The 500,750-nt window shown below is 31.8% G+C and overlaps 31 protein-coding genes across 66 annotated transcripts in view; 13 read left to right on the top strand and 18 right to left on the bottom strand.

The window, feature by feature from the left end:
* Window positions 1-1,287: 1,287 nt before the first annotated feature.
* LOC115876563 (MORN repeat-containing protein 4 homolog) lies at window positions 1,288-4,691 on the top strand. Of its 2 annotated transcripts, none has more exons than XM_030892374.1 (4): window positions 1,288-1,486; window positions 1,541-1,727; window positions 2,708-2,784; window positions 4,425-4,691. In XM_030892374.1, the coding sequence occupies exons 1-4, from the start codon at window positions 1,471-1,473 to the stop codon at window positions 4,577-4,579; spliced, it is 435 nt and encodes a 144-aa protein (XP_030748234.1). In that variant the 5' UTR covers window positions 1,288-1,470; the 3' UTR covers window positions 4,580-4,691. The 2 variants fall into 2 exon arrangements, with proteins under 2 accessions (XP_030748234.1, XP_030748233.1); XM_030892373.1 differs by having other exon boundaries at window positions 1,310-1,486; window positions 2,708-2,817.
* A 4,312-nt stretch (window positions 4,692-9,003) lies between these two features.
* LOC115876370 lies at window positions 9,004-50,484 on the top strand. Its single transcript, XM_030892112.1, has 18 exons — window positions 9,004-9,189; window positions 37,891-38,088; window positions 38,394-38,600; window positions 38,666-38,830; window positions 38,885-39,081; window positions 39,136-39,331; window positions 41,236-41,528; window positions 41,583-41,713; window positions 42,629-42,790; window positions 43,086-43,196; window positions 44,127-44,426; window positions 45,510-45,736; window positions 46,449-46,680; window positions 47,603-47,781; window positions 48,151-48,288; window positions 48,917-49,118; window positions 49,239-49,454; window positions 50,079-50,484. The coding sequence occupies exons 1-18, from the start codon at window positions 9,103-9,105 to the stop codon at window positions 50,165-50,167; spliced, it is 3,330 nt and encodes a 1,109-aa protein (XP_030747972.1). The 5' UTR covers window positions 9,004-9,102; the 3' UTR covers window positions 50,168-50,484.
* A 719-nt stretch (window positions 50,485-51,203) lies between these two features.
* Window positions 51,204-62,482, bottom strand: LOC115876372 (cAMP-dependent protein kinase inhibitor beta-like). The gene is made up of 3 exons (XM_030892113.1): window positions 62,231-62,482; window positions 56,490-56,633; window positions 51,204-54,934 (listed from the first exon to the last, which is right to left on the bottom strand). Exons 1-3 carry the CDS (start codon window positions 62,304-62,306, stop codon window positions 54,804-54,806), a joined length of 351 nt encoding a protein of 116 aa, XP_030747973.1. The 5' UTR covers window positions 62,307-62,482; the 3' UTR covers window positions 51,204-54,803.
* Window positions 62,483-63,246: 764 nt separating this feature from the next.
* On the top strand, window positions 63,247-70,402 carry LOC115876373 (dolichyl-diphosphooligosaccharide--protein glycosyltransferase subunit STT3A). Its single transcript, XM_030892114.1, has 12 exons — window positions 63,247-63,588; window positions 63,691-63,832; window positions 63,907-64,087; window positions 64,146-64,349; window positions 64,409-64,600; window positions 64,711-64,923; window positions 64,984-65,172; window positions 65,230-65,343; window positions 65,869-66,054; window positions 69,055-69,292; window positions 69,520-69,753; window positions 70,002-70,402. Exons 1-12 carry the CDS (start codon window positions 63,486-63,488, stop codon window positions 70,118-70,120), a joined length of 2,115 nt encoding a protein of 704 aa, XP_030747974.1. The 5' UTR covers window positions 63,247-63,485; the 3' UTR covers window positions 70,121-70,402.
* A 1,550-nt stretch (window positions 70,403-71,952) lies between these two features.
* LOC115876374 (regucalcin-like) lies at window positions 71,953-75,722 on the bottom strand. The gene is made up of 6 exons (XM_030892115.1): window positions 75,391-75,722; window positions 74,894-75,063; window positions 73,252-73,452; window positions 72,874-73,086; window positions 72,632-72,810; window positions 71,953-72,193 (listed from the first exon to the last, which is right to left on the bottom strand). The coding sequence occupies exons 1-6, from the start codon at window positions 75,408-75,410 to the stop codon at window positions 72,029-72,031; spliced, it is 948 nt and encodes a 315-aa protein (XP_030747975.1). The 5' UTR covers window positions 75,411-75,722; the 3' UTR covers window positions 71,953-72,028.
* A 672-nt stretch (window positions 75,723-76,394) lies between these two features.
* On the bottom strand, window positions 76,395-84,355 carry LOC115876375 (transcription termination factor 5, mitochondrial). Its single transcript, XM_030892116.1, has 7 exons — window positions 84,178-84,355; window positions 83,894-84,125; window positions 83,547-83,746; window positions 83,123-83,424; window positions 80,034-80,259; window positions 77,493-77,745; window positions 76,395-76,592 (listed from the first exon to the last, which is right to left on the bottom strand). The coding sequence occupies exons 1-7, from the start codon at window positions 84,281-84,283 to the stop codon at window positions 76,418-76,420; spliced, it is 1,494 nt and encodes a 497-aa protein (XP_030747976.1). The 5' UTR covers window positions 84,284-84,355; the 3' UTR covers window positions 76,395-76,417.
* A 132-nt stretch (window positions 84,356-84,487) lies between these two features.
* LOC115876380 lies at window positions 84,488-152,892 on the top strand. Of its 4 annotated transcripts, XM_030892129.1 has the most exons (5): window positions 84,488-84,693; window positions 84,962-85,109; window positions 85,224-85,362; window positions 127,944-128,179; window positions 130,210-130,730. In XM_030892129.1, exons 4-5 carry the CDS (start codon window positions 128,000-128,002, stop codon window positions 130,675-130,677), a joined length of 648 nt encoding a protein of 215 aa, XP_030747989.1. In that variant the 5' UTR covers window positions 84,488-84,693; window positions 84,962-85,109; window positions 85,224-85,362; window positions 127,944-127,999; the 3' UTR covers window positions 130,678-130,730. The 4 variants fall into 4 exon arrangements, with proteins under 4 accessions (XP_030747989.1, XP_030747990.1, XP_030747987.1 ...); XM_030892130.1 differs by lacking the exon at window positions 84,962-85,109; XM_030892127.1 differs by lacking the exons at window positions 84,488-84,693; window positions 84,962-85,109; window positions 85,224-85,362; window positions 127,944-128,179; window positions 130,210-130,730 and adding exons at window positions 126,920-127,271; window positions 140,040-140,275; window positions 151,556-151,798; window positions 152,594-152,892.
* LOC115876378 (protein patched homolog 1-like) lies at window positions 86,489-102,006 on the bottom strand. Its single transcript, XM_030892123.1, has 16 exons — window positions 101,469-102,006; window positions 97,462-97,708; window positions 95,123-95,196; window positions 94,722-94,949; window positions 94,441-94,612; window positions 94,285-94,382; window positions 93,991-94,111; window positions 93,810-93,939; window positions 93,499-93,665; window positions 92,876-93,124; window positions 91,476-91,791; window positions 90,507-90,649; window positions 90,291-90,452; window positions 89,692-89,865; window positions 88,565-88,786; window positions 86,489-86,691 (listed from the first exon to the last, which is right to left on the bottom strand). The coding sequence occupies exons 1-16, from the start codon at window positions 101,549-101,551 to the stop codon at window positions 86,542-86,544; spliced, it is 2,736 nt and encodes a 911-aa protein (XP_030747983.1). The 5' UTR covers window positions 101,552-102,006; the 3' UTR covers window positions 86,489-86,541.
* Window positions 106,221-126,811, bottom strand: LOC115876376 (protein AF-10). Of its 6 annotated transcripts, none has more exons than XM_030892118.1 (18): window positions 126,612-126,811; window positions 126,194-126,421; window positions 124,625-124,704; window positions 123,232-123,396; window positions 122,397-122,594; window positions 121,411-121,658; window positions 118,639-118,999; window positions 118,193-118,369; window positions 117,585-117,786; window positions 117,301-117,478; window positions 113,809-114,004; window positions 113,532-113,692; window positions 113,263-113,449; window positions 112,999-113,164; window positions 112,619-112,798; window positions 112,229-112,427; window positions 110,970-111,126; window positions 106,221-106,444 (listed from the first exon to the last, which is right to left on the bottom strand). In XM_030892118.1, the coding sequence occupies exons 2-18, from the start codon at window positions 126,300-126,302 to the stop codon at window positions 106,385-106,387; spliced, it is 3,024 nt and encodes a 1,007-aa protein (XP_030747978.1). In that variant the 5' UTR covers window positions 126,303-126,421; window positions 126,612-126,811; the 3' UTR covers window positions 106,221-106,384. The 6 variants fall into 6 exon arrangements, with proteins under 6 accessions (XP_030747978.1, XP_030747977.1, XP_030747979.1 ...); XM_030892117.1 differs by having other exon boundaries at window positions 121,411-121,664; XM_030892119.1 differs by having other exon boundaries at window positions 110,931-111,126; window positions 121,411-121,664.
* LOC115876382 lies at window positions 131,840-135,711 on the top strand. The gene is made up of 3 exons (XM_030892133.1): window positions 131,840-131,953; window positions 132,948-133,183; window positions 134,266-135,711. Exons 1-3 carry the CDS (start codon window positions 131,914-131,916, stop codon window positions 134,731-134,733), a joined length of 744 nt encoding a protein of 247 aa, XP_030747993.1. The 5' UTR covers window positions 131,840-131,913; the 3' UTR covers window positions 134,734-135,711.
* LOC115876381 lies at window positions 135,660-137,484 on the top strand. Of its 2 annotated transcripts, none has more exons than XM_030892131.1 (3): window positions 135,660-135,794; window positions 136,306-136,541; window positions 136,955-137,480. In XM_030892131.1, the coding sequence occupies exons 1-3, from the start codon at window positions 135,755-135,757 to the stop codon at window positions 137,420-137,422; spliced, it is 744 nt and encodes a 247-aa protein (XP_030747991.1). In that variant the 5' UTR covers window positions 135,660-135,754; the 3' UTR covers window positions 137,423-137,480. The 2 variants fall into 2 exon arrangements, with proteins under 2 accessions (XP_030747991.1, XP_030747992.1); XM_030892132.1 differs by having other exon boundaries at window positions 135,671-135,794; window positions 136,351-136,541; window positions 136,955-137,484.
* Window positions 140,825-149,428, bottom strand: LOC115876379. Of its 2 annotated transcripts, none has more exons than XM_030892126.1 (3): window positions 149,188-149,428; window positions 147,156-147,911; window positions 140,825-142,057 (listed from the first exon to the last, which is right to left on the bottom strand). In XM_030892126.1, the coding sequence occupies exons 2-3, from the start codon at window positions 147,819-147,821 to the stop codon at window positions 141,401-141,403; spliced, it is 1,323 nt and encodes a 440-aa protein (XP_030747986.1). In that variant the 5' UTR covers window positions 147,822-147,911; window positions 149,188-149,428; the 3' UTR covers window positions 140,825-141,400. The 2 variants fall into 2 exon arrangements, with proteins under 2 accessions (XP_030747986.1, XP_030747984.1); XM_030892124.1 differs by having other exon boundaries at window positions 148,863-149,413.
* Window positions 152,893-165,961: 13,069 nt separating the features above from the next.
* LOC115876384 lies at window positions 165,962-172,607 on the bottom strand. The gene is made up of 4 exons (XM_030892134.1): window positions 172,118-172,607; window positions 169,715-170,145; window positions 167,725-167,870; window positions 165,962-166,470 (listed from the first exon to the last, which is right to left on the bottom strand). The coding sequence occupies exons 1-2, from the start codon at window positions 172,454-172,456 to the stop codon at window positions 169,735-169,737; spliced, it is 750 nt and encodes a 249-aa protein (XP_030747994.1). The 5' UTR covers window positions 172,457-172,607; the 3' UTR covers window positions 165,962-166,470; window positions 167,725-167,870; window positions 169,715-169,734.
* A 3,376-nt stretch (window positions 172,608-175,983) lies between these two features.
* LOC115876385 lies at window positions 175,984-203,498 on the bottom strand. 3 transcript variants are annotated; one of them, XM_030892137.1, is made up of 18 exons: window positions 203,273-203,498; window positions 202,986-203,191; window positions 202,413-202,924; window positions 202,175-202,360; window positions 202,033-202,114; window positions 201,892-201,935; window positions 200,724-201,462; window positions 197,580-197,787; window positions 194,775-194,946; window positions 194,408-194,721; window positions 191,326-191,647; window positions 188,859-189,124; window positions 187,343-187,504; window positions 185,087-185,332; window positions 182,001-182,358; window positions 178,403-178,543; window positions 178,225-178,348; window positions 175,984-176,311 (listed from the first exon to the last, which is right to left on the bottom strand). In XM_030892137.1, the coding sequence occupies exons 1-18, from the start codon at window positions 203,344-203,346 to the stop codon at window positions 176,118-176,120; spliced, it is 4,350 nt and encodes a 1,449-aa protein (XP_030747997.1). In that variant the 5' UTR covers window positions 203,347-203,498; the 3' UTR covers window positions 175,984-176,117. The 3 variants fall into 3 exon arrangements, with proteins under 3 accessions (XP_030747997.1, XP_030747996.1, XP_030747995.1); XM_030892136.1 differs by having other exon boundaries at window positions 182,001-182,361; window positions 185,105-185,332; window positions 202,033-202,360; XM_030892135.1 differs by having other exon boundaries at window positions 202,033-202,360.
* Window positions 203,499-203,749: 251 nt separating this feature from the next.
* On the bottom strand, window positions 203,750-206,165 carry LOC115876388. Its single transcript, XM_030892144.1, has 3 exons — window positions 205,589-206,165; window positions 204,556-205,533; window positions 203,750-204,311 (listed from the first exon to the last, which is right to left on the bottom strand). Exons 1-3 carry the CDS (start codon window positions 205,923-205,925, stop codon window positions 203,860-203,862), a joined length of 1,767 nt encoding a protein of 588 aa, XP_030748004.1. The 5' UTR covers window positions 205,926-206,165; the 3' UTR covers window positions 203,750-203,859.
* Window positions 206,166-206,548: 383 nt separating this feature from the next.
* Window positions 206,549-207,910, top strand: LOC115876387 (probable splicing factor, arginine/serine-rich 7). 3 transcript variants are annotated; one of them, XM_030892143.1, is made up of 5 exons: window positions 206,549-206,858; window positions 206,934-207,011; window positions 207,072-207,337; window positions 207,390-207,622; window positions 207,682-207,910. In XM_030892143.1, exons 1-5 carry the CDS (start codon window positions 206,785-206,787, stop codon window positions 207,775-207,777), a joined length of 747 nt encoding a protein of 248 aa, XP_030748003.1. In that variant the 5' UTR covers window positions 206,549-206,784; the 3' UTR covers window positions 207,778-207,910. The 3 variants fall into 3 exon arrangements, with proteins under 3 accessions (XP_030748003.1, XP_030748001.1, XP_030748002.1); XM_030892141.1 differs by having other exon boundaries at window positions 206,558-206,858; window positions 206,910-207,011; XM_030892142.1 differs by having other exon boundaries at window positions 206,564-206,858; window positions 206,910-207,011; window positions 207,072-207,334; window positions 207,682-207,790.
* Window positions 207,911-210,622: 2,712 nt separating this feature from the next.
* LOC115876386 (arrestin homolog) lies at window positions 210,623-230,994 on the top strand. Of its 2 annotated transcripts, none has more exons than XM_030892140.1 (7): window positions 210,623-210,714; window positions 224,100-224,372; window positions 225,826-226,049; window positions 226,199-226,356; window positions 228,459-228,602; window positions 228,659-228,788; window positions 230,767-230,994. In XM_030892140.1, the coding sequence occupies exons 1-7, from the start codon at window positions 210,708-210,710 to the stop codon at window positions 230,875-230,877; spliced, it is 1,047 nt and encodes a 348-aa protein (XP_030748000.1). In that variant the 5' UTR covers window positions 210,623-210,707; the 3' UTR covers window positions 230,878-230,994. The 2 variants fall into 2 exon arrangements, with proteins under 2 accessions (XP_030748000.1, XP_030747999.1); XM_030892139.1 differs by lacking the exon at window positions 210,623-210,714 and adding an exon at window positions 222,691-223,129.
* Window positions 230,995-240,331: 9,337 nt separating this feature from the next.
* Window positions 240,332-254,604, bottom strand: LOC115876389 (cytoplasmic protein NCK1). 7 transcript variants are annotated; one of them, XM_030892150.1, is made up of 8 exons: window positions 254,463-254,604; window positions 253,384-253,547; window positions 252,945-253,165; window positions 251,832-252,042; window positions 246,036-246,261; window positions 243,410-243,557; window positions 243,216-243,350; window positions 240,332-240,866 (listed from the first exon to the last, which is right to left on the bottom strand). In XM_030892150.1, exons 2-8 carry the CDS (start codon window positions 253,490-253,492, stop codon window positions 240,663-240,665), a joined length of 1,254 nt encoding a protein of 417 aa, XP_030748010.1. In that variant the 5' UTR covers window positions 253,493-253,547; window positions 254,463-254,604; the 3' UTR covers window positions 240,332-240,662. The 7 variants fall into 7 exon arrangements, with proteins under 7 accessions (XP_030748010.1, XP_030748005.1, XP_030748011.1 ...); XM_030892145.1 differs by having other exon boundaries at window positions 252,927-253,165; XM_030892151.1 differs by having other exon boundaries at window positions 253,384-253,542; window positions 254,463-254,597.
* Window positions 254,605-254,867: 263 nt separating this feature from the next.
* LOC115876390 (importin subunit alpha-3) lies at window positions 254,868-275,506 on the top strand. The gene is made up of 7 exons (XM_030892152.1): window positions 254,868-255,164; window positions 255,315-256,013; window positions 264,086-264,274; window positions 264,329-264,470; window positions 267,377-267,561; window positions 267,630-267,806; window positions 274,679-275,506. Exons 1-7 carry the CDS (start codon window positions 255,102-255,104, stop codon window positions 274,772-274,774), a joined length of 1,551 nt encoding a protein of 516 aa, XP_030748012.1. The 5' UTR covers window positions 254,868-255,101; the 3' UTR covers window positions 274,775-275,506.
* Window positions 275,507-279,784: 4,278 nt separating this feature from the next.
* Window positions 279,785-351,339, bottom strand: LOC115876391 (chromodomain-helicase-DNA-binding protein 8). Of its 9 annotated transcripts, none has more exons than XM_030892155.1 (20): window positions 351,121-351,339; window positions 341,683-342,219; window positions 334,921-341,578; window positions 334,408-334,694; window positions 332,825-332,914; window positions 323,700-323,930; window positions 316,537-316,825; window positions 310,675-310,827; window positions 299,885-300,384; window positions 297,541-298,614; window positions 295,933-296,130; window positions 295,031-295,202; window positions 292,470-292,844; window positions 289,138-289,510; window positions 288,697-289,084; window positions 286,335-286,903; window positions 284,182-284,381; window positions 283,817-284,053; window positions 282,711-282,972; window positions 279,785-280,746 (listed from the first exon to the last, which is right to left on the bottom strand). In XM_030892155.1, exons 2-20 carry the CDS (start codon window positions 342,165-342,167, stop codon window positions 280,592-280,594), a joined length of 12,696 nt encoding a protein of 4,231 aa, XP_030748015.1. In that variant the 5' UTR covers window positions 342,168-342,219; window positions 351,121-351,339; the 3' UTR covers window positions 279,785-280,591. The 9 variants fall into 9 exon arrangements, with proteins under 9 accessions (XP_030748015.1, XP_030748014.1, XP_030748017.1 ...); XM_030892154.1 differs by having other exon boundaries at window positions 299,885-300,381; window positions 310,675-310,830; XM_030892157.1 differs by having other exon boundaries at window positions 286,335-286,900; window positions 310,675-310,830.
* Window positions 351,340-351,637: 298 nt separating this feature from the next.
* LOC115876393 (ribonuclease P protein subunit p30) lies at window positions 351,638-360,589 on the bottom strand. Its single transcript, XM_030892163.1, has 6 exons — window positions 360,260-360,589; window positions 359,972-360,198; window positions 359,846-359,914; window positions 359,475-359,749; window positions 357,589-357,668; window positions 351,638-351,855 (listed from the first exon to the last, which is right to left on the bottom strand). The coding sequence occupies exons 1-6, from the start codon at window positions 360,357-360,359 to the stop codon at window positions 351,683-351,685; spliced, it is 924 nt and encodes a 307-aa protein (XP_030748023.1). The 5' UTR covers window positions 360,360-360,589; the 3' UTR covers window positions 351,638-351,682.
* A 123-nt stretch (window positions 360,590-360,712) lies between these two features.
* On the top strand, window positions 360,713-361,753 carry LOC115876564 (mitochondrial assembly of ribosomal large subunit protein 1). The gene is made up of 3 exons (XM_030892375.1): window positions 360,713-361,044; window positions 361,109-361,369; window positions 361,504-361,753. Exons 1-3 carry the CDS (start codon window positions 360,780-360,782, stop codon window positions 361,671-361,673), a joined length of 696 nt encoding a protein of 231 aa, XP_030748235.1. The 5' UTR covers window positions 360,713-360,779; the 3' UTR covers window positions 361,674-361,753.
* Window positions 361,754-362,001: 248 nt separating this feature from the next.
* Window positions 362,002-382,900, top strand: LOC115876394 (V-type proton ATPase catalytic subunit A). The gene is made up of 13 exons (XM_030892164.1): window positions 362,002-362,116; window positions 362,601-362,690; window positions 362,811-362,923; window positions 363,120-363,347; window positions 363,408-363,545; window positions 369,220-369,371; window positions 369,435-369,559; window positions 371,324-371,470; window positions 371,529-371,627; window positions 375,233-375,435; window positions 376,954-377,115; window positions 377,361-377,523; window positions 382,111-382,900. The coding sequence occupies exons 2-13, from the start codon at window positions 362,615-362,617 to the stop codon at window positions 382,347-382,349; spliced, it is 1,845 nt and encodes a 614-aa protein (XP_030748024.1). The 5' UTR covers window positions 362,002-362,116; window positions 362,601-362,614; the 3' UTR covers window positions 382,350-382,900.
* Window positions 382,901-386,346: 3,446 nt separating this feature from the next.
* Window positions 386,347-388,281, top strand: LOC115876395 (GATA zinc finger domain-containing protein 14-like). 2 transcript variants are annotated; one of them, XM_030892167.1, is made up of 2 exons: window positions 386,347-386,513; window positions 386,571-388,281. In XM_030892167.1, exon 2 carries the CDS (start codon window positions 386,579-386,581, stop codon window positions 388,241-388,243), a length of 1,665 nt encoding a protein of 554 aa, XP_030748027.1. In that variant the 5' UTR covers window positions 386,347-386,513; window positions 386,571-386,578; the 3' UTR covers window positions 388,244-388,281. The 2 variants fall into 2 exon arrangements, with proteins under 2 accessions (XP_030748027.1, XP_030748025.1); XM_030892165.1 differs by having other exon boundaries at window positions 386,366-386,513; window positions 386,566-388,281.
* A 2,517-nt stretch (window positions 388,282-390,798) lies between these two features.
* LOC115876396 (mediator of RNA polymerase II transcription subunit 25-like) lies at window positions 390,799-427,475 on the bottom strand. 2 transcript variants are annotated; one of them, XM_030892168.1, is made up of 16 exons: window positions 427,200-427,475; window positions 426,973-427,143; window positions 426,699-426,918; window positions 426,499-426,644; window positions 426,216-426,436; window positions 426,015-426,098; window positions 423,660-423,827; window positions 421,211-421,356; window positions 411,089-411,252; window positions 410,866-411,028; window positions 410,534-410,713; window positions 406,643-406,820; window positions 403,718-403,927; window positions 395,028-395,284; window positions 392,972-393,094; window positions 390,799-391,008 (listed from the first exon to the last, which is right to left on the bottom strand). In XM_030892168.1, the coding sequence occupies exons 1-16, from the start codon at window positions 427,319-427,321 to the stop codon at window positions 390,847-390,849; spliced, it is 2,715 nt and encodes a 904-aa protein (XP_030748028.1). In that variant the 5' UTR covers window positions 427,322-427,475; the 3' UTR covers window positions 390,799-390,846. The 2 variants fall into 2 exon arrangements, with proteins under 2 accessions (XP_030748028.1, XP_030748029.1); XM_030892169.1 differs by having other exon boundaries at window positions 390,800-391,008; window positions 392,978-393,094.
* Window positions 427,476-427,717: 242 nt separating this feature from the next.
* LOC115876397 (toll-interacting protein-like) lies at window positions 427,718-429,676 on the top strand. The gene is made up of 6 exons (XM_030892170.1): window positions 427,718-427,940; window positions 428,012-428,129; window positions 428,196-428,382; window positions 428,650-428,851; window positions 428,934-429,095; window positions 429,243-429,676. The coding sequence occupies exons 1-6, from the start codon at window positions 427,896-427,898 to the stop codon at window positions 429,351-429,353; spliced, it is 825 nt and encodes a 274-aa protein (XP_030748030.1). The 5' UTR covers window positions 427,718-427,895; the 3' UTR covers window positions 429,354-429,676.
* Window positions 429,677-429,795: 119 nt separating this feature from the next.
* Window positions 429,796-433,741, bottom strand: LOC115876398 (C-type lectin 37Db-like). Its single transcript, XM_030892171.1, has 3 exons — window positions 433,579-433,741; window positions 432,243-432,419; window positions 429,796-430,272 (listed from the first exon to the last, which is right to left on the bottom strand). The coding sequence occupies exons 1-3, from the start codon at window positions 433,664-433,666 to the stop codon at window positions 430,013-430,015; spliced, it is 525 nt and encodes a 174-aa protein (XP_030748031.1). The 5' UTR covers window positions 433,667-433,741; the 3' UTR covers window positions 429,796-430,012.
* A 16,071-nt stretch (window positions 433,742-449,812) lies between these two features.
* Window positions 449,813-451,454, bottom strand: LOC115876565 (perlucin-like). The gene is made up of 3 exons (XM_030892376.1): window positions 451,345-451,454; window positions 450,182-450,364; window positions 449,813-450,124 (listed from the first exon to the last, which is right to left on the bottom strand). The coding sequence occupies exons 1-3, from the start codon at window positions 451,442-451,444 to the stop codon at window positions 449,877-449,879; spliced, it is 531 nt and encodes a 176-aa protein (XP_030748236.1). The 5' UTR covers window positions 451,445-451,454; the 3' UTR covers window positions 449,813-449,876.
* A 6,209-nt stretch (window positions 451,455-457,663) lies between these two features.
* LOC115876566 (C-type lectin 37Db-like) lies at window positions 457,664-466,944 on the bottom strand. Of its 4 annotated transcripts, XM_030892377.1 has the most exons (5): window positions 466,822-466,944; window positions 464,673-464,729; window positions 459,052-459,117; window positions 458,583-458,765; window positions 457,664-458,018 (listed from the first exon to the last, which is right to left on the bottom strand). In XM_030892377.1, exons 1-5 carry the CDS (start codon window positions 466,910-466,912, stop codon window positions 457,771-457,773), a joined length of 645 nt encoding a protein of 214 aa, XP_030748237.1. In that variant the 5' UTR covers window positions 466,913-466,944; the 3' UTR covers window positions 457,664-457,770. The 4 variants fall into 4 exon arrangements, with proteins under 4 accessions (XP_030748237.1, XP_030748239.1, XP_030748240.1 ...); XM_030892379.1 differs by lacking the exon at window positions 464,673-464,729; XM_030892380.1 differs by lacking the exon at window positions 459,052-459,117.
* An 8,974-nt stretch (window positions 466,945-475,918) lies between these two features.
* LOC115876567 (perlucin-like) lies at window positions 475,919-479,012 on the bottom strand. Its single transcript, XM_030892382.1, has 3 exons — window positions 478,639-479,012; window positions 476,551-476,733; window positions 475,919-476,351 (listed from the first exon to the last, which is right to left on the bottom strand). Exons 1-3 carry the CDS (start codon window positions 478,727-478,729, stop codon window positions 476,098-476,100), a joined length of 528 nt encoding a protein of 175 aa, XP_030748242.1. The 5' UTR covers window positions 478,730-479,012; the 3' UTR covers window positions 475,919-476,097.
* A 15,168-nt stretch (window positions 479,013-494,180) lies between these two features.
* LOC115876399 (zinc finger protein 425-like) overlaps window positions 494,181-500,750 on the bottom strand; it is an 18,576-nt gene continuing 12,006 nt past the window's right edge. Inside the window, exon 6 of the mRNA XM_030892172.1 lies at window positions 494,181-494,530. The gene's annotated coding sequence lies outside the window, so the exon portion shown is untranslated. The remainder of the gene's footprint in view (window positions 494,531-500,750) is intronic.

Raw genomic sequence — 500,750 nt, forward strand, 5'->3', positions numbered from 1 at the left:
ATTTTTGAAAAATTTCACTTTTTCTCAAAATTTACACTTTTTCTGTAAATTTACATTTTTTTCTGAAAAATTGCAACTTTTTATGAAAAATTACACTTTTCTTGAAAGTTTATAATTTTTTTGAAAAATTTCACTTTTTCTGAAAATTTACACTTTTTCTGTAAATTTACACTTTTTCTGTAAATTTACACTTTTTCTGAAAAATTACACTATTTCTAAAAATTTACACTTTTTCTGAAAATTTACAATTTTCCTGTAAAATTACGTTTTTTTTGAAAAATTATACTGTTTCTAATAATTACGTTTTTTTACATTTTTATAATTAAAAAAAAATAGATTGAAAAGTGTAAATTTTCGGAAAATGTGTAATTTTTCAAAATTAATGTAAATATTTAAATATAGTGTAATTTTTCAGAAAAACTGTAAATTTACAGAAAAAGTGTAAATTTTCAGAAAAAGTAAAATTTTTAAAAAAAAAGTGTAAACTTTCAGGAAAAGTGTAATTTTTCATAAAAAGTGCAATTTTTCAGAAATAGTGTAAATTTACACTTTTGTTTTCTGAAAAATTATAATATTCTTGCAAAATTACACTTTTTCTGAAATTTTATAGTTTTCTGAAAATTTACAATTTTCTTGAAAAATTACACTTCCTGAAAATTTACATTTTTCTGAAAATTTACATTTTTCTGAAAATTTACAATTTTCTTGAAAAATTACACTTTCTCTGAAAAAAATACACTTTTTCTGAAAAATTATAATATTCTTGAAAAATTACATTTTCTCTGAAAATTTACACTTTTTCTGAAAAATTATAATATTCTTGAAAAATTACACTTTTTCTGAATATTTACAGTTTTCTGAAAATTTACAATTTTCTTGAAAAATTACATTTTCTCTGAAAATTTACTGTTTTTTATGAAAAATTAATCAACTCTTTTGTAGCATGCATACTTAAATATATTAAAATATCTCAATAACCAAAAATTTTAAACATTTAACCCTTATAATAAATGCCTTTTTTTAGGCCTAAGAATCAAAAAATAAAATAAAATACCGAGTGTTCCATAAGAAAAAATATAACTTTGGATAAAAATGGATCTTAGTTCTGAGACACCTTGTATATTTCAAAATAATTTTAAATTGTGCAGATTGCCTCCCCACATATACCCATAAAATATTTTGTTTCTACATCTTTCCCTTCTCGTATATTCAACCGCGCTACACTGTAGTATTCTTTTAAATAAAGAAGTAATAAAATGAACAGAATACATAGTTTAAATTTTAATATTCACTTGAATTAAAACATTAAGAATTAATTTAATCTTTTTATAAAAATATAAAATTATACTTAAGTAATACAAAATATAATATTTAGGCCAAAGCAAATAGGATTAGAGAAAAATACACTAATTAAATTAGGCATTAAATTCTTTTTTAATTAATACAGTTTAGTATATAGAATATTTTGCGATGGATGAGACCGTTTGTAAATTTGTAAATATGTAATTATAGTTTGGAAATTTTATTATGTGTATTTTAGTGCCTGTGTTCGCAACTGGGGGAAACAGATTCGATAATGGGGCCATTTATGTAGGTTCCTGGAATAAAAATGGACAGATGCATGGAGAAGGTCAGTTGCTTCTTCCAGATGGAACTAAATACGATGGGTGTTTTGAAGAAGGCTTGTATAATGGTTTGGGTGTTCTAACATTTTCAGATTCATCCAGGCAAGTAAAAAAATCAGCCCTGTAATTTTAATCATAATCAAATCAACATCATATTTTTCTTAATATTTAAATTTAGTAAATTTACAAAAGAAAATACAAAAACAAATTAAATTGTTTGGTATAAACTCTTCCTCTACACTATGGAGTGTAGAGGAAAAATCTCTATAATCTACACTCCATGATTTAAAAATAGAACTTCCTGTATTTTATATCTCAAAGCATTTTTATTCAAATTTGTTTTATAAATCAACACCAGAGCTGCAATAAGTCAGTTTTAAAAGACTTAAGTCTCTTAAGTCTGAAGTCATTTTTTTTATAAATAATATTAAAATTAAATTAATAAAAATAAAAATTTCTTCAAATATTCCAGTGATAACCCATATGTCCCTGATGAATGTATTGACACTTTTTTAGCATTAAGATTTGTAACGCTTATTGTAACTTTTACTATAAACTAAAAGACTTTAACACCCTGTAGCTACGAAACAAACCAGAATCGGACTTCTATACTAATATTAGTCAGACAATATAAAATCCTTAAGTGACTGACATACTGATTAATCACGATCCTGCTCAAACCAAGAGTAAACGTAAGAAGCTCAATTTTGGCATACAGGTTGATTCTAGGGTGTAGAGGTTCGATAAGAAAGGATTTTTCAAAATTCCAGTTTCAAGAGGGGAAACCACCCCTCATATATTACAATATCTTTTATTTAAAAAACGACCAAGTTTCCAAAAAAACGGTTAAAACACGTATATTTTATTTTTTTTGGAAATTTTCAAAATAAAATAACTCGGTTATTTTGGACTTATTTGAAAAACGACAAAGAGAAAATATATTTCTTTAATCGATATCCACCAGCCCTCAAAATATTTGCCCTTATTTAAGACACACCCTGTATAGGAAATGTCATTGATGTGATTTCCAAGCCAAGCCATCATACGATATTTGTTATTATTATTATTTATAATATTTTTAGATACGAGGGAGAGTTTTATCAAGGCTGGTTTCACGGATACGGAGTGTTTTGGAGATCAGACACTACCCGTCATGAAGGTGAATTTCGTGGTGGACAGATCTATGGTTTCGGTAATTTTTAAATTAACCCCTGAGTTATAACTTGCACACGGTGGGCCAAATTGTATACTATTAAAGAAAAACTTCCTTTTCTATAAGAGATAAAAAATATAGGTGTCTGGAGTTCAATTTTTATCAAAAACATGACGCTAAAAACCGCACATCGATATATGTTGCTATTTAAGAGGTACGGGGTGTTTTTCAAAAAATGTGAATTTTTAACAAATCGCTGTAACTCTTGGTTTGGAATCGAAAACCATGTCAAAACCACTTTTTTACGTAGAATTTTTTTTTCTTTTTTCTTTTTATCTCACAAAAAGGCCGAAATCGACAAAATATCAAGACACAACTTTTAATCGGCATTAAACTGCTTGTACCATTTCGCTAACAAGAGAAAAAAGTCATTGGCGTACATTTCTTTTTTAGAAAAATATTCCAGTGATAACTCATATGCACGTCTCTGGTTTATTAACCAGGTGTCGACATATTTGTCGACACTTTTTTAGCTTTAAAATATGTCGTATTTATAGTAACTTTTACTATCAAAATTTCATTTGAATCGCTAAAAGTAACTGGAAGAAAATTATAAGAATTCAAAACAATATTAAGATAACACTCTGTAGCTACTAAACAAAGCAAAATGGGAACTTATGTTGATATAAAAAATAAATCCTATTTTTACGTGAGGAATCTCCCCACGAGTGATAACCCTTGTTTTTTTTTGAAACACCCTGTATAAACAACTATAATAAACAATAATAAAATAAACGCATCAAGGACATAAAATGGAATAATCTGGGCGGCTAAAAACATTCTAGTAAAATCTGGACTATCTGTTTCTTTCATATACAAGGCGCTTCAAAAAACATGTGCCAACTCTCGTGGGGAGATTCGTCACGTAATATAAGTTACGTGAGGAATCTCCCTACTTGCTAACTCCCTAACTGCTTAATAACAAATAACATCCCATCAAAAACATAAAATGTAAAAAAATGCCAAGTCTCGCAATACAATTCCTCCGCTATAAAAAGTTGTGATATTTCATGTAAAACCAAGTCAATTTGTTTTATTTAGTCTCTTTTTAAGCACCTATTCAACAATCTACATATATAAAATGCTAATGTTTATCTGCGTCGTCTCTACTGAAGTAACGACTTGCTCTAGAAAGTTACTTTTTTACTAAAAGATAGCTAATTGGCTCTTCTAAAAACTGCCATCTCGGGATTTTTTTGTTTTTTATTTAATAAAAAAAAAGGATTTTTTTTTTCTGATGTCGTGGCGGATACGCCAGGCTTCAACTAGTTTTGTTATAAATTGTTAGTACCTATCAATATTAGTTATCTTTATTTTACTCATATATTAGTCATCTTCATTTACTTAGTAATCGCGATGGTAGATTATTCTTTTATAATTATTATGGTGCTGTGCATTTGCCAAATCATTATAATTATTACAGAAATAAAGATGACTAATATTGATATTAATAATATAGAACAAAATTGTTGAATAGGTGCTCCAAGAGAGACTAAATAATATAAACTGACTTGGCGTTACATGAGATAATAGTTACAGAGATGGCTAAAGTGTAACGCGATTACCTTGTACATTTAATTCCATAGGTTTAACAACATTCTCTGACAACACACATGGTTTTCCGCGCAACGAGGGCTTCTTTCAAGAGTGTAATTTGAAGAGGCGCAAGAATTGTCCAGATGTTGTGCAAAAGGCCCAGAAGGTGGCTTTTATGGCACGAAAAAAGTTCGTACCAAATTAGTAAATTGTCATGTGAAATGTTGTGTTGTGTTGAAATAACAATAAACAAATATATAAGAGTTATATAAATTCATTAGTTTTATTACTTTTCACTCTTTTACCTGTCGAAAGGATTAACCAAATAGGTAATTGTCAATTAGATAGTTAGTTTATGAAGCCAATTTGCATTAATAGAATTAAAGTGCATTAATACTGACTGTATTGCGTATTTATTTTATGTAATATAATCTAACATTTAATAGGTACCTACCATACGATAAAAAAAACGGCATCAGAATTGGCATTGAAATGGAGATTGCAGTCATTTTCAGTGACAAATTATGTGGAAATAATCGTCATTGTCAAACCAATTTGACACTTTTTTTTTTGACAAAATATCACTTTTGCCCATTCTCTAGCTTGCCAATTGACGTGCTCACGGGCAAACAGCAAGCGTTGTCTTCGGTGATTCCTTGTAAGTAAAGGTCCGGTTGCTGCTTTATAAGGTCTTTATTTGATTTTCTGCTAGTCTTCTCGTTATAGTACTTTGACTGATGAAAGTTATAACAGTGTAAGAAATCTCGATAATCACTCTACTGCTTGTAAATCTCCGTCTTAACGCTTGAAGACGAATATATCGGGCTTGTCTTGGATCTGTAATTCGACGACGACCCAGACCTACTTGTCGAGTGTTATTTCCAGTTTGCACAAAGCGCTGTAACACTCGGGATATGGTAGCTTGTGAAACTCCAAATCGCTAAGCTAGCTCATATGATTTATGCCTTCTTGTGAAAGCGCAACCACTATATACAGTACATTGAGATTCATTTAAAAAACGATTTTTATTCATAATTAAGGTACACTCAGAGACTCACAGTCACTTTTGACACATGCCTAATATAAGTATATTTCTTTTTAAACGCGTACGGATTCGAACTGAATAACAAACTACCAACAAATACGTAAGAGCCCATATCCACAAAAATCAGCATATTTTCATTAATAATAAAGATAAAAGGGTAATTAAAAAAACAAAATGTTGCTAAAAGATGGCGCTAAAAAAATAGTTTTTATTGGGAGTTATTAAACTAATCGGGTTACTCTACAGGGCATTTTGAAATTACGTGAAAAAACACTACATTGCAAGGCTCCCTGTATATCGGTAGAACTGTTGGCACAAAAATCAGTCAAAGCCTACTAACATACCTGAAGAGATTAACAACTTTTTTATTATTAACATTTTGAGAAAAATACATCTTCATAAAATTTTTGCTTGTTCTCCAATTGATAATCCTGTTTCTACTTTTCTAAACCTTTCTACCGTTTTAGAGAAAATTAAAAAAACATGAAAATATAATTGAATTTCTTCAAAGTCCTTGAAATTATAACGCGTTTGTATGGTAATATAATTTCGTTTTCATTCCATAGTTTTTATTTGGTTTTCATAATAGTTTTCATTCTTTTATAGATTATTATCATAGACTAACGTCATTATAATTGTTATTGATAGAATTTTAATTAACGTCTTATTTTTTGCTGCTTTAAAATGTTAAAGAAGTTCATTTATTTACTTCAATGCTACGGAAAGAGTGATAATAGTTACGGGAAAATTATTGGCCGAAAAAATTCAACTATATTTTCTGTTTTTTTTTTATAAAAAGGTATAGAAATTTGAAAAAGTATAAACAGGATTAACCATTTTATATCAATAATTTTTTTTATGAAGAATACATTTTCCTCCAAATGTCAATAATAAAAAGTTTTTCCTCTTGTAGAGCCGGGACGTACTGAAGATTTAGCAGCTTGTTTCAAAATCTTACATCATACAATACGTCCACAAACTACAAATACTTTCATATCACTTAAAATATTACATATTATTACAACAGTTGTGCTAGTCATAATCTTGTTATATCCATAAGTAACGGTGGGTGGGTAACTTTTGCTGATGAAATCAAAAATGAAAACATATCTTTAGAAGTTTTTGGAAGCTGCTAATTCTATTACTATTTTTTAAATCTTTTAAATTTAATAGTGTTAAATGAGCGATAAAATATAATTACAGGTATTATTAATATTTGAAGCTCATCCATTACCATGGTTAATCGCATCACTATCATTAGTCAATAAATTTATGTTTGTTAGTTTTAGTGCGGTTTATGACTTTTTTATGCACTGTTTGTAGGTATTGTTTTTGAGCAATCAGTTAATTAATACATTTGCTGTTCCTGTTGTAGTTCAAAGTAGCGACATAACGAAAACGAATGTCAGTTTATAATCATTCGCAATAGCGAATGCGAATTATCTATACTAATATATAAAATTCTTAAATGACTGACATACTGATTAATCACGGTCCTGCTCAAACCACTCAACGTAAGAAGCTCAATTTTGGCATACAGGTTGATTCTAGGGTGTGGAGGTTCGATAACAAGGGATTTTTCTAAATTCCAGTTCCAAGAGGGTGAAACCACCCCTCAAGTATTACAATATTTTTTATTTAAAAAACGGTCAAGTTTCCGAAAAAACGCTTAAACACGTATATTTTATTTTGTTTTTTTACATATTTTAAGATTTTTTAAAAATGTATACAGGGTGTTTCGAAAAATCAGAAAACAGATTGACTTTAGGGTGTAGAGGTTCGATAAGAATAGATTTTTCGAAACTCTAATTCTAAAGGGGTGAAACTATCCTTCAAATATTAAAATATTTTTTATTTAAAAACCTCAAATATTACAATATTTGTTATTTAAAAAACGGTTAGTCTTTAGGGAAAACGCTTGGACAAGCATAATTTATTTGTTTTTTTTTACATATTTTGAAATTTTTTAAAAAATTATACAGGGTGTTCCAAAATATTGGATAATTTCTTAACCACGATTCTGCTTAAACTGCTTGACGTAAAAAGCTTATTTTTGACATACGGATTTTTCGAAAGTCAAATTCCAACGAGATGAAACTACCTCCTAAGTTATATAATAATATCGCCATATTGTTTTTTCTTATGCTGACATAAATGTGAGAAAATTTTATCCAGTTTGTTTGTTAATGGAAATTCTTACTTTGCTTTATTATCACCATTACAAATGATTAATTCGACGCGAACGAATTCGCTGGTACACGCTAGTATGTATAATATTTTTATAATGATATGGTAAATTAAACTATGTACTATTGATAAATAATATAATAATAATAATTGTAATAAAAATATCACACATTTGCCATCCAAAACACCGACCGACGTCAAGTCAACACTTTAAACATAAACATATTGATAACAACTAGACCTACGTCGAAGTAAGGAATATTTCAGTATCGACGGTATCGAGTTTCGAGTTCTCGGTTCGTGTATTTCCAGGGATTACGATTACTGCCGGCGCAAAAGTAATAATTAGCTTAGTAACGAGTAACGAGTCCTAAATTCAAATACTAAGCGTTACTCCGAGTCCTCGTAAAGTAACTGTTACTTTGTAACGATTACTTAGAATTTTTACATCACTAGTGTGTAACATATTTAGTGTCATTAAAAAGTAGCACAGTGATTTGAAAATCGCATCTTTTTGGATAAGTTATAAGATAACTGATAACTACTATAACTCCCTATAACACGAAAATCGGACACTCTGTACAGGGCGTGGGTCATTTATGAGTAGAGATATACAGAAATAATAGAGATATATATAGAAACCCCCCCTTTTTTATGATACTAAAGATCCTCTACACACAGATTTGTCTTAGCCCCTTTGGTTTTTAAAAAACCGGACGAAATTGACAATGTTGTATTTCTTGACTTCCTTCATATCTCAGTTATCTTATAACTTATCGAAAAGATGAACACTGAGTTCCATAGCGACTTTCACTTAGAATTTAGTGATATAACTTGATTTTCACTGGAAGCTGCCATTTTCGAAATTGAGTCAAACTTATGTTTTTTTTAACACAAAATAAACACAGAAAACAGAATAGCCTGTATCTTTATTTTATTTGCCTTTTTATGAGCTTTCTAAAAATAAATTATACCCTATACTTATTTTCATAATGGTCGTTAAATGTTCCTAGATGCTGACGCGACCGTAATAAAATTTCCTTTTTTTTTCATAAATAAGGTAAAAAATGCATTATTTAACTTTTTAACATAAGCGGCCTTTTAAAGTTGTTTTTGTGCCACTGCATTCTACGTGAAAAACTATAATCGTTTTCCAATATGTTTTCATTAAAAAAATCAGCCATCATCAGCCTGCCGCTCTAAGCACTTGCCTTTCTTGCCAAATAGGTAAAGCGGCTCTGCCTACATCTTCTTTGCTATACCAATTCACTTTTTTCCGTATACCTTAAGAAAGCGAAATCATCACCGCGATCATCGTCGGCGGCATCTCCTTTCGTTTTCTACATCTTTCGTCTCTGGCGGATATGGGGGGACCAGGGCTCGACGTACACTCTGCTTACACCGTCGGGGGACTACCGTAAATATCTGTCGCATTGCCCGGTGATTTTCAGTAGTTTAATCGCGCTCGGTACATCTGAAACGTCATCAGAGAGACGATGATGCGTGGTCCGTTATGCGTGTTGGTCGGGACGCTGCTTTGGGGCGCGTGCGGTGGCCAGTTTTTCGGTGGGGGGCAACAACAGGTGAGCGAAGGATATTTTTTAAATATTCGTATTAATTTTTGAAACTTATTCTATGGTAATTAAATAATATTATACAGGGTGAGTCTTAAATAAGTGCAAATATTTTCATGGCTGTGTAGATCTCGATAAAAAAATATTTTCTCTTTTACCGTTTTTCAAATAAATCTAAAATAACCGGGATATTTTACTTTGAAAATTTCCAAAAAAAATACTTTTTGCTAAAATTTTGAGAACCAATGTATCTTTTCTGGATTTTCATTCTTGTAAATTTAATCTACTACCTATGTTGCTATATTAACGACAAATTATATTTTTAACTAAGAACTAAAAAAATTCCAAATTTTGATTTTTTTTTCGAGAAAAAAACCTCACAATCGTGTTTCTGGGTCGAAATATACTAACCCTAAAAATATTAGCACTTATTTAAGACTCACCCTGCATAGGCAGAGGTTAGAATACATACTACGTAAAAATATTAAAAAAGGTAACACTCAACAGTTTTGGGTTGGAACCAACAGCAAAATAAAATACTAATTTGCAATAATACAACAAAAACACTTTACTTTTAACACTGGACGAGCATTTATTCAATCATGTTAGTACCATCCGCATCAGATGATTAAAACTGGACAGATTTAATCATTTGCCGATGATACTAACATGATTAGCAAAACGCGCCTCTGGTGTTAAAAGTAAAATGTTTTGGTGTATATGTTATATGTAACATATACATACATAAAGAATAAAGACCATATGATCGAAAAAAGAACGGCGTCATTGCTTCTTCTTCTTAAGGTGCCCTGCAGATTCCTGCGTAGGCGTTCATCTTTTTCTTCCTCATCTGATGGTTCTATTAATTGCAGCGGCTTGGAAGTCCTATATGCCTGTCCAATGACAAATATTTCTCAGCCAGGATAGCTTCATTCGGCCTATTCCCCTTTTGCCTCCCTCGATTTTACCATGCAGAATTAGACGATAAAAGGATAGCATTCTCCACGTAGCGTAGTATGTGTACCAAACATGCTATTTTCCTCTTCTTGGTGATTTCGAAGAGTTCACGTTCTTCTAGACTATCTCTACTGAGAATGTCTTTATTTCTCACATGGTCGACCCAGGACACTCTTATGCTAAGAGTGTATGAAGAATGCTAAGAGTCTTAGCATTCGCCGTAGGGGCCACATTTCGAAGGCTTCAATTCTGTTTATCGTTGCAACTTTCAATGTCAATGCCGTATGACAAAACGGACCAGACATAGCACTTCACAATTCTGTATCTAAGGCCGAAGTTCAAGTTCCTATCTGTGAGAAATCTTCTATGTTTTAGAAAACTTGTTGGCGAATGACAATCGATGAAAATTTTGGCGAGATCAAGCCCTAGACGTCATTTACTTAACCCGTACCCTCCTTTATTTTCTAATGGCGCTTACTGTCAGCTGACCTTAAGAAGGTTAGAATTTATTTTTATATTGACTAAAAAACATTTTTAACTGGTGTAGTGTGAAAATGTTCCTTTTATCCTTTTTAATATTTCTATAATTATTAGTGTTAATTTTTGACAAATTTTATTTCAGTTTTTAGTTTCACGCACCCCCAGGGCACCCCTGTAGTTACGCCAATGTTAGCGAGCGATTTCGGCTCTGTAGTGTAAAAGAGGCGGTGTCCACAGATTATGAACCCAGTGGCATATTTCGGTGTCATTGGCAATATGCTCAGCATTTCTAGTTATCAACAAACCACAAATGTATGGACATTATTTTTTATCCTGTATAGATTTTTGAAATAGGCAAATTACATCCGAAAAGGAAAGACATATTTCGTATTGTTCCAAGACAGTTCTTTACATTTGGCCGATATGAAAGAGTGAAAAGTTACGGACAGGCGAAGAATGTGGTTGTGTAAGGCGACGATAAACAATGTGATTTTGTTGAAAAATGTTACCGGATACATCAGATGGAACAATCGTGCCGAACAGGAACAATCAACTCGGTCCGGTTATATAATGCGTAGATACCGCACCGGATAAAATATGAAGAGAAATACTTAATTTATACGTTCCGTTTAGTTTCTAACGACTGTTGGCGTTCGGAACAGTTTTCAAATTCATGAATTTGAAATTTATCTTAAATACTATCGATACAAAACGAAATTGTTCCACATCTGCTCTGGTTTCTTGACTATTGTAATTATTAGCCTAAAAATACTTTTACTGTTGAGAGGCCGTCCTAGTTTCGTTTCTTTAGTGTGTAGTGTAATTCATTTTTTTTTAGATTTCTACCTCTTCAACTTAATTTCAATACCATCTGTAAAGAGGAGCATAATCTCAGAAACTATACGACAACAGATATCTGTAATTCCTAAGGTAATTCCCAGGAATTATCACATAATATTATATGAATACACAGGAACCGACAATAGTGCGTCGGGCTTCTGTAGCTCCTAGAATAAAAAACTTGTGAATTTTGTTTAAGTGCAAGCCTAAAGTGTGCCTAAAGTATGTACTAGAATGTATGTTTGGTTGTTGGAGGTGATTTTAAGGGGGAGGGGCAATAGTTGAAAATATAGTAGTTAATACATTAGTTTTTAAGTCTCAATGAAAGAATATATTAGAGTGACTGGGATATAGACTGTCGTTTTAATTTAAAAGTAAATTGTTTTTTGTGTAAACTTCTGGATGTCTGAAAAAGCCTTCCTTCTCTCGTTGAACAGACTTTATACGATTATTCATATTGATTTAAAAGCAATCCATAACGTATTATACTTTCATTTCAAATCTAATAAAGCAACTGGATAGTCAGACTAGACAAAAAGTGATTCTAGTTGACAGAAACAAATAATCCGTCTTAATGCTAAAAGAATATTGTATTTGCTCAACCGTATAAATTTTTAAGACTAACAAGAATAACAATAAGTATATATAATTAGAATGGGGAGAATAACAATTGCCTACACACATACTCAGACGTTCAAAAGACATTGTTTATTTTTATTCTTTGAAATAACTTTCAAATACTGTTTACATAACAAACTGACTGTATAATTTTACTACTTGTTGAGGATTCCCAAGTTATTTTAATTTTTGTAAATTTTTAAAATGGTGTGTGCGTGCACTATGTGCGCATATTTGAAGTGACACTCTTGACTAATAGCTATTAAGTTGAAAGATTTGCAGGACATGTTTGAAAAAGTGTAGTATGAAATGTTGAAAAAGCAATAGGTCGTCCAGGTCGTCCTATAGTCGGTCCCGAATTATGCCGAAATCGACACTTTTTTCAACTTTTTTCTTCAATATCAAATCCTTAGTCACACTCCTCTGATAAAGATGCAAACGAAACGTAATAAGAACGTAAAGAAGTTTCACTTCAAAAACTAAAAAAAAAATTAAACTATGTTGTTCATGATAAACCATTTAACAGAAAGAATCTTATGGAAAATATTGCACTTTCCAAGAATAATCCCTACCAATATACAGGGTGGCCCATCGAAAACGTTCCGCAAGGCATAACGGCCAGGGTATTTTTTTTTCAAAAAATCCAAAAACTTGTCAATTTTGTTTGTGAGGGAGACAACTTTTGCCATAAAAATTATTGCAAAAATCTTCAACCCTCTAAGCGGGGGTGTCATCCCCCAACTTTTTTCAAATGGGAAGGGGGTTAAGTGGCGCCGCAATAAAAAGAGTTCTCTATTCTCTATATTTCCCTGCTCGTTTATGAAAATCGGTCGATTCATTGAGAAAATATGAAGGATTGAAATTTGAAAAGTTTATTTAAACATGTAGCATTTAAACGTAAATGATAAGGATAAATTCCTTCGACCAATTTGCTGTTTTTCTTATTATTTCTAGATGTTTACGCATTTTTTCACTTGCCACAAGGTTGAACGATCAGGTACGGTAGTTGCTAGATAGCTGTTGAAGTTCTTCTCAATATCGTTAAACTCACCTACAATAGAATTTCCAAAAATACCAGCCCACACGTTCAATTTCTGAGGGTTTTGTTTGTGCACCTCGTGAAAAACCCTGGGGTTGTTCTCAGCCCAATAGCGACAATTGTGCCGATTAACTACACCGTTCAAAAAGAAAGTACACTCATCCGAAAAGCACACATTAAATAGGAAATTATTATCATTCGCCACTCGTTCACTCATAGTGTCACGAAATTGCAAGCGACGATCAAAATCGTATTCGTTGAGTTCTTGTACCAACTGAATTTTGTACGGGTGGAACTTGTGTTTTCTTAATATCCTTTGGACACTTGTACGATTCACGCCGGTCTCATTGGCTAATTTTCTTGTACTCAGCGTACTATCCATGGCAACTTGGCCCAATACGAATACCTCCATAGCTTCATTTACTACAGGATTTTCCCTCTGCCTCTTTTTATTCATAACGGAACCAGTTTCGCGAAATTTTGCTACTCACTCGCGAACAATTTTGCCATAAAGGTGTTTGTCAGGATGGTGTTCATTGAATATCTGCGCAATCCGATTGCCACATTCATTATTTTTATTGAGAAGAACTTCAACGCACAAGTCACAGAACAGCTATCTAGCAACTACCGCACCTGATCGTTCAACCTTGTGGCAAGTGAAAAAATGCGTAAACATCTAGAAATAATAAGAAAAAATAGCAAATTGGTCGAAGGAATTTATCCTTATCATTTACTCTGATAAATGTTTAAATAAACTTTTCAAATTTCAATCCTTCATATTTTCTCAATGATTCGACCGATTTTCAAAAACGAAGCGGGAAAATATAGAGAATAGAAAGCTCTTTTCATTGCGGCGCCATTTGATCCCCCTTCCCATTTGAAAAAGCTTTTGCAATTGTTTTTGGGGCAAAAGTTGGCCCCCTCACAAACAAAATTGACGTGTTTTTGAATTTTATGACAAAAAAATTACTCTGGCCGTTATGCCTTGCGGAACGTTTTCGATGGGCCACCCTGTATAAGTAATAAGACCTAATAATACAAAATGGAATTCATACAACGAAGATATTCATTTGAAGGATATTGCGACAAATTATTCTTACATTATGCAAATAATTATTAAAACACAATTCGAAATGCATTAAACATTCGGAAAACAATGCATTAACTCATCAAAACCGTATAAACTATGCCAAATGCCCATGTAAAACGCATTCATTAATAGAAAATTTTTCTCAAGAATTACATACGCACAGTGATGTAATTATTGTTATTTTTTCCTCTCTCATTGAAAGTACTTAAATATTTTAATGGCTTCTGGCCAGATAAATTCAGAAAAAGTGAAGTAGGACGCATTAGAACGTTTTATTTGTCTTTCCTAAAGGTTAGTTACTCATTAATTCAAACTGGTAGGGATTTATAACATTAATCTATACGTGGCGATTTCTTAAACTTTTTCCTACTGATCAGAAACTCTCCTCATTCTGGATAATTTTTTTTCAAAAAGTAACGTCTTTACAAGCCTGTAAACTGTGCACCCAGTAAATCGAATTTATTACTTCACATTTTTTAACATGTATTGTGATATTCATACAGCAAAATAAAATTACACTAAATCACCAAAATACACCAAAACACTTTTACTTTTACACTGGACGCGCGTTTCGCTAACCATGTTAGCATCATCAGCAGATTATTATAAACTGAGTTTATAATAATCTAGCTGCTGATGATTATAAACTCAGTTTATAATAATCTGCTGATGATGCTAACATGGTTAGCGAAACGCACGTCCAGTGTAAAAGTAAAAGTGTTTTGGTGTATTTTGGTGATTTAGTGTAATTTTATTTTGCTGTGTAACACCAAAGGTTCCAACCCTCAACTGTAATATTCATACATACATACATACTACTTACTGCCATTACTCGCTGACGAGTATTCGACACGCATCAGAAAATTGTCACGCAAGGCGTTTTCTTTTATTCTCTTTACTTTTTGGTTGTCGCTGTTAACTGAGTTTACAATTCTTCTCCATTGAGTTCTATTGTAAACTGCTTCTTACCACTCATTCTGCATGTTAATCCCCTTTAAGGGGATTTTTTACATACATTTTACTTTTTTTACATACATACATACCATACAGTCTCAAGGTTTTGACAAGAGCCAGTATAATAATAATAATAATAATAAAAAACCAAATTGATTACCTTTCAGTGCACAAGGTAATCATAAAAAGAATACATAACACTATTATTATAACAACAATAATGAAAGTTGACTATCCTCTATCCTAGTACAAAAGTTAAAAAGTAAAAGGCCATGTCATTGCAGTTTTCTGGCAAAACCAGATACCTACTGTTTAAGCCTATAAAATTAATGATTAAATGAAAATATTAGTAACTTTATGCAACAAACAACATTATAATAGTGGAACTATACCGTGCTGGCAACTGTTACTTTTGGGTCGGCATTTACATGTGTGGAAGTAAATCGCATAGGGATCTTATAAAGTCGGAGTAAGAGAAATGCGACCGACCGGCGCGACGCGCGACGGTGTGCTGTTGCGGCGTTGCCGATACGCTTTTCCCTATCAAGTAAAGTAAAATCACGATCGCAAAAGCACTTATTTTTAAAAAACTTTTTTTTCAAGAGATAACTAGATAAAATCATTAGGTTTGTAATGTTTCTGAGCATCTGAAATGGAATTATAAGGATATCGTTAGGGTGTCATTTTTTTATAACGAGAAAACGTCAGTAAACGCGATAATTTAAAAACTCAACTTTTTAACACATAACAGGCCATAACTCAAGAACCACTTTAGATATTGAAACTTTTTTTTATTTTCAAGATCGGATATTTTACAATATGTTTACATAAGAAAAATTCGATAAGGTTGTTTTTTCCATTCAAAAATTGTAAACAATTCATCCATTTACTTTTAGAGCATAGCAATTTTCAGCAATCGTGTAAATTTTTTATTGATAAAAGTTTTCACATACTGTCTACAAAGAATATACAGCCAGAAATATTAACAAAGTTCTTGAAAAAACTACAATCTATTATTTCTAATAGATTTCGAGATATCGATTTTTGAATTCAGAGTTCTAATAGCGCGACCACTATCGAACACCCACTCAATTCCACTTATTTTTACCAAAAATGCAAGTGTTTCTAACTTGCACTTAAAAAAATTCAAGCTATAGGGAAAATTACAACGACTCATTAATAAATAAACAAATAATCAAGTATCACGAGAAGTAACACACCCTCTACACCCTACAGTCAATCCGTTTGCCAAAAATCAGCTTTAAACGTCAAGCAGTTTAAGCAGAATCGTGATTACTCAATGGTCATATTTTATAAAACACCATGTATAATTTTTTAAAAAATCTTAAAATATGTAAAACAACAAAATAAAATATACGCGTTTAAGAGTTTTTCCGAAAAACTCACCGGTTTCTTCTTCTTCTCACAAAAAATATTCTAATATTTGAGGGTTGGTATCACCCCCTTAGAATTCGAGTTTCGAAAAATCCCTTCTTATCGAACCTCTACACCCTAAAGTCAATCCGTTTTCCAAAAATCAGCTTTTTACGTCAAGCGCTTTAAGCAGGATCGTGATTAATCAATGACCAGCTTTTTCGAAACACCCTGTATACATTTTTAAAAAATCTTTAAAAAAAGTCTTTCATGTATAACCAAATAACTTTGTAGGTACAAGAAAAGTACATACAAAGTAAGTTACCTTAAAAAAAATATTAAAAGTTAATATTATGTTTTAAGAAGCAAACAATTCCAGAATGTAGAACCTCTGTATAAAATGGTACTATGGATAGTTTAAACTTCTTAATATTAATAATTTTACAGACCTATAGAAATGTTCTAATACTTTCTACTAAATATATTATTAAATTATCAACAGATCGTTTGAAATAATTCCATAAATTCGTAAAAACCTTTCCAGTCCAAAGAAAGTGTAAGCGTTTGTTTAAATAATTAAATAGCGATTCCGGTTTGACTGGGTGAAAAGCTCTTTTATTCAATTTACTTTTCTTCATATGGAAATATCACGGGCATCACGGCATTTCATAATGCCTTTATTATAAATAATGGCTCTCCAAGCCGAAATAAGGATGATAGTAAATTTACATAAGTAGTTTTAAATTGTAAAATTTGCATTTGATGGATTACTTATTATTCAGAATTAGTATGCAAAGTGATTCGGAAACTCATGCACTGATTCAAAAATATACCGGGTGGCCCATTAGTGCGTGGAAGTCCGATATCGTGGTTGTTGAAAAAGATTAAAACATTAAAAAAATCTAATATTTATGTTGCATAGTACATAATATTGTAAAATTATTTCGCTGTCTAACAAGAATCCCCAAAAAAGTAATGATAAAGTAAGTTTTCTTACCTAATTGCAATCACATTTTACAATAATTTTACAATACCTCCACATTTTGTACGGAACTGGATTCAGCATCAAATTCTGCATATAGTACAGAGTGTCCCATTTTCGTGTGTTTTATTGGGTTTCTCGTTTATGAGTGGTAGATATAAAAAGATGCGGTTTTTATATCACTGAGACTTACATTACTTTTTTTATGAAACTAAAGATGCTACACACAGATTTGTTCTAGCTCCATTGGTTAACGAAATACAGGGCGAATTTTAAAATGTTGCATTTTCCGACTTTGTATCTTTAGTTATCTTGTAACTTATCGAAAAGGTGAAACTGAGCCCGGTATAGAGTATTATTTACATAGAGAGCAGTTGGGTAACTAATTTTTCTCTGGAAACTTCGACCAGTGCAAAACTTTTGCAAGATAAAGACCAAGGCCAAGTTGTAATAATTTTTTTCTTTAATATTTTATTTGCATTAAATTACCAAAAATACTATTTATTTAAACATTTTCTATGTAGAAAGCGCAACTAGTGGTATTAATTGTAAATGTATAAAAATGCAAGACTTGCAAAAGACTTAAGCAAAACCAAGACCAAGGGAGTTTTGGTCCTGGTCTTGTATATCACTAATTAAAACACAAAATATACTCCATTTTGAACTTTGAACCATAGAAAATCAATGAACACTAAACCTAACAAAAGAAATGTTTTATATAAAACACCATCTGCGAATGTGAAAGAAATGATATATTGGCGAATAACCTAGACTTTTAAGTGTTCGAATTAAGGAACATCATAAGTATTTAATAAAAGGAGATTTTTGCAAATCTTAAGATTTGTCAACATTCATGCGACATAATTAAGGCTATTTTTTTACTTATCTCTCTGTGGTGTAAACAAACTATTACAAAACATATTTGACATAACGCTTATCTATCTATCTCTTAAACAACAGATTTATCTCTCCTCATTAAATGACGAAACCGCCACATTACTAAATCGATTATTAGCTGTTGAATCGATTCATAAATAACACTTTCTTCGTCGAAAATGTCAGAAGGTCGTCTTCAATTACCAAACACGCATCTTTGTTGGCTCAGACAGATGCATTCTGGTTTCAGAGTTATTCGCGCTACGTGCTTTGGGAGAAAGTGAAGAAGAGAAAATAAACCAAGCGACTGAGAAGGAACTATTCTTCTTCCGATGAACTTGACCTTTAAACTCGGTTGGTTGTACCTTTGGTTGTACTATTGTCAAAGGAAAAAGAAAGTGATTTTAGGCGCGGACTGTGGGATATATATCGGGTTGATTTAAAAGTTTGACAATATAAATTGGAGGAAATTGTCAAATACATAACTATAAAAACTATTTTAAATACATAAAATGATATCACACTATTAAGCCAGCACACGATTTCCCTCCGCCAAACACCTTCCAATTGGAGCACATGACACATAAACATTTCCCATATCGTGTAGGAGACAGTTGTCAACTATTGTATACAGGGTGGTCCAAACTGTATTCCGAAAACTTCGGCAGCATATTCTGCAGATAAAAATAAGTAAAAACTTCGTATAAATGTATATCCTAAAATGCCTAGTTTCGGAGATACAGGGTATAGAAATTTTATATATATTTCGATTTTTTTCAAATAATTTCTGAAGTAACGTCAATATTTGGATGACAACTGGTGTCTGGGAGTTTTTTGACATGAGAAATTTGATTTTGATGTCAATACTTATTTATGTATACTGTCGCCACCAGGGTGCGTCATATATAAACATACCAAATTTCGTATTTTTATATGAAAATATAAAGAAGTTATAGGGGGATGAGCCACTTTTGAATAACTCCCTGTATACTATTTGCCACTTTATTTCTGTATAACCATTATATTTATAATGACCAAAGTAATAATTATTTTAAAGATTTGGGTGTGCCAATAAATGGAAATGCAAACCAAACCAAACCAAGCCACCGAATCCGCCACATAGGCATAGGTACATATATTATGTACTATAGACATTTTTTATAAATTTACTTTTTTAATATTATCCCGAGTAAAGTAACATTACAAATTAACTTCCTTTTATAAGAATTACTGTGTATACAAGGCAGCATCTGAACTTTCTCCCAAACTAATGTTACTTTTGAGAAATTGTTTATATTAAACGAAGATGCCGGCATTATAATGATCCCCAATATGAAAAAGTGGAAATAACAGTTCTTTATTACACATTAAGCAACATGTATTAACTATGATATAACGAAAAATTTAACTTTCTTTTGTTTAATGGGAGAAAGATGTTATTTATCTATGTAAGTATAAAGAAAAAAGAAACAGATGGGTATCAGTGGAGGCTGGTACAATATTAGAAGAGATTTTCTTATATCATCTTTTAATTACGTGTTTTAGTTATACATAAACTTATAAATGAATTCAATATAGATAAAAGATAAAAATATATGTTTATAAATTAGGTTTGATAAATTGCTAACTCATTAGTTAAAAACCTTAAAAGTAAATACCGGGAGTACTATCTGCTTTCCGAAAAAAAAACAGGGTGGTCCGAACTGTATACCGGAAACTTCGACAGCATATTCTGCAGATTAAAATAAGTTAAAAGTCCGTATAAATGTATGCCTAGAATGCTTAGTTCGGAGATACAGGTCTCTTGGGAAAAATCGCTACGAGTAATGGTTCTCGAGATATTTGGAATTGAAATTACCAATACCTGTCATCATTGACATAAATATTAAACATGTTGTGACTAAATAGTTATTAGACTGAAACCATAAATTTGATTTTTTTTGTGTCAAAAGTTCAACAGAAACTGTTTAATCTTAATCATCATTATTTCGCAAAAAAAATTATGATTAATTTAAAAAAATAAAAATTTATTATTTCAGTCAAATAACTAGACTCAAAGTGTGCTTATTTTTTGTCAATAATGACATGTATTGATATTTCCATTCTAAATATCTTGAGAACGGTTGCTCGTAGCGATTTTTACGTAAAAAGTCATGAAAATGTACCGTATGATCGAAAAAAAACGGGGTCCAGTTGGCTTGGAAATGACGATTGATGACATTTCCCATATAAAATGACAGCGATCGTTATTTCATAGCCATCGCTGACGCCGTTTTTATTCCATCGTACGGTATATTTTTTTAGTCAGTAGTTACGGTACGGACGAAAAGTTATTACTCTTCAAAACAGTCAAAACGCATGTAGGTGGCGTTCCCTACAAATAGGAGTCATTTTGACATCAAAATCAAATTTCTTGTATCACAAAACTCACAGACACCAATTTTTATCCAAATATTGACGACGTTGCTTCAGAAATTATTGAGAAAAAATCTAAATAAAAATGAAACTTCTACACCCTGTATCTCCGAAACAAAGTATTTTAGGACATACATTTATACGAACTTTTTACTCATTTTTATCTGCAGAATATGTTCCCGAAGTTACCGGAATACAGTTCGGACCACCCTGTATATGAATTTTCTTGTTTGAGATTTTTTCTCACTTCTTTTATATATTTTTTTAAACTAAAGATACGATTAAGGATCGCTCAAAACTCTAAAATCGAATATTTTTGATATCTTTTTGTATAGGTAATACCTCCAACTACGCCCGTAGTTCTCAGTTTGACGTTGAAATTGATGATGTAGCCATCGATCACATAAATAATTTTCCGCTTGTTGTGGAAAACTGCATATGAATATCAGAGCGGTTGCTATAATCTAAGAGATTTTCTTGTATCATATGAAAAAAAATCTTTTAATTACTTACGTGTTTCTAATCATTTAAATTTAATATCAAACTATATGATATTAAATGTATTCAAAGGACATGCTTTTATTTTTTTCTTGGTACAATTATTTGCTACTGTTACAGAATATTATACCGGGTGCCTCTCAAAAGTGGCTCGCCCTTATAACTTTTTTATTTTTTCAGATAAAAAAACGAGATTTAGTATGTTAGTCTGTGACATAGATTAGGATTGATTGACGTATTCAATTATTATCGGTTACTTCCTGTTTCACCGGAAATGACTACAATGTTTGAGTTTTAAATGACACTGTCGGTAATTTTTTACTTTATTTTATAGAAAATGACACTCTGTATAGAATGACATATCATATGTCAACTTTTTCGGAGGCTGCTTGATCAAAAATTTGTGTTTTTAACACAGTCATGGCACTCTAGATTGAAATTTAGAATAGAAATGGAATACCGTTAATCAATCCTAATTTATGTCATATACTATCATACCAAATCTCGTTTTTATATGTGAAAAACAAAAAAGTTATAGGGGTGATCCACTTTTGCGACGCACCCGGTATGCTGCTACTTTTCTGTATTTTTATACTTCTTTATTTATTTTGTTCCGCTCGATAACAATGCCAATTAAGTGCATATCTAAATGCCTTTTTGTATAAGCATTTATTTTTAAACATCTGCTGATCATCTCTATGATCTGTTAACACGATTATCAAAACATGGTTTAGAGATACAAAAATGTATTTATTTATTTATTTCAAATTCATGATTTAAATCAACAGTACATACAATAGATACTGTAACAGATTTGTGTAATTTTTTGTCAAATTGTATATATTTTTGACCATAATTATGCACTATAAACAATTTTTTAAACACATTTCGTGAAAGTATCTTTTCAGTTGGCTGACTAAGAATGAGAAAAAAATGACCAGTTACTAAATCCAAATAAGTCATATCGAAAGGTAAGAACTTTCCATGCTGATCGATGAGTGGACTCTTTCTTACAAAATAAAAGTATAACGACCAAATCACACCAAATTATGTGATATTATAGACACACTTTTGAAAAATTTTAAAAAATCGTAACTCCAAAATTACAGTAGCTAGCGAAACGCGGTTTTCAAATTAAGATTAGGAAAGATATTTGCAACAAAATTTGTAATAACATCAAAATCAGTCAAAGTCGCAGTTTTTGAGATATTAACATATTTTGTTATACGTATGGGCGGCTATACGTGCCTCCCGGCGCCAATTTTTTTTCTAACAGGGTATTAATAGAATAGCCCTCTTGATTATGAACATTCTGACAAAAAAATAAGATAGAAATGATTAGATTATTCTAAAATCGACAATATACCAGAATACCATAATACCAGATCTATTAATATCTAATAATTAAGATGGTAGGCTTTGAAAAAAAGTTGCTTTTGACGTAATAGTATAAACGTCAAAGTGTTATTAGATCAATATTTTGATAGTCTTAGTAGCGTTTTTTTTTCTCTGTTGAAAAAGGGCATTTTTAGAAAAGCATTCAAAAGATAAAAAAGGCTGCTGAGGCTATCAAAATGTTGATATAATAATATTTTGCCTAAAAATCTAATTCTAAAGCCTACCATGAATTCACTGAGGTGTCGTTTCTTGACCACCGTCATAAATTAAGGGCTTATATTTTCGTATTTATTATAATTTTGCTAATAACTTTGGTTTGAAAAAAGATATCAAGATGCGGTTTTCGCTGACTTGTTAAGCTTTTATTACACTTTGCTATCAGCTAAAATTACATATACTATCGCCTTTAATTTTTTTGAGAAAAGGCGCAATGTTTGTTAAGTTGTAAGACAACGCCCCTACCGTCTACGTTCAAAAGCTTATACAAACTTGAAAATAATTTACAGCAATTTCTTATGGTCTTCTTAATTAATATTAATTTTTTCCGCAAGCTCTACGACTAATACTTTCCGAGATACAACCGAGAGCTATTCTTAGTGGGACACCCTGTACAAACCTGAAGTATGTACGAGGATGTGTTTCATGGAAATATTTTAACTTCTATAAGATGGCTGAAAAAAGTGTGGGTGGATCGGGATGATTTTTTTAAATTTTACACCCTGTATATTAATGCATTTTTGGCTTTCTTTCAGATCACTTTACATAATCCTAAGATATGAGTAAATATATTTCGGTGGTTTCAGAGATATTGATAAATAAATAAAAAATATATACAGAGTGGTCCGAACTGTATTCCGGAAACTTCGGCAGCATATTCTGCAGATAAAAATACGATTTTTACGTTAAAAAGATCTCTTAGTAAAAATCGCTACGAGTAATGGTTCTCAAGATATTTGGAATCGAAATTATCAATACCTGTCATCATATTGACATAAATTAAACATGTTGACTAAATAGTTATTAGACTGAAATCATAAATTTGAAATGTTTTTGTGTCAAAATTTTAACAGAAATTGTTTTATCATCAATTTTTCGCAGAAAATTTATGATTAATTTAAAAAAAATAAAATTTCCCAAAATTATCATTTCAGTCAAATAACTATCTACTGGACGTATTTATGTTTTGTAAATAATGATATGTATTGACTATTTCCATTCTAAATACCTTGAGAACGATTGCCCGTAACGATTTTTACCAAGAGACATTTTTTACGTAAAAAGTCACGGAAATGTATATTTTTTCATTCAGCAGTTTTATACAGGTACGGACGAAAAGTTATTACTCTTCATAAAGTTAAAACACATCTAGGTTGCGCCCCCTACTATTAGGAGTCATATCTACATCAAAATCAAATTTCTCATGTCAAAAAACTCCCAAACACCAATTTTCATCTAAATATTGACGTTACTTCAGAAATCATTTGGAAAAAATTGAAATAAAAATGAAACTTGACTTATATTTTATACTGAGACACTAAATTGGTGTGTTAAGAATACGAAATATAACAAAAGGCTGAAGAAATACTTACATTAAAAGTCTCCCATACACATTCAAATAAATATAAATATTTCTGCAAACTGCAACTGCCTTTCCCAAGATGATTTTGTATTATTACAGCATTACAGCTATTTATCTGTGGGAACTAGTCTGTACATATTTCAATTTATTAATTAGTCTTTAGAATTAATTAATAATATTAATAATTTATAATTACAATAATTGATATAAATAGGTTTGTTGCCTATATTGAGATGGTACCTAACTTGAATTGACCACCTATTCCAAACTAGTAACGGTGCCAACGGTGGTTACATAGGTAATGGTTTCTTGTTTTCGGTACAATTGATGTAATATTTTGTTATTCTTCTCTAAGGCGTCAATTATGAAGCGTTATAAAAGATGTCCTTAACTATAAAAAATATTCAAGAAGGAACTAAGTTACAATCTTCTTGACCTTCTGTACTAGAAAAAGTCAAATTTTACCTGCAGAGAAACTACACAAAGTGTCGTTTTTATTTTAGATTTTCGAAGTAAAGCTGTTCATTCTCTAAGTATTGGCTAAAAGGTCCTGGAAATTTAATATTTTCTGTAACTTTATTTATTTCAGCCATTTTTGGTTTCGATTTATAATCTGTTTTTTTTTTCAAGTTAATTTGTTTTGAGTAATTACTCTTGTTGATTTCTGTAATTTACCTCAATTTCTTCCTTTTTAACGAAACGTGTTCAAATTATGCAAGAGTCTTGGGCACGACCAAGAATGAACCCTGCGAAACCAAGACCAAGACTACTTATTAACTGCAAGACCAAGACCAAAAACAAGGGAGGCTTGATCTTGCATTTGCTCATCTATGTATACCTAGAACTTACTGTTTCTTGTATTAGATATTTTAATAACAAACTAATTAAATTTACATTGGCAATGCTAATGACTTTACTCATTTCAACATTTTTACAAAAAGGGATTTCATATTTATGGTGATACTACTGCATCAAACTTTCTCCCAAACGAATGTCAATACTAAGAAACTGCTAATATTTATTACCTTGATCTGCTCACAATATATTTCTTGTTGAGAATTTCGCAATATCTGCCAAAAAAATAATACCGCAAATTTATTGGTCTGGGAAGTAAAAATAGCAAAAATACAAAATTACAGTAAAAAGATTAAACTATTGAAATTTACCTGTATAAATCAGTAGTGTAACTTTGGAATTTATATTTTAAATTCCATTCTTTTAAAAAATAAAATATAGCCTTTAAAAATTTTAATGGTTTCACCCATATTTAATTACCAGAAAATGTGGATAGGCCCTATAATTTTTTTTAAATTAATAATTTAAGAGTTATCAACAGAAAAATTGATTTTTTATTCGGGACATCCTGTATATTTTTAATTAACTGAAAAGAACTTAAAATTACCTTTCCAAAAATATAGCACACTTGATATTTTATTATAATCCCCTTCGAAATACAGAATTTTTTAAAGTTCGCCTCTTTTAACTAGTAGGCTAGCCGGAGAGTCTGGAGCATAGACAAACTAACAAAAGCAAGACTTTTCAAAGGATTGAGGAAGTCGAATTATTGTTTTTGCGCTGGCCAGTTGAGTCAGAAATCATCGCGCAGTCGCACTCGTCAAACCTAACCTAAATAAAACGAAAAACGTTTTTGCCTTGAACCATCCTTGGACGAACTGTTGAATTCCTGATTTTGCGTTTTGTTTGGTTATTACTATTATTTTATTAGCGTACAAAACGAAAACAAATAATTTAATACATTTTACATTTATGAAGAACATAATAATTACTGTGATTATACAAATTATTGTGATTACATCGCTAACGTAGACAAAACGAAGGTCCTACAAATTGACTGTAAGTTATAAGAATCTTTATCTTTTTAATCTTTTTATGATTTGAATTTTCGTGCTTTATATTTTATAATAGACTCGAAATGTTAATATTTTTGCAAATTCTTGTGAAAATGTGAAGTTTATGTTTTTGTTTTATATTTGAAAAAGTTGTATATTTTTAAGATGTTTCTTGTTGTTCCTATTATTAATATTATAATATACATAATTATTTTTTTGCACCTTTTGAAGAATAATGCTTTTATTTCGTTTACCATAACTGTTGTTTTTTATCATCTTTTTTGTTATTTTAATAAGAGGAATACGTTTTCGTTTATTTAACTTTTGTTTTTATATCTGTTATGTCCAGAAATTATTGTTTATTTTACCGATGGAAATAAATTTATTTGATTTTAATAAACGCTTTTTAATTAAACATCCTTGTCTAAATGGCTACTACAAAATACACAATCCATAAGTAAACCGTCCTCGTCTAAAAGGCCAGTTGACGCAAGCGCGGTAATAAACTCTTATCAAACTTGTTACCGTTTTGCAGTACAGCGTTGACGCGTCTTGCTTTTGTTAGTTTGTCTATGGTCTGGAGCCGGCATTAATGACCATTTTTTGTTGTTTATTGGTATTCTAAAAAGTATTGCATTTTTTTGTTATAATAGAATTAACAAATATTTTCAAAAGTTTGAAATAAAATATGTTGGATGATATCGTTTTTGATTTTGAAATCTTACACATTTCGACCTGTGTACCTATATCACTAAAATACTACACTAACATTATAATGACATACATACAAATAAATATTACCACTCTTTTCTACAAACATTCGTTAATATTGTCGAAGCCATAAAATCTGCTTTAGAATGTCAGGTTTAAATGGTTACTTAATTAAATTTGGAGAATAATAATTTTGCTCTAACTAATTTGTTATATTAATGATTTTCTTCGATAAGGATTCTTCGAAATTTCAGATTTGTGTGTTTGCTCATAAGCAGTTATGCGTTTCTATTGATGTGTGGTTTAGTTTGGTTTATATATTTTTATAGGAATTATAGTGAACAAATTGGCACCGGGAGGCACGTATAGCCGCCCATACTTGATATTTTTTTTATCTCAAAAACTGCGACTTTGACTGATTTTGATGTTATTACAAATCTTGTTGCAAATATTATTCCTAATCTTAAATTGAAAACCACGTTTCGCTAGCTACTGTAATTTTAGATTTACGATTTTTTTAAATTTTTAGCCTCCTCCCATACCCCCTTACCAACCCCCCGCCCCTACCAAAAACTAATGGCCAGATTCTCGGGTGCCACAGTATTTTTGTGCCAAATTTGGTTAAAATCGGTTCAGCGGTTTTTGAGTTATCGTGTGACAGACGGACAGACAGGCGGACAAACAGACAGACAGACACCATGAAAATATTTTGTATTTAGGTCATTTATGACCCAAATAACTCATTTTGAGTGAAATTTAAAAAACTTTTTTTTGTCGATCTTAATAGCCTACCATACCTGTCGGTATGGTCGGCTAAAAATCTCAGACAAATAATATAAATAGACAAAAACCTTACAATACAAAATTATGTGCTCAAATGTAAACGGAAAATGTTAAATTGATACTTGTTTATTAACGAAGGTCCTGAATGATAATATTATTTTTTCTGTAATTATAGTGTTTCATTAACTTATAAGGAGTAAAATAATTCTGAAATGAAAAATCGTATACCCAGTTTTCGGCTTCAATAATTCAATCTGACAACAAAATAGTTGATTATTTACAAGTTAATGCCTTTCAGTTTTATATAGTTATTATATGGTTAGTCTATCTTTTTATACTTGGATCTGATGAAAATACTGTGCAGTAGGTGTAGCATTAATGTAGACTCATTTGAATTTCAAGATTCTGTTGTATGTGTTCTCGGTTCTCGTACTTTCAAGGAAAAAGAAGCCCTTTGTTCTTCTATTTCCATGGTGTTTCCAACTCCGGGTTCGAGGCACATTTTTTTCATTGCTTTTTTAAGAATCACCTATTGGTTACCGAATTTATTCAAATACTTTAAATTAATTTTAATTTCTCTCAAATGTTTTATTTTTATTAGTGTATATTTAGATTGTTTTATGTTATTGTTATTTCTTAAGTCTTACAGCTTAATAGATAAATTAGGTATATTAACTGAAAACGGCCGAGAAAACCAAACTGAGATCGTATGCATGTAAAAAAAGTCAATCCACCAATCCGCACTCGATATTTACATTGACGATGTCGAGCCAATCGAAGCAGAAAACCTGAAAAATGATTAAGTTCACTCTATTCATTAATCGAGATGCATAACAAAACCGCCATAGAAAAAAGCCATGGAATTGCTAAACTCCACCCAGTCGAAACGAATCGATATTACCGATGTATAATTTTTATATAATCTTTTTGATCGAAATAAACAATTTGAATATCGAAAATTAAGGTTTTTATATTACTTTGTAAAAAAAACTTTACTTTTATAGAAATGACTTTATTCTTAAATGGTATTACATTTTTATTAATTAAAAGTAAATTATTTTAAGTTAACCTCTCTGCCTAGCTGCCAATGTTAAAGCCCAGTTGACACGGTACAAGTGTAATTGGATTTAAAATTTAAATAAACATGAATGTTGCCATAATATAAGCTATATTATCAATATCATTTTCAGCTGATTCAACCATTTCTAATTATTGTATAGCCTCCCTCACATATTTACGTACTCTTTTTGTAGTTGAGCCTATTGGTTTTCTATTGTTGGCTATGCGGGCCCAAGTTATCCCTGCTAATTTCCTAATATCATGGTTCCATCTCAGGTTTGGTCTTCTTCTAAATCTCTTAATTCCTCGTGGGTACCATGCTGTAATTTTTGTGGTCCATCTGTTGTGCGTCCTTCTTGCCAGGTGTCCTGCACATTGCCACTTGAGGAATTTGATTCTGTGGATGATATCTATTACCTGGGTTTTTTGTCTTATCCACTCTATTCTTTTACGGTATTTTTTGGTTATTCCCAGCACTCTATTCTTTTACGGTCTTTTTTGGTTATTCCCAGCACTCTATTCTTTTTCGGTCTTTTTTGGTTATTCCCAGCACTCTATTCTTTTTCGGTCTTTTTTGGTTATTCCCAGCATATTTCGATTCATTGAGCGCTGTGCAACCGGCAGTTTCCTTATAATATTCGTTTTAAGTGTTCAGGGTTCGCATGCATAGGTCATGACTGGTAGTACACATTGGTCAAACGTTTTCTTCTCTAGATAAAGTGGCATTCTAGATTTGAAATTATTGAGTTTCTTCCATAAGTACTCCATGCTAACTTAATTCTTCTGTTGATTTCTGGTAGTAGAGAAAAGAAGTAGCTTTTTTTAGAAGCTTAACAAATGGCGCTTTTTATGAAGTCATGGCCAACTATGGTTTCCATTTAAAAAAAAACACATAAGTTTGTGTCATATGTCAAAAATGACAGGCTTTAGGAAAATACGGAGAACACAATCTCATTAAGGATATGATTATCTACAACTTTTATCTGAAAACTTTTTTTGTAAAATAGATTATAATGGTATTAGGAACCATTTTTAAAGTAGCCGAAATCGTATTTTTTTAAATATCTAGTAAGCCATGAACTTTTTCAAAAATCTGAAAGGAGCATATTTATGACCCCACAAAACTGCAATTCTTTCCCCATTTAACCGACTCTCTATCTAAGGTAGTTTTCGAGATACCCATAGTGAACTTCGTAGAAAACTCACCCTGTATATCTATATTGAGTCAAAATAAATAAATTTATATGGTTTGATCTACCACCTATCTACCATCACTAATCTAACACTCATATTATAACTCGTTAACTTAAAACAACAATCTTTTGAAAATATCTCTTTTTTAAAAAATTCCATTAAAGTCTCTGTAACCGAAACTAACAATATCTTCATGCAACCCCCAACAGTGTGAACACGATCATCCATTAACCAGATAAATAGCCTGTTAAAATACTGCAGTGTTACTAAATTCTAAAATTATAGTCTCTGTAACCGCAAGTAACAAAATCTTCATGCAACAATCAGCAATTTGAACACAATTATCAGTTGATTTGAGAATAAAAAACTGTTATAATTTTCTTCTTACAAAATTCCAAAATTACAGTCTGTGCAACAGTAACTAGCAACATCTTCAGTCCGCCCGACGTAAACAATTCGTTTTCAGGAAGATTCTTGAACCCAATTGTATCGTGAAGAAGTGAGTGGCATCCGAATGGCCTGAGGCTATGGTGAAAGTTGACTGCAAGTAGCAAAAGATGATTCGATCTCGCCCGATTACCGACATAACGCCGGCTTTAGAGAAATAAGAATACATGGAGGTACTTGAATATTTGAATAACGATGTTCATTATTAGACTAGATTATATGGATTATATAGTATATAATATAGATTATTAGCATATAATAGATAAACTATTCATATTATACTGTGTGGTGCATCGGAAATAGAGATGATTTTTAATTTAATAAAAGTGTTTAGGAGAATACGTATTTTATACTAAGATTTTATAGCTAGTATTACAAATGCCTTTTCCAAAAGTATCTTGTAACTTGTAACTGATATCTCAAATACTTTGCTTAGAAGTACCTGGTAACTTGTATTTCAGATACTTGTTATGAGGTATCTTGTAAATCTCTGGTTGTAACACCAAAAGTTTCAATACCCAACTATAATAACCAATATACTAATAAAGTCTAAATATTTGAAATAACAAATATATTCTACTGCATTTTTTGTTTACATTTGGATTGTATACCTTGGGCCTTGGTACCTTGAATAATATGGTTTGAATATATTCTTTTTCTATTGTAACAAAAACGTAACTGATTTATTGATAAAAAATAGGTACTTTAGGACGCTTCTCTATCTTGACTTATTTCTCTGAGATTTTGAGAGTAATCTTATGGGTGAATTCCCCTCTTGGACCTCTTGCTGTTATTCCGGCAGACTTTGTTTACACTGACACGTATTACCCAAGAAACGTTTCGTAGGCTTTTTCGAGCAACTTGCACCACACAATCGTGCAAAATATGCGAAATAATACACGTTTTTTCCCTTGATTTTTCGGAGAAAATACCCATTTAAGAGTCTATTATGCTGTACTGTTCGGGGCGCTCTCAGGGGTCGGGTAAAGCGGGTGTGCGGCTAAAGGAAATATAATATATTTCCTTCGGCCACACACCCTGTATAACATATTATGTTATACAGGGTGTCCCAGAAATAAGTGCAAGTATTTTAACTGGAAGTATAGTTCAACCCCAGAAACACGCCTATGAGAAATTTTCTTAATTTTTAGTTAAAAAACATAATTTATTGATAATATGGCGACATAAGTATTAGATTAAATTTACAAGAAAGAAAATCCAGAAAAGATCCAGTGGTTCTGAAAATTTTAGCTAAAATTCATTTTTTTTGGAAATTTTCAAAGTAAAATAACTCCGTTATTTTGGACTTATTTGAAAAACGATAAAGAGAAAATATGTTTCTTTTATCGAGATCTACCACCTCTTAAAATACTTACACTTATTTCTGAGACACCTTGTATATGCTATATTATTGGGCGAAAATTCTAAACACACTTGCTTTAATTAAGGCTTAATTAAGATTTGCAGAGCTTCAGCATTTGCCATAAAATAGCGAGCAAGTTGTTACATAACCAGATAAATTATACAGGGTGTGTTAAAAAACATGTGACATATCTCGTGGAGAGATTCCTCACGTAAAAATAAGAATTATTTTCATATCATAGGTCCGATTCTGCTTTGTTTTGTAGATACAGGGTGCTAAAATCTTAATAATCTTTCGATTTATTATAATTTTCTTTCAAGTGACTTTTATAAGTGTTACATATTTTAATGCTAAAAAAAGTGTCGATAAATTAATCAGGGATGTGCATATGGGTTATCACTGGAATATTATTAAAAAAAAACATGTGCGCCACTGACTTTTTTCTTTTAATATTAAAATTGGGTAGGCCGTTTAATGCCAATTAAAAGTAATCTCTTGAAATTTTGTCGAATTCGGCCTCCTTGATGAGATAAACGCAATTTTATTAATCAAAATTCGGTCGTTACCTGAGTTACTTGTTAATGAAACCAAAAATTCTTATAGGCTCTGTGGTACAAAGCGATGTGAAAGTGGTTTATTTTTTTTTTTTCTTAATATTTTCATTTTTGGAATATTTACCAATCTTTTTTTAAACGGTACACACCATATTTACTGAGGACTTAGTAGGACTTTTGCAAAAAAAAATATTTTTATTAGATTAATCACTCCATTTTTTCAGTTTACCACCCAGTTAAACAACTTGTTCTTCCATTCCATTTAATACCGCATATTTTGATAATAAAACAAAATATATGAGGCAATTCATATAGAGTTTAATTACAAAAAGGTATTTGAGATTGCTCAAGACCTGTTTTATTATACACACATTCAATTAAACAAGATGCCTCCATCAAAAAAGTTTTTCTGCCATATCTATAAATCAAATGGATTCTGTGCAATCAACATCGCCTTGTGCAATGAGATGAATGCGTAGCATCGAAGTGCTCGGTAAATTCTATATACAATTTAACACCATTTTATATAGATCTGAATAAATAAATAAGTTTCAACATACGGTAGTTTACCGCAATGAAGTAATTTTATAATACTTTTATGGTATTTTTGTTATGGGTAACATTTAGTTGACATTTTCTACATTATTTTGAATTTTCAACGACGTTTGCGGATATTCGTGGTATCCTTGTTTACATACAGGGTGTCCAGAAATAAGTGCAAGTATTTTAACTGGTAGTATTTTATTAGATTATTAATAAAAAAATAATAAAACCCTAGAAACACGCCAATAAGGTTTTTTGAAAATTTGAAATATTTTGGATTTTTTTTTAATTTTCTGTTAAAAAACATACTTTGTTTTTCTGGATTTTCCACTACGTGGAAAATCCAGAAAAGATCCAGGGGATCTCAAAATTTTCGCAAAATATCATTTTTTGTGGAAATTTTCAAAGTAAAATAACTCCGTTATTTTTAACTTATATGAAAAACGATCAAGAGATAATATTTTGTTTCTTTTATCGAGATCTACCACCCCTTAAAATACTTGCACTTATTTCTGTGGCACCCTCTGTATATAAGGGTGGTATTATATTACATATGAGGTTTTCAACAGTAATTTTTATCAAAGCCACCAAGATATTTACATTTTTTAAATCGTGAGAATAGATCAACATGTTTCTTTTTTTAACATCAACAACACATCATTTCGTTTTCGTGAAAGTATGTATCTCTGTATTTGAACGACGTGAAAGACGTGTAGGTATTAGGTATACCGAATATGTAAAGAAGGATTACGCTGCAAGTCATTTACTATTATGAATTGTAACACTGTAATTTACAATACATACAATGCAGATGCAGATCTCTGATTCGTAAATCTCTTATTACAATAATACTTGGGCTTAATTTTGTAATTCTACAATTGTTATCCTAGAAGAATAATAAAATAAATCATTTGTGTACAGAGGTTTTGTCAGGTTAAATTATGGTAGAAAGTAGACAATGCATCACAGCACAGAGTAGTAACTTTTTCATTAGAACTCTTATCTTATAGTTTTTATTATTATACTGTACTTATATACGAATTCCGTGGGTTCCCTAATTTAAACTCACCATAAAATACTTAACGAATTTATTTTTCTCACTATATACACAATTTAGACATATTACAACACCAAATACAACTGACATTAACTCAAGTTTCTTGGGTTATTTTTTATATAAACATATGTCCGATTCTGCTTTGTATCGTAGCTACTAAGTCTTCTTTTTTTCGATTTATTATAATTTTCTTTCAAGTGCTTTTAACGTTAACATAACCAAAGCCAAACATTAACCTGTTAATGTCTACATTAACCGGACATCGGACTTTAACCGTAACATATACATTGACATATAAATTGAAAAAAAAATCCTAAAAACGAATTGTTTGCGTTCAACTTTGGATTCTATTATGGATGCTGCAACTGATGTCGTAACACCGAGGAATGAAGCAAAATGTTTTGCTTGTTATTTCACTGGCAATGGATCATTGGCTTTAAATTACGCAGTATCGTTGATGTTAAATTATACCATTCGAAAGATTACTATAATAATATGAATTAAATGAATGGGCACTGTTGCTTCCTAAGTATAACAACTGAATAAAAATATTTAGAAAAAAAAAGTGGTAATTAGAAAGTATACTTCTATTATAAAATCTGTTTAAAAAGAGTTACGTATGAGTATATGACTTCTATTAACATCTATTTTGTAGAAATACTCAAGTTACTTATTTAAGACCTATCAACAACCTATCCTATAATATTCCATAGTTTTTCGAATTGTCATTTAATAATCATTACAATAGGACACTAAGGGTATTAATAAGTGTGTATTCTTGTTTAAATATAAAAACATTTAAAACAATTTAAATTATAAAAACATTTATTGGGAGATCGCAAACAATTAAAATTTGAATTTCCAAGCCACTCAGTTTTTTCAACATATTTTTGAACACGAGCTGAATTATGTTAATGGTCAAAATTATCGATAGTTGGTCAATAATCGCTCATGCAACTGCAAGATAATAATTGGCCTACTAAACCTAGTTTAAACTTAAAGCGATGGTAATTTCTGAGAAAATGTCCATTTTATGACCAAAAATAAACTATAAAATAAAGGAAAAAATAAATAAATTAAACAAAATTTCATGCATTTATTTTCTGTACAACCATAAAATTGAATAGGTCTTTAAGTTCTAACACCGCAAAGAAGAAAAAAAATACACAATTAGTGTCATTAGTGACTTCAATAATTGAGTTTTTCCATTTGTATGTTGAAAGTTTTTTAATTAAAATACTTTCCTATTAAAAAATCGTTTAAATTTTTTTTATATTCTATTTATTAACATGTTTTAGGTATGTAGTCATGCATAATTTAAATGTATACATAATATAATAATAACTTATTTTTTATTTCAGTGTATAATCGATTTTACTAAATTTTCACGTGCGTATTATGAGCGTAATGAGAATAGAAGAGAAATTTTAAATTATGCACATTGCCTTTCCACATATGATATGTTGTATTGACTATTTCCATTTCAATTTCCATTCAAATTTATTGATTTATTGATTTATTGATTTATTGATTTATTGATTTATTGATTTATTGATTTATTGATTTATTGATTTATTGATTTATTGATTTATTGATTTATTGATTTATTGATTTATTGATTTATTGATTTATTGATTTATTGATTTATTGATTTATTGATTTATTGATTTATTGATTTATTGATTTATTGATTTATTGATTTATTGATTTATTGATTTATTGATTTATTGATTTATTGATTTATTGATTTATTGATTTATTGATTTATTGATTTATTGATTTATTGATTTATTGATTTATTGATTTATTGATTTATTGATTTATTGATTTATTGATTTATTGATTTATTGATTTATTGATTTATTGATTTATTGATTTATTGATTTATTGATTTATTGATTTATTGATTTATTGATTTATTGATTTATTGATTTATTGATTTATTGATTTATTGATTTATTGATTTATTGATTTATTGATTTATTGATTTATTGATTTATTGATTTATTGATTTATTGATTTATTGATTTATTGATTTATTGATTTATTGATTTATTGATTTATTGATTTATTGATTTATTGATTTATTGATTTATTGATTTATTGATTTATTGATTTATTGATTTATTGATTTATTGATTTATTGATTTATTGATTTATTGATTTATTGATTTATTGATTTATTGATTTATTGATTTATTGATTTATTGATTTATTGATTTATTGATTTATTGATTTATTGATTTATTGATTTATTGATTTATTGATTTATTGATTTATTGATTTATTGATTTATTGATTTATTGATTTATTGATTTATTGATTTATTGATTTATTGATTTATTGATTTATTGATTTATTGATTTATTGATTTATTGATTTATTGATTTATTGATTTATTGATTTATTGATTTATTGATTTATTGATTTGTTGATTTGTTGATTTGTTGATTTGTTGATTTATTGATTTATTGATTTGTTGATTTATTGATTTGTTGATTTATTGATTTATTGATTTATTGATTTATTGATTTATTGATTTATTGATTTATTGATTTATTGATTTATTGATTTATTGATTTATTGATTTATTGATTTATTGATTTATCGATAATCGATAATCGAAATAAAAATAAAATAAAATTTATCGATAATCGATAATCGATAATCGATAATCGATAATCGATAATCGATAATTGATAATCGATAATCGATAATCGATAATCGATAATCGATAAAACGATAAATCAAAAATTGATTGTTGATTGTTGATTGTTGATTGTTGATTGTTGATTGTTGATTGTTGATTGTTGATTGTTGATTGTTGATTGTTGATTGTTGATTGTTGATTGTTGATTGTTGATTGTTGATTGTTGATTGTTGATTGTTGATTGTTGATTGTTAAACGTAAAAACCCACGGAAATGTGAATTTTTTCACTCAGTAGTTTTATACAGGTACATAAGTATCGACGTTAGTTCAGAAATTGTTTAGAAAAAATCGAAATAAAAATGAAATTAAGAAGGTGGGTTTTATTGATGTAAATAATAACTGTTTATATATTTATAATTAATTTATTTTTGATTCTCAAAATATATTCATTACATTTTCTTGTAACCAAAATATTTTGGGAAACAAAAATAAATTAATTATAAATGTGTAAAAGAGGGCAACGCTGTGCTCATTAAGCTTAATCACGTGACTAAAAGCTTATTTGATATGAACCATAGATCCCATGCAAATTAGATCTGCAGCAAAAAGGAAACGATAACTTAAAATACCTTGGTATACATTATTATGAATCTCCCATAAAAACACAGACGCTTAAAAAATATGTTTCCAGTGATTTTACAAGAATTTATAAGGTAAAAAGCATGCATGATAATTTTCCAAGAGACACGATTGCATCTTCTGCAAACATGCTTCATGATGTTCTATTTCCGCAAACATTGAATTAGGATTCTTAACCAGCTCATTTCGATTTGCATAATACAAGAATCGTGCTAAGAATGTAGGATATACCAGTTCGAAATAATTCAAGTGCGATGACTGAAATATACTTAACCTTGAAAGAAGTAGATCAACATCAGATCAATTGCTCATTCAGTTAAATGGACCATTAAAAATCTGTAATTTATTAGTTTTCTAATTGGTTTAATAAAAACGATTTATTATTCTATTCAACTGATCATAATTTCTGTAATTGGTATCATTTAGTACTTTTAAATTCTTTATTACGGTAGCGACAGTGGCGGCTCGTCAGGGCTCGCCAGGCACCTTTAAAATGAAGTAACGGTTTATTTTTTTGTATCTAGTTTTTTATTTAATCCCAGTATAACTTATTACAATTCAACAACATAATAGGTTCTTTCTAACCGTACAAACTAATACAAATGAAGAAAAAACTTGGTCGCAAGAAAATTTATTCAAACTCGTATAAATTTGTAACAAATAGTTGTAAATAGTAATAAATAAATGCAATAGATTGATTTCTTCTGACAACTTATTAATTCAATATAAAAATATTACTTATCCTTAATTTTTTTACAGACACTGCCTGTTCAGCTATCACCCCAACAGCAAGGTCAAATTCTCAGCGATGTCCAGCAACATCAACATAGGTTCGATTTACAGCAACGTGGCAATGCAGGAATACACCAACCTCAATTGTTCAACAGAAACCAACAGATCTTAGCTCAGAGTGGTTTATTTGGACGACAACAGCAATTTGCTAGTCAGCCTCAGCAGGTTGGTATTAGTTAAATAATTATCTATGTATCAAGTGCGTTTTACTAGGGTAATGACACTAGACTGCAAAAATTATATTTTTTTCTTGATCACTGGTGTCATTCTTGCTGATTCTTATGCAAAAAAAACGTCTAAGATGACTAAAGTCCCTTGGCGCAAGGAGTATTTTTTATTATACGAGGAGCACTATCAGTTTTTTGAAACTTTTTAATACGAAATTTAATAACTAAAACCTTTTAATGAATCGTTATCGTGGTCATCAAGGTGTTGCTAGATATTGATTATTAATATTCTATTATTAACAGGAATTTTTTGACCAAGCACATCCACCTATCTACCAGCAACAGCTTTTACCCACTGCGCAAGCTCAAGTATCAAGTTTTCCTCCGCCGACCAATCCTAGTCTTAATTTTCCCAGTAATTTGATTCCTCAAGGACAATTGACGCCAGAACCACAAAAGAATTCTGTAGTATTCCCATCATCACCACCATCTCAAGCTACACCATCGGGGGTAAGAATAAATATTATTTTTTGAATAAATAATAATTATCAGAAAATGTATATTTTATATTTTAGTCGGTAGTACAACATCATACTCAAACAAGTTTCACACCAAACTTCGTCCAGCCAGTAACCCAACGAAATCCTTACATCAACACTAGACCTACTGCAGACCCTATTGACATCATTAATAGTCAACTACAGCAGTTGGATCCCAACAAGGATCAGCAAAAAATCAAGGTATTTTCATAATTCCAGAAGTTATTTTTTTATTAATTTATTGATGACCTAAAGGAACTTCAAGATAAGAAAGCGATTATAGACAAACACAACAAGTTTGTGGAAAAACAATATGAATTAGCATTGAAGAAAGCACAAGAAGAACACCAGCAATTTCTGGAAGCACAAAGAGAAGAAAAAAAGCGTCTGTATCAGCGTTTGTTAACTAGACCAAGTAACGATGCTTATAGTTATACCCAGTCATTGCCTAGGTAAATAAAATTAACATATAATATATTAATTGGTTCTTAACAAGTATTTTTTAGGAAAATATACCCTGAAGAAGTTCCACTTTTCTCAAAAAGCCTAGAACAATTTTACAGAGAACATCCCACCACTACCACTACCACAACAACTACAACTACCACAACTCCTAAACCGATTACTAAGAAAACGAAAAAGTCTAATCAGAAGCCTTCATTTTTGCCTACTGTCCTTCCTAGTTTAGCATCTCCTTCAAAAGTAAGCTAAACACAAATTGAGATTGAATTTGAACTTTCTTGCCTAAATTTTTAACAGCTTTGTAGAATGCTTCTTTTATTGTAATATGCAAAACCGTTGTCAAGTACAAGACTGGTAGAATATCATTAAATATCGTTAAAAAACTAAACTATTAAAAAAACTATTTAAAAAGCGTAGAAACCAAAATCAACTCGATTAAACCGAATCATTTTCTCTTCCACTTTCAGTCATAAGCTAAGCACAATAATAGGTCATGGGTTTTATGTACTAAAAAGTTGGTGTAATTTTTATTTTTATTTTATTAGTTCTAGTTATTAATTAAGAAGTTTTTTTCTTATTGCAAAATCTTCTGTACTATTGGACACATTTTATTTTTAACATTCTTTAGTGCAATGTAATGTAAAAGTCAAAGAATCAGGATTATGTCAAATTACATAAAAGGACATTCGGATACAAAACGTGTAAACTAATGCAGAAAGTTTTAGAATAAAACACACACTTATTGTTAAATTTATTAGAGAAAGTATTACTTTTGAAGGATCTTGGATCAAACGTTATTACCACTTTTTACTAGTCATATTAATATAATCTGCACTAAAATAGTTCTACCGTATGATCGAAAAAAAAACGGCGTCAGCGGTGGCTATGAAATCAAGATCGCTGTCATTTTACAGTACGTCTGATCGTACTGTAGCTACGGAGTATCCGTGAGAGGGGAAACGATATTCTCTCGATGTTTATCGTGAAAAATTAGACGACGCGACCCATCAATAAAAATTCGACAAATTTGCAAGTAGCCAATAAAATGAGTGGGCGGAGTGATTTGCGGTGATGTTCTCGTCAAGTCGACGTATAAAATATATTGCTGTTTATTTAAATGTTTTTTGTCCGCATTCCTTTCATAGACACAGATCCAGCAGACGTACTGTATATGAAATTTATATGGGTATATCATCGATCGTCATTTCCCAGCCAACTGGACGCCGTTTTTTTTTTCGATCATACGGTAGAATAAATACACTAAATTGTAGCGAAAGTATGTAGTGCTCGTAGAAGGGCGTAAATGTAAACAAATTAAAATTCCTGATTATTTTAAATAATATAGGACCTATAAATCTACACCTAGTATTTATACCGGTTTTCTGATCTTGGATGCGGATTTTCGTGTATACGAAGAGTAGGTACGGTACCAACTACAATAAGATGTACTGAATAAAGAAAGAAGAGAAAGTATTTTCCGAGTAGAGTGTAGAGTCGGATAAAGTAGTTATGTAATAAATACGTCACATTTTAGACATGTAAACACCGACCCAACTCTTCACTTGTCTATATGGTGTACTATGTGTATACATAATATGTAGAATGTAAGATTATCAATATATTAAATGTGCATTTTTTAAGATTACTTAGTCCTATAGTTGATACATTTGTTTTGGGAACAGAGGTTATTTATTTTAACCGATTTTTTTTAATGTACCTATACAAAAATGCAAACGCGATAGTTCGATTTAACAAATTAAATTAGCTACTAGATTTAATTGAGCCGGATTATCGTGTCTATTGCAATTTAAATATGAAATGACAGAGGCCTTTACTTACCAGGCAATTATTATATTATTAATATAAAAAAATATTATATTTTGATATGTAGATAAAAAATAGCCTATATTATTTTAAGATGATCATAAAGGAAAGTACACACTGACACAAATAATACGGTACGTCGATGGCGAAATATTCGGAAGCTTAAGATCCATGTTGTACAATGACCAGCAACACAACGACTTGAGATTTCGAAGATAAGCCACAAAATTTCGCTGTGCCGTCGTACTCGTACCAGTATGTTCATTCCTTAAGAACAAACATCATTTTTGTAACTATATTCTGAATAATCCTCTTTACAGGTCCAAAACATTCAGTCACTCGACGACTTAGATTTATTAAAGAAGCAGTACAAAAGTCAGCAAATCAACAAAAACGATCTCTTAGCTCAACTCAGAGCTGCCATTGGTACAACCGAAGATGATACCCCAAAAAATCTGTCTTCCAGAGAAGTCTCATTGGCAAATGGTAAAAAAGTTCAGCTGATCGAAACAACCGATCCTAAACTTATCCCAGATGGTAAAGAAGAAGAAATTACGTTACCAAATGGAGATAAAGTTATTGCTATTAGAGCAGACAAAAACTTGCTTTCCAAGTAAGATAACTCTACCTTATTCCAGCATTAAGGTAATATTTTATATGTATTTAGGACTTTGAAACCTGCATCTAATGGTGACGAGATCACTTTGCCCAATGGTCAGAAAGTACAAGTGATTAAAACAACTAAGGATGCTAAAAGTCTTCGGGGCTTTTCTGGAGACGAATTTATCTTACCAGATGGTAAGAATGAAAAAATAATTACAATAAATTAAAGAAATTATTTTTTAAATTTTATTTTAAAATTGAATATATGACAATGGCAAGTTTTGTCCACATAATTTTAATTCAAATGTCATTGTTTTTTGTCAATTAAATGTAGCCTGTTGAATTTGTCCCTTCTTTCAAAAAATGCATATACCCTGTATAGATAAAGATATGTTCCCTTATCTATACAGGGTATCAATTTAAGATGTATATTATTTAACATGAGAAAATATTAAAATGTTGAGGGTCCTAATATATTACCTACATACATACATACTGCCATTACTCGCTGACGAGTATTTGACACGCATTAGAAGATGGTCACGCAAGGCGTTTTCTTTCATGAGCTTTTCTGTGACTGAAAAGCCCGATACGTGATGTTATCTGTCTACCGCACTCCCGATATTCAAAAATCTTATTACTCTGTTGCCTCCTCACTTTTTGGTTGTCGCTGTTAACTGAGTTTACAACTCTTCTCCATTCCGTTCTATTGTGAGCTGCTTCTTCCCACTCATTCTGCTTGTTAATCCCCTTTAAGTTTTCGTGGAAAATATCCTTGTATCTTTTGAGTTGTCCACTTGGCCTCCTCTTACCGTCTACAAGCTCGCCGTAAAGCAAAGATTTTAGTATGCGATTTTCTTGCATTCTGACGACGTGACCAGCCCATCTTAAGCGGGACTTTGTAACCATGATTTCAATACTCTCGAAGTTAGTTTTTTCAAGGACCGATACGTTTCACACATGATGGAACCATTTATTACCTATACGACATAATAAGTCCCAATATTTTAACTTTTTTTTATTTTTTAAACTTACCTTCCATGCACGCTATTTTCAATTTAAAGATATAATAAGTATAGCAAAAGACCGAATTATAATAATTTATTTTAGGTCAAAAAGGAGAAATAATCAAAACAAGCAGTACATCATCCAATCCAAGTTACAGAACTCAAGAAATTACGTTACCAAACGGCGAAAAAGTTGAAGTGATTAAAACAACCGATCCAAAACTTGTACCAGATGGTGTACCATTGGAGCCAGGTAGTGATTTAGGTCAGTACCTACATCTTAATTTCACATTATATAAACACTAATTCATCACAATACACCATAACACTTTTTAAACACTGGACTCGCGTTTCACTAAACACGTTATAATCATCAGCAAATGATTAACTCTGTTCTAAAACTGAGTTTTGATCATCTGCTGATGATGCTACCATAGTTAGCTAAACACGTGTACAATGTTTAAAAAAGTATTTTGGTGTATTTTGCTGTTGTGACACTAAAGGTTCCAACCCCCAACTGTAACCTGCAATAAAGTTATTAATATGTTTATTGTTTTTAGAAAAATTGATTCTATCTAAAACAACTACCACCAAGCCCCCTAAAGAAATCGTAGAGGAATTGACAAAGAATGTTGTACCACCAGGTGCAGATGTTGATATTCTGAAAACTGGTAAGTGTTATATTATGATAAAAATATAAAATATTTTGACGGTCCATGAAAAATAGTAGAATATAAATTCAAACGTCACAGTATAGGCATACACACAACATTTCGGTTTTAGCTGGCCTTAAGTACCTTTAGCTATGATTTATGATAGCTAAAGGTTTTGACAATTACTGTTTTTTTTTCAAGTGAAACTTCTTTACGCGCGGAGGTAGTAAAAATTCAAGGCCGTGACACGACACGTAACACAACATGAGATACGAAAAGTGGTAAAGGTAAAGACAGCCTACGGCTTAGAAAAAATCGTCCGGTTTGGCTGCGGTGTCCTGGGTGCACACGGTCGCACCCTGCAAAGTCGGATACGACGTTTCGTTTATATTTTCATCAGGGTGGGACTTGAAGGTAACTTGTTAGTAACTAAGGAAGAAAAATGTGGATCGATTTCAGCATAATTGGGGACGGGCTACACGATAACGCCCTCGATGTTTCGAACCGATCCATGCCTCTAAATGAACGAAATCATCAGGATTTTTCTTAATTATGGGTCGTTTGGAACCAAACCCGGCACGTGGATAGAGGTACCCGAATGAAGTCCTCAGACGGGCAGACAGACAGACGGTCAATTTAATAAAAATTTTGTGAAAGCATTTGAAATTGTTTATTAATTTTTAATTTATTACTTTTTCACCATTTCAACCAACAATTTTACAAACATGTCCTTCAAATCCTTCAATTTAATAGCTGTTAGTTAGAAGTTTTTTTTTTGTATTTAGTTTCACTTCAAAAATGCGCGCAAAGTGCACACACAATTTTTTTATATTAGATCATACTGTATTATTTTGAGTGTAATAATTTTACAAATTTTTTCAAATTATTTTATATTGGTTGACTGTAAAACAAAACAGATTATGACTTAAATTATTCTCGTTTTTATAGGTGCAAGTGGAAATTTAGAAAACATCGTCTTACCCAAAAATCTTCCCAATCAAAAGAAGGTAACTTTTGTTTTACTAGAAGAACAAAGCGACGGTACCTTAAAAATTCAAGGAGTAAAAGGAAATGGAAAGGGAAAATCAGATATTGATTTGGAATCGATCCTGAAGAAAATCAAAGCTGGTGAAATAAAGATTCCCACTACTACCACAACTCCTAAGCCTACCACTGCCTCCTTGTCGTCCAGTGAGTCCAAGTACTCTAAATCTAGTATATCGACCAACAAACCACTTTCAGTAACAGGTACAGTTCATTTTTTTAATTTCAAATACTATATTTTTTTCTTTTAACGCGTTAATCTAAAATTAAGTTCGAAATGTCCGAATAGAGTCACAAATTAATATTTCATGTTTATAGATCCTGATGTAAAGAATTATCATACAAGTTCTTATTTCCTCTTTTACTCCCCGAAGGGACGACATTTTCTAGATTTCAATAAAGTCATAATTTAATATTTGGTAGGAAATATATATTTTCTTCAAACGTCGCAATAGTATTAATTTTTGCGATGTGATTGACCAAGTCCAAAAAAGTCATTTTAACGCCTAGGCATAAAAGTAAAGCACTTTAAGCATAAAAGTACTAAAATATATTATTAAACTGACATAAATTTCAAATTCAACGAGCGTAACCATAGTTTCTCGATATATAATTACTTACGGTAAGGTATTACTTTTAAATACATACTTTTATACACTCAGATGCAAAAAAAACGCAACTTAGAAATTTTTGGTCAAATTTTTTGTCGAAGTGTTAGGTATATTTTTGTTAGTTTTAGCCCTATTTTTATGATTTTTTTAGCAAGCTATATAAAATTATATCAATTTTAATTCGTAAACTCAGTTTATTATAAACTTTAGTATTTGGCCTATTATACAGTGTAACACTGTATTTTATTATTATTATTGTTTTTAATACAAAAGTTTATAAAAAATGAGAATATTACGAATTAAGGTTGATTTGGAGACAGCTTGTTAAAAAAATCCTGAAAATAGGACTAAAAATAACAAAAATATAACGCCTTAAATTTGACCAAAAATTTCTCCGTTGCATTTTTTTGCATTTGAGTGTATTATTTGTTATTTGGAACATTAAAATTCTTTAAAAAATTATTATTGATGTTTGAAAAAATAGCATGTTCTATTCGGAGTAAAAATGATGGCTTTTTGTGCCTCGTCTCTAATGTCAAACCTTTAGATCTAAATAAGATCTAAGTGTCAAACACACAGACTCGCCACAGAAAATTTCATTTTTACTCCTAATAAAACAATATTGTATATTTTTATATCTTTTAGTTTCTTTAATGTCTTTGCTTCTAAATATTAGTTACTCCAAATTCATTCGCTCGTGGCGACTTCGAGCCCAATCCTTCTACAGCAAAACCAAGAACTTCAATTTCTGACAGCTCTAGCTTGCCCGTTCTTACAACCAACATCGGTACTCATTTTGTGAGTTCGCCATCACCAAGCAGCAGCATATATACCGGTTCAAGCGATTTTTACAGCAGTAGCAGTCGAAGTACTACTCCAATACCTCGATTTGATAATATTCAGGTACGAAAAATTAAATGTAGGATGTCTCTCCAGGCTATCTGTATTTTTGTTATTGCAAAAAGTTTTTTTGTTGATTGCAAAAAATTTCTGAAAATTTGAAACTAAAAAAAATCATACCAATCAAATAATAATATTTCTATTCCAAAAAATAGCTTGTGATAATTTTTTTATCCTAATTTTATCATGATTTTCTGAGCTTCCTGTAATATAAATATTTATGAATTTATTACGAAAACTGTAGAAATATAAATAAATCTTACTCGTAATTATATCATTCAAAGTGCCATATGATCGAATAAAAACGGCGTCAGCGATGGCTATGAAATGAAGATCGCTGTCATTTCATGTGTAAAATTATATGGGAAATGTCATCGATCGTCATTTCCAAGCCAACTGGACGCCGTTTTTTTCGATCATACGGTATTATAGCACAGGGTATGTAGCTATACAGAGTGTCCCAAAAATAAGTGCAACTATTTTAAGGGGTGGTATATCTCGATAAAATAAACATATTTTCTCTTTACCGTTTTTCAAATAAGTCCAAAATAACGGAGTTATTTTACTTTGAAATTTAAAAAAAAATGATTTTTTGCTAAAATTTTGAGAACCACTGGATCTTTTCTGGATTTTCATTCTTATAAATTTAATCTAAGACTACCCGAAATAGCCATAAATATTTCCAAAATATTAACCACAATTTATTTATGTTTAGACTACTCGTTCAACGTACTCGACCCCATACGACCAATCATTACTCTCATCAACAATCACGACCAGCAGTAAGAACTCTATATCTTCGAAACCACCACAAAAATCATCTTCATCGACTCCTTATACAACTCCATCCACCACAACGAAGAATTACTCAAAATCGAGGGAACTCCATTCATCGTCAAAAGATAAAACCCACTTGCCAGAATTAACAACGGTGTTTAAAAACAAAGGTAAGTTAGTTAAGGTCATCATATACTAATATGCTAATATCAATTACGATAGTCTTCCTTGCATAATCTGCTTTCATTTGCGCTATTTCTAATTGTAATTATTGTATTATTACATTTAGTTTTAGATTGTCCCATCTTGTTCATATCATAGATTAGCGCATCTCCTTGGTCTTTTTAAGCCTTTTGGGTACCACTAGATAATTCTGATGGTTAGTTTATCTTTTACTAGTCCTTCTCCCTAGGTAATCTGTAATTAATTATTTATTAATGTAAATCACGTATAGTCCCTGCTTTTTTATTCTATACATATGCTTCCTCCTATTATACACATTTCTTCTCACATAACTTTTTTATTTTTTTCGATAAAAAATCGAGATTTAGTATGTTATCATATGACATAAATTAGGATTAATTGGCGTATTTAATCGTTTTCCGGCCACGTCCTGTTTCACCAGAAATGACTACAACTTTCGATTTTTAGATGACACCCTCGGTATTTTTTTACTTCATTTGATAGAAAATGACAGTCTGATAGAATGCCATATCATACCAATCTATTTTACTCTTTTCCCAATGCTGATAGTAATGAAAATTGCGGTTCTCTCGAAGAAAAGAATTTAAACTCTAACTCTCCTTTTCTCAAAGGAACGATTTTGTAATGCTAAAATTTATAGAAAAAATTAATTAAAACAAAAACATTTTTGTGTATTTTCCATATTACAATGCTATATTTGTTAAATAACTATTCGTATTGTTAAAATTTGTTCATTGAGAGATTACATGAGAGTGGCGTTGTTCTCTGTCATTTTAAATCGGAGGTAAATTGTAGTTATTGTCATTTTTTGGATGTCGATCGTTGAAATCCTTTGATTCGTCGGACAGACTTTACTTTGTATTTTTTATGTTGGATATTTGTTTACAGGTTTGTATGCGATGGCAAGATTCTTGAAACAAAGTGGACTGGACACAGTTCTCAACGACACTGGACCGTACACAGTGTTTGTGCCAACAGATAAAGCGTTTAGAACCTTATTGGTGCAGTTGGGTGGCCCAGAAAGAGCCGAAGAAAAATTCAAAGAAAATCCTAGGTTACTAAGTGGAGTAAGTAAATGTATTTATTACGTATGAGCATCGTCTAAATAAAAATAGCAGCGTATTGTATTTATTAAGAGTGGGGCGCAACGCCGCGCCATGTCACTAATCCATTCACAGAGCTGGTTTCTTGTAAGATTTTTTTGGATCGTTAAGTAGTGTCAGTTCAGGAAATAAAAAAAGTTAAGTTCTTACATAAAAAATAGGAGATATTCTAAAATAGAAGACTTTCAAGACAACAAGAAAATAGGAGACATTCTGGCTTTACTTATTTCTTTAAGGTTTTCCAACAAAAAAACGTAATAAAATACATGCCATAGAACAAAAAATTAACAACTGACATTACTGACATTATATAATTCCCTTTAAATATTTCAGCTATTGTTGCATCACGTGATCCCCGGCGCGTTTGCCATCTCCTCTCTACAGGACGAAATGACAGGCGTGTCGCTGGCCGGAACTCAGCTGAGGGTGAATCAATATAATATGCACGATAACGAGTGGAACGATGTTAAGGTAAGCGATTTGGTCAACAGATTTCTGTAATCTGTAATATGAGTGACGTGTAAGTATATTTATAGGACTGTTTTAAACTGGTTCGCGTTATTATATCGCCATTAAAAAAGGATTATTGGTTTTAAAACATGTCGTGCAAATATAGGTATAACTTTAAATTGCATGTTCTTTACGATGTTTAGGTATGTTCAGAAGGCACATTGTAGATTGTAGTTGGTAACTAATTTGGATTAAATTAGCTTGAAACAATTCGAACTTTTGTTTGAAGGTGATATGTCAGGTTCAATTGGGAATAAAACTCTTCTGTCGAATTTCCATTGTCTGGTATTTAAACCAAAATACAGATACGCTTAAAGCTTGATTTGCATGCATCCGTTGTCCGAGGATACGATGATACGATATTAATTTTATTGATTGAATTTAAAGACTCCGATTGCCGATTGGTCAGAAGAATAAATTTGTCAATAGTTAAATAAGGCTGGTAAAAAAGGGGTTTCAAAATGGTCCCTTCCGTCCTTAATGTATCCATTATAGCTTGAGTTTTTTTATTCATTGGATATATCTGATATAAATGTCTAGTCTTCCCTTGATTAAATATATTTTCTTTAAAGGTTTATTTTATTTTTAGGTAACCACTATCAATGGTGCTAGAATAATCGAAGAACAACAAGACATCCCCATTCCCCAAGGAGTAGCACACGCAGTTGACAGAGTGATGTTCCCACTTCCTGTAGGAGATTTAGTACAAACGATGCAAGCTGACAGAGAAAGAAGATTCACCAATTTCTTGAGAGCGGTATTTGCGTCTGGATTGGCTGAAATGCTTCAAGGTTAGTTAGTATCTATAAAACATGAGTCGCGTACTTCGTCATAAATTGTATTGTAATTATTTATTTTTGTAGGGTCTAAGTCTTTAACATAATTATGTAATTATTTATTTATTTGTACAGGACCTAAGTCTTTAACGTTATTCGCACCAACGGACAAAGCATTTGCTGGGCTGAGTCCAGAAGATTTATCTGAAACTGTTACTGACCCAGCACTGGCTAAAGAATTAGTTCTCAAACATCTCATTCAAGGCGCTCTATATACCAATGGAATGAGATACTACCAAGTGAAAGACAGCCTGAAAACTGATGCGCCAATCACAATAAGCAAACACTCAGGTAAGAATATAATATAAAACAAAGCTGTTTCATTATTGGTGCTTGAATCTATTTTTGCTTTTGATCAAATAGGTGTGAGAAATTGTGTTTCGGGAGAATTGAGTTATTGATTGTTATTGCACTCAACATCCACGTGATTACGCCCTCCTTTACGTTTTTTTTCGACAATTTTCTTAACATTTGACATTTTTTTTGTCAAATGAGCCATGAGAGATTTGAGCAAATGTTAGAGAGATCAGAGATTTTGTCAGACATTGCCAAATATGTCTTTCTTGCTTCCTTATTAACAAAAATATTTAGATTTTAAAATATTTATTTTAATGAGTATACACATATGTTATGCATAGAACATATTTTCCGCCAATTTATTATTGTAACTATCAATAATAAACTGTTTATTTTTGTTAAGAGTAATAATTATATTGTATTAGAATGATTTAATATATCATTACTTGGCATTCTTTCTTAAAGCTTTGAAGATATTTTTTTTAAAATCTACATGACTCATTGTTTTTTACGTCCACTATCAATTCGAAACATCTTATTTTCTCACCCAATTAACGTTATTTTATAATTACTCAAATAATTGTTTAAAAACTATTATTAATTTATCATTGTTTCCAGGTAAAATAAAAGTGAACAACCAAGGTCTGTCCGCATCGAACATACCGTCAACCAATGGAGTCATACACGCTGTTGATACACTTTTATAAAATAGATGAAAATATTTGTCCAACATTGTGTCATATCCGTGTACATTTTAAAATTATCTCTTTCCGAATGAGGTGTAATGTATTATTTGTAAATATTTGATTAACGAAGACTATTATTTGTAGCATTTATTATAAAGTACGACCAAGAAAATTGGGCCTATATGGAAAAAAGTTCATTTCAAGGTTCTCAAAAATTTTTACCTTGGTAAAAGTGTGTCGAACTTGTTTAATATTATTTTTTTTTTAATTTAAAAATTCGCTCAAAATTATTAAAACATATTTTTATTCTATTACTACAGAGTTAAATAAAAGCGCATCAAGTTTCCAAATTTGCCCAATATTACTGGACATCAATAATTATAAAAAATAACTCAACAATTTTAACAAATGTATCATTTTTTTTTGAAATGTATTGTGAAAAAGGCTGATTTTTGTTTTGCAATACTTTGCATATTTCAAACTGAGAGAACCAACAATTATACGAAAAATATATTAAATTATTTTAGTTCTGTAAGATACCTGTAAAATATTATAATTAAGGCTAATTTTTTAATATAATAAATATTTTAAAAAAGCTGCTGTTTTTATGTGCTATACTATAGAAAATACCAGAAAGGATCAATTATAATACGTCATAAGACATTGTTTTACAAACATCGGTAAAAGTGTCATTTTTATAGCAATTTTCAATGTCATAAATGACATTTTATGAAACTGGTTCAAATATAATTCACGCCATCTCCCAATTAGTTCATGTTTTTTGTCGAGACAGCGCTTCGCGACAAATTTCCGAAGATGAGTTCTATCGGAGGTAAAGCCTATTTTAGTATAGTTCATAAGATAGTGTAGTTATAAGAGCATGTTTAGAGTAGGTACTGGTTCGTACTTGATCCCATGCGACTAAATCGTCAATCGTCATTACAATCCATCAATCGTTACGATTGGATTGTAACCGATGTTTGATCACCGTTGATTATCACCAATGTTATCGTATAGTATTTTAGTGGGGTAGGTAATGAATAAAAAGGAGTAAAACATCAATTTAAGTGTTTATTTTATATAATGGATTCCATATAAATATCGATAAAAATGGTCTTAACTCGAATACAATCGTCTAATATATGACTAGTTTTCTTTTGCCATAAATATTTGAGCTACATTTCTACACTAACGACATTTGCCTTTTACATTAAAACGTTTACGTGTGTAGCTTAAACAAGTAAAATACCTTTTGGTTTGGTTTAGCGATCCCTGAGGTAAATAAATACTTTACACTTACAGATAGTTATTATTTATTTAAAGAAAGTTTGCAAAAAGGTAACAACTTATTATTGCAAATATCTTACGTAGAAATATCTTTTTTATGTGTAAATAACTCATACTAGAACAAAAATCAATATTTTTTATTTTTCAATTTTGATTCACTTTACTAAAATCTGTACTTTTCGAGGTTTTTGACATATATATAGAAAAAAAGATAAACAACACCGCTTTATTTTTGCAAACATATTTAATTACCTCAAGAATCACAAAACAAAAATTCTAAAAAACTAATTTTTACAAAAAAAAACACGACAAATTATCACAATCAAGAAAAATATACATAAGTCATAGAATACATTTTTTCAGGAAATACTAAAGCCCATTAGAGCCAGATCTCTCACAAAATTTTACGTATATGAAATTTTTAAAACGCCAGTGTCCTTTGAAATAATCAATAATATCTGTTAGACCGATCTCTATATGTTATTTATTTGACATATTAGACATTATTCATTTATTCATTTGAAAATTGACAGATTTGTATTGACATCTTTAGTTTTTCCATTTAAATATTAATTTAAGACGAGGATTATGCTAATATTTATTTTTTTATTTTAATACTTGTCACAAATTAATCATAGATTATTGTTTCAAAGGCCATTGTAACGAGTTTTTAATAATATGGCATTATAGTCATAAACAAACGTATTCTATGACCTAAATATCGCAATAAACAAATAAATTAATAACTTAATATCACAAACCTTGTCGTTGCTAAACTTATCAATAGGCCAGAATGTTCAACAAAATACTTTTTTTGCTGTATAAATTATTCCGAGGTTTTTGGTATGTTTCATTATTAATGATAAATAACCAATACAAAACTAATGATAATACGCCGGGTGTTACAAGGTGGAACAAATAGAAATATAAAAACAACATACGTCAATATACCCTGCGTAAAGAATTAAAAAAAATGTAATAAAAGTTTGCAACAAATGGATTCTTTCAAATTTCATTTAAGTAATTGTATAAAATTAGAGCCTTTAAAATGTATATATAGGTATAATAGTGCACCCTGAGTAGATATATTGTCCTATTATTTATTATTAAAATATTTTTTATTGTTTAAATATTATATTTGTTTTTTTTTAACCACCAGAATTATTTAATACTTTACTAACAGAATATAAACGAAAATAAATTTAAAAAAAATACCCCGAGCCGGTATTGAACTCTGGACTTCTCGCTTTATAGGCAAAACGTTTTCGCGCCGCGCTATGGAGACTTTTTCGATTTATATTCAATACTAGAATTTAAACGACTAAATAAACATATAGGAGTGAAATAGATTGTTGACTGATTGATATATATGAATAAAATGTTGCCAAACCCATAATATATTATTGTTTTTGGTAGTTGTTCTGGATGAAAAATCTGTCAATATCACATCGGCAACCGCCCTTTGCCTCTTTTTAACATATTTGGCTTTTCTATTAGGACATCTTCATCCTTATCTTACACATTAAAATCCAGACGTCGTCGGATTTAAATCGAGAGTGTATTTTGAAGCAATTAATAAAAAGTTTGGTTTTTACATTTCTTTGGTTTTAACATTTCTATAATGTTCCACCTTGTAGAATATTTCTCTCTCTCTCTCTCTCTCTCCCTCTCTCTCATTTATCTACATTAAACACACACACACACATATACAATCAGATCGATGAATAGAAAATACGAAAAATTGCGTTAACTAAAAATATGATTCGAAAAATCTAATCTAACAAACGACACAAGAAAAAGTGATATGACATCAAATTTCTTTGAGAAAAATCATGAGATTAACAATAATTATTTGTAATACTACGAAGTGAAAGATCTTAAGATCAAAAATTTGGTTAAATGAGTATGATTACGGTTATCAACATAAAAAAATGATTTGATGCCTCGTTTGATGCACACAGTAAAAAAGATTCAAAAAATGTGATACCATTTAAAAACTATCTATTCTATATTATGTATTATTAGAAAAAGAGACCAACTCTATTACATCACTTAATTAAAAAATGAGACAACAAATAAAATACCACTGGGAAAAACTTTGACATTCAGTGCATGACCGAATAAAGAGGTAATGAAATTCATTAAATGATTATTAAAAAAAATGTCTTCAAATGATTAGTTAAAAGGTCAGTTGAAACAGTGAAATAAAATTAAAAAAACATAACATGGTTGAATAAAGAAAAATATGTTTTATGCTGCTGAAATGTTTTAATTTGCTCATAAGTAGTAGTGTAGCAAAAATTTTTTTGTGTGTGTACAGGGTGATTCAGGAATGTCAAATGTCAAAACGAAAAAAATTCTCGCGATCTCTACTATATACTTTGAAAATTTCTTTTTTACATAAAAATTGATTGGTTTAGTTCACGGTTTCATGTTTTATTAAACTTGTTAGCTAGCACACCAAAATAACTTAATAACTTATTATATTGTTATTCTTATTTAATTTTATTTCTCTGTATCAACATACTTAAAATCGAGTGACTTCTATTCCTTACAAAATATGTAAACATAAGTAAATGATACCTAGAGGTTGGATGCTTTGTACATTAAATATACTGATTTAAATAGACTCTTCTGGCACAAAGATTTTTTTTACTTTTTCAACAATAAAATTAGTAATTAAATCTGCAATTAAATCATCTTGCAGTAGCTTATTAGTTTGAGGTCGATTCATATTTCAGATAATAATCCTAATCTTATCCTTAACATTAGTATTAAAAACTTGTAATTTTTCAAATAAAATTTTAGAACCTTTTAGAATTTTTTGAAAATACATATAATGATAGCAATAATATGTGATCAACCGTTTATCATTACCAGACGGAAGATGACATTACTAAGAGGGCAGCAAAGGTAAAAAATGTAACACATTAAAGTTTTAAAAGTCAGTAATGTTAAGAGCAATGAGAAAATGAATTTGGTAATAATATGTGCTTTAAGGAAATTTTTAAGAATTGAATGCCTGCATTCATTTGCCTTAATTAATATCCTCAAAATTAATGTTAGTGGTAGGATTAAGATCAGAAATATAAACCGGCTATTACAGTATGTTTAAAAACATTACAGATCTCTTGAAAATAACTTAAAACATAAATATCCAAAACAGTTACTGTTCTCTTCTAACAGTAAGCGAAAATGATTTTAAGTTACAATTTTTTTTAGCAAAACGTATGTTGCCAGGCTTCTACGCGACAATGTTAGAGTATTATTTTGCACTGGAACATTATTTTACTTTTGTATCTACGTCACAGCTATTAATTTGACAATGGGTTGTATTTGTTACCGTTATAACGTCGGAGGGGCGAGAGTTTCAACTCTGGGTCGTGCTGGGACCTGGTTTGGGTTCCCCCGGGACTGACGGCGAGGCGGGACCCTGGTCCTTTGTACTGAGGGCTTGCAACCGGGCGGGGAGGTCAGATGACGTGACCACCGCGTGTTGACCTGCAAATAACAGTAATTTCAGTAAAGGAAAAAGCCTAATTCTAGTTTTATATTCATGCATTTGGAACTGTTCATTGAAATAGCGTGTTACTCCGTATATTTATATTATAATTTTTATAAAAAATAATTTACTTCCTTTAAGTGTCAATAATTCATAAGAGCCCTATGCACCACAAACTATAAATTAAATTGCCTAAATACTTATAATATACCGGGTGTTGCTTCGTCGGACGGGACATAGGGAATCCCATGTAAATTTTAATGGGGTCAATTATTGGCTTCCCTAATTATTTTAGAGAATAATTCTATTTAGGTTTATTGAAGAGCACTAAAACCCACATTCAAAAGAATAACTTTAGATATTTTTGATTAGCCCGTTTACGAGTTATCGCCGATTTCTTTTTAAATATTTCTCCTTTCTTATGGCCCTGTATTTACTTATGAGCACCTGTCAAGGTAAAAGATAACTGTCAAATGAAGTTGTCATTTCAGAAATTTACCTATTTAGTGCTTTATTATTATTGAAAACTCATTCCTACATCGGAAATCTTAAAGATGTATTTATAAATACAAATTAATATGAATTAAAGTAAAATAAAGTAATCAATTACAAGGTTAATTATACTATTGTTCCAATATTCAATAACTTATTAATTTAGGTACTATTAAATTGTTAGAACTTTAGGATTTAAGAAGATGTTCAAATATTCCTCCATCGACTGCTAGACAATAACCCAGGCGATCATAAAATTCTCTTCTTACATTCGCTAGTTGGTAAACTGAAATTCTATTGCATTCGGCAGAAATAGCATTTTTTAACTCGTCTAGATTTGGGTATTTTTTATCCTTGTATATCCTGTTTTTTAAATGGCCCCAGAGAAAGAAATCATTTGGCGAAATATCAGGAGACCCTGCTGGGCAATTTACTGTATGATTTAGGCCAATAACGTTTCCGTTAAAACAGGTAAAATATGATTTTCGAGTAATTCCAAATAATATTCTGCATTTAAATTTCGCGTAAGAAATAATGGCCCGATAATATTGTGTCAGAATATCCCTGCCCAAACACTTACTTTCTGTGGATATTGCGTCCTTGTTTCATTAAAATTTACATGGGATTTCCTATGTCCCGCTCGACGATGCAACACCCGGTATAGTAAACAATAATATAACTAAAGACGTCACTATTCATAAAATAATTAAATCGTTATCTAGAAATAATCTTTATGACGTCAATAAAGAAATTAATAATAGAAGTATAAGTCTTTTATTATAATAAAATAATCGGGCATAAACAATATTTGTCAATTTCATATTAATTATAACCATCTAAATGAAACTCCACTGTTTACCGACCTTGATAATTTTAGTATAATAACTAAATAAATTCAAATTACTCAGGAAACCTCAAATAACTTTGACAAGCTTTCCGAGCCGTTTCATACCGATCTTGTCAGATGAATCAAACAAAGATTCAAATAGTTTGTGAAAAAAATTGGATTGTATAGAAATATTGTAAAAAAAAGTATAAACAGAAGTAAGAAGGCAATCTCACCTAAAATATCTGGCAAGGCGTTTCTCCTTCCCGTCCTACCGGAACTAAGAAATTCTTGAATGGGGGGCTCAGTGTGAGCCGAAGGCCCACTTGATGGGCCCGCGCCCTGAGACCCTGCCTCCATCACGGCCAACATTTTTAACACTGAAAAAAAAATAATTTATTAAAATTTCTGAAAAACATATTATATAATTATAACAAACTTTTTATTAAGTAATTATATATAGTCTTCAAATATCCTTCCGAGTTAATTAAAAAAATACTATAAAATTAAAAATTGTCATTAGATCTATTTAGATTGATTATACAGATTTGGTTACCGTAAAAGCGTGATTTGGATTTTAATGTGTAAGACAGTGATGGGGACAGATTAATGGAAAATCAAATGTATTAAAAAGAGAAAACAAGTTGGGTTGATACATTTTTTCTATGCAGTATTGTCGGATTTTGCATCAAAATTTCAAACCGCCCAAGCAAGTGTTTACGAAACACATCGAAATTAATTAAATCGAATTGTTTAAGTGATATTTTCAAAAGTCAGTAACTCGGAAACGGTTAGTTTGAGGTACATTGTGTGTATCCCCGTTTCCTCTTGTAAAGATAATCCGGGGACATACTGTACACATATACATATGTCAAATGCCACAACGCCAAAAGTATTATAATACAATAATAGCAATACAATAAAAAATTATATTCTTAACAAATTCTAGGTATATTTCTTAATAATTATTTAATGAGATTTGTTTAATTGATAATAAAATATAAATATAGTAAAATATTACTTGTCCCTCCCTGAACCTGTTTAAAAATCTAAACAATGTTACGAATTAAAATTAAAAATTATGAACTTACGTGATATAAATTCGTCACCGACTGCCAGTATAAACTAAGTCTATCCATAACGAGCTGAATCTTATTACATAGAAAAATTCACCACGAAATGCTCATAGCCTCTGAGCGCAATAAAAAAAACATCAATATCTATCAGCCAGTCACTAATCAAGTGTAACAGATTTAATTACGAATCGTTCGTTTTAAATTAAAAACAATCCCGCGCGATTCCATAGTCGCGAATGAAGTCAGCGACTGACGTTCTTATCTCTACTACGTTACTGAAAACAATAATTCCTAGTCTGAGGTCTGTCTAATACGAGAACAAGGAAATTCAGAGTAGTGATTAATAGAACAGCGACAGAAGGTATCACCAGAGTAAGTGGATCGACGAGTAGCGACAGAAACCGTCGGCTCTTTTGATGTGGTGGGACCAAATTTTCTTTCTCTCTCTTTTGACACGTTTGACAGATAGACTACTTATTTAACTGCTCAACTTATGAAGACTCATAATTTGAAGTGGAATTAAGTATTGATAATATTTTTTGGAATATAATGATATAATTAATAAGAAGTAAATATAATAAAATATCTTACAGCTAATAAATAATTAAAAAAATGATTTAGGAAAATTTTTTGCCTGATGCGTAGGTACTTAAAATAAGAGTATATCGAGATATCTGATAAATGGCAACAGTGGCAACTTCGCCTCTTCATATGACAGATAGACTACCTATTTCGCGCAGCCACAAAGAAAATTGAAAACCGGACTGTCGCTACTAGTCCGTTTACGTACTCTGGTATCACAATCACAATCGATACAGGATCGAATTTAGATCGACAATAACTTGTTCATTACTAGTTTATTTTAATAATATCAATAAGAATGGTAGGAAATATTTTTTGTTTACCAGCTTTAGACTATTCTTCCCGATTAAAATAATTCAATTCATTTTAGATACTCTATTGTTTACACATGTCTATGATAAAAACTAACGGAATCTGTAACAATATTATACAAAAAAATATATTTCTTATCACTCTGAACGCTGTTACCTGGACATATTATTACGCTATTGAATATCAATTATTTTTATAATCGACTCTCGGCAGGCTGAAGAACTATCAATGGCATTTTCTGATGCTCTTCAGATTTGAAACAATGCCGACACAACACTTCAGCATCGTAATAATAAACATGTCCCTGTGTCTGTCTATACAAGTGTGTGTTCGTGCGCCTGCCATGTTCCAATCCTATAGCAAATATTTACCCGCTTTGCCACTCTAAGCAAATAATGAAGGGTTACGATAATGTAACGTGAGCGCGTTTGTTTTGTTTTTCTGGAGAAATTAGGTCATAATCCACGTATTACGTATTTTATTCATTTGCATAGAAACATTTGTTAACGAGCCCAGACAATGTCTATGTGTTGGCGTTATAAATTGATATTTCATCGATATATACTTACAAATAAAGAGTCATTGAATTATAGAAATGACAACATTGCCACTGCATCCCTTTTTTATACAAGGTCGCTGTTATTTATGAAAACGGTCGATTATTAGGTAAAATATAGGAGGTAGCGCAAAAAGTTAAATACAAAAGTTATATAGGATTTTTAAATATCTATTAGCGAGTAATAAATTCGTGTATACAGGGTCGGTCATAAAGTCGTGGCACATCAAAGACGCTATAACTTTTTGCGGTACCTTGTATATTTTACCTAATAATCGACCGTTTCCATACACATAAAAGCGCCCCTGTATAAAATTGGACAGTAGTCGCCATCGCCCACCACTTTCGTTCTGTAGCTACGGGGTATCCGTGAGAAGGGAAACGATATTCTCTCGATGTTTTTCGTAAAAAATTAGACGACGCGTCCCATCAATAAAAATTCGACAAATTTGCAAGTAGCCAATAAAATGAGTGAGCGGAGCGATTTGCGGTGACGTACTCGACAAGTCGACGTATAAAATGTATTGCTGTTTATTTAAATGTTTTTTGTCCGCATTCCTTTCATAGACACCGATCCAGCAGACGTACTGTACTGTCAAGATCAACACCTCCCCACCATCAGTCTCCAATCAAAACCCACAACTCCAATATTTTCATTTTTGCCTTACTTACAGTACGTCTGCTGGACCTGTGTCTACGAAAGGAATGCGGACAAAAAATATTTAAATAAACAGCAATTTACTTTATTCGTCGACTTAACGAGTACGTCACCGCAAATCGCTCCGCCCACTCATTTTATTGGCTACTTGCAAATTTGTTGAATTTTTATTGATGGGACGCGTCGTCTATTTTTTACGAAAAACATCGAGAGAATATCGTTTCCCCTCTCACGGATACCCCGTAGCTACAGAACGAACAGACGTACTGTATATCATGGGATATCTAAAATCCTCCAGAAACTCCAGAAGCTTTAAGCTTTGATTTTTTGTCCATAGTAGCTTTATATTTGTTCAGGAAAATGCATGAAAAATACATTTTTTTGTTCTTAGAGTATTTTGCTTGTAGACGGTACAAAATATGGAAAATATCTTCCAGCAACCATCAGTGGCGGATACAGAGGAGGGACCCATGGGGCCAAGACCCCCCCTCCCCCCTTAAATATCTAAATTGGGTTAAATATTATGTTTTTGGGTTAAAAATGGCCCTCGAAAAAGCATATTCTACATTACTTTTTATTTGGGCCCCCCTTAAATAAATTCCTGTATCCGCCCCTGCCAGCAACTATAGTCAATTTCAAAATGTGTGATAGCACAGCGAGAAGAGTTGGGACCATAAAACATAAACCAGAGGCGCTACTTGGATTGAAATACCTGAATAACTTTATGGACCTATTGTTATACGAATGTTGGATGTGTGAAACGCTTTTGCCGTTTATAATGAAAGAGTGGCTAGCGCGAGAAAGTCAGTTTGGAAATTTTAACAATGACCATAAATACGCAAAAATGTATAGATCAAACATTTCAGCTAATAGAATTGCTGGAGGTTGATAGGCCTAAAACGCACATTAATAATGATTACGTAACGTTGTTGAAGATAGACGTTGAAAAAATTACATATACATATTTTTCCAATAAATAGTAATTAACCACATTATTAGAAAATTAAAACATTAAAGTATTTTAATTCTATTATGTGGTTAAAAATAATTATATATATTTATAATTATGTCATACCAATTAGTTGCAGACAATTAAATCATCAATTTAATTATATTGAAACCGATGCCACAACGAGAATAAAAATTCCATTTTACCTTTTGACTTATCTGAATAACTTTTAAAATTGCCGAAGTAAAAAAAAGGGAAATACCTAAAACGTTTATAAAGAAACGGGTCACGGTCAGCCGGTGTTACAGTTTACATAATTAATTTTTCAGATTTAATCAGGAACTTTCAAAAGAGAAACTGCGTGAATCGATTTTGCTACTCCAAAATTCCAATAAAATACCTATACCTGCTAGTAAATAAATAATACTCAATTGAGACATTAAATACGAGGGTAGTCTGAAAAGTTTCATACCTCACCATGTAATCGATGATAATTTTGGCGAGATCAATCTCTAAACGTCATTTACTAGAAACTGACATAAAACTTGTCAAAAACTAACTACTCCTACTAAAACAATATACTACTTTCTGGAATTTTAAACTATATACCTTTTAAAAATAATTTTTACTCAATATAAAAATAAATTACCACCTTCTTAAGACTACCAAGTAATGAAGTCCAGGGCTTGACCTCGCTAAAATCACCATCAATTGCCATTCCCAGCTGTCTTTGACGCCGTTTTTTTGGAAATCCCATGCAAATTTTGTACTATCCAAATATTGGCTCCCCTATTAATTTTACAGATAAGTGGTTAATAGTTTTTCTAAAAATCTGGGTATGCTGAATACACATTGCAAAATTTGATCCATTTTGGACAAGCCTATTTTAAGCAATTTAAGAAAAACTGCATTGTTTAGCATTGATATCTGTTTAGTTTTAATTTAAAACAAATCTATTTTTAAATTAAAACTAAACAGATATCAATGCAAAACCAGGAAAATGTCAACGTAACCTTAAGCATCCTTATGTTGTCATGTATATGGTTGTCATCCTATAATTTTGTCAATGTCAAATTGTATTTTCTAAACTTTAGGACTTTAGGCATAGATAAAAGAAACAAGTTTAGATTGGAAAGTGCCCATAAGGACCATGTAAATACTATTTGGCGCTATTCTTACAAAGGTCGCCATCCGAAGCTTTTGATAATTTCAGATCGTTTCGGCTTTTTTCAGAATTATGCCCTCAAATATTGTTTATTCAAATTTATAATTATTTCCTTTTAATTTTTTTAAATAAAATACACTGTGTTACTGTGTTGCATATAAGAAACTTTATATTATATTTAAAATTAATAGGGGAGCCAATATTTGGACAGTTCAAAATTTGCATGGGACTTCATATGTTTCCAACGATAATGCCATCACACGATATAATATATCCTACTATTTTACTAAAATTGTTAGCTTAAATAAATTAATAGCTTAAAATTTTGTCTAGAATTAAGTCTGGCCTCCATTACTAATAATTATTTAGAAAATTAAACTATGTAAATGCCAATTATCTAAGTCCATGCACTCATTATCAATTCACAATCAAAAAAGTATACCCACACAAAACTGTTTTACCATAATGTTCAATACAGAGAGCATAAAGTCTAAAACGTTAATAACAAATAAATGTCTAGTCTCTTTTGAGTGGTTCTCGAAAACTCGTTACTCTAAGTACCACCTTTTTTACTTAAGACACTATAATTACGTTGCTAATGGTTGTTAAGGGCCTCGCCAGCGGCAGTTTAGAGCGGCGTCAGCATGCAGGAAGCGGCTTTTTTTGTATCTGCGCCTACCTGCTTTTCTGGAGAAAGGGGTTCGAGAAGCGCGAGAAACGCGTCCCTGAAGGACCTTTCCACCTACCATTGACATGTGGCCGCAGCCCTAAAAATCTCCTCCTTTCCTTACAATTGAGGCGATCGGACACACTATTTAATCACTTTGTTTTTACATAATATCTCTGAAAATATTAACACTTTGACTTCGAACAACCACACGCATTACAAAAGTGACGATATTGTTGACATTGAATTTTATGACCAAAATTGTTTTTGGGAAGGGATGACAGATGACAGCTGACCAAAAACATTCAAAAAGATTCCTGTAAAGTCGCGATTACTTCACGCAAAGTGTCTAATCAGCCGCTAAACGGATGAAAGTACAATCTTTGGTACAATAAATTAAATCGTCGTACAAGGGTGGTTTGTGGGCTTGTGTGTTAGCACTTTAAAGCTGTATTAAATAATTTAATCCTTGGATTTATATACTATTGTATATTATCAGAATTTAGATTGGCATTATTAGATTATTTTATTCATTTTACAAGATTTTTGTAATTATTTTTGTTACCTAACAGAGTTTAAATATCTTTGTTTTATTCACTAAAAAATATGTTGCCCAATAAGAAAAAAGTTTTCAAAAAACAAGGGTAGATCGAGTCCAGTCTTGAACTTTAATTGAATTGAAACCGAAAACTTTAAATTTAAATTAAAAAAAAAGTTTAAATAACCCTATATATTAAAACAATATTTTAAACTGTGTCTACACACCTTTGCCGTTTATCTTAAATTGACCACACTGAATAGATATAAATTATTACTTATTAATATAAATAATTAACTAATAATATATTATTTAAACAATGAAATAAATATTTTGTTGTAAAAAACTAAAAACGGCCGATTGTTTTATTCATCCGGTGGGCGGATATCTAGACACGTACTAGACACTTCCTTAACAGACCCATCTAGCGAGTAAATACTAAATTTAATAGTTCGGAATATTTCTACCAGAGTATTCACCCAAAGTCAAACAAAAAGATTTTAGTTGTCAAATTTTATCATTTTATGCCGGCTTTTGATTTGTAATCGTGGACGTATACAAAAATGAAAAAAGTTGTTCTAAAATAGAAACTTTACTTCCGATAAACTTACAATATGAAGTTATAACTAAAATAGATTTTTGTACCTTATAGGAATCATTTATATGTAGTATCTAAGGTAGAAATTCAAGATTCTGTTATAAACTCATTAACAGTAGTGGTGTTTAAATATGTTGGGGCTTAATAAAAAAGGCGTTCAAGTGTCTTTTCAAGGTATCAAGAAACAAGAAACTCTCTTAACTATATCAATTTTAGCTTTAGCGGCAGTTTTATGTAAGTATATGTTCATGTAATTACTAATATCATTGTATCTAATACTAAACAAAAATTATAATCTGATAAATGTATTCATTTAACAATACAACTGTTTTTTAGCATTTGCCACTCGTCTATTCTCGGTTTTACGTTTTGAGTCTGTTATACACGAATTTGATCCATACTTTAATTATCGAACTACAAAATATTTGGCTGAAAATGGATTTTATGCCTTCCACAATTGGTTTGACGATAGAGCTTGGTAATTTTTATTTTATCATATAGATATTATTTTATATATAGTATTATATTATATGTTTTATACCTTATATTTAGGTACCCTCTTGGAAGAATTATTGGTGGAACAATTTATCCAGGTCTAATGTTAACATCAGTATTTCTATTTAGATTAGGACAACTTTTACATATCGATATAGATATTAGAAATGTCTGTGTATTTTTAGCTCCTTTATTTTCTTCATTTACAACATTGATTACTTATTTACTTACCAAAGAGGTAAGTTGATTTTAGTTTTAATTGAAGGAAACTACATAATATAAAATGTTATTTTCAGATATTTGATAAAGGTGCAGGACTTACTGCAGCAGCATTTGTGGCAATAGTTCCGGGTTACATCAGTCGTTCAGTAGCTGGCAGTTATGATAATGAAGGCATTGCAATTTTTTGTATGTTACTAACATATTATGCTTGGATCAAAGCCGTCAAGACTGGTACTGTTAGGTGGGGGGCTCTTTCAGCATTAGCATATTTTTATATGGTATGTATAGTTATATTTTTTTCTAATTTTAGGAGATGTCTGATGAAGATATTTTTTAGGTGTCTTCATGGGGAGGCTATGTCTTCTTGATTAATTTAATACCGTTGCATGTGTTAACATTGATGATAACGGGAAGATTTTCTCATAGGATTTATATAGCTTATAGTACTTTGTATTGCTTAGGCACTATTTTATCTATGCAAATATCATTTGTTGGATTTCAACCAGTACAGAGTTCAGAGCATATGTTGGTAAGAATTTTATACATATACCTAGTAAAGTAATCAACGGTTTTAAAATATTTTTAAACCATTTTTAAGTGAACTATGGATGTTTTAATTTTTTTAAATTTGTATTTTAGGCTCTTGGTGTATTTGGTTTATGCCAAATATGTGCATTTGTTGATTATGTAAGAAGTAAAATGAGTTCTGCAGATTTTCAAGCATTATTATCATTTGCACTGAGTACTGTAGGTGCTATAATAGGAGTTGGACTGATAATTTTAGCTCTCTCAGGGAAAATAGCTCCATGGACGGGAAGATTTTATGCATTATTAGATCCTTCCTATGCTAAAGTAAATTAAATGTTTTATTAAACCTTCAAAGTAATTCTAAAGATAAATATATATTTTTAGAACCACATTCCTATCATAGCTTCAGTGTCTGAACATCAACCAACAGCCTGGTCTTCATTTTTCTTTGACCTGCATCTTTTGGCAATGCTTTTACCAGCTGGATTGTATCTGTGTTTTAAGGATCCATCAGATGCCAAATTTTTCCTTGCTCTTTATGGTGCTACTGCCGTTTATTTTGCCGGTGTTATGGTACACACGATTAAAATCTAAAATTAGCGATTATGTTTATGAATTATTTTGATTTAGGTGCGTTTAATGTTGGTACTGGCCCCTGCTGCCTGTGCGTTATCTGGTGCTGGATTAAGTAGACTCTTAAGCAAGTTTTTAACTCCAGCAGTTCAAACACAACGCCAAAAAAAGGTAACATTATAAATATCTTCATAATTTTTTTTTAATTATATTAAAGATTTTTTTTTGTTATAATTTATAATAATAAAAAGTGCATAAATGGTTTCTTAGAATTGAAGGGTTTGGTAGATACATATTTAAAAAAAAGTTGAAAAAAGCAAAATTTCTAAAAAATTTCCCCGCCAAAATTGATAAAAAAAATAATACTTGTTAAAATACAACTACTGATTAGTATATTCTTTGCACTACTTTTACACAGACATTTAATACATATGAACTCTATTATATGTAATGTAATTATTTAAACATGTAGAAAATTGTCCTAAAAGTGGGCAAAATTGAAATATTACAAAACTGTCTGCCCTAGTCTGATTTTTTTCACTGTGATGTTCTTTATTGTGATTAGACGTAATCTCAGTAGTAAAACAGAATAACAGTTCGTTTTGCGTCAAATCATAATATGTAATAGACCAGAGAGCTAAACAGTAAAGAAAGATAAAATACGCTAGCAAAATCAAAATGTTATTCTGAATTTAGTCTGCTCCGCCTGCCCCAACTAGAGGTCCAGTGGCGCTGTCATTCGCCGTATTGTCGATCGCCCTCTTGAGTGCTTACACTTTCCACTGCACCTGGGTCACCAGTGAAGCCTATAGCTCTCCTTCCATAGTTCTCAGCGCCCGAGCACACGACGGTTCTAGGATAATATTTGACGATTTCAGAGAAGTGAGTACTATAATAACTTTGTAATTTTTATTACCTTCAAATTTATATGTTATGAGTAATACGCGAAATTAGTTATTCGCGAATTATCCGGTTAAAACGCAAATTAGCAAAAAAAATAAGGCAAATTAATATAATTGCGTTTATCAGATCAAGGAGGCCGAAATCGACAAAATATCAAGATACAACTTTTAATCGGCATTAAATTGCTTACACTATTTCGCTAAGAAGAGAAAAAAGTCAGTGGCGTACATGCTTTTTTTAGAAAAATATTCCAGTGATAACCCATATGCACGTCCCTGGTGAATACGTAGACATTTCTTTAGCTTTAAAAGATGTCGCATTTATAGTAAGTTTTACCCTCAAAATTTCATTCAAAACGCTAAACGTACTTGGAAGAAAATTATAATAAATCGAAAAAATATTAAGCCTTATAAACAGTCCGCTCCACCTTTTTAGCGTTTTCTTATTGAATTCGATAATTATTTTTCTGATATTATATGTACAGCTGGTTCCAATAAAATTGAATACGATTTAAAACATATTTTTATTATTTCGGGCAGTATATTCTATGATACCAGTCACCCATTTCTCTACTCATGTCATGCTGACGTTCTGAAAAATTTATTTGACACTTTGTCAAAAGCAAAGTTGTTTTATACAATGTCACAATAACCTTAACATGTCAAAATACTTGACACATAAATATACACTGCCCAAATATTCGAAAAAAATGTGTAAAGAGTCGTATTCATTTTTTTTGGAACCAGCTGTACTTGATGTGTGCTATACGTCGATACTGGTTTTGTACCTTTTGTTAACATTTTAATAGTTTTTTTCGTAATTAATTAGTATGATGCCACCTCCTACACCATAGGCGTAGTCAAAACATTTATCAAAAATATAAATATCCCTTCGACCAGCTAAGTTAAAAAAAATATGTCCACGGCACTGTTTGGTGCCATGGTAACAATTTGCTCTCGGGTGTTATTTGTCCTTGAATTCTTTAGTCATTGATATAAACCTTTGAATAAGAAGACTAAGGAAGGAGCATAATGCTATCCATGTATTCATGCATGGTGGGCGGAAAAAGCACCATAAAAGCACTCTAGGGTGGGGATCCTTGACAGTTCTGTTTGACGATTCATTTGACACATTTGAATTTGATTTGAAATTTTGTGGATTTGTCAGTCTTTACGGAGCTTATTTTATGTTATTTATTATTTATTCTACTACTGATAGTTGTATAAAGGTAGTAAATCTAGATGGAAATTGTGGCAGAACTTAACCCTTAACTGGTCCGGTAATAGATATGTATCATAAACGGTCCGGCGTAGTCTGTGGGACTACGCCTTCTAAATAGTTTAAAAAACGCAGAAAAACTAAAAAATAACAAATTTTTATTTCATTATATATTATATTACGTATTATTGAACTAATCTAGACAAAAATGGGTTCAATTAATATTAACTTTAAGAAAATATAGTACAAAATAAAATAACATACATATAAATTTGAAAAAAATCAATTAGGTTTTTACCAAGCTCTAAAAAATAAAACCAAATTACTAACAGTCATTACAATATAGAAATAAGTTTTTAATACCATATATATAAAAAAATAAGTTATAAAACTGGAGTTAAGAAAAAAAATTTAGTTACAGCATGAGGCAAAGTTCATTGTTTTCCTAAACATGTTTTACACAATGGAATCGTACATTCTAGGCATTAAAAATAATTAACTAGGGCATAACATTGTCTTTAACTAGGATAAGAACTCTATAGGATAAGAATATCTCCGTGGGCATTTTCTGGTTGTACAGGAATTGGACGTATTCTACCAATTGTAAAGTGTATTTCTCGTGGAATATTTGACATTGTCAAATGCATTTGTCTGGCAAATTCTCATATTGTCACTGTCACAGTCCTCATCATATCATTTTAATAGAGTTTCTTCATAACTAGAGTCTCCTAAACGCATTTTTTCGAAGACCCGGCCATATTTTACAAAAGTTTGTCACACACAAAATCTTACACAAACGGTCCGGCGTCGTCTGAGAGACTACGGCTTAAGTAACTTCTGCCATAACTTCTAAAAAACTAATCCAGTTTGGGTATAAATATGGCTATCAGTTGTTGACCGTGAGGGGGAGAATTAGCTGGAACGCCAATCCTGTAGGCGGCCCCAGTAACTAATGAGAATGAGTTAATTATTTGGCGTAGTCTGTCAGACGACGCCGGACCAGTTAAGGGTTAAATTAACAATGACACTATCGCGATTTATCGAAAAAGATTCTAAAATAGTTGGTTGTGTAGCGTGCGGTAGATCTCGGCAAAAATTGAGTGAAATAATGGAACAACTTTTCGGTAGTAAGTGACTATATAATATACATGCGTGTAGTAAACCGATCATTTATGAAATTCACTTAAATTAACTAAATTATATATTTTTCTTGCATTTTAGCTTTTATTTATTACTTGTCAAAGATTAGATGCCAAAGAATTTAGATACGTTAATTTGACTTACCTGCTTCAGTAGCGTATCGGATGTTTGTGTTAATAAATACTTATTATAACTTATCTATTTTTATTAGAATTATATATTTTTATAACAATTTTAATAACTACCAACATTTATTCACAACGTAAAATGAAACAACAAATTATTGAGTCTACCCCACGTCTACCCTACATCATAGTTTTACATTTTTTAAATAAAATTAGAACGACACTGATAAACCGGAATTTAAGTCCGCCATATTTGAGGCCCATCGCGGTGTACCTAAGATTTTTGATATGCTCCTTCCTTAGTCTTCTTATTCAAAGATATAAACAGTCGATTCTAATCCCAAATAGCTCTTTGGGAACGATAGCAAAAATGGCATCCGATTACCAATCGGCGATTGGTCATCGGAAATTTTCAGGTGCGTTCAGCACATGATCAGTAATCGATTACTAATTTATCGTAATATTCTCCGCACACTTAATTGTTATTTTTCTACAGGCGTACGGATGGTTGAGATCAAATACCCCTCCCGATGCCCGTATCATGTCCTGGTGGGATTACGGCTACCAAATAACCGCGATGGCCAACCGGACAGTCTTGGTCGATAACAACACTTGGAACAACACCCACATCAGCCGGGTGGGTCAAGCAATGGCCAGCGGAGAAGAAAAAGCTCTAGAAATAATGCGGGAACTCGACGTAGATTACGTTTTGGTGATTTTCGGTGGACTAACAGGTAGGAATTTTTACATTTATGAAAATATCGATAGTTTAACTTGCTTCATGTATAAGAAATATCGATAGGGTTAAGATTTTTTTGAAATTTTTCATTTTTGCATGAAGGCATCTGGTCCATCATATATTATTTTCGTTTGTTATAAAATCGCCAAAATCATTGTTATTTTAAATTCGAGCCAAAAGGTGAATTGCTAAATCTTCTGAAATACTATCTCTAATTAATAGGTTACTCCTCTGACGACATCAACAAGTTTCTGTGGATGGTTAGGATCGGGGGAAGCACAGAAAAAGGCAAACACATCCACGAATCCGATTACTACTCGCCCAGTGGAGAATTCAGAGTAGACAAAGAAGGAGCTCCAGCCTTGCTAAACTGTCTCATGTACAAAATGTGCTATTATAGATTTGGAAAGGTGCACACTGAAGGTGGAAGGCCACAAGGGTGGGACAGAGTTAGAGGTATGAAAATAAATAATTTACCAGTATGAATAATTTCAAACCGGTGTTTAATTTGATTTATGGCTCTAAAGTAGTTGCAGATCATCTTTTTTTAGCAATTATTGGAATTTTTTTCATAGAAATACTTTTTTTAATCTACTAGTGATTAAATGTTTTTATGTACATCTTCTAAAATTATAATTGTATAAGTGTATAATTTATTATTGTTTATTAACATTTAATTTGGTATAATTTTCTTTATTCTATAGGTGCAGAAATAGGAAATAAAGATTTTGAATTGGACGTATTAGAAGAAGCGTATACAACAGAACACTGGTTAGTAAGAATATACAAAGTTAAAGATCTGCCTAATAGAGGTTCGTTGTAAGATAATCTCGAATTTTTTCTCTCATTTTATTGTTATTATTTAATATATCTTTATTCTTAAAGATGACTTTTTGGTTACATTTAAATTTATAACTATCTAAATATTTTCTAGTTTTTTATTGGTACTTATATTTGAAGAATTTTGTTTTTTATAATCTTAATATCAACTCCCCATGTATTATTTCTGAGATTATTATATTGACAGTTTCATGTATCATTCCTTATTTCTTTTTTGGTTTACAAAAGAAACTGATAATAGCTCAACTAAGTGAAGTTTCTAATTTTTTTAATGGATATTTTTGTATATTTTTTGTAATAAATCTAGGCGATTTTTCATAAATTCGAAATAAAAAAAATTAACGAAAAATTTTGTTTGTTTATTTTACTTGCACTTTTTTAAATTAAAATAAAGTTTCCAATGAGTCACGGAAGATTTCGACAAACGACATTAAAAAAAAGAATATACAATTTACTTGTGAATTAATATGACAGATACTATTGTCACTGTCATGAATTCTTGTTGGACAGAATATAGACACAATGTGTAGTGATTTACGAAAGGTCGTTATAATACACACAACTTATTTTATCCCATTTTCACGTGAAAGAAAAAAAATCAATAATATGACGCAATGGTTGTACATTAGAGGTGTGTAGTTCGTGAACGAACTAGTTCCAAAGAACTATTCCGACCCAGGAATGAAATGAACTAGTTCCTGGTTTCTCAAAGAACTAGTTCATCAAGACCTGTTCCGGGATCGAGACTGTGACCGATATAGAATAATATGCAACGGCGACGGATCGGCTAGCGCGCGTAGCCCGAGGGTAGGCAGGAGTGGGGAGTGCCAGCCGTACGTTATCGGATCCGGACCTAGAGGAACTAAACTAAATAAAAGACTAGTTTACGTACGAACGGATCGGGCCAGCGCGATCGATGCTAGGCAGGAGTGGGGAGTGCCAGCCGTATGCCGTATGTTATCGGATCCGGACCTAAAGGAACTAGAGGAACTAAATAAAAGACTAGTTTACGTATATGGATCAGCCAGCGCGATTAATGCTAGGCAGGCGTGGGGAGTGCCAGCCGTATGTTATCGGATCCGGACATAGAGGAACTATTAAAAGACTAGTTCACGGGAATCTATTCAGTCGACGACGATGGATTCGGCCTTGTCTATTGCCACAGCCGGCGCGGGTGCGGCGTAATTACCACAGAAAATTGTCGTGGATACTGTTTGATTTTTAGTTTGGTTTTTAAATATTTTATGGGAATGTTTCATTTTAGGTCCCTAAAATTAAGGAATATCTTATAAAACGAAGTAGATATTCTGAATTTTTAGACAAAAACAAAAAGCTTGAAGTGAGGAAAAATGCAATTTTTCGTAAAATTTTTGTAATATTTGCTCCAATTGATTTGTGATATAGTTTTTTAAATTCTGATTTAGGTTTTTTTTTTTATCTGCAATAAAACTTACCTATATGTTTTTAACATACACAATTACACGTCTCGTTATATCTCCGTACTTTATAAGAATTATACAGATCATACTGTGAATAGTTCTGACTGACAACGAAACGCATTAGTAAGCAAGGGGGATGTCAATGTTAGTCGGGAACTATTGTGAACTAAAGACCTAGTTCAAAGAACTATTTCTCGGGAGGAACTAGAACTAAGGAACTAGTTCCTCCCAAGGAACTAGAATTCCCACCTCTATTGTACATACTTTAGATTTGCTTTAGTTCTGTCCAATCGGGACTTATTATAAACTTGAATTACACGTCAAATATGGTATAATAAATTTTATACGAAAATAGGAAATAAAACAATAACTCTTATGTTAAATTAACAATATTTTATTTTAATATTTCGAAAGGTGAGATGAAGAACAGGTGCGTTTATAAAAAATTGTCTTTACAAGACATACTCGTCGACTGGCACACCCTTCACTCCCAGACCAGTTACTTTATAGGTGGCTCCGTGATCGGGTGGGGGGAGCACGACACCATCTTGAGTCATCTTAGCGCTGGTGACGTAGAGGATATCTAAGTTTGGTCCGCCAAATGCCACGCAAGTTGTCTGTAAGAGAAATCAATGAAGTTACTACATTTGAGATTGGATCGTTTAGAGTTACAACAGCAAAATAAAATGTTATTATGATTCAGGCCAATATCGACTCTGAAATTCAGCACGGGATTAGCAGCGCCTCAGAGCATTCCGGAAATTAAAAGACAGGGTTTTCTACAATCACGACTTGAGTACAAAAACGAAACTTGCAGTGTACCGAGCAATTATAATCCCTACCATGTTATATGGGAGCGAAACCTGGGTGCCGTACCGCCAACACATGAAGAAAACGCCTTGCGTTTTTTGATAGAGAGTTAGAAATATAGAGAATTGATAGAGAAATAACTGTAGTGTAACAGTTAAAGCCTTGTTTGTATAATTTCAGATTTAGCGTGAGTTAGTTCTGTATAGGCTTAAAAAGTTACGAACTTTTTGCAACTTTTGCCTTACCTGTTTGGCAGGAATGTCGAGGGTTCGTAGGAGAGTTTCAGGCCGTCTAGGATCGATGTTGAGAACTTTGTAACCATCAAAAACGGCCACCCACAAATTGCCATCGGCGTCAATGGTCATACCATCAGGAACGCCAGCGATGTTGTGTTTGTCAAATGTGAAAATTGGTTGCCTGTTTGCTATCAAAGAAAAAAATATCAACAATATTATTATTACTAAAGGAATAAAACAAAACGACTTACATATTATCCCAGCCTCAAGATCGACATCAAATTGGTCGACAGTTTTCTTGAGCGAATCGATGTAATAGAATTTGTTTAGGGCCGTATTCCATGCCAATCCGTTTGAAATGTCGACCTTCGTCAAGTGAGTGATGACCTTACCGTTGTCGTAAGAGAAGAAAGAAGCGCGATGGCGTTCTATCTGACCGAAGATTGGTTCTGGCCCGATGGTACCTATATACAATCCAATAAAATAAGTTTTTCAAAATTGGGAAGTTTTTAGGATTTTTTTATTAAAAAAAATAATCCCGATCCACTCACACTTTTTTGAACCATCCTGTAGAGGTTAAATTATTTTAACCTATAATACTATTTTATAATAATCGATTTTTATCTTACCGAACCATAGTCTTCCTGTTGGATCGCACTTTCCATCATTTATCCTGGATTCGATTCCCTGGTCGACTTCGGCGATTTTTTCTCTTTTGGACACCTTGCTGCTTACTCCGTCCCAGGTGACAATCAGTACCTCCTTCCCGTGGCTTATGACAAATTTATCCTTGTGTCCCTTGACCGGAACAATCAGTGAAACGGGTTTGTCTAAATTTAAAAAGAAATAAAAGTAGATATTGAATAGCGATATTCATTTATTAATAAAGAAAATGTAAAAATTCCTTAAATCGAGGAATATTTTTTTTCTTCGCAAAACCTCTCTACTAATCCCGCATTTTTTCATAGGCTTTTTACACAAATATAATAATACTCTACTGACGTCTTATCCATTTCAAATCCTCACCTAATTTTAATAAAATAGCATATCTAAAAAATCAGGATGCATACATTTTGCTGCAACAAAACCTGCTTTATCTGAATATGTGTTTTTTTCTTTTTAAAAAATAAATATTAATTTTTATTTCTAGAAAAACGAGATACAAAACAATGATTCCACACAATGGACACCGTTTTTTGTAAAATAACAGTTCAAACGTTTGCTAAAACAATTTTAAAACAGTTTTAAAACAACATAACAATATGATAATTAAATTAATAATTATCAATAAATAAAATTTTATGACATCTTATGTTGTGATAGGTATTGCATTATATCTATTTAACATTATTTCGTTACTCCTTGTTTACTTTTTATATTTATAAATTATGTTTATATTATTGCATAGCTTTCAAATAAGAATTTACAAGTGATATTTTATACCTTTGGCATATAGTCCATTTAATATTCTTTTGGGAATAATATTCAGACAAACAAGTACACCCAGAGGAGCTTAAAATAATAGTTGATACGACCATCAGGTTTTTGTTTACATATATTATATCAATTAAAAACAAATTCATTAATGATAAATATTTTCATTAAATGTGCAGGACAGGAATATCATTAACATTATTTGTATTATTGTAACACCTAACAGAAATTAATTAAATATAAAAGAGAAAATATTAGTTAATTATTATCCCCAGAAATTATAGCAAGTAGGCTACCAAAAACAAAATTAAATTATTATCTTAATTCATTCTGACCGGTATTTACGATCTCTTTTCCTAACTATAGTGTCCAACGGCAAAATCCCTGGCAGTGAGAGTAGTGTCCTTTTAATTGACATATTGTAAATTGTAATTTCTGTCACTTTTAGTATGCTATCTGTCGAAATATATCCGATCGTTGGTTAAAGGGTCAGACTATATGAACTATTGCACGCGAATATACTATGTATTATGGTATACCTGTATTATGATGGATAAAACTTAAACACTACCACAATTAAGCCTTTAACGACCCTGTATATAATTCGCTTAATAAATTCGCTAATAATAGCTAATTTTTAGATATCCCCCTATAACGTAGAATTTCAATATTTGTTGATATAAAGGTTGATATACAACAGTATGCAACCAATAAAATACACTATAATAAGAAAAAAATTTCATGTTTTATAAATATTTTACATCTATCATCAGATTATCAGATGTATTTGGGATAAGACATCATCATATTGATACGTAAATGTTAAAAATACCTTACCTAACACAGCCTTAGTGTGTTTTCCTGTTGAAGGAACGTATTTGTGAATGGCCTTTCCAACAATATCCACAAAAAACAGACTCTGCGTCTCGATATCCCAGTAAGGTCCCTCGCCCAAATCGATATTAGGGATATCCTTAATTCTTTCCACTACCGGTGCCATTTTCGATCTGCGAGAATAAAACTGCGATTGCACAGGACGAGAAGACAACAACGAATAATTCTAAATGCCATTCGTCGCTCTTTTATATTAATTTCATATCAACGTAGCAACAAAAACTATTATAATTAATTTTAGAATATTGAATTACTTGATTAAAATAAAATCCACTCATATTTTTTGATAATTGTTATATCGGTGTTTGTTTTCAGCGTTTACAGTCAACAGAAGGTTACCTCGTGTGTATATTTATCTTTCATAATTGGTCAACACGGTACAATCACATATTCTGTTAAATTACCAATAATAGAATTACATAGTATATGTTTTAACTTACCCACATTTTTTATCACACATATTTAAGTTTTTTTAATTTCTTAAACTTCAAAATTTTTTATTAATAGGCACTGCCAAAGGAAAATACATTATTGTTTTGTAGCCACAGTTTGTAAATAGGTATTTTAATTAAGCAGCAACAATATGATCCAAATATTCAAGAATTGAAGACAGCTAAATAAAATTGCATTTCCCCTCTGCATTGCTTTTTTTTTAACTTTTTATGTGTCAAATCTGCAAATGTCTATTATTTTTCATTGTATAATGGTACAAAAAAATATTTCTATTCCTTTGACTTGGAATAATTATTATTATTGGTCGTTTATCCAATGACAAAATGTTTATCTGACAAATATATAAATAAAAAAATTCAGCATTTAAATGGTTATGCAGCCAACAAAACTGATATATGAATTTTGAAAATAATATTGTGAATATTTATAGAAAAAAAAATATTAATATAGCTTATCATAGATCTTTAAAAACCTATATTAATATTATAGGTCACATTAAATAAATAAGTTAATACCTAATAATAAATATAAAAAGATTAAACAAAACATTGTTCGATTATGATACAAAATACAGGGTGGTCCATTTAAAATAGTGAAGAAAAATAAAATATTTCGTTTTCAATTCGATTGCAACCCTCAAGAATCAAATGGTTTTCCGGCTAATTTTCTCCATCAATAATATGGTGAGATTTTTTCTATGTTGAAGTTTATAATAGATCATTAATTATTGTTATAAGGAATTAATGTATTTAATCAACATATATTTTTCTCATATTTAAATGGTTTAAATTACAAAATCTATTTCTCATTTTTGGATATTGTATTACCGCCCATTACAGCACGTGTCCGATATTATGTCGTTCACTGTATCATCTAGATATAGTAGTAGATAACTTTATCCAAATAAGTTTTCAAAGAATGTAAATATTTCGGAACTTTCAACTTTACACTGTATTTTTATATTCACTTTTTTTTAATAAATAAAAAATCATTTTTACTCTATAAGAAAATTTATTATTCTAAAACAATATCTTCAGGGGGAGTAGTAGCCCATATTCCGTTTCCAGTAAAGTGATGTTTCTTCTCCATATGATATAAAGCCAAATTGAGGACCTGCTTTTGAGTTAAATCATAAAAATCCGCGTCAGGGTCTAGTAAAATGGTCTTTATGGCTTCATCTATTTTAGACCTACAATTATTTTTTTAAGTATACATTTTTTTAAGTTTATAGTATAGAATAATAAAACTTGTTAATACAAAGCGATTTTTCAATAAAATTGCAATCAAGATGGCTGGTGTCAAGATGGCAATTTCGACATTAGTTTATGGACTTTATTTAAATTTATAACCGGTTATTTTTTTTTTCGTGATCGCCCACATTTTATGATTCTTTTTATTTACCGTTCTGTCAAAGTTTCTTCGGTTTGTTTTTTTTTCAAATCTAAAGGTAATTTGTGTAAATTGCCAGCATGCCAGTTGGTACACAAAATATTGAAAGAATTCTTTCTAGTTAATATTTTTTTCTAATTATGAATTTTTTGAAACGTCGCGTCGTATAAAATTATCATCAACATTAAAAAGGATATTTAAAATATTCAACAAGCGGTTAAAAAATAGAACCTTGATATTAGATCTAAGCTATTAATTTCTCCTCCTATTGTGATAGCAAAATACAACCAAAAAATTTGAAAAATACATTAAATGAAATGTTTAAATAAGTACGGTAACTCATTAATTTGATAATTTTGATTTAGATAGTCAAGTCAGTAAAAATATAAATAATAATTAAAATCACTGAATTTTTTTTATAATAATAAATAAATTAACGTTTATAGAGGCTACAAATTCGAGGTAGGAAAATAAACCAAGTTTTAAAAATTTCTTTGCGTTGTTTTTTACCCGTTCAGTTTTAATTTAAAAACAAATACAGTCTTTCATAAATTAGTTAAAAACGGCTTATACAAAATTGTTCAAATTGGCATGAGTATTCAGCATACGCAGAACTTTAAAAAACCGTAACAGTAGATGAATTTAAAAATAGTGTTCGATTTTTTTTCCGCTTTTTTAAATAAAAATAAAAACGTCTTACTTTGGATACAGCAAGATGTACATAGCTTTGAAAATACTCTCATTTGTGTATCCTTTTTTGATTAAATAATTATAAGTGTCTTCCATATCTATAAAAGGTACACACTGACAACACGGATGCGCATATATTATTTTTGACACTTCCTTTTTATCTTTCTTGAACAATATCGAAAGAAATCTGATGAGGTCCGCTTTTAAATTTACGTCTTTTCCTTCCTTGATATAATCCTCAAAAAATTTATCTTCCATATTTTCTAAAATAAAATTATACGTTATTATATTTACGCCAGCCACATAGGATTTATTAAGACTACTTGGAAAAGTGTCGGAAAGGTAATTATTGTTTTTATTTTATTCCATTTGATGTCAAAAAAGCGTTTGTATGAGAATTTCTTCAAGGATTTCTACTTGAAGATTTCTTCTTTCTTTTTCTTTTTTAATTATATTAGGTTTGCACGGTCGCTCGACCACCGCTCGAGCTTGGAGGTCCAAAAGATGGTAAAAGTCTTGGACTTTTTTTCATATCTTCGCCTATAGTTCCGAAACGTTGCGTTTTAGCAAGTATTGCCCCATTAGTCAAATAAAAGAGAATTAAATTCTGCGTGAATGAGTAAATCAATTCAACTCGGTTCAATAGTATGGCTTAAATCGAAAGTTAAAGGATGGTCATATTTACCCACTTTGATGAAAAATGCGTTAGTGACATTAAATCGTCCGTAACTTGAAAAACACCGTTCTAAATAAAAAATACAACGAAAGAGAAAATATGTCAAGTTTGTCTTGTCAGAATTTCCCATTTTTTGTCGCAAATTGTCTTGTTCTTGTCTCAAAATCGTGTTTACTTTTTGTCGCCTTGTTCTGGACCCGGCATTAAATTTTAAATTTGATTAAGTACCGGGTGGCCTGTATCTCAGAAACTACTCCAAAGAAAAGTTCGACAAATGTCCGCTAGGGGGCGCATCTGTGAGGCCAATCAGAAAACAAGATTGTTCTCAAAAATATTCAAGTGAAGAGGTATTCCTATTGTAATCAATGGGAAATTTGTATTTTTTTTTTTAAATAAAGTGGTGGGGGAAGGTTAAACTTTCTTTTACTAAAATAAGGATAACTCTGGTTTAGGTTAGTCGATTTAAACAAACTAGGGTTCGTTTAAAAGAGCTTTTCTTTCGTAATAATCCTCAGTATAAACTTTGTTTCCATACATTTTTACGTGGAAGCTAGACGGCGCTGTTAAAGCAGATACGTCTACAAGAAACCGTCAACAAACAACAGAACGTCAACGGTTTCTTGTAGACGTATCTGTTTTAAAAAAAGTAAAGTGTTCTCGAATAGTTGAATTTAAATATTTTAAATAGTTTTTTTCTATATTCTTTGTATTTTTTTGCTTCCGACGACGGAAAGAGATAACTTTCCGAAACGTTAAGCATTTTTTTTTTGCTTTGTTAGGCAAATTTGTATTACCGTAAACATAACTTCTGACAAGCAGCGTCCGTTTAGGTTTAGCGCAGAAGTGTTTACAAAAAATAATTATTTTATTTTGTAGATTTTCTTGCAGCAGTGGCGAAATACACATACAGGATTTTTTTGGAAATAATATGATAAAAGTCCAAGAACTTTATCTTTTAGGCCGCCTGGCTGGGGGGGCGTCGGCGGTCAAGCAACTGTGCTAAGCAACTTTCACGTCAAATGAACCAGTCAAAACAATAATTAGCTTTCCAACAGGGTGGATATATAGGGTGTTTCAAAAAACCTGTGCTATCTTTCGTGGGGAGATTCCTCACGTAAAAATAGGATTTATTTTTCATATCAACATATGTCCGATTCTGCTTGGTTTCGTAGCTACAGGGAGTTTTCGATTTATTATAATTGTCTTCCAAAAATAAATCTTATTTTTACGTGAAGAATCTCCCCACGAAAGATGGCACATTTTTTTGGAAACATCCTGTATACACGTAAAAAGTACAGTATCAATAATTTATTGTTTTTAAAGTTGTTTTTATGTTTTTGAGACAGATCACTCATAAGAAAAACAAATTACATATACCGATTTGGTCATCGAAACTGTGCGCTCTGGATTTTAACATGTAAGGCAGTGATGTAGACAGCTTAATGGAAAATCAAATGTATTAAAAAGAGATAAAAATTGGGTCGACACATCACAGTATTGCCGGATTTTCCATCAAAAAAAAATTGAAACCGCATAAGTAGGGGTTTATGAAAAATGTTGCATCTAATGTTGGCACTTTATTTTTCACTATTAGTTACTCATTTTACTACAGAGCTGTAATAGATTATATTTAGTTTAGATATATTATCATCATTTCAGTAGTATACCATGAAAGTTTTTAAAATAGCTTATATTTTTCTACAGACATTTTCCTACAAACGCAAAAAACCGGCAACACTGTATGCCGCTTTTAATTTTGTCTCTCTGTCTGTCAACCGGTCATTTATATTATTCTCTGTCACACGCATTAAAATCCAGACCACATAAATCGGATGACCAGCACGGTATACGAATTTCAGTTAATTTGTAACTTACGGAAAATTTGAAAACTACCACATTTTAGTTTAAGTTCCTGCATAAACGACAACCTCGAATTGATTTTCTTTTGGTGAACAATTAAATGTAAAATATTTATATAATCACTTATAGATCTAAGTTCTGGATGCCTTTTAATTTCTAGTAATCTGCAACGAATAGTATCGACATTCATGGTAAAAATTTGATGTTTTTTCCGGATGTGTTCGTCAGATATGCCATGTTCCTAAAATCAAAGAATGTTTTACAATTACCCAAAAATCTAATAAATAAATCATTTCATTAGTTTACAAAAAAGAACACATTGAATAAAAGACTAAGTAATATCCTTGTATATGAATTTTTAAAGTAGCTCAACCTAAGACGTTTATGGATGTAAAGCACCAGATGGCGGGGCGTATTTCACAGTCTTTTACTACAGAAAAATATTTTTTGTTACTCTGAATTTTGAAGCGACCAATAAAAACAGAGAAAATAAAAATCGATAATTTTCGGACTGTGCCAATTGGTTACTAATCGACCAGATACTTTTTGTCTATTAGATATGCTTAAAAGCTGGTAATTATACAATTCGACCATTGTAAATACCCGACAAATTTCGCAAAGCCGACGAGGCCGATGCTTTTCACTGATAAGAAAAAAAATGTTTGTTTAGATAATTTTCGAGATATTTTTTCTTTCAGAATGCACATTTTTAAAGTATTTTATATTCTTTGTCCGCTTGATCTATTATACTGGTTGCACGTATCGAGGTTCTGTTTCTTTTAGTTTTAAAATGTTCTTATTTCTTTGTAGTTGTAGTGTAAAATTAGATTAATTTTATTTAGTTTAATTATAATGTTTAGTGTAGAATACCAGAAATAGTTTAGTAGTGTTTTTATAGTTTATTATTTTGCAGTTAAGTAGTAGGTGAAGGGATAATTTGGTCATTTTTTCTTTTTGTTTGATTAATTAGTAAGTTTGATAATTTTTTCAGTGTAGAAGTGGTTGAAGTAGTGAAGAAGTAGTTGTGTAGTGTTTTTATAAGAGATTATATTAGTTTATTTTGTAGATGAGTAGTAGGTGAAGGTATTTGTGTATTTTTTCTTTTTGTTTTTCTTCTAATTGTAGTAATTCTATTAAGTATTGTGATGATACACTATATCTTCCTTCAACTTCGTTGAAAAGTGCGTTATCATATAATTTTGATTTTCTGGTAGTAGAATATACGAAAAAATAATCTGATCAAATTCATTTTAAATTAAATTAATCGAGTTTTATTAATCAAATTAATCTAGTCAAATAATAATAATAGTTAGTTTCTAAATACTATACAGGGCGAGTTTCCTACGATGTTCTCTATGGGTATCTCGGAAACTACTGGAGATAGAGAGTCGGTTAAATGGGGAAAGAATTGTAGTTTTGTGGGGTCATAAATATGCGCCTTTCGGATTTTTCGGAGAAATTCAAGGCTTACTAGATATTTCGAAAAAAAAACAAATTTTGCCTATTTTAAAACTTTGTCTCTAATTCCATTATATTCTACCGTATGATCGAATAAAAACGGCGTCAACGATGGCTATGAAATGAAGATCGCTGTCATTTTATATCTATGTAAAATTATATGGGAAATATCATCGATCGTCATTTCATAGCCATCGCTGAAACCGTTTTTATTCGATCATACGGTATTTTAGACAAAAAGTTTTCAGATAAAAGTTGTAGATAATCACATACCTAATGAGTTTGTGTTTTCTGTTTTTTTTTAAATGGAAACCATAGTTGGCCATGACTTCATAAAAAGCGCCATTTTTTAAGCTTTTCAGAGATATGGGTATAATATGTTTTTTTCGAAAAATTACAAGTTATAGCCAATTCTTTTCTTTCTTGGCTAATTTCCATACCAATAATACCATGCCAATTAGTTGGCATCAAAAATGTAAAAAGTTTCATGTTTTCAAAAAAAAATATCATAAAATTCGTAAAGCACTCAATTTAGAATAAAATAATCTAAGAATGAAATGATTCTTTTATAAACCTGCATTAAATCAAATTAAAATAGGTATGTAACTTTTTTTAAATATTAATTAACATCAATTAGCATTATCATAAATTATAAATAATGTACCAACATATCGAAATTATGAAAGAAATAATTATTTCGATATGTTGTACGGTTGTATGTTAATACGGTTTAGAATTCTTAAAATAACAGGCAAAAATAATCCACAATTTACAATAAAATAAAAGTTTCGTTTAAATTTCTTAATCAGCTGATCACTAGTAAAGTTCGCAGAAACCCTGGGCTATATTATTACATTACTCTGAGGAAAATAACGAAAATAATCGATATTTTTGACTCCGCACCGAAAGGTTCACGATTTGTCCTCCAGTTGGCAGCACATTTTGTCTAGTCGGTTGGGCAACTTTAAAAATATATAAACAAGGGTAATATCCTTGTTTATATATTCTAATATGAAGGAGTCAAATATCATTTAATATTTTCATACATTAAAGATGGAAAGAATGTCATGGTGAAAATTTAAAACATATTTTTAAGTACGCATGAGTAGAGGAATAGAGTAGTAATAAATTTAAGTATACAGAGTGGGGCATGAAATCGTGGCACATAAAAGTTTAATTTTTTTAAATAGAACCCCCTGTATATTACTGCATATTTCAATTCTTCCTTCAATTCTAAGCAAAAATCGATATACACACGATGTACCTCAAACCAACAGTTTCCGAGTTATTGACTTTTAAAAATATCACTTAAACAATTTGATTTAATTAATTTCGATATGTCCAGTTTCACTTAACGATGCCATTCTGCCGAAACTATGGTACTTAATAATATTTGGCGTTAGTTCTCAACTTAGCATCTATAGATGTATAAAATGAGATTATAACAAGTCTGAAAATTACAAAATTTTCGTTTAACATTTCAATTCTACAATTTATGTACATTGTGTATTACGATTATTACTTAAAATTGGAGGAAGAATTGAAATATGCAATAATATACAAGTTTGATGTGCTAGTAGATAATAGGGATTTAAAAAGTTTAACGAATATAATTCGGACCACACTGTATATTGGTTGAGTTATACCTTCAATAAACCATATATTTTCAAAATATTTTTCGGATTAATCATCATTAATTTTGGATTTGTTTTCATGGCAGCTCTCATATCTAAGCCTGCTAAATTAGGAAAGTCCCTTAAGACCGTTTTTGGATATTCTGGATAGTTATTTAATAGATAACCACACTTCAAAATTTTCCGACTGTCTAATCCCAAAGATTCGGCTAACTGAATATTTTCTTCTATTACCCGAAAACTTTTATTTTTAATCATTTTATGAATTCGAAACAACTTAATAATATCTTCGTCTGATGCATCTAGTCTTGCTTCTGAAAAATAAAACAAATTTTAATTTAAACAGAAAATATCTAACTTTGATTACTTTGACAGATTGTGTCCCCGCTACATTAGGAAAAGTAACGAGAGATGAACAATAGTTTTGAATACTGACTAAGCCACTCGTCTAAAATTCGTTTATGAATATCCGTCCATAGCATGTCATCAAGAATATTCTTTCTTTTGTCTAATTCTTTGGGTTTTTCAATAGGAAGATTGATGTACTGTAAAAACTGATCAGCTACATTTATTTCTGCTTTTAAAAACTTCAAAACTTTAAAAACTGAAATTGGTCTCTTCATATACAGTTTTGGACTAAAAATAAAAAAGAAAATTAGTATTACTTGTAATATGTAATACCTTTACTAATGTTAGTTACATTTTAAATATTTTTTTGAATACTGATATTCGCATAAATTTGGTGAAAGTCAAAAAATAACGAACACAATATACAACACTTACTTGCTTAGTAGTTTGGGATGAATTGGATTACAACCGGTCTCTTCCAACGATTTAAAGTGTTGAACATGTTGAATATATGGTGGTATCAATAAATTTGAATATTTTAAAATATCTCTATTGGTATATCCTATCTTTTTACAGAAATGATAACTATCAACGATTTGCGATGTTTCTTTGTGGAAAAGCTTTTTGTGCTTTCGAACATATGCCTCAGCCTTAGATTCAGAGAAATCTATAGAGCCCTCAAGTTATTTTATTTCAAGTAAATAACACTAAAAACTTACTAAATAAATCCATCAATACTCTAACGTTATTAGTATAACAGGAGGTATATCTTCTCATAAATATAGTGTTTCTTTCGTTTAAAAAAGAAGTATTCTTATAAAACATAGTAAAAAAATAATAATATTGTGGTTAAATATTAAATAAACAAAAATAAATATTTATTTTATATTTTGACAATATGACATACCTATGTCATTTGTCATTGTGTCATGATGACTGTCCATATGATTTGGATGTTTCATCTGTGGTTTCATTTCAGCCCGGTAAGCTCTGTGGTACGGCGCCATTTTTTGAATCTTCTATAATCACAGAAGATTCTCTTCACAAAACAAAACATGATAAGATATTCTATTCTCTTCAAGAGAATATCTTATCATGTTTTGTGTTTTGTTGGTGTTTGGGGTATACCGTATACCAAGGATATAAGGATATACCGTGTTTGGATTTTGGATTATACGTTATAGTTTGATGTCAGCACAGAGATTATTATAATATTCCAGTTTATAAGAATTAAGGTAATATGCTAACTATAATATTATAATATACTACTAGCCTTGGTACAAAATAACTGTAAACTGCTGATTCTAAAATGCTTTGATTCCTGATTCATCCCAAACTCACATTTCCAGTCTTTTCTACGTGTTTTATTTTTCAGTTTTAAAGTTGAGAAACTTGTTTACTACTAGGTATTTTTTGTTAAGTCATTCCTTTTTTCTCAGATTTTTGGAAAAAGTCATTGAATTTATAAAATATTAATAAACATAATTAAAATCTATTTTTTAGATATCAGGTTCACGTTACTGGATATCAGGTTCCTTTCCCAAGTCCCTGACTCCAGGTTTCCATTCCAGATTTACATTTCGAGTGCTTTCTAGGTGTTCCATTTTCCCGTTCCGAAGCTAAGAAAGCTTTTTTACCAAGTACTATTTTTGTAAGTCATTCCTGTTATACTATTTGAATATTTATATTATTTAATTTATCTTTGAGATTTTTAGAGAAGGACTTTGGATTTTTGGATTTTTTTCATAAAGTCTCTGTTTTTTAGATTTCAGGTTGCTGATCCCAGGTTCCTCTCCCAAGTCCTTAGCTCCAGGTCCTTGAATCTGTTCCAAACTCACCTTTCGAGGCTTTCTAGGTGTCCCAACCAGTTCTAAGCTGAGAAAGCTTTTTCACTACTATTTTTTGTAAGTCATTCCTATTACACCATAGTATTACACTTTAATATACCGTATGATCGAAAAAAAAACGGCGCCCAGTTGGCTTGAAAATGACGATCGATGACATTTCCCATATAATTTTACATTTAAAATGACAACGATCTTCATTTCGTAGCCATCGCTGACGCCGTTTTTATTCGATCATTATTTATCTTATTGTTTCAAAAACAAAATAATTTACTGATTATTATGTCTGAAATTCGTTACCCAGGCAGCCACACTGAGAAAAAAGTGGCGGGAATTACATTTCACAAGTAAAAATCGATACACAACTTTTGTTATGTAGTCATAAGATGTACATCTTTTTCATTATAGCAGTAAAAATATGTAAAATGCTTTTAATATGTCTTGGACCACATCCAAAGCAAACTATTTTTACTAATTCCAAGTAGTATTTTTAATATCCTAATATATTATAATTAATGTTTTGAAACAATAAATAATGCTACTCTAACTGGATTTCTCCAATGGCCCCATTATAATCAGAGAAATACAATTTCTGCAATAAACATTTTTTTATATATTTTACATGTAAAATATGTATAAAATATTGTATGTATCAAAAATCTATATGTATAATTGTTATATAAAACTTAAATTTACTTGCCAAGATTTGCTGGGGGTGGACACAAACTTGTGGTGGGCTACTTTTTGCTATATTTTTTTAGATATCCTTTTAAAAAATTTGCTAATTTAGGTGAATTTTTTTTTAGTTTTAGCTTTTTACCATGTTAAAATATCGAAACCTAGTCGAATATAATGCACTTAATACATGGAAACAATATAAAATTATTTGTAAACAAGCTGAAATCTGCTGCTAATTTAGTAACTTTGGGTGATTCCCATATTCCATATTTTTATATTTTAGATAACGGTAGTAGGTGGTATATTCTTTGATTTTAGCTTCTTTCCAACCATATTTTTCACTTTTCCATATATCAGAAACACAGAATATATACCGTTTGGGGTGGATAATACTGTATTAAATTAGTTTCGAGTTATATAAAATTTACGAGAAAAGTTCTCAGAGAATTTTAAGAATTATTTTATTAAAAATATCAGTGACATGCTTGAATATATTAAAACAACAAGAAATGAAAAAATAATTTAATTTTTGGTAAACTAACAAAATAAATTATCCTAATACTATGTCAATTCAGTACAGTTCTCTATTACGTCGTCTTGAGGTATTGGTTTCGATTTTGTCTGGTAAGGTCTTGGTCCAATCCAGCTTAACATTACGGGTAAAAATATAGTCCCGTGAAATAGACCAAATATAATGACAAGCAAGAATATCTGTAAAAAACACACTTAATTTACTCATAATATCTATACCGGGTGCGTTTCAAAAGTGGCTCACCCAATGACTAAAGAATAGAAGAACATGTAACGCCCATATACGGGCTGCAGCAGAATTTGTTACGTTAGAACCATCTTTTTGGAGCCTACGGATGAGTCACCACCTCGTCAACTGCGACAATTTTAGCGATTTTTAATAATTTGTTGTGTGTAGTGAACTTTGTATAAACTTTATTACAATGGTGATGTGTTCAGCTTTCAAGCTTTAAAGCCACAATGATAAGAAAGAGCCGGGAGAGTTGCGTTTCATAAGTAAATAAACAGTCCACTCCACCTTTTTAGCGTTTTCTTATTGAATTTGGTAATTATTTTTCTGATAGTATATGTACTTAAGATGTGCTATACGTCGATACTAGTTTTCTACCTTCTGTTAACATTTTAATACATTTATTTCGTCATTAATTAGTATGATGTCACCGCCTACAGGCGTAGTCAAAACATTTATCAAAAATATAAATATCCCTTCAAGCAGTTAAGTTAAGAAAAATATATGGCCACGGCACTGGTTGGTGCCATGGTAACAATTTCGTCTCGGGTGTTATATGTCCTTGTATTCTTTATAGTCTAAGAGCTAGCAACGTTTTCGAGAAAGTATTGTAAGAAAGCTTTTATATATATTTTACTATGCTCTCTGGGACAGCATGCGGTCCATCTGGCGGCCGATACCCGTTGCGTTCACTACTGCGCATCGGAAGAAGATGCTATATTTTTTTATTAATTTAGTCCTATAAATTCTAGTATTGAATATATCGTGGGCGTACAGCGAAAATCCACTAAGTCACATTTTTGGTTGAATTGGATTAAACACACCACTATGTCCAGTTTTTCACGGTCTTTAACATGAAAACCCCATTAAGTCCAATTTCGGCATCCTTATATTATATTATAAGAATGCGGAAATTGGACTTAATGGGTTTTTCATGTTAAAGACCGTGAAAAACTGGACATAGTGGTGTGTTTAACCCAATTCCACCAAAAATGTGACTTAGTGGATTTTCGCTGTACGCCCACGATATATCGAACGTCTCCATAGCGCTGTGCGTAGAGTTTCCGACCACGAACCGAAGATTCAGAGTTCGAATCCGGGTCAGGTCAACGACTTTTTATTTTATTTTCGTTTATATTCTGATAGTAAAGTATTAAAAAATAATTATGGTGATTCAAAAACAAATATTTAATACATACTTTACTATCAGAATATAAACGAAAATAAAATAGAAAAGTCTTTGCCCTGACCCGAACTCTGAATCATCGGTTCGTGGTCGGAAACTCTACGCACTGCGCTATGGAGACGTTCGATTAATATTCAATACTAGAATTTAAAGGACTAATAAAAATATAGGATCTTCTTTCAATGCGCAGTAGAGAACGCAACGTTTACCGGCAGCCAGACGGGCCGCACGCTGTTCTAGAGAGCATAGTAAAAGATATATCAAAGAGCCAGACGTCTTAAAATACTTGTTTTTCCGACGTTGCTAGCTCTCGTACTATTAGTCATTGGGCAACTATAAAATACAGGGCCTGTATATTTTTTTTGTTATAAAAACAGAGTCGCTATCCCCAAGAAGTTTGAAGAAATGCTTTTTCCAAATACGTTAATGAGCTACCCTCATTCCATTTGAAAAAATTGAGATATGACTAAAAATACGATTTGCGCATTGTTTATAATCAGCCAGAACAAGACACTAAAAACATTAGACGATCTCTATTTTTGTAGTAAAACTTTTTTATAAACTTTTTTACAATATGGTACACTCTAAAATGTTTCATTTTATTTAGCAAATACTCTGCATATTTCATGTATACAAACCTTAAAGAAGGACTGAAACGTATAGGCATCAGACTGGCTCATCATACAAATTCCAATAAATGTCGAGAGACCTCCATATAAAACAGCAGATCCGATAGAGGTTACCGTTCGCATAGTTCTCTCATGTCTGGATCCCTCGTGTACTGTCAGAAATGTATGCCCAATATGAGTAGCGTAATCCACACATAGACCTATTGCCAATTCTAAGCCTATGCAGGAAACCTGAAATATTAATTTAAATTCTTAATCCGGTGTCTTGGCATATTGTTATTATTATAAATAATCATTGATCAAAACATTTAAGCTGTATTTCGTTGCAAAACCGGGCGAACCAGACCGGTAAACTACTTGATTGGAAACGTCAAATGTTGACGTTTTCTAAATTTCAATACCTCTACTATAAAATTTATCTTTTATGCATTTTTAATGTACCTATTCTCTGCTTTTACGTTTGCTTCTTCTTTTCAATGGAGTTTAATATTGAAAAGTACTTTATTAATAAACTGTTAAACTCGTTAGACAGCTCAAGTAAAGATTTGCAGGTCCAATATTAAAATAGATCAATAATAAATACACAAATCTAATCAATATTTATATTTTTATAGCTTACAAAACGTTCACGATTACTTCTTATCTTGTTTTTCATGTTTTCTTTAAATGATCCTGACTTTAAGAAACAATGGCTGCATGATATGTTTAAATGGTCCTAAAAAGTCATTCTATTTAGTTAATGAAATTTATTTACCTTTACTGCCTACCTCCATTGCTTTTGGATGTAAATACAAAATATTATTACAAATTTTAGAAATTAAATCAGAATTTCACTCGAACTTCCAATATTTGCTTGATTTCTTTCACATAAATAACATTGATTGACAATCAAAACCAGAAAAACCAGCCTTCTCGCGCTGGTTAGTTTGGTGACAGTTATAACCGAATTTTTCAAGAACCGTGTTCCGTAATAAGAAAACTTTCAGGAAACCGATAGAAACGGAACATAAAACCATAACCAAGGTAAGCAAAGGAATACAGCCTTAATTCAAAAGTAAATTTTATGTCAGTTTTTGGTCGTTGCGTCTCGCGTCTGTCGAAATTGTCCCTTGTATCGTTGGAAAGACTTTACTTACCAAGTCTATTGTGAGACCCCATCTCTGCATAAATCCGCAAACGTTGATCATAGTAATTAAAACGCAAACAAATATCCAAAAACAAATTTGCCAGTCTGCGATCAGTAGGATTGTACAAGCCATTACGCAAATCAGAGCTAGCTCTAAATTTCTCATTACTTCAACATCAATTAACTGGAAATAAAAAAATACTATGTATTATACAAATTACACTTTTCAATAAGGAGTTTAACTAACCTAACTTAAAAATCTGACAAATAAACTAACGAATAAAGTTCTCTGAATTATTTCCTGAAATATTATTATAAAACTTTCCTGAAATATTTCGTGAAACATTTCGGGCATAGTGTAGAGTGTTTAAGAGTAAACAAAACAGTGAAACGTACTCTATACTATTCGCGAAATAGAACGAAGTATGTCAAGGGCGAGTAGTCAAAATAAGCCGAGACGAATCAAAGTTAGGAGAGGAAAAATATCGAAAAATAATAAGACCTTGACATGCTTCGTTCTATTTCGCGAAGAGTGTATAGCGCGTTTGACGGTTGTATCGACTAATGTTTAAAATTCCTCTATGTTTACTTATTTTTCTAATGTTTTACCTCGTCTGTAATCCACATTGCGAAAAATTTCGACCAAGTAGTGGCAAACCTATCGCCTGTCGTGAAATTAGCATTTTCCGCTACATCTTGTATCTGGTGCATCGGCTTAATATGATCTCTCGGATCGGAAAATCTTTTCATATTGAAATCTATGCTGGACATCTAAAAAAATTCGTTTTATACTATGGAATATACACCAAATGCCTCAAAAAATACTTTAATTTTTGGGATGGGCGCTCCACATTCTAAATCAGTTTCAAAAACGAAGTTTCCTTGATATTTCGCGTATCTCGGACTGTGCAAGAATTTTGATAAAAATACACTAAATCTGCCTTCGTCCAAGTCTTCTTTGTAAATGTCTGAAATAAAAGAAACATAATTTAACATCATTTTAATTATTATTAATTTGACGTTTAGGTTAGCCTCTATTTAGATCATTTCATATAAGTAAGATCGCTGTCATTCTGTATGTCAAATTATATGGATAATGTCATCAATCCAAACCAACCACCAAGCCAAGAAACTGCCAAAGTTTTCGGAATAAAACTTTGGCAGCATATTCTGCAGATAAAAATAAGTAAAAAAGTTCGTATAAATGTATGTCCTAAAATGCTTAGTTTCGCAGATACAGGGTGTAGAAATTTCATTTTTATTTCGATTTTTTTTTCAAATGACTTATAAAGTAACGTCAATATTTGCATGAAAATTGGTGTCTGGGAGTTTTTTGACATGAGAAATTTGATTCTGAGGTCAATACGACTCCTACTTGTAGAGGGCGCCATCTACGTAATTTTTAACTGGTTTGAAGAGTAATAACTTTTCGTCCGTACCTGTATAAAACTACTGAGTGAAAAAACATACATAACGACGTTTTTTACGTTAAAAACGACTCTTGGTAAAAATCGCTACGAATAATGGTTCTCGAGATATTTGGAATTGAAATTATCAATACCTGTCATCATTGACATCAATTAAACATGTTGACTAAATAGTTATTAGACTAAAATCATAAATTTGAAATATTTTTGTATCAAAAGTTCAACAGAAACTGTTTTATCATATTTTTTTCGCAGAAAAATTTATGATTAAGTTAAAAGAATAAAAAATTCACAAATTAATTTACTATTTCAGTTAAATAACTATCTACTCAACGTGTTACCACAAAGAGTTTCCTTACTTACTTACCATGTTTAAAATTGACTAAAACAAAGGTCCTGAACGGATCTACCCAAGACATGACGTTGCTCACAAACCCTGTCATATTTTCCAGTTTGTCTACCGCGTCCTTTATACGTATCAATTCTTGATTATATTCTAAAGCGCCCATGTACATTGAAACATCCCAGCCGGCGTCAGGGTAATACTGTTCCTTGGCTGCCAAGAAATCGACCAGATGGGTACCTTTAGGTAAGAACCATTTAGGGTCGAATCGTTGCTCCAGTTTCAAGGCGCTCTCGGTACTGAATCCGAGACATACGAGGGTAATCAGTACCACAAAGATCTGAAAAACAAAACAAAAATGTTCGTAAAGGGTTGTACTCGTACAATAAAAAAGAACGTCGCACTGTGGAACGCCCATATGACCCTGCCAAATAAAGTTATAAGTGCCAAACTAAAGTATATGTATTTCACTTTGAATAAGAAGACTAAGGAAGGAGCATATCAAAAATCTTAGGTACACCGCGATGGGCCTCAAATATGGCCGACTTAAATTCCGGTTTATCAGTGTCGTTCTAATTTTATTTAAAAAATGTAAAACTATGATGTAGGGTAGACGTGGGGTAGACTCAATAATTTGTTGTTTTATTTTACGTTGTGAATAAATGTTGGTAGTTATTAAAATTGTTATAAAAATATATAATTCTAATAAAAATAGATAAGTTATAATAAGTATTTATTAACACAAACATCCGATACGCTACTGAAGCAGGTAAGTCAAATTAACGTATCTAAATTCTTTGACATCTAATCTTTGACAAGTAATAAATAAAAGCTAAAATGCAAGAAATATATATAATTTAGTTAATTTAAGTGAATTTCATAAATGATCGGTGTATATTATATAGTCACTTACTAGCGAAAAGTTGTTCCATTATTTCACTCAATTTTTGCCGAGATCTACCGCACGCTACACAACCAACTATTTTAGAGTCTTTTTCGATAAATCGGGATAGTGTCACTGTTAATTTAAGTTCTGCCACAATTTCCATCTAGATTTACTACCTTTATACAACTATCAGTAGTAGAATAAATAATAAATAACATAAAATAAGCTCCGTAAAGACTGACAAATCCACAAAATTTCAAATCAAATTCAAATGTGTCAAATGAATCGTCAAACAGAACTGTCAAGGATCCCCACCCTAGAGAGCTTTTATGGTGGCTTTTCCGCCCACCATGCATGAATACATGGATAGCATTATGCTCCTTCCTTAGTCTTATTCAAAGGTATTTCAGGAAAATATTTTAACTTCTACAGGGTGACTCAAAAAAGTGTAAGTGGATCGGGATAATTTTTAAGGGCGCGAACTTAAAAAAGTCTCATTGTAATGACACATTATAAGATTTCATTTTATTTTTTTTACCTTTCCCGGCTTTGTTAAAATTACTTTCGAGTATATCGTTGCTATGACTCTGTTTGTTATGTTGCTCTGGCTGCACTGGTTCGGTTTGTAATTTTCGTGGGAAATACAGGGGATGATACCATTTCGGTTGTCCTCGAATCTCTTCTGGTCCAATACGAAGCAAGCTGTGAAGAAAGTCAACGCAAAAACGAACGTCATGAATACTCCAACAGCAGCGTAGATACAAAAGGACTCGAGACAGGGAAGTATCTAAAAAATCAATAAAATCGATCAGACTATTATTAAGACATACAGGGTGTTTCAAACAACATGTGCCATATCTCGTGGGGTGATTCCTCGCGTGAAAATTAGTGATGGGAAAAATCGATTAATTTCAATAATCGAGTACTAGAGTTTCAAGCAATTTCAGGAGCTTCAGAGTCGGTAGACATGCTCGCGCCTTTTAAATTAAATTCAAATAGATCCCTTTTAAATAAATAGTTAAATAAGTTTGTAAATAGTTCTTTAAGTGTTTGATCGTTAAAGGCCAGAAATGCTTTTAACCATCTTAAAAAAATTCTTTGCAACCTCTCTTCACATTATACGTCTAAGATTTCTCAGATGCTACGTCGATATTTGCTTACCGTCGAAGAGCCTATAATAAAAGCTATAACGTCGGTGAATGATGTGATTGTGATGGAAACACCACCGTGTTTTAACATTAATCCTATGCGTTCGTGCATTGGCAGTCGTTTCTCTTCCTGCGTCAGTTCATCCCAGCAACTCATGATAACCAACATATCATCAACACCTGAAAAAAAAAACATATATGTAATATGTAACTATATAACAGCAAAAATTCAAATAGAACATGGAAAAATATGGAGAAGAATAAAAATAAATTGCTGAGAAATAGAGGAGTTACCGATCTATATATTTTTATTTATGAACTTACCTAAACCCATTAATAAAAATGGCAAGGACAGATGTACTGGTCCATAGAATACCCCAAAAAGTGAACACAATCCGGCTCCGACGATGAAACCCATTAATATAACCATGAGACCAGCCGAACCTAAAACAATCTACTTTACCGTGCTGTTTCCTTCGCTACTATTTTAAGTTCAAGCCCATACCCTTGCCTCCAGCCAATTAAATTTTGATATGACAAACTGGACGTATAGCACCATAATAAATACACCTAAGCATAACTTATCTATGTCTTGGAACATCGAATTGTTACTGATATCGCCAAAACTAGAATACAAAAAAAAACATTAAAAATAAAACCAGTTGTTTACAAATTTTTAATATCTACAGCAAAATTTAACGAAACTTATCGAGTAGTGTGCAACAACAGTTTTTGAACAAATTCGGTAATTTTTTTCGAGTGTCTATAAAAACGCATGGTATCACTAACAGTATAATACCTTCTTCCAGCAAAGTAGTAAAATCCATCCAGAGTCTTTGAAATATTTGCCATTAAATCTAGAAAGATAATTTCCCATTCTAAGGCCTCTTCGGAGGCCTAGAAACAGTTGATTTATCAAAATATCCCATCACTCATTCCACCGTCCCAAACTTACCCATTCTCCAGTTCCGGCCATATTACCAGCCTTGTCCATGTCAACTGAAGAAAAATTGACCAACAGTAACCAATAGTTCTGAATAGCTGCAGCTTTAATGATATGTCCCGTTTCATTTCTTACTATTCCACCCAGTAGCTCTTCATAACTTTTCAATTTACCAAATATTAAACTAAAATATAGACCTATTATATTGACTATGAAATTATACAATTTGGTGAACTATGAAAATTTGATAAGTTCATTTTTACTACCATTTCTTTTCCTTTCTACATTCTTACTTTTTGTCATAAGTATTTACAGCATTTACAATATCGTCTTTGGTAAGAGCTGCTATTTTCGTCATATTGTAGTCCCATAACTCCAGAATACTTTTTGTATAGCACTGGCTTTTCATAGCTTCTATAAAGCTACAATATAGAGCTGGGCTCATCTGTATACTCGGGTCAGTTTCATATTCACTATCTGTCATTAATAGCTTCAGTAAAGTTCTATCTACTCTAGGAATCCTAAAATTTAGCAATAATAAAAAATATACTCGTACCATAAATCAAATGTGTTGCCGAAAAAAATTAAGTAGTGTTTCATAGTCTTCATTTCAGAAATTTTTTCATGTATCTAATATTAAAAATAATTTCTAGCTTTAGTTTTCTTTAATGTATTTGGGAATTAAAATATTTACCTAAAGCACACATCATTCATTGTTATATTATTTTCAGATTTGGAAGACATTATTTGATTATGAATATCAGCTAGCTGAAACAAAAAATAATTGTAAGGTATAACTTATTTATGAAGTATTATTCGAATTTGTATTAAAAATAAAAAAAATACCAGATGCGTCTCAAATGTGGCTCACCCCTATAACTTTTTTATTTGGTATGTTAGTATATGACATAAATTAGGATTGATTGACGTATTCAATTGTTTTTGATCACTTTCTGTTTCACCGGAAATGACTACAACTTTTTATTTTTAAATGGCACTCTCGGTATTTTTTTACTTTATTCAATAGAAAATAACACTCTGAATAGAATGACATATATGTCAACTTTTGACATTTTTGCATATGGTTTATTTGAAATTATAACTTGCGGTTCGTAACGAAAATTTGACTCGTATTCCAAGTGTGTGGTTTCAAATTATTCATAAAAAAATGCTTATTCCAAATATGCTATTGAGCCGCCATCGAAATTGAGATATGATTAAAAATACGATTTGAGCATTTTCTATCTGGCCAGGACAAGACACTAAAAACATTAGACGATCAAATCCAATCTATTTTTCCAAGGCTCCTTGATTAAGAATTAGTGTTCTTAACATAGCCATGGCACTCTAGATTGAATTTTAAAATACAACTTTTTATTAAGCGAGAATGTCAAAAGTTGACATATGATATGTCATTCTATTCACAATGTCATTTTCTATCGAATAAAGTAAAAAAATACCGAGGGTGCCATTTAAAAATAAAAAATTGTAGTCATTTCCGGTGAAACAGGAAGTTGACCAAAAACAACTGAATACATCAATCAATCCTAATTTATGTCATTTACTAACATACCAAATCTCGTTTTTTTATCTGAAAAAATAAAAAGGCTATAGGGGATCTTCTGGATAGTGCCAATTCAGGACACACTGTATATTAATTTAAAAATCGGCATAGCTCTAATAGCGCGTAATGTATTAAATTAAAAACCAATTTTAAATTAAATTGTATATTTATGCCGACAGGAAATATTAAAAAAACGTCCAACTTAATATGAAAATAATTATTGTAACCCAAATTTATGCTTGTTTTTGGTTCATACTTTTAAAATTTAATTTTATTTACGTTAAATATCATCTAGGCTGTATTATTCATGAAAATTATTAATATTGTCTGTTTCCTTTGTAAAAATATTCTTGCATGTATTTATTACATATACATGGTGGTCCGAATTGTATTCCAGAAACTTCTTCAGCATATATTGTGCGAATAAAAATAAGTAAAAAAGTTCGTATAAATGTATGTCCTAAAATGCTTGGTTTCGGAGATACAGGGTGTAGAAGTTTCATTTTTATTTCGATTTTTTTCAAATAATTTCCTATGGTAAAGTCAATATTTGGATGAAAATTGGTGGCTGGGAGTTTTTTGTCATGAGAAATTTGATTTTAATATCCATATGACTCCTACTTGAAGAGGGCGCCACCTACATATTTTTTAACTGGTTTGATGAGTAATAACTTTTCGTCAAAGAAAAATTTTTGATTAATTAAAAAAAATAAAAAGTTACCAAATTTATCATTTCAATAACTCATCATTTTTTGTCAATAATGACATGTATTGACTACTTCCATTCTAAATATCTTGGGAACGGTTGCTTGTAGAGATTTTTACCAAGAGACATTTTTTGCGTAAAACATCACGGAAATGTATATTTTTTCACTCAGTAGTTTAAACAAAAAGAGATAAATACATCTAATTTAAACAATATGTATGATAGAATAAATTCTTGCGTCAATAACTGAAGGTGTGCTAAATTAATAATAATTATATATAAATACATTATTGAGTTACAACGTAATGCAGTAATTAACAGTACGATTATTCAAATTATTATTAGAATAACAGCAAACAATAAATTTGCATAAAAAATAAACTAATTAAGTGTATCATTTAATCTCATTTCTAGTTAAGTTTTAATGACTTAAAAAAAGATAATTATTGTAAAATTTATCGTCACCATCAATAATAAAATACACTCGCATGCAAAAAAAACGCAACGGAGAATTTTTTATTTTGATAAATTATAGCTCTAATAGACCTACAACGTATGAGATGAATAACCCTGTATATTTCATTTTTTGTATTAAAATTTTTAACGTTAAACCGGTAAGAAAAAAATACAAAACGTAAAAAGTTTCTAAATACACCAGGCTCTCAAAAATTATTTTTTCCAAGTCGTCGAGCAAGTTTTTTATTAAATTTAATTAACAAAAATAATAGAGGCTGTATACAGATGTTACATATTACATACATACTTTCGATATAACTTTTGGTGTTAGGACATCATCGTCCACTAATATGACTGCCTCGTCGCTGAAACCTCTCTGGAACGTCTTCATCAACCATTCAGAATCCCTGATAAAAGTGGTATGTGGCGGTACCCATAATTTTAAAGGGTTCTTCTCTTGATGAAATCTCAGGAACCCAAACGAGCTAAGGAACACAGCTATCCAGCAGATTATGATAGTTTTTATTGGTTGTTTAGCAATGGCAATACCAAGCCTAGAACAATAACCATGTATTTTAGAATTAAAAATCAAATTTTCACAAATATACTTTCACAAAGAGACTTTTAAAAAAAATTCGATTTTTTAATATTCTTTTTGCTAATTTTTTAAAGATGTTAGGTATATCTAATACCGGGTGCGTCTCAAAAGTGGCTCACCCCCATAACTTTTTTATTTTTCCAGATAAAAAAAACGAGATTTGGTATATTAGTATATGACACAAATTAGGATTGATTGACGTATTCAATTTTATGGTTTTTGGTCACTTTCTGTTTCACCGGAAATTACTACAACTTTTGATTTTTAAACGGCACCCTTGGTATTTTTTACTTTATTCGATAGAAAATGACATTCTGAATAGACAATGACATATCATATGACATAATTTTGACATTTTCGCTAAATAAAAAATTGTATTTTAATATTCAATCTAGAGTGCCATGCCATGACTATGTTAAAAACACTAATTCTTAATCAAGGAGCCTTGGAAAAATAGATTTGATCGTCTAATGTTTATAGTGTCTTGTCCTGACCAGTTAGAAAATGCTCAAATCGTATTAATTCTTACTCATATCTCAATTTTTTCAAATGGAACGAGGGTGGCTCATTAGCATATTTGGAAAAAGCATTTTTTCACGAATAATTTGGTACCAAACACTTGGTATTTCGAGTCAAATTTTCGTTACGAACCGCTAGTTATTATTTCAAATAAACCATATGCGAAAATGTCAAAAGTTGACATATGATATGTCATTCTATTCAGAGTGTTATTTTCTATGGAATAAAGTAAAATTTGTTTAAATTTACGGGAATCGAGATCCTCGTTTGCTGTTACAAAAAATAGAACAGAATGATCAAAAAGAGTCAAATCTCTTTTTGATTAACGATTTGATGATTTCACGTATTGAAAAAGTCATATTTTTTACACACCCAAATAAAAATATAAAAAAAATCATAGAACCTATTCTGATGAAAAAAAACTACTTTATATCTTTCAAAAATAAAGTCTAAACTATCTGCTGGTGACTGTTGCTTATTTTTATTATCTTTCCGTTGCATTTTTATTATCTAAACACATATACGAGTAAATGGGTTCAACGTAAATATTGAACATTATTATTTAAATTATCTAATAAAGAACCCAATTCATGGCTGAAGCAGAGGTAAATAATAGTGATTCAAACATTTATAGACCTACAACCAGACCTTATTAAATGCTTTATTACGCATTAATTACATTTTGATAATTGGCATTAATTGGGTTAACGAAATTAACGAATTACTTATTGTTCATAGAATATTGAAATAATTATTTAATTATTATGGTTGAACAGAAAAAAATGTGTTGTAATTATTGGTTTTATTTAATGCTATCCATTATTTATCTATTTATTGATTGATAATAAACCAAAAAAATAAATTATTTTAAAACATGACAAAAAAGAATGAATAATAACGTTTTTACATGTTATTTAATAAATTATTTTTATGGATAATATATTTTAATAATGACACTAGACAAAAAAACTCAAAAATGATAAATCTAAGTATGTACTCTACTCTAATCTTATAATAATAACCCTCAAATAACAATTATATTATATAAATATATGTTTATTGATACATTTGCCAATATGCATAATAGATGGTGTCCCAATATTACCTAGACATACAACTATTACAGTTAGTTTGTGCTGCTACGTATTTTTGGAATAAAAATAAGTTCATTGGACACAATTTCAAAGTGAGGGCATAGAAAGAATTACTTTTTAGTAGAAAGAAATTTAATTTTTATTTCGATTTTCGGACATTCGAATTTCGGCAAAAATGCGAAAAAAAGATGTCACCGATATTAAGAAGTTAAAATTTAACGATTTCATGCATATTTAATATACATTTTTGGCATTTTCTACGAATTTCTTGGTTAGTAGTTTTTAATGTCCGAAACTCGAATAACTACTAAAACTTTTTACGAATTTTCTTCGGCAAATTTTTTTTTCAAAAAAAAACGCCCATTCAATTCCAATTCCAAATTCGGATTCAATTCTAACTTGGTATTTAGAATCCGTTCTGTTTTTTATCTTTCTATATTACTATTTTATCTGTGTTTCTATTCTACTTTTAAACCGTAGGTACAATAGACAACCTTTTATTATTGTGAATATTCATATTGTATTAAACATATTTATCTAAAATTTTAACCCGTCGCAAACTCAAATTTTCGCCTCGTTAAAACTATATATTGATGCGATTTTCTATTTCATTAAGAAATACCTCATTAAATCTTTTGCCTAACTTTGGAAATACTGTATATTAGAAACTCACTAATATGAATAGCAAGTCCCCAGTTCTAACCAATCATTATTTAGTAATTTATATTCAATTAGGTACCTCATATAAAATTAATAACATTCATTTTTCTCTCTTAAATTAAGGAGCAATAATTCCCAAGTAACAGTATAGATTAAAAATAATTATAAATAATACAGTAATGAACAACAAAATATCTACAAATTTATTAACTATATATTTATTATTATTACTAGCCTATGAGAACGGACGTTTATAATTCAAAAAATATAATATGAATACTTCATTTTATATTTTTAGAGGATGTACAGGGTGTCCCATTTTCGTGTGTTTTATGGGGTTTCTCGTTTAAGAGTAGAGATACAAAGATACGGTTTTCACATCATTGTACTATTTTTTTTATGAAACTAAAGATGCTACACACAAATTTGTCCTAGCCCCTTGGTTTCTGAAATACAGGGCAAATTTGAATTTTTTGCAGTTTTTGACTCCACTCGTATCTCTACATTATTATTTTATTTTAGTTCTTCTATTATGAGCTTTACTTATACTTAAAATATATTAATAATACGGAATTTAAACTTTTTCCTTTTTACGGTTTATTCAACCATTTATTAATTCAATATTCATTTAAATATTAGATTATTGTTCATTTGAATATGATTTGAATACAATAACTGTATGAAGCAATAAAGAAATTTAAACTAAACAAACATAGTGCAAGTAGGTATAGGTACAATAGATATGTATGTACCAAAAAATGGATGATCTAAAAACACACATTACAGCTCATTTAAACTAAACAATAAATTACAATAACACCACATTTTAAATATTTATTTTAATAATGCATATACTGTGAATACTGTGACTCGTGTACTTAGCAAACATTTTTTATCGACATACAGGGTCCGGCGAAAGCGCGGCTCATAATCAAGAGTGCGGTGTAGCTCCTATAATAAATAGATACCCGACGCACCCTGTATATCCTGTATACCAATAACAAATGTTCGCAAATGTACACGAGTCGTCTGAGCGCCGTATGATCAAAAAAAAACGACGCCCAGTTGGCTGGGAAATGAACATCGATGACATTCCCCATATAATTTTACATATAAAATGACTGCGATCTTCATCGCATAGCCATCGCTGACGCCGTTTTTTTTCGATCATACGGTATATGATATGTATGAGTATAAACATATACAGCAGTTGAGACAAAACATGATGAAAAAATAAATAAAGTTAAGTTAATCTCTGTTAATACTAAAATAAATATTCAAAATATTTTTTATTTTCGCTCTGAATAAATATTAGCGAAATAATTTCAGTACAAACCAACTATTTGAAGTCTAAATTTAAATATTTATTTAAGCAATAGGTATTTTCTAGAATTAGCACGAAGCTGTAGAATTAAAAATAACTCGCCAAAAATAGTTACCTACCTGTAAAAAAACGCTTCGGTCGTTGTTACTACACCATAAGTAAATTTTTGAAAAACATTTTTGCGCAAAATATCACAAACCATTTTAAGCTCAGCGAACGAATTGATTTAAAACAAAAACAAAACTGGCAAATAACACAGATTTTTTTAATTGATTTTCGATACTTGTGCGGTACACTAATACATCGACTGGCAAATAAAAAAATGAAAGAAAATGAATATGCACTTGACCATAAACCGCATAACCTAAACCAGTCTCGCTCACTTTGTAACTGACGTTTTCTTGCCTGCTCAAATCGATATAACTAATAACAAAGCACAAATAATACAGCTGACAGTCAAGGTGAGCGCATTTTTCAAAATTACCAACGGGTTCCTGCAAAATATTCCCCGAAAACATAATATACATATCGTATGACACTGCTTAACGCGAATTCATTAATTTTAATTTCAGAGGATCGAAGTACAATAATTGTTGAATAAGACTAGTTGTTAATTTTTTGCATAATAATTATGAGTTTTGGCAGTAATATGTTGATGATTATATCGCGATACTTTAAATTGTATAAATTTCAGATAAAATGTTGAAACAGTTTCTTCCTGTCCGTTATCAAAATCCTTTGTTGAAACCAAGGTCTCTGATTAACGATTATTATACAACCAGTATTACGTTTAGATAAAAATTATTTTATAAATACGGGTGTAGTGCGAAAAGTTTCCGATCTCACCTTGTATGGGTTTTGTGTGGTTTCCCGTTTATGAGAAGAGATACAAAGATGCGGTTTTCACATCATTGTACCATTTTTTTTGTGAAACTAAGGATGGTACACACAGATTTGTCATAGCCTTCTTAGTCCCTCAAATACAGGGTGAATGTGAAATTTTTGCATTTTTAGCCCCCTTCTTATCTTATAACTTATCGAAGTTATGTTTTTTTTAACGGGACACCCTGTATATATTTTTGTTATTATACTTGTCTTGTTATGAGCTTTATAAAAATATAATATACTTTATACGTATTTTCATAAATAACATAAAAAATGCCATTATTCCACTTTTTAACATAAACCAACCCAGTTTAAAAGGGTGTTATCAAGGGCGTCCGCAGACTGAAATCCAGGGTGGGGGGATGAGCATATAGTTGGGGAAACATATACATAAGTACTTAATATATGATATACAGGGTCGCTTTTATGTATGGAAACGATTGAATTATTAGGTAAAATATAGGAGGTAGGATGGAGGTAGGTCCGCAAAAAGTTAAATACAAAAGTTATAGGATTTTTAAACGTGTTAAGAACATTTCCAACGTTCCGTCGGCGCAGTTTAAACAAAATAAATCCGATTTTTGGTGCTGCCTAATCACTATACCGGGTGAGTCTCAAAAGTGGCTCACCCCTATAACTTTTTTATTTTTTTAGTTAAAGAAACGAGATTTGGTATGTTAGTATATGACATAAATTAGGATTGATTGACGAATTCAATTGTTTTCGGAAATGACTACAACTTTCGATTTTTAAATGACACCACCGGTATTTTTTTACTTTATTCGATACGAAATGTCACTCTGAATAGAATGACATATCATATGTCAACTTTTGACATTTTCGCATATGGTTTATTTGAAATTATATCTTACGGTTCGTAACGAAAATTTGACTCAAAATACCAATTGTTTGGTATCAAATTATTCGTAAAAAAATGCTTTTTCTAAATATGCTAATGAGCCACACCCGTTCCATTTGAAAAAATTGAGATATGATTAAAAATACGATTTGAGCATTTTCTAACTGGCCAGGACAAGACACTAAAAACATTAGACAATTAAATCTATTTTTCCAAGGCTCCTTGATGAAGAATTATTGTTTTTAACATAGCCATGGCACTCTAGATTGAAAGTTGACATATGATATGTCATTCTATTCAGAATGCCATTTTCTATCGAATAAAATAAAAAAATACCGAGGGTGCCATTTAAAAATCAAAAGTTGTAGTCATTTCCGGTGTAACAGGAAATGACCAAAAACAATTGAAACTACCAATCAATCCTAATTTATGTCATATGCTAACATACCAATTCTCGATTTTTTATCTGAAAAAATAAAAAAGCTATAGGGATGAGCCACTTTTGAGACGCACTCGGTATACGAAACATATTTAAAGGAAAGAAAATAACAAAACAATTTAATAATTCTAAAAAGTTTATATTACAGGCGAAAAAAGACTAAAAATATTACAATTTATACAGAATAGCTTACGTTTCTACTTAATTATCTAAGTCACCTGAATTCCACAGGTGATTTCAAATGGTTTCTATTTAATAAAAATAACGGCTGAAAATCAATTAATCTACCAGAGCAGTTTTTAAACTTCGAAACCTATACTATAATAGATTTATAAAACGGATACTAATCGTCACTACAAATCGACTTAAACCCACAATAAATAACGCGTACAGAGTGAGCACGTCCACTTGAAATCCCCCAAACTATTTTGTCCGTTTTTAACTTTAGAGCATTTTATTACAAAAGTATAAATAATTCGAAAATATTAGCGAAAATAGGGATTTCTTTTCTTGTTTTTATATATCTACGATCTTGGCCACGATTCTACTTAACCCTAAAATATACAGTGGTCCATAAGTACATTAGTTCCTATAAACATAGGTATTTTTAATACCAAAAATGGCGCCATAGTGGCTTTTCAAATGACATTCCACAAAAAATCGTGTCGGACCGACCCAATATGTTCTTTATTAAAAATTGACTTAAAAAATTAATATATAACTTAGGCAGAAGTAAAAGATGTTTCCAGACATTCACAGAAGGTCTTGGAACAACTTCTGCTTTTCTTTAAATAAAATTAAAAAGTAATTTTATTTCAATTTTTAATAAAAAATGTTATATTGAGGTCGTTCCAGCCTGTCAGAAACTATCAGCAATTATCATTGCCTATAGTGACGCCGATTTTTTCGTTCATACAGTATCTGATTTTATTTTGTACAATTAACCATCAAAAAATCTTTGTATTTTTTAAAAACAATGTCTTTGAAATTAGGTATTTGCTAAATTTTCTCTATATACTTATGCGCACTATGTATAAGCCCTAAAAAAGGTAAACAACAGTAAAATATTTGTTCGCCCAAAAATTAAGTAAATAAGAGGATAACATTCGATTTTTAAAAAAATAAGATGTATAAATAAATTATATCAATAAATAAAATGTTTATATTTTACCAAAAAGTAATCAATAAAAACAGTTATATAAAAATTAAAAAATATATAATTGTATAATTTACAAGGCTACCCTCTCACATACAATTTCGAGTCGGCCGATTATTTAACTGAAAAAGTGAAAACAGATTGTTATGGAGCTGATCGGCTAAATGTTCGATTTCCTATGTATGCAGCTTCATAAAGATACATTATTGCATTGTTTCAATTCTGCAACAAAATAATCGGTCGACTCGAAATTGCATGCCAGGACCTAGCCTAAAAGGAGATATATTTTTTAAATATAAAATGAAAAAATTCAAGCCTTTTATAAAAATATTTTCTACTTTTCCGTGGCTATTTGAACCTGTTGTAAATTAAAACAATATTATTCAGGTTCTACAAAATTAGCATTCAAATAGTTTGTCTCCAAGTCAAATTAACTTTTTGTAGGATAAAAATATATATTAAATATCGTAAAAAAATCAAAGTAGCCAACAACTATCAAACATTTTTGTTTGACTTTTCTTTGAAAATTTTATAACCGAGGATTCCTCGGATGATCACCCGATTATGGGAATCCTCGAGGATCACTACTCGAGGATTGAAATCATCCGATTATTCCCAACACTACTTTAAAGTCATAGTTTTACCAATTAACCAACTTTACCAATTAGAAATTCTTATGATTGCTGTTGTTTACCTTATAACCAGGGCAGAATATCTATTTATTTACACTTTTTAAATTAGTATGGCTTAGTTTATTAATGGTACGCATCGTGACTTTATTTATTATTTTATTTACTAAAATTCCCTGAGCTAACTACGTCTGTTTAGAACTATTACAGTTAAACAATATGGAAATTTGGAAAAGTATAAAAGGGATTAATAATTTTAGAACAAGCAAAAACTTTTATGAAGTTTTTGCTTGTTCTAAAATTTTTTTTGCTTGCACTTTTCTCAAAATGTAAATTATAAAAAAGTTTACGTCGTTTCTCTAAATTACATTGTATAAGATGTATTTACGAAGATTAATGTTGTTTCTTGTACTAGATAAGATTGTGGAATTAAAACTTATTAACGTCCGAACAATATTTTACTTTGTTATTATCCGATTAAGGCCGTAACCTAGACGATTTAATAAAAAAAAAATGAAAATGTTTAGTCGAAAACAGACGAATCTATGTCTATGATACAAACTGATATGCTTCCTAAGCAAATATTAATATATACAATTTCGCGCGTTATCGAATGGAGTAAATTCTCGAATAAGTATTAATTTCAATATTACATCTAAAAATTTACGAAAAAGAGTCAGTCAAAAAATAGTGTTCGTCGAATGGGTTGGTATGTAAAAAGTTAACGCTTTAAGTTTTGACAAAAAAAACTCGCTATCAATGACTTAATTCCACGTTGGAATCTCAATCATTTCATATAAATTAGAGGTGGTCCAATTTTGAAACATCTCTCTTGTCTGTATTCAAAATACTAACTTTTTAAGCTCATTAAATTTGTCATATAATTAAATATTTATAATGCTTGTAGAATTTCTTGTTAAATTGATTGAAAGGGGGAGAAAACAAGAATTTTTATCAAAAAATAAAAAATAAATCTATTGAAATAAAATTAAGCGTTAACCTTATACACACACAAAACCCAAATATACTTGATTTGTCAATGCTTCGACCTCTTAAAACGTCAGCTTTCAGCCTGGTTTCGAATTATATCCATACAGGTCTGTATCTCTGTCTCTCCTTATTACCATCTGAAAAAAGAAAACAAAAACTATGCTGAAAATGTTGGATCGTGTATAAAAAGTCTTAAACTAATAATGAATTTAACTGAAAAGAAAAACTTTACATGCGCAACGAAATACAAGGATGAAATATTAATATGTGTGACTGTTTTCCAAAAATAAACACCAAAACGTTTTTATCACTGTAAACGTACATTTCTCTGACATGATTGACACCATCAGCAGATGACGCTAATGACTTTATACAGACTCTAATGTGATAAAAATGTATTGTATTTTATAATTAAAGTGCGTCATATTCTAGAGTATTGCAAAAGGTTCCTACAAAAGAAGTCTATTCATGGAGAGCAGTTTTTATTTCTAACAGCGAGAATATAATAAATCGACCACACCAAGCAATGCAATGACAAATTAATATTATCACGATTTATGTATCTAATAAATACAACGAATCCAAAAATAACTTATCGCAACCATTGAATGCATATAGGGACATTATTTATTATTGAACTAAATTAATAATGAGGAGTCCAATAATGATCGAATTAAGTTAATTTATGCCTTAAAACTATATTTGTGCTTTTTATTCAAAATGCATTTCTGCGACATCTTAAAGTAGTAGTACGAGAGCTAGCAACGTCGGAAAAACAAGTATTTTAAGACGTCTGGATAGTTGATATAGTCTATAAAATGAATAAAACTTTGAATTTTGACCGTTATTTTTTACCAACATGGCAAATATAAAATCCCTCTGTCAAAAAAGTTACTGATATTCTTTAAATTGAGTGCCTGAACGAATCATATAGGTAACTCTTCGTGAAATAGAAAAGGAAAATAATAAAACAAGTGACAGTTCTTCATCTTCTTGCAAAAATCAACACGAAATGTCATAATTGACAAAAGTAAAATGTCATCAGCTTTTGACATTTCTAAATATTAGACCAATGCCGTCCTTAATAGAACAGTCACGGAGCGAGATTTATGACGTCACGCTAGTTAGATACTACGGATTAATAAATATGTTGTAGAATACATGGAAAACATAATTATTCCTCGTATTTTTGGTTTGTATTTTAAAAATGATATAGTTTACCTGAAATATACATAATATACAGTTAATAAATACAATATAATATATACCTATTTATAGTAATAAATACTTTGGCAAATAAACTATGAACCATACAAATGCAGCAAATGTTTTACAATATACAAATAATGAATAGGCGGTGCATAAGATAATGGGTAAAATGCAGGATTGTTAAGTAGTTTATGAAGCAAAAAACTACGCCAAAAGTTACGCGTAGTTTTTTGTATTAACTACGTTTTAAAATTTTAAAAACTACCTTCAAAAACTACACAAAAACTACGTTAAAAACTACCTACAAAAATATAGTAAAACATAAACAATTTAGACTTTAAACTAAAATCAAGCCAAATTCTTATCAGCGAAGCTGATGGAAGTATGAAGTTATATTTGTATAAGTTAAACAACATCAGAAAATAAGACAATTTTTTTTCAACAAAAGTGTATTTTCTACGAAATACAAAGTAACATTGAACACAAAATAAATTATAAATTCTTATGGAGAAATTCTCCATAGACATTCTCCAGAGAATATATGATTTTTTACATCTAAAGGCACAACTTCATAATACCCCTCTTCCCAGAAGGTATGGAGACATCGACGTCTTCCAAGCTACTAATAAACTTTTCTTCCTTTTAACTACTAATAAATATCAAAAATATCACATAATAAGGAACAAATTCACAAACTATAGTTTTTTTATTTCTTTAAATTGATCAACAAACAAAGTTTTTAGGTTATGTTTCATTTTTAAAATACAAACCAAAAATACGAGGAATAATTATGTTTTCCATGTATTCTACAACATATTTATTAATCCGTAGTATCTAACTAGCGTGACGTCATAAATCTCGCTCCGAGGCTGTTCTATTAGAGACGGCATTGTGTCAGCATGGCCGCAAGTTGCTAACCTAATAAAATTAACACTAGAAAAGCCCGCGATAACTGTCAAATTCAAAGTTATTCGTTTGACAGACTATATATCTTTTACTATGCTCTCTAGAACAGCATGCGGCCCGTCTGGCTGCCGGTAAACGTTGCGTTCCCTACTGCGCATTGAAAGAAAATCCTATATTTTTATTAGTCCTTTAAATTCTAGTATTGAATATAAATCGAACATGTCTCCATAGCGCAGTGCGTAGAGTTTCCGACCACGAACCGAGGATTCAGAGTTCGAATCCGGGTCAGGGCAAAGACTTTTTTATTTTATTTTCGTTTATATTCTGATAGTAAAGTATTAAATAATTCTGGTAATTTAAAAAAAACAAATATTTAATACTTTACTATCAGAATATAAACGAAAATAAAATAAAAAAGTCTCTGTCCTGACTCGGATTCGAACTCTGAATCATCGGTTCGTAGTGGGAAAGTCTACGCACTGCGCTATGGAGATATGTTCGATTTATATTCAATACTAAAATTTATAGAACTAAGTTTTAAAAAAAAATAGGATCTTCTTCCGATGCGCAGTAGTGAACGCAACGGGTATCGGCAGCCAGAAGGGCCGCCTGCTGTTCCAGAGAGCATAGTAAAAGATATATCAAAGAGCCAGACGTCCTAAAATACTTTCTCGAAAACGTTGCTAGCTCTTAGACTATAGTATAAAGGTTGAAGCACACAGAACCGGCCGGCATAAAATCCGTATCCGAAATCTTTACGCACTCATTATTTGTATTTGGAACATTTTTTTTGTATGTACTTAACTATTATATTAGCTATTTATCCATTCCTGGCCGTTTCTTTGGGAGCCGGGTTCGTGTGCTTCAATCTTAAGCAAGTGTTATACAGCCTCATTTATAAATATAAACAAATACAAAAAAAAATATGTGAAATAATTAATTATGAGCATGACCAAGTCCCACATCGAGATACAGAAAGCTGGCGCGAAAAAAAAGAACAAACAACCACCACGATGCAACGCCGTACGATCCAATAATATTAGGTTTTCAAAGTATTAAAAAGTTTTTGTATGTGATAATTCAAAAATTTTCTAAAAATAAATTCTCTAATATACAAGAATCACTAAACCTTATTTAAGATCACTAAAATACATATTTCATATACAGGGCGGTCCGAATTGTATTCGGAAAACTTTGACAGCAAATTCTGCAGATAAAAATGAGTAAAAAAGCGCGTATTAATGTATATCAGAAAATGCTTAGTTTCGCAGATACAGGATATAAAAGTTTCCTTTTTATTTCGATTTTTTCCAAATAATTTTCTCCTACTGTAGGGGACGTCAACTGTATATTTTTTATCTCTTTTAAAGAGTCATATCTTTTCGCCTGTACCTGTATTAAACAAAATGAGTGAAAATATATACATTCCCGCCGTTTTCTAAGTAAAAATGCTATCTCGGTAAAAATCGCTACGACTATTTTCAAGATATTTGGAATGGAAATTATCAATACATGTTATCACTGCATTACACAGTGATTTAGTGTTTTTCCAACCCCCAACTGTAATGTCATCACTGACAAAAAATAAAAATGTCGACTAGAGAGTTATGTGAGTGAAATGATAACTTACTTATTTTTATCTGCAGAATATGTTAAAACTAGTTTTAGTGAACACTAATCGACATTTGAATTCGGAAAATCGACTATATTTTACGCAAAATTGTAAAAAACCCAGGGATTTTGTGCCTAAACGGTTGACTTTAGCAAACATTTTCATATAATCTTTTTTATAGAAAATTTTATTCTTTTTAATTTTGTTCTCTTCAAATTTTTGCGAAAAACGCATAGTTTTCTAGATATTCACAAAATACCGATTTTGAGCGCCATCTTGGTAAGATGGCGGCGCCGGCGGCAAGTCTAGAAATGTGCATTTTATGGATTTGAGTTAGGGACCCCAAAACCTATAAACCTGCAAAGTTTCAAAACTTCCGGACTTTTTTCCAAGCAGGCCCCTTTTTTGATCCCCAATGACTGAACTAACATCTTATTGACAGCCGGTATCCATAGCCACTCTTTGCCTACCCTGTATATTTAGCTCTTTACAAAGAGTAAGTAGAAATAACTTTGAAGGTGGTATAATGTGCTTACCAATCAAACTTACTTCCTGACTGAAGTCAAAGGTAATTTATTGTTACGTTCTCGTTCCAAATAGTTTATCATTTTATCAGGCTATCAATCAAAGGCTACAAGCTCCTTGCTTCGACTGTTTAAATGCTTCCGCATATTTTCGACACACAGAGAGTGGAATACTCTCTGCTATGGCACTATATTTTAGTACATACATTTATGAATCGGTTGAAAAAAAAAGAAAGACTTTCTTTTCAGTAAGATCTTTGAATTTAAATCCCAATTTTATTCGATCGTACGGCTGGGAAGTGAAAAATTAACACCAAATGTCAAAACACCATTAACAGAAAGCGAGCGTTCCGGTGCGTCACAGCCAATTACCATCTGACTACGTTTGCGCTTGCGCGGTCGGTGTCACACCTGTTGCTGCGAGGAGGACGACGACGAGTGGGCGGAGCCGGGACGGTCGTAGAGCGGGTAGAACGGCTGGGGGCGGGGCGGCGCCGCCCTTCCGCCCGTGTCAGCGCACTGACGCAGCAGGCCGTTGTTGGATGGGGGGTACGGCCCCGCCGGGTGTCTACAAAGGGACCTGGGTTATAAGCTAGATTTACGTAGATTTCGGTTAATACACGTCTAATAAAACATATGAAGTTTTTATTATCAATAACCTAGTAGTTAAGAGAAACAGTAAAAACATTGTTTCAAAAATCGCACTTTGGTTTTTCCTTTCTAGAAGAGCAATAACGAGAAGTTACAAATAAATGGATAGATTTATCACAAAAATTATCAATAATTCCAAAAACGCCAAATTAACTTGAAAATAATAAATAGTCAAACATAAAAAATCGTAGAGGTAACAATTTTAATCGTTTGAGCTGTTCAAAATGATAAACTAAACAGTGCACGTTTCTGCAAATTGTCTGAATCAAGTTGTGGCTTATTTTAAACATTGCAAAAAATGTATTATTCTACAAAATCTATTAAAGGAATAATTTTACGACCTAGACTGTGTATCATAATGCAACAAATCTACGTGAATCTAAAACTACCGTTAAAAAAATAACTGGTGTGTTTCATAATATTCTCGATGTTTTTTTTTAATAATTTTGACATTTTTATTATTTAAAGTATTATTAAAATCTGAAATTCTAGACATAATCGCCGTTTAAAAACATTAGCTATGGCTAAGACAAAAATATAGTTATGCATATATAATTATAAAGATATTTTGACAATTAAACTTTCTTTTTTATATTATCCAGTGACCGTCAAATTAAAATGTGCCATGTTTCAACTGTCATGGCAATCAAATTTTGTGTTAACACATTTAGCAAATAAACGTATATTCGAATTTTGAACTTTCCCTTTAATATTTGCTAGCACATATCACTATATATACTTTTTAATCATGAGTTTGTTCACGGATAAGCTGAGTAAATTCTGCATAACTTTGTATTTTTTTTTAAAAAAAATTTTATTATTAGGAACAATCTGAGAGACACTGTACAATCAAAAATGAGAAAAAACATAATGGTTCTTATTAAATAGCCTCCAATTACAAAAATAACAATATATCAAAATAAAGCATTGTTGACAGAAAAGTCAATTTCACGAATTCCATTAAAACATTTTTTACAATCCTCTACATAAATAATAGACAAAAAGAGAACCAGACTTACCTAACTGTGGGACTCGGCTGGCCACTACCTACAGGACTTCTATGAGGGTTTGGTGCATACGAATCAGGTGGCAGACCGTTCTCGATTGGCGGATGGTGAGCGTTTGACATATGTCTGTCATAACTCGACCCGCTACTATGACGTGAAGGTCTAGGAATGTCTCCGTGATTCACAACAACATTCGGATGAATGTTATTCACTAAAAAATACTTGCTTTATTAGTGAGTTATTACAGTAATGAGTTGGTTTGGTTTGAAAATGAAAAATATCTTCTAACTACCTAAAAATCTAGTGCAGAAAAGATATATTTTTTTTTCATTATAAAACGATTAAAATTAAAACGCTTTCCAAACGAAACCTAACTTTTTTAGGAATGGAAGATATACTTACCATTATGAGAATGAGAGGTTTGTTGAGTTTGTGCGATACTAGGTTGTCCAGTAAGAGGAATCGCCAATCTGGCATTGACAGCTAGTAAATGATCCCGTCTTTGAATCAGCGAACTGACATGCTCTTCCAATCGGAAATTTTCCGCCCTCAATTGATGCAAACAGGACAAAAGTGAAGCAACTAAAACAACGTTACCTTTATTAGAAAAAAATTAAAAGTAAAATAAAAGTTTTTAAAACGTATCGAAACAGTAATATTGTAAGACCCTCAAAACCAAAAAATTAAATAAAAATGTAAAAAAAATTAAAATGGGCATAATGTTGTATTGTCACAAGGACCCAACGTGTGAAGTTTTATAATTTGTAATAAAAATAACTTACTGTCGAAATGCTGAGCTTGTTCCATCAAAAACTGAGATCCTTGTTCCCACTGGCGTTCTAGAAGTTGGTCTAGAGTTTGTGGAATTGTACCCCCAGCCCCACCCAATACCGACGATAAACCACTACCCCCAGAGGCAGTACTCGAACCGGTACTACTTGCTCTAGCCTGTAAACAAGAATTAACTAACCGTACTCTTTTTTTCAAGGCCAGAAATGCCGATCCTAGTATATTAATATTAATATGCATATAGCGATCAAACTTACCGATTGCACGACTTTATGATGCATTTGAGGTCCGATCAACGTGGGACTTGTGTCGTTAGAAGTACTGTATATACTATGCGCCTCTAATTCAGAATTCAGATGATCAGTCATTTTCTGATGCATAGTCGACGTGGGGTTAAGTTGGTTGCCTAACATGTGAGGGGCGGTTCCAACGCCATTTTGAAAGCTGCCAAACAATAATACAAAAGTTTAGATTTGTTAATAGCTAAATTATAATTAGAACCATCTCAGGGGTATCGTATACTTACATTTTAAATTCTTTATTTTCTGCTTTGGACGGGGCTTGTCCTAAATTCACAGCCGCAGGCGCACTCTTGCGGCCCTTAGTACGACTTCGACTTTGGCCGCTAGAGGATGCTCCCTGGCTTTCTGAACTCGGACTGCTTGGTGGGGAATCTTTTATTTTCTCCTGTAAAATCAGTTTAGTTATCGAAAATAATATTTGATTAAGTAAATGTATACAAGTTCGCGTCTGAGTTCATATTAATGAGAATTTCAAATATCTGCAACCTATGAAGCATGTACCTGTGAAATAACAGCAAATGCCCCAAGTTGCTGTTGGGGTGAAGTACTCGCTGACGTACTGGAGTGCATGCGAGTGGTACGCTTTGGGACGTCAGACGTGAACGAACTGGTTTGCATTTGGGCCATTCCATTTGATCCGGTACTGTTACGTTTTTTACCTCGCGTCGTACGATCACTCTTTTCATGCGATTGTGATCTAAGAAAAGAATTGTCATCAATCAATGTTACATAAAATAGAAAATTAGAGAATATATATAATAGGACACGCCAATTTTATAAACCTTACTTAGTTGTTTCAGTAGTGTATTTTTGAACTTAAATAATTACACTAACTTATTTATTTTTATTAGAAATATACTTTAATAATGAATTTTAAGAAATATTAGCATTTATTGACTGAACGTAATACAACCAGATAATTATTGAACCATATTACTATACAGGGTGGTCCGAACTGTATTCCGGAAACTTCGACAGCATATTCTGCAGATAAAAATAAGGAAAAAAGTTCGTATAAATGTATGTCCGAAAATGCTTACTTTCGGAGATACAGGGTGTAGAAATTTCACTTTTATTTCGATTATTTCCAAATATTTTTTGAAGTAACGTCAATATTTGGTTCAAAATTGGTGTCTAGGAGTTTCATATTTGTCAATATGACTCCCACTCATAGAGGGCGCCACCTACATATTTTTTAACTGGTTTGAAGAGTAATAACTTTTTGTCCGTACCTGTATAAAAGTACTGAGTAAAAAAATATACATTTACGACGTTTTTTACGTAAAACAAGTCTCTTTGGTAAAAATCGCTATGAGTAATGGTTCTGGAGATATTTTGAATCGAAATTATCAATATCTGTCATCATTGACATAAATTAAACATGTTGACTAAATAGTTATTAGACTGAAATGATAAATTTGAAATGTTTTTGTGTCAAAAGTTCAAAAGAAACTGTTTTATCCAATTTTCATTCAAATATTTACGTTACTTCAAAAATTATTTGGAAAAAATCGAAATAAAAATGAAACTTCTACACCCTGTATCTCCGAAACTAAGCATTTTTGGTAGCGATGGGAACTATCGAATGAATTAGACTATCGAATGGTTACTGAATGAATGATTTCAACTATCAAATGGTTTTATTCGAATAAAATAATTCATTCATTTATATATTAAAGCATAAGTGACAACCTCGCCGTGCGACTAAATGGTTATCGTTGCGCCACGAGCCACGACTATCGAATGTTTTTGATAAATGAAATTTAGTATTCGTTTGATTTTTGTGTGCGTCAGTGCATTATTAGTTCTTCCAAATTTTTATAACCTCGCCTTGTAAATACTATGCTATTTTTGCGTTTATTAAAATACTAAAATAGAAAAATAGTAGTTTTTTTTTAATTGACGATTGTGTGCGAAGTGGTCAAAATTTTTCCGAAAATTTGTGTGATTTTCTACGGATTTGTGTGATTATATTATAGATTTGTGTGATTTTTGCTACGGCCCGATCTTTCAATTATTTAATTTTATATGGTATATTATGGTTAGGTTAGATTGCATTTTTTTAATGGGAAATTTTGAGAAGTAACAATTTTTAAGAGAGATGAGATGAACTTACAATTAATTTTAAAAATACATATTTGTATTTTGGATGTTTTAATAATATGAATTAGTTGGAACTTAATAATCATATTTAAGTAATGTGGTTAAGTAAATGGTTATTGAACTCAAATTTTGGGGTGAAAAAATTAAATTGAAAGTTTTACACGTGCCAATTTAAAAAAAAAGTTAACAATGTTTGTATTTTGTTTATGCTAATTCTCTGACATGTAGTTTTTTGCGAAGAAATATTTCATTTATTTTTTAAAGTAAATGTCAGTAAAAGTAAATATTATTTTTAAATAGTAATATAAAGTAATAAAAAGTAATATAAATAATTTTGATTTCTAATTTTTTATATATATATTTTCCTTCCATTACACTGCATGCTTAGAAAATTAATAAATGTTTATATTTCATGATTTTAAAATTTGTTGTTATTATAACAAATTAGTTCTGTAACTATTATTATTTAATAAACCAACGTTGCCATTTAGAGACTATATTATTTTTAAATAGGATCTAATATAAATACTTTTGACTTCTATTTGTTGTTTATATTTTGCTACTACTTAAAAAAAATGTTTATATTATTAAATGATTTTAAATTTTGTTGTTAATAGGTATAACAAATTATTACTGTTATTATTATTTATTAAACCAGTCTTTGCTTAAAAACATTAAAAATCATTTTCCTACATCCAAAATAAAAAGTATTATTGCAGTGTAATAACAGAATATTAATAAAAAAAGATGCAAAACATTAGACATACTATCCCTAACTAACTAATCCTAAAGAATAATATTCTTTGCTAATACCAACTAATACGAATATATGGCAACAGTGCCCTTCATAATGTATTTTCTGTGTAAATACTAGCACCTCAATAAAAAAAATAATGTGTCCTTATCTTTATTTGACTCCGCAAAAAATCAAAGATGCCGGCTTCTTTCATAGCATTGCCACCGACCGCTGTCGGGTTTCTAGGAAAGAAACCTACGTCGCCGGACGACAACTAAAATCCAGTTTAAATTTCATTAAAATCGATCCTGACGAATAAATGAATTTGATAAATGAATGAATTTTATAAATGAATGGTTTTTGCTGCCGAATTACTTGAATACAATATTTCAAGGCAGATGACGCATCTATTCGATAATTTTTATTCGAATAGTTTTCGACGAATGTTTTCTTACTAGCTATCGAATTATTCGAATGAATTGCAACTATCGAATGTTTCGATAGTATTCATTCGATAGTTCCCACTACTAATTTTTGGACATACATTTACACGGACTTTTTTACTTATTTTTATGTGCAGAATATGCTGCCGAAGGTTCCGGAATACAATTCGGACCACCATGTATATTGCAACTTGAAAAATAAAACGTCAGTGATTTCAATTTGAAACTGAATTCATATCATATATATTCACAATTGAATTCATATACTCTTTCTTTAGTATTTCTCTTCAATAATACAGGATGTCCCAGAAATAAGTGCAAGTATTTTAAGGGGTGGTAGATCTTGATAAAAGAAACATATTTTCTCTTTATCGTTTTTCAAATAAGTCCAAAATAACGGAGTTATTTTACTTTGAAAATTTCAAAATATAATGATTTTTTGCTAAAATCTTGAGAGCCACTGGATCTTTTCTGGATTTTCTTTCTTGTAAATTTAATTTAATATCTACATTGCAATATTTTCAAGAAATTATGTATTTTAACTAAAAACTAAAAAAAAGTACAAAAAAAATTTCAAATAATTTTTTTCGCGAAAAAAATCTCATAGGCGTGTTTCTGGGTTTGAACTATACTACCAGTTAAAATACTTGCGCTTATTTCTGGGACACCCTGTATAAATCAAATACAACCAAAATGACAGAAGTCTATTACCTTCCTCTTTTACTGGGTGCGTCCTGAGTACTGGGAGGAGTTTCCACTTCCAACTCCATATCGACTTCCGTATTGATGGAATCGGGTTGTTTTTCGTACGTAATTTTCAGTCCACCTCCGCTCATTTCTGACGTTAAAACACCTTGGTTTGTACTGCCAGCAGTAATAATCATAGTGTCTAGAATAAAAAATAACAATTTTTATTAGCACTCTCCATCAGTGATGATCTAGAAGTGAAATTCTAACCTGAAACTGTAAAAACTTCTCGTATCTCTAATATTTACCTGTTGCAACTGGTGTAACTGGAGTGCCCCTTTCGGAGCCACTACCACTTGCCGAAGCAGGTTTTTCAGATGTCACAACAAAAGGCGTCTGCACCAAGACACTTGTCTGATTGCTAATCAATGGATTATGTGGGCTTAGCGTCGTGCTGGCCAAAGGTACAGACACTACAAGCGATTGTTGTTGGTGCTGTTGAGCTTGCGCCTAGAAAAAAACAAAACTTTCGATTTATTCACAGTAATAACAATGAAAACATTTTACTGAACCTCTGAAACGTTCTAGGTTAGTTCTAAAACACCTCATAATATATTGCAAGTTAATTTATGAAAAAATAATTTCATACCATTTTATTCATTCAATAAATATCTAAGGAAGGAGAGTCTATGATTAATATTCATTAACTGGCAAATTATTAAAAAAGGCTCCCATTTTAGATTTAACATAAAAAGTAACATCTTCCTTCCTTAGAGTTTTTACTCAATGATTTTATCCATACTCTATTATTTACAGTGATACTAATGCAGTTTTCCATATTATAAAAATCGTAATTTTATATAAAATTATTAAAAGGCTTCAAATCAACTCTATAAGACTTTTGTATTTAAAATACCTGTGCTGTGTGAATTATTGAGGGGGTAGATATTGATGAAGATGATGTTTCGGGGGGTATTGCTGTGGGTTCTCCTGTAGTACTGGTAGATGTGGAACTCGATTTCAATGAAGGCAATGAAGTTAAGGCAACGACGGGCTGATTGGAGATTATTGACTGAGTTGAATCAAATTTTGCCTAATGAAAACCAATTTCCTAATATAATAGCTCTTATGCATCTCTGTTTATAGACTTTTTCATTATTATTTGAAGATAAAATTTAATAAGAGTTCTATTAATTCTATCTCTCAATTCCAGTTTTTTCTTTTATGATATAGACCTTCCTAACTTAATAAACGGATGTTTTGTTTTTACAGAACTAAATATAATTATTGTAAAATTTCTAAGTAAAAGACTGACATAACGAAATTTAAGCATTTAATAAAAAAGAATAATACTAAGCTTACCTTCTTTGTTTTATCGACTGGCGGAACGTCACTCGAACTAACGCTATTACTTTTGTCCGTTTGTACTGTAGTTGGGGCACTTGTGGTAGTCTGAACACTGAAAGAGGGCGCGACAGTCGCTACGGCACTAACCACGACACTGGTCTCGCCCTGGACGGGCGTGGGCGTCCTCGAGTTCACTTTGCGTTTCTTGTAGTGTTTCGAATAGTCCTTGTCCTTCGACTCGCGATCTGATTCGGAAGTGGGTTCGCTTTTATTCTCTTTCTTGTCGGATTTCGGGTCGGAGGAAGTCGAAGCCGGAGGCAACGATGTATCATCAGCTTTGACAACCTTCGAAGTTGACACCTTCTTATCTGATGATCTAGGAACAAAAATAATCATGTAGATTTATGTTCATGGATTAGAAGCGGAATCAACATCATGAACCCCCATGTTTGACAGATATGTTTGATATTTTTGGGATTTGTTGAACTTTTCTAGGGTTATTTAATATTTATTCTTCAAATTGGTTTTGTTAGTTATATAATTTTGATATCAGCGGTAAGTATACTTGTATTCATTTAAAACTTCCCAATATGGCGGACTTCAGTATGGGAGGCTTAAAAAACGAAAATCTCTAAACTGGAATCGACTGTACTTCAAATCGTTCAAATTGATAATCTGTGGTAAATCCAATTGAACTCTGACACTTGGCTGACATTGACGTTTACGGTTCCTTTTTCTAAATATTTTCATTATTTTTTAGTTTTTATTCACAAATTCTACTTGATTTTGTTCTTTTATTTAACCGTGCAGTACTAATTATATAGTTATAAATAATCTTTTCACCGATCAAGAATTGACGAATAGGCTGGAAGATATTCAAAATATGTAAAACGCTTAAAAACGTATTAGAAAACATTGACTCGTTCACAAATTCGTGAAAATAAATTAGTCCAGATGTTTGTAAAAAGGTCTCTAATTATTTTGAGAAGTTTCCTCGTATCAGTAATTTTGAGGTTTGTAATATGTACTATAATATGATAATAAATAGATTAAAACTTATATTTCAGGAAACAGCGCGGGCATTACAGGTTGTTGTAAATCAGTTTTAAAATATAAAGAAGGTTTAAAACAGGTTTAAAAGTTGAGTTAGTAGAGAAGACCTAAATAAGGTAATGTTGGTAATGGGACCAAACATCAAATAACACTTGAAATATATAATTATGTACAATAATTGTAAGTAGTTTTTATGAATCTCTTTGATATCTATTGCATTGTTTTTATATTTCTTGAAATATATATTTTTTACTTTACAGGATACACAAACAATAATAAAAAATACAGTTACTCACTAAAAGCACTTAAGGTTTGTAATAGATGTAGTTAGAATATCAAACACCAAACTAAACCAAAAATTATGTTTTATTTTACTGGTATTCCTCACATTTGAAGGGAAAGTCATTTCATAAATAAGCAGGACATTGTATAGTACACTATATATTAATAATTGTTTTTTATCCTATACTTGTTAGTTAACGCATCACTTACTAGGTATAAAATTTAGTACAGATTAACCTATAGTTGTTGTTGTGATAGGTATATTCTGATGTGTTTCTGGCAATTTAAAATAAGTTAATATTTAAACAAACATTTCTGGCTTTCCTGACAGGAGTGTGGACACAAATTTAATAAAGGTATAATGTGGATAATGTTCTGATTATTACAGTTTGCATAGATGTTTTTGTATGTTGTTATTTTTAATAAAGTATATTTAATGAGTTTTTGAGTATTTCTTTTTCCTTCAGAGGATTGTGTTCTAATCTTTATATATTATAAATTTTTATAAATTATATATACAAAATTTATTACCTTATAATTTTTTGCTAAATACTTTGTAGTTGATACAGTTTAACAGTATATAAAAGAACTATTTAAATAAGATGTTTGAAAATATATAGCTGTTTTTGCACACATCAATTCAATTTGTGATTAACTGTACTGAAATAAAAACAAATTAAGAGAAATGGGGTGATCTATCAACCATAACATGAAAAGCATCTGCCTATTTCCAAGTCTTCTATTAATTTCACTTATTAAACAACTATAATTATTCAATAATCTTGATAATTCTAGGAATTCTCAGATATCGGCAAAACATGAAAACAAAAATTCACTTCCTATAGTTCTTACGTCCCTTTAACTGAAATATAAGACACGGGGGAGTTAATATTCTGACTGAGAAAGTTTATAAAATACCTTTAAGTAAAATCTCTTCGGATCTGCGGTAAATACCTTTATTCTTATTAAATAATTTCAATAATCTATGTTTTTATTTATGATTTTATGACAACCACCTAATAACCTAACTTTAACGTCAACTTGACAATCCTGAAAAATGTTATTGTTAACCAAAGAGTAAATCAATTTCTGAATTCGCTAACACCAACTTATTTTTCATTAAAAAAAAATTACCAATTTTCGTAACTAGGTCGGCCATATTGAGGAACTTTTAAAAGAATAGTACTATAACTGCAATTAACATTTTACCAACACAATGAAGTTTTTTCTCTGTTTTTTTATTAAAGTCTTTAATTTTGAAGTTACAAAAATAAAATATAGAAAAAATGTAACAGGTTAAAAAAATAATCAAACCAATTTAAAAAAAAAAACTAAATTTGGGTAAAAAAACAAAGCTGTGAATGTATCTGTTAGATTTTAAATTTTAAGATTAATTCTGCTACTTGTGTGCCACTTTTAAGACGCGCCCGGTCCCGGTACCACCTTACATACCCCTTTGTATTGTTGTGAGTAGTCTTCTGCTGCGACGAAGACCCAGACGACTTGCTGGACGAATTGGGCACCTTGGACGAACTGCTCTTGCCGCTGGAGCCGGACTTTCTCCGGAACGACGACGGCGAGGAGCCCCTCTTCGAGCCGGACGCGCCCCCTTCGGACTCTCTTTCGGAATTCGAGTCCGAATTGTGGCTGTCGCTGATCGGCTTGTACGGCGGAATCGTTTTCACGTTACCGCCCTTTTTCTGGAACAAATTTTCGAAACCTTACATGAAATAAATGTTTCTATAGATCTCTATTAGCCTAGTTAAATTGCACTAAAAAAAACGCTTGGGAAAGTTTCAGGGTAGTTCTAGTTTCCTCTATTTATTACAGGGTTGGAAAAAATCAGATTTTTTTTATTTATTTCAGATTTTTTTTTATTTTAATGTCAAAGTGTAAAGTACTTACTGCAGATCAAAATGTAAGTAGGAATTTGGAAACAAAACCATTTCAAAAAAAAATATATAAAACAACACGTTTTCTGACAACGATTATAGATTCTCGGGAATGAAGATATAGTCTTTATATCAGAAGAACCTAGTTCTGGCACTAGACTTTGCGAATGATATGTATTCGAACAACAATTTTTATTCGAACAACGAGAACAACGACATTCAAACATTCGAACAACATAAAAATGGAGAAAAATGCAAAAAAATGAAGAAAAAAATTTTCTTTAAGTATAGATAAAGGCAACAAGTTCAGTATCTTGAAAAATTACAATTTTCATTCTTTATCATTAATTGAGAGACAGTAGAGAAAAATATTGAATTAGAAATTGTTCTTATTAAATATACTTGCCATTTCCTGCAAACTTTTAAAACTTATAAAGGAAAAATGCACTAAAGTCCATTAAAAAATGCTAACCGCTTGTTTGGGTTCTTTAAAAAAAATTGCACAAAAAAAGCTGGTATCAGTGACGATACTTTATTAAAACTTACCAACTTGCTATAATGATGCTGACAATATCCGCAATATTTAACGTTGTCCAGGTAATTCCCAGCCTCCTCGCACAACAAACCTAAACTTTGGGCACAAGTTACGTGAAATTGTTGCTTGCAACCCACTTTATTGCATTGCATACACGCACCAAACTTCGAACTGGCAGCTTTACCCTTTTCTTCACAAATATAGCAAACCTACCGTTAAAAAAAATAAATAACATATTAACCAACGACTGAAGAATACAAGGATATGTAACGCCCATATACGGGCTGCAGCAGAATTTGTTACGTTAGACGCCATCATTTTGGAGCCTACGGATGAGTCACCACCTCGTCAACAGCGACAATTTTAGCGGTTTTTAATAATTTGTTGTGTGTAGTGAACTTTGTATAAACTTTATTACAATTGTGATGTTCAGCTTTCAAGTGTAAAAGCCGGAACGATAAACAGTCCACTCCAACTTTTTAGCGTTTTCTTATTGAATTTGGTAATTATTTTTCTGATAATATATGTACTTGATATGTGCTATACGTCGATACTAGTTTTGTACCTTTTGTTAACATTTTAATACGTGTTTTTCGTAATTAATTAGTATGATACTACCGCCTACACCATAGGCGTAGTTAAAACATTTATCAAAAATATAAATATCCCTTCAAGCAGCTAAGTTAAGGAAAATATATGGCGACGGCACTGTTTGGTGCCATAGTAACAATTTGGTCTTGGGTGTTATATGTCCTTGTATTTCTTTCATTGATATTAACACAGTGTAACTAGGAAATAGCATTATTTATTTGGGCAAATCAAGAATAGACTCGGAGTATGGCTTACCTTATTAAATCTTTCCTGAGGAATCAACTGCAACTGGATAGGTTCCATAGTGGAAACGTTGCCAAATCTAACCTCGGGAATGTACAAAGCGCAAACCACATGGGCCCATCCTTGATTATCGGTGCGCTTAAGGGCGCCATATTTACTGGGACACAGTTCACACTTCTGCGAAGCAGATATGAACATTTTTAAGATAGTCATCTTGTACACGACACTGTTGCACAACAAATCACAAACAGCCAGCTTATTAATACTGATATAACCTACTAATAAATGGCCAATGAATCAATTTTAAGCAAAACAAAACACTGAATTAAGAAACTAAGAAGGAAGAGAGAAAGAGTTCAATATTATTTTCAGGTTCATACATTAGAAACCGAAGCTACGTCATAGTAACATGTTTCTTAGTTTTTTTTTGCCCCTCGACGAATTTCAATTTTTGCGAGTTTGAAATACGCGACTTAAATTCTTTGACAAATAGTAAATAAAAGCAAAAATGTTAGAAAAAATATAATATAATTAGTTAATTTTAAGTGAATTTCATAAACGATCGGTTTACTACACGTATGTATATGATACAGGGTCACTCGTCGATTATTAGGGAAACTATAGGAGGCTCCCGCAAAAAGTTAAATACTAAAGTTATAGGATTTTTAAATTTCTATTAGCAAGTAATAAATTTAAGTATACAGTGTCGGTCATAAAGCCGTGGGACATCGAAGGCACGCTACACAACCAACTATTTTACAGTCTTTTTCGATCAATCGCAATAGTGTCACTGTTAATTTAAGTTCTGCTACAATTTCCATCTAGATTTACTACCTTTAAACAACTATCAATAGTAGAATAAATAATAAATATCATAAAATAAGCCCAGTAAAGAGTGATAAATCCACAAAACTTCAAATCAAATTCAAATGTGTCAAATGAATCGTCAAACAGAACTGTCAAGGATCCCCACCCTAGGGCCCTTTGTCCGTCTACCACACATGAATACATGGATAGCAATAAATTGCTATTATATTAAAATACCTCAGCGGTTTCACTAATTTTCTCGGTATACTTCTTCCTTACTTAGTTTCTTTATTCAACACAAATATCTTTACAAATTAAACAAATATAAACGTGTAAATAGTACAGTTCACTGGACATTTACTTTAGATGGAAACGTCACTAAAACACTCTATTTTCATCTAAGTATTTCACATGACTGAGTTCATTTAAAAATAAAATCTCGGTAAACCTAGATTCTTAGTTGAAAAAAAATGTGAGAAAAAAGATGGTCAATATTCCTGGAAGATTTCAGCTAGGGTGTCATAAAAAAAAGGTCAATGGTATAGCAATAACAAACAATAAACCTGTAGAAACAGCTATAAAACCATATTTCACTTACCACTTTAACAGTTCTTTCTTGACTTTCGCATTTACAACAATACCATGGGCCTGTTGGAACAGTAACTATACCATAACAAGCTAAAATATAATAAAGAGGGCTATATTAAGATTCAGATTCAGATAACTTTTGTAAAATACATTAGGTAGTAGAAATATAACAAATAAAATTAAGTATAAATAAAATAAAGATAAATTACATGATAAATAAATTCTGTTTCAGATCTAGGTATATGAAAGAGTGGTTTCTCAAGTATATTGATATTTTTGATGCATTATTTAGTGATAAAATGATGTACATAATTTGATAATACAATCTATTGGAATCTTATTTACAGTAAATATTCACAAAATGAAAATATTAAGGTGCGTTCACACAACCTGCACCGCTCCGCGCCGCGCAAAATATTTTTTTAACATGTACTTTTGAAGTGTATTTTTTAGCGCGCACAAAAGTATATGTTAAAAAAACGATTTGAGCGGCGCGGCGCGGAGCGGCGCAGCCAGTGTGAACGCACCTTTAGAATACATTAACTTAACATATTTAATTTCACATTGGAAACAAAACTATACAAAAAAAATATAGATTAATAACATTTAATTTGCACAAATATACAGGGTGGTCCGAACTGTATTCCGGAAACTTCGGCAGCATATTCTGCAGATAAAAATAAGTAAAAAAGTTCGTATAAATGTATGTAATAAAATGCTTAGTTTCGGAGATACAGGGTGTAGAAGTTATTTTTATTTCGATTTTTTCCAAAAATACAGGTTTTTAGCCAAAAAAAGCTGCGATTATCCAATAAATTTGAAAATATTGCAATAAAATTAGGGTACATTGGATGCCGCGGAAGAATTTTGACAGATGACACAAACATATGATGAAATTACCCTATACGATGTTGCCGCTATTTAACGCCAATTTTTCTGATTCTTTTACATTTTTATCTAATACGTAAAAAAAGGATTATCTATGGAAATCAAACCAAACCACCAATAAATATTAATTTTTATGGGGTATATTTTGTAAAATTAACAAAATTACTTGATAAGATCATATAAAACCATTATATTGACAACGTCGCAAATTGTATGCGAAGACCGTCGACTGTCAAATCAAAAAGTCATGGTTTCTAGCTCGGAATATTGTAAATACATATATTTTCTTAATTTTAACGCTTACAAAGAGGTTTATTAAATTTTTGAGCTTAACTTAGGTCCATCCATTATACAATAATCTGTATAGAAAATTTTACGTTTTTACTGCCCGTAATATTGACTGGAACCCTCATTAGTTCTTTTGACAGGTCTCTGGCAGCACTACAATGTTCTGACACACACAACAGGGCTTAATATTAAGTAAGTTATGTCTGTTATTTTATTTCACAGTTAAATTATATTTCCCATCATTTTTTGGAGGTCATCTGTCGAAATCTTCCTTGACTTATTGGACAGACTATAACTAAGCATTGATAGCATATAAGTTCCGTTATCTTCATTGTTATTTTAGTAACAAACCATAACACAGCCTCACTCGCATGATATATTTCCAATTTATTCTTCTGCTTACCTTGATGAACTGCAACAGTACACGACTGTCCATCACAATAAACAAGGGGATTCTCAGACCAGCCTCTATCATCAGAACAAACACAACAGCCTCCTACCATCTCCCTCATAATGCAGAAAAGCCAATTTTGCTAAACTAGCGATCTATCAACATTCGTTCGCCACATCGCCAATGCAACAGAATCCCATTCATCGCTAATGTGTTATATTTCGTCCAGTAACAAAAATTCTGAAAATATCACAAGGTTGAAACTAACTGCATAGATATAAACAAAACATTTTTATAGCTCATTTATATAACATACAATATGTGCTGTCATATATTTTAGTCAATTTTATCAGTGTTTTCTTTAACTAACTCTGGCGTAATAAACCAAAAATGTTCAAATACTTAAAAAATACACATTTTTTAAACGTGCCTTGAACCCCAGCGTCGATGGCAGCGGGTTGATTGTTATGCCACTATTACACTTTTTCCAATAATTTTGACTCATCAAAGTACTATTTTAAATCTTGAAGTACTTGTGTTTAATATATATTATAAAAAAATCATGCTTTGGGAGGAAAATGCCATAATAAACACATTTCACAAACGAGAAACCATTTTGTTTTTGTGATTATTTTGCTTTTCAAGTTTGACACATGCGCACAAATCTTTAAGTATGTTTGGTTGCCTAAGAGCTATATTGCATTTCCTATTATTAGTTTAATAAAAACCGGTTTTAATTTTTTAAATAAAATACACCAATTTAAAAGAAAAACAAAATAAACACATATGATTTAACGGTTATACTGTGACCTGTAATGATTTAAACAGACATGGTCACTGTTATACTCATATATTCGAATCTTCCAAAATCATTTTGCTGTTGGCTAATATCATTTAGTTTATAGTCTGCATAATTTTCGACATAAGATAATTGACACTATTTTGTTCAATTGGACTGAATGGGATATAAATAGGAACACCGACGGTATTAAATCAGTTAACTTTAATTTTTAAAGTTGATAACAATAATTAGAAACAATAATTAAATTAAACATGAGTACATCAAAGATATGGGCTACAAGTGAGGATGGTAAGTGTCTTCTATTTAAGTAGGTATAAGTTTTAAAAATATTACATTAAATGTAATATTATTTATTATTTAAATACAAAGCTATTAAAACACGGGGGAGTTTAAATAAATTTGTTTAAATATTTTCTGCATTATTAACAGCTGAATTATAATTTATAATAATGTTTATGAAACAAAATTCTAAAAAGTCTGTTTCTATTTCGGTAATATATGTATAAACCATATGACCTGGCGTCATAAAAGGCAGTGAACTATACTTCGATATAAAATATATAGTCAAGGAAGGTCGGAAAGATAAGATATCCCTGTTAAACAAATAACAAATAATATAAAACGTCTGTAGTTTGATGTTTTTAAATAGACTTTTATAAGCCACTGGGGGTAATATAAATAATATATTAATAGCATGTTATGGGGGGTATGCATTTTAAATTGTTTGAAGAGCACGACTTTCAGTAAATTTATATGAACAAGTATGCTTTTAATATCTGATATGAAATTATAATAGTTTGAAAAAATCAAATGCTTGTATGCATGTTAACAATTAAGAATACTTTTAAGTCAAGAAACTAGCGACTCCAACCGTAACAGTACATTATTTATGATTGGTTATTGAATTTAATAGCACCCTTATAGTACGTACAATTAGTATTTAATTTTTTCCACCTCAAGGCTCTCTAGAATACATTTCCCTACCTAAAGAATTGTTACCCAAAGCATTAGAAACAATGCAGAAATCTTTTTACATAAACGAAAACGTTTGCATGGCTTGTGGGGTTCCCCAACAACCCGAGTGCTTCCCCGAACTAGACGGTTTGCTTCGCAGAACGGCCACAGACGGCGTGTCGATCGTGGCAGTTGATAAAGCCAGTGGCGTAGTGGCAGGAGCGGCATTCAATAAGTTAGAAGTAAGTATGTTATATTTTTGTATCCTATATACCATGCAACATAATATCATGATGTCTCATACTATACCGGGTGCGTCTCAAATGGGGCCCACCCCCAATAACTTTTTTATTTTTTCAGATAAAAAACGAGATTTGGTATGTTAGTATGTGACATAAATTAGGATTGATTGGCGTACAACTTTTGATTTTTAAATGGCACCCTCGGTATTTTTTTACTTTATTCGATAGAAAATGATACCCTGAATCGAATGACATATCATATGTCAACTTTTGACATATTCGCTCAAAAACAAATTGTATTTTAAAATTCAATCTAGAGTGCCATATGGCTGTGTTAAAAGCACTAATTTTTAATCAAGAAGCCTTGGAAAAATAGATTTGATCGTCTAATGTTTTTAGCGTCTTGTCCTGGCCGGTTAAAAGATGCCCAAATCGTATTTTTAATCATATCTCAATTTTTCAAACGGAACGAGTATGGCTCATTAGCATATTTGGAAAAAGCATTTTTTTACGAATAATTTGATACCAAACACAAGGGGTATTTCGAGTCAAATTGTCGTTATGAACCGCGTGTTAAAATTTCAAATAAATTGTCATTCTCTATCGAATAAAGTAAAAAAATACCGAGGGTACCATTTAAAAATCAAAAGTTGTAGTTATTTCCGGTGAAACCGGAAGTGACCGAAAACAATTGAATATGTCAATCAATCCTAATTTATGTCATATACTAACATACCAAATCTCGTTTTTTTTTTATCTGGAAAAATAAAAAAGTTGTAGGGGTGAGCCACTTTTGAGACGCACCCGGTATACGGCTATAAAAAGAAGATGGCTGTCATTTTATATAATAAATTTATAGGTATGGGAAATGTCATCGATCGTCATTTCCCAGCCATCCGGACTCCGTTTTTTTTTTTCGTTCATACGGTATATGGGATGTCAATGAATAAGTGCAAAAAATGGACGAATCAGTGCAAAATTAAGTGCCCTTTTTCCTACAAAGTTATTTGCTTCTATGTACGAGTATATAGGCCGAATCAAAATTACAATATTACCTATAGTTTTATAAAAATAAATATATAAATTTATAGTTTTCATTATATCAAACAGCCTCTGAGAAATGTTTTCAACTCAAAATGCCTTTAATTATGTTTGACTACATCATTAAAAAGGGTCTTCAAATACATCAATGTGATATTTGTCTAAAATTTGCAAAAGAATCCGAATCTCTGGATAACTCGAAATTATTTACCCATTTAAAAGCCTTTGATCATGAAAGTGGAAAAATTTGTTCATTTTATTTACAGGCTGGAAAAATTATTTATATTAAATTTTGATTAGTTTTGCACTGAAGAAAACATTCAGAGGCTGTTTGATATAATGAAAACTATAGAATTTGACCACCCATGTGAGAAATTTCCTCTTATTTACATCATTAAATTATTTATTAGATTGAAAATATTTTATGCATTAGAGTTTACAAAAAATAAAGATTTATATAGTCGAAAAAAGTCCGATAGAACCAATAGAAATGTAACTATTTTGTCACATCTTTAATTAAATTTTGTTAAATAAATTTATTTAACAAAATCGGGGACTTTTTTTATCCAAAAAAGGTTTACAGTATTAAAAAATGGGATTTGATAATAAAATCGTATTTTGAAGTGTTATGGTTACTTGGATATATCATATACAAGTTGTTCAATCAATCAAAGTTGCCGATTGCCATCATTATTTATCTACATATAAAAAAAACTGAAGAACGCCTAATCTATATCATTTTGTATATTATAAGTAGCAGAAGATTAATAGAAACTAGAAACTATAAACTTGAGTAAAGTATTTATGATTCAAATTATAAAAATTATCTATTTTTATAACCTATCCCATCAGTAGTGATGGGCATATGCAAGACCAAGACCAAAACTCACAAGCAATCACCCCCTGAATTTCTTGCACTTATTCTGGTAACTATTATTTATTAATTTCTTTTCAAGCACTTTGTTTTACTCATAAAAACATTTTTTTAGGAATCGGGTCATTCAGATTTCTTCTCCGAATACGCGAAATGCCTCAAATATTCAGCTTCAAAAGGAGTGGTCCAATGGATGGCAGACGCAGACCGTATGTTCGACATTTACGAACATTGCAAAATTGACAGTTTGATGGAAGTTATGTTCGTTGGCATCCTTCCAACGTTTCGACAACGAGGCATAGCAAAGAAATTGTTTGAGGTCTCTATAGAACTAGCTAGAGAGCTGAGAACTGGTCGCAATGTTAAGTTATCCGTTGATGAAAGAAAGCTGGATATAGGAAGGCCTCCAGAAATCGTGTCAGCTCTTCTTACCTCATTTATTACTCAAAAAATTACCAGAGATACGAGCTTCAAAGTTGGAAAGAAAATGTATTTTGACTGGTTCGTTTATGATGGTCGGCCTTTGAGTGAGGTTATAGGTCCACAAACTCCTTTCTTTACTTTTGAGTATTACCGATTATAGTATTATATGTTTGATATTATACGTTTAATATAACATAATATATTAAAATGTGATTATAACTTTATTTTTAAGAAATATATCCACCATCTAACCCATACAAACAGCGTCCAAGTGTATTTGATCCAAGTACCGGACCGTTCCAACCCGCTTTTAGCCCACGGCCACACAGAAAGCGTTTTTTGCGATTTTACCGTTTGAAACGTTTTTTTTTCGATTTGTATTCGTTAAAAACACGCAAAAGAAGAGGCAGGTCTGCAGTTTCTATCAAGATGTCAATTAGTAATGTCGCAAGCTCGTGGATTCCCGGCCCGTTCAACAATCAATCCTGTGAGAAAGAGATAGGCGAGATCGGCGCGGTTAGCGTTGAAGAGACGAAGATAAAATATATGCTGGGATTGAATCGTGCACGGGCCGGGGCATATATTCGGCGACAAACACAATCTAGTGCAATGACTAAAGAATATAAGGAAATGTAACGCCCATATACAGGCTGCAGCAGCATTTGTAACATTATATAGACGCCATTTTTTTTATAGCAGAGAATGAGTCATCAGCTGGCCACCAGCGACAATTTTAGCGATTTTTAATAGTTTGTGTGTAGTGAACTTTGTATAAAGTTTATTACAATGGTGATTAGTTGTTCAACTTTCAAGTGTAAAAGTCGCAGCGATAAGAAAGAGCCAGGAGTTACGTTTTCATAGGTAAATAAACAATCCGTTCCACCTTTTAAGCGTTTTCTTAGTTTTCTTATTGAATTCGATAATTATTTTTCTGATACTATACGTACTTGATGTGTGCTATACGTCGATACTAGTTTTGTACCTTTTGTTAACATTTTAATACGTTTTTTTCGTAATTAATTAGTATGATACCACCGTATGCACCATAGACGTAGTCAAAACATTTATCAAAAAATATAAATATCTCTTCAAACAGCTAAGTTAAGACAAATATGTGACACGGCACTGTTTGGTGACATCGTATTTGCTCTCGGGTGTTATTTGTCCTTGGATTCTTTAGTCATTGACTTGGACCCTGTCAACCCGCCTGAAAAGAAAATATTTAAATTATCAAAATACCTACGTAAGTGTTTTTTTAAAGATAAGTCACATATCTAATTATTCTATTTGATAAGATAAATGGGAATTTAAATATTTTTGTTAATTTGCACTTTTGAATAGACACAAGTAGACTTAGTTAAAAACTCTAAACAAAGTGTAATTAATCTGTAGTAAAATGGGCGACGAAACCATTAAATGGGCTATCAATGAAGATGGTAAAGAAATAATTCATTAACATTACTTTTTAGTTTTAAACAAGGTGTCCCAGAAATAAGTGCAAGTATTTTAACTGGTACTATAGTTCAACCCCAGAAACACGCCTGAGTTTTTTTTCGCGAAAAAAAAATTTGAAAATTCAGAATTTTTCGAAAAAAATTTTTTTTTAGTTTTTAGTTAAAAAACATAATTTCTTGATAATATGGCAACACAGGTAGTAGATCAAATTTACAAGAAAGAAAATCCAGAAAAAATCCAGTGGTTCTCAAAATTTGAGTAAAAAATCATTTTTTTTGGAAATTTTCAAAGTAAAATAACGTTATTTTGGACTTATTTGAAAAACGATAAAGGGAAAATATGTTTCTTTTATAGAGATCTACCACCCTTTAAAATACTTGAACATATTTCTGGGACACCCTGTATATGGAAATAAGAAATAGCATGCATATATTTTGGTAAGCAATTCGTAAAATTTGTAAAACGGACATTATAAGTAAACTGCAGGTCGCACAACGCTCAATGGAACGAAATATGCTGGGAATAATCAAGAGAAACCGCAAAAGAATAGAGTGGATACGACAAAAGACCCAGATAATAGATGTCATCCACAGCATCCAATCCCAACACCTGGCAAAGACAGACAACAGATGGACCACAAAAATGATTGTAAAATCTTCAACCCTCTAAGCGGGGGTGTCATCGTCATCCCCCAACTTTTTTCAAATGGGATGGGGGGTCAAGACTCTGTTAAAGATTTTGCAATCATTTTTGGGGCAAAAGTTGTCCCCCTCACAAACAAAATTGACGTGTTTTTGGATTTTTGAAAAAAAAATACCCTGGCCGTTATGCCTTGCGGAACGTTTTCGATGGGCCACCCTGTAATTTCAGAACAATTAAAAATATTCTGTAAAAAACTTTCATACATAAATAAAATATATATTTGCTATTTCCTAATACTCATCGATCTAAAAATTTAATTAATTTTACTTTAAGATTCTGTAGTGTATGCACCTCTTACCAAACAATTATTGCCACAAGCTATAGAACTAATGCACGGGTATTTCTACACACAAGAAACAATTTGCAAGGCTTTCCATGTGGCTAATCAACCTGAGTGTTTCCCCGAACTCGATATTCTGCTTCGTAAGGCTGCTGTAGATGGCGTTTCGATCGTCGCTTTAGACAAAACCAGTGGCGCAGTGATTGGTGCCACGTTTAACAAATTGGAGGCAAGGTTTATTATAGTATTTTATTTCGTAAGGAGTATGTAGCATATAACATGTGAATGTGATAATATAGATCACTTAAGTATGTACTAGGGTTGAGAACCGAGAAATATTTTAACAGTATTAAAAATAATTAATAATTAATATTAATTAATTAATTTTAACTGACAACGAAACCCATTAGCAACGGGGATGTCAATGTTAGTCGGGGACTATTGTGAACTAAAGACCTTGTTCAAGGAACTATTCCTCTGGAGGAACTAGAACTAAGGAACTAGTTCCTCCCACGGGACTGGAATTCCCACCTCTATATGGGAGGGACACGGAACGTATAGTGAGAATCAACCTTTAGACTGGACTAGAATTACTGTCGATTGTCATTCCCTAGTCGTCTTTGACGCCCTTTTTTTATTGTATGGCATTTTATGTCATTTCATATTACGTTTTTTATAGGTTCTGGAAACCCTAGTATGTACGTATACCTTCTAACAATGACTAAAGAATCCAAGGACAAATAACACCCGAGAGAAAATTGTGACGATGTCACCAAACAGTGCCGTGGCACATATTTTTCTTAACCTACCTGTTTGAAGAGATATTTATATTTTTTGATAAATGTTTTGACTACGCCTATGGTGTATACGGTGGTATCATACTAATTAATTACGACAAAAACGTATTAAAATGTTAACAAAAGGTACAAAACTAGGTACATCAAGTATATATAATATCAGAAAAATAATTATCGAATTCAGTAAGAAAACTAAGAAAACGCTAAAAAGGTGGAGCGGATTGTTTATTTACCTATGAAAACGTAACTCGCTGCTGCTTTTACACTTGAAAGCTGAACAACTAATCACCATTGTAATAAAGTTTATACAAAGTTCACTACACACAAACTATTAAAAATCGCTAAAATTGTCGCTGGTGACAGATGATGACTCATTGTTTGCCATCAAAAGAATGGCGTCTAAGATCACAAATACTGCTGCAGCCCGTATATGGGCGTTGCATGTCCTTATATTCTTTAGTCAGCATTGCCTTCGAACGAATTGTGTACCTACAATTATAACAATAATTTTCAGGAAAAGACTGATTCGGATTTTTATCAAGAATATCCAAAAACTCTAAAATATCCAGCTTCTAGAAAAGTCGCAATGTGGATAGCCGATACTGAAAAATTATTTGACATTTTCGATCATTGCAACGTCTCCAGTCTGTTCGAAATCATGTTTCTTGGTGTCGTTCCCTCCTTTAGAAACCGAGGCATAGCAAAAAAATTGATCCAGGTGTCAATAGACATTGCACGGCAGCTGAAAGCTGGTAATAACGTTTTGGTGCCTGTAAATGATCAAGATTTAAATCTGGAACATCCTCCTCAAATAGTTACTGGTATTTTTACATCGTCGGCTACGCAAAAAATAGCGAAGGACCTGAATTTCGAAATAGGGTCGAAAATATATTTTGACAAGTACGTTTACGATGGACAAAGTTTGGGCGACCTTGTGGGACAAGAAATACCATATTTTACTTATGAATATTTAAGACTGTAAGAAAGTAGTTTTTATTCCCCCTCGTTTATTTATACATTATTTTCATTTTACACCATTTCCTAAAGGCAAATTTATTTATATTATTACGTTATTAAGAATCTAATTATGTTATGTAATATACAGGATGTTTCAAAAAAACATGTGCCATCTCTCGTGAGTCTTCAATCGTGATTTTAAAAGAAACATAATAATATTTTCTTTTTACCGTTTGTCAAGTAAGTCCAAAATAACCGAGTTATTTTACTTTGAAAATTGGCTGGATCTTTTCTGGGTCTTGTTGTAAATTTAATCTACCACCTATGTTGCCACATTATCAGGAAATTATATTTTTCAGCTAAAATCTAAAAAAAAATCGAACTGTTTTTTTTTTAAATTCCAAATTTTCAATTTTTTTCTTGCGAAAAAACCTCATAGACGTGTTTCTGGAGTCGAAATATACTACTCCTAAAAATATTTGCACTTATTTAAGACTCACCCTGTAGAAATTACAAAAATCACAACTTTTATGTGTAGGTAACTTTTTTGAAGACACCCTATTATAGAACCCTGTATATTTAAAAAAATATATATTTCCTTGTCAAAAGATCGACTTTCTGAAGAATCGATTTAAATGGAACATCCCTACTTGGAGGTTGGAGGCCATTTGGAGGCTATGTTTTTTGTTAGTGTATTCTGTGGTTATGTTCGAACTTTTATCAAAAACACAGATCAAAAACAAAAACAGAAAACAGCTGGTACTCACCATACTGTATAAGTAGGTAGAAAAATAAAATACAAAATATTAATCACTATAAACATTGATTTAGTAAAGAACAAACACGAATTTCAAAATTACGTGAAAGCATAGATAAATGATTTATAAATAGAAGAAAAATAAGAGATACATAGCACATAGATAAACTTTGGCATAGCATAGATCATGGATAGAAACATCTGGAAACATCACAGAATACATTGTCCTTGTTGATAACCAAGAGATAAAAGAAAAAAAAATAATTGGGTGTAATTTAAGTTAAGGAAAATGAGTAACGATCCAGTTACATGGGCCACCAGTGAAGATGGTAAGAAATGATTTCATGTCTAAAATTGTTATTAGTATTATCCTTTATGGTTTCATACAGAGGTTTTATAGGTATAAGAAATACGGAAATAGCATACATATATTTTGCCAAGCCTTTGTGACAAGTAACTTTTAAATTCAAGAAAAATAATATATAGGTAAATGTACTACAAATTATACTGTACAATAGAAAAAAAAACTGCCTCCAGTTGGCTTGGAAATGAACATCGATGACAATAGCACCCTCTTATTTGTTATTACCACTTTTAGCGTTGTAAGATGTACATCGATAAATAAATAACCTATAATAACGCTTATAATAATCTTCATAATGGACTTGTTTTTGCCAATATGTAATAAGTAAAATACGTTATAAAACAAATAAATCCAATCTCCAATCCAAATTTTCAACGAAAAATCTATAAACGGTTCTCCATAAACGTAGCTAATGAAGTATATGTTTGCTATTTTCTAACACTTATTTTAAAAAATTTAAGTAATTTTATTTTAAGATTCTATAGCGTATGTGTCTCTTACAAAACAATTATATCCACAAGTTATAGAATTCATTGATGATTCTTTCTACGCACAAGAAACTGTTTGCAAGGCTTTCGATGTATACAATCAAACAGAGTGTTTTTCCGAACTCGAAGTTCTGCTTCGAAGGACCGCTGCAGATGGCGTCTCGATCGTTGCTGTCGACGTAGCCAGTGGCGCCGTGATCGGAGTCGCATTAAACAAATTACAGGCAAGATTTATAGTAATTTAGCTATATCTAATATACGGGGTCCGGCAAAAATAAAAAACTTAAGAATTTTGTTTAACTGCAAATCTAAAGTATGTTCTAGGATGTATTCTAGGAAAATATTTTAACTTTTATAGGGTGGCTCAAAAAAGCGTGAGTGGATCGATTTCCTGAAACACATCCTTGTACATACCTTAGGTTTACACTTAAACAAAATTCCCAAATTTTTGTATTCTAGGAATTACAGATGCCCGACACACTATTGCCAGACCCTGTAGTATATTATTAATTATTGCATAACGAGTATGCAGAGTGTAGCTTAGCATTAGTTTTTGTTTTCTTGCATATTTTTATTAAATGTTTTGAAAAAATTATGTTTTTCTAGCATTACCTAATGGAGAAATAATCATTTTTAGGACAAGACTGACTCCGCATTCTATCAAGAATTTACAAAAACTCTAAAATATCCAGCTTCTAGAAAACTCGCCACCTGGATAGCCGACACCAAAACCAAGTTCGATATTTTCGAACATTGTGGTGTTACCAGCCTGTTTGAGATTATGTTTCTCGGAGTCCTGCCGTATTTTAAAAAGCAACATGTAGCGAAAAAGTTGGTCCAAGTGTCAGTAGACATTGCCAAACAGTTGAGAGCCGGCAATAATATTAAAGTGTCAATAAACAATCAAAAGTTAAATCTTGGAAATCCCCCTGATATAGTAACTGGTATTTTTACATCACAAACAAATCGGAAAATAGCGAAAGATTTGAATTTCGAAGTAGGATCGAAAATGTATTATGACGAGTTCTTGTACGATGGACAAAGTTTAGGCGATCTAGTTATATCAAAAAAACCATATTTTACTTATGAATATTTAAAACTCTAGACAACATATACTTATATAATATATATCGGGTGCGTCTCAAAAGTGGCTCACCTTTATAACTTTTTTATTTTTTCAGTTAAAAAAACGAGATTTGGTATGTTAGTAAACGACATAAATTAGGATCGATTGACGTATTCAACTGTTTTCGGTCACTTCCTTATTCGATAGAAAATAACACTCTGAATAGAATGACATATCATATGTCAATTTTTGACATTTTCGCATATGGTTTATTTGAAATTATAATTTGCGGTTCGTAACGAAAATTTAACTCGAAATACCAAGTGTGTGGTATCAAATTATTCGTAAAAAAATGCTTTTTTCAAATATGCTAATGAGCCACCCTCGTTCCATTTGAAAAAATTGAGATATGATTAAAAATACGATTTGAGCATTTTCTAACTGGCCAGGACAAGACACAAAAAACATTAGACGATCAAATCTATTTTTCCGAGGGTCCTTGATTAAGTATTAGCGTTTTTAACATAGCCATGGCACTCTAGATTGAAATTTAAAATACAATTTTTTAATAAGCGAGAATGTCAAAATTTGACATATGTTATGTCATTCTATTCAAAATGTCATTTTCTATCGAATAAAGTAAAAAAAAATACCGAGGGTGCCATTTAAAAACCAAAAGTTGTAGTCATTTCCGGTGAAACAGGAAGTGACCAAAAACAATTGAACGTCCGGATATGAATGAGAGCACCCGATATACCGTATGATGAAAAAAAAAACGGCGTCCGCGATGGCTATGAAAAGAAGATCGCTGTCATTTTATACAGGATGTCCCAGAAATAAGTGCAAGTATTTTAAGGGGTGGTAGATCTGAATGAAATGGTGGTTTTGAATGAAATTTTGATGATAAAAGTAATTATAAATGCTACATATTTTAAAGCTAAAAAACCGTCGACATATTCACCAGGGACGTGATATGGGTTATGATATATTTTTCTAAAAAAAGCATGTACGCCGCTGACTTTTTTCTCTTGTTAGCAAAATAGTGTAAGCAATTTAACGCCGATTAAAAATTGTCTCTTGATATTTTGTCGATTTCGGCCTCCTTGATGAGATAAACGCAATTTTATTAATTTGACTTGTTCCAAGTCTAATAGCAACCTTTAAAAAAGTACTCACTGATTCCTCATAAAAAATATAAAAAAAGTTCCTATAAACCTGGGTATAGAAATACATAGTTTTAGAGTTACAGGATGTTAAAACTTTTTATAATAAAGGTTTTTTGTAATTATCTTAAATGCCATTATTTTTTTTATTTCAAATTGCTGTATGATGGACTAATAGTAATAATATGGTTTTAATTTTTTATTTAATAATTGTAATTAATAAATTTGCGTTTATCTCATCAAGAAGGCCGAATTGGACAAAATATCACACTACATACTTTTAATTGGCATTATTAAAGGGCCTACACAATTTTGATATCAAAAGAAAAAAGTCAGTGGCGCACGTTTTTTTTTTGAAAAATATTCTAGTGGTAATATAACCCATATGCACGTCCCTGATGAATTTATTGAAACTTTTAGCATTAAAATATGTAACACTTATAATAAATTTTACCTCCAAAATTTCATTCAAATCATTAAAAGTAGGTACTTGGAAGAAAATTATAATAAATCGAAATATTATTAAGATTTTAACACCCTGTAACTACGAAACAAAGCAGAATCGGACCTATGTTGAAATGAAAAATATATCATATTTTTACGTGAGGAATCTCCCCACGAGGGAGGGCACATGTTTTTTGAAACACCCTGTATATCGATATTCATCATCAATAATTTCACACAAAACAAAATATTTTAATTTTTTTTGATTTGTAACTTTGTATTATTGATATTTAAACATAAATATTATAAGAAAAATATATTTTAAAACATGTAGTTTATACGTGTCGAAGAAAAACGGTCTCAAATAAAAAAAGACACGTTTTTGCATTAAGCAGTTTTTACATTAATTATTTTGTCCTCTACTTCCTCACTTTCCAGATGTTTGTCCGTCCATATACTCATATCGTCTAACGTCGCTTAACTTGCGCTAACCTTGACAGATTGGGTCGTAAAGCTAAAGTACTGTCTTTTACTAAACTTAAATGATCCTGTATACTTGCATGGACATTTGAAGTGATAAAACAAACTTAAATATGTTGTTTGTGTCACATATATCAAATTAGAGGTAAGAATTTTTTTACTTTTATCAACTTTTATCAATTCTTTAAGTTTTTCAAGATATTGCTTCGTTCCTTTCTAAAAGTAAATATATTTTTTATGACTGGTTATAAGATGAAAATGTATGCACGATAATATGATATATGAGTTTGCATGGACATTCTAGGCAATAATATGCTTAATTCTAATATTAAACACAAATGAATGACGCATGATAATAAAAACTCAACCAAATTGAATTGTTTTTTAACAATGATCCATTTTTCAATCCATTTTTAATGCCTTCAAACTTAGTTTTATAATTTATTTACAGTAACTTAAATTGCAATTACTAATCTTTAATATGAAATGTATACCGTGCATTTTTTGTTATAAAATGCACCAGGCCAAAAATAATTGACTTTAATTAATTGAGACTTAATCCTTTATAGGAAAAACCGAATACGTTAGTCTTACAGCTAACCGTTTGAGCGAGACTTTACAGACATTAAAAGAATCTTTTTTCAAATTTGAAAACGTTTGTAAGGCGGTGGGATTGTCCAAAAATGATGAAGCTGTGGACGAATTGGATGATTTTGTAATTGACATAGCCAAACATGGCGTATCCGTTATTGCAATAGATAAAGAAACTAATAAAGTGATTGGAGTTTCGCTCAATAAAATACAGGTACGTAAAATGTTTTATTACTAATACATACATATTGAATATGGCTAAAGAACTATAAAAACTAGATTTCAAAACTTTTAACGGGGGATAACACAACCTCACAAATAATTCTGTTTAAAAATGGGGCAACATGTTTCGGGAATCAGTTACTTCCCATCATCAGGCCCAAACGTTTGCCGTGACTTCTGTCTTTTTGAATAAATATTTTGAAAAGATTGTGAGGTTTTGAGTCCCCTACCCCTCCTTAGAGGTTTTGCAATTGAAATGTACTCACACTGGGTTGGAGAACGCTTAGTTATAAAAACTAGAAATAAAAAGGATATCATAGAAAACATATATTAAATAAAAAGACAAGAGAGAACAGAATTCCAGTTTATCAGTGGCTTTTTATTTTTTCTAAAACGTCTTAAAATACTTAATAATTTGCTTGTAATGTTTTATGTTCAGTCAATAAATATACCTAGTTATTAAAATTGTTAAAAAAAAATATTTCTAATAAAAATAAATAAGCTAATCTTTGAATAAAAAACCTAAATGAGTCTTTTAATGTTATAAATCCATGCATTAGAGGGTGGAATCGACATTCATGTTTGTTTCAATTGACATATTGAATTTGATCTAAAATTCTGCGGATTTGATGGGCTTATTTTATTTAGTCTACGATTGCTTTTGTTCAGAGGTAGTTATCTAGGAGGATCTTGTATCTGAACTTAAATTAGGAGTGATGGGAGTGACTTTATCAAGAATTCTTATCAAAAGACTTTAAAAAAGTTTATTATAGATTGTAGATCTCTCTACGTTACGTGTAGCAAACCAATCAATTATGAAATTCACTAAGAATTAACTAGTTATATATTTTTCTTGCATGTTCGATACTACTTGTCAAAAATAATTTGGCTAACTCAGTTTAACTTCGGTGTTCCATTTGCATATCTGGTATTTTTGATATTAAATAATTATTATAACTTTGTTAGTTTTATTAGAAACATATATTTTTTTAAATGGTTATCACACGTCCTTTCCATCTTTAATACATGAATATTAAAAATAGTATATTCTTTATAGTCTATTTATTTAATAGATTTACTGTTGTGAATCAAATACATTTTTATTAATCTGAATTTTTTAATTGTTAAAAACTGCATCGTTTGAATCCTTACATGTAGACTCGATCAAATTCGAAGATATAGAAGGTCTAACATCAATGTACATAACCTCAACCGGAGAACTTGATTTATCGTCCAAACATGCCAATCTGGCTTTGGTAATGCAGTTTTGTATTTCTTGCTGAACCAGAATGGCGTGTCGTTCGGACAACTGATGTAATTCCGCAGCCACGTACTTTCCGAAAATATCAAATGGTTTTTCACCTGGACTATCCTCTTGCGTGACCGATGGGCGTGGTCTTTCGAGGTTTGTGACGGCCGGACAAGACGGTTCAATAGTCGACGGGTGTAGTCTGTTGAGGTTTGTGACGGCCGGGAAAGACGGTTCAATAGTCGACGGGTGTAGTCTGTTGAGGTTTGTGACGGCCGGACAAGACGGTTCAATAGTCGATGGGTGTAGTCTGTTGAGGTTTGTGACGGCCGGACAAGACGGTTCAAGAGTCGACGGGTGTAGTCTGTTGAGGTTTGTGACGGCCGGGCAAGACGGTTCAACAGTATCAGGTAAAGTGTGTTCTGTGTGTTCCTCTTTGATATCACTAACTTCGAGGTGGGTCTCCTCGATTTCAATATCTTCATCTGTTTGACAATTTTCCTTTGGAGAGGGAACTGATAGCTTCTGGAAATATGAACGGAAAAGGTAAATTAATAATTAAATAAAATGTTACGTTAATAAATCGACTTCCGTGGTATCCTTTGAATATTTTTCTTAACTTAGCTGCTTGAAGAGATATTTATATTTTTAATAAATGTTTTGACTACGCCTATGGTGTATGCTTATTTAGGTGGTATCATACTAATTAATTACAAAAAAAAACCTTAAGAAAAGAAAAAAAAACACTTGAAGCGGCATGTGCGTATTTATGTAACGACGCTGGTATTTCTAGATGCCGAAATATTTGATACTCTGTAATTTCGTGATTTTCGAGACAGCAAAATCGAGAAATATTACTTTTTATTTCAAAAATCGTTCTAAACACGTTCATATGATGAGAAGTTTAGGACAAGTTGCTTTGACCAGATTGTTTTATTGCTATCTAAGAGAGATGCAAAATAAATCAAAGATAGATTTTGTAGAGAATTAAATTTCCTACTATTTATTATAGAGAATAAAAAAAAAACACAATTTAACGTTAATTTTTTACACAACTGTTCTGGACACGATTACTCATGCCCTCACCTAATACGCCATTTTGTAACGACGTCCATCTTGGATTTTAAATTTTGTCATGATCACAGTATTCTACTAGTGTAGCCCTTTCATTTGATACCCATATTGAGGGGGTTGTGGAAAAATATGAAATCCGCCATTTTGTACCGGCGGCCATCTTAGATTTACAATGTTATTGATATTACTATATTGTATTGTCATCGGAACTAAAGGTGTGTACCAAATTTCAGATCAATCTGACAACAGGAAGGTACTTAAATTTCAATTTCTAATTTTGACCCAAATAAATAAATACCGTACGGGTCGAGCTAAATAAAACCGTTTAATAACTCTTTGTGCCAAAATATTGAAAAAGAAATGATTTTTTAGAACTGTTATCAGTAACAAAATTAAAATGAAAACAAACAGATCACGATAAACTGGTAAAATATAAAATAAAAACCAAGTATACCTGCCTACCTACAAAAGGACTTAATAGGTACTTACCGGAGTAGTTGATTTTTTTGAAAATCCTGTTAAGATAGGTAATTTAACTGTAGGATGTTTAAACAATATATGTTTTTTTAAATTTGTCGTGGTTGACTTGTACGACAACTTAGCTCGACATAAATTACATTTTGCGTAATTTTTTTCCAAGGGAGTAAAAAAATTCCATAAAAGACTTATTTTTGCTCGTTTTTTAATAATTGTGGCCATATTAAAATATATTTTTCTACTTAATATCTAATGTGTATTTGTTTTGTATAAGTAGAATAACGTATAGTCAATCCTTAACCGTGAAAAATTAACTGATAGAAATATCAAAACGAGAATTAGCAGTTCTTCACTGCAACGGCACAGGCAACGGGTCTATAAATAATATGATGACGAATATGTGCAGACGACACGAAAACGTATGATTTGCGATTTTCAACCTTACAGCTTTGGAAACAGTGGGGAACGACGCCGAGCTGACAAAGATAGAGGGTCTCTTTCTTTGTCTAAGACCCCGAGGCACAAATAGGGATGGCTATTTTCATCAATATCGCTATCAGTAAGGATGATGTCGATACTTCGATATATAGAAGATTAAACATTTTTACTTTTTTTCTCAAGTTGGTTTTAAAATGTATTGGAAAACTCGTAACTGATTGAATATAGGAGCAATTATTGAAGGTTAAATTGATTGAAGTTAGCTATTCACATGTTTATACAGGGTGGCGCAGCTCATTCGCCTCGGTTGATTATACGAAAACGGAAAGATGTAGAAACAAAATTAAAATTATTTTGAATTATACAGGGTAATTCAGAACTAAGATCCATACCAAAGTTATATTTTTTCTTATGAAACACCCGGTATTTTATTTTTGATAGAGTTCCAGATACATTAGTTTTCGTCTATCTGCTATAGAAAAGGATGTTTCCATTTAAAAGCGTCCAATTTGGCCCACCCTATACTTGATATGTGCTACACGTCGATACTAGTTTTGTACCTTCTGTCAAAATTTTAATACGTGTTTTTTTCGTAATTAATTAGTATGATACCACTGCATACACCATAGGCGTAGTCAAAACATTTATCAATTATAAATATCTCTTAAAGCGGCTATGTTAAGAAAAATATGTGCCACGGCACTGTTTGTTGCTATTAGTACTTGTATTCTTTAGTCTTTGCGTCATACCAAAGAATATATACTACGTTACCATAGTACGTAATCCCTGATTTAAACGGTTTTAGATATAGCACAAATATAGATAAAATTCGATATCGATATATCGGAGACTTGGATATCGATAGCACATATCGATATTTTTATTCCGATATATCGATACATTTTGAAAATATACATATCGTTGCACAGGCACAGGTTGTGGCCGAGAACCTGATTGGCCGACACTGTTGCCAATTTAGCGGTTTTCTCGCAAGATCTGGCGTTTTTTTTTCGGTTTAGCGGAGAAAAATAATTTAACCGCTAGCGTTTTTTTAGCGGTTTAAAATTCCGTATAATAAATAAGTAAAACCCTAAACTGACTGAAAATTTTTTATTTAAATTCTAAACAATATTTTTTTTCAAAATTTGCACCAATATTCGCGTAATTATCAATTACATATACTTAAAGTACCTAGGCCTAGAGTTGCTTAGAATCTTCTAAATGACGTTAGATCCGTCTCAATACATAATAAAAACCTTACCAAAAGGTTCAAAACCAGAAATATACAAAACTAAGTAAAATAAGGGTAAAAACTAAGCGATACCATGGCGACACGGCAAAATTTGTTTCGATATCGCTCCTAGCGGATTTTAGCGGTTTTTAATATACGAACTAGCGGATATTCATCTCCGAGAGTTGGCAACAGTGCTGGGCGAGGGTTGTGCGCTGGTTCTTTTTTATTCCTTTATCTACGGCTGGTTCGTTGTCCGCTCTCAGTCTCGCACACAAGTTTCGCACTAAAAACGACCGTAAACTGTTACTTTTAATTCACTTTATTTATGTTCAGGTAGATTGGCATCGGAAATGAAGTTACCTAGTGATGCTATTTCTTTTTGTTCTTGCTGTTTTTCTCTTTTGAAGTTCCTTTAATGTTATTAGCAATTATTAAAGTTTATAAATATGGTATTTTATTATTTAGTATAATGTTGTTCAATGTTCAATGTATTAGATACATTTTACATTGGAATCGTTACCTTCGAATTTCGAATCGTTTACCTCGAATCATCCCTTGCTTTCTGATTGACGAACTACACCATCATCTCTCCAAAAAAATCTTTTATGGGTATTTCGCCACTGCACTGCAAGAAAAAAAAACTTATAATGAGAGAGAGAAGCGATAGCCTCTAAAAGAAAAATAAAAGAGGCTTTTTTAATTCAATCTAATGAAAATAAATGTATTGCTCATGCATCTGTAGATGTTAGTAATGTATGCCAATCGCTTCTTTGATTTTAAAGAACATAACATAATTAAACATAACATACATAAAAATTAAAAATAATCATACAGAAAGTTTGGGGCTTTTTGGTTTTACCTTATTAAGTAATTGTTATCAGATAGTAATTGTTAATTTTGAAGTTTAACTTGGATATGTCATTTTAACAGAACGTCAATGGTTTCTTGTAGACCTTTGTTGTAGACCATAGTTGTAGACGTATCTGCGTTCAAAATGTAAAGTGTTCTGGAATAGTTGAATTTAAATATTTTAAATAGTTTTTTTCTTTATTCTTTGTATTTTTTTGCTTCCGACGACGGAAAGAGATAACTTTCAGGCAAATTTGTATTACTGTAAACATAACTTCTGACAAGCAGCGTCCGTTTAGGTTTAATGCAGAAGTGTTTACAAAAAATAACTATTTTATTTTGTAGATTTTCTTGCAGTGCAGTGGCGAAATACCCATAAAATATTTTTTTGGAGAGATTAATCCGCCACATAGGTATATACATTTTTTACACCATCATATTGAACAAGAAATAGTACCGAAAAAAATCCGGTTCCTAAGAGGCGCGGTACCCAATTTCTTGGTTCCGAAAAACAGCTCAGGTTTCGGAAACCCTATCCACAATACCTTTCGGCGAAATTAGGTTTGTTCCAACCCCAAGTTTTAGAACGGTTCTGGAGCGTAAAGACTTGGAGAGAAAATTCAGGGATCTTCGAAGCTGAATATCTCGAAAGCTACTAATTCTACGGAAAAAATTATAAGGATCATTTTTATAGATAAATTACCTAAGCTTTATTTTTATTCCAAGATTTTTTTTTAAATTGCATACTTTGGCAGATATTTGCGAAAAACTATTTTTTCACGGTGATGAGCACGGTGTTGCAATTTTTTCCCTAAAACTACTCCTCAAAAGGTACACAATCCGCCTAAAAGGCCAAGGTCGATGAATTACGCCGAGACTGGGGTCTTCTCGTGTCTTTATTTACTGGACTAGTTCTTTTCAGGGTTCCGTACCCAAATGGTAAAAATTATATTTATTACCTATTGCTAAGACTTCGCTGTCCGTCCGTCCGTCCGTCTGTCACAAAGGCCAATCTTATGAACCGTTATAGCTAGACAGTTGAAATTTTTACAGATAATGTATCTATGTTGCCGCTATAAGAACAAATACTAAAAACAGAATTAAATAAATGTTTATAAATAAAAAGTACTTTCACTAAACATTATCTTTTAAGCAAGAATTTTACATAGAATCTTTCAAGTCCTCGGTGGCCGCGTGGTTAAAGCGTTAGGACTTTACGCTGCTATGACGTTGGAGCCGTAGTAAGGCAGGTTCGAATCCTAGTCGAGGCGACTTTTTTTTAATCATTTTTTTTTAATTTTTACATATTTTTACATATTTATTATTGATTAATACAGTTTTTGGTAATGTGTTTCTTCATTTTTTTTAAATTACTGATACGCGCATTCAAAATTTCAGCTAAATCGGAAAAGAAAATTATAATAATATAGTGTCTAATGTCGTATAGATAATGAATGGTAAGGTAACCCTTCGTGCTCGAGTCCGACTCGCATTTGACCAATTTTTTTCAAACACGTTTACCCTAGTTGCTGTTAACGTAACTAAACTTACTCTATTCGATAATCCTCTTTCCAGAACAGCAGCGCCATTGCTTGAAGTAGTAGAACTAGATCCTGCTTTGGGGGAACACTCATCCTCAACAAAAAAATTATTACCATCACCCTTTACTAACGAAGATTCAGTTGTGAGTAATGCTATGGCCCGTAGTCGAGCTTTCTTTTCTCGATATCGTCGACAATGTAAGGCATTCTTGGATGGAGGATTTTCAACAATAAGGACATCATTATTAGTAGTATTATTACTAATAGTAGTTAATAATTTAATTTCATTATTTTTTTTGCGTTGTCTGTACGTGCGACATTTTTCTGCGTTCGATACACAGATTTTACTTTGTTCATTTTCTGATTTCTTTTTTAACGCTTTTATACGTTGCCTATAATTACGACATCTTTCTGCGTTTGTTATAGATGAATTCTTTAACTTATCATTTCCCTTTTTTGTTAAATCGTTATTATTTATCAGCGAAACCTCTTCCTCCTTTTGATTCATATCGTTAGATTTTGTGATTTTTTCTTCTGATACGCTTTGACTGACATCGTCCGATTTTATTTGTTTTATGAGATTTTCTTCATTTTGTAGTTCTGAAATATTTAAATTTCTTTCTTTATCCTGGTTATTATCTGAACCACTTAATAATGACATCTGTTTGTCCTCCATATTGTTTATGTTATACTAGGTACAAATTTCTCAGTGGTAACCACGTTCACCCATCTCACTTACATTAGATAATATGTTGTTAGTAAGTACCTGAAATTAATTAGGATATCTGTCATGCCCAAACACCAGAGGTGGGATTCTGTAAGCTCGTAATATGAAATTTCTTGCTAGTGACTCATTATTCTTATGATATTTTGTAGGATGTATATTTATGATATTTTTAGGACGTACATATATCGTCAATTTTTTTCATAGATTTATTGATATTTCTTGAACATGTGCAATCGAAATAAAAAGAGCGCAAATTACCTTGAGAATGGTCGATAACATTCACAATATAATTTTACGTATAAAATATCATTTATCATTAATTTTAATTTAACTTGGCATTCTCTTTTCCCGGTATTTATTTATCAACAATAACCAATATCGACAATAAACAATATGACTGACGACAACAATATACAATATGACTGACAAAAAAACGGCGGCAGCGGTAACTTTGAAATGAAGATTGCTGTCATTTTATATGTAAAATTATATAAGGAATATCATCGATCGTCATTTCTAAGCTAACTGGACGACGTTTCTTTTTTCGGTCATATGGTATTTTCTATGCAAAACATTTATGAGTATATCGATGAATTTTATAAAATATATCGATATTTTGTCACAGTGCTACATTTTAAATTTCTTCTTTTTCTTGTTTCACGATGACCACGCGCCTTAAATTGTAAATTTCATTTACAAAATGATTCTGACGTTGTCTAAGATTCTGACCATAACCAAGAATTTCGATATCAAAACAAATAAACTATATGCTATGACTATGACTCCTATGACTATATATGATATACCTATAGGTTGTCGTTTGATGGACTAAATATTTTCGATAAGAAAATTGAGTATATGTGAGTCACTAGCAAGATATTTCCTTAGACAGTTACAGAATCCCACCGCAGGAGTCACTTTAGGGTAAACTTTGCTTTAGGGAAACATTGGCTAAAACTCTAAATGAATATTATAATAACACTAACTTACTTTATCCAACAAACTTATTTAATTGGCAAAAATGTCTTTCTTTATCCTATTATGCGAACTACTTAATAATGCCATCTTTCTCTCCCCCATGTTGTTAAATTACACATTTCTTAATGATAACCAAGCATCTCGGTTATACTAGATATGTTTGAAATTAATAGGGAGACACTTTGAAGAAACATTGGTTAAAACTCTGATACTATAATAACACTAACTTTTTTAAAAAAATGTGTATATTTTAAATTAAAATTCCAACAAAATTATTCATTTGCTAAACATTAAGGGTACACACAAATTAATCTTGTTTATTATGCGAACTACTTACTTCTACTAAGATACGTCTTATCATAAGGTATTTACGTTACTTCAAGCGATATCGCTGTTTCGGTGTCACGATTTTGCGGTGTCGAGTGTCGCGCACAGACGTATGTATGGTGTCGACACGGTGTCGAGATCGCGACAGGGCGACGGGCGACAGCGCGACAGTCAATATAAAAGTGACCCAGTAGTAGCGATGGCAACGATATATCGATATATTAATGGAAGTATATCGATATATCTGCATCGATGTTTTACTTCCGATATATCGATATAATTTTTTGCGATATATCGGATTGCGGTGTCGAGTGTCGAGTACAGACGTGCGGTGTCGAGATCGCGACAGGGCGACAGTGCGACAGCCGACAGCCAATATAAAAGTGATCCAGTAGTAGGGATGGCAATGACATATCGATATATTAATGGAAATATATCGATATATCTGCATCGATGTTTTACTTCCGATATATCGATATATTCTTTGCGATATATCGGAACAGCATTATTTTTAAAACTCTAAAAAAATTATATCATCTGCGGTATATTTGTTATCTATTGGGTGGTTGTGATCATTATTTGATTTCTACTGAATAGAAGGAAATAAATGAAGTGAAGAACACACGTAAATAAGTGGTGAAAGGCTATAAGTTATAGGGTTTTTCTTGGGATTGTTTATGTATACAGGTTGTTAATTTGTTTATTACTCGCGGCAAGAGCTTTATGGTTGAAATATGGCAACCTCGGCCCGCTCGTCGAGAGACGACGGGACGGGACGAGTCGGCAGCTTAGCTTAGTACCACATTAGTACTCATTTGGAATGTAGGCAATGTTGCCATTCTGTTCCCCAATCAGTAACCGTCCAGTTAACAATCTGTATATAAATTTAATTTTTTGATTTTATTGACAAACGTTTAATATAAATACTATTCATTCCAGTCAGGTTCCAGTAAACAGTTGCTTACAATCTGCTACAATTAAAAAAATGGCGCTTCTAAAGAGCGCCATTTCGGCTACATTTTACTAAATTTTCCAAGGAACTTGCAAGATTGATTGATTGATTGAGTACTAGCTACCTAGTGCTACCATTTTTTTATTTTTCCCACTGTAAACAAAAATACAATATGATCGAAAAAAAAAACGGTATCAGCGATGGGTATGAAATAGAGATCGCTGTCATTTTGTTCGAAAAATTATATGGGGAATGTCATCGATGTCCATTTTCAAGCCAACTGGACAGTTTTTTTTAGATCATTCGGTATTTTATGCTTACAGTTGAAATAAAAGAATTGTGTAATTTATATCGATATACAAAATATATCGATATTTTCCTTTCGATATATCTTATGATACAATATATCGATATATTTAGTCTTTTTGCCATCCCTATCCAGTAGTAGGTATGATCACAGGGTATGATCTTGGTATGATCGAAAACAAAGGGCGGCGGCGGCGCGGCGCCCAGGTAAATCGACCGTCTAGTACGATAATAGTTTTATTTAAACAATGATTTAATGTTTTTTAATTTCCTATAAAATTTTTAGGAGGGCCATGAATGTTTTTTTGCTATAAAATGTAAATAAGAAGTCATTAAAATGGCTTTAGTTTTTATTGAAAAATGTAACGTTTATGAAACTTAATTGCACAATTATTGATTTCAAAATACTTGAAACAGTATTTTAAACTTTTTATTAAGTAATAGCTATAAGAAGCGTGAAAAAACAATAATATTACTTTTTAGATTCAAATATGACAATATTAATGAGCAATATTGATTCGCTAAAAAATCAACAGTCTTGTCGCTTGGTTCGGCGACTATTTCTTAACTAGCGAACGCTCGTGTTACAAAGCGTTACATTACAACGCTCGGATCAAGTCATTCGCCGCCTTAAGAGATATGAAGAAGCTCAATTTAAGGGAAGCTTTCGCAATTTAATTGTCACTGAAACGCCGTTTTATCTGCAGATTTACGAAGATTTCATAGAATGTGCGCTTTCAGGGAACACAGCAGCTGACCGTTTTTGTGTGTAAAAATAGACTGAGGGAAATCAAAATATTTTGATTTAATTAGATTGTACCAAAAACACCCATTACTGTGGCTAGCTAAAACTGCTAAAATGTTCCGCATTTCATTGGGTGTATAGTGTATAAATGTATTTTTTCCCATCCTCTTGATTTTCTCGCCTTTTTTTGGAAGTTAAAGCATAATGTATGTACATATATGCTTCTGCATCATCCATATTTGAAACATTACTGGGAATGCAAACATATGGTTCGTAAATTTTTCGTCTTCATTTGCCATTCCGTTTGTTTTGTTCGGTGCAACATTAAGGTCTGTACGAAGCTTAAGATTTATATAACTTTTTTTTTAATTTTAGCATAAAGATACTTCGTGTACTGAATTCTACGCTGATTATGCGAAACGTGCACAACACGCTGAAACAATAGCAATTCTCGATTTTCTAACTGAAATGGAAGGACTTCTGGACCCTTTCACTCCCTACAACGCAGACTGCTTACTAGAGTCGGTGTTTTTGGGGGTCCAACCCGAATACGTAGGAAGAGGTATCGGCACAACGCTGTTCAAAATTACATTAGATTTGGCCAGTCTGCTTTATAAAGTAAGTTTACGTAAAGCCCCATACTCATGCTAAAAGTTGATTCTCACTATACCATCCATATCAGCTACCTTCCATTTACAATAAATATTATATTATGTAAATGAATAGGACAATGCACACTATCCGTTCCGTTTCCCTTCCGTTTCATATCCTAGCATTCCATACATTTTTTTGGATTAGGAGGAGTGAAGCGTATCGGAAACAGCGTTGTCAAGTTCTTACATTTGAACTAGCTCTGCTAACATTTTGCTGATATTTGTTTATTCTTTCACCTCTTAATTAAATCTTTTACCTTTTTCAAAAGATACAACTTTTTATAACAAAACTTATGTAATGATATAAATTGTACAATAAAAAGTATGGAACTGATACGCAACGGAAGCTAAAGTATAGCGTCAATACAATAAAAAATACGGAACGGATATGGAATGGATATATGGAATGGAAACGGAAGGTATAGTGAGAATTAACCTTAATGCGTCAACTGGCGACTCGTTTACTTGGCAAGTACACCAATATTTGCGTACTTATCGGTATAGCAAGTATACTATCTTTGTAAACAACATTTTTTGCAACAGGCTCGGCGCTTACGTGCCGCGACGAGTGACGTATAATTGCACAAGGAAACCACTCGCCCAACATGGCAAGTATATCCCAATAACAAATGTTTGTAAAAGTACACGAATCGTCACAGTCCGCCTTGAGCGCCAAGCTTGCCAAAGTAGTTTACAATGATGGTATACTTGCCAAGTACGCAAATACTGTACGCAAAGTACCTTTTTTAATACTTTTCAGGGACAAAATGTGAAGATATCTTTGGAGGAATCCTCTTTGCCACTTGAACCAATTCCTCAAATTGTAACTTCAATTCTCACTACCTTTAAAACTCAACAAATTACTAAACGTTTAGGCTTTGATTTGATCAAAAAAATATATTTTAAAGATGTTTATTTCAACGGTAGATCTTACGGTAGTCTACTTCGTGACTACAATCTATATTTTACGCTGGAATGTAAGAAAATAGAATAAAAATATTTAATGAAATTGAACTTCTACCTGTTTTAATAAAGCTTATTAAGTAAATTACATCTAAATGAGTAGTTTTATTTCTATTTCTATACATATAAATAAATGCGATTTTAAAACTTTATCAAAAAAGTGTATAACAAGTCTGTATACAGGGTGGTCCGAACTGTATTCAAATAAATAAAAAAAATCAATAAATCAATTAATCGATAAATCCATAAATCAATAAATCCATAAATTAATAAATCGATAAATCGATGAATTGATGAATCGATAAATCAATAAATCCATAAATCAATAAATTCATAAATCCATAATTAGTAAATCCATAAATCAATAAATCGATGAATCGGTAAATCCTTAAATCAATAAATCGATATATCCATAAATCAATAAATCGATATATCCATAAATCAATAAATCCATAAATCGATGAATCGATAAATCAATATATCAATAAATTTATAAATCCATAATCAATAAATCGATAAATCAATAAATTGATGAATCGGTAAATCCATAAATCGATAAATCAATAAATCGATAAATTAATAAATCGATAAATCCATATATCAATACATCGATAAATCAATAAATCAATAATACCATAAATCGATAAATCAAAAAAACCATAAATGGATAAATCGATAAATCAATATGTCGACGAATCAATAAATCCATAAATCAATAGAACCATAAATCGATAAATCAATAAAACCATAAATCGATAAATCCATAAATCGATGAATCGATAAATCAATAAGTCCATAAATCAATAAATTTATAAATCCATAATTAATAAATCCATAAATCGATGAATCAATAAATCGATGAATCAATAAATCAATAAATCGATGAATCGGTAAATCCATAAATCGATAAATCAATAAATCGATAAATTAATAAATCCATATATTAATAAATCGATAAATCAATAAATCCATAAATCAATAAAACCATAATTTCATAAATCAATAAAATCATAAATCCATAAATCAATAAAACCATAAATCGATAAATCAATAAATCCATAAATCGATAAATCAATAAATTCATAAATTCATAAATCCATAATCAATAAAACCATAAATCAATAAATCGATGACTCGGTAAATCTATAAATCGATAAATCGATAAATCAATAAATCGATGAATCGATAAATCAATGAATCGATAAATCCATAAATCGATGAATCGATGAATCGATAAATCCATAAATCAATAGATCCATAAATCCATAAATCAATAAATCCATAAATCAATGAATCGATAAATCCATAAATCAATAGATCCATAAATCCATAAATCGATAAATCCATAAATCCATATATCGATGAATCGATAAATCCATAAATCAATAAATCGTTTAATCGATAAATCCATAAATCAATAGATCCATAAATCAATAAATCCATAAATCGATGAATCGATAAATCAATAAATCGATGAATCGATACGTCCGTAAGTCAATGAATCGATGAATGAATAAATCCATAAATCAATAGATATATAAATCAATAAATCCATAAATCGATGAATCGATTAATCCATATATCAATGAATCGATGAATAAATAAATCCATAAATCAATAAATAAATAGATCCATAAATCAATAAATCCATAAATCGATGAATAGATAAATCAATAAATCCGTAAATCAATAAATCAATAGATCCATAAATCGATAAATCCATAAATCAATAAATCGATTACTCGATAAATCCATAAGTCAATATATCCATAAATCAATAAATCGATAAATCGATGAATCGATAAATCCGTAAGTCAATGAATCGATGAATAAATAAATCCATAAATCAATAGATCCATAAGTCAATAAATCCATAGATCAATAAATCGATGAATCGATAAATCAATAAATCCGTAAATCAATAGATCCATAAAACAATAAATCGATGAATCAATAAATCAATGAATCGATGAATCCATAAATCAATAAATCGATTAATTGATAAATCTATAAATCAATAGATCCATAAATCAATAAATCGATAAAACAATAAATCGATGAATCGATAAGTCCGTAAGTCAATGATTTATCGATGAATGAATAAATCCATAAATCAATAGATCCATAAATCGATAATCCATAAATCAATAAATCGATTAATCGATAAATCCATAAATTAATAAATCAATATATCCATAAATCAATAAATCGATGAATCGATAAATCCGTAAGTCAATGAATCGATGAATAAATAAATCCATAAATCAATAAATCAATAGATCCATAAATCAATAAATCGATGAATCAATAAATCAATGAATCGATGAATCGATAAATCCATAAATCCATAAATCAATAAATCAATAGATCCATGAATCAATAAATCCATAAATCAATGAATTAATAAATCCATAAGTCAATAAATCCATAAATCGATGAAAAGATAAATCCATAAATCAATAAATCGATTAATCGATAAATCCATAAATCAATAAATCGATAAATCAATAAATCAATAGATCCATGAATCAATAAATCCATAAATCGATTCATCGATAAATCAATAAATCCGTAAATCAATAGATCCATAAATCAATAAATCGATGAATCGATAAATCCATAAATGAATAAATCGATAAATCCATAAATCAATAAATCAATAGATCCATAAATCAATAAATCCATAAATCAATGAATTAATAAATCCATAAATCAATAGATCCATAAATCAATAAATCCATAAATCAATGAATTAATAAATCCATAAGTCAATAGATCCATAAATCAATAAATGAATAAATCGATGAAAAGATAAATCAATAAATCGATTAATCGATAAATCCATAAATCAATAGATCCATAAATCAATAAATCGATGAATCAATAAATCAATGAATCGGTGAATCGATAAATCCATAAATCAATAGATCCATAAATCAATAAATCGATGAATCAATAAATCAATGAATCGGTGAATCGATAAATCCATAAATCAATAAATCAATAGATCCATAAATCAATAAATCCATAAATCAATGAATTAATAAATCCATAAGTCAATAGATCCATAAATCCATAAATCAATAAATCGATTAATCGATAAATCCATAAATCAATAAATCGATAAATCCATAAATCAATAGATCCATAAATCAATAAATCCATAGATCAATAAATCCATAAATCTATGAATCGATAAATCAATAAATCCGTAAATCAATAGATCCATAAATCAATAAATCCGTAAATCAATAGATCCATAAATAAATAAATCCATAAATCGATGAAAAGATAAATCCATAAATCAATAGATCCATAAATCAATAAACCGCTGAATCAATAAATCAATGAATCGATAAATCCATAAATCAATAAATCCATAAATCAATAAATCCATAAATCAATAAATCCATAAATCAATAAATCAATAGATCCATAAATTAATAAATCCATAAATCAATGAATTAATAAATCCATAAGTCAATAGATCCATATTGATAAATCCATAAATCGATGAAAAGATAAATCCATAAATCAATAAATCGATTAATCGATAAATCCATAAATCAATAAATCGATAAATCCATAAATCAATAGATCCATAAATCAATAAATCCATAGATAAATAAATCCATAAATCGATGAATCGATAAATCAATAAATCCGTAAATCAATAGATCCATAAATCAATAAATCGATAAATCAATAAATCCGTAAATCAATAGATCCATAAATCAATGAATCCATAAATCGATGAAAAGATAAATCAATATATCAATAAATTTATAAATCCATAATCAATAAATCGATAAATCAATAAATTGATGAATCGGTAAATCCATAAATCGATAAATTAATAAATCGATAAATCCATATATCAATACATCGATAAATCAATAAATCAATAAAACCATAAATCGATAAATCAAAAAAACCATAAATGGATAAATCCATAAATCGATAAATCAATATGTCGATGAATCAATAAATCCATAAATCAATAGAACCATAAATCGATAAATCAATAAAACCATAAATCGATAAATCCATAAATCGATGAATCGATAAATCAATAAATCGATAAATCAATAAGTCCATATATCAATAAATTTATAAATCCATAATCAATAAATCCATAATCAATAAATCCATAAATCGATGAATCAATAAATCGATGAATCAATAAATCGATGAATCGGTAAATCAATAAATCGATAAATTAATAAATCGATAAATCCATATATTAATAAATCGATAAATCAATAAATCCATAAATCAATAAAACCATAAATCCATAAATCAATAAAATCATAAATCCATAAATCAATAAAACCATAAATCGATAAATCAATAAATCCATAAATCAATAAATCCATAATCAATAAAACCATAAATCAATAAATCGATGACTCGGTAAATCTATAAATCGATAAATCAATAAATCGATGAATCGATAAATCAATGAATCGATAAATCCATAAATCGATGAATCGATAAATCCATGAATCAATAAATCGTTTAATCGATAAATCCATAAATCAATAGATCCATAAATCAATAAATCCATAAATCGATGAATCGATAAATCAATAAATCGATGAAATCGATAAGTCCGTAAGTCAATGAATCGATGAATGAATAAATCCATAGATCCATAGATCCATAAATCAATAAATCCATAAATCGATGAATCGATTAATCCATATATCAATGAATCGATGAATAAATAAATCCATAAATCAATAAATCAATAGATCCATAAATCAATAAATCCATAAATCGATGAATAGATAAATCAATAAATCCGTAAATCAATAAATCAATAGATCCATAAATCAATAAATCCATAAATCAATAAATCGATAAATCCATAAGTCAATATATCCATAAATCAATAAATCGATAAATCGATGAATGGATAAATCCGTAAGTCAATGAATCGATGAATAAATAAATCCATAAATCAATAGATCCATAAGTCAATAAATCCATAGATCAATAAATCGATGAATCGATAAATCAATAAATCCGTAAATCAATAGATCCATAAAACAATAAATCGATGAATCAATAAATCAATGAATCGATGAATCGATAAATCCATAAATCGATATATCCATAAATCAATAAATCGATAAATCGATGAATCGATAAATCCGTAAGTCAATGAATCGATGAATAAATAAATCCATAAATCAATAGATCCATAAAACAATAAATCGATGAATCAATAAATCGATGAATCGATGAATCGATAAATCCATAAATCAATAAATCGATTAATTGATAAATCCATAAATAAATAGATCCATAAATCAATAAATCGATGAATCGATAAATCGATAAATCAATAAATCCATAAATCGATAATCCATAAATCGATAATCCATAGATCAATAAATCGATGAATCGATAAATCAATAAATCCGTAAATCAATAGATCCATAAAACAATAAATCGATGAATCGATAAATCCATAAATCAATAAATCGATTAATTGATAAATCCATAAATAAATAGATCCATAAATCAATAAATCGATGAATCGATAAATCGATAAATCAATAAATCCATAAATCGATAATCCATAAATCGATAATCCATAAATCAATAAATCGATTAATCGATAAATCCATAAATTAATAAATCAATATATCCATAAATCAATAAATCGATGAATCGATAAATCCGTAAGTCAATGAATCGATGAATAAATAAATCCATAAATCAATAAATCAATAGATCCATAAATCAATAAATCCATAGATCAATAAATCCATAAATCGATGAATCGATAAATCAATAAATCCGTAAATCAATAGATCCATAAATCAATAAATCGATGAATCAATAAATCGATGAATCGATAAATCCATTAATCAATAAATTCATAAATCAATAAATCAATAGATCCATAAATCAATGAATTAATAAATCCATAAGTCAATAGATCCATAAATCAATAAATCCATAAATCGATGAAAAGATAAATCCATAAATCAATAAATCGATTAATCAATAAATCCATAAATCAATAAATCGATAAATCAATAAATCAATAGATCCATGAATCAATAAATCCATAGATCAATTAATCCATAAATCGATGAATCGATAAATCAATAAATCCGTCAATCAATAGATCCATAAATCAATAAATCGATGAATCAATAAATCGATGAATCAATAAATCGATGAATCGATGAATCGATAAATCCATAAATGAATAAATCGATAAATCCATAAATCAATAAATCAATAGATCCATAAATCAATAAATCCATAAATCAATGAATTAATAAATCCATAAATCAATAGATCCATAAATCAATAAATCCATAAATCAATGAATTAATAAATCCATAAGTCAATAGATCCATAAATCAATAAATCAATAAATCGATTAATGGATAAATCCATATTTTAGAGACAGTGTGGTCTCTTTATAGATATACATTATTAATAAACTAATTTATCAATAAAATAGAGATCCGTTATCAAGCAGGGCGCGCGATGAAGTGAAGTCTTGACATCTCAAGACAGCATTCATCCTTGGACCTGCGCAGATCTTGACTACTGTTGGCGCGTTAAGCGAATTTTATGAATTATATAGGGTAGGCGCCAACACGGCCATTCTGCATTTGAGACGTGCTCGGCTCAACACAAATTCAAATGATTGATTGTTCAGGTAATTGATAAGTCAATACACTTATATAACAATAATATTTAATATATACCTATTAACATTATAAGCATACAAACAGTGGTTAATGCGAAGGTTATATGATCCAAATATAAAATCCACATATGCGATCCCACTTCTGATTTTAGAGACAGAGTGGTCTCTTTATAGATATACATTATTAATAAACTAATTTATCAATAAAATAGAGATCCGTTATCAAGCAGGGCGCGCGATGAAGTGAAGTCTTGACATCTCAAGACAGCATTCATCCTTGGACCTGCGCAGATCTTGACTACTGTTGGCGCGTTAAGCGAATTTTATGAATTATATAGGGTAGGCGCCAACACCATAAATCAATAAATCGATAAATCCATAAATCAATAGATCCATAAATCAATAAATCGATGAATCAATAAATCAATGAATCGATGAATCGATAAATCCATAAATCAATAGATCCATAAATCAATAAATCGATGAATCAATAAATCAATGAATCGATGAATCGATAAATATATAAATCAATAAATCAATAGATCCATAAATCAATAAATCCATAAATCAATGAATTAATAAATCCATAAGTCAATAGATCCATAAATCAATAAATCCATAAATCGATGAAAAGATAAATCCATAAATCAATAAATCGATTAATCGATAAATCCATAAATCAATAAATCGATAAATCCATAAATCAATAGATCCATAAATCAATAAATCCATAGATCAATAAATCCATAAATCGATGAATCGATAAATCAATAAATCCGTAAATCAATAGATCCATAAATAAATAAATCCATAAATCGATGAAAAGAAAAATCCATAAATCAATAAATCTATTAATCGATAAATCCATAAATCAATAAATCGATAAATCGATAAATCCATAAATCAATAAATCCATAAATCCATAAATCAATAAATCCATAAATCAATAAATCGATGAATCAATAAATCAATGAATCGGTGAATCGATGAATCGATAAATCCATAAATCAATAAATCAATAGATCCATAAATCAATAAATCCATAAATCAATGAATTAATAAATCCATAAGTCAATAGATCCATAAATCCATAAATCGATGAAAAGATAAATCCATAAATCAATGAATCAATAAATCGATTAATCGATAAATCCATAAATCAATAAATCGATAAATCCATAAATCAATAGATCCATAAATCAATAAATCCATAGATCAATAAATCCATAAATCGATGAACCGATAAATCAATAAATCCGTAAATCAATAGATCCATAAATAAATCCATAAATCGATGAAAAGATAAATGCATAAATCAATGAATTAATAAATCCATAAGTCAATAGAGCTATAAATCGATAAATCCATAAATCAATAAATCGATAGATCCATAAATCAATAAATCCATAAATCAATAAATCAATAAATCCATAAATCAATAAATCCGATGAACCAATAAATCATCGAATCGGTGAATTGGATGAATGATAAATCCATAAATCAATAAATCAATAGGATCCATAAATCAATAAATCTTATAAATCAAATGAATTCACAAATCCATAAGTCAATAGATCCATAAATCCATAAATCGATGAAAAGATAAATCCATAAATCAATCAATCAATAAAATCTCATTAATCGATAAACATAAATCAATAAATCGATAAATCCATAAATCAATAGATCCATAAATCAATAAATCCATAGATCAATAAATCCATAAATCGACGAACCGATAAATCAATAAATCTGTAAATCGAATAGATCCGCAAATCGACAAATCGATAAATCAAAACATCCGTCCATCAATAGATGAATAGATAATGTTCTATAAATCAATGAATTAATAAATCCGATAAATCAATAAATCCGTAAATCAATAGATCCATAAATAAATCCATAAATCGATGAAAAGATAAATGCATAAATCAATGAATTAATAAATCCATAAGTCAATAGAGCTATAAATCGATAAATCCATAAATCAATAAATCGATAGATCCATAAATCAATAAATCCATAAATCAATAAATCCATAAATCAATAAATCGATGAATCAATAAATCAATGAATCGGTGAATCGATGAATCGATAAATCCATAAATCAATAAATCAATAGATCCATAAATCAATAAATCCATAAATCAATGAATTAATAAATCCATAAGTCAATAGATCCATAAATCAATAAATCCATAAATCGATGAAAAGATAAATCCATAAATCAATAAATCAATAAATCGATTAATCAATAAATCCATAAATCGATAAATCCATAAATCAATAGATCCATAAATCAATAAATCCATAGATCAATAAATCCATGAATAGATAAATCAATAAATCCGTAAATCAATAGATCCATAAATCAATAAATCAATAAATCGATAAATCCATAAATCAATAGATCCATAAATCAATAAATCGATGAATCAATAAATCAATGAATCGATAAATCCATAAATCAATAAATCCATAAATCCATATATCAATAAAATCATAAATCCATAAATCGATAAATCCATAAATCAATAAATCGATTAATCGATAAATAAATAAATCCATATATCGATGAATCGATAAATCCATAAATCAATAAATCGTTTAATCGATAAATCCATAAATCAATAGATCCATAAATCCATAAATCGATGAATCGATAAATCAATAAATCCATAAATCGATGAATAGATAAATCAATAAATCCGTAAATCAATAAATCAATAGATCAATAAATCGATTAATCGATAAATCCATAAATCGATAAATCCATAAATCCATATATCGATGAATCGATAAATGCATAAATCAATAAATCATTTAATCGATAAATCCATAAATCAATAGATCCATAAATCAATAAATCCATAAATCGATGAATCGATAAATCAATAAATCGATGAATCGATAAGTCAATAAGTCCGTAAGTCAATGAATCGATGAATGAATAAATCCATAAATCAATAGATCCATAAATCGATAATCCATAATTCAATAAATCGATTAATCGATAAATCCATAAATTAATAAATCAATATATCCATAAATCAATAAATCGATGAATCGATAAATCCGTAAGTCAATGAATCGATGAATAAATAAATCCATAAATCAATAAATCAATAGATCCATAAATCAATAAATCCATAGATCAATAAATCCATAAATCGATGAATCGATAAATCAATAAATCCATAAATCAATAGATCCATAAATCAATAAATCGATAAATCAATAAATCCGTAAATCAATAGACCCATAAATAAATAAATCCATAAATCGATGAAAAGATAAATCCATAAATCAATGAATTAATAAATCCATAAGTCAATAGATCCATAAATCAATAAATCCATAAATCGATGAAAAGATAAATCCATAAATCAATAAATCGATTAATCGATAAATCCATAAATCAATAAATCGATAAATCCATAAATCAATAGATCCATAAATCAATAAAACCATAGATAAATAAATCCATATATCGATGAATCGATAAATCAATAAATCTGTAAATCAATAGATCCATAAATCAATAAATCGATAAATCAATAGATCCATAAATCAATAAATCAATAAATCGGTAAATCGATAAATCAATAAATCGATAAAACGATGAATTGATGAATCGATAAATCAATAAATCCATAAATCAATAAATCGATGAATCGGTAAATCCATAAATCAATAAATCGATATATCCATAAATCAATAAATCCATAAATCGATGAATCGATAAATCAATATATCAATAAAATAATCAATAGATCCATAAAACAATAAATCGATGAATCAATAAATCAATGGATCGATGAATCGATAAATCCATAAATCAATAAATCGATTAATTGATAAATCCATAAATCAATAGATCCATAAATCAATAAATCCATAAATCGATGAATCGATAAATCAATAAATCGATGAATCGATAAGTCCGTAAGTCAATGAATCGATGAATGAATAAATCCATAAATCAATAGATCCATAAATCGATAATCCATAAATCAATAAATCGATTAATCGATAAATCCATAAATTAATAAATCAATATATCCATAAATCAATATATCCATAAATCAATAAATCGATGAATCGATAAATCCGTAAGTCAATGAATCGATGAATAAATAAATCCATAAATCAATAAATCAATAGATCCATAAATCAATAAATCCATAGATCAATAAATCCATAAATCGATGAATCGATGAATCAATAAATCCGTAAATCAATAGATCCATAAATCAATAAATCGATGAATCAATAAATCAATGAATCGATAAATCCATAAATCAATAAATCGATAAATCCATAAATCAATAAATCAATAAATCAATAGATCAATAAATCCATAAATCAATGAATTAATAAATCCATAAGTCAATAGATCAATAAATCAATAAATCCATAAACCGATAAAAAGATAAATCCATAAATCAATAAATCGATTAATCGATAAATCCATAAATCAATAAATCGATAAATCAATAGACCCATAAATCAATAAATCCATAGATCAATAAATCCATAAATCGATGAATCGATAAATCCGTAAATCAATAGATCCATAAATCAATAAATCGGTGAATCAATAAATCGATGAATCGATGAATCGATAAATCCATAAATCCATAAATCAATAAATCAATAAATCGATAAATCAATAAATCAATAGATCCATAAATCAATAAATCCATAAATCAATGAATTAATAAATCCATAAATCAATAAATCCATAAATCGATGAAAAGATACATCCATAAATCAATAAATCCATAAATCAATAAATCCATAGATCAATAAATCGATGAATCGATAAATCGATAAATCAATAAATCCGTAAATCAATAGATCCATAAATCAATAAATCGATGAATCAATAAATCAATGAATCGATGAATCGTTAAATCCATAAATCAATAAATCGATAAATCCATAAATCAACAAATCAATAGATCCATAAATCAATAAATCCATAAATCAATGAATCGATGAATTAATAAATCCATAAATCAATAGATCCATAAATCAATAAATCCATAAATCGATGAATAGATAAATCCATAAATCAATAAATCGATTAATCGATAAATCCATAAATCGATAAATCCATAAATCAATAGATACATAAATCAATAAACCGATAAATCAATAAATCGATGAATCGATAAATCCATAAATCAATGAATCGATGAATGAATAAATCCATAAATCAATAGATCCATAAATCCATAAATCGATAAATCCATAAATCAATAAATCCATAAATCGATGAAGCAATAAATCCATAAATCAATGAATCGATGAATGAATAGACCCATAAATCAATAGATCCATAAATCAATAAATCCATAAATCAATGAATCGATAAATCCATAAATCAATAGATCCATAAATCAATAAATCGATAAATCAATGAATCGATGAATGAATAAATCCATAAATCAATAAATCCATAAATCGATAATTCCACAAATCCATAAATCGATGATTCGATAAATCAATAAATCGATTAATCGATCAATCCATAAATCGATTAATCCATAAATCAATAAATCGATCAATCCATAAATCAATAAATCCATAAATCAATAAATCGTTAAATCAACGAATCGATGACTAAATAAATCCATAAATAATACGGTAGATTTCTAGAACTTGCAACAGCCAGCTGTTTGGTATGGAGTCAAACGCTTTCTGATAATCAATATAGCTCATGACCACCGAGTCTATTACAAGCTGTTCCTTAGAGACCATTGCCCTGCTTTTGCAACCTTTTTGCTCTTCATTTAGTATGTTATTGGTGACAAGGTAGGTATACATTTTACTGCTAATGCAGCTTTAAAATATCTTAATAATAAATCGATGGTAGGCAGGTGATGGATCGATATTGGGAAGAGTTATCTAGGGTTTCAGTTTTTGGTAGAAGGTGAGTATAATTCCCTACTTTAGAAAGACGTGCATTTTCTGGGGTCCAATCAGAGTTTCAGTAAATTCTCTCGCTAGGAAGTGGTAAGCAGAGGAAAATTTCTTGAGCCAGAAGTTGTAAATTCCGTTACGCCCTGGACTTCTCCAGTTAGGTAATTTTTTGATTGCACTTTCAACGTCGCACAGTTTTGTCTTCCATATTTACGTTCTCATATTTTTCGCGCTCCTGGTTTATCCATACGTTTGCGCATTTGTTTGATGCTCTCCTCAACGACCCCGCTGGGTTTCCCCGCTAAGTTGATATAATCTAGTTGTTATGTTTTCTGATATCATATTTAAAAGGGTTTCACTATTGAGAGCGAAGTTCACTATTGAAAGTGAACTCTCACTAGTGAGAGTTGTTGCATGCGTCCTATGTCTCTGAATGAAGAATAAAAAAATCTACATGAAAAGAAACATGGAAGGAAATTCATTGACTATTCGAACTGTGCGCGGCCGAAGTTTTTAATATATGAATATGAAATAGTATAGTCTTTATAGTCTATTTATTTACTATCACAACACAATCAAACACATTTTTATTAATCTGAATTTTTACAATCGTTAAAAACTGCATCGTTTGAATTCTTACATGTAGATTCGATCAAAGTCGAAGATATAGAAGGTCTAACATCAATGTACATAACACCAACTCCCTCCGGAGAATTTGATTTTTAGTCCAAACATGCCAATCTGGCTTTGGTAATGCAATTCTGTAATTCTTGCTGAACTAGAATGGCTTGCCGTTCGGGTAAGTGGTGTAATTCCGCAGCCACATACTTTCCAAAAAAATCAAATGGATTTTCACCTGGCCGTTCCTCTTGCGTGACTGATGATGACCGTACTGATGACGGTCTTTTGTGATTTCTGACGGGCGGGCAAGACGGTTCAATAGTATCAGGTGAAATGTCGTCTTCTTCTTTGATATCACATGGCGGGACTTCGAAGTGGATCTCATCCTCATCGATTTCACCATCTTCTGTTTCACTATTTTCCTTGGGAAAGGGAACTGACTGCGTCTGGAAATATGAACAGAAAAGATAATTTAACAATTAAATAAAATTAAAATATTACGTTAATAAACCGCCAAAACAATTTACACATAAAATAAGTTACTATAAGGTGTAGTTTATTTCTAAAAGCTTGAGAGCACAAGACCTTCATTACAAATGCAAAAGGCGTTTTGTTTGTTGTGTTGTAAAAAAGATAGATAACTTAAAAGTCACACCAAACAACATGAACCACCTATTATTTTCTATGGTTAGCTCTTGTCATAATTTTGCAGTAAACATGTCCGTCCGTGATATTTTATAAACTGCTACTTTTTAACTACGACTGCGATTTCACCATAGCTGGATCTTTCAGATATAGCAACTAGGTTACGATGCCGATCGCAGACGTAAGACCACCGCATAGAGACAATACTACGCCCTTCTGTTCATTTTATTATAAAAAAAATATTAAATGATTTATTTACAATATATGTACGTACCGTGCTGGCAAGTGTTACTTTTGGGTCGGTACTTACATGTATGGAAGTACATCGCATAGGGATCTTATTAAGTCGGAGTGAGAGAAATGACGACGGTGTGCTGTTGCGGCGTTGCCGGTACGCCTTTCCCTATCAGGTAAAGTCACGATCGCAAACCTCTTATTTTTAAACGACTTTTTTTCGAAAAAATAACTAGATAAAATCGTTAGATATGTTTCTGAACATCTGAAATGGAATTATAAGGATATCGTTAGGGTGTTCATTTTTTTATACCGATAAAACGTCAGTAATCGCGAAAATTTAAATACTCAACTTTTTAACACATAATACGCCATACTTAAAAACCACTTAGATATTGAAACTTTTTTTTATTGTGAAGATCGGATCTTTTACAATATGTTTAAATAAGAAAAATTAGATAAGGTTGTTTTTTTCCATTCAAAAATTTTAAACAGCCCATCCATTTACTTTTTGTGCATAGCAATTTTCAGCAATCGTGTAACTTTTTTATTTATAAAGATTTTCACATACTGTCTGCGAAGAAAATATAGCAGAAATGTTAAGAAAGTTTTTGAATAAACTCTATTCATATTGAATTCAGAGTTCTAATAGCGCGACCACTGTCAAAATCAAACCCTTTCGTGCGAAAATAATGATTTTTTTTAACATTGTAGTAACAAACTTAACAAGAACACAAACATATCACGATGAACTTGTATAATATAAAATAAAATAACAGTTGATAACAGTACACCTACAAAAGGTCTAAATAGGTACTTACCGGAGTATTCGATATTGCAGACCATCCTTTATCAACAATTAATGAAACTTCGGGATGTTTTACCTCCATATGTCTTTTTAAATTTGTTGTAGTTGTCTTGTATGACAACTTAGATCCACATAAATTACATTTTGCGTAACTCTCATCTAAGGGAGTAAAAAAATTCCATAAAAAACTTATTTTCGATCTTTTTTTATTAATTGGTTGCATATTAAAATAATATGTTTCTATTTAATATTCAATTTGTCTTTGTTTTGTATAAGTACAACAACGAATAGTCAGTAAAGTTCTATACCGTGAAAAATTAACCGATAAATATATCAAAATGCGATTAACAATTCTCCACTGCGATGAGTCTATGAATATGTGCATGTGCAGACGACACGAAAACGTATAGAACGACGCCACGATTTGCGATTTCAATTGTACAACGTTGTAAGGAGTGGGGAAGAACGCCGAGGCACAAGGGTGCTATTCTTGACATCGTTCGCAACTTTGTTTATACGTTTACAGTATGGTTACACGGCTTTCTCGGAGACGCGAGTGATATTTGAAGATGCGAGTGGTCAATAATAGGTGCCCAGATTGTGGCCAAGGTTGTTCGCTATTCGCTTTCTGTTTCACAACAAAAGCAACTCCCCCGTGAACTGCTACTTTCGTAGATTGGCATCGGAATCGATCGCAGTAAAAAGAGATGGCTTTATCGTAAATAGAGCTGAGCAAAACTGCGATTCTTCAATCGAAATTGAAACTGCGATTGGGATTTTTGAATCGCAGCGAATGTAACCTCCGATTGCGATTTTAATATTTAAATATTGTAATCTATACTAATATCACAGATAACATTATGTGTTATCTGTGCTAATATATAAAATCCTTAAGTGACTGACTCACTGATTAATCACGATCCTGCTCAAACCACTCAATGTAAGAAGCTCAATTTTGGCATACAGGTTGATTCTAGAGTGTAGAGGTTCGATAAGAAGGGATTTTTCGAAATTCCAGTTCCAAGGGGATGAAAACACCCCTCAAATATTACAATATTTTTTATTTTTTTTTCCGAAAAAACGCTTAAACACGTATATTTTATTTTGTTTTTTTACATATTTTAAGATTTTTAAAAATGTATACAGGGTGTTTTGATAAATCTGGTCATTGATTAATCACGATCATGCTTAAAGCGCTTGACGTAAAAAGCTGATTTTTGGAAAACGGATTGACTTTAGGGTGTAGAGGTTCGATAAGAAGGAATTTTTTGAAACTCGAATTCTAAGGGGGCGAAACCACCCCTCAAATATTAGAATATTTTTTATTTAAAAACCGTTGAGATTTTCGGAAAAACTCTTAAAAACGTATATTTTATTTTGTTGTTTTACATATATTAAGAATTTTTATAAATTTATACATGGTGTTTCATAAAATATGACCACTGAGTAATCACGATTCTGCTTAAACTGCTTGACGTTTAAAGCTGATTTTTGGCAAACGGATTGACTGTGGGGTGTAGAGGTTCGATTATCAGCAGCCAGACGGCCCGCACTTTGGTCAGGAGAGCATAGCAAAAGATGTATTAAAGGACCAGGTTTCTTAAAATTCTCGATAAAACGTGAAGATCTCTTTGCCACTTGAATCAATTCCTCAAATTGTAACTTCAATTCTCAATACTTTTAAAACCCAACACATTACTAAATGTTTAGGCTTCGATTTGATCAAAAAAAATATATTTTAAAAGTGTATTTTAACGGTAGACCTTACGGTAGTCTACTTCGTGACGACAATCTATATAAAGTAAGGAAATAAAATAAAAATATTTAATGAAATTGAACTTTTACCTGTTTTAATAAAGGATAAATAACATCTAAAGGAGTAGTTTTATTTCTATTTAAATATTATCAAGTTTATAACAAGTTTATTGTATGTAAGGTTAAACAAAGAATATGGAAAGATTTCGATACAGGACATCGAAAGATTGACAGAAAATACAATTTACCTGTGAATTGGTCAATCTCTCTATTGATTGGCAAAACGAAAATGGCCGTCTGGACTTTCTCCATCTAAACAAGACAATTTCACTCGAGTAAGAGATGCTTGCATTTCTTGCTGTAACAAGATTGCCTGACGTTCGGGCAACAGCCGTAGCTCTGAAACTATGTATCTGCCGAATTGCTCATAAGCCCGTTCTCCGTACGGATTGCTAGCGAATTTAACGATCTGAGTCGTTCTATCTGAGTGATCAGGCTCTTCATGGAGAGTGCAAGGAGACTGTAGTCTCTTAGATCGTTTTGTAGGTCTTGTGGTGCTCCTCGGTGGACTGGGAGGTTCCGCTTTGATTTCTATCGACGCGTTTTCTTCATCGTAATCGTCACAAAGTAGCTCATCCTCTTCGATACGCCATCTACTAGGATTCACTGGACCTGAGTCCTGAAACGAAGATTACGTTTTATAGCTACAGACCATCAAATACCTAAAAAGACTAAGACACATTTAGGAGGGGAGTGCATACGGACATATTTAATCAAATTGTCATATACCGGGTGCGTCTCAAAAGTGGTTCACCCCTATAACATTATTATTTTTTCAGATAAAAAAACGAGATTTGGTATGTTAGTATATGACATAAATTAGGATTGATTGACATATTCAATTGTTTTCGGTCACTTCCTGTTTCACCGGAAATGACTACAACTTTTGATTTTTAAATGGCACCCTCGGTACTTTTTTACTTTAGTCGATAGAAAATGAATGAATAGAATGACATATAATATGTCAACTTTTCACATTTTCGCATATGGTTTATATGGAAAATTTGACTCGAAATACCAAGTGTGTCAGGCCAGGACAAGGCACTAAAAACATTAGGCAATCAAATCTATTTTTCCAAGGCTCCTTGATTAAGAATTAGTGTTTTTAACATAGCCACTCTAGATTGAATTTTAAAATTTAATTTTGTTTTAAGCGAGAATGTCAAAATTTGACATATGATAAGTCATTCTATTCAGAATGTCATTTTCTATCGAATAAAGTAAAAAAATACGGAGGGTGTCATTTAAAAATCAAAAGTCATAGTAATTTCCGGTGAAACAGGAAGTGACCAAAAACAATTGAATACGTCAATCAATCCTAATTTATGTCTTATACTAACATACCAAATCTCGTATTTTTTATCTGAAAAAATAAAAAAAGTTATAGGGGTAAGCCACTTTTAAGACGCACCCGGTATATGCGAAAATGTCAAAAGTTGACATATGATATGTCATTCTATTCAAAGTGTCATTTTCTATCGAATAAATCAATACTACAAGTTGTAGTCATTTCCGGTGAAACAGGAAGTGACGGAAAACAATTGAATATGTCAATCAATCCTAATTTATGCCATATACCAACATACCAAATCTCGGGTGAGTCACTTTTGAGACGCACCCGGTATTATAAAATTCTCAGTGATCTATTGACAGCGATCTGATTTGTCTAATTAGACAAATAAAATGAAGTTTATTGTTCTTATATTCAAATTCAGACAAAACTTAACCAAACACGAAGTCAAATATCAAAACAAAAAAAAATAACATAAGAAGCACTATACCGGGTGCGTCTCAAAAGTGGCTCACCCCTATAACTTTTTTATTTTTTTAGTTAAAAAAACAAGATTTAGTATATTCGTATATGACATAAATTAGGATTCATTGACGTATTCAATTGTTTTCAGTCACTTCCTGCTTCACCGGAAATGACTACAACTTTTGATTTTTAAATGGCACCCTCGGTATTTTTTTACTTTATTCGATAGAAACTAACATTCTGAATAAAATGACATATCATATGTCAACTTTTGACATTTTTACATATGATTTATTTGAAATTATAACTTGCGGTTCGTAACGAAAATTTGACTCGAAATACCAAGTGTGTGGTATCAAATTATTCGTAAAAAAATGCTTTTTCCAGATATGCTGATGAGCCACCCTCGTTCCATTTGAAAAAAATATGATTTAAAATACGATTTGAGCATTTTCTAACTGGCCAGGACCAAGACACTAAAAACATTAGACGATCAAATCTATTTTTCTAAGGCTCCCTGATTAAGAATTAGTGTTTTTAACATAACCATGGCACTCTTGTTTTAAGCGAAAATGTCAAAAATTGACATATTATATGCCATTCTATTCAGAATGTCATTTTCTATCGAATAAAGTTAAAAAATACCGAAGGTGCCATTTAAAAATCAAAAGTTGTAGTCATTTCCGGCGAAACAGGAAGTGACAGAAAACAATTGAATACGTCAATCAACCCTAATTTATGTCATATACTAACATACCAAATCTCGTTTTTTTATCTGAAAAAATAAAAAAGTTATAGGGGTGAGCCACTTTTGAGACGCACCCGGTATACCTACCTCTGAATAATTAACATCTTTATTATACGGGACGTAAACATCGCTCAGAAAATCACTCATCGCCTCGTGAGCGAACCAATCAGTTTTAAATAGTTCCTCCTTAACCATAGCCGCTTTCATTGCTTTCAGCGCGATCTTCCTATACGTCGCCATCAGAGCGTCTTTTTTTTTCTTCAGCTCTTTGATCGTGAATCTATGGTCCATTTTTTCTTCCAGACGCTTCCACGCGTCGTGGACTACATGTCTATTTTTGTGTTCAGGGTGTTTCGGATTCCATATAACAGGTTCCATTTTGAAGTATTTTAAAAATTCCAGTACGGTCTCGTTGGACCATTCCATATTTTATACCTTGTAAATTATGAATAGATCGCAAAAACTAAAAATTTATCCCAATGTAATTTTAATAACTATCTTTTAGATAATTTTAGATTGATAGATTCAGTTTCTTTTTGTCGCGAAACAAAATAACGACGTTAAATACGGCTTGCCAAGATTTTGCGAGCTGAGATCGATGGCTCGCGTTGGATACGCGCCGCATTTTCCGATTTGGAATAAGCGCAGTTGCCACTAATTGTATTTATTCGTACCTTTTTGTAAATAAATTTATAATAACTGAGCGGGGTAATTAAAATATGCCTACTACAGGGTGTCCCAGGCTGAGCGTGCATTAGAAGTTTCTAGAAAACTACAATATCTAGATCGGAGATTTTTTGCACATCATTGTTTTTACAATGAGATCTATCGATTACAAATATGTTCAATATGGCGGCACTTCCGGAAATACCAGAAATTGACAACAACTTTATTATTTCAAATGGATGCCCCCATTTAAATTCTCTGTAAAATTATATGAATATTGATGTCAAATACTCTGTACCTCGCAAAAAAAATAAAAAAAGGAAAAGTGTTTTGGTGTATTGTGGTGATTTAGTGTTTTTATTTTGCTGTGTAACACCAAAGGTTCCAACCCTCAACTGTAATACTCTGTACCTAACATTAACCGTTTTTGAAAAAAAAATATTTAAGATTTTTGGACGAGAAAAACTACGTGACAAAAAAAATTGAACAGCCTAAAAGACAAATTTAGTGATTACCACAGTCACTGTGACATAAAGAGAAGACAAGGCTATCTATTTCAAAAATTAAATTGTTCAAATGTCATATAATAATGTCGGTAGCTGTCATAGAATTGAGCGATTAAAAAATTATCATAAATCATTTTTTTCAAGTGGAAACCCAGTTTTTTTATTTCATTAATCATCCTTAATAACATTAATTAAATCCGTTATTAATCAACACCTAAGATCGATTTTACAAAATGGCAGAATTTTTTTTCTTAGGTGTACAGTCTGGCAACATCTAGGCTTGGCCCTGTTCATAGATTTGCACGAATGCGATTAACTGGCGCGTGGTCCAAATTAGATCTGAATAATCGATACAGGACAGTATCCAGGAAAAACTATACAGGGTGTCCTACCGAGAACTATTTCGATTCATAAAGCAAATTAGCCTGAAGTCTGAAAATGTTGAGTCTGAAAGTTTGTCCGACGAGAGGATACTTGACATCAGTGTCTGTTTTTGTCTTTATACCGTATGATCGAAAACATATATATAAACTTGTCAAAAATTAACACTAATTATAGAAATATTAAAAAAGTAACGTTAAAAAAAACACAACGGAGAAATTTTTGGTCAAATTTAACGTGTTATATTTTTTCAGAACCATGACTCCTGAGCATTTTGTTTTTTGATTCATGTCAATACATGCTTTGATGGTTTTGGTGACTACTGTCGTCGTCATATTACGCTGCATTGTTCTATACTAAATTAAAAAAAAAACGTTAAAAACTAACGATACAGTCCTGGTTTTAATAAATATTAATAACGATAACAGAACTAACGATATTAGAGAAAACATCTGTAATATTCAAGTATACAAACAGAAAAAGAAATTGTAAAAAATACCCTATACTTTATATATTGCCTCCCTTGGCTGCTATAACCTCCTGTATACCTCCGTATACAGGGTTGTTCACCACATACGACACGGAGTATTGTAGCTAAACGATCAGATTTTTACAAATTGTAAGTTTGGGGCTCGTTGAAGGACTATTAGAGCTACAATTTAAAAATATTTTTAAGATACACAGTGTCCCAAATAAATAAAAAATATCAAAGTTGTATTTTTTTAAATGGAACACCCTGTATATTATTACATTTTTAGTTTCTACGATTAAAATAAAGGTAAATTTGATTAAGGTTTATTATACTTAAACCTTACCGTTTTTGAAATATTTTCAATTTTGTGAAATTGCAGTAAAAATTTTAAAGCTTCATTTCTCCAAGGGTATCAATGTTTTTAATACTAAATATTTAATGAAGTTTATTTATTGATCAGTTATTGTGTTGCAATAATAAAAATAATACTACCTTATACAGAGTGTCTAAAAATTTATTTTAAATAATTATTAGCTTCAAACGGCAATAACTTGTTTAATTTAAATGGAACACCCTGTATATTTTACGAGAATCAGATGCAATCCGCCCATATACTAATTAATGACATACTTAATTGTATTCGTTAATAAATTATTATAAATAAATGTGGATTTTTGAGTCAGAAATCAATATAATAATTTTAATAAAGCATTTATTAAAAAATGAAATATCATTTTTAAGGTGTTACTTTTTATCACACTGTTTAATGCCCGTACAAAATTCAGTTTTTTAGTATTTGGAGCAATTATTATTAATCAACGCAAACAGTCTGGAATCATATTAAATGGTCCTCTTTAACAAATATTTAAACAGTTTTTTTTTTATTTTTTAATGAAATAAACGAATTATATTGACAATATTAGTATCTGTACTCTTTAAAAATTTGGTACATCTTTAAAAATAATCTAAAATGTCAATAGTCCATGGGTATATTGATAAATAAGTTCTAAATTACAAGAAAATGCATTTTCTACGGAAACTTAAAGAGATAGGTAAAAAATGGTATTAATATAATTTGATAGACAATTAAATTGTGCATCTGATTCTCGTAAAATATACAGGGTGTTCCATTTAAATTAAACAAGTTATTGCCGTTTGAAGCTAATAATTATTTAAAATAAATTTTTAGACACTCTGTATAAGGTAGTATTATTTTTATTATTGCAACACAATAACTGATCAGTAAATATTTAGTATTAAAAACTTTGATACCCTTGGAGAAATGAAGCCTTAAAAAACCTTTACCGCAATTTCACAAAATTGAAAATATTTCAAAAACGGTAAGGTTTAAGTATAATAAATCTTAATCAAATTTACCTTTATTTTAATCGTAGAAACTAAAAATGTAATAATATACAGGGTGTTCCATTTAAAAAAATACAACTTTGATATTTTTTACTTATTTGGGACATTCTGTATCTTGTAAAATTATTTTTAAATTGTACCTCTAATAGTCCTTCATCGAACCCAAAACTTACAATTTGTAAAAATCTCATCGTTTAGCTACAATACTCCGTGTCGTATGTGGTGAACAACCCTGTATATCATATTGCGTTATGTTTTCCTATTCTTCTTTAAGGACCAAGCGAAGTTCATTTAATGAAGCTGGTATAGTTGCGCGACCTCTAACCTTCCTGCCCAGCATTTCCCAATTTTTCAAAAGTAGTCAAAAATGAAATTGAACACTTCAATAAAAATGTATGTTGGCATTGTCTTTAAAGATGTTTTTTTTTATTTATTGGATTACTGTCATTTTATTTGTAAAAGTATATGACAAATTAATGTTATCTATTGTCATTTCCAAACCAACTTAATCAGGTTTTTTTCGGTTATACAGTATTATAGGACTGAACAAAAACAATATGTTACAAAACTATAAAAATATATTTAAAGATGGCAACAAACATTTATAATAGACTATGCGTATATATTTATTGTAAAAATATATAAAAGACGAACGTAAAGAAAATAACAAAAACATAAAGACAAAAAAAACGAAAAGTTACATGGTCTCACCACAGGTTTCTGTAAAACTAAATGGCACAGATTGGGTCAAGGCCTGTGGATAATTTAGATCAAAAATTTTTTCATCAGAACACATCAAAAAAGGCCGAAAACTAATTATTTGGTATTCTGCCACGCATTTGATGAACCACTCGATGTCGACTGTGGCTGTTTTGAAGTTATCTAACCAATCTGAAATATGATAAAAATAATTAAAATTGATCAATAAATAATAGGAGGAATACAAGAAAAAATATACAGTTAGATAACTCTAAGGGAATTTCATAATTGATAAAACCTATTGGCATAAACTATAATTTTAAGTTTGTAAACCCTATATCAGGCGTCTAAATACAAAACCCGACAAGTCCATTGAAATAAAATTTACAGAATACACAAAAAATGATTTAAAATATTATCAATATTGAAAAGAATAATAAATATGCTAAAATAAAGTGGTGGGGGAAGTTTAGATCTATCTTTATTTAAATGTTAATAACTCTGGACTGGATGATCGGAATCGAACAAGCGAGGGCTGGTTTAAAAGAGCGTTTATTACTCTATATTGTATCATAAAAATAATAATAATAAGGCTTTGAACGTAGACGCTAGGGGGCGTTGTCTTATAATTTAACAAAAACATTGGGCGTTTTTTCAAAAAAATTAAATGCAATAGTATATGTAATTTTAGCTGATAGTAAAGAGTAGTAAAAGCTTAAAAAGTCAGCGAAAACCGCATCTTGATATCTTCTTTCAAACCGAAGATATTAGCAAAATTATAATAAATACCAAAAAATAAGTCCTTAATTACCTTATTTTTACATCACGGTATCAGTAGCCCTCTTGATTATGCCTATTCTAACAAAAAAGTATGATAGAAACAGTTAGTTTATTTTAAAATCGACGAAATACCAGAGGTATTAATATCTAATAATTAAGATACACACAGACAGTCAACAAGAAACGATTATTCAATGAAGTCATGGTAGGCTTCGGAAAAAAGTTGCTTTTCGCGTAATAGTATAAACGTCAAATTGTTATTAGATCAACATTTTGATAGTTTTAGAAGCGTTTTTTATCTTTTAATTGCTTTTTCAAAATGCCTTTATAATTTGAAGTAGTTGAAGTTGTTGGCATTTTGAAAAAGCAATCAAAAGATAAAAAACGCTGCTAAGACTATCAAAATGTTGACCTAATAACAATTTGACGTTTATACTATTACGTCAAAAGCAACTTTTTTCCAAAGCCTACCATGACTTCACTGAATCATTGTTTCTTGTTCACTGTCTGTGTGTATCTTAATTATTAGATATTAATACCTCTGGAATTTCGTCGATTTTAAAATAAACTAACTGTTTCTATCTTATTTTTTTTGTTAGAATGGGCATAATCAAGAGGGCTACTGATACCGTGTTGTAAAAATAAGATAATTAAGGGCTTATTTTTTGGTATTTATTATAATTTTGCTAATATTTTCGGTTTGAAAGAAGATATCATGATGCGGTTTTCGCTGACTTTTTAAGCTTTTACTACTCTTTACTACTTACTATCAGCTAAAATTACATATACTATTGCATTTAATTTTTTTGGAAAAACGCCCAATGTTTGTTACATTGTAAGACAACGCCTCCTAGCGTCTACGTTCAAAACCTTATTATTATTATTTTTATGGTACAATATAGAGTAATAAACGCTCTTTTAAACCAGCCCTCACTTGTTGGATTCCGATCATCCAATCCAGAGTTATTAATATTTAAATAAAAACAGATCTGTCCTTCCCCCACCACTTTATTCTGATAGATAGGGGAAAATGGCTCTAATAAAAAATATTCAAAATTTACTGAAGATTATGAAGCTATTACTTATAGTACACCTTGTCTAGGCAAAATTGTGTAAAAACTCCATTTTCTTATTTTTTGTTGCAGTTGCGCACCCTAGCGGTCGTTCTACAAACTTGAAAATAATTTCCAGCAATTTTTCAGAGCCTCTTTAGTTATAAATATTTTGTTCCGCAGCCCCTACGGCTAGTACTTTCCGAGATACAGCCGAAAGCTATTCTTAGTGGGACACTCTGTACAAGCTTTTACTGCTGTAAAAGTAATTACCATCAAATTTTTCAACTTCTTCTGTAGCAGATGAATCAGTTATAATTAACTTTATTCTACCATTGTCATTAGTTAGATCCTCTAATTTGTCAACGATTTCACCATCTAACATTCGAACTACGTCCTAAAAATAAAAATATTTAATTTATAACTGATTTTTTTTCGACACAATTCATACCTCAACATCTTTAACCGACAGTGTTGTAAAGGGTGGAGCATTGAAAAACGAGTATTCTTGAAATAGTGGATTTGAGTTTCTTGTCAATCTTGATTTCTGGGGACCTGGAATTCCCGATACGTCTAATGCTTCATATGGATCCTTAAAAATATATGATATTTACAATACAACCAGAATCTCTATTTTTAACAAAACTGTACTACATTGTACCTATTTATTATAGAGGATATCCCGCCTTTCGTTATTTTTTTAATTATAAAGGCCTTTATTATTATCAATAATACAGGGTGGCCCATCGAAAACGTTCCGCAGGTATTTCTATTTTCAAAAAATTCTAAGTAAATTTAATAAAACAGGGAACGTTTCAACAGCTTTTAAGTCAGGAAGACCAAGAAAGTTGTGCAACAGGACAATGAAAGTAATGAAGAGAATATCAATGGGAGATCCATGAAAAACATCCACAGACATTTCTCGAGAAATGGGTGAAAGGGGAATATCGGTGTTTGCACGCACGGTGAGAAGAAGGTTGGATGACATGGGACTTTTTGGAAGAGTTGCGGTGAAGAAACCACTAATATCAAAGAAAAATAGGATGGCCCGCTTTAAATTTGCTCAAGATCATATCTCACCTGGTCTTACCAGAAATGGAATACTGTACTGTTTAGCGACGAAAGTGAGTTTCAACTGTTTGGTAGTGACGGGAGACGTTATGTCCGAAGACCAAAAGGTACACGGTACAGCCATAAGTACCAGATGCCCACAGTAAAACATGGGGGTGGGAGTAAAATGGTATGGGGGTGTTTTTCTCGCTCAGGTGTTGGTCCTCTTGTTAAAATTGATTGGATAATGGACCGTTTTTTGTACAAAGACATATTGGAGAATAATATGCTGCCTCATGCTGATAAAGAAATGCCACTCAGATGGTTGTTCCAGCAAGACAATGATCCCAAGCACAAATCTCGGTTTGTTCAAAATTGGTTAAATGAACATAATGTTCCACTAATGAATTGGCCCTCACAGTCTCCGGATCTTAACCCCATAGAAAATTTATGGGACCATTTGGATAGCAAAATTCGAAGCCATTCTATTTCAAATAAAAATGAATTATGGGAAGTGCTAAAAACTGAATGGGCGGCCATTTCCAGTAAAGATTGTACGAGATTGATCGATTCGATGTCACGAAGATGTAAAGAAGTAATTAATTCAAAGGGATGTTTCACTAAATATTAGTAATTTTTATATTATCTTGAATTTTAATAAACATTCTTCTTAAGTTTCCATACTTTTGACCAAGAAAATATTCATAATTTTTTATATATTTTTTGATATCTGTAATTTTTTATTTAAATGTATTAGGTTTTGTAGGAAATTATTTGTAGGTCACGATTATATAAGTCGTTTTATTTCATATTTTAATTTCTCAGCATAAATGACAAATTAAAAAAGTTTCCATACTTTTGGCCACCACGGTATATTCCTAGAAATAGAAAACGTTCCATGGTTAAAAAGTTACAGTGGGTTTTTAAAAACGCAGGTTTTTGGAAAAACACCCATGCACCCCACATGCAAATTTTAAACTAGTTATTAGTAATTATTGGCTCCCCGCAAAATATTGGCTCCCCTATTGATTTTGCAGCGAAACCTATTTACGACAGGTTTTTTAAAAGGCTGCGTATGCTGAATACATATGCATACGGCAAAAACACGTCAATTTTGTTTGTGAGGGGGATAACTTTTGCCCCAAAAATGATTGCAAAATCTTCAACCCTCTAAGCGGGTCTCTCATCCCCCAACTTTTTTCATATGGGAAGGGGGGTCAAGTGGTACCGCAATGAAAAGGGATTTCTATTCTCTATACTTTCCCGTTTCGTTTTTGAAAGTCGCTCGAGTCATTGAGAAAATATGAAGGATTGAAATTTGAAAAGTTTATTTAAACATTTATCAGAGTAAATGATATGGATAAATTCCTTCGATCAATTTGCTGTTTTTTCTTATTATTTCTAGACGTTTACGCATTTTTTCACTCGCCACAAGGTTGAACGATCAGGTGCGGTAGTTGCTAGATAGCTGTTCTGTGACTTGTGCGTTGAAGTTCGTCTCAATATCGTTAAACTGACCCACAATAGAATTTCCAACCAAACCTCGTGAAAAACCCTGGGGTTATCCTCAGCCCAGTACCGACAGTTGTGCCGATTAACTACATCGTTCAAAAAGAAAGCACACTCATCCGAAAAACACACATTAAATAGGAAATTATTATCACTCGCCACTCGTTCACTCATAGTTTCACAAAATTGCAAGCGACGATCAAAATTGTCTTCGTTGAGTTCTTGTACCAACTGAATTTTGTACGGGTGGAACTTGTGTTTTTTTAATATCCTTTGGACATTTGTACGATTCACGCCGGTCTCATTGGCTAATTTTCTTGTACTTAGTGTACTATCCATGGCACCTTGGCCCAATACGAATACATCCATAGCTTCATTTACTACAGGATTTTCCCTCTGCCTCTTTTTATTCATAACGGAACCAGTTTCGTGAAATTTTGTGCTACTAACTATGGAACAATTTTGTCATAAAGGTGTTTTGTCAGGATGCCATTCATTGAATATCTGCGCAACCCGATACATTCATTATTTTTAAAATAAAATTCGATTATTTCCACTTTTTATGCAAGTGAGTACATCATAATTGTTAAAGGATGATTCACGGTACACCGGACCGTACCCGAGCCGGGCACGTTCCGTAAAGTAGACACCGAGCCACGTCCGGGCCTTCAATATATGCAACACCGAGTGGACAACGGGGATCATGTCCGTGCCGATTATATTCTAGAAAACAGTGTTGCCGCAGTGGTACATTTGTACCAAATTTGATACTTTTAATTCTATTTGGTACAGTGGTACTACATTTTCAAATCCAGGATGATTCGGTACAATAATTATTTCCCACGCGCATCGAAAATGAATAGATATTTAATAATTATCGTCGTTGATATTGCATTAAACGCGCTTACCGATACCATTCGGAGACAATCCGCATTAATTAACGACGTATTATAAACGTTGTAATGTCTATAGGGTTGCCTATATTAAATAACCCGAAGAAAAAACTTAAAAATTTGCTGTTTCTAACATGCTTCTATATTTGCGTTTTTTTTTAATAAAATTTAAGTTTTCCAAGTATCGTGTGTAGTATTAGAATTACTTACATTTCTTCAACCTATACATACTTATAATTGGGTTTTCTGAATTTCTATTTCATGGTTTTCGTCTCGATTTGTGTCTTTCTCCGGGAAGTTTTTTTATGTAGAAATTTATGAAGAAATTCACAACGACCAAACCGGTTAAAGTCATTTGCAGATGTATTTTGTTGTGCTTTAATTTGAAAAAAAATGGGGGATGATACCCCCGCTTAGGGGGTTGAAGATTTTGCAATCATTTTTGGGGCAAAAGTTGTCCCCCTCACAAACAAAATTGACGTGTTTTTGAAATTTCTGAAAAAAAATTACCCTGGTCGTTATGCCTTGCGGAACGTTTTCGATGGGCCACCCTGTATCTTAAAATATTTATTCATTTTCATTTCTCTGGAAACTTACCTCTGGAACGATTTTATTCGCCTTCAAACACTCTATGGCCCAATCGTATCTCACCACCCATATTCCCGCAGCCACGGCCAATAGAAACTTGGCAGTGTGACCCTTCAATCTGCCCATTTCGTCGACGGCTACAATTAAATGCGTCACTTGCGACTGGAACGAACCGCTAACAGAAATCATCTTCCTCATTTCCAGCTGTTTGAAAACATTTTTCAATTCCTTGTTTTGGATGCGAGAGAACATAATGCACGGCTTCGATTTTTTAGTTGGAGATTTCGATTCAGTTTGTTTGAGATAGTTCAGAATGCTTTTTTGGTTTGGGGTGGAAGTGAGTATGCTGGGTTTTTTGTTGGTCAATCTACAACAAATTTTTATTAACATACATTCAGTACTTCAGTTCCAATAAAATATCTTTTGCTTAAAATATCATTTGCTTACAAAAATAGATGTTTATATATTTTATATTATATATTTTGTTTATATAAATGTATAAAAGCAAATAAAATATTTTTATTTTATTTTATTTGCTTTTGCGTTTCATCTTTCAAACAACGCTATTTAATACTATGCCTAGTACATACCAAAAATCGCTATTTCGAAAGTAACGTAGCGACGGGAGCACCAACGCCAATAGTAACAGACCAAATCGCGACAGGCAAAACCGGAAACCTAGAAGCGATCCAGTGACTGCTGGAACGAAGTACGTCGCCACCGAGGTCGAGCGTCGATAGCCAGTTACAGCAGGGACCAGTTACTTCTGTTCGCGACAGGCGGAACTACGGCTCTAGGAGCGCGACGGCTGGAGCGAAGTTACGTCGCCGCCGAGGTCGAGCGTCGATAATAATCAGTTACAGCAGGGACCAGTTACTTCTGTTCGCGACAGGCGGAACTACGGCTCTAGGAGCGCGACGGCTGGAGCGAAGTTACGTCGCCGCCGAGGTCGAGCGTCGATAATAATCAGTTACAGCAGGGACCAGTTACTTCTGTTCGCGACAGGCGGAACTACGGCTCTAGGAGCGCGACGGCTGGAGCGAAGTTACGTCGCCGCCGAGATCGAGCGTCGATAGCCAGTTACAGCAGGGACCAGTTACTTCTGTTCGCGACAGACGGAACTACGGCTCTAGGAGCGCGACGGCTGGAGCGAAGTTAAGTCGCCGCCGAGGTCGAGCGTCGATAATAATCAGTTACAGCAGGGACCAGTTACTTCTGTTCGCGACAGACGGAACTACGGCTCTAGGAGCGCGACGGCTGGAGCGAAGTTACGTCGCCGCCGAGGTCGAGCGTCGATAATAATCAGTTACAGCAGGGACCAGTTACTTCTGTTCGCGACAGGCGGAACTACGGCTCTAGGAGCGCAACGGCTGGAGCGAAGTTACGTCGCCGCCGAGATCGAGCGTCGATAGCCAGTTACAGCAGGGACCAGTTACTTCTGTTCGCGACAGACGGAACTACGGCTCAAGGAGCGCGACGGCTGGAGCGAAGTTACGTCGCCGCCGAGGTCGAGCGTCGATAGCCAGTTACAGCAGGGACCAGTTACTTCTGTTCGCGACAGACGGAACTACGGCTCTAGGAGCGCGACGGCTGGAGCGAAGTTACGTCGCCGCCGAGGTCGTGCGTCGATAATAATCAGTTACAGCAGGGACCAGTTACTTCTGTTCGCGACAGGCGGAACTACGGCTCTAGGGCGCAACGGCTGGGCGAAGTTACGTCGCCGCCGAGATCGAGCGTCGATAGCCAGTTACAGCAGGGACCAGGTGCTTCTCGAACCGCGACGGAGCGGCTCTAGGAGCGCGACGGCTGGAGCGAAGTTACGTCGCCGCCGAGGTCGAGCGTCGATAGCCAGTTACAGCAGGGACCAGTTACTTCTGTTCGCGACAGACGGAACTACGACTCAAGGAGCGCGACGGCTGGAGCGAAGTTACGTCGCCGCCGAGGTCGAGCGTCGATAATAATCAGTTACAGCAGGGACCAGTTACTTCTGTTCGCGACAGGCGGAACTACGGCTCTAGGAGCGCGACGGCTGGAGCGAAGTTACGTCGCCGCCGAGGTCGAGCGTCGATAGCCAGTTACAGCAAGGACCAGTTACTTCTGTTCGCGACAGACGGAACTACGGCTCTAGGAGCGCGACGGCTGGAGCGAAGTTACGTCGCCGCCGAGGTCGAGCGTCGATAATAATCAGTTACAGCAGGGACCAGTTACTTCTGTTCGCGACAGGCGGAACTACGGCTCTAGGAGCGCGACGGCTGGAGCGAAGTTACGTGTCGAGGTCGAAGCGTCGATAGCCAGTTACAGCAAGGACCAGGTTGCTTCTGTTCGCGACAGACGGAACTACGGCTCTAGGAAGCGCGACGGCTGGGCAGGGGTACGTCGCCGCCGAGATCGAGCGTCGATAGCCAGTTACAGCAGGGACCAGTTACTTCTGTTCGCGACAGACGGAACTACGGCTCTAGGAGCGCGACGGCTGGAGCGAAGTTAAGTCGCCGCCGAGGTCGAGCGTCGATAATAATCAGTTACAGCAGGGACCAGTTACTTCTGTTCGCGACAGACGGAACTACGGCTCTAGGAGCGCGACGGCTGGAGCGAAGTTACGTCGCCGCCGAGGTCGAGCGTCGATAATAATCAGTTACAGCAGGGACCAGTTACTTCTGTTCGAGACAGGCAGAACTACGGCTCTAGGAGCGCAACGGCTGGAGCAATCACGCGCGATGCTACGTACATACCAGTGCCAGTTACTACTGTTGGCGACCGACGAAATCGCGACGGCTGGAGCTAAACACGTCGCTATGCGGTTACTACGGTTCAAGCTAACTTCAAGAGCGATTATAAATAATTTATTTGCAAATTATAAATAATTTATAATTTTGTCGTCATTATGATCGTCGTTCTTCAGTAACAGGCTCCTGATCCGTTGTGGAGCGCGACACGACGTTACAAAAAAATACCGCTCCAAAATCGCGTTACTCAAATACTGACACATCAGTAGTATGAACTGACTACAAAAACGTAAATAGAATTCCACAGTACAGTGAGTTCGCTTCAAATCGAGTACATACAACTGGGTCTTAGATCAGTCTTAGTATACCTACCTAGGTGTGTTTACTAAAGGTGTGTTTACTAAAGGTGTGTTAGAACTCAACCTAACATTTCTTATATTCATGGTTGGTTTTGCAATGGGGGAAAACATTTCATCATCAATAATTTCTGCGGCTAAATTTCCAAATTTTTCCTTTATTTCTTGCGAGAGTAGTTTATTTTTATGTTTGCCAGATTTGATTATGCCGCTTGGTTGTATTTCATCTAGCTGTGCTGTGATTTGATCTTCTAGAAAGAGCCTGAAGAGAATGTAAGTAAGATTCGTCATATTTGTCATAAATTATCATAATCTATAATCCGATTTAAATAAAAAATAATATAGTATTAAAAATAAGTCAAGTCAAAAGTTAGTTACTTTGCTAGAATAACGTACAACAAAATAAACATAACAAGAACAATTCCTAAAACAATAACCTTTCTTTACTGTCCCCTATTGAATCGAATAAAAAACATACTGGATTTTATTTTTACACCACCTAAGTCATTTATTTGAAGTTATCAAAAAACATAAAAAAATATCAAAGTTGTTTGACTATATTATCTCCTATTATTTATCTATCTATGTATATATATTTTCATATTCTTTTCTAAGCTTTTGGAGAATATTATAGGCTTGGTGCATTTCAGTTGATTTCAACAAATTCAGACCGCAGCGCACTCTACGGTAGAAATCAGAAAATATCAACAAATAGTTCACGCCGCCGTCATGTCGAACGCATTAAAATAATATTGGAATCGGGGTTTTGTCATAATATTTAAGTGTACATCATAGTGTTGAACATAAAATGGCTAGTTTAAAGTTCTTAGTACATAGATTACTTAGTTTCCCACTTTCCAACGAAAGATATGAAATAGAAAGAGATTACATTAGGAATGTAGCTGAGTGTAATGGATATTCTCCTTCACTAGTTGATAAATTAATTAGAAAACGTAGGTATAGGTTAATGATTTCTGAAAATTCGACTTTTCAAGTGGAGAAAGATACGTCTAAATATTTTTCGATACCGTTTGATAGAGAGTTATCCCGTGGTCTAAAAGGAATTTTTAAGAATGCCAATTATAAACTTGTGTATAGTGCTAATAATAAATTACAACAATTATTAGGTAATCCAAAGGATAAAACACCTCCACTGGAAAGGTCGGGTATTTATAAAATTTCTTGTAAAGATTGTAATCAAGAAATATGTTGGGCAAACTAGAAGATCAATATTAACTAGATTTAAAGAACATTTAGCTCAGATAAGATATGGTAGACCGGATAAATCTTGCGTTGCCGAACATATTGTTGATAAAGAACATTGTATAGATCTTAATAATTTAAAATTAATTAAACAAGTCTCAAATTACAGGCAATTAGATGCATATGAAAGCATCAGAATTAATAAATGTAAAGATAGTAGGAACAGAGACAACGGTCCAATTCTTTCAAGTTCTTTGTTCCTACTACTCTAGTGGCGGAAATCTAACTGTTACGCTCAGTGGGCCTTGACTCGGTTGGCTGGATTTTGCCACGCCCACTCGGTGCCCACTGAGCGAGGATATAAACAGCTTTCCCGGATATTCAACTCTCCCGAAACAACATTTATTTTATAACTTCATAATTTCTTACACCGATTTGATCAATAGCAAAAATGGATTCAAGCAGTTCGACGAAACAAGTGAGTAAACAAAGTGCTCGTTACATAATCAAAAAATTAAATAGACATAATTTGCAATATTAATGGTATATTTTTTTTGATCAACTAGTGATTAAATGTTTTATGAACATCTTCTAAAATTATAATTATGTACCTTTAAAAAAATTCGTCATAGCCGAAATAGCTTCAATTATACCCCACTAGCAAACCCGATAATAAAACTATGCTCGCTACCGTAGTTGAACTGATCTAATTTTTTTTAACTGTAATAATGAATTATAATGCAAGTTAGACCTTCGGAAGATATCAAAATATTGACCTTTTTATTTTTTTGTTTAGAATTTCCACAAATTACACTTTCTAACACTTTTAGAATAATTATATACTAATTTTTTCGTTTACTCGCCATTTAAACCTGTGTATTTGTATGTGTTCGTTATTTACGAGTTCTCCGGCGGTGGCAGCACCGGCGGAGAATGCACCAAGCCTATATGGAAAAAAATGTTCACAAACTACTTAAATAGTCAAGAGTATTTTTTAGTACAAAGAGTGTAATTTGTGGCGTTTGTTGTAAAACTACTTTTTTGATATGTCATAACAGTTTGAACTTACTGATCTGGTGTTAATGAAGCATCCACGGCAAATTCCCGTTGAGAAGGCGAAGTCGATTTAGAGCGACCGTCATCTTCAAACCCTGGAGGTGGTGGCAAACAGATGTCAAGAGGTTCAATCGTAGTATCGTTAATTTGAATTATCTCGTCCACATTGCTTGATCTAAAATGTTAAACCAGAACAAAAAAACAATAAGAAATTCAGAAAACAAAGATAATAATTATCATAAAGTTTGTTCTGTCTTTTACATAAACGATCTTGTTGAAATCTTGATTTTTTTTTGGAGTAATTTTAATATTAGTTGCTAATAAATTGAAAAAGAGATGGGCTGAACAGAATTATAATTTACTCGTAAAAAACGTAAAAAAACAAAACGAAAAAATTTTTTTTTCTGCCTTCCCAACATATAGTTTCAATTATTTAGCCAGGCTATTTGAAATAAACAAAATAACATAATATATTATCAATTCTTCCTTTTTTAACATATTCCACAGAGTGTTCCTAAATTTTGCCAAAATAACAACCTTTTCTGTTCCCTGGTATAATTGACAAATGGGAGCTATAGTCTATAAAATGAATAACTTTGAATTTTGACTGTTATTTTTTACCCAACATGGCAAATATAAAATCCCTCTGTCAAAAAAGTTACTGATATTCTTTAAATTGAGTGCCTGAACGAATCAGATAGGTAAGTCTTTTTACTTTCGTGAAATAGAAAAGGAAAATAATAAAACAAGTGACAGTTCTTCCCCTTCTTGCAAAAATCAACACGAAATGTCATAATTGTCCAAAGTAAAATGTCATCAGCTTTTGACATTTCTAACGCAAGTTGCAAGTTGTTAACCTAATAAAATTAACACTAGGAAAGCCCGCGGGAACTGTCAAATTCAAAGTTATTCGTTTCATAGACTATAATAAACGCCACGAATGTTTGGGAGTGATTTATCAGTCGCTACCATGTGAACTATCTGTTCAAGGTCACCTAAAACTTAATTCCAGTGCCGTGGTGTTTCAAGTCATTATAATAATCAATATATAATCTGTTGTAATTTGTTGTTTTAACTGTCAAAGTCTTGTCAAAACATATATTTGGTTATAAATATAAAATGGAATGCCCCACTGGTCGCACTGCAAGCACACCAATGGACTGACGCACAAAAACGAATCAATCAAAGAAACGCGATATAGTATCGTCTTTGTCAATCACGCTAGCATTTTAGAATAAGTAGAAGGAGCGCAGGCAGATGATTAGACTGGGCCTTTAAAAACCTACGTCTGCGGTAAAAAATTACGTTTTTAATGTAAAAATGATAGCGCGCATGTCGATTCTAACTTCATCGAGCGATGAATCACTCCCAAACGTTAGATAAAGAGATACTAAAAAGCCAAATAATTTAGCAACAAATTGTTTAAAAGATCATCAAAATCGGTCAACTAGAAGACAACATATAAAATTTCAAAATACATAAAAACTTTAGGGTGCCGTGTTTTTTGTGTCGATGAGTGTATATCTTACCTATTAAAAGAAGGCCTCTTTTTCTCTTTCTGCGGCGTTGTTTCGCATATATCGTCATCGCTTTCACCACTGCTATCGATAATATCTATCCCTATTTGTTCAGTTTTATTTTTTACTTTGTCCTGTATTTTTATATCTTGTAAAATAGAGATCTTATCGCCGTTTTGTTCCCGTTTTTCTAATTTTCTGGCCTCAGCAGTGAAACTTATGTTTTCCAACTCAGCTTCTACTTCCTTGTCGTCGTCGCGTTCTAGATCAGCAAGAATCTGAAATGAAAATAAAATATTCCATAATACAATTTTGTATTTTTCGTCTCGTGGTTTTCTGTTTCAGCGGCAAAAAAACAGTTTTTTGAGAAATGAGAAATGCACGAGAACACGCCACAATGGTTAATATACAGGGTGTCACACTTAAGATGGATACAAGCCAATACCTTGGTCGTTCGTTTTGGCAGGAGGCTGATTGGCTATACTATACGTACATTTTGCCCAGGGTAAGAAATGCGATACCTCATAGACGTACGTTTTAATGGGGTTTGATATTTTTCGAGTCAAGAGTAAACTACCCTTAGGACAGTATTTATTTCAAATCTGATAAATTATATTGAATCCTCCTTACCTAAGATACTTAAGTTCTAATTTTTATAAATATTGATACAGGGTGTGTCATTAAAATAAGACATTTTTATTTTTATTAATATTTTTTTTAAGTACTGACGACGCCACTGGATAAACAACTGGTTTATTATCAATAACCTTTGAATAAGAAGACTAAGGAAGGAGCATAATGCTATCCATGTATTCATGCATGGTGGGCGGAAAAAGCACTCTAGGGTGGGGATCCTTGACAGTTCTGTTTGACGATTCATTTGACACATTTGAATTTGATTTGAAATTTTGTGGATTTGTCAGTCTGTACAGAGCTTATTTTATGTTATTTATTATTTATTCTACTACTGATAGTTGTATAAAGGTAGTAAATCTAGATGGAAATTGTGGCAAAACTTAAATTAACAGTAACACTATCGCGATATATCGAAAAAGACTCTAAAATAGTTGGTTGTGTAGCGTGCGGTAGATCTCGGCAAAAATTGAGTGAAATAATGGAACAACTTTTCGCTACTAAGTGACTATATAATATACATACGTGTAGTAAACCGATCATTTATGAAATTCACTTAAATTAACTAAATTATATATTTTTCTTGCATTTTAGCTTTTATTTACTACTTGTCAAAGATCAGATGTCAAAGAATTTTGATACGTTAATTTGACTTACCTGCTTCCAGTAGCGTATCGGATGTTTGTGTTAATAAATACTTATTATAACTTATCTATTTTATATTAGGAATTATATATTTAAAACAATTTTAATAACTACCAACATTTATTCACAACAATGTAAAATAAAACAACAAATTATTGAGTCTACCCCACGTCTACCCTACATCATAGTTTTACATTTTTTAAATAAAATTAGAACGGCACTGATAAACCGGAATTTAAGTCGGCCATATTTGAGGCCCATCGCGGTGTACCTAAGATTTTTGATATGCTCCTTCCTTAGTCTTCTTATTCAAAGTGAATAACCAATTATATCCAATTATCAATTAATAATCGATTTAAGTTTGGTCGAAAATGCTGACTTTTAGTTCGTTATAGTTTTATAAATCTTTGTTTAGAGCATATTTTTCAAAGTTAATAGTGATTGTTTTAAATTTTAAAAGCAAGATTTATCCGGTCTACCATATCTTATCTGAGCTAAATGTTCTTTAAATCTAGTTAATATTGATCTTCTAGTTTGCCCAACATATTTCTGATTACAATCTTTACAAGAAATTTCATAAATACCCGACCTTTCCAGTGGAGGTGTTTTATCTTTTGGATTACCTAATAATTACCGGATAAATCTTGCGTTGCCGAACATATTGTTGATAATGAACATTGTATAGATCTTAATAATTTAAAATTAATTAAACAAGTCTCAAATTACAGGCAATTAGATGCATATGAAAGCATCAGAATTAATAAATGTAAAGATAGTATGAACAGAGTCAACGGTCCAATTCCTTCAAGTTCTTTGTTCCTACTACTGTAGTGGCGGAAATCTAACTGTTAGCTCAGTTGGCTCTGACTCGGTTGGCTAGATTTTGCCACGCCCACTCGGTGCCCACTGAGCGAGTATATAAACGCTCAACTTGTAGATTGTACTTTAGTTTATAATCATCTGCTGATGATGCTAACATGGTTAGCGAAACGCGCGTCCAGTGGAAAAGTAAAAGTGTTTTGGTGTATTGTGGTGATTTAGTGTTTTTATTTTACCCTGTATAATAATTAAGATTAAATATAGTAAAATACAGTAATAAACTGGACTGATTCAACATATTTCCTGACAATAATTCAATATAATAAAACAGTTTCCATTTGTGATAAACTTTTTGGTGTATATTTATGAAAATTTACTCTACCTCGTCTATGTCATGAGATGTAGCACTCATTTTGCCACTTTTAGTATGTGACTCTATTCCAGTCTTCAAACTACCACGATTTTTGATAGTCACTTCACTTTGTAAGTTGTTTTCCTCGTTTTCATCAAAAAAAGAATCATCATTTTTCAACTCCTCCAAAATGTTAAGCGCATCCTGGGTGGATGTTCCATGCTGTGAACGTTTTGTGTTCAGTACTTTTTTGTCACCGGCCGATTTTTTACTTAACACACATCCAGTACTGGTGGTTTCAATTGCCTCCTCTGATACTGCTTTAGTTCCTTTCGATTTAAAATTTAAAAGTCTACAAGAAATATATACAATGAATTAAGAGTAAAAATGCAGTGTGGTCCACTGTCAAAGAAACTCCATATCAGTTTTTCTAATTGATATTTTGAATATTTTTTTTCATCAAAAATATTTTCATAGATTTTTTTTATTTGAAATTATTATACAGGGTTGTTCACCACATACGACACGAAGTATTGTAGCTAAACGACTAGATTTTTACAAATTGTAAGTTTTGGATTCGTTGAAGGACTATTGGAGCTACAATTTAAAAATATTTTTACAAAATACAGAGTGTCCCAAATAAATAAAAAATATCAAAGTTGTATTTTTTTAAATGGAACACCCTATATATTATTACATTTTTAGTTTCTACGATTAAAATAAAGGTAAATTTGATTAACGTTTATTACACTTAAACCTTACCGTTTTTGAAATATCTTCAATTTTGTGAAATTGCAGTATAAATTTTAAGGCTTCATTTCTCCGAGGATATCAAAGTTTTTAATACTAAATATTTACTGAAATTTATTTATTGATCAGTTATTGTATTGCAATAATAAAAACTTTACTACCTTATACAGAGTGTCTAAAAATTTATTTTAAATAATTTCTAGCTTCAAACGCCAATAACTTCTTTAATTTAAATAGAATACCCTGTATATTTTAGGAGAATCAGATGCACAATTTAATTGTCTATCAAATTGCATTATACCATTTTTTACCTATCCCTTCAAGTTTCCGTAGAAAATGCATTTTCTTGTAATTTAGAACTCATTTATCAATATACCCATGGAATACTGACATTTTAGATTATTTTTAAAGATTTTTAAAGAATTTTTAAAGAGTACAGATACTAATATTGTCGATATAGTTCGTTTATTTCATTAACAAATTAAAAAAAACTGTTTAAATATTTGTTAAAGAGGACCAATTAATATGATTTCAGTATTCAAACTACATTAATTGACTGTTTGCGTTGATTAATAATAATTGCTCCAAATACTAAAAAACTGAATTATGTATGTGTATTAGACAGTGTGGTAAAAAGTAACACCTTCAAAATTATATTTAATTTGTTGACAAATGCTTATTTATAACAACAGAGACGTTCATTTTCATAACTTATTATTATATTGATTTCTGATTCAAATCCACATTTATTTAGAATAATTTATTAACGAACACAATTAAGTATGTAGTTAATTAGTATTTGGGCGGAAATACTGGTGGTATATTTAATTAATGGTATACTCTTTTATAAAGATTTAAATAGTTCTCTTTTTGCATACAAATGGGCTAGTAATATTATCGTTTTACTAAAAACGATAATATTAAGGCTAGTAATATTATCGTTTTACTAAAAACGATAATATTACTAGCCTGTACATTTTGTACATTTGTTGTTTTAAAAACAATCTAAAATGTCAATATTCCATGGGTATATTGATAAATGAGGTCTAAATTATAAGAAAATGCATTTTCTACGAAAACTTGAAGGAATAGGTAAGAAGTGGTATAATACAATTTGATAGACAATTAAATTGTGCATCTGATTTTCATAAAATATACAAGGTGTTCTATTTAATGTAAATAAGTTATAAGACACTCTGTATAAGGTAGTATAATTTTTATTATTGCAACACAATAACTGATCGATAAATAAACTTCAGTAAATATTTAGTATTAAAAACTTTGATATCCTCGGAGAAATGAAGCCTTAAAATTTATACTGCAATTTCGCAAAATTGAAAATATTTCAAAAACGGTAAGGTTTAAGTGTAATAAACCTTAATCAAATTTACCTTTATTTTAATCGTAGAAACTAAAAATGTAATAATATACAGGGTGTTCCATTTAAAAAAATACAACTTTGATATTTTTTATTTATTTGGGACACTCTGTATTTTGTAAAAATATTTTTAAATTGTAGCTCTAATAGTCCTTCAACGAATCCAAAACTTACAATTTGTAAAAATCTAATCGTTTAGCTACAATACTCCGTGTCGTATGTGGTGAACAACCCTGTATAGGGTGCGTCTCAAAAGTGGCTCACCCCTATAACTTTTTTATTTTTTCAGATAAATAGACGAGATTTGGTATACTAGTATATTATGACATAAATTAGGATTGATTGGTGGTATTTTAAAATTCAATCTAGGATCCCATGGCTATGTTAAAAACACTAATTCTTCATCAAGGAGCCTTGAAAACATAGATTCGATCGTCTAATGTTTTTAGTGTCTTGTCCTGTCAAGTTAGAAAATGCTCTAATCGTATTTTTAATCATATCTCAATTTTTTCAAATGAAACGGGAGTGGCTCATTAGCATATTTGGAAAAAGCATTTTTTACGAATAATTTGATACCAAACACTTGGTATTTCGAGTCAAATTTTCGTTACGAACCGCAAGCAATAATTATTATAATAAACCATATGGGAAAATGTCAAAAGTTGACATGTGATATGTCATTCTATTCAGTGTTATTTTCTATTGAATCAAGTAAAAAATACCGAGGGTGCCATTTAAAAATCAAAAGTTGTAGTCATTTTCGGTAAAAAAGGAAATGACCAAAAGCAATTGAATTCGTCAATCAATCCTAATTTATGTCATATACTAACATACCAAATATTTTTTTTACTGAAAAAATAAAAAGTTATAGAGGTGATCCAGTTTTGAGACGCACCCGGTATATAAAACTTTATCCTATATCACTAGAAAATTTTTTAAATGTAACACTCAGTCTAAAAAAACACAGAAAAACGGGCGTCTTACTTGAGTTTCTTAGAATCATGTAAAACAGTCGGCGTTCCAAGTATTAGATCGCTTTCCGTATTAACTGATTTTTGTAGTTCTTCATACTGGTGAATTTCTTTCTCAATTTTATCCATATTTTCTTCGAACTGTGTATTTCCTGTAAAAATTCCATTTCCGCTGCTAAATTGTTGCGTGTCAATTTTTCTTTTCTGCGATTTTTGTAATGCGCTCTTCGTGCAATTTTCCGGTTGCTTTTCAGGTGTTTTAGCAGCACAGGTCTTAATATTTTTGGTTGGTGACCCATATTTTTCCATTACTTCCTTTAAATATTTCTAAAAAAAAAATAAATTAAAAATAAAGATTTGATTAAAATAAATCTATATACATCATAGTCAATGTTATCATCGTCCTCTGTCACCAAATCGTCGCTTTCTTTTACATTTTCCGTGTCTAAAAATTCGACAGTTAAATCATCCTTAACAAATTTCCTTTTGCTTGGATTTGTGCCGTCATCGGAGTCACTATCCGGATTTACTTCACGAATTCTTTTAAATTTCCTAAAAATTAAAGGAGATTTATAAAAATTAAAATATTTTCAAAAAAATACTTTAACTGTTATGACAGTAGTGCGTCGGGCATCTGTAGCTCCTAGAATAAAAAACTTGAAAATTTTGTTTAAGTGCATACCGGAAAAGTCTAGGGATATTACAATTTTATCCAGCCATCGTCAGTAATTTTATTATTTGCATTTCTGATATAATAAAATTAAAATAAACAAATAGTTTACAGGACGTATTGGAAATAAAAATGCGAAATTTACCGAATTTTTCAAATTTACCTTGATTTTTATTGAACTCAAAAAAATACACACATTTTTTTTTATTCTAAACTGTGAATTAAAAAAAAAGATAAAACCATTTTTACTTAATAAAGGGTATGGCCTCCTCTACTGTTCATTACAGCCCTACATCGTCTCTCCATGCTCCTGATCAGGTTGTCGATCTCTTCTTGAGGTACAGCCTGCCACGCTGCATTCACGGCCCGAACCAGATTCCTACGAGTTTCACGAGGCATACCCATTCTCAAAATTCTTCTTTGGACCGCGTCCCATACGTACTCGATGGGGTTGAGGTCAGGAGATTGTGCCGACCGGGGTAAGATGTTTAATTGATGAGCATTGATAAACTCACTTACCACTCTGGCTGTATGAGGCAGTGCATTGTCATGCATGCATGAGAATGAAGTTTCTCCCAAAATCATTGGCATACGGTAACACGACAGGCTCAAGAATTAAATCACGATATGTGATTCCTGTTAGAAACCTTTCAAGAAAAACGAGATCGGTTTTTCGGCCTAACTGGACTCCTCCCCAGACCATAACTGTTCCACCTTGATAAGGATGCACTTCCTGAACATGATCCAACCGAATAAGATTTCCCGGTTCTCTCCATACCCTAAGCCTTCTCGAATCCGGATGAATTCCAAAGCGTGAGTCATCCGTGAAAAGAACATTGGCCCATTGTTCATTCGACCACTGAACATGATCTTGAGCCCACAAATATCGTACCTCTCGATTTCCTCTCGTTAAGGGTTGAGCTCTCCAGAGGCGTCTGTTTCTTAAGTTGACCTCACTTAATTTATTGCGAACAGTGTCAGGACTAACGGTTACATTATGTGTTTCCTGGAGAATTGAATTAAGCTCTGGTGCTTAATAGTCGGTCGGCGTCGAGCATTAAATTGTAAAAAATGGTCTTGCTGAGGGATAGTAATGCGATGTCGCCCTGTGTACCTTTCAGCAACATCACCACTTTCACGGTAGCGTGCACTTAATCGCGATATTACACTTTGCGTTGTATTTAATGCTCTAGCTACGTCGATTTGGCGCATTCCAGCTTCGAGCATACCCATGGCCCTTAGCATTTCGTCTCTGTTAAGATGTCTACGCTACATAATGTGGTTTAATACTAAACAGAGTTATTTGAATGAATTCTGGCCAGTTATCATAAAAACATAGCCAATACAGGTTAAATTCGAACAATTGATGCTAGGTGCTTTTTATACATTTGACAAAAAAAGCACAAACACTTCTGCAAATATCCCAAATTAAGAAATAACTAGTGTGACTAGTGTAGTAGAAAGAATCGGCCTACAAATATGTGGTTGTTTATTCAAAACATTTATTTTTAACTTTAATGAAATGATATCCTTAGATTTTTCCGGTGTGTGTATTTCAGGAAAATATTTTATCCTCTATAGGGTGACTCAAAAAGTGTAAGCGGATCCGGATAATTTTTTTTAATAGAACACCCTGTATATTATTGCATTTTTAGCTTCTTTTCAGATCACTTTACATAACCCTAAAATATGAGTAAATATATTTCGATAGTTTCAGAGATATTAATAAATAAAAAATATATATTTTTCAATCTTCGTTAAAAAAATTATTACAAATACAAGAACCTGTTCTGAAATCAAAACTATATTAGGTATTTACTTTAGATGGTCTATCCATACTTTGCTATAAATATCGTAATCTTAAATCATACAAGGTGTTCAAAATTCTACGCCAAACTTTCTAAAATATAAAACAATTTTTCTTCGTTTTTTTTTAATGGAACACCCTGTATATTATTTTTTCAGTAAATGGAGAATTAAAAAATTAACATTTTTTGTATTTAAAGTATTTCAAAAGTTTTAATGGTTTTGCATATTAATATCTCTGAAACTATCGAAATATATTTACTCATATCTTAGGATTACGTAAAGTGATCTGAAAGGAAGCCAAAAATACAATAATATACACTTACCCTTTTTTGAGCCATCCTATATAAGTTAAAATATTTTCCCGAAATTCATTCTAGTACATACATTAGGTTTGCACTTAACAGAATTCTCAAGTTTATTATTCTAGGAGCTACAGATGCCCGACAAACTATTGCCGGACCCTGTATACTGTATGACATAGACATTGCAACACCCAGTATAAATATGCTTAACCATATAATGTATGTTTTGTCGGTTGATTGCCTGCATGAAGTGTAGTAAACGATAACGTTTCTTTCCCACTCTGTTAACGTAACCAAATTTACACATATATATTGCAATTTTTAGGTCACACCGGTATATTAAGTAACAAGTATATGTATTAATTATTTATTTTAATTATTGTATGTGATTTTCTACAAAATACCTGGAGGAACTCATGTCTTCGAATAGCTTTTTGTTAACTTGTCTTTGTGATTTTTTAGACTTTGCGGAATTCAATGTGCAAACCAAAAGTGAATTCAAACTGTGCTGGTGTTGGCTTGAGTCAATTTTTGAAAACGTTTTTGGACTATTATAGGCCATATTCGCCTCGTTAGTAACATTTACATTATTAGATTTGGATGTGTTTACAGCTAGAAGCATGTTAATTATGATTAATACTAAACTCACACCCAATACACCTAAACAAAATATTTAACACCTAAATAAATAGAGTTATATTTTAATAATAATTAGAAAGGAGAAAAACGTGTTAAGCGCCATTTTACTAATTTTACAGGAGAGTCCCGGACGCATATTTGTAAACGACGGACGTCCATGATAACGATTCGGTTCTAGGCCGAACGATACCGCGTAAACAGCATACGATATCGCAAATTCGTCTGGTAACTAGCAATTTATCCTGGGGCGGGCCTGGGGAGGGGCCTGGGGTTGAGCCCAGCTGGGGGGGCTTTTGTTTTTTTAAAAATGAAAAATAATTTTAAAAAACACATTTTTTTGAATAAAAAGTTTACATGAATTTCTCTATCAATAAATTTCATAGACTTGGTTATCAAACCGTGTAGATTACTTAAATACCTACAAATTTTCTAAAAAAAATCGAAATTAAACATTTTTTGAACACAACAAAATAATATTAACTAAACAAAACTAGAAAACGTCATTTTTACTGCATCACAAGCAAATAAAAATTAATACATAGCCAAGAGTCATAACTCAGGATTTCTCTGGGGGGTACCCAGCAGCACATGGAGGGGGCCCGGCACCCCTGTTGTTACGCCAATGCTGGTAAATAGCATCCGTGATTCCAAATTTTATAACTGCCTTAACACTTCTTATAAACGGTAGACGATATCGCGAAATTTGTTGATTGGTTGCTCGTAATCAGCATTCAAGATCACAAAATTCGCAAGTGCAAGATGTCTACCAAAGAATATAGTACTAAATAATATTTTGCAAAAAAAATAATTTTCCCCCAAACTTTTTACTTTATTCAATAGAAAATGGATGACATATCATATGTCAACTTTTGACATATTCGCTCAAAAACAAATTGTATTTTAAATTTCAATCTAGAGTGCCATGGCTGTGTTAAAAACACTAATTTTTAATCAAGGAGTCTTGTAAAAATATATTTTATTTGATCGTCTAATATTTTTAGTGTCTTGTCTTGGCTGGTTAAAAGATGCACAAATCGTATTTTTAATCATATCTCAATTTTTTCAAATGCAACGACGCACAGTGGGGTATTTGACATTGATAGTTCATCGAATTTTTTTTTATGTACACCTTATATAAATTATTGCTATTTTCAATTAAAGAGGAAATAATATGAACAAAATAAAGGATAATTCTTCGATTCTAAAAAAAAGGAAGAAACATCACTGTTACAGTGTTTCCAGGGTCAATGACACTAATGCCAGTAGTAATATCGCAACTAATACTACTATTGCTACGACTGATCCGCCACCAATGCCCATACCACTAAAGCCGTTACTAATGCCAAATTGTGCTATACTGCTAATGGCACTAATGCGATCGCTTTTTACACAACAATGCCATCGCAGTTTACACCTCGCATTAGTATCATTGATTTGCAAATTAGAGGAAACCAAGAATGTTTTTCTTATTTTATCAGCAAAGTCGCAGTATTATATTTTACTGTATGAAAGCCCAATGCTTACTAAGTAAAACGTATATATATACAATATGCTAAATTCTTCAAAATGCGCAACTAAATCTCTAAGTATAATAAAAATGTCACAGATTTAATCAAATTTTCTGAACGCCTAACTTTTAGTTGCAAAAAAATCGTTAGTATAGAGAATATCAAAATAAATAATATGTTTTTGTAGAATACATACCTGCAGCTTGCTGAGCCATTTTCAATCAAAACAATAATATAAACGTAAAAGGAGCACAAGAACAACAACAATTTATAATTTTAAACATAAAATTTAGCCAACTTTGACGTTTTGTTGAAACAGATGAATGCAACTAAACACACCCATTGCAACGCCATTCATTGCAGACATGATTTAACTTATCATTTGTCTGTTTTTGGGAAATCTTAAACACATTTGCTTTTTCGAATTTCGATCACCTTTTTCATGCTAATACACCACCGTGCGACGGTGGCTCATTATCATATTTGGAAAAAGCGTTTTTTTACGAATAATTTGATACCACACACTTGGTATTTCGAGTCAAATTGTCGTTATGAACCGCATGTTATAATTTCAAATAAACGATACCTATTCGAAAATGTCAAAAGTTGACATATGATATGTCATTCGATTCAGAGTGTCATTTTTTATCGAATAAAGTAAAAAAATACCGAGAGCGTCATTTAAAAATCAAAAGTTGCAGTCATTTCCGCTGAAACCGGAAGTGACCGAAAACAATTGAATATGTCAATCAATCCTAATTTATGTCATATACTAATGTACCAAAACTCGTTGTTTTATCTGAAAAAATAGAAAAGTTATAGGGGTGAGCCACTTTTGAGACGCACCCGGTATAAGCTAATAGATAAAGAAATTTTTAGAACACGTTTCATTAAAAAGGTTGTATTTTATTTTATTATTATATTCTACGTACAATTCGGTAACTTCTTTTGCATATGATATGTTATAGTTAAAATTAATAGATTTTGTAATAATTCAATCTGTTTAAAGAAATTAATGTTAGATTTACGGTAAAAATTATCAGTGATGCAAAATTTGGAAATTCTATCAGAAAAAATGATAATACATACGGTGTACCATTTAAAAAATTAGAGATTATTTAATTTTAAATAGTCGAAATTGATAAATTAGAGCTAATATCTCGCAGTCGAGCGAGCATACCAAAAACACGTCGACTGTGCCGCGAGTTTTCTTTGATCGGCACGAAACGGATAGCAACGAAGCTCCGTGGGTCGCCTCTCTCTCCTCTCGTTAGGTCTGGACGCACCTTTACATATGACAACCGAATATCTAGATAGGTACCCAGAGTTCCGTGCAAATGATCGTCAGTCGAGTGGCTGTCTAATAAATAGGCTGTGGTTATATTAAAAAAACATACATACTTGTAAATTCTTCCATGTTATTGTCGATAGGTTTTATAGATTCCTCAACATCCATTTTTTCTTCACTACTTCCTATTATCAAATTATCAATATCTTCATTTGTTTTATTTTCTTCAGTTTGAGTTTCCACATGCTTTAAAGAACAAGATGTTTGTAGACCCATAGAGTGCATTTGAACTACTCGAGTCTGCACTGTTTTATTCAGGTAACTAAATTTATTAGTCTGTGTATAGGCATCACATTTAATAACGCCATCAATACGTGAAGTTTGGACTGCTTTTTCATTATTTTGTTCAATTTTTAATTGTTGTATTTTATCCACGTAGGTTTTGAGATTTGAAAAACAATGCAGCAGTGAATCACCGTCAAAATTTTTAACATGCTTCATACAATTATCTAAATTATCAGATAATGCAATAGCAATGGTTGTTATATTAGTCATATGCTTTGATACAGGAACAACATAAATGTTATCTATTATATTACTGTCATTGCTAGTTTTTTGAGTTGCCATTGAAAATATATCATCATTTAAATCTTCTTCAAGATTACACACATTTTTATCTCCATTTTGTTCAGATATGTCTTGATTGCAATCTTCAATAACAAGACACTGTTTTGCACGACTTTTTTGGTGATTAACCATATTTTCTTTAGTACATTTGTCTATATTATTTGAGTTAGACTTTGTTCTGTTGTGAGTATGCCGCTCCTTCTGATCTTTTTGTTTGGCATTTCCCTAATTAAAGTAAAAAAATAACAAATAATATATTTTTTTCTTGTTATAATTTGGTCAGAACTAAAATATTAATTTTTAAAGTTATTTATTAAAAAAGTTACTTATATTTTGATAAAAACCTATATATAGGCACTTAAGGGTTAAAATAAATTACACTAAAATAGATTAAATTGCTTGGTATATACAGAGTGAGCCAAAACTCATTGCTTCTCTGCGACTTCCAACACCCCATATTTTAGATCAAAAATTAAGAAGGCAGTGAAATACAGTGATCTTTATGATTTTTTGCTAGTAGCTGTTGGTCATAAAACTATACCTATATAGGTATCTTATAAAGATTCAAAAAAATCTTGAATAGAAAATCTGACAAAACTTATGTGAAACACTGGATCACCCTGTATATTAATTATCAATTTAACATAAACTTACTTCAATTATGTGTATAGGATTTTCTTTTTCTTCTACAGGCCATTCTAAAAAAACAAATAGGTAAAAAAAAATATAAAAGAACAAAAAATATTTAAATAAAAAATAAATAATATTTTATACTTCAAAGCACATTATATTTACTTCTATTCTTAGCATTACTCTTAGCAGTAGATTTCCTCAGTGGTCTTTTTCCCTTATTATCTTTGATACTGCTGTTAATATCCTGCAAAACAATTTTTAGTTTTTTGGGCTCCTTTTTTATGGTTCTTAATGACTTTTTTACATTTCCAATTCTATCCCACCCCGAAGCTGAACCGGCATTTGAAAAATTGGGTGATACATTTTTTGTAGTTTGGGCTTTTTTATCTTTGTTGAAAATATTTTTAGCAACCTCCGTTTGCTTAGCTATATTTTCTAGATTGACTAAGCACTGATCCTCTAACATGTCTTGTAATACCTTTCTTTCAACCTGCAACATTAAATTAATTGATTTCCTGTTAAATAAGCACAAACATTTTAACCTGCTTCATTAACTCTTCTGATTGAACTTCTTCAATGTTGTAGTTGTCAATGTCACCAAGACTCTGGCTTAAACTTTGGTATCTCCTTAAAATTTTATCTTCGGCCTCATCAGCTATTGATAACGATTGTGTCCTTCCTTTTGATCTGTTATTCTTCACTACCTTTCTACCTACTTGAGAAACAGAAGGAATTTCAAAATGATCATTAGATTTCAACTCAGATTTATTTTGTGTTAAGATGTCAAGTTTTTGTTTATTTTCTTTCAACCAGTTAACAACTTTCGATCTTGTTTCACAATTATCAAAATCTAAAATTTCTTCTCTTGTTGATAATTTGTTTTTGTTTGTGTAACATTTTCTTTTATTTGATATCAATTTATCAAATGCATCTTCAACAGGTTCCTTCTTATTTCTTGGGATATCATCATCTGAAGGTATTATATAAATGTTGTTTGGGGCTGTTTCAATTATCTTTTCAAGTTGATTGCTATTAACTTTTTCTATCTCTTCCACTGCAATATAATGCTTATATAACAATGTAATGTAAAATTAATAAAATAAATTCGCATTTACCATCATAAGTATATTTTTCTTTGATTAGCTGACAAGTTTCATTAACAAATCTGCTTAGAGAGTTCAAAAACTCATCTTTATAAATCGAACGACGTCGACTTATAACAGCTTTACAAACTGGACAAAGCACAGTTTGTTTTCCAAAACATTCTCTACAAAACAAATGTCCACATTCGGTTTCCACTACATCTTGTACATAATCGTAACTAAAAATTAGGGGTACCAATATAATGTATTAAGTAAATATATTATTATATAAAACTGAAAAAATATTCTAAAAAAATTACCATACTGAACATTTCACTTTTTTCTTCAGATCTATAATAATATTCGACAATTTTAACAACTCTTCTGAATCCATATTTAAAACGCTTTGTTACTGTTTACATTATGTACAGAAACACAATAATCATAGTAAATGACGAATAAATTGAACCTATTTCTAATTTTTTCTAGATTGATTATTCCCTGTGATTATTCCTGTTTTCTCTTTTCACTTCACAGTTCCCCAGTGCTGCCAGATCGTCGAAATGAATATCGGTAGATTTGACTATGATTTTTCGGTAGATTCCGTTAAAAATCGGTAGATTTGATTTTTTTGGTTGAATGTGGTATAGAGGTACAGACTAACACAAAATGTGTATTTTTTTAAAAAATACACAGATATCTGTATAGAATACAGATTTTTCGTAAACGATATCAAATATTTTTTCTAATTCGACAGTATGAAATAAATCAAGTTTGAAATTATTAGAATAAAATGTTTATTAAATTATTATTCTACTTACATATTATTATAAATATAAAAATATTTCGAACAAATGGGATAAATATACAAAAGTGTAATATAGCTTATTTTGAGGTGGACCTATTCCTATTCTCTGTATAAATTTGTACTGGTCATACTGTTAATTAATTTTTTATCGACTGGAAAATCATAACAGTTTTTGACTCCTATATATTCTTTGGCATAGAGAAGAGAAGCTGTGGTATCTGAATTTAATGACATTCTTTGATTTGTTTTTATTAAATTTAACTGAGAGAATTTCCTTTCTACATTAGCGGATGAAACTGGTAAGGAAAGAATACATTTCACAAAATTAACTAGTAAATTAAAAGCTAGTTCTCCATCACCCCTTTCCATTTTATGTACTTCCTGCCAAAATAATATAACATCGTTTGAAAGAGTATTTATGTCTTTGGTATTTCGCAGCAGGCGCCACTGGTTATCTAAATTTTGTAGATTTTCGGGCTGTATCAGATTGGGAAATAAAAGTGCTATTGGAACAAGTGACGAGACTGATCCAGATTTTATAATAGCAGGGTCGACAAAATCAAGTTTCTCTAAAACATTATTTTTTAAAGGAAACCGCTGTATTATTTGAGAACAACCTTCTGTATAAAAATCTAAGCATCTTAATCGAAAAAATGTTAATTGATCTTGTGAAATCGTGCTTTCGGAAATAGTTTTCATAACATTTCCCCCTAAATATATATCTTCGATAGCCAAAAAATTTTTAGGATTTTTATAGTCAATATTTTCAAGGGGGAGTATTTACGATGTAATTTCTTTTCAAAAAACAATCAAAAATACTTCTTAAAATATTAGTTACGTTTTTATAGATCAGGTGAATTTTTGGTGATTCTGATTGCATTTCTTTGTTTAAGTTTGTGAAAAATGGCAAGATAAAGTCTAAAAACTGTAAAAATAATTTTGTCGTAGGATCTCTCAGTTTTGTTAATATGTTTTCTGCAGCAAGTAGGTCATTTTGGCTGACAGCATCTGTAAAATATAACTGAAGAGCTCCGTACTGTTCAAGAATCCTGGATATAGCAGAATGAACAGAGAGCCAACGTGTTTGGGCAGGATGTAGAATTTTATGGGCTTTAACATCACAAAATTCCTGGAATTCTAAAAACTGCGAGGTTCTTTTAGGACTGGAACTAAAATAATTATATACATCACGTGTTAAGTCCTCTACAAACCGAGGCAATTTTTGGCAGGCATAGGAAGCGCATAAATGAAATGAGTGACAGATACATTTCATTACATATAATGCTGGAATATCTTTTTTTAGTAAACTCATTACGGAATGTTGGTGTCCCATTAACACATTCGCACCATCTGATGCAAATCCTATCAGATTTTGTTTATAGGGTATATCATTACTGGTAAAATATTCAACAATGTGATTATATAGTGTTAAAGCATCTGCTGAAGAAAGTTTTATTAATCCAAAAAAGTCATCCTTAATGTTATCGTCACGATAGCTTCTTACCACCATGCACATCTCCTTTTCGCATTTTCGATCAGTGGACTCATCCACGATTAAGGAAAACTTCACATTTCGGAGGTGTTGACGTAAAGTATCAAAGCCATGTTCCCCCAAAACATATTTTACTATAGATGTAGTCTTTGTTCTGCCGCAAGCCAAACCTTGCGCAATTTTCGAGTCGGGACATATTTTAGACACAATTTTAACCAAATGGTCCATTGTCGCGAACGGCAAATTGTGCTCGGCGATAAAAGCACTTAATCGTATTTCTCCTAAAAGTGATTTAAAAATAATATAAACTATCTCAAATTATAAATCAGCAATTACCGTTTTTAATGTCATCCTCAAGATTTTTTTTCATTGATGGTCCCGCTGTCATAAATCCCTCAAGAGTTTTCTGTTTTGAAATAGACTTAACGTTTTTTTCATGGTTTTTACTTGAACTGTGTTTAACTAATGCATCCTTTCCGCTGCTGACATTAATTTCTTTTCTGCAAGGCTTACATAAAGCATATTCTTTACCCTTTTCACTTTTAGTCAACCACCCTTTAAATCGTGGTGAACTTTCCCAACTTTCTTTGTAGCACTGTGCATATTTTTTCTTTTTTGCTGCTCCAGAAACGGATGTATCATTCACATCTGATGTGTCGGATTCAGAGCTCATGTTCAGTAAAATATTTTAACATTAAAAATAAAATCACTTAAGAAAACTAAACTGGACAACACTCAGATTCAAATTTCAAATGTCGCAACTCGCAACACACAAAAATGAAAATAATAAATCGCGTTGGGGAGTCCCCTCCCGGCATCAGCAATATAAATTGTATCGCCGCTGGTATTACTTAACGTGAAAACATAATCAACTGTGCTATATTATAAGTTTTCCAAAGTCAATTGGAATGGTTTGGGGCTCTAACTGCGGCATTGTCTTTGTCGGCGAGTCGGCGTCTTTGTCCGCATCCCTGGACTATAGAAAAGCAAATTAAGGGTCCCAAACCATTTCAACTGATTTACATGTTCCAACATCAAACTCCAAGCACGACTACGTAGAAATTTTTTTATATCGCAAATATATTAAATTCTTATAAAAATCAGTATTTAGAATTAGAATAAATTTTATTGTAGTATAGATTTTTTTTCGGTAGAAATTGAGCTAAAATCGGTAGATCGGTAGGTTACTCCTTAATTCGGTAGATCTACCGAAAAATCGGTAGATCTGGCAGCACTGCAGTTCCCCTTTCGCGCGTTAATTTAATTGACATGTTTTGACATGCAATAGACATGCAATTGAAATATATATGAAGCTAGGTTCATATATGTTCATATATAAATGTATCTAATGATTAAAATAAACCACATTCTCCCATATTTCTGGGAAGAGTAAATTATGCCTATTTTTTTTTTGAAAGTAGGAGATTTCGGACTTAACCAAATATTAAAAAAAAAAAATAAAAATGTCGATTTTGGTTAGTGTTTTCAAGTGTTTTGATGGTGTTTTCCATTGAATATCTAACATATTTGGAATGGGAAAATATTCTAGTGAATCTGATAATGAGAAACAAAGTAGCAAGTCATCAAAGGGCAGAGGAAGGCATAGGTAAGACATTTGTATTTCAATAGTTCCCTGTTTTCTTATTTATGTTTATAGATCATCATCCACCGACTCTTCTAGCTCGAGAAGTCGAACCAAAAAATCATCGAAAAAGTCAAGTCGTAGAACCAGAAGTAGAGAAAGATATATAAGATCGCGGTAATGTTGTCAGTATAGTTATAATTTACTTTTTGAAATTTACACCTTGTTTTTATCCAGACGGTCGAAAAGTCCTTCGTACTCTTCTAAATTGAAAAATCGAAGGTCGACTTCGAGGGAACGGTCAAAATATAAAAGGAGTTCGTCCAGAGATAGATATCGAAGATCAAAATCCAAGGAACGTTATCGTTCGAGACGTTCTTCATCCAGGACCTATATAAAGGAATATACGTCGAAATCGAAGAAGAGATCCTCATCAAGTTCTTCTAGTTCTAGTTCGGATAGAGATCGACAAAAAAGGGAGACAAAAAGCAAGTCAGAAAGTGGTTGGTATTCAATATGTTGTTTGTAATATTTTTAAATCCCAATTAATTTTAGCTACCAGTAAAAGTAAATCATCAATCAAAAAGGAAAGAAGTAAATCTCCAGTTACTACCCGGATTGACAGTAAAACGCTGGTAGAAATTAACGAGGATAAATTTGTTCCCAAAGAGTTTAGTTCAAGTAAATCGAACAAATTACCAGACAATATTGTTATAGACCTAAAGAAACAAACTATTAAAGTTCCAGAAGTTGAACAAGTAGAGCCTGACAGTATTTTTCATCACAATGTAAGTACAATATCGAATTATTAATAGGAATTAAATAAGTAATACTGTTTATTTTATAGTTATTTTTAAATGAAGAGACTCGAATGGAGAAATGGGCAAAGGAATTATATTCCTATCGCCAGAAAGCATTGCAGCAAAGTTTAAAGACAAATTAAAATCATGAATCGACTTGCAGTTGTATTTTTCCTTTCAGTGTTTAGTAGTGTTCTGTTTTACTTTTTAAATGTTTCTATTTTTGATATATTATGTGAAAAAGAAACGTGTCCTTTTTGCTATGGGAACAATTTTTGTAATGAATTAAAAATTCATACTTATTTAGATTATAGCAATGGCTGGTATCTTCTTTTTAATTTTATTAGTGTAAAAAATGTTTATTTTTCAAAATATAAGCAACAAAAAATAGTGATCAAAAAGCTAGCACAAAAATCTAGATTTCTAAAATTAAATAAGGATATTCTACAAATAAAAGGTAAACTAGTAAATGAAGATATTATAAAACTTCTAGGTAAAAACTCAAATCAGTTTCAAGTGTGTGATAGTGAAACTTCTAATCTTTTACTGAGTAGTTTAAATTCCCAAAATATTAACAATATTTGGACAATCTTTAAAATAAATCCTGAGCCGATATTGCTGGAACTTTTTAAACAAGAGAGCAAGTGGCCAGTTCCTAGATTTTATGGTGCCTGTGGACGATGTATTATTGTAGAAAATGGGGGAATACCTTTAGGGGAACTAGAATCATTGAATTGGTACGATCGTGCATATATTTCTTATCAATTGTTGGAACTTGCAGAACAGTTTACTTTTGGGCATGATTTATTCAGATTATATTTGACAGACATATCTCCAGATAATATTGTAGTGAATATGGATAATTTGAAAGTGAAATTTGTTGATTTAGAACATGGAATTTTGAAGAAAAAAAATTCAGTGGGTATGTAATAAAAATAAGGCTTTATTAATAAGTTTAAATAAACTTTTGGATTTATTAAATAGATTAACAATCTTTGAATGATAATAAACTTTACTATGCATATTTGTAAAATACAGGGTAGTTCACCACATACGACACGGAGTATTGTAGCTAAACGATGAGATTTTTACAAATTGTAAGTTTGGGGTTCGTTGAAGGACTATTAGAGCTACAATTTAAAAATATTTTTACAAGATACAGAGTGTCCCAAATAAATAAAAAATATCAAAGTTGTATTTTTTTAAATGGAACACCCTGTATATTATTAAATTTTTAGTTTCTACGATTAAAATAAAGGTAAATTTGATTAAGGTTTATTATACTTAAACCTTACCGTTATTGAAATATTTTCAATTTTGTGAAATTGCAGTAAAAATTTTAAAGCTTCATTTTTCCAAGGGTATCAATGTTTTTAATACTAAATATTTAATGAAGTTTATTTATTGATCCGTTATTGTGTTGCAATAATAAAAATAATACTACCTTATACAGAGTGTCTAAAAATTTATTTTAAATAATTATTAGCTTCAAACGGCAATAACTTCCTTAATTTAAATGGAATGCCCTGTATATTTTAGGAGAATCAGATGCACAATTAAATTGTCTATCAAATTGTATTATACCATTTCTTACCTATCCCTAAAAGTTTTTGTAGAAAATGCATTTTCTTATAATTTAGACCTCATTTATCAATATATCCATGGAATATTGACATTTTAGATTGTTTTTAAAGCAACAAATGTACAGACTAGTAATATTATCGTTTTTAGCAAAACGATAATATTACTAGCCCATTTGTATGCAAAAAGAAAACTATTTAAATCTTTATAAAAGAGTATACCATTAATTAAATATAACACCATTGTTTCCGCCCATATACTAATTAATTACATACTTAATTGTGTTCGTTAATAAATTATTATAAATAAATGTGGATTTGAGTCAGAAATCAATATAATAATAAGTATCAAATTAAAGTCTCTGTTGTTATAAATAAGCATTTATTAAAAAATGAAATATCATTTTTAAGGTGTTACTTTTTATCACACTGTCTAATGCCCATACAAAATTCAGTTTTTTAGTATTTGGAGCAATTATTATTAATCAATGCAAACAGTCAGTTAATGTAGTTTGAATACTGGATCATATTAATTGGTCCTCTTTAACAAATATTTGAACAGTTTTTTTTTATTTTTTAATGAAATAAACGAATTATATCGACAATATTAGTATCTGTACTCTTTAAAAATTTGATACATCTTTAAAAATAATCTAAAATGTCAATAGTCCATGGATATATTGATAAATAAGTTCTAAATTACAAGAAAATAAATTTTCTACGGAAACTTAAAGAGATAGGTAAAAAATGGTATAATATAATTTGATAGACAATTAAATTGTGCATCTGATTCTCGTAAAATATACAGGGTGTTCCATTTAAATTAAACAAGTTATTGCCGTTTGAAGCTAATAATTATTTAAAATAAATTTTTAGACACTCTGTATAAGGTAGTATTATTTTTATTATTGCAACACAATAACTGATCAGTAAATAAACTTCAGTAAATATTTAGTATTAAAAACTTTGATACCCTTGGAGAAATGAAGCCTTAAAATTTTTACTGCAATTTCACAAAATTGAAAATATTTCAAAAACGGTAAGGTTTAAGTATAATAAACCTTAATCAAATTTACCTTTATTTTAATCGTAGAAACTAAAAATGTAATAATATACAGGGCGTTCCATTTAAAAAAATACAACTTTGATATTTTTTACTTATTTGGGACACTCTGTGTCTTGTAAAATTATTTTTAAATTGTAGCTCTAATAGTCCTTCATCGAACCCAAAACTTACAATTTGTAAAAATCTCATCGTTTAGCTACAATACTCCGTGTCGTATGTGGTGAACAACCCTGTATAATCCCAAAAAAATTGTAAAATTTGACTAACGTATGTATTTTTTTTAATGCTGAACAACAATTTCGCACAGCGTTTATATGTTTTTAGATATATCGCATCACTATTCAAACCACGTATATGATGAAGATTATGCTTTTTCAGTTATAGAAATATGTAACAAAGATGTGAGTGACCACAACATTTATTCTGTATGCCATGTAAGTACATATATTTTGTTCTTTTAATACATTTTTATTATAATAGGAGCATTTATTGTTTGCACAGGAGCGCTTATTGTTTTTATTAGTTTTTTTTTCTGCCAATTCGTTCTTTAAATACCTGATTTTTTTTAAGAAATTTTGACAGTTTTTATCTAGTCACAGAGTTTGTATAACTAGTCAGAACTTTAAGCCACCCTGTATAATGACCACATGATTATTTTTATCAGCAGAGTTAACTCAGCATAAAGATACTTATAAAGAGTCATAGTTGTATTTTAATCTTAATCTTAATACACATTTTATTCTTGCAGTTATTATTATCTCGATCTGCACCTTATCCTATGATGAAAGGTGGTCTGCTTCATTCTCCTTCATCAACCTTAAACACCGAACATTTATTTAATTTTATCGATTTGTGTGTCTATTCTAAAGAGAAAATATCTCGGTTTACTTTAAGTGTAAATATAAAAGACGCTATAAGAACTTTATTGATTGATAGCGGTTTTAAATATGATGTATAGATACAGCGGTGGCCAAAAGTATCGAAACTTTTTACTTTTTAAAATATCACAGAAATTATTGCTATGCTTAAACTCTCAGGAATATAAATGAACAGCTTATCAGTAAATAAAAGTATTCCAAAAATTACACAGCGAAAAAAATCTGTTTAGCAGTTTTTGTAGGAGAACAATGGATTTCTTGTGGCCAAAAGTATGGAAACCATAAATAAATACATATATAAACATCATGCCCAAGTCTAAATATTTCTCTACGGATTTAAAAAATAAAATAGTTGAATTATACAAGAGCGGTTATAAACAAATTCAAATAAGTAAAAATTTAAACATTTTAAAAGGCACCGTTTCGAAAATAATTCGTAAATTTAATAAAACAGGGAACGTTTCGACAGCTTTTAAGTCAGGAAGACCAAGAAAGTTGTGCAACAGGACAATGAAAGTAATGAAGAGAATATCAATGGGAGATCCAAGAAAAACATCCACAGACATTTCTCGAGAAATGGGTGAAAGGGGAATATCGGTGTCTGCACCATTAATATCAAAGAAAAATAGGATGGCCCGCTTTAAATTTGCTCAAGATCATCTCACCTGGTCTTATCAGAAATGGAATACTGTACTGTTTAGCGACGAAAGCAAGTTTCAACTGTTTGGTAGTGACGAGAGACGTTATGTCCGAAGACCAAAAGGTACACGGTACAGCCATAATTACCAGATGCCCACAGTAAAACATGGGGGTGGGAGTATAATGGTATGGGGGTGTTTTTCTCGCTCAGGTGTTGTTCCTCTTGTTAAAATTGATGGAATAATGGACCGTTTTTTGTACAAAGACATATTGGAGAATAATATGCTGCCTCATGCTGATGAAGAAATGCCACTCAGATGGTTGTTCCAGCAAGACAATGATCCCAAGCACAAATCTCGGTTTGTTCAAAATTGGTTAAATGAACATAATGTTCCACTAATGGATTGGCCCTCACAGACTCCGGATCTTAACCCCATAGAAAATTTATGGGACCATTTAGATAGCAAAATTCGAAGCCATTCTATTTCAAATAAAAATGAATTATGAGAAGTGCTAAAAACTGAATGGGCGGCCACTTCCAGTAAAAATTGTACGAGATTGATCGATTCGATGCCACGAAGATGTAGAGAAGTAATTAATTCAAAGGGATATTCCACTAAATATTAGTAATTTTTATATTATCTTGAATTTTAATAAACATTCTTCTTAAGTTTCCATACTTTTGACCAAGAAAATATTCATAATTTTTTATATATTTTTTGATAGCTGTAATTTTTTATTTAAATGTATTAGGTTTTGTAGGAAATTATTTGTAGGTCACGATTATATAAGTCGTTTTATTTCATATTTTAATTTCTCAGCATAAATGACAAATTAAAAAAGTTTCCATACTTTTGGCCACCACTGTATATACTGCAGCTTATTCAGCACCAGCTTGTCAACTTCGCTTGTTTATGAATACCGGCATTTTTCGTACACATGCTAGTTTTCAGAGCAACGATAGTCACGATAGTTTTTATAAACGGAGCTGTAATGGAACTCCAACTTGTTACATAACATAAGATAAATGAATATCGTGGTAGGTATGCAGCGCTCCATACAAATGACCGTAGATGACAGGCTGGTTATTGATAGGCTGTGACTATACAATAAAAAAAATGGCGTTGCAATTGCCTTTAAAACAAAAATCAATGATAATTTCTGTAGGGCCAACCTCTATGTATATTATTTGACGTGTCGAAAGTTGACATTTAAATGAAAAAACTTAAAAGTATAGGTATACGTTAATCGTTTGGACGCAAATCTATTCAGTTTTTTGAAAACTGTTTTTTATGTCAATTTTTAATAAAGATAATATACAGGGTGTTTCAAAACAAATGCGAAAAACTTCAGGGGGTGATTCCTTGTTCAAAATAAGGGTAGTTTGCTTCATAAACGTTGGGTCAAAAGTCAACCATTAGGGAGATATTGCGGTACAAAGATGGCGGAAAAATAATGTTTTTATTTTTTATCTTGAAAACGAAAAGAGATAGACTAATAAAATTTTATGGAAGCATTACTGTTATGGAAACACACTTTCTGGTAATTTTTTCACTTTTTTAAAATGAGTGGAAGGGGTTGAAATAAACTACCCCTATTATTCTTGTTAACGAAATTTAAAGAAAAATCTTATCAAACACATGCAAATGCTTTAATTTGGATAGTTTAGTTTGTTTAGAAACTTTTTTACCTCGATTCCATCTATCTCTTTTCGTTTTCAAGATAAAAAATAAAAACATTATTTTTCCGCCATCTTTGTACCGCGATATCTCCCTAATGGTTGACTTTTGACCCAACGTTTATAAAGCAAACTACCCTTTATTTTGAACAAGGAATCACCCCCTGAAGTTTTTCGCATTTGTTTTGAAACACCCTGTATAGTGGTCGGTGCGACAGCCTAAGAAATGTTTATATCAAATATATACTCTATGCTTGGAAAAAATTGCGCCAAGTTAACTTAGATATGACGATCGACGGCATTTTATATAGAAAATTATATGGTAATCGCCATTTCCAAGTTATTTTGCCTCTTTTTTTTCAATCATTTGGTAGTTAGCAAAATAAAACACTAAATCACCACAATACACCAAAACACTTTTACACTGGACGCGCGTGTATCGCCAACCATGTTAGCATCATCAGCAGATGACTAAAACTAAAAGTTTTAATCATCAGTAAGTGTTTTGGTGTATTGTGGTGATTTAGTGTTTTATTTTGCTGTGTATCACCAAAAGTTCCAACCCCCAACTGTAATCATATGGTAGTTTCATTGTAAGTATTGTATTTATGTGACAATATTCCCAGAATATTGTGTTATGTACAGGGTGACGCACCTCATTCGCCTCGGTTGTAAAACAAAATATTATATGGGTATAGTCTGTCCAACGAGAAGATCCCTTGACAGTGATAGATGTGTCTGTCATTTTAATTTCAAAGTAGTTTATTTTATTTTACAAAGAAATAAGTTGGTACAACTGGAACGCATAGCAGGATATATTTAAAATTTGATTGACAAGATGACAAGTGATTACTTCAAAATATTGTGAAAAAAACTGTATAAAACTGAAAAAATGTAATCGAGTTATTTTATTTAATAAAAACGGTATGTGTTAATACAAAACAAACAAGAACAAGACACTACATACCAAAAAAATATAAAAAGAACTATTATTTACTTTCAAGCTTTATGAAACTACCCGCATTTATGATTATATTTATCAATATAACTTATGTACAAATACAAATTTGTAATATTCCACAGGAATAAATAAAACAACATAGGTAAATAAAACAAACTATTTTATTAATAATAACACCTACCAAATTTTATACCTTAAAGGTTGATTAATTAACTTTAATCTTAATTTTTTAAACCAGTACCTTTTGACATTATTTTTCTGCAGTACTAAAATCCATTATTTACCTATCGTGTGATGTCGATATTTTACAGCTACTCCAGTTTTTAGTATGTGTTTAGTTTGATCCTTCTACCATATACGAGATGCACTTATCTACGACGAAATAGTATACAAACTTTATCGATGGCAACTTCATTGGTGTATAAGACTTTCTGCCTGGGCAGCGAGTATTAACCATAAACTGTGCTCTGGGTCTACAGTTAATTTTCACTCGATTTTCCTCCACTTGACTTCAAAAGACACAAAACACACGTAATAATACGAATCAAAATGCATCATCTTCCAAAACGCAGGGTATTTAACAAAAGTTGACACAAAATTATAACCTATAATTTGGCAAGACTTTGACAAGCGTCAAAAATGACAAAAATCTAAAGGCGAGTTCATACGCATCGGCGTCCGTTTGTCGTTCATCGTTCCGTCAAACCAATAAAATTGAAATACGATCTGTCATTTTTTAAATAAACCAATAAAACTGGTTAAAAACAATAAGACACGACGCATGACGGATTTATATTTAAACCCATCCATAGATAACTTAAAAATTATTAGAAACTTTTTTTAGTAAAATAAATAGATTGGTATGGGACGTCATCTGCTTTTCTTCTGTCATCGTCTGTCGAAATCTTACCTGAGAAAAAAAACAGAGTATATATGTGGGGAGGCAATGTGCACAATTTAAAATTATTTTGAAATCTACAGGATGTTTCAGAATTAAGATCCATACTAAAGTAATATTTTTTTTTGTTACGGAACATCCGGTATTTTATTTCATTTTTGGATTCTTGGGCCCAAAAGAGAGATTTATTATTAGGGTTAAATATATTTAAAATCTTTGGTTTTTGAGATATTTAAAGGTATTTAAAAATGCATGCTACAATAGAATAGATTATTAACACCCTGTACATTGCTTTTCAGAATTAATTCTGGCGCTGACTTTTAAGCCAGAGGAATAAACTTTACCGAAAAATTTAATTGCTTCGTTTAATGTTTACAGGGATATCAAAAATTGCTGGTCTATTTTAAATATATATTTTACATAAAAACTTCGTTATTTCAAATACAACACTCTGTATTTTTTAAATAAATGCTCTTTTAAACTATATTAAGGTTTCCTATAACCTATCTAGCTCAGATTTTTAATAAAGAGCAATTTATGTAAAATAAATATTTAAAATAGATCAGCAATTTTTGATACCCCTGTATACATTAAACGAAGCAATTAAATTTTTCAGTCAAGTCTATTTCTCTATAAAAGTCAGCACAAGAATTAATTCTGAAAAGCTATGTACAGGGTGTTAATAATCTATTATATAATATTATATATATAATACCTTTTTTGGGTTCAAGAATCCAAAAATGAAATAAAATACCGGGTGTTCCATAAGAAAAAAATATAACTTTGGTATGGATTTTAGTTCTGAAACACCCTGTATATTTCAAAATAATTTTAAATTGTGCACATTGCCTTCCCACATATAGGTACCCATAAAATATTTTGTTTCTACATCTTTCTGTTTTCGTATAACCAACCGAGGCGAATGAGGTGCGTCACCCTGTATATATTTGTAGTTCCTACTAAATAACATGGATATAAGAATTTACAAATCATTGATATGCACAAGCAGTTACTTTATAATCCTTTATAAAGTAACTGCTTGTGCATATCAATGATTTGTAAATTCATTGATATGCACACATTTTTCTCGATATACAGTGTGATCGAGAAAAAACGGCGTCAGCGATGGCTATGGAATGAGGATTGCTGTCATTTTATATGTAAATTTATATGGGAAATGTCATGATACAAAGAATACAAGGTATGATATTGCGCAGGTTGGTCGCTACGTCACAGGTGATAAACGGCACCATTGGTCGGCAAGCTCTGCGCGCCAATTTCAAATTGTCAAACAGATTGTGTCATCTGTGAAATTTGATTGTGTCAAAATGTGAAAATAATTTTTCAAATGTCAAGCTCGATGTCAAAACATAACTTTTGGGGTTATGTCCTAATTCTTCCCTATTTTAGGTCTTTTTTTATTAGTGGCAATTAAACAATATGGATATTTTTTTGTATGGCGTATGACGTCACAGGTGGTATGCGCAAACTTAACGAAATTGGAGCCGCTATCGATCATACCTTGTTTTCTTTGTACCATGGGGAAATGTCATCGCTGTTCATTTCCCAGCCAACTGGACGCCGTTTTTTTTTTCGATCAGACGGTACTTTTTTCATTTAATGTAGTAGTACAATATTTAAGAAGGACTATTTGTTAAGTAAATGGTGAATTAAATTGACTATTGAGATACTAAGTTAAACCCATTACTTTGTTATAAAATTTCAAATTTGTACATATCTTTATAAAAGTGTATTTTCAATAAATTATTTCAAACAAGTGATTATTATTATTATTTTAATAACGTTTTATCTAGTACCACCTAGGACCCTCTAGTTCCTGTTAATGTAAATACTTATTTATACAAGGTGTTTTAAAAAACATGTGCCATCTCTCGTGGGGAGATTCCTCACGTAAAAATAAGATTTATTTTTCATATCAACATAGATCCGATTCTGCTTTGTTTCGTAGCTACAGGGTGTTAAAGTCTTAATAATTTTTCGATTTGTTATAATTTTCTTTCAAGTACTTCTAGTGATTCGAATGACTCTACCTTGAGGGTAAAAGTTACTATAAGTGCTATATACAGGGTGGCCCATCGAAAACGTTCCGTAAGACATAACGGCCAGGGTAATTTTTTTTTCAGAAAATTCAGAAACACGTCAATTTTGTTTGTGAGGGGGACAACTTTTGCCCCAAAGCCTCTAAGCGAGGGTGTCATCCCCCAATTTTTTTCAAATGGGAAGGGGGGTCAAGTAATACCGCAATGAAAAGGGTTTTCTATTCTCTAGAGGGGGTTGTACTGGGGGACAGTACCCCCCCCTGACGCTTGACGAGATACGAGAATTGAAATAGTCATTGACTATGAAAGGATTTTTCTTAATTAATATCCGACATATAAGAACACTTTGTATGCTTTTAATTATGGTGATTTATCGTTTATAATATGTTCGACCTAATTAAAAGCATACATAGTGTTCTTATTGGCCAGGACAGATTAGTGGGGTTAACTCTAATCAATATCCATAAAGATATTGAAATAAATGTTGATGCTGTTATTGATAGGTTTTCCAAACAGCGTACTAGAAAACTTGATTTTGTTTTGTAGTTTTATTTACAGTTTTTATAGTTTTTTTTTGATAGTTTAGAGTTTTTTATTTATAGTTTATAGAAAATTAACTAATAAACGTCGTTGTTTCATTTTTGTTTTTGTTATTTACAAATCTATATTTTAATTTTTGTGTTATGTTTTTATATCTTTTTGAAGACAAAAAAATCGCCGTCGTATTAATTCGACAAAAAAATTCCGACGGTGATTTTTTTTGCGACTTAATCATAGTACCACCCCCATAGCATACACCTATCTACGCCCCTGACAGATACACCAATAAAGTTACTATCAATAAAGTTCGTATACCATCTCGTCGTAGATAAGTGCATCTCGAATATGGTAGAAGGACCATACTCTAAACACATACTAAAAACTGGAGTAGCTGTAAAATATCGACATCACACGATAGGTAAATAATGGATTTTAGTACTGTAGAAAAAATAATGTCAAAAGGTACTGATTTAAAAAACTTAAGATTAAAGTTAATTAATCAATCTGTGAGGTATAAAATTTGGTAAGTGTTATTATTAATAAAATAGTTTGTTTTATTTATGTTGTTTTATTTATTCCTGCGGAATATTACAAATTTGTATTTGTACATAAGTTATATTGATAAATATAATCATAAATGCGGGAAGTTTCATAAAGCTTGAAAGTAAGAAATAGTTCTTTTTTATATTTTTTGGTATTTGGTGTCTTGTTTTTGTTTGTTTTGTATTAACACATACCGTTTTTTATTAAATAAATTAACTCGATTACATTTTTTTAGTTTGATATAGTTTTTCTCACAATATTTTGAAGTTACTTGTCAGTCAAATTTTAAATACATATATTAATTTCCTGCTATGAGTTCCAGTTGTACCAACTTATTTCTTTGTAAAATAAAATAAACTACTTTGAAATTAAAATGACAGACACATCTATCACTGTCAAGGATCTTCTCGTTGGACAGACTATAGATAGCTGTTCTGTGACTTATGCGTTGAAGTTCTTCTCAATATCGTTAAACTTTTTAACAATTATGGTGTACTCACTTGCAGAAAAAGTGGAAATAATCGAACTTTATTTTAAAAATAAGGAATGTGGCAATAGGGTTGCGCAGATATTCAATGAACGCCATCCTGGCAAACACCTTTATGGCAAAATTGTTCGCGAGTTAGTAGCAAAATTTCGCGAAACTGATTCTGTTATGAATAAAAAGAGGCAGAAGGAAAATCCTGTAGTAAAAGAAGCTATGGAGGTATTCGTATTGGGCCAAGTTGTCATGGATAGTACGCTGAGTACAAGAAAATTAGCCAATGAGACCGGCGCACTGTGGTCAATTTTGTCAAATTAGCCGGAAAAAAATATTAGTGAAAATTACTAAACTTTGATTAATAACTATATCCGATTTTATATGTTAGGTATCATAAAATTACATTAATAATATAATTAATAAGAACAGGTCGTATACAGGGTGTATAATAATTAAAAACTTGGAAAAGTTTCGTTATCTTTTATTTTAAATAGATTTTGGTCGCGATCATTTGCATATGTTAGATATTTAAAAATTATCATTTTATAAGAATAATACTAAGGATCATACAGATTTTGCTAACAGTTGCTTTTAAAAAGTCAACAACCTCCAAGCGTTTAATATGGACAATACGTCCTAAAAAATGGCCTGGACTTAACAGACGGACTAGGACGGTAAATTTGTAGGTTTGGTCAAGTTGTCTAATGGTTTAACTATCAACTTAACTTTATTTAAAACTGAAACCTCATAAGACTTTTTTCTGCTAGATCATTAAAAAAATGTATATTCTAATAATTTAAAAAAAATCTAACCATATCAAAATTATTTACTCATATTTAATATTCAACAGAAGAACATTAATGTCAAAAAACTTACCAACAACAATTGCCCTTTCTATTTTAGATAGTATTAATGACATATAACTTTTTGCACGGAATACGCAAATTAAAAACTTTATTCATGTGCAAATAACAAGATTATTTAGTTTAATTTGTCAACTATACTACATTTTCAATCAAAATAACAGTAAATTCGCAACGACCTTTGACATAATTGCTAATCTTTGAATAAGAAGACTAAGGAAGGAGCATAATGCTATCCATGTATTCATGCATGGTGGGCGGAAAAAGCACTCTAGGGTGGGGATCCTTGACAGTTCTGTTTGACGATTCATTTGAGACATTTGAATTTGATTTGAAATTTTGTGGATTTGTCAGTCTTTACGGAGCTTATTTTATGTTATTTATTATTTATTCTACTACTGATAGTTGTATAAAGGTAGTAAATCTAGATGGAAATTGTGGCAGAATTTAAATTAACAGTGACACTATCGCGATTTATCGAAAAAGACTCTAAAATAGTTGGTTGTGTAGCGTGCGGTAGATCTCGGCAAAAATCGAGTGAAATAATGGAACAACGTTTCGCTAGTAAGTGACTATATAATATACATACGTGTAGTAAACCGATCATTTATGAAATTCACTTAAATTAACTAATTATATATTTTTCTTGCATTTTAGCTTTTATTTCTTCTTCTTCTTCTTCTTTTTTAATGATGGCTCTGCTACAAGGCAACCGCCAGCTCAATTTGGGAGTGACCAAGATGTTGACTGGCTCTAAACCATATCAAGGCCACTGATTCTTATCTGAGTAAAATGTATAATGGGTAAATTTTAATATAACTAACTTCTATGAAGGTAACCTGTGACCTGTGACTGTAAAATGTTATTATTATTATTTATTAAATATATAAATGACGCGCTGAAAGGAAGATTATATCACACACAAAGGCACATAGGATAGAGGTCACACAAACAGACTGCATTCGGAAACTGAAACAAAAAGAAAATAAAAAATAGAAAGTTGAGCATTATAATTTAATTCTATTAATGTTAAAAAATATCATAATAGTTTCTATTAATTTTTCACTTGGCTTAGACAAAACTGTAAATATTGATAGTGGAGTAGGAAAATTCATTTCAATAAATTTTTGATATAAATCCAAATTAAACAAAAAATTTATAGGACATTCTAAAAAGATCTGATTTAGGTCTTCAACAGAGCCACACTCACAGAATGGATCTTCCTTCACTTTAATTTTATATAAATGGTTTTTTTTTTAAGCAATGGCCTGTACGCATGCTAATTAACGTTGTAATATGTCTTCTATCTATATACTGGAAATTTTTAAACCATTGTTTATCTGGGAAGATTGTTTGTATATTAAAATACACATTGATATAATTCCTTCCATACGAGATTTCCAATTTTCCTTATAATTACACAAAATATCAGTTTTAATTGAATTAAAAATATCTATTGAATCCATCTCCATAGATTTCGGAATATTTAAATCTTTTCCAATATTAGCCAACAAATCTGCCTCTGTATTTCCCAAGATATTGGAATGACCTGGAATCCAGGCAATCCTGATGTCAAAACCATTAGAATTTGCTAAACAAATTAAACGTTTGGTTCTTAAGGTCCAATAATCAGCAGATGCTTTAAAGAGATTTTTACTAATTTTTTGAAAGCTTTTATTTATTACTTGTCAAAGATTAGATGTCAAAGAATTTAGATACGTTAATTTGACTTACCTGCTTCAGTAGCGTATCGGATGTTTGTGTTAATAAATACTTATTATAACTTATCTATTTTTATTAGAATTATATATTTTTATAACGATTTTAATAACTACCAACATTTATTCACAACGTAAAATAAAACAACAAATTATTGAGTCTACCCTACATCATAGTTTTACATTTTTTAAATAAAATTAGAACGACACTGATAAACCGGAATTTAAGTCGGCCATATTTGAGGCCCATCGCGTTGTACCTTAGATTTTTGATATGCTCCTTCCTTAGTCTTCTTATTCAAAGTTGCTAATGAAATGTTCTTAGCAACTATTTCAAAGCCTACTTATGGAGTTTTTCACGCCGCTTAGCTTCATCAGATTTTTTAAATTTTCCTGTTAATTTTTGAAAATTGACCACAGTGCGGCGTGAACGAATGGCGAATTATAATAATTTCCTATTTAATGTTTGTTTTTCGGATGAGTGTACTTTTTTTTTGAACGGTGTAGTTAATCGGCACAACTGTCGGTACTGGGCTGAGGACAACCCCAGGGTTTTTCACGAGGTGCACACACAAAACCCTCAGAAATTGAACGTATGGGCTGGTATTTTTGGAAATTCTATTGTGGGTCAGTTTAACGATATTGAGAAGAACTTCAATGCACAAGTCACAGAACAGCTATCTAGCAACTACCGCACCTGATCGTTCAACCTTGTGGCAACTGATAAAATGCGTAAACATCTAGAAATAATAAGAAAAAACCTCAAATTGGTGGAAGGAATTTATGCTTATTATTTACTCTGATAAATTATAAATAAACTTTTCAAATTTCAATCCTTCATATTTTCTCAATGACTGGACCGATTTTCAAAAACGAAGAGGGAAAGTATAGAGAATATAAAGCTCTTCTCATTTGCGGTGCCACTTGACCCCCCTTCCCATTTGAAAAAAGTTGGGGGATGACACCCCCGCTTAGAGGGTTGAAGATTTTGCAATCATTTTTGGAGCAAAAGTTGTCCCCCTCACAAACAAAATTGACGTGTTTTTGGATTTTTTGAAAAAAGAAATACCCTGGCCGTTATGCCTTGCGGAACGTTTTCGATGGGCCACCCTGTATATTTATAGGTGACTATTGGTACAAATTTTATTAAAGAATTTGTTAAGTTAGTTAAATTTTATATTTATCAGTTGCATTAAAATAATAAACTAGCGTTAATTGTGTAACAAAAACATGTAAATTGCTAAAATCGTTTCACGAAATTGACCATTTATTGTTTTTCGCGAGGTATGATGTCAATAGCCATAATCGAATTTGTCCTAATCCTTTTGTGGGCGATCGCTGAGATCCTATACAAAATAATGAGATTACGGAAGCCATTGAAGTTCGTATATAAACAGTAGTCTTATTTCCGTTCTTTCAAATTGGTTTCGAAAGCCTTTAAAGGAAAAATATCTATAGTTTATTAAAAGAACGTTGACAAAATGGTGTTCAATTTTAAAGTTTTCAAAAAACAGTCGCCCAACGGCAAGCTCACGATTTATTTGGGCAAACGTGATTTCGTGGATTACATTTCAGCCGTTGAACCAATAGGTAAGAAGTAAATTTTTAATACAAGGTTTAAGCCTATTTACTAACTAAGGTAAAGAGGTTCTGGTTAAAATTCCTTAGGTTGTTATTAAAAAAACGGTTGTATAGGGTCTTGCGTAATATTTCACAAAATCCCTTTAAAATTTTGACTATTTGGCAAACGCGCATATTAAGGTAACCGGAAAAAGTTTTAAAATACTTTAAATACAAAAAAATGCACATTTTTTAATTCGCTATCTAACAAAGAAATAATATACAAGGTGTTCCATTAAAAAAAGAAGAATAATTATTTTACATTATTATAAAGTTTGGCATAGAATTTCAAACACCCTGTATGGTTTAATATTACGATATTTACAGGAAAGTAAGTACAGACCAACTACACTAAATACCTAGCATAATTTTGATTTCAGGATTTTTCTTGGATTTTTAATAACTTTTTTAAAAAGGCTGAAAAAATGTATTATTTATTCAAAACGTATTTAATAATATTTTAGGATTACATATGTAAAGTGATCAGAAAGGAAGCCAAAAAATATAATATACAGGGTGTTTCATTTAAAAAAACATCGCAATCCACTCACACTTTTTTCAGCCACCCTGGAGAAGTTAAAATATTTTCCTGAAATACATTCTAAAGGTGCGTCCAGACTTGAGTATTTTAACACGAATGTCCCCGAGCCGAACCGAACGCGCCAAATGTTTTCCGAGCAGTGTCTGTAAATCGGAATTGCTCATAAGTATTTGTTCTGCTCGTTCGGGTTAAAATGCTCAAGTCTGGACCTTAATACATATATACACTATTGCCGGACTTTGTATAGTAAGGGATGCAGAGTAATGCAGTGTCTTCATGGTTTCCTTGCTTCAGAAATTGATTGATTTAACACTGTGTAATTAAAAAATAACATCCAAACGAGGAAACCGTGAAGTAAAACTAATCTATTTTTATCACGAGTTCATATATATTTTATAGATGGCGTAGTGGTTGTCGACGAAGAATACAAAGATAGAAAAGTATTCGGCCAAATAATATGTAGTTTTCGATACGGCCGTGAAGAGGATGAAGTGATGGGACTGAACTTTCAAAAGGATCTAACACTTACTTCCGAACAAATATATCCTCCATCGGAAAAGGACAATCCTACGAAATTGCAGGAGAGGCTAGTAAGAAAATTGGGAAGCAACGCTTATCCGTTTTGTTTCACTCTGCCACCTAGTGCGCCTGCTTCAGTAACCTTACAACCAGGTATATAATAATAATAAATAATAAATAACGCTTTGTTGTACAAAAAGCCAAAATAGCTTCATCGACAAAGCATTTACAAAACAGACAAAAGAACAAAAAATATACAAATAATAAAAAATATCATACAATAATACAAATCATATAATTAAAAAAAATTTGTCATTACAATTACAAATAGAACATACATGGATATTGCAGAACACAAAAAAGGTGTATCAATAAAATTTTAAAATAGGAAAATTGTAAATGGATATAATCATTTATGTTAAAATATTAAAACTAGACTTTTAACCAGTGTGTGAGATGATCAAAATTTTAAAATTCAAAATTGTTCATGATTAAACATCAACAAAAAAGTCGTTTACCGCATATAGGTATATACCGCATATAAACTTTCCAGTAAGTATGATTTCAGAGCTTTGCAAAATGCGGGAAAGAATGAAAACTACTTGATATTCAAAGGCCTTTAACTAGTTCTGAGCTCGGGGATGGCAGATACAGATCGCGCTCCGCATTCCTAAGTGGATAGTTGTGAGATGGCCTTTCGGGAATAGCAGATATGTGCTTGCGGATTAAGCAAACGGATTCAAAAACGAATAAAGAAGGAAGAGTCAGTATTTTGAAATTTTTAAAGAAATTCTGGCAGTGAGTTCTACTGCTCAGTCCCAATAAATATCGAACTGCTCTCTTTTGAAGTTTGAAAATACGATCAAATTTTGTCGCGCAGCAAGTACCCCAGAATAGAAGGGCATAACGAAGATGCGACTCAAAAAGGGCATAATAGACTATTCTAGAGGTTGATAAGTTAAGTTCCTTAGAAACTGATCTTAGCGCAAAACCTGCAGCGCTTAGTTTCTTTGATAAAGCTTCGATAACGATGTGCACTTTAACGAGTTGTCTACAACAAATCCTAAGAATTTCATCCACAGAGTCCACGACGTCAATAGTGGTGTTATACTTTTATATGACAAAACTTTAGTTTTTGGTAGGTTGAGGCATAGGAGATTAGGATCGTACTAAGATTTAATGGTGCGTAAATCACTTGATAAAATTTTAAGAAAAAATAAATAAATTAGTAAATTTTCAAGAAATTAAAAAATTAAACAAGATTTTATGTCTAACTGCTTATGACGTGAACTATTCCTCGACAGCCATTTTGGAGGGAAATATGGTAATGGTTTGGCTAAAACGAAAAACATTTATCGTAGATATTTATTACAGGGTGGCCTCAATTGTATTGGGAAACTTCGGCAATATATTCTACAGATAAAAATAAGTAAAAAAGTTTGTATACATGTATGTCCTAAATTGCTTAGTTTAGTAGATACAGGGTGATTACAGATTTAGTTTTTACTTTGACGGCTTTCCAGCCCCCCTCTAAAAAAATCCAAGGACCGCATTATCATTAAACTTTTCGATCAAACATTACCAATTTAGTTTATTTATTAATTAGGTTTGGACGATGAAGGCCAACCTTGCGGTGTCTACTATTACGTAAAACTGTTTGTTGGGGAAAATGATACTGATAGAACCCACAAGCGCAGCACTGTGTCCATGGCAATAAGAAAAATCCAATACGCCCCTTCTAAACAGGGAAAACAACCGTGTACCATTGTCAGAAAGGATTTTATGATGAGTCCTGGCGAACTAGAATTGGAAGTTAACCTAGATAAACAGGTAGGTGAAATTGAATCTTTATACTTGGCCCGTCTTTTGGGATTTATTAAAAATAAATGAATGAAATTAGGATGGATACGTACATTGTGGTCTTCACTAGAACTTCTTCAAACTTTATTTCATATTAATATTTAAATGATTATTTTCAGTTGTATCATCATGGAGAAAAAATAGCTGTAAATATCGTGGTCAGAAACAACAGTAACAAAGTGGTGAAAAAGATCAAAGCTATGGTTCAGCAAGGAGTTGACGTGGTTTTGTTTCAGAACGGACAGTACAGAAGTACAGTAGCGCACGTAGAAACTCAGTGAGTGAATCATTCAAACTAATTTAATGATGTTTACATGTAGTTGTTAATTCAGTAAAGTCTGTCCAGCGAGTGAAGGGACGATATTAAGAGACGAGGTCGAAAAATTGACAGAAATTAGTCTATATCAAGTATACTCTAAAGATAAGGATAGTTCGATTCCTATCTTCCTGCACTGTCAGTTTTTTTACGTCATCTAGTGACCGAGTTGAAGTTGGCGCTAAAAATTTTAGACAGTGACAGTAATTTTTGCATTTGACGGACTAGCGCACAGTGCGTTGGAAGATAAATTTAGCGGGACAAAAGCGTTTGGTTAGAAATAAGCCAAAAAATGTGTACTGATAAGAATAAATAGTAGACATTCCAATTGATACAAAAATGCATGAATATTCTTTGTATTTCGATACATTTTTATCAACCAAATTTGGTCGTTTTCTGCTCAACAAGGCAGAAATCATACGAAAACAAAATATTTACAAGTGCTTATACATTTTATTAGAAAGCCAAATTATGTTGAAGATTGACAAAGATATGTACTTTTCTACTGTACGTATATTATTTGTTAAAATCCTTCGTGCCTTTGTTCTGCAGATATCAAACTTTCACTTTTTTTTCAAATATCAATATATTGAATGATGTAGATTTTTTGAGTTACCAATAGTTACCAACACAGGTAGTCACAGTCACAGGGAGTTCAAGCTTAACAGGTGAATGCCCAAAAAGATTCATTTCAATCGGATAGTATAAAAACAAAACAACTCCATCAAAAGGCACTGAGTTTAAAAAATTGTCTTAGATACTTACTATATATGAATTTACAATTACCGAGTGTTAAAATTAAAACTAAAATATCTATCTTATTTATTATTTTCAAAATAAAATATAATTTTTTAAAATAAATTATAGAGGGTGTCACAAGATTACAAATTAATTTAAAAAAAAAACTGCTAAAGAGTTTTTTAATATCATAATTTTATGTATTTGGCAATAGTTTACAATACGGTTTTTGTGTGTCATGTACGAATAATATCATAGTTTTATTATCTTGTATTTAATTATTAATAAATTAAGTTGTTAATAAATAAATAAATTTAACCATATAGTTGCTATATATTAGACCATTTACTACGTTCTTAGATTTTAAGTCCCAAACATTGCTCTTGAGATTTTGTCCCGCTAGAATAACCATCCGCCGCACTGTGGAGCGCTGGTCAGCGCGTGACGTAGCATTCCAAGGCGACTACGACAGCGGCGATTTGATGCGATCGAACAGTCCTTTAGAATATATACAGTCCTTGAGTCTATATTCCGTTGCAAAACCAGGCGAACCAGACCGGTAAACTATGTTAAAGAGCGGTTCCTGAAAAACATCGGTTTGATACGGAACGGTTTGGTAAAATACTGGAAACGTCAAATGTTGACGTTTTCTAAATTTCAATAGGTCTATCATAAAATTTATCTTTTATGCATTTTTAATATACCTATTCTCTGCTTTTACGTTTACTTCTTCTTTTCAATGGAGTTTAATATTGAAAAGTACTTTATTAATAAACTGTTAAACTCGTTAGACAGCTCAAGTGAAGATTTGCAGGTCCAATATGAAAACAGATCAATAATAAATAAACAAAACTAATCGATATTTACATTTTTATAGCTTACAAAACATTCACGATTACTTGTTGTCTTGTTTTTCATGTTTTCTTTAAATGTTCCTGACTTTAAGAAACAATGGCTACATATTACAAGTTTAAATGTTCCTTAAAAGTCATTCTATTTAGTTAATGAAATTTATTTACCTTTACTGCCTACCTCCATTGCTTTTGGATGTAAATACAAGATATTATTACAAATGTGTCACTTTCAGGTATTTGTCAACTGTCACTTTCAGGTATTTTCTCGCTGGACAGACTATGGGGCTTTTTTGTATTCAGGCTTGTATCATTCAAATTTAATTTTTTGTGTATTCCTTAATTGTAACCTCAGTGCACACTTTTTCATTTATACCTTTTTTTGTACCTAAAACACTGTCTTTAGAGCGGTAATATTTTAGGATTCCAACATTTCCACATTTTGCCTTTTAGTTATGTTGCCTATAATTTTAGGGAAGGATGCCCTATTAATCCTGGATCGACTCTTCAAAAAGTATTTTACTTGCTTCCTCTTTTATCCTCCAACAAGGATCGTAGAGGAATAGCTCTCGATGGACAAATTAAAAAGCAAGACACTGATTTAGCTTCAACTACCCTGTAAGTAATATAATTACAATGACCGGTCCGTAGTGTAAAGATTTCTTTTAATACAGTTTAGCTTCGCCAGATCAAAGAGACGCATTTGGAATAATTGTGTCGTATGCGGTTAAAGTCAAGTTATATCTTGGTGCTCTTGGTGGGGAATTGGCAGCAGAATTACCGTTCGTGCTGATGCATCCTAAGGTAATTGTTTTTAAAATAGTTTGGATTAAATATAACTAAATCACACCGATATAGTTCCTACTTCCTCAAACGTATCTTTTCTTCCCCAAGTAGCATTTTCACGACTTGCGACCACATGTTTACTAAACACAACGTTGGATTAGTTACAAAAAATAGTTAGCTCCCTACTTTGGGTTTTAAAATAAATTTAAACGTTTTTATAACGTTGTGCCGACGTTGGACTAGTACTACAGCAAAGTAGAAGCTTCTGCGACGTCGAATAAACGTTGTCTTGTAACCTTTTTTGCTTAAGTGATCTTTAGGTGATTTGGACAACGTAGTTACAACGTTGGGCAATATAGAGTTTTCCGACGTCAGTTTCAGGACCTATTCCAACGTTATGCAAACGTCGTCTGTTTTACTAATTCCAACGTTGTTTAGATTTCCTTATTCTTACGTTGGTAGGACGTCGAGTCACTACCTTTTTGCAAGTGTATTGAACCGTAACCTTAAATCTTAAATTTTCACTTCATTGTTCTGTTCAGTCAGACAGTTCAGTGCTGTTTATGTTTTTATAAAAAAATACTTAATTAAAATGGGACATAAGAAAGGTACATATAAAACTAAATTTAAAAATACATCGACATATATTACCGATAGTTTATCCACTCCCTCGTTTATTTATTATAGAGGGCGGCACAAGCTAGACTCTAGGATGACTAAATTAGGCAATCTTGCGACTAGTATACTACCTGTTACGGCCGAACTGCGACTTTATTAGTCCAGTATGCGACTACTCGAACTACTCCATCTTAATCTCCAAAACAACAAAGTGAAAGCCGCCATGTTGTTAAATAAGAAAATGTTTCGTTCCTAAAATAGCAATTCCTGCTTTTTGAATACATTAACTTGAAATATTTGACCCTAAAAAACACGCGGAAACAATTTTTTCGACTGCGGATAAATTATTCTCATTTTACTAAAAAAAAATTCAAGAAAATTTTTAAAACTTCTTTAATTTTAAAGCCCATTAGTATTTTTCAAAGTAGAAACAATACATTTATCAATAAAGTTGTTTGCGTTTAACTTTTTTGCCTTGGGTAACGAGTTACAGAGTCGGTTAAAGTGTTTCAATAATTATGCTCTTCAAACATCCTCCACACTTAAATACTTTTGTTTTGTTTTCCTTCACTGCCATCTGACTTATGTCTCTTAACTAAATCATAAAAATAATATTTTTACTATAATTATCCCAATTTAGGATAAAGCGCGACTTAGACGCCATATTAGTTTTGTATTTCTGTGAATTAGGATTTTAAACAACGTTGCAGTTTGTACTAAATTAGGCTTCGAGTCAACGTCGGTATCCAACGTCGTTTCGACCCAAAAATTATTCTCCAAACTAGTGCAGACTAGGGTTGGCACGAGGTTGTGCCGACGTTGCACCCCGACGTTTGGTCGCGTGACACAACGTTGTCCCGACGTCCAAATGCTGCTTGGGTCGTTTCGATATTTCACATCTAAATTAATCAAAACGAATTAGGGATCACATATACAGGGTGTCATTGAAATGGTGTAAAAAAAGACAGATCGGTGTGCAGAAGTACGTAGAAACCGCGGAGGACACATACATTATTAGAAAAAAAAATATTTCCGTTGACAATTAAGATAAAAATTGTTTAGCATTGATTTCGATACGTATTGTTTTCATTCATAACGTAATAAAAATACAATTTTGAGCAGTTTGACAACTTTTTCGTCATGAACACTAAGGTACATACATACACTACATTCAAATTTAATTCCTAAGGAACATATTGCTAAGTTTATATGTTTAAATAAATAAGTATATTTTTTTTGTTTAAACGATAATAATTATCAAAATGATCCCTAATTCGTTTTGACTAGTTTAGTATAGCTAAGGATGAATTTGGTACAAAAACTTTTTTCTGATTCTCTGTTTCACTATTTTTATTATAATGTCTGATATTATTTTCAGCCAAATGCAAAAGGTAAGCTAATTCAAGCGGACAGTCAAGCAGATGTTGAAATGTTCAGACAGGACACTGTAGTCGCTGAGCCTGAAGCAGAAGGGGAAAAGTTTGAATAACTCTACGCAATTGATTTGTTCAACTTCAGTCTAGGATTAGTCCTGAATTCGCTAGAAATTGAATTGAGCATGTCATTTTGTTACAAGTGATAAATTAAGAAATAGATGTATAAATAATTATTTTAACGGGTGATTTTTTTAAATCTGATGTAAATATATTCTGAGGTATAGCCAGAAATGTAAGTCCATAATACCTACTAGAATGTGTCCAGCAAGAAAATATACCGAGTGGTGCATCGTCGTTGGAAACATAGGAAATCCCATACAAATTTTGAACTGTCCAGATATTGACTTCTCTACTGATTTCATAGCGAAGTCGTAAATACATTTTTTTAAGCTCTACGTTTGGTAAACACACATGCCAAGTTTGAACATTTTTGGACAAGCCAATTTTAAATAATTTGAGAAAAACTAAATCGATTTTTTAATTAAAACTGAATAGGTAACAATCAATCACCAGTCAAAAACCGACATAACTTGTCAGTGTCATTTTCAAACGTAACTTTGGCTGTATTCCGTTGCAAAACCAGGCGAATCAGATCGGTAAACTACGGTAAAGAGCGGTTCCTGAAAAACATCGGTTTGATCAAGGATACTATAGAGATAAGGATAGTTCGATTCCTATCTTCCTGCACTGTTAGTTTTTTTACGTCATCTACTGACCGAGTTGAAGTTGGCGCTAAAGATTTTAGACAGTGACAGTTATTTTTGCATTTGACGGACGAGCGCACAGTGCGTTGGAAGATAAATTTAGCGGGACAAAAGCGTTTGGTTAGAAATAAGCAAAAAAATGTGTACTGATAAGAATAAATAGTAGACATTCCAATTGATACAAAAATGCATGAATATTCTTTTTATTTCGATACATTTTTATCAACCAAATTTGGTCGTTTTCTGCTCAGCAAGGCAGAGATCATACGAAAACAAAATATTTACAAGTGCTTATACATTTTATTCCAAAGCCAAATTATGTTGAAGATTGCCAAAGGTATGTACTTTTCTACTGTACGTATATTATTTGTTAAAATCCTTCGTGCCTTTGTTCTGCAGATATCAAACTTTCACTTTTTTTTCAAATATCGATATATTGATTGATGTAGATCTTTTGAGTTACCAATAGTTACCAACACAGGTAGTCACAGTCACAGGGAGTTCAAGCTTAACAGGTGAATGCCCAAAAAGATTCATTTCAATCGGATAGTATAAGAACAAAACAACTCCATCAAAGGGCACTGAATTTAAAAAATTGTCTTAGATACTTACTATATATGAATTTACAATTACCGAGTGTTAAAATTAAAATTAAAATATCTATCTTATTTATTATTTTCAAAATAAAATATATTTTAATTTTATGTATTTGGCAATAGTTTACAATACGGTTTTTGTGTGTCATGTACGAATAATATCATAGTTTTATTATATTGTATTTATTTATTAATAAATTAAGTTAATAAATAAATTTAACCATATAGTTGCTATATATTAGACCATTTGCTACGTTCTTAGATTTTAAGTCCCAAACATTGCTCTTGAGATTTTGTCCCGCTAGAATAACCATCCACCGCACTGTGGAGCGCTGGTCAGCGCGTGACGTAGCATTCCACGGCGACTACGACAGCGGCGATTTGACGCGATCGAACAGCCCTTTAGAATATATACAGTCGTTGGGTTTGATACGGAACGGTTTGGTAAAATACTAGAAATGTCAAATGTTGACGTTTTCTAAATTTCAATACCTTTATTATAAAATTTATCTTTTATGCATTTTTAATGTACCTATTCTCTGCTTTTACGTTTGCTTCTTCTTTTCAATGGAGTCTAATATTGAAAAGTACTTTATTAATAAACTGTTAAACTCGTTAGACGGCTCAAGTGAAGATTGGCAGGTCCAATATTAAAACAGATCAATAATAAATAAACAAACCTAATCAAGATTTATATTTTTATAGCTTACAAAACATTCACGATTACTTGTCTTGTTTTTCATGTTTTCTTTAAACGTTCCTGACTTTAAGAAACAATGGCTACATATTACAAGTTTAAATGGTCCTAAAAAGTCATTCTATTTAGTTAATGAAATTTATTTACCTTTACTGACTACCTCCATTGCTTTTGGATGTAAATACAAAATGTTATAACAAATTTTAGAAATTAAATGAGAATTTCACTCGAACTTCCAATATTTGCTTGATTTCTCTCACATAAAAGACATTGATTGGCAAACAAAACCAGAAAAACCAGCCTTCTCGCGCTGGTTAGTTCGGTGACAGTTATAACCATGTTATAACAGAAGATTATTTTCTTTTATCTATGGTTATAACCGAATTTTTCAGGAACCGTGTTCCGTAATAAGAAAACTTTCAGGAAACCGATAGAAACGAAACATAAAACCATAACCAAGGTAAGCAACGGAATACACCCTTACTTAACTGTTGGAGGACACTAGATAATTAAGGATAAAGGATATTAATAAAACAATACAAATGAATGTATTCTATGGTTTTATTTGGATAGGGGAAAACGAAATTATATCCTATAAATAATTTAGGTAGATTTTTATACTCAACTACAGTATGAGTATTCTTCAATGGAGACTTAAATTAAGCTGCGTTACTTTAAAATCACACTTACTGTATCTTGAAAGGTAGGTACATCATCATTTTTTGTGCCTCTTGACTAATAGTTTGATAAAATAACCGTTATTTTTTTGAGCGAAAAGAATATGAATTATTTTATAGGAAGCATCCGTAACGGACATCAATCTTGAGAGGGAAGACAACTGTATATTTTTATTGTAAAATTACTTATCAATATTTTTATGGCATCACATTTTGGCTATGTTTAGTTAGTAAAGATATTTGAAAAAACAACATATACAAATTTATGAAAATCGTGAATAATATATAAAGCAAATCCAGCATAAAATATATGTATATTAATTGTAATATTTTGTACAACTTGCACCAGATAAAAGACTAGAATATATTTTATATAAAATTTGATTAAATTTATACTTTTGCCATATATAGAACTCACGATTTCGTTAGAAAAAAAGTTCACTAAAATAATGAAAGTAATTTTCTGGTGTAGATTGGACGGAAACTATTTAACTTTTTTTGATTTGATTTTTGAATTCAAAGTTCCTTAAAGCTGTGTTTTATATGAAATGGCGTTTGCAGGTTTAGGACCAGTAAATAAACAACCTTTGTTGGTTGTTTATTTACTGGTCCTAAACCTGCAAACGCCATTTCATCTATAACAAGGCCAGGCGCGTACTGAAGTGATGTGGCGGTGGTGAGGTAAATGAATGGCGTGAGGCATAGGAATGGTGATTATTTTATACAGGGTGTCCCAGAAATAAGTGCAAGTATTTTAAGGGATGGTAGATCTGGCCAAAAGAAACATTTTTTCTCTTTTCCATTTTACAAATAAGTCCAAAATAACCGAGTTATTGTACTTTGAAAATATATACAAAAAATGCTTTTTTGCTTAAATTTTGAGAACCACCGGATTTTTTTCTGGATTTTCTTTCGTGTAAATTTAATCTACTACCTATGTTGCCATATTTATTATCAAGAAATTATGTTTTTTAACTTAAAACTAAAAGGTGCCCGGTGGCGTAGAGGTACAGGCTCTCGTCTACCAATCTCAAGGTTGTGGGTTCGAATCCTACACCCGGCTATTTTTATTAAAATCAAAATAGTTTGGGTACCTAAGTCGACTCAGCCTTAAATGAATACTTGGGATTCACAATCTTGAGGTAATAATAGGCGGTTGAAGCGTAGTGCTAGCCACATTACCTTCCTGGTATACCGAACGGCTCTACTATGGCAAGCTGTACCTTGCTACTCCCAAGGCGTTAAACGCTATATACGGGAGCTATTATTATTATAACTTGAAACTAAAAAAAAATTCCAAAAATTCTTTCAAAAAAATCCAATTCTCAAAAAAAAATTTCGCAAAAAAAAACTCATGAGCCGAAATATACTACCAGTTAAAATACTTGCACTTATTTCTGGGACACCCTGTATATATAATTAATTTCATCAGTAATTTTATTATTATCGAAAATGTTATCAAACTCAGAGGATGAACTAAACAATCAAAACAAGGAGAAAAAGAAAAAGTTGAAGAAAAAACATTGTTATTCAAAGGGTTCATCCTATGTGACAGAAAAATAAAACGTTTAATAACGTTTATAAAAAGAATTTGAACCTGATGGCCGAAAGTTTAAACTTTTCTTTGTGTCTTTAGCGACATTTTGCAAGTTACTAAGAATAATACAGGGTTGTTCACCACATACGACACGGAGTATTGTAGCTAAACGATGAGATTTTTACAAATTGTAAGTTTGGGGTTCGATGAAGGACTATTAGAGGTACAATTTAAAAATAATTTTACAAGATACAGAGTGTCCCAAATAAGTAAAAAATATCAAAGTTGTATTTTTTTAAATGGAACACCCTGCATATTATTACATTTTTAGTTTCTACGATTAAAATAAAGGCAAATTTGATTAAGGTTTATTATACTTAAACCTTACCGTTTTTGAAATATTTTCAATTTTGTGAAATTGCAGTAAAAATTTTAAGGCTTCATTTCTCCAAGGGTATCAAAGTTTTTAATACTAAATATTTACTGAAGTTTATTTACTGATCAGTTATTGTGTTGCAATAATAAAAATAACACTACCTTATACAGAGTGTCTAAAAATTTATTTTAAATAATTATTAGCTTCAAACGGCAATAACCTCTTTAATTTAAATGGAACACCCTGTATATTTTACGAGAATCAGATGCACAATTTAATTGTCTATCAAATTATATTATACCATTTTATACCTATCTCTTTAAGTTTCCGTAGAAAATGCATTTTCTTGTAATTTAGAACTTATTTATCAATATACCCATGGACTATTGACATTTTAGATTATTTTTAAAGATGTACAAATTTTTAAAGAGTACAAATATTAATATTGTCGATATAATTCGTTTATTTCATTAAAAAATAAAAAAAAACTGTTTAAATATTTGTTAAAGAGGATCAGTTAATATGATTCCAGTATTCAAACAACATTAACTGACTGTTTGCTTTGATTAATAATAATTGCTCCAAATACTAAAAAACTGAATTTTGTATGGGCATTAGACAGTGTGATAAAAAGTAACACCTTAAAAATGATATTTCATTTTTTAATAAATGCTTATTTATAACTACAGAGACTTTAATTTGATAACTTATTATTATATTGATTTCTGACTCAAATCCACATTTATTTATAATAATTTAATAACGAACACAATTAAGTATGTAATTAATTAGTATATGGGCGCAAATAATGGTGTTATATTTAATTAATGGTATACTCTTTTATAAAGATTTAAATAGTTTTCTTTTTGCGTACAAATGGGCTAGTAATATTATCGTTTTGCTAAAAACGATAATATTACTAGTCTGTACATTTTGTACATTTGTTGCTTTAAAAACAATCTAAAATGTCAATATTCCATGGATATATTGATAAATGAGGTCTAAATTATTAGAAAATGCATTTTATACGAAAACTTGAAGGGATAGGTAAAAAATGGTATAATACAATGTGATAGACAATTTAATTGTGCATCTGATTCTCCTAAAATATACAGAACATTCCATTTAAATTAAAGAAGTTATTGCCGTTTGAAGCTAATAATTATTTAAAATAAATTTTTAGACACTCTGTATAAGGTAGTATTATTTTTATTATTGCAACACAATAACTGATCAATAAATAAACTTCAGTAAATATTTAGTATTAAAAATTTTGATACCCTTGGAGAAATGAAGCTTTAAAATTTTTACTGCAATTTCACAAAATTGAAAATATTTCAAAAACGGTAAGGTTTAAGTATAATAAACCTTAATCAAATTTACCTTTATTTTAATCGTAGAAACTAAAAATGTAATAATATACAGGGTGTTCCATTTTAAAAAATACAACTTTGATATTTTTTATTTATTCGGGACACTCTGTATCTTGTAAAAATATTTTTAAATTGTAGCTCTAATAGTCCTTCAACGAACCCCAAACTTACAATTTGTAAAAATCTCATCGTTTAGCTACAATACTCCGTGTCGTATGTGGTGAACAACCCTGTATAATTCACACGTCAGATCAGAGTAAAAAATTATTTAAATAATATAATTACGTATTGAAAAGGCCGTTGCAATTCAAATTTCATGTGGTCATTAGCCGCTTGCCAGCCGAAAATTAAACTTGTCGGAGACTTGTAGTACAGATTATACAGATTATAAACTTTGTTTTTTCTTTATTGTTTTTCGTGGTTCCAATTTTCGGAATCGGGCACTAGTTAGTAAGCACGCCCACTTATGGCCTCTAAAATTGTACACAGCGCCTGATCGGCACAGTTATTAGAGAGATATCGGAAAACCGAATAGCGTCATACAGTATTTACGCGTACCGTATCATGGTTACGATATGCGCGAGTCAATTTTTAACGCAACACGCGCGAATAACGTTACCGCCTGACGTAATTTGCGGATCAATTACACCAAGCGCTATTTCTAATTAACGTTTAAAAATTGCTTAAATGGACATGTGCGGGTATTTGACAACCGGTGCCGGTCGGCGAGATCTTTTATTTTAGGTTATGTTTGAATTGTTTTGAATTATTGCTTTAGTTTTATTAGGTAATTTGTGATATTTAAGTAGCTGGGATTAGTTTTAATTAAATAAATATAGCCCAAAATATGGATTCCACCTCTTCCAATATTAAAGAACCTATAAAGAGGCTTAGGTTTACAGCAGACGACGACTTAGCCCTTCTAAGAGAATTTGTTGCTTGTTGCCCTAAACCCACTGGCAGACGTTGAACAGTAAAGCACTGGAAATAAGCACTTTAGCCCTTTAGTTTTAAAATACCTAGTAAACAAAACAATTTCAAAGTTTTAAATTCAAAGTTAGGTTAAGTTTAAATAGAGGACGCGACGCGAACAGAATTCTTTCCGATCCGATAACTATAAATGAAGAGAGTTAATACCACCTCACGTAAAGGAAATAACACCTGGCCTTATTAACGTCCATGCACGCTATTCGGTTTAGCGATATCTCTCTATTACGCTGTTTATTCTTATTTTACGCGAGTTTATTTTTGCGCACAGGAAATTTTACTCGTTTGCACATCGTCATAAAAAACAATTTTCGTACCACGAATTAGGGATAAGATTTTTATCTGTATACATATAGTATACCTAATCTGTGCTTGTAGCCACCCGACTGATACCACGCTACTTACAAAAGACCGCTCCATCGCTTCCCCCTCTCTTTTACCACGCCGCTGCCACCTCACTTACCACCTTGCTGCGCACTTGCCTAAAGCCGCAAATCTACCACGCTGTGTTTTATGTTTGAGCTGCGATGGACGAAAATAGCAAATATACTAACGTCGCGACAGTGAAATAAAATGAATGTTTTTATAAGCAAAAAGCGGCGCTTTACTCGCCATAAATACCTGCCTACGAAAACACTACTTTTATGTCTTTTATTTACAGCTCCAGCATAAACAAAGCTTTAGACGATTAGGTAAACAGAAACAAATTACTTATTTGATTTTCAATAAAATAAGTATGCTGTTGCTGTTGTGTATATTGTCGCAAAAATATGTTATTATAGAAAAATGAAACAATAAGATAATATATAAAAATACTTGAAAAAAAAAGAGAAATCTCCCAATCTTTACGTCTATTAAATTTACACAACTATAAGTCGCAAACTGATAAAATAATTCAAATTCTTTTGAAAAAAGTTTAGTTTCAAATCGACACCCTAGCACTATTAAATAACTTACAAAATATATACAAAAATAACAAAAAAAATATATCATTATTGATGTGACCAGATATTATACACAGTTTTTTTTAAAGAAAATGCCCAGGCAGGAAATGTTGACATGTAAATGACACTAAAGTTGTAAAGCACCTTCTTGAAAATAAAAATTCCTTAAGATATTTGAACTTAAATTTGTTTCATATGTTAGCAAAATAATATATCTAAGAACTAAAATATAAAAAAAGGTACGTAATGAAAATGATATTTTTTCCTTCGTTCATTTCATCAGTTGTTTACATCTTACGAAAATATAAAATAACACCAACGTATATCCGATAAGCGGAGACATGAAAATGCAATAAATTTAAAAACTGCGTTATTTTCTAACCAATCAAAGTCTTTAAATTCTACCAATAAAATTAATATCGTATCAACGTATCGCCGGACAACGGATGCATGAAAATCAAGCTTTACTCTTCATCTCCTTGATATTTAAAAGAAAAAAAGTATTGTATTTTTTCAATCATTACCTAGACGAGATAAATACACTCATTATTTACAAGATATTTTCTTATAATTTTGTTTTATTTAACTTAGTTTTTGATCACGATACATTTCGATTTTTTTGTAATATTGATTAATATTCGTTTGAAACTTGAATAAAATACAGATTTGAAGATTCTTAAATACTATCAAAAAAAAAATGGCGTCAAGAACTTAAAATAATTCTAATAAAAGAGAAATTAAATAAAATAAAAAACAAATTTCTGGTGTTAATCTTAAATACTCGTTAATTTATTTACTATCATGACATTTTAACAACTGTCAACAGCACCGCTCTTCTTATATTAATGTTAATAGAAAAACACGAAGAAAATGAAAACAATCAAAAATTGCACAACACACGTTTGCACTTAACAAAAACCAATTGTGCTCTTTTAACTTAACCAGGTGGTGCGTCACTATATGGTGCCAGACAAAAAACACAACATACTTTCTCTGCCTCTAAATACTAACCTTCTTACAGACCTTGATAAGAGAATAAGAAGGGTCCAGGGCAAGAACAGTTAACCTAATAGGACTGCTCATTCGGCCAAAAGTGTCCGCCAAGTGCATGCGAAAACTCCTCGCCTTGTGACGTCATTGTAGTCTTATCCGGCAACCAATAATACACACACGTGCATTATTGGTTGCCGGATTCAAAACGTTCATTATTTCGTTTATTTATTTAAACACCTTATATGTATGCAGTATAGAAAATTAACTGTATAAATCGTATTAAATATTCTGATAATGCATTTTTAAGAACAGCAGTTCCCAGCATCACCTTTTGCAAGCATTCTTTTTAGAGTGCTTCCATATTTTGCTTTAAAATAATTAATAAACAATATCGTAGGCACTTAGTAAGCACTTTGTCACAATCCACAACACAAAATGAACGTATTTATACACTCTATAGCTCTAAAAACTTTAAAAACGCCTTTTTCGCATTTAAAATTGACAAAATAATTAACTCAAAATTTCTCAGCTGTTATTTTTATAAGTTTACCATAGGCAACTAATAATACACATTATCATGACAAGGACTACAATGACGTCACAACTGTCAGCTGAAGCGCGGGAAGAGGCGAACGTACGTCTTGTGAGGATGAGCAATCCTATTAGTTTACCGTTCTTGGGTCCAGGGGAATAAATTGATAAGCGCCAATTTATAATATTATAGTAGGTTTAACGTCGGTGATAACAGTAAGATACTTTTAAGGTTATAAAAAAATTATAATAAAATTCTCTAAGACCAATATAGGGCCGCACCAACCGATTAACACACTGTTACCTCTCTCCTCCTGGCATTTCCCTTATTAGCAATTCATCTATAAATATATGTATATACTAAAGCCACTTGCAATGTAAAAAAACACTCACACAAAATATATTAAATTTATAACTTGTTTCCTATTTTGTTTTGGGCAGAGGCCGCACGAGATAAAGTTTTTCGCCCTGCTTGTTGGTGTAGATGGGCGCCCTCTGGTAATGGTCGACCAGTTGGTCGAGGGTGTGGAATTTTCGTTGTCCTATACAGTACAGGGCGCCCTCTACGTGCACCCTGAAGTGTTTGTTCCGGCCTGGCGCTTTTAATGACACTGAATAATCACCAACCTGGAAGAAATGTAACTATGATTGTCTAATCACCAGAGTGGTGGTGGCACTATTGTTTCTCTCTGTCAAACAGTAACTGCCACGACAAACAGAATATATACTTGTAATCTTTTAAAACTTCCCAATATGGCGGACTTCAGTATGGGAGGCTTAAAAAACGAAAATATCTGGACTGGAATCGAGTGTAGTTCAAATCGTTCAAATTGATAATCTGTGGTAAATCTAATTGAACTCTGACAATTGGCTGACATTGACGTTGACGTTTACGGCCCTTTTTTCTAAATATTTTCAGTATTTTTTGAGTTTCTGTTCACAGATTCTACTTGATTTTGTTCTTTTATTTAACCTGCAGTACTAATTATAGTTATCAATAATCTTTTTACCGATCAAGAACTGAGGAATAGCCTGGAAGATATTCAAAATGTATAAAACGCTTAAAAATGTATTAGAAAACATTGACTCGTCCACAAATTCGTGAAAATAAATTAGTCCAGATGTTTGTAAAAAGGTCTCTATTTATTTTGGGAAGTTTCCTCGTAACAGTAATTTTCAGGTTTGTAATATGTATATGATAATAAATAGATTAAAACTTACATTTCAGGAAACATCGCGGGCATTACAGATTGTTGTAAATCAGTTTTAAAATAAAGAAGGTTTAAAAGTTGAGTTAGTAGAGACCTCAAGAAGGTAATGTTGGTAATGGGACCAAAAATGAAATAACACTTGAAATATATAATATGTACAATAATTAACCTAACCAACTTACAATAATTATTATTGTAAGTACTTTTTATGAATCTGTTTGATATCTATTGCATTGTTTTTATATTTTTGAAATATATATTTTTTTTTACTTTACAGGATATACAAAGAATAACAGGAAATACAGTTACTCACTAAAAACACTTAAGGTTTGTAATAGATGTAGTTAGAAAATCAAACACCAAACCAAACCAAAAATTATGTTTTATTTTACCGGTATTCCTCACATTTGAAAGGAAAGTCACTTCATAAATTAGTAGAAGTACATCATATAGCACACTCTATATTAATAATTCTTTTTTATCATATACTTGTTAGTTGACGCATCACTTACTAGGTTTAAAATTTAGTACTGATTCCAAACCTATAGTTGTGGTTGTGACATATTCTGATGTGTTTGTGGCAATTTAAAATAAGTTAATATTTAAACAAACATTTCTGGCTTTCCTGACAGGAGTGTGAACACAAATTTAATAAAGGTATAATGTGGATAATGTTCTGATTATTACAGTTTGCATGGATGACTATTTTTGTATGTTGTTATTTTTTAATAAAGTATATTTAATGAGTTTTTGAGTATTTCTTTTTTCCTCAGAGGATTGTGTTCCAATCTTTATATATAAATTTTCATAAATTATATCTACAACATTTATTACCTTATAACTTTTTGCTAAAGACTTTGTAGTTGATTCAGTTTAACAGTATATAAAAGAACTATTTAAATAAGATTTATATTTATTAAAAATATATAAATGTTTTTGCACACATATCAATTCAATTTGTGATTAACTGTACCGAAATAAAAACATAAATTAAGAGAAATGGGGTGATCCATCAACTATAACATGAAACCCATCATCCTATCTCCAAGTCTTCTATTAATTTCTCTTATTAGACAACTATAATTATTCAATAATCTTGACAATTCTAGGAACTCTCCGAATATCGTCAAAACAGGAAAACAAAAATTCACTTCCTATAGTACTGACGTCCCTTTAACTGCGATATAAGAAACAGGGGAGTTAATATTTTCACTGAGAAAGTTTATAAAATACCGTTAAGTAAAATCTCTTCCGATCTGCGGTAAAATTCCTTTATTCTTATTTAAATAATTTCATTAATCTATGTTTTTATTTATGACAACTACCTAATAACTGTGCTAAATAACCTAACTTTAACGTCAACTTAACAACCCTGAAAAATGTTGTTGTTAACCAAAGAGTAAATAAAGTTCTGAATTCGGCAACGCCAACTTATTTTTCATTAAAAAAAATTACCAATTTTTGTAACTAGGTCGGCCATATTGAGGAACTTCTAAAAGATTTGTACTATATTTATTATAGAGTTAAAAAACATACGCCTAATAACGTAAAAAAAAACACTTTTATTTACGAGGGTAGTCTGAAAATTTTTCAACTTGCGATAATGGAAAAAATGGATTATTGATCAGTCATATAAATATTTGTTTTTGAAAGAGGCACTGGATTGTTAAAGATTTTTGTTGTTTAATAAGTTTTTTCCATGGGTTTTATCACTGTTGCGTTCTGCATAACTTCATAAACATAAATATAACTAATATTCACTTACATTTGTCTCGCTGTCACGAATTAAAAAGTCACCGTCGTGTCCAAATTGATTTAATAAATTATCACAAACGTTTCTTGAAATGGTTCCGTAGTACCAAGGCTTGTCCACCAGATGCGGTTTATCCATCATTGAGGCCTACAAAATAAGTTGCAGCGAATCAAAATAATTTCAGAAAAAAAAATTCTCAAATATACCTGTGATACTTGAGAACTGACCATCGAGGAATCCATGAGTTCTTGTTTGTTCCTCTCTTGGTAAGGCCGATCCATATAGTCCGATAGTTCTTGTAAATAGTTTCTCGGAACCAAACCTACTTGTCCTTGAGAATTTCTAGCTTTATACCTGGGGAATATTATAGTTTATAAAAAAATATTATAATGGCTATTTATCAGCGTTCAAGATAAGACTGAACTATACAATGGTAAACACTAAGGCGCGGTCTCTTCAGTTATAAATAAATAACTTTTATCTAACAAATAACCATCTAAAAGATAAACAATCTAGAGCCTGATATCTATAGGATATAACATTTGGGTATTTTCATACAAAATAATCCAATAAATAACAATTTGGAGGATGGCCGCCTACGGACCGGTAGACACTCCGTAGAGAAAGTGTTGCCAATATAAGATATCTGAAATTGAGATGGTTATATTATATGAAAAGTCGATACAACAGACAGAGACAAAAACTCGGAATTTCAAATCGTTAGATTAAAAAGTGAGGTTATTGTTCAGTTGTCAAAAGATTGTCAAAATGAAAATAAAAACAATAAAATTCAACTAAAATATATTTTGTGTTCAACTCCAACTAGTCCTATTATGGTATAGGCTATTTAAATTTACCTTTATGGAAAAAGGGAAAGATAATTCAATTTCAGCAGTGGTGGTGGTGCAATAGATATATTGATGGAATGCGATTTATAAGAAATTAAAACAAGAAAAAATAATCTGTAAGTAATTTATAGTTTAATTACATGATATTACTGTTATATTTATTATATTAACATTTTAGTACAATTGATAATGGAAGAAGCTGGTGAAGTGCAAGCAGAGATTTATAAACCAATTCTAAACCCACCATCTGGTAAGTTATTAATATTGAAAATTAAAAATAGCATAAGACTGTTAGTAATAACAAATATGTTGTTCCAGGGCTTTTCATAGTAAAGAAATAGGTAGGATAGCATCAATGATAGTAATTAAGGTGAGTTTTTATTTTATAAAATATAGATAAAGATAGATAGATAAATGCACTTATACTTTTGTCTTAATAATAATAAATGAATAGTACCTATAATAATTGTTACATTTACACATTATATGTACAAATTATTTAATAAAAAAAATTAAATAAAAACAATTTTGTCATATTACTTTTATTTTTAAGAACTCAAAGTGATGGAACTTCAAAAAAAAAAAAAGAAAAAATAAAGGAAAAATCTTGTCTAAACAAAGTTGAACTAACTGGAAATCAAAGGACCACAATACAGATGTTTTAGCAAGTTTTAGCTAGAGAGTTACTTAAAAAACAGCATGGAGAAGAGATGTACCGTATGATCGAAAAAAACGGCGTCAGCAATGGCTATGAAATAAAGATTGCTGCCATTTCATATGTAAATTTATATGGGAAATATCATCGATCATCATTTCCCAGCCAACTGGACGCCGTTTTTTTTTTCGATCATACTGTATAAGGTACATAGTGCAAGAAATTAAACTAAAATTGTAACACAAAAGAAATAAAAGCAAATGTGAGTTGAAGGTTTTATAAGGTTCCTGTTATAATATTAATGAATTAAGATATGCGAATTAAAAATGAAATAAATAGTTTGATTTAAAAAGTTTTATTTATTTTTTACCCACTTTAGAGCTTTATTAAAAACTAGTTGAAGCCTGGCGCATCCGTCACGAGATCAGGAAAAAAATACTTTTTATTTTTTTTTAATTAAATGAAAAACAAAAAATCCGGCGACGACAGTTTTTAGAAGAGCCATTTAGCTATCTTTTAGTAAAAAAAGCAACTTTCTAGAGCAAGTCGTTACTTCAGTAGAGACGACACAGATAAACATTAGCATTTTATATAATATATAGTAATGGTTTGTAATTGAAAGGATTTAAATAAAATAATTTATAAATTACTGTTTGATCACTATTATCCTAACTTAATGCATTCTCTTCGTTCTGATGCTCTAACAGAACAGAGACTCTCTTTATTTTGTAACAGTCCTTATAAAGTCCGGCACTAGCAACAATAGTTTTTTGCACCATTTCAATGTGTTTATTGGTGTTTATACCCCATAGGTTCTAAAATGATTATAGCCTACATACTCAGAATAGGTAAGTCTTTTCCAAATAATCTAAAATCGAATTTATTGGAATAAACGAAATCTTCAATAATAACAATGTCTTGGTTATGTTAAGCAATTTTGTCAAATATCAAATAAAATCAATATCTCCTCATGGCTTTGCTCATGCGTCAAATTTTTATCCGACAAATAAAGCACTATTTGGCAGTTCGGGCGCCAGATAGGATATCTTGGAGATAAGTTTAATTTATCTAATAGATACTGTTATCTATACGTGAAGATACGCGTTTTTCTGCTATCCGTCAAATAAAATATATCTGGCAGATTATAACACGCTATCCGTACCTGAAAACACCGGGGGTAAACAACATAGACATATCTAAAAGATAGTATCGAAGTCAAGAAAGGTTTATTTATGTATATTATTTGTCTGACGGGCAATCTAATAGATGTGATAAGAACTATACAACAGAGTGTATAGTGTTTGTTTGGTAACAAGACTATAAACTTACCACTCTGGATCGCTCGGCGGCCTATCTAAAATCTCTAACCTATCTCCTTTTTCAAACGACAATTCCTGTTCGTTGGACGAAGAGAACGAATATAGAGCTACGACGATGTCCAAGACGTTTTCGGCCATGGCATAGGTATGCATGGTGTCGTCCAGATCGCCTTCTTCCTGCGTATAATTGGAGGGAAACCAACCAGTGATGTTGCTGCTTTGACCCCTCCACCAGCCTACCCAAATTTTCAGTAGATTAAAATCAGGATTGTTATATTTTAAATAAATGTTTCTAATATTGTCTAGAAAAACAAACTATACAGTATGTCCCCGGATAGTCTTTACAAGAAGAAAAACTTTTATTATTTACATTTTGAGCAAAATGTATTCTTTCTAAAAATTTCTGCTTGTCCTAAAACGGTTAACCCCCGTTTATACTTTTCCATACCGTTTCAGAGAGAGTTAAGAACATAGATAAATGCAACAAGTTTAGATTGGAAAGCCCGTAAAAATTTTAGGTCGCGAAATTATTTTGGGTCGCGACCGTTATACGCGATCTGGCGCTGCTATAGCGGTCGCTAAGAACAACGGCAACCAAAAACAGAAATAATTTTCTTTTGTCAAAGTCAGAATCTTCAAAAATCATAAATCTCTTCAAAATCTAAACCGCTCTCATTAAAGAAATACCGAAAAGTGTTTATAGCGTCCATTTTCAAAGTAATTATTGCTACTTTGTGAGTTTAATTCAAGTTTTATTTACTCCAACCGGTGATAATTGTGAAAAAGTGGCATTAAAAACTTAAAAACCTGTGCTGTGAACTGTGAACTGCAAAAACCATCGTGGATCGTGGCATAACGTCGGTTTCCAATGTTTCATAGGTATTTCATACATGCGTCCTTATATAAAATAAAGTTTCTTGTATGCAACACACTGTATTTTATTTATAGTATATAACGAAAATAATAATAAATTTGAATAAACAATATTTGGCGATATAATTCCGGAAAAAGCCGAACCGCTCCGAAATTTTCAAAAGTTTTGGGTCGCGACCGTTGCATGAATAGCGCCAAATAGTGTTTACATTGTCCTTATGGGCACTTTCCAATCTAAACTTGTTTCATTTATCTATGGTTAAGAAAAACATGAAAATAGTGTTGAATTTTTTCCTAGTCCTAAAAATCAAAAGGCGTTTCTATGGTAATATCAATTCGATTTCATTCTTTGATAGATAGCATAGATAAAGGAAATAAAAGATTGGAATGCCCGTCAAATTTTTTGGCTCGCGAAATTGTTTTGGGTCGCGACCGTTGTACGCGATCTGGCGCTGCTATAGCGGTTGCTAAGAACAATCCCAAACAAAAACAGAAATAATTTTCTCTTGTCAAAGTCAAAATCTTCAAGAATAATAAAATGTTTCAAAATCTAAACCGCTCTCGTTGAAAAAATTCCCAAAAGTGTTTGAAGCATCCATTTTCAAAGTAATTATTGCTATCTTGTGAGTTTAATTTACGTTTTATTTACTCAAACCCGTGATAATTGTGAAAATGTGGCATTAAAAACTTAAAAAGCTGTGCTGTGAACTGCAAAAACCATCGTGGATCGTGGCATAACGTCGGTTTCCAATGTTTCATAGGTATTTCATACATGCTCTTATATAAAGTTTCTTGTATGCAACACACTGTATTTTATTTATAAAATTAAAAGAAAATAATAAATTTGAATAAATAATATTTGGCGATATAATTCCGGAAAAAGCCGAACCGCTACGAAATTTTCAAAAGCTTTGGATCGCGACCGTTGCAAAAATAGCGCCAAATAATGTTTACATTTTCCTTATGGGCACTTTCCAATCTAAACTTGTTTCATTTATCTACGATAGATAGTTATTATTTGGTTATTATTTTGGTTATTATTAATTTTCATTAATGTCATATTCTTTCAAAAAAAAGTTCATATGAATGTATATCCTAAACATCTTAACTTTTGAGATACAGGGTGGTAAAATTAAAAAAAAAAACATTATTATTTTTCACAATAACTCTGAGGTTGTTATAATTATCTTTATTAAATTTCATACACGTCTTCTATGCATAGCCTGTTGTCCATGTTTTCTTTGCATCATGCCAGTTGCCCTTTGAAAATATTACAAAGAGAAAAGGAAACAACGAACAGAATGAAAATATAATGGTACAGTATACTCTTTTTTATTAATCAATACGCAATACGCCTTGTTAATTGAAGTTGTGCATTCAGCACCTACCTTGACTGATTGGGAACAAGATGTGTCAATAAAAATAGCGAAATTGATTGATAGGATATTGCATTTTACCGCTACTGATTTTAATCAGTAAGGTAAACAAGTAATCCTATTACTTGAAGTTTAAAGTAGATAATAAATATGTAAATAGAATATTTTTTTTTTAATTTCACGGTTATGAGAATTTTTTAACATTACAGCCGAGAGAAATTTGTTTCGTGATTAAATATAGATAATTTAGAAATGTTATTACACTCAAAAATTAGTTTTGTATTATATTGAGTAAAGTCTTCGTTTTGGTTATTTCTACTTGGTATTTAACGTATTAACGAACTGAAAATAACCAGAAGTAGCACACAAGTTCAGAAATTATTGATCTGGATGTGTAATCTGCAAGTGCAAGAAAAGTTGCAGTAGCATATCAAAAATACCCGAATGCGTACTAGAGGTGGGAATTCTAGTTCCTTGGGTGGAACTAGTTCCTTAGTTCTAGTTCCTCCAGAGGAATAGTTCCTTGAATTAGGTGTTTAGTTCCCAATAGTTCCCGACTAACATTGACATCCCCGTTGTTTGCTAATGAGTTTCGTTGTCAGTGAGAACTATTCACAGTATGATCTGTATAATTTTTATAATGTACGAAATATAACGAGACGTGTAATTGTGTATGTTAAAAATATATAGGTAAGTTTATTGCAGATAAAAAAAATTCAAACAGAAACTCAAATCAGAGTTTAAAAAACTATATCATAAATCAATTGGAGCAAATATTAAGAAAATTTTACGAAAAATTGCATTTTTCCTCACTTCAAGCTTTTTGTTTTTGTATAAAAATTCAGAATATCTACTTCGGGTTTTATAAGATATTTCTTAATTTTAGGGACCTAAAGTGGAACATATCCATAAAATATTTAAAGAATAAACTAAAAATCAAAAACAGTACCCACGACAATTTTCTGTGGTAATTACGCCGGCTATGGCAATAGACAAGGTCGAATCCATCGTCGTCGCCTTGTATTATATCTCGGATCTGCCGGCCGAATAGATTCCCGTGAACTAGTCTTTTAATTAGTTCCTCTAGGTCCGGATCCGATAACATACGGCTGGCACTCCCCACGCCTGCCTAGCATCAATCGCGCTAGTCTTTTACTTAGTTCCTCTAGTTCCTTTAGGTCCGGATCCGATAACATACGGCTGGCACTCCCCACGCATGCCTAGCATCAATCGCGCTAGTCTTTTACTTAGTTCCTCTAGTTCCTTTAGGTCCGGATGCGATAACATACGGCTGGCACTCCCCACGCCTGCCTAGCATCAATCGCGCTAGTCTTTTACTTAGTTCCTTTAGGTCCGGATCCGATAACATACGGCTGGCACTCCCCACGCCTGCCTAGCATCAATCGCGCTAGTCTTTTACTTAGTTCCTCTAGTTCCTTTAGGTCCGGATCCGATAACATAAGATTGGCACTCCCCACGCCTGCCTAGCATCAATCGCGCTAGTCTCTTACTTAGTTCCTCTAGTTCCTTTAGGTCCGGATCCGATAACATACGGCTGGCACTTCCCACGCCTACCTAGCACCAATCGCGCTAGTCTTTTACTTAGTTCCTCTAGTTCCTTTAGGCCCGGATCCGATAACATACGGCTGGCACTCCCCACGCCTGCCTAGCATCAATCGCGCTAGTCTCTTACTTAGTTCCTCTAGTTCCTTTAGGTCCGGATCCGATAACATACGGCTGGCACTCCCCACGCCTGCCTAGCATCAATCGCGCTAGTCTTTTACTTAGTTCCTCTAGTTCCTTTAGGTCCGGATCCGATAACATACGGCTGGCACTCCCCACGCCTGCCTAGCATCAATCGCGCTAGTCTTTTACTTAGTTCCTCTAGTTCCTTTAGGTCCGGATCCGATAACATACGGCTGGCACTCCCCACGCCTGCCTAGCACCAATCGCGCTAGTCTTTTACTTAGTTCCTCTAGTTCCTTTAGGTCCGGATCCGATAACATACGGCTGGCACTCCCTACGCCTGCCTAGCATCAATCGCGCTAGTCTTTTACTTAGTTCCTCTAGTTCCTTTAGGTCCGGATCCGACAACATACGGCTGGCACTCCACACGCCTGCCTAGCATCAATCGCGCTAGTCTTTTACTTAGTTCCTCTAGTTCCTTTAGGTCCGGATCCAATAACATACGGCTGGCACTCCCCACGCCTGCCTAGCATCAATCGCGCTCTAGTCTTTTACTTAGTTCCTCTAGTGCCTTTAGGTCCGGATCCGATAACATACGGCTGCCACTCCCCACGCCAGCCTAGCATCAATCGCGCTAGTCTTTTACTTAGTTCCTCTAGTTCCTTTAGGTCCGGATCCGATAACATACGGCTGGCACTCCCCACGCATGCCTAGCATCAATCGCGCTAGTCTTTTACTTAGTTCCTCTAGTTCCTTTAGGTCCGGATGCGATAACATACGGCTGGCACTCCCCACGCCTGCCTAGCATCAATCGCGCTAGTCTTTTACTTAGTTCCTCTAGTTCCTTTAGGTCCGGATCCGACAACATACGGCTGGCACTCCACACGCCTGCCTAGCATCAATCGCGCTAGTCTTTTACTTAGTTCCTCTAGTTCCTTTAGGTCCGGATCCAATAACATACGGCTGGCACTCCCCACGCCTGCCTAGCATCAATCGCGCTCTAGTCTTTTACTTAGTTCCTCTAGTGCCTTTAGGTCCGGATCCGATAACATACGGCTGCCACTCCCCACGCCAGCCTAGCATCAATCGCGCTAGTCTTTTACTTAGTTCCTCTAGTTCCTTTAGGTCCGGATCCGACAACATACGGCTGGCACTCCACACGCCTGCCTAGCATCAAACGCGCTAGTCTTTTACTTAGTTCCTCTAGTTCCTTTAGGTCCGGATCCGATAACATACAGCTGGCACTCCCCACTCCTGCCTAGCATCGATCGTGCTGACCGATCCGTACGTAAACTAGTCTTTTATTTAGTTCCTCTAGGTCTAGATCCGAAGAAAAAGTCAAATAAAACCAAAAAATGTGTGTACCATTACGAACATGAAAAGCTAACATGGCATTTCTTTAAAATATATGAAAATAAAAATATTATTTGACTCCTTTAGTCTTTTTATGCAATGTTTCTTAATAAGTAACTTATAATAATAATAATAATATCTTTATTCATCCTTGAAATTATATAAACAGATATTACAATATTATTTCAAACAATGCAATATTCACAAAAATACAATATACAATAATGATATACAGAAATGGTAATATTTACATAAGTATCTGACAGCATAGTTTAGTATAATAATCACCAAAAATTGTTTCTTATTAAAATAATGATACCATCGACACATCACCTAACTATTTTTTTTTGTCAGAGAATGAGATTTTTGAAGTATTGTAGATTTCAATTTTGATTTGCTTTGTAAATATTTTGATATTTAACACAATATTAAGAACGCGAATCTAGTCTCATTTGTTTGAAAATACTTTTTTACATTCAACTAATGGCAAAACTAAAATTCCACGAAAAATCACTTACCGTCGTTGCTCTTTTCCAATATTAAAATCCTAGAACCTTTCACTAAAGACAATTCATCGGGCTGCTGAGCTTGGTAGTTGTATTTGACGACCGCAATTCCTATGGCTTCCGAAGGATCGGCTGCCGCTCTTCGCGCCATGTTCGGAGATTCTACTGTTCTAGACGGCGAATTATTCGAAGGAAGCGTTTTCGATCCTGAACCTTTCTTCACCTGAAAAGAACACGTTTGCAATGCATTCTGCTACCATCGCGGGAAACCCCTGACTGAACTTGCAACAGAAGTTTCTAAAGAACTACTCTATATCTAGACAAACTGTATTGTATGTAAATGTGTCGCTAAGAAAAAGTTTAGAAACTATATCTTAAATATACAGGGTGGTACGAACTGTTCCCGGAAACTTCAGCAGCATATTCTGCAGATAAAAATAGGTAAAAAAGTTCGTATAAATGTATGTCCTAAAAGGCTTAGTTTTGGAGATACAGATCTTTATATATAGATCTTTGAGACCGAATAACTGAAAGATGTTTCGTAGAGGTTTTTGACAATATTTGGTTTTAAAAACTTAAATACGCCTAGAGAAGTAGAGCACTAAAATAGTTGTTACTGTATTTTCACAAAAACATAAATATATAACCGTAAGATTAAAGTGCGGTAATAATACACAGGGTATTCCGTTTAAAAAAAAATAACTTTGATATTTTTTATTTATTTGGGACACTCTGTACCTTTTGAAAATAATTTTAAATTAAAGCTTTAGTAGTCCTGCAATGATTCCACTAATCACAATTTCTGAAAACCTAATCATGTGGCTACAATACTCCGTGTCAAATGAGGTGAATCTCTATACAGTGTTCTAAAAAAGCTCCATGTCAGATGTTCTATGTGAGTTTACAAAAAATGACTTAAATTTGCTAAATGCAAAATACAAATACATAACTAGTATAAGCCTATCCAAAGAGAGAAGTCTGTCATTTCATTTCAAGTAGTATCATAGTATTCTGTCATTTTTTGGATGTTGTCTGTGAAAATCACCCCCTCTCAATGTGTGGGCAGACTTTATTATATACTATAAACAAGACAAAAGCAACACATACCGCAATACTGGTTCCTACCTTCTTTTTGATACTATCAAATAGAGAAGGTTTTTCTTTCTTTACATAGTTGCTAGGAACGTAGCCAGCCTGGTTTCGCGAATTCTGCACTTTCCACCAATGTTTCGAATCGTCGAGAAGAACGTAACGTTCGTTTTTACGCAAATCTAACTCTTGAGGCCCCTGATGTTCGTAATCGTACTTGGCCACAACATAACAAACATCATCCTGACCAGCTTTGCCTTAAAAATAATTATATAAGTTTGAATACCTTATCTGGTATCTTAAAGGTTTTTCCTTTAAAAAAAGCATGCACTTTGAAAATAAAGTTCGATAACTACTCCATCACTTAATCAGTAAAATTATAACTATTTTTTTAAATAATATCAACAAATCTCAAAATACTAAAGTAATATTTGATAAGATAACATACACTTATGAATCGTTTGGAAATACATACCATATCGAATGTTCAGGCCAGCCATCTGATGTGAAATTTTTGATCCGTAATTACTACTGGTTTGCCAAGAAGGATCTGGCATTCCTCGCATAGATCTAGTTTCCAACATGACCACAACGCACACTACTACTTATGTACTTCTAGCAGACATACATGCTTCTATTCTACAACAAATTTCCTAACTTTATTGCCATGCTCAATAATATGTAATATCAAACAAAAGAAAAACCTTAAGAGATAAATAAAAAAAACAAATAAAAGGTAAATAAACAGGTATAAATAAGCTAAATTACAAAACTGAATCACTTTATTTTGTTGATTTCTTTCCAAAAATCTGATATTATGAAAAAAATTGTTTCAATAACTTTTCTGATCATCACTTACACATCAGTGTCTTTGTATAGTCTTTAAAAACTTATTGTAAACACTATTAAAATATAATTACACTTCGTTAAATCTAAATTACACCAAAAATGTATATTTTCTATACATATAACCCATGAAGTCAACCTACATATTTTAGAAGCTGATTATATATTACACATCAATGAGAGATAAAACAAATTGCTATTAGTATCTTTGAACTCCAACCAAAATAATCTGACTTGTTTAAAAAACAATTTAAAAGGTTCAAAATTGTTTAGCATTCAACAAATTTATAATGTTTATAGTAATGAATAATTCAATAGTAGGTGCCTATTGGAAAGAAGTATCTCTCAAAAACTTACTAAATAAAAACAATATACAATTTATTATGTATAAAGCTATAATCTAGATAAACAATTCTGATATAACTTCTACATAATTTTTTAGAATGTTTTGATTCAGAGTGAAATCAGCATACCTACCTACTACATTTAGTATCCCTATATTACTGATCATTTTTCTTCCCTACTGTTTTATAATAATACTCAGAAATAAAGAATATAAGTGGAAATAAATTATTGTTGAGATAAAATTGAAATTATAGAACGAAACAGGGTGGGACATATCCATAAGCAAATTCTCTTCTGGGGGTGGGACCAATTCTAAATATACATAAACTATTTGTGTTGTTATAAATATAAATGTTTACTTACCAGTTTTCAAGCTAGACATATTCCTAAATAATGCATATGTAAAACGAGGAAATGCACATTTAATTAATAAACTAATTATTTTCTACTTTTCCCTGTTGGATTTTATTTTCAACACCTTTTCAGCAGACAACAATACTTCTGCCTAAAAAGGTTTAATAACGATACGAGAGGTGGCGCTTTAGTAGAACTAAAATTTAACTAGCGCGGTTTTTTAAATTCACTTTTTAATATATTTAATTACTTGCTTATAAAAAAATATTATTATTAGGACACAGAGTCAAGCAAAAAATAAACGTATTTTTTTTAGAGATCAAATTATAACTTTTTGTAAAAAGGAATATTTATTGAATTTTTATCTAATAAATGTTAAAATTTTGAATTTCTAGGGAATTGATTTTATGTCTATATCAGTGCTGCAAACGTCGGGGGAAATGTCACAAAAGTTACCAAAAATTTAATAACTTCATAAAGGTGCATAATTAGAAATTTACCGAGACTTCCTTGAAAATAGAAAAGGAATAATCATGGTGTTGTGATATTAAAACGTTAAGTTTACGTTTTTGAGAACATTTTGTTAATCATTAGAATCACCCACCGGCTTAAATATCCTCGTGTTTTAAATTGTCAAATTTGATAAAAATGGCGGATCCTACATTCAAGAGTCGCATACAAAATTTCAAGAACAAAGGAAAAGATCAAGATGTAAGGCTTCAATAAAACGTTTTTGCGTTGTACATACTTGTAGCTATTTTATAGACTATCAAACTTTCGAATTCATATGTTATTCACTCTAATATTTGGCATATTTGCTAGGCTGAACTGAATACATTTTTTAGAATCATTATTTTTTAGGAAATGCGAAGGAGGCGAAATGAAGTTACAGTCGAACTTAGAAAAAATAAACGGGAAGAAACCCTACAGAAACGACGTAACGTTCCCGTTGTGGATTCAACTGACGAGGATGATGTTGATAAGTCACTATCGAATATTAATTTACAGCTTGTCGTTGCACAGGCTGAAAATTCAGATGATCCCAGTTTACAGTTAATGGCAGTTCAGTCAGCTCGAAAGTTACTGTCATCTGAAAAGAACCCACCAATTGATGCTCTCATTCAAGCAGGAATTTTACCCATTCTAGTAAAATGTTTGGAACGTCACGATAATCCACCTTTGCAGTTTGAAGCTGCTTGGGCATTAACTAATATTGCTTCCGGAACCTCAGCTCAAACCAATCAAGTTGTAGGGGCAGGAGCTGTTCCCTTATTTCTCTTACTTCTGCATTCTCCACACCAGAATGTCAGTGAGCAAGCAGTTTGGGCTTTAGGAAATATAATTGGAGATGGGCCAGTCCTTAGAGATTACGTTATTGAATTGGGAATTGTTCAACCGCTTTTATCTTTTGTTAAGCCAGAGATTCCCATATCATTTTTAAGAAATGTCACTTGGGTCATTGTAAATCTATGTAGAAATAAGGATCCCCCACCACCGATACATACAATTGATGAGTTACTTCCCTCATTAAGTGCTCTAATACATCATACAGATACTAATGTAAGTGAATACAAGATAACTCAGCTTTGAAAAAAAATCTCCTTATAAGTTTTTACTAATGACGTAAGGAATATTGAAATTTACAAATATTCACAAATTTTTTGGCATTAGCATTAACAAAATTTATGGGAATATTTTGCTGGTGTCAATGTTTGAAAAAATTTATAAATTGTAAATATCATTGATGAGACATGATTGATGAATTAAAAAGAGAAATATGAATTTCTTATCTCGTATAGTACTGATTTTTACATAGAAATACTTATGAGTCTTTAGCCCTTTCGACAAGCCAAAATAACTATTATTTTTTATATTTTCTATTTTTTTATATTACCCAAACATATTATAGCTTTGAGATAAAATTCTCTGTTATAAAATTTAAAACTGACAGTTATTAATACTGTCATTTAATTAGTTATACGTTTAGTTACAACATATTCAAAATTTAGATTGATCAGTTTATGCTAGCAGTAATAACGAGTATAAATAAAAAAATGGTCAGTACGACGCTCGCCGTTTTTAGCGCGCGTTCAGCTTTGGTTTTAGTTTTAGCGCTTTAGTTTAATATGTATTAAAAAAATTGGGCTCAGTTCGTGTAATTTCCATTTTAAGTTCTAACTATTCGGAAAGGTATACAGATTATGTTTGCACATATGTACATGTTTTTTCATATTGAAGAGGTCAAATTTACTTTAAATGTTGAAAAAATAAAAGAGACAGTTGTCATTTTGTAAATACAATTTTATTGTCAATTGATATACAGTGTGTCCACGAAATAAGTCCACAAGAAGAGGAAAAAATAAGTTACTTTTATTTTAAGATAAAAAGTCAATCTTTAACCACCCGGTATAAGATCCGGCGGCAATTCGCGGCAGCCGCACGGTGGGGTATTAGCATGAAAAAGGTGATCGAAATTCGAAAAAGCAAATGTGTTTAAGATTTTCCAAAAAAAGATAAATGATAAGTTAAATCATGTCTGCCATAAATGGCGTTGCTATGGGTGTGTTTAGTTGCATTCATTTGTTTCAAAGAAACGTCAAAGTTGTTACTTCTCACAGATAAGAGGTAAATGGCCAAATTTTATGTTTAAAATTATAAATTGTTGTTGTTCTTGTGCTCTTTTTACGTTTATATTATTGTTTTGATTGAAAATGGCTCAGCAAGCTGCAGGTATGTATTCTACAAAAACGTATTATTTATTTTGATATTCTCTATTCTAACGATTTTTTTTTGCAACTAAAAGTTAGGCGTTCAGAAAATTTGATTAAATTTGTGACATTTTTATTATACTTAGAGATTTAGTTGCGCATTTCGAAGAATTCAGCATATTGTCTATATACGTTTTACTTAGTAAACGTTGGGCTTTCATACAGTAAAATAAAATACTGCGACTTTTTGCGATTTTGCTGATAAAATGAGAAAAACATTCTTGGTTTCCTCTAATTTGCCAATCAGTGATATACTAATGCGAGGTGTAAACCGCGATGGCATTGTTGTGTACAAAGCGATCGCATTAGTGCCATTAGCAGTATAGCACAATTTGGCATTAGTAGCGACTTTAGTGGTATGGGCATTGCTCGCGGATCAGTCGTAGCATTAGTAGTAGTAGTTGCGATATTACTATTGGCACTGACCGTGGAAACACTGGAACAGTGATTTTTCTTTCTTTTTTTAGAATCGACGAATTATCCTTTATTTTGTTCATATTATTTCCTCTTTAATTGAAAGTAGCAATAATTTATATAAGGTCTACATAAAAAAATTTCGATCAACTATCAGTGTCAAATACCCCACTGTGAGCCGGTGGCAATTAATTTATATGCAATATACTTTAAGCAGCAAGTATTTTCATGCCGTTTAAGAGGATTTGAAAGGGAAAGTAGTTAAAAGTCTTAAAGAGTGACGAGCAAAAATGTAAAAAGACTATTTTTGTTACCTTCAAATAAATTGCCATAAACTATGATATTACTTAGGTTTAATTAAGTGCAAAAAAGAAAAAACAGTCCTTTTTACCTTTTCGAACGTCCATTACCGAAAAGGCAACAGCTTTTATCAATTTTAATAAAATAAGTAATTAACTGGCGTTATCTGAAAACTGTTTATGTCAGCTTGATACCAGTAGCAAAAATGTGACATTTCTAATAAAAAAAAGCGCTACATTAGGCTTACTTGATTTTGTTATTTATTAGGTATCGTTTACAGGGGAATATAAGAAAAGTATTAGCAACATTTTCATGCAAACATTTTGAAATTAATGTTTCTAAGTAATGACCTATCTGGGAACCACTGTGTAACGGTCGCAACCCAAAGCTTTTGAAAATTTCCGAGCGGTTCGGCTTTTTCCAGAATTATATCCCAAAATATTATTTATTCAGATGTATTATTATTTTCTTTTAATTTTATAAATAGAATACAGTGTGTTGCATACAAGAAACTTTATTTTATATAACGGCATGTATGAAATACCTATGAAACATTGGAAACCGACGTTATGCCACGATTCATGATGGTTTTTGCAGTTCACAGTTCACAGCACAGCTTTTTAACTTTTTAATGCCACTTTTTCACAATTATCACGGGTTTGGGTAAATAAAACTTAAATTAAACTCACAAGATAGCAATAAAATTTGAAAATGGACGCTTCAAACACTTTTTGGAATTTTTTCAATAAGAGCGGTTTAGATTTTGAAAGATTTTATAATTTTTGAAGATTTTGACTTTGACAACAGATATGGGCAAGAGAAAATTATTTTTGTTGTTTGCGGTTGTTCTTAGCAACCATTTAGTAACCGCTATAGCAGCGCCAGATCGCGTACAACGGTCGCGACCCAAAACAATTTCGCGACCCAAAATTTTTACGGTCATTTCAATCTCAATTTATTTCCTTTATACAGGGTTGTTCACCACATACGACACGGAGTATTGTAGCTAAACGATGAGATTTTTACAAATTGTTAACTTAAACCTTACCGTTTTTGAAATATTTTCAATTTTGTGAAATTGCAGTAAAAATTTTAAGGCTTCATTTCTCCAAGGGTATCAAAGTTTTTAATACTAAATATTTACTGAAGTTTATTTATTGATCAGTTATTTTGTTGCAATAATAAAAATAATACTACCTTATACAGAGTGCCTAAAAATTTATTTTAAATAATTATTAGCTTCAAACGGCAATAACTTGTTTAATTTAAACGGAACACCTTGTATATTTTACGAGAATCAGATGCACAATTTAATTGTCTATCAAATTATATTATACCATTTTTTACCTATCTCTTTAAGTTTCCGTAGAAAATGCATTTTCTTGTAATTTAGAACTTATTTATCAATATACCCATGGAATATTGACATTTTAGATTATTTTTAAAGATGTACCAAATTTTTAAAGAGTACAGATATTAATATTGTCCATATAATTTGTTTATTTTATTAAAAAATAAAAAAACTGTTTAAATATTTGTTAAAGGGGACCAATTAATATGATTCCAGTATTCAAACTACATTAACTGACTGTTTGCGTTGATTAATAATAATTGCTCCAAATACTAAAAAACTGAATTTTGTATGGGTATTAGACAGTGTGATAATGTGAAGAAACACCTTAAAAATGATATTTCATTTTTTAATAAATACTTATTTATAACAACAGAGACTTTAATTTTGATAACTTATTATTATATTGATTTCTGACTCAAATCCACATTTATTTAGAATAATTTATTAACGAACACAATTAAGTATCTAATTAATTAGTATATGGGCGGAAATAATGGTATTATATTTAATTAATGGTATACTCTTTTATAAAGATTTAAATAGTTTTCTTTTTGCATACAAATAGGCTAGTAATATTATCGTTTTGCTAAAAACGATAATATTACTAGCCTGTACATTTTGTATATTTGTTGCTTTAAAAACAATCTAAAATGTCAATATTCCATGGGTATATTGATAAATAGGGTCTAAATTATAAGAAAATGCATTTTCTACGAAAACTTGAAGGGATAGGTAAAAAATGGTATAATACAATTTGATAGACAATAAAATTGTGCTTCTGATTCTCCTAAAATATACAGGACGTTCCATTTAAATTAAAGAAGTTATTGGCGTTTAAAGCTAGAAATTATTTAAAATAAATTTTTAGACACTCTGTATAAGGTAGTATTATTTTTATTATTGCAACACAATAACTGATCAATAAATAAACTTGAGTAAATATTTAGTATTAAAAACTTTGATACCCTTGGAGAAATGAAGCCTTGAAATTTTTACTGCAATTTCCCAAAATTTCCCAAAATTGAATATTTAAAAAACGGTAAGGTTTAAGTATAATAAACCTTAATCAAATTTACCTTTATTTTAATCGTAGAAACTAAAAATGTAATAATATACAGGGTGTTCCATTTAAAAAAATACAACTTTGATATTTTTTACTTATTTGGGACACTCTGTATCTTGTCAAATTATTTTTAAATTGTACCTCTAATAGTCCTTCATCGAACCCAAAACTTAAAATTTGTAAAAATCTAATCGTTTAGCTACAATACTCCGTGTCGTATGTGGTGAACAACCCTGTATATGATGATCGTCGTGTAGAATATAAATCGTCCAGTGTGAACGGGGTCTTATTGTAATGATGCAGCCGGAAATGATTAGAAAAAGGGAATTTGGTGGATAAACTAAATATTTTGAATACAAAAATTATTTATCAAAACAAAAATTGGATAAAATAGAGTCATTTATGTCATAAAATACACTGTTCCTTTTTAAAGAGCGGTTGTTATAATTATAACTAGAGACTTAGGTATCTATATCACGGAATGTAGTGTGTTTTAATAATCTAGTTTTGAAAAGAGAGCTTGAAAGAGACATTGACTAAAAATAGTTATTTCGAGTACCACTTGGTCTAGAATATGACATTAGGACCATGGCAAATCCACTTGGGTAAAAAATATTTAGTATTTTATTTAAAAATATACGATATTACTTTGAAAATATGTTTGCATCACCCTGTATAGTAAAAAAATATATTAAAATGATTGCACATTGCACTATTGCCTACGTTTTATAAAATGGAATGAGAAACTCAAACGAAAGGAGTTTTTTTTCACGCTGTGTAACCCTGTATTCTGGGCGCGCCTCGAAAGTGGCGCCTATAATTTTTTTTTGTGTTCAGATAAAAAACGAGATTTGGTATGTTAGTATATGACATAAATTAGGATTGATTGACGTATTCAATTGTTTTTGGTCACTTCCTGTCAAAAATTAAATTGTCCGAACGTAATATAATAATGGCCGCAGCTGTCATGGAATTGAGCGATTGAAAATTTATCATAAATTATTTTTTTTCAAATGGTAATCCACTTTTTTTTATTTCACTCGTGAAAATGCTTTCGTTACTTTCGTTTTTAAAATATGTTACTTTTTGACTATACATGTTCCTGTACCTAAAATAAATCGATTTTAAATTATTTAAGATTTAACTTTAAAGCGTATTTTTTTCTTGATTTTAACCACTAGCCTATGCCTATGACAGTATATTATCAATCATCATTTCCAAGCTAACTTTGCGCTGTTTTTTTTTCGATCGTACGGTATATTATTAAAATATCAACTATTAGATATCACTAAAGAACGAAAATACGGAGATATATCTATATAAATACACTTTTTAAACTTTTAAGCAGCAGTAGTTATAATATAGGAAATTCCTTTGAATAAGAAGACTAAGGAAGGAGCATAATGCTATCCATGTATTCATGCATGGTGGGCGGAAAAAGCACTCTAGGGTGGTGATCCTTGACAGTTCTGTTTGACGATTCATTTGTCACATTTGAATTTGATTTGAAATTTTGTGGATTTGTCAGTCTTTACAGAGCTTATTTTATGTTATTTATTATTTATTCTACTACTGATAGTTGTATAAAGGTAGTAAATCTAGATGGAAATTGTGGCAGAACTTAAATTAACAGTGACATTATCGCGATTTATCGAAAAAGACTCTAAAATAGTTGGTTGTGTAGCGTGCGGTAGATCTCGGCAAAAATTGAGTGAAATAATGGAACAACTTTTCGCTAGTAAGTGACTATATAATATACATACGTGTAGTAAACCAATCATTTATGAAATTCACTTAAATTAACTAAATTATATATTTTCTTTCATTTTAGCTTTTATTTACTACTTGTCAAAGATCAGATGTCAAAGAATTTCGATACGTTATTTGACTTACCTGCTTCAGTAGCGTACCGGATGTTTGTGTTAATAAATACTTATTATAACTTATCTATTTTTATTAGAATTATATATTTTTATAACAATTTTAATAACTACCAACATTTATTCACAACGCAAAATAAAATAACAAATTATTGAGTCTACCCCACGTCTACCCTACATCATAGTTTTACATTTTTTAAATAAAATTAGAACGGCACTGATAAACCGGAATTTAAGTCGGCCATATTTGAGGCCCATCGCGGTGTACCTAAGATTTTTGATATGCTCCTTCCTTAAGCTCCGTTCTCAGAACGACGTCGTGTCGCTGGCGACACAGTTTGACATTTCAAACAACCAACGGGAGCTGTACTAAATTTAAAATTGACAGCTGTTTGAATTTTGTACAAATCTCATTGGTTCTTTTGACGTATAGCTGGCGACAATCGCTGTTCTGAGAACGGGGCTTTAGTCTTCTTATTCAAAGGGAAATTCAAATAATTCATTTTCTGACAGATGGAAATAAATTGTCTGACTGTTTGACACTTAATGTCAAAGGAAGCTAGATAAAATCAAGAAAAATATACGTTTTCAAACTAAATCTTAAATAACTTAAAAACGATTTATTTTAGGTATAGGAATATGTCTAGTTAAAACGTAACGAATTGGAAAACCTTTTCACTAGTGAAATAAAAAAAAGTGGGTTCCATTTGAAAAAAAAAATTATGATAATTTTTTAATCGCTCAATTCCATGACAGCTACCGCCATTATTATATGACATTTGAACAATTTAATTTTTGAAATAGATAGCCACATGTCTTTTCTTTATGTCACAGGGGCTGTGATAATCACTAAATTTGACTTCTAGGCTGTACAAATTTTTTTGACAGGTAGTTTTTTTCGTCCAGAAATTTTAAATATTTTTTTCTTAAAAATGCTTTCAGGGAAATACCACGACGAAAATATCGCGATCCTCCAAGATCCGAGGGGCCCCTTCACTGTCTCAGGCCCGTGGCCCCCGTTATACTAAAGACTTCACTGCTCATCATCAGTAATGAAGCTAGAATACAAGTTATGCTGTGCATTGGTTGTATTTTAATAAATGTTTATTCAGTAAAAATAAATAATGAAACCATTGAAAAATAACTTAAATAGCTAAAATAAATAAATTCAGTCTCAAAATATATAAAAAATAATACATAATTATTCGATTTTTGTTACTTGATTCAATAGAAAAGGATATTCTGAATAGAATGACATATCATATGTCAACTAAATTTTGCCATTTTCGAATATAGTTTATTTGAAATAGCAACATGCAGTTCATAACGACAATTTGACTCGAAATACCAAGTTATACCAAATTATTCGTAAAAAATGCTTTTTCCAAATATGCTAATGAGCCATACTCGTTCCATTTGAAAAAATTGAGATTTGATTAAAAATACATCTTTTAACCAGCCAGGACAAGACACGAAAAACATTAGATGATCAGATCTATTTTTCCAAGGCTCCTTGATTAAAAATTAGTGTTTTTAATACAGCCATGGCACTCTAGATTGAAATTTAAAATACGATTTTTTGACGATACGACAGAGTGTAATTTTTTATCGAATTTTTTATCGAAAATATACCGAGGGTGCCATTTAAATATCAAAAGTTGTCATTTCCGGTGAAACGGGAAGTGACCAAAAACAATTGAAGACGACAATCAATCCTAATTTATGTCGTATACTAGCATACCAAATCTCTTTTTTTATCTGAAAAAAATAAAAAAAATATTGGGGTGAGCCACTTTTGAGACGCACCCGGTATATTATTTTGTATTAGAAAACATTTCTAAATCATATTGCAGATCCTTGTGGACACTGTTTGGGCTCTTAGCTACTTGACTGATGGAGGCAATGACCAGATTCAGATGGTTATCGATAGCGGAATCGTTCCAAAACTAATACCTTTATTGAGTCATAAAGAAGTTAAGGTTCAAACGGCAGCTCTTAGGGCAGTAGGAAATATTGTTACAGGGACCGACGAACAGACGCAGGCATGATTTCTTGTCTATTTATTTAGAGATAAATAAATTTAAAGGTCGTTTTAGGCTGTACTAAATTGTGATGCTCTATCCCATTTCCCAGCATTACTCACCCATGCGAAGGAAAAAATATGTAAAGAAGCTGTTTGGTTCCTGTCCAATATAACCGCTGGCAATCAAAACCAGGTTCAAGCTGTAATCAATGCAGGTAAGAATTGTGAATATAATTGAATGTAAAAATAAGTAAAGTTCATTTATTGCTTGTGGAGCTTTAAACCGTCTTATAAAAGTTCTGGTCCATGGAAAGTGTCTGACACTTTTGATCCTGCTTCAGAGTAATATTCTACAATATACAGGGTGGTCCGAACTGTATTCTGGAAACTTCGGCAGTATATTTTTCCGATAAAAATATGTAAAAAAGTTCGTATAAATGTATCAATCTATGTATTACAGTTGAGGGTTGGAACCTTTGGTGTTACACAGCAAAATAAAAACACTAAATCACCACAATACACCAAAATACTTTTACTTTTACACTGGTGCGCGTTTCGCTAACCATGTTAGCATCATCAGCAGATGATTATAAACTCAAATAATAAAATAGTTTATAATCATCTGCTGATGATGCTAACATGGTTAGCGAAACGCGCGTCCAGTGTAAAAGTAAAAGTATTTTGGTGTATTGTGGTGATTTAGTGTTTTTAAACTATGTATGTCCTACAACGCTTAGATTCGGATATACAGGGTGTAAAAGTTTCATTTTTATTTCGATTTTTTCAAATAATTGCTGAAGTAACGTCAATATTTGAATGAAAATTGGTGTCTGGCAATTTTTTGACATGAGAAGTTTGATTTTGATGTCAATATGACTTTTATTTGTAGGGGACGCCACCTACATGTGTTTTAACTGTTTTGAAAAGTAATAACTTTTTGTTCGTACCTGTATAAAATTACTGAGTGAAAAAATATACATTTCCGTGACTTTTTGCATAAAAAGTGTTCTTGGTAAAAATCGCTACTAGCAACCGTTCTCAAGATATTTACAATGGAAATAGTCAATACATGTCATTATTGACGAAAACTACACACGTTGAGTAGATAGTTATAGTCTGTCCAACGAGAAGATCCTTGATAGTGATAGATGTGTCTGTCATTTTAATTTCAAAGTAGTTTATTTTATTTTACAAAGAAATAAGTTGGTACAACTGGAACGCATAGCAGGAAATTAATATATTTAAAATTTGACTGACGAGTGATTACTTCAAAATATTGTGAAAGAAACTGTATATACTCTGTTTTTTTTCTCAGGTAAGATTTCGACAGACGATGACAGAAGAAAAGCAGATGACGTCCCATACCAATCTATTTATTAATTTTTAAGTTATCTATGGATGGGTTTAAATATAAATCCGTCATGCGTCGTGTCTTGTTTTTTTAACCAGTTTTATTGGTTTATTTAAAAAATGACAGATTTTTCGTATTTCAATTTTATTGGTTTGACGGAACGATGAACGACAAACGGACGCCGATGCGTATGAACTCGCCTTTAGATTTTTGTCATTTTTGACGCTTGTCAAAGTCTTGCCAAATTATAGGTTATAATTTTGTGTCAACTTTTGTTAAATACCCTGCGTTTTGGAAGATGATGCATTTTGATTCGTATTATTACGAGTGTTTTGTGTCTTTTGAAGTCAAGTGGAGGGAAAAATCGAGTGAAAATTAACTGTAGACCCAGAGCACAGTTTATGGTTAATACTCGTTGCCCAGGCAGAAAGTCTTATACACCAATGCAGTTGCCATCGATAAAGTTTGTATACCATTTCGTCGTAGATAAGTGCATCTCGTATAAGGTAGAAGGATCAAACTAAACACATACTAAAAACTGGAGAGTAGCTGTAAAATATCGACATCACACGAAAGGCAAATAATGGATTTTAGTACTGCAGAAAAATAATGTCAAAAGGTACTGGTTTAAAAAAATTAAGATTAAAGTTAATTAATCAACCTTTAAGGTATAAAATTTGGTAGGTGTTATTATTAATAAAATAGTTTGTTTTATTTACCTATGTTGTTTTAATTATTCCTGTGGAATATTACAAATTTGTATTTGTACATAAGTTATATTGATAAATATAATCATAAATGCGGGTAGTTTCATAAAGCTTGAAAGTAAATAATAGTTCTTTTTTATATTTTTTTGGTATGTAGTGTCTTGTTCTTGTTTGTTTTGTATTAACACACATTTTTACCAAGAGACCTTTTTTACGTAAAAGACGTCGTAAATGTATATTTTTTTACTCAGTAGTTTTATACAGGTACGGACGAAAAGTTATTACTCTCCAAACCAACGTTAAAAAATATGTAGGTGGCGCCCTCTACACGTAGGAATCATATTAAGATCAAAATCAAATTTATCATATCAAAAAACTCCCCGACACCAATTTTCATCCAAATATTGACCTTACTTCAGAAATTATTTGAAAAAAATGGAAAAAAATGAAACTTCTACACCCTGTATCACCGAAACTAATAGTACGAGAGCTAGCAACGTCGGAAAAACAAGTATTTTATGACGTCTGGCTCTTTGATACATCTTTTACTATGCTCTCTAGAACAGCATGCGGCCCGTCTGGCTGCCGGTAAACGTTGCGTTCCCTACTGCGCATTGAAAGAAGATCCTATATTTTTATTAGTGCTTTAAATTCTAGTATTGAATATAAATCGAACATGTATCCATAGCGCAGTGCGTAGAGACGGGCCGCATGCTGTTCCAGAGAGCATAGTAAAAGATATATCAAAGAGCCAGACGTCTTAAAATACTTTCTCGAAAACGTTGCTAGCTCTTGGACTATAAGCATTTTAGGACATACATTTAAACAAACTTTTTTACTTATTTTTATCTGCAGAATATGCTGGCGAAGTTTCCGGAATATAGTTCGGACCACCCTGTATACATGGCTTGACCTTGTCAAAATTATCATCGTTTGTCATTCTCCAGCCGTTCTTTTTTCAATCGCATGGTACTTTAAAGGAGCTGGGGCTTACTGTGGCTTTTATATATATTTAATGTATCTGTGATTGATCAAGTGTGCACATTTATTTTTCTATTTCTAGGTCTTTTACCTAACATTATATATAATCTCAGTAAAGGGGATTTCCAAACACAAAAAGAAGCTGCTTGGGCAATTTCCAATTTAACTATTGGAGGTACAAGGGAACAAGTAGCTAGACTGTTGCAAGAAGGAGCTATACCACCATTCTGTGATTTACTGAATTGCAAGGACCCTACAGTGATTCAGGTATAATATTTCTTAATATTATTATTGATAAATTTACAACATAAAACTTTTGATCTTGTATAATATAGGTTGTGTTGGACGGAATAAATAATATGTTAAAAATGGCAGGACCTGAAGTGGAACATTTATGCACCATGATAGAAGAGTGCAATGGACTGGACAAAATCGAGGCTCTCCAGAATCACGAAAATATTGAAATTTATAAATTGGCTTATGATATAATTGAACAGTACTTCAGTGGTGATGTAAGTATATTAGTAAAAAAATCTAGTCGGCTTTGTCAATTTTTGAACGACATATATCCAAGTCTTCTCTCGCTGGACAGACTATAACTTAATAATAATCTTTATTTCAAAATGTGTTTCAAGTTTAGAGAACGTCTGAAAACATGACACACAAACGGACACTTTTGAATTTTGAACAATTAGTCCAAGATCCCAGAGCAATCAGACATAACATTTTCTCAAGGATGAAACCTTAGGCTCTCAGTAGTGCTCCTATAGTTACTACGAGGGCTCGTTTAAAAGAGCGTTTCTTACTCTATATTGTACCATATAAACAATAATAATAAGCTCTTTTTTTAATAAGAATGTAGACGCTAGGGAGAGTTGTCTTAAAATTTAACAAACATTGCGCGTTTTTTCAAAAAAAAATAAATGCGATAGTATATGTAATTTTAGCTGATAGTAAATAGTAATAAAAGCTGAACAAGTCAGCGAAAACCGCATCTTGATATCTTTTTTCAACCCAAAGTTATTAGCAAAATTATAGTAAATACGAAAATATAAGCCCTTAATTACCTTATTGTTCTAACACGGTATTACTAGCCCTCTTGATTATGAACATTCTGCCAAAAAAATAAGATAGAAATGATTAGATTATTCTAAAATCGTCAACATACCAGAATACCATAACACCAAATCTATTAATATTTAATAATTAAGATATCAATGACAGTTAATAAGAAACGACGTCTCAGTCAAGTCATGGTAGGCTTTGGAAAAAAGTTGCTTTTGACGTAATAGTATAAACGTCAAAGTGTTATTAGATCAACATTTTGATAGACTTAGCAGCGTTTTTTCTCTGTTGAAGAAAGGCATTTTTAGAAAAACAATCAAAAGATAAAAAAAAATGCTGCTGAGACTCTCAAAATGTTGATATAATAATGTCAAGGTGTATGTAGCGTTAAACTGTATTACTGGTTGCATAACTGCATTACTGCTACATAACCGCAATGTGCATTGAGTAACCTGGCGAATTCGCCAGAAAGTAAAAGAAAATTACAGAATTCTTTAGAACGTTCCAGAAACACTCGCCAGGGGGTATATAAAGTCCCGCGCTTTGGCAGTTGTGAATTAATTGGCGAAGGTGCCAGTACCGTTAGAATAATAGTAGTTGCATAAATTGTGTTTGTAAATAGTATAAGTCGTGTGTACAGAGTGAGACAAATAAAATCGTTAAGTATTTTATCGTGAGTTTAAATTACCATGTGGACCCATGGAATCCGTAACAATAATATTTTGATGTTTAAACTATCCGTTTAAAAGCAACTTTTTCCCAAAGCCTACCATGATTTCACTGAGGTTTCTTGTCCACCGTTATTGGTATCTTAATTATTAGATATTAATACACCTAGTATTATGGTTTTCTGGTTCATTGTCGATATTTTGAATAAAATAATCTTTTTTATATTATTTTTTATTAGAATGGTCATAATCAAGAGGGCTAGTGATACCGTGTTAGAAAAATAAGGTAATTAAGGGCTTATATTTTCGTATTTGTTATAATTTTGCTAATAACTTTGGGTTGAAAAAAGATATCAAGATGCGGTTTTTGCTGACTTGTTCAGCTTTTATTACTCTTAAATTGTAAGACAACGCCCCCTAGCGTCTACGTTCAAAAGCTTATTATTATTGTTTATATGGTACAATATATAGTAAGAAACGCTCTTTTAAACGAGCCCTCTCTTGTTGGATTCCGATCATCCAGTCCGGAGTTATTAATATTTAAATAAAAATAGATCTAACCTCCCCCCACCACTTTATTTTAGCAGATAGGGGAAAATGGTTCTAACAAAAAAGATCCAAAATTTACTGAAGATTATGAAGCTATTATTTATAGTACATCGTATCTAGTCAAAATTTCTTAAAAATTCCATTTTGTTATTTTCCATAGCAGTTACGCCCTCTAGCGGCCGTCTTACAAACTTGAAAATAATTTCTTGCAATTTCTTATGGTCTCATTAGTTATAAATATTTGTTTCCGCAAGCTCTACAACTAATACTTTCCGAGATACAGCCGAGAGCTATTCTTAGTGGGACACCCTGTACATAGTTTAGGTTTACACCAGAGAATAGGTACATTAAAGAAATGCTAACTTCATGCTAAAAAATGGAAACAGACGCCATCTGGTGTCGCCTGGCAGTACTAGCTAAATTGAGGGGAATTGGAGGGGCGGGGCTTAAAAGAGGGGAAATTTAAAAAAAAATATTTTTATAAGTATCACTGACTTACTGTTTAAAGTTAATAAACATATTTTTTATTACTATAATATAATTTAATGTATTAAAAAATATGTCTATTAACTTTACGCAGCAAATCAATGATATTATTAAAGACTTATTATTTTCAGAGAAAATTCATAGTAAATAAATTACACATTATTATAGTAAACAATATCATTTATTTGTTAGAGCTGCGATTTATATTACAATAATATTGAAATATATATATTTTTTTAACAATGAAAAAGAATATCCCGGAACCTGAAAAAGAAAGATGATCAATTAATGACTTAAATTAGTTCAAAATACATTTTGCAAATAACTAGTGAATTGGAAAGATAAACATACTATTAAAAAGACATTTTAGTAGTATATTATCATCTATTTACTGATAATACATAAGTATATAATAGGTAAATAACATGCATAAGGCACTATGATACAACTACCTGTATCATGATAACACACTAACATCACAAAAAATATATGCTAATTTAAATTTCTTTAATGGTCTAATGAAACACTATCTAGCCTCAATGCATGCCATTCCAAAGGCAAAAAAAACTGTTATACCAAATAAATATAAGCTGAATAAAACATAAACCAAGCCAATGTGCATAAACAACCAAAAAATGCATCAAAAAATACTTTTATCAGATCATGCCCTTGGATATATTATGTATTTTATATATCGCACATCCCGTTCAAAAGTTTACTAACTCAAAATAGAGAATATAGAGAACATTGTCAGGAGAAGTAAAAGAAAATTTAAGTTAACGCAATATGCTCCTTTTTGCATATTAATGGCCAAATAATGTAATGTTGATTTAATAAAAATTTAACTGGCATCCTTCTGAGGTATAAATCAGATTAAAAGGACATTGTTTTTGTAATAATTGTTTGTTCTGTAAACATTTTTTGAAGACAATACAGTTTTGAACGGGCTGTGCGATATAAACAAGGATCTTACTATTATTTGAGGTTATAAAGTATTTAAATAATATAAAACATAATCAAAATCATTTTTCATCATAAATTATAGAGGTACTTACGTGTTTTGATATTATTATCAGGAAATAATACGTTTAATTAAACAGGTACGCTGCCAGGCAAGTTCTATGGCGGGTCTTTGCAAAAGTTGAAATCTAAAAATACAAAACTACGTTTACATCTTAGTTGTATTTACGAATAAAGTATTTGTGTGTAATTTCTGACTTACCAGTTAACTGAATAATCGCATTAAATACATCCAAATGGTAATTTAATATTGTAAAAAAGCAAAATTGTTTTAAATCACTTGCCAGGACAGCTCGGCCAGCTTATTTGTTGGCAAAATGGCCGCGGTATCATGATTTAAGCAATGTGAGTGACAAAGAAAGCCAATGCCTGGCAGATGTTGCTTTCTTTGTCGTTGGTCCTGGCACGTTTAAATTTGACTGTTGCCTGTTTGCCCATACAAGTGACACCCCCGTGGTTTACACTTAAACCACAGAATATCTAGCTACGCAACAGAAGCCTCGTTACATGTATAAAATTGTAGGAAGCAAAAGGAGACAGGCTTTAAAAGCCTGTCTCCAAATCAGATATTTTGATGTGGTAGTTTCGCTACTACATAATAGAGGGCAATAAATTTAAAAGAAAACAGTTTTCTACAAACAAAATTTAAAAGAATTTTGTGCAGTGTTGCCATTGTGTAATTCATATCGTAATACTTCCTGATAAAGCCTACCTTCAAATTTGCTACATCATTTAAACATATTAAAATAGATCAGAGCTGTTTTTTTCAGTTTGCCATGTTAGTTGGAATTAAATGTTATGAGCTAAATTACAATTACTTCCTGACGTTTGATTGTATAATTAAATCCTGAATTTTCATTGTAATTCGGCGACAATATAATAAGGATTGTTCTACAGAACTATTATTATAGTTCTACCCCTTCCTGACGTTCGATTGTATTCATTACAAGTTCATATCGTATAATCGGGAAAAAACGGCGTTAGCGATAGCTATGAAATGAATATCGCTGTCATTTTATATGTAAATTTATATGGGAAATGTCATCGATCGTCCTTCTCAAGCCAACTGGACGCCGTTTTTTTCAGAAGCATATAATAATAATAATAATAAAAAAGGTTTATTGTTCCAAATCACATACAAAATACATAATATATAAATTATTTTAACAATTGGAACAAAAGGCACAGTCAGCTTCCTTCAAAGTCGAAGGTGCTGTTGAGGCCACGAAAAAAAAAAATATACAACAATATTACCAAACAAAAGGCAATAATAATATAATTTTGCACAAATCAATATCATACAAAACTAAAAAAAGACCGTACAAAAAGTATTATTACGACACAAAAAGCATCAATCTTTAATAAACTTAGAACTTTCTACTTAAAATAGCACAAGAGGATTAAAAAAACTTAAAAATTATATCAATTCATTCCGGGAGCAGTTGATTCTTAATTTTTCTTTTGAAAGACAGGACAGACCTCGAAAATCAGTAATTGTGAACTTATTTATTGACGTAGCAATTTGGTAGGAAAATGACTTTTTAAAGAATTCTTTTTATGAGCGGGTATGGTTAGAAGATGTTGTCTGCGGATATTTAGGTTATGCACATCTGTACGAAATTGTAATTTGTTGTAAAGATAAGGTGGGCATTTATGTTTCAGAATTTTATAGAAAAAACATACCGAGTGCAAAAGACGACGTTCGGACATGTTAAGCCAATTAAGTTCTCTAAGTTTATGTGACACTCTTTGTCTTCTTCTTATTCCGCAGATCAATCTTACGCAAGAGTTCTGGATTTTTTGTACTCTGTTGTTATCTTTTGAGTCGAGAATATCAAGTGATACCATAATATAGTACTATATTACGATACATGGCGTTCGATTGGGCTTAAACTTGGTATACTGTATCTTCAGTGACATTGTAATATCATGGTACCATGAAGCATATAAAGTGGTACCTTCTATAGTACCATATTTGATGACATAGCAATATTAGGTACATGGCGGCAATAGGGCTTAAACTTGGTATACTACGTATTTTCGGTGACATTGTAATATGATGGTACTATGATGCATATAATCTGGTACTATAATATAGTACCATATTATGTACATGGCTTCGATTGGGCTTAAATTTTGGATACTACGTATCTTCGGTGATATTGTAATATTATGGTACCATGGGGCATAATAAGAGGTACCATAATATAGTACCATATTACGATACCATTTCCTGGCGTTCGATTAGGCTTAAACTTGTTATACTACGTATCTTCGGTTACATTGTAATATGATGGTACTATGATGCATATAAAATGGTACCTTAATATAGTACCATATTTCAATACCATTTCCTGGCGTTCGATTGAGCTCATATTTGATATATACTTGCGTATTTTTGATGACATTGCATTATTATGGTACCATGAAGCATATCAACTGGTACCATAATATAGTACTATATTACGTACATGGCGTTCGATTGGGCTTAAACTTGGGATACTACGTATTTTCGGTGACATTGTAATATGATGGTACTATGATGTATATAAAGTGGTACCTTAATATAGTACCATATTACGATACCATTTCATGGCGTTCGATTGTTCTTAAATTTTGTATACTACGGATCTTCGGTGACATTGCAATATTATGGTACCTTAAAGTATATCGAGTGGTACCATAATATAGTACACTATTATGATATCATTTCCTGGAGTTCGATTGGGCCCAAATTTGGTATACTTGCGTTTCTTTATAAAGATTTGTTTAATTAATAATTTTAATTTATTTTACGAATTTTAATTTTATGCCGAACTAATATATTATTAATTGTAGCCGTGTCACTTTTTAAAATCTACCTAGGTCTATATAAATAACGTGGCAAACGGAAGAAATTTGTTATTATAGTATTTTTTAGTCAGTTAACATTTTTTGTACTGCATTTTAATAAATTATTTCCATTATTATTAAACTTATATTTCATTACTAACGTTCCAGCATTAATAAATATCACTATCAATCGCCCTGTATATTATTAATTTTAAAAGTAATTAAAGGTATTTTCTTACTTAACATTATAAGGTATAGTGTATATTAAAAATGTATATGTTTTGTAATAATATACTTAAAACTGTTTTAATAGCCAAAGGAATAATTAAGATAAGTGTATCTAACAAGGAAAGAAGAATAGAAAGAAATACATACTGCATTATACACAATAAAAAGAATGGGATGCCAATTCAAGTCTTTTTGAATCTGGCAACTGTGCATATTTAGCCGAGCTACAGCCGAGTCGTCGATCCAAAACCGAAAGTTCAAAATTTCTAATTATATTCTGATTATGACATTGTCGCGCCATCTAGTATTCTATTTGTGCAATTTTAGCTCTTTCATTTCGAGTATTTTTCTGTTGCGTAGCTAGATATTCTGTGCTTAAACAAAATTCCTAAGTTCTAAGTTTTTTATTTTCGGAGCTACAGATGCCCGATGTACTATTGCCGGATTTTACAAATGAATGCCACAATTTTTCTAGTTTTTTTTTTGAATTTTTTAGCACATACCGTATTGTTTAAAACTGTTTTTTTTTATTACAGGCTGAGGACGATGCAAATTTAGCGCCTACAGCGGGCGACAACGAGTTCAATTTCGACCCGAACACAAACGTTCCGAACGACGGGTTCAAGTTTTGATTTGCCGGGGTGTAAAGTAACGTTGCTCAGAAAAATAATCGAGTTTTAAAAAGAAAATGGCCGCGTCCCGGCAGCTTTCTTGCTTCCCTCTCTACTAAAAACCACTTCAAAAATGTACGTTCATTTTATGTATATATATTATATTTTTTTAGGAGGAAATAACTATTTTACGATATTTATTTTAATTTTGTAAATTTTATTTACAAAGGTTCTATTTAGCCATTTACTTTAAGACTGTTTTTTATTTGTCATCTAAACTAAATGGTGATGAAAATGTATAGAGAAAAAAATTAAAAAATAATTAAAATGACCGTACATGGTAAAAAGATCTGGGCATGATTCGACGGATTATTTCTTTCTTTTTTCGATAGTGACGGATTTTTATATATATTGACTTAATTTAACAAAAAATAGAAAATGTTTTGCAATAAAGTCATGCGCAGATATTTTCTTAGTATATACTGATGTATTTATGATATTATACATATAAATTAGTTTTTCATAGTAAAAGTGGAATAAAATGCAGATAATTTCATTTTTAAGTTATTTTAGACTTTCCGACTAATTGGAGACTTTCTAATGGCGATACGTGTGCAACAAAACCGTGAATTTATCGGGAATTAATCAAATAAACGGTAAAACCATTGTTGCTTAATTATTTATTTCATTGACTAATTATTCTGCAAGAAAGACATGTTTGAAATTTTGTTTTACATAAATCGGTTAAATCAGGGGGATGTTTTAATTATTAACCTTACCTTAAGGTGCGCCCAGAGGCGCTATTCTGTACACGGCATCAACAATCGTCGGTAACGGTAAGTTACGATAGTTTTTTATATAGTAAAAATGTGTTAATTGTTGTTGTCATAGATATCGATCGGTCATAGGGCAGATATCGCAAATTTGTACCGACGAGGATCGGTATCACTACCGTGCCTTTGTTAACCCCACGGTAGAGACATAGATAAATAAAACAAGTTTAGATTGGAAAGTGCCCATAAGGACAATGTAAACACTATTTGGCGCTATTCTTGCAACGGTCGCGACCCAAAACTTTTGAAAATTTCGGAGCGGTTCGGCTTTTTCCGGAATTATATCGCCAAATATTGTTTATTCAAATTTATTATTATTTGCTTTTAATTTTATAAATAAAATACAGTGTGTTGCATACAAGAAACTTAATTTTATATAAGGATATGTATGAAATACCTATGAAACATTGGAAACCGACGTTATGCCACGATCCGAATATTTTTGCAGTTCACAGTTCACAGCACAGCTTTTTAAGTTTTTAATGCCACTTTTTCACAATTATCACCAGTTGGAGTAAATAAAACTTGAATTAAACTCACAAGATAGCAATAATTACTTTGAAAATGGACGTTATAAACATTTTTCGGAATTTATTTAATGAGAGCGGTTTAGATTTTGAAAGATTTTATGATTTTTGAAGATTCTGACTTTGACAAGAGAAAATTATTTCTGTTTTTGTTTGCCGTTGTTCTTAGCGACCGCTATAACAGCGCCAGATCGCGCATAACGGTCGCGACCCAAAATTTTTACGGGCTTTCCAATCTAAACTTGTTGCATTTATCTATGGGTAGATATACCGATAGCCGTCGATACAAATTTGCTATATGTCCTATTGATGACAGCTAAAACTATGACAACGACAATTAACACTACGCTCATTGGCCGTACGTACCGACATCTATCGGTATGTATAGTCTTAGAGCTAGCAACTTTTTCGAGAAAGTATTTAAGAAAGCTGGCCTTTTGATATATCTTTTACTATGCTCTCTGGAACAGCATGCGGCCCATCTGGCTGCCGATACCCGTTGCATTCACTACTGCGTATCGGAAGAAGATCCTATATTTTTTTTATTTAGTCCGTTAAATTCTAGTACTGAATATAAAATGAACAAGTCTCCATAGCGCAGCGCGTAGAGTTTCCGACTACGAACCGAGGATTCAGAGTTCGAGAGCGGGTCAGGGAAAAAACTTTTTTATTTTATTTTCGTTTATATTCTGATAGTGAAGTATTAAATATTTGTTTTTTGTGAATCACTAGAATTATTTAATACTTTGCTATCAGAATATAAACGAAAATAAAATAAAACAGTTTGTATCCCGACCCGGTCTCGAACTCTTGACTCCTCGCTTGATAGGCGGAACCTCCACGCGCTGCGCTATTTATATAGACTCGCTCGGTTTATATTCAATACTAGAATTTAAAGAGCTAATAAAAAATATAGGATTTTCTTTCATTGCGCAGTAGGAAATGCAACGCATACCGGCAGCCAGCCGGGCCGCATGCTGTTCCAGAGAGCATAGTAAACGACATATTAAAGAGCAAGCTCCAGGGAATGCTAGTATTCACTAGTAAAAGCTGATTTCAAAAATATCTGTTGAACTTTTACTGGCGTAGTCTTAGCAAATCAGTGAATATGAGCTTTTACTAGTATTTGTTAACAATCACTGATTTCCGACTTTTACTGTAACATAAACACTGATAGTAATAAATGTCTCCAATTCTGTTCTTTTTGGAGTAGCTGGGCTTAGAATGTGTTGTCACTCTCTCGTTAAGCTTTTTCTGTTTCTCTTTGTCTTCCAAAGATCAATTTTGGCGTTTAGCTAGGACAAAAAACATTTTTTGTTCAAGCAAGTCTTATAGCAATAAAAAGTCTAAGCCCACGGCCACACAGAAAGCGTTTTTTGCGTTTTTAGCGTGAAGCGTCTTTAGCGACTAAAATAAAATAACAGGATTATATAGGGGTGGCCACACCAAAAGCGTGTAGCGTTCGGCGTGTCTCGCAAAAAACGCAAATGAAAACAAATCAGTTTGTTTTCTGTAGCGTCTTTAGCGTTTTCTAAGATGAGACCCCGTCATAGGCGGACGTTATATTTAATAATACAATAAAAATAAATTAAATACCGTATGATCGAGAAAAAACGGCGTCAGCGATGGCTATGGAATGAAGATCGCTGTCATTTTATATGTAAATTTATATGGGAAATGTCATCGATGTTCCCAGCCAACTGGACGCCGTTTTTTTTTCGATCATACGGTAGTATGTATATTATTATCTAAAAATATTTTTATAAAGTCTACTGTTTAGGAAGATTTTATTAAATTCAAAAATTTGAAGGAAATGTTTGAAAAAGTGTAGTTTGAAATGTTGAAAAAGTAATAAATTAAAGGAATATTTTCTTACGCGTAAAAAATAGTTTTTTATGCGTAAAAAGTGTATTTTTTCTACGTAAAAAAGTTTTTTTAAACGTTTTAGACGCGTAAAAAATACTTTTTTACGTGTAACAAAGAGTTTTTTTATACTAAAAAAATATTTTTTTGGGTAAAAGAGTTCTTTACTAGAAACAATAAGTTTTTGACACGTAACAATTAGTTTTTTACGTGTAACAAATAGTTTTTTACACGTAAAAAATATTTTTTTTTGCGTAAGAAAGGTTTTCTACCAATAAGTTTTTGACGCGTAAAAAAATAATTTTTTACGTGTAACAAATAGTTTTTTACACGTAAACATTTTTTTTGCGTAAGAAAGGTTTTCTACCAGAAACAATAAGTTTCTGACGCGTAAAAATAGTTTTTACGTGTAACAAATAGTTTTATACGCGTAAAAAATTGTTTTTTACCAGTAACAAATAGTTTTATACGCGTAAAAAATTGTTTTCTACCAGTAACAAATAGTTTTACACGCGTAAAAAATATTTTTTTTACGTGTAACAGTTTTATTCGCGTTAAATAATAAAAAATAGTTTTTTACGTGTATCAAATGTTTTTTTACACGTAATAATTTTATTCACCTTTACAAAATTTGTATTAAAATATCAGTATTTTTGATAAACACGTGGACTGCTCACAAATATACGTCACGTCACTACGTATTTCTAAGCCGTTAACACGTTTCGTTACAACGAGCTTGTGAGTCAAGGCCGACTCACTAGCTCGTATGTCACGGCCTTCAATTTTTACTCCCAGCGCGCGTAAAGAAGTTTCACTCCATAATGTTTCATAAATCATGTCCTAAAATTGCATTAGCAACTAGAAATATTTACTATTCTATTATATAATTATAATTATTTATTATATTATAGTTATATAACAAGTACTAACCACAACACTACAACATAAAAAAAAAACTATACACATATAAACTAAAATTAGTAAAATAAATGGCAAATAATTAATTAATTATTTTTACACACACCACTGGCACTAGCAGTAGATTGTGTTTGTCTCCGAATATATGCCCCGGCCAGCATCTTTTATCTTCGTCTATTCAACGCTAACGGCGCTGATCTCGCCTATCTCTTTCTCACAGGATTGATTGTTGGACTGGCCGGGAATCCACGAGCTTGCGACGTTACTAATTGACGTCTTGATAGAAACTGCAGACCTGCCGCGTCTTTTGCGTGTTTTTAATGGACACAAATCGAAAAAAGCGCTTAAAACGGTAAAATCGCAAAAAGCGCTTGAGGACGCAAAAAAACGCAAAACGCTTTTTGTGTGGCCGTGGACTTAAGCAAGGAAAAAGTCTTATAGCCTTGTTTATATATTAACTACCGTATGATCGAAACAAAAACGGCGTCCAGTTGGCTTGGAAATGACGATCGATGACATTTCCCATATAAAATGACAGCGATCTTCATTTCATAGCCATCGCTGACGCCGTTTTTATTCGATCATACGGTAGTTATTCAGTGTGAGTTAGTTCTGGGAGTCCACTGATAGATGGCTACGAGAATTGCATCGCGGATCTTTCAAAACTTGAATTCTAATTAAGTGGGACAATCGCAAGAACTGTAAACTTATTAGGTTAATAATTCTTAATTAGTTTACCGTTCTTGCGATTGCCTCCCGCGATGCAATTCTCGTAGCCATCCCTCAGTGGACTCCCAGAACTAACTCACGCTGAATAACTAGTTAATATAGGTATAAACAAGACTTGATTGATATAATTTATGATGGTTACAAATGTTAAAACACAGTTTTCTTGCTTTATAATATTTATTTACCTATATGAATTTTTTATAACAATAAATGAGAGAGCTACCATACTAGAAGTGTACATGTTTACGATTGAGACAACCTATAGTATCCTGCAATGAAGTCAAATTTTAAGTAAAAAATATAAAAAGTCAATAAATAGAAACACAGGATGCATAAATATTGCTAAATAAAAATGTTACTTGTTTTGACACAACTCTAAATGACTAAAGAGTTTCTTAAACAGAGAAAAATAATAAATGAAACACACATTTATTTACACACTTTTTCACACTCAACGTCTCTAAATGTCTAAACATATATTTACATGTAGAAAGTAAAAATAAAAAGAATATCGATACTTAAAAAATAAAGACACTTCATTAAAATTAAATAATAAAAATAATAATAAAAAAGAAAAATAAACGTCGAATTTTTCATTCAATTTTTGTTTAAACATATTTTTTGTAACTATTAAAAGAGTTACGAAAAAAAGAGAATTCGAGTCTCCTTATGCAGATGATGATTAACTTCAATCTTTGAAACCGTTAAAACTACTACCGTTAATATTATGCCCTTAAAAGAAGTTATTTCATTGTAATTGGGGGAATACATATTTATCAAGCGTAATAGATCAGTTCGGCGATATACTCACATCGAATTATGAATATTAACACACTGTTAGAGATATCCACGAGTTATTTCAGCGTTCAACGTTTTAGTTTTATCACAGTTTACAAAATACCCATTCACAGCGATCGAAATAACGCGTCTAGCAGTCTTCAATTCTGTTCTTATTTGTGCTGTCATTCTTAGGATGCGTTCTCACTCTCTCGTTGTGCGTTTTCCGCCTCTCTTTGTTGTCTTGCAGCGGCCGCCGCGGCAGACCTGCTAGCGCTCGACCTCAGGTTCTTCTTCTCCATGACGGCTTCGGGGTCGAGGAGGATGTCACCCGACTTGCGTTTACCTGCAAGATCAGCAACACCTTTCTAAATAAAATGCCCTCGTCATCGTTTGCAAATTTCATATATACTAAATAGGTCTAGAAGTACGATAATTAATGCCTACATCGTTTTTATTTAATGGGTTCTATTACTGATGACGTCATATCTTGTATGAAGTTTGAACTTGAGATAATAGTCTAAAAGCTAGCAACGTTTTCGAGAAAGTATTTTATGACGTCTGGCTCTTTGATATATCTTTTACTATGCTTTTTGAAACAGCATGCGGTCCGTCTGGCTGCCGATACCCGTTGCGTTCACTACTGCGCATCGGAAGAAGATCCTATATTTTTTTTATTTAGTCCGTTAAATTCTAGTATTGAATATAAATCGAATAAGTCTCCATAGCGCAGCGCGTAGAGTTTCCGACTACGAACCGGGGATTCAGAGTTAGATACCGGGTCAGGGCAGAAACTTTTTTATTTTATTTTCGTGTATATTCTGATAGTAAAGTATTAAATATTTGTTTTTTTTTTCACCAGCAGAATTATTTAATACTATAACTTTACTATCAGAATATAAACGAAAATAAAATAAAAAAGTTTTTACTCCGACCCGGTCTCGAACTTTGACTCCTCGCTTGATAGGCGGAACCTCTACACGCTGCACCATGGAGACTCGGTCGGTTTATATTCAATACTAGAATTTAAAGGACTAATAAAAATATAGGATCTTCTTTCAATGCACACACCGCATGGGCCGCATGCTGTTCCAGAGAGCATAGTAAACGATATATTAAAAAGTCAGCTTTCTTAAAATACTTGTTTTCTCGACGTTGCTAGCTCTCGTACTATAAGGAAACCTCAAAAATTAAATACCAGATAATATACCGTGCTGGCAACTGTTACTTTTGGGTCGGTATTTACATGTGTGGAAGTAAATCGCATAGGGATCTTATTAAGTCGGAGTGACAGAAATGCTATGGTGCGCTGTTGCCTTTCCCTGTCAAGTAAAGTAAAATCACGATCGCAAACCGCTTATTTTTAAGATTTTTTTTCGAAAAGGTAACTAGATAAAATCATTAGATATGTTTCTGAGCATCTGAAATGGAATTATAAGGATATCATTAGGGTGTCCATTTTTTTATAACGAGAAAACGTCAGTAATCGCGACAAATTAAAAACTCAACTTTTTTACACATAACACGCCATAACTTAAGAACCACTTTAGATATTGAAGCTTTTTTTATTTTGTAGATCGGATCATTTACAATATGTTTACATAAGAAAAATTCGATAAGGTTGTTTTTTTTTCATTCTAAAATTTAAACAAACCATCCATTTACTTTTAGTGCATAGCAGTTTTCAGCAATCGTGTGTAACTTTTTTATTTATAAAGATTTTTGCATACTGCCTGCGAAAAAAGTTTTTGAAAAACAACAATCAATTATTTCTAATAGATTTTGAGATATCGATTTTTTCAGAGTTCTAATAGCGCGACCACTGTCGAACACCAACTCAATTCCACTTATTTTTATCAAAAATGCAAGTGTTTCTAACTTGCACATAAACATTTTCAAGCTATAGGGAAAATTACAACGACTCGTTAATAAATAAACAAATGAAGTATCATGAGACGTAATTAAATCGTGAAGCTGAACGCATGATGTACACCTTTTCCTAGAACTTTAAGTACTGACAGAGGTACTGATTGCGTCAACCGGTCGACTGCGACAAATCTGCTATATCCCCTTCCACGTCTCTTAGCAATGTGCAGTTTCTCGGTTTAGTTCGTACGTTTGGCAACGTGTTTACTGTTCCCTCTTTGTTCAGTACATTATAAACGCATTGTACTCTTCTTACATACGGAAATCTCGACCCAAGACTAACCATTGCCAGCCCTTAGTATGACGTAATAACAATGATTGTAAAGAAATTAATATGAATTTTATAGATTTTTTACGCACGAACAGATATGTTACCAAACTTACCTCTACGTTTAGTATTTTTCTTTGGCGGTAGATCAGCTTCCTCCGCGCCGCCGGCAACGCTTTTACTATCGTCCTCTTTAGATGACGCGGCTTGGGCAGAATTATCAAGTTCCGGTTGTTGGATAACCTGATCTGGTGGTTCGAGCTCTTCTGCAGGTTCACTTACGTCCTGCTGCGGGCTGACGGGCCGAGATTTCTCCGGCGTGACGGTAGCGGAAGTGACTACTGAAGAAGGTAGTAAAGTTTCGATGTCTACTCCCTCCTGAAAGAGTAGTCCAGTATGATCAAAATATTATACACTTTTTTTTCAGAAGAAATACGGATTTAACATTAAATATTTGGAATATCATCGAATAAAGAATAAGTGATGTGTCAAAAATCTGTCATTAGCAAAACGATTTCCAATTTCAAAACTCGTAATTCCTTAAGACTATTAAAAAAAGTGGTCAGCCAAGGAAAACTACGAAAAAAATTGAAACGATAATTAAAAAAATCGCCTTAACTAATCCGCAAAAATCGGCAAATCAAATTTTGAGTGAACTACCTGGTGTCAATATAAGCTCAAGACCATCCAAAGAAGACTAAGGGAAGCAGATTATTTAGCAGAAGAGCAGCCAAAAAAACACTCATCAGTAAGAAGAACCAGAAGGTCCGAATTACCTTTGGAATGAAGAAAGAAAAAGTTCTTTTTTTATGGACTTTCCTGCCCAAAGTCCAGACCCCATTGAAAACCTGTGGGAGGAAATAGATCGCCGGGTAAGACGAAGTCGCATTAGCAATAAGAAAGATTTAAGAAGAATTTTGAAAGAGGCCTGGAATTCCATTGAACCAGATACCATAAGAAAACTATTGGACTCCATGCCAAAGCGATGTCGTGAAGTTATAGCTAATCACGATTACCCTACCCATTATTCATTTTATTAGGTTAGCAACAACTATGTTCTTGTAATTTTTATATTCATTTTTAATTTCTCTAATTTTTGTCCAATAACGCATGACAAAGTTGAAGGATGTTTATACAGACTTAACCAGTGATGACGTCACGAAGAGAATAATATATGCTTTATTTTTTAAGTTGGTGCTGATTTTACGTTCTTTCTACTTACTTGTTCAATGGGGGGTATAGGCGTGGACGTCGGTGCCGGTGAAGGCTGTTTTTGCGGCACCGATTGCGGTTGAGGCGTAGGAAGCCTCTCCATAGGTTCTACGGGTTGAGGCGTATGAATTTTAGGTATCTTCGCAGGCGGTTGATCCTCCTCCACTACCGAAGACTTGTCTAAAGGTAAAGGCGATTGACTCGCTTCCCTTGGTCTTTTCATACTCGATGTACTACTTAGTCGCACCTAAAAAGGTTTATTTGAATATGAGCAAAATAAATCGACAAATAAACAACAGTTGAAGTTCAACATAACAGCTTTCTCTAACTACTCATGTGTTACATGTAAATTATATTTAATATGGATGGACATACCTGTTCTTCAGCTAAAGCTTTTGCCATTATAATTTCGTTAGTTTTATTAAACTGTTCCAGCGCCTCTCGCATCTGTTGTTCCTGAGATTTCTTGGACGATTGGCCTTGCGCTTCTAACAGTTTCGTAAAGTCAGCTAGGCCGGGGAATCCCGAAGATCTTTTGTCTTTAGACATATGAGTAAAATCAGTCGGCAATATACCTATAAAAATATATATCTTTAACTAAAATGCAATAAAATATTTAATAAATAACTAGATTCTTATGGCCGTTTGCATCAAATTGCCTGTAAACAGTGTTTAAGTAATCACTGATTATATTTAAATCAATGATGATTTTTGTTACATTTGCACCATGTATTTTGTTTAGTTAATCAGCGAATATTCTTGGCAACACTGTAAACCTTTGCTACGTAGCAAATTTCATATTCACAAACCTTTTTCGTGGTTATAAACATTGTTTATCCGTCTTTTATGTTAAATGCCAGGTTTTTTTACAGTTTTCAAATTATAAATTCTGTCTGTTAAATGGAAAGTCATTTTTAACACTATTAACAATAAGTAAAAGAGCCGAAATACAAAATAAGATTACTGACGTTTTCTCGTTATAAAAAAAAATGGACACACACCTAACGATATCCTTATAATTCCATTTCAGATGCTCAGAAACATATCTAATTATTTTATCTAGTTATCTTTTCGAAAATAAAAGTCTTTTAAAAACAAGCGGTTTGCGATCGTGATTTTACCTTACTTGATAAAGGCGCAACGGAGAAATGTGGCAACGTCGCAACAGCACACCGTCGCATTTGTCTCACTCCGACTTAATAAGATCCCTATGCGATTTACTTCCACACATTTAAATACCGACGTAACAGTTGCTAGCACGGTATAATTACAGAATATACCAGTAGTACCTTTATATTTTTTAAATCACATTAACTGAAGCTTAATTGTTCAACAGACGAAGAACAGCCAGCTGTATACTGCTTTTTTCGAATTTATTCTTTTCTATCTACTTTCCTTTTTATTCAGAAACTTTTAAAACACTGATATCCAATAAATATCTAATATAATAATAATTTTTGTCCATAAAAGTATATTTTCCAAGTTTAAAGGTTGATTAATTTCTTAAAGGTGACATGTACACAAAAGACAGCGCACAGTGGGGTATTTGACACAGATAGTTGATCAAATTTTTTTTATGTAGACCTTATATAAATTATTGCTATTTTCAATTAAAGAGGAAATAATATGAACAAAATAAAGGACAATTCGTCGATTCTAAAAAAAGAAAGAAAAATCACTGTTCCAGGGTTTCCACGGTCAATGCCACTAATGCCAGTAGTAATATCGCAACTAATACTACTAATGCTACGACCCATGATGCCCATACCACTAAAGTCGCTACTAATGCTAAATTGTGCTATACTGCTAATGGCACTAATGCGATCGCTTTGTACACAACAATGCCATCGCGGTTTACACCTCGCATTAGTATATCACTGATTGGCAAATTAGAGGAAACCGAGAATGTTTTTCTCATTTTATCAGCAAAGTCGCAAAAAGTCGCAATATTTTATTTTACTGTATGAAAGCCCAATGTTTACTAAGTAAAACGTATATAGACAATATGCTGAATTCTTCGAAATGCGCAACTAAATCTCTAAGTATAATAAAAATGTCACAAATTTAATCAAATTTTCTGAACGCCTAACTTTTAGTTGCAAACAAAATCGTTAGTATAGAGAATATCAAAATAAATAACACGTTTTTGTAGAATACATACCTGCAGCTTGCTGAGCCATTTTCAATCAAAACAATAATATAAACGTAAAAAGAGCACAAGAACAACAACAATTTATAATTTTAAACATAAAATTTAGCCATTTAACTCTTATCTGTGAGAAGTAACAACTTTGACGTTTCGTTGAAACTTATCATTTATCTTTTTTTGGGAAATCTTAAACACATTTGCTTTTTCGAATTTCGATCACCTTTTTCATGCTAATACCCCACCGTGCAGCGTGACGATCGATCAAATGAGTGGCAAGAGAGAAAGATAATCGAATGTCTCTGATATATTTTCAACACGAATGAAACGTATTTACGATCTACATAGGTTATAAGATTTAAGAATAAAACTTTTCAGTTACCTCTTAAACTTTCCAGTGCCTTTCTCTTCTCCTCCTTTTTATCCGCCTTGCCCATCTTCATACTCATCTCCAACCCACTGAGCGCCCCTTTCGACATCCCCTCCAATATCTGCGTATCGGGCGGCAGCAACAGTTGTTGTATGTGCGCGTCCCTCGTGTTCACGGACCTGCTCGGCTGCTTCATGCCGCCACTGCTCCCGCTACTAGGGCTAGAAACGGCGGTGGCAGTAGTCGCCACAGAAGAAGGCCGGGACGAACTCGAAGAACTGGACTTGAGCTTGGTGTTGGAGCCGGAAGAAGGTGTAGGGTTCAGACTTCCGTTCAACAGACTCAGGCTGTCATAAGCGGACATGCCCGGTTGGAGAGTGAAGGGATTGAGACCGCCCAAGCCGATAGGGGTGTAGAGCAGGCTAGGGTTGGGGAAGAAGAACGGGAATGGGTTAGTGGTCGGAATGTTAGAACTGTTGCTTGACGATTGGCTCTTGCTGGAAGAGTGGGCTTCTTGAGGTTTTTCTTGTTTGGTACTGCTGGACGATGTGTTGGACTTGCTAGTGCTTTTACCGCCACTGCTGCAAAATATTGAATATATATCAGGTGCGTCTCAAAAGTGGCTCGCTCCTAGAACTTTTTTATTTTTTTTTTCAGATAAAAAGAGAAGATTTGGTATGTTAGTATTAGGATTGATTGACGTATTCAATTGTTTTTGGTCACTTCCTGTTACACCAGAAGAAATTACTAAAACTTTTGATTTTCGGTATATTTTTACTTTTTTGGATAGAAAATGACACTCTGAATAGAATGACATGTCATGTCAACTTTTGAAAATGTCAAAATTTGACATGACATGTCATTAAGCTTAATAAAATCGTTATTTTAAATTTCATTCTAGAGTGCTATGGCTGTGTTAAAAACGCTCATTTTTAATCAAGCAATTTTTAATCACTTGGATAAATAGAGTTGAACGGCCAAAGGTTTTTTTGTCTTGTCCTGGCCGGTTAAAAGACGCCCAAATCGTTTTTTACTCATATCTCAATTTTTTCAAATGGAACAAGGATGGCTCATTAGCATTTTTAGAAAAAGCATTTTTTTACGAATAATTTGATACCGCACACTTGGTATTTCGAGTCAAGTTGTTATGAACCGCATGTTACAAATAAACCATATGCGAAAATGCCAAAAGTGAGATATGATATGTCCTTTGAATAAGAAGACTAAGGAAGGAACATAATGCTATCCATGTATTCATGCATGGTGGGCGGAAAAAGCACTCTAGGGTGGGGATCCTTGACAGTTCTGTTTGACGATTCGTTTTAGACATTTGAATTTGATTTGAAATTTTGTGGATTTGTCAGTCTTTACGGAGCTTATTTTATGTTATTTATTATTTATTCTACTACTGATAGTTGTATAAAGGTAGTAAATCTAGATGGAAATTGTGGCAGAACTTAAATTAACAGTGACACTATCGCCGATTTATCGAAAAAGACTCTAAAATAGTTGGTTGTGTAGCGTGCGGTAGATCTCGGCAAAAATTGAGTGAAATAATGGAACAACTTTTCGCTAGTAAGTGACTATATAATATACATACGTGTAGTAAACCGATCATTTATGAAATTCACTTAAATTAACTAAATTATATATTTTTCTTGCATTTTTAGCTTTTATTTATTGCTTGTCAAAGATTAGATGTCAAAGAATTTAGATACGTTAATTTGACTTACATGCTTCAGTAGCGTATCGGATGTTTGTGTTAATAAATACTTATTATAACTTATCTATTTTTATTAGAATTATATATTTTATAACAATTTTAATAACTACCAACATTTATTCACAACGTAAAATAAAACAACAAATTATTGAGTCTACCCCACGTCTACCCTACATCATAGTTTTACATTTTTTAAATAAAATTAGAACGACACTGATAAACCGGAATTTAAGTCGGCCATATTTGAGGCCCATCACGGTGTACCTAAGATTTTTGATATGCTCCTTCCTTAGTCTTCTTATTCAAAGGATATGTCGTTCTATTCAGTGTCATTTTCTATCGAATAAAGTAAAAAAATGGCGAGGGTGTCATTTAAAAATCAAAATTTGTAGTCATTTCCGGTGCAACAGAAAATGACCAAAAACAATTGATTACGTCGATAAATGCTAATTTATGACATTACTAACATACCAAATCTCGTTTTTTTATCTGGAAAAATAAAAATTAATATATATTACTAATTAATTATTTATTATCTATTACTAATATTACTAATTAATCTAAAGAGAGAATCTGGAACTTAAGCGATCCTAGCCAAAACCCCCAAAGCTAGGTCGCGACAATACTATACTTTAATTTTGTTATACTTACGTTGCAGCTGCCGCCGCACTAGCCAACAGACTCGGATCCATACCACCCAATGCAGGCAAACCTCCCAATCCAGCCAGATTAGCGAACAAGTTCATATTAGATAGGTTACCCAATCCGCCCATCGATCCCATAGGCAACCCGGCGAACGGCATGAGCAGCGGATTGTTCTTAGGATCGAACTGACCCAGTCCCGAAAGACCAGACAAAAGGTTCGAGTTTATTCCCGCCAGTCCCGAATTGCTCAGCGACGGGAATGACATATTGGAAGGTAATGAGGTGGTCACGTTGGCTGAACTGACGCTGGACGTCGAACCTGTTGGGCTGGATAGCAAGGGAGGCCGTCCAGAGCTGCTGGATTTCGGTTTGTTACTTCCAGACATGCCAGACACTTAAAAAAAATATTGAAATTAATTTAATACTTAATAAAAAAAAGGATCATACCATTTTGAACAGGTAGTCTTTTGTGCAGATCCGTTCCCAAATTACCTTTCTCCTTAACCAAATCCGACCACTTAGGATCAATATCGTACATCTGATTTTCCATCAACCACTGACCGAGCCGCTTAAGCGTAGGCGCTTTAGGTCCGGTCAGTTTCTTCCCTGTCACTCGGTGGATGACAGAGACATTCTCATCGCCCGTCAGCTTCTTCCAATCGAGGAGGGTGGGGTCCACCCTGGGCCTGCGACGGCGCGGGGATAGGTAATCGGTTCCCAGAGGTTGTTCGGCCAAGGCTGCGTTCTGTTCAGCCAGCCATTTGTTCACTTTCGCTTCGTGCGAGTAATTGACTTTGGAACCGATGTCGGCAATCATAGCCTAAGAGAAAAATTTACATTTATCTATCTACTGAAGAATAGTTATACAGCAGTTATAAGCAGCTGCTTGCAAAAAAAACACACCTAAAGTAATCGCAAAACAATTTCCGATGCACGTGATCAATTTTGACTGACAAGCAGTGGCGACAGCGCTGCCAGATTGTGATGGATTTATGAGATCTTAATTTAAAATTGACAAACAACATTTTTTAAAGAGTTTTACGTTTTGTTTTTAATTTAATAACTAATATTTTACTGATTAATTGATTTATTTGTTTTATAGCTTATTTTACTTATTACATATTGGCAAAAACTAGTCCATTATGAAGATTATTTATAAGCGTTATTATGGGTGATTTATTTATTGATTACAACGCTATAAGTGGTGATAACAAGTAAGAGGGTGCTATTAATGCACAAACTAATAATCACAGAATTTAATAAAAACTAACTTTGAAAGTTGTATAATGTGCTTGTCAATCAAAACAGAACGTCAACGGTTTCTTGTAGAAGTATCTGTTTTAAAAAAGTAAAGTGTTCTCGAATAGTTGAATTTAAATATTTTAAATAGTTTTTCTTTATTCTTTGTATTTTTTTTGCTTCCGACGACGGAAAGAGATAACTTTCCGAAACGTTAAGCATTTTTTTTTCTTTGTTAGGCAAATTTGTATTACTATAAACATAACTTCTGACAAGCAGCTTCCGTTTAGATTTAACGCAGAAGTGTTTACAAAAAAATAATTATTTTATTTTGTAGATTTTCTTGCAGTGCAGTGGCGAAATACCCATAAGGGAGTTTTTTGGAAAGATGAATCCGCCACATAGGTATCGACATTTTTTAGGACCTTTATTGTCACGTTCTCATTCAAAATAGTTAAAAAAAAAAACAAGGAAGCTACAATATCTTTGCTTCGACTGTTTAAATGCTTCGGCATATTTTCAACACACAATTTCAAGAAATGCAATAAAAAAACTCGAAAATTTAGTTCTTCAAAGAACTGTTTGTGCTTAAAAGTACGATTTAAAAATAAAACTACGAAAATAGGCACAAAAACGAGAATTACTCACAAAGATTCAACGGCACGATATTATACAAAATAATGACTGACACTAGGATAATTGTCAAATAATAAAGGACAACATTACTGAACATGGCGCAATGTGACCAACATAGCGATAATAAAATTCGGTTTAAACTAATTTTTGCAGCTTTAATCTAAATAAAATATTTGTTACAATCATTTGCTCTATAAAGTAAAATGAAGAGCTGCTCGGTATCTTAAATTATACAACAAATAACAGCGAGCTTCATTCTAGAGCCATCACTGACGCCGGTTTTTTTTCGATCATATTGTATATACACACACCGGAAAATCTAAGGATATCATTTTATTAAAGTTAAAAATAAATGTTTTGAATAAACAACCACATATTTGTAGGCCGATTCTTTCTACTTCGATTGAAACGAAGTAGTCACACTAGTTATTTCTAAATTTGGGATATTTGCAGAAGTGTTTGTGCATTTTTTGTCAAATGTATAAAAAGCACCTAGCATCAATTGTTCGAATTTAACCTGTACTGGCTATGTTTTTATGATAACTGGCCAGAATTCATTTAAATGACTCTGTTTAGTATTAAACGACATTATGGAGCGTAGACATCTTAACAGAGACGAAATGTTAAGGGCCATGGGTATGCTCGAAGCTGGAATGCGCCAAATCGACGTAGCTAGAGCATTAAATACAACGCAAAGTGTAATATCGCGATTACGTGCACACTACCGTGAAAGTGGCGATGTTGCTGAAAAGCACACAGGGCGACATCGCATTACCACCCCTTAGCAAGATCATTTTTTACAATTAAATGCTCGACGCCGACCGACTCTTACAGCACCAGAGCTTAGTTTAATTCTCCAGGAAACACATAATGTAACAGTTAGTCCAGACACTGTTCGCAATAGATTAAGAGAGGTCAACTTAAGAAGCAGACAACCCTTAACGAGAGGAAATCGAGAGGTACGATATTTGTGGGCTCAAGATCATGTTCAGTGGTCGAATGAACAATGGGCCAATGTTCTCTTCACGGATGAGTCACGCTTTGGAATTGATCCAGATTCGAGAAGGCTTAGGGTATGGAGAGAACCGGGAAATTTTATTCGGTTGGATCATGTTCAGTAAGTGCACCCTTATCAAGGTGGAACAGGTATGGTCTGGGGAGGAGTCCAGTTAGGCCGAAAAATCGATCTCGTTTTTCTTGAAAGGTTTCTAACAGGAATCACATATCGTGATTTAATTCTTGAGCCTGGCGTGTTACCATATGCCAATGATTTTGGGAGAAACTTCATTCTCATGCATGACAATGCACGGCCTCATACAGCCAGAGTGGTAAGTGAGTTTATCAATGCTCATCAATTAAACATCTTACCCTGGCCGGCACAATCTCCTGACCTCAACCCCATCGAGCACGTATGGGACGCGGTCCAAAGAAGAATTTTGAGAATGGTATGCCTCGTGAAACTCGTAGGGATCTGGTTCGGGCCGTGAATGCAGCGTGGCAGGCTGTACCTCAAGAAGAGATCGACAACCTGATCAGGAGCATGGAGAGACGATGTAGGGCTGTAATGAACAGTAGAGGAGGCCATACCCTTTATTAAGTAAAAATGGTTTTATCTTTTTATTTTAATTCACAGTTTAGAATAAAAAAAAATGTGTGTATTTTTTTTGAGTTCAATAAAAATCAAGGTAAATTTGAAAAATTCGGTAATTTTCGCATTTTTATTTCCAATACGTCCTGTAAACTATTTGTTTATTTTAATTATATTATATCAGAAATGCAAATAATAAAATTGCCGACGATGGTTGGGTAAAACTGTAATATCCCTGGACTTTTCCGGTGTGTGTATTTCATTATATCCTCTGTTAAACTTAAAGCATTACTTATCTCTCAACAAATTCACTTACCTCATAGCTCTTTCTATGCTGCTGCTGTTTCTTCAGCATGAAATTCTGTTGCTCGGCCTGCGCCAAAAACGTGGAGAAACTATCCTTGGACGAGAGCGTAGGTAGCATGTTCGGCATGGCGTTGCCCCGATTGGACGAGGACTGGGCGGCTGAGGGAACGGAAGTGACTGTTATGGTGAAAGGTTTTTGGGAGGGGTTATTGTGGGAGGTGCTTACGGGAGCGCTGGTAGGCGTGACGGTTACGCTAGGAGTGACGGGAGGTTTCTTGGTCGTTTCGGGGAACAGGGACTGCTCCTTGGCGGCAGACAGTCCCAGAACGATCTCGTCCAATTTGCGACGTTTCTTTTCTTTGCCAACGACAGGTTCAGGTTCGGGCTGAAAAAGTATACCAAAATAGATAAATTTCTTTGTGCTGGATATTTTTTGGCGCCTCAAAAGTGGCTCACCCCCTATAACTTTTTTATTTTTTCAGATAAAAAAAAAATGAGATTTGGTATGTTAGTATATGACGTAAATTAGGAGTGATTGACTTATCCAGTTGTTTATAGTCACTTGCTGTTTCACCGGAAATGACTACAACTTCTGATTTTTAAATGGAACCCTCCGTATTTTTTTACTTTATTCGAAAGAAAATGGTTTTCTGAATCAAATGACATATTATATGTCAACTTTTGACATATTCACTCAAAACAAATTGTATTTTATTAAATTTCAATCTAGAGTACCATGGCTGTGTTTAAAACACACACAATTTTTAATCAAGGAGCCTTGGAAAAATAGATTTGATCGTCTAATGTTTTTAGTCTCTTGTCCCTGGCCGGTTAAAAGATGCCCATATCGTATTTTTAATCATACATATCTCAATTTTTTCAAATGGAACGAGGGTGGATCATTAGCATATTTGGAAAAAGCATTTTTTTACGAATAATTTGATACCACACACTTGGTATTTCAAATTGATATACTGCCGGATATGCATACTATGCTGCTACATATATATATATGTATTGATTGTCAAATTGTCGTTATGAACCGCATGTTACAATTTCAAATAAACCATAAGCGAAAATGTCAAAAGTTGACATATGATATGTCATTCTATTCAGAGTGTCATTTTCTATAGAATAAAGTAAAAACATATCGATGGTGCTTTAATCAAAAGTTGTAGTTATTTCCGGTGAAACTGGAAATGACCAAAAGCAATTGAATATGTCAATCAATCCTAATTTATGTCATATACTAACATAAGAAATCTCGTTTTTTTATCTGACAAAAATAAAAAGTTATAGGGGTGAGCCACTTTCGAGACGCACCCGGTATAGGGCGACCCAGCATTCCGAAAGAGCTCTTGTGAGGTTTCGGATTTGATATTTCTACTCTAATCGTTTTTATAAAATTCACGAGCATGTTTTAACAATATTTCCATACATGGCATACACATTAGATATACAGGGCGATTCAAAGATATTTTCAAACTAAAGTTGTTTATATTTAAATGGAATGCTATATATTTTTCAAGTAAATGAATTTGTCATTAAATTTCCATTAAGAAAATACGATGTCATATTCTACGCAGGGTAGTTTTGACACTATATATTTTGACGAATTTTTACCTAAATTTGACAATCATTAGCAGGTTCTCTGAAAATTCTAAAATAGAACATTTTTAAAGCAAAATAAAACACTAAATCACCACAATATACCAAAACACTTTTACTTTTACACTGACAGTGTAAAAGTAAAAGTGTTTTTTACTTATTGGTTTATTTAAAAAATGATATATCATATTTCACTACGATTGGAGTGACAGAACGATGCGCAACGTAGATACGCATGAACTCGACTTAAGATTTTCTTGCCAAATTTGTGTCAAATTGTATCAAACTGCGTTATGGAAAATAATAAATATTTGCGAATTGCTTTTATATTTTGATTTGTATTATTACGGGTTTTGCGTTTTTTAAAGTTAAGTGGAGGAAAAATCGAGGGAAAATTAAGTGTAGACGCAGAGCACAGTTTATAGATAATATCCAGTTTAAACCAGGGGGGTGACAGTGAAATAGGAAAATTGGAAACAGTCATTAGTGTCATTCCTGTCATCTCCTGACGACAAGTATGGCCGCCTAGACAAGGACAGCAATGTTTCTGTCTAACTATTGTCTAACTTCACAGATTATAATTGACAAATTTCAGAGACAACTTCAGATTTGTTCTAGAACAAATTTCGACGCCATTTTAATTCTTTCCGTTTAGTTTTGCTTTGTAAATTCAATTTGATATTTCGGCAGAAATTTATAAATATAAAGGTAATAAAGCATATAAAATATATATTAGATGAAAAATCCTGGAGAAAAAGACGTTTCTGCAGTACTAGGTATGTCCCATGTGTATTAAAAATAGGTAGTAAATAAACACTATTTCTGTATTTTTTAGATGCAAGAAAATGATGATCGGCGATTTTTTTGAAAATTGAAACAATTTACAGCAATGTAAGATCATTTTTAACTACAGCCAACATTAGTTATCTTCAGTATGTGCGATTTATTGTCAATTATACTTACGCAATTTTTCCTCTTCATCAACTTAGACAAAGTGTCATCTAACTTATTGCCCGCTTTCGAAGCTCCACTACTAATACTGCTACCGCTGCCACTAGGCGTAGGGGGCTTCTTAAGAGAAAAGTCTTGCACCTCGTTTTGTAAATCTATCGACACCTTGTCGGTCTTTGGAATGCTATAATAGACGGATTGTTAAAAAATTGATGTCAACCGTCAAGAAAGACTGTTTTTATATTTTTACTTGTATCAAAACCTAAAAAAGAACGGACACTATTTTGGGGAAATAAACTTCAAAGCAAGTAACTGTCGCTTCTGAATACCTAAGGTATTCAGTGATATTACTGTGATAAATGCAACTATTAATTTTTTAGAACTCAGATCCTACACCGACGTTTGTTAAATTTAAATCAACTGATATTTTTGAATTAGTTTGTATCTGAATTCTCAAGTGTCAGCTATACACATGAAATGTTCTAAATTAGGCTGTATTCCGTTGCAAAACCAGGCGAACCAGACCGATAAACTACGGTAAAGAGCGGTTCCTGAAAAACATCGGTTTGATACGGAACGGTTTGGTAAAATACTGGAAACGTCAAATGTTGGCGTTTTCTAAATTTCAATACCTCTACTATAAAATTGATCTTTTATGCATTTTTAATGTACCTGTTCTCTGCTTTTACGTTTGCTTCTTCTTTTCAATGGAGTGGAGAATGGAGAATTCTTTTCCCATATTTGCTTGATTTCTGTCACATAAATGACATTGATTGATACCGATTATAACCGAATTTTTCAGGAACCGTGTTCCGTAATAAGAAAACTTTCAGGAAACCGATAGAAACGGAACATAAAACCACAACCAAGGTAAGCAACGGAATACACCCTTAATAACACATATGTTACTATACCTAGAACTCAAATCTATGGGGGTTAGAGTACTGCTAGTTCCGGGAATCACCGTCGTCTGTCCTATAGTTTTGGGAGTTAAAGCAGGTTGATATTTGTTGGCATAATCAAACGGCATCTGACCAACTGTCATGTTCAACGTGGAAGCTCGGTGTTGATGTGCCGGTGGCGGTTGAAGATTTCCTTGTGGCGTTGACCTCCTGGTATTAGAGATGTTGATAATTAAAAAGAGTCGATATTTTCAATACGGACATTTAAAATATTATTGATATTTTCTGAATAATAGTTGGTTAATTTTAATACCCGAAATATAAGTTTTCAGATATAGGTTTAGAACTTTTGTCACAAAATGAATTACAAATCGCTAATTTACTATCGATTTTTTTAGTAATGTGTATATAATTAACTTTAATATTTGGCAATTATACAGGCAAAAAAAAATCAAACGATCAAATTGTTTTTTTCTAATTTCAATACAGATTAGTCGTACTTGCTAAAAATTTCGATTTTTTAAAAATTGTAAATTTGCAGTAAAAAAGATTCTTAGCCAAATTTTCACACTCTTATAAAACACCCTGTATACGAGAATTCGCTAAATATAATTTCGAAAACAACATAGTATCTTAATCACAATAGATTCATCTAAAATCTGGTCCAAACCGCACCCCAAAATCTTTTTTATTTCAAGAGATATTCAACTTTAAATTTACCCTAAAATTTTGCTTGTCCCGATAATTATGTCCGGCAGTTTATTTGACGAAATTGTCCACAAGTACTAGTTAAACGTTTTTCTTCACTTACGCACGCCAGAAAGAAATCTAACAACGAACCTGTTTGTTTCACTTATTTTTAATGGGCAAGTCGTAAGGGGAATCCCCTGGTGTCGATCCCGCAGATCCCGCACGGTAAATCCCGTAACTTTGATCCCGCGGAATCTCAGAGGGTTGCGGGATTGCATTCCCTACTTAGCCAATGAAGGCAATAACAAAGTATTAGGGCATTTTTTACATTTTTTTTCTGTTTGTATATGATTTTTTATGACCCATGTTTTCTTGAATATTTTTAGTTCTGTTATCGTTATGAATATTTATTAAAACCAGAACTGTTTCGTTAGCTTTTAACATTTTTTTTTAAATTTACTATAGAGTATCCAATGCAGTGTAATGTGACGTTACGACAATGGTCACCAAAACCATCTCTTCATATTAAAAAATTACGTCAAAAAGTAATGATAACTGAAAAAATTGCAAATTGATCGTGATCAGTTCATTTTTTTTTTAAATTATTACCAAAGCATGCATTGGCGCGATCCAAAAAACAAAATGCTCAGGAGACTCGGTACTTACCGTAAAATTATATTTTAGGAAAATTTACACACGAAATTATTGCACAGGGTGTTTTAAAGTTAGGATAAAAAACAATCGCTCGATTAACCCTGTATAATATGCCAATTACTAAAGTTTACAAAAAACTGAGTTTACGAATTAAAGTTAATATAATTATATACAGTTCGCTAAAAAAATCATGCAAATAGGGCTAAAAATGACAAAATATAACATATTAAATTTGACCAAAAAATTTTTTTTTGCATCTTTGTGTATTATCCTTACCTTGAATCCTCAGAGTCTTCATCCCAATGCGATTTCGACGATAAATTACTCCCCAAGTGACTACTATTCAACAAAGCATGCAACTTTGCTCTTTCAGTTTCGACATCGATAGCAATATGTCTTTTCCTCTTATCCACTTTCTTAGCCAGCGATATTTCTATATCGGGAGTGGAAGTCTCCCGTTTGGGTTGTTCGTTTGGTAGCTCGTGAATGGGAATGTCGAACTCGTTGCCTATGCCAGTGGCGTAGGCAGAAAACGACTTAGAAACGGGCCATTCTTTGGTTTCCACGGCGTAAATGATGTGTTGCAAACGAACTTGAATAGCGTATTCTTTGGGCCACTTGATAGCGCTGTTGAATAACTGTGCAACTGTAGTTTCGCTGAAGTCCAGAACACCTGCAGGCCCGGGTTTGTCTCTAAGTACAAAAGTGTCAACTTGTGATAGTCGGGACAAAGGCTGGATAACCTCCAAGTCAGGAAACATAGCTTTCAGTTCTGCGGCTTGTTTGGAACACAAATCATTCGCAGCGATTTCTTCTTCCAATTTTAGTTGTTTCTCGTCCTTTTTGTCTTTTGTTTCCAGCTCAAGAGGTTTAGACTTTTCCTCTTCAGCCTCAGGCTTCGGTTCTTCTTCCTCCTTAACCTCTGCTTCTTTTACTTCGACTGAATCAACTTGTTCAGTTTTTTCGCTGTCTTGTTTGTTTAAATCTTCCGGTTCTTCCTTTACAGGTTCTGCAAGTTTATCTTCAGTCTCAGTTTCCATTTTGGTTGGTTCTACTGGTTTAGATTCGGGTGTAACTTCAAATCCATCCTTTCCTTCTTCCTCTTCAGGCGATTTTTTATCGAGACACTCTTTTTTAGCTAATACTTTTTCGATTTTAAGCGTTCCTTCGCCTTTTTCGAGCTTAACTAAAATTTCGTCTTTATCAAATTTCAAAATATCTTCGTGGCTTTCTAATTTAATAGCGCCTTTGGTGTCTTGTACCTCAGAAGTCACCTTCTTTTTCAGAACTTCTTGAAATGATAATTCGGGATCGTTTAGGAGATAATGATCAGTTCTACCAAGACCATGCCTGTAAAAAAGTATAATAATCCACATTTACTATGAAACAAAACTTATACCGTGCAACTGTTACTCTTGGGTCGGCAATTACATGTGTGGAAGTAAATCGCATAGGGATCTTATTAAGTCGGAGTGAGAGAAATGCGACGGTGTGCTGTTGCGGCGTTGCCGGTACGCCTTTCCCTATCAAGTAAAGTAAAATCAAGATCGCAAACCGCTTATTTTTAAAAGACTTTTTTTCAAGAGATAACTAGATAAAATCATTAGACATGTTTCTGAGCATCTGAAAGGGAATTATAAGGATATCGTTAAGGTGTCATTTTTTTATAACGAGAAAACGTCAGTAATCGCGATAATTTACAGGCCATAATTCAAGAACCACTTTAGATATTGAAACTTTTTTTTATTTTCAAGATCGGATATTTTACAATATATTTACATAAGAAAAATTCGTTAAGGTTGCTTTTTTTTCATTCAAAAATTGTAAACAATCATTTACTTTTAGAGCATAGCAATTTTCAGCAATCGTGTGATTTTTTTATTGATAAAGATTTTCACTTACTGCCTACGAAGAAAATACAGCAGAAATACTAACAAAGTTCTTGAAAAAACTACAATCTATTATTTCTAATAGATTTCGAGATATCCATTTTTGAATTCAGAGTTCTAATAGCGCGACCACTATCGAACACCCGCTCAATTCCACTTATTTTTACCAAAAATGCAAGTGTGTCTAGCTTGCACTTAAAAAAATCAAGCTATAGGGAAAATTACAACGACTCGTTAATAAATAAACAAATTAAGTATCACGAGACGTAATTAAATCGTGAATCGCATGACGTACACCTTTCCCTAGAACTTTAAGTACTGACAGAGGTATTGATTATTGATTGGGTCGACCGGTCAACTGCGACAAATCTGCTATATCCCCTTCCACGTCTCTTAGCGATGTGCACAGTTTCTCGGTTTATTTCATACGTTTGGCAACGTGTTTACTGTCCTCTCTTTGTTCAGTACATTATAAACGCATTGTACTCTTCTTACATACGGAAATCTCGACCCAAGACTAACCTTTGACAGCCCTTAGTATAAGAAATATGGCACCTTCATTTCTGAATAACTAGAATTCACTATTTTTTTTATTTAAGAAAATATGAATTAAACTGGCCATTTCTCTCAAATGCGATTTTAAATTTAAAAAATAGTAGAAACTTTTGCATAAAAAATGTTAAAAATTATATACAGAGTGTTCACAAGATCAGTAAAGTTTTATTACTTACTTTCCAACGCCGATTAACAGTTCTTTGTCGTGTTTGCCCGGTACCCACCAATCAGGCATGTCCGCCGACGAGAGACAAACTTTCAATCTCTCGTCTAGTTTCGGATGAGTCAAGATCTCTTCCCTGATACGGGAGAGCAACTCTAACCTCTCCAAAGTCCTTCTAGCCTTCTCTTCATTAACATGCTCGATGGTGGTATCGTAATTACCCTCGTCGAAATTGCCACCCGATTGTTTTTTGCACATCATTACAAAATGCTTGTAGTATTCAGTCAGTTCATCGTCAGACTTCTTCTCGAGTTTAGCCAGCTGCTTGAATTTACACCACTCATATTTCTTGTTTTTTCTATGGTAGATCACGCCGTAGGACGAGGCTATCCTAAAGAAATCAGCTTCTTCCCGCTTGGTCCAACGTTTGGCTATAGTGTGACGTTCCCTGTCTGACTTAGTAGATTCTTTCATAGCCTGTTCGAGTGCCTGTTTACCTTGCCTCTCCATCTTCTGAAAAAGTGAGTATCAATTCCAAAAATAAAAAGTTAAAGAGTTAGTAACTTGTGACGTAATAGCTTTGTTCGCGGTGCGAAGTCTGAATTAGCAAAGGACGGCTCGCATGCGCAGTGCAATTTTTTTTATTCCGATTGTTACAGAACTTGACTGTCGTATCTTGTTGACTTGTTTATGTATTAGTTATTTTTAAATGAGTGATTTCATTCTTTTGAAGCAGAATAAAACTTAAAATGTCAAAACTGTCATGCCCTTTTCTAATGCTGGCTGTAGGTTCTCCGACTTATAATTTGGCAAAATGGTTATCAAGGGAGTTCGAAAATTTACCTAATCATGAACTCCCTTTCTCAGTTAAAAATAATATTGAATTCGTTAACAAAATTAAAGATATAACATTGCATGAAGGTGAAATTTTGATCTCCTTTGATGTATCTTCGTTGTTCCCAAGTGTTCCAATTCCACATACTTGAAGGAATTACTGAACGCAAATGTTGGCTCGACAACAAAACTGTGATTGAATATATTGAGCTTACATCGTTATGTATGAAACAAAATTGTTTTCAATTTAATAACAACTTTTTAAAACAGCGGGAACAATGTATCAATGGGTACAACAATGGGTAATGCATTGTCTCCAGTTTTGGCTAATTTATTCATGAGCAGGTTTGAAGTGGAGGTTAAGAATCAGTTTGAGTATTTTCCAAGAGTATAGTTTAGGTATGTGGATGATATTTTTACTGTTTTTGACACATATTCAGACACCATAGATAATTTTATTTCTAAGTTAAATAATCGTTTTCCTTCCATTAAATTTACGCATGAAATTGAGAACAACGACAGATTACCATTTCTAGATGTATTAGTTATTAGAAGTACTAATAATTGCCTGGAATTTGATACCTATAGGAAAAATACCACTACACGCAGATATATTCCTAATGAATCATATCATAGTGTTGAACATAAAATGGCTAGTTTAAATTTCTTAGTTCATAGATTACTTAGTTTTCCACTTTCCAACGAAAGATATGAAATAGAAAGAGATTACATTAGGAATGTAGCTGAGTGTAATGGATATTCTCCTTCACTAGTTGATAAAATAATTAGAAAACGTAGGTATAGGTTAATGATTTCGAAATATTCGACTTTTCAAGTGAAGAAAGATACGTCAAAATATTTTTCAATACCGTTTGATTAGAGAGTTATCCCGTGGTCTAAAAGGAATTTTTAAAAATGTCAATTATAAACTTGTGTATAGTGCTAATAATAAATTACAACAATTATTAGGTAATCCAAAGGATAAAACACCTCCACTGGAAAGGTCGGGTATTTATGAAATTTCTTGTAAAGATTGTAATCAGAAATATATTGGGCAAACTAGAAGATCAATATTAACTAGGTTTAAAGAACATTTAGCTCAGAGGAGATAGATAGATAAAGACCGGATAAATCTTGCGTTGCCGAACATATTGTTGATAAAGAACATTGTATTGATCTTAATAATTTAAAATTAATTAAACAAGGCTCAAATTACAGGTAATTAGATGCATATGAAAGCATCAGAATTAATAAATGTAAAGATAGTATGAACAGAGACAACGGTCCAATTCCTTCAAGTTCTTTGTTCCTACTACTCTAGTGGCGGAAATCTAACTGTTACAGTCGGTGGGCTCTGTCTCGGTTGGCTAGATCTTGCCGTGCCCACTGAGCGAGTATATAAACGCTCAACTTGTAGATTGTAGGTTAGTTTATAATCATCTGCTGATGATGCTAACATGGTTAGCGAAACGCGCGTCCAGTGTAAAAGTAAAAGTGTTTTGGTGTATTGTGGTGATTTAGTTTTAATTTTGATGAGTAGGTAATATAAAATAAATTTTTATGAAGTTATAAAATAAATTGTTATGATATACTGAATTTTCGTTTCAGCTATGCCAGCTGAAAGGCTACTGAGATGTCAAATATCGAAACCAATTAATAAATCCGTGTGAAGCACTGTAACTGCACATGCGCTTTTAATTAACTGTGAAATGGTTCACAAATTCATCCGCGAACAAAGCTAATAAATACCTAGAAGTGGGTTAGATTAATTAGTTAAAACAAAAAATTAAGACAAAATATCGTGTACATACCACTTACTAATTTACCTTTAAAAATTACAACAGTTGATAAAAAAAATTAAGATACGTCGAATATAGTAAAATCAGGACACTCTGAATTATTACATTTTGTAATAATTGAATAACCTTGCTATTTATTGCATCACGTATTTAAACAACAGTATTTGTATATATAAAATTCAACTTCACGCAATAAATTAAAAAAAAAACGATTATTATTTAGATAATCGACTTAAAGTATTTACAAAACGAGATCTAAACAAATGATGCCGTGTGAGGAAAATGTTCAACATAACTATTTATTTTTATCCAATATTGTCATAGCCAATTAAAAATATTATATGAGATTTTAAATATATCTTTATTAATTTGTTCACTATAATTAAATATTATTTGATGTACTATAGTCTATAAAATGAATAACTTTGAATTTTGACCGTTATTTTTTACCAACCTGGCAAATATAATCATCAAAAGCAAATATAATTATCAAAAAAGTTACTGATATTCTTTAAATTGAGTGCCTGAACGAATCAGATAGGTAACTCTTTTTACTTTCGTGAAATAGAAAAGGAAAATTATAAAACAAGTCACAGTTCTGCCTCTTCTTGCAAAAATCAACACGAAATGGCATAATTGTCAAAAGTCAAATGTCATCAGCTTTTGGCATTTCTAAATTTCAGACCAATGCCGTCTCTAATAGAACAGCCTCGGACGAGATTTATGACGTCACGCTAGTTAGATACTACGGATTAATAAATATGTTGTAGAATACATGGAAAATATAATTATTCCTCGTGTTTTTGATTTGTATTTTAAAAATGATATAGTTTACATGAAATATACATAATATACAGTTAATAAATATAATATAATATATACCTATTTATAGTAATAAATACTTTGGCAAATAAACTATGAACCATACAAATGCAGCAAATGTTTTACAATATACAAATAATGAATAGGTACATAACATAATGGGTAAAATGTAAAATATATTTTAAATTTTGGTTTCAAAATCGATTTAATTTAACAAAAAAACATTCAATATCTACTAATAGTGATATATTATTATTTGCATTCACAAAATTTATTGAATTTAATATTTTGCAAGTATTAATGTTCGAAAAATTATATATTTGCAAATAATACAATATCATAGAAAAAAAGGCGTCAGAGATGGCTATGAAATAAAGATCGCTGTCATTTTATATGTCAAATTATTCTAAAATTTTTGATTTTCTTGGGATTTAGGTTCGGGGAAAACGCTGATTAAATTTTCATGTGGTTTTTCATTATTTTTGTTGGTTTAAAAGGAAAAAAAATCATATGACACAGCACTGATTAAGGCTATAATGTTAGCCGAAACGTTTTTTTTAAACCAAAAAAAATAATGAAAAACCAAATGAAAACTTAATCAGCGTTTTTATTTATTAACTGTATATATATATTTTTTTTTTATGTTAACTTATTTATATTAACAGTATATTATGTATGTTTCATGTAAACTATATCATTTTTAAAATACAAACCATAAATACGAGGAATAATTATGTTTTCCATGTATTCTACAAAATATTAATCTGTAGTATGTAACTAGCGTGACGTCATAAATCTCGTTCCGAGGCTGTTCTATTAGAGACGGCATTGCGTCAGCATGGCCGCAAGTTGCTAACCTAATAAAATTAACACTAAAAAAGCCCGCGGGAACTGTCAAATTCAAAGTTATTCGTTTCACAGACTATATATTATTGTTTTTAGTGAATATTTTACAATAATGAATATTATTAATTATATCAATAAAATTTTCTCTTAATAAAAAAACAAAATTTTACTTGAAACAACTTACTCAGGGTGAGATGAGATACTTATCTATTAAAAAGGCATTCCTGACCTTAGATATTAACAAAAACAAATTTCAAATTCCACACAATTCTCTAAGACTAAAGACAGACAAATTAATGGCATTTTCTGTCAATTTAACACGAAAATATTAGCATTAAAGTAATAATAGTACACTACCGTTGATACTGTAGTTTACATAATCGATTTCCGATCTAAACACTTTTGTTGTCTAAGGATTCTTTGACTTAATGCAATGCCATTTTTTATGTGAACAAGTACCATTATGGTCAAAAATTACTGGGACATTTCTTTATTCAAAAACCCGCCTAATAAATTTAGGTAACTTATTACGTAAATTGGGAGTAGCTAAGGCAGTTTAATCAAGGTAGTTCTTTTCAAATATTATATTGACATAATTATTTGGTAAATTTGGTAAAACAAGCCGTGAAAAATCGCATATATTAATAACGACAGTGACAATGTCTGTCGAATTCTTCGATGACTTCATTGGACAGACTCTACTGCTATGATATTGAGAGTTATTGCTGATAAGAAAAAGGTAAAGAATACAAGATGTTACTCTCCAGTTAGAGCCAGCTAACCAAACGTGTAATAGGAAACCAATACAGGGTGTCCCAGAAATAAGTGCAAGTGTTTTAACTGGGAGTATAGTTCAACCCCAGAAACACGCCTATGAGGTTTTTTTCGCGAAAAAAAAATTTGAAAATTCGGAATTTTAAAAAAAAAATTTGATTTTTTTTAGTTTTTAGTTAAAAAACATAATTTCTTGATAATATGGCAACATAGGTAGTATATTAAATTTACAAGAAAGAAAGTCCAGAAAAGATCCAGTGGTTCTCAAAATTTTAGCAAAAAATATTTTTTTTTGAAATTTTCAAAGTAAAATAACTCCGTTATTTTGGACATAATTGAAAAACGATAAAGAGAAAATATGTTTCTTTTATCGAGATCTACCACCCCTTAAAATTCTAGCACTTATTTCTGGGACACCCTGTATAATAATTTTGCGACGAATATCCTAACTTCAATAGTTTTTATGAACGAGTTAACGACGCTTGCGACCCCAAAACTGAAATTTTAGCGAAGATCGAACAGGCCAGACGTACTTTTGCTTCCATGAAAATCCTCTTCTCCAGCCGAGATCTAAGCCTCGAACTGCGCATACGTACAGTACGTCTGCTGGATCTGTGTCTATGAAAGGAATGCGGACAAAAAACATTTAAATAAACAGCAATATATTTTATACGCCGACTTGACGAGTACGTCACCGCAAATCGCTCCGCCCACTCATTTTATTGGCTACTTGCAAATTTGTCGAATTTTTATTGATGGGACGCGTCGTCTAATTTTTTACGAAAAACATCGAGAGAATATCGTTTCCCCTCTCACGGATACCCCGTAGCTACAGAACGGACAGACGTACTGTATGCTGCGTTGCTACATCTTTCCAGTATTTCTCTACGGCTCTGAGAGTGGGATACTCAATCAGACATTGGAAAACCGCATTAACGTTTTTGAGATGTACTTGTATCGTCGTATGCTGCGTATATCCTGGATGGATAGAGTGACAAATGAGGAGGTACTCAGGCAGATGGGCAAAGTTAAAGAGCTCCTAGCAACAGTGAAGGAAAGGAAGTTACAGTACGTCGGTCACATCATGAGAGGTGATCGATACGAGGTACTCAGACTGGTCATCGAAGGCAAAATTGAGGGCAGGAGATCAGTGGGAAGAAGGCAAAACTCCTGGCTTAAAGATCTGCGTCGTTGGTTCGGAAGAACTTCGATCGAAATTTTCAAAGGTTTTTTTCACGCACCATCATAGCCAGTTGGATCGCCAACCTCCGAAGGGAGACGGCGGCCTAAGAAGAAGAACGAGTTATATTGTCACATACATATATATTTTCTCAAGTAAAACTTCTTTACACGCGATGGGAGTTGAAGGATGGAAATTGAAGGCCTTGACACACTAGACGCGAGAGGAAAAGTGGTAACGATCGGAGGTTACGACGGAGCGTCGTAACTCGGGCCCTGTGTGAGCCAGGGAGCTGAAACTCGGAATGTAGATGGCGCTCGAAGAGCCACATCTTTTCATGATATTTTGACGACGTTTCGTGCACTACGAAACCCCATCATCAATGAATCAAATCAAAAAATCGTCCGATTTCAATGAAATTTGGTATGTCGATAGATTGGACCAAGCCCAACTTAACCGATTCGTGTCACTGTGACAATTAGCTTTGACGTAAGAAACGTCATAAGTTTATGTCGTCCGATCGCGACCAAATTTGGTGGGTAGGCTATGTGAGCGACGTTGCTCACGGTCCCACACAGGGGCGACAAAGTTGGATGCGACGTTTCGTTAATATCTTCATCAGTGTGAGACTAACAATTTGATTTCGGCATATTTGGGGACGGGCTACAGGAGACGCACTAGATATTTCGAACCGATTCCTCTAAATAGACGAGGATAGGATAGGATTTTTCTTAGGACAGACTCCACCAAAAATGGACGAAAGGATCTTGCAGTCGCATAGAACATATTGTACAATCACGTCTTCCCGATTGTATCCTCACGAAAAAAGAGGCCTGTAAATTAACTTTATTTTGTGTTGGGGTTCATTAGCTGACATTGTTGACCGGGTTAGAATTTCAGTTACAATTCAAAGACCGCTTCTGGGCATTACCAATAAAATCGTTTTTGATTCTCAATAAACTGTAAAAAATATTCTTCAGCCCATCCGGAACTTCTTGAAAGTTTTGTATATAAGAACCCATACGTTCGACACTTATTTAAAATACAAGAAAGCTGTACCAGTATTTTTTAATCGTAATAGTCTAAAAGTGCGTATACATTAGTGTGCGATCTGCTCGTTCACTGGAGGTCGTACGTTGCTCTTGTTATTTTAACGAACCTCCCACGATTCATAGGAAACCCGTGAATATTCATTTAGCCGTTAATCATGTGATGAGTAGTGCGGCTCTGTTAATAGCAACAAGCTTGGAAAAAAAAAGAAAAAAAACGACGTTGGTGGCACGCCGACTTTTCAAAAAAATGTTATAAAACGGAGCTAAGCTGGAGAAGTATCAGTAAGTTAATGGTTACTATAAAAATTTCAATAGTATGTCACCAACTGACTTCGAGAACCTCTCGCATAAGATTGGTCCTTATATTTCAAAAGAGGATACTAATTTCTGCAATGCACTTTTGGACCAAGACAGGTGGGTATCTAGAGGTGGTATTCTAGTTTCTTGGGAGGAACTGAGAGGAACTAGTTCCTTAGTGCTAGTTCTTCCCTGAGGAACTAGTACTTTGAGAAGCCGGTAACTAGTTCCTTTCGTTCCGGGGTCTAAATAGTTCATTGGAGCTAGTTCGTTCACGAACTATATACTCTGTTTTTTTTTCTCAGGTAAGATTTCGACAGACGATGACAGAAGAAAAGCAGATGACGTCCCATACCAATCTATTTATTTTACTAAAAAAAGTTTCTAATATTTTTTAAGTTAACTATGGATGGGTTTAAATATAAATCCGTCATGCGTCATCTCTTGTTGTTTCTAACCAGTTTTATTGGTTTATTTCAAAAATGACAGATCATATTTCAATTTTATTGGTTTGATGGAACGATGAACGACAAACGGACGCCGATGCGTATGAACTCGCCTTTAGATTTTTGAGGCTTGTCAAAGTCTTGCCAAATTATAGGTTATCATTTTGTGTCAACTTATGTCAAATATCTGCGTTTTGGAAGATGATGCATTTTGATTCGTGTTATTAGGTGTGTTTTGTGTCTTTTGAAGTCAAGTGGAGGGAAAATTAACTGTAGACCCAGAAGCACAGTTTATAGTTAATACTTGCTGCCCAGGCAGAAAGTCTTATACACCAATAAAGTTTGTATACCATCTCGTCGTAGATAAGTGAGTATCTCGTATATGGTACAAGGATCGTACTAAACATATACTAAAAACTGGAGTTTTTATATAGTAAAATATCGACATCACACGATAGGTAAATAATGGATTTTAGTACTGCAGAAAAATAATGTCAAAAGGTACTGGTTTAAAAAAATTAAGATTAAAGTTAATTAATCAATCTTTAAGGTATAAAATTTGGTAAGTGTTGTAAATAAAATAGTTTGTTTTATTTATTCCTGTGGAATATTACAAATTTGTATTTGTACATAAGTTATATTGATAAATATAATAATAAATGCGGGAAGTTTCTTCAAGCTTGAAAGTAAAAAATAGTTTTTTTATATTTTTTTAGTATGTGGTGTTTTGTTATTGTTTGTTTTGTACATACCGTTTTTTTAAATAAAATAACTCGATTACTTTTTTTTCAGTTTTATACAGTTTTTTTCACAATATTTTGAAGTAATCACTTGTCAGTCAAATTTTAAATATATTAATTTCCTGCACCGCGTTCCAGTTGTACCAACTTATTTCTTTGTAAAATAAAATAAACTACACACACCGGAAAAATCTAGGGATATCATTTTATTAAAGTTAAAAATAAATGTTTTGAATAAACAACCACATATTTGTAGGCCGATTCTTTCTACTTCTTTCTTACAGTTATTTCTAAATTTGGGATATTTGCAGAAGTGTTTGTGCATTTTTGTCAAATGTATAAAAAGCACCTAGTATCAATTGTTCGAATTTAACCTGTACTGGCTATGTTTTTATGATAACTGGTCAGAATCCATTCAAATAACTCTGTTTAGTATTAAACGACATTATGGAGCGTAGACATCTTAACAGTGACGAAATGCTAAGGGCCATGGGTATGCTCGAAGCTGGAATGCGCCAAATCGACGTAGCTAGAGCATTAAATACAACGCAAAGTGTAATATCGCGATTAAGTGCACGCTACCGTGAAAGTGGTGATGTTGCTGAAAGGCACACAGGGCGACATCGCATTACTACCCCTCAGCAAGATCATTTTTTACAATTAAATGCTCAACGCCGACCGACTCTTACAGCACCAGAGCTTAGGAAACACATAATGTAACCGTTATTCCTGACACTGTTCGCAATAGATTAAGAGAGGTCAACTAAAGAAGCAGACGCCCCTGGAGAGCTCAACCCTTAACGAGAGGAAATCGAGAGGTACGATATTTGTGGGCTCAAGATCATGTTCAGTGGTCGAATGAACAATGGGCCAATGTTCTCTTCACGGATGAGTCACGCTTTGGAATTCATCCGGATTCGAGAAGGCTTAGGGTATGGAGAGAACCGGGAAATCTTATTCGGTTGGATCATGTTCAGGAAGTGCACCCTTATCAAGGTGGAACAGTTATGGTCTGGGAAGGAGTCCAGTTAGGCCGAAAAACCGATCTGGTTTTTCTTGAAAGGTTTCTAACGGGAATCCCATATCGTGATTTAAATCTTGAGCCTGTCGTGTTACCATATGCCAATGGTTTTGGGAAAAAATTCATTCTCATGCATGACAATCCACGGCCTCATACAGCCAGAATGGTAAGTGAGTTTATCAATGCTCATCAATTAAACATCTTACACTGGCCGGCACAATCTCCTGACCTCAACCCCATCGAGCACGTATGGGACGCGATCCAAAGAATAATTTTGAGAACGGGTATGCCTCGTGAAACTCGTAGGAATCTGGTTCGGGCCGTGAATGCAGCGTGGCAGGCTGTACCTCAAGAAGAGATCGACAACCTGATCAGGAGCATGGAGAGACGATGTAGGGCTGTAATGAACAGTAGAGGAGGCCATACCCTTTATTAAGTAAAAATGGTTTTATCATTTTTTTTTAAATTCACAGTTTAGAATAAAAAAAAATGTGTGTATTTTTTTGAGTTCAATAAAAATCAAGGTAAATTTGAAAAATTCGGTAAATTTCGCATTTTTATTTCCAATACGTCCTGTAAACTATTTGTTTATTTTAATTTTATTATATCAGAAATGCAAATAATAAAATTACTGACGATGGCTGGATAAAATTGTAATATCCCTAGACTTTTCCGGTGTGTGTATTTGAAATTAAAATGACAGAAACATCTATCACTGTCAAGGATCTTGTCGTTGGGCAGACTATAAATGTATAACATGGCTCCCACAATAGGGATTGGCCTTGATAGGCATCTATGAGCTTAATTAAATCGCGTAACTTTAAAACCACTATTAACATAAACGTAGGGAGGTGCACGATTGTCGCGTTCGCGGCACAGCGCGTTAATGTATACGCACTTTAATACAATTAGGGATTAGTATGTACATAGGAAAACGTTATAAAGCACACTGTTAACGTTAAGACATAAAGATTTTCGAAAAAAGGACTTACCAGGAGATACATAGCCAACTGTTGCAAGTCCCAACTTAAACCTATAGAGGCTGCGTCGCGTGAATCGAACTGTTGTGACACTTGGGCCAAGGCGGCTAACGGCGAGGACAGGCTCGCGGAGTCTACAGACGGCTGCTGCTGCTGCTGTTGTTGCTGCTGCGGCAAGGTGCACGAAAAATACTAATCTACCCACAAACAGCCACGACGCTCATGCAACGGATGTGCACAAGAGAAGATGGTATGTAGGGGGGTAGATAGATGAACTGATGATGACCATACGATATTATTTGATATACGAGGCATGTTTTTTAAGTAAGTACCGTTTTGCGATTCCGCCGGCGCAGCGCTACGGTCGGCGTTCCGCGCATGCGCGCTGGTTACCTACATCTCTTGTCTATGCACAGACGCCAGTACAGTCTGATTCTTCATTGTATACGTTGTTTATTGAGTGTTTAAGATGCCTCCGACAATCGTGAGCCCCGCCGATTGTGAAGTACGGGCTGTCATACGATTTCTTAGTGCTAAAGGCGTAAAACCGATCGATATTCATCGTGAGATCTGTGAAGTTTACGGACAAACCATTATGAGTGATGGAATGGTAAGGAAAAGGGTGAGAGCATTTAAAGATGGCCGCACAAATGTGCATGATGAAGAACGGAGTGGGCGTCCTTCGGTCGTTAATGAAGATTCGGTGCAGAAAGTGGACAAAGAGGTGAAAGAAAACAGACGCTTTACAATTTCATCATTGTGCGACTACTTTCCTCAATGTTCTCGTAGTGTTTTGTATCGCATTGTGACCGAGAACTTGAATTACCGGAAATTGTGTTCACGTTGGGTTCCGAAAATGTTGATGGATTTGCACAAAACCCAACGTTTAGGCAGTGCATTGACTTTCCTTGAGCAGTACCACAATGAAGGTGAAGATTTTTTAGACAAAATTGTTACTGGTGACGAAACATGGGTGGCCTACGAAACACCAGAATCGAAACAACAGTCCATGGAATGGCGACATTCATCATCACCCAAAACAGTGAAGTTTAAGCAAACAATTTCTGCCCGGAGAATCATGTGCAGTTTTTTGGGACAGAAAAGGAGTATTGCTAGTGGAGTTTCTGCCTCGTAATGAGACAATCAAGGCAGCATCTTATTGTGAGACATTGAACAATCTGCGCCGTGCAATCCAAAACAAAAGACGTGGCAAGTTGAGTAAGGGTATTGTTTTGCTGCATGATAATGCCCGTCCACATGTGGCTAATCGGACCAAAGATCTCATCAAATCTTTTAAATGGGAAACTCTGATCATCCTCCATACAGCCCTGATCTGGCGCCCAGTGACTACCATTTATTCCTGCACTTGAAGAAACACCTGGGCGGTCAGCGTCTTCAAGACGATAACGAAGTCAAAACAGTTGTGATACAGTGGTTAACCAGTCAGGCGGTAGAATTTTATGAGGAGGGTATTGAAAAACTGGTGCCACGTTATGACAAGTGCCTCAATATTCACGGAAATTATGTAGAAAAGTAGATTAAGATACAGGTTTTCATGTAAAAATAAAATTATTGCGATATCTTTGCACGTTTTTTTTTAATTCCAAAACGGTACTTACTTAAAAAACATGCCTCGTATCTTGATATTGTCTTATTTAAAATTTGGATATTAGTGTTCATTAGTCTGTTGTTTCCTATATAAAGAGGTTCGAAAATATTAGGAAAATAGAGGTAAAACAATCATTTTCTAAAATACCTAAAGGGTTGTTTTCTGCTTTTTTTATAACACATAGAAATACAATATCAAGAGCCATCAAAGAATATCAGAATATTGCAAAATTTGTCTAATCAAACCAAAACCATTGACGTAGGTGTTCCAAAACTAATTTTAGACAAATTTTACAAATCCACAGACAATAAAACGATAAAATGAGAATTCGTTATATAAAAATAGATATAAAACGAGTAAACAATAAATATCTTGTCTAAATTAGGACACAATTAATATTTGAAAATCCTACAAAATATATATTTAACACAACTCAAGCAAAGCCTCTAAACAGTCTATCTGAGCCATATTGAGCGGAAAACAACAAGTTTTTAAACTTTAAAAAGGTGAAAAAAACTTACCTTTTCTGGCTAATACATGGCAATTTTTTAACCGTATAAACGACCATTAATTAAAGAAATAATTATGTATAAAAACGTGCCCATGTATAATAAAGAAGGAATATTTTGGCCCAATTTAATCAAGTGTAACAATATATGAGATAAAAATAAAAATGTAACGATCTGTTTTGTGAATTTGCATTGCCTTTATTTTATAAAAAAAATCTTTCGAAGTCTTTCTGATTCAAAAGTAGTCTTCTCAATCAATTTTTGGACGTGGTCTGTCAAAATTGACTTCTCTCTTGCTAGACAGGCTTCTTATTAAAAAAAAAGGTTTTTATTAAAAAATTAAACGTAGTTAGTTTTAACGTTGCATTTCGTCGCCCAACTTTGAACGCATTTCGATTTATTTCCAGTTGTCTCGACTTACTTGGGTTTGCCTCGATCTACATTCGATTCTTAAAAGCGCCTGAAAACTACTCGTGGGGAGGGCGAGGGGGATTTATTTTGGCGTTTTTTGTTGCCTCGTTCAATTTTGTTTTGTTTTGAGCCATTTCCATAACGTGGCGGTATCTGTGCCGGAGGCAAAGGATTTTTTTTTCATACTTGGACTTAGTATACTGACAGAACTAATCTATACTAATATATAAAATCCTTAAGTGACTGACATACTGATTAATCACGATCCTGCTCAAACCACTCAACGTAAGAAGCTCAATTTTGGCATACAGGTTGATTCTAGGGTGTAGAGGTTCGATAAGAAGGGATTTTTCGAAATTCCAGTTCCAAAAGGGTGAAACCACCCCTCAAATATTACAATATTTTTTATTTAAAAAACGGTCAAGTTTCCGAAAAAACGCTCAAACACGTATATTTTATTTTGATTTTTTTACATATTTTAAGATTTTTAAAAATGTATACAGGGTGTTTCGAAAAATCTGGTCATTGATTAATCACGATCCTGCTTAAAGAGCTTGACGTAAAAAGCTGATTTTTGGAAGACAGATTGACTTTAGGGTGTAGAGGTTCGATAAGAAGGGATTTTTCGAAACTCGAATTCTAAGGGGGTGAAACTATCCCTCAAATATTAAAATATTTTTTATTTAAAAACCGGTGAGTTTTTCGGAAAAACTCTTAAACACGTATATTTTATTTTGTCGTTTTATGTATTTTAAGATTTTTTATAAATTTATACAGGGTGTTCAATAAAATATGACCATTGAGTAATCACGATTCTGCTTAAACTGCTTGACGTTTAAAGCTGATTTTTGGCAAACGGATTGACTGTGGGGTGTAGAGGTTCGATAAGGAGGGGTTTCTCGAATCTCAAATTCCAAGAGGGTGAAAACGCCCATCGAATATTACAATATTTGTTATTTAAAAAACGGTTAGTCTTTCGGGAAAACGCTTGAACAAGCATAATTTATTTGTTTTCTTTACATATTTTGAAATTTTTTAAAAAATCATACGGGGTGTTCCAAAAAGTTAGGTAATTTCTTAACCACGATTCTGCTTAAACTGCTTGACATAAAAAGCTTATTTTAGGCAAACGGATTTTTCGAAAGTCAAATTCCAACGAGATGAAACTACCCCTCAAATATTACCAATATAATAATATTGCCATATTGTTTTTTCTCATGCTGACATAAATGTGAGAAAATTTTACCCAGTTTGTATGTTAATGGAAATTCTTGCTTTGCTTTATCATCACCATTACAAATGATTAATTCGACGCGAACGAAGTCGCCGGTACACGCTAGTTATACAGGGCGAGTTTCCTACGATGTTCTCTATGGGTATCTCGGAAACTACTGGAGATAGAGAGTCGGTTAAACGGGGAAAGAATTGCAGTTTTGTAGGGTCATAAATATGCGCCTTACAGATTTTTGAAAAAGTTCATGGCTTACTAGATATTTAGAAAAAAACAAATTTCGGCTATTTTAAAAATTGGCCCTAATTCCATTATAAGCTATTTTAGACAAAAAGTTTTCAGATAAAAGTTGTAGATAATCATATCCTTAATGAGATTGTGTCCTCCGTTTTTTTTCTAAAGCCTGTCATTTTTGACATTTGACACAAACATATGTTTTTTTAAATGGAAACCATAGTTGTTTTCTTCGAAAAATTATCGAGTTATAGCCAATACTTATAATTTTTAAATAATTTCACTTAGTTAGCCATGGAAACAATCGTCTTTGCTCTTATAAATGTGAAGCTGCAACATCCAAACTTTGTAAATTAAAGTAAACAAAAATTGTAAATATGAATTTTTCAAATGAAGAAAAGCATTTTTGCATTGGTACAACTTTTCTTGGCCATACATTTTCGAGGATACGTTGATCGGTGAATGTTATGTTTTTTTAGAGAACGATTTTCGAGACTTGTTAGAAAAGTTAAATTTAGTTATAGCCAATACTTATCTTTCTTGACTAATTTCACTTAGATTGCAAGGCATTCTTATTCTTTTGTGATTTATAACTTATAAAAAATCAGAATATATTACTAAACGGTTCTTTAGAATTTACATTACACAAACTAAAACTTAAAAAAATAATATCGCTGCAGTCACTGCATACACTTTAAGTTATTTTAGAAAATGTTCAAAAAATCCGCCATTGTTGTGAGTTACATCTTTTTAAAACTGAATTATTATATACCTATTCTCACAAAAGGACCGGTTGACTTAATTAAACTTCTCTCGTACCGCCACTTCGAGTGCCTCTCTTAATTCATAAATTCTTTTGTAAACCTTATTTTTAACCATACCGCATAAAAAAATATAAAATGGATAGGTCAGGTGATCGAGGAAGCCCATGCAATTAGTCCACCGCTTCCTATCCCTGAGTTTATATTATTATGAGATCAATAATTTTTAACATTTCTTTCATTAAAAGCATAATGAAAGTCATGTTGGAAACACTCTATTAATGCGCGAGTATCTACACGCTTTTCTTCATTTGAGAAATTCATATTTACAATTTTTGTTTATTTTAATTTACAAAGTTTGAATGTGACAGCTTCACATTTCTGAGAGTAACGGCGATTGAACTTGTTTCCATGGCTAACTAAGTGAAATTGTTTAAAAATGATAAAAATTGCCTATAACTCAGTAATTTTTCGAAGAAAACATATTATAGCTTATACCGCTAAAAAGCTTAAAAAATGCCGCTTTTTATGAAGTCATGGCCAACCATGGTTTCCATTTAAAAAAACATATGTTTGTGTGATATGTCAAAAATGACAGGCTTTAGAAAAAAACAGGACACGATCTCATTAAGGATGTGATTATCTACAACTTATATTTGAAAACTTTTTGTCTAAAATAGCTTATAATAGAATTAGGGACAATTTTTAAAATAGCCGATATTTGTTTTTTTCAAAATATCTAGTAAGCCATGAACTTTTTCATATATCTGAAAGGCGCATATTTATGACCCCACAAAACTGCAATTCTTTCCCCATTTAACCGACTCTCTATCTCCAGTAGTTTTCAAGATACCCATAGAGAACATCGTAGGAAACGTTGAAAACCCTGTATATATTCCAGATATCAGTCCGACTTTCTGTTTTAGTATTAGATAGGAACTGCGATACAAAGATGGCGGAACCAAACTATCTCTATTGTAGTTATTTCTCTATTAGATATGTGACAATGAAGACTAAATGATTCTTACAAAACAAAGGCAAAGTAACTTCTACTAAACAATTCATTATAAATTCCACATCGTCCAACAACTTCATAAATAAAACAAATATGTATTATACCTTTGCCTTAGTGGCCTGCAATTTCTGCTCCTCTTTACGATAGTTCCTCTGATACGACGTAATAACCCTTCGCAGCCTCGTGTTCAGGTCAGTTATGGTAGGCCAAGGTGTCTTATCGTCGCCAGTCTCGTCCTTCAAATCGTCGCCTTCCAGCTGCTGGCTTTCAGAACAAGCCGACGGACCCGGAGACGGCTCCGCGATCTCGGAATTGCCTTCCGAGGCGTCGCGGTTTTTGGACTTCAAGCTGGACTCCTCGTTGGTGTCGTCGTCGTCCATATCGTCGTCGTTGCTGTTGAAAAAACACTAAATATTACCGCCAAGAAGGTTACATGTAGGGATTGAACTATTAAAGAAAAGAACACTTAATTTCCCTTGGTCTAAATATAGATAAATGCTAAATCTGAATTTACATTTTGGTAATTATTGGGAAAACTGGAAATTGTCAGACTTTCACCAAAATTGGTATACACCCTATTTTGAGGTCGTAGATTACGAATCTGAACTTTTTTCTTGGCGGTCTCTTACCGTTTCTCAGAAAAACGGAAAATTATTTCAACATCGAATTTTTTTTTATTTCGGCTCTATAAAGTAATAATTTCACTATATTTTCATTATATTATAGTTTATCTAAAAGCCACACTTCATTGGGGATAGAAAAATGTCCAAAATTTTACTGAAAAACATTTTTCTTAACAAAATAACAAAGAAAATTGAGACCAGATGGAAGTTTGACATTTGATTTTTTCCTTCTTTCTCTCTCCTATGTAATGAGAGAGACAAATATATTCTAGACCTAATCTAGAAATTTGAAAATTTACAACGTTCTTCAATCTTTTGTTTTATTCTTGGCGGTCTCTTACCGTTTTTCAGAAAAACGGAAAATTATTTCAACATCGAATTTTTCTTAATTTCTCATATTTTTAAGGTTTTCTAGCACATGTTTTTTTTAGGTATTCAATAAACAATGATGTTATTGCTATTTTCTGTTACTTTTTTAATCAATTCTATGCATAATAGTAATAAATTTGTAAACAGTCTGAAAATGTTTGGTTATGTGTTTCTGGCATTTAAAGCAAAGTTGCCAATGCTAAACCTAAATTTAGTGTGTTTTTTCGCTCATTCTGGGATTACGAAAGGCGGTCGCCAGAAGAACGGCTCCCTCCCATAATTCCTATTTTACCAACGAGATCTGACTATTTATAACCACGAAGTTGCACGAAAGAGTTTTGATTGCATTGGTTACAATTTCCATGCGAAGGGTGTTAATCTTTTGTTGTTATATTATATCAAAAAAAGATTAACTCCCTCCGCAAAAAAGTTGTAACCAATGCAATCAAAACTCTTTCGTGCAACTTCGTGGTTATAAATATAACAAAAAAAAGATTAACCCCTCCGCATAGAAGTTGAAACCAATGGAATCAAAACTCTTCCGCGTAACTTTGTGTATATAGGTAGGCATATTTAATTATTGTCGATCTCATAATAGGTAATATTTAAAATCCCTAACCACCCGAAAAAATAGAAGATATGGCAACGTTGTAAATTTTCAAATTTCTAGATTAGGTCTAGAATATATTTGTCTCCCTCATTACATAGGAGAGAGAAAGAAGGATATATCAAATGTCAAACTTCCATCTGGTCTCACTTTTCTTTGTTATTTTGTTAAGAAAAATGTTTTTCAGTAAAATTTTGGACATTTTTCTATCGCCAATGAAGTGTGGCTTTTAGATAAACTATAATATAATGAAAATATAGTGAAATTATTACTTTATAGGGCCGAAATAAAGAAAAATTCAATGTTGAAATAATTTTCCGTTTTTCTGAAAAACGGTAAGAGACCGCCAAGAAAAAAGTTCAGATTCGTAATCTACGACCTCAAAATAGTGTGTATATCAATTTTGGTGAAAATCGGACGATTTCCAGTTTTCCCAATAATTACCTGTATTTTATTAAATATAAAAGGATAACTCTCATACAATACTTTTTAGTACCCTAAACCAGGGTCCTGGTTCTTAAAAGGTACTTATTACTTTGGGTGCTTTGGAATTGGTATAAAAATCAGTTCGTACAACTTTGCAACAAGTAATTATAAATTCAGTTAGTGTGTAGACAAAAAAAAATCGATAAAGACTGGAAGTTCAAACCGGTCTTGGAAACCATTTAACTAAATTACACATTATTGGAGCATTCTCATTGCTGAAATATCTATTATTGAAGTCAAATAGGAGATGGGGACTTAAACTTGAAAAAAATATATTCGATCAAGCGAGTATTGTATATTTTACTAATTTCATATTTTTACTCAAGCATTATTAAATGTAATAAATAAAATATGCATAATATCGCAAAAGTTCGTAACGTACTTACATTGCATATACGTTTTATAAAAAAAATCTAATAAAATATGACAAAATGCTCATTCGCCAAAACGCATTTCCTTGGGCGATACTTTATTCAAAAAGCGGAAGATCCACAATTTTTGGGAATAAAAATAGCAGAGATCTGCATGCAACTCAAATGAAACACAAAGCTTAAAAGTATTCCAGCAAAAGCGTAAAGAGGTCCTAAATAATCAAAAAAAGTATAAGAATTCTAGACCATATATACTGCATAGATACCGGTAAGATCTGTATAACTCTGTTGGCAACATGAGTATGATTTTATAAATTTGTATTATGATTTACTAACTTTTTTTTATTTTTTTTAGTATCGGCTCGTACACATCTTCTTTTCAACATGTGCTTTTCGGATGAATGTCCATTTTTCATCTAATGGATCACAATTGGTGCGAATTTTTATGTTTTTTTGTGAATACTGTTTTGTTTTCAATTTATAAACTGTTGTTTAGTATGTGGTGAGATGATCAGCGTAGGGCTGCAAAGGCTGAAGCGAAAAAAAAGTGGCTGGAATTACATTCCACAAGTAAATATCGATACACAACTTTTGTTATGTAGTCATAAAATGTACATTTTTTCATTATAGCAGTAAAAATAAGTAAAATGCTTTTAATATGTCTTGTACCACATCCAAACCAAACTATTTTTAATAATTCCAAGTAGTATTTTCAATATCCTGTATTATAATTAACGTTTGAAACTAAATAATGCTACTCAGACTGGATTTCTCCAGTGGCGTAGGGAATTATAATCAGAGAAATACAATTTCTCCAATAAACATTTTTTTTTATATTTATTTTACATGTAAAAAAATGAAAAATTCTGGTGATAAAAAATCTATATGTATAGTTGTTACATAAAACTTAAATTTACCTGCCAAGATTTGCTGGGGGTGGACAAACTTGTGATGGGCTACTTGTTACTATATTTTTTTAAATATCCTTTCAAAAAATTTGCTAATTTAGGTGTATAATAATAGTTTCAGTGAGTAATTAATAAAAATTTAAAAATAAATAAATAAAATAGCACAAATTTAACGCTTCTAGAATTGTTAATTTTTTTTGTGGAAAATTAGGATATTCTTATGATTAAAGGTAACGAATATAAAAAATTATATTATTCATTGAATCCGTAAACAACTGTGAAGGGGATTGGCTAGATTCATTATTATACCGTATGATAAAAAAAAGCGGCGTCCAGTTGGCTTGTAAATTACGATCGATGACATTTCCCATATAATTTTACATATAAAATGGCAGCGATCTTCATTTCATAGCCATCGCTGACGCCGTCTTCTTTCGATGTAGTTTTATATAGTTTTTATGTCATTTTATATATAGTATTATTTGGGGAATGTCATCGATCGTCATTTCCAAACAAACAGGACTCCGTTTTTTTCGATCATACGGTATGTATCTACATACACGTTTAAAACATATATATTTACATTATTTTTTATTTAATTATACATTACACATACGTTAATAAATAAGTAATTGTCTTGATGATCAGTCGACTGTGACTGTTAAATAGATTTTGCATTATCGACTTAGATATTCTTATATTATAAAGATGAGACTATAAAATACAAAATTGTATAGGCATTACTCAAAAATGAACGATATATTAATTTACGTTTTAATAAATATTTTGTATCGTCTAGGTACAAGCTAATTTCTGATGCTACGCCATTGGAGAATTTCAAGGGGTGACAAGTGGCCTCACTTTCATCTGCCGTGTTACCTGTCCCCTCTCTTTCCTTGTCTAAGATTTTAAGTCTTGTTTAACTTTTGATGTTATCAACTTTTTAATAGCATTTAAAAAAGGAAGATTTTAATTTTCTTTCCTCCGCTAAAAATCGGCTTTTCGTTTAAGAATCATGATCATATTATTTTTTCATGTCTTAGACTTCTAAGAATTAGAAAAAAAATCATCATTAATTAATTTTGAATTTTACTATAAAAATAAAAATAAAATTGAAAAAACAGTTTTTTTTGAAAATGTCGAAAACCGTTCCGAGTAAAAGAGCTAAAATTTAGGTGAATTATTTTGATTCGACACCAAATCGATCCCTTGAGTGCGAGTCAAAAAAGCCGCGGGGGCAGATTTCCCATATTAATCCGACTATACCCTTTGCCGCAAAGTACTATGAACAAAGATAAAAAATGGGAAATATCACACATATGAGTGAAATGGGTAAGAAGAAATTTTGTGACATGTTGGCAACAGAGTTGGAACGCTAAATGTTTATCTACGAAAGTATATATTATCTAGAATAAGGATAAAGAAGCTAATATGAAATGTAAAAAAAACATAAAAAATAAATGTTATTAATATGAACCATCCCACACTAGAATAAATAAATTTTAATGCGCAATACGCACAAATAGTCGATAAAAAGAGCCTAAATAAATCTAAAAATAAATTCATGTGTTAGTAACTCTAAATTAATCGAAATGTAATTAGCGTAAAATCAAATAAAAAACATCTCGCTGCTGCATCGAGTATAATATTTATTAAAATAGCTTTCTTAATTAAAAATGTATAAATAATAAAATAAGTATATAATATGGCGAATAAATACCGAGTAGGTAATTCATATTTGAGTGACAATGATGAATTAAAAAATAAGGCATATAAAAATCACTTTAACACTTTCTAGTAAGGATAACTGAACACGAGTATTTTGAGACTAAAACGGAATAAGAAATGTTTGGAAAAACACCGTTTGGCTAGAATCCAATTATTTGGACAAAATCGAAATAAAAATGAAACCCTGTTCTCCGGAAACTATGCATTTTAGGACATACATTTATACGAACTCTTTTACTTATTTTTATCTGCAGAATATGCTGCCGAAGTTTCCGTTAGTACAGGTCGGACCACCCTGTATATTAAAAATTTTCTATCTTTTTAAGGATAATAACGTCAAGCGTAAAATGGAGGCCTTAAAATTCAAGAAGGAATCTAAGGATTGTAGTAATCTAAACGGTATTTTATCCTATAGTCTGTGAAACGAATAACTTCGAATTTGACAGTTCCCGCGGGCTTTTCTAGTGTTAATTTTATTAGGTTAGCACCTTGCGGCCATGCTGACGTAATGCCGTCTCTAATAGAACAGCCTCGGAGCGAGATTTATGACGTCACGCTAGTTAGATACTACCGATTAATAAATATGTTGTAGAATATATGGAAAACATAATTAATTATTCCTCGTATTTTTGGTTTGTATTTTAAAAATGATATAGTTTACATGAAATATACATAATATACAGTTAATAAATACGCAGAAAGTAGTCTCGACTGACTAGTGAGAAAGAAAATTTAGGAACTAGTGGGGTTGCAGTCGGAAGGGTTTGACAAAGAATTAATACACTTTGTTAATTGTCAAGCTTTCGGAATTTATTCATTCCTTCCTCAGGACATTAACGTGGTACAATAATAAATAATAATAAAATATAAAAAATAACCGGTGGTGGTTAATAAATACAATATACATATATACCTATATATAGTAATAAATACTTTGGCAAATAAACTATTAACCATACAAATGCAGCAAATATTTTACAATAGGTATACAAATAATGAATAGGTACATAAGATAATGGGTAAAATGTAAAATATATTTTAAATTTTGGGCTTTGAAAATCGATCTAATTTAACAAAAAACATTCCATATCTACTAATAGTGATGTATTATTATTTGCATTCACAAAATTTATATGTATATTTTGCAGGTATCAATGTTCGAAAAATTATATTTGCAAATAATACAATGCAAAATAAAACACTAAATCACCACAATACACCAAAACACTTTTACTTTTACATGGACCCGCGTTTCGCTAACCATGTTAGCATCATCAGCAGATGATTATAAACTGATTATAAACTTCTGTTTATAATATGTGTAGAGGTGTATTGTGGTGATTTAGTGTTTTAGTTTGCTGTGTAACACCAAAGGTTCCAAATAAATAATACAATATCATAAAAAAGGCGTCAGCGATGGCTATGAAATAAAGATCGCTGTCATTTTATATGTAAAATTATTCTAAAATTTTTGATTTTCTTGGGATTTAGGTTCGGGAAAAACGCTGATTAAATTTTTATTTGGTTTTTCATTATTTTTTTCGGTTTAAAAAAAACGTTTTAGTATAACCAAAAATACGAGGAATAATTATGTTTTCCATGTATTCTACAACGTATTTATTAATCTGCAGTATCTAACTAGCGTGACGTCATAAATCTGGCTCCGAGGCTATATATTTATTTAGAAATGTATATATTTAGAAATGTCAACAGCTGATGACATTTTACTTTTAACAATTATGACATTTCGTGTTGATTTTTGCAAGAAGAGGAAGAACTGTCGCTTGTTTTATTATTTTCTTTTTCTATTTCACGAAAGTAAAAAGAGTTACCTATCTGATTCGTTCCGGCACTCAATTTAAAGAACATCAGTAACTTTTTTGATAGAGGGTTTTTATATTTACCATGTTGGTAAAAAATAATGGTCAAAATTCAAAGTTATTCATTTTATAGACTATATTTTATAAACTTTATGAAAGATCTTTTGAATTAACTCATCATGACAGCTTAGTCTCTTGAAAATGATATTTGAAAACAAGTATTATATTCTAAGAAAAGCATCAGCACTCGACGCAGCAACGTATGCATCCTTCTAAGGGCTGCGTCGAAGGGCACGCTCTAGGCCTACTACGTGACGCCAGTGGCACTACTACTACAGCCTCTGGGGGTACTTACGCTGGCGCCAGCGGCGTGGGCGGCTGTTGGACTGCGGCCTGCATCTGGTGGAGCTCGCGGTCGGTGGGCGGGCCGCACCTGGCCAGGAAACAGAGAGCCCCGTCCTGGCGCATCGCCGTGTAATTCTCGTAGCCGTGTTTCCAAGTCCCGATCAGTAATGATTTGTCGCACTCGGAATCCCACCACGCGGCAGGCAATTGCTCCGTTACCGGGGGGTATATCGGCAAGGCACTGTGAACGTATACACGGAATCGCCAATTGTTAATTTTGACTGGCTAGTTTTTTTTTGTAATTTTAAACAAATTTTGTTTAGGTTTTTTGTTGTCGCCGCCCCCTCGAGGGTCGGCCGATGTACATGTGGCACAACTTCAAATGAACTTTCAGGGGTTTCATATACGGTTTTGAAAGTTAGGTGGTCCAGATTATTATAAAACGTATTTCTTTTGACTAAGTTTCTGAGCCATTAATATTGGCTATACTTCTGCATGATTTTAGGGCAAAAATCTCAAAATGCCGGGTGCGTCTCAAAAGTGGCTCACCCCTATTTTATCACATAAAAAACGAGATTTGGTGTCTTAGTATATGACATAAATTAAGATTGATTGATGTATTCAATTGTTTTCGGTCAGTTCCTGTTTCACCGGAAATGACTACAACTTTTGATTTTTAAACGGCATCCTCGGTATTTTTTTACTTTATTCGATAGCAAATGACATATCATATGTCAACTTTTGACATTTTCGCAAATGGTTTATTTATAATAACTTGCGATTTGTAACGAAAATTTTACTCGAAATAACAAGTGTGTGGTATCAAATTATTCGTAAAAAATGCTTTTTCCAAATATGTTAATGAATCACCTTCGTTCCATTTAAAAAAAAAATTGAGATATGATTAAAAATACGATTTAAGCATTTTCTAACTGGTCAAGACAAGACACTAAAAGCATTAGACGATCAAATCTATTTTTCCAAGGCTCCTTGATTAAGAATTAGCGTTTTTAACATAGCCATGGCACTCTAGATTGAATTTTAAAATACGATTTTTTATTAAGCGAGAATGTCAAAAGTTGACATATGATATGTCATTCTATTCAGAATAAAGTAAAAAAATACCGTGCCGAGTAAAAAAATAGGGTGCCATTTAAAAATCAAAAGTTGTAGTCATTTCCGGTGAAACAGGAAGTGACCGAAAACAATTGAACACGTCAATCAATCCTAATTTATGTCATACACTAACAAACCAAATCTGTTTTTTTTATCTCAAAAAATAAAAAAATTATAGGGATGAGCCACTTTTGAGACGCACCCGGTATAGCAGGTTCCTACAAGTTTTCCTTAAATATTAAGAAAAATATAGACGCAACAATATCGTTTTTCAATAATTTAGTTATTAAAAAAATGTCTGAAAAGGATCAAAATAAAATTTGTTTATATATTGTTAAATTTTATTTAATTTTAAGAAAAGCGACATACTCCAAACATAAGATATATTTTTTTACATTTTTTCAAGAAAATCAAAGTCAAAAATCACTAAAAAATGTCTCAATGAATTTGTTATTAGAGATCAGCGATTTTAGAGATAAATATTTTAATTCTTTAAGTTAAAATATGCCCAACGAAAAGATACATATCAGTGACAGTGGTCTGTCATTTTACTTCACTTTTTTTTGTCATTCTATAAACGGCGTCTATCAATATATTTCTGACTCGTTTATGACTTTATTTGTTCTAGTAGCCTGCAACGACCCAGAAATTCATAAAATCAACAAACATTATCTATTTTACATTACTTCTAGACTTTATAGATATTTTAGATATTCGTTCACAAAATAGGTTGGAAAGTTATCTTTATTAAAATATTCTAATATATCCAAAACAAAATAAAACCAGTATGATTTAAAACATTCATTAGGTACATCCTATTTTCACAAGTCAACTGTTAATGAAAATTCAGAAGCAACATTTATTTAGCAAACCTTAAAGTCAAAAGAAATCCATCACTTTGACCACATTAGAATATAAGAAAAAAAATCTAACAAATTATAACAAAATATTTTTATTCATGTTTAAAATATATTTATTGGTACTTTTTGAATTATTTAATAAAAAAAAAAGAATATTTATCCTTCACAAATTATATACTCTGTGTAGTTTGGGCGGGACCTCTTGCATGTACTTGAGATGTGCATAATCAGGTTTTCACAAGTACACTGCACTTTTACGTGAGGAGTCACTAGGCAAATATACAAGACAGGTACAATTATTAGTGCTAAGATTTCTTTTTGGTAGTCAAAATAAATCAATTACCTATAACAATTAATTGAAAATTTTGATTTGGTTTAGAGTAGATTTTTGAATATTAAAAAGGAACTACATTGGTAGATACGCTAAACGTATAAGCCCATTTGAAGTTTGCGCGACTGTACATCGTTAAATAGCAGAGTTTCTCAAAAATAATAATTTGGTATCAAGTGCCGTACCGCTAAGGTTTGACTACACTTACATATGAGAATGAACTTTCTTTTTTCATCTTAAATCTTCTTAAAACTATCGAACACTATGTGTAGATACCGTACAGACTGCCTTAATTATTTTCAATAAAAAATAATAAAATAAATAGGATTGTGCGAAGAAGTCCAATATCGTCGTCACTGTCGAAGATTGGAAACAAGTTTTATACAGACGTTCCATGGTTTATAAATAAGTTCCTAAAAGATATTGTTATATACGGGGTGTCTAAAAATATTATGGTAAAAATTTTAAGATATTTTAAAATGCACCCCCCATTTTTAGCCGACCATACCGTATGGTAGGCTATTAAGATCGGCAAAAAAATATTTTTTTTAATTTCACTCAAAATGAGTTATTTGGATCATAAATGACCTAAATACAAAATATTTTCATGGTGTCTGTCTGTCCGTCCCTCTGTAACACGATAACTCAAAAACCGCTAAACCGATTTTAAACAAATTTGGCACAAAAATAATGTGGCACCCGAGAATCTGGCCATTAGTTTTTGGTGGGGGTTGGTAAGGGGGTATGGGAGGGGGTTAAAAATTTAAAAAAATCGTAACTCCAAAATTACAGTAGCTAGCGAAACGCGGTTTTCGATTTAAGATTAGGAATAATATTTGCAACAAAATTTGTAATAACATCAAAATCAGTCAAAGTCGCAGTTTCTGAGATAAAAAAAATTGGAAAAATTCCTTTACTTTGAAACAAAAAGAACTGCCTACAAACTTTTTATTAACATATTTTAGTATGGGCGGCTATACGTGCCTCCCAATTTTTCTGTACAGATTTGGATTCAGCACAAAATTCTGCATATAGTACGCTATTTTTATTGACAGTACTTTATCATGACTTTCTTTTGAGACATCCTGTATACAACAGAATATTTCTAGGATATGCACCATTATAAACCGTGCAACATTTGTAATAAACTTTTTTTTATATCTTTGTCAACAACGACGATATTGAACTTCCTCGCACTAATGGGCCACCCTGTACATTAACCTTGATATTATACAGGGTGTCCCAGAAATATGGGCAAGTATTTTAAGTGGTATTATAGTTCAACCCCAGAAACACGCCTATGAGGTTTCTTTGGCAAAAAAAATTTGAAATTTTTTTAGTTTTTAGTTAAAAAACATAATTTCTTGATAATATGGCAACATAGGTATTAGATTAAATTTACAAGAAAGAAAATAGAAAAGATCCAGTAGTTCTCAAAATTTTAGCAAAAAATCACTTTTTGGAAATTTTCAAAGTAAAGTAACTGCTCTATTTTGCACTTATTTGAAAAACGATAAAGAGAAAACATTTCTGGGACACCCTGTATTATTAAAGTAAGAAATAGTATACCAATACAACAAACGTGCCAAAAGACATCTAATAAAAAAAACTGAAAAAACTTGTGTTATTCGGCATTTAAGTAGGAGCCCTATAATTATTACAGATCAAATTAAATATAAAATATCAAGAGAGCATTTTTTGGAGCTTTCTCTATACCCGACTGGTCCTAAATCCGTAGTCTATATTTTAATGAGCAAAGATTAGTTTTTACGCATCCCAAATCCCAATTTCTGACATTTTCATTTCACAGCAATCCAGATAAAATTAGTCAAGAAATTATTAGGATAATATTTGGTTGCATGAAAAACGTGCAAATCTTCGAAATCTTTTTATAAATGTTTGAACTGTATAATTTCATTTAGTTTGCGAATAAGGTAGGTCGAATAAGATAGTTAAAAAATAAAGTACACAAAATAAATAACAATTTTAAATATTTTAATATCAAATAAACATAATAAAAATGAAATTGTAATTAAGGCAACCTGTATAGTTAATAATGTTTGAAAATTAATTAACGAAATCAATAGAAAAACGTATTTAACTATTGGCTAAGGTATAGTCCTAAGTAACACCTTGTACTGGGTGTCCCACTAAAAATGGCTCTCGGCTGTTTCTTGGAAAATATTAATCGTAGAGACTGCGAGAAAAATTATTTGAGGCCATGAGAAATTCCTGAAGTTCATAGAACGACCGCTAGAGGGCGCAACTGCTATGGCGAATAAGAAAACAGTTTTTTAGAAAATTTTGTTTAGCTATAGCATAATAATCTTCATAAAATTTCGGATTTTTTGTCTGAATCATTTTGCCCTATCTGCTAAAATAAAGTGGTGGGGGAAGGTTAAACTGTTTTTACTTAAATGTTAGTAACTGAAGACTGGGTAATCGGGATCCAACGAACTAGGTCTCATTTAAAAGAGCGTTCCTTACTCTCTATTCTGCCATATAAACAATAATAATAATATGCAGTTAACATACCGTGCTGGCAACTGTTACTTTTGGGTCGGTATTTACATGTGTAGAAGTAAATCGCATAGGGATCTTAATAAGTCGGAGTGAGAGAAATGCGACGGTGTGCTGTTGCGGCGTTGCCGGTACGCCTTTCCCTATCAAGTAAAGTGAAATCACGATCGCAAACCGCTTATTTTTAAAAGATTTTTTTTTTCGAAAAGATAGATTTCGATATTTCGAAATGTACTTCTTAATATATAAGAAGAGAAGAAATTATAGATTTTCAGATATTTTCGATAGATTTAGAGATATCGATTTTTGAATTCAGAGTTCTGATAGCGCGACCACTGTCGAACACCAACTCAATTCCACTTATTTTTACCAAAAATGCAAGTGTTTCTAACTTGCACTTAAAATTTTTCAAGCTATAGGGAAAATTACAACGACTCGTTAATAAATAAACAAGTAGACAACGTTTATTCTTCTTTACTATCATCTAAAATTACACATAATTTTTTTTGAAAAAATAAAAAAAAAACAGCAATGTTTGTTAAATTATAAAACAGCGACCACTAAAGTCTACTGTCTAGCGCATATATAGTAAACGCCACGAATGTTTGGGAGTGATTCATCGCTTGATGAACTTAGAATCGACACGCTCGCTATCATTTTTACATTAAAAACGTAATTTTTTACCGCAGACGTAGGTTTTTAAAGGCCCGGTCTAATCATCTGCCTGCGCTCCTCCTACTTATTCTAAAATGTTAGCGTGATTGACAAAGACGATACTATATCGCGTTTCTTTGATTGATTCGTTTTTGTGCGTCAGTCCATTGGTGTGCTTGCAGTGCGACCAATGGGGCATTCCAGTTTATATTTATAACCAAATATATGTTTTGACAAGATTTTGACAGTTACAACAACAAATTACAACAGATTATACAGGGTGTTTCAAAACAAATGCGAAAAACTTCAGGGGGTGATTCCTTGTTCAAAATAAAGAGTAGTTTGCTTTATAAACGTTGGGTCAAAGATCAACCATTAGGGAGATATCGCGGTACAAAGATGGCGGAAAAATAATGTTTTTATTCTTTATCTTGAAAACGAAAAACGATAGACTAATGCAATTTTATGGAAGCATTACTGTTATGAAAACATACTTTCTGGTAATTTTCTCACTTTTTTAAAACGAGTGGAAGGGGTTGAAATAAACTACCTCTATCATTCTTGTTAACGAAATTAAAAAAAAAAGCTTATCAAACACATGCAAAAAAATTAATTTGGATAGTTTAGTTTGTTTAGAAACTTTTTTATCTCTTGTGTTTTTTTGATAAAACTCACCGATTTGAAATTAAAAAATAAAATGTAAAGCATTACATATCAGGACAAAAAACATTTTTAGATAAAGAATCTAGTGGGCTGCTCTAATTTTTTTAGGAAAAAATCTAGTCGGCCGCTGTCACTTTTTAGGATGTTTCTAATATTATTTTATTGACATTACTCTACTGCAATACGTTATTATCTAGATTCTTATTATTATCGTTATTATTACTAGATTCTTTATCTAAAAATGTTTTTGATCCTGGTATGTAATGCTTTACATGTTATTTTTTAATTTCAAATCGGCGAGTTTTATCAAAGAAACACAAGAGATAAAAAAGTTTCTAAATAAACCAAGCTATCCAAATCAATTTTTTTTGCATGTGTTTGATAAGATTTTTCTTTAAATTTCGTTAACAAGAATGATAAGGGTAGTTTATTTCAACCCCTTCCACTCATTTTAAAAAAGTGAAAAAATTACCAGAAAGTGTGTTTTCGTAACAGTAATGCTCCCATAAAATGTCATTAGACTATCTCTTTTCGTTTTCAAGATAAAAAATAAAAACATTATTTTTCCGCCATCTTTGTACCGCGATATCTCCCTAATGGCTGACATTTGACCCAACGTTTATGAAGCAAATTACCCTTTATTTTGAACAAGGGATCGCCCCCTGAAGTTTTTCGCATTTGTTTTGAAACACCCTGTATATTGATTATTATATGACTTGAAACACCACGGCACTGGAATTAAGTTCTATGTGACCTTGAAGAGATTAGTTCACATGGTAGCGACCGATGAATCACTCCCAAACATTCGTGGCGTTGACTATAATTAATTATTATTTATCAGGAATCGTATAGAAAAAGGAACGCTCTTTTTAACAAGACCTAGTTCGTTGGATTCCGATTATCCAGTATGGAGTAATTAATATTATTTGAATATTATTCTAATACAAATATAACCTTTCCCCACAACTTTATATTAGCAGAGAGGGCAAAATAGAGCTAAAACCTTTTTTTTTGGGTCTGACCTGGACTTTTCCAAGCTATGCTGAAGAATATGACGCTATATTTGTACCCCTTACCTAGGAAAAATTTTGTTAAAATCCCATTTTCTTATTCACCATAGCAACAGCGCCCTTAGCGGCCTTTCTAAGAACTCAAAAATAATTTCCGGTGATTTCTCATGGCCTTTTTAGAATATATTTTGAGAAGAAGCCCAGTGATTCTTAGTGGCACATCCGGTAGAGTAAATTTAGTTTCAATGTGTTGATATTGATATAAACTGTTTTTTTTTGTTAAATAGTTTTTTATTGACAGTTTAAAGTACTGTTTCACACGGAACGAACCGCCAAAGGGACGATCAGTAACATGTGAAACAGCACTTATTTTATTGTAAAACATTTGAATATGACATAAACGTTTTTCCAAAAACATTCAAACAACGCGAACGCCACCGACAAAAATTATTATTTTTGAAAAACTTCATTCTCATATATAAAAAGTGATAATAGGGGATAGTTGGGAACCAATACTAATAAGATTAGTGTTAAAACAGTTATGTTAAATATAAGCCAGAAGCTGTGATCAAAAATAATGACAAAAAGTATAAATCTATTATGCGTAAGCACTGGCATGACCTCAAAAAAGCATCATGCAAGAATATTGAAAAAACTGAAGCTGGTATCCCAACAATAATAAGAAATAAAATTTGGGCTTACGAGTTAAATTGGAGTTCTTACCTTAGTTTTAACATTTTTTTTCTAATACCTTTAGACAGATATTGGTGAAATTTAACTAGTGCAGTGTACAGTTTCGCTGTTATTTTTTGACAAAATTCTCAAAATATCGTCGCTCAAATCAAAAAATCTAAATATCTGTGTGTAAAATGATTTAGAATCCACACGAACAAACGATCATTTTATTTAAAAAAATATGATCTTAAAATTTTCAATTCTGATAATTACTTGTTATCTAGAAAATTAAAAAGTGACGATCCCTAAGGGTAAAATAAAATAACCCCAAAAGGGTTAAACAATACAGGGTTGTTCACCACATACGACACGGAGTATTGTAGCTAAACGATTAGATTTTTACAAATTGTAAGTTTTCGGTTCTTTGAAGAACTATTAGAGGTACAATTTAAAAATATTTTTAAACATTTTAAGGCTTCATTTCTCCTAGGGTAAAGTTTTTAATACTAAATATTTACTGAAGTTTATTTATTGATAAGTTATTGTGTTGCGATAATAAAAATAGTACTACCTCATACAGAGTGAAAAAAAATATTATAAATAATTTCTATAATAGCTTTAATAATAAGACAATAACTTGTTTAATTTAAATGGAATACCCTATATATTTTAGGAGAATCAGATGTACAATTTAATTGTCTATCAAATTGTATTATACCATTTTTTACCTATTTCTTCAATTTTTCGTAGAAAATGCTAATCGTTTAGCTACAATACTCCGTGTAGTATGTGGTGAACAACCCTGTATATTCTTATGATTCTAGTGCTGGACTATGTCCGTATATTTTATATGAAAAAAAATGGTGTAAAAATTGCAAATGAAAACTGAGATGAAATATGTTATAATAGGTCAATAGGTCCTCGAAATGCCAAGAGCTGTTTGCTACGCAAATTAGTTTAAAAGTAAATAACCACTGGATCAACTCGTCTCCCTGGATTCTAAACCTAGGAGAATTTAACAAAAACAAACAGATATTATGATGTTAAAAGTTGCTTGTTGACATTAACATTCTAAGACATTTTGCAGGGATAATTAATTTAATTAAAAATAATGATCTGATCGAAATTAAGAGTAATTCCTGTACAATGCACATATTAAATATACTCGCAAGGACATCCTTACCTTTGGATGAACCGACTTATATACAACAATAAAATTCGTAAATGGTTAACATTTGTCTCACGTTAAATGATTAAACTGAACACACCTAATTCTCAAAACTGAATAAGCGAAAATAAAGCTTACCTAGCTTGAACGCCATCTGTGATGTGCTGGACCAAGTCTCCGATTATTTCGTGTTTAATGTAGTACAACATCCTGACACGAAGGAGAACCCTGCATGGACAAAAATAACGTAAATCCCACAGAAATAATCCAAAATTGATTAAAAGAATATTATTTGGTGAGTTCAGAGATTTGAGAAAAGTTGTTCTCATAGAATACCTACGTATTCTCTAAATTAGCATGAAGTTCATCATATAAGCACAGATTAGGTATACTATACGTATACAGATAAAAATCTTGTCCCTAATTCGTGGTACGAAAATTATCTTTTGTGAAAGCATTTCGAAATTGACAGTTTTTCATATTTATTTGAGATTAGAAATGACATTCTTTTAGGCTCTAGTATCTAAAAGTGACACTTGTTTAGGTACTAGTGCCTAAAAGTAAAAAAATTTTTTACGCAAAAAAAAATATTTTTTACGTGTAAAAAACTATTTGTTACACGTAAATAACTATTTTTTTACGCGTCAAAAACTTATTGTTTCTGGTAAAAACTTTTTTACGCAAAAAAAAATATTTTTTACGTATAAAAAACTATTTGTTACACGTAAAAAACCATTTTTTTACGCGTCAAAAACTTATTGTTTCTGGTAAAAAACCTTTTTTACGCAAAAAATATTTTACGTGTAAAAAACTATTTGTTACGTGTAAAAACTATTTTTTTACGCGTCAAAAACTTATTGTTTCTGGTAAAAAAACTTTTTACGCAAAAAAAAATATTTTTTACGTATAAAAAACTATTTGTTGTTGTTGGTAAAAAAACTTTTAAAAATACGCATAAAAAACTATTTTTAGGCGTAAGAAAATATTCCTTTAATTTATTACTTTTTCAACATTTCAAACTACATTTTTTCACACATCTCCTTCAAATTTTTGAATTTAATATAATCTTCCTAAACAGTAGATGTTTTCTATAAAAATATTTTTCGATAATATCCTAAAATAAAAAAAATGCATACTATTTAATTTAATTTTTATTGCATTATTAAATATTACGTCCGCCTATGACGGGGTCTCATAGAAAACGCTAAAGACGCTTCAGAAAACAAATTGATTTGTTTTCATTTGCGTTTTTTGCGAGACACGCCGAACGCTAGACACTTTTGGTGGGGCCACTCCTATATAATCCTGTTATTTTGTTTTAGACGCAAAAGACGCTTCACGCTAAAAACGCAAAAAACGCTTTCTGTGTGGCCGTGCACTTAGAAACTGATTACCAGAACATTAAAAAAAAATTAAAAATAAATAATAATGGTATGAAAATCTCAAATTATCCGCTTTCACAAAAAATCTTGTACGAAATTCGTTGCGCAACTCTTACTTTTGGGTAGGTATTTACATGTGTGGAAGTGAATCGCATAGGGATCTTAGCAAGTCAGAGTGAGAGAAATGCGACGGTGTGTTGTAACGGCGTTGCCACCTTTTTCAGAGGTACAAGTACGCCTTTCCCTGTCTACTGGAGTGAAATCACTGTCGAAAGGCGCTTATTTTTCCGAAAGAAAACTACACAATAAAATACTGACTGTTCTAATTGTCATACTTACTTATTGGCGTGCCGTCCAAGGTGCTTCTTATAATTATTTTCCAAAAATATATCTCCGTCGTATTTTTCATTTTTGCTCCAGTGATTAGGATCGGTTAACGCAGCGTGCCTGGTATCCTTGCTGGGCTTCTTTTTGTGTTTATTCCTTATGCCCCTTGGCACGGGGTCTTTCAGGCCCTGGTGATTTCTGGAGATTTTTTGTTCGCCATATTCCGAGGGAGCTATCAAGTCCCAAATGAAATTGCGAATTTTCTCATCGCCTCGGTAAAATCTCAAACAGTATAACAGCTAGAAGACAAAGAAAATTGTTTTTTTATTTGTTAGTAAAAATTACATGCAGAAAGTAGACATTGAATAAAAAAACTAGGAAGGAAAGATCTAATTATGTTTTGGAGAGGGGGATAGAGGGAGGGAGTTAATACTTCAAAAAAATAGATTAGAATACGCCAAGTTTATGAATTTTACTTAATATTATGTTAAAACTTTTAGAAAGCTTAAGATTTTTTTTACTTACAATTACTCTGGCACAATCCTCGATATCGTTGTCCCTCCATCCTTTCCTCAACTGTGAATTTTGCAGGATCTCCAACCATCTTCCCCAACCAAAAGTCAACAGACCTCTTTCAACCATGAAGCACTCGCGTCTCGACCAGCTCCCATACACCATTTCACCCTTTTCACCTTCTCTAGGATAGTAATCGTCACCTCTGAGCTTCTTTTTCTTCAATTTATTCCTTCTACTACCCCTTAGTCCCGATCCGGAACCCTCGTTTTCTGGATCCGAGTCCGAGGAACTTTCAAGCTCGGACATATCCAAAGCACTCTCGTCATGTCCGTATCTTTTGATTTGGGTTCTTTTTCTGGGTTCTGAAACTACAAGATCTTCGCTTTCGTCTTTTTCTGTAGTGTCGATTTCAGCTCGCTTAGCCCATTTATTCCAGAAATCCGGATCGTCCAAATCAATATCAGATCTACTAGCGCTAGACGCAAAACTAGCTTTAGAGAAGGTAGAACCTTTCTCAGATTCCATGGTGATGACCTGGGTCCTCCTCGCTAAGATAACATCGATATCTTCCTCACAAAACTTGTCGCCGTCGTTTTCTTCATCCAAAAGAGCACCGTAGGCCCCCTTTTTCAACAGGTCTTCGATCTCCTTCTTACTCAGTTGCCTGTGGCCCGAACCTTTATCTCCTTGTCCAGTGTTCATGCTTTGTAATATAGCTTTGTCTAGACCGAGCTTCAGCGAGGCTTTATCGAACATCTCTCTTTCATAAGTGTTTCTGCATAGCAACCGGTAGATTTTGACCATTTTCTGTTGACCAATTCTGTGGCAGCGCGCTTGGGCCTGCAGGTCGTTCTGAGGGTTCCAATCGCTGTCGTAAATGATAACTGTATCGGCTGCTGTTAGATTAATGCCCAGACCACCAGCTTTGGTGCATAGAAGAAAAACAAATCTGTCAGAGTCTGGTTTGGAAAAACGATCGATAGCTGCTTGACGTAAATTCCCTCTAATCCGTCCATCGATTCTTTCGTACGGATATTTTCTGAACATTAAATAGTCCTCCAGAATATCCAAACATTTCACCATCTGGCTGAATACCAGTACTCGATGTCCGTTTGCTTTCAACTTCGGTAGAAGCTTGTCAATCAAAACCATTTTTCCGCTGGAATTGATGAGGGCCTTGTAATAAGCATCGGGATCTTCGCCATTCTGTTGTTTGAAATCGTACTGAATTTGATCTTCCGCTCCGTTTAACAAGTACGGATGAATACAGCATTTTCGTAACTCCATCATAGTATTCATAAGATTAGGTATGTTAGCATAGGTTGTTCCTTTCGTAAGAAATGAGAAATTTCTCTCCAAAATTCCTCTGTAGTACTTCTTCTGTATGTTAGTCAACTCCACTTCAACCACAGTTTCTTCTTTGGGCGCCAAAGATTTCTCTACGTCTTCTTTTAACCTCCTCAGCATCATCGGTTTTAATAAACATTGCAATTTTTGTACTTCCTGTTCGGTTTTAAGGGACCCAAATTCCTTGATGAATGCGTCCGAGTTTGAAAACTGCGTCGGTTCTAAAAAATTCAATAACGAAAACAGTTCATTAACGTTGTTTTGTAGCGGAGTACCAGAAAGAAGGACTCGATGTTCCAAACTTAATTGTCTCAAGCCTTCTAACAATTTACAGTTTCTATTCTTCAGTCTGTGAGCTTCGTCGATAACACACAATCGCCAATTGAAGCCTTTCAAATCTGCAAAGTCAGTCACGATAATTTCGAAAGTAGTAATTAAAATATTGAACTTCGTTATGTCTTTTATAAACTGTCCTTTTTCGTTTTTGAAGTACATTTCGTACTCCTGAATCATGTTTCTGCTAGATGCCGAACCGTGATACACTATTACGTTCATGTCTGTCCAACTTTCGATTTCTCTTTGCCAATTGGGAATAGTCGACAAAGGAGCAATGACAAGGAAAGGTCCTCTAATCCCATACTCCCAAACCGAGTGTATAAACGTTAAACTTTGAATAGTTTTACCCAATCCCATCTCATCGGCTAAAATACAATTCCGACCATTGTACCACGAGAATAACAACCAATTTAGTCCTTCTAACTGGTATTCTCTTAAACTATTACCTCCTTTGTAAATAGGAGAGACGTCTAATTTTTCCCAGGCATCTGGACTAGGTCTCTTTTTAGGTTTCCACTTATCTTTCGGCGGAATTTTAGCGAATTTCTCGTATTGTTCTATTTTAATGGGATCAACGTCTTCTTCCAATTCCCACGTGCAATCCTCGTATTGCAACGCTCTCCATTTTACTAAGTAATGCCTAACCACTTCTCCCGAAGCTGGGTCCGTGTGCTCAGATACATCTAGAACCCTATCAACCTCTACATAGTCAGGATTGAACGGTTCCTCGTCAAGAGTTTCAAATATGTTTAGCTGTTGGGCTTGTTTCTGTTTGAAGCGTTTAATTTTATTAGCTATTCGTTTATCGCCTTTAAATAATTCGTCTTCCGTCTTCCATTCGCAATGTAGATAAGAAAAATTCCTGTATTTAACGAAATATTCTTCTAATTCAACAACTTCGATTTCATCTTTGAGCTGTTTCTTTTCGTCAGTCTGGTCTTTTTTCTTATCGTCTTCTTTTTCTTCGACTTTGTCATCATCATTTTCTGTCTCTTTCCCCTTTTCTTCTTCATTTACCGCTTCTGCTTTTATCTCTTCAATTTTTCGTTCTCTTTTTGTCATTCTTGATGCTAAAACGTACTGAACCACCATTGAATCTTCATCTGACGTATTAACATAAACGTAATTCATTCCTTTATTTGCGTCTGGTGATGCCGAAGAGGATTCTTCGACAACAGTCTCTTGTGTAGTACCGGTGCTAGCAGGTGGGGACGAAGCAGAACTGGCAGAAGTAGATATTACCGGTTTATCTGGCACCGGTGGTTTTCTACTTCTAGGTGTCGGAGGAGTATCATCGTCAGAAAATCGAAGCATCACGTCGTCTATGTACTTCTTTCTTTGAGTATTACGAGCTGAACGACGTTTGTTCGACGAGTCATCGTCTGGAGGAGGAGACGGAGGAGGAGTGGTAATTAAATCTTCTCCTTCACCATCAGACTCGATCTGAACACCCCTTCGTCTAGCGCTACGCTTCGAACTATTGCTGCTGCTTTTACTTTTAGCGGCTTTGGAACTTATAACCTTCCTAGGTGGTGGTCTAGCTTTCTTGGTTTTCTTCGGCATTTCACCGATTTCTTCTTCTATTTGGTTTTCATCAAATGCGTATTCGTCCTTTTTCTGATCCTCGCTAGACTCGGGCAACGGACCTTCTGAAGGAGTTTGAGAATCCGCCTGCATTTTTTCCGTTTCGTCTCTATCCATATCGACAGATGAGGATTCGGGCTCGATGTTATCTCTATCAACTTTAGCCTCTGCTTCCTCTGACGATTGCTTATCTGACAAGCCAGATAGATTTTGTAAACTTTCTGTCGATTTATTCATAGATTCATCTGTAGCGCTTCCCTCCGAACCTTCGGTAAGTTTTTTCTTTCTTACGTATTTTCTTTTGGGTCTAGCAGCGTCCTGAGCTTCCTTCGGTGCCTTCTTTTTCTTTTCTTTGGGAGGTTTTGGTTCTTTCGGTGGTTTAGCCTCCTTGGGAACTTTCGGTTTCTTCGGCTCTCGAGGTTTTCTTCCTTTCTTGTTGTCTTCGGAAATTTCATCCATTGCCATGTCTGTGAAATCGGACATCTCGCTGGATGGTATATTTAGTCCCGCGCCTGGGGTAACAAAATCTTCGGACACCGGTAGCTGTTGAGGTTGGGTCTGTTGCGCGGGTATTACCGGTGACTGAGTAATATCAGCATCCGATGAAATAATTGCTTTCTCTCCTTTCTTTCCGCGAGGTTTTCGGGGCTTGTTAGATCCTTTACCTCGTCCTCTACCAGTAGTGCTAGTAACCTGAGGACTATCTATCATAGGCGAAGTAAATATTGGACTTTGTAAGATACACTGAGGACCACCGTTGCATTGCTCAGTAGCTTCGTGCTGGCTCAAAAGGTTTAACTTTTCTTGAAGGTTCAAAACCTTTTCCTGATTTTCTGTAGCTGGTGGCATACAGTAGAGTTCTTGTAATTGTTGTTGTAAAGCCGCCCGTTCCTGTTGATGGCTAATAGGAGGCTGATAACCTGACATTTCTGGATTGGGTATCATTCCCATATTTGGCATCATTCCAGGTATAATAGGCATTCCCGAGTGGTTCATTCCCTGAATCGGACCATGGCCCATTCCTGGTGCTACTTGTCTAGGTATCGGCATGCCATTCGGACCCATCATGGTCATCGAACTTTGATCATACATATTTGTATTTGAAGTGACTTGACCGTGCATTATGTTTGGAGGTAAATTTGTTTGATTTGGTATACTGGATAATGTTTGACTATTCACACCAACATTTGGAGTTGATATTCCCATTGGTGAAACATTATGAGTATTAACAGAAGGAACAGGAGGAATAGTTTGAGGAGCGCTAGTAATACCAAGAACTTCGGGTCCCTTGTCTAAGACGCTTGAACTACTCGAGCTTACAGGTATTCCTACTTCGCCAATAGCGTTCTGATTAGCATTAATGATATTGGAAATTGAATGATGTTCGGCAGAATTTGGTGGTAAAGCTGTATTTTGATTTTCTTGAATCTGAGCGCTAGGTAATTGCTGAGTTACACTGAGTAAAGTGTTATTACTTCCAAGTACTTGTTCATTAGCTGAAGTATTACTAAGATTAGATTGACTCTGATTAGAATTCTGATTAGATAGTGAATGAGTTTGACAAGGAGACGCTGGGGAATTCACTCCACCTTGATTACTACTATAAACGGACTTGTTATCTTGATTTGACAAGTTAGAGGATGCGGAAATTTGCTGGCGAAAACTGGGAGATTGCAGTTGAGGCGATTGAGGTATGCTAGATTCAGATTTATTAGATTCAGGTAAAGATTCTTGAGAGAGTGAATTTTCGTGGCTGAACACATTCGATTGAACTAAATCGTCAGATTTATTTCCCCCACCTTTAGGCGTCGAAGGCTGACTGTGATAACCGGTCATGCTCGAAACGCAGTTAAAATCAGTAAAATTATGTGTTGCATTGCTCTGACTCGAAATATGCTGATTTGATGTCGAGCTAGTATTACTAAGTTCATCTAATTGTTTGACAGAGTCGCAATTCGAAGGAAGACTAGATTCTTGAATATTGGCGATATTATCATCAGTCGTAGACGTTGGGGTAGGCGTGGGAGGGTGAGATAGAGTAGCAGGGGTAGAGATGGGCAAATTAATATCAGTATTAGTCGTACTACTAGGCATTTTATCCGGCATACTCGTAGTAGGAGATTGCACAGAAGTAAAGTCGTGCGTCATAGGCATACTTTGCGGCGTTTGAGGTGTAGTAGTATCTCTTTCCTTAATCGGAGTGGGTATTCTATTGTCCATATGCGGTTCCGAAATCGAAGTCGGTTTTTCTAACCTCATATCCTCGTTCATATACATCGACTCCGAGTTCATTGTTAAATTGGAGTTTGGAGGTAGTTGTGTCGGCATCAGCGTTTGAGTGGCGGGTATATTTTGATTAGCCGAAACTTGATCCATAACGGACATATTTCCGTTTAGATTTGTCAGGTGACCCTGAGATTGTCTTGGAGAGTGAGATGGAGGCCACTGTTCCGGCATCTGGCTTCTCATAACGTTACTCATCACAGGAGATAGGGGATGTTGAGAACCTGGAGGTGGCCCTAGAGAGTTTCGAGACTGGTAAGATGGATATTCAGACATGTTAGTACTAGACGGCGGCATAACCATTTGTTCTAAAGCTTGAAGGGTACTTTGTTGTGAATAAGGCGGCATTGTGCTCGCTATCGTAGTCTTCGGAGTGAGGCTTGTAGCCGGCCTAGGACTTAAATTCGTTTGTTGCATTTGAGTGTGTTGTTGATGGGGAGACATGTTGGGCTTAGCGGGCGACATTACAGGCCGGGGAGACATTTGAGGTGCTTGAGGTCTTGGCGACATTTGTGGTCGAGGTGACATCTGCGGCGATAACTGTGGGAAAGGTGCGCGATACTGTGGGCTTGAGTTCCCTATAGGACCTGTATGTTTAGGAGGGACGTATTGCTGCTGTGGTGGCGGCTGGACCTCCATTTGTCTTTGCATCGGTTGAAGAGATTGATGACTCTGATTATAATTTGGCATACTACCTGGGTGTTGCATTGGAGCCTGAGCGGGTGCCTGTTGATTAGATGCAGGCGGATGGCCCACCCCGTGAGACTGACCCATATGACCTGCAGAAGGCCCCGTGGGGTGAGGTATGGGTTGACCATGGCCCATCTGATTATACTGTTGGCTTTGCAAATCCATCTGATGATGTGGCTGAGGATATTGATGATGATGCGGCATTCTTTGATGCATATATCCGCCGTAACTTTGGCTAGAGGCTGGGCCGGAATAACCAGACCCTTGCGGATATCCGTGAGGAGTGTGTCTTTGGGATATTTGATAAGCGGATTGATGGGGCTGCTGCATCATAGGATGTTGGCTGGGAGGAAACTGTTGCTTTTGTTCTTGTTGATGAGGGTATCCCGCCATTGTCTGTTGTCTATACTGATTCATCTGAGAATATCTGAAAGAAAAAATGAGCTTTGAGTAGTACATATTTAATGTTTAGCGAATTCCGTTTGTAATGATTATGGTTGATAAATAGATGTGACAGGTAATGCAACCTACCGATGCATTCCAGGATATCCCGCGGCCGCAGCTGCCGCGTGCTGACCCCAACCAGGCTGCATTGCGCTCGTGTCGCCCATGGCCCCTACTTGCACGTCCGGCATGGAGTACATACTGTCGGCTGCCGCCTGGTAAGGGTACTGGCTGGCGGCTGGAGCGCCTGCGGGGGGTCGAGGCACCTGCCTAGTGTGGCTGTAGCCGCCGCCGGGGGGTCCCATAGGCGGTCGCCCGTCACCGCCAGCGCCGTACCCTTGTGCATACAGATTCTGTTGAGTATTTGGATCCATGTGGGAGAATGTGCTGCTGCTTGTGCCGAATGTCGCCAATTTTTGAAGAGGGTTCTCTTGCGAGTAAACTGGCTGCGTGTAAGCTGAAGGGGCATTTCTATCGCCAGTCACCGCCGGGTCGAGGTGTACGGAACCCAGTTCGGGTAAGCCTTCCAACATTCCACTGCCATCTTCCCCGAACAAGTCGTATGACTCCATCGCTTTATGCGGCACATATCGCTTCTTTACTGCTCATTTCATACAAGCATGGCTGAAATCATCAAAATAACTTTCTTTCAATAAAATGATATATGTATATCAAATAAATTGTGGGGGTAGGTCTAAAATTTTATAGTCTATTAAAAACTAGAATCTTATTGTTAAATTTTCATTTGTTCTTTCTCACGCAATGTATCAATATGTTATTGACCTTGTGAATATAGAGAAATTATTTTATGAAGAAAAATAAAGCAATATCTGCTGGCGAAACGAATGGATATGTTACTAGTGATTTTATTTGTGAGGAAAATTGCTTCTTGTCCTCAAAAGCTTATGCTCAAAGATATCCAAATAGGAGTCTTCCTGATAAGCGTTCCTTTGAAAAACTACCTATTATTCGTTATTAGTCTTATTTCAAAGAGCTGGTAGTGTGGTTTGTAAAAAACCTACTAAGCAGAAACCTGTCGTTGGGAGTGAAGAAAATTAATTTGCGGCAATTGGCTCTTTTATAGAAAATCCATATATCTACAAGTCATCATAAAATAAATCACTTAAATACTTCTTCGTTTTTCTCGATAGAATAATAAATAAATATTTAATAAATACTATTTATTAAACTATTGTAGGTAAATTAAATAAAAATACACTGCTATAAATTTAAATAAAGTCCATAAACTAATTTCGTTTTTCAGAAAATAGCTACTAACTATCACTAGAAACTTGCCATGACGACATGATTAAATATCTCAAAAACCAAAGCTTGTAAAAATATTTAACAGTTATAACAAATGCCTTACTTTGTGTCCAAGGATCCAAATACGAAATAAAATACCGGGTGTTCCATAAGAAAAAATATAACTTGGGTTTGGATCTTAAGAACCCAAACGCAGTGACGGTCAGGCCGCAGCGGCCAGCCAACGACCACCAATCAAATTATACAACGCGCACTAACGTCCACGTCCAAGCGGTCGCAGTTTGGTTTCTGCCACACGTAATACCATTAAATCAAATAATACATGGCCGTTGGCTGGTCGTTGCGACCTGACCGTCGCGTCACACGGTGGGGTATTAGCATGAAAAAGGTGATCGAAATTCGAAAAATCAAATGTGTTTAAGATTTCCCAAAAAAAGATAAATGATAAGTTAAATCAGCTCTGCCATGAATGGCGTTGCTATGGGTGTGTTTAGTTTGGTAAATAAAAATAAATTGTTGTTGTTCTTGTGCTCTTTTTACGTTTATATTATTCTTTTGATTGAAAATGGCTCAGCAAGCTGCAGGTATGTATTCTACAAAAACGTATTATTTATTTTGATATTCTCTATACTAACGATTTTTTTTTTGCAACTAAAAGTTAGGCGTTCAGAAAATTTGATTAAATTTGTGACATTTTTATTATACTTAGAGATTTAGTTGCGCATTTCGAAGAATTCAGCATATTGTCTATATACGTGTTACTTAGTAAACATTGGGCTTTCATACAGTAAAATAAAATACTGCGACTTTTTGCGATTTTGCTGATAAAATGAGAAAAACATTCTTGGTTTCCTCTAATTTGCCAATCAGTGATATACTAATGCGAGGTGTAAACCGCGATGGCATTGTTGTGTACAAAGCGATCGCATTAGTGCCATTAGCAGTATAGCACAATTTGGCATTAGTAGCGACATTAGTGGTATGGGCATTGCTCGCGGATCAGTCGTAGCATTAGTAGTAGTAGTTGCGATATTACTACTGGCACTGACCGTGGAAACACTGGAACAGTGATTTTTCTTTCTTTTTTTAGAATCGACGAATTATCCTTTATTTTGTTCATATTATTTCCTCTTTAATTGAAAATAGCAATAATTTATATAAGGTCTACATAAAAAAATTTCGATCAACTATCAGTGTCAAATACCCCACTGTGCGTCAGTGCGTTTGGGCTCTTAGTTCTGACATACCCTGTACATTTCAAAATAATTTTAAATTATGTACATTGCCTTTCCACATATACCCATAAAATATTTTGTTTCTACGTCTTTCCGTATTAGTATAACCAACCGAGGCGAATGAGGTGCGTCACCCTGTATATGTGTATATTAAGGTAGTATAACGTAATGCGGAATAGGAAGGGGGTGGTAAGGTTTACATATTTTGGGTACACTGCGTTAATAATACGGATTTTCTATCATTAATCAATTTAATATACCTAATATTATATGATTAAACAAAGAACCGCGCCAGAGTTGACTTGGAAATGAATATCGCTGTTATTTCATATGTATCATACGAAATATTCAGTACCTGTAAAATAATTTTTATTTTTGATGTTTATTCCATGTTTAACACGAATAAATTTCCAATACATAAACGCGTATTTTTCATCTAAAAATATTTTCCTCAAACGTATTACAGATATTACACATTTTAATATGGCAACACTGTGGCTTTCAGTTCCACACGGCCTTGTCATGAATTTGTCCATTGGATTGCGAATCTTTCCAATTCTTTCCATTAACCCAACCTTATTAAATTTTATTGAAACGCCAAATTGATATTTTACACTGCAAAATAAATTGTACAAAATAAGGACACCCTCAAAAGGAAAATTCCACTCCTCCAACTCCCAGTGGATGACATACCAAGAATGTGCAACTTTGAGAAACACCTCACGGGAGTATTGAGCAATAACAACGATTGTAAGAGAGAAACGTTTGCACAAAAGGTAAATTATACGGTAAAAGGTAAATACCATGACGTTTTATATTGATGCTTCCAAAACCAAACCAAAGCAATAATGGATAAAAACTAATTTGACAATTACCAGAAGTAAAACCGCTATAAGAAATCTAATGAGCAATGTTAACTTCAATCTACTTCGAAACGTTATCTACCATCTAATATAAGTAATACAACATTTAATTTCTTATCTGTACTGTGACGATTAAACATTTTTTATATTGAGAATATTTTATTGTTGATGTCACATTTTAAATAAATTATCCTAAATTACAAGTGATAGCATAGATAAAAAAATAATGATTCGAGAAAATAAATTACTAATGGAATTTTTGGAAATAAGAGATACATATCTTTCACTTATTAAGATTTTTTAAGTAATTGTCAAGCCTAGGGCTTTCAAACCGGGATTCCGAAAACCCGGGATCCCGGTGTATGTTTATCCCCGAAATTCTGGGATACCGAAAATCTCGAAAAATCTAAATGCCCAATCTAAAATAATTCGACTTTATACACTTTAATCTTTCAAATTAAAAATATAATATATACTTTCTTAAAAATTATATTTCCGTGTTTGCTATATTTTATTTTGTTTTGCAACAAGAATTGAATTTTTTACTTACTAAAAATATGAATGTTACTTCGTTTTGTCTATTTTAATAAAGCTCTTTTCTCATTTTCTTTTTGATATATTTACATACCTGCATTTTTATTAAGTATTTCTTTAGATTATATTTCTCATTGTGATAGTCAATCAGTGATCAAATCCCGGGATTATAGATTCTAATCCAGGAGCCCATTTGACAGGTTGAATACTAGTTCGCAGCCATACTTGGCAGCCAGGGTTTTTTGTGTCATTATATTTTGCTTGTTTATTCCAGAGGCATATTTGGGTGCATTTTATTTTATATTAATCAAGCAAAATTAAGAAAATCACTGTTTCAATTCTATATTTGTATATTAATAAAAGGAATAGCGGTTTCTGAGTTCTTAAAATTTTCTCCAACTCAAATACCGCATACCTTTACGAGGTCAAGAAAAATAAATATGAACAATAATTTGACTGAATATTTATTATAAATTACAGTTGAGGGTTGGAACCTTTGGTGTTACACAGCAAAATAAAAACACTAAATCACCACAATACACCAAAACACTTTTACACTGGACGCACGTTTCGCTAACCATGTTAGCATCATCAGCAGATGATTATAAACTCAGTTTATAATCATCTGTGTCATCAGTTTATAATCAACTCAGTTTATAATCATCTGCTGATGATGCTAACATGGTTAGCGAAATGTGCGTCCAGTGTAAAAGTAAAAGTGTTTTGGTGTATTGTGGTGATTTAGTGTTTTTATTTTGCTGATTTATTATACATTAAAATTTTATTATTAATTAAAATAAATTTCGAATTCCCAGTTCTTTTCAGACATCAAAGAACCGGGACTCGAAATTATTAATTCCCGGTTCTTTCGGAACTCGATAATAATTCAAAACATATTTTTGTTACGTGCGAAAGACTTTTCATACTTTCTAGCGGTCGAAATGAAACTCTTACTAAATAAGTAGCGATGCTATCTCTTACTGTTCTTTCTTCTGAAATTATTTTGAAGTTTCTATAATGTTTATTAGCAAATATTGAAGTTTAAATATGTTCTTTTATTATTTAGTATAATATTGATTAGATATATTTTTTGTATTACGTTTTTATAGACATTTGCATCTAAAATTGAAAATGTTGAAGGTTTTTTTCTAATTTAGTTAAGTTGGTTGATGTTTGATGTCATTTTTAAGCTACCTATGCGTTTTCTTTTTTTTTTCACTTGTGTTCATGTTTACTTTCTCATGACTTAATAATTTGATATTATTTTCATATATTTCTTTTGAGAACCATCCCTTGCTAGCTAATTGACGAACTCCACAATCGTTGAACGAAAATATTTTAGTTTGGTTCTGGAAACTCTAATTAATACTACCAGTTAGAAAGGGTTCAGATCTTTTTGGCCATCACAGAACCGGGCCTCGGTAACAATAATTAAAAAATTACTTTTTTAATTATTGTTACCGAGGTTTTAAAATATTTTTGTTACGTGAGAAAGTTCTTTGATACTTTCTAACGGTCGAAATCAAACTCTTCTCAATAAGTAATTATTGTTCTTATTGTCCTTGCTTCTTTTCTCTTTTAAAGTTCCTATAATATTTATTATGTTATGTTTTAATAGATATTTGCATTTTTAATTCAATCATTTGGGGCTTTTGTCTCAAATTCAGTCAGTTGGTTTATGTTGTTTGATGTGGAATTTAAGTTACCTAAACTTTTTTCGTTACTTGTGTTCATATTAATTTCTTCATGACTGATTACTTAATAATTTGATATTATTTTCATTAAAAATCTCATTTTTTATCCATTTTACTTTGGGAAACCATCCCTTGCTTTCTGATTGATGAACTGCGCCACCACTGAACAAAAATTACCCAATACCGACAAAAACGGGAAATCTCGGTTCCTAAGAGGCGCGGTACCGAAATTCCCGGTTCCGAAAAACAGCTCCTGTTCCGAAAACCCTACTGTTTGGAACGTTGTATTCCGTTTTTTTTCTAAGTTATGATTTTCTGGGTAAAATAAGTGTGGGTTTCCGTTTATTGCATGGTTAAAGTGTCGTCTGTCGTTGATTTTACACAATTTTATTGGTTTATTTTAAAAATTACAGCTCATACCTTTGAATAAAAAGACTAAGGAAGGAGCATAATACTATCCATGTATTCATGCATGGTGGGCGGAAAAGGCACCATAAAAGCTCTCTAGGGTGGGGATCCTTGACAGTTCTGTTTGACGATTCATTTGACACATTTGAATTTGATTTGAAACTTTGTGGATTTGTCAGTCTTTATGGAGCTTATTTTATGTTATTTATTATTTATTCTACTACTGATAGTTGTATAAAGGTAGTAAATCTAGATGGAAATTGTGGCAGAACTTAAATTAACACTATCGCGATTTATCGAAAAAGACTCTAAAATAGTTGGTTGTGTAGCGTGCGGTAGATCTCGGCAAAAATTGAGTGAAATAATGGAACAACTTTTCGCTAGTAAGTAACTATATAATATACATACGTGTAGTAAATCGATCATTTATGAAATTCACTTAAATTAACTAAATTATATATTTTTCTTGCATTTTAGCTTTTATTTATTACTTGTCAAAGATTAGATGTCAAAGAATTTAGATACGTTAATTTGACTTACCTGCTTCAGTAGCGTATCGGATGTTTGTGTTAATAAATACTTATTATAACTTATCTATTTTTATTAGAATCATATATTTTTATAACAATTTTAATAACTACCAACATTTATTCACAACGTAAAATACAAACCAAAAATACGAAGAATAGTTATGCTTTCCATGTATTCTACAACATATTTATTAATCCGTAGTATCTAACTAGCGTGACGTCATAAATCCCGCTCAGAGGCTGTTCTATTAGAGACGGCATTGCGTCAGCATGGCTGCAAGTTGCTAACCTAATAAAATAAACACTAAAAAAGCCCGCGGGAACTGTCAAATTCAAAGTTATTCATTTCACAGACTATACTATATGATTGTAGTGACGGAACGACGGATGACATTTTACAGATGCATATAAATATATACTCACCATTAAAAATAACTTAATAATTTATAATAAATCTAGAATAACTGATATTTGCACCAACCAATTCCGTATGTGACCAATATTTGTTAAGAATCTATTCTTATTCATTGTAGTTGTAGTTTAACCAACCTGCTTAACCTGGTTTTTAGAACAGAATACAGTCTATTACAACAGGATAATACAAATTTTTAAACATAAAAAATTATACCGGGTGCGTCTCAAAAGTGGCTCACCCCTATAACTTTTTTATTTTTTTTATTTTATAGATTTTGTATGTTAGTATATGACATAAATTAGGATTGATTGATGTATTCAATTCATTTCGGTCACTTCCTGTTTCACCGGAAATGACTACAAATTTTGATTTTTAAATGGCACCCTCACTATTTTTTTACTTTATTCGATAGAAAATGATTCTGAATAGCATGACATATCATCAACTTTTGACATTTTCGCTCAAAAAAATCGTCTTTTAAATTTCAATTCCAAAATTCCAAGGAGCCTTGGAAAAATAGATTTGATCGTCTAATGTTTTTAGTGTCTTGTCCTGGCCTGGTTAAATGATGCCCAAATCGTATTTTTAATCATATCTCATTTTTTTCAAATGGAACGAGGGTGGCTCATTAGCATATTTGGAAAAAGCATTTTTTTACAAATAATTTGGCATCACACACTTGGTATTTCGAGTCAAATTGTTATGAACCGCACGTTACAATATTAAATAAACCATATGCGAATATGTCATTCTATTGAGAGTGTCATTTTCTATCGAATAAAGTAAAAAAATACCGAGGGTACCATTTAAAAATCAAAATCTGTAGCCATTTCCGGTGAAACAGGAAATGACCAAAAACAACTGAATACGTCAATCGATTCTAATTTATGTCGTATACTAACATACCAAATCTGTTTTTTTTAATCTCAAAAAATAAAAAAATTATAGTGTGAGCTACTTTTGAGACGCACCCGGTATAGACCTACTAGAACTACAGCTCTGAGAACCATGGCTCCTTAAAAACTAAATATTGTAAGTGTCCATAGACCAATATTACGAAATGTTTCGGTTTAAACTAAATAAATAATGAACATAATCTTGCATTTTTCATAAAATATTAATTAATAATAAATATACAAAATATCAGCAACAGATATTTATTTAAAATTAACGGTAGGTAGTTTTCCTTAAAGTGTCTGCAATGTCAATCATACAAACCTGTGAAATAAAACAAATAAAGAATGAAAACCACTCTTTTCGTCGAAAATGTTAGAACCAAAGGGGAAAAGCTATACGCTTATGTGTTTAAATTACCATTAGCTGTACAGCTTTTCACCCTAGGGCCAAACCATATCACTTATTACATTTCCACTGCAACAAAAACCATATATCCAAACATTAGAGTACCATTTTTTAAAAATTCTAGATTTCCATAAATATCTTACCCATTATAATATTCAAATTAACAAATGTACCGTACCAATTTAAATTGTTCCTAATAATATTTACATAAATACACTATAAACTTACAGTAATTTTACATGTGAATTGTTAAAGTTAAATTACATGTAATAGTTCCATTATAAAAAAAAATAATTAAATTACATTGGCCAGTTTAAAAAAAAACACATTAATATTTATCTATATAAGTATGTACGATTTGTTGTAAAATAACGTTAAGGTAATAGAGCTAATTTGCAATTAAAATCAATAAAGCGACCTAAAAATAATCTAAATTTGAAGTACCTAAATAATCATCTGGTCAAATTGTCCAGGCTTTTGGAAATACGAAAATATAATCGCTTTGCATAGCTTTATACCTACCTGTTCACTGAAAAATAAAACATCTTTGCAGGTAACGCGCATAAAAGATAAAATTAAAGCAATTATTCAGGTATTGAAGAATTTACTTATCCGTATTTACGGGTATGGACGACAAGAAAATGGAATTTCGTAATACCTTTTCTAACATTACGAATATTTCATCGACGAAGATCTTGTCCCATGGCGGATTAATCGTAATCGTGAATCCACCGAACGATAAAAATGCTAGAAAGACTCCTTATCAATAATTGAAACCGGCATAGAGAACAATGAACTTATACGACGACCGCCATTCGTAATGTCCAGCGCTTGTGCCGCGGTTTAAAATCAAAATTAGCGACATTGCAATCACATCGGAGGTCAAATTTTACGATTTATAGTATTTATGGGAATAAACTGGAACTGGATGAAAGAACCCGCCTCGCTTTTTAACTTTATTGATAATTTCGTTTCTATAAAGGCACCCAGTAATTACGGCAAAACTAGTAATGAGCTGGGAGAAACAATTTAATTGGTTAGAATAATACGATTCGGTATTTAGTTGTCGAAATACAACCAATCAGATGATATCTTTTATCGAAATGTTGACTTCTCACAAACCAATGACGCTATGAAAATTGAAAAATTAGGAAAAGGAAAGAAAAACGTTCTATATCATTATCAAAACGCGATATTCGCAAATAAAGATAAACGCGAGCTGGATTCACCCGAGCATTTTCACACAATCCCCAGCAAAACAAATGATAGGCTACTTACCATGAGCACATCCGATCTGTGTACGAGGTCTGAATTCGATATACGATTTTCTGCACTTTTCGACACTATGCACTCTTCTAAACTATCTCAATACGAACATCACATCTGTTTCAGTAGATTTTTACTTATTGTTATAATATACTAGCGATTATTTACATGAATTCGTTTAATAAAATTTTGTGTACAAACTGCACTAGAAATGTTGACTCCATCTTGCCATTTTCGAAGGCTTGTGATGTATAGTGGCGCCACCTACTATTCGCCCGGCCTGTTTGAAATTACCTGCTCCTGCGCCTGTGACAATTCCTAATTTAAAATTAATATTCAGGTCTCCTCCGATTAAATTATTAGGTATAATATTTAATATTCACAATAAAAATACAAATAAACGTGAATATTAATGACCAAAGAAAGTCAAATTATAAAAAAGTCTTCTAAATTATATTTATCTACCTTATAAAATTAAAAATAGTTTAAGTAGGTATATAGAGTAATTTTTATTAAAACAATTTATTAGATTAACGCATATATTGAGGAATAAACAAAAAAAAAAGAATACATTTCAACTTATATTTTTATCAGAATTTTCTGTAACAGATTTTGATTTCTTTGCCGCAGGTTCATCAACTTCCATATCCGCATCGTCACTGTCGTCGATGTTCAATATTTCTTCTGCTGATTCTTCAGATACAACATTTTCAATTAGCATAACAGCCTTACCATGTCTGCGTCCAACTTTATTAAACAAAATTATTATTGTTATTAAAATAAATTTGTATTTGTTTTTGTATGTTTTTACAGTTTTACATTTGACCAGGATTTTTTTTGAGCTATTGGAAAAATGAAGAACAAGATATAAAATATTCTAATAAAGGTATCATTAAAAAGAGACATTAAAAAAAGTAACGCGTGATCGAAAAAAAAACGGCGTCAAGTTGGCTTGAAAATGACGATCGATGACATTCCCTATACAGGGTGGTCCGAACTGTATTCCGGAAACTTCTGAAGATAAAAATAAGTAAAAAAGTTCGTATAAATGTATATACGTCCTAAAATTCTTAGTTTCGGAGATACAGGGTGTAGAAGTTTCATTTTTATTTCGATTTTTTCCAAATAATTTCTGAAGTCGTCCATATTTGGATGAAAATTGGTGTCTGGGAGTTTTTTGACATGAGAAATTTGATTTTGATGTCAATATGACTCCTACTTGTAGAGGGCGCCACGTACATATATTTTAACTGGTTGTAGTTAACTGATGGTTTGTCAGTACCTGTATAAAACTACTGAGTAAAAAATATAGATTTACGACGTTTTTCACGTCTCTTGGTTTTCGCTACGAGTAATGGTTCTCGAGATTTTTGGAACCGAAATTATCAATACCTGTCATCATTGACATAAATTAAACATGTTGACTAAATAGTTATTAGACTGAAACCATAAATTTGAAATGTTTTTGTGCCAAAAGTTCAACAGAAACTGTTTTATCGACAATTTTTTGCCCATACAAGATAGATAGATAGATAGATATTTATTGGTAATAATACAAATAATGCTCTTACACGTCAAAAAATTAAAATAAATACAGGTTTAATCACCCATGCTCATTGCAACAAAAATATATAGATTGACAACCAACAGGTAAATGAAAAAATGACAACATATGAAAATTTGACAACTAATAGAAAACATTAAGCTTAAAATGATCCAGAATAAATTTTCTAATAGATATTAATATATTTTAGTATGGGCGGCTATACTTACGTGCCTCCGGCGCCATTTTTTTTTTATCTCAAAAACTGCGACTTTGACTGATTTTGATGTTATTACAAATTCTGTCTGTCTACAATTCCTAATCTTAAATTGAAAACAGCGTTTCGCTAGCTACTGTAATTTTGGAGTTACGACTTTTTAAATTTTTTAAGAAAATGACACTCTGAATAGAATGACATATAACATGTCAACTGTTGACTCGAAATACCAAGCGTGTGGTATCAAATTATTCCTAAAAAAATGCTTTTTCGAAATATGCTAATGAGTCACCCTCGTTCCATTTGAAAAAATTGAGATATGATTAAAATTACGATTTGAGCATCTTTTAACCGATCAGGACAGGACACTAAAAACATTAGACGATCAAATCTATTTTTCCCAGGCTTCTTGACTAAAAATTAGTGTTTTTAAGCAATGGCACCATAGATTGAAATTTAAAATCCAATTTGTTTTCGAGCGAATACGTCAAAAGTTGACATACGATATGTCATTCGATACAGAGTGTCATTTTCTATCGAATAAAATAAAACAATACCGAGGTTACCATTTAAAAATCAAAAGTTGTAGTCATTTCCGGTGAAACATGAAGTGACCAAAAACAATAATTGAATACAATACGACTTTTTAAAATTTTTAATTTTGTGCATAAACCACGAACGATGACTATGAATTTAAAAAAAACAAAAAAGCACGAAATATAAATTTAAAAAACGTAAAACACAAATAAGTGAATTATTCTATTCCGGAATATTAGGCGCCAAGCTGGTTCCATCTTCATAGGGTATTATAGTAGTAGTACAGTACGTCTGTCCGTTCTGTAGCTACGGGGTATCCGTGAAAGGGGAAACGATATTCTCTCGATGTTTTTCGTAAAAAATTAGACGACGCGTCCCATCAATAAAAATTCGACAAATTTGCAAGCAGCCAATAAAATGAGTGGGCGGAGCGATTTGCGGTGACGTACTCGTCAAGTCGACGTATAAAATATATTGCTGTTTATTTAAATGTTTTTTGTCCGCATTCCTTTCGTAGACACAGATCCAGCAGATGAACTGTAGTACTGTCTTCGTCAGTTTCTATTTCCAAATCAGATATATTTGATGTATCATCTGGTTCTGATTCTGAAGGATGGACCTCTACCTCCACGAGTTCTAGTGGTTCTGGAGGAATTTCATGTTGTTGAATATCATCTGCTCCATATCCACTTTTTGTTTTTGTAGTAATAATTTATTGTTATGAGCTACGAACATTATTTTACCGGCATTTATATTTCAACTGAGTATTTTTACACATTGCTTGCCACCAACTTAGACAGTCTACATTTTTAACTGACATCCAAACGTAGTCGAGAGCCCATAAACCCGATTTGGCGCAATGATTTGTTACATCTGTAAAAATGGCGTATTATTGACAAACTGAGGATGATTGTTGTTGATATTGTTGATAAATTCCATAGCGGCTATGTGTTCTTCATTGTTAAGGTGCTCTCCCAGGAAACAGGGATCCAAGAGAATCGCGGCAAAATGCATTGGTTCAAGAGCCAGAGGTTTTTTATTTTGTCAGGCGGACAAGCATTCTTTTTCTTCTGACTTAAGAATCGGCATACTTGATACACTTTCGTTAAATTTTTGCTCAGTGTCTTGAATTTTGAAAAGAAATTTCTTGCAAAATTCGGATTTTTGCGAATATTCGCGATTTTGGGACCGAATATTTCGGAAATTTCTGAAATTTCCTGCAAAATTCGAATGGAAATATTCGCTGCCAACATCACTACATCTACTCAATATGTTTATTTTTGTCAATAATGCAATTTTTTCCAAGAGACATTTTTTACGTAAAAAATCATCTCAGTAGTTTTATACAAGCACGAACGAAAAGTTACTGCTCTTCAAAATGATTAAAACACATGTAGGTGGCGCCTCCTACAAATAGGAGTCATATTAACATCAAGATCACTCTCAGACACCAATTTTCATCCAAATATTGACGTTATTTTAGAAATTATTTGAAAAAAATCGAAATAAAACTGAAACTTCTACACCCTGTAGCTCCGAAACTAGGCATTTTAGTACATTTATACGAACTTTTTTAATTATTTTTATCTGCAGAATATGCTGCCGAAGTTTCCGGAATACATTTCCGACCACCCTGTATAAAAAATACAGTGGAGGCTTATCCTAAAGAGCACAGAGGCACGTCCCACGTTTTATTTAAATCAGATTTTTTTGATTTTGATTCAAAACAATATTTAAATCGGATTTCCAAATGACTTGGACTTATTTCCATTTAAAGTTTATGCCTAATGGCTAAATGTTTATAACTCTGCCCGATACCTATAACGTAACGGCTCGTGCCATTTTTCCACATTGGTCACCAATATAGTCCGCAAAAAAAGTCGCTCGCTTCAGATCAAAAGGATTTTTTTCAAACCTCTCAAAAATATTAATTTTTTTATATTGACGCCTAGGCATAAAAGAAAAGCACTATTACGCCCTTTGAATAAGAAGACTAAGGAAGGAGCATATCAAAAATCTTAGGCCCACCGCTTAAATTCCGGTTTGTCAGTGCCGTTCTAATTTTATTTAAAAATGTAAAACTGTGATGTAGGGTAGACGTGGGGTAGACTCAATAATTTTTTTTATTTTACGTTGTGAATAAATGTTGGTAGTTATATAAATTGTTATAAAAACATATTATTATAATAAAAATAGATAAGTTTTAATAATTATGTATTAACACAAACATCTATATATACGCTACTGAAGCAGGTAAGTCAAATTGACGTATCTAAATTCTTTGACACCTAATCTTTGAGGGTGCAGCCACACTATCCTAAAAACGGCGTATCGGCGTAACGGCGTAACGACCTTGAATCGATTTCCAGTAATTCTATTGGCTGAAATATTTGACAGATGAATTTGACAGATAAAATTTCTGACAGATGAATTTTTCAGCCAACAGAATTACTGGAAATCCATTCAAGGTCATTACGCCGTTACGCCGATACGCCGTTTTTAAGATAGTATGGATGCACCCTGACAAGTAGTGAATAAAAGCAAAAATGCGAGAAAAAATATATAATTAGTTAATTTAAGTGAATTTCATAAATGATCGGTTTACTACACGTATGTATATTATATAGTCACTTACTAGCGAAAAGTTGTTCCATTATTTCACTCGATTTTTGCCGAGATCTACCACACGCTACACGACCAAATATTTTAGAGTCTTTTTCGATAAATCGCGATAGTGTCACTGTTAATTTAAGTTCTGCCACAATTTCTATCTAGATTTACTACCTTTATACAACTATCAATAGTAGAATAAATAATAAATAACATAAAATCAGCTGCGTAAAGACTGACAAATCCACAAAATTTCAAATCAAATTCAAATGTGTCAAATGAATCGTCAAACAGAACTGTCAAGGATCCCCACCCTAGAGTCCTTTTTCCGCCCACCATGCATGAATACATGGATAGCATTATGCTCCTTCCTTATATAGTCTTCTTATTCAAAGGTTACGCCTAAGCACAAAAGTACAAAAATATATTATTAAACTGATATTAAGTGTCAAATTCAACGAGATTTATAAATTTTTTTTCAGAAGATTATTTAAGTCAAATTCAACGAGTGTACAAATTGTTGCTCGATTACTGTTTCTATTATTTGCAATGTCTGAAATTGATTAAAAAATTATTTGTAATGTTTTGAAAAAATAGTGTGTTCTATTCGGAGTAAAAATATATTTAGGTGCCTCCCTATAACATTGGAATAGCTTTACGATGGTCCTTCAAAGGTACAGCATCGTCAAAAAAAAGTATAATTTTTACTCCTAATAAAACAATACACCATATTGTACGGAAATAGTCTTAAGTCGAAAATGAAATTAGTATTATCTAATGTCAAAAAGTGTAAAGTACTTACTGCAGATCAAAAATGTCGGTAGGAATTTGGAAACATACAACCGTTTCAAAAAAGAATATAAAACAATATATTTTCTGACAATAGATTCTCGGTAATAAAGATATAGTCTCTATATCAGAAGAACCTATAGTTCTGCACTAGACTGCGAATAATATGTTCTCGAACAGCGAATTTTTGTCACTTATACATAAATTTTAAAATAAATCCTTGCGTTTAACGGTCTAATGGATTCACACGAAATTACTTCAAAAATCGGCCCAACATTTAAATTGATGAATATATTATATTTTTATATAGTTTTATAACATTTACAATTATTTTTCGATTTATTATCTGTTATATCTGTTATAGAAATATTTTTTATAATTTTCTAGGACACATTTTTATAACTTTTACAGTTATTTTTCGATTTGTTATAAAGTTTCAATACAATTATTTTTTTGATTTAAATCACATGATTAAAATAAAAAAAAATCACTTGATTTAAATCATGATTTAAATCATTGTGTATGTCAGAATTTAATAACAAATGAAGAGTTTTGGAGTAGAAAAAGTGAGTTTTTGCGCAGTCTATTCAAAACGTATAATTTTTTTACGAAATTTAAACAAAACACTTTTGAATAGAGGTAAATTGTGTCCAATGAACTTATTTTGATTCCAGAAATACGTAGTAGTTCTATGTCCATGGAATATTGGGACACCCTGTATATTATCTGGTTGGACAGACTAGATTAGTTCTTTTTTAAAAAATAAGTAAAAAAAAATACCTACCAGAGTTAACAATAACATTTCTAGGACAAAAAAGAACAGCATTTCTTGACTGCAATTCGTTTAAGCCATACAATAATCCCCTGAAAATCTATAGGAAAATATTTCGAATATCATAGGTCTGTCTGTCAATATTATAAAGTTATATTTTAATAATTTCAAATTCGTGTATGTTTACTATAGGCTTGATGCATTTCAGTTGATTTCAACAAATTCCGACCGCAGCGCACTCTACGGCAGAAATCAGAAATTATCAAAATATAGTTCACGCCGGCCGCCGTCATGTCGATCGCATTAAAATAATATTGAAATCGGGGTTTTGTCATAATATTTAAGTATTTTAGTTTTTTGCTAGTGCCGTTATTGAGACCATGTAATGCAATCCTACAAATGCGGGATCCCTCTGAGATTCCGCGGGATCAAAGTTGCGGGATTTACCGTGCGGGATCGACACATTACTATTGAGTAACCGAATCGATCTCAATCAAGACCAAACCGCTTCGTTCCGGACCGATGCGTCGACGCTCGGAACCCGGGGGATTCCCCTTATGGCTTGGCCATTAAAAATAATTGAAACAAACAGGTTAGTTGTTAGATTTCTTTCTGGCGTATGTGAAGTGAAGAAAAGCGTTTAACTAGTACTTGTGGACAATTTCATAATTATCGGGACAAGTAAAATTTTAGGGTAAATTCAACTTAGGGTAAGTTGAATATCTCTTGAACTAAAAAAGTTTTTTGGATGCAGTTTGGACCAGGTTTTAGATGCATCTATTGTGATTAAGATGCTATGTGGTTTTCGAAAATATATTTAGTGAATTCTCGTATACAGGGTGTTTTATAAGAGTGTGAAAATTTGGTTAAGAATCTTTTTTACCGCAAATTTACAATTTTTAAAAAATCGAAATTTTTACCAAGTACTAATCTGTATTGAAATTAGAAAAAACAATTTGATCGGTTTTTTTTTTGTTTAAAGGAAAATACGACGTTTTATCGAAAAATATGCATTTTTAGTCATACGTATGGTCCAAAATGGTACAAAAAGCTTTGTACATTCTGCATATGCCAAAACATTGTTCATATAACATCAGAATAATATTTTTATTTACAAAATAAGTAGTTAAAGTATAATAAAATTTAAGTTTATTTAATATTAAATATATTTTTTGGACACTCTGTATACATCGGTCCAAATTTCTGTACAGCTAGTTTAAGATACACGCTATATCAATATATTATGGGCCTATGCAAAATGTACAATGCCTTTTGTACCATTTAGGACCAAATGTATGACTATTGTTTACAGTCCCGCAATTTTCCGGATCCGCAGGATTGATTGCTTTAATCCCGCGGGTTTGCGGGATTGACATTTTGGTGCGGGATTGCATTCCCTGGCTGTAATATTTAGATTTTTTTTATTAAATAACATTTAAAATAAACACCTAAATATCAATTCTAAATCACCGGCATTAAACAATCAAATTGTATTAAATCCGGCCTGTGTACTAAAAGTTTTTTATGCCACTGGTTTATGAGTTATAAAGAAAATAAAATTTTACATGAGAATCTAAATTATTCACGGGGGTGACATTAGCTCGACATTAGCTGACAAATGAAATAATGTCTTCATATTTCCTTCTGCGCATACGCATCACAGTTCTAGGACGGTTCAGAATCAGTAATAACAGGAAAACGAAAAAAGCTTATAATTCCCTTACATGAATATGATCTAGTCTTTCCAACAAAAGAATGTACGACAGAGACAGTTATGTCAGTCATTGTTTTGTTTTTCTGTTATTGTTTGGAATATCACCTGTCAAAATCATACATTCTCTCAAAGGACAAACTATTTGGTAGTATTATGTAAATTTTTACAAGATTGAAAAGGATACAAATTAATAATGTCATACGGACTTCTTATTAAATTATGTTGTACTGCACCACTCGAAATAATAATATTTCTTGATTTTCCAAAAGTGTGAAAAAGGTGAGCCATTTGTATTAAATTTCTCCTCTTGGTTGAATCTTCTATAGCCGGACCATACAGTAATTCAAAATGATAGCCCTTATCTACTAGTTTACTATAAACTTTCCTACTTAATCTTATGGGTATCTTATTTTCAGGATCAAAAGATATTATATCTGCTTCGACATTGCTACATACAAACTAAAAAAAAATATATGTATTTTCATTACATTACACCTTTGTAGGATAATTTTATATATTCTATTATAAGGTACAATAATGCTGTCAATTTATTACCATAAAAGCTGTATGGGTCATTGGAACGAAACCAACAAGGCCGTACTTCTTATAATTAGGTGATTTTAACTAAAACCATACATAATAAAACAAATTAAAAATATTAATTTAAAAATATGCTCTTACAATTCTATGCAAATTTTCTTGAAATGTTACTTTTATTGTTAGTCTAGTTAAAAATGTAAAATCTGTGAGTCCTAAACGAGAAGCTGTTTTCTTTAAAACATCTACTTCTAAGGGATCGGGTACAACATCAAACAGGTCCCTGGATTCTCCTTTCTTCTTTTTCTTAGATTTTGGTTCTAAATTAGTGTCTTCAATTGTCTGACTAATGGCAATTGTACGATACCCAACTAAAGATGTTGAAATGAAAATTCCAATTTAAAAATATACTTTTCAAAATGACTTGCTTACATGAATATAAAATCTTGAGAAAGCTTTCATTGAATTCATTTTCAAAGCAGCTTTTGTGTATATTTAGGTCATAATATCCTTTAGTTTTCAAATTTTGCATGTTGTATATCTGACTAAAACACAATTGAGAAATTCGTATAAATAACACTTAAATTACACAAACAATGTACAATATGTAAAACAACAAAAAAGGTGGTTTTCGCTAGAATTAAGTTATTCGTATAAATGTACGATATCAATTAATTATTTAACAAAACTTTGGATTACAGAAAATATAATATCAAAAAAAAATTTAAAGGTATGGCGGCATTTCTTCCTCTTTTTTAAGATTTGTTGTATGGCCTGAGCTACTAGGACTATCCGGCTGTGTAAATATTATATATGTTATACAATATCATATGTCATATATCAAAATACCTAGATCATACATTTTTTAAATTAACCAAGCTAATTCAATGTTTATATTTTTTTAAATAATTTTGTTTAAAGCTGCTTTAAAATAAATTAAACTAAATTTGCCATGTTTTCTGTCTTACACATACCAAAAAACTCTGGACGTTTTGTTAGATTATTTAAAAAAAGAAATTATGATGTGTACAATTTCGTTAAGTGTAAATTTTCTAGAAGTTTAAGTAATTATAAAGAAAAATCTATAGATTTGTACCAAGACAATGAAGACCCTGAAACAGAAGTCGTTTTAGATTTGAAAAAAGAAAAGTATTTGAGCGATTTAGAAGAAACTAATGGCAATAAAAGTGAGAAATTGCTCGGATTAAATCTAGAACGTAAATATTAACAGACTTAACAGATCATTTTATTAAGACTCAGTGAATATATAGGTAATTCTAGGAGGAATTTATGGGGTTTATGACATTGAAGATCTGGTCGATACTTTACATAAGGAAAATGCTGAGGATCTTTTTGTAGCTGCAGTCCCAAAAGAAATAAATTATGTTGATTACATAGTTCTTGTATCTGGGAAATCGGTTAGGCATATGCAAGCTATTGCTCAATTTGTACGAAGAGTTTATAAGCATAAGAAACTTTCTACTGATATATTTCCAAGATTAGAAGGGGAAGATTCAAAAGACTGGATTGCCATTGACTTAGGTACTTTATAATATCAGTTTAATTGACATCTATGATTTACATTAAAAATTACAAGTTTGTTTACGTTAAGTGTATAAAATAAATTTTCCATTTTTTTAAACATAAGTAAATAATACAATTTTTTTGTATTTCAGGAAATATTGCTTTACATATATTTTCACACAAAGCAAGAAAGCTCTATGATTTAGACTTATTATGGTCAGTAGGGCCTAAATATGATGACGAGTACAATAAAAAGGAACCAGTATCAGAAATTTTAGAGAAGTATTCAACACATTTAGGTGGATTTCAACCTGCTTCATAAAAATAAGTTTAGGATAAATAGACTAATATGTATATTATAAAAAATAATTGTAAATAAATATCTAAGAAGTTACTTCTTAATGTTATTAAGAAAACATTTAAATCTCCCTCAATTTTTGATTTCCTTTCAAGGTTTTAGTCATTTGATATTCTGCTTTCATAAATAAAACAATCTTTTGAAAAACAACTATGCATTTTCGTTGTTATTAAAGTAATATTAATTTAGTTGTTTTATTAAAATATATCTGTAGTTTTTTATAGTTTAGTGACAGCAATCTATTTTTAGTAATTAAGTTTAGATCAATAATGAACGCTATTACGAATTTGATAAGAAAATGTCATTTGTCAGATGGAGTCAGCTGACTGTCTTATGATAAATTTCAATTTTTGATAAAATTTTCTGTCGTCTTGTGAGTTCGGTGGGTGAAGTGTTAAGTGTGAGATGTAAGTTTTTTCTCCAGTGCTTCTTCAATAATTAAAATTTCTTCGATCATTTACCAAATTTATTATATTACCATTAACGCACTACCAATATTTAATCCTCTCATTGAAGGAAAACTATTGATTCGTTCTACTTTTAAAAAATAGCTATTTTTTCGCTGTTTAAGTAAGTTTTTAACGTTTGACAATTAGCTCTTATGTTAGCTATATAACTTGGCTCAAAATAAATTCATTCATAATTCGAGTTTCTTTTTTCTGGTGCATACTAAAATAGCTTTAAATTTTATGTTTTCTCTCTAGGCGTAGTCCATTGCATTTGTAGTTCGGTTCATTATTTCACGTGAGCGGCTAACCCTGGTTCCATTGACGATATACGACGGATCTTGTCAAGTGACTGCTGCGCATACTTAAAATAATGGGCGGAATTACATTTTACTATATTCACGTGACTACTTATTAAATGCCCTTTTCTCTATTTATTTTTTAGAAATAATCACTAAAATGTCGAAACTACCCAAGCTTGGCGATGAGGAACGAGAAGGGCAGTATGGATACGTCCATATGGTTTCAGGTCCAGGTATTTATTCAATTTTGATTTGTAGTATTCCATAGTTTAATTATTGATATGAAAATCAAATTTAAAATATATTCATTAGGTTATTTGTAATACTGTATCATTAATTGCATTTTTTTTCAGTCGTTACTGCTGAAAAAATGAGCGGATCTGCTATGTACGAACTGGTCAGAGTAGGATACCATGAACTAGTAGGCGAAATTATTCGTCTTGAAGGTGATATGGCCACTATTCAGGTAATTTTAGCAGTTTTAATTTTTCTGGTGCATTACAAATTAAGTAAACATATAATATTAGATCACATGATTAAGCAAAGTTAATATGCTGTCTCTTTCGGCAATAATTATTTATTCATATTATTCAAAGTTTCTTAGTTATTAATTTGACTTTTCAAAAATGTGTCAGCAGTATAGGAGGGAATATTAATTTTAGGTTTACGAAGAAACATCGGGTGTTACTGTTGGTGACCCCGTATTGAGAACAGGCAAACCCTTGTCAGTGGAATTGGGTCCCGGTATTATGGGTTCAATTTTTGACGGTATTCAACGTCCCTTGAAAGACATTAATGACTTGACTCAGTCCATCTATATTCCTAAGGGTATCAACGTACCCTGTTTATCAAGAACAGCACAATGGGAATTTTCCCCAATCAATATTAAGGTAATAAAACATAATCTTTGATGAAAGTTGGTGAGGGATAATTTTTTAATTGAATTTTAGCTTGGCTCCCACTTAACTGGTGGCGATATATACGGAATAGTCCATGAAAATACACTGGTTAAACAGAAAATGCTTCTGCCACCTAAAGCAAAGGGTACAGTTCGATTCGTAGCTGAACCGGGCAATTATACAGTCGATGTGAGTATTTTGGATATAATTTTTAATTGATTAAAAAAAGGGTAATTATTGGGATAACTGGAAGTTGTCCGATTTTCACCAAAATTGGTATACACTCTATTTTGAGGTCGTAGATTACGAATCTGAACTTTTTTTCTGGCGGTCTCTTACCGTTTTTAAGAAAAACGAAAAATTATTTCAACATCGAATTTTTCTTAATTTCTCATATTTTTAAGGATTTCTAGCATATATTTTGTAAGGTATTCAATAAACAACGATGTTTTTGCTATTTTCTGTTACTTTTTTAACCAATTCTATGCATAATAGAGGAAAATTTGCTAAAATAAATTTGTAAACAATCTGAAAATGTTGGGTTATGTGTTTCTGGCATTTAAAGCAACGTTGCCAATGCTAAACCTCTGCAAAGAAGTTGAAACCAATGCAATCAAAACTTTTTCGTGCAACTTCGTGGTTATAAATGGTCTTTCTATAACTTCTTTGCTGAGGGGGTTAATCTTTTTTTGGTATAACAACAAAAGATTAACGTAAGTTCCGCGTAACCTTGTGGATATACAGGGGTGGGCGAAAGTATGGAAACTTTTTTAATTTGTCATTTATGCTGAGAAATTAAAATATGAAATAAAACGACTTATATAATCGTGACCTACAAATAATTTCCTACAAAACCTAATACATTTAAATAAAAAATTACAGCTATCAAAAAATATATAAAAAATTATGAATATTTTCTTGGTCGAAAAGTATGGAAACTTAAGAAGAATGTTTATTAAAATTCAAGATAATATAAAAATTACTAATATTTAGTGGAATATCCCTTTGAATTAATTACTCCTCTACATCTTCGTGGCATCGAATCAATCAATCTCGTACAATCTTTACTGGAAATGGCCGCCCATTCAGTTTTTAGCACTTCCTATAATTCATTTTTATTTGAAATAGAATGGCTTCGAATTTTGCTATCCAAATGGTCCCATAAATTTTCTATGGGGTTAAGATCCGGAGACTGTGAGGGCCAATCCATTAGTGGAACATCATGTGCATTTAACCAATTTTGAACAAACCGAGATTTGTGCTTGGGATCATTGTCTTGCTGGAACAACCATCTGAGTGGCATTTTTTCATCAGTATGAGGCAGCATATTATTCTCCAATATGTCTTTGTACAAAAAACGGTCCATTATCCCATCAATTTTAACAAGAGGACCAACACCTGAGCGAGAAAAACACCCCCATACCATTATACTCCCACCCCCCATGTTTTACTGTGGGCATCTGGAATTTATGGCCGTACCGTGTACCTTTTGGTCTTCGGACATAACGTCTCCCGTCACTACCAAACAGTTGAAACTTGCTTTCGTCGCTAAACAGTACAGTATTCCATTTCTGATAAGACCAGGTGAGATGATCTTGAGCAAATTTAAAGCGGGCCATCCCATTTTTTCTTTGATATTAGTGGTTTCTTCACCGCAACTCTTCCAAAAGTCCCATGTCATCCAACCTTCTTCTCACCGTGCGTGCAGACACCGATATTCCCCTTTCACCCATTTCTCGAGAAATGTCTGTGGATGTTTTTCTTGGATCTCCCATTGATATTCTCTTCATTACTTTCATTGTCCTGTTGCACAACTTTCTTGGTCTTCCTGACTTAAAAGCGGTTGAAACGTTCCCTGTTTTACTAAATTTACGAATTATTTTCGAAACGGTGCCTTTTAAAACGTTTAAATTTTTACTTATTTGAATTTGTTTATAACCGCTCTTGTATAATTCAACTATTTTATTTTTTAAATCCGTAGAGAAATATTTAGACTTGGGCATGATGTTTATATTTATCTGAAGCAAATCGTACCGTTATCAACTTAAACTAAATAATTTTAATGTATTTATTTATGGTTTCCATACTTTTGGTTACAAGAAATCTATTGTTCCCCTACAAAAACCGCTAAACAGATTTTTTTCGCTGTGTAATTTTTGGAATACTTTTATTTGCTGATAAGCTGTTCATTTATATTCCTGAGAGTTTAAGCATAGCAATATTTTCTGTGACATTTTAAAAAGTAAAAAGTTTCCATACTTTTGGCCACCACTGTAGGTATATTTAACTATTGTCAGATCTCATAGTAGGTAATTTATTTAAAATGCCTAATCACCCGAAAAAATAGAAGATATGGCAACGTTGTAAATTTTCAAATTTCTAGATGAGGTCTAGAATATATTTGTCTCTCTCATTACATGGGAGAGAGAAAGAAGGATATATGCCAAACCAAACCAAACTTCCATCTGGTCTCAATTTTCTTTGGTATTTTGTTAAGAAAAGTGATATTCAGTAAAATTTTGGACATTTTTTTATTCTCAATCACAGAATATACTAACGAAAAAGAAGCCCAAGTTCCTTGTAATAAATCGATTCCATTTTCGTAACGCCATCTCTCGACAAAGCTGACATTTAAAGGTTAGCCAAAGGGGTGCGGGGCCGGGGGGAATTGTAAAATACACTTTTTTATTTTAATTATTTTTATTCGCTATTTGCAATTTTATTTTTAAAACATATTATCTGAAACAATCACATAATATGTCTTAAAAATAAAATTACAAACGGAAACAAAAGGAATTAAATAATCTGAAAATCTACAAAGTTTATTGATAAAAAAGTTAGGCTATGATGGCTATGCAAATTGATATATTAAGTATAACCTCTTTGGTATAACATTGTTAAACAAACATTAACAAATCATAGAATCAAAAAAAGTACTATTACAAAAAAACAGGTGATACAATACTTCAAAATTAATTTTAACATAATATCAAAACCGAAAAATCAAACTGCAAACACAACCACACTTATTACAACAGAAATTAACACACACTTCCGCGGCAAATGTCCAAGAAAGACTGATATCATTCTGATTGGTCCTGGTCCGGTCGTAGCTCACGTCGTATTGTCGGTAAGCAAAATCCCTGTCCAAAGATCTTGACGATCAGCGCCATCACCCGTCATAATTGGGAAACTTTTGCTGGAACCATTTTGAATATTTCACTTACATACCCTGTTCTCAATCAAGTGTGGCTTTTAGATAAACTATAATATAATGAAAATATAGTGAAATTATTACTTTATAGGGCCGAAATAAAGAAAAATTCAATGTTAAAATTATTTTCCGTTTTTCTGAAAAACGGTAAGAGACTGCCAAGGAAAAAGTTAAGATTCTTGTAAAAAAATAGGGTGTATACCATAGACTTAAAATAAAATATAGACTACACTATTTACATCTCAACGCGGACAAACAACCTTTTTTGTACACATGTTTACTTCTGGGTACAGTCGACCGAGCCTTCCTCATCCAGCCTATGTTGTCACGTCTTTAATATTATCAATATTTTTTTTCTTGTTGTACACATATATTGAGATATTAATACTACAGTTTAATAAAGTAGGTTTTAATATTCCAGAGATGTATTAAATAGTCCTTATACTACTAAATTATAAGTCGGATACTGTTTAAAAAGGATAAGTTCTTTACAATATGACAACACCGATTAGAGGCGAGGGAGCCTATTCATTCATTTATTACCTTGTAGTACGTGTCGCACGTGTGCGGTAAAGCTTTGTTGCCGCTATCTCCCCGGCTGTATTAACGCATTTTCTTAGCTTGTAGTGCTTAAGTGTTTATTTTATTGACTTTTTCTGTTCAAGAACTATAAAATATGGTTCGCCAGTGCCAAATTTGCAAGAAATTTGACTTAAATAATCCATTTAAGTCTTGAAACGACTTTTGACCGGTAGGCAACTCTCAATTTACCCATTGGGAGTCAGTGGCGTTGTTGTAGAAAGGCGCTTATTTAGATAATATTTTAGTAAAATGTAAAATCTGAATTTTTTCTCTTACATTACATTATTTACTTACTTACATTGTAACAAAATCATAATTATAACCCTGTTAATAATTAATAATGTTTTTATTAAAAATATATTCCGGTTTATTCTAAAATTATCTTCAGAATCTAAAATAACATACAAGAATTTTAAAATGATATTACATTATGAAACAATATTTTTTAATATACCGGGTCGTCTAAAGTGGCTCAACCCTATAACTTTTTATTTTTTCAGATAAAAAACAGATTTGTATGTTAGTAGGTATATGACATAAATTAGGATTTATTGACGTATTCAATTGTTTTTGGTCTCTTCCTGTTTCACCGAAATGATTACATCTTTTGATTTTTAAAGGCACCCTCTGTATATTGCTACTTTATTCGATAAAAAATGACACTCTGAATAGAATGACATATCATATGTCAACTTTTGAAATTGTCGCTTAAAAACATATCCTATTTTAAATTTCAATCCAGGGTGCCATGGTGTTGTTAAAAACACTAAGTTTTAATCAAGAAGCCTTGGAAAAATAGTTTTGATCGTCTAATAGGTTTCGTGTGTTGTCTAGGCCGGTTAAAAGATGTACAAATCGTATTTTTAATCATACATATGTCAATTTTTTCAAATGGAACAAGGGTGACTCATTAGCATATTTGGAAAAAGCATTTTTTTATGAATATATTGATACCACACACTTGGTATTTCGAGTCAAATTGTCGTTATGAACCGCGTGTTACAATTACAATTAAACCACATGCGAAAATGTCAAAAATTGACATATTATATGTCATTCTATTCAGAGTGTCATTTTCTATCGAATAAAGTAGAAATATACCGAGGGTGCCGTTTAAAAATTAAAAGTTATAGTCATTTCCGGTGAAACGGGAAGTGATCAAAAACAATTGAATGCGTCAATCAATCCTAATTTATGTCATATACTAACATGCTAAATCTTGTTTTTATATTTGAAAATATAAAAAAATTATGGGGATGAGCCACTTTTGGGACGCACCCGGTATAATAAAGACAGTACCGAGTTAAATAAATGTAGTTTTCATTTTATCCACTTCCTATCATCTTCCTTGCTTTAATGGAATTAACAGATTTATGTTTTCTCTAATTTACATAAGACATCACTTAACCAGAAAAAAAATTACAACAATCATATTTTTTTTTCTCTCCCTGTCGCCGATTCTATTATATCTGTGGAATAGATCCTGTTTTGATTAATATTAGGGGTTGTAAATGTTTGACTAAAATTAATAATTTATTATTAATTTCAAAAATTACATAATTTCGATTATAAAATTTCTTCTATAACGTGTATTTTATTATTTTTATCCTTTTTGGACTCTAAGACGTTTTTTCTAAACTTTTATTTAAAAAGCCTGTCCTAAATCTTAATAAAAAATAAAAAAGTTTAAATACGATATATTTTTAATTTAATTATAGCTTCATTAAAATAAAAAAATTACCCGGCTATGAGACGGAGAGTTCAAGTGTACTTGAGAAACGAAAGACAGTGTTGTGTTTCTCGGCAGAGTCGTCAGGGAACGACCGTTACGACAGAGACAACCTATCTATCGCTCGTGTCGCACTCGTTATAACCTTAAACAATAACACAACAATAACAAGATATTGTCTGACCGCATGTTCCAGCTATTTATGAATGAGATGCTCAGTCTATATTTTATTTTAAGTCTATGGTGTATACCAATTTTGGTGAAAATCGGACGATTTCCAGTTTTCCCAATAATTACCAAAAAATAAAACAATAATAATTGAAAATATCTTTTATTAGGACGTCGTTCTTGAAACAGAATTTGACGGGGAACGTACAAAATACACCATGTTGCAAGTATGGCCTGTGCGTCAGCCAAGACCTGTGAGCGAAAAATTACCAGCCAATCACCCGCTGCTTACTGGACAGCGTGTCCTAGATTCTCTGTTCCCGTAAGTCTAGTTCGAAACAAATAATACTTTTTCAACTATCTAAACGTTTCGTAATAATTTTAGTTGTGTACAAGGAGGAACTACTGCCATTCCTGGTGCTTTCGGTTGTGGAAAGACTGTAATTTCGCAGGCTTTGTCGAAATATTCTAACTCTGATGTCATTATCTACGTCGGTTGTGGAGAAAGAGGTAATTTTTTAAATATTTATTTGTAACTGTGATGTCCAATTATCGAATTATACAGGGTTCTACAAATTCGAGGTATGAGCATTGGTATCTCGGAAAACGAAGATGGTTAAATTGGGGCAAAGTTGCGCTTTGTGCTGTTCACCAAGATGCCATCAAAAAAGTTTTAAAAATTTCAAGGATTTTTTTTGGAAAAAACGGATTTTTTGTTGAATATCAATTTTATTTTTTCCTGTCGTTACTTTTCAGAAAATCAAAAAACTAATTGCACATTCTCATAGCCACTTTATTAGGGCTATCTCATAGTATTTTTAGATTTCCAAAAAAGCTGATAATTTCTGAGATACAGAGGCCAACTTATTTTTTTTAAATACGGACCTGCATTTTTTATTCCAGGTTTTGAAAGAACTCAGTCTCCTGAGTATAATGATATGCCATACTTTATACTTTTTTTTTGTTTTGGGTACCTTAACAATAACGAAACTATTTAATTATTATTTAAAATAATTTCAAGTCCGACTCTGTTTTTTTTTTAAATTATTTAATCTGATTATATTCATCGCAACAATATTGATCAGCGCTAATTAACATTGAATAAAGAAAATCAAGCCAATTGAAAGATTCAAATAATTACCTACCCAGAGCAGCAATTTAAAGATATTATTTCCAAATTTTTATTGTAAATTTGAAATTCTCAGTGTACAATCTAATAATATGTATAATATTAATCGTAGTTATTAGAAATAGATCAACTTCTACAATATTATATAATTATTAGGGCTGCACCGAATACCGAGTAGTTCGGTGCTCGGCCAGAATTTTAACCGAGTAATATGTACTCGGTGCTCGGCCTTACTCGGCCGAGTAAAGTATAGTAATAGAAACAATCCATTTATGCATGTCCAAAACAGATAGAAATGAGACTCACAGTGGCAAATAATAAAATAAACAAAAAGTTATTCATTCATAACTTTAATTAATGTCTTTTAGCAAAGTAATAATAATAAGTATAAGTAATAACACAAACACAGTGAAATAATAATTTAATACTTATAATCTAAAAGGAGTCAGCACTGTCACTCATTTTAATATAACTTTAAAGGGTATTATTAATTGTTTGAATTATTTTTCACTTTTAAATTAGTTACACATATAAGTTTTGCTTAAAACAAAATCAACGTCGCCCCCGCACCTTAAAAGAATCGATTCAGAATCCAGCACATTAGAAATATCAGTTTGCATGGGGAACCACAGAATAAAACAATATCTCCATAAGAAAAACAAACCAGGTCATTGGTTTGTAGTCGGGAATCCCAGCCACTCGCCAATCATAGGCAAAACAAACAAGATCATTGGTTTAAGGCCGGGGAATTGCGGGAATTTTAACTAGCTTTCTTTAATGTTAAATTATATATTTATATTTATATTATGTATAAAATATAATATTATGTTATATGGTGTATAGTATAATTAGTATATATTGATAAAGGTCGCATAACTGTTAAGACTACTCGGCCATTACCTTTAGCCTAGTACTCGGTCAAATTAAAAAACAGGGCTCGTTACAGCCCTAATAATTATTAATAGAAAATTATTAATTATAATTAATTAATTATTATTATTATTTAGAACAATACCAACTTCTACTGAATAGATTAAATATTTAAAAAAAAACAGAGCCGGAGTCTATTAAAGCGAGTTTGAAGGATTCAGTTGGCGCGGTTGCCGGTTAAACTCTATTTTCCTAATCACTGCTACTTGTTATAGGTAACGAAATGTCTGAAGTACTTCGGGACTTCCCCGAATTGACCGTTGAAATCGAAGGAGTGACAGAATCTATCATGAAACGTACAGCTCTAGTTGCCAACACCTCTAACATGCCTGTAGCTGCCAGAGAAGCTTCTATTTATACCGGTTAGTCACTTAAATATTAATATTTTCTGTTTGCTATATCTTTTTTCTATTTCTTTAGGTATTACTTTATCTGAATACTTCCGTGACATGGGTTACAACGTTTCCATGATGGCTGATTCCACTTCCCGTTGGGCCGAAGCCTTGAGAGAAATCTCAGGTATGTGGTGTCAAATTTCTCTCTGTAAAAGCTACAACAAAGCAGCAAAATTGTATATGATATTATTTGTTAATTATATTTAAATATAATTAACAAAAAAAATTTCTAAGTACAGTTGTGATGGAAAATCGGTAATAAAATGGCACCATACTGTTGTTGTTGAACATTTTGTGGTATAAGCCAGTTATTTAGATTCAGTACTACAGCAAAATAAAAACACTAAATCACCACAATACACCAAAACACTTTTACTTTTACACTGGACACGCGTTTCGCTAACCATGTTAGCATCATCAGCAGATGATTATAAACTAAAGTACAATCTACAAGTTGAGCGTTTATATACTCACCCAGTGGGCACCGAGTGGGCGTGGCAAAATCTAGCCAACCGAGTCAGAACCCACTGAGCGTAACAGTTAAATTTCCGCCACTAGAAAAGTAGGAACAAAGAACTTGAAGGAATTGGACCGTTGTCTCTGGTCATACTATCTTTACGTTTATTAATTCTGATGCTTTCATATGCATCTAATTGCCTGTAATTGGAGACTTGTTTAATTAATTTTAAATTATTAAGATCTATAGGATGTTCTTTATCAACAATATGTTCGGTATCGCAATATTTATCCGGTCTACCATATCTTATCTGAGCTAAATGTTCTTTAAATCTAGTTAATATTGATCTTCTAGTTTGCTCAACATATTTCTGATTACAATCTTTACAAGAAATTTCATAAATACCCGACCTTTTCAGTGGAGGTGTTTTATCCTTTGGATTACCTAATAATTGTTGTAATTTATTATTAGCACTATACACAAGTTTATAATTGACATTCTTAAAAATTCCTTTTAGACCACGGGATAACTCTCTATCAAACGGTATCGAAAAATATTTAGACGCATCTTTCTCCACTTGATAAGTCGAATTTTCAGAAATCATTAACCTATACCTACGTTTTCTAATTAATTTATCAACTACTGAAGGAGAATATCCATTACACTCAACTACATTCCTAATGTAATCTCTTTCTATTTCATATCTTTCGTTGGAAAGTGGGAAACTAAGTAATCTATGAACTAAGAAATTTAAACTAGCCATTTTATGTTCAACACTATGATGTGATTCATTAGGAATATATCTGCGTGTGGTCGTATTTTTCCTATAGATATCAAATTCTAATAATTCTAATAACTAATACATCTAGAAATGGTAATCTGTCGTTGTTCTCAATTTGATGCGTAAATTTAATGGAAGGAAAACGATTATTTAACTTAGAAATAAAATTATTTATGGTGTCTGAACGTGTGTCAAAAACAGCAAAAATATCCACATACCTAAACCATACTCTTGGAAAATACATACATCATCTGCTGATGATGCTAACATGGTTAGCGAAACGCGCGTCCAGTGTAAAAGTAAAAGTGTTTTGGTGTATTGTGGTGATTTAGTGTTTTTATTTTGCTGTGTAACGCCAAAGGTTCCAATCCTTAACTGTAATTTTCAGTACTACATTACAAGGTGACCCAGTATTCTAATAACGCCCCGTATTAAGGTTTTGCTTATTAGCAAAAAAAAATTTGTAAAAAAAAGATTGGATAGTATAAATATTGGACTACTGGAGATTTTCTACTTTCTCTACTTGAGATTTTCACTCCAATCTTTTTTTTTACAAAAAATTCGTGGCATTCTAACCAGTGTTACCAACTCCGGGATTTTATTCCAAAATTAAGGGAAAAAAATCTATATGGTTTTTTTAGGGGGTAAATTTTTTTGGGGATATTTTTAGGGATAAAATTTCAGTGGAATTTTACCGCTACTGACATTTTTCAAAATTAATAGGAAAGTATAAATAAAACCAAATAATATATTTATTTTAATCACTGAATCTTGGATAACAGTTGTGGGGATTTTAGTTGTTTGGATTTAAGAAGGTTTGATAGCTTTAAGGGGAAGTTTCGAACAGTTGGCTACACTGCTGTGGTCAGACGTTTCAAGGTCAACCACTTAAAACAACAAATTGTTTATTACTATTTATATTTTTAGGATTTGTTCGGGATATTTTTTTAGGTTTTCAGCGATATTTTGGGTTTTTTTTTGATTTTTAGGGAGATAAATTTTTGAGAGTTGGGAACACTGATGCTAACGCAGTTTTTTAATATATTTACATAATTATTAGACAGACACATTTTAGATATATAAACCTGGATTAAAACTAAATACTACTTTCTAAGTTTCATTTGAAATAGTGGACAAAAATATAACATCTAGTTTTAACTCACCCTGTATGTACTATACAGGGTGGTCCGAATTGTATTCCGGCAACTTCGGCAGCATATTCTGTAGATAAAAATAAGTAAAAGAGTTCGTATAAATGTATGTGTGTCCTAAATTGCTTGGTTTCGGAGATACAGGGTGTAGAAGTTTTATTTTTATTTCGATTTTTTCTAAATAATTTCTGAAATAACGTCAATATTTGGATGAAAATTGGTGTCTGGGAGTTTTTTGACATGATAAATTTGATTTTGATGTCAATATGACTCCTACTTGTAGAGGGCGCCACCTACATATTTTTTAACTAGTTTGTAGAGTAATAACTTTTTGTCTGTACCTGTATAAAACTATTGAGTAAAAAAATATACGTTTACGACGTTTTTTACGTAAAAAATCGCTACGAGTAATGGTTCTCGAGATATTTGGAATCAAAATTATCAATACATGTTATTATTGACATAAATTAAACTTGTTGACTAAATAATTTTACCAATATTTTTACCAGATACTAATTTTACCAATTTCCATCCAAATATTGAAATTACTTCAGAAATTAATTGGGAAAAATGAAAATAAAAATGAAATTTGTACACCCTGTATATCCGAGGCTAAGCATTTTAGGACATACATTTATACGAACTTTTTTCACTTATTTTTATCAGCAGAACAGCTGCTGAAGTTTCCGGATTACAGTTTCGACCACCCTGTACAATAGGGTGCTTTGGGTTTTCAAAAGAGAACTATTATAAAATACATACCTGCAATTAAAAGATATAAAGAATTTATGATCTCTGATAATTTTCAGAGAACTTTAAATGTCAGGGTGGTCGAAATTGGTCTGTTTTAGAGAAAACTTATTTCCTCACTAGATAGAGCAAAAGCGACATAGATGTCATGACCTTTATGTTGGTTTTGCTCTATCTAGTCAGGAAATAGTGTTGACCACCCTGTACAGATTTTTTTATAAAAATTGTTATATTTAAAAACTACTGGGTGGAGATTATGATATTATTGTATTTTTAGAATAGAAAGTGAAAAGTGTGCAGCATTCCATTTAAAGGAAAACTACTACTTTAATGTAAAAATACACTTGAATCGCCCTGTATATCTATAAAAATTAGTATTTTTAAAATGTACACTATAATTGACTACACGATTTAAAAAACGATTTTCTACTTTCTCTCTTTTATCTACCCAAAGTATTTTTATGGGCGAAAAGAAAAACGCTGTCATGGTACCCTAGAAATGACGATTGATGACATTTTTAAACGTCATTTCGAAGGTAACTTGACGCCATAAACAATACAAGATGGCTGATGCTATATTTGTTTTCCAGGTCGTTTGGCTGAAATGCCTGCCGATTCGGGTTACCCAGCTTACTTGGGTGCCCGTTTGGCCTCCTTCTACGAACGTGCCGGTCGCGTTAAGTGTCTGGGTAACCCGGACAGAGAAGGTTCCGTCTCCATCGTAGGTGCCGTATCGCCACCTGGTGGTGACTTCTCCGATCCCGTCACTTCAGCCACTTTGGGTATCGTACAGGTAAGGAAAACACACACAGCAGTGATGGGCGGTGGCCAAATACCCAAGGGGCCTTGGAAAAGTAGATTTGATCGTCTAATGTTTTTAGTTTCTTGTCCTGGCCAGTTAAAAGATGCCCAAATCGTATTTTTAATCATATCTCAATTTTTTCAAATGAAACGAGGGTGGCTCATTAGCATATTTGGAAAAAGCATTTTTTTACGAATAATTTGATACCAAACACTTGATATTTAAGTCAAATTTTCGTTATGAACCGCATGTTATAATTTCAATTAAACCATATGCGAAAATGTCAAAAATTGACATATGATATACCATTCTATTCAGAGTGTCATTTTCTATTGAATAAAGTAAAAAAATACCGAGAGTTCATTTTATTAATATTCTATGGACATACTGTATAAAGTCATTATAGGGAATATCATGGATGAAATATCATGGCCATCTTGACTTCGAGTTTTAGGTCATACATTATTTTCATGTTATAATTAAGAAGTTTTATGATCATACGTGATTTAACTTTGCTAATGATTCTAATGTAGTTTTCCATAAAAATTGTTTATCTGCCATTATAGAAAGCATCCATCATCATAAGGTTTGTTCTCACAGTGTGTTCCCAACATGTTTGTGACTTCTTCCAAACCGGTGTTAATGCGCAGGTCTCAAATAATGCAGTTTCTTGTCGATTTCAAACTGTCTGTGCGAATAGCGAATCCCCTACTCTTCTTTTTTGATCTAATAATACCACTAATGTTAACTCCTATGTAATACCGAATAAAGAAGAAAACAAATAGGGAACTAACAAAAAACATCTTTTAATGTTTTTGGTTTTGTTCTTTTTAATGTTTTAATGTTTTGTAATTTTGATTCTTGGGCCTGACCCGTTCCTCCATCAGCTCTTCTAGGTCTGTGTCTGTATCCGAAAATTCGGACGCCTCAGATTCTTCGAAAGATTCAAAATCGCTCATTTCTTTTCTTTATTTTTTGAAGAAAAAAACACTACACAAAAACAACACACGTTTTGTAGGTTAAGTTTACCAATTAATGACGTCGGGTCGCAATACGCATGCGCCGGACACTTTACTTGCAAAAGATTCGCGAACACTGTTATAGAGATATAACATTAATAGAGATAATATATGTTTTTTTAGGCTTCCTTAGCTGAGCCAGCACAAAGTATTTTTGAAAGAATGTTAAAAGGACCTACCACACAAAAATCCAATCCTCTGCTACTATCCTTTGCTTTAACATTGTCATTTTATTCGCCGAAAACTGTCAGCTAACAATCAGAATTTTCTGTGCGAGCAGCGTACTGTTGGTTGGAAACCAATCAAAAATTTCTGTGCGAAAGCGTTTTACCCTATTGCGCATGATTATTTGTTGGAAATATGTTTCTTACAGTTGTGAGAACAAACCTCATATTGTACGTTTTGCTATATTATTGTAAACATAAGTAACAAAAAACCTGGATGTGTATTTTTCTTCTTTAAAATAATCTTGACTGTGTGTTTATTGCAGGTGTTCTGGGGTTTGGATAAAAAATTGGCCCAACGTAAGCACTTCCCCTCAGTCAATTGGCTGATTTCCTACTCTAAATACATGCGTGCTCTTGACGATTTCTATGACAAAAACTTCGTCGAATTCGTACCACTTAGGACTAAAGCCAAGGAAATTCTACAGGTAAATATATCTTATACATTGATTTTTGCACTCCTATTGAATATATTTATTTACGGCTTTTATTGTTAGTCCGAAAATATTTTATTAATTCAATTAGGTTAAATAACAAAAATGATAACCAGGTCAAAAAGTTATATTGCAACCTGTTTATTTACATTTATTAAAAATATTTAATATTTTTATAATCTTAATTGTGTACTTTTCCGGTTTAATTTCTAAAATATTTTTGTTTTTTCGAATTATAGGAAGAAGAAGATTTATCTGAAATTGTACAGTTGGTAGGTAAAGCCTCATTGGCTGAAACCGACAAAATTACTCTTGAAGTGGCCAAGCTACTTAAAGAAGATTTCTTACAACAGAATTCATATTCTTCATACGACAGATTCTGCCCATTCTACAAAACAGTTGGTAAGTTTAAGTTTCCGTGTACGGTGTCTCCTTTGACGGTGGCGTTTTTAGTTGTAAAAAACTTTAATTTCGAAATATTTTGTGAAACATTTCGCAAAACATTTTTGGAAATAGTACAATAAATACCGTGTTGGCAACTCTTACTTTTGGATAGGTATTCACATGTGTGGAAGTAAATCGCGTAGGGATCTTATTAAGTGGGAGTGAGAGAAATGCGACGGTGTGTTGTTGCGGCGTTGCCACATTTCTCCGGTACGCTGTTCCCTATCAAAATCATGATTGCAAATCGCTTATTTTTAAAACTTTTTTTCGAAAAGATAACTAGATAAAATCATTAGATATGTTTCTGAGCATCTGAAATGGAATTATATGGTGTTCATATTTTTATAACGAGATAACGTCAGTAATCGCGATAATTTAAAAAACACATAACACGCCATAAATCAAGAACTACTTTAGATATTAACACTTTTTTTATTTTGAAATTTGGATCTTTTACAAGATATTTAAATAAAAATTCGATAGGCTTGTTTTTTTTTCTCCAACCCAAACCCATCCATTTACTTTTGGTGCGCATTGCAATTTTCAGCAACCGTGGAACTTTTTTATTTATAAAGATTTGCTCATACTGTCTGCGAAGAAAATATAGCAGAAATATTAAGAAAGTTTGTGAAAAAACTACCATCAATTATTTCTAATGGATTTCGAGATATCGATTTTTGAATTCAGAGTTCTAATAGCGCGACCACTGTCGAACACCAACTCAATTCCACTTATTTTTACCGAAAGTACAAGTGTTTCTAACTTGCACTTAAAAATTTACAAGCTATACGGAAAATTAAAACGACTTGTCAATAAATAAGCAAATAAAGTATCACGAGACGTAATTAAATCGTGAAGCTGAACGCGTGATGTACACCCTCCTTAGAATTTTAAGTACTGATTGGGTCGATCGGCTATATCCGTGACGAATCTGCTATACCCCTTTCCACTTCCACGTCTCTTAGCAATGTGCTCAGTTTCTCGGTTTATTTCATACGTTTGGCAACGTTTTTACTGTTCTCTCTTTGTTCTGTACATTATAATAAACGCATTGTACTCTTCTTACGTGCGGAAATCTCAACCCAAAACTAACCTTTGCCAGCCCTTAGTATAAAGATATCAATTTCTTAGTGGATTTACCAATTTCTTTCAATAAAATTCACGTACTCTTGAACGTATGTTCAGGGTGTCCCATTTTTGTGTGTTTTGCAGGGTTTCTCGTTTATGAGTAGAGCTACAAAGATGCGGTTTTCACATCATTGTGCTACTATTTTAAAATGTGAATTTTCCTTACACTTACCTGAAATTATATTACAAAAAATGTTTAAAAATAAAGAAAAACACTATAGCGAAAATCAAAATACAGGGTGGCGCCTCTCATACGCCGCGGAAGCTCCAAGGAAAACTGTAGTTTATATCGAAATGAAATTTTGGCAGCATATGTAGGTTAACTGAAAGCATTTTATAAAAATATATAGAATTATACAGGGTGTCCCCAAAAAAAGTTACACATCAAAGTTGGGTTTTTTCTAATAGAACACCCTATATATTAATGGCTTTTCTGATTCTATGAAAAAAATAAAGGTGAGTTTTATTAAAGAAGCATATACCTAAAATCTAAGAATTTTTACATATTTCACATTTTGTGAAAATGAAGAGTAAGTTTTAAATTTCGATAAGAGCTACCTAAATTTTAGTTGACCTTGTATAGCTTGATATTTAGTTTCATTGTTGTATGTGAAACCAAATTGAAATTTGACCCGAAAAGTTATACAGGGTGAGACAAAATTAATATGGAACATTAGCCACTTTTAAAAGCAAGTTACTCCTTTATTTTAAATGGAACACCCAGTATATCTTTCCGATGTTCAATGGGGAATTTATATATCTTCAAAATATTATTACGGTTGCCTACCCCTTAGACAAAGATTTTCCTAGATATTTTAATTTTTATGATTTTGCGTCAGTAGATCTTTATTATTTGAAAAAATCTAGGTGGCTGTGTGATATCCCTTTTGTTAATTTAACAAAAATTATTATTTGACACAAAATGATAACTAGTACTAGTTGTTAAAGTTGGACTAATTAGACAGTTATGTTGAAGTAACGTCAGACATATCACAGCCACCTAGATTTTATCAAATAATAGAGATCTAGTCAGATCAAATCATGTAAATGAAAATATTTAGGAAGATCTTTGTTTGAGGAGTAGGCAACCTTAATGAAGAGACATTATTTCTTCATTGAATATCGGAATAATATACTGGGTGTTCTATTTAAAATAAAAGAATAACATGCTTTTAAAGGTGAACAATGTTCAATATTAATTTTGTCTCGCGCTGTATAACTTTTTGGATCAAGTTTTAATTTGATTTAAAGTACTTATAGTTAATTCAACTACATATTAGATTATACCTGGTAAATTCCAATTTAGGTAGCTTTTATTGTAATTTAAAAATTGTTCTTTATTTCTAGAAAATGTTAAATATATGGCAAAAACCTTACATTTTAGTCATATAATTAAAGCCCTTATAAAACTTACCTTTATTTTTCTCCCAAAATCAAAATCAGTTTTAATCAATTAATATATAGGGTATTCCATTACAAAAAACACAACTTTGATATGAACCTTTTTTGGGGACACCTTTTCGAACTCTCTACAGGGTTGTTCACCACATACGACACGGAGTATTGTAGCTAAACGATGAGATTTTTACAAATTGTAGTTTGGGGTTCGTTGAAGGACTATTAGAGCTACAATTTAAAAATATTTTTACAAGGTACAGAGTGTCCCAAATAAATAAAAAATATCAAAGTTGTATTTTTTAAATGGAACACCCTGTATATTATTACATTTTTTAGTTTCTACGATTAAAAAAGGTAAATTTGATTAAGGTGTATTATACTTAAACCTTACCGTTTTTGAAATATTTTCAATTTTGTGAAATTGCAGTAAAATTTTAAAGCTTCATTTCTCCAAGGGTATCAATGTTTTTAATACTAAATATTTAATGAAGTTTATTTATTGATCAGTTATTGTGTTGCAATAATAAAAATAATACTACCTTATACAGAGTGTCTAAAATTTATTTTAAATAATTATTAGCTTAAAACGGCAATAACTTCTTTAATTTAAATGGAATGCCCTGTATATTTTAGGAGAATCAGATGCACAATTAAATTATCTATCAAATTGTATTATACCATTTTTACCTATCCCTTCATGTTTTCGTAGAAAATGCATTTTCTTATAATTTAGACCTCATTTATCAATATATCCATGGAATATTGACATTTTAGATTGTTTTAAAGCAACAAATGTACAAAATGTACAGACTAGTAATATTATCGTTTTTAGCAAAACGATAATATTACTAGCCCATTTGTATGCAAAAAGAAAACTATTTAAATCTTTATAAAAGAGCATACCATTAATTAAATATAACACCATTATTTCCGCCCATATACTAATTAATTACATACTTAATTGTGTTCGTTAATAAATTATTATAAATAAATGTGGATTTGAGTCAGAAATCAATATAATAATAAGTTATCAAATTGAAGTCTCTGTTGTTATAAATAAGCATTTATTAAAAAATGAAATATCATTTTTAAGGTGTTACTTTTTATCACACTGTCTAATGCCCATACAAAATTCAGTTTTTTAGTATTTGGAGCAATTATTATTAATCAACGCAAATAGTCTGTTAATGTAGTTTGAATACTGGAATCATATTAATTGATCCTCTTTAATAAATATTTAAACAATTTTTCTTATTTTTTAATGAAATAAACTAATTATATCGACAATATTAGTATCTGTACTCTTTAAAAATTTGGTACATCTTTAAAAATAATCTAAAATGTCAATAGTCCATGGGTATATTGATAAATAAGTTCTAAATTACAAGAAAATACATTTTCTACGGAAACTTAAAGAGATAGGTAAAAAATGGTATAATATAATTTGATAGACAATTAAATTGTGCATCTGATTCTCGTAAAATATACAGGGTGTTCCATTTAAATTAAACAAGTTATTGCCGTTTGAAGCTAATAATTATTTAAAATAAATTTTTAGACACTCTGTATAAGGTAGTATTATTTTTATTATTGCAACACAATAATTGATCAGTAAATAAACTTCAGTAAATATTTAGTATTAAAAACTTTGATACCCTTGGAGAAATGAAGCCTTAAAATTTTTACTGCAATTTCACAAAATTGAAAATATTTCAAAAACGGTAAGGTTTAAGTATAATAAAGCTTAATCAAATTTACCTTTATTTTAATCGTAGAAACTAAAAATGTAATAATATTCAGGGTGTTCCATTTAAAAAAATACAACTTTGATATTTTTTACTTATTTGGGACACTCTGTATCTTGTAAAATTATTTTTAAATTGTACCTCTAATAGTCCTTCATCGAACCCAAAACTTACAATTTATAAAAATCTCATCGTTTAGCTACAATACTCGTGCTCTGAATTAACTTACATATGCTCACAACATCTTTATTTTATACTATTTTACTACTTGTAGGTATGCTTAAAAACATGATTGGTTTGTACGACATGGCGAGACACGCCGTCGAAAGCACCGCGCAATCAGAGAACAAGATCACCTGGTCAGTCATCAGAGATTCCTTGAACAACATCCTTTACCAGTTGAGCAGTATGAAATTCAAGGACCCGGTCAAAGACGGCGAGGCCAAGATCAAAGCCGACTTCGACCAATTGTACGAAGATATCCAGCAAGCCTTTAGAAATCTGGAAGACTAAGAAGCGTCCGAAAAAGTTGAGATGATTTTCTTTCTCTGGGCCTTCTAAAATAACGCCTATATCCTCACTGTGTAGTTTTTTATTTAAATTGTATCATAAATGTTGATCGTAATTGTTGCATATAATAAGCCAATTCAAAGATATTATTGTACATTTCGTTGTTGATAGTTAAGTGATAAAGCTTACCATAGATTTTCGTATCAAGTTTGTAGGTAGCCAGGTGAGGGTAAAACTTAAAAAAAAACATTTATCTTACAATTTTTCCTCCATTCCAATTTATAGTTAGGAAAGTGTCTTTATTATCTTTGTTTTTATTTGTACACACGGTGCTTTATTAAGTTTAATCCAGTATTATCCTAAACGTTTTTTTTTGTTTTTTTTCAAATCAATTTTATTTTTTAAAAAGCGGCTGTATATTGTACATCATTTTACCATGTTTTTAAAAATGTAAAAATGTTTAATGCGAAATAACAATAATTTTATTTTAGATTGTTAAGTGTAGTGCAATTTTATTGTTCTATTTTGAACTAAATAAAAGCATTATTGTTCATGTAGTATTTTATTTAGTAAAAAGTTAAGAACTGCTATCAGAGCTGCAAGCTCACAGAAAACTTAAGTCTTTTTTTTACTTAAATCATTTTAATGACTGCTATCCTTATTTTCTTTTTTTAAAAATATTTAAATCTAAAAGATTTAAGTCATTAAAAAATATTTAAATCTTTTTTAATGACTTAAATCTTTTCTAAAAAGACTTAAATCTTTTAGATTTAAATCTTATGAGATCTAAGTCTTTTTAAAAAAAAAATTAAATCTTTTTTACTGACTTAAATCTTTTTTTAATGACTTTTAGAAGATTTAAATCTTTTATAAGATTTAAGTCTTTTTAGAAAAGATTTAAATCAGTAAAAATATTTAAATCTAAAAGATTTAAGTCAGTAAAAAAGATTTAAATCTTTTTTTAATGACTTTTAGAAGATTTAAATCTTTTATAAGATTTAAGTCTTTTTAGAAAAGATTTAAGTCAGTAAAAATATTTAAATCTAAAAGATTTAAGTCAGTAAAAAAGATTTAAATCTTTTTTTAATGACTTTTAGAAGATTTAAATCTTTTATAAGATTTAAGTCTTTAGAAAAGATTTAAGTCAGTAAAAATATTTAAATCTAAAAGATTTAAGTCAGTAAAGAAGATTTAAATCTTTTTTAATGACTTAAATCTTTGCTAAAAAGACTTAAATCTTTTAGATTTAAATCTTATGAGATCTAAGTCTTTTTAGAAAAGATTTAAGTCAGTAAAAAAGATTTAAATCTTTTTTAATGACTTTTAGAAGATTTAAATCTTTTGTAAGATTTAAGTCTTTTTAGAAAAGATTTAAGTCAGTAAAAATATTTAAATCTAAAAGATTTAAGTCAGTAAAAGATTTAAATCTTTTTTATTGACTTAAATCTTTTCTAAAAAGACTTAAATCTCATAAGATTCAAATCTAAAAGATTTAAGTCAGTAAAAAAGATTTAAATCTTTTTTTAATGCCTTTTAGAAGATTTAAATCTTTTATAAAATTTAAGTCTTTTTAGAAAAGATTTAAGTCAGTAAAAATATTTAAATCTAAAAGATTTAAGTCAGTAAAAAAATTTAAATCTTTTAATGACTTAAATCTTTTCTAAAAAGACTTAAATCTTTTAGATTTAAATCTTATGAGATTTAAGTCAGTAAAAAAGATTTAAATCTTTTTTTAATGACTTAAATCTTTTCTAAAAAGACTTAAATCTTTTAGATAATTTAAATATTTTATGAGATTTAAGTCTTTTTAGAAAAGATTTAAGTCAGTAAAAAAGATTTAATCTTTTTTTAACGACTTAAGTCATTTTACAAAAAACTTAAATCTTTTAAAAGATTTAAGTCTTTACAAAAATGACTTGACTTGAAAGAAAATGGCTTAAATAATTTGAACTTTATATTGAAATTGACTAAGACTTAAATCATTTTGATTTTTGAGGGTAAATAAAAAGTTATAATAAATAAAGGTTTTTAAGGGTTGATAATTTAAGGGTTGTCTTTTTAAAACTGACTTGTTGCAGCTCTGACTGCTATCCTTATTTTCTAAATTTTAATAACTATAACGTATTGGATTGTTATACGGGGTATGCCAAAAAGTTTCAACTCGTAACAAATAGGATATTTTTATTATTCCATTTCTTAACTACTTTGAACCGTTGAAATTTTTTAAATTATCCTCACAGTAATCAGCTAAAAAAAACCTAAAAATTATCGTGATAACAGAATTAATATCGAAAATTTCATACAGAGTGACTCCTTTAAAAATATTAAATTTGGATCCAACGGACATTCCGTATTGCACTATGTACTCTATATACTATACAGGGTGTCCCAGAAATAAGTGCAAGTATTTTACTGGTAGTATAGTTCAACCCCAGAAACACGCCTATGAGGTTTTTTTCGCGAAAAAAAAATTTAGTAAAATTAAAATTTTTTGGAAATTTTTTTAGTTTTTAGTAAAAAAAATAATTTCTTGATAATATGGCAATAATATGGTATTAGATTAAATTTACAAGAAAGAAAATCCAGAAAAGATCCAGTTGTTCTCAAAATTTTAGCAAAAAAATCATTTTTTTTACCACGCCTTAAAATACTTGCACTTATTTCTGGGACACCCTGTATAACGTAATTGGTTTGTAATGTGTCTCTGGTAATGTTTTGTTAAATTCGTAGCTATTCGGCGTATTCTTTGTACTACCCTGTATAGATTATACAAGGTCTGGCATTAGTGCGTCGGGCATGTGTAGCTCCTAGAATAAAAAACTTGGGAATTTTGTTTACATACTAACCTAAAGTATGTTCTAGGATGTATTTCAGGAAAATATTTTGACTTCCATCGGGTGGCTCAAAAAAGTGTGAGTGTTTCGGGATGATTTTTTTTAAATGGAACACCCTGTATATTATTTTTTCAATCGATGGAGAATTAAAAAATGAACATGTTTATAGAGTATTTCAAAATTATTAACGGTTTCGCAGATATAATATATCGGTATAATAATACTGCGTGTATCTGCGAAACCATTAAAAGTTTTGAAATACTTTAAATACAAAAAATTTTTATTTTTTAATTCTTCATCTAACAAAAAAATAATATACAAGTCAAAATAAAAAAATAAAAATAAAAAATAAAAAACAAAGAAAAATTATTTTATATTTTAGAATGTTTGGCGTAGAATTTTGAACATCCTGTATGATTTAAGATTGCGATATTTATAGCAAAGTAAGTTTAGACCATCTAAAGTAAATACCTAATATAGATTTGATTTCAGGACAGTTCTTGTATATTTTTAATACATTTTTTTAAGAAATACTAAAAAATATATCATTTTTATTTACTTATTAATATCTCTGAAACTGTTGAAAAATATTTACTCATATCTTAGGATTATGTAAAGTGATCTGAAAGGAATCTAAAAATGAAATAATATACAGGGCGTTCCATTTAAAAAAACAAAGAAAAATTATTTTATATTTTAGAATGTTTGGCGTAGAATTTTGAACATCCTGTATGATTTAAGATTGCGATATTTATAGCAAAGTAAGTTTAGACCATCTAAAGTAAATACCTAATATAGATTTGATTTCAGGACAGGTCTTGTATATTTTTAATACATTTTTTTAAGAAATACTAAAAAATATATAATTTTTATTTACTTATTAATATCTCTGAAACTGTTGAAAAATATTTACTCATATCTTAGGATTATGTAAAGTGATCTGAAAGGAATCTAAAAATGAAATAATATACAGGGTGTTCCATTTAAAAAAAACATCTCAATTCACTAACACTTTTTTGAGCCACCCTATAGAAGTTAAAATATTTTCCTGAAATAAATTATACTTTAGGTTTACACTTAAACAAAATTCCCAAGTTTTTTATTCTAGGAGCTACAGATGCCCGACGCACTATTGCTGGACCCTGTATTTACTGAATGTCAAAGTCAGATTAGATTATTTCAGCATGAAGAAATAATACAATTTCAGAATGTTTCAGTAAACGATTCTATCAATATACTTTATAAATGAGTTATTAGATCGAAATATCGTAATATGTGGTTATTTAGATAGAGTCAATTAAAATTTTGCAATTCCCCCCAAGGAGGCATTTACGTAATAATATAATCTAAAATATATTATACAATTAACTTTTACGTAATTTTAGTACAGTAATAGTTATGAATCGTACTGATAAAATTGAAATAGCGGAAGCACTGGCATTACTTGATAACTTGAGCGCCAAATCTTCTGATAGTGGGTTAAGCGAAGATACTTGCTGGGAATTGTTTGGTGGTCCTTGTCCTGAAGCACTAAGGAAGGTCAAAATTAAAAATGACGAGGATTCCAACGAAGAGCAAAAAAATAAGCACGCCTCTCTTAATTTTGAATCAAGAAATAATGAAGATGTTGATAAACCCTTGGAAGAAAAGAAATCAAACGGTGATCAAAATAAAACAGATGCGAATTTAAAAAATCAACATGTTGATAATGATAATACAAGGACTAATCGTCTAAATAATGAAGAACAAATCGATAATTCAAAAATAGAGAAAATTGATAATAAAACCAATGCGAATTTAAAAAATGAACATGATGATAATGATAATACAAAGACTAATCATCTAAATAATGAACAATTCGATCATTCAAAAATAGAGAAAATTGATAAAACTGATAAAAATGAACATGATGGTAATGATAATACAAAGACTAATCATCTAAATAATGAAGAACAAATCGATCATTCAAAAATAGAGAAAATTGACAATAGTGAAATTATTACTCCATTACTACATTCCGCAACTCAAGAAAAAGAAAGCCTAACAAAATTTTCCTCAAATCTTAAACGTCCTTCAACAAATTCGATATTAAATAACGGAAATACAAATCAAAACGAAGTTATTAGTCAGCAATTTGTAGACGCTGCTTCTCAAGGTTCAGAAAGTCATATTTCGAAAAATTCAGCATTGAACGATGTGTTTCTCTCAAAACTATATGAAGATCATAGTACTCAAGTTATAAATTTGCCCACATTTGATAAAAAATCTGGCAATCACAGTGCTGTGTCGGAAAAGTCCCAACAAACATATCGTCTTAGTAACTCCATTACTGATAATCAGTCATCTGTATCTACAGACGATTTAATATCTTCATCGGAAAGCCATTCAAGAAAATCTGAATCATCTGAAGGTTACGACGATTCTGAAGAATGTAGATGTATCTGTAGCGATTGTGTAGGGAATAAAACGTACCAGAAGACGCGTACTTGTCAACGTTGTACATGTTGTTCGAAGCAGAACGAGATTAAAAAACTTCCGGATATATTTATTAGCTATCCTAATGATAAACCTTTGTTGAAGAATAAAACTGTTCAAACATCAAAAATGTTGCTGGAGAAACACATTCGCCAGATTCGTGCAAACAATAAAATTCGAAATTATAAAAGCTATTATTTTAGCGAAACAGAGGAAACGCCTGTTACTGAAAATAATTGGATATGTCCAAAGCCCAAAATTAAGTATCCAAAATCTTTTAAAAGCAGTAACTCAGCTATTATATGCCCATCAAACACCAACGAAACGTCTACAAGTCCGGGATGTTTTGAACTACTTAAAGCCGATCTTATGCAAAGAGGCAAAGTGAAAGAAGTGGTTCAAAAGTTGGAAAAAAGTAAAAAATTAAATGGAAGATGTCAGAGTTCTAATCCAGATCATTCAGTATTTTATCCAGTTAATAAGTTCCGTTACAATCATACAAATTATGAAAGCAATAAGTCTGGAAGATATCACGAAGCGTGTAGTGGAAGATACTATAAACCAAGAAATTTTAATTGTAATTATTGATACAGTTTTATATTAAATATAAACGATATGTATCAAATAATGACAAAAATAATTGTGTTTTAATTAGAGATGTTCTCAAGAATCGATATATTTTAGGGGCAGTATACAGGGTGTCATTGAAATGGCGTAAAAAAAATCGGGGGGGGTGATAGTACTCCTAAAAATAGTAAAAAAAGTTCCTATAAGTATAGGGTGGAAAATGCAGGGGCACTGAAAAGGTGAATTTAAAAAACGGTTGTTTTAAAATTGTAGGCTTAAAGAACGAGATAAAATTTCGAAAAAAAATCCTCTGCCATAAATTTTGATCCTAAATCAAATGGTGGTACTGAAAAATTATTTGGAAAAGCGGAAAGGGTAGTTTTTGCAAGGGTAGGGGGTTGTTTCGAGAATAACTTTTTTGAGGTTATTTTTTTTGCAACGTGGATTTATTTTTTGAAAACTAGAGTTTACTCTGATGGGTTGCTAACTGGTTAATCAACATAAACCTTTGAATAAGAAGACTAAGGAAGGAGCATATCAAAAATCTTAGGTACACCGCGATGGGCCTCAAATATGGCCGACTTAAATTCCGGTTTATCAGTGTCGTTCTAATTTTATTTAAAAAATGTAAAACTATGATGTAGGGTAGACATGGGGTAGACTCAATAATTTGTTGTTTTATTTTTACGTTGTGAATAAATGTTGGTAGTTATTAAAATTGTTATAAAAATATATAATTCTAATAAAATAGATAAGTTATAATAAGTATTTATTAACACAAACATCCGATACGCTACTGAAGCAGGTAAGTCAAATTAACGTATCTAAATTCTTTGACATCTAATCTTTGACAAGTAATAAATAAAAGCTAAAAAGCAAGAAAAATATATAATTTAGTTAATTTAAGTGAATTTCATAAATGATCGGTTTACTACACGTATGTATATTATATAGTCACTTATTAGCGAAAAGTTGTTCCATTATTTCACTCAATTTTTGCCGAGATCTACCGCACGCTACACAACCAACTATTTTAGAGTCTTTTTCGATAAATCGCGATAGTGTCACTGTTAATTTAAGTGCTGCAACAATTTCCACCTAGATTTACTACCTTTATACAACTATCAGTAGTAGAATAAATAATAAATAACATAAAATAAGCTCCGTAAAGACTGACAAATCCACAAAATTTCAAATCAAATTCAAATGTGCCAAATGAATCGTCAAACAGAACTGTCAAGGATCCCCACCCTAGAGTGCTTTTATGGCGCTTTTTCCGCCCACCATGCATGAATACATGGATATGTATTATTAATACATATCCATGATATAAATTTTAATAACGCCAAAATTATAATGAAAGAAGCGATAGCCTCTAAAAGAAAAATAAAAGAGGCTTTTTTAATTCAATCTAATAAAAATAAATGTATTGCTCATGCATCTGTAGATGTTAGTAATGTATGGCAATCGCTTCTTTGATTTTAAAGAACGTTACATAAATAAACATAACATACGTAAAATTTAAAAATAATCATACAGAAAGTTTGGGCTTTTTGGTTTTACCTTATTAAGTAATTATCAGGTAGTAATTGTTAATTTTGAAGTTTAACTTAATATAATGTCATTTTAACAGAACGTCAACGATTTCTTGTAGACGTATCTGTTTTAAAAAGTAAAGTGTTGTCGAATAGTTCAATTTAAATATTTTAAATAGTTTTTTTTTTCTTGATTCTTTATATTTTTTTGCTTCCGACGACGGAAAGAGAAAACTTTGCGAAACGTTAAGCATTTTTTTCTTTGTTAGGCAAATTTTTATTACTGTAAACACAACTTCTGACAAGCAGCGTCCGTTTAGGTTTAACGCCAGAAGTGTTTACAAAAAATAACTATTTTATTTTGTAGATTTTTCTTGCAGTGCAGTGGCGAAAAACCCATAAGGATTTTTTTGGATAAAAAAGATTATTTCGTTTTTAAAGCAATAAGATGTTTTAAAAATCATGAAATTTTGATTTTCCAATTAATTATTTAATAACTACTTGGTTACTTTTGAACCGCCATAACTTTCATAAGTTTATGATGATTAACCAGTTAGCAACCCGTCACGGCAAACCCTTTGCCTTCAATTTTCTCGAAAACCATCGCTCTGGGCGATGTACAACAAGAGTACCTTTTTTGTAGATAAAAGTATGTAGTTTTCAAAGAATGAACCCACGTTGCAAAAAAAATAACCTCAAAAAAGTTATTCATGAAACAACCCCCTACCCTTGCAAAAACTACCCTTTCCGCTTTTCCAAACAATTTTTCAGTATCACCATTTGATTTAGAGTCAAAATTTATGGCAGAGGATTTTTTTTCGAAATTTTATCTCGTTCTTTAAGCCTACAATTTCAAAACAACCGTTTTTTAAATTCACCCTTTCAGTGCCCCTAACTCCCTTAATATGCATTTTCCGTCCTATACTTATAGGAACTTTTTTTTACTATTTTTGGGAGTACTATCACCCGCTGATTTTTTTAACACCATTTCAATGATACCCTGTATACCCATTTCGGTTACTTTAAAAATATATACCTTAATCTTTACTATATACATTTATTCATATTTACATTTTCATTTCTTCATACTTAAAACTTATTTAATTCGTTGAAATCGAACCCCGGCACTTCGTCGAACTGGTTAGGTTGGCCAGCCTGAGGGTTTGGCATCTGTTGCTGACCCATCTGACCTCTGCTATTGTTGCCACCCATCTGCTGCATGCTTATCAACTGCTGCCGGTACTGAGGTTGCTAAAATAAAGTAAATTGATCGTTTTAATGCACGGAGTGGTTCAAAAATAGATATATCGAATTTGGGGAAAATAATATTTAAATGTATCAACCTAAAAAAATTGCTGTAAATTATTTTCAAGTCTGAAAGATTATCTAGCAATGTACAGGGTGTCCCACTAAGAATAGCTCTCGGCCTTTGAATAAGAAGACTAAGGAAGGAGCATATCAAAAATCTTAGGTACGCCGCGATGGGCCTCAAATATGGCCGACTTAAATTCCGGTTTATCAGTGTCGTTCTAATTTTATTTAAAAAATGTAAAACTATGATGTAGGGTAGACGTGGGGTAGACTCAATAATTTGTTGTTTTATTTTACGTGGTGAATAAATGTTGGTAGTTATTAAAATTGTTATAAAAATATATAATTCTAATAAAAATAGATAAGTTATAATAAGTATTTATTAACACAAACATCCGATACGCTACTGAAGCATGTAAGTCAAATTAACGTATCTAAATTCTTTGACATCTAATCTTTGACAAGTAATAAATAAAAGCTAAAATGCAAGAAAAATATATAATTTAGTTAATTTAAGTGAATTTCATAAATGATCGGTTTACTACACGTATGTATATTATATAGTCACTTACTAGCGAAAAGCTGTTCCATTATTTCACTCAATTTTTGCCGAGATCTACTGCACGCTACACAACCAACTATTTTAGAGTCTTTTTCGATAAATCGCGATAGTGTCACTGTTAATTTAAGTTCTGCCACAATTTCCAATAAATAACATAAAATAAACTCTGTAAAGACTGACAAATTCACAAAATTTCAAATCAAATTCAAATGTGTCAAATGAATCGTCAAACAGAACTGTTAAAGATCCCCACCCTAGAGTCCTTTTTCCGCCCACCATGCATGAATACATGGATAGCGTTATGCTCCTTCCTTAGTCTTCTTATTCAAAGCTCTCGGCTGTACAAAGCGCCCCCTAGCGCCTGCGTTCGAAACATTATTATTATTTTTATGGTATAATATAGAGTAAGAAACGCTCTTTTAAACGAGCCCTCGTTTGTTGGATTCTGATCATCCAGTCCGGAGTTATTAATATTTAAATAAAGACAGATCTAACCTTCCCCCACCACTTTATTTTAGCAGGTAGGGAAAAATGGTTCTAACAAAAAAAAATCCAAAATTTACCGAAGATTATGAAGCTATTATTTATAGTACTCATTATCTAGGCAAAATTCTGTAAAAATTCTATTTTATTATTTTCCATAGCAGTTGCGCCCTCTAGCGGCCGTTTAACAAACTTGAAAATAATTTCCAGCAATTTCTCATATCTCCTTCAGCTATAAATAAATACTTTTTTCCGTAGGCCCTACGGCTAGTACTTACGGGACACCCTGTGTAGGTCACAACCAAAACAAACAACATAAAAGTGAATAAGTGGGTTTTGCATTAAATTTCTATAACTGAGATGTGATAAAAATACAGGATGTTTCAAAAAACATGTGCCATCTCTCGTGGGGAGATTCCTTACATAGAAATAAGATTTATTTTTTATAGGTTTGAATCTGTTTTGATTCACAGCTGCAAGGGGTTGAAATCTTCATTTTTTTTTAGATTTATTATAATTTTCTTCCAAGTGGGCTACGCTGTTCCGGTCAAGCTTAATCAATTGGCGAAAAGTTCATTTGAATTAAGAAAATTTAAAGAAAAGATTTAAATTAAGAAATGTTGAACTGGAAATTAATTTTGACCAACATTTCAGGTTGGAACCTGTCTGTGGCGATACAACAGCAAAATAAAATATTAGTTCACCGCTATATACCAACAGATTATTTTTAATACTGAACGCCCGTTTTGCTAACCATATTAGTATCGTCAAGGGGTGGTTAAAACTGAATTATAACTAGTTTTAAACACCTGTTGTAACACACAACACAGATGAAGTTTGCGACTAAAATTCACTTACTGTTACCTGTTGCAATAAATGACGCAGTCCGGGGTTGTTAGTCATCACCGGCCTCATCATTCTTTGTTGTTGGGGATTGGTCGGCTGAGGAACTTGTGGATTATTTTGCGCGCTCATCCTTTGCTATAAAAGAATTGATAAATTAACAATGTACAATTTTAGCAACAAATTGAAGAGTGGAAATACCAAAGGGAGTAAGTGCCAAAATTATTTTTACAAGATAAATCAGAAAGACACAGTAGAACTCAAAAAAAAAATTTTTAAATATCATTTAAAATACATATAATATACATAAATAAAAAATCGGTAAAAAAACTTTTAAGTTAAACGGTTTTATCTTATGTGCACTGAAAACTAGAAAATAATAATAAAAATTAGGTATTTTGAACTTCTAGTTCAGAAATATTTTAGTACTAGGCAGAATAGCTTTTAGGCATATTAGACTAAAATAAAAACGTGGGGCCCCTCTGAAATCCTACCTATGGCAAAGCATATCTTTATACTTTGGTAGATCATGAGCTCGGCGTTCGCTGGTGAAGCCGCCACGGCTGGTTATTGATTGTCAAAATCTCCAGTTACGATTATAGTAAGTCGATGCAATCCACACTTAGTATAGAAGAAAGTATTACAGCAATAGTTAATGGGCCCCACGTTTTTATTTTAGTCTAATATGCCTAAAAGCTATTCTGCCTAGTACTAAAATATTTCTGAACTAGAAGTTCAAAATACCTAATTGTTATTATTATTTTCTAGTTTTCAGTGCACATAAGATAAAACCGTTTAACTTAAAAGTTTTTTTTACCGATTTTTTATTTTTGTTTGTTTTTTTATTTGTTGTTTCCATGTTGTTCCCACGAGTAATGGACATTTTAACGGTCGACCCCCCCAGAGGTTCAGCAGAGGGGCAAGGCTATAATATACAACAAGAGGCGCCCAATCCTCAGGGGAAAACGCTTGCGACATTATATTTTTAGCCACCCTAATGCCATACAGTCCTCAGCACGTTTTAACCTATTACCTTAACTTGGGTGGTAAAGCTACCGCTAACTACGTAGGTACATCTAATCACCTATTTTTTTTTTATCTGTCCTTCTAACGTCACACAATCTTGGACACAACTGTTCTGGACACGACTACTCATGCCCTCACCTAATACGCCATTTTGTAACGACGTCCAAATGTTGGTAGTTATTAAAATTGTTATAAAAATATATAATTCTAATAAAAATAGATAAGTTATAATAAGTATTTATTAACACAAACATCCGATACGCTACTGAAGCAGGTAAGTCAAATTAACGTATCTAAATTCTTTGACATCTAATCTTTGACAAGTAGTGAATAAAAGCTAAAATGCAAGAAAATATATAATTTAGTTAATTTAAGTGAATTTCATAAATGATCGGTTTACTACATGTATGTATATTATATAGTCACTTACTAGCGAAAAGTTGTTCCATTATTTCACTCAATTTTTTCCGAGATCTACCGCACGCTACACAACCAACTATTTTAGAGTTTTTTTCGATAAATCGCGATAATGTCACTGTTAATTTAAGTTCTGCCACAATTTCCATCTACATTTACTACCTTTATACAACTATCAGTAGTAGAATAAATAATAAGTAACATAAAATAAGCTCCGTAAAGACTGATAAATCCACGAAATTTCAAATCAAATTCAAATGTGTCAAATGAATCGTAAAACAGAACTGTCAAGGATCCCCACCCTAGAGAGCTTTTATGGTGGCTTTTCCGCCCACCATGCATGAATACATGGATAGCATTATGCTCCTTCCTTAGTCTTCTTATTCAAAGATATTTATAACCAAATATATGTTTTGACAAGACTTTGACAGTTAAACCAACAAACTACAACAGATTATATATTGATTATTATATGACTTGAAACACCACGGCACTGGAATTAAGTTTTATGTGACCTTGAAGAGATTAGTTCACATGGTAGCGACCGATGAATCACTCCCAAACATTCGTGGCGTTTACTATATAAATATCGTTATTAAGAGAAGCATTCTGCATCCGAGTTTCTTACCTCTAAAATTTTATACTGCATTTCCGTGTGCTGAGCGGCTTGCAACGCCTCTTGTAAGTGCGACGTCTTCATGTGACTTATTCTCTCCAGTTGACTCTTATACTGTTGTTCTTGCTGTTGTGCCGCTTCCAGAGTTTGTTTCAATTTATTGATTTTCTCCAGGTTTTGTTGTCTTTCCGCTTGAAGCTGGTTCTCGAAGGGCGCTCTCTGAACCGGTTGGCCCATCATTCCGCCTTGCATATTACCTTGGTTTGGACCTATAATTATATTTTTCTTGTATAATATTGAAATTATATGCATAAAAATACAAAATTTAGTCGATAAAATGAATAACTTTGAATTTTGACCGTTATTTTTTACCAACATGGCAAATATAAAATCTCTCTATCCAAAAAGTTACTGATATTCTTTAAAATGAGTGCCTGAACGAATTAGATAGGTAACTCTTTTTACTTTCGTGAAATAGAAAAAGAAAATAATAAAACAAGTGACAGTTCTTCCTCTTCTTGCAAAAATCAACGCGAAATGTCATGACTGACAAAAGTAAAATGTCATCAGCCTTTGACATTTCTAAATATCAGACCAATGGCGTCTCTAATAGAACAGCCTCGGAGCGAGATTTATGACGTCACGCTAGTTAGATACCACGGTTTAATAAATATGTTGTAAAATACATGGAAAATATAATTATTCTTCGTATTTTTGGTTTGTATTTTAAAAATGATATAGTTTACATGAAATATACATAATATACAGTTAATAAATACAATATATATACCTATTTATACGGTGTAAATAAACTATGAACCATACAAATGCAGCAAATGTTTTACAATATACAAATAATGAATAGGTACATATGATAATGGGTAAAATGTAAAATATATTTTAAATTTTGGGGTTTGAAAATCAATCTAATTTAACAGAAAACATTCAATATCTACTAAAAGTGATATAATATTATGTCCATTCACAAAATTTATATGTATATTTTGCAAGCATCAATGTTCGAAAAATTATATTTGCAAATAATACAATATCATAGAAAAAAAGCGTCAGCGATGGCTATAAAATAAAGATCGTTGTATATATATATATATGTAAAATTATTCTAAAATTTTTGATTTTCTTGGGATTTAGGTTTGATTAGGATTAAGTTTTCATTTGGTTTTTCATTATTTTTTTTTTGCTTTAAAAAAACGTTATAGCTAAGGTTTATAGCCTTTATCAGTGTTGTGTCAGCAAAAAAAATAGTGTCGAATATATTCCAAAAAATTACATATACGAGGGACAATTATGTTTTCCATGTATTCTACAACATAATTAATCCGTAGTATCTAACTAGCGTGACGTCATAATCTCGCTCGGAGGCTGTTCTATTAGAGACGGCATTGCATCAGCATGGCCGCAAGTTGCTAACCTAATAAAATTTACACTAGAAAAGCCCGCGGGAACTGTCAAATTCAAAGTTATTCGTTTCACAGACTATACTACCATACAACTACCATCGAAAAAAAAACGGCGTCAGTGATGGCTATGAAATAAAGATCGCTGGCATTTTATTTGTAAAATTATAAGGAGAATGTCATCGATGACCATTTCCAAGCCAACGGGACGCCGCTTTTTTTTCGATCAATGGTAGGGAATTTAAACCCTTATATATACCGGGTGCGTCTCAAAAGTGGCTCACCCCTATAACTTTTTTTATTTTTTCAGTTAAAAAAACGAGATTTGTTTTGTTAGTATATGATATAAATTAGGATTGATTGACGTATTCAATTGTTTTCGGAAATGACTACAGCTTTTTTATTTTTAAACGGCACCCTCGGTATTTTTGTACTTTATTCGATTGAAAATAACACTCTGAATAGAATGACATATAATATGTCAACTTTTGACATTTTCTCATATGGTTTATTTGAAATTATAACTTGCGGTTCGTAACGACAATTTGCCTCGAAATACCAAGTGTGTGTTATCAAATTATTCGAAAAAAAATGCTTTTTCCAAATATGCTAACGAGCCACCCTCGTTCCCTTTGAAAAAATTGAGATATGATTAAAAATACGATTTGAGCATTTTCTAACTGTTCAGACAATCTGATCTAGACAATTTTACTATATTTTTATAACTTTGCAAACAAATAACTTTTGATAATAGCTTATTTTGCCAAAATGAAGCCAAATTTGCTGACAACTATATAATACGGAGTTACATCACCTTTCGCCTTAACAACTGCCTGAACTCTTAATGGCATTGTATTTACCAAAGATTGGCATATTTGAGGAGAGAAAATTATCCCAAATTTCCTGCAGTTTTGTCCGCAAATCAAAAAAATTGTTCGTTGAAGGTGGTTTCTTAAATATTGCTTCATTTTATGCCACACAGTTTCTATAACATTGAGGTCCGGACTACTTGCAGGATGGGATAGAACTTTTATATTATTATTACCGAACCAATTTTTAGTTGATTTTGCTGAATGGCACGATGCTCCATCTTGTTGAAAAATATAGTCTTCGTTTGGAAACAATTTTTGAGCACTAGGCAAAAGTGAGGTCTCAAGTATATAGTGCCATCTATAAAATTTAATTTGCCCAAACCTCTTGCTGACATGCAACCCCAAACCATAATCCCCTTAGGAAATTTAACAACCCTCTTTAAGCAATATTTATGAAAGGCTTCTGCTTTATTTCGTATTATTCTTTTTCGATGATCTCCAACGCAAACATCAAATTTAGACTCATCGCTAAATATGACCTTATTCCAATCATTTTGTGTCCACGATAATTTAGATTTTGCCCAATTGTAGCAATTTTTCTTTTGAATTTCTGTCAGTAGCGGTTTTTCTTTGGCCTAAATAAGAATTTGTATCAATAATCTTCAGGTAATTGATTATCCCCACAAAATAAAGTTTACCTTGTAAAACCCCAGACCGCATTTATGGATATATTTTCGGCAACATTCTCTTGATATATTTAATACAGTTACAGTATTCCATTTAACTGTTACTTCGCGAAGAGTACTTCTTCTCGCAGACTTGCAAATTTTTACTAAATTTCGTAAATCTCTCTGAGATACAACTGTTGGCCTTCCCGAACTTTTACCTCTAATGCCTACATTGGCAGATTCGCCGTATTTTTTTATTATATTAAAGACCGTGGTTTTTGGAATACTTAAATCATCGAATCGTAACCTCGAATTTGTAGCACCCTGTATACACCCAAGTATAATATATTTAATATATTTTTATGAATATTAAAATGAAAATGAAATTATTTAGGCTGTAAAATATAAACGTTTTTTATATTAAGGAATTTTATCTATGCTAGTTTTTGTACCTATATATTGTTGTATCGATATATTTTAAACCAGAATAAAGCACTTCTCAATTGGCGTTCATTGTATTAATACATATACAACTGAATTAATAAATAACTTAATTATTTTTAATAAATGGTTACACTGGCGCAGTTGGTAAACGATCAAGTCAATTAATTATTAAGTGAAAATTAAGTTTGTAAGAAGAAAATGTCATCCATTAGAAAATTAGAACAATTCAGAGTTGAAATTCAGAAAATTTGTCAATATTTTATAGTGAATCAAGTGGAAGAAAATCTTAAAAACAGCAATTTCAATAACTGTAGTCGGTGATGAAGCTTTCGAGTTGACGGTTGAATTGTCTAGTCTTGTATTACCAGAAGAAATGGCTTTCAGCGATTTAATTAAATTAATGGAGAATCATTTACAACCCAGACCGCAAGAAATAGCAGAAAGGCATAAATTCAGACAGAGGAATCACGAAAATGGTGAGACAATTGCTACATACATTTCTGCATTTCAATTTCAATTTATTTTTTGAATAAATTATTATTGAAGAAATTATCCAAGTATTCAGCTACAGGATCAATTGGTATTTCAAAGCTTTGCAAAATGATTATTATTATTAAATTTCGATTTAGTTGCACTTGGAAATGTTCTGAAAATATCAGATATAAAAAATCCACAGCTGAATTCAGCAGAAATAGGCGCGAAAAAGCCCAAAACAACGGTTTTTCCAAGGGATGAAGAAGCAAGTGCTGTCACTGTTGGAAAAACTATCACTGCCACTATCACTGCCAATCAGCCTGTTTTTTCAAGAATGCATTATGTCAGTGTAAACAAAATGGTCACGCTAGCACAGTATACACTATGGTATACACTAAGAAGAATGAACACTATGAACAGGTACCGAATAAACAATCAAAAAGCAAGTCTAATCATTTTTAACTCCTGAAAATGAACATAATTTTTCCGATTCAGATATTTTAGGAATGTATAATGCAAAGAGAAAAAAAAACGAAAAATCAATAAAGATTGAATTTTGATTGATTTTTTTGATTAAATTTTGTATTAGAATAATTATATTACATGTAATTGTTAACTTAAGAAAATCAATATTTTAGTGTATAATTTAAGGTGAGAAAAGTATAATATATTTCAATATATTTTTATAATTATTAAATGAAATTATTTAGTTTGTAAAATATAAATGTTTTTTTATATTAAGGAATGTCATCTATGCTAGTTTTTGTATGTATATCGTCGGTGAAACAGGTTTCACTGGTGATATATTCTTGTATTTTTTTTTGGATAATAGTTTTCTAACTCTAACAATAAAAAAAATATGAGTTAGTCGAACAACCAAAGAAATATATTAATTTGCCAGTCTATACCTTTGTTTGATTTGTATTGAAAATGTAACTATACAGAGAGAGTTTTATTCCCCCTTTTGACGTTCAAGGTTATACGCGAGATTTTAAATCTATACTAATATATCGTCCCATTGCTGCCAAAAGTCACTAACATACTTTTTATTACTTCCGAGATAAATGCGTGTAAAGATGAATTGCATTGTATAAAGATGTTATAGTTAGTAACTATTCGGTATTAAAATAAAACATAAATAACCAAAAATCGTAGTTAATGGCTCTTGCAATCGATTCTCCGCTTCAAAACATAGTTAGTGATTGAATTTGGTTGTTCGGAAAAATGTTAGTTAATGACTTTTGGCAGCAATAGGACGATATTATGAATATATTACGTTTTTTAACTAAAAATTCCGAATTTTTCAGTTCCAAAAAAAGTTAGTGACTTCTGGCAGCAATAGGACGATATAAAATCTTTAAGTGACTGACATACTGATTAATCACGATCCTGCTCAAACCACTCAACGTAAGAAGCTCAATTTTGGCATACAGGTTGATTCTAGGGTGTAGAGGGAGGTTCGATAAGAAGGGATTTTTTGAAATTCCAGTTCCAAGAGGGTGAAACCACCCCTCAAATATTACAATATTTTTTATTTAAAAAAACGGTCAAGTTTCCGAAAAAAAAACGCTTAAACACGTATATTTTATTTTGTTTTTTACATATTTTAAGATTTTTTAAAAATGTATACAGGGTGTTTAAAAAAATCTGGCCATTGATTAATCACGATCCTGCTTAAAGCGTTTGAAGTAAAAAGCTGATTTTTGGAAAACATTTTAACTATAGGGTGTACAGGTTCGATAAGAAGGGATTTTTCGAAACTCGAATTCTAAGGGGGTGAAACCATCTCTCAAATATTAAAATATTTTTTATTTAAAAACCGTTTTTCGGAAAAACTCTTAAACACGTATATTTTATTTTGTTATTTTACATATTCTAAGATTTTTATAAATTTATACAGAGTGTTTCAAAAAATATGACCATTGAGTAATCACGATTCTGCTTAAACTGCTTGACGTTTAAAGCTGATTTTTGGCAAACGGATTGACTGTGGGGTGTAGAGGTTCGATAAGGAGGGGTTTCAAGAATCTCAAATTCCAAGAGGGTGAAGACCACCCTCAAATATTACAATATTTGTTATTTAAAAAACGGTTAGTCTTTCGGGAAAACGCTTGGACAAGCATAATTTATTTGTTTTTTTTACATATTTTGAAATTTTTTAAAAAATCATACAGGGTGTTCCAAAAAGTTGGGTAATTTCTTAACCACGATTCTGCTTAAACTGTTTGACGTAAAAAGCTTATTTTCGGCAAACGGATTTTTCGAAAGTTAAATTCCAACGAGATGAAACTACCCCTCAAATATTACCAAGTAGAGATGAGCAAAACTGCGATTGTGATTTATAAATCGCTGCGACTGTAACCTGCGATTGCGATTTTGATATTTTTAAATTGGTACGCTGTAATCTGGGAAGCTCAATCCCAAAATTTCTAATAAAAAACAGAATAAATAGCGGAATAATTTTTTTTTTAATAAGAAACTGTTGGGTGTTTCGATGCTATGTGCCTTTTAAAATTTGTAGTGCGTGTTTTTTATGATATTTTTGCTGCACACATATTGCACTTAAAATTTTCATCAATTACCTACCAAAAAAAAATCCACAAATAACTTAGTTTCTTTTTTTAAACATTTTTGATTAGAACAGACCGAATAAATTTAAAAGGGAAATTAAAAATACATAAAATGTTCAAAATATTCGAATGTGCTTTTAGACAGTAGGTATACTAACGAAAGATTTATTATAAATAGGTTGCCGCCAATCTTAATTCAGATAACTAGAAAAAAACCTGTTTATTTTATCTTGTTTTCTTTTAAAAACATTTTCTTTATATGTAACTCAAAAGAAGCCGACACCGACGGCTTTGATACGGCCCGTCCAGTGCAAGTGCAAACTTTCGAACTTTTAGATAAATAAAAGGACAATATCACATTTTATTATATTTACAATTTCTCTAAAATGAAAAAACTGATTGTAAAGGATGTATTTAAATTAACATAGCAGCCGATCCACAACTGTTAGTATATTCAGAATATTATATTATATTATGGATTGTTATAAAAATGTTTATAATAATATAATATATAACAAAATATAATAAATAAAAAGGGCTGTTTCTTTTCCGTGTTCTATATCTTCTAGTCAATAAAGGATAAAATAGATAATTTTTATAATTTGAATCCAAAACTGTCCTTATGAATCATTTTACCTGAATCATTACCTGGGAGCAACTGTAACTATAATTAGTCATAACCGAAAACAAGAATTTTTTAACCTTCTCAATCCATAATTATATTATAAATCTGAAACTATTATCAAAATTTAAAACTAATAAATTATATATATTATGCGGTATATAAACATATATAAGCCTATTTTCCATCGCTTCATAAAAATTACGGGGCCCTGATTGCGAATGTGATTTTGCGATCTAGTCTAGGCCGATGTGTTGGGAGCTGCGAACGAAAATCGCAATCGCCGCTCTTCGTTGGCGTGCTCCTGATGCCGCGCCGGTGCCAACGAAAATCGCAATCGCAATGCTGGGATGAGCTGCGATTTTCGTTCAGCTCCTCGTTCGCCTGTCCACTGCCGTGTTGAAGACGCGCCGCCGCCGGCCGGGGCGTACGAGAATCGCAATATTGCGATTTTCGTTCGCAGCTCATCGTTCGGCTTCTCAGTGCCGTGTCGATGCAACGCCGGTGCGAACGAAAATCGCAATGCTGTGATTTTCGTTCGCAGCTCTTCGTTCGCGTGCCCACTGCGATTGCAAATCGCAACTCATGTAATATTGGTTGCCTAAAAATCCAAAATCGGCAGATATATGTTTCAATCGCAAGTCGCAGTTTGCTATGGAAAGGAATCACAGGTTGCGATTGCGAATTTACAATCGCTGCGATTAAATCGCAGTTTGCGATTTTCTGCTCATCTCTATTACCAAGTTATATAATAATATCGCCATATTGTTTTTTCTCATGCTGGCATAAATGTGAGAAAATTTTATCCAGTTTGTATGTTAATGGAATTCTTGCTTTGCTTTATCATCACCATTACAAATGATTAATTAAACCGCAAATTTTAATTTCAAATAAACCATATGCGAAAATGTCAAAAGTTGACATATGATATGTCATTTTATTCAGAGTGTTATTTTCTGTCGAATAAAGTAAAAAAAAAATACCGAGGGTGCCATTTAAAAATCAAAAAGTTGTAGTCATCTACGGTGAAACAGGAAGTAACCGGTAATAATAATGTATAACCGGAAAGCATAAGATCCCTCCCAATAAATCAATTTCCGAAAAAAATAAAACAAATATTGTTTAGTGGATAATTTTATTCATGCAGTGAGTTTGTAAACGTCAAATTTTAAAATGTTTTGTTTGCTAATTTGTAATGTAATTATAGTGTTGTATCTTTTTACATTTAGTGAATTTATTATTGTTTTTTTTTCTAAAGATAAAGATAAAGGCTAACCTTTATTTTGGCGTGTGCAAATACTGTTTGTAATTGACACGAAATATATTGAGAATGAGTATTGCGCTTTTGTTATAAATCGAAACTTCATAATCTGGTTTAATAAAATTAAACTATAGTCTGTGTGGCGAGAAAATGCACGATCTCGAAAGGTGATATTCAAAAAGTACAGAAAAACCGTCACTTTTGAGCTGAAATGACAGATAACAAATAATGCCATACTCATATTATACTCTTTCACTGATATGATCACAAAGTAACATAATACAATCACAATACATAAAAGAAATCACAGTCGCTTTTTTTTAATTGTAGAAGTTTTAAGACGACACGATGGAAAAACTTTTTTTCCTTACAAGTGATTACATTTTATAAATTTTTACAGAAAGTGTAGTTTTAAGTGTTATAAATGTTTTACCTTGTTGTCCGACATTTTGTCCCATTATTCCGGCAATATTGGGTCCACCGGGTTGACCGATCGGATTACCCGGTTGTCCTATGTTCCCGCCCGGTTGACCTATACCGGATCCGCCCTGGCCAATGGCAGATCCGGATTGAACGATGCCAGTTTGACCCATTGTTTGTCCTATTCCAGGACCGGGTTGTCCTAGAGGTGCTCCCGGCTGGCCTAAATATTAGTTGGCATTCAGTTGGCATCGATATTTATTGAATAATTTTCAGCTAAACCGCAACAAACTAAAATGCGTGATATGTATGTTGCATTTTTTATGAAGCATTTGTACTCTGTAATCTCTTTGTAATCTCTCGCCAGGTCGAGCACAGCCGTACCATCCTTTTTTCGAAGGTATTAGCGGCACTTTTGACCACCCTGTAACTTCGTTGTCAAAAATCTCGAAATATCCTTATATGGATTAAATAAAAGTTAGCTGTCTAGCCGCTACCGGTAACTGGATTTCCAGTCGAGAAAAAGATGGAAAACTAGAATTAATCGGAGCGGTCTCTTCTGATTTTATTTATACAGAGTATTGTAGCTAAACGATGAGATTTTTACAAATTGTAAGTTTTGGGTTCGATGAAGGACTATTAGAGGTACAATTTAAAAATAATTTTACAAGATACAGAGTGTCCCAAATAAGTAAAAAATATCAAAGTTGTATTTTTTTAAATGGAACACCCTGTATATTATTTCATTTTTAGTTTCTACGATTAAAATAAAGGTAAATTTGATTAAGGTTTATTATACTTAAACCTTACCGTTTTTGAAATATTTTCAATTTTGTGAAATTGCAGTAAAAATTTTAAGGCTTCATTTCTCCAAGGGTATCAAAGTTTTTAATACTAAATATTTACTGAAGTTTATTTATTGATCAGTTATTTTGTTGCAATAATAAAAATAATACTACCTTATACAGAGTGCCTAAAAATTAATTTTAAATAATTATTAGCTTCAAACGGCAATAACTTGTTTAATTTAAACGGAACACCTTGTATATTTTACGAGAATCAGATGCACAATTTAATTGTCTATCAAATTATATTATACCATTTTTTACCTATCTCTTTAAGTTTCCATAGAAAATGCATTTTCTTGTAATTTAGAACTTATTTATCAATATACCCATGGAATATTGACATTTTAGATTATTTTTAAAGATGTACCAAATTTTTAAAGAGTACAGATACTAAAATTGTCGATATAATTTGTTTATTTTATTAAAAAATAAAAAAAAAATGTTTAAATATTTGTTAAAGGGGACCAATTAATATGATTCCAGTATTCAAACTACATTAACTGACTGTTTGCGTTGATTAATAATAATTGCTCCAAATACTAAAAAACTGAATTTTGTATGGGTATTAGACAGTCTGATAAAAAGAAACACCTTAAAAATGACATTTCATTTTTTAATAAATACTTATTTATAACAACAGAGACTTTATTTTGATAACTTATTATTATATTGATTTCTGACTCAAATCCACATTTATTTAGAATAATTTATTAACGAACACAATTAAGTATGTAATTAATTAGTATATTGGCGGAAATAATGGTGTTATATTTAATTAATGGTATACTCTTTATAAAGATTTAAATAGTTTTCTTTTTGCATACATAATGGGCTAGTAATATTATCGTTTTGCTAAAAACGATAATATTACTAGCCTGTACATTTTGTACATTTGCTGCTTTAAAAAACAATCTAAAATGTCAATATTCCATGGGTCTATTGATAAATAGGGTCTAAATTATAAGAAAATGCATTTTCTACGAAAACTTGAAGGGATAGGTAAAAAATGGTATAATACAATTTGATAGACAATTAAATTGTTCATCTGATTCTCCTAAAATATTCAGGGCGTTCCATTTAAATTAAAGAAGTTATTGGCGTTTAAAGCTAGAAATTATTTAAAATAAATTTTTAGACACTCTGTATAAGGTAGTATTATTTTTATTATTGCAACACAATAACTGATCAATAAATAAACTTCAGTAAATATTTAGTATTAAAAACTTTGATACCCTTGGAGAAATGAAGTCTTGAAATTTTTACTGCAATTTCCCAAAATTGAAAATATTTCAAAAACGGTAAGGTTTAAGTATAATAAACCTTAATCAAATTTACCTTTATTTTAATCGTAGAAACTAAAAATGTAATAATATACAGGGTGTTCCATTTAAAAAAATGCAACTTTGATATTTTTTACTTATTTGGGACACTCTGTATCTTGTCAAATTATTTTTAAATTGTACCTCTAATAGTCCTTCATCGAACCCAAAACTTGAAATTTGTAAAAATATAATCGTTTAGCTACAATACTCCGTGTCGTATGTGGTGAACAACCCTGTATACCAATGTACCAACAATAATTCAAGGATTATGGATTTTTTCTAGCCAGACTTTAACTTGTAATGAAGAGTCCCTATTTATTTTTTTAGTTTAATATGTTAAATGCTAGGCTTGAACATATTTCGACCAAAGTATATTCGACTAAAGTATTCCGCTAGTTCGGAAGGCCGAACTCGGGAGGCCCGAGTTCGAGGCTGCATCGGGGCATAATTTTTTTTATTTTATTTTCGTTAATATTCTAATTGTAAAATATTAAATGCATATCTTAAACAATAATTCAAGGATTTATCTTTTATAGTTTTCGAGAAAAAAACCTCATAGGTTCCTCATAAAAAAATAATTTTGAATAAGAAACATTTTTAAAGTTGATATTTGAGTTATAACGAAAGTCGGAAACACAAGTCGTTAGAAAACTAGAATTAATTCTGACTTAATTAATTATACGATAATTCAAAGTTTATGAATTATAGTCAAACTTCTTTATAGTCAAATAACTGTAATAAGTTTTAAAGAAAAATATAAGCTCTTACCAGTCCCAGATACATTTTGCGTGATTTGACCGCCACCCATAGACATGGTATTTGTTTGTGATATCATCAGTCCTTGACCGCTTTGGGAAGTGACAGGATTCGCCCCGCTCATTTGCTGGGTGTTCCCCATTGGTAGTTGACCGCCGCCTTGGGGGTTCATTGGTTGACCATTTCCGCCCTAAAAACATTAATTTGCGTAAAATAACTATCTTTATTTAGCTATTGACAGGAAAACCTAAGGCTGTATTCCATTTCGTGTTAGTTTTGGTTTTCTGTTCCATTTCTATGTTTTGGCTGAAATTTTTATTATTACGGAACACGGTTCCTGAGAAATATCTGTTCCTATTGTCAGTATAAATCAGCGCAAAAAGGCTAGTTTTTCTGACCTGTTTGTTAGTGATATGGCAGTCGATGTCTTTTTTGTAGCAAAAAATACTTGAAATAGTTTTAACAGCTCATTCACAAACTTTGAATAAGAAGACTAAGGAAGGAGCATATTAAAAATCTTAGGGCCACCGCGACGGGCCTCAAATATGGCCGCCTTAAATTCCCGTTTATCAGTGCCGTTCTAATTTTATTTAAAAAATGTAAAACTATGATGTAGGGTAGACGTGGGGTAGACTCAATCATTTTTTTTTTAATTTTACGTTGTGAATAAATGTTGCTAGTTATTAAAATTATCTAATAAAAATGGATAAGTTATAATAATTATTTATAACCATAAACGTAGCGTATCGGATGTTGAAGCAGGTAAGTCAAATTGACGTATCTAAATTCTTTGACATCTAATCTTTGACAAGTAGTAAATAAAAGCAAAAATGCAAGAAAAAATATATAATTAGTTAATCTAGGTGAATTTCATAAATGATCGGTTTACTACACGTATGTATATTATATAGTCACTTACTAGGGAAAAGTTGTTCCATTATTTCACTCGATTTTTGCCGAGATCTACCGCACGCTACACAACCAACTATTTTAGAGCCTTTTTCGATAAATCGCGATAGTGTCACTGTTAATTTAAGTTCTGCCACGATTTCCATCTAGATTTACTACCTTTATACAACTATCAGTAGTAGAATAAATAATAAATAACATTCGTAAGCTCCGTAAAGACTGACAAATCCACAAAATTTCAAATCAAATTCAAATGTCTAAAATAAATCATCAAACAGAACTGTCAGGGATCACCACCCTAGAGTGCTTTTTCCGCCCACCATGCTGAAAGTGAGACCATTTGTCACCAAGCGAAATTCCCCAATGGCGTAACATCAGAAATTAGCTTGTACCTAAACGATACAAAATATTTATTAAAACGTAAACTAATATATCGTTCATTTTAGAGTAATGCATAAATATACAATTTTGTATTTTATAGTCTCACCTTTATAGTATTAGAATATCTAAGTCGATAATGCAAAATTTATTTAACAGTCACAGTGGACTGATCATCAAGACAATTGTTTATTTATTAACGTGTATATAATGTATAATTAAATAAAAAATATTGTAAATATATATGTTTTAAACGTGTATGTATATATATATATATATATATATATAGATTTATTAAACCGCTTATACGAGCCCAAAAACTACGTTGCTTCATTGGGCTCAGACCCGATTTCGACATTTCAGGCCCGGGGTCGGGTCTGAGTACGATTTCAGTGGTTATCGTCTAGAACGGTTTCCCCACTTCCCCTGACCAAATTTCAGCTGGGCCTGAAAAAATACGGCGTCAGCGATGGCTATGAAATCATCGATCGTCATTTACAAGCCAACTGGACGCTGTTTTTTTCGATCATACGGTATAATAATGAATCTAGCCAATCCCCTTCACACACGCTTACCGATTCAATGAATAATGTAATTTTTAATATTTGTTACCTTCAATCATAAGAATATCCTAATTTTCCACAAAAAAATAAACAATTCTAGAAGCTTTGTGTTATTTTATTTATTTTTAAATTTTTATTAATTACTCACTGAAACTATTATTATACACCAAATTTACCAAATATTTTGAAAGGATATTTAAAAAAATATAGTAACAAGTAGCCCACCACAAGTTTGTCCACCCCCAGCAAACCTTGGCAGGTAAATGTAAGTTTTATGTAACAACTATACATATAGAATTTTTATAACCAAAGTTTTTCATGTTTTTTTTTATAGTTTACAATTATTATTTTACATATTTGATAACAATACTGTATACATTTTTTTACATGTAAAATATATAAGAAAATGTTTATTGCAGAAATTGTATTTCTCTGATTATAATTCCCTACGTCACTGGAGAAATCCATGCTGAGTAGCATTATTTAAAGTTTTAAACATTAATTATAATACAGGATATTGAAAATACTACTTGGAATTATTAAAAATAGTTTAGTTTGTATGCGGTACAAGACATATTAAAAGCATTTTACATATTTTTACTGCTATAATGAAAAAAAATGTACATTTTATGAGTACATAACAAAAGTTGTGTATGGATTTTTACATGTGAAATGTAATTCCAGCCACTTTTTTCTCGCTTCGGCCTTTGCAGCCATACGCTGAACATCTCACCATACTAAACAACACAGTATATAAATTTAAAACAAAACAGTAGTCACAAAAAACATAAAAATTCGCTTAGTGTCACCTCGACATCTTGTCACCAAAGTATGGCCGCCAACCGAATTTTGGCCTCCAAAACAGATCACTGGAGACTTTGAATAAGAAGACTAAGGAAGGATTACAGTTGAGGATTACAGTTGAGTTTATAATCATCTGCTGATGATGCTAACATGGTTAGCGAAACGCGCGTCCAGTGTAAAAGTAAAAGTGTTTTGGTGTATTGTGGTAATTTAGTGTTTTTATTTTGTTAAGGAAGGAGCATAATGCTATCCATGTATTCATGCATGGTGGGCGAAAAAGCACTCTAGGGTGAGGATCCTTGACAGTTCTGTTTGACGATTCATTTGACACATTTGAATTTGATTTGAAATTTTGTGGATTTGTCAGTCTTTACGGAGCTTATTTTATGTTATTTATTATTTATTCTACTACTGATGGATTTGTATAAAGGTAGTAAAATCTAGATGGAAATGTGCAACGGCAAATTAACAGTGACACTATCGCGATTATCGAAAAGACTAATAGTTAGTTGTGTAGCGTGCGGCAGATCTCGGCAAAAAGTAGTGAAATAATGGAACAACTTTTCGCTAATGAAATTATTCTCATAATATACATACGTTAGTAGTAAACCGACCATTGAAATTCACTTAATTAACTTCTGATTATATATTTTTTCTTGCATTTAGCTTTATTTATTACTTGTCAAAAGATTTAGATACGTTAATTTGACTTACTTGCTTCAGTAGCGTATCGGATGTTTGTGTTAATAAAACTTATTATAACTTATCAATTTTATTAGAATTATATATTTTATAACAATTTTAATAACTACCAACATTTATTCACAACGTAAAATAAAACAACAAATTATTGAGTCTACCCCACGTCTACCCTACATCATAGTTTTACATTTTTTAAATAAAATTAGAATGACACTGATAAACCGGAATTTAAGTCGGCCATATTTGAGGCCCATCGCGGTGTACCTAAGATTTTTTATATGCTCCTTCCTTAGTCTTCTTATTCAAAGACTGGAGAATATGCGTGTTACCCGTCCCCTCTCTTTCCTTGTCTAAGATTTATCATCATTAAATTTAAAACGTTCTATAATAAGAATTTTGAAATTTGTTATATTAGTTTTACAAACTGTTCTTAGGAACCGAACCGTAATTTTCAGCATGCATTAAAAAAGTATCATGACATACATAAATTGAAACATCATGACAATACAGACACTTAAATAAAAAAAAAAGAAGTATAATACTATACCTGTCGCATTTGCGTTGATTTTTGTTGTTGAATAACTTTTCTCAGTCTATCCACAAACGCTACTTGGTCATTTGGTATAAAACCCAGATATGCCCTCTTATCTGCAGTGTACAGAAGAATAAGTACTTTGATATCACATGATGGGGGATTTTGGGTGTTTGTAAAATGCACACAACCAGCCTAAAAATTGCATGATAAAAATTAGTTAAAATTATGTTTAAAAATAACCAGTGTGTACCAAAAATTTTAATAAGTTGTGAATAATTTGGCTGACACTGTATACCAAGAAAGATTCTCTGCATTTATTTGTATTTATTTCATTTGTTACTTACAAAGCCAGAATTCATGACTCTCGTTAATGATTCTAGCGCCTCACAATGCGTGGGATGGAACAAGACCGATTTGGAATTCTTTAGATAAGACCCGCCAATATTACCAATCAATTGCTTTGGCATTAACTGCATAATAAGCTTTTGAGGCCATCCATCTGCTTTCCTAAGAAATCGATTTAAAATTAAATCAAAATTAAACACTTTAAAAACATAGTCTGCCTACATTTCGGGTTCGCCATCTTTGGAACTGGATGAAACTTGACAAGGAACGTGCCTAGTGACTTTTTGTTGATCTGTAGGATTTTTAGGTTTCTCAATCCATTCAAGCACACCCTGCCAAATAGTATGACGTTCCCTGCTGCTCTGTGGAGGAGCCGCTTGCGTATTCTAAAACAAAGTTGATAATAAAATCATCTGTAGTAAGGTTCCCTAACCGGGATCCCGGTGTATGTTTATCCCCGAAATCCCGATATTAAATAGTTAAAAACCCAAACTAAAAATTTTCGAAAGAAATCAGTACATGTATAATATTATTTCATATATTTTTCATTTTATTGATTTTATGGAAAGCACTGTTCATTAAAATGTTGTATCCTATGTTATAGGGCTTGTTTCTCTCTACAATTTCCTGTCTCACAATGTACCGTTTGTGTCCGGGAAGGGATCACAGTTTCAGAGTTGTCAATTTTCGAAAGAAATCAGTACATGTATAATATTATTTCATACATTTTACATTATATTAATTTTATGGAAAGCACTGTTCATTAAAATGTTGTATCCTATGTTATAGGGCTTGTTTCTCTCTACAATTTCCTGTCTCACAATGTACCGTTTGTGTCCGGGAAGGGATCATAGTTTCAGAGTTGTCGATTTTCGAAGAAATCGAGCACATGTATAATATTATTTCATATATTTTACATTATATTAATTTTATGGAAAGCACTGTTCTATTAAAATGTTGTATCCCATGTTATAGGGCTTGTTTCTCTCTACAATTTCCTGTCTCACAATGTACCGTTTGTGTCCGGAAGGGATCATAGTTTCAGAGTTGTCGATTTTCGAAAGAAATCAGTACATGTATAATATTATTTCATATATTTTACATTATATTAATTTTATGGAAAGCACTGTTCATTAAAATGTTGTATCCCATGTTATAGGGCTTGTTTCTCTCTACAATTTCCTGTCTCACAATGTACCGTTTGTGTCCGGGAAGGGATCATAGTTTCAGAGTTGTCGATTTTCGAAAGAAATCAGTACATGTATAATATTATTTCATATATTTTACATTATATTAATTTTATGGAATAGTGATGGGCAAAACTGTTATTTTTAGATAACAGTTGAAACTGTTATAGTTATTTATAAAAAACAGCTTAAAATAACAGCTTAAAAATAACAGGTTTCTTTATTTTATTGCTAAATATCTGAAAGAGTATGAAGCGGTCGCCGCCAGGCGTATTAACGCAGTTGCAAGTTGCTACAATGACATGCTCGGTGGTAGTATTTCCAGGGTGTCTAAAATTTCTAAATATCGATTGTTATCTAAATACCTCTCTAAAAACGGTCGTTGTTTACAAATAAGCGCTGTTTACAAATTGCGATATAAAAAAAGCCAAAATTCCGCCACTCGTCTATACGTATACATTCCGATCTACCTACGCCTTGCCCCTCGATCGGCGTAGATCACAATTGCGTAGCAGTGTACAGGGTGCATCTCACTCGACGGACAAGAAGCTCTTAGTTATAATTTTACCATTTGTGGTCAAAAATAGCAATATAAGAAAATGTGTAATTACATATTCTTCATAAGTAAACCAACTATACACTAGAGTTCAGTTAATTTTACACTTAAACTAGCGTGTACCCGCGACTTCGTTCGCGTCGAATTAATAATTTGTAATGGTGATGATAAAGCAAAGCAAAAATTTCTATTGACATACAAACTGGATAAAATTTTCTCACATTTGCCAAAAATAAGCTTTAAACGTCGAGCAGTTTAAGCAGATCATTGGTTAATCAATTACTCAACTTTTGGAACACCCTGTATTATTTTTTAAAAAATTTCAAAATATGTAAAAAACAAAATAAATTATGCGTGTCAAGCGTTTCCCGAAAGACTAACCGTTTTTAAATAACAAATATTGTAATATTTGAGGGGCGTTTTCACCCTCTTGGAATTTAAGATTCGAGAAACCCCTCCTTATCAACCTCAACCCCACAGTCAATCCGTTTGCCAAAATCAGCTTTAAACGTTAAGCAGAATCGTGATTACTCAATGGTCACATTTTATGAAACACCCTGTATATATTTTTAAAATCTTAAAATATGTAAAACAACAGAAAATAAAATATACGTGTTTAAAGAGTTTTCAGGAAAACTCACCGGTTTTTAAAATAAAAATATTCTAATATTTGAGGTGGTTTCACTTCCTTTAATTCGAGTTTCGAAAAATCCTTCTTATCGAACCTCTACACCCTAAAGTCAATCCGTTTTCCAAAAATCAGCTTTTTTACGTCCAAGGGCTTTAAGCAGGATCGTGATTAATCAATGACCAGATTTTCAAAACACCCTGTATATATTTTTAAAAAATCTTAAAATATTATTCTGAAAATTTTCAGAATAAATAAATACCTAAATATTGAAACTTAATAACGTACTGAAACATACAGCGCCATAATATCTCGACCTCCGCCCGTTATGCTCGTAACGGGTTGAAAAACAATATATCTAAAACAACTGATGCGTTATTCTCCAACCTGTTTCGAACTTCCATCGACAATCGACCGATGCAGCAGCCTTCCTTTCCCACTCCTGTTATCTCGACCGCCAGGCGTTATGCCCGCAACTGTTTCAAAAACCTGCTTCTTTTATATCCTATTATTTTTAAGCTGTTATAAGCGCAATACGACCGTCGACGGGATCGACCGAAGCAGCTACGTTCGCCGCGCATTCCCCCACTCCGTTGTCCGTTGTCTCGCCGCCTGTATCGATGGTTGACGATATAACAGGTTTTCCATCCATACTAGTTGTTTTTTGGAATTGCTTTGAGCAGCATAGAATTTCGGGGCGGTGCAGAGCGCCGACTTCGTTTTCGTTTCACGGCGGCCGATCTCCACGGTATTAATTTACATTTTATATCTGTTATTTTTTAGAAGTAGTAACGGTTGCGTTATGTTATTTCTAAATAATTGTTATAAAATAACAGATAGTTAAATAACAACCCATCACTATTATGGAAAGCACTGTTCATTAAAATGTTGTATCCCATGTTATAGGGCTTGTTTCTCTCTACAATTTCCTGTCTCACAATGTACCGTTTGTGTCCGGGAAGGGATCATAGTTTCAGAGTTGTCGATTTTCGAAAGAAATCAGTACATGTATAATATTATTTCATATATTTTACATTATATTAATTTTATGGAAAAGCACTGTTCATTAAAATGTTGTATCCCATGTTATAGGGCTTGTTTCTCTCTACAATTTCCTGTCTCACAATGTACCGTTTGTGTCCGGGAAGGGATCATAGTTTCAAGTTGTCGATTTTTCAGAAAGAAATCAGTACATATAATATTATTTCATATATTTTACATTATATTAATTTTATGGAAAGCACTGTTCATTAAAATGTTGTATCCCATGTTATAGGGCTTGTTTCTCTCTACAATTTCACCAATCTCACAATGTACCGTTTGTGTCAGGAAGGGATCATAGTTTCAAGTTGTCGATTTTCGAAAGAAATCAGTACATGTATAATATTATTTCATATATTTTTACATTATATTAATTTTATGGAAAGCACTGTTCATTAAAATGTTGTATCCCATGTTATAGGGCTTGTTTCTCTCTACAATTTCCTGTCTCACAATGTACCGTTTGTGTCCGGGAAGGGATCATAGTTTCAGAGTTGTCGATTTTCGAAAGAAATCAGTACATGTATAATATTATTTCATATATTTTACATTATATTAATTTTATGGAAAGCACTGTTCATTAAAATGTTGTATCCCATGTTATAGGGCTTGTTTCTCTCTACAATTTCCTGTCTCACAATGTACGTTTGTGTCAGGGAGGGATCATAGTTTCAGAGTTGTCGATTTTCGAAAAGAAATCAGTACATGTATAATATTATTTCATATATTTTACATTATATTAATTTTTATGGAAAGCACTGTTCATTAAAATGTTGTATCCCATGTTATAGGGCTTGTTTCTCTCTAATTTCCTGTCTCACAATGTACCGTTTGTGTCCGGGAAGGGATCATAGTTTCAAGTTGTCGATTTTCGAAAAGAAATCAGTACATGTATAATATTATTTCATATATTTTACATTATATTAATTTTATGAAAGCACTGTTCATTAAAATGTTGTATCCCATGTTATAGGGCTTGTTTCTCTCTACAATTTCCTGTCTCACAATGTACCGTTTGTGTCCAGGAAGGGATCATAGTTTCAGAGTTGTCGATTTTCGAAAGAAATCAATTGCATGTATATTATTTCATATATTTTACATTATATTAATTTATGGAAAGCACTGTTCATTAAAATGTTGTATCCCATGTTATAGGGCTTGTGTTCTCTCAATTTCCTGTCTCACAATGTACCGTTTGTGTCCAAGGAAGGGATCGCGGTTTCAGAGTTGTCGATTTTTCCGAAGAAATCAGTACATGTATAATATTATTTCATATATTTTACATTATATTAATTTTATGGAAGCACTGTTCATTAAAATGTTGTATCCCATGTTATAGGGCTTGTTTCTCTCTACAATTTCCTGTCTCACAATGTACCGTTTGTGTCAGGGAAGGGATCATAGTTTCAGAGTTGTCGATTTTCAGAAAGAAATCAGGTATGTATAATATTATTCATATATTTTACATTATATTAATTTTATGAAGGACACTGTTCATTAAAATGTTGTATCCCATGTTATAGGGCTTGTTTCTCTCTACAATTTCCTGTCTCACAATGTACCGTTTATTGTCCGGGAAGGGATCATAGTTTCAGAGTTGTCGATTTTCGAAAAGAAATCAGTACATGTATAATATTATTTCATATATTTTACATTATATTAATTTTATAATAGCACTTTGTTCATTAAAATGTTGTATCCCATGTTATAGGGCTTGTTTCTCTCTACAATTTCCTGTCTCACAATGTACCGTTTGTGTCCGGGAAGGGATCATAGTTTCAGAGTTGTCGATTTTCGAAAGAAATCAGTACATGTATAATATTATTTCATATATTTTACATTATATTAATTTTATGGAAAGCACTGTTCATTAAAATGTTGTATCCCATGTTATAGGGCTTGTTTCTCTCTACAATTTCCTGTCTTACAATGTACCGTTTGTGTCCGGGAAGGGATCATAGTTTCATAGTTGTCGATTTTCGAAAGAAATCAGTACATGTATAATATTATTTCATATATTTTACATTATATTAATTTTATGGAAAGCACTGTTCATTAAAATGTCGTATCCTATGTTATAGAGGCTTGTTTCTCTCTACAATTTCACAATCTTACAATGTACCGTTTGTGTCCGGGAAGGGATCATAGTTTCATAGTTGTCCCATTTTCGAAAGAAATGGTACATGTATAATATTATTTCATATATTTTATTATATTAATTTTATGGAAAGCACTGTTCATTAAAATGTTGTATCCCATGTTATAGGGCTTGTTTCTCTCTACAATTTCTGTCTTACAATGTACCGTTTGTGTCCGGGAAGGGATCATAGTTTCATAGTTGTCGATTTTCGAAAAGAAATCCAGTACATGTATAATATTATTTCATATATTTTACATTATATTAATTTTATGGAAAGCACTGTTCATTAAAATGTCATTATCCTATGTTATAGGGCTTGTTTCTCTCTACAATTTCCTGTCTTACAATGTACCGTTTGTGTCAGGAAGAGGATCATAGTTTCATAGTTGTCGATTTTCGAAAGAAATCAGTACATATATAATATTATTTCATATATTTTACATTATATTGAATTTTATGGAAAGCTACTGTTCATTAAAATGTTTATCCCATGTTATAGGGCTTGTTTCTCTCTACAATTTCCTGTCTCACAATGTACCGTTTGTGTCCGGGAAGGGATCATAGTTTCAAGAGTTGTCGATTTTCGAAAGAAATCAGTACATGTATAATATTATTTCATATATTTTACATTATATTAATTTTATGGAAAGCACTGTTCATTAAAATGTTGTATCCCCATGTTATAGGGCTTGTTTCTCTCTACAATTTCTGTCTCACAATGTACCGTTTGTGTCCGGGAAGGGATCATAGTTTCAGAGTTGTCGATTTTCGAAAGAAATCAGTACATGTATAATATTATTTCATATATTTTACATTATATTAATTTTATGGAAAGCACTGTTCATTAAAATGTTGTATCATATTATAGGGCTTGTTTCTCTCTACAATTTCCTGTCTCACAATGTACCGTTTGTGTCCGGGAAGGGATCATAGTTTCAGAGTTGTCGATTTTCGAAAATCAGTACATTGTATAATATTATTTCATATATTTTTACATTATATTAATTTATGGAAAGCACTGTTCATTAAAATGTTGTATCCCATGTTATAGGACTTGTTTCTCTCTGTTTCCTGTCTCATACAATGTACCGTTTGTGTCCGGGAAGGATCATAGTTTCAGAGTTGTCGATTTTCGAAAGAAATCAGTACATGTATAATATTATTTCATATATTTTTACATTATATTAATTTTATGGAAAGCACTGTTCATTAAAATGTTGTATCCATGTTATAGGGCTTGTTTCTCTCTACAATTTCCTGTCTCACAATGTACCGTTTGTTGTCCGGGAAGGGATCATAGTTTCAGAGTTGTCGATTTTCGAAAGAAATCAAGTACATATAATATTATTTCTATATATTTTACATTATATTAATTTTATGGAAAGCACTGTTCATTAAAATGTTGTATCCCATGTTATAGGAAGCTTGTTTCTCTCTACAATTTCCTGTCACAATGTACCGTTTGTGTGTGTCCGGGAAGGGATCATAGTTTCAGAGTTGTCGATTTTCGAAAGAAATCAGTACATGTATAATATTATTTCATATATTTTACATTATATTAATTTTATGGAAAGCACTGTTCATTAAAATGTTGTATCCCATGTTATAGGGCTTGTTTCTCTCTACAATTTCCTGTCTCACAATGTACCGTTTGTGTCCGGGAAGGGATCATAGTTTCAGAGTTGTCGATTTTCGAAATCAGTACATCATAATATTATTTCCATATATTTTTACATTATATTAATTTTATGGAAAGCACTGTTCATTAAAATATCGTATCCTATATGTTATAGGGCTTGTTTCTCTCTACAATTTCCTGTCTTACAATGTACCGTTTGTGTCCGGGAAGGGATCATAGTTTCATAGTTGTCGATTTTCGAAAGAAATCAGTACATGTATAATATTATTTCATATATATTTACATTATATTAATTTTATGGAAAGCACTGTTCATTAAAATGTCGTATCCTATCATTATAGAGGCTTGTTTCTCTCTACAATTTCCTGTCTTACAATGTACCGTTTGTGTCCAGGAAGGGATCATAGTTTCATAGTTGTCGATCGAAAAAATCAGTATATGCTTATAATATTATTTCATATATTTTACATTATATTAATTTTATGGAAAGCACTGTTCATTAAAATGTCGTATCCTATGTTATAGGGCTTGTTTCTCTCTACAATTTCCTGTCTTACAATGTACCGTTTGTGTCCGGGAAGGGATCATAGTTTCATAGTTGTCGATTTTCGAAAGAAATCAGTACATGTATAATATTATTTCATATATTTTACATTATATTAATTTTATGGAAAGCACTGTTCATTAAAATGTCGTATCCTATGTTATAGGGCTTGTTTCTCTCTACAATTTCCTGTCTTACAATGTACCGTTTGTGTCCGGGAAGGGATCATAGTTTCATAGTTGTCGATTTTCGAAAGAAATCAGTACATGTATAATATTATTTCATATAATACATTATATTAATTTTATGGAAAGCACTGTTCATTAAAATGTCCGTATCCTATGTTATAGGGCTTGTTTCTCTCTACAATTTCCTGTCTTACAATGTACCGTTTGTGTCCGGGAAGGGATCCATAGTTTTTCATAGTTGTCGATTTTCGAAAGAAATCAGTACATGTATAATATTATTTCATATATTTTACATTATATTAATTTTATGGAAAGCACTGTTCATTAAAATGTTGTATCCTATGTTATAGGGCTTGTTTCTCTCTACAATTTCCTGTCTCACAATGTACCGTTTGTGTCCGGGAAGGGATCATAGTTTCATAGTTGTCGATTTTCGAAAGAAATCAGTACATGTATAATATTATTTCATATATTTTTCATTTTATTAATTTTATAGAAAGCACTGTTCATTAAAATGTTGTATCCCATGTTATAGGGCTTGTTTCTCTCTACAATTTCCTGTCTCACAATGTACCGTTTGTGTGTCCGGGAAGGGATCACATAGTTTCATAGTTGTCGATTTTCGAAAGAAATCAGTACATGTATAATATTATTTCATATATTTTACATTATATTAATTTTATGGAAAGCACTGTTCATTAAAATGTTGTATCTATGTTAGGGCTTGTTTCTCTCTACAATTTCCTGTCTCACAATGTACCGTTTGTGTCCGAGGAAGGATCATAGTTTCATAGTTGTCGATTTTCGAAAGAAATCAGTACATGTATAATATTATTTCATATATTTTACATTATATTAATTTTATGGAAAAGCACTGTTCATTAAAATGTTGTATCCTATGTTATAGGGCTTGTTTCTCTCTCTACAATTTCCTGTCTCACAATGTACCGTTTGTGTCCAGGGAAGGGATCATAGTTTCATAGTTGTCGATTTTCGAAAGAAATCAGTACATATATAATATTATTTCATATATTTTACATTATATATTAATTTTATGGAAAGCACTGTTCATTAAATGTTGTATCCTATGTTATAGGGCTTGTTTCTCTCTCTACAATTTCTGTCTCACAATGTACCGTTTGTGTCCGGGAAGGATCATAGTTTCATAGTTGTCGATTTTCAGAAAGAAATCAGTACATGTATAATATTATTTCATATATTTTTCATTTTATTGATTTTATAGGAAGCACTGTTCATTAAAATGTTGTATCCCATGTTATAGGGCTTGTTTCTCTCTACAATTCTGTCTTACAATGTACCGTTTGTGTCCGGGAAGGGATCATAGTTTCATAGTTGTTAAATTTCGAAAGAAATCAAGTACATGTATATATTATTTCATATATTTTACATTATATTAATTTTATGAAACTTTTGTTCATTAAAATGTCGTATCCTATGTTATAGGGCTTGTTTCTCTCTACAATTTCCTGTCTTACAATGTACCGTTTGTGTCCGGGAAGGGATCATAGTTTCATAGTTGTCGATTTTCGAAAAAGAAATCAGTACATGTATAATATTATTTCATATATTTTTACATTATATTAATTTTATGGAAAGCACTGTTCATTAAATATGTCGTATCCTATGTTATAGGGCTTGTTTCTCTCTACAATTTCCTGTCTTACAATGTACCGTTTGTGTGTCCGGGAAGGGATCTAGTTTCATAGTTGTCGATTTTCGAAAGAAATCAGTATATGTATATTATTTCATATTTTACACATTATATTAATTTTATGGAAAGCACTGTTCATTAAAATGTTGTATCCTATGTTATAGGGGCTTGTTTCTCTCTACAGAAATTTCCTGTCTCACAATGTACCGTTTGTGTCCGGGAAGGGATCATAGTTTCATAGTTGTCGATTTTCGAAAGAAATCAGTACATGTATAATATTATTTCATATATTTTTCATTTTATTAATTTTATAGAAAGCACTGTTCATTAAAATGTTGTATCCCATGTTATAGGGCTTGTTTCTCTCTACAATTTCCTGTCTCACAATGTACCGTTTCTGTCCGGGAAGGGATCATAGTTTCATAGTTGTCGATTTTCGAAAGAAATCAGTACATGTATAATATTATTTCATATATTTTACATTATATTAATTTTATGGAAAGCACTGTTCATTAAAATGTTGTATCCTATGTTATAGGGCTTGTTTCTCTCTACAATTTCCTGTCTCACAATGTACCGTTTGTGTTGGGGAAGGGATCATAGTTAATAACTTTTGACAGTTATAGGACAGTAATTGATAGAACCCCATAAAGTTATTGACTGTAAATTATTTTAGTAATGACACAAAACCTTATACTATGCAAAAAAACAAAAAACATTTCTTGTAAGAACATTAATGATAAACTTACCTGTGCTTGTGAAGTAACAACAGGATTGGGCTGAGAAACCTGAGGCATTGGGGAATTTATAGATGGATTCTGAGCCATTGAAGTTTGAACATTAGGCTGTTGTCCCATATTCATTTTATTTATGGGTGAATTCGCGTTAACGTTAACTAGATATTAAAAAAAAATTGAAAAAAAAAATATTAATATAATACCTTAAGAAGGAAAAATTAACGCGTCAGAGTAGCCATTAAAATGAAAATCGATAATTTCTGTCGAGTCAAAAATTTATATTTAGTTAAAAAAAAAATTCCTAGATAATAGTAATGTGCTTTTAATGGGCTCTTTCACAAAAAATTAAATACCCAATTCAAGGATAAAATCTGAAATAGAAGACTATTTTCAGTATATTTATCCAAAAAAAATAGTTCCATGACACTGAATAATTTTTTTATAGGCCCTCAAAATTGCTTTAATTTGAAATAATTTTAAAGCGCCAATTGATGACGTATGAAAAATACGCCCAATCACACTGCAGAACCGTGCTCGTCCCCCAGCCAACAACTGGCAACATTGCGATTTGATTTGACCAGCACCACCTCAACTCAAGGCCAATCAACATGATATGGGCAGGGCAAATATGGCGACGAAGGCAGCGCATTATTAAATTGTTTACCTTTAACCTGACAAGCCGGTAGTGGTTTCTCGTTCCGATTGCATACCAGAAATAATTAATTATCTCTAGTTTGTTGTGCTTCCGCAACACGTTTGTTTAGTTCTTAGTGTTCAGTGCATGGTGTGATCAGAAAATTGTGAAAATAACAGTGTAAAAAATCCAAACAGACATTCCACATAGGGAACTTCAAACTTTTGTGCTTGTCGTACTCCTCTATTATTAATTATTTTAAGGTAAGAACTAGAAGTATTTATCAAGATATTACACCTAAATGAGTAAAAGCCTTCACCTCAGTCTGCATAGTACCTTATAATGGTTACTTACAATAATCAAAAGATAGGTATTAAAGGGTAGGTAGTAACATTTTATTAGCATACCTTTTGCATGCTCTGTTCCCAAATTGTCCACGATCATTATAGAGGGGTCCCAAGGTTTCTGCTTTTATATTCCCCAAAATGACGAGCTTCGTAAAAATGATTGACAGCTATTAAAAGAGATAATTTCACTCCTACTAGTAGTTCTCGGGTAAGAAGTGCATTAAATATGCCTCAAAAGGCCAAGGCCCCAAAGCCTCTGTTACCCTAGTGAGGGATGTAGTTATGGATACAGCCACACTTACCTTACTACAAGTAAAATATTGGGAGAATAGACAAGCTTTTTACATCAAAAGATCACAGAAAGATATTGACAACATTCACATTTGAAAATATAAATGGCCTGGATGTAAGTCTTTTTTAGGTCTCACAATTGCCCCTCACATATGTCCAAATTTATTATTAAATCCATCTTGTTCCAGAATATCCAATATTTTATTGAAGAACTATGCAAAAAAAAAAGAAATGACGTTATAAAAAGGTATTTAGTTTTTTCTATATAAATCTTGAAACACATATTATATTTTTTAGTTATCCTCACCTATTATAGTTTAAATTTATTCCCATTTGTGTAATGCTGCAAAACATAAGAAAATTATTCATATTTTTTACTGACCAGTGTAGTTTCTAATTCCAGAGCATTTACCAAGGCTTTTACTAAGACAAGTAACTTCCTATACTGTCCATAATAGTATATATTTATCAAACGTGCAGTAAATTCTAAACTATGGTACAGGTAAGTGTTTCCAATTGAATATTTAGTTTATATTGCTATTTTCTGTCATATATTTCTGGTTATTTCTTTTCCGATGATTTTGAACACCCTATATATGCTACCTCAAGTTTGAATATTTACACTAGTACACTACCTACTATTTTCTGAGAAAAGCAGACCTTTTTATAAAAAGTAACTAACTGATGTTTCATAAAAGTAATAATACAAAAAATTCCATACTTATGTGGAGAGCTTTAGACTCCCTGTATATTAAAAAAATCAGTGAAATATTACGTAATCTAACGCGACATTTGTGTGAAAAATGTCTATTTGGAAATAAAACAGGTTTTAAAATACGCGCCAAATAAAGCACTTCTAACTCCGCTTCATATTGGAAAAGGTTGAATGGCCTTGTGTGGAGGCAGTGGTGGGTCATGCATGGCCCGGGCGTTGCCGCTTTTCAACATGCCAGGTGTGACGTATTAAAAATAAAGTGCGGATTTTTGTTCTGGGCTTTTTTGTTTTTATTTATTTTCTTAAGAACGACTTCAAATTTTTCGAAAGTGAGATAGCAGAAAATTCTAGAATTAATTGCTTTATTCAATTATGCTAATTCCAAAATATAGTGAAAGAGCCCATTCTATATATAAAATAACCAATTTCCAAGCCATCTCTGTCGCCGTTTTTTTTCGATGGTATGATACATACTTTGTCCAAATTGGTTGACATTTACGTTGCTGGCAGATATAGAAGGAGGTTGGTTGAGTTGAGCTATCAGGGCACTTCCACCAGATGTAGTGTTGACAGGCTGATTCTGAGGCATATATGGTCGCGGTTGCTGAGTGGGTGGCGGCATAGGCCATGTCGGTCTATTTCCTGTTTTTTTAACAAACTATTAGTACATTTATTTTTAAATAAGTGATCATTTGATAATCTAAGTTAATTAAAACATAGCTAATGTAGGATATTCAATTTTCTATAACTACAATCTGTATAACAAAAGAAAAATACACAAATCACTACACAAATAAAAGAAAAATACTCAAATACACAAATTAACCAACAAAAAATCAGAAATATTGATAAATAATAATTGGAACACTTTATTACCTATTTTTTTAGAAGTCATTATTATTTTAAAGTTTTATTGAGATTTTAAATAGCAAATTTCCACATTATCAAGCCTGTCTTAAGTATGTATACAGCGTATGTCCCAGAGGTCTATATAAAATTCCACTGTACGTTCTTAAGGTTAAGATATTTAGTTAACTATTTATTTTGGATTAAAACCTTTCAGGAACATTCTGTATCTAGTATACCTGGTGCCTCTCAAAAGTCTCTCCCCTATAACTTTTTTATTTTTACAGATAAAAAAAAACAGATTTGGTATTTTAGTATATGACATAGATTGACTTATTCAGTTGTTTATGGTCATTTCCTGTTTCACCGGAAATGACTTCAACTGTTGATTTTTAAATGACACCCTCAGTATTATTTACTTTATTCAATAGAAAATGACACTCTGAATACAATGACATATCATATGTCAACTTTTGACATTTTCGCCTATATGGTTTCTTCTTTGAATAAGAAGACTAAGGAAGGAGCATAATGCTATCCATGTATTCATGCATGGTGGGCGGAAAAGCCACCATAAAAGCTCTCTAGGGTGGGGATCCTTGACAGTTCTGTTAGACGATTCATTTGACATATTTGAATTTGATTTGAAATTTTGTGGATTTGTCAGTCTTTACGGAGCTTATTTTATGTTATTTGTTATTTATTCTACTACTGATAGTTGTATAAAGGTAGTAAATCTAGATGGAAATTGTGGCAGAACTTAAATTAACAGTGACACTATCGCGATTTATCGAAAAAGACTCTAAAATAGTTGGTTATTGTAGCGTGCGGTAGATCTCGGCAAAAATTGGTGAAATAATGGAACAACTTTTAAAGCTTCAGTAAGTGACTATATAATATACATACGTGTAGTAAACCGATCATTATGAAATTTACTTAAATTAACTAAATTATATATTTTTCTTGCATTTAGCTTTTATTTATTACTTGTCAAAGATTAGATGTCAAAGAATTTAGATACGTTAATTTGACTTACCTGCTTCAGTAGCGTATCGGATGTTTGTGTTAATAAATACTTATTATAACTTATCTATTTTTATTAGAATTATATATTTTTATAACACTTTTAATAACTACCAACATTTATTTACAACGTAAAATAAAACAACAAATTATTGAGTCTACCCCACGTCTATAGACTACATCATAGTTTTACATTTTTTAAATAAAATTAGAACGACACTGATAAACCGGAATTTAAGTCGGCCATATTTGAGGCCCATCGCGGTGTACCTAAGATTTTTGATATGCTCCTTCCTTAGTCTTCTTATTCAAAGGGTTTCTTTCAAATTTTTTCAATTTGACTCAAAATACCAATTGTGTGGTACCAAATAATTAGTAAAAAAATGATTTTTCCACCGTTGCTCCATTTGAAAAAATTGAGATATAATTATTAAAAATATGATTTGGGCATCTTTTAACCAGACAGGACAAGACACAAAAAACCTTAGACGATCAAATATATTTTTCCAAGGCTCCTTCATTAAATATTAGTGCTTTTAACACAGCCATGGCACTCTAGATTGAAAAAAGTTGACATATGATATGTCGTTCTATTCAGAATGTCATTTTCTATCGAATAAAGTAAAAATATACCAAAGGTGCCGTTTAAAAATCAAAAGTTTTAGTCATTTCCAGTGAAACAGGAAGTGATCAAAAATAATTAAATATGTCAATCAATACTAATTTATGTCATACACTAACACACCGAATTTCATTTTTCTATCAAAAAAAATAAAAAGTTATAGGGGCGAGCCACTTTTGAGATTACACCCGGTATGGCAAAAAACGGCAGCAACCTTTTTATTACATAATATTTAGTTATTGAAACAAGTACATGAAAAACAATAAATACTGGATAATATTTTTTTCTCTATTTGTTGCAAACTTTTTGGTACATACTATATAAAATAAAATTCTTACCTGTAGCAGCATGATAACCAGGTGGGGCAGGCATACCTGCCATTCCCATAGGAGCCATTTGAGTCGTTTGCATTATTCTACCAACTATATTAAGAAAATACAATATAATTATATTCACTATATTAAAGTGTAAACAATAAGACTCCCAACTCCTTGTTAGAAGCCAATTCTTAGTTTAATCAGTATAAAGTGCCAACCTACCTTGAGGATTTGGTGATCGATACACTGGACTTTGTCCAACAGTAGGCGAGTTATTACCCATCATGTTTGGATTCTGAGGTGTACCAATTTGTGAGTTATGTATTGGGCTGTCGTTTCCAGTTAACGGACTGGGCATAGAAGTTATAGGAAGAGGATTTGATGAAAGTTGAGGTTGATTGGTCACTGTGCCTGGAGGTGGACTTACCGGTCTTTCTTTTAAGCTATTTTTTTAAATAAATATATTTTTACTTATAACAATATTTATATTTTATTTGCTACCAACCTAAATCCTTTTAATAGAACTAAATGTCTGGGATCTCTAGCATAATTCTTTGTTTGTGAGGCAATAAGATCTCCACCACTCTTTTCAAACAACTTGTATAAGGGTGGTATTTTTCTAGGTGAAATAATTGACAAATTAACATTTTTCTAAAAAAAAAAAATAACAGATATGATTGGCTATCTTACTATTACAAAACTTACCTCTTGTAATATGGAGGCCAATTGTTCAGCATTTTTTCCAGCATATTGTTGACATTCAAACACCGGTAACAAATAAGGTGGCGAATTGCAAATCAAAATGCAATGCTTCTGAGTTACAATGTTAGGATCACGTTTTAACTGTAGCTCCTCAAAACAACACAGAGCTGTGGCTAGACCTTCAGCTATGTTGGCATGTGATTCTCCTTTTCCACCAATCAGTCTATCAAAATGAAGCTAATTAATAGAAATCTTTTTCATAAATTTTAAAACTTACTCAAGTCTTTCTATAGCGCTTATTACTTTGCTTGGACTTGAAAAAGGCCCAAAAGTATCACTACTTAGGCGCGGTAAACAATCAGCAGCTTGATATGTAACAATGCCGTAGGAAGAATTTGAGTTTTCTGATATATAGCTATTTTCATCTATACTACCTTGATTAAAATATCTTAAATAAAATACATTATAGTTAAAAAAAATATTATTATTCGGACTATAACTTACTCAATAGTAGGAATAATATATTTAAATGTTATATCTTCAATATAGGCTCCATTAACTGCTGTTGCTTCTATAAGAAAAACAACATCGGCCTGAATGCCGTGATCTGGCGTACACACTACCATATTTTAAATTTATAAATCACACTATTTTAAACCCAAAAAAGGATTAATTTTCAAATATTTTTAAATAATTCCGATTCCCATTCGTAATCACTCAAACGGTAAACAAAAAACAGCAGAGAAGAGACAGCAGTAAACAGAAAAACATTTCACAAATGTCCACAACTGAACTTTTCTGTCAATTGTCAATGTAAATTTATTATAAGTCTTTCTCTATGGTCAATTTGATCATATACTTGTACAAATATTTTGCAGACCATGATCATATATAATTAGTAATGTTTATCAAAGTAAGGATTTTCTGGGTTACCACAGATTACAAAAATGTAAATTTTAGTGATGACCATTTGATCACCAACCAGAGTTAGTCCTGGCAGCTTAGGCCGTAAAACTAATCAAGAGAGAAGAAGAAATCAGCTGATCTGAGTAATGACTAATGACGCTGTCTATTGTCAAATCAAAAATAAATAAAAATATAAGAAAAAACAAATACATATATTATATTCTAGAAAAAACGAAAGAAACATACAGCATACAATTTATGCTTAAATTTTGAATCATTTTATAAGTATCAAAAATGGCGTCCGCAATTTCCGATAAAATTAAAGAGCGACGCAATAGGGTTTGTATTAAATGAATATATAGGCGAACAATGAATATTGTAATTGTCTAACTATGTATTATCGTTAATAGGTTTTATTAGGACCTCTGCCTGATGATTTTTTACGTGTTAATATTTCTCCTCAAGAGCAGCAAGAAGCGGCCGACCGACAAGCGGCTATCGCTTTGCAGCAGCAATATAGTAGTGTTGGTGGGATATACTATATACTGTATAGTTCTGGCTTTATTATTATTCTTTCATTATAATTCTTTCCAGGTATGGCACAAGCGCAAAATTCAGCAGGGCGGCTAAGTATTACCATTGCTCAAGCCAAGCTAGCCAAGAACTATGGGATGACTAGAATGGATCCTTATTGTAGGATACGAGTTGGCCACTCTATTTATGAAACACCTACGGACCCTAATGGTGGCAAGAACCCAAGATGGAATAAAGTTATTTATTGGTAAGAGTATATTGTGTTCTGAGTAGTGTACCTAAAATAGGGTTGCCAACCGTCCTCTTTTTGATTGTACTGGTCTCATTTATATGTTTGTTGTTTTTTTATTTGTCAAAATTATTAATAAAATATTTTAACGTAGGTACTGGCATTTATTAGTAAATAATATTATTATCCTCCAATTATCTGAGCTAGTGTACAGCCCATATTAGCTTTGATTATTGCGAGTCTACTGTAGTTGCTAATTTTTTTTGCTTGGATTTCTTTTTGTAGTTGGATTCCTCAAGGTATTTCAACAATGACAATAGAAATATTTGACGAAAGAAACTTTACCATGGACGAATTAATAGCTTGGACACAAATTACAATACCACAACAAGTGTTGCAAGGAGAGACACATGAAGATTGGTATCCACTCAGCGGCAAACAAGGTGAAGGCTTGGAAGGAATGATTAATTTAGTTTTAAGTTATAATGTAAGTAATATTCAGTTTATTGGCTTGTTGGGTTGATTGATTCGAGGCTCTGATAACCAGCTATATTTTACATTTTTTACAGGCTACTGCATCTTACGTTTATCCTCCTCAGTACCCAGTTATGATAGTACCAAGAGCTGATGCAGGAGGTGTCAAACCTTTAAAAGTCTACAGAACGCCAACAGAAACGGAGGAGTCAGCTCCAGAACCCGTACCAGTATTAAATGAAGCAGATTTAAAACAGGTATTTTATCGCACTGAAGATCTCCCCATGCTAGAAATTTCTTTGCCAAAGCGGTATATTCTCGTTGTACAGATCTCAGAAAAAATTACGTTTTTTTTTTAATAAAAATGTTCATTCTTATTCTTCGATGATACATATTTTTTTTAGATACAAGAAATGTTTCCCAACATCGAAAACGAAGTAATCAAAACCGTGTATGAAGCCAACAGAGGCAACAAAGACGGTACCATAAATTCTTTATTACAAATGGCTGATTAGTTTTAAGAATATTCTTCTTTATATTTTAATACAATAATCCCTAGACTTTATTGCAGCTTAGTAATATTTTATTTTTTTTATTTACTATTCTAATAAAATCTTCTAATAAATACATGTATGTGTACTATTGTGCGATAAAGAGTTAAATTAATTATTTATAATGTTATTTTTTATTATCTGTAATAAATACTTGTTATTGTTGTTTTATACTTTCGTGCTCTAGTCTCCCAATTGGTTTTGTGCCAAAGTATATGTACTAAATATATTTACACTCACGAAATATAAGTATTATATAAAATTGGAAATAAAGGCTTTAATGTGAAGATGCGTTGATACCGTTATTTCTCAATACATCGAATTAAAAATTCTTTTTTTTTTATTTTATTTTTTCAACAAATATTTATGACATTTATATGAATGGCTCGATTCAAAAGTATTGTACTATTTGCTCTCGCTGATTGTACCGGGTGTCCAACTAAGGCACTTATTCAACAATTTTGTTATAACTTGTTGAATAAGTTAACGTTGTCCCGATTTTTTAAATACAAAAGGTGGCAACTCTGTTGTGGATATCAAATAAAAAAGTTAACTGAGGTATGTTTAATAAAAAATAGCAATTTGTGACGTTATAATCATTTAATTTGGGAGAAAGTCGGTAATTATTGGCCGGAATAGGTACATGGACCTCTGGTTTGACATATATATCCAAGACTGAGCATACAATTCTGGTCGTTCCATCCAATGGTTTCATTTCGCAAACCAATTTCAATACAGCGTTCGATCCCATTTGTGTTGTCGGGTTGATGTGGAGCCCAATCAAAATAAATAATTTTGTGGCCGGTGGAGAACCAATGGTATTCCGACGTTTCGTTGTGTGCCAGAGCAGTTCCAGATAACCAGTAACCATTTTTCCAACCATCTAAATGATCAAAAGTATGTAAAATCTCGAAAGTAGATATTTTTATATTTAATTTGTATGTTTATTTTACAAAAATTAATGTTATAATCAAAGGTTATAATAATAAAATATATACAGGGTGACCCAGGCTTCTGAAAAAGCTCTATATTAGGTTTTTGGTTTGTGATTTTTATTTCAATTTTTTTAGGTAATATGGGGGAAACGCACATTTGAAAAATAATTTTGTGAACATACAGGGGTGACTCAAGCATATTTTAAAACTAAAGTTGTGTATTTTTAAATGCGGAATACTATACCGGGTGTTGCATCGTCGAGCGGGACATAGGAAATCCCATGTAAATTTTAATGGGGTCAATAATTATTGGCTTCCCTAATTATTTTAGAGAATAATTCTATTTAGGTTTATTGAAGAGTACTGAAACCCACATTCAAAAGAATTACTTTAGATATTTTTGATTAGCCCGTTTACGAGTTATCGTCGATTTCTTTTTAAATATTTCTCCTTTCTTATGGCCCTGTATTTACTTATGAGCACCAGTCAAGGTTAAAGATAACTGTCAAATGAAGTTGTCATTTCAGAAATGTATCTATTTAGTGCTTTATTATTATTATTAAAAACTCATACCTACATCGAAAATATTAGCCATGAATTACACTACCGAAGAAAAAGTATTGATGATTAAATGGTATTATAAAGGAAATAGTTATCAAAAGGTGTCGGACATGTTTGCTGCTCTGTATCCGAATATTATTGGCCTAAATCATACAGTAAATTGGCCAGCAAGGTCTCCTGATATTTCGCCAAATGATTTCTTTCTCTGGGACCATTTAAAAAACAGGATATACAAGGATAAAAAATACCCAAATCTAAACGAGTTAAAAAATGCTATTTCTGCCGAATGCAATAGAATTTCAGTTTACCAACTAGCGAATGTAAGAAGAGAATTTTATGATCGCCTGGGTTATTGTCTAGCAGTCGATGGAATAATAATTGAACATCTTCTTAAATCCTTAAGTTCTAACAATTTAATAGTACCTAAATTAATAAGTTATTGAATATTGTAATAATACTATAATTAACCTTGTAATTGATTACTTTATTTTACGTTAATTTAATTTGTATTTATAAATACATCTTTAAGATTTCCGATGTAGGAATGAGTTTTCAATAATAATAAAGCACCAAATCTTTCACTAAATAGATAAATTTCTGAAATGACAACTTTATTTGACAGTTATCTTTTACCTTGACTGGTGCTCATAAGTAAATACAGGGCCATAAGAAAGGAGAAATATTTAAAAAGAAATCGGCGATAACTCGTAAACGGGCTAATCAAAAATATCTAAAGTAATTCTTTTGAATGTGGGTTTTAGTGCTCTTCAATAAACCTAAATAGAATTATTCTCTAAAATAATCAGGGAAGCCAATAATTGACCCCATTACAATTTACATTCCCTATGTCCCGTCGGTATATTTTTTAGCTCGCAGTGGGTTTGCCATTGAATTTCAATTCCAAAAATACCATAATATATCATGTACTATACCGAGTGGTTTTTGAAATATATCCGTTTTTAACTAAATTTCCTACTTATTTAAAGCCTTCTCAAAATTCTGAATTCGAAGAATGTATTTATATTTTTAACAGTTGGAAGAAAATTACAATAAATCGAAAAAAAATATTAAGACTATAACACCCCGTAGCTACGAAACAAAGCAAAATCGGACCTATGTTGATATGAAAAATAAATCTTATTTTTACGTGAGGAATCTTTTTGAAACACCCTGTATGTGTCTGTAGACTTAGTCAGTGTTAGTATTTTTTTATTGTAGATACATTTTGGCTATTGTCCATTGTAAGCAAGCTTAAATTCTTAGCTTGAGTAAAATGTTAGTCTACGTTTAATACACTTATTAGGTCGTATTTATTCGATCACGCCATATTTGTTGATAATAATTTGGTAACGCAAACCTGTTATATTAGTTGATAATAGTAATGTCTTCACTGTGGCTGATTCTTCTTTGCTTTCTATGGTAGCGAGCTCCATTCCAGCTGATAAACAGTTCAAGAACGCTAAGAAGAAGTTCCCTTTGTCAGGAGATAAGTAGTAGGTTTTGTTGGACCTTCCATCTGCAGAATAACTCATTTCTAGGATAACAAATAAAAATGTTTTTAAAAAGGAAGTTACCTAAAACAAACTAAATATTTTACCTCCTTTTTTGTTTAATGGAGTTCAAAATAAAATAGTATACAAACTTCGGAGGAAAGTTTTCATTATTGTTTCGAGATTTAATTAACGTTTCGACAGTAATGTAACGCTTTATTGTGACCCATCTATATTTTACCATTTATGTTATTTTTATTAGTTCTTTGGGAACTTTGTTTAAATGCAAACGTAAAGTATGTTCTAGGATGATTTTTTTTAAATTGAACACCCTGTATATTGTTGCATTTTTGGCTTTCTTTACATAATTCTAAGATACGAGTAAATATTTTTTTCAGATTTTTTATGTTTCAGAGATATCAATAAATAAATAAAAAATATATTTTCAGCCTTTTTTTAAAAAAAATATTAAAAATACAAGAACTGTCCTTAAGTCATAACTGTATTAGGTATTTAGTTTAGATGGTCTGTACTTGCATTATTATAAATATGGTAATCGTAAAACATACAGGATGTTCAAAATTCTACGCCAAACTTTCTAAAATATAAAATACTTTTTCTTCGTTTTTTTAAATGGAACACCCTGTATATTATTTTTTCAATAGATGGAGAATTAAGAAATGAACATTTTTTGTATTTAGATTATTTCAAAATTTTTAACGGTTTCACAGATATTCGTGATTTTATATTACATATGGCATTTTCCACAGTAACTTTTTATCAAAGCCAGCCAATCATTTTTCTCTCGTATTTTACCGTTGAGAGAGCCAGATAAAATAATACTTTAAATACAAAAAATGTTCATTTTTTAATTCTCCATCTAATACAAAAATAATATAGAGCGCGTTCCATTTAAAAAAAAAAACAAAAAAAAATATTTTATATTTTAGAATTGCTAATTTTTTTATTTTAGGAGCTACAGATGCCCGACGCACTATTGCCGGACCCTGTACAGATGTGTTATTTCTTAATCTTTTCTCTCTTTTTTTGTCTGAAAAGTTTTGTAATATATTATAAAATGTTAATTAGTAATTTTAAAATGTTTCAAAGTTTTATTGAAATGTTTTCAAAATCGCAAACAGGATATCTGTTTTTAGGAACTTTTTAGAATAACGGACCACCCTGTCATATGCAGATACATACCAGATTGAGCGAATTTTCTCGGGACACCATAAACGTCATTTTTACATAGGAACACTAGTAATACAGTTAAAATTATTGTTGTCTTCATGTTGGCTAAATCGTGGTTAGTAAAACCATCTTAGTTTTTTATTTTATCTTTTTATATCGTTTTTCATTCTCCAGGATAGGTTTAAAGTACAGATATTTTTTTTAACTAATTTTAATCTATTGTTACTATTGTTATGTATTAATATAATTGCTATCGATGTTTTATATGAGTATAAAAATTGCATAGTATTTATAAAAACTAAAAAGAAAATATAAGGTAAATAATATTTGTACAGCACTTCAATTTTATCTATTTAATTGGTATTGGAAAACTAATTAAAATTGCTCAGAATTTAATTAGAATCACACTTTAAATAAGCATAAACATTTTACACAACATTTTGTGGCTTTCACACAAACTTTAAGCATTAAAGTACACACACGCCGAGGCGACCCGAGCCCGAGACAAGGCGAGTGTGTACTTGAAGCTCTCGTCTTGTCTCGGAGCCTCTCGCCTCGTCTTGGGAGCGCTCGGTCTAGAGGCGGTCTCCAGCACGAGGCAAAGGAGGCGAGAGCCATGGAGAAACTAAATAAAAGAGAAACACATTAAATTTTATATTCCTCTATGGCGAAAGTGGGTAGGAGGTCTCGCGAAAATATACACGGTGCTCTTGGGAGTTCGTCTTCTCAACTGCCTTTGATTTGAAGCCTATTTTAGGTGTTTTAGTTATTTAATACAGTGGATAAACGATTTTAGCCAAATTACCGGAAAATCAGTAAAAGAACTGCAGAAAAAAAATAAGATTCTTTAGCGGCACTTTCCGGGCCGTTTAAGAAAGAAAAACACGTCTATTAAAAGCTATGCGCGAGGTTTTCATTTAGTTTGATGGAAAGTATTCTTCACAGAATATACTAACGAAAAAGAAGCCCAAGTTCCTTGTAATAAATCGGTTCCATTTTCGTAACGCCATCTCTCGACATAGCTGACATTATAGGTTAGCCAAAGGGGTGCGGGGCCGGGGGGAATTGTAAAATACACTTTTTTATTTTAATTATTTTTATTCGCTATTTGCAATTTTATTTTTAAAACATATTATGTGAAACAATCACATAATATGTCTTAAAAATAAAATTACAAACGGAAACAAAAGGAATTAAATAATCTGAAAATTTACAAAGTTTATTGATAAAAAAGTTAGGTTATGCAAATTGATAAGTATATTAAGTATAATCTCTTTGGTATACCATTGTTAAACAAACATTAACAAATCATAACATAGAAACAATCATAGAACTAAAAAAAGTACTATTACATAAAAACAGCTGATACAATACTTCAAAATTAATTTTAACATAATATCAAAACCGAAAAATCAAACTGCAAACACAACCACACTTATCACAACAGAAATTAACACACACGTCCGCGGCAAATGTCCAAGAAAGACTGATCATTCTGATTGGTCCTGGTCCGGTCGTAGCTCACGTCGTATTGTCGGTAAGCAAAATCCCTGTCCAAAAATTTGACGATCAGCGCCATCATCCGTCATAATTGGGAAACTTTTGCTGGAACCATTTTTAATATTTCACTTACATGGCCCTGTTCTAAACTGAAAAATGTATGAAAAACAAAATGCACAAAATGACATTGACACATTTCCGAAGGAATTTTTTTTTGTATTTCTATTCTCGTAAAGGCTCGTATAAAACAAATATAAGTTCATTTTTCATGTAACTGATTTCGGTTATTCTAAAGTTAAAGCGTTTTTTTATGTAAAATAAAAATAAAAAATTTCCGCAGACACTTTTTTGTGTTTTTATGTTTAGAAAAATGTCTAAAACACACCCCGAAGACTAGTTTTGATGTAACAGATTTCGGCTATACTAAAGTCCGAAAAATGAAAATGACGCATTTCCGCAGGGAAATATTTGTATATTTGTACTCCTAACGCCTTCTAGAACGCATATGTAAAGTGTAAAGTAATTTTTTGTATAACAGATTACAGCTAAACGAAAGTTGAACCGTGATGCCACGCTACGCCGCGCCGCTGTTAAGAAGAAGGTCTCAATTTAAATCTTTAATTAATATGATACGTTGATCGCCTTTTTTGCTCAGTTCACTTCGTGAAGATTGCTTTTACACTGTATGTAATGTTGCAGGTTGCATGTTTTTACCTTCCCAATATCGCAATCGATAAATTATTAATGCAGTGATATAACCTGATGCTACTTCATCTTATAAGATATCTGAAAACCTTTTTATAGTGAAAAACTTGTTCTTGATTCTGGAACATCTAGACAGGATTCACAGGATTATTGAATGCATTCTAAATGACTTGAGAAATATTTTACATATTAAAATTCTATTTTATATACAGGGCGATTCTACTAAATGTTCTCGTTTTTGCCTTATTATGGTAAAAAGATGGTTTGACAAGAGATTAGCGATAACAGATACATATTGTGGTTGTGTGAAATGAGTTCTGAAAGCCGAAAATTGAAGTAGGTATATGATTTTTTAATTCTGAGTTGTGTTATGAGTTATTGATACATACCTATACGAAAAAAAATACATAAAGCTTATTTTTAAATGTATTAGTCTCATCTTTTTGATCAGAGAGTAGGTACACGAAAAAACAAGGGCGTGAGGTTTTTTCGTCAACACATAATGTTTTACTTAAAAACAAAACAAAATTGTACCTATATTTATGGTTTAACTTTCATTTGTAAAGACGCAGTAATCTGTAAACAATTTTGTAAAATTACATTGATTTTTAAAACTATGCAAAACTATTAAAATTTAAAAGGCTCTTACTAAAGATGCTATAATACACCACCGTGAAGTGGGGTGACTTTGCCCAATTCTGAATTTTAAATCGTGTTTATTTCAAAAATTGTTGTATTTTCTCAAATGCGCATGGTCTATGCTATAAGTGGTAATAAGCACAACACAACAATAATACGTTTTTTTGTTTATTAAACAAATATATATATATATATATATATATATATATATATATATATATATATATATATATATATATATATATATATATATATACAGAGTGACCCACTCAAGACCGGGCACCCTCCATAAAATCTGTGTTTATAGTCCGATTTTGATGATTTTTTTTCAAATATAAAGTTTCAAAAAAATGTACTTTAGGGCTCAATGTCATGTTATTTCACAAAAAAACAAGGCCTACTTAATAAAGTTTTTGTGGTGAAAAATTTGCAAAATCATATTAGCGATTTTTTTTCAAAAATTTGAGTACACCCCTACATTCGGCATCCCCCAAAACAGTTCTGTACCAAATTTCGTTTAAAAATATTAATTATTAATAATTCTGCAGTTAAATTAAATAATTCCCTATTTTGCCAATTTAACGATGAGTTATCAAGTAACCAAAAAAAAAACAATCCACGACAACGAGTTTTATTACAAACAATGATAAAAATACTACAAGCAACACAATAACCGAATAATAAGTTAAACATATTCAAATAATTCTAGTTGCTTCTACCAGCCCTCCATTCAGTTCAATACATTTGTCGCATCTTTTCTTAGATTAACAGTTACATTCCTAAGCTGCTGTGGTGTAATATTTGCAGACTCTGTAATTCTAATACGTAATTCATCTACAGATTGAGGTCTAGACTTGTAAACTTGTTGCTTTAAGAAACCAAAGAAAGAAATCAAGGGGTGTTAGGTCCGGGGATCTCGGTGGCCACTCAATTAGCGGGCTATTTCGACCTATCCACTTATTTTCAAAATTTTCATTTAACCATTCCCTGACAACTGCCGCGTTATGCACAGGTGATCCGTCCAATTGAAATTTTAAATTCAAACGGGTTTGGCATGGTAAATTATGTATTGCATCCCAAAAGTCATTAATCAGAAAATTCGAAAACGTTGGACTATTCAAATTTCTCTCAAAAAAATATGGACCAATGATTCTATGATCAAGTATGCCACACTACACATTTAATTTCTGAGAATACTGTCTTCTTGTATTGATCACCCATTCAGGGTTTTCGACTGCCCAGAATCGCGAATTTTGAGAGGATACTACTCCGTTTGTACTAAATGTTGCCTCATCACTAAATAAATTATTTAAATACTCTGCTTGAGCCCATAAGCAGAATTCTAATCGTCTAACATCATCTCCGTTTTCCAAAGTGTGTAAAATCTTTGGTTTAAAGGGTTTAACTTTATTAGTTCGCAAACATCTCCTAATATTTTCCCTTGGTATATCCAAATCAACACTGGCGCCTCTAATGCTTGCACGAGGATTGTTACGAAAATATTCTAATATTTCCTCATTCCGCCTATTTATTCGATGTTTCGGCCTTCTGTTTTTTAGTAAGTATTTTGACACACAACCAGTTTCATTAAAAACTCTATTTATTCGTTGAACCGTGCTTCTACTTACTGCAGGTCTGTCGGGATGTCTGTTGTTAAATTGTCTGGCAGCTTCTCGTGCTTGAAGATAGTTATCACCCACTAAACGAATAATTTCAATTTTATCCCTAATATTTAATTGTTCCATAATGCAAATAATATTTCTTGATACAACACTTTTCTGCGTGCTATTAAATTAATATTCAATTCTACGCTGCAAGAATTGACAGCTAATAAAACCCATTGTTGTGGATTGTTTTTTCAAGGGTTACGTGATAACTCATCGTTAAATTGGCAAAAATAGGGAATTATTTAATTTAACTGCAAAATTATTAATAATTAATAATTTTAAACGAAATTTGGTACAGAACTGTTTTGGGGATGCCGAATGTAGGGGTGTACTAAAATTTTTGAAAAAAATCGCTAATATGATTTTGCAAATTTTTCACCACAAAAACTTTATTAAGTAGGCCTTGTTTTTTGTGAAATAACATGACATTCAGCCCTAAAGTACATTTTTTGAAACTTCATATTTGAAAAAAAAATCATCAAAATCGGACTATAAACACAGATTTTATGGAGGGTGCCCGGTCTTGAGTGGGTCACACTGTATATAAAAAAGTAAAAAACTGGATGGGCAAAGTTAGTTGCTTATATGGGGTGTCTTTGCCCTCTTCCTTATTCTTATTGATAGACCAAAGCCACCCCATTTAAAAGCATAATTACGTAAAATATGCTTCATCACCCTCAATATTATAACGAACTTCTGCATAATACTTACCTCAATATAGCGTGGTTAACTATTGCAGCCACGTAGAAGTTTGAAAGGCTTTAAAAACAGATTTGGCTTCACAGCACTGTAAATGCTACATCGCAACCATAGATCGCAACTGACGGCAAGCGTTTAGCGACGTTCCGAGACGTGGGGCGCCTCCACCCATAATTTACCGATAACATATAACGCGTTCTTTTCAAGTAGTGGCTACGGCTACGTCTAACATATTTTCGGACGGAATTTGGAAAAGTCACCCCAAGAGGCAAAGTCACCCCATTTCACGGTACTCAAAAAATGAAATAAAATACCGGGTGTGTTTCATAAGAAAAAATATAACTTTGGTATGGATCTTAGTTCTGAAACACCCTGTATATTTCAAAATAATTTTAAATTGTGCCGTATAATGTACCGCTGAGGCGACTGAGGTGCGCCACCCTGTATACTTAAATAAAATGGACTGATAAGGGAAAAGGCAAACGAAAGAGAAATGTTTCCAACTCTTTATTATTAGATTGCTATTTACTTGTAATTGAATGATGTAGTAATTGTAAAGTATAGGAAACAAAATAATTTATATGACCATTGTGTGTATTTAGGGTGTATTCCGTTGCTTACCTTGGTTATGGTTTTATGTTCCGCTTTTATCGGTTTCCTGAAAGTTTTCTTATTGCGAAACACGGTTTCTGAAAAATTCGGTTATAACTGTCACCAAACCAACCAGCCCGAGCCCGAGAAGACTTGTTTTTCTGGTTTTGTTTGTCAATCAGTGTCATTTATGTGACAGAAATCAAGCAAATATTGGAAGTTCGAGTAATATTCTCATTTAATTTCTAAATTTTGTAATAATATTTTGTATTTACATCCAAAAGTAATGGAGGTAGGCAGTAAAGGTAAATAAATTTCATTAACTAAATAGAATTACTTTTTAGGACCATTTAAACTTATCATGCAGCCATTGTTTCTTAAAGTCAGGGTACATTTAAAGAAAACATGAAAAACAAGACAACAAGCAATCGTGAATGTTTTGTAAGCTATAAAAATATAAATATTGATTAGATTTGTTTATTTATTATTGATCTGTTTTAATATTGGACCTGCAAATTTTCACTTGAGCTGTCTAACGAGTTTAACAGTTTACTAATAAAGTACTTTTCAGTATTAAACTCCATTGAAAAGAAGAAGCAAACGTAAAAGCAGAGAATAGGTACATTAAAAATGCATAAAAGATAAATTTTGTAATAAAGGTATTGAAAACGTCTACATTTGACGTTTTCAGTATTTTACCAAATCGTTCCGTATCAAACCGATTTCTTTACCGTAGTTTACCGGTCTGGTTCGCCTGGTTTTGCAACGGAATACAGCCTTAGTGTTTACGGCAAGGTTTTCTCGTTTGACATATATATCCCAAAATGTTATCACAAACGAAATTGCTCCAGTAAATTTTTCGGCCACTCATTCCAATTCTTATACAGGACCCTTTTTTAACGCCGCTCTTGGGCTGATTTTTCCCCCAATTGGTGTAAGTGACTCTACGTCCGGTGGAGATCCAATAAAATTTCTGAGTGTCCGGATCTGCTAGATTGTTTCCAGCCAGCCAGTATCCTTCTAAAAATCAAGATATAGTTAATCTTTTTTTAATAGATATTGTGATTTGAATAGTATTAGTATGTTGCTATTGTTGTTGTTGTTGTTATTTGATTTTTTGTTCGTGTTTGTTTTTTAATGACAAATATTTGCCGGTCATTTCAGCCTCATCTCCAGTGTTATTTTAATATGTAGAATGTGAACGTGTGTGTGGTTTGACTTTTATTGTATTTGTAAGTTACGACGACCTTTTTATTATTTGTTATTTATTTGGGTTCTTTCTTGTTAGGTCTGATGATGCTCGTATGAGCGAAACACGTACAGTACGTCTGCTGGATCTGTGTCTATGAAAGGAATGCGGACAAAAAACATTTAAATAAACAACAATATATTTTATACGTCGACTTGACGAGTACATCACCGCAAATCGCTCCGCCCACTCATTTTATTGGCTACTTGCAAATTTGCCGAATTTTTATTGATGGGACGCGTCGTCTAATTTTTTACGAAAAACATGGAGAGAATATCGTTTCCCCTCTCACGGATACCCCGTAGCTACAGAACGGACAGACGTACGGTACACGATTAATTTAATATACAGGGTTGTTCACCACATACGACACGGAGTATTAGATTTTTACAAATTTTAAGTTTTGGGTTCGTTGAAGGACTATTAAACTTACAATTTAGAAATAATTTTACAAGATACAGAGTGTCCCAAATAAGTAAAAAATGCTATAGTTGTATTTTTTTAAATGGAACACCTTATATATTATTCTATTTTTAGATTCTACTATTGAAATAAAGGTAAATTTTATTAAGGTTTATCACACTTAAACCTTACCGTTTTTGAAATATTTTCAATTTTGTGAAATTGCAGTAAAAATTTTAAGGTTTCATTTCTCCAAGGGTATCAAAGTTTTTAATACTAAATATTTACTGAAGTTTATTTATTGATCAGTTATTGCGTTGCAATAATAAAAATTATACTACCTTATACAGAGTGTCTAAAATTTTATTTTAAATAATTACTAGCTTTAAACGGCAACAACTTGTTTAATTTAAATGGAACGCCCTGTATATTTTAGGAGAATCAGATTATCAGATGCATAATTTAATTGTCTATCAGATTGTGTTATACCACTTTTTACCTATCCCTTCAAGTTTTCGTAGAAAATGCATTTTTTTTATAATTTAAACCTCATTTATCAATATATCCATGGAATATTGACATTTTAGATTGTTTTTAAAGCAACAAATGTACAAAATGTACAGGCTAGTAATATTATCGTTTTTAACAAATGATAATATTACTAGGAAAGAAAACTATTTAAATCTTCATAAAAGAGTATACCATTAATTAAATATACCACCATTATTTCCGCCCAAATACTAATTAATTACATACTTAATTATGTTCGTGAATAAATTATTCTAAATAAATGTGGATTTGAATCAGAAATCAATATAATAATAAGTTATAAAAATTTGTACAAGCATTTGTTAAAAAATGAAATATCATTCTTAAGGTGTTACTTTTTACCACACTGTCTAGTACACATAAAAAATTCAGTTTTTTAGTTTTTGAAGCAATTATTATTAATCAACGCAAACAGTCAATTAATGTAGTTTGAATACTGGAATCACATTAATTGGTCCTCTTTAACAAATATTTAAACAGTTTTTTTTTATTTTTTAATGAAATAAACAAACTATATCGACAATATTAGTATCTGTACTCTAAAAATTTGGTACATCTTTAAAAATAATCTAAAATGTCAGTATTCCATGGGTATATTGATAAATGAATTTAAAATTACAAGAAAATGCATTTTCTACGGAAACTTGAAGCTATAGGTAAAAAATGGTATAATACAATTTCATAGACAATTAAATTGTGCATCTGATTCTCATAAAACATACAGGGTGTTCCATTTAAATTAAACAAGTTATTGCCGTTTACAGCTAGGAATTATTTAAAATAAAATTTTAGACACTCTGTATAAGGTAGTATAATTTTTATTATTGCAGCACAATAACTGATCAATAAATAAACTTCAGTAAATACTTAGTATTAAAAACTTTGATACTCTTGGAGAAATAAAGCCTTAAAATTTTGCCTGCAACTTCACAAAATTGAAAATATATCAAAAACGGTAAGGTTTAAGTGTAATAAACCTTTATCAAATTTACCTTTATTTTAATCGTAGAAACTAAAAATGTAATAATATACAGGGTGTTCCATTTAAAAAAATACAACTTTGATATTTTTTACTTATTTGGGACACTCTGTATCTTGTAAAAATATTTTTAAATTGTAGCTCTAATAGTCCTTCAACGAACCCAAAACTTACAATTTGTAAAAATCTCATCGTTTAGCTACAATTCTCCGTGTCGTATGTGGTGAACAACCCTGTATACGTTGAGACCGAGACTTTGAGTCTTTTTATACATCTTTTTAATTTAAACCAGGTGTCTTTGAGAAGAATGGACGCTTTCTTTAAATTTAGTATGTTGCGTCTTTAGGATGGATCATATCAAACATCTTAGCAGTATTTGTTGACAGTACAAACCTCTCAAATTGTTTTTTAGTATCCTGTCCAATACAGCCGTTTCTTGCTCGTTTTCCACTGTGGCAAGTTCCATTCCAGCAGAAAGACAGTTTAAATAAGCTTGGAAATAATTGGCTTTGTCCGGGGAAGCATAATAGTGTTTTTTAATATCTTCTTTCTCGTGATGCTTGTGATGCCCTACAAAAAGATCATCAATTTCAATCAAATATTCTTATAAATTTACTTCTATAAATTCACTTATATGTAACTAATTAGACAGGGTGAGTTAGACCGGGTATCTCGGAAACTACTGGAGATAGAGAGTCGGTTAAATGGTTGTAGATAATCATATCCCTAATGAGTTTGTGTCATTTTTGGCAAATGACACAAACATATGTTTTTTTAAATGGAAACCATAGTTGTCCATGACTTCATAAAAAGCACCATTTTTTAAGCTTTTCAGCGATATAAGCTTTTTTTTTCACAAAATTACTGAGTTACAGTCAAAATTTAGATAGTCGCGCAGTAATAGAGTGGTTCCAACATGACTTTCTTTATGACACCCCCCACAATGAAAGAAATGTTAAAAATTATTTATATAATAATTATGTAGACTCAGGGATAGAAAGAGGTGGACCAATTGCATATGGGCCTCCTCGATCACTTGACCTATCCATTTTAGATTTTCTTATGTGGTATGGTTAACAACAAGGTTTTCAAAAGAACTTATGAATTAAGAGAGGCACTGGAAGAAGCGGTACAGGACAAGTTTAATTAAGTCGACCGGTCGCACAGTGCTTCGTCCCATGGACAAAAATCGAAAAAAAAGTTAAAATTTACTAATACCTGAATATGTAATTTTATACTTATAGCAATGTTCAACCATCCTGTATATTATTTTTCATAAACAGCGTTTTTTGTTAGCAAATATTTTCACTGAAAATAAATTTTACGATCATTGTCTTATCAGTGAAAAGAATAACATTCATAGTAGTTCTGTATATTGTGGAGTTAAACGGTACGTACTTAATTGAAAGCCACTATGGATATTGTTAAACAAGGTATGTACTTTAAATTTATTTCTAAACAAGTTCGTGATTGTTTAGTTTTTTTATTTATTTTTAAGATGATTCTTAAATGGGTATCAGAAAACGTCGTGTCGCGGGCAAACTTCAAAAAGGTATTTAAAAAATAACCATATCAAAAGCTGTACTAAATTTAAAATTGACAGCTGTTTTTGTTGTACATATTCATTGGTCCTCTTGACGTGTCGCTGGCGACAGTCGCGCTGTTCTGGAGAACGGCTTAAACCCCGCTCTCAGAACGACGTCGTGTCGCGGGCGACACAGTTTGACATTCAAACAACCAATGAGAACTCTACTAAATTTAAAAATTGACAGTTGTTTAAAATTTTGTACAAATCTCATTGGTGCTTTTGAAGTGTCGCTGGCGACAGTCGCAGTTCTGAGAATAAAGCCTAAAAATTTTACGTTTTAAAACCTCAAAAGGTATTTAAAGTACAGCTCAAAATTGGTTATTTGAAATGTCAAACTGTGTCGCCATTAATTTTTGTATAGTTCACCTGCGTCTGCTTGCGACGAACTTTATTTTATGATACTTTTCAGATGGAGTAAAATTGATAAGCAACGCCGATCTGCTTAATACTTGGCTTGATCATAAGGACAAGAACTCAAAATTATTTATATTTCAAAAAATGCGTTCTTTATTAGATATTGATGAACCTTCCAGTCAAATGAGACACCACTTGTGCCTGAAAAAGCCCACTATGTTGGAGCGAAACGTCGCATAAAAAAAGTTTCCATCTTTCAATTTATTATAAAACCTCATACCCAAGAAAAGGAAAAAATAATATATGGATGTGGTCTATTAAAGAGGTAACTATTAACTCCTCATACCAACAAAAAGAACAGTAACAACGCGAAAAAGTAACATATTAGAAAATGATGTACAGAAATATCTTATATGTGAGGATACTTCATCTACCTGTGATTTGGATACTATAAATTTGGAAGATTCTGTCAGCAGTGATTCTTCTGAATCAGAGTAGTTGCGATCTATGCATTTTGTTGTCCTAAAGTAAATTTATAGTATCTTAAGGTTTTTTTTAATTAAATATAACATTAATTTTTCTTTTTCATTAAAGAAAAACATTTTTATCTTATATTAGGCTTATAATGTAGGAATCATGTTCTAATGTTATTTCAGTTCTTTTTTATCACAGGGATTTATTTAATACTTACACCGTTTTCATACTATAAATCATTATTTCCTTAGATGGAACACAGCTCCAACATTTTTATTATTTATAAGATTTTTTTCATAAACGTGGGACTAAGAACATTATCATTTAGTACAATGGGAGTACTCATCATTTGTGTCAAATAAACCTAGTTTGAATAAATTGCCTACCATAAAAGAGAAGTTTTGCATTTTTGTCCTCTAGAGCCATATGTTCGAAGCACTGTGGGTCGTTCTGTGAGAATAGCTAGAAATTCAGTTTTAAAAAGATGCATTAATGTACTCAAAACAATGGCGGATTTTTTGAACGTTTTCTAAAATAACCTAAAGTGCATCTTTTTAAGTTTTAGGTTGTGTAATATAAATTGTAAAGAGCCGTTTAATAATAAATTTTGTCTTTTTATAAGTTATAAACCATAACAAAATAAGAACACCATGCCAACTAAGTGAAATTAGTCAAGAAAGATAAGAATTGACTATAACTCAGTAATTTTGAAAAAAAACATATTATAGCTTATATCGCTGAAAAGCTTAAAAAATGGCGCTTTCTACGAAGTCGTGGCCAACTGTGGTTTCCATTTAAAAAAACATATGTTTGTGTCATATGCCAAAAATGACCGGCTTTAGAAAAAAAATCGGAGAACACAAACTCATTAGGGATGTGATTATCTACAACTTTTATCTGAAAACTTTTTGTCTAAAATAGATTGTAATTTTTAAAATAGCCAAAATCTGTTTTTTTTTCGAAATATCTAGTAAGCCATGAATTTTTTCAAAAATATGAAAGACGCATATTTAGGACCCCACAAAACTGCAATTCTTTCCCCATTTAACTGTTTCTCTATCTCCAGTAGTTTCCGAGATACCCATAGAGAACATCGTAGGGAACTCACCCTGTATATTCATTATTTTTTTAGGCGCAATTTTCAAATTACTATAATTCTTTCACAATAGAAAAATATCAAATTTATAAAATAATATTTAAAAAATAATTTATTTTTGATTAAATTACTAATTCAACAAGGTATTAGTAATACATACCATGTGATGAATGTGTGTAAGTTGTCCATGCCGGAGACAGTGAGTGGACCAGTGATGAAACAATTGACGGACTAGCAACACTATAGACACCCTCTATTAAAGCCAAGACCAATAAACCAGCGAAAAATTCACTAAGTTCCACGGTCTTCATATTTACTCTACTCTAATACAAATATTCTTCAGATCTGTTAGACTCGTCGCTTATATCATTTTCTTCATAAACCAGTGCAGTACTAAGGAAAAAATAAAGAATACTTTTATTAAAATTAAATATTATTATTTGGACATGAGAAGTTCTAACATAAAGAAGACATTAAATTTAATGAAAACGAAAAATTGATGTAAAACTTACCATATAAGTATTTCTTAAAATTTTGTTTTTTAAGAATTATATTTTACGGTAATTTTAATATTTACCCCTTCCCCCCAGGCCCGTTCCTGGGGTATCTGGCGCCTACGTGCAGCATTCTTTGGTGCACTCTTTTTATATTTAAACCAATTATATATTTTAATCTCAATCTCAAAAATTTAAATAATTTATATTATGCGACAAACGAGCAATATGTTAACTGGAAATGTAAAAAAAACTATTCTAATTAAAGTATAAAAACATTTATTAAACAAATAAAACCACAAATATTTAGTAACAAAAATAATACCCTAAAGAAAAACTGACCCATTTTATATGAAATATATAAAAACATTTAAACTAAAATTCGGCAAATAATACACATGTACTATTCCTTTCGAAAATCGACAACTATGAAACTATGAACCCTTCTCGGATACAAACGGTACATTGTGAGACAGGAAATTGTAGATAAAGAAACAAGCCCTATATCATAGGATACAACATTTTAATGAACAGTGCTTTCCATAAAATCAAAAAAAAAAAATGAAAAAAATACGAAATAATATACATGTACTGATTTCTTTCGAAAATCGACAACTATGAAACTATGATCCCTTCCCCGACACAAACAGTACATTGTGAGACAGAAATCGTAGAAGAAACAAGCCTTATAACATAGGATCAACATTTTCATGAACAGTGCTTTCCATGAAATCAATAATAAACTAAAATATACGAAATAATATACATGTACTGATTTCTTTCGAAAATCGACAACTATGAAACTATGATCTCTTCCCCGATACAAACAATACATTGTGAGACAGGAAATTGTAGAGAGAAACAAGCCCTATAACATAGGATACAACATTTTAATGAACAGTGCTTTCCATAAAATCAATAAAATACAAAATATACGAAATAATATACATGTACTGATTTCTTTCGAAAATCGACAACTATGAAACTATGATCTCTTCCCCGACACAAACAATACATTGTGAGACAGGAAATTGTAGAGAGAAACAAGCCCTATAACATAGGATACAACATTTTAATGAACAGTGCTTTCCATAAAATCAATAAAATGAAAAAAATACGAAATAATATACATGTACTGATTTCTTTCGAAAATCGACAACTATGAAACTATGATCCCTTTCCCCGACACAAACAGTACATTGTGAGACAGGAAATTGTAGAGAGAAACAAGCCTTAGAAAATCGACAACTATGAAACTATGATCTTCCCCGACACAAACAATACATTGTGAGACAGGAAATTGTAGAGAGAAACAAGCCCTAAAACATAGGATACAACATTTTAATAAACAGTGCTTTCCATAAAATCAATAAAATACAAAATATACGAAATAATATACATGTACTGATTTCTTTCGAAAATCGACAACTATGAAACTATGATCTCTTCCCCGACACAAACAGTACATTGTGAGACAGGAAATCGTAGAGAGAAACAATCCTTATAACATAGGATCAACATTTTCATGAACAGTGCTTTCCATAAAATCAATAAAATGAAAAATATACGAAATAATATACATGTACTGATTTCTTTCGAAAATCGACAACTATGAAACTATGAACCCTTTCCGGACACAAACGGTACATTGTGAGACAGAAAATTGTAGAGAGAAACAAGCCCTATAACATAGGATACAACATTTTAATGAACAGTGCTTTCCATAAAATCAATAAAATGAAAAATATACGAAATAATATACATGTACTGATTTCTTTCGAAAATCGACAACTATGAAACTATAATCTCTTCCCCGACACAAACGGTATATTGTGAGACAGGAAACTGTAGAGAGAAACAAGCCCTATAACATAGGATACAATATTTTAATGAACAGTGCTTTCCATAAAATGAATAAAATAAAAAATAAATAGATGAGATCAATGTGTTGCCGACAGATTGCCCTAGACTTGTTTATTCGGTGCGGCCAACGCAAAAAAGACGCTAAGCAAACTTTATCTTATGATGTATGTTTAAGTATTTGTTTATTAACAAGAAACCGTATCGATTTTTTGTTACAAAGTACTGATTGACCTTTTGATTTTGCGCCCCCAAAATGTTGCGCCTACGTGCGTGCACGCACTGCACGCTCGCCAGGAACGGCCCTGCTTCCCCCTATCTCTTGATATTATAAGGAGTTGATTTAAAAATTTAAAAACGATGTATTTATAAAACAGTTGATTGAAGGAAATAAGTTCACAGTTCTTTCAGTCAACGATAAAACTTTATTAAGACTGTATTCCGTTATAAAACCAGGTTAACTAAGCTTGGTAAATATCAGTTCCCAAAAAAAAATCGGTAGAACTGTTAAATATAAACTTTTTAAAATTTCATCATCTCACAAGAGGAAAAACTTTTTTATTATTGCCATTTTGACACTTTGACAATTCATATAAATTTTTGCTTGTTCTAAAATGGTTATACAAATTTCTTATTAAAATCAAATCATTATATTAATCACTGACAATGAATAAAAAACTATCGTTTTTGGATTACTTTGGTTTATTCAATGAACATACCGTATGATCGAATAAAAACGGCGTCGATGGCTATGAAATGAAGATCGCTTTTTGTAAAATTATATGGGAAATGTCATCGATTATATATCGTCAGCGATTTCATAGCCATCGCTGACGCCGTTTTTATTCGATCATACGGTATTTAAATACTTCTTTCCAAAATATTCTTGACATTGTTTTAGTGTATGTTCCAAGAATATTGACACTTTTTTCTAAATCTTATTATTATTAGATTAAATAAAAACACATATTTATTTAATTACTTATTATTATTATTATTACAACATTAGGCTAAGTGATGATCTTTAGTAATGAATAAGGAGTATCAATATTATTAAAAAAAATATATATTCTCATAGTTTTGCCCTTGTTTTGCCTATGATACAATACAGGGTGTCCCAGAAATAAGTGCAAGTATTTTAAGAGGTGGTAGATCTCGATAAACGAAACATATTTTCTCTTTATCGTTTTTCAAATAAGTCCAAAATAACGGAGTTATTTTACTTTGAAAATTTGCAAAAAAAATATTTTTTAAAATTTTGAGAACTTTCTTGTAAATTTAATCTAATATCTATGTTGCCATATTATCAAAAAATTATGGTTTTTAACTAAAAAGTAAAAATAAATTGGAAGTTTGAATTTTTTTTTTCGCGAAAAAACCTCATAGGCGTGTTTCTGGAGTTGAACTATACTCCCAGTTAAAATACTTGCACTTATTTCTGGGACACCCTGTATAATGAGTTGACTAACAACAGGGTCGTCGAGTTTGACATATGTATCTGAGTTCAGTTTCTGGATCGTAGTCGTTCCAAGCTATTTTCTTGTCAACTAGTCCAACCCCAATGCAGAATTCTTTTTTGCCAGCGTTGTCAGGTTGGTTCTTTGCCCAGTTGGTGTAAATGACTTTTTGACCTGTGGAGACCCAGTAATATTCCAACGTTTCCGGATCAGCTAGACTACTTCCAGACAGCCAATAGCCTTCGTTCCAGCCCTCTAAAAATATCGAAAATAGTGTAGTAATTTATAACAACTATTTTGTTACAAACAAACCTTTTAAATCGTCTTTTTCCAGTACTTCGTTCAACATGTCTGTTTCCTCTTCACTTTCAACTGTTGCCAGTTCTAAACCCGCAGAAATGCAATAGATATAGGCTCTGAACTGATTGCCCTTATCAGGAGATACATAATACTTTTTATCAACTTTTTCCTTTGATTTGTAACTTTTGCTCGATCCTAAAAAATAATTGGATTATAATTACAAATATAAAAAAATAAAAAAATCTCTTGGTGTTGTTTACATTAGTCAAAAATTGCAATATACAAAATATTTCTCTTTCAAACAAGCCTGACACAATTTCATGGGAATGATTTTAAGAATAATATCAAATTAAAATACCATTTTATATCGCAGACTCGAAGACACCTTTTGGTTGATGATGGGGTAATTATAATTATACTCTAAAACTATGGTAATCGCAAAATCATTTCCGATGCACGTCATCAACTTTGAGTGACAAGCGATGGCGACAGCGCTGCTAGATTGTGATGGATTTATTAGATGAATCTTAATTTAAAATTGACACTTAGGGGGGTGCTATTAATGCACAACGAAGCCTTTACATTCAGCCAATAAAATTAATATCGTATCATCGTATCGTCGGACAACGGATGCATGAAAATCAAGCTTAAAGCAACAAAACACCGAGGGTACCATTTAAAAATCAAAGGTTGTAGTCATTTCCGGTGAAACAGGAAGTGACCGAAGACAATTGAATACGTCAATCAATCCTAATTTATGTCATATATTAATATACTAAATCTCAAGTTTTTATCCGGAAAAATAAAAAAGTTATAGGGGGTGAGCCGATTTTGAGACGCACCCGGTATATTCATATACATGTATTTAAACTGGAATAAATTCTTGTATTAATTTCGGATTATGAGAAGGCGATACTTTTTGAAAAATTAAATACTTTTATTCAATGCATTTCAGGTAAAATACGAACCACATACTAATAGGTAAAACAGTTACTATTATACAGGATGTTTCTTAAGCTGTCTAAAAAAATTTTGGGTGCGATTCCTCAAATATTTTTAAGAAAAAAAGTATAAAAAATATCGAATTTAATTAGCTTAAAATAAATGGTACGCCTACGTACGTATATCTTATTAAGTAAGTAATCTACATAGATATATTGATTATTTCAACTTACTAGATTGTGGGATTTCAGAACCATATAACGTTTCACACAAAATCAAAGCTAAGAAGCTTAAAATTGTAGTTCTTCTTGTAGTCAATTGAGTCAACATCATTTTTGCTTGATGTTACTATAGTATTTTTAAGCTCCCTATACATGTTCATCTTTATATAACTTCTTGATTCGTACAGTACAGGACTAGATTGAAAGTATAATATAAGCTAAGGGGATGGGGGCTTCAATTTATGAATTTCTGGAAATATAAATGTTAATATAATATCGGGTATTTATTTAAGAAAAAAACATGTACACACATGGCCAAAATTATTGCATATAACGATATTTTTATTTTATTTTGGACCTAATATGATTCTTTTTATATTTTTGGACATATTGGATCTTGTTCCTACACGACTAACTAATATAAAATTAAAAATCTAAGTGCAACTAGGCTGTTATTATAATTTTATTTCATAACGAGTAAAAATCAACAAAAACAAATTTCATTTTAAACAGAAAATATTGAAAACAATTTTAATTATTTCTCACAACTAATAGTCTGTATTGGCTCCTCGAGCCTCAATGCAAGCTGTGAGACGACGTGGCATGCTCTCAATTAAGTTGTCCAGAAGATGTTGAGGAATGGCTTCCCATTTCCCATGTTTCGCGCGCAGCAATTATCAGAAGAATTTTGTAATAATATTGGGTCTGAACGATAAACATTGTTTACCATATCCATTTTAACAAAAAATGTTTATTACAGATCCAGATTATCAAACCTATGTACAAAAAAAGATTCTTTAAACTCCTTTCCGTATATTTTTAAACGATATACGCAATAATTTTGGCCATGTGTGTATTAATTCTGTCTATTTTTTTAATATATATAATCAATATTAAAAACATTACTGCAAAATACCTTTACTTAGGTCCTGATAAACAACTCGCCAGTTTTATTTTTAATTCTTTACAGTTTTAATCTCTGCAGCATTTCTTGATATCTTGTTAGGGACTATTTCTTTATATAGCGCATTTTTTTTATTAGAAATGATTACATCCCTGGTACCAGTTCCACTGGTGATAAAAAGTGGAATATGCACGACCAGTTTATAGCCAATGATTTTCTTATATGTACATATTTAATGAGCCAGCATAATTTTATGATTTTTGAATTTTATGAACGAAAGCTGAAAAATTTTTAATTTTATAGCAAAAGATAATTAACCTTTTTAAATCTATCCAATGCATCAGGGAAGATTTTTAAACAGACGATATCAATCTAAAAAATGATCAAAAATAGAATTTGAAAATTAAAATGTCATTAAAGGTCAGGAATTTTTTTGACGAAATATCAAGATGAATCGTTTTCGTTAATCATATGTAAAAATCATAATCAAAATATACAGGGTGTCCCAGAAATAAGTGAAGGGAATTAGCATGAAAAAGGTGATCGAAATTCGAAAAAGCAAATGTGTTTAAGATTTCCCAAAAAAAGATAAATGATAAGTTAAATCATCTCTGCCATGAATGGCTTTGCTATGGGTGTGTTTAGTTGCATTCATTTGTTTCAACGAAACGTCAAAGTTGTTACTTCTCACGGATAAGAGGTAAATGGCTAAATTTTATGTTTAAAATTATAAATTGTTGTTGTTCTTGTGCTCTTTTTATGTTTATATTATTGTTTTGATTGAAAATGGCTCAGCAAGCTGCAGGTATGTATTGTACATAAACGTATTATTTATTTTGATATTCTCTATACTAACGATTTTTTTTGCAACTAAAAGTTAAGCGTTCAGAAAATTTGATTAAATTTGTGACATTTTTATTATTACTTAGAGATTTAGTTGCGCATTTCGAAGAATCCAGCATATTGTCTATATACGTTTTACTTAGTAAACATTGGGCTTTCATACAGTAAAATAAAATACTGCGAATTTTTGCGATTTTGCTGATAAAATGAGAAAAACATTCTTGGTTTCCTCTAATTTGCCAATCAGTGATATACTAATGCGAGGTGTAAACCGCGATGGCATTGTTGTGTACAAAGCTTTTTTTAGAATCGACGAATTATCCTTTATTTTGTTCATATTATTTCCTCTTTAATTGAAAATAGCAATAATTTATATAAGGTCTACATAAAAAAATTTCGATCAACTATCAGTGTCAAATACCCCACTGTGGCGCTCATGAGTTTTCTTTGCGAAAAAAAAGGCGTACTTAAACTGCCGTTAAACGGTAGCTTACTAAAATGCCGTTAATAGGTATGACGTCGTTGATGTGACGCACTTGACGGCTTTATGAAATATAGGCATTTTATAAGGACTAACCAACGCTATCCACCCCACCAAATAACCAACTTAACCAACGCAACTAACTTCGACACTGATAAAAAATATAAAAAACAAATATAAATTAGTAAAAATCAACCAACCCCACCAAATAACCAACTAACCAATGAATTAACACCCTCCAAATAACCACGCTAACCAACCCGCCAAATAACTAAACCAATCCAACCAAAAAGTGTGAAACCAATGCAATAAGATCACGCTATAAGCAAAAAAAATATAAAAAAGTCTTGGACGGCGTGAGATTTGAACCACAGACCATCCGCTTACGAAACGAATATTTTTATCAGGGTTTTTTTCGACTTCAAGTTTGTTAGAGCGTTTTTAGATGGAGCGGAATGTCCGCGCGGAGCGTCCGCCTGTTTTTTTCAAGATAGCCGTCGACGAACTCATCCGGACGAAGCATACGCGACCCATGTGAAATTGTTCATATATAAACTAATGGTACAAGCTGGAAGCCGCGGACGCTCCGCTCCATCTGAAAGCGCTCCAGAACTAATTTTTGTTGTATCGATTTAGAAAAGTTTATATAGCAGTAAACTGTAAGGAACCTGCCAATATGTAGTATTTTCTTCTTATGTTCTGGATGAAACTGCTTCTTTTAATGTTGAGATACTTCTACTGCATTCCAAGGGCGTAGATAAGGGAGGGGTACTGGGGGACAGTACCCCCCCCTGACGCTTGACGAGATACGAGAATTGAAATAGTCATTGACTATGAAAGGATTTTTTTTAATTAATATCCGACATATAAGAACACTTTGTATGCTTTTAATTATGTTGATTTATCGTTCATAATATGTTTGACCTAATTAAAAGCACACAAAGTGTTCTTAATGGCCAGGACAGATTAGTGGGGTTAACTATAATTAATATCCATAAAGATATTGAAATAAATGTTGATGCTGTTATTGATAGGTTTTCCAAACAGCGTACTAGAAAACTTGATTTTGTTTTGTAGTTTTATTTATAGTTTATAGTTTTTATAGTTTTTTTGATAGTTTAGAGTTTTTATTTATAGTTTATAGAAAATTAACTAATAAACGTCATTGTTTCATTTTGTTTCTGTTATTTACAAATCTATATTTTAATTTTTGTGTTATGTTTTTATATCTTTTTGAAGACAGAAAAATCGCCGTCGTTTTAGTTCGACAAAAAAATTCCGAGTGTGATTTTTTTTGCAACTTAATCATAGTACCACCCCCATAGCATACACCTATCTACGCCCCTGCTGCCTTCCTGCCTTTTTAAACGGTTTTATTTAGCTCGACCCGTACGGTATTTATTTATTTGTTTGGGTCAAAATTAGAAATTGAAATTTAAGTACCTTCCTGTTGTCAGATTGATCAGAAATTTGGTACACACCTTTAGTTCCGATGACAATACAATATAGTAATATCAATAACATTGTAAATCTAAGATGGCCGCCGGTACAAAATGGCGGATTTCATATTTTTCCACAACCCCCTCAATATGGGTATCAAATGAAAGGGCTACACTAGTAGAATACTGTGATTATGACAAAATTTAAAATCCAAGATGGACGTCGTTACAAAATGGTGTATTAGGTGAGGTGATGAGTAGTCGTGACCAGAACAGTTGTGTCCAAGATTGTGTGACGTTAGAAGGACAGATAAAAAAAATAGGTGATTAGATGTACAGCTGGTTCCAATAAAATTGAATACGATTTAAAACATATTTTTATTATTTCGGGCAGTATATTCTATGATACCCGTCCTCCATTTCTCTACTCGTGTCATGCTGACATTCTGAAAAGTTAATTTGCCACTTTGTCAAAAGCAAAGTTGTTTTATTCAATGTCACAATAACCTTAACATGCCAAAATACTTGACACATAAATATACACTGCTCAAATATTCGAAAAAAATGTGTAAAGAGTCGTATTCATTTTTTTTGGAACCAGCTGTACCTACGTAGTTAGCGGTAGCTTTACCACCCAAGTTAAGGTAATAGGTTAAAACGTGCTGAGGACTGTATGGCATTAGGGTGGCTAAAAATGTAATGTCGCAAGCGTTTTCCCCTCAAGATTGGGCGCTTCTTGTTGTATATTATAGCCTTGTCCCTCTACTGAACCTCTGGGGGGTCGACCGTTAAAATGTCCATTACTCGTGGGAACAACATGGAAACAATAAATAAAAAACAAACAAAAATAAAAACAAACTGCTACACAACGAAAAAGAAGGCTCGAAAAGGCGAAAGAAAAGTATAGAACGAAACGTGCAAAAGAAAGTGAAAATGAAACCTATAGTCGACTACAGAAACGAAGAGAACGGTTAGCAACAGAAACACCTGAGCAACATAATGCCAGGTTAATAGCACAACGTGAGAGACAAAGGCAGCTGGTAGAGTCAGAAACACCTGAGCGTCATGAGTGGCTAGCATCACAACGTGACAGACAGAGAGAGTTGTTAGCGGCAGAAACACCTGAGCGTCATGAGTCTAGGCTGGCATCACAACGAGAGAGATAAAGAGAGTTGTTAGCGTCAGAAACACCTGAGCGTCATGAGTCTAGGCTAGCATCAGAACGCGACAGACAGAGAGAGTTGTTAGCGTCAGAAACACCTGAGCGTCAGATTGTAATAAATTATCAGGTTAAAAACCATGTAATAATGATGCACTAAATGAATTAAATAGAATGAGGAATACTCGGTAGGCATTTCCGTTAAATACTAAAAACTAGAAAATAAAAAATCGGTAAAAAAACTTTTAAGTTAAACGGTTTTATCTTATGTGCACTGAAAACTAGAAAATAATAATAACAATTAGGTATTTTGAACTTCTAGTTCAGAAATATTTTAGTACTAGGCAGAATAGCTTTTAGGCATATTAGACTAAAATAAAAACGTGGGGCCCATTAACTATTGCTGTAATATTTTCTTCTATACTAAGTGTGGATTGCATCGACATTATCTACCAAAGTATAAAGATATGCTTTGCCATAGGTAGGATTTCAGAGGGGCCCCACGTTTTTATTTTAGTCTAATATGCCTAAAAGCTATTCTGCCTAGTACTAAAATATTTCTGAACTAGTAGTTCAAAATACCTAATTGTTATTATTATTTTCTAGTTTTCAGTGCACATAAGATAAAACCGTTTAACTTAAAAGTTTTTTTACCGATTTTTTATTTATAATAAATAACTTACACTTTATCTTAAATACTTTGTACTTTATTTTTAGGAAACTTTTACAATTAGTTTTACAAGTAAATATAGAAATTGCCGAATATAACTGTCAAGAATGTATCGAAAATAAAAGAGACTGTCGAAAGTAAAGAGAGTATGTTTGGTAAGGCTACATCTTGGAAGAGTGTTTTAGAGTAAGCGAGCCTCTGAATGAAACGAATTAAATCTCTGGAGTGTTCTCCTTCAGTTTCTTAAATACGGTCTCCGACTTCCCAATAGCCAGAGGCGTACAATATACTTTTTAATATTTTTAGGGTAAAGTTCACTAAGGTGTCGATTCTTCAAGAAAAAGATAACTAATCTCCAGACTTTACAATGTTTGTGTATAGAAACGGACATGACTAACAAAGCTATATTATTACAATAGGGACTTTCGACTAATAATAATTAAAAGGTCATTTATGACTAAAAGAGTTTGGTCCGACGGTTATTTGCTTTTAAGGGTAATGAATGTTTTTATAAGCCCTTGATAGTGGGAAAAACTTGGTACAGTATAATTTTAACAGTGGCGTAACTTAAAACCGAGAGAATTTTCCTAAAACTAATATCATGATCTAATTAATATAGGCAGGGATACAACAAAACTTTTTCTAGTTATTAGATTATATACAGGGTTCTCAAAAAATATGATGGGAATTACGTTAAAAAAATACAAAAATCTCCTTTTTCAAATGAAAACCTTTATTTTTGATCTTTTTGTTTTATTCCATGTCAAAAATAAAGACACTATAGATTTTTAATGATTTATTATTACTATTACAATAATTTTAGGCTGAGCTGGAAACAAATTAAAAATTAATCTCATATTCTTTTATGAAAATAAGCAAACTCATTTTAATTATATATAGGATAACTGTAAAAGTTTTGTAGTAATATCTACAAGGCGTTTACTAACAGCAGGGACGTGGAGATTGACATATATACTTCAGTTCAGTTTCGGGGGCATAGTCATTCCAGGCGGGTTTCTTGCCAACCAGGCCAACGCCAATACAGAACTCTTTTTTGCCGGCGTTGTCGGGCTGGTCCTTTCCCCAATTTGTGTATATGATTTTCTGACCGGTAGAGGCCCAGTAAAATTCCAGCGTTTCAGGATACGCTAAACTGTTTCCCGACAACCAATATCCTTCTTTCCATCCCTCTAAAAAAATTAAAATAAATAGTAAAATTATTTTTTTTAATTAAGTCCGTTATCTCATTTATTTCGAGGTTTACAAAAAAATGTTAAATACAAAAGTTATAGGGAAGGTTAAGATACGTATTTTAAAATTATTATAGAATATACAGGGTGCTTCAGAAAAGTGTGGCGAATTTAACATATGTTTTTTTAAATGTAACACCCTATTTTTTATTTTATTTTTAGATTCTGCGTAAAGTTCCCTAACTTTTTTATATATAATGTTATATACCTAAAAATAATAGTTTTTGTAATATTTAAATTTGTTTAAACAAATGTTAGATTGCAGTGTGGTAAAAAATTGTCAGTGATGCCATTGTTTCTGAAGTTGGAGAATTAAAATTTGTAGGATAATTTTATAGATATATAGAAAAAGACGTATGTAAAGATATTTTAGTTAGATGCTATAGGGTATTCAAAATATATTTATAAATATCAACTACTAAAAATTAAGAAATTTCAAATTTTTTAAACGGTACACCCTATATATTGTATAACACATAGAATCAAAAAGCATAGTTAACTAACCTTTTATATCGTCTTTATCCAAAACCTCGTTCAACAGATCAGTTTCAGCTTCGCTTTCCACCGTTGCCAGTTCTAATCCAGCAGAAACGCAATAAAGAAATGCTTTGAACCAATTAGCCTTGTCAGGGGAAACGTAGTACTTTTTGTCAACTTTTTCCTTCGATTTAGAGCTTTTGCTTGATGCTAAAAAGAGTTAAATTTGTTTACGTATAAATAATGTCTATAGTTGTGCGGCATATTCAAAAATTGAAAAAGATTTATGTATTTCGCCATTAAAACAGAAAACTTAAAAAACTGAAATATTTATTTTAGTAAAAAGGTTACTTATTTCAGAATCTAACTTTTCAATAGCTGTTTACTCGTTCACAAATTTGTTGTAACAATTAATATAAATCTTAGTAACCTTTTTGCTTGTACCTCATGGGTAATTAAATATTTTTCTAAGATTTCTGTTTTAGTGGCGAAATACCTAGCTTTTTCGAAAAGTTGTCAGTAGTATCGGTATCAGTAGACTCTTCTTTGGAAGGCTCCAGCACTGAAATAATCAAAATTACTGTTTTTTTCTATACAAACCTGTTCTAAAGTATTCGCCACATAGAGAAAATTACTTATTTATGGATCTAATATTGGAAATGTTACTTTGTTAATTGAGAATTTAATTGAATAAGAAATTATTAACATCGTTATTATCTACAAGCGCAAAAATATACTTTTTTTTATTGTTGTAGTCATTAAGTAATTATTGATACTCTATTATATATCTATATATATATACAGGGCTGTTCACCACATACGACACGGAGTATTGTAGCTAAACGATGAGATTTTTACAAATTGTAAGTTTTTGCTGTTCGTTGAAGGACTATTAGAGCTACAATTTAAAAATATTTTTACAAGATACATAGTGTCCCAAATAAATAAAAAATATCAAAGTTGTATTTTTTTAAATGGAACACCCTTTATATTATTACATTTTTAGTTTCTACGATTAAAATAAAGGTAAATTTGATTAAGGTTTATTATACTTAAACTTTACCGTTTTTGAAATATTTTCAATTTTGTGAAATTGTAGTCAAAATTTTAAAGCTTCATTTCTCCAAGGGTATCAATGTTTTTAATACTAAATATTTAATGAAGTTTATTTATTGATCAGTTATTGTGTTGCAATAATAAAAATAATAGTACCTTATACACAGTGTCTAAAAATTTATTTTAAATAATTATTAGCTTCAAACGGCAATAACTTCTTTAATTTAAATGGAATGCCCTATATATTTTAGGAGAATCAGATGCACAATTAAATTGTCTATCAAATTGTATTATACCATTTTTTACCTATCCCTTCAAGTTTTCGTAGAAAATGCATTTTCTTCTAAATTAGACCTCATTTATCAATATATCTATGGAATATTGACATTTTAGATTGTTTTTAAAGCAACAAATGTACAAAATGTACAGACTAGTAATATTATCGTTTTTAGCAAAACGATAATATTACTAGCCCATTTGTATGCAAAAAGAAAACTATTTAAATCTTTATAAAAGGGTATACCATTAATTAAATATAACACCATTATTTCCGCCCATATACTAATTAATGACATACTTAATTGTGTTCGCTAATAAATTATTATAAATAAATGTGGATTTTTGAGTCAGAAATCAATATAATAATAAGTTATCAAATTAAAGCCTTTGTTGTTATAAATAAGCATTTATTAAAAAATGAAATATCATTTTTAAGATGTTACTTTTTATCACACTGTCTAATGCCCATACAAAATTCAGTTTTTTAGTATTTGGAGCAATTATTATTAATCAACGCAAACAGTCAGTTAATGTAGTTTGAATACTGGAATCATATTAATTGGTCCTCTTTAACAAATATTTAAACAGTTTTTTTTTTATTTTTTAATGAAATAAACGAATTATATGGCCAATATTAGTATCTGTACTCTTTAAAAATTTGGTACATCTTTAAAAATAATCTAAAATGTCAATAGTCCATGGGTATATTGATAAATAAGTTCTAAATTACAAGAAAATGCATTTCCTACGGAAACTTAAAGAGAAAGGTAAAAAATGGTATAATATAATTTGATAGACAATTAAATTGTGCATCTGATTCTTGTAAAATATACAGGGTGTTCCATTTAAATTAAACAAGTTATTGCCGTTTGAAGCTAATAATTATTTAAAATAAATTTTTAGACACTCTGTATAAGGTAGTATTATTTTTATTATTGCAACACAATAACTGATCAGTAAATAAACTACAGTAAATATTTAGTATTAAAAACTTTGATACCTTTGGAGAAATGAAGCCTTAAAATTTTTACTGCAATTTCAAAAAAATTGAAAATATTTCAAAAACGGTAAAGTTTAAGTATAATAAATCTTAATCAAATTTACCTTTATTTTAATCGTAGAAACTAAAAATGTAATAATATACAGGGTGTTCCATTTAAAAAAATACAACTTTGATATTTTTTACTTATTTGGGACACTCTGTATCTTGTAAAATTATTTTTAAATTGTACCTCTAATAGTCCTTCATCGAACCCAAAACTTACAATTTGTAAAAATCTCATCGTTTAGCTACAATACTCCGTGTCGTATGTGGTGAACAACCCTGTATATATATAATTTAATGAACCCAGGTGAAATTTATAACAATATTATTATGTATAAAATATAAGAAATATTAATATTTTTAAATTTCTTGCAATATGTACTGTTGATTTTGTATTGGTTTGGTGCATTTCACTTGATTTCAACAAATTCCGACCGCAGCGCACTCTACGGCAGAAATCAGAAATTATCAATATACAGGGTGTCATTGAAATAGTGTAAAAAAAAATCGGTGGGTGATAGTACACCTAAAAATAGTAAAAAAAGTTCCTATAAGTATAGGACGGAAAATGCATATTAAGGGAGTTAGGGGCACTGAAAGGGTGAATTTAAAAAACAGTTGTTATTAAATTGTAGGCTTAAAAAACGAGATAAGACTTCGAAAAAAAATCCTCTGCCATAAATTTTGACCCTAATTCAAATGGTGAAACTGAAAAATTATTTGGAAAAGCGAAAAGGGTAGTTTTTCCAAGGGTAGAGGGTTGTTTCGTGAATAACTTTTTTGAGGTTATTTTTTTTGCAACGTGGGTTCATTTTTTGAAAACTACATACTTTTTCCTACAAAAAAGGTACTCTTGTAGCACAGCGCCCAGAGAGATGGTTTTCGAGAAAATTGAAGGCAAAGAGTTTGCTCTGATGGGTTGCTAACTGGTTAATCAACCTAAACTTATGAAAGTTATGGCGGTTCAAAAGTAACCAAGTAGTTATCAAATAATTAATTGAAAAATCAAAACTTCATGATTTTTAAAACATCTTATTGCTTTAAAAAACGAAATAATCCACTAGATTTCTACTTCTGGGGCCACTTGAAAGCTTTGGTACTCAGTGCCGATTAATACTGAAGAGCAACTACGGCAACACATTATCAAATTGGCATTATTGACTGTTCCAATCAAATTTGGACAACACCAAGGATATTTCACAAGGTACACAGATCTTGGAGAAGATCAGATGTCTGCATTAAAATGAATGGTGGTCACTTTGAACATTTACTATGAATGAATTAAGGAATGCATTATTTTAATTTATTATATTATTATATTAAAAATTTTAAAAGGGAAATCGTAACGACCCGCTTGTTATAGAGGCCTAAGCATTAACAGTTCGGTCAGCGACTTTTTGGAAAGGTGCTACAGGGTAGGCTCAGGGACAGTATTGGTGACAAATCTCGGAAGACCAAAGCGGATTCACACCGGGGAAATCTTTCACAGATAACCTTTTTGTCCTGCAGCAGGTGATGGAAAAAAAGATAGCAGTAGATCAAGAAGTCCATCTAGCATTTATTGATTTGGAGAAAGCGTACGACTCTATTCCCCGCAGCAAGATATGGGAAGTATTGAATATCTTAGAAGTAGATAGACCTTTGCTTAAGATAATAAAATAGCTATATAAAGAAAATGAATCGTACGTTAAGATAGGACACAGGCTATCTAATCCAATTAACACCACAAAAGGGTTGCGACAAGGATGCAGCTTATCTCCTCTGATCTTCAACGCTTACGTCGAATTAGCCCTTAGGGAATGGAAGACGAAATATCAAGGTATGGGAATACCCATTGGGGACAACACACTATTTACCCTGAGCTTTGCAGACGATCAGGTCGTGATTGCGCAGGACTCATACGATCTAGAGTTCATGACTAAGAGGCTTTATCAAGTATACAACAAATGGGGACTTCAGGTTAGTCTAAAGAAGACCGAATACTTAGCTGTCAATTCCAACACTTGTTTTGAAGTCTTCATTAATGATAACGTCCAGATTCAACAAGTAGACAAATTTAAATACCTGGGTGCTACTATCAACAACGAGGGTTTGGGCAAAGAAGAAATACAAACCCGAATTCAGAAGAGCAAACAAGTTATTGGATGTCTTAACAGCCTCTGGTGGGACCGAAACTTATCTGCAACAACTAAAAGAGACTTGGAAGAACATTGGTGGAGTCAGTTCTTTGCTATGGCTCAGAGCTGTGGACTCTGAGTGCAGACGCGAAGCGCAAAATCCAAGTTGTTGAAATGGACTACCTTAGAAGAAGTGCAGGTATATCTAGGATGGAAAAAAAAGACAAACATCGAGGTCAGGCGTATCATGAATGCATCGGAGGAGACAGTACTGGATCGAATCGAAAAATCCAGCTTAAAATGGTTTGGACATGTTCTGCGTATGCCGGAGAACAGGTGGCCAAAAAGAGTTTTTCAATGGGCTCCCCAGGGCAGAAGAAAGAGAGGTAGACCTAGAAAATCCTGGAACGGAACGGTTACGGAAGCAATGGAAGCTCGTAACCTAGAAGCTGATGACGCTCTAAATCGAGATGTGTGGCGTAGGGTAACGGGAAGGCAGCAATAGGCTGTAGTTGGAAATGAGTATTAAATACTTAAACCAAATCCCATATATATATATATATATATATATATATTATTTTAATAAGGAATTTTGGTAATTGGTTTATTTCGTTTTTAAAGCAATAAGATGTTTTAAAAATCATGAAATTTTGATTTTCCAATTAAAGTGCGTCTGCTGGATCTGTGTCTATGAAAGGAATGCGGACAAAAAACATTTAAATAAACAGCAATATATTTTATTCGTCGACTTGACGAGTACGTCACCACAAATCGCTCCGCCCACTCATTTTATTGGCTACTTGCAAATTTGTCGAATTTTTATTGATGGGACGCGTTCTCTAATTTTTTACGAAAAACATCGAGAAAATATCGTTTCCCCGATCACGGATACCCCGTAGCTACAGAACGGACAGACGTACTGTAATTATTTAATAACTACTTGGTTACTTTTGAACCGCCATAACTTTCATAAGTTTATGTTGATTAACCAGTTGGCAACCCATCAGAGCAAACTCTTTGTCTTCAATTTTCTCGAAAACCATCGCTCTGGGCGATGTAGAACAAGAGTACCTTTTTTGTAGGAAAAAGTATGTAGTTTTCAAAAAATGAACCCACGTTGCAAAAAAAATAACCTCAAAAAAGTTATTCGCGAAATAACCCCCTACCCTGGCAAAGACTACCCTTTTCGCTTTCCCAAATAATTTTTTAGTATTACCATTTGATTTAGGGTCATAATTTATGGCAGAGAATTTTTTTTTTCGAAATTTTAACTCGTTTTTTAAGCCTGCAATTTCAAAACAACCGTTTTTTAAATTCACCCTTTCAGTGCCCCTAACTCCCTTAATATGCATTTTCCACCCTATACTTATAGGAACTTTCTTTACTATTTTTAGGAGTACTATCACCCCCTGATTTTTTTTACACCATTTCAATGACACCCTTAATACTAATTTTTTCGTTTACTCGCCGCTTAAACCCGCGTAGCCTATACATTTTCTTAAGCACATCATATAGAGAAAATTTATGTTTAACGTAAATCTTATAGTAACCTTTTTAGTTTTATTTAATTAGATAACTAAATATTTTTAAAGGTTTTTTTATATTTCAGTGGCGAAATACCTAGTTTTCTGAGTAAGTTATCTGACTGAGTTGACTCTTCTGTGGAAATCTCCAACACTGAAAAAATCAAAATTCTTTTTATACAAATTTGTTCAAGAGTATTTACCACATATACAGTACGTCTGCTGGATCTGTGTCTATGAAAGGAATGCGGACAAAAAACATTTAAATAAACAGCAATATATTTTATACGTCGACTTGACGAGTACGTCACCGCAAATCGCTCCGCCCACTCATTTTATTGGCTACTTACAAATTTGTCGAATTTTTATTGATGGGACGCGTCGTCTAATTTTTTACAAAAAACATCGAGAGAATATCGTTTCCCCTCTCACGGATACCCCGTAGCTACAGAACGGACAGACGTACTGTAGAAAAAATGTTACTTAGCGTGCAAACTGTTATTGTACTGATTGAAAATTGAATTTTAGGAAGTCATTAGCTTTGTTCGGGTTCTTGTTATTACCGATTCTGAAACGTCCTAGAACTCTGCAGCGCATGCGCAAATGAAATAATGTCTTCATATTTCCTTCTGCGCATACGCATCACAGTCCTAGGACGGTTCAGAATCGGTAATAAGAGAAACCCGAAGTCAGCTATTACTTCCACACGATTTGCAATTAAAATTTTGATTTATACAGGGTGGCGCCTCTCACACGCCGCGGAGCTTTCAAGGAGAACGACAGTTTCTAGAGCACTTTTTAAAAATATAGAGAGTTCTACAGGGTGTCCCCAAAAAAAGTTACATATCAAAGTTGTGTTTTTTGTAATGGAACACCCTATATATTAATTGATTTTCGGATTCTGGGAGAAAAATAAAGGTGAGTTTTATAAGAGAAGTATATGACTAAAATGTCAGATTTTTGACATATTTAACATTTTCAAGAAATAAGGAACCATTTTTTAAATTGCAATAAAAACTACCTGAATTGGAATTTACCCGGTATAACCTAATATGTAGTTAAATTAACTATTGTACTTTAAATCAAATTAAAACTTGATCCAAAAAGTTATACAGGGTGAGACGAAATTAATATTGAACATTGGTCACCTTCAAAAGTATGGCACTCTTTTATTTTAAATGGAACACCCAGTATATTATTCCGGTGTTCAATGGAGAATTCATGTCTGTTCAAAATACTATTAAGGTTGCCTACCCCTCAAACGAAGATTTTCCTAGATATTTTCATTTAGATGATTGGATCTGAGTAGATCTTTATTATTTGTTAAAATCTAGGTGGCTATGATATGTCTGACGTTACTTCAACATAGCTGTCTAATCAGTCCAACTTTAACAGCTAGTTATCATTTTGTGTCAGTTAAAACAAAAAAAAATCTCAGAAATTTGCCGAAAATGCAAACTTATCCTACATCAGAGAGAATTGATATGATTCTATTAGTTAAAAACGTTTAAACAAAAAAACAAGTTTAAACGTGTATCTTTTTATTACTGTTGAGTATTTTACTCTACAATTTTTTATTTTTTGTTAAATTAACAAAAGGTATATCACAGCCACAACCTAGATTTTTTCAAATAATAAAGATCTACTGACGCAAGATCATAAAAATTAAAATATCTAGGAAAATCTTAGTTTGAGGGATAGGCAACCTTAATAATATTTTGAGGATATATAAATTCCCCATTGAACACTGAAACAATATACTGGGTGTTCCATTAAAAATAAAGGAGTAACTTGCTTTTAAAAGTGATTAATGTTCCATATTAATTTTGTCTCGCCCTGTATAACTTTTAGGGCCAAATTTCAATTCAGGCTATACAAGGTCAACTAAAATTTAGGTAGCTGTTATCGAAATTTCAACAAAATAACAAAAATAACTTTTAATTGGCTGCATTAAACGGCCTACACAATCTTGATATTAACAAATTATTTTTTTGGTTTTTCAAATTAACATATTATTAGTTTTTACCATACGTACTTTTTCCATATGTGGCAAATATTATTGAATACCCTGTATAAATTTTTGACTATGAGGGAGGCATACTTTATAAAGGGTTAACTATTTGTTTGTTTTTTAGATAAATTTGTATATTTTGATAAAATATATTATATGTATACTAATAAATAAAATAATAATATTCTCAGTTTCTTATTAATAAGCAAAGGTATTATTGATTTTTTCAACTTACCAGATTGTGGGATTGCTGAACCATATATCGTTTCACACAATATCAAAGCTAAGAAGCTAACAAATGCAATTTTTCTTATAATCAACGTCATATTCGCTTGATGTCGCTATATTTCTGAAATACCTATACATTTCATGTTGTATATATATAATTTCTGGATTTGTACAGTACAGGACTACAGTGAAAATATAATATAAACAAAATTATTAACTTGAATAACGTTGAGACTGAGAAAATAATATTTAAATATATATAACAAGGGTTTCTTTAAGAAAAAAAATGTTATCTTAACTCTGTCTCGATATACAATTACTTAAAATCATCGCTGTAAAATATCTTTTACTTGGGTCCTGATAAAACCACTGCTCCTTTTATTTTTAATTCTTTGCAGTTTTAATGAGCAACATCTCTTGATTTCTGGTTAGGGACTTTTTCCTTATATGGTACACTCTTCGTTAGATATTATAATTTGCTTGGCTGATGGTACGACTTCCAGTTGAGATAAAAAGTAGAATATGTCCAGTTTATGGCAAGAACTTCAGTTTTCTCATACATTAATACTAGGTACTATTTTTATTATTACCTATGATCATAGGTGTAGTTTGTTAAGAATTATAGTGGGGTTGTTAAAATGAATTTATAAAAATTTGATTTAAAAATATTGTTTTAATTATTTGATATTTTGTATGATCGTAGGGGGACAAGGTAGGTATTTTAGGATTTACTGAAGCTTGGCAGAATAACATAAGGGCATTGGCGTAACTGCAGGGGTGCTGAGGGGTGCCCCCACAGGTACTGCTCGGCACCCCCCAGAGAAATCTTGAATTTTGACTGAACAATGACTCTTGGCTAAATATTAATTTGCTTGTCATCTACTAAAAGTAATTTTTTCCATTTTTATTTAGTTAATATTATTAAGCAAGAGGATGACGAAATAAATATAGAACATCAGAATAAAGAGGTACTCCCACCGAATTAAGAAAGTGTACAGGGTGGGTTAAATTCGACGCGTTTAAATGGAAACACCATTTTCTATAGGAGATAGACAAAAACTAATTGTAAGAGTCTTGTTTTCCGTTAAAAAATTGTTTATATTAAATTGTGTTATTTTAAGAAATAATATTTTATTTGAATCTCTAATTGACTTTTCTTGACCGCATGTATAAAATGTCGTTTCCTAGACGATGCGGTTTGCATTGTTGATGACTATTTTGACTAACGTCGCCATTTATTAAAAAAATATTAAATTCAGATTATAATTGTGTAGAAAATATTTCTGGGACTGAATAGAAGGAATGAAGTATTATACAGGTGAGTGTATTTTGTTCACTCACGGGCATTACTGGGATTTGTATGAGGGTAGTTATTATTATTAAGTTAACAGTTATTGAGCTTTAGTAGTAGATAGAGAAGGGTATTTTAATATTACTTTTGTGTGTGTGTGTGTGTGTTTTATAGTAGACAAGTATTTATCAAAGGGCATTTTAATATAGTTTAGTTAAAAGATAGATGTTTATCAAAGAGTGTTTTAGCGTTATTTATTATAGATACGTAATGGACAGCTATTTATCAAAGAGTATTTTAGTAATATTTATTGGGTGTGATTTATAATACCTGGCAAATTATCAAATGGTATTTAGTATTATTATTTTGGAGTGTTTTATATTTTTACGTATGACTCAAATTGTTTAACAACAATAATAAGCTATGTCGCTTTGTGGCCATCCCTTTTGAGCGTGGGAAAGACGCCTTGTCGCTTAGCTGCGGAACAACAATATTAAGCCATGTCGCTTTGTGGCCATCCCTTTTGTGCGTGGGAAAGACGCCTTGTCGCTTAGCTGCGGAACAACAATATTAAGCTATGTCGCTTTGTGGCCATCCCTTTTGTGCGTGGGAAAGATGCCTTGTCGCTTAGCTGCGGAACAACAATATTATGCTATGTCGCTTTGTGGCCATCCCTTTTGTGCGTGGGAAAGACGCCTTGTCGCTTAGCTGCGGAACAACAATATTAAGCTATGTCGCTTTGTGGCCATCCCTTTTGTGTGTGGGAAAGACGCCTTGTCGCTTAGCTGCGGAACAACAATATTATGCTATGTCGCTTTGTGGCCATCCCTTTTGTGCGTGGGAAAGACGCCTTGTCGCTTAGCTGCGGAACAACAATATTAAGCTATGTCGCTTTGTGGCCATCCCTTTTGTGTGTGGGAAAGACGCCTTGTCGCTTAGCTGCGGAACAACAATATTATGCTATGTCGCTTTGTGGCCATCCCTTTTGTGCGTGGGAAAGACGCTTTGTCGCTTAGCTGCGGAACAACAATATTATCCTATGTCGCTTTGTGGCCATCCCTTTTGTGCGTGGGAAAGACGCTTTGTCGCTTAGCTGCGGAACAACAATATTAAGCTATGTCGCTTTGTGGCCATCGCTTTTGTGTGTATGAAAGACGCCTTGTCGCTTAGCTGCGGAACAACAATATTATGCTATGTCGCTTTGTGGCCATCCCTTTTGTGTGTAGGAAAGACGCCTTGTCGCTTAGCTAGGAAACAACAAAAATATTTAACTATTTTATATACTCGATTATGGTGATGTGATCATGTGTATTTTCCAGTGATGCTCAAGTAAATTTTATTTTTATAGATTGCAAATTGCGTGATCAGAGAGTGAGTGTTTACACAAGAGTTTGAGTACACTAGTTCGATTACACAAGTGTCCCGGCATCTAAGGTGAGTTTAGCTTCTTTTGTTTATGTTGTTTGAATATTAAATTGATATTAACACCTTTCATATATTATGCTACATAAAAAAAAAAATATTTTTCTTACTCGCTCTTACATAATATCGGTGTCTGGAGCTCAATTTTTGTCAAAAACATGATGGTGAAAACCGCATATCGATATCTGTTACCGCTTCGGAGTTACGGGGTGTTTTTAAAAAATATGCATTTTTAACAAATCGCTGTTTGTTAAAACTTTTTTGCTATGGAAAATTTTGTATTTTTATGAAAACATTTCCAAAGCACCTTTTTACGTAGAATTTAATGGTTTAAGTATAATTTTTTTAAAATTAATAATTTAAGAATTATCAACAGAAAATTTGATTTTTTATATGGGAGATCCTGTATATTTTTAATTTATTAAAAATAATTTAAAATTACCTTTCTAAAAATATAACATACTTGACATTTTGCTCGATTCCTCTTCGAGATATAGAGTATATAAAAATTCGCCCGCTTTAAATAAGTAGGCTTTGAACGGCACCGGCTGTAATACAAAAAAATTCTAGCTCTGAACATCAATTAAAACGAAAATAATATTTGCTATGAGAGATGCGGAATTTTATAACAATTTAAAATATATTTAACCAACATCAACACATTTAAACTATATCTAATAACAATAAAAATAAATAGCAAACCAAGACATGATATTTTGCTACAGGTGTTCGACATATCGACCGTCTTCTGTTATGGACAGTCATTAACTCAGTGGGGGTGAAAGATACCCTCTCATAACTGCTAAGTATTTCTAATTCTTGTCTAGATTATACGGAAGAATACGGAACCTTTATTCTTCCGCAAATATATCCATAGGATTAGATCCATGAGCACTAAGTCAGGCGGCCTCGACGGCCAGCGGCTGGGATCTTGGTTAGCTATTCAATTATTCTTGAAATTGGCTGCAAAAATTTGCTGATAACTTCAGCGTTCAGAGGCGGCGGAAAAATATGTTTTCGAGTTCCATTAAGGGCATATCATCAACAAGGGGTCCAAAGCCTACTAGTTAAAAGTGGCGAACTTTTAAAAATTCTGTATTTCGAAGAGGATTATAACAAAATATCAAGTGTGCTATATTTTTGGAAAGGTAATCTTAAATTCTTTTTAGTTAATTAAAAATATAGAGGGTGTCCCAAATAAAAAATCAATTTTTCTGTTGATAACTCTTAAATTATTAATTTAAAAAAATATACTTAAACCATTAAATTCTACGTAAAAAGGTGCTTTGGAAATGTTTTCATAGAAATACAATTTTTTTTTTACCAGAATTTAAAGAATGACAAAAGTCCCTGTTTTTTTCAATATGTTAGGCGGCTTTGGTGATTATTGTGAACTATGAGATATGCAGCCTCAATGAGAGAATGAACGGACGTATACAGGTAGTCATAGCAGCCAAGGGAGGCAATACCAAGTATTAGGGTATTTTTTACAAGTCTTTAACATTTTTCCTAATTTAGTATAGATTATCCAATGCAGCGTAATATGACGTTACGCCAATAGTCACCAAAACCATCTCGTCATATTAAAAAAATATATCAAAAAGTAATATTAACTGAAAAAATTGTAAATTGATCGTGATCAGTTCATTTCGCTCTTAAAAATTAACCAAAGCATGTATTGAAATGAACAAAATGCAAAATGCTCAGGAAACATGGTTCTGACCGTAAAAGGTGAAAAAACAAGCCCTCGATTAACTCTGTATAATATGCTAAAGTTTATAAAAAAAAACTTAGTTTTCGAATTAAAGTTAAAATAATTATATACAGTTTGCTAAAAAATCATGAAAATAGGACTAAAAGTAACAAAAATATAACACTTTAAATTTGAGCAAAAATTTCTCCGTTGCGTTTCTTTGCATCTGAGTGTATAAGTCTAACATATATTAATAATTAAAAATTAGGTTATGAAATTGATTCTAAAATCAGTTCAAAAGCCATTCTAATGCGCATTTAGTTTTGGTATAGGAACAGAATTGTCCAAGTCGACGCACGCGTACAAATCCTATGTTGGCAATCCCGATCACCGTTCTAGCCAGGTGGATGACACTTCTTATGGGAGAACTGGCAATGGTTGAAAACTTGACTAGAAGCGATTTTCTAGGAATCTTCCTTACCGATAAATTATTGACAAGAGTGACAGATAAAACCTTGACGTTCTTTCCGTATTCCAGTTCATCTCTTTTTCTTTCTAAAGTGTGCGTTGAAAGGAGACAAAAACAATTTTTGGTGACCCATAATTTGTTATTCAAATACCACTTTTCTCCTTGTCGGGTCGTTGACGTTGACTTGTCGCCATTTTATTTCTTTTGTTTACACGCTGCATTTTGCTTTGCAAATTTAATACATAAATTATTTAGGCAAATATAGGTTTTTAATAAAACTCCTCGGACTAACGTGTAGGTAAGTGTTGATAATTTTTTTTTCATCTTAACATGCTCATTGTCGTTCTCCTGATTTTAGGTGACAGAAAAGGATCATCAAATCAAATTGAATTTTATATTTTCCTTCCTATTTATCCTTCCTAAATATCAACGAGATGAGCCATCGGAAGAAAGGGACCATAGTACAAAACAGAAAGGTGATCTTTTTTCTTTCCACTTCGGATATTGAAATTATTATATACTGTAGTCGTGTTCGGCATTATGCTCTGAGAAATATAGATAAACAAAGAACAACAGATATAAAGCATCCCAGAGGAAAAGAGAGGCAATACCTGTATGTACTCTCTCTGATATTTGTGAAAGTTACAGCAAAGTATTGTTGTAAATGTCATCTTTTTGATCGACCTGAAAACTTCGAGCAAAAAGATGACACTTTCAACAATACCCTGACAGATATCAGAGACGATACAGGTTTTTCCTCTCTTTTCCCCTGGAATACTTTTAATTTATTATTCTTTGTTTATCTAGATTTCTCAGAGCACTATGAACGAACTCAGCTTGTATGTTTGAAATAATCGTCCAGTTGGCTTAAAAATGATGATCGAAGACATTTCCCATATAATTTTACTTTCAAAATTATGATATATCTTTTATTTCTAAGCCATCTATGACGCCATTTTTTTCAGTTTTGTTATAATTAATTTTGTCTCTTGATCTACTTGTAACATTATTCTTTTAATTTTATTAATTTATTGTGGTGAAATTAATTTCTGTTGTATATTTGATATTGATATTAAACATATTTTTAAAAAATGGTGTATTTTTTGTGTTTTTGTGTATGTCATAATTAAAAATAAACGAAGAAATAAATTTTTTTATTTTTTTTAAACTTCCCGCCATGCGTGACAATTTAGTCCGTAGTTCCTACAAGCGAAATTGGGGGCGCTAGTAGCAGTAGACTTGTCAACAGTGTCAAATTTAAACGTCAATTTCACTTTCCAATATTTAGCAAGGCGCTCGCACTTCTTCTTGTGTATGTGTTTTGTGGTTCTAGCTATATTAAACGCCACGAATGTTTGGGAGTGATTCGTCACTTGATGAAGTTAGAATCGACACGCTCGCTATCATTTTTACATTAAAAACGTACATTTTTACCGCAGACGTAGGTTTTTAAAGGCCCGGTCTAATCATTTGCCTGCGCTCCTCCTACTTATTCTAAAATGTTAGCGTGATTGACAAAGACGATACTATATCGCGTTTCTTTGATTGATTCGTTTTTGTGCGTTAGTCCATTGGTGTGCTTGCAGTGCGACCAATGGGGCATTCCAGTTTATATTTATAACCAAATATATGTTTTGACAAGACTTTGACAGTTAAACCAACAAATTACAACAGATTATATCTTGATTATTATATAACTTGAAACACCACGGCACTGGGATTAAGTTTTATGTGACCTTGAACAGATTAGTTCACATCTTTGAATAAGAAGACTAAGGAAGGAGCATATCAAAAATCTTAGGTACACCGCGATGGGCCTCAAATATGGCCGACTTAAATTCCGGTTTATCAGTGTCGTTCTAATTTTATTTAAAAAATGTAAAACTATGATGTAGGGTAGACGTGGGGTAGACTCAATAATTTGTTGTTTTATTTTATGTTGTGAATAAATGTTGGTAGTTATTAAAATTGTTATAAAAATATATAATTCTAATAAAAATAGATAAGTTATAATAAGTATTTATTAACACAAACATCCGATACGCTACTGAAGCAGGGAAGTCAAATTAACGTATCTAAATTCTTTGACATCTAATCTTTGACAAGTAATAAATAAAAGCTAAAAATGCAAGAAAAATATATAATTTAGTTAATTTAAGTGAATTTCATAAATGATCGGTTAACTACACGTATGTATATTATATAGTCACTTACTAGCGAAAAGTTGTTCCATTATTTCACTCAATTTTTGCCGAGATCTACCGCACGCTACAGAACCAACTATTTTAGGGCCTTTTTCGATAAATCGCGATAGTGTCACTGTTAATTTAAGTTCTACCACAATTTCCATCTAGATTTACTACCTTTATACAACTATCAGTAGTAGAATAAATAATAAATAACATAAAATAAGCTCCGTAAAGACTGACAAATCCACAAAATTTCAAATCAAATTCAAATGTGTCAAATGAATCGTCAAACAGAACTGTCAAGGATCCCCACCCTAGAGAGCTTTTATGGTGGCTTTTCCGCCCACCATGCATGAATACATGGATAGCATTATGCTCCTTCCTTAGTCTTCTTATTTAAAGGTTGAAACAAACCTAATAACTAAGCCAGGGGCGGGAAATGGGCGGGAAAGTGAAATAGCAAAAGCGGTTCCACCGTTTCCATGGAAATCTCAAATAAAATAGTTCCAGCCCTAGTCACTAGGTGGTAGTGCAATTAATTTTTAGGTTAAGAAGTTGCTACTAGTTATTGCCAGATGGCGTTAAATCAGAATTTTTTTGTAGTTTCCATAGTTTCCAACGCCATTGTCATATTATTGTCAAATTCTCAAAAAATATTGTCGTTGTCATAGCGCCAATTATAATATTATCCATAAAACATCCCCCTTTAGAACTTTTTCTTTAATGGCCATAAGCGGGAGTAAAAGCCTAACCGCCCGAACAAACACTAGAGGCGCCACCGGTCATCAAATGGTGTAAAAATTGCGAAAATTTAATCTTCTAATTTTGACACAAGGGGTCGGGCTTAACTTTTTCAATTTTAATTCAATATTCATTGTTTTCAAACTATATTATTAGACTTTGTTGTATTTTGTGAATGTATAAATGTTTTCTAAGTATACAGTTGCATTATAGTAATTTAAATTATATTACATATATATTTAAGATTCAAATATTATGACATATATGTCAGTTGCCGTCTAAAATGTCATCTTGATAACAAAAAGTTAGTTAGGAGTTATTGTAAAGGTTATTGTCAAAAGTAGTTAAAATCATGTTAAAATATTAAAATTTACAAGTTATAATTAGATATTTTATATTATTTCAACAACAAACACATAATAGTACACCGTAATGTTGATATGCAGGTTCAAAACAAAAAGTGCCGTTATATTTTTCAGTTTTCGTTGTCAGCCGCGGAAATTTCAGTGATTTTAGTGTTGTCGGATATTTTTATTTGTGAAATAGAAATATTGCGTTTGGATTGCAAAACTAAAAGTGGAAGTTTTATTGCAATGTAAGTAAGCGTTTGTCCATTTTATATTTTACTTTTTTCATACCTACGACAAATATACATATATTGAAATTTTATAATTCGTTTTATTTAAAAAATGTTAGAAAACAAGCTTGTAATCCTGTAATTGACATAATTGCTATGTAATATATTACTTTACAATTAAAAAAATGTAAATTTAAAAAATATATTAAAATATATACAGGCATTAATTGAAATTTTTTGAGTGCGAACAAACACGAGAGGCGCTTTATTATTTACTTTCATTTCTTAACATGACAGACGAAGTTCTAAAGGGGGATGTTTTGTGATATTATCAAATAAATGATTATAAAAACGTTTTTCAAACTGTAATTTGTTATATGTGTTTTAATTATACAATTCCTTTTGTTTGTGGCCCTAAAAATATAATGTAAGTCTTTTATTTTTGCCATCATTTAAGTACCTATTTATATTTATACCATTTACAAAACTTTGGGCGTATTACGTTGGTCTTGTTTTATTATAATAAACGATGCTTAAATATTTCACTTATAAATAAAAACTTTAAATAATAAATAATATTTCACATGTTTGGCCTTAATTTTATTTAATAATTGTATAAATTATACTTTTAAATCTTATTTTTTACATATCACAACGATACTTGTTATTGTATTGTTGAATTTGTGTAAAAAATAAGATTTAATAATCAAATTTAATTATTTTAGAGTAAAATTTAATAAATACGTTCATTTAAAAAGCCCGCGCTTCGATCAATTTAAAACAAGCCCTACTCAATAGATGGCGCCACTTCTGTAGGACCATTTTTCAGTATGGCAGAGTCCATTCTTTTTCTAGCTAGGTATATTCTTTGAACTAAGCTAATAACACATTATTTAAAATGCTAATTATTACAGCAGGAACGTTTCGTTTGACAAATGTATTTCATGACATTCTTGCACTCGTTGTCGCCCCAGACGATTTTATTTTTAATAAGCGCAGCTGCCACGCAGAACTGCTCCTTTTTCGCGTTGTCAGGTTCAGATTTCGCCCAGTTGGTGTAGATCATTTTTTGTCCTGTCGAAGTCCAGTAAAACTCCAGGGTTTCGGGATAGGCCAGACTCGATCCGGACAACCAATAGCCATTTTTCCACCCCTCTGAAAAACGACAGAAAAGTCTAAGTTTATTTGTACCGGATGTCCCACTAACAATAGCTCTTGGCTGTATCTCGAAAAGTAATAGCCGTGGAATATGTGCGGAAACAAATATTTATAACAAAAATAGTACTCAAAAGTTTAGACTTTTTATTTATTTAAATTTAATCATTCATTAATAATAAATTGTACTTATACAAACCTTTTAATTTGTCTTCATGTTCTAATGTTTTATTTAAAACAGCTGTTTCGGATTCGTTTTCGACTGTGGCCAACTCCATTCCAGCAGAAGTGCAAAAAAGCAAAGCTTGAAAAAAGTTGCCTTTGTCTGGAGATACGTAATACATTTTGCCAATATCCTCTGAGTTGTAATCATCATCAGAGTCTGAAAATATCATATTTATTAAAAATATTTCGTTTCAATAATATAAAAGTATATTATGTGGTATAAACATTTTATAATTATTATTGTATTAGTGTATTCTAGAATTTTTATTTTGAGTTAGTGAAATAAAAAAAGTGGGGTTCCATTTGAAAAAAAAATATTTATGATCATTTTTTAATCGCTCAATTCCATGACAGCTAGGGCCAATATTATAATAATATGACATTCGAACAATTTAATTTTGAAATAGATAGCCACATTCTAATGTCTTCTCTTTGAGTCACAGTGACTGTGTAATCACTAAATTTGACGTTTAGGGTAAACAAATTTAGGCAGTTTTTTTCGCCCAAAATTTTTAAATATTATTTTTTTCAAAAACGGTTAATGTTTAAGAGTGTTCAATATCCAAATTCATAAAATTTTACAGAGAACATCAATAAAATGAAAAATATACGAAATAATAATATACATGTACTGATTTCTTTCGAAAATCTACATCTATGAAACTACGAACTCTTCTTGGATACAAACAGTACATTGTGAGACAGGAAATTGCAGAGAGAAACAAGCCCTATAACATAGGATACAACATTTTAATGAACAGTGCTTTCCATAAAATTAATAAAATGAAAAATATATGAAATAATAATATACATGTACTGATTTCTTTCGAAAATCGACATCTGTATGAAACTATGATGGGTTCTAAACTATGATGAACAACCTGGACACAAACGGTACATTGTGAGACAGGAAATTGTAGAGAGAAACAAGCCCTATAACATAGGATACGACATTTTAATGAACAGTGCTTTCCATAAAATCAATAAAATGAAAAATATAGGAAATAATATAAAAGTACTGATTTCTTTCGAAAATCGACATCTATGAAACTATGAACCCTTCTTGGACACAAACGGTACATTGTGAGACAGGAAATTGTAGAGAGAAACAAGCCCTATAACATAGGATACAACATTTTAATGAACAGTGCTTTCCATAAAATTAATAAAATGAAAACTATACGAAATAATATACATGTACTGATTTCTTTCGAAAATCGACATCTATGAAACTATGAACCCTTCTTGGACACAAACGGTACATTGTGAGACAGGAAATTGTAGAGAGAAACAAGCCCTATAACATAGGATACAACATTTTAATGAACAGTGCTTTCCATAAAATTAATAAAATGAAAACTATACGAAATAATATACATGTACTGATTTCTTTCGAAAATCGACATCTATGAAACTATGATCCCTTCCCGGACACAAACGGTACATTGTGAGACAGGAAATTGTAGAGAGAAACAAGCCCTATAACATAGGATACAACATTTTAATAAACAGTGCTTTCCATAAAATCAATAAAATGAAAAATATAGGAAATAATATACAAGTACTGATTTCTTTCGAAAATCGACATCTATGAAACTATGAACCCTTCCTGGACACAAACGATAACATACTTGTAATAAAAATTAGGGGTACCCATTTAAAATAAGAAAGTTGCTGTTAACTTCCGCTATTTACGGAAGTGTTGCCATATTGAAAATATTTTTAATCGATAGATCTCGTTGTGAAACAATGATGTGCAAAAAAATTCCGATCTAGATATTGTAGTTCTCCAGAAACTTCTAATGCACGCTCTGCCTGGGTCACCCTGTATAAAGGATGTGCGATTTGCAGTAGGAAATAGAAATATATAATTTTAGTTCACTCTGTGTATATCAAGAAATATTGAGTATTTTAGTATGGGGGGTTAGTTTGAAGAAGACGTTATTATTTAAATGCGCTTTTTCTGAATAATGGGTCATCTAGTATTTTTTTTCAAAATTAATGTGTCAGAAATTTAACTTATTTTAAATTTTACTAATTACTAAAAAGAAATTCTACATACCACGTGATGATATATGAGAACCATATACATTTTGACATAGCGCCAAAACTAAGAAACCAGCAACTGTGTTACTTTTGAAACCGGACGTCATATTTGCTACAATATGTCACTAGATTACTCGAGGAATAACGATTTTCCTATTTATATAATTTCTACCTTGATCATCGAACCAGTATAGGACTCAGGAAGAACATATCGTTTTCATAAATATAGTTGTTAACCGTTGAACACTATGTTTTTAGATTAAAGATGATTTTAAATTTCGTTTATTTCTTTTAAAAAGAAAGTTTTACACATATGATTTAATTTTTCTTTAGAGATAAAAAAATCATTTAACTCTCAAATCATTAAAAAATGTATGCAGGCATCTCCATCATACTTTAAAAAAATAATAAAAAAATAAATAAAATGTAATATACCAAATACCATGTGAATGCGATGAATTTTACATTGGTGAAACATCTAGACTCCCCCTTAACTGTTCGAATTAAAGAACATAAATATTATTATTTAAGAAAGAGAGATTTTCACAAATCTAATATTTGTCAGTATTCATGGGACACAGGGCACAGAATAAATTTTAATAACGCCAAAATCATAATGAAAAAAGCGATAGCCTCTAAAAGAAAAAGAAAAGAGACTTTTTTAATACAATCTAATAAAAATAAATAATAAATGTATTGCTCATGCATCTGTAGATGTTAGTAATGTATGGCAATCGCTTCTTTGATTTTAAAGAGCATACCATAAATAAACATAACATACGTAAAAATTAAAAATAACCATACAGAAAGTTTGGGGCTTTTTGGTTTTACCTTATTAAGTAATTGTTAATTTTGAAGTAGTCATTTTAACAGAACGTCAACGGTTTTTGTAGACGTATCTGTTTTAAAAAGCTCGAATAGTTGAATTTAAATATTTTAAATACTTTTTTTCTTTATTCTTTGTATATTTTTTGCTTCCGACGACTGAAAGAGATAAACTTTCCGAAACGTTAAGCATTGTTTTGTTCGTTAGGCAAATTTGTATATCTGTAAACCTAATTTCTGACAAGTAGTTTCCGTTTGGGATTAACGCTGAAGTGTTTACAAAAAATAACTATTTTATTTTGTAGATTTTCTTGCATTGGCGAAATACCCATATAGGATTTTTTTGGAGAAATACAGGGGTATCGCAATGGGTCCAAGGCCTCCGATTGAGGGAATTTAATAAGGAATTATCAAAATGCTTCAAATGTCTATTTGGTTTGTGTGATTAATTTGGTGCTTATTTTTAAAAAGATGTTTTGTGTTTTTTGAAAAAATCGAAGTAGCAATAGCCATAGATTAATATCTCTCTCAGATAGTTTAATAGATATTTACGATACAAGTGAGTTAAGAAGCATCATTAAGATGCGACTGTGAAAGTTCCACACAATTGCTGTCCTCCATTCGCGAACTTCGAGTTCCGGGCTTTACGCCCTGAGGCTACTTGAGAACGGTTCATGAACGGTTCTGAAAGGAGCTGTGCGCGACTCAAATGAATGGAGGGAGAGTATCGCGTTCTTGAACAGTTCGGAGCTGCTCAACTGCGTGAAAGGAGGACAGCAATTGCTGTCCTCCATTCGCGAACTTCGAGTTCCGGGCTTTACGCCCAGGGGCTACTCGAGAACGGTTCTGAAAGGAGCTGTGCGCGATAAGCCTAGTTCATGCACTTGCGAATTACGATTTACGAAATGCGTTCTGTTTTCGTTCTGATTGGCCACCTTCAAGGAAGACCTTGAAAGCGACCAATTGCAAGGCAAAGAGAACGCATTTTGCAATTCGTAAATCGCATTTCGCAAGTGCATGAACTGGGCTATAGCCTCGTGCCTCCATATGGCGCGGAACAGTTCTGGAACTTTATGCCTCAATTGAATGGAGTGAGAGTATCGCGTTCTGGAACAGTTCAGAGCTGCTCAACTGCGTGAAAGGAGGACAGCAAATTAAGTATCTTAATGGAGTTAACTCGCGTATATTGTACAATATTTTATCTACGTCTAACTATAAAAACACACAATAAATTTTAAAAATTATTGTACTTAACTATACACCTATCCTAAAAATCAATTACCTTAATACCTTTGTTCAAATAACACCATGCATGGCAATGTCAATATGACAGTAAATAATACTGATGTCACTAGTTTAAAACATGAGCGATTCGAAAAGTATTCCCTCTGACATTGAAAAAGAGGCATTCAGAGCCATTTCTGGATTGCTTTCAGCAAGATCGAAACAGAAGTATGAATATACATACTCTAAGCATGAAAAATGGTGCACCGAAAGAAAAGTACACAACTATGGAAATGAAAAGGTACTCATAACATATTTTTCCAATTTAGTGCAAAATAAATGTTTTACAAAATATTTTTTTCTCTTTGGTAATCATCTGAACACGGAGCGTGAGTTAAGAAGCTCTTAATTCACTCAAAATGCGTGAGTTAACAGCTTCTTAACTCACTGACGTAGATAATAGATATTTATTGAAACCTTTGCGCGTAAAATCTGTTTAGTTAGGTCCTGATATACCTACTGATTCAAATTTTAGTTATTCTTAAACATGCTTCACAATTTTAATATCTCGTTTGGTGATTACTCGCTTTAACGGTATTGCTCTTGATTAGATCGGCTTTTCGATTACCCGTACTTCTAGGGTGACTAAAAAGGAGAATATGTTAAGTTAATGTATAATGTCTCGTCAATATTCTGTTTATATTGCATTTTTTGGTAATAAATATGTGGGAATAAACTAAATAGGATGTTTTTGAGTAGACTGATGTTCTTTATACAAAAAATTGGAATTCCATCAAGCTGGGTTTGGTCTTTGACAGTCAAAAAACAGTCAGGGTAAATTTTTAAAATATTTATTTTTCTGGTAATCGTCTAAGGCCTGCTTGTGATCAAAAATATGATGATATTGTATTACTCCATATAAATTAAAACTAATTAGATTCTGAGACTGAATATTTCCTTTTGTTATAATATTATATATTTTGTAGACATTTTGGACAATTGGACATGACAAAGAATTAAGAAGCACGGCAATAAAGGTAGAAAAAAATAGGTCTAGAGAAGCAGCAGTCTAGTGTTGAGAATATCGGAAACCCCAAAATTAGATGGATCCTATAATAATGGATATTAAGGACAGAATTTGTCTGTTTATTTTTTTTAAATCATGTACCTATAATTTAAATTTTGAAAACAGAATGTACTGTGTCCTAGGCTAGGTTTAGGAGAGTTTCATCTTATTAAATAAATTACTTTTTCTTTTCAAATGTAGCCATCTATAGTGTTTTATTTGTGTCTAATTCTATTGATAATGAAATTAGAGCTGTCTAAATCTATAATAAGATATGTTGCCATGAAATAAAAACAAATCTCTCTCAAAAAAAGTTCTTTTGGCATTGGGTCAATATATTAAAATTTTAATATTTTTATTCTATCTTGTGCGTTCCATTCCATGAGCAACATTTTTCAAAATAATGTTTATTTCATAGGTGGCATGAGAAAGGTAACTGTTTTTTTTTATATGTAAGATGAATTTCATCGCTCGTCATTTCCAAGCCAACTCTGACTCCATTTTTTATCATACGTACTTAATTCACAAGAATTTGATGATTAAATACATATATCTTAATAAAGTAATTATAAATATATTTATTCAGATATCATTTTAGACCTACATATATGCTAAAAAATATTAGCTTATAATTTCTTATTTATTTATTTATTATTAAATTATAGTATTTTCATTTTCATCTTTACATTACAATGTTGGAATATTGTATCAAAAATTTAAATTTACCGGCACCCTAGCGGAAGTAGATGAGAATGTCATATGGGAACTGTGTATGGGAATTATGGGTAATAAAAAGTAGTCTAAAAAAAAAGATGGTGTGTGTTGTATCGAGTACAAAATAGGTCGTTTTGGTGTTTTATTTATCCTAAAATCTAATAGGTTATGGGCCCAGACACCAGCCCAAAACGCGAGTTTCGGTAGTTACGGCAAGTTTACGGAATTTCGGTAGTTACGGAGTGAAAGGGAAGAGAAAAAACGTCGTTTTTCGTTGCGTCGTAATCGGGTATCGGTGGCGTTCCTTTTTTCACAAGATGGCCGTCAACTATTTGGCAAGCGTTCCGAAGCTAGTTGGTCGAGAAAACTACGACGAATGGTGCTTTGCGGTAGAAAACGTTTTTGTACTCGAGGGACTTTCTAAATGTTTGGAAGGCACCGAGACAGACAGTGTACTTCTGGCAAAAGCTAAAGCGAAGTTCGTGTTGACATTAGATCCTTCCTTATATGTGCATGTTAAAGACGCGGCCACATGCAATGAAGCTATGAAAAAGATCCAATCACTCTATGAAGATGTGGGATTTACCAGAAAAATAGGGCTTTTGCGACATTTAATATCCTTGAGATTGAGTAGTTGTGAAAATATGGAGTCGTACGTGAATCAAGTGATTGAAACATCACAGAAGTTAAGGAAAACCAAGTTTGATATAAGCGAAGAATGGGTAGGTTCCCTTCTGCTGGCCGGTTTACCAGACAAGTACGCCCCCATGTTGATGGCGATCGAGCATGCAGGAATCGCAATCACAACAGATACCATCAAAAGTAAATTGCTTGATATGCAAGAAGAAAACTCTGGCAGTGTCGGCAAAGCAGGTGCCTTTGCAGCAAGCGGTAGTAACTTCAGAAATCAGTCAAGAGGTGGCAGTAATTCTAACAGAAAAGTGTCAATTAACAGTAGTAATCAATCTGTGGATGACCGGCGTGATTCTGACAGACGCCAAATTGACAGAAGTAAAATAATTTGTTTCAAATGTAAACAACCTGGACATTTTAAGTCGAAATGCCCAAATTTAAGTGTTTCTTCGTCGAATTCTTCGAAATATGCTTTCAGTGCTGTATTTTTAAGCGGAAAATACAATAAGAATGATTTTTATTTGGACTCTGGTGCGAGTAGGCATATGTCTCCCAATGAAAATGCATTATACAACAAGAGAAAACCAGACATTGAAGAAATTACTGTTGCTAACCACGAAAAATTAGCAGTGAAATGTTTAGGCGATATGGACATTTCTACAAGTGTAAAAGACACACAGAACAATATAACTGTTTATGGTGTTTTGTGCGTGCCTAATCTGACGACAAATCTTTTGTCAGTGAGTGAACTGATTGCTAAAGGAAATAGAGTGTCATTTAACCAAGAAGGTTGTTCGATATACAGTAGGAATAACGACTTGGTGGCTACAGCAACTCTAGTTGGAGGTGTGTATAAAGTAAACATGAAAGTTGAAAAATGTATGCTTGCAGCGTGCGATGACAGTGAACTTTGGCACAGGAGGCTTGCACACATAAATTGCCAAGACTTAAACAAGATGAAACACTGTGTAAGTGGCATGGAGTTGAAAGGAGTAGCAAGAATTGACAAGTCAAATTGTGTGGTATGTTGTGAAGGCAAACAAACCAGGCTACCTTTCCCAACCACAGGAACACGAAGCAACCAAGTGCTTGAAGTTATACATGGAGATGTTTGTGGACCTATGGAGACGATTTCTATTGGTGGCTCAAAATATTTTTTACTTTTAGTCGATGACTTTACAAGAATGTCATTTGTCTATTTTTTGAAGACAAAGGATGAGGTGTTCAAGTATTTCCAGGAATTTAAAACAATGGTCGAAAAACAACAAGGCAGAAACATCAAGATATTCCGCAGTGACCAAGGTGGTGAGTTCTGTAGCAATAAGTTCGAGAGATTTTTTCAGGAAGAAGGTATTATACACCAGAAGACGAACGCTTATACTCCTGAACAAAATGGACTTTCAGAAAGACACAATCGAACATTGGTTGAAAAAGCAAGATGTTTACTGTATGATGCAGGTCTACCAAAAAGATTTTGGGCAGAGGCAGTAAATACCGCTAACTATCTACGGAATAGATGCATAGCCAGTGGACTAAATGGAAAAACACCCTTTGAGAAGTGGACAGGGAAGAAACCGGATGTTTCAGGTCTAAGAATCTTTGGCAGTACAGTAATGGCTCATATTCCTAAAGAGAAGCGTCTTAAATTTGACAAAAAAGCTTGTAAACATATTTTAGTTGGTTTTTCAGATCATATCAAGGGTTATAGGATCTACAACCCAGACACTGATGATGTAACAACAAGCAGAGATGTTATTATACATGAAAACCTGAAAACCAATAAAATGAATGTTAGCTATGGCAGTGAAGTAACAGAGGAGTCAGTTGAAGTGGGGGAAAATAAGCAAAATACACAGGTTAGTGAAAACAGCTTACATAGTTCACTTGACAGTCTATATCAACAGTCAGAAGAACAATCTTCAGTTCATATGGACTCTACAGACAGTGACTATGAACCAGATGTGCCAGACACGACTTTGTCTGATCCAGAAGCAGCAAGACGATCTCAGAGGCCAAGGCGAGAAAAGCAGTTCACTGATTATGTTACGTATCTAACTACTGCTGAGCAAAATGAAAGTATTGTTCCCGAAGAAGTTCTAGTGACAGATGATACTCCTGTGAGTGTTCTAGAAGCCATGTCGAGGCCAGATCATGCAGAATGGAAGCGAGCTATTGAAGAGGAACTAGCTTCTTTTGAAGAAAACAACGCTTGGGAAATTGTGGACAAGCCAAAGGACGCCACAATAGTGAAGTGTAAGTGGGTGTTCAAAAAGAAGTGTGATAGTGAAGGTGATGTTAGATATAGAGCTCGTTTGGTAGCTAAAGGTTTTTCTCAGAAACCAGGGGTGGACTACAATGAAACTTTTTCTCCTGTAGTGAGACATTCTAGTTTAAGGTTATTATTTGCATTGTCTTTAAAGTTAGACTTAGAAATAACACATTTAGATGTAAAAACAGCTTTTTTGAATGGTTATTTACAGGAAATAGTCTACATGGAACAACCAGAATGTTTTGTAACTAAGGGTAATGAGAGTAAAGTGTGTAAACTGAATAGAGCCATATATGGTTTGAAGCAATCATCAAGAGCTTGGAATCTTAGGGTTAATGAAGTTTTATTAAAATTAAATTTTAAAAGGTCAATATTTGAACCCTGTATTTATACAAAAAAGGATAACAATCTCTTGACAATAATTGCTCTTTATGTTGACGATTTTTTAATTTTTTCTAATGATTGTAAAAACAGTAAAATTTTAAAAGAATGTTTAAGTTCTGAATTTAAAATTAAAGATTTGGGTCAAGTTAAACAATTTTTGGGTATGACTATTTGTAAAAAAAAGGATTGTTTAATGTTAAGTCAAGAAAATTATGTTAATCAGGTTCTTAAAAGATTTAATATGCTAGATTGTAAAAGTGTTACTACTCCAATGGAAAGTTTTGATTTTAATGAAAATAATTGTGATACAAATGTTAATAATTGTCAATATCAAAAACTAATAGGTAGTTTAATGTATTTAGCAGTATTAACACGTCCAGACATATCGTTTAGTGTTAGTTTTCTTAGTAAATTTAACAATTGTAATAACAGTTATCATTGGAAATGTGCAAAAAGAGTACTGAGATATTTGAAAGGAACAAAAAATTATGTAATTAAATTTACTAAGGATGATATAAATTTGCTAGGATATGTTGATGCTGATTGGGGATCAGATAAAGCTGATAGAAAGTCTTATACTGGATATATTTTTAAGCTTTCAGGTGGCCCCATATCATGGAAAAGTTCGAAGCAGAAAACTGTAGCCTTATCCAGCACGGAGGCAGAATATATGGCACTCAGTGATGCTTCTAAAGAGGCCATATATTTACGCAATTTAGTTTACGAGCTGACTGATAAATTGGATAGTGTAACAATTTTTAATGATAATCAGAGTGCCATTAAGTTATCAATGAATCCAATTTTTCATGAACGCTCTAAACATATAGATATCAGGTATCATTTTATAAGAGAAACAGTTGATAAAAACACTATTCAGTTAAAATATTTAGAAACAGAAAATATGATAGCTGATATATTAACAAAAAGTGTTGGAGGTACAAAACATATGTATTTTGTAAAGGGGTTGGGTTTAGAAAAAGGTTAGTTATTTTTATATTTTTGATAAGCGGGGGTGTTGGAATATTGTATCAAAAATTTAAATTTACCGGCACCCTAGCGGAAGTAGATGAGAATGTCATATGGGAACTGTGTATGGGAATTATGGGTAATAAAAAGTAGTCTAAAAAAAAAGATGGTGTGTGTTGTATCGAGTACAAAATAGGTCGTTTTGGTGTTTTATTTATCCTAAAATCTAATATACAAGTATCTATTTCTGTATTTTATTCTCATTCAAACCAATAAATTTATTTTAACAGATTTTATTGTTTTTTTTTAAATAGGTATAGGTAATGGTAATAATAAAATTATATTTAAAATTTCTATTTTAATAATGACAAAGCAGAAAAAATAAAGTTTATAAAAAAAGTAAAACAAAAATAAAACTTTATAAAGAAAATTAGGTAATTACCGAAAATTAAATTATAATTATTTTAAAAAGGGAGATTTTATGGCGTATAAAAAAGGATTTATTTATTATCTAATTTCAAAATAATACACATGCACAATTTGGCAACATCAACTGAAATTTGCTTACTGCGCATGCGTAGAACTCGGATGAAAGTCTCCCGATAGACACTTCTAGGTTAACCAGCATAAATCATAACCCAACATTTTCAGATTGTTTGTAAATTTATTTTAGCAAATTTTCCTCAATTATCAGCTATTATGCATAGAATTTGTTAAAAAAGTAACACAAAATACCAAAAACCTGATTGTTTATTGAATACCTAACAAAATATGTGCTAGAAACCCTTAAAAATATGAGGAGTTTTTCTGAAAAACGATGAGAAACCGTCAGGAAAAAAGTTTAAATTCGTAATTTACGGCCTCAGAATAGGGTGTATACTCATGTGTATACCTACCAATTTTTGTGCAAATCGGAAGATTTCCAGTTTTTCTAATAATTACCAGATGAAGTGTTACATTTAAAACTGTAAGTATTAATCCTTGCATTAAGTATGTAGAAATTTTGATAGATGCTTTTTGTTTATATCTGTAATTATCATTGTCTTTTAAACACTTTGGCAAAATTATTTGAAATTTTATTATATAATCTATACATGTTTAATTTTGTAAATAGCAGGATTACTAAAGAACAATGTGGGTTTGTTTTCTGACAGATCCTAGTCACCAACAGAATTACCAAATTTGCTTATGTTTACAGAAGAGGCAACTTAAGCTCTTGATAACAAAATCCAATTGGATGTTATATACCGTGTTGCATCGCAGACCTGGACATAGGAAATCCTATGTAAATTTTAAAAATGATGAAGTTTTCCTCATTTTATTTTACAGAAAAATGTATTTGAAACTTTTTAAAGAACTTCTTAAAATGAAGCAAATTGTTTGTTTTGAATGGTTTGGTTAGAGATACAAAAATACTAAATTAAGTAGGTAGGCAAAAATTTGAAATAATGCAGTCCTGATCAAATAAACAACAATCACAAGTTATGTCACGTGAAAGGAATTTATTTTGAATTCAGCCAGGCAACTGTACGATTAAAAATACGATTTGAGCATGTTTTAGCCGGCCAGAACAAGACAGTAAAAACATTAGACGATCAAATCTATTTTTCCAAGGCTCCTTGATTAAAAAAAATTAGTGTTTTTAATACAGCCATGGCACTCTAGATTGAAATTTAAAATAAAATTTATCTTTGAGTGACTATGTCAAAAATTGACATAGGATATGTCATTCGATTCAGAATGTTATTTTCTATCGAATAAAATAATAAAATACCGAGGGTGCCATTTAAAAATCAAAAGTTGTAGTCATTTCCGGTGAAACCGGAAGTGACCGAAAACAATTGAATACGTCAATCAATTTCAATTTATCTCATACACTAACATACCCAATCTCGTTGTTTTATCTGAAAAAATAAAAAAGTTATAGAGGTGAGCCACTTTTGAGACGCACCCGGTATAACTTTATAACGAATATTTTTCACAGATCTCTTTAGAAGGAAAACATAATGCATTTGCTATATTGTGACTAACTTGTTATGCTTGTTTGCCAGGACCGTATTATTTTAAATTTTCGTCTATAGTATTTTTGTATCTCTCATAACCATAACTCAAAAACGAATTCGTATAAATTATTCCAAATGAATAATTTGCTTCATTTTAAAGAGTTCTTCAAAAAGTTTTAAATACTTTTTTCTGTAAAATAAAATGGGAAAAAATCATTCACCATTTTTAAAATTTACATGGGATTCTCTATGTTCAGATCGACGATGCAACACACGTTATTATAAAATAGATTTTTTTTATTAGGGCGAAGAAATTGTAGGACAATTTGTACAATCGTAATATGCGTTACATATGGCACATCTATAGACCTTTTTCGTTGCAGAAAAAGGTCTATAGATGTGCCATATGTGACACATATTACTTGACATCATACCAAACATGACGTATGTGACGTTTTAGACGATATAAGGCAGTCCATTTGGCACCGGAAGAAGAAAAGTTATTTTCGTGTACGCATTGTAACAACAAATATATGAGAAAAGCGGGCTTACAATACCACCTTGATAATAATTATATTCAAGGTGGTATTGTAAGTTGCATTTTTTCGTATTTCTCGACAGTCCAGGAAAATGTATTGTCAGCATAATAATTATAATTAAGTCGTAATGTATAGTTCCTATAAGAACATATTTTTAAGGGTAGGTATTATAGTGTTTCGGATCCGTGTGGACTCGGCCTAAGCTGACTAATATGCCCCGCCGCCGCACAGTGGGGTATTTGACACAGATAGTTGATCGAATTTTTTTTATGTAGACCTTATATAAATTATTGCTATTTTCAATTAAAGAGGAAATAATATGAACAAAAAAAGCATAATTTGTCGATTCTAAAAAAGAAAGAAAAATCACTGTTCCAGTGTTTTCACTGTCAATGCTACTAATGCCAGTAGTAATATCGCAACTAATACTACTAATGCTACGACTGATCCACGAGCAATGCCCATACCACTAAAGTCGCTACTAATGCCAAATTGTGCTATACTGCTAATGGCACTAATGCGATCGCTTTGTACACAACAATGCCATCGCGGTTTACACCTCGCATTAGTATATCACAGATTGGCAAATTAGAGGAAACCAAGAATGTTTTTCTCATTTTATCAGCAAAGTCGCAAAAAGTCGCAGTATTTTATTTTACTGTATGAAAGCCCAATGTTTGCTAAGTAAAACGTATATAGACAATATGCTGAATTCTTCGAAAGGCGCAACTAAATCTCTAAGTATAATAAATGTCACAAATTTAATCAAATTTTCTGAACGCCTAACTTTTAGTTGCAAAAAAAATCGTTAGTATAGAGAATATCAAAATAAATAATACGTTTTTGTAGAATACATACCTGCAGCTTGCTGATCCATTTTCAATCAAAACAATAATATAAACGTAAAAAGAGCACAAGAACAACAACAATTTATAATTTTAAACATAAAATTTAGCCATTTACCTCTTATCTGTGAGAAGTAACAACCATAGATAAACGAAACAAGTTTAGATGGAAAGTGCCCATAAGGACAATGTAAACACTATTTGGCGCTAATCTAGCAACGGTCGCGACCCAAAACTTTTGAAAATTTCGGAGCGGTTCGGCTTTTTCCGGAATTATATCGCCAAATATTGTTTATTCAAATTTATTATTATTTTCGTTTAATTTTATAAATAAAAGACTGTGTGTTGCATACAAGAAACTTTATTTTATATAAGGACGCATGTATGAAATACCTATGAAATATTGGAAACCGACGTTATGCCACGATCCACGATGGTTTTGCAGTTCACAGTTCACAGCACAGCTTTTAAGTTTTTAATGCCACTTTTTCACAATTATCACCGGTTGGAGTAAATAAAACTTGAATTAAACTCACAAGATAGCAATTATTACTTTGAAAATGGACGCTATAAACACTTTTCGGAATTTCTTTAATGAGAGCGGTTTAGATTTTGAAACAATATTATGATTTTTGAAGATTCTGACTTTGACAAGAGAAAATTATTTCTGTTTTTGTTTGCCGTTGTTCTTAGCGACCGCTATAGCAGCGCCAGATCGCGTATAACGGTCGCGACCCAAAATAATTTCGCGACCTAAAATTTTTACGGGCGTTCCAATCTAAACTTGTTGCATTTATCTATGGTAACAACTCTGACGTTTTGTTGAACCAAATGAATGCAACTAAACACACCCATAGAAAACGCCATTCATGGCAGACATGATTTAACTTATCATTTATCTTTTTTTGGGAAATCTTAAACACATTTGCTTTTTCGAATTTCGATCACCTTTTTCATGCTAATACCCCACCGTGCGCCGTTCAATGACGAAAAGAATAGTCTGGAGACACGGATCTCGACTGTCTGTTTCTCTCATATATAAGCCGACGCCTGGGGCCCGAAGAAGACAGAAACAACCGAGCGGTCGACGCGTACAATTGACGCGCTAAATTCGAAATAAATTCCTTTTAGATAAATAGTTAGATAAGTAGTAAATAAGTTGTAAATAGTTCTTTAAGTAGTTTTATCGTTATTAATAATAATAATAATAACTTTTATTAACCAGTTTCTCTTCTATAGCCCTGCAGGGGCTACTGATACAGCGTTGTAAAAATAAGGTTATTAAGAGCTTATTTTTTCGTATATATTATAATTTTGCTAATATCTTCGGTTTGAAAGAAGATATCAAGATGCGGTTTTCGCTGGCTTTTTAAGCTTTTACTACTCTTTACTATCAGCTAAAATTACATATAATACTATCGTATTTATTTAAAAAAAAACGCGCTATGTTTGTTAAATTGTAAGAAAGCGCCCCCTAGCGTCTACGTTCAAAACCTTATTATTATTTTTTTTATGGTACAATATAGAGTAAAGCGGCCCTCACACGATCAATAATATTGTCAATATTATTGACTATTGTCAATATTATTGACCGTACATATTGATGTACTTTCAATATATTGATGGACTTTCGGGATCCTGAAAATACTCGACAATATCCAAACCAAACCAATCCAAAATTTACTGAATATTATGAAGCTATTATTTATAGTCCCTAGGCAAAATACTGTAAAAATTAAATTTTCTTATTTTCCACAGCAGTTGCGCCCTCTAGCGGCCGTTTTAAGAACTTGAGAATAATTTCCAGCAGTTTCTCATAGCCCCTTTAGTTATAGATATTTTTTTCTGTAGGCCCTAGTCGGTCGACTAAAAATTGCAGGTCAACGCGTAGGCTTATTGTTTCGAATTTCCCTTCACAATATCCAAGCTATTTGAAACTGATGTAAGTCAGGGAATTCAAAGTGTCCTCAAAGTGTCTTGTTTTTCAAATTATTTTTTTTTAGAAAATACGCGATAATTGTGTTTTGAGCAGTATAGCTATTATAACACTATTTTTTCTTTCAATACATACAGAGAATAGGTACATTAAAGAAATGCTAACTTCATGTTAAAAAATGGAAACAGACGCCACCTGGTGTCGCCTGGCAGTACTAGCTAAATTGAGGGGAATTGGAGGGGCGGGGCTTAAAAGAGGGGAAATTTAAAAAAAAATATTTTTATAAGTATCACTGACTTACTGTTTAAAGTTAATAAACATATTTTTTATTACTTTAATATAATTTAATGTATTAAAAAATATGTCTATTAACTTTACACAGCAAATCAATATTATTAAAGACTTATTATTTTCAGAGAAAATTCATAGTAAATAAATTACACATTAGTAAACAATATGATTTATTTTTTAGAGCTGCGATTTATATTACAATAATATTGAAATATATATATTTTTTTTAACAATGAAAAAGAATATACCGGAACCTGAAAAAGAAAGATGATCAATTAATGACTTAAATTAGTTCAAAATACATTTTGCAAATAACTAGTGAATTGGAAAGATAAACATACTAAAAAAGACATTTTAGTAGTATGTTATCATCTATTTACTGATAATACATAAGTATATAATAGGTAAATAACATGCATAAGGCACTATGATACAACTACCTGTATCATGATAACACACTAATATCACAAAAAATATATGCTAATTTAAATTCCTTTAATGATCTAATGAAACACTATCTAGCCTCAATGCATGCCATTCCAAAGGCAAAAAAACTGTTATACCAAATAAATATAAGCTGAATAAAACATAAACCAAGCCAACGTGCATAAACAACCAAAAAATGCATCAAAAAATACTTTTATCAGATCATACCCTTGGATATATTATGTATTTTATATATCGCACATCCCGTTCAAAAGTTTACTAACTCAAAATAGAGAATATAGAGAACATTGTCAGGAGAAGTAAAAGAAAATTTAAGTTAAGGCAATATGCTCCTTTTTGCATATTAATGGCCAAATAATATAATGTTGATTTAATAAAATTTTACTGGCATCCTTCTGAGGTAAAAATCAGATTAAAAGGACATTGTTTTTGTAATAATTGTTTGTTTTGTAAACATTTTTTGAAGACAATACAGTTTTGAACGAGCTGTGCGATATAAACAAGGATCTTACTATTATTTGAGGTTAGAAAGTATTTAAATAATATAAAACATAATCAAAATCATTTTTCATCATAAATTATAGAGGTACTTACGTGTTTTGATATTATTATCAGGAAATAATACGTTTAGTTAAACAGGTACGCTGCCAGGCAAGTTCTATCGGCGGCGGGTCTTTGCAAAAGTTGAAATCTAAAAATACAAAAATACGTTTACATCTTAGTTGTATTTACGAATAAAGTATTTGTGTGTAATTTCTGACTTACCAGTTAACTGAATAATCGCATTAAATACATCCAAATGGTAATTTAATATTGTAAAAAAGCAAAATTGTTTTAAATCACTTGCCAGGACAGCCCGGCCAGCTTCTTTGTTGGCAAAATGGCCGCGGTATCATGATTTAAGCAATGTGAGTGACAAAGAAAGCCAATGCCTGGCACATGTTGCTTTCTTTGTCGTTGGTCCTGGCACGTTTAAATTTGACTGTAGCCTGTTTTCCCATACAAGTGACACCCCCGTGAATACATACTTTAACTACAATTAAGCATATATCTGCTACATAACAAAATTATATAAGGATTCTTGCCACTTAACTGCTGATATAGAAATTTAATTCTACGCTGTGTTTGTCATAATGTGGATCAACCTGCTCTCACTACCGGTTTCGGAGCCCTACTCCATCATCAGGTGAGCTTGGGCAGATCCACAAAATGACAACCACAGCGCAGAGGTAGTAACTCCGACTTGTCGGAAAGTGTCGGTTAGATATTAAGTCCCGAACGGAGAGTACGAACTTTCGTACCACCGAGGCGCATCTATCGATAGTAAAAGGACGGTAAAAGGCTTTTTTTTCAGGCAAGCCAAACTATAAAATAGAAAACAAATTTCTTGCAGTATAGGTATATAATAAAATTATATAAGGATTCTTGCCACTTAACTGCTGATAGAATTAAATTTCTATACATATTACAGATCTTGTAATAAATTAAAATAAAACTGCAACCAACTTATAAAACTTTTTTTTGAAAATATCACTACAAATATAAAAACTTAAAAATATAAAAGTGTACATATGAAAATTAAATAAATCAGTTAATTTTCTTTTAAATTTTGATCAGTTAATTCTTTTTTAATTTTTATGATTACGTTATGAATATTTTCGTCTAAAAACGCGTGTCTTTATCTAGAAACGTAACGCCAGTGCCAGGTTCTATTTTTATAAAAAAAAATCTAACTTCACTCACTTACACATAAATTTTCGGTATTTCTGGAATCGATAAAAAAGTTATTTTATTATACAGGGTGGTTCGAACTGTATTCCGGAAACTGCGGCATTAAAATAAGTAAAAAAGTTCTTAGTTTCGGAGATAAGGATGTAGAACTTTCATTTTTATTTCGATTTTTTTCCAAATAATTTATGAAGTTACACGAAAATTGGTGTCTGGGAGTTTTTTGACATGAAAAATTTGATTTTGATGTTAATATGACTCCGACTTGTAGGGGGCGCACCTACATATTTTTTTACTGGTTTGAAGAGAAATAACTTTTCGTCCGTACCTGTATAAAATTAGTGACTTAAAAAATATACATTTACGACGTCTTTTACGTAAAAAAGGTCTCTTGGTAAAAATCGTTACGAGTAATGGTTCTCGAGATATTTGGAACCGAAATGATCAATACCTGTGATCATTGACATAAATTAAACATGTTGACTAAGGCCGTATTCCGTTGCAAAATCAGGTGAACCAAACCGGTAAAATACGGTAAAGAGCGGTTCCTGAAAAACATCGGTTAGATACGGAACGTTTTGGTAAAATACTGGATATGTGAAATGTTGACATTTTCTAAATTTCAATACCTTTATTATAGAACTGATTTTTTACACATCTTTAATGTATGCTTTCAATGTATGATGTTTTCAACCTATTCTCTAATTTTATGCTTGATTCTTCTTTTCAATGGAGTTTAGTATTGAAAAGTACTTTATTAATGAACTGTTAAACTCGTCAAACAGCTCAAATGATGAGGATTTGCAGGTCCGTAGCCACATAGGAAATTGATTGATATTAAAATAAATCAATACTAAATAAATAGATTTAAAGAATATTTATATTTTCATAGTTCACAAAACATTCATAATCACTTCTTGTCTCGCTTCTCATGATTTCGTTCAATGTTCCTAACTTGAAACAATGGCCGCATGATAAGTTTAAATGGTCCTAAAAAGTCACTCTATTTAGTTAATGAAATTTCTTTACCTCCATTGTTTCCATTACTACTTACCTCCATTGTTTCTACGAAATAATTACACCAATTTTATAAATTAAATGAGAATTTCACTCAAATTTGCAATTTCTGCTTCATTTCTGCCACATAAATGACATTGATTGACAAACACAGAAAAACCAGCCTTCCCGCGCTGGTTAGTTTGGTGACAATTATGACAGATATTTTTCAGAAACCGTGTTCCGTTGTAACAAAACTTTGAGGAAACCGATAGAAACGCAACATAAAACCATAACCAAGGTAAGCAATGGAATATAGCATAAATAGTTTTTATGCCAAAAGTTCAACAGAAACTGTATTATCATCATTTTTTCACAAATAAATTTATGATTAATTTAAGAAAAATAAAAATTTCCCAAATTTATTATTTCAGTGAAATAACTATCTACTCTCAACGTGTTTATTTTCTGTCAATAATGACATGTATTGACTATTTCCATAATAAATATCTTGATAACAGTTGTTCGTAGCGATTTTTACCAAGAGACATTTTTTACGTAAAAAGTCACGGAAATGTATATTTTTTCATTTTGTAGTTTTATACAGGTACGGACGAAAAGTTATTACTCTTCAAAACAGTTAAAACACATGTAGGTGGCGCCTTCTACAAATAGAAGGCAAATGAACATCAAAATCAAATTTCTCATGTCAAAAAACTCCCAGACACCAATTTTCATCCAAATATTGACATTACTTTAGAAATTATTTGAAAAAAATCGAAATAAAAATGAAACTTACACCCTGTATCTCCGAAACTCAGCATTTAGGACATGCAGTTATATGAACTTTTTTACTTATTTTCATCTGCAGTATATGTTGCCAAAGTTTCCGGAATACAGTTCGGACCACCCTGTATTATAAACCCCCGGAACAAAATTCCGCCACCCTAAAATTTTGATCAAGTTTGATATTTCATAACTTTTTAATTTGTAAACCGATTTTTATGATTATGGTATTAGTTTGTAGATTACAGTTGGGGGTTGGAACCTTTGGTGTTACACAGCAAAATAAAACACTAAATCACCACAATACACCAAAACAGCAAAATAAAAACACTAAATCACCACAATACACCAAAACACTTTTACTTTTACACTGGACGCGCGTTTCGCTAACCATGTTAGCATCATCAGCAGATGATTATAAACTAAAATACAATCTACAAGTTGAGCGTTTATATACTCGCTCAGTGGGCACCGAGTGGGCGTGGCAAAATCTAGCCAACCGAGTCAGAGCCACCGAGCGTAACAGTTAAATTTCCGCCACTAGAGTAGTAGGAACAAAAAGCTTGAAGGAATTGGACCGTTGTCTCTGTTCATACTATCTTTACATTTATTAATTCTGATGCTTTCATATGCATCTAATTGCCTGTAATTTGAGACTTGTTTAATTAATTTTAAATTATTAAGATCTATACAATGTTCTTTATCAACAATATGTTCGGCAACGCAAGATTTATCCGGTCTTCCATATCTTATCTGAGCTAAATGTTCTTTAAATCTAGTTAATATTGATCTTCTAGTTTGCCCAACATATTTCTGATTACAATCTTTACAAGAAATCTCATAAATACCCGACCTTTCCAGTGGAGGTGTTTTATCCTTTGGATTACCTAATAATTGTTGTAATTTATTATTAGCACTATACACAAGTTTATAATTGACATTCTTAAAAATTCCTTTTAGACCACGGGATAACTCTATCAAACGGTATTGAAAAATATTTTGACGTATCTTTCTCCACTTAAAAAGTCGAATTTTCAGAAATTATTAACCTATACCTACGTTTTCTAATTATTTTATCAACTAGTGAAGGAGAATATCCATTACACTCAGCTACATTTCTAATGTAATCTCTTTCTATTTCATATCTTTCGCTGGAAAATGGAAAACTAAGTAATCTATGAACTAAGAAATTTAAACTAGCCATTTTATGTTCAACACTATGATATGATTCATTAGGAATATATCTGCGTGTAGTGGTATTTTTCCTATAGATAACAAATTCCAGGCAATTATTATTTCTAATATTTTTAGCCAAATTTTTAATATTTTTACCAAAGGTCCCAACCCTCAACTGTAAACACCAAAACACTTTTACTTTTACACTAGACGCGCGTTTCGCTAACCATGTTAGCATCATCAGCAGATGATTAAAAACTAAACTACAATCTACAATTTGAACGTTTATACTCGCTACGTTACTCGCTCAGTGGGCACCGAGTGGGCGTGGCAAGATCTAGCCAACCGAGTCAGAGCCCACCGAGTGTAACAGTTAGATTTCCGCCACTAGAGTAGTAGGAACAAAGAACTTGAATGATGCATTCATATGAATCTAATTGCCTGTAATTTGAGACTTGTTTAATTAATTTTAAATTATTAAGATCTATACAATGTTCTTTATCAACAATATGTTCAGCAACGCAAGATTTATCCGGTCTACCATATCTTATCTGAGCGAAATGTTCTTTAAATCTAGTTAATATGTATATTGATCTTCTAGTTTGCCCAATATATATAGACAACGGTCCAATTCCTCCAAGTTCTTTGTTCCTACTACTCTAGTGGCGGAAATCTAACTGTTACGCTCGGTGGGCTCTGACTCGGTTGGCTAGATCTTGCCACGCCCACTTGGTGCCCACTGAGCGAGTAACGTAGCGAGTATAAACGTTCAAATTGTAGATTGTAGTTTAGTTTTTAATCATCTGCTGATGATGCTAACATGGTTAGCGAAACGCGCGTCCAGTGTAAAAGTAAAAGTGTTTTGGTGTATTGTGGTGATTTAGTGTTTTATTTTGCTATTTTTTTTATTAGATTGGAGAAAAAATTGTTGGCATTATTTTTTTTATTATTTTAATGGCTTATATATTTCGGTTATGCGGGCTTATACCGGAGTAAATCAAAACTTATGGCGGAATTTTGTGCCATCATAGTTTTATTATAGTAAGGGCTGGCAAAGGTTAGTCTTGGGTCGAGATTTCCGTATGTAAGAAAAGTACAATGCGTTTATAATATACTAAACAAGGAGAGAACAATAAACACGTTGCCAAACGTATGAAATAAACCGAGAAACTGTGAACGTTGCTATGAGACGTGGAAGGGAATATAGCAGATTTGTCGCAGTCGACCGGTCGACCCAATCAGTACCTCTGTCCAGGTGGATGACACTTCTTATGGGAGAACTGGCAATGGTTCAAAACTTGACTACAAGCGATTTTCAAGGAATCTTTCTTACCGATAAATTATTGACGAAGAGTGACAGATAAAACCTTGACGTTCTTTCAGTAATTGAGTTCATCTCTTTTTCTTTCTAAAGCGTGCGTTGAAAGGAGACAAAACCCATTTTTGGTGACCCATAAATTGTTATTCGAACACGACTTTTCTACTTGTCGGGTCGTTGACGTTGACTTGTCGCCATTTGGTCGCCATCACAGTCGCCATTTTATTTCTTTTGTTTACACGCTGCAGTTTGCTTTGCAAATTTAATATATAAAATTATTTAGGCAAATATAGGTTTTTGATAAAACTCCTCGAACTAACGTGTGTTGATAAATAATTTTTTTTCATCTTAACATGCTCATTGTCATTCTCCTGATTTAGGTGACAGAACAGGATCATCAAATCAAACTAAATTTTATATTTTTTCATCCCAGGACCGATTCGATAGGACCTAATATCAACGAGATGAGCCGTCGGAAGAAAGGGACCATAGTACAAAACAGAAAGGTGATCTTTTCTCTTTCTACTTAGGATATTGAAATTTTATATAGTCGTGTTCGGTATTATGCTCTGAGAAATATAGGAAAACAAAGAACAACAGATATAAAGCATCCCAGAGGAAAAGAGAGAAATACCTGTACTCTCTCTGATATTTATTCAAATAATCGTCCAGTTGGCTTAAAAATGATGATCGATGACATTTCCCAAATAATTTTACTTTCAAAATTATGATATATATCTTCATTTCTAAGCCATCTATGACGCCATTTTTTTCAGTTTTGTTATAATTAATTTTGTCTCTTGATCTGTACTTGTAACATTATTCTTTTAATTTTATTAATTTATTGTGGTGAAATTAATTTCTGTTGTATATTTGATATTGATATTAAACATATTTTTAAAAAATGGTGTATTTTTTATGTTTTTATATGTCAATTAAAAATAAATAAAAAATTAATTTTTTTTATTTTTTTAAACTTCCCGCCATTCGTGACATCTAGTCCGTAGTTCCTACAAGCGATATTGGGGGCGCTAGTAGCAGTAGACTTGTCAACAGTGTCAAATTTAAACGTCAATTTCACTTTCCAATATTTAGCAAGGCGCTAGCACTTTTTCTTGTGTATGTGTTTTGTGCCTCTGTCAGTACTTAAAGTTCTAAGGGATAGGTGTACATCATGCGTTCAGCTTCACGATTTAATTACGTCTCGCGATACTTTATTTGTTTATTTATTAACGAGTCGTTTTAATTTTCCCTATAGCTTGAAAATTCTTAAGTGCAAGTTAGAAACACAGCATTTTTGATAAAAATAAGGGGAATTGAGTTGGTGTTCGACAGTGGTCGCGCTAATAGAACTTTGAATTAAAAATCGATATCTCGAAATCTATTAAAATAACTGATTGTAGTTTCTTTTCAAAAACTTTCTTAATACCGACAGTATGTGAAAGTCTTTATAAATAAAAAAGTTACACGATTACAGTTGAGGGTGTTACACAGCAAAATAAAAACACTAAATCATCACAATACACCAAATTTACTTTACGTGATAGGGAAAGACGTACCGGCAACGCCGCAACAGCACACCGTCGCAGTTTCTCTCACTCCGACTTAATAAGATCCCTATGCGATTTACTTCCACTCATGTAAATACCGACCCAAAAGTAACAGTTGCCAGCACGGTATTAGTAAAAATACATTTAAAAAAAACATACTTAACCCGATCGTTTATCAGGCTCTATTTTTAAAAATCTTCTGATTTTACTTCATTAGTAATAGACAAATATTCGCCATTTCTGGAATTAATAAATTACATTATTTTATCATTATATTATTAAAAATACATTAAAAACATACTTAAAGTCATCCAAAAGTGGAGCATGATCATCAATTTCGATCTTTAAAGAATCTTCCGATATCATTTTATCAGTTACAGATGTTGTACAACCAGCATTTCTGAAAATAAGAAAATTAGAACTTATATAAAC

The sequence above is a fragment of the Sitophilus oryzae genome, unplaced genomic scaffold, assembly GCF_002938485.1.
Source record: "Sitophilus oryzae breed Bouriz unplaced genomic scaffold, Soryzae_2.0 scaffold_1436_pilon_pilon, whole genome shotgun sequence".
In the NCBI taxonomy this organism is placed as follows: Eukaryota; Metazoa; Arthropoda; class Insecta; order Coleoptera; family Curculionidae; genus Sitophilus; species Sitophilus oryzae.

Bases quoted from the DNA above. Each gene is read 5' to 3' on its own strand.
- LOC115876563 (XM_030892373.1), top strand. The intron at 1,728-2,707 runs GCAAGTAAAAAA...TAATATTTTTAG, and splicing joins ACATTTTCAGATTCATCCAG to ATACGAGGGAGAGTTTTATC. The intron at 2,818-4,424 runs GTAATTTTTAAA...TTAATTCCATAG, and splicing joins TGGACAGATCTATGGTTTCG to GTTTAACAACATTCTCTGAC.
- LOC115876370 (XM_030892112.1), top strand. From the start codon at position 9,103: ATGATGCGTGGTCCGTTATGCGTGTTGGTCGGGACGCTGCTTTGGGGC. The intron at 39,332-41,235 runs GTAAGCTAAACA...TCCTCTTTACAG, and splicing joins GTTTAGCATCTCCTTCAAAA to GTCCAAAACATTCAGTCACT. The intron at 49,455-50,078 runs GTAAGAATATAA...CATTGTTTCCAG, and splicing joins CACAATAAGCAAACACTCAG to GTAAAATAAAAGTGAACAAC.
- LOC115876372 (XM_030892113.1), bottom strand. From the start codon at position 62,306: ATGTCAATGGTAGGTGGAAAGGTCCTTCAGGGACGCGTTTCTCGCGCT. The intron at 56,634-62,230 runs GTAGGCGCAGAT...TTTTTTTTTCAG, and splicing joins CCCTTTCTCCAGAAAAGCAG to TGTTAAAAATGTTGGCCGTG. The intron at 54,935-56,489 runs GTGAGATTGCCT...TGTTATTTGCAG, and splicing joins CGCCTTGCCAGATATTTTAG to GTCAACACGCGGTGGTCACG.
- LOC115876373 (XM_030892114.1), top strand. From the start codon at position 63,486: ATGTTGGGGCTTAATAAAAAAGGCGTTCAAGTGTCTTTTCAAGGTATC. The intron at 65,344-65,868 runs GTAACATTATAA...TTCTGAATTTAG, and splicing joins AAACACAACGCCAAAAAAAG to TCTGCTCCGCCTGCCCCAAC. The intron at 69,754-70,001 runs GTATGAAAATAA...TTTATTCTATAG, and splicing joins AGGGTGGGACAGAGTTAGAG to GTGCAGAAATAGGAAATAAA.
- LOC115876374 (XM_030892115.1), bottom strand. From the start codon at position 75,410: ATGTGTGATAAAAAATGTGG. The intron at 75,064-75,390 runs GTAAGTTAAAAC...TTATTCTCGCAG, and splicing joins ATGTGTGATAAAAAATGTGG to ATCGAAAATGGCACCGGTAG. The intron at 72,811-72,873 runs GTAAGTCGTTTT...TTTCTTTGATAG, and splicing joins TCTTGAGGCTGGGATAATAT to CAAACAGGCAACCAATTTTC.
- LOC115876375 (XM_030892116.1), bottom strand. From the start codon at position 84,283: ATGTTTTATAAGAATACTTCTTTTTTAAACGAAAGAAACACTATATTT. The intron at 80,260-83,122 runs GTATAACTCAAC...CTTTGATTTTAG, and splicing joins AAATATATGGTTTATTGAAG to GAACATGGCATATCTGACGA. The intron at 76,593-77,492 runs GTAAGACGTTTT...AAATAATTGTAG, and splicing joins TACATCTTGCTGTATCCAAA to GTCTAAAATAGATGAAGCCA.
- LOC115876378 (XM_030892123.1), bottom strand. From the start codon at position 101,551: ATGGTTTGTGATATTTTGCGCAAAAATGTTTTTCAAAAATTTACTTAT. The intron at 94,613-94,721 runs GTAAGAATGTAG...TCTATATTTTAG, and splicing joins GTAAATACTTATGACAAAAA to TTTAATATTTGGTAAATTGA. The intron at 90,650-91,475 runs GTAAGTAAGTAA...CTTTTATTTCAG, and splicing joins TTTAGTCAATTTTAAACATG to ACATTTACAAAGAAGACTTG.
- LOC115876376 (XM_030892117.1), bottom strand. From the start codon at position 126,302: ATGAGGGAGATGGTAGGAGGCTGTTGTGTTTGTTCTGATGATAGAGGC. The intron at 113,450-113,531 runs GTAAGTATACGA...ATTGTTTGGCAG, and splicing joins GAAAATAAAGAATTTAAAAT to CTTTCAAAATGGCGTTGGAA. The intron at 112,799-112,998 runs GTAAGTTATTTT...ACGTTGTTTTAG, and splicing joins ACAAGCTCAGCATTTCGACA to TTGCTTCACTTTTGTCCTGT.
- LOC115876380 (XM_030892127.1), top strand. From the start codon at position 127,235: ATGAGTACATCAAAGATATGGGCTACAAGTGAGGATG. The intron at 127,272-140,039 runs GTAAGTGTCTTC...AATCCTTTATAG, and splicing joins ATGGGCTACAAGTGAGGATG to GAAAAACCGAATACGTTAGT. The intron at 140,276-151,555 runs GTACGTAAAATG...TTTTAATTTTAG, and splicing joins TTTCGCTCAATAAAATACAG to CATAAAGATACTTCGTGTAC.
- LOC115876382 (XM_030892133.1), top strand. From the start codon at position 131,914: ATGGGCGACGAAACCATTAAATGGGCTATCAATGAAGATG. The intron at 131,954-132,947 runs GTAAAGAAATAA...TTTTACTTTAAG, and splicing joins ATGGGCTATCAATGAAGATG to ATTCTGTAGTGTATGCACCT. The intron at 133,184-134,265 runs GCAAGGTTTATT...AATAATTTTCAG, and splicing joins CCACGTTTAACAAATTGGAG to GAAAAGACTGATTCGGATTT.
- LOC115876381 (XM_030892131.1), top strand. From the start codon at position 135,755: ATGAGTAACGATCCAGTTACATGGGCCACCAGTGAAGATG. The intron at 135,795-136,305 runs GTAAGAAATGAT...TTTTATTTTAAG, and splicing joins ATGGGCCACCAGTGAAGATG to ATTCTATAGCGTATGTGTCT. The intron at 136,542-136,954 runs GCAAGATTTATA...AATCATTTTTAG, and splicing joins TCGCATTAAACAAATTACAG to GACAAGACTGACTCCGCATT.
- LOC115876379 (XM_030892126.1), bottom strand. From the start codon at position 147,821: ATGGAGGACAAACAGATGTCATTATTAAGTGGTTCAGATAATAACCAG. The intron at 142,058-147,155 runs GTAAGTTTAGTT...TCATATTTCCAG, and splicing joins AAAGAGGATTATCGAATAGA to AAGCTATCAGTTCCCTCTCC.
- LOC115876384 (XM_030892134.1), bottom strand. From the start codon at position 172,456: ATGGAATGGTCCAACGAGACCGTACTGGAATTTTTAAAATACTTCAAA. The intron at 170,146-172,117 runs GTAGGTATACCG...TCTTCGTTTCAG, and splicing joins AAGATGTTAATTATTCAGAG to GACTCAGGTCCAGTGAATCC.
- LOC115876385 (XM_030892135.1), bottom strand. From the start codon at position 203,346: ATGGATTCAGAAGAGTTGTTAAAATTGTCGAATATTATTATAGATCTG. The intron at 194,722-194,774 runs GTATATAGATTT...TTTTTTTTTTAG, and splicing joins ATGATAACATTGACTATGAT to AAATATTTAAAGGAAGTAAT. The intron at 191,648-194,407 runs GTAAGACGCCCG...TATTTCTTGTAG, and splicing joins CATGATTCTAAGAAACTCAA to ACTTTTAAATTTTAAATCGA.
- LOC115876388 (XM_030892144.1), bottom strand. From the start codon at position 205,925: ATGAGCTCTGAATCCGACACATCAGATGTGAATGATACATCCGTTTCT. The intron at 205,534-205,588 runs GTAATTGCTGAT...AATCACTTTTAG, and splicing joins TGAGGATGACATTAAAAACG to GAGAAATACGATTAAGTGCT. The intron at 204,312-204,555 runs GAAATTACATCG...TTGATTTTGTCG, and splicing joins TTTTGATTGTTTTTTGAAAA to ACCCTGCTATTATAAAATCT.
- LOC115876387 (XM_030892141.1), top strand. From the start codon at position 206,785: ATGGGAAAATATTCTAGTGAATCTGATAATGAGAAACAAAGTAGCAAG. The intron at 206,859-206,909 runs GTAAGACATTTG...TTATGTTTATAG, and splicing joins AAGGGCAGAGGAAGGCATAG to ATCATCATCCACCGACTCTT. The intron at 207,623-207,681 runs GTAAGTACAATA...TTTATTTTATAG, and splicing joins ACAGTATTTTTCATCACAAT to TTATTTTTAAATGAAGAGAC.
- LOC115876386 (XM_030892139.1), top strand. From the start codon at position 223,021: ATGGTGTTCAATTTTAAAGTTTTCAAAAAACAGTCGCCCAACGGCAAG. The intron at 226,357-228,458 runs GTGAGTGAATCA...CTATAATTTTAG, and splicing joins GTAGCGCACGTAGAAACTCA to GGAAGGATGCCCTATTAATC. The intron at 228,603-228,658 runs GTAAGTAATATA...CTTTTAATACAG, and splicing joins GATTTAGCTTCAACTACCCT to TTTAGCTTCGCCAGATCAAA.
- LOC115876389 (XM_030892145.1), bottom strand. From the start codon at position 253,492: ATGTTGGAAACTAGATCTATGCGAGGAATGCCAGATCCTTCTTGGCAA. The intron at 253,166-253,383 runs GTATGTATTTCC...ATTATTTTTAAG, and splicing joins TGGCCTGAACATTCGATATG to GCAAAGCTGGTCAGGATGAT. The intron at 240,867-243,215 runs GTAAGTGAATAT...CATTTCTTCCAG, and splicing joins TTCGTGACAGCGAGACAAAT to GTTGGTGATTATTCAGTGTC.
- LOC115876390 (XM_030892152.1), top strand. From the start codon at position 255,102: ATGGCGGATCCTACATTCAAGAGTCGCATACAAAATTTCAAGAACAAA. The intron at 256,014-264,085 runs GTAAGTGAATAC...ATCATATTGCAG, and splicing joins TACATCATACAGATACTAAT to ATCCTTGTGGACACTGTTTG. The intron at 267,807-274,678 runs GTAAGTATATTA...TTTTTATTACAG, and splicing joins AACAGTACTTCAGTGGTGAT to GCTGAGGACGATGCAAATTT.
- LOC115876391 (XM_030892153.1), bottom strand. From the start codon at position 342,167: ATGGAGTCATACGACTTGTTCGGGGAAGATGGCAGTGGAATGTTGGAA. The intron at 286,904-288,696 runs GTAAGTATAACA...AATATTTTGCAG, and splicing joins AGTGCGGCGGCAGCTGCAAC to CAGTGGCGGTAAAAGCACTA. The intron at 284,054-284,181 runs GTATGTCCATCC...AAACCTTTTTAG, and splicing joins AAGCTTTAGCTGAAGAACAG to GTGCGACTAAGTAGTACATC.
- LOC115876393 (XM_030892163.1), bottom strand. From the start codon at position 360,359: ATGCAAAATTTGAAAACTAAAGGATATTATGACCTAAATATACACAAA. The intron at 360,199-360,259 runs GTAAGCAAGTCA...CAACATCTTTAG, and splicing joins TCTCAAGATTTTATATTCAT to TTGGGTATCGTACAATTGCC. The intron at 359,915-359,971 runs GTAAGAGCATAT...GTATGGTTTTAG, and splicing joins AAGAAAATTTGCATAGAATT to TTAAAATCACCTAATTATAA.
- LOC115876564 (XM_030892375.1), top strand. From the start codon at position 360,780: ATGTTTTCTGTCTTACACATACCAAAAAACTCTGGACGTTTTGTTAGA. The intron at 361,045-361,108 runs GTAAATATTAAC...AGGTAATTCTAG, and splicing joins GCTCGGATTAAATCTAGAAC to GAGGAATTTATGGGGTTTAT. The intron at 361,370-361,503 runs GTACTTTATAAT...TTTGTATTTCAG, and splicing joins CTGGATTGCCATTGACTTAG to GAAATATTGCTTTACATATA.
- LOC115876394 (XM_030892164.1), top strand. From the start codon at position 362,615: ATGTCGAAACTACCCAAGCTTGGCGATGAGGAACGAGAAGGGCAGTAT. The intron at 362,691-362,810 runs GTATTTATTCAA...ATTTTTTTTCAG, and splicing joins CCATATGGTTTCAGGTCCAG to TCGTTACTGCTGAAAAAATG. The intron at 377,116-377,360 runs GTAAATATATCT...TTCGAATTATAG, and splicing joins AAGCCAAGGAAATTCTACAG to GAAGAAGAAGATTTATCTGA.
- LOC115876395 (XM_030892167.1), top strand. From the start codon at position 386,579: ATGAATCGTACTGATAAAATTGAAATAGCGGAAGCACTGGCATTACTT.
- LOC115876396 (XM_030892168.1), bottom strand. From the start codon at position 427,321: ATGGTAGTGTGTACGCCAGATCACGGCATTCAGGCCGATGTTGTTTTT. The intron at 395,285-403,717 runs GTAAAACATTTA...ATATAATTATAG, and splicing joins ACAAAATGTCGGACAACAAG to GTCCAAACCAAGGTAATATG. The intron at 393,095-395,027 runs GTAAGAAACTCG...ATTCTTTTATAG, and splicing joins TGCAGTATAAAATTTTAGAG to CAAAGGATGAGCGCGCAAAA.
- LOC115876397 (XM_030892170.1), top strand. From the start codon at position 427,896: ATGGCGTCCGCAATTTCCGATAAAATTAAAGAGCGACGCAATAGG. The intron at 428,130-428,195 runs GTGGGATATACT...AATTCTTTCCAG, and splicing joins GCAGCAATATAGTAGTGTTG to GTATGGCACAAGCGCAAAAT. The intron at 429,096-429,242 runs GTATTTTATCGC...TATTTTTTTTAG, and splicing joins ATGAAGCAGATTTAAAACAG to ATACAAGAAATGTTTCCCAA.
- LOC115876398 (XM_030892171.1), bottom strand. From the start codon at position 433,666: ATGAAGACAACAATAATTTTAACTGTATTACTAGTGTTCCTATGTAAA. The intron at 432,420-433,578 runs GTATGTATCTGC...TTGTTATCCTAG, and splicing joins GAGAAAATTCGCTCAATCTG to AAATGAGTTATTCTGCAGAT. The intron at 430,273-432,242 runs GTTTGCGTTACC...TTGATCATTTAG, and splicing joins ATTATCAACTAATATAACAG to ATGGTTGGAAAAATGGTTAC.
- LOC115876565 (XM_030892376.1), bottom strand. From the start codon at position 451,444: ATGATGTTGACTCAATTGACTACAAGAAGAACTACAATTTTAAGCTTC. The intron at 450,365-451,344 runs GTAAGTTGAAAT...ATTATTTTTTAG, and splicing joins TTCTGAAATCCCACAATCTA to GATCGAGCAAAAGTTACAAA. The intron at 450,125-450,181 runs GTTTGTTTGTAA...CGATATTTTTAG, and splicing joins GGAAAAAGACGATTTAAAAG to AGGGCTGGAACGAAGGCTAT.
- LOC115876566 (XM_030892377.1), bottom strand. From the start codon at position 466,912: ATGACGTTGATTATAAGAAAAATTGCATTTGTTAGCTTCTTAGCTTTG. The intron at 459,118-464,672 runs GTATTTCGCCAC...TGATTATTTCAG, and splicing joins TAACTTACTCAGAAAACTAG to TGCTGGAGCCTTCCAAAGAA. The intron at 458,766-459,051 runs GTATTTCGCCAC...AACTCTTTTTAG, and splicing joins CAACTTTTCGAAAAAGCTAG to CATCAAGCAAAAGCTCTAAA.
- LOC115876567 (XM_030892382.1), bottom strand. From the start codon at position 478,729: ATGACGTCCGGTTTCAAAAGTAACACAGTTGCTGGTTTCTTAGTTTTG. The intron at 476,734-478,638 runs GTATGTAGAATT...TGATATTTTCAG, and splicing joins TTCTCATATATCATCACGTG to ACTCTGATGATGATTACAAC. The intron at 476,352-476,550 runs GTTTGTATAAGT...GTCGTTTTTCAG, and splicing joins ACATGAAGACAAATTAAAAG to AGGGGTGGAAAAATGGCTAT.